The sequence below is a fragment of the Ictidomys tridecemlineatus genome, chromosome 2 (assembly GCF_052094955.1).
Source record: "Ictidomys tridecemlineatus isolate mIctTri1 chromosome 2, mIctTri1.hap1, whole genome shotgun sequence".
Classification (NCBI taxonomy): domain Eukaryota; kingdom Metazoa; phylum Chordata; class Mammalia; order Rodentia; family Sciuridae; genus Ictidomys; species Ictidomys tridecemlineatus.
In genome coordinates this window covers 226,563,180-227,044,572 of record NC_135478.1, presented here as the reverse complement: position 1 = coordinate 227,044,572, position 481,393 = coordinate 226,563,180, and the positions used below count along the sequence as shown (strand labels likewise).

Sequence of the window (481,393 nt, the reverse complement as noted above, 5' to 3'; positions counted from 1 at the left end):
GGATTACAGGTGTTCACCACCGTGCCTGGCTCTTTGTCTCAGAAGTCAATGCCCTGGACAGCTGAGGATCACATCCTAGAGATGAGCCCTCTGGGTTGGCCTAGTATTTCATTCTTATGGTTATACATTAAACACGAAAAAGTAACTGAATTCCTATATAGGTTAAATATTCCATTAATATACGATGTTATAGTAAAAGAAGAAATTTCAAGTGGGATCATAATCCTGTGAATAGACTGGGCATGGTGGTGCATGCCTATAATCCCAGCAACTAGGGAGGCTGAGGCAGGAGGATTGCAAGCTTGGGGCCAACCTGAGCAATTCAGCAAGGTCCTGAGCAATGTAGCCAAGCCCTGTCTCAAGAGAAAAAAAGAAAAAGGGCTGGGGATACGGCTCAGTGGTTAAGCGGCCCTGGGTTCAATCCCCAGTACCAAATAGTAATAATAATGCCGTGGATAGAGAAGGAAAGGTAAAAGTTTACATTTTTAAAGCCTCAACTAACATGCCTCGCACAGCACTGGCCAAGAGCTGCACGCACAGCCTCTTCTCCCACCCACGCTCAGCTGGCGCGGCTCCAGAATCCTCAACCCCGCGCCTGGCAACCCACACTCTGGCCAGCCATCAGCCCCATGCACTAGAGGAAGCTAATTTTCACTCCCTGCTCCACGACCCTGGCTGCCATTAAACTTCTGCTTTCCTAGAGGTGGAAAGACACATCAGTTATTAGAGTCAGAATTCTTTCTTCTTTCCTTCTTTCTTCCATCCATCCTCCCTCCCTCTCCTCTCTCTACTCCCCCTCCCTCCCTCCCTCTCTCTCTCTCTCTCTCTTTCTTTTGGTACTGGGAATTGAACCAGGGCCTTGGTAGGGAGGTGCTGTACCACTGAGCCACATCCCTAATCCTAGAGTGGGGCTTTTTTTGGCTTCCACTGTGAACCTGGAATTTGTGTAACCCTTGTCACTAAAACTGTGTGTGTTTGCGGGGGAAGCAGGGTACATGTCAGGTCACAAAGAATAAGAACACTCCTGAAATTAAAATATTGGTCCTTGGGGTACTTTCTTCCTCATTTTCTGTTTGTTTGTTGTTTTCTTAAATTGAGTTTATGTCACTATTCCAATGGAAATATTCCTTTTTTAAAAATTTATGTATTTATTTCTTACATACATGACAGTAGGGAGATATTCCTTTTAAATGTCCTAAGTCTTTAGATGGTCTTCTGTATGTATTCATCTTTAGAGCTTCAGTTAGAACTCTCAGTGGCTGTTGATATCTTGATTTAATATCCTTTGCAAATTCTTTAACACTGTACAACTGCTGTTTTTTTTCTAAACATTAATGGTAATTTACTGAAAGCAACAAGGGTTTAGAGAAGAAAACAGATCTTGTTGAAATCCCAGCCTTGCCACTCAACGACGCTAGGAAACAGAAATGACATCCACTTGTCTTAAAATAAAGATGGGTTCAGCTGGGTGTGGTGGCCCACGCCTGTAATCCCAGAGACCCTGGAGGCTGGGACAGGTCAGTTTGGGCAATTTAGCAAGAGTGTCTCAAAATTTTAAAAAAGGGGGAGGGGGCTGAAGTTGTAGTTCAGTGGTAGAGTGCTCCTGGGTTCAATCCCCAGTACCAAAAACAAAGATTAGATTCTGCTGCAAGTGATAAAAATGCCGCCAAGCACTGGCTTCAGATACCTACCAGAATACTTTGTTTAGTTCCTAAAAAGAGGAAAGTAGCCGGTAGAGGACTGGAGAAGGCTCCTAAGTAGATCCTAAGACTATTTGCATGCTTCTGTCTAAATAATAATAAAAGAGAAATTTCTTTGGGGAAAAAAAAATAGCTGTCAACTAAAAAGAGAAAGGAAAAGAATCTGCTCACTTGTCCCTTAAGTAAAACCCCAGGCAGGAGTGGCGATGGGCAAAAGGTGCGACTTACACAGTCGAGGGGGAGAGATAAAGAATGTCCACGCGCTTCTGCCCTTTTCAATGCTTTATTCACTCAAATCATTCAATACAATTTCACTTTATAGGTTCTTTTTTTTAAAAAAATATTTTTTAGTGGTAGACGGACACAATACCTTTATTTTTTTGTGGTGCTAAGGATCAAACCCAGTGCCTCACACGTGCAAGGCTTGTGCTCCACTTTATGGTGCTTAATCAAGAAAATGACAATCCTTAATGCTGGCACTGCAATAGACATGATCAATTCACAGCAAACAATTCTAGATTAACTCTAAGCACTGCAAACACACTTAATCCTGACAGGCTCATGACAGACATTCCCTCTGCGTGCCAAGCTTGAGTGCTAGATTTCAAAGTCTCAAGCCTTAGGCTCTAAGTCCAGCAGATGCACACTCACTCAGACTGTAGTGATCAGGTCAGGAACCAAGGCAGGCTTCTCCTGGGGTGGAGCTGACGGCTGGTTGAGGAGAGGGTCATAGGGAGAGGTCGTGGCTCTCACCAGGGTCAAGAGGCTGCTGTAGAGTTGGAGAGCAGTGACCAGCCTTTCAATCCCTATCAGCTGCTACTGGGTTTCTGGGTGATGCCATTTGGCCCTGGGTTAAAGCATCTGGTCTGGTGGTCCCCACCCTGATTTCCAAGCCTTTCCCCCTGATCCAGGCAAGGACAACGAGACAGAGACTTCACTCTGAGCTTGTCAGGGGGGGAGAAGGGCCACGCTGGAGGGCTCCATGGGTGTGCCCGGTGAGACTGCAGGTTTCCAACTCGAGTTTTGAAGTGGAGTTGCTGGGACTCAGGCCTGAGGCCATCCTCTCAGCTGGGCAGCTCTAGGCCGATGGGTGGGCGGGGTGGGCTGGGTGCTCCGTGGTGGTTGGGACTTCTATCAGTCCTCGAGCTCACCATGTTACCAAGTTGGCAGCAGTGGTCCAAGCCTGCTCTCTACCCGCTGATGAGGGCCAGAGACAAAGGGCCTGCCTGCCCTGTGAAGACAGTAACGGAAGCCGTGCCAACCAGCTGCAGGAGGAGCGGAGCTTGTGGTTTCCGCAGCCAGGCAGAGTCCCTGGACTTCGCCCCACGTACAAATACCTGCCACAGGGCTGGGAACTGCCCCAAGGGCTGCCCAGCCTCCCCACGTGCATTTCCATTGCCTCATTTATCATTTCCACAAGTTAAAATTTCTACTAACAGCAAACAAACTATTGTCTTCCTCTTCTGCAGTAAGAACCAGGAAGGTCAAATAACACGTGTGTCCTCCACCATGCACCAGAGATGCGTGAGCTCCTCTTCCATCAGGATGGAAGGAGCAGGGTGCACCCCGCTAGTTCAACACCGAGCACAAAGCGCTCGCCTTCTGACCCACTGCGCCGGCAGCGGCCCCTCCTCTGGACACACCAGATGGACACGTTGTTGTTTCGGGCACCTTAGTGCAGATTTCTGTTTCTTCTGCCTGGAGTCCATGAGCTTCTTGGATTGGGGGGTTTTTAGCTTTCATCAAATTCAGAAAATTTCTGCCAATGATCTCTTCAACAGCCTTGTCTCTCCTCATTCCCCTCACTTCATGGACTCCTGTTGTCCACTGCTGTTCTGACCGCTTTGTTAAAGATTTTTTTCTCTTTGTGTTTCATTCTGGATAGTTTTTATTGATGTATCTTCAGGTTCACTGATCTTTTTAGTTAATTGACTTATGTTGGGGGGAGGGTTTGGTGCTAAGGATCAAACCCAGGGCCTCACACATGCTAAGCAAGTGCTCTACCACTGAGCCAATCTTTTCTTCCCGCGGTCCAATCTGTTTATTCCCTCCAGTGTGTTTTTCAACTTAAACATCATACTTTTTGCCTGTGTTCCATTTCGATATTCTCTTTGTGTGAGTGTGTATGTGTGTGAGTGTGTGGGGGGGGAGGGGGAGGGAGAGAGGGAGGGAGAGGGAGAAGGAAAGAGAGAGGGAGGGAGGGAGGGAGGGGGAGGGAGAGAGGGAGGGAGAGGGAGAAGGAAAGAGAGAGGGAGGGAGGGAGAGGGAGAAGGAAAGAGAGAGAGAGAGAGGAAGGGAGGGAGAGAGAGAGAGAGAGAGAGATTAGGGATTGAACCCAGTGCCTTGCACGTGCTAGGCAGGTGTTGTCCCTGATCTATATCTCCAGCTCTTTTTTTTTCTTCCTTTTGGAACTGGGGATTAAACTCACTTAAACTGGCCACTTTACCACTGAGCCATATCCCCACCCCTTTTTATTTTTTTTATTTTGAGACAGGGTCTTGCTAATTTGCCAAATTGCCAAGGCTGGCCTCAAACTTGCAGTCCTCCTGCCCCAGCCTCCTGAGTAGCTGCATGACAAGCCTGTGCCACTGCACCTAGCCTCCAGCCTTCTTTATGTCTTCCTTGTTCATTTATTCCTTATGTCTCTCCCTGATGTGCTTTCATTTTCCTTCTGAACATAGAATATTATTATGATCACTATATTAATATATTTTATCTACTAAACCTAATATTATTAAGATTGGTAGTTTTTCCTCACTTTTGACCATTTTTTCCCCCTGATCTTTGCACACCTGGTAATTCTTTTTGTTGTTGTTGTTTGAGACACGATGTTGCCCTGGCTGACTCTGATTTCCCAGACTTGAGTGATCCTCCTCCCTCAGTCTCCCTTTTCTGGGTACAAGATGCTCCTCATTTTAGGATTTTTTTGTTTTTTTTGTACCAGGGTTTGAGCTCAGGGCCATTCGACCACTGAGCCCCCCCCCCCCAGCCCTAATCTTTATTTTATTTAGAGACAGGGTCTCACTGAGTTGCTTAGTGCCTCGCCATGGCTGAGGCTGGCTTTGAACTCGCAATCCTCCTGTCTCGGCCTCCCAAGCTCCTGGGATTACAGGTGTGCGCCACCGCGCCTGGCTTCATTTTAGGATTTTGTCTCACTGACTGGTGGAAAGACCAGCTATCCCCAGCCCAGAAAACGACTGCCGCAGGAATGGAGGGAAGCAGCCTGAGATGCAGGGCTGCTCGCTCCCATCTGATAAGCCTCCAAAGGATCGGGCTGTTCCCAAGTCACTCAGCTGTGTCCCAGATCAGAGCTCAAGAATGAGACACAGGAACATCTGGTTCTGAGAAAGTCAAGTTCACAGAGTTTGGCATTTAATAGGGAATCACCGTAGCCAGGCACAGTGGCAGGCATCCGTAGTCCTGGCTGTTCAGGAGGCTGAGATAGGAGGCCACTTGGGGGGTCAGAAAACCAAAGCCAGAGGAAAAAGCCACAGAGCAGTAAAAGCCCGGACTGAATATCACGAGTGACATGCTTCCAGAGCCCACTCAACGCACATGCCCAGCGCTCGCACATGCCCAGCGCTCGCTCCAGGCTTCCCCAGCAGCTCCCTGACCCGCCTGCCCACAAGGGCACCCTCCCTCCAGCACTGCCTCAGCTGTGCCCCCAAGGTCTCTTCTGCTTGCCTGGAGGAGGTGACCAGCAGCAGGCCCCCGCAGCCCCTTCCAAGGGCCCGTGTGGGTGCCCTCTGCAGCTCTTCCGCCTCTGTGGTGGCCTCCTGGTCACACGTCCTCTGCTTGAGCTACTGTTGGCTTCTGTCCTCTGTTGGCCACGCCGGTGTGGGTGTTCCTGGGTCTCGCAAGCTGGCCCTGCGTCACCAGTCCTCAGCCCCGTTGGTCTTGCTGGACTCTTGGCAGGGCAGTTGTATTATCTCAACCGCTGGCTGCTGCCGCCTTCTCTTCTTACTCTTCTGTCTTTCCGTGTATTGGCTGTGGCCTGCATCATAGGCCCCCCGCAGGAGGTGACGCATGCAAAGAACTGTCGTGCGGGCTCCCCGTCCTGGAGGAAGGCATCACCACCGGCTGGGGAAGCACCTTTCTGTTCTTAATGCCCCAGTAACGTCTTGTCATAAATAGGTGTTTGATCGTTTTAATATTTGTTTTGGTCGTCGATGGACACAACACCTTTACTTTATTTATTTGTTTTTATGTGGTGCTCAGGATCAAACCCAGTGCCTCACATGTGCTAGGCAAGTGCTCTGCCACGGAGCTACAGCCCCAGCCCTGGAGGCTTAATTTTATCAAAAGTTTTTTTCTGAAGTTTTTGAAATGATCCTGAGGTTTTTCTTCTTTAGACTACTGCAAATTTATTGATAAATTCATAGATATTCCCTTAGTGGGGGAAGGCAAAGAAGTACTGTAAACTGGGGAGGAGATCCCAGTTAACATGTAAACTAATATTCTGTAACCACTGCAGCAGCACACCCTATACAATCCCAGTGACTGGGAGGCTGAGGCAGGAGGATCGCAAATTCCAGCCTCAACAACTCATCAAGACCTGGTTTCCAATTTTTAAAGAGGGGAGGGAGGCTGGAGGCGTCTCAATATTTATAGCATCACAATAGCCCAATTATGTAATCTGCCCAGATGCCTGTCAATAGACGAATGGATCAAGAAAATGTGGCAAACATACTCAATGGAGTTTTACCCAGCCATAGAGAAGAATGAGATCATGGCATTTTTCCAGTAAATTGATGGGAATGGAAAGCGTCATGCTGAGTGCCATAAGCTAGACTCAGAAAGTCAAGGTCCAGGGTTTTCTCTCATATGTGGAAGGTGGAGCAAAGGAAAGGAGAGAGGGAGGTGGGAAGGGGATCAGGTATGAGAAACATATGGAGAAGGTGAGTGTGGAAGGAGATTGAGAGGAAGGGGGGACGGAAGGGGAGGAAACAGGGAAAGAACTTGACACTTTCAAGTTATGTCCATATGTAAATAGACACGGGGAGGGGGGATTCACCAGAGGCAGGTGTGTGTGTGTGTGTGTGTGTGTGTGTGTGTGTGTGCGCGCGTGTGAGAAATGAATGAGGGGAGTGGGGGAGGGCGAAGAACAGGGGATGAAGCGGAGGGGGTCAGATTCCATGCAGTCAGGATGAACCAGCTACTGAGCATAACTATAATCCTCTAATAAAAAACAAAACCAGCAAAAGAAGCTGACCACAGGACTGGGGCTGTAGCTCAGTGGGTAGAGCGCTTGCCTCGCATGCACAAAGGCCTGGGCTCAACCCTCAGCACCACAAAAAAATAAGAAGAAAAAAAAAAGATGGGGGCACTGGCTGTGTAGCTCAGTGGGTGCAGCACCCCTGGATTCCATCCCCAGAACCAAAAATACAGGCATTATTCTGTAATTCATAGCTATAGAGTCAGAAAGTTCTGGACGAGTCCGAGAGGCTTACTTCATTTTGGATCTGTGCTTGATTTAAGGTCTGATGCTGGGGTTGGGGCTGTGCTCAGTGGCAGAGCACTTGCCCAGGGTGCCTGAGGACCAGATTTCCACCCCAGCTCCACACACACACAAAGGAGCTGATTCTTGACAATTCTTGATTATAAAATATCAGCTGGAAGTAGTTCTTATTTAAAAAAAAAAAGAACTCTACTATAACAGCATAGCATAATAGCTAACACCTTAAAGTTAAGATTATTTGTTCCAGATATTGAACAATAGGGAAGTAATTGGGGTTGTTTGTTTGTTTGTTTTGCTTTATTTTTCCTTGTACTGGGGGGGGCACAAGGGGATGCCTTACCACTGAAGTTTTTCTTTTTTAATTAAAAATCCTTAATTATGGGCTGGGATGTAGCTCAGTGATGGAGTGCTTGCCTAGCATGCATAAGTTCCTGGGTTCAATTCCCAGCATCACAAAACAAACAAACAAAAACTTCCTTACAAAAGCAATGCATGCATCCAAATTAGAATGTTTTCAAGGTATAAAATAAAAACAAAATGTCCCTAACCTCCTTTTTTCTTCCCAAGTCCTATTACAGAGGTGCTAGTTCATAGCATAGCACTTGGGAAATTTTCGACAATAGTACCCATCAATTTTCTGAAAGCTAAATAGATATTATAGCGATGAACATTCATTTGAACAAAGTAAAGGAGGCTCCGAATCACAATCCTTTACAATTGTTCCGGGTATTGTCATCTCCATTGAATTCCTATTTTTTTTTTTTTAATGTCATAGCAGTAGCCAGAGGCAGACGAAAGTTTGAGATTTCTTTCTCTCTTTTTTTTTTTTAATATTTATCTTTTAGTTATAGGTGGACACAATGTCTTTATTTTATATTTATGTGGTGCTCACGCATGCTAGGCGAGCGCTGTACCTCTGAGCCACAATCCCAGCCCCTCTTTCTCTTGAAAAAGTCTTAACTGCTGGGTCGGCCCCCAAGGACACCATGGGAGAACGTCATCTTGGTGTGCTAGAAGTGTTTGTGTTAGGATGACTAGCCATGCCTCTCCCTGCATGGACAGGGTAGCACAAGGAGTGAGCAGTGGCAAAAATTCTGGGAAACTGGGCAGTACTCTGTCTTCCTGTGGGAGTCCTCCCTCATGTTAGTTCTTTGTTTTAGTTGAAGTATCAAGATGTTTCTAAATTTCACCAAATAGATATTTCCCAAATTTCAGATAGACCCAAATTCTTGTGTAATAACAGAGAACACTCTACGAGCAAATGGTAAATACTTGTAGGATTGATGTGACTTTCGGTTCACCCGTGCTGTCATAAACACCGCCATGAGCTAGAAGCCCAGGAGAGTCAGGGGATGTTCTGAATAGTGTCAGCCCATTATAAACACTCAAATATGTGTTAAACAATACAGCAGCGATAAGCAACCAGCCGGGAACCTCCTCCTCAGAGCCCTTCATTAACAATGAAGCGTCAGCAGCTTTAAGCAAGGGGCAGGCTAAAGGTTTGGAACGCATGCTGCAGTTCGCTGTTAGTCTCCATGATCCTGCTCCCTTCCTGTCATGTTCCGAAAGAGGACCCAAAAAGTTACTTGGAAGAAAAGCCAAGAAGAGCGATTTTAAGACTTGAAATGGTATGCAAGATCTACAGATTTATTTTTTTTTTAACTTTTATTATTTTTCATTCTATCTTTGCATCCTCAGTGTTAGCAGAGTTCCTGTGTTTAACATTGGGTCAGGGGCTGGGGATGTGGCTCAAGCGGTAGGGTGCTCGCCTGGCATGCGTGCATCCTGGGCTCGATCTTCAGCACCACATACAAACAAAGATGTTGTGTCCGCCAAAAACATAAAAATAAATATTAAAAAAGAATTCTCTCTTAAAAAAAAACATTTATTCAGATCAAGTAAGTGAAAGAAATAGTCATCTCTTCTTGGAGCTAGACTTCCCTGAGAGAGTCTTCTCCTGATTCAACATATGGATCTCAATAAACCTTGCCTGGGGCAGGGGAGGAGCTGGAGCAAATTATGTGACATGCATGTTTGATTAAGGCATAGTGAACTCCATTATGTGTAATTATAATGCACCAATAAAGAATGTTTTTTTTAAACTTTTTTGATGTGTTTATTTCATATATATTTAGTTTACATGCACATCCACTCCCTTGATTTGTAATGCTCATATGAAATTGTTTTGATATATATTTATTTTGTTGTTTTATAAAAAATTAGGGTCTATTATTATACTCTTATTTTGTAACTTGATATTCTTCTTTTCATGTATCAATACCTTACTGATTTTCCCCACTTTAAAAATGTTCTATATAATTTTGAATGAGGGAATAACCTATTATTTGGTTTTTTTATTGGTTGTTCAAAACATTACAAAGCTCATGACATATCATCTTTTATACATTTGATTCAAGTGAGTTATGAACTCCCATTTTTACCCCAAATACAAATTGCAGAATCACATCAGTTACACATTCACATTTTTCATAATGCCTTATTAGTGACTGTTGTATTCTGCTACCTTTCCTATCCCCTACTATCCCCCCTCCCCTCCCCTCCCATCTTCCCTCTCTACGTCATCTGCTGTTGTTCAGTTCTCTCCCTTGTTTCCCCCACTCCGTTTCCCCTCACAACCTCTTATATGTGATTTTGTATAACATTGAGGGTTTCCTTCCGTTTCCATGCAATTTCCCTTCTCTTTCCCTTTCCCTCCCACCACTCGTCTCTATTTAATGTTAATCTTTTCCTCATGCTCTTCCTCCCTACTCAGTTCTTAGTTGCTCTCCTTAAATCAAAGAAGACATTTGGAACTTGTTATTTTAAGGATTGGCTAGCTTCACTTAGCATAATCTGCTCTAATGCCATCCATTTCCCTGCAAATTCCATGATTTTGTCATTTTTTAGTGCTGTGTAATACTCCATGGTGTATAAATGCCACATTTTTTTAATCCATTCATCTAATTTAAGAATGTTTTTAAACCTTGCCTAGATTCTGACCTACAACCCTGACAGGCATAGTATGATTTCACTTGGCCAAAATGGGCCTCAGGGGAGTAAGTTCCACTTAAGTGAAGAGAGATTCTCCACCAGGCCACCTTAGAAGATTCAGCTTCAGTATGGCATTGAAGGGACAGTCTCCCAAATGAGCCTGGGCAGCAGAATGCAGGACCTCTGATTTCTGTGAAAGCTGGGTTTGCCCCCCATCTCTTCATCACTCAGTATGAAATCAAAGATCTGGAAGTTCTTGACAGTACTTGCTGGTATCAGAGACTCAGGAATCCCCACCACACTCCTCTGGATCTGGAACCAGATCAGAACCTGGGCCAGGGATGCTTTGTGCTTTGCAGCAATCTCCTTAATCATGGGGTCCTCCCTGGTGAAGAGTCCTCTGGCTTGGCCCGAAGTCTATCTGGAGAGCAGGAAGGGCTGTAGGTTGTTGACACTGGTACCCTTGAAGAGCAGTCCCGGATCCACTCCTCCTGGGTGAGACACGGGCAACGCTCCACCTGATTAGTCACCGGCTTTTATTTCAGTCCAGACTTGTTCCAGATCCTCTCGATCTGGAATGGATGAAGCTGAGACACCAAGGACCTTCCCCACCCTCATCTACCAGCTCCGTCCTCCAGGGCCTCACCGGCATCCAGGGAGAAATAACTCCTTCCCAGGCTGAAATCCTTGTGACTCACGAATAAGATGGATGTCCGTACAGTCCAGTTTCAGATCCTCGAGGGTCTTCCAAAGGCTTCCTCACGAAGGCTTCTTTTGCAGAAGGTGCACCCCAGTTGCTAACCAAGAAGAGGTCCTCTGGCTTCCAGCCTCCTCTTGCATGGCTTCTCTCTCCCTGTCCTCCTTTTGACAGAGGTAGCCACTCTGTGCAGTGACGTCCTGCATCAACGGCCACCCTCACGACCTCTTTGGCTTTGCCTAGGTTAGACTTTAAGGAGCCCAGACCCAAATTGGACATCTTGGCTTTGGTGCTGAGATCCACAAAGGTGTCCATCGTTGGTGCATCAGTGAGAACAGGTAGATGTCAACTGTCCTAGCTTTATTCCTAACCAGTGGGTCTTGACCTAGTTAGACAGTGTCTTCAGCTTCAATTTCCTCAGTAGACCACTGAGTGGTCTTGAGACTCAAAAGAGATGATGTTTGAAGATGAAAATGCTTGGTGATATCTGAAGTGCTGTGCAGTTGAGGAGAATATTCCTAGGATTCCTTGTCTTTCTCCCCTCCCCGCAGCATCCCTTTTCACTAGGAACCTGGCAGGCAGATATTTTAGCCTTGATACAGGTAGACAAATGCTAAACAGTAGTGTAAAGCAAGTGGCCTAGTCACAGCTTGGGAAGGAAGGGGGAAGGACAGGGAAAGAGAGAAGAGTGTGCCCTGCCTGCTCAGATGGCTTTACCCCTGAGTAGCCTGCCTCGCAGACCTGAGCATCCATCTCTGCAAACAGTACGGGGGTCTCACTTGTGCACTGCAGCATTTACAGCGGCGTCTAGGCCTCCGTGGTGGGTGTTAATAGATTAAAACGCTTCTCATGAATTTCGCTCAGCTTTTGTTGAGCGCAGTGAGAACTTCAAGTTCAGGCTTCCGAGTGGGTGGTTTTGGAACCTTTGGTCTGGGGACCTTCCGGCCTTAGCCATAAGCTGTGGCGGAGAAGAAGCATTGAAACATCAGGGGAAGCCTGCGGCTCTGCCCCTTCCTAGGCAGGGTGACAGCAAATTACATGAGCCTTTGAGCCTTAGCTTCCTAGTCAAAGGGATGTAATAATCATACCTTCCTCATTAGTTATTGTGAAAAATTTAATAAGGTAAATTAAATAAGTGCCTAAAATAGTGATTGGCAATACAGAGAACTAAATGTTAACTATTAATATTCTTACTAAATTAGTAATATACTAAAGCAATATAGTATTGCTATAGTGTACATATTAGTACAATATTTAAATGCAAAAAATGAAAATAAATATAAGATCAGTGAATATGAAATATAGGCATGTGGATTTATGATATTGGCAAAATTCTTTTCTAAGACACTATACATAGTAGTGAGAAGGAAAAGAAACAAACAATGAGACTGCCTAAATAAGCATATGGCAGATGATATTTGAAAAGTTGAAGACAAATGACAAACTATGGAAAGTATTTGCGATCATATGATGGCTAAAGATCCCAACTATTTGATTTTTTAAAAAAATCCTCCAGGACTGGGGATGTAGCTCAGTGTCAGCGTGCTCACCTGGCATGCTCAAGACCTTGAGTTCCATCTCCAACGTTGCAAACAATAAATATCAATGTAAATGGAGAGGAAATGTTCATACTTGTGTTTAGAAAAGATCCAGACTGGAAGATCTTGGAAGGAGGCAAGAACAAAAAGGGGACTCGCCCAGGTCAAAGAAAGGGACAGTAGGTGGACCTGGGAGAGAGGCAGATAGTATTTCCCCCCGCTGAGCCCTGTGCCTCTACGTCCTGCATGTTCTTCTGCACCGTGGACATGTCTGTTTCTCTGCCCTTGAACCAGGCTGAGCCCTGGAGTTGCTTTAATGCAAAATGACAGGAGGAACCTTGTGCCAGTTACAGGCAGAAACTTCAACCCATCCAGGAACTTGCACGTCCTGCCTTTTGGAATTCTTGCTCTTGGAACTCAGCTGCCGTACTGTGAGAAGCACAAACTCCACGGAGTGAGTACACAGGGACCCTGAGTGACAGCCGCAGTTGAGCTGCTGGCCCACAGTCACCATCAAATGCCACCATGTGAGTGTGCCATCTCAGACACCGGCCCCGCAGGCCTGGGCTGCCGTCTGACGGGGGCTGTGAGCGCTGCTGAGCTAGAACCACCCTGCAGAGCCCAGTCAACCCACAGCCCCGGGAGATGAGACTTGTACTCATTTCCAAGGGCTGGCATTCCAGACCAACACACAGAAGCTTACTGTCTGGCAGTCCTGGGGGCCAAGATGTGGCAGGGCTCGTTCCTTCTGAGGGCTGGAGAAAGCATTGATGTGTCGGGGCCATCTTGTCCGTGTGTCTATTCACATCATCTTTCCTCTAGACATCTGTGTGAGTCAGCTTTTTGTCACTGGGACAAAATCCCCAAGAAAAACAACTTAAAGGAGGAAAAGTTTGGGGGCTCCCAGTTCCAGATGTTCCAGCCAATGTCAGCTGATTGAATGTCTCTGAGCCTGTGAGGAGGCAGTATATCAGGGAAGAAGGGCAGGGTGGAGCACAGCTGGTCACTCGCTGCAGCTGGGAAGCAGAGAGAGAGGAGTCAGGACAAGATATAGTCCCCAAAGACCCATCCCCTTCAACTAGGTCCCATAACCCACGGTTCCCACCCCCTCCCAACTGTCCATCTAACTATGAATTCGTCAATGGATCCATCCATTGTGAGATCAGAGACCCCTCACATGTCGTCCCAACCACAGCAACATCTATCTCTGTGTCCAGATTCCCCTTTTTAATCAGACAGCAGTCTTACAGGGCTAGATCATCCTAGTGACCTGAGTTTAACCTGGTTACCTCTGAAAAATCTTATTTTCAAAGGTCACACTCTAGGACCTAGGAGTAGAACTTCAACATATGAATCGAGGGGATACAATTCAACCCACACCAATAATAACTTGATCTTCTAAGTTGCAAAGTATCTATCATAGGACATGTTGTGAAATCTACGTATGATACATCCATATAATAAAGTAGATCTGTCTGTCAATTTGGACAATGTTTAAAGATATATTATTAAATAGATAGCATAAAATGCAAAACAGTACGGCTAGCACAATCCCTTCTGTATGTAAAACAATTTTTAAGCATCCTAGAAATTCATTTATGATAATATATGCCTTCTGTGTGGGTGTATGCACACGTGTTTCTAGAGGGAATCACAAGGAAACCCATCCGTGTTTATATTTTAGGAGAAGGAATAGTGGGAGAGGCTCTCGCTGACAAATGTCTGCTCCACTTTGTTGTTGTTGGTAGTGGTTTTGCCATATTGCCAGGCTGGCCTCAGACTTCTTGTGATCCTCCCACCCCGCCTCGTGAGTAGCTGGGACTGCAGTTATACTCCACTGCACCCAACTTACTTTGGAACTGAGGGTTGAACCCAGAGCTTTGCATGTGCTAAGCAAGTCCTCTCCAAATCCCCAGCCCTTTTAATTTTGTTTTGAGGCAGAGTCTCACTAAATTGCCAGGCTGGCCTGAACTTGCCATCTTCCTGCCTCGGCCTCCCTAGCAGTGGGGATTACAGGTGCACACCACCACGCCTGGCTGTACTTTGCTCTTGTGCTTCAGCAAATGCTCTGGGTTAGTTCCCCAACGTGATTCGGGACTCTCGCCTTGTCTTCCTCTTGGTACCAGTGGGAAAGCAGAAATACTCATCAACTTAGATTCCCAGCTAGATTGGATTTGTCATCACACCTCCTGGGGGAGAAAACAGTCCCAGTGTAGGGAAGTTGCTGCAAAGTGTCATGAGACCGAAGAAAGAGGCAGACGGATCTGAGACTGCACATTGTGAAATTTATTAGGAGAAGTGCATACAGAAGAATATCTTGGGCAGCAGCAAGACAGGGGGACCTGCCACTTGGGTCAGAGAGGAGTGGGAGTGGGGAGCAACCTCCCCCATGCTGGAATGTACCTGCTTTATCTCGAGCTACTGTCAAAGGCATCAGGCACATTCCTGGATCTGGCGACATCAGCACTAGCACTGAGGTCCTGTCCTGAAGCTCCGTTTTCCACTCTGATGCCTTTGGTATTGGCCAGGGTATGCTGGGAGACTATGCGGGGGAAATAGACCAGGGCTCCTTGGGGCAGTCATGGTGGCTGTAACACACGTTGGCTGTGCTCAGGTCAAGCTGAATCCCTAAACTATGCAAATGTTCCAGCCAAAGACAGTAAGCAAGTCTCCAGGAAAGCCGTTTAGAAGGAGGTCAGTGAGCACACTGAAGAACTTACCCGCCTTCTCCAGCGAGCAGCACTTGAAGGCGGCCTTGGCCTCCTTTGCTCCTGTGTGACTTTTCCACCCTGAGAGATTATAATCACATCCCAGCTCTGGTGAGGACACAGACCGCTGGTCCTCTGTGGCTGCGAGTCTTCCATTCCTACCTCTGATGAGGTGTGTGCAGATGGCCCAGGTGTCCTCAAGCAGAAGATATTAGAGAGAAGGTGCTGTGGGTGCAGTTCCCACAGGGTGCCCGAGGAAGGGGACGGACTCACCACTGAGCATCCTGGAGATGGAGCAAACACTTCTGCAGCTGAATCCGCAGCCTCTCTCCACCACTTTCCAAGAAGATGTGGAGGCTCAGAGCAACCCTACAGCTATAGATAGAGTTGCTTGTCTCTAGAAAATAGGTGAGTATTGCAGGATAGGGTTCTCAGGGGAAAATAAGGAAAGAGGGGCGTTACATGCTTTCTAGCAAGGGGAGGGTGAATTTATCTTTCCAGTCTTGGGTGGGAGGGACATTCCTGGAGTATGTGACAGGAAGAACAACCCAACAACTGTCTCATTGAATCAAGAATGGAGAGAGAGCTGGTAAGTGATGCACGCCTGAAATCCTGGTGGCTTGGGAGGCTGAGGCAGGAGGATCACGAGTTCAAAGCCAGCCTCAGCAACTTAAAAAGGCCCTAATCAACTTAGTGAGACCCTGTCTCTAAATAAATTATAAAAAGGGCTGGGATGTGGCTCAGTGGTAGGAAGCAAGGGATTCTTGCCTGTACCTGTAGCCTCGGCCCTTAGCTCTCTGTGCTCTACCCTTTATCTGTCTTGGAACAAGGACAGCCACCTTAAGGCCCAGTGCTCTGACGATAGAGCAAGAGGGCAAGAAGTTTGGAATGGTCATCTCCTGGGCTACCCACACCAGTCCTATGTTGCTCATCTCCAGAGTCTTTTCTGGGAAAAATAGATGTCACCTGTTGAAATATGCTGCTCTGGTCTTCTGTGGCTTCACCAAACACCTCTAACTCCACAGGATGCTTCCATTTGCCTCTGCATGTCCGCGATCCCCCACTCCCGTGGATGCTCAGAACCCCAAGGGAAGCCTGGTCTGGACTGCATTGCCAGGCCCACTGGCCCCACGGCTTCTGGGCTGAGGCAGTGGGAAGGTGCGCACACTGTCACCCAGCATCGTGTTACCAAACTGCACCAAGACGCATCGGCGAGGACCACGGACCGCGGGATGCCCACACGGCAGTGCCCACTTGGCAAAGTACAGAAAAACCGCGCCTCCATCAGCGGGGAGGAGTTCAGCGCCGGCCCTCGCAGGACACAGGGGTCGGTTCTAGGGTGCTGGTGTGGGGGGGCTGCACGGGGGGGGGGGGGCTTGGATCAACTGCAGAAGGAAATGGGGGCGCGGCAGGCTTGCCCTGGTTCAGGGAAGGCCGCCCTTTCCTTACCGGGTCTGAAACACTTGAGTGTCCTTACCTGGTCCTTGACTTCAGTTTTATTCTTATTTTCGAGGCAGCCGGGGTCAAACTCTGGGCTCAGGAGACCACCTGCCGCAGTCAACGGGGCTGAAAGCACCTGCCCCTGCCCCCGGCTGTCGGGGTCTTCTTGGGGTTTTACTGTATCAGGCTCCCATTGAAGACCCGCCCTACCCCAGCTCCCCAGGAAGCAGAGCCTGAAGTGAAGACGTTAGTAAGGAGCGGAATCCGGGAAGGCGGGTGTGGCTGCAGGGAAGGAGGACACCCAGACAGACGGACAGGTCATCACATCGCCACCAGGAGGGGCCCGAGTGGTCAGCCCCCACACGGGCTGCACATCGGGACAGTCTTTCTGAGTCTGCACTGTTCTCGGCTCTGCCACTGGGGCCGCGTGGCCAGCTCTGCACGGCCTCCGCCTGGGTCGGCCTCCGCCTGGGTCGGCCTCCGCCTGGGTCGGCCTCCGCCTGGGTCGGCCTCCGCCTGGGTCGGCCTCCGCCTGGGTCGGCCTCCGCCTGGGTCTGCGGCCCTCCTCTTCCTCTTCCTATGAGGACCCCTGTCATTCCACGTTAGGGGCCTGTCCTTTCCAGTGTGGCCTCATCTTAATTGACTCGTTACACCTGCAATTACCTTGTTTACAAATAAAGTCCCCTCCTGAGGCTCTAGGAAGGACACGAATTTGGGGGAACATCGTTCAACCCAGCATAATATGTTCCCTTGCCTGTCGCTTCTATATTTTTTACCAATTGATTTCTTTTTTTGGTATGAGGCATGGAACTCAGGGGTTCTTAACCACGAGCCACATCCCCAGCCCTTTCCTCTTTTTTATGTTTTATTTAGAGACAGAATCTTGCTAATGGTTGCTAAGTTGGTGAACCTGGCTTTGAATTTGTCCTCCTCCTGCCTCAGCCTCCAGAGCCACTCAGATTACAGGCCTTGGCCACCATATCTGGCTGCTTTTATACTTTTAAAACCTAATCAATATTAGCTTAAGATTGAAGTTAAAAGAATGTTAATGGGGGCCTGGGGTTGTGGCTTAGTGGTAGCACACTCGTCTAGCACGGGAGAGGCCTGAGTTTGATTCTCAGCGTCACATAAAAATAAGTAAACAGATTCAGCAACCTGTACACTCAGAAAAAGGAGTAATTATACCCCATTTGATTCAAATGGATGACATGTCAAGATCACTGTACTGTCATGTGTAACTAATTAAAACAAATAATAAAAAAAATAAGTAAACAAAATAAAGGTATTGTGTCCGACTACAACTAAAAAGTAAATATTAATAAGAATCTTAATGGAAATACAAATCTCCCAAAAGGAATTCTTGTGGGATGCGAGGCTGGTTTGGTTCCCTTGCTTGTTGCTCCACTGATGATGTGGACTGCCTTAACCTATTTGAGTGGACAGAGAAGCTCCTTCTACCATTCCATGAGTGACCCCCATCATGAAGATCTGTGAATGGTCTGGTCTCTTACTACAACATCTGCCAGATTTTTTTTATTTATTCTTTTCAGATATATACAACAGTGGAGAATATTGTGGTATATCTTACGAACATGGAGTGTAACTTCCCATTCTTGTGGTTGTGCATGAGGTGCAGTACACTAGTCGTGTATTTATGTATGAACATAAGAAAGTTATGTCCAGTTCAATCTACTGTCTTTTCCATTCCCACCCCCTCTTCCTTCCTCCCACTACCCCCGTCCAATCCAGTGAACCTCCACTCCCCCACCCCCTGCCTATTGTGAGTCAGCACCCGCATATCATACAGAACATTCAATCTTTGGTTTGTGGGGACTGGTTTTTTTCACTTAGCATGATATCTTCAGATCCATCCATTTGCTGGAAAACGCCAGAATCTCATTCTTTTTTATGACTGAGTAATATTCCATTGTATATATGTACCACATTTTCTTTATCCATTCATCTATTGAAGGGGACCTAGGTTGCTTCCATGGATTAGATATTGTGCATTGAGCTGCTATAAACATTTAACATTGGCCAAATTTTTTTTCCAACTAGTGTTTCAGAAAAAAAATTAATTTGTTTAATGGAGTTGGCAAAAAAAGTTTGGAAAATATCCTAGAAGCAGTGACTGATCGTCCTCAGCAAGTGAGTGCTGAAGCAGCACATCAGGATCCCCTGGGGACTTATCAGAAATGCAGATTCTCAGCCCCCCCCTTGGTAGAAATCTGTGGGGGACAGGCCCTCTGGATAGTGGTGACGCAGCCTGCATCAACTGTACACTACCCAGCATGGGGACAAGGATTAAGGCAGAGGAGAATTCTTTATCCTACTACATGTTGACTTCTCCCATGCAATATAAAAAGCATCTGCAATGTGGTGTGGGTTTCTGCTGCAACAGGAAGTTCTCAGCATAAATTTTCCTAATTTTTTGGTTTCAGGACCCTTTCTTAAGAATGACAATGAGGTCCTGGGAAGATCTGCTTGTATGGATGATGTCTATGGGTATTGACCACATGAGAAACTGATCTGAAAGAGCAATAGTGGATCATATATTAACTTAAAAGAGTTTTATAAGAAATATGTTTTATAAAGCAAAGCGATATTGAGAAACATGGTATTGTTTTACAGTTTTGTAAATCTCTCTGCCATCTTAATAGAAGACAGTGGATTTTTCTATCTGCATTCGACCTATTACAGCACGACTCTCTGGCTGAATTACGTAGAGAATCTGGACTCACCCAGACATGAGTTTGGGAAAGGCAGGGCCTGTCAGACCTTTCTGACAGGTTCTCAGACTGACCCTGTGGGTCCTCAGTCCACATGCTAAGACTCCAGTGGAGAATGAAAAGCCTTGCTCTGAGAACACTGTATTAATGTGAAATCTCTATTCTCTATTAATTTTCATGACACTACAATTGGGAGTGGGAAATTCTGTACTTGTCTCTTCTTTCCCATCTCTAGTTCAACAAATAATTTTTATCTCTTAAATACTAAAGTGAAACAAAGGATTACAATTATAATTTAAAACATAGTTTTGAGGGCTGACGGTGTAACTCAGTGGTAGAACATAACGCCTTGCAAGCACAGGGCCCTGGGTTCAATCCCCAGCCCAGGAAATAACAACAAACATAATGATAATAGGGCTAGTGCTGTAGCTCAGTGGTGGAGCACCCACCTCACACCTGTGAGGCCCTGGGTTCGATCCTCAGCACCACATAAAAATAAATAAAGATATTGTGTCCAACTACAACTAAAAAAATGATAATGATAATAGCAGCAATATAGGGGCTGCTATTTAGTACAGAAACTATATCTGATCATCCATTTCTGAGTATCAAAACTATGAATAAGGGCTGGGGCTGTAGCTCAGTGGCAGAGCGCTTGCCTTGCACGTGTGAGGCACTGGGTTCGGTCCTCGGCACCACATAAAAGCAAACAAGTAAAATAAAGGTTTGCTCTCTATCTACAACTACAATAAAAAAAACTATCAATACACACACACCCAAATAACAAATCAATACATATTTTTTACTCTGTAAAGTACTGAAACATTATGTAATTCATAATTCAGTTTATCCATTTACTTTTCAAATGTATGAATTGAATCATAGAAGTAATAAAATAGTAGAATGAAAATAATCTTAAAGACCACATTGCAGCCACCGCTGCCGTGCCCTAGGTCTCTTCTCCATTCAGCAGCTGCATGCACTGCTACTGCCAACGCCGCTGCCTCCGATATCACTGCTGCCACCCCAAGAACACCTGGAGGTCTTCTTTCTGGGTGCTGCTGCCCATGCAGCTACAGCCGCCTCGTGCTGCTACCCCAGGCACCACTGCCCCTGAGGTATACCGCGACTGCCCTCCGGAGATGGCCTGGATGACGCTGTCCCCAATCGCTGCTGCCCCAGTTGTAGCCACTGCAGAGACTGTTGCAGTACTGCTGCTGGTGACCTGCCTCCTGCTGCCACCAACCACCACCATTACCACTGCTACACAGCCCAGAGGACTGCTGTGGGGGAGACCCCAGGTTTGGAAAACCAAGATGCTCCAACTACAGAAGCCACTGATAACACAGTAGAAGAAATGTCCAAGAAGGAGTTCAGATTCTACATAGTTAAAGTGATATGTGAAGTAAAGGATATTATAAGGAGTGAAATCAAAGAAAAAATACAGGAAGTGAAAGACCACTTCAATAAAGAGTTAGATTGTGAAAAAAAAAGACCAAGCAGAAATCCTTGAAATGAAGGAATCAATAAGCATCACCAACAGACTAGACAACTTGGAAGACAGAACCTCAGATAATAAAGACAAAATATGTAATCTTGACCTTGCAGGGAAGATGGCAAGAAACCATGGACAGAACATCCAAGAATCATGGGATAAAATGAAAATACCGAATTTAAGAGTTATCGGAATAGATGAAGGACCAGAGAGATACAGACCAAAGGAATAAACAATCTTTTCAATGATATAATAACAGAAAATTTCCCAAACCTAAAAAAATGGAATGGGAAATCAAATACAGGAGGCTTAAAGAACCCCAAATGTACTAAATTACAGCAGACCCACACCAAGACACATTATAATGAGAATGACTAACACAGAGAATAAAGATAAAACCTTAAAGGCTGTGAGAGAAAAACATCAAACCATGTATAGGGAGAAACCAATTCGAGTCTCAATGTATTTCTCAACCCAGACCCTCAAAGCAAGGAGGTCCTGGAATAATATATTTCAAGCTCTGAAAGAAAACAGACACCAACCAAGAATTTTATATCCAACAAAATTGCTTCGGATTTGAAAATAAAATTAAAACCTTCCATAATAAACAAAAATTTTAAAAATTCACAACTAAAAAGCCTACACTACAGAATATTCTCAAAATATTCCATGAGGATGAAGTGAAAACCAGAAATGGGAGTACCCACACTAAAGGAGTATTCAATCAAAGGAGAAACTAAGTCAAATTAAAAATCAGAAATAAGTCCAAAAGACAGGCAATGCAAATCATATCTCAATAATAACCTTGAGGGCTGGGGATGTGGCTCAAGCGGTAGCGCGCTCGTCTGGCATGTGTGCGGCCTGGGTTCGATCCTCAGCACCACATACCAACAAAGATGTTGTGTCCGCCGAGAACTAAAAATAAATATTAAAAAATTCTCTCTCTCTCTCTCTCTCTCTTTAAAAAAAATGAAAAAAAAAATAACCTTGAATGTTAACTGCCTAAACTCATTAATCAAAAGACATAGACTGGCAGATTAGATTAAAAAAGCAAGACCCAGTGCATGCCTGTAATCCCAGCAGCTCAGGAGGCTGAGGCAAGAGGATTGCAAGTTCAAAGCCAGCCTCAGCAAAAGTGAGGAGCTAAGCAACTCAGTGACACTCTGTCTCTAAATACAATACAGAATAGGGCTGGGGATGTGGCTCAGTGGTCAAGTACCCCCGAGTTCAATCTTTGGTACAAAAAAAAAAAAAGCAAGACCCCAAAATATATTGTCTTCAAGAGACTCACCTCATGGACAAAGGCATCCACAGGCTGAAGGTGAAAGGATGGGAAAAAACATATCTCTCATATGGATTGTGTAAACAAGCAGGGGTTTCTATTCTCATCTCAGATAAAGTAGACTTCAAGCCAAAGTTAATCAGTAGAGACAAAGAAGGACGTTTCATATTTCTTAAGGGAAGTATATATCAGCAAGACACAATTATAAACATTTTTGCCCTAAACAATGGAGCGTCTACAAATATCAAACATTCTCAATTTCAAGAATCAAATAGACCACAACACAATAAAAGTGGATGTCTTTAACACACCTCTCTCAGTACTGAACAAATCTTCCAAACAAAAACTTAATAAACTGTAGAACTAAATAATACAATAAATAATTTAGATTTAACTGACATATATAGAATATTTCATCCATCAACAAGCGAATATACTTTCTTCTCAGCAGCACATGGCTCCTTCTCTAAAATAGACCATATCTTATGCCACAAAGCAACTCTTTGTAAACACACACACAAAAAAAGAAACCAGAGATAATACCCTGCATTCTATCAAACCACAATGGAATTAAATTACAAATCAATGATAAAATAAAAAAATAGAAGCTACTCTGACAAATGGAGATTAAATAATATATTATTGAATGGTAAATGGATAGTAGAAGAAATCAAGGATGAAATAAAAAATTCTTAGAGGTTAAATGAGAACACTTATACAACACATCAAAATCTCTGGGGCACTATGAAGGCAGTATTAAGAGGAGAGTTTATTGCACTGAATGCATTCATTAAAAGAATAAAAAAATCAGCAAACAAATGACCTAAAAAAAGAAGCCCTAGAAAAAGGAGAAAAAATCAACATCAAAAGCAATAGAAGACAGGAAATAATTGAAATCAATGAAATTGAAACAAGAAACAATGGAAAAAATTGACAAAACAAAAGTTGGTTCTTTAAAAAATGAATAAAACAGATAAACCCCTGGCCATGCTAATGAGCAGAAAAAGACAAAAAACTCAAATTACTAAAATAGAAGATGAAGAAGGAAGTATCACAACAGACATGTCTGAAATACAGAAGATAACTAGAAACTGTTTTGAAAATTTATACTTGAATAAAATAGAAAATATAGAAGACATCGACAAATTTCTAGAGACCCAAACTGAATGAGGAGGTCAAACATGATTTAAATAGATAAATTGCAAGTAATGAAATAGAAAATGTCATCAAAAGCCTACCAACCATGAAAAGCCCAGACGGCTTCTGAGCCGAGTTCTACAAGAAGAATTGACACCAATACTCCCAAAGTATTCCATGAAATAGAAAAGGAGCGAACCCTTCCAAACTCATTCTATGAGGCTAATATCACCCTGATACCAAAACCAGACAAAAACACATCAAGGAAAGAAAACTTCAGACCAATATCCCTCATGAACATAGATGAAAAAATTCTTAATAAAATTCTGGCAAGTCGCATACAAAAACATATTAAAAAGATAGTGCACCACAGTGGGATTCATCCTAGGGATGCAGGCTCAGTTCAACATACAGAAATCAAAAACATAACTCATGATATTAATAGACTTAAACACAAGAATCATGTGATCATCTCAACAGATGCAGAAAAACCATTTGACAAAAATACAGAATACTTTCATGTTCAAAACACTGGAAAATCTAGGGATAGTAGGAACACGCCTCACTCAACATTGTAAAAGCCATGTATACTAAACCCAAGGCCAGTATCATTCTAAATGGAGAAAAATTGAAAGTATTCCCTCTAAAAAACTGGAACAAGGCAAGAATGTCCTCTTTCACCACTTGTATCCAATTCATCCTTGAAACTCTAGCCAGAGCAGTTAGACAGAAGAAAGAAATTAATGGGATTCAAATAGGTAAAGAAGAACTCAAGCTATCACTATTTGCTGATGACATGATTCTATATCTAGAAGATCCAAAAAATTCCACCAGAAAACTTCTAGAATAAATAAATTCAACAAAGTAGCAGGATATAAAATTAATGCCCATAAATCAAATGCATTCCTATACACCAGCAATGAATCCACTGAAAGAGAAATTAGGAAAACTAGCCCCTTCACAATAATCTCAAAAAACAAACAAACAAACAAACAAACAAAAAAACCCTGGGAATCAATCTAACAAAAGAGGTGAAAGACCTCTACAATGAAAACTACAGAACACTAAAGAAAGAAATTGAAGAAAACCTCAGAAGGTGGAAAGATCTCCCATGCTCCTGAATAGGCAGAATTAATATTGTCCAAATGGCCACACTACCAAAAGCGTTACACAGATTTAACACAGTTCCTATTAAAATCCCAATGACATTCTTCATAGAAATAGAAAAAGCATGGGCTGGGCTGTAGCTCAGTGGCAAAGCACTTGCCTAGCATGCATGAGGCCCTGGGTTAGATCCTTTGCACCACATAAATTTTAACAAATAAAATAAAGGTATTATATTCATCTACAACTACAAAAAAATCTTAAAAATAGAAATAGAAAAAGCGGTCCTGAAATTTATTTGGAAAAATAAGAGACCCAGAGTAGCCAAAGCAATCCTTAGCAAGAAAAGTGAAGCAGGAGCATCACAATACCAGACCTTAAACTATAATAAAGAGCTAAAATAACAAAAATGGCATGGGAATGGCACCAAAATAGGCTTGTAGACCAATGGTACAGAACAGAGGATACAGAGACAAACCCACATAAATATTGCTATCTCACACTAGACAATGGTGCCAAAAACATTCACTGGAGAAAAGATATCCTATTCATCAAATGGTGCTGGTAAAACTGGAAATCCATATGTAGCAAAATGAAATTACTCTCTCACCCTGCACAAAAATCAACTCAAAGTGGATCAAAGACTTAGGCACTGGAACAGAGACCCTGCACCTAAGAGAAGAAAAAGTAGGCCCAAATCTTTACCATATTGGGCTAGGATCTGATTTCCTTAACAAGATCCCTAAAATGCAAGAAGTAAAATCAGGGATCAATAAATGGGATGAATTCAAATTAAAAAGCTTCTTCTCAGCAAAGGAAATAATCAATATATGTGAGGAGAGAGCCTACAGATTGGAAGAAAATGTTAACCTCATGCACCTCCAATAAAACATTAATCTCGCTCTTTGCCGAATCTACTGAGAGAATGAAGACCATTCTCAGCAATCAGACTGTCGACATTCCTAGAAAATGTCGACATTACTCTGAAGGGATGCACAGTTATCACGAACAGCCCAAGAGGAACTCTCCAGAGGGATTTCAATCATATCAAAGCGGAACTCAGCCTCCTTGGAAAGAAAAAGAAGAGGCTATGGGTTGACAAATGGTGGGGAAATAGAAAGGAACTGGCCACTGACTGCACCATCTGTAGTCATACGCAGAACATGATCAAGGGTGTTACGCTGGTGTTGCTTGTTCAGTGTCTCAAGCTCAGAAAGATGAATTAATCCTTGAAGGAAATGATATTGAACTTGTTTCAAATTCAGCTGCTTTAATTCAGCAAGACACAACAGTGAAAAACAAGGATATCAGAAAATTTTTGTATGGTATTTATGTTTCTGAAAAAGAACAGTTCAGTGGGCTGATGAATAAGATCTAAAAAGTGTCCAGTCACAGAAACACATCCTAGAGTCAATTTGATATTTCAATGATACAATAAAAGATCTCTATTAAAAAATTAATCTCTAGGATATATAAAGAATTCAAAAAACTTAACACCCCCCCCAAAAAAAAACCAACAAATAACCCAATCAATAAATGGGCTAAGGAATTGAACAGAACTTCACAGAAGAAATACAATCTATCAACAAATATATGAAAAAGTGTTCAACATCTCCGGCAATTAGAGAAATATAAATCAAAACTACACTAAGATTTCATCTCACTCCAGTCAATCATCAAGAATACAAGCAACAATAAGTGTAGGTGAGGATGTGGGGGGAAAGGACACTCATACATTGCTGGTGGGACTGCAGATTGGTGCAACCACTCTGGAAATGGAGATTCCTCAGAAAACTTGGAATGGAACCACCACATGACTGAGCTATCCCACTCCTTGGTTTATACCCAAAGGACTTAAAATCAGCATATTACAGGGACACAGCCACATCAATGTTTATAGCAGCACAATTCACAACAGCTTAACTGTGGAAGCAACCTAGATGCCCTCCAATAGATGAATAGATAAAGAAACTGTGGTATATATATTCAGTGGAATATTACTCAGCTTTAAAGAAGAATAAAATTATGGCATTTGCCAGTAAATGGATAGAGTTGGAGACTATTATGCTAAGCAAAATTAGCCAATCCTAAAAAAACAAAGGCTGAATGTTTTCTCTAATATTCGGATGCTAATTCACAATAAGGGGGGCAGAGCACTGGAGAAGAATAGCGTCACATTAGATTAGGTAGAGGGAAGTGGAGGGAGTGGAAGGGAGGGGATGTGGGGATAGGAAGGATAGTAGAACAAAACAGACATTATTACTTTATGTATATATGTGACTACATGACCAATATGATTTTACTACACCTACACTCAGAAAAATGAGAAATTATATCCCATCTTTGTATATATCAAAGTGCGTAAATGCATTCTACTGTCATGTATAACTAATTAAAACAAATAAAACCTTTTTGAAAAATAAATAAAGATCAAATTGCACAATTTTGGGGGGTGGTGTTGGTGGGGACCAACCCCAGGCTAGGCTGGCACATGCTAGGCAAGTGCTCCACTAGTGTGCCACACTACCCCAGTCTTCAGGTTGCACAACTTTTTTTTTAATTATTTTTTAGTGGGACACGATATCTTTATTTATTTATTTTTATGTGGTGCTGAGGATCGAACCCAGGGCCTCGCATGTGCTAGGCAAGTGCTCTACCGCTGAGCCACAACCCCAGCCCCTTCTTTAGCAGACAAGGAGTCAAAGAAACTACCTATGCAAGGTTCAAATATTTGACCAAGTAAATCTACAAGTTAATTGAAATTCAGATTAAATTTTTAAACAATTGGTTCAACCAAACTAATTCATTTCATTAAATAATGACTAAGATAGAGCCAATGGGGAAATTTGGGGGGGGAGATGGTACCGGGTATTGAACTCAGGGGCACTTGACCACTAAACCACACCCCCAGTCTTACTTTGTATTTTATTTAGACACAGGGTCTCACTGTGCTGAGGGCCATTACCAAGTAGGAATGAGGCATCGAAATTTCCTTGCCAAGCGTACCCCATGCTGCTTAGAGGACATTCGATGGGACATTGCATGCATGCTTTAATAAAGTGACCTTGCTCAAGGACCAAGGCGGATCCGGGTTTAGAGCTGATCAGCAATTCTTTATTCCCGCTCTCACACCACCTCCACACAGGTCCAGGGGCAAACACGTTCTGCCGTCACCCGCACAATTCACCTACTCCACGAGGCTATCTCCAAATCCCATTTTAATCTCACGAGAACTCAACTGGGAACAAGCAGCGGGAACACCCTAATCCCAGCAATAATCTTCAACCGCCAACTTCCCTAAAACCCATTATCTTAAACTGGCAACGCCTTAAACTCAAGGAGCCGGTTACTTCCTCAAACCTGATCAGCTCTAAACCCGGATCCGCCTTGGTCCTTGAGCAAGGTCACCTTATTAAAGCATGCATGCAATGTCCCATCGAATGTCCTCTAAGCAGCATGGGGTACGCTTGGCAAGGAAATTTCGATGCCTCATTCCTACTTGGTAATGGCCCTCAGCATCACTGAGTTGTTTAGTGCATTGCTTTTGCTGAGGCTGGCTTTGAACTTGCAGTCTTCCTGTCTCAGCCTCCCAAGCAGCTGAGATTATAGGTGTGCACCACCACGCCCAGGTCAGTGGGAAAAATTTTAAGGAATAGTGTTTTCTTATGAGATTAAATTTGAGCTCAGTAGCCAAGCATGGTGGTGCATGCATGCAATGCCCACAACTCAGGAGACTGAGGCCAAAGGATTGCAGGTTCAAGAGCAGTTTCAGTCACTCAGTGAGACCCTGACTGAAACAGAAAGGCTGTTTTGGGAGATGAAGGCATCTTAACTGACCCTTAATGAGCACAGATGTGTGCAGAAGTTGTTCAGGGCAGAAACTGCATGGGTGGAGGCAGAGGGGCAGGAAACACAGGGACAGGTATGAGAAGGAGCAAGCAACTTATTTTATCAATTCACTAAAGAGGGCAGAGGGAGCTGGGTGTGGTGGTGCCCTGATACCAAGAGGCCAAGGCAGGAGGATCCTACGTCCAAAGTAGCCTGGACAATTTAGCAAGACCTGTCTCAAAACAAAACAAAACAAAAAAAAGTCTGGACATATAGTTCAGTGGTAAAGCATCCCTGGTTCAATCCCCAGTATTGCCAAAAAAAGAAAAACAAACAAACAAAAAAAAGGTGTGTGTCTGTGCATCAAGCAAGCTTGACAGTCTTGGGCCTTGTCACAACCAGCAACAACCAAGGCACGCAGCAGCTGAAAGGCTGTGCTGGGATCCCACTCAGGGCCTGTACCTGACGGGCAAGGCTCCGCCACGGGGTACAACCTCAAAGCCCATATTAACAGGGCTGATGTGATTGGAACCTTGATTGGGAAGGTTTGATCTGGCATGCATAGAAGTGGAGCAAACAAACGACCAACAGTGGTTTAGTGATGCTTAAACTAAAGGGACAGCCCTGGGAATAGAGAGGAGACAAACTCCTGAGATATTTTAGGGGCAAAATGTATAGACTGAATTTGCAGCTGCTTGGTTACAAGGGCAGCGTTGGAGATGGCCCCCAGGACTGGGACAGCTCGATCCCAGCCATTGGCCACAGGGTTGTGTCACCTGAAAGCCACCTGCTAGAAGGCGAGGACTATTCCCAGGTGGAGGCTCAGGAGAGCAGACCATTGTAATGTTTGATGCTTAGCATCTGAATTCCATTCCTTCTTTCCTTAATTTCTTCTTTCTCATTTTGAGGATTTGTATTTATACATTGGAAAAGTAAAAAAAAGATGAGTTATTTACTCATGTAATTAAATTCCCAACTTGGACCACTTTGGCCTCTATCCTGGGTTGGCATTCCCAAAACATTGCACCATCCCTGGGAGAAAGTTATATTTGCTGTAGGTGTGGGACTGACTGCAAGATCACCAGGTACATTGGCCAGGAAAGGTAAGTAACCTCGCAGAAGCAGAGCAAAAAGAAATCCAACAAGTTCTTGTGCTTGATGGTGGAGGTCAGAATTCACTTCTACTTGAGAAAACACTGGCCTGTAATTGGTCTGGTCGGTAGTCGTTCTCCAGATTTGCCTGAGATCCACCTGCTGCACTGTGCAATCTCACGGCCCGAGACCTTGAGGTCCTTTCTGGGCAAACCTCTGTTCATGCTCTGGAGGGGCGTTACTGAAGGCAAAGGAGGTCTCCTTACCACCACCTCCTCCTCCTGAGGGGCCACGGAGTGCCATTTTTTGGATAGTTGGAGCAACTGTGCCTTGTGACGAGCCAGTCTTGGCAGAAAAAAGACAAACCAGGAGTTTAACCAAAGGCTGAACCTGGGTGCAGCCATGAAAGGCTCCTAGAAGACAACGGAAGCTGGGCCAGGTCTGTCATCCACAGGTACCAGTCATCCACTATCTGTCATCCACAGATACCTGTCATCCACTGTCATCCACTGTCATCCACAGGTACCCGTCATGCACTGTCATCCACTGTCATCCACTGTCATCCACAGGTACCCGTCATCCACTGTCATCCACTGTCGTCCACAGGTACCCGTCATCCACTGTCATCCACTGTCATCCACAGGTACCCATCATCCACTGTCATCCACTGTCATCCACAGGTACCCGTCGTCCACTGTCATCCACTGTCATCCACAGGTACCCGTCGTCCACTGTCATCCACTGTCATCCACAGGTACCCGTCATCCACTGTCATCCACTGTCATCCACTGTCATCCACAGGTACCCGTCATCCACTGTCATCCACTATCATCCACAGGTACCCGTCGTCCACTGTCACCCACTATCATCCACAGGTACCCATCGTCCACTGTCATCCACTATCATCCACAGGTACCCGTCATCCACTGTCATCCACAGGTACCCGTCATCCACTGTCATCCACTGTCATCCACAGGTACCCGTCATCCACTGTCATCCACAGGTACCCGTCATCCACTGTCATCCACTGTCGTCCACAGGTACCCGTCATCCACTGTCACCCACTATCATCCACAGGTACCCGTTGTCCACTGTCATCCACTGTCATCCACAGGTACCTGTCATCCACTGTCACCCACTATCATCCACAGGTACCTGTCATCCACTGTCATCCACAGGTACCCGTCATCCACTGTCATCCACAGGTACCTGTCATCCACTGTCATCCACAGGTACCTTTCATCCACTGTCACCCACTATCATCCACAGGTACCTGTCATCCACTGTCATCCACTGTCATCCACAGGTACCTGTCATCCACTGTCACCCACTATCATCCACAGGTATCCGTCATCCACTGTCATCCACTGTCATCCACAGGTACCTGTCATCCACTATCATCCACTGTCATCCACAGGTACCCGTCATCCACTGCCATCCACTGTCATCCACTGTCATCCACAGGTACCTGTCATCCACTGTCACCCACTATCATCCACAGGTACCTGTCATCCACTGTCATCCACTGTCATCCACAGGTACCCGTCACCCACTGTCATCCACTGTCATCCACAGGTACCCGTCACCCACTGTCATCCACTGTCATCCACAGGTACCCGTCATCCACTGTCATCCACTGTCATCCACAGGTACCCGTCACCCACTGTCATCCACTGTCATCCACAGGTACCTGTCATCCACTGTCACCCACTATCATCCACAGGTATCCATCATCCACTGTCATTCACAGGTACCCGTCATCCCTGTCATCCACTGTCATTCACAGGTACCCGTCATCCACTGTCATCCACTGTCATCCACAGGTACCTGTCATCCACTGTCATCCACTGTCATCCACTGTCATCCACAGGTACCCATCATCCACTGTCATTCACAGGTACCCGTCATCCCTGTCATCCACTGTCATTCACAGGTACCCGTCATCCACTGTCATCCACTGTCATCCACAGGTACCTGTCATCCACTGTCATCCACTGTCATCCACAGGTACCTGTCATCCATTGTCATCCACAGGTACCCGTCATCCACTGTCATCCACAGGTACCCGTCGTCCACTGTCATCCACTGTCATCCACAGGTACCTGGCATCCACTGTCATCCACAGGTACCTGTCATCCACTGTCATCCACTGTCATCCACTGTCATCCACAGGTACCTGTCATCCACTGTCATCCACTGTCATCCACTGTCATCCACAGGTACATGTCATCCACTGTCATCCACAGGTACCTCATCATCCATGTCATCCACAGGATCCTGGTCATCCACTGTCATCCACAGGTACATGTCACCCACTGTCATCCACAGGTACATGTCACCCTCTGTCATCCACAGGTACCTCATCATCCACGTCATCCACAGGATCCTTGACATCCACTGTCATCCACAGGTACCTGTCAATAAAGGCTGGACTTCGGAAGTGGCTCACAGTGAGAGTTTAATCCATTTAGATTAATTTTGATTTTGAAAATCCTGCACTGGGATTGTAGCTCAATGGCAGACCATTAGCCTAGCACATACCTATGCCCTGGGTTCAATCCCTAATACTAGAAAAAAAAAAGAAATGGAAAATAGTGTTAATCTTGTTTTTACATGCTAACTCCCCACCCCAAGAAATTTTCAGGGCAGGAAAGGCTGAAGTCTTATTTATTTTGGTCTTAGGGGTTGAATCCAAGGCCTGAGGCACGGTGTGCTCTACCACTGATATATACCCCCAGCCTCTGAAGTCTTCTCCCACTACAGAAGAAACCAAAGTACCTAAAGCACAAAGTGACCAGACCAAGGCTGTACAATTTGCTACAGGAAAACCTGAAATGGAGAGCAAGATTCCTGGCTTCAAGCTCTGCCCTGTATTCACACTGTAAACTGAGAAGGTTGTCATGCACACGGCTGTTCACCCTCGTCACCTAACCGTGGAGCCTAAGACCACACTTGGAATGGTCTCTTTTCTATCCAGTCTGAGCCTATTTTGAATGAAATAGAAAATCAACTCAAGATAACATCAACTTATTGAGTCAATAGGGTCGTTAATTTCCAAGCCTGGCTCCACTTAATGCCCTTCAAAGTGATGAGAAAACCAAAAGTCCCCGGGGTCCTTTCACTCACCAGAATGGGCACGGCCGTGGCAAAACGGAGGCCTCACCTGTTTTGCTGTGCACTCTGGATAGCACGGACAGTTCTGGAGGCTGGACTTTGAGATCAAGGTGTCAGCCAATTCATTTTCTGGTAAGGGCTGTCTTCCTAGCTTGCAGCCACTGCCTCTGTCAGTGTCCTCACGTGGCAGACAGAGACAGCCAGGATCAGGAGCAACCGATGACCTCGTTTAATCCTAATCACCTTCCAAAGACCCTGTCTCCAGGTGCCCTGACATCGTGGTTAGAGCTTCCACATTCCAACAGAGGAATATAATTCAGCCTACAGCGTCTTTTAAAGCCTTCTGTGCCTTAGAACTGTCCCCAAATATAATTCCCATGAGGCCTAAATAGAAGTCCCAGAGAAGAGAAGGTCAAAGTTCACTCAATGTCATTTGCTTATGTTGATTGGTTTCCTTTGAGTTTATGCTGATACATTTGCCAAGCAGTTTTTTAGTTTTAGAGCTTGCTTTAATCCAAGTAAGCAATTTAATACTGAAACAAGGAAATGGTTGTTGCTTGCACATACAGGTTTTTTCATACCAAGGTGATATTATTTATTCATTATATCTATCCTCCCCTTTTTCAAGAGGGATTGAGCCTGTTGCAAAATGAAATGGAGAATTCTTTGGCTCAGATTCAAAATTCTCTTACTGAAACAGCCAGTGCAGCTTGGAAAGTTTTGTTGGTGTTATTGCTATACTTGTCCTCATTTTTAAGTCTTCTTTCCCAAGACTCTACTTCATCTTTCAACATAGATAATGCAAGAAATTTCCTAAAACACATAGTTTTTCTTTACATCCAGGCAAATACACATTTACTCTTTAAATGCAATTAGGGGATGGTAGGACAAATTTTCAATTTTCTTTCTTTTTTTTTTTTTTTTTTCGTACTGGGATTGAACCCAGGGGCACTTAACTACTGGGCCACATCCTCAGCCCTTTTTATATTTTATTTAGAGACCGAGTCTTGCTAAGTTGCTTAGGGCCACCCTAAGTTGCTGAGGTTGACTTTTTAAAATTAATTAATTAATTTTAATTAGGTATATATGATAACAGAATGCATTTTGATTCAGTATACACAATTGCAGCACAATTTTTCATTTCTCTGGTTGTACACGATGTAGTGTCACACCCTATGTATAATCATACATGTACCTAGGATAACAATGTCCAACTCATTCCACCATCTTTCCTGCCCCCTCCCCTTTACCCCCTTTGCCCAAAGTTCCTCTATTTCCATACCGCCTCCTATTATGGATCAGCATCCACTTATCAGAGAGAATATTTGGTCTTTGGTTCTGGGGGATTGGCTTACTTTGCTTAGCATGATATTCTCCAACTTCACCTATTTACCTGCAAATGCCATGACTTTATTCTCTTTTAATGCTGAGCAATATTTCACTGTGTATACATACCCCAGTTTCTTTATCCACTCATCTATTGAAGGGCATCTAGGTTGCTTCCACAGTTTAGCTATTGTGAATTGAGATGCTATGAACATCGATGTGGCTGCATTACTGTAGTATGCTGGTTTTAAGTCCTTTGGGTACAGACCAAGGAGTGGAATAACTGGGTCAAATGGTGGTTCCATTTCAAGTTTTCTAAGGAATCTCCATACTGCTTTCCAGAGTGGTTGCACCAATTTTCGGTCCTATCAGCAGTGTATGAGTGTGCCTTTTCCCCCACATCCTTGCCAGCACTTACTTTTGCCTGTATTCTTGATGATTGCCATTCTTACTGGTGTGAGATGAAATCTTAGAGTTGTTTTTATTGCATTTCTCTAATTACTAGAAATGCTAAACATTTTTTCATATATTTATTGATTGATTGTATATCTTTTTTTCTGAGAAGTGTTTGTTCAGCTCCTTAGCCCATTTATTGATTGGGTTGTTGTTGGTGGTGTGTGTGTGTGTGTGTGTGTGTGTGTGTGTGTGAAGTTTTTTGAGTTCTTTATATCTGATGCTCTATCTGATGTGTGTGTGGCAAAAATTTGCTCCCAAAGTGTAGGTTCTGTCTACACCTCATTGGTTGTTTCTTTTGCTGAGAAGAGCTTTTTAGTTTTAATCTACCTCATTTATTATTACTTTTCATTCGTTGTTGATGGGCCTTTATTTATTTATATGTGGTGCTGAGGATCAAACCCAGTGCCTCACACATGCTAGGCAAGCGCTCTACCACTGAGCCACAACCCCAGCCCCCATTAATTCTTGTGCTTTAGGAGTCTTATTAAGAAAGGCCTAATCCAATGTGATGAAGATTTGGGCCTACTTTTTTCTCTATTAGGCATAGGGTCGCTGGTCTATTTCCTAGATTTTTGATCCACCTTGAGTTGAGTTTCGTGCAGGGTGAGAGATAGGGGTTTAGTTTTATTTTGCTACCTATGGATTTCCAGTTCTCCCAGCACCATTTGTTGAAGAGGCTGTCTTTTCTCCAGTGCACGTTCTTGGTTCCTTTCTCTAGTATGAGATAATTGTATTTATTTGGGTTTGTCTCAGTATCTTCTATTCTGTACCATTGGTCTACATATCTATTTTGGTGCCAATACCATGCGTTTTTGTTACTATAGCTTTATAGTACACACACACACACACACACTTTACACCATAGATTAAGCCTGGTATTGTGATGCCTCCTGCTTCACTTTTCTTGTTAAGGATTACTTTGTCTATTCTGGATCTCTTATTTTTTTCCAAATGAATTTCATTATTGCTTGCTTTTTCTATTTCTATAAGGGATGACATTGGGATTTTAATTGGAATCACATTGATTCTGTATAGTACTTTGGGTAGTATGGTCATTTTGTCAATGTTCATTCTGCCTATCCAAGAGCATGAGAGATCTTTCCATCTTCTAAGGTCTTCTTCAATTTCTTTCTTTAGCGTTTTGCAGTTTTCATTGTAGAGGTCTTTCACCTCTTTTGTTTAATCCCAAGTATTTTATGTTTTTCGAGGCTATTGTGAATGGGGTAGTTTTCCTAGTTTCTCCTTCAGAGGATTCATAATTAATATATAGAAATGCATTTGATTTATGGGTATTAATTTTATATCCTGCTACTTTGCTGAATTAATTTATTAATTCTAGAAGTTTTCTGATGGAGTTTTTTGGATCCTGTAAGTATAGGATCATGTCACCAGCAATAGTTTGAGTTCTTTTCCTATTTGTATCCCTTTAAATTCATTCTTTTGCCTAATTGCTCTGGCTAGAGTTTCAAGGACTATGTTGAATAGAAGTGGTAAAAGAGGGCATTCCTGTCCTGTTTTTTTTAAAGAGAGAGAGAGAGAGAATGAGAATTTTTAAGTTTTATTTTATTTTAGTTTAGTTTAGTTTTCAGCAGACACAACATCTTTGTTTGTATGTGGCGCTGAGGATCGAACCCGGGACGCACTCATGCCAGGCGAGCGCACTACCGCTTGAGCCACATCCCCAGGCCTGAGGCTGACTTTGAACTTGAGATTCTTCTGCCTCAGTCTCCAGAGCCACTGGGATTTTAGGTGTGTGCCACTGTATCTGGTAAATTTTCTTTCTAGAAGATCCCCAGATTTATAATTCATAAATCTTAAATTAAAAAATTATGAAATATTCATGTAGAATATTCAACAGATCGCCATTATTTTCCCTTTCTCATTTCTAATAATCTCCTAGGTACCTTGTCATGATACTGTTGGCAAGTTCTATCTAAAAGTAGGTCTTACAGGGGTTTCCCTCAATCCTATAGTTTTGAAGGATTGAGGGAATCCACTCAATGGCTCGCTGGCGTCACCTCTCAACCACTCCCTTCTGGCAGAATGCCCTGCGTCATCCCGACTCGGCTGTGGCCCTCAACACTATAGAATTTAAAGAGAGCCAATTGACCAGCTACTTAAAGCAGTTCTCCTCTAACCAGATCTCCCTCCTGCCTCTCTTTCTGGCACTGCAGCAACCTAAATTCCAGCCTTCTAAGTCAGGGCAAGCACTTGTATTAGTCTGCTCAGGCTGAATCACAAAATCTACAGCCTGGGTCGCTCTCAAGAAGGAGCTACCTTGGGCTGGGGATGTGGCTCAAGCAGTAGCGTGCTCGCCTGCCACGCGTACGGCCCGGGTTTGATTCTCAGCACCACATACAAATATGTTGTGTCTGCCAATAACTTAAAAATAAATATTAAAAAAAAAAAGAAGGAGCTACCTTCTCCAACCAGCCCCTTGCCTTCCCATATGGGAGGAATTCTTGTTGTCCCCCTACAAATTCACATATTCAAATCCTAATCACAGTACCCCAGACCTTGATCGCATTTGAATATGGAGTATTTAGAGAGGTAAATGAAGCCAGGTGTGGTTGCAAACACCTGTTGAAAAACCAGCCTCTACCTCAGAGCAAAGCCTGTCCAAGGAAGGGACATGGCCTTTGTCCTTGGAAAGACCCACAGAGCACTCCTAGGCACATACCCAGCCTGCTAAGTTGTTTATCTAAATAACAGGAGAGATCTGCTGTGCCAGGTGTCCCTGACTCAGTCAGGCTAGCAACCCGCTAGCAGCCACCAATCAGCATGAGACAGGGAAACACCTGGGATGCCAGGTGACCCTTCTAGTAGTTTATGGTGGTTGATAACGTGTTGGGAAACCATGTAGTTCAGCACGAACACCCCTCTTGGCTTAAACCAATCAGTTCAAATGAATCCCCCTCTTGTAGTAACCAATCACCCCTACCCAACTTGTTCCCACCATGAATGTGCTAATCATGTTTTAGAGTTGTTATTTGATTTTCCCATGGTGTGTGATGATTTGCTAAGAGATGCTATGATGTATGTGAGATTCCTGCCTTCTCCAACGAATGTATAAAACTGCTGCAAATCCTGGGCTCAGGGCCTCTCAGTGTCACCAGTTGCTGTGTGTGTGCACAGAGGACCAAGCTACCTCGCACTAAACACTTCTTTGCTGCTTACATCGATCTTGGTCTCTGGTGGTCTTTTGGGGGTCCTGAATTCGAGCATAACACTGTAATACTAGCAGCTAAGGAAGCTGAGGCAGAAAGATTGCAAGTTCAAAGCCAGGCTTAGCAAATTGAAGCCCTAAGCAACTTAGCAGGACCCTGTCTCTAAATAAAATATAAAAAGGGCTGGGAATATGGCTCAGTGGTTAAGTGCTCCTTGTTCAATCCCCGGTACCAAAACCAAACAAACAAACAAAAAAGAAGTAATAAATTAGGTCACTAGGGTGGCTCTATCCAATATGACTGGTGTCGTATTAGCAAGAGATTGGGACATAGACATGCACAGAAGAAAAACCATGTGAAACATACAATGAGAAGGTAGCATCTACAAGCCAAGGAAATGGACTTAGAGGAACCAACCCTGCAATATTGACCTTGGACTTCTGACCTCCAGAATCAAGAGAAAATATATTTCTATTGCTTAAGCTGCCCAGTCTGTGGCACTTCATTACAATGGCCCTAGCTCATCCATCCTGTTCTTAGATGCTTATACACGTCCTTCTTCCAAGGAAGTTGGGGACTGGTGACTTTGAGAACTGCAGTGGGGAAAACGTTATATATCATCCTTCTCTACAAAAAGCTGCTATTACAGATGTAGCATCCATGCGACATGCACTTTGATTAGCTTTTCTAGCACTGGGAGTAGGTTATGCTCAGCCATCTGTCCTCTCATGCCCAGTTCCCATGAGACATTTGGAAAACATTTTTGAAATCTGGAGACAGTAACATCTGTAGCTATAGTATACTTTCTTAGTTTTTTTTCAGGGAGCTAATTCAAATAAGTCCTTTTTTTTTTTTTTTTTTGTGGTGCTGGGGATTAAACCGAGGGCCTTGTACAGGCTAGGCAAGCACTCTACCAACTCAGCTATATCCCCAGCCCTTAATAAGTACATATTTAATTTAATTTTTAATTTCTTTTTTGTGCTGGGATGGAACCCAGAGCTTCATGCATGCTGGACAAGTACCCTGCCACTGAGCTCCACTCCAACCTTTAATATCATCTTTTGACGATAAAATTTTTGGAAATATATATATTTCACCATAAAATATTTGGAAATCTGTAACCATTATGATTTTGTCACATTTCCTTCTAACTTTAAAAGTATATTACAATCTATTAAAATTAAGACAAGATTTTAATTTCTAAATACATTTTTATATATAATTTTCTTCATCTGACATATGGTATTAGGCCTTTTTATTAAAATATTTTACAAACATTCTATTATTTGAAAGTACATATTTTATCTAAGTATTTCCTATTGATGTATCTGAACCCTAACTGAATAGAACTTTGCAGAGTTACTTTACTTCATGTTCTTCACAGTCATCAGAGTGGACAATCCTCCTGGACAGACTGGAGTCTTTCTAGCATGCTGCTCTTCTCACTGCTTGTATTGTCTTCTGATGGCGATCTGGAGGGGAGGGAGGGGACGGCTGTTTGTCTCTCTCCCCTATCTGTCCTTTGTGCCCACATCCCTAGGTTTCATGGGTCATTTTCCTCCCACCACACCTTGTTGCCTCATCTTGGCTAATGAAGAGAGGGCTCCTCTGCCCTAGAAAGGGAATGCTGTACTTCTTGCTGTGGTAAGAAATCTGATGTCAATAGGAGAAAACAGTGAAGACAAGAGAGGCCCAAGAAAGGACATGTAGGTACTTTTTAGGACTTGTAAGGACCAAAGGCTAGTGCCATCCCTAACATACAGCAAACTATAACACTCATCCATGCCTGAGCTTTAGGGTTCAAGGCAGCTGAATTAAAGGAAGATGAGGTAAAAATGGGAAAACAAAAGGCAAGCTGGGATGTAACTCCGTGGTAGAGTGCTTACCTGGCTTGCACGAGGCCCTGGTTCCTGCCAGAGTGAAGAACAACTAAATCACGATTTCATTACATGACAGAGTTCATATAAAGTACTTAACAACAATGTAAAGCATGAAAGGGTAAAGTTTCTAAGCTGCAAAGCCTGAGTTAAAATGTAAAGGACCAGGTATTATAAAGTTTCTGAACTGCACACAGAACCTGAAATTCCTGAGGCAGTTAAGACAATGCCCAGAACTGACCATTTAGTTGTTAAATAACCTGGACCCTGTGCAGTTTGGCACGTAGGCATTCAGGGCCCAAACCAATCAGTTTGAATGTACCCCCCTCCTTAGGACTGACCTATCACCCCCGCCTGACCTGTTCCCGCCAATGAATGGACTAATCATGTTTGAGAGTTGTTGTTCAATTTTCCCGCGCCTGATGATGATTTGCTCTGATGTATGCAAAGTCCCTGCCCTCCCTAAAAAAGTGTACTTAAGCACTTCTCAACCCCTGCTCAGGGCTCTTGGCCACTCTCCCTTCTTGAGTGAGCCTGGAGCCCCAGGGCGCTGGATTGGATCCCCAATAAACCCCCTTTTGCTGTTGCATGAGTCGGTCTCTTGGTGGTCTCTTCCTCCGATATTCGTTCGGACCCTTACATTTGGTGCATTGGCCGGGAATCCTGCAGCACCGAACAGGGAGACCTCAACAGACTCCTCTAGGGGTAAATAAGGCGCCTCTTTCCTTTTTCTTGCAATTGCTCAGAGCTTTTTGTTCAGGTTCACTTTCGGTTTGGTTTAAGGGTTGGCAGAGTGGCTGCCAGCGGAGAGCGTAAGTTCTCCCTGGCATCGGTGGACAGGCATGTCCTGAAGCCACAGGCCACGTCCCCAAGGGACGCCTTGGAGGACTCGGGAAATGGAGGGACAGAGGTGCTCTCATAAGATGGAGGGACGGAGGTGCCCTCATCAGGTGTAGCCACTGGTTCGGAATCAGTGACTCTGCTGCCAACCTGTCAGGTCTTGCCAGCTATTCATTTTCTCAGGTTGAGTTTACTGTCTGTCTTTGTGGTCTAACCCACCAGGTTTTGCCAGTTACTAGGTTCTAATTTTTGTCGTGGACTCGTGTTAAACGTTTACTGTTTGTCTTTGTCTGTGTCACATTTTGTCACTGTCCCCATTTGAGTAACTCCCAGTATGGGACAAAGCCATTCCACGCCTCTGTCACTGACCCTTGATCCCGCTCAAGGGCCCAGAATCTTTCTTTTTCAGTGAAACGCCGGACCTGGCAGGACCTCTGCGAATCTCCTCCTGCATGGGTGGGGTCCATGCAGTCCGCCGGGAGGATTCAACCCGGCAGTGTGGCGGATCTTACCTGCCGCTGTTCCTCCTGGCCCCTCCACCCGTCCGTCCTCTCCGCCCTGTCATCTTCTCCCCTCTCCAGAGGGGGGGCACTCCAGCGGGTGCAAGGGGTGGGTGGGCGGGATGTGGGTAGGGTCGGCAGGGGACCGCCCTCCCTCATTTCCACCGCGGCAGTACGCGGTGACCAGCTCTGGGTCCGGGACGGCTGGGAAGGCTGCTCCTGGACGGTATGAGGCCGGTAGGGGCTCCTAGCGCGCCCGGCCGGGTTTTCCCGGAGTTGGGTTGCTTGGGAATGCAGCCCAAAGCGGGTGGTAAACTCCATCTAAGGTTAAATACTGGCACGAGATCGATAGTCAACAAGTACTGTAAGGAAAGTTAAAAAGAACTTTGATAAACTTTACTCCCCTTTGTTAAGCGAGATTAGGGAAGCAGTGTTTCCTTTTCTTCCTGTAGTTGGCTTGAGTGCACCCACTGCAGAGGGAAATATGTACTGGGGATCTAAGAACTTTGATATCTCGATTTAATTTTTCTCAAAACCCTGTCCTCATTATTAAATTGGCATTAATTGGCTTTGGGGATGGGAACCAAATTTTCAGTCACAAATTTTGACACCTCCCCCCCCAGGAGACTTTAGAGGAGTCCCCACTCTGCCGTCTTGGGGAAGCCCAGCACTCGAAACAACTGCAAGCAGAGGATGAACTTTTTGGGAACTGACTACTGAAAAGTTAGGAGATTTGGAAAATGCCTGGTGCCTGGGGTCAGACCAAACCAGAGAAACTAATCCTGTAAGTAAAAGGTGGGACTGGGGGACTCCCAGCAGCTTCGAAGGTCATTTTGCTTTGGGGAACTCCCTCTTCCTTACCTGCACTTTAATGATTACTCCACCTCTGTCTACTTAAAAAAAGGGGACAATGAATGCAGTAATATGTTGATGTTATAGATTGTTTCTTGGGGATGATCTTGGCTGAATGTGTATCTAAAAGATGATTTTTTTATTGTAACAATCTGGTATCTGAATGGGTTTCTAAAGCATTGCACAATCTTGCAGTTAAAAGTTGGGTTTAAGTAATTGTTTAGTTTGAGATTTCAGATAGCTCATGCTAGAAAACTTAAATACTTAGGATAGAAAATTAAAGAACTCTACTTCCAAGTTGGCAAGTAACTCCCAATCATTTAGTTTTATTTTTCATCAATTTCTGAACTGGGTAGCCTGAAAAGATTTCACTAGGTATACCAGTGCATTAACTTGGGCAAGGATAGTAAATTATGATATGGTATCTGTTCCCCTCAGTGTGTAAGATTCAGGAAAAAAAATGTGATAGATTAAAATGTTGGTCTGACTTATTAAAAAGACATTAAATAGCAACAGTCTTGGAAATTTTTAAAAGCTTAATTTTAGATATACATGATAGTGTGTAGTTCTCTTTCAGGCAATTTAATGTAACTTAATACTACTTTAGGAACTTCAGAACAAAGAAAGTAGCTTAATGATCCTAAAGAAATTTCTTCTGATGGTAGCTTAAGATCCTATTTTCAGTTTTGTGTGAGCATGTTTTTCTAGTGTAAAAAGATATAAAGATGATTTTGAAAATTGCATCTTAAACTTGTATCATAATTTTCAACATTCAAACCTGGAAAATTGTGACTTATGGTTAAAATGCCTTAGGCATGAGGTTTCTGCTCAGAATTCCAGTTTTCCCAGTTCCTTCCAGACCTCAGCTAGGACTTAAGTTGATATGCAAATAGAAGAAGCCTGGGGCTGGGGATGTGGCTCAAGCAGTAGCACGCTCACTTGCCTGGCATGCGTGTGGCCCGGGTTTGATCCTCAGCACCACATACCAACAAAGACGTTGTGTCCGCGGATAACTGAAAAATAAATATTAAAATTCTCTCTCTCTCCTCTCTCTCTCCCTCTCTCACTCTCTCTTAAAAAAAAAGAAGAAGAAGAAGCCTGGGGCTCAGTAAAGGACAGATCTGAGATCCAAGGGAAAAAAAAAAGAGAGAGTAAAAGTGTCTTTTTACCTGAACTCAAAAACTAGACCAAACTAAAAAGTAAATTGTATGGTATTTACTAATTACTGGCCAGTCATCTTTTTTTTAGGACTCTTGCTTTTTCTTAGATTCTGTATTTTTTTTGAGCTCATGATTTTGATCCTACAGACCTAAGTTAATGTTTTCTGATCAGTTCTATTTTTGATCAACTGTGAAGTTTTTAAACATTGCAATGGAGATTTCACCTGAAAAAACAGCTACAAGGCCTTGTGTATGTGTGCACACTTGTGTTATGTGTTGTATGTCAGTATGTCTATACGTGTGTATGTCCATATATCATGCAATTATATGACAATTGGCAGATATATGAGGAGCGCTCATAAAAAAAATTTTTAAAAATGGATCTAAGTATCTTTAATTCACGTGATTCAAATGGTTCAATTTAAATTGGGTAAACAGATAAAAGTAAAAATGTCTTTAAAATTAAGCTCATAAGTTTTTCTAGGTGTTAAAAAAAGACCCTAATAACATGTTGTGATGTCTATGAAATAATCTGCTTAAATTCAAAAATTTACAAGTATTGTTTCAAAGGTGAACAGAAGGAGGTTAACAGATGGAAAAGAGAAACTAGAAGGTTCTAGATATGGATTTAATAGAGGGAAAATGTGTTTCTGGATAAGAGAGTCTATGTAATGAAGAAATTAAGAGGGTTTAAGTAAGTGATAAAAAAAAAGGTTCGTGTAAGTTTTGGAGCAAGTAATCTTAAGGAAATTAAAAATTATACAACTATGGTTAAACAACAACTGTTATTTTTCAATACTTTTCTTGTGCTCTCTTGCTCTGCATAATGAAGTTCCTTCAAACCCAATTGCAGAAAGTTTCTAATCAAACTTTCAACCAGCTTCTGCTTAGGCACTACCAGCCTCTGATGACCAATGGACCCCCAACATCTTCAAGAGAACAGTTCACTCAGTGCTGAAGCTCACTACCAGGCACGATGGAATACAACGGACATCAGACAGCAGGAGACAACGAGTTCAGAGACCCTCTTAATCTACTATCCTGGATTCATGAGTCTTTATGTCCTTTTAAGCCTCCTCATGGCCCTTGGCCTCTTCTCTGTCAGTCCCCCAACATGGAACTTCTGCCAAAAATTGACCTTTGCTTTAATTTTTATCTTTATTCTGTTTTTTTTTCACTCTGATCTTCTTCAGGTGCTGGTGACAACAACATGGCGCCTAAGGACTTCTTCCTACCTTCTTCTTTTCTGCAGTGGCGCAAAAAGTTCCTGCCCCTGGAAACTCTCCCGCCAGCACCAATCTCAAATCTTGCTGACGGAGAACCTTAGCCCCAATGAGAACTAATTCCTGGGCTCTGGAGCTGATATCTGGAAGAACTTACCAATAAACGGGTTGCCTGCCATTTATCTAAGCCCTACCATGTCCCCCTTGGTTCTATATGAGCACACAGCTTTTTGCAAGGTTAATATAAAAACATCAATGTAATTATGGTGCTATTAATGTATTCATATCTTCCAGGTATACAAGTCTGTAAGGTGGAAGCTTCAAAAGAGCATTATATCAAGCTGGTGTTCTAAAGTTGTATGGTAATTTTAGGCTCAAAAAGAAAAACATGTTGGAGATTTATTTATATCGTTTGTGTTCTATAACTGGACTTGTTATCAATAAGATATGTAAAGTTCTATGTTACTTTTTACACTGAGATACAATTTAAATGTATTCTTAAGTTAATGAGAGCCTACTCTGTGTGAAGGTTTTTTTTGTAAAACACAAAAGTACTTTTCTACTTTTCTATAAAAGGTTAGAAGCTTTCAGCTTTTCTTTAATTCATGTTTTAGATGTGATATTATGTAGTGTTAGCTAATATTCATGTAAACTTGAACAACAATTTATGTAGGCTTTGTAAAATGATGTCTAAAAAGCAAAGATCAGTTTCAGAACTACAGTACTTAAGATTTATGAAGAGCCCTGCCTTACCTGAGATAAGGCTCTATGTCCCATCTCATGTGAAAGTGACTATGAAAGAAGTAGGCCAGATTTCAGTACATTTAAAGTTGTTTCCAAAAGTTGGTTTTTGTCACGATTACCAGGATCTCAAACAGGGGATTATAATGTATAACTCTGCCAAAATTCAAGGTAGCTATTACATAAACTAAATATGTTTTTACTCTAGTTAATTTTATTCTGTAGTTTTCTTATAAATGGTCTGAAAATTGCCTGTTAATGTTTTGAGGAGGTACTGATTTAAGAACTCACAACCTGGGTTAATTTAAGATAAGGAGTTATCACCTACAGAAGAGAGAGATAGACATTAAAGCCCAGTGCTCTTAATATAAGGCTGCAAACTTATTTGCTGAATGTTTAAGATTAACTTTTAAAATTAAAGTTAAATTAAAAGGGCCAAGAAAATCAATATTTGGCTCTTGCCCTCTGAGTCAGTCTGAATCAGGGAATAGGGGACTTCTCCAAAGAGCTTTACAACTCTAGGCCACATAACCTCCTGATCAGGGAGATTAATGAGACCAGTGGAGGACAGGAAGCCAATCAGTGCATTTGCTGTGAAGAGGAGGGTCATCAGAAAAGGGAGACATCCCTAATGTTCCTGAGGAAAGCCACATGGTCAAGCAAGGCCTGGACCTATCCTAGCGCAAATGGCACCAGCAGAACTGAGAAGCTGCTGTGAAGTTCCCCGAGGACTCCCAGGGAAACTCAGCTGACTGTTAACAATAGATAGAAACAAAAGTCAGTTTGACTCGCTTCATCTTAAACACTTAGCAAAGACAGTCAAAGCCAAAACACAGCTGTTCCTGGACATTTTAAATGATAATAATAGTTAAATGTCACCTCCAAAAATAGGTAAACTGGAGGCTACAAAAGAGATTCTCAGACAGGAATGCCTGATAACTATCAAAAGGAACTGCCAGAGTAATTTTTAGTTTAAGGCCTTTATTTCTAACCAACACAGTGAGGCTTAATGTTTGCTAATATGGTTATCCAGCCCTAAGTAACAGAATTAAAGATTTCTCCATTAGACACAGAGGTCATACTAGTAAAAGGATTTTGCAAGATCAGATGACATTAAATTATTAGACTATATCTTAAGGGAAAGGACAACTGTAACCCTAAATGTTAATTGTTGTGTTTACATCCCTGACAATTCTGGAAATGTGACAAATATCCTTAAAGATTTACATACTCAGATAGAAGCCATGTACTCAGCAACTTTGTCATGAAAACAACATCTTAGCTCCTGGTTTTTGGTACTTCCTGGTGGAAAACATTGTTAGTCTTTGTCTTTACCATTATGCTCATTGGCATATTCCTGTGCTATGGGATTTATTGCTGCATCAATATGGTTCCAGTACTAATGAATTCTTGTTTCTTTTATAGACCACCCATCACTCAAATGGCCCTCCAGCCTATTATTTCTCAATTGGACTTTTATCATGGACCACTCGATAGACCTGATTTTTAAAAGGGGACTCCAAACTGCTTGCCCCACACCGTCCCTTTTCAGCCCGAAGAAGCCAGAAAGATCTACTTCGCCCCCCCTTCCTTAAAGCAGTAAGGAGTTCCAGAGGGTGGAATGAAGCCAGATTTAAAGTTAGGTAGCCAGTGTAGTTAGGTAAATTGGGGTCTAATACCGAGTGAAATCTAAAATGGAGTCCATGCTGAAAATGATTCCAGGAAACAGAGGACAACTCGTGGTAATCAGACAGCAATATGCTCCACTGACAGAAATGAAAAATGAGACTCTCCAATAATTATGATTCATTACTTTTAAGATTAAAAGTAGTCAGAAAAAGGAGTGGGGAATGAAAGGGTAAAGTTTCTAAGCTGCAAAGCCTGAGTTAAAATGTAAAGGACCAGGTATTATAAAGTTTCTGAACTGCACACAGAACCTGAAATTCCTGAGGCAGTTAAGACAATGCCCAGAACTGACCATTTAGTTGTTAAATAAACTGGACCCTGTGCAGTTTGGCACGTAGGCATTCAAGGCCCAAACCAATCAGTTTGAATGTACCCCCCTCCTTAGGACTGACCTATCACCCCCGCCTGACCTGTTCCCGCCAATGAATGGACTAATCATGTTTGAGAGTTGTGGTTCAATTTTTCCGCGCCTCATGATGATTTGTTCTGATGTATGCAAAGCCCCTGCCCTCCCCAAAAAGTGTACTTAAGCACTGCTCAACCCCTGCTCAGGGCTCTTGGCCACTCTCCCTTCTTGAGTGAACCTGGAGCCCCAGTGCGCTGGATTGGATCCCCAATAAACCCCCTTTTGCTGTTGCATGAGTCGGTCTCTTGGTGGTCTCTTCCTCCGACGTTCGCCAGACCTTTACAAGCGCAAGCCTCAGAAATGTCAAGACATGGTTGTTGTCATCATTATAGTTACTTCTGTAGCCTTTGGGGAATTGTTTTTTGTTTGGTTTGTTTTTTTAACCAGGGATTGAACTCACGGGCACTTAACCACTTAACATCCCCAGCTCTTTTTCACTTTTTATTTTGATACAGGGTCTTGCTAAGTTGCTTAGGGCCTTGCTAAATTGCTGAGGCTGGCTTTGAACTCATGATCCTCCTGCCTCAGCCTCCCAAGGTACTGGGATTACAGGTATGTGCCACTGTGCCCAGCCAGGAATATTTTTTTCTTGTATACAATCTTTCACAATTGATTTCTATTCTTAGGTTCTATTAATCAAGACTTTCAGTGATATTTATTTGAATCAAGGAAAAAAAATTTTTTTTTTTTTTTGGTTACTGGGATTGAACCCAGGGATGCTTTATCACTGAGCTACATCTCCAGCTCTTTTTATTTTGTATTTTGATACAGGCTTAAGGCCTTGTTAAATTGCTGAGACTGACCTCACCTTTGATCTACCTAACTCAGCCTCCTGGTTGCTGGGATCATAGGTGTGTGCTACTGCACTTGACTCAAAGCAAGGATATTATAAGTGGAAAATAAAGCAGAAAAACGTGAGTTCCATTTTTTAAAAATTGAAATTTTAATTTAACACAACCTGACCTTTTTTTATGCCTAGGAAAGAAAATGATGGGATACATCTAGTTATATATATCACCAATAATTTTCCATTTCTCAACTCATATTTACCTAGAACAAAAGCCTAATATCACCTCTTCTTATGTCTACTTTTTCTGTGGCAAAATCTTTCCCAAGTTTGTGTAATCTAGAGTGTACTACAAATACAGATTCCAGGAGATTAAATAAAGGGCTGTGCTGAGCCCAAGGTACAGAGGACAGCAGGTTGTCAGCTATAGCAACATATAACCAGGCAAGAAATAAGCCACATCTGTCTAATTTTCAAGACAAGCATGCTGGCTTTCTGCCACTATGATAAGATATCTGACAATATCAACTCATAAGGAAGAAAGATTTTTTTTTGGCTTAAAGTTTCAGAGGTTTCACTGTGGTCAGTGGCTCCATCATTTTGAGGCCCATGGCAAGGCAGAATATCATGGCAGGGACTATGGTGGAACATAGCTGCCCACCTCAGGGAATCAACAAGCAAAGAGAGACAGGAAGGAGCCTGGGTCTCAGCAGCCCCTTCAAGGACACACACAAATGACCCAACTCATTCCAATATCTCCCAACAGCACCACAGGCTGAAGAAAGAATCTTAGCATGCAGACCTTTGGGGACAATCAAGATCCAAATTATAACAAGAAGCTACAATTCTGGGGGTGTTGTTTTGTTTTATAGTAGTGGGTATTGAACCCAGGGGACCTACGTTTCCAGCCCTTCTTATTTTTCATTTTGAGACACAGTATCAATACACTGCCCAGGCTAGCCTGGAACTTGTGACCCCCCTGCCTTAGCCTCCCAAGTCGCAGGGGTTACCCATGTGTGTCACCATGCCCAACTACAAGACTGTATTTTTTATCTCCAGTCTCCAATTTTTTGGAATCTTAGAAATCAATTTCAAAATTTCTAAATATTGTGAGACAAACAAAACACATCTGCAGACCATTGGCTTGTAACTTCTAACTCAATGTATATTCATTTCCCCTTCACAGAGTATTTTAACCCTTTGGATAGAAGCTGAATTCAACCACCTACTCCACACAGAGCTGCCATGAGGGAGTCTTCACCTGAACAGATAGACCCACCCATCTCCCCCTAAGAAGTTAGGAGGGTTCCTTCTAGTCCAGGAAATGCACTAAGAATTGAGAAATAAAACTTTGCCAAGATATTTTCGTAGGGAATTATAAAAATCCTCCTTACAGAAGGGAATTACACATGAAATGTTTAGGCAAAACAGTAACTCCATTTATAAGGGCAAATAATTCCCCAAATCTATTTCAAAAGAATTTGCTAACAAGGGATACAACAGAAGAAAGAATTAAAACTGAATGTTTCTAATTTTCATATTTGAAGAGAGAAATGTAAGGGTTTTTAATATAAAATTGGAAATTAAAACGATGTGATACATCATATCAAAACATTCTACCCTCCGTTAAAGGATTGAAATATACCCAAATGCAGTAAGATGATTGTTTTAGTATTGCATTTTAAGTTTTATAACTCTTCAGTTTTACTTATTATTGTAATGTATCTGGTGGCTAGATCCCAGCCAATGATACAATATACTATTCTCTCGCTTTGACAATAGTGACTTTGTTATTATTGACATGGTTTATTTGTTGAATAAAAACATTTGTGATTTTATTGTCTCCTTAGTACAATTAGCATTAAAAGAGGGGCTGGGGGATTTGGGGTGTAGCTCAGTTTCAGAATGCTTGTCTAGCACGTGTGAGGCACTGGGTTTAATCCTCAGCATCACGTAAGAAATAAGTAGGTATTGTGTTTCCATCTACAACTAAAACAAAAACAAGTATCACGTCTTAAAAAAAAAAAATAAGTGGCAAGGAGGAGTAAGAAAACAACCTTCAGTGGGAATAGATAAATGACAGGAGAGTTACAGGAGAGTTTGAAATAAACAAAGGACAGGAGAGTTTGAAGTAAACATGTTGTGATGAAGAAAGGTGCCTAAGCTAGAAAATGTGTGAAATAGATAAGGATAAAAGGTAAACATGTTTTGAGGTATTTTAGCACAAAACAAGTGTGATTTTCTAAGATAAGCAAAGATGTAAACAAGATGTGATGTAATAGAGACGATCTGTTAAGATAGGATAAGAAATAGAAATTATGGAATAAACATGTTTTTGGTTTAAAGTATTGTAAACAACTATAGTATTTAAAGGCCAGGAAGGCTGAGCTCTTTGGCCAGTTCAGACTCACTATGTGTGGGTCAACATCGAGCGAACTGAGTCCCACCAGCCTCTGTGTGATGTGATGTGATGGAGTGAATAAACCGGGCATTCGAAAAGGCATCTCGCGTGTGGCGGCTTCTTCTTTCAAGACACGGATCGCTGGCCGGGAGAGGTTACCTGGGGCAGGGGCAGCCGTGACTTCAGGACCACCCGGGAGCGGTCGGAGGACCTCGCCGCCGTCCTTTGCTCGTGTCAATAACCAAATCTTGGAAACAAGAAAATAAATAACATTTTTATATACCCAATGTTGGGTTACAAATTGGTCAAAAGAGAGGACAACTATTCCCTTTGGACTATTGGTTGGCTTTAAGGAATTTGCTGTAATGAAGAGATAATAACCACACCGGAAAAGGCTTCTTTTGTTTTGTTAAATTTTAATTTTTATTAAAAAGGTCAATCTCCCATTCCTACCCTTTACTGATTATACTAAACTACAAAATAATACCGTAGTTCTTCAGTACAATCAGGCTAATTGTTTCATGCTGAATTTAATGTTTTAAACGTTAATACACGAATTTGACATATACACATTCTGTACACAAATAATATGTACTTTTCTTTCTTCCCGACGTGTTGGATAAATGTTTTTAAATAAAGGCTGGATTTAAAACGAAATAAAGTTCTTTTGCTGATTTGGTAATGTTTATAAGTTCGGTAAAAAAATACTTCAAAGCACATCATATAGATATTCACTATTTGTTGGCTAAAGGTATGTGTTTGAGCGAAAATGTTTCTGTTCCATCTCACTCTCCTCCTGTAAGGAGACACTGTAGATAATCACTGTCGAACATTCAAACTGAAGTCCTTCTAGAAAGCTGGCCCTTACATCTACACAGTTGGTGACTGTAATTCAACAGTGCGTCACCCTGCTCTGGGGACATTGACGTTATTTGCACGGCCAAGTAATGAACATTAAACAAAGCGTCGCGCTACTGACCACTCACGCCCAGGCCAGGCCGACGCGCACCGGGACCCGGGCGGAGCAGCTCGGGCACCGCGGGCAGCGCCGCGGGCGCCTGCGTCCACACCCACCGTGGGGCGCCGCGCGGAGGCGGCCTCCCGCGGGGACGTGCGAGACGGGAGGGCGGCCCGGTGAGGCTCGCGGGGACCGCGCCAGGAAAGGCCGCCGAGCTCCGCGCGGCGCCACCGGCACACAGCGCCGGCCCGGACCCGCGCGCGCCGACGCACGGCGCCGAGGAGGAGGCCGGTGAGCGCCAGGGCCCGTCGACCCTCCGCGCGCCGCCCGGGCCGCGGCCCTCCCTGCCCGCGCGGATCCCTCCGCGCCAAGTAGTGCGCGGTCGCGCGCGGGAGAGACGTGCGGGGCCCGAGCGCCGCGCCAGGCCGTCGCCGCGGGCCTCGGCTGCCGGGCAGTCCCCGGGCCAGCGGCCCCCAGCGCGAGCCGGCGCGAACCAGGGCCGCCCGAGCCGCGGGGCCGGCGGGCGGGAGGCAGGTGTCCCGCCCCGCCCCCACCGCCCCCGGCAGGAAGAGGAAGGGGCCGCGGCCAGACCCGCGGGCCACCCGCCGGGCTGCGCAGGGCGGGGGCGCCCTGGCTTGGGGAGGCGCGTGACCTAGTTCGTCCTAAAGTGGATTTGACAGGTTGTCAGTCGGCTCCCCGCCCCCACCGCCTTCCGGGTCCCTCTCCCCCGCGCGCCCGCGTTCCGGCTCGCCCTGGCAGGGGCCTCGCGCCGCCGGGCGCCCCGCCCTCTCTGCTCGCGCTCCCATTGGTCCCCTGCCGTCTGGCACCCCGCCCCGCCCCGAGCCGCCCTTTCGCTGGCCGCGGGCCGCCTATCGCCCGGCTCGCCTCCCCATTGGCCTCGCGCCGCCGCGTGCCCCGCCCTTCCCCCAGAGCACCCTCCCATTGGCCGCGCGCGCCTGGCGCCCCGCCCCCTCCGCTGCTCCCTTCCCCGCTGAGCCCGGCTGGTCGCTCGGCTCTCGGTTCCCGCGGGCTTTCCTGGCGACGGCCTCCCCCCTTCTGGCCTGGGGTCTTGCTCCTCTCCCTCTTCTTTTCTCCACGTCTCTCCTCTCCCTCTTCGTTTCCTTACGCCTCTCCCCCTCCTGCTTTCCGCCTGTTCCGGGAGCCGAGCCCGGTCGCCTGGCTGCGCCGTGCAGCCGAGCGAGGCCCCCAGGTCCCTGTGGAACTGCGCTCCCCTGCCTCCAACTCCCTCCATCATCCGACCTGCTCTTTTCTTCACTGCTCATTTCTTTCTTCCCTGAAATAGGAGGCAGCTAGTCCCTTCTCCATTCTCCTTGTTTTCAGTCTGTACTGTTTCTCCCTTTCGCCACCCCACCCCACTCCTTGGTTTCCCCCTTGTCCCCGCCCTCCCACCTTCTCCCTAAACTCAGCCCGATGGAACAGTGAGAGGGCGAAGATAAAAATGGGAAATGTCAGTATCAACATTGTTATTGTTTTTGGTTGCTGAAACGGAAGATGAACTGGAATGCCCAAATCAACTCAGACCCAGGACCAAGATTGAGTTCTTAAAATTGCAAGTGAGACTGCAACGACAAAATTAATTATGCCAGCAAAATTATCAGCTTTTTCAGGCAGTGGGTGGGGGCGTTTAACTCTTATTTTCATTGTTTGCAATATTGAAAATGGGCTGAGGTTCGGGGCCAATCTGCGCACAAGTCATTTGGAATAAACAGTAGAAACCTTAATTTAAAACGAGGCAGATTGGCTGAGGGTAGAGCTCAGTGGTAGAGTGCTTGGCAAGATCCTGAGATCAATTCCCAATACTGGAAAAAAAAAGTGTGTGTGTGTGTGTGTATGATACAATGAAGAAACAAGTAACTTTCTCAAGATTATTATAGTGGAAGATCTTAAATGTGATCCCAGGTAAGACTCCAGATGGCAGCTCATTAAAACATCCAGAAGGCGGAACAGGCACGTATACCTTTCCATCTACCACAGGCGATTTCACAAACCTCCCAGCTCTGACCTACAAGGCCCAGCCTTCTGGGACCCTTGTTGCCTTTCCAGTTTCACTCATTACATTCCAAGCACACTGAGGACCTTTCTGCCCAAACATTTTTTGCCACAGGGCCTTTGTATTTGTTATTTCTTTGCCCTTCTGGAGCAGCATTTATTCAGACCACCCATGTGACTCAGCTCATGTGTCCACTCAGGGAGGCATTTCTTTCTTTTGCTTCTGTACTGGGTATTGAGCCCAGGGATGCTCTACCACTGAATTACATCCCTGCCCCTTTTTAAACTTTTATTTTGAGGCAGGGTCTCATTATGTTGCTCAGGCTGGCTTCAAACTTGCCATCCCCTACTTCAGCCTCCTGAGTCTCTAGGGTTATAGGTTTGTACCACAGAGTCAGACTCAGGGAGGCATTTCTTTTTCTTTTTCTTTTTTTTTTTTTAAAGAGAGAATTTTTAATATTTTTTAGTTATCGGAAGACACAACATCTTTGTTTGTGTGTGGTGCTGAGGATTGAACCTGGGCAGCACGCATGCCAGGCAAGCACCCTACGGCTTGAGCCACATCCCCAGCCCAGGGAAGCATTTCTGACAACTGTCTAAAGTAAATATCCTCCCTGCCCCCAAACCAGGTACTTTCTGTTATATTACCCTGTTATTTCCTTCAGAGCACTTAGCACGGTCTGAAATCATCTTGTTTATTCACTGTGATGGCCTGTTCCCATTCTCCCTCCCACCATTAAGATGTGAACTCTTGGAGGCAGGGGCCTTCTCTCTCTCTCTCTCTCTCTCTCTCTCTCTCTCTCTGAGCTGTGTCTCCAGGACAAGGCAGGTGCTTAACAGTCCTTGATGAATAATAGCCACATTTGCTATAATCTGATGGACTACCAAATTGTCCTTCCTTTCAGATTCTTTTTTTCTTTTAAGAGAGAGAGAGATAATTTTAATATTTATTTTTTAGTTCTTAGCGGACACAACATCTTTGTATGTGGTGCTGAGGATCGAACCCGGGCTGCACGCATGCCAGGCGAGCGCGCTACCGCTAGAGCCACATCCCCATCCCCTTCCTTTCAGATTCTGTCAAAATTGTATAGTCATATCTATAAGGAAGAGAATTTGAAAAATAGTTATGTTCTTTGTTAATAGACTGTTTCTTTGATTTCCTTACTTTACTTCCTGCTATTCCTCAATTAGGAGGAGAGTGAGAAACAAGGCCTGTTGTCCTAAGGCTGCCCTTTTGCCCACTTCTTCTCCAGCTGTTCACAGAATGGAGTCCCTGGCCTTGCCCTTGCCTTGGCCCCAGGTGGGCAGATATTTGGCAGGCAGCTCCTTCCTCCAGGGCAGTCTCAGGCTCTTTGCTTGGCAAAGGGTTAGAATGGGGGAAGTGAAGGAGTCCTGGTTCACTGTGACCATTTCTGGAACTCAGCTGCTTCCCTGGAGGTGGTAAGTGTCATCCCTGCAGGGCACGAATGAACGAATGCAGAACTGAAGAAAAGGGCTCCTCCCTCCTCCTTCCCCTCCCCCTCCTCCAGCAAACTGCTACAGTTCTATTCAGTAGCTAAGTCTGTCTGATCTTTCTCAGTGTGCTTGGAAATTGTCACATGCTAAAGCCAAGATAACCCCTGGTCAGTTGCTGGAGGGTTGAAATTTAGTCCTACCTATTTCAAACAGTCAGTGGGAGCTTGATGCAGTAACCTCCAGGGGTCCCAGTAACCTCATCTGCCTTTGCTTATCTTATTTGTTCTAGTTTTAGAGATAACAGCTCATAAGTTTTAATTGCTAAAAACTATCATTCCCAAAAAGAATACTTGGCTTCCTCTCAGAGCTACAGAGAAGCAGCCAGCAAGAGTAGAAGCCAGTGCTTCCTAATGGATGTCCAATAGGAAAGAGTGCCCTTCTGTTCCTGCATATTGGGTCATTCTGGCCAGTTCTGGGGAATGGAAAGTGTGGGGCAGGTTAAACCAACCCAAGCACAACCCTGAGGCAGAGGGGTGGGAGTGGGGATGGATCTGAATTCTCAGTGCTGTTAAGACAGAGGAGAGGGAGCAGTAAATGCTGAGGTGGTATTCTGCTGCTTGCCTAGAAGCACTTAGCATAGTGCAGGGCACTTGCAACAGTGAATACATGTGAGGTACAGCTGTGTCCACAAAGGTGATATGGTATGGGAATTAGCTGGCATTGAGTCATTCACTTCAGGTCCCTAATCTGCCACTAACTACTCATCTTGTGATTTCAAATCATGAAATTTAAACAATTTTAGAAGCGGAGGAATTCTTAGAGGTTCCTTCTGTTGTTGAACAGACTTCAAAATTGATCCTTGCAGAAGTTAGAAGTCTGAGTCTGAACTTCTTCCCCTGTGAAGTGAGGCTGACCTGGCCCTGACTACAATCAGGATTATGAGGATCAAATGAGGTAATGTTTATCTGAAGGGCTTGGGAAAGTAGCAAAAAATGCTATTGTTATGCAAAGCATTTTTTTGTATTATCAATGTAGTAGTGATGCCTCATTAAGAGAAGAAAGGGAGACTGCACTCAAAGGATAAGCTTGCTTGGCTCCAAATGAATAGCAGCTCTGAGATGGAGCAAAGTGTGTGTGTGTGTGTGGGTGTGTGTGTGTGTGGGTGTGTGTGTGTGTGTCCCAGGCATGGCACTTGCTCAGTTGAGGTGGAGAAGATGGATGTCTGTAATTGAGGTGTGGTTCTGGTATCTCAGTGATGCCACTGCTTGATACGTCCTGCTTCCTCAAATGTTGAAGTATAACACCAAAGAAGCACACTGAGGCAGGCAAGCGTAGAGAGTAAGAAGCTCCACTAAAGGATAGTAAAACAGACTTCTCCCGGGGGAAGAAGAGGAGTCCAAGGCAGAATCCGTGGGCTGAGGAGGTCCTGTCCCTTTCTCTGTCTGAAGTTTCCCGGGTTCTGCATTCTTCTCCCTTCTCTTGTTCATTCCCCCTCATCCTGGATAGTGACTGGGGGATGTTGGTGGAGTGGCCATGGGGTGGGTGAGCAGGTGGGCTGGAAGGGCAGAGGTGGGTTGCTAGGCTGGAAGGGAGAGGCAGCCCAGGGGGCTTTGGTGAGCAGCTCCCTGTGGCTCAGGAGTTGTTCAATTAGCAACCTTTTTGGGAGGGGGAGTATCAAAGGGCTTTGGAGACATGAACATTCCATTCTCCCAGGAGCTGTTTCCAATTCTCAAACTTGAATCAAACTTTATTTTCTCCATCAGACTCAATTTACCTACCTACACTGACTACCTGTTTTTAAATCTGGCTTCACCAGGAGGGTGTGCCTGGGAAGGCCCTGAGGATAAGAGGCTGCTGTGGTAGGTGACCACACATGGAAGTTGTCCTTGAGTTACTGACTTGGGAGGACATGTCAGGGCCAGGAAGAGGAAGCCTGTTGCAGAGTTTCTTACAATTACCTTTTGCCACCCTCTTAGATCAGGTCCTCTGAAAAAGAGGTGCCAAGAAGATGGTCATGCGGGAGATTTATTAGGGGGAACATAATCCTAAAGAAAGCTGGAAGAGGTGGAGAAGCTGACACTGGCCCCAACACCAGGGATGGTCAGCAGCCTGGGAAGAACAGAGTAGTGCAGAAGGCCTCAGCTGCAGTGCAGTTCTGAGAAGGCTTGTGCCAGGCAGACCACCAGGGCCCAAGCCACCATCAGAGGAATCTGGCAGGAACTGACCTTCTTTATTACCGCTCAGTCCCTAGTTGAGAACAGTCCAGTGGAAGGAATGTGGTGGTGGTGGATGCAGAAGACAAAAGCCAAAACTCTTACCAATGACACTTCCTGCTGCAGAACCAGGATGGGTGTTTTCAGTGTTGCCAAACCATCTCATGAGTTTCAATATGGCTCCACCCATTTATTCATCAAGCTGTCTGCCATTTGTTGGTTGCTGTGGCAAATACACATAGGGCCCTGTCTTTCCCAGCCATCTTCCAATTTTTCATATTTCTATTTTAGTGAATTTTTGTTTCCTGTGTTGGGGATCTAACACAGGGCCTCATACATGCTAGGCAAGTGCTCTACCACTGAGCTACACACCCAGTCCTTAATTTCTCTCTCTTTTATTTTTTAGTTGTTGAGAGACCTTTATTTTATTTATATGTGGTGTTGAGAATTGAATCCAGTGCCTCACACATGCCAGGCAAGTGCTCTACCGCTGAGCCCCAGCCCCAGCCCAATTTCTCATTTTTAAGTGACAGGTATTTCTAAATGTCAAGTTTCCTTGCCTGCTGACCAAGTTGAATTCTGGTATCTGGGTGGGTCTGTCCTTCCTTCTTTTTTTCCTTCCTATGATGATTGAACCTAGTGGTGCTTAACCACTATCCCAGGGGCTGGGGATTTGGCTCAAGCAGTAGCTCGCTTGTCTGGCGGGCGTGCGGCCCGGGTTCCATCCTCAGCACCACATACAAACAACAATGTTGTGTCCGCCAATAACTAAAAAATAAATATTAAAAAAAATTCTCTCCCTCTATCACTCTCTCTTTAAAAAAAAAAAAAATCCACTATCCCATATCCCTAGCCATTTATTTATTTATTTTGAGACAGGGTCACACAAAGTTGCTTGCTTGTTAAGTTGCTGAGGCTGGCTTTGAACTTGTGATTCTCCTTCCTCAGCCTCCTGAGCTGCTGGGATTAAATGTCTGTGCCTCTGCACCCAGCTTCTGGGTATTTCTTAACACTGGGTTAATAATAAATGTTAAAATTGCAATAATATATTTTTTTATAATTTTAATATTTTTTAGTTTTCGGCAGACACAACATCTTTATTTGTATGTGGTGCTGAGGATCTAACCCGAGCTACATGCATGCCATGCGAGTGCGCTACCGCTTGAGCCACATCCCTAGCCCAAAAATTGCAATAATAAACCCAAGTTTACCCTATTTTGTGATCAAAACATAAATAGCTACATTTACTTTCCAACCTTCCATTGTTTCTTTGCAGAATGAGAAGAGATTTTAAACTGTCAGCACTCCTACACACCATTAGATTGGTAAAGTCCCAAATAAGAAAGTTTCTGAGTATTAAAGACAGGATCTCACTGTGTTGCTTAGTGCCTCGCTAAGTTGCTGAGGCTGGCTTTGAACTTGAGATCCTCCTGCCTCAGCCTCCTAAGCCGCTGGGACTACAGCTGTCCGCCACTGACATCAGGAAAAACTTTTTGAAATTAAATAGTTGAAGGACTCAATAAAGTTTAAAAAGAAAGAAAGAAAGGAAAGGAAAGAAAGAAGAGGAATTTAATTAGTTTAATTTATGAAGAGGAAATTCAGATCTTGGGGAGAAAATCAGAAACCTCTTCCCAAAACTGCCAGGAAAATTAAATTTTTTCTAGATGAAGAAGAATAGGGCTGATCAATCATTTCAGAAGCCAGATAGGGAACAAAAGATAAGCAAATTAATTACTCCTGCTAATGTGTGCCTTAGAAATTGATAGAAAGGTAAAGACCATAGGAAAAGAAATGAGGAAAAGGGTGAGAAATGTGCAATTAGGGTTTGAAATAAACCAGTGAAAAGATAAAGAATACACAGAAAATGAATGTGGGATGAGGGAGAAAAAGCAATTATAACAAATAAATGTGTGAGAAATAGAAAATGAAGGAAAATGCAAAAAAAAAAAAAAGATTAATAGGAATAGTTCCTCTGGGGAAATATTTATATTTCTATATTTTAAAACTTTAATCACATGCCCACTCTATTACACAGTGCTGATCATGTCATCAGTATAAAATAAAAATCCACACAAAAATAGAAAAGCTTAGCTTCTGACTATGGTTTTATCATGTCAGACTTGTGGATTGTATCTTCAAAGTGTAATGTTGAACAGCTGAATAAAAACTTAAATTTCAGCCAGGCCTGGTGGCACATGCCTATAATCCCAGCAGCATGGGAGGCTGAAGCAGGAGGATCACAAGTTAGAAGCTAGCCTCAGTAACTTGGTAAAGCTGTAAGCAACCTAGCAAGACCCTGCCTCAAAAAAAAAAAAAAAAAAAAAAGACTTTAAGTAACATCTGGGTATATTTTGAAATGTCTTTTAGGGCTGGGGATGTGGCTCAAGTGGTAGCACGCTCGCCTGGCATGCGTGCAGCCCGGGGTTTAATCCTCAGTACCACATACAAAGATGTTGTGTCCACCGAAAACTAAAAAATATTAAAAAAAATTCTCTCTTTAAAAAAAAAAAAGAAAGGAAGAAATATCTTCTAAATTTTGGAATTAAGGCAAGAATAGATTTTTCTGACATGAAAACCTAATGTAAAAAGGATCCAAAGTAGTTTTGGAAACTTACACATGAAACAGCATTGCAGTCTTGGTTCATGGGTTGTTATACCTTTTTTTTAAAAATTACACTAATATTGGGCTGGGGACATGGCTCAACGGTAGCGTGCTCTCCTGGCATGCGTGGGCTGCTGGGTTCGATCCTCAACACCACATAAAAAAATAAAGATATTGTGTCCCTAAAACTAAAAAATAAATATTAAAAAATTACACTAATAAAATTAAAATAGAAGTTTTTCAATTAAAATGCATGTAGGGGTGAAATATGAATTGTGTAATGTTTGGGTCTTCAACAGGCAAGTCTAAGATTGACTGATAGATCTTGTTCTTTTCTGGAAAGGAAATGTCTTCAGAACTCGGGGTGCCTGCTGAGAGGACAAACTTGGGGAAAGCAGTCACAGTAGGGACCTCTGCACTGCAGGCTTCTGGAGTCAGTGAGCACAGGAGACAGTATACATAAGTGCCAAGATGTTTTTAAAAATTGATGTTAATCTGGATGTGTAATTTATTTATTTATTTATTTGGTACCAGGGATTGAACCTAGGGCGCTTAACCGCTGAGCCACATCCCCAGCCCTACCCCTCCTTTAAAAAAAAAAAAATTATAGTTGTGGATAGGCAGCATGCCTTTATTTATTTTTTATATGCTGCTGAGAAACAAACCCAATACATCACACATGCTAGGCAAGTGCTCTGCCACTGAGCTATAGCCCCAGCCCATCCCCAGCCCTTTTTTTTATATTTTATTTTGAGCAGGATCTAACTAAATTGCTAAGTGCCTCACTAGTCTGCTGAGACTGGCTTCAACTCATGATTCTCCTGCCTCAGCCTCCTGAGTTGCTGGGACAGTGGCATGCACTGCCATATCTGGCAAGTTTTTTGTTTTTTGGTTGTATTTTTGATTGTTGTTTATTCTAGAGAGGCAAATATTTCCTGAACTCTCTGGGATGCACTTTCCTTTCTGATGCATTTGGTCAGTTGGAAGAAACTTCTCTGGGACCTTGATTGATTGATTGACTGATTTCAGTGCTAGAAATTGAATCCAGAGCTTCTCACATGCTAGATAAATACTCTACCACTGAGCTACATCTCTAGCCGAACTGCCATTTTTGACACTGTATAATGTTTAAAATTGCATTTCAAATATGTACTGCATGACAAAAAGAGTACCACTGTTTTGCCACCTGGAATCTCGTCTATTTAGCACTGATGTAGCTGATGTCAAGCTCTGGTGGCACTTTAGGGAAGGCAGATTCTGACTTCTTTGTTCAATATTCACATTCATACAGTTTAATTACTTTTCAAGGCTCACACTACAAATGTGTAGAAATGTGTGCAGCTATTTTTCTATAACTAAATAATCACTCTTTTTTAAAGTTTGTTTGTTTATTTATTTATTTATATTGGTTGTTCACAACATTACAAAGCTCTTGACATATCATATTTCATACATTAGATTGAAGTGGGTTATGAACTCCCAATTTTTACCCCAAATGCAGATTGCAGAATCACGTTGGTTATACATCCACAGTTTTACATAATGCCCTATTAGTAACTGTTGTATTCTGCTACCTTTCCTATCCCCTACTAACTAAATAATCTCAATATTTGGATTTATAGTCCCTGTTCGCCTAATGGCAGAATTCTTAGTCTGCTAAATCCCAGGCAAATGTAATCCTTTCATGGTTTCATAGTTTTTCTTGATCAATCCTAACCTTAGTCAAATTAATTTTTATGGTGCTGGGGACCAAACTACATAAATTATTTTTTAAAACAACATTTTTATCCCTTTATTTATATGTAGGATCGAACCCAGTGCCTCACACATGTGCTCTGCCACTGAGCTACAACCGTAGCCTCAAACTACATCAGTGCTTGATCTCCACCTTCTCTTCTTGTTTACCCATCTTGTTAGCCATGGGCTGACATAGCATTTTGGTGTCCTATGGTCAGTGCCTGTTTTGCCTTTCTTTTGCCTCTGCTTCAGTTTATAATTATTTCTCTTCCCATGACCTTGAAATGCCCTTAATTTTCAGGGGGCTATACCCTCAAGTACCTGGCACATATTTCTTGGGGCCAGGGAAACCTGCTATTCTCTGAGGCTGTAAGGTGCCACAGAACATTCTGCCAGCTACCTTCTTGTCCATCCCACAGATATTCTCCACTGCTCTGCCACCCTGTGGGCAAGGGAGCTCCCCATGGCTGAGAATTGGAAGCAGAGACTCACCTTTGTTCTCAGACCCCCAGCCTTTCCTGGAAACTCTGGTTGTTCCCCATGTCATCCTTAGAACCACTGGAAGTTGAGCAGGGTCCCTTCTCAGATCTCGTACCACCAGCTCCCATTCCCTGCCTGACCTTCCTCCTCCTTCCTAGTTAGGGAAAAGGAGGTTTAGCCTGTATGTTTGTGGTGATGGGGTTGGGGGGGCAGCATTTGATGTTTTGGGGAAAAGAAGTCTCAGCTATTTTTGGAATCTCGGTGTTGAACCTATCACTTACTGATTTGGGCATTTTAATAAGGACCACTTTCCCTTAGGTAGCGGCAGGCTCTTAACTAGGTAACCAAGAATAAGGGGAAATTTTCAATAAATCCCAGTAGGAAAGAGATTATCAACTAATATTTAACAGCATTACCTCCCTCACATTTATCCAAAAAGGCCAAAGCAGAAACGGAGCGGTCTGGGGATGCAAACGTGCCCATAGTGTCAGTCCAGCCCATGCTGGATACAGGCAGGAATGAAACGGAGGCATTCTTATGCTTTGGTGTTTGCCTTTCCTCCTACTCAGATGCCTCGGCTTTGGAGCATTCTGGGTTTGCTTCTCTTGTGCATCTCAGCTTTCTCCATTCCGTAACCTCTGCACCAGAGGGTCCTTAGACTGGCAAGTCTGGAAAGTGCAGCCTCCTCATAAGGGGCTCTCATGAAGGGGCTCATTTAGCTGGGTGCAGACCACATAGAGACAGGACAGCACACTGCAGCAACCCATCCCTGTTGTGTTGTTTTGTTTTGAATCATACTTCTTTCCATGGTTGGGATGGATGCCTTTTCTCATTTTCCCAGACTCCAGTATGCTCATGGCTGAAGTCTGCAATCAGTGTTTTCTACCAACTCAGTGGACCAGCTTCTTGCCGCTCACCAGCCTCCACTACCAACATGGGCTCCCAGCTCCTTCTTTTCTCCAAACTTAGAAGTGTTCATTTTTGCTCCCTGTTTTTTCCAAGTCTCATCCTTTGCTCTCTGCTGGGTAGATCAGTTCATAGCACCCTGGTAAAGCAGTGTTGTGAAGCTGAAAGGGATCTGGGACAACAGCCAGGTCCCCCAGAAGCAGCAAGCTTTGTAGGGAATGTGCTCTAGAAATCACCATTTCTGAAACTCGGCTGCTGCTGCACATCTTGGAAGAGGAATATGTAGCCAAGCTCAAAGCAAAGGTATTTGGAGAATTGAAATCTTGCATGCCAGGAGACCTTGATCCCATAACCTCAGAAGCAGATCTGGATCCAGTCAAATTGAGGTCAAACTCTGATCAACTTCTCCACAGTCAGTAGAAGAAAAAAGCAACTTGATGTCTTGAGTCATATGTTTGGACACTAAAGATGACATTCAAGGGGATACTTAAATTCTAGGCATAGTAAATATATAGTAGATATATATATATATATTGACTTGTTGCTTAAGTCAGTGCTTCTCAAGCTTTTTTTTAGATGCACACCAACCCCAGAGGGTGAAGATGGGGACATCTGAGTGTCTGCATTTTTTTGGTACTAGGATTTGAACCCAGGAGTGCTTAACCACTGAGCAATATCCCCAGCCTTTTTTAGTTTTTATTCTGAGACAGGGTCTTGCTAAATTGCTTAGGGCCTCACTAAGTTGCTAAGGCCAGTCTCGAACTTGCAACTCTACTGCCTCAGCCTCCCAAGTAGCTGGGATTACATGCCTTTATCACCATGCCCAGCAGGTGTCTGTGTTTCTTAACTTGCTCCATGCGGATGCCTATGGTTCACAGGTCATATGTTAAGTAGCAAGACCTTAGAAGATAGGATGCAGATGACCCTCAACTGATGCTAAAAGAAATCTGAAATAAATTGGGGCTCAGTTGCAGAACACTTGCCTAGCAGGCACAAGGCCCTGGGTTTGAGACCCAGCACAGATGGAAGGAAAAGAAGAGAAGGAAAGGACCCATCCAAAAATGTGAACATGTTCAACTTATAACGTGACACTTGGGCTCCTTCCCTAAAGCCCTTTCTGCTAGCTGCCCAAGGAATCACCTTTGTTGTCATGTATCATTCCCTTCCCTTCTGGAATAGTTCATCTTCTTAGAATATAAGAAGGATACACCAACCCTTGGCAGTTCATGAAATTTAAGATCTGACCCGCCAGGGATGGATGGGAGGCAGGACAAATCAGGAGATCTCAGTAGCACAAGCTTTGGGACCTCCTCAGGATGTACCACAACACACCAGAATTCTCTGTGTCTCTACAAGTTTCAAGTTTCGGTCAGGTGTTTTATCTTCAAGCTCTAACATAAATGAATTAAATTTGTGTCATACCTTTTTTACCCCTTGTATGGCATTCCTTGATGTTAATTTTTTTTTGAGGTGGGGGACTGGGGATTGAACCCAGATGCACTTTACCACTGAGCTATATCCTCACCCATTTTTATTTTTTTGAGATTGGGTCTCCCTAAATTGCCCAGGCTGGCCTCCAACTTGCAATCCTCTTGCTTTAGCCTCGCAAGTCTCTGGAATTACAGGTGAGCACCAGTGTGTTTGGCTCTTAATATTAATTTTAACTTGCTTTTATATATGTATAAGTGTGTGTGTGTGTATGTGTGCGTGTGTGTATGTATGAGCACACCTAGGGGAAAAGAAGATGGAAATGAAATGGCATAATGTGACTTCCCCAAAATAGATTATTAAAAAGTCCTTGGTATAACACTCTTAGGACATTTAAAATACTCTACATTATATATGTTGGCCAACATGTGTTTGGGATTTATAACTAAAATGTTCTCTGTGAGCAGGATTGATCTTTATATCTTCACAAAATATGCTTGGCTTTTATTTGATTTTAAAAAATACTAATTGCTATATTTCAAAGGGATGTTTTTAGACAAGAGTTTCTCCCTAATCATAGGGATATGTGTCTGGAAATATCCTCAATAGAAGAATTCAGGATTGGGGCAATGAAATGATGAGTAAGAATCTGGGTTTCGTTCTTTTACTTACTAAATGTTAGTCAACTAATTTTTCTAAAGCTCAATCATGTCTTTGGCATCAGAGAAAGTGTCAAGTTTCTTATAAATTTGTTTTGATGGTTAAATAAAATTCACATAAAATGCTTTTGAACTGCTTTGAAAAGTTAACTGTTTGTGTTATAACTATTCTTATGGAATTTGAGACTTTCTGAGAACAATAGGGGGGAGTTTGAAGGCAAGAAATAAATATGAAAGCACTTAAATTCACTAAAATATAATGATAAAGACAAAAACCAATAAAAATATATCAACAATGTCTTATATTTCTTAAATTAGTAATAATGAGTACAGTTCTGACACCTCCATTTATCATTTTTTTGTACACATATTTTGTACACCTTCAGGATTTTCACTTCTTTAGAGTTTCAACAGAATGTTTTAAATTTTGTTTGGCTTTGTGCCAGCTAATCTGCATGCTAGAAGATGTTTGATTCCTGAGTCTGACTCTCTCCAAGTGTCCAAAGCTTTGTTGTTTGATTTTAAGAGACTGAAGCTTTTCTTCTCCTAGACACTGCCCTTGGGTTCTATTTCTTTCACAGAGAGGGAGATGACTTGGAGGGTTAGAGTAGAAAAGGCTTTGGGTAACAGTATTGACCCCACAGGGCTCCACTGGACCCCTTTACTGCCCAGGAGCATCCAACCCTAGCCCTGGCAGTTGCTGTCCTGCTTGTACACCATGAGCACAGAACTACTGGGCATGTGTGTGCTGTGTTTTTTTTTAATATATTATCTATGCCAGAGTGATTTTTTATTGTTGTTGTTATTTACCTTTATAGTGCTGCTCATTGAACCCAGGGCCTTGCACATGCTAGACAAATGCTCTACCACTGAGCTACACATCAGCCTCCATTCTTTTTAGAAACAACTTAGCTTTCCACCTGCCCATCAATTTTCTGCCTTGCATATGCCACTGCCAATAAAGAAGTCCTGGCTGCACTGCCTTCCCTGGCCATCAGGTCTCTGGGGCCTTTGGAAGATCAATCCTGGGCCCCCCACTCTGTGATGAATACTCACTCCCTGTCCCACACAAACTACTTGACCAAACTGGTGGCCCAAGCTTGCTGGGCTAGTAAGGAGCCAGATGGCAGCTTCAAGCCTGAACTTAAACACATGTTATACATATAATATACAAACACATATTATATCCAAACATATAAGTATACTTTAAATATTATGTATTAGGGGCTGGGATTGTGGCTCAGTGCATGAGGCACAGGTTCAATCCTCAGCACCACATAAAAATAAATAAATAAAAATAAAAGTATTGTGTGTCCATCTACAACTAAAAAAAAATTTAAGATATTATGTATTAAATGTATGTATAGTCTAAAAATGGTATTTCCGGGCTGTGGATGTGGCTCAAGCAATAGCGCGCTCGCCTGGCATGTGTGCGGCCTGGGTTCGATCCTCAGCACCACATATCAACAAAGATGTTGTGTCCGCCGAGAACTAAAAAAAAATAAATATTAAAAAATTCTCTCTCTCTCTCTCTCTCTCTCTCTCTCTCTCTCCCCCCCCTCCCTCCCTCTCCCTCTCCCACTCTCTCTTTAAAAAAAAATAATAAAAAAGAAAATAAAAATGGTATTTCCTCTTTTTTCCAATAACCACAACAGGAATGACTGGCCACTCCTATAAACTGGATATTTTCAGAGTACCAAAGTGGCGTCTAGACAAATTTACATATATTAGAATACCATTCAGAGAATACTCACATCATGGTTGAGAAGGGATTACTGCCTCTTTTTTTTTTTTTTCGCATCCCCAAACTCAAGTACTCAATTTAAAGATCTTATTAGAATTGAATCCTGCTCTTATTATAGAAAGAAACAGAACCTGATGGAGAGAAACAGGAAATGAAAAAGTCAAGACTTGAAAAGGAAATCGGTGGAAAAAACTTATGTTCCTTCATGTTTTTATCTGAAGAAACTGACTCCCAAAGTACGAAACCCAGAGGAAATAAGTAAGGCAAGTATTGATTTTGGGGGGTGATTAAGCCTTCCTTGGCAATCCCCCACTTTATTGAAGATGTTGCTACTTGTACATTTGAAGGATTTTTTTCCTTGGGTGAGACAGGCATTCCTTGGCCTTCTTGGAGTCAGGATTCAAGATCTGCTGATTCAGGGAGCTGCTCTTGGCCACCACAATCTCATCTACAGTCACAAGCTGCAGCACTACTTCAGCCACTGCTTGAAGTCCTTGGGCTTTGGCCATTAGGGTGTCCCACACCCCCTCCTGGGCCACATTTATTATCCCTTCAGTTCCCACTCCAATTAAAAAGTTCCCAGCCTGGTGAATTCCACTCATTTCTGCCATCACCTGTGAAACACCTAAGCCTGCATTCTCTGCCAAGGTTTTAGGAAGAGACCTCAGGGCTTGGGCAAATGCTAGGAATGCTGGACCGTTTGGCCCTTCCAATTTGCTTCCTTTATCTGAGAGCATTCTGGCCAGGGCCATCTCCACAGCGCCAGCTCCTGGAAGCAGTCTGGGATCTTGACACAGCTGGAAATAGGCATCAATGCCATGATAGACAGCCTGTTCTGCACCCCGGAGCCCCTCAGTTGTGGCACCCCTGAGGACCAACGTGAGGGCGGGGGTGCCCACAGATTCGCACTCAAATAGCACAGCCACACCGTTTACCAGCTCCTGTCTGTAAATCCGATGGCATCTCCCTGGCTCCAGGGGAGGAAGCAGATAAGTTAGCAGGGGGGTGCCCAGCACCTCACTCAGATAAGCCACCTCCTTCCGGGACTTGGCTTGAATCACCATGATGCCATAATTGTCGGCCAGGATGAGGGCTTTCTTATCAATGTCCCCCCATACCACTGCCACATTAATACCCCCAGCTGCCAGCTGGGCCACTTGTTTTTCTAGTAATTGATCACTTTCTGTCATAAATTTAGTTAGGTCATTGGGGTTAGAGAGATGGGCAGTTGCTGGTGCATTTGGGTTGGCAGGACCAAAGGGACAAACAAACAGAGCCACTCTGGCACCAGTCAACACTGCGGTCATTTGACCACAGGGTTCTCCAGATATTGCTAACCCTGGGAGGAGGTGCGAATCCTTCAGGGTCCCTCCACGCAGTGTGCACACTCCAACGCGCTCAGGCCTGAAGCTACCATCTGGCTCCCTACTAGCCCAGCAAGCTTGGGCCACCAGTTTGGTCAAGTAGTTTGTGTGGGACAGGGAGTGAGTATTCATCACAGAGTGGAGGGCCCAGGACGGATCTTCCAAAGGCCCCAGAGACCTGATGGCCAGGGAAGGCAGTGCAGCCAGGACTTCTTTATTGGCAGTGGCATAGGCCTCCCGGAGCTGGGTGCGAGGAAGCCCCGCCCTCAGGAGGTGCTCAGCCTGCTCCAGCAGGGCTTCTACCAGGAGAACCACGAATGCTGTGCCGTCCCCACTGTTTTCTGCCTGTGTTTGGGCTGCTTCTCGGACAAACCTGGCTGCTGGGTGCTCCAGCTGCAGGGCCCTGAGGATGGCAGCAGTGTAGCCCGTGCACACAGTTTCCCCATTATCTGTTACTAGGAACTTCTGCCGGCCTTGGGGGCCATAGCAAGGCCGGATGACACTGGCCAGGGTCTGGATTGCAGCTGTGCTGCTCAGCAGGTTTTCTCTTACCCCTCCTGGAGTTCTTTGGCTGTCCTCCAGCCTGGGCCCCAGCCTCTTAGGTAGTTCCAGGGCTGGAAGGACTCTGCTGCCCATGGCCTGGAAGAGGGGATCCCGTGGTCTGTAGAGATGCTCTAGAGACAGCAGTGATCTTTGAAGCTACTCTGGGGCTCAGTGGAAGCAGGAATCAAATGCCCATTACCTGATATGTGAAAAAGTCAACCTGGAGAGGCACTCTGGCTCAAGTCCAAGCATGATCTGCAGAAAGCTCAGTCCTAAAACCACCCCCAAAACTGATTCTGTAAGGGAGCTGGGCTCTTGGGGCTTCTGACGCTCAGTAGCTGAAATGGGATCTTTAATTGATGAAATCACAAAGTGGCAAATGGAACTAGTGGTAGGGAATGAGGTCACAGAAGGACTGTTAGAATTGGGAGGCTCTACTGGCAGGCAACAGCCAGATCTTATTGGCCAGCTGTGGGGTCCACATACAAGGCCAGTGATATCCAGCCTTCCTCCAGACCCCAGAGTTTCTTATAAGCTGGGGCAACAATGAAGAGGAAATGAGACAAAAATACCTACCCATTTCAGATTCCCAGCAGCTCTGGGGGCTCTTTTATTTGTTTTTGAAGGATAACAGAGAGATGGTGTCTGTGTTTTGTTGTTTTACTTTCTTTTGGAGAGCTGTGTAACTCTAGTCGTGTTTTGCTGTCTGCCTGCTTTGCCTTTTTGGCTATCTTATCAGCTTGTGCCTGTTTATCAGGTTCCTTCAGGTGTCTGTGGGTCTGCTGGCCTTTAAGGTTGCCTGTGGGAGGCAGCAACAGTGTATGTACCTGTGCAGCAACTCCCAGTGCCAGTGATGTCTCTGAGCTGGAACAGACAGCTCACAAAGGAGGGGAAGATGCTGACAGCCTACAAGTCATAAAAATAGAAATGGCTCCAGAGGGTCAGGGTGGTGGAAGACCAGCCTGACCCTAGTGGTAGCCCTGAGGCGGAAATGCTAATTGCCCTTCTTACCCTCAGCCCTTGGGATTTAAGTCCCTCTGGGCTGGGGCTGCAGCTCAGTGGTGGAGTGCTTGCTTAGCATGCACCAAGCCCTAGGTTCAATCCCCGATAACACACACACACACACACACACACACACACACACACACACACACCAAAACTAAAAGAGTTCTTGGGTTCCATCCCACCAGTGCAAAAACAAACACCCAAGCAACCACACAAAATAAAGGCAAACAACAAAAACAAAAACTAGACAAAACAATCTGGGCTGGGGTTGTGGCTCAGCAGTAGAGCACTCGCCTAGCACGTGCAGGGCCCTGGGCTCAATCCTCAGCAACACATAAAAATAAATAAAAATAAAAAAACCCCAACAATGTAGGTCCCTTCCTTTCACGTCCTGTCTTTCCTCCTCCTCCCTTTCCTCATACAGAATAATAATGCTTCTTTAATTTAACCAATGTTTCTGTAGTGCCACTATGTTCAGCACAATGAGAAATACAAAGATAGGAACTTAGAAACTATCAGTGAAACAGATTTGAACCTAATGAATCCAGCATTTGATGGGGGTTAAGGAGAGTACCAGGTGGGACTGATGAACACATCTATCCATTGAGTTAGGGGAAATCGCCCATTTTTCATTTGGAGAAAATTCTGTTTACTTTGTTTATTGGCCAACGTTCTAAGAAAAAAATAGGGCTGTGAAACTGACGACACTTTCTAGGGGTAATGAATGATAGGATGGTGGGTATTAGTTTAATATTTCCACAGGGGAAATGACGGCAAGAAAGAAAAGGAAACATGCCATAATGAGAGTTCAATACAGCTAAAGTTAAAAAGGAGATCATGGGGCTGGGGATGTGGCTCAATTGGTAGCGCACTCACCTAGTGTGCGTGCAGCCTGGGTTTGATCCTCAGCACCACATACAAACAAAGATGTTGTGTCCGCCGAGAACTAAATAAAATGTTAAAATTCTCTCCCTCACTCTCTCTTAAAAAAAAAAAAAAAAGGAGATCATTTTGGAGGAGAAAAAAACATTTTTCTTTGAAAATTTGATTGCTTTTGTAAGATCATTAATATAATTAAAAAGTATTTAGAGGGGCTGGGATTGTGGCTCAGTGGTAGAACACTTGCCTTGAATGTGTGAGGCATTGGGTTCGATCCTCAGTACCACATAAAAATGAATAATAAAGGTATTGTGTCCATCTACAGCTATAACATTTTTTAAAAAGTATTTAGAAAGTAAAGGTCACTTGGGATCCCAACCTGGAGATAACTATTTTTATTTTTTGATGAACATTTTTACTTTACATGTATTATAGGCATGCATGCGTAAGAATTTTAAATAAGTAGACTGACACATGTATGCTATTTTGTAATTCTTTTCTTCACAACATTATCCTGGCTCAGAGAATGTTTCTAGAAAAATATTATTTTGTCTGAAGACCATGGACAACTATTTAGATCTCTGCCCCACCCACTTTTGTTTTCAGTACTTGGGAATGAACCTAGGGGTGCTTTCCATTGAGCTCCATCCTCAGTCTTTTTTATTTTGAGACAAGGTTGCCCAGGCTGACCTGGAGCTTGTGGTTTTCTCTCAGCCTCCTGAGTCACTGAAATTTTAGGCATGGCTGCCACATACCTGGTTTGACTTCTTTTGATTTTGGATACTCCACTAAAAACATGTCCAGGTTTCTGAAAGCTTGTGATAGCACCAGGTAACAAAGGTTGGTAATGAGGCAAAGATGACTTGCTGGTTTTATGGAAATGTAAAATGTATCGACCAACACAAAATGTAGCAGAGTATACCTGTATACATTGTCTATAAAGATACAGTTTCTTTCTTTCTTTGTAATAGACACTTCTGTAAAAGATGGTTTAGCTCTCTAACATTTTCATATCCAATCCACTTATTGTACAAAGTTGACTAATTGGGAAACGAAGGCAGATAATTGTCACTGTCTCCACTGGGCTTAGAGGGTGGGTACAGGCAGTTAATTGGGCCCTTTCCTTACCAGCAGTGAGAGCTGTGATTGGAGAAGGCACAAGGTGTAGCCACATCCAGGGGAACACTGAACCGTCTTCATGCAGAAAGCAGAGGTGAAGGATGGAAGTGAAGTCTTAAATGAGAACTGAAGAAAATGGGGGGGGGGGAAGGAGAAACTGGTCAGATGAAAAGAAGAGCATGGGGCAGTACGGTAGTTTGTAGTCCATCAAACATAGTCCTGAAGATTGCAGCTGGTAAGGAGGAAGCAGGTGGGGCGGGGGAGGCAAGCACTTTTTGGAGGGTGGGACTCTCCACCCATTGAACCAGGCCAAGTAATCTATATTCCACCTGAAGGGTTGTGGGTGAGGTCTAGACTGTTTCTCATGCAAGAGTGTTCAACTTTATGTATGATCCTGTCCTGTGTGACCATAGAGCACAGAAGAGAGTGATCCTCTTAGCATTGTCAGTGAACACCGAAGATAGCTGATCTCGTCAATTAGGCCCCAAACTGTGTTTGTTGGACTGATTTTTTTGATGTCTTTCTACACAGATCAAACCAACCACAGAATTACCAAATCTCAATTTTACTTTTTACTTTGTGGATATTGTCATTATTAAATTCACTTTGGAGGGTTTTATTCATCCTTCAGGTATATAGATTAGATGTAAAACAAATATAAACAATTTTTCATGCCAGGAAGAGTCTACATATGGTTAGGCCATTATATACATTTTAAAATATCAATCAATCTATCATCTTTCATAATCTAGGCATTGGGGCACTTCTGGGGATGGAACCCAGGGCCTCCTGCATGTGAGGCAACTGCTCTATCACTTAAGCTACATCCCCAGCCATCTTAATAATATATATTTTTATCTGCTAAGATGTGTAAGCATTATTATAGGCTGCTTGGCAGTTTACTGGGCTGAATGATTTCCCTCCAAAAATTCATGTCCTTGCTGCAACCTCTGAATTGACCTTATTTAGGAATAGAGTTCTTTGTGGATATAATTAATTAAGATGATTAACCCCAAGGGTTGGGATGCACACCAGCCACTAAGAGAAAGGCATGGAAGAGAGTCTTCCTCAGAGCCTGCTGGAAGAAACCAGTTCTATAGATACCTAATTTGGATTTCTGGCACCTGGAACTATAAGAGAATAAATTTCTATTGTCTTCAGCCACCTCAGTTTGTGGCACTTGGGGATGGCAGCCCCTAGGAATTTAATACAGTGACTTGAGTGCCTAAAAAGATGATGAGCATAAGGAAAGGAGTGGGAGAGGAGAGCGGGAGACCTCGTCACTTGAGAATTTCTAGTCTATTACACTTGCCAGCAGAATGTTTTCTGTACCACCCTATTGTGAACAGACACAGACATCAGCTCTGGCTTCCCTAAATTATGGTCTTGGACACAATGGATGTAATTTTTTTAGTGTAATTATTATTATTATCATTTTATTTATTACTGTTAATGTTTAAAATATAAATGACATTATTTAATATAAAAATCAAAAGTTTCTTCAATTGGTAAAAGAAGTCCACATTAATTAGACAATTCATTATTGGTGTTATCTTTTTTATATTTTTTAATCTGTTCCAATTAGTTATACATGACAGCAGAATGCATTTTGATTCATTGTACACAAATGGAGCATAACTTTTAATTTCTCTGGTTGTAAATGATGTGGATATAAGTATTTAATCTATTTGCATGTTTTTCTATGATTATTTTCTCATTGCCTCCTTGTCCTTTTTGTTTATCATATTATACTCCTGCCAGGCTTAAAGTAGAGACCCCCAGAGAGCAAGACTCATAAGAAGCACTGCACAATTCCACTTATGCTTCATACTCTCATACTCAAATAAATTTTGAAGATTATTGTTCTGTTTGTTTTCTTCTCAGTTTCTTTAAGTTTTCCATCTCAATGGTAAAATATATACATTACTGAAGTTTCTTTTTCTATTCTTTTTTTTTTGCGATGCTGGGGATTGAACCCAGGGCTTTGTGAAAGCTATGTAAGCCATTAACACTGAACTATATCCCCAGCAAGGTTCAATTTTAATGCTAAAAATATGAGTGCAAAAATGATAATATCTAGAATTTAAGTTTTTATTTATTTATTTTAGAATTTAAGTTTTCACCTATCCTTCCATGGCTGTGAAATTTTGGTTTCAAAAACCAAGAACTACCACAAGAACAGCAATGAATCTTGATGAACTGAAGACTTTTAAGACTTCACGGGAAACCAACAAGAGATGGAAAACATCAGTAGGAAACTGCGGAAGAGCTGCAGGGATAGTTTCGTATTCACTAAAAGCAAAACAATAAAGACTGCACTCTAAATAAAAATCATTCAATGACAGTTCATAAGCCTTCAGTTAGTAAGACTGGACCTTTCTGTGAAGTTTTATTCAGTGTCTCTTGTTTGCTAGACTCTCAAATAATCTTCCCTCTTGTTCTTACTGCAAATAAAAGTCCCACATAGTCCCCCACAACATTTAAAATATATATGCATACACTTGAAAGAGTCCAATTATTTTACTTGTTTAAAAAGCTTTTTGCTGTTGCATTATAGTTATTTCAACTATTTTAGAAAATTGTTATAAAGTAAAAATCCCTTGTGATGCAGTCCTTCAGAGGTGATTGTTATTAACAGTTTAGTTAATATCTACCATGTTTTTTTAAATGCACATTTAGAATGTACTTATTAGAAAGTAGACATTCTAATTTTTTTTTTAAATTGCATTTGATCCCTCTTCCAGACACTCATATCTTTCTGACTATATAATCTGAGGAACCTCAGCTACATGATTCCTGGATTTTTGCCATGGAGGTCTCAGAGCTGTATAATTTGGATTATTGAGATGGAAAAACCTCTGGAAAACCTTTATTTGTGTTGAATAAGTATTCCTTGAATCCTTTATCAGCACCATGGCTTATATTTTGTTTGCTCTGCCCATGGTAACTTCATGTCAATGAGTTGGCTATCGGCTTTGTGAAAACAGATCCCAGCTCCCTGTATGCTCAGTGGTAAGAGAAATGGAGATGTAAAGCCAGGCTTACTCATACATCAGCCTTTATCTTTCCCGAAGTATCTCTACACACAAGCTCTATTGCTACACATCCATGCACTCTACCCCATTTCTGCTCTGTCTTTATTTCCTTTTAACTCTCCAGCAGTAGTGACTTGCAATTTGCATATACACATCTACACTTAAATTCTCCCAAATGTTGAAAAAGTGTATCAAAGTCAATTATTTTGATGTGTAATTTTGTGCAACTAAAACTCACAGTGGAAATGAGTATTCTAATTTCATTATTGAGGACAGCTGAACATTTGGATCAAGAATCCAATTTTGAAGATGTACTTGTGCAATGTAAGAAATAAATGTAAAAGGGTGAGTTTTTATATTTGTCCTTCATAATAATTAACTTCAAATATACCACATAAGTTTATCAATAATTATATGTTGTATTTCTATACGTAACACTTTAAATTTATAATTTGTATTTACCATATCAGCCGTCTCTCCCAGTCCCAAAGTTCATCTAGCTGTAAATTTAGTAAATTTGAAAAAACCTGCAAGGATTAAACTCTGAAGGATTAAAATGTCTATTTTACTATGTTACTCATTTTGGCCATTAGGGGAAAAAAACCCCAAAACCCTATAGTTTCAATTTCAATAGGCTCTGGAAATCAAAGTGTGTATAATTTTCCCAAGTAGGAAACACAGTTCAAAGTTAATGTACTGGCTATTGGGAGGAAAAGGTGGCAACAACACTGTGGAAAAGAAGCATATACTATTTTACCGTTCACAGTGCTGGGAGGGTGGAAGGAAAGCGCGCGGGGGCCCAGGGTAGGTGCCTACAGGGGGACAGTTTACCCCAGTCCTTCCACAAACGGCTGATTGGTCTTAACAGTCCCCTAGCCCCAACGTGCAGTTTCCACTCCCTGTGGTGACGAGCAGGGACTGGAAAGCAGGAGAGAGCGCGGTGCAGACCTTCTCCGTCAGGACAGTCCCTGCGTGGCTGTGCGCCTCGGGCTCCTGCAGCCGGCTCTGCCTTTCCGGAGGGGGGTCTTAGTCCCTCCGGCACAACACACTGAACACGAAAACCTCACCGTGTGTTTCAGCGTTTTATTTGCCAAGTTGTTGAGCTTCTTTTTGTCTGACAGCTTTATAAGCCCTCTCTGGATTTTTAAAAATGACGCTATAACCTCGCACTCTCAGCGCCACTGCACCGTAACCAACTTGCACCGCGTTTCTTCTGCACAGCCGCCTGCGACCATGGACCCCGGGTGACACCGGGCCTGGGGCGCCGGCGGGGGGGCGGAGGCGTCGCGTGCCGGTGTCCCAGGGCCGACCCCGCTGGGCTCCGGATCCCGGACTCAAGTCCGCAGCTTGGCGCCGCCCGAGCCGGGGCGCAGTGGGGCCGCAGCCGCGCGGGCCGGCGCCGCGTCAGAGCGGGCGGGGCGCGGGGGAGGAGCGTGAGGTCACGGCGGCGCGTCCGCGGGCGGCGGCGCGGCGCATGCGCGGAGCCAGCCCCGTGAGTGGCAGCGGGCGCGGGGGGCGGGAGGGGGCCGGGAGCGGGGGCGGGGGCGCGAGCGGCCGTGTGTGGGCGAGACGGCGGCGAGTTTGAGAGGTCTGTGGTGCGGGTCGCCCCGGGGGAGCCGGGCGCGGGCCTCGCGCGACGGCCACGGTGGGGTGTGTGTGTGTGTGGTGCACGCACACCCGCAAAACTTCCTCCTCCCCTGCCCCGGAGGGCGAGCGAGTGCGAGCGAGCGTGTGCGCGCGGGCGCGAGCGAGCGGGGGGCCGGCGCTCGCGCCGCCCGGAACCCACCACAACAACTGGAGCAGCTGTCAAAACTTCGCCGCGGCGTCTGACGGGCGGACTGCCGCCGGCGGGGGAGGGGCACCGCCGCGACCCCCGCCCGCCCGGCCGCCCGCCCGCCGTCGCCCCCGCCGCGGCCCTTTCTCCGCGCGCCGCGGGGGCTGGGGGAGGGGCGCGGCAAGACCCCGGCGCCCCGCGGCGCCCCGCCCGCCGCCGCCCGCGCCCCACCCCGCCCCGCCCGCCCGCGGCCCCCGCCCCGCACCGCCGCCCGGCCCGCCCCGCCCCGCACAGCGGCCCCGCCCGCCCCGCCCCGCACCGCCGCCCCCGCCGGTCCCCGCGCGCCGCGAGCGCGCTCCCGCGCCGATGTGTGTGAGTGCGTGTCCTGCTCGCTCCCCGCGGCCGCCTCTCCCGGTACCTGCTGCTGCTCCCGGGGCTGCGGGAAATGCGAGAGGCTGAGCCGGGGAGGAGGAACCCGAGCAGCAGCGGCGGCGGCGGCGGCCGCGGCGGCGGGAGGAGCCCCCCAGGAGGAGGACCGGGACCCATGTGTCTTTCCTGGTGACTAGGATGTCGTCGGAGGAGGACCGGAGCGCGGAGCAGCCGCAGCCGCCGCCACCACCCCCCGAGGAGCCCGGAGCCCCGGCCCCGAGCCCCGCAGCCGCAGACAAAAGACCTCGGGGCCGGCCTCGCAAAGATGGCGCTTCCCCTTTCCAGAGAGCCAGAAAGAAGTAAGTTGAGCGCGCGGAGCCAGCGGCCGCGGCGGCGCGGGGCGCGGGCTGTCAGGCGCCCGCCCCCGGCCCGGCCCGCGCCCCCGGCCCGCGGGGGTGGCCCGGCGCTGGCGGACGCGGGGTCCCGCCGCCCGCGCCGCGCACTTTACTTTTAGTTCCGCCTCGCGCGCTGCCGCCCGGGGCTGCGCTGCTCGGGGACGGCTCTGTCGACTCCGTGGCCTGGCCGGGCGTCACAGGCTCTGCGACGCGCACCCAGGTGGCGCCCCGGCGGGCGGCCGCGGCCCGAGCTGTCAAACGCCGAGGCCCGGGGGTCCCGAGCGGCCGGCGAGAGCGGCCGGAGGAGCCGGCAGGGCCTCCTTTGTCAGCTGGCGGCTCTCGCAACTTTTCCTGAGCCAACCTGCCGCTGTTCCTTGGGGTGCGTTAAGAGCCCCGGGCTCCCTCTCCCCCACCCCCGGCGCCCTCCGCCGCCCGAGTGCACGGCCAGGTGCGGGCTACCCGGGCTGCGGAAGCCCGGCCGGTGCCTACACGGGCCCGCGGCGGGGAGCTCCTGGACCCGGAGGACGCCGGGTGGCTGTTGCCCGACTTGCAGCCGCGGCTCCAGCGGGACTGGGAGGCGGTTTCAGTCCTTTTCGAGCGTACCTGAGGACCCTGCACGCCAGCTGCCGAGGTGTCTGGGGTGGTTCTGCAAAATGGCAATTGCGGCAACTTTGCCTGTAAATTAAGAAACCCGTTTGATTGCCGGTGAGTCGCTCAGCTATTGTGGCTCTTCGGGGTGCTGTGGAAGATCCCTGCTTGTCTTTCTCGAAGTTGTAGAATGGCGTGTGCTGCTTACTCATTCCATTGTATGATACTCTCATTGAACTGCTGGTCGTGGAGAGGTGCGCTGGTACCTGTGCACGCCAGCCAGCCCGTTGATGGCTAGACTCTGGTTCAGATGCAGTCGTTTAGGAGTAGTATTGTTATGTTTGGTGATTTGGAGTAAAAATAGTAGTGTTACTGAGCCATAGCAGGGCGGGGGTTGTGGGAACCCCTTAAGTTCCTAACCGAATGTACTTTTTTTTTTTTTTAAACTACAAAATGATTCGGGGCCTTCAGTTGTCTCCATACTTTGTTGCCAGCTCTTACCCAGCTGTAACATGTAACAGATCTTGAGGGAAACAAGCACAGGATGTATCCATCTTTGTATTAGCTTCTTTGTGATACAAAGTTAGAGTTTGTTTATTATACCACTTGTAATACAATGTCGGATATGAAATACTATCGATATGCCTGCATTAACTAAAATTTGAGAAGGAAGGTGGAGTTTTAAGTAAATGTAGACTTCTCGCCCCTTTTCTGTATTCTTTAAAGCAACATGGGACAAACCATATTAGGATTTTACTTCAATTGTTTCCTGTTTTTACTGTGTGAAAAATATTTCTTGGTTTCTTATTGAATCAGGTTTCATATTTGCATTTAAATTTCTCCTTTAGAAAGAAAGGGTAGTCTTGTCTATGCTCTCAACACTCCTAGCCTCCCAAGAAAGCAAGCATGTATGTACACACATGCACATGCTCTTACTATTGAAATGAGTTCAGTTGTATTAGTGCAAGTCCAGGGAGCACCGAAGGAATGTTGATTTAGTGTATTGATCACTTTCTTATTTTAGTTTTTATCTCATATTATAAATGAAGAAAAAGGTGGCTTTTTGAGGAGCTGAAAAATTTCCAGAGAATGAAAATGTAATGTAACAATATAAATTATCAAAACTTTGGGAAATGTCTTGAGTAATTCTGTGTCGGAAGAATCTTTTCCTTTATATTTATTAGCTAGCACACTATTCTTTTTTTAATATTTATTTTTTACTTATAGGTGTACACAATATCTTTATTTTAAACTTATGAGGTGCTGAGCATCGAACCTAGTGCATCAATCATGTTATGCAAGCTCTCTACCAAGCCTCTCCCCCCACCACCCCAGTACAGTATTCTTATAGGGAAAGTAAGTCTAGTGATAACTTTGGTTCCAATCTTTTAGTGAATTCTTTAAAATTAGGTGGCTTTCCAAGGGCATGGAATCTCCAATTGCTTTAGAATTGTGTGAATGAAAAATAGCATGTGAAATAGAAAGCAAAGAGAAGGTTTTTCACTGTGTCTCCACACCATATTAGAATCCATGCTGAAAAGACCCTGTATTTGGTCAGTGGGCACCCTGAAAGCAAAACTGATGTATATAACAAATGTAATTTAGGTTTATAATCATGAAATAATGTGAAATTGCAAACAATTCACTGAAGAAATGAAAGTATTCTTTGTGGAATGTAAAAGACAATGGTTTTAAAATGGGCAATGATAATTAGATGGTCACTAACTTAGTGGAATAAGTTACAGAAATAACATGACATTTTTTAAATAGTGTATTTGTTTTTGGATTAAAAAATAGTAGTGCACTGCCTGTTATGCTTTCCTAGAGGGTGAATTTTTGGCAATTAAATAGAGCATTTTATTGTTTTAGCTAGCTTATTTTTTTGTGTATGTGTTTTATCATATTTAAAAAGCACAGACTAGGGACTAGGGTTGTAGCTCAGTGGTAGAGCACTTGCCTTGCACATGTTAGGCACTGGGTTCCATTCTCAGCACCATATAAAATAAATAAATAAAGGTATTGTGTCTGTCTACAACTGGGGAAAAAAAAGCATAGGCTACATACTTACTGACTTTACATTAACTATTTAAAAAATTATGTTTAGTACCTAAAATTAAAATATTTGAAGTTATTAATTTTAGAGGTACATTTTGAAAAGTGGTACATAAATAGTGATTTCCTCTTGTACAAATGTCAATTTACATTTGTCTTAAAGTTCTCCTCAACTGTAAAGACTATCTAATTATTTGCTTATTTGGAGTAGCTCATAATCTTTTATCAGGTCTTACCACTGGCAAAGTGACTCATGCCAGGGTGAGTACATGTAAAACGTCTAATGATTTTTCTATTAACAGAACTTTTCCTGAAGCTTTGATTTTATTTTCTCCTTCCTTAGACCATAAATTCACATTACTAAGTTGGGAAGCCAAAGAAACATTCTACCATATTTCTTACCAAGTTATCAAAGCTTTTGTGAGGAATAGAGTGGGGATGGTGCTGTATCAGCAGGTAGTAGGGATAGGATTTGTCAGGCACTGTCCTTGGCCCTTTTTGAGTCAACTGTTTATACCCTGAACCACTGTCTTTTCAGAGGACAGTTATTATATTAGAGAGCTACCTTGAGCATAATTACATGGTTCACATCCCCTCCCCCACCCCTCACCTGCAGTAACTGGGAATAGAACCCAGGGCCTCATGCATGCCAGATGGCTACTTCCCAGCCCTGGAATAAACTCTCTGATCAGTGTGTGTGTGTGTGTGTGTGTGTGTGTTTCTCTTTAATTTTTTTTTCTATATTGTTTTGGTCTCCTTTTATCTTAATTTCAACAAGTTGATTAATTCCTTCCTACTTTCTCAAAAATCTCTTTATCATGTTTCTGCTATAGTGGCTATTTTCAGAACAACTTGGCAAGATAAGTTGCAAAAGTTATGGGGATGTGACTCAGTGATAAATGGAGTGACATGAAAATAATTTATTTTTTATGATTACCCTTGCATATAAATGTATGCTGGTGGTTATTGTGAAAATATAGTAGAAATACCAATTTTGAAATTAGAATTGGAAATGTCAGTTCTTTACTTGGAGAATTTGAGGGACTTGGGAACAAGTTACGGACAAATGACACAGCTCTTTTTATACTTCAATATTTTAGAAAAGGCCTATACAAAATATAGAATTATTCTACATTTCTTTTTTTCTGTTTTTTTTTTTTTTTTTTGATACTGAGGATTGAACCTAGGGGTACTTTATCACTGAGCCACATCCCCAGCTCTTTTTCATTTTTTTATATTGAGACAAGGTCTTGCTAAGTTGCTTCGGTCCTCACTGAGTTGCCCAGGCTGGCCTCAAGCTTGTGATCCTCCTGCCTCAACCTCCTGAGTCCCTAGATCACAGGCGTGCATCACCACACCTGGGGCTTCTGTTGTTTTACGACAGCAGGGATTATGTATGGTGCACAATTGTGAAATGGTTTGAAAAGTCTTATGCTTTCTATTACCTTGTTCTTAGATCTTTCACGTTACATAGCATGTAAGTTGTGCAGGCACCATGTGCAGGGACGGACAGTCAATTCTTCCAGATTTACTGTGGCAGAGAGAAGTCCTCAAAGATATAGAGAAGTAGTACTTGAATTAAGCCTTGAGGAATTGCTGAAAGTAGAGTGAAAAGAGAGAGAATATATAGTGGGCATGAAATTATTGAGGAGGGAAGTTACAAAGGTGTTTTCCTGGTGAGTGTAACTAGAAAAGAAGCCTAATATAGGGGATGGTACCATGCCATGATGGTTCTTGAAGATAGACTAAACAGTGTGGGCTTTATACTCTGGTTCAGACCCTGGGTGACTTGCTCCGTGAACCCAATCACAAAAGCGAACACCAGTGAGAGTAGCAGAGGAACCATGCAGCTGAGCCTAGCCCAGCTTGTAAAATCATGAATAAATAAAATGGTTGTTTTAATCTATTTTGTGGTGGTTGTTGATCAGCAGTACGTAATAGACGCAGACGGCTTGGCTTTATGAGTTAGAGCCTCTAAGAACTTAATATGTGGGATACAAACTATAACAAGCGTACTCTTTTTTGAACTTCTTTTATTGAGATAGTTAAATGAGGCTGTCCTCTGCTTTTGGCCCTTATTTCCCTACAATATTTTGAAATAGAGATAGGTTACTGTTGTTGAGTTTAAATGATACTTAAAAATGCAGTTATCTCTGTAGATTGGACTATAATTAAATAATAATAGGAAAATAGCAGAATTAAAATCATCAACATTAAAGAAAGGTATGATTTTACCTTTTTGACTTACTAACAGAGATCTCATATATTTATTTTTCTATATCATGGACTCTGTTGAAAGATCTGGGTTGTATTTCTGAGCCTATTGCCAACAGCAGGGTGTAAGGATTCAGTATGTGTGATAGATAACTTCAGAATAATAGTGACTTGAATTGGGTGTTTAATTCTCTTTCACATCAAATTCTGGAATGTGGGCAGTAGGCTGGTATGGTGCCTCTGCACCACAAAGTCACCAGGGTCTTGTCTCCTATCTTACTACTTGGAGGTTTCTGGAGTATAGCTGTTGCCCTAAGACTGCATAATGGCTTCTAGAGCTCCAGTTATTCTGTCTTGTGTCCCATGAAGCAGATTGGAGGAAGAGGAGACCAAGGGTACACTCTCTCCCTTTGAAAAATACTTCTCAGAAGTGGCATGTTTAGCTTTTGTGTCATTTCATGGCTAGAATCTAGGCACAGTAACCCATGTAGCTGCAGAGGAGGCTGGGAGTGCAGTCCCTTTGCTGAGCATGTTGCTGCCTAATATGCAGAGTCTGGTTACTAACTTTGGGAATGGTGAACGATGAAGCAGCTAGAAGTCTCTCCCATGTTGAGCAGTTTATAACATCTAATAGTGATGTTGAACCACTTGGGGTGGCAAATGATTGAAGGCCAGCCCCAGTTGATGGGTAGTGTTTGCAGTGTTATGTTGAATTCTGAGTCTCTAGTCTATTTTTTTTTTTTTGTAAACTGAGGATTGAACCCAGGGTCTTACACATGCTAGGCACACGGTCTGTACCTCCAACCCTAGTTTAGTGAACTCAGCATGGTAAGGATGTAGTAGAAGTTTTTATTTTGTGGAGAATAGATTAATAGTATGTTCCCACTTAAGTACTACTTTTGTCCCTTTTATGGGGGGGGGGTTACTCAAGATTGAACTCAAGGGCACTTTTCCATTGAGCTACATCCTCAGCTGTTTGAGACAAGGTCTCACTAAGTGTTTAGGGCCTTGCTAAGTTGCTGAGGCTGGTCTTGAAATTGTGATTCTCCAGGGGCTGGGGTTGTGGCTCAGCGGTAGAGCGCTTGCCTAGCACATGGGAGGCCCTGGGTTCCATCTTCAGCACCACATAAAAGTAAGTAAATAAAGATATTGTGTCCAACTAAAAAATAAATATTAAAAAGAAGAAATTGTGATCCTCCTGCCTCAGCCTCCTTTATCACTGGCATATACTATCACGCTCAGCTCCTCTGTGCCTTTTTTATGTACAGTTAAAGTTTTGTAATCTTTTCATTGAAAAATTAATTCTGCTATTCTTTGATTGTTTTTTTTTCCCTTTAAAAACATCATACCTACATTTCTTATTTTAAAAACTTGCTGATAGACCAGAGTTCCTGTTTTGTGCAGAATAGTCTTAACACTGAAGTTGGGGTGATGTAGAGAAATACTAAGTACTGTTTATGTGTATGTCAGAATCTCTAGATTATGCTGTGGTAAGAAAGAAGTGCAGTTTTTAGTGGCTTCGTCCTCAGGGGTTTATTTCCTGCTTACATTGTGTGTTTGTCATGGGCTGGATTGGCAGCTCTGCCTTAGCTCTGGAGGCTGAAGGGGGCTCCACTCTGTCCTTCCACCATTGCCAGTAACATGGTAGATGGTGCTCTGGCTGTTAAAAATAGTACCCAGAAGTGGCACGTCAGTTCTCTTTGTTTCATTGGCTAGAAAAAGTAGTGTTGTAGTACCTGACTTCATGGGGACGAGGAAGTAAAACCCAATCATGAGTCTGGAGAGAGAACTGGAAATACGTGGTGAAGAGCACTAATGAACACTAGAGAGGGTAGCCCACAAATTACTTGGCTTTGGAGTATTTTTTGTTACCTATGATTGAATGTGACTGGTAGACTTTTATATTACAGCATTTTAATTAAGGGGTTGCATTTAATATACAATTAAATATAAAAGACATTTCCAGAGCTAGAAATAATACAGGAAGCATAGGGGTTTGACTCTTGATTCTTTCTTTACTGTGCTTCATGCTTTTGTTCTTCCTGGTTTTGTTCCATTCATGTAGATGGGAGGAGGGAAGGAATCAGATATTAATATTGCTATATAATGTAATGAGTTATAGGTGACTTAAAAATCTTTTTTCTTTTTCTTTAGGATATGTTCCGTAAGCATGTTTTTTTCTCAGTCAGGTTTACTTTTTCTATTCGTTGTCCCAGGAACATGTTAGACAAAAGGAACTTACTGAGCATCTATGGTGTACTATACATTGGAGAGACCAAAATAAAACAAGATCCCTTGCTTCAATTCCTCACAAGTCAGTGCATACTAATAATGCAGAATGACATGTTATGGTAGAAGTTTGCATAAAGTGTTGAAGAAGTTTAGAGAAGGCAAACCTTATTTTAGGGAGTCTTTTTAAAAAAAATAATTATTAGATGTTTATTATAAAATCTTAATACAAATATTGTCAAGGAAGAAAATGAAATTATCAAAAAATTATCCCATGCATATAAGAATATTATTATTATTATTTTAGTTACATCTTTATTATTTTTTTTATTTTTATGTGCTGCTTAGGATTGAATCTAGTGCCTCATGAATGCAAGGCGAATGCTCTCCCTCTGAGCTAGAATCCCAGCCCCAAGAATATTATTTTTTATAGCATATTATTCTTTTTTATACAAAGATATAGTATTTTTATATACATTTTTGGACTGTAAGCATAGGTGAACAGTTTTATATAGATAGCATCATATTGTACATTTCTCTTGAATCTGTAATTTCCTCAATAATATTTCATTTCTGTTAAAGCTATTTCACATAATATATTAAGGATTTTAATTCTTTTTTTTTTTTTTGTGGTGCTGGGGATTGAACCCAGGGCCTTGTGCATGTAAGGCAAGCACTCTACCAACTGAGCTATATCCCCAGCCTGGATTTTAATTCTTTTACATATCAATTGCAGAAATTTTTCCCAATATCTCCTTTAATCAATTTTCAATAAAAAGGAAAAATATTTAGAAAGTAATATACATCTATGATTTTAAATATATATTCATCCATACTTCTTTCTAGTAAATTAGTTCACTTTTGGTATTTAAATATATTTATTTATTTTATAGTAGAATGTATTTTGACATATTGTACACAAATGGAGCACACCTCTTCTTGGTCTTGCCGTGCAGAGTCACTGCGGTGGTGTGATTGTACATGTATACAGGGTATTCTACCGTCCTCCCATCCCCACAGCTTCACTTCTCCTCTTACTCCCATCTACACAAACCAAAGTTCCTTAGTTCTTCAATATCCCTTTCCCCTGCCCCTCTATGGATCAGCATTCGGCTATGAGAGAAAACATTTGGCTTTAGGTTCTTTGGGATTAGCTTATTTCACACGGCGTGATATTCTCTAGTTCTATCCATTTACCTGCAAGTGCCATAATTTCATTCGTCTTTAAGGCAGGGTAGTATTCCTTTGTGTATATGTACCACATTTTCTTTATCCATTCATCTCTTGAAGGGTATCTAGGTTGGTTCCACAGTTTAGCTATTGTGAATTAAGCTTCTATAAACAATGATGTGGCTACATCACTGTAGTATGCTGATTTTAAGTCTTTGGGGTATAAACCAAGGAGTGGGATAGCTGGGTCAAATGATGCATCCATTCCAAGTTTTTTGAGGTATCTCCATGTTGCTTTCCATAGTGGTTGCACCAATTTGCAGTCTTATTTTAGGGAGTCTTGATAAATAAAAACAAACTCTCCCAAGAGAACTACTTTAGGAGCAGGGTAGGTAAGAAAATAGAACTTGGCTGGTATGTTTTAGACACTTCTAGTGCTTACCAGAAGCTAACCATATTTTAGTAATTATCACATGGCAGAATTGTTAGTTTCAGTTTTATAGATAAAGAAGTTGTTTTAGGAAAGTCACATAGTGAGAGATTGAGTCAGGATTTGAGTCCGACTGACTCTGGCCTTGGCCTTTTAAGAAAAAATCTTGCTAGGTATAGTGGTGCACATCTGTAATCCTAGTGACTTGGGAGGCTGAGGCAGGAGGATTGCAGTTGAAGGCTAGCCTCCACAATTTACTGAGAACCTGTATGAAAGTAAAAAGGGCTGCAATATGGTTCAGTGGTTAAATATCCTAGAGGGTTAATCCCTGGTACAAAAAAACAGATAGACAAACAAAAACCAAAAGCCAAAAACCAAAAAACACACTCGTTTTATGTGGCAAAAGAGGAAGGGAAGATATAAATTGGGATTTTTGATTTTTTACTGCAGACAATAGGTAGGGGAGTCATTGAATGTTAAAAGAGAGGAGAAACATCATGCCTGTCTTGGAAAAGCAACCATAAAACTGGAGCTTATGTTCTGTCATATGTGATTTTTAAGCATCAAATGAATGACCTCTGATTTTAATTTCCGTCAGCAATAATTTTCAGTGTAATGAAGAATTTTAATTTTAACATGATTTTTAGTATAAAGCAATCTTGTGCATTTTTCGCTACACCTATTCCTTAAATAGTACTTTCTGATGCTGTGCTAAGTGGAATTTTCTTAATTTCACTTAAAAATTGTTGCTAGTATATAGAAATACAATTGCTTATTGGTTATGTATTCTGTTATCTTGCTAAACTCACTTATTAGTATTAGTAGTTTTTATAGATTCTTCAGGATTTTCTCCAGACAGGATCATGTCATCAACAGATACCTTTAAATTTATCAGATTCTTAGCTTAAAAATTCCAAACCAGGTTTTATCCCAGGACAAACATCTTTCAAGTTCCTCTTTCAGTTATTGTGATTCTTAAGGCCTTTCCTGAATTTCCTGGTCTATGTATTTGTAGTTGGCAATCTAGCAAAGATGAGTCTTTGGTGATAAAAATCACTTAATTTTCTCCCTGAATCAGGTGAATGTTAAGCAGAAAGACATGTCAGCTAATAGAAGTAAAAAAATCTGTGCACAAGTGAATAGTCACACTTCATTTGGAGAAGTTTTAAGTTTTCAAACAGCTGTGTGATATTGGGTAAATGACTTGATTTCTTAGTGCTTCAATTATTCCATCTGCTAAGTAGAATAATAACAGCACCAGTTTCTCAAGGTTGTTGGAATTGACAAGTGACTGTGGACAGTAGGTAGCATGGGGTCCTGTATTTGTATTAAATAGGCACAAGCAGTAAGAGATGAGATCTGCCCAACTGACTTGTCTGTCAGAGTGCAGTGTGGGTTCTATGGAATGTGGTTCTTAATCTCTTTGGAGTTATGGATCCCTTTGGTGTATTCTCTGTTTCAACAGTAGAATATGTACGTGAATCTAGATGTATAAGTTTTGTGTAATTTGAGAGGATTCAGGGACAATCTGATGTGTATCCAGAAGCTTTGACGGGTTCAGGGTTCATAGCCCCTGGAACAAGAGCATTTCTATAAGCAGGAAGTGCTCTGTGATGGAAACTGTCTTGGGTGCAAGATGGGATGAAGTTTCTTTCTCCTCCATGCTGGGTACTTGAAGGGAGTGTTTAGAAAGCAGACAGTATCATTGCTTTTTCTTCTTGTGAAAACTCTTCATAGATGATGATCTGTTGTGGGCCTTGTCATGTTGCAGCAGACTGTGGCTGGTGTGTGTCAGAAGTGTCTGTTTTGGTTGTGCCCGAGCAGGCCCATGGAAGCATAACGAGTGGCAGTGAGGTGCTGCACAGACAGCCTTAGGCTGCCTGGATTCAGTACTTCAAGTGCAATTAATAGGAAAGTCCGAGTGGAAACCCCAGTGTTGCAGCGTGAGAGCCGCACTGTCAGAACTCAGCTGAGGAAGGTGGCTGTGCGTGTCTCCAGCTTGACCACAGGGCTTTCAACATTGAGCCCTAGTGACTAGTTTCTGATATTCTTTGGTTTATGTTTTTGTGAGTTTTTTTTTTTTTAAAGATGATGAAGCATGTGAATGTATCCAAATGTAGACTTTTTTTCTTTTTCCGTCACAGTAATAATTTATGTCATGAATTGTCCTCCCTTTCTTATTCTGACCTCATCTCTCCTCTTATTTTTCCTTTGTCTTTAGAATATAGCTCACTTGTTAGCCTCCCTGGCGACCCTTTACTCCTTCCGTCAACGCTTCTTTCTGTTGAGCCCCTTTATCTTCCTCTCCCTTCTCCCTGGGCTGGTGGAACTATTGCTAGAAGAGCTGGAGCATGGAAGCACTGCAGGGGTCCTGTGGTGACAGGTGTCCTGGATCCTCCTTACTAACTCAGTACTGTCATTGGAGAACAATGCTGGGTAAGAACTTGTCATTTGAGTTTAAGAAAACTAGTTTTGGGTTTAGTTATTGTCAGAGTTACATATCAAATGTTTATTTACAAGATCTCATACTTCTCAGTTGTATTTGTGAATCCTGTTCAAGTTCATGGTAACTTTTACCTACCCACGTTATGTAGGCTACTTCTACCTCTGGTCTTTGGAGTAATTCTGGTAAGTCCCAAATAAGGTTGGGACTTATTTGAACTTTGATTAAAATAGAATTTAAGTTTAGTTTAAAATGAGCATGATTTATAAAACAATATATAATATTGTTTTCTAAAACTTTTGGAATCAAACATTGCTCTTTTTCAGGTTGAGTATGAATTTTTTCTACTATCATCATGTAACCTGTGGATGTTTAATCATGGAAATCTGTTACTTTGGTTACTTTAATTTTACTTAAATGATATGTTGCAAAAAATTTGGAACATGGGTAAAAAAATAAAAATTCACTCTTCCTTGCCATTCTAATGTACAAACTGTTACTCTGATCTGTTTCCAGCTTTTTCATGTGCACGATTTGCTTTTATGGATGTAGTCATGGTAGAAATAAGATTTTGTTGCCTACTTTGCCTTTAACATGTTAAATATATATATATATATATTGGTACTGGGAATTGGAAATGTTTATGTTATTAACCTTCGCAATATTTTTGAAGGGTACCTGAGTAAACTGAGTAGTCCTCCCACCTCTTTCTCCTGTTGCCCTGTCCATCAACCCCCCACCTTCTGCTGCTGTGTACATTACTCTGGCAAACATTTTTATATAGAACCCTTTTTTATATTTGAGTTAATTTTATAGGGCAAATTTCCCTAGACTGGGTCACTAGGTTAAAAGAAAGAAAGATTTTAGGATTGACCATATGTCTTGACCAGAGTATAGGCTCTATTGTCCATTTTTTGGTGTCAAATTCCATCTCTGTCAGTTTCTAGTTGTTGGATTTATGTAAACTATTTAATTTCTCTCTGTGTATGTTTACTTACCTCACCTATAAAATAGAATTGATAACAGACTTCTTATTGTCATTGAGAGAATTAAGGAGAGTATACATGTTAAGAAAGCCTTAGAACATTGTCTATTACTGAATTCTAAGTAGGTTCTACTAAATATAAACTCTTAAACTTTCATTAAAACTTTGAGGCCCTGAGTAGTGATGCATACCCATAGTCCCCAACTACCCCGGAGGCTGAGGCAGGGGGATTGCAAGTTCATGGCCAGCCTGGACAAGTTAGCAAGGACCTGTATAGAAAATTAAAGACTCAGGATGTAGCTCAGTGGTAGAGCTACCCTGACTTCAATCCCCAGGAGCAAAAATGAATAGGGATGGGGATGTGGTAGAGTGCCCCTGGGTTCAATCTCCAGTACTGTAAAAAAATAAAAATTTAAATGTCTCTCCCTCAAAAATGACCATATCAGTTCATAATATCAGTGGCAATATGTGATAGGGCCAGTTTCCTTGAATCTTTTTGTTCATGGTGTATCAAAATCTTTGCTTAAAAATTGGAAAACAGTACTTCAGTCTTAATTATTTACTTGATTTAGTGGTTCTATTGAACATTTAAAAAATTTCCTATTTGAGCTGGCCCTAAGGTAGCACATGCCTATAATCCCAGGGCTTGGGAGACTGAGGCAAGAGGATCAGAAGTTTAAAGCCAGCTTCAGCAACTTAAGTGAGGCCCTAACCAACTTAGCGAGACCTTGTCTCAAAATAAAAAATAAAAGGGGCTGGGTATGTGGCTCAGTGGTTAAGTGCCTCTGGGTTTAAACCCCTCCCCCCCCCAATTACTGTTTGCATTTATTAATTTGTTTTGGTATTGGATAATTTGAATCCAGGGGCAGTTTACTACTGAGCTACATTGCCACATACCCACTTCTTTTTATTTTTCATATAGTTTTTAGTTATAATTTAGTTATACTGTGTCCAATACCTTTATTTATTTATTTATTTATTTATTTTTATGTGGTGCTGAGGATCTAACCCAGTGCCTCACACATGCTAGGTGAGTGCTCTACTGCTGAGCTACAACTCCAGCCCCTTATTTATTTATTTTTTTAAAGAGAGAGTGAGAGAGGGAGAGAGAGAAAGAGAGAGAGAGAGAATTTTAATATTTATTTTTTAGTTATCGGTGGACACAACATCTTTGTATGTGGTGCTGAGAATCGAACCTGGGCCGCACGCATGCCAGGCAAGCACGCTACCGCTTGAGCCACATCCCCAGCCCCAGCCCCTTATTTTTTGAGAGAGGTCTTGCTCAGTTGCTGAGAGTCAATTCATTAAGTTGCCTAGTCTGGCCTCAAACTTGTGATCTTCTTGCCTCAGCCTCCTAAATCACTGTGATTATAGGCATGTGCCACTGTGCCTCGCTAGTACTTGTATCTCTTGTGAATTGCCCAATCATGAGGCTATTTAATTATTGAGGGAATGGTGTTTTTACATATTATTAATTTAAGCTCTTTATATACATAAAGACATTTGTATTTTGCCTCACTTGGTTATTCAGAAAATAATCTTTTGCATAGTAAAGTTCCCTTATTTTTTTTTTAACAAAACATTAGAATTTCCAACTTTTTTGAAAGTCAAAACATTTAAAAAAAAATATATATATATTTTTTAGTTGTAGGTGGACATAATGTCTTTATTTTATGTGGTGCTGAGGATCGAACCCAGGGCCTTGCACATGCTAGGCGAGTGCTCTACCACTGAGCCACAGCCCCAACCCTGAAAGTTAAAACATTTGATGTTCTTTTATTTATTTATTTATTTATTTTTATTTTGTGGTGCTGGGGATTGAACCCAGGGCCTTGTGCAAGCAGTCTACCAACTGAGCTATACCCTCAGCCCTTGATGTTCTTTTTTTGTTCATTTTCATTCTCTTTCTCATTACCTGAGCACAGTACTGGGGGAGAAATAGTTTTAATCATAGCATTGTCCCTTTACTTTGGTGATAAGTTAGGATTAGTAATATCTTCTTTTTCATCAAGAAAATATTGAGAAAGGCTGGGCATGTGGCTCATGCGGGAGAAGTTAAATTATTCATAAATTTAATGAAAAATGGTTTAACGTTTGAGCACAGATGAACATGTTACTTAAGTAAGTAGATCTGCTTATTTACTATCATCCATATCCTATTTTTCTTTAACTCATTGTTTTTTTCTGAATAAATTATATTGGCAGCTGTTAATGAAGCAGCCCTATGCTTTCATAAAGTACTTGACTTCACCTGCCCACTGTATCTACAGGTGACATTTAGAGGTTTGGGGGCTGTCATGTGGGACTGAGGGGACCGGGGAGTGGTGAGTTAATTAAAGCAGCGGTATTTGATTAATTTTACTACTGACAAGCTTCAGATGCACAGGATTATGCCATTGTGCAGCATCTTAATTTGGGTTGTGGTGGAAGGGCATCAAACCAAAAACGAAGGTGTGAAGGAAGTCTGTTGATGATGATAGGAATGATTTTCCCACATACAATATTTTTGTTAAACCCAATTTGAGTGATTCTCACTGTTGGCAAATATTTGTGTTTCATATATACTTTCTAAATGACTTTAACTTAATTAAGACAAAAATCTTGGCATTGGGGCTGGGGCTGTGGCTAAGTGGTAGAGCACTTGTCTTGAAAGAGTAAGGTGGGGCTGGGGATGTGGCTCAAGCCGTAGCGCTCTCGCCTGGCATGCATGCGGCCTGGGTTAGATCCTCAGCACCACATACCAACAAATATGTTGTATCTGCCGAGAACTAAAAAAATAAATATTAAAAATTCATTCTCGGGGCTGGGGATGTGGCTCAAGCGGTAGCTCGCTCGCCTAGCATGCGTGCAGCCTGGGTTCGATCCTCAGCACCACATACCAACAAAGATGTTGTGTCCACTGAGAACTAAAAAATAAATATTAAAATAAAAAATTCATTCTCTCTATATCTCTATCTCTATCTCTATCTCTCTCTCTCTCTCTCTCTCTCTCTCTCTCTCTCTCTCTCTCTCTTCCCCCCCCCCTTCCCTCCCTCCCTCCCTCTCTCCTCTCTCACTCTCTCTTTAAAAAAAAAAAAAAAAGAAAGAGTGAGGTACTGGGTTTGATTCTCAGCACTGTATGTAAATAAAAAAAGGTCCATCAACAACTAAAATAAATAAATTAGAAAAACAATCCTGGGATTGAGGGCTGGGGTTGTAGCTCAGTGGTAGAGTGCTTGCCTCATATGTGAGAGACCCTGGATTTGATCCTTAGCACCACATAAACAAAAATAAATAAAGATAAAGATATTGTGTCAATCTACAACTAAAAAATTAAAAAAAAAATCCTGGGATTGAAACTTGTATATAATTTTTATTTGTATTTAGAAATAATTATGATAAATTATAAATAAAAATGATAAACTTTTGCTTTGTGTCTTCTAAACATTTGTTTAACATAATTTCACAGTTCATTATAGATGGTTCTTCCAGGTAACACTATTTAATTTGGTTATAATAAAACAGTAGACTTCTGTGTTTCTTCTAAAACCTGTGTTTCTAATTGGCCTGTCCTGTGTACAAGCATGAGTGATGCAGTTAGTATTTTTTTTTTTTTTTTTGGTACCAGGGATTGAACCTACGGGCACTTAACCACTGAGCCACATCTCCAGCCCTTTTTGTATTTAGAGACAGGGTCTCCATAGGGCCTTACTGTTACTGCTGCTGGCTTTGAGCTCACCATCCTCCTCTCTCAGCCTCCCAAACTCCTGGGATCACAGGCATACACCACCACACCTAGCTGTAGTCAGTATTTTTTGGTACCAGGGTTTGAACCCAGGGGTGCTTAACTACCTAGCCATATCCCAGCCCTTTTTATATTTTATTTAGAGACAGGGTCTCTGGAGGTGCTTAAGGCCTTGCTGTTACTGAGGTTGGCTTTGAACTCGTGATCCTTCTGCTGCAGCCTCCTGATCTGCTGGGATTACAAGTGTGCGCCACTGTGCCCTGTGTGCAGTCAGTGTTTTTGTAGAAGGCTGCTGTCTTGATTTTGTCTTAGACCTTAACTCCTTTTAGTTTTATGATTTTTGGACTTTAGTGGGATTGCCATTACATTTTAGATTTGGAGAACATTTTATGGAAAGTGATACTGTATAATCAGGGTTCTTGAATTGGTAAGATTTTATAGAATACCAGAACAGAAAAAGTAATTTCTTGACCTGGCCTCTAAGGAAGTAAAGTCCACCCTTGACCTCTGCTTACCCTGTTCTTTCTCTCCTCCTATATGGAAAGTCTAAAACATTTCTTTATTTTAAAATAGGTATTCTTTGGTGACCCAAGACCATTGTTAAATCATCATTTAACTCATTTATTAGTTTATTTGAACAACAGAAGTACGTTGCAGTTACATAATGTTTTTGTTTGTTTAGTCCCAGGAGTGGAAAACATTTGGCCAGCTTTATGAAGGATTAAAAAGTTGGAAAAAGGAGAACTGTTTATTGAACAGGAGGATGATTGTCCATAATTGTAGATGCTGTTTTGAGGTTTGGAGAAGGTGGTTTTAAAAAACCACTTATAGGTCAGCACCATGGTGCATGCCTGTAATCCTAGTGATTCAGGAGGCTGAGGCAGGAGGATTGCAAGTTCAAGGCTAACCCTAGTAACGTAGCAAGGCCCAGAGCTGGTGAGACCCTGTCTCAAAAAAAAAAAAAAAAAGAAGAAGCCCCCCCCCCTTCCTCGGGGTGGTGTGTTTGTGTGTGTGTGTGTGTGTGTGTGTGTGTGTGTGTGTGTGTGTGTGTTGGGAATGTAGCTCGGTGGTTAAAGCACCCTTGGGTTCAATCCCCAGAAGGAAAAAAAAAATCAAAACCCCTCTTAGAAAAGTAAACAACTATAAATGTGAGGAAGAAAAACTGGTCGCAACATCTTAATTAGACATTTAAATGAAAACTTTCCTTTGTTAAATGACTCTGGTTGGCAGACTGAGGCCTAAGTAGGACTTTTTTGGCTTACACTGAAGATCTTTTCAGATGTTTAATATTTATTTTTACTTCCTTACTCCAGAGATCATAGATTGGAAAAGATTTACTGATAGGATTAACCTAAGATTTTTTTTTAAAAAAATGTTGTGATGCAGATTGATGTGTTTCCCCTCTTTGTTGTGTAATCTGTTGCTTCCAGCCAAATTGTTTTAAATAATATAAAGTGATAAAAATGCACTTATTGCTTTTTTTGGAATTAAGCATTGAAGGGGAAAGTTCCTTTAAATGGTTTGCAAAGAGTTAACCTTGAAGGCGTCTCCCAGGCTGTGGCAGGATTCCGGGTCTGGGCTTTTGAGAAATCCATCCCACCTTTTTTAGATGCCTGGAATATGTCGGATCTACTTTTCCTTAGTGGTGTTTCTATCTCCTCCTCCTTGGGTGCCCCCTTTTTCTTGTAGGTTCTGAGCGTCTGTGGTGGTGGTGGTGGAGGAGGAGGAGAAGGTGGTATGTGGCCAGAGGGTAGTGGCCCTGGAACTTGCAGAGTTTTAATGCATCTTTGATTCTTCTTGCTTGGGCACCAGGTTGGCAGGATGTGGTTGGGAGCCGCTGATGCTGCCTGCAATCTCCAGTGAATCTGCAGGGTTGTGTTACTCACCCTAGCGATGGGAGCAGGGTTCATAAAATGGTATAGATATGAGATGTAAGATGATAATAAAAAGAACTTGAACTCCAGATGCCCTAAGGCTGAGAAGTTTTTATAGGATCATATTTTTGCATCTGGTTCTGAAGGATGACTTGTCTTGGAGTGTATTATTAAAAATAAAGTCAAAACTAAAAGAACTGTTGTCTTTAATGTTATTGATCATTAAATTTGGTAGCACTAGTTATGGAGATGTATGTTTTTATCATGGAATCAAATCTAGATTGGAAGGAACAAATAATCATAACAGTTTTGTATTCTGTATTTGGAAGTTGGTTGATAAAAGAGCAGTGGGGGAGGCCGGGGTTGTGGCTCAGTGGTAGAGCGCTTGCTTAGCATACGCCAGGCACTGGATTCTATTCTCAGCACCACATAAAAAAATAAAATAAAGGTACTGTGATCATCTACAACAACAACAATAACAACAACAACAACAAAGAGCAATGAGAATAAAATGTATCTCCCTTCTTTGCTTTTCAGGGTTTTTTAGTTAGTGTCATGGAGTTTTATTAGTTATGCTAGAATAACAGCATTTTGAGTCCAATTCTGTATAAGTTTATGTGTGTATATGAGACATACTTTTGTAGAATATTTAAATGATAATAGTATATTTTTCTTTTTTTGCAGTGCTGGGGATTGAACCCAGAGCCTATGCACACTAGGCAAGTGCTCTACCTCTGGGCTGTATCCCCAGCCCTGGTAATAATAAATCTTAACAGTTTGAAATATTTATTAATTTGAAAACTCAAGCACTTTGAGGTATACCATTACAAAATTGAGGATTTTCAGCACATTTTTCATATGTTTAGTTCTGTGCTAATTTAAAAAAACAACCAAGCAACCCAACAAATAAAATATTTTATTCCTTAATCAACATTTTAACATTCTCTTCTGGTAATCTGATTGTCAGAATTTAATTAGATCAGAAGAAGAAAAAAATTGAAGACCCAAAGTATTACAATCCTATAATATTTTTAGAGAACTTGTTTTAAGCTGAAAGAAAACTGGTATGTTGAGTTAAATATATGTTCTCTTTTTAAGTAAAACTATCTTTGATAGCAGAGGTTCAACTTCATTATGTTCACAGTTAAACTCATATTCACCTCAGGTGACAATAGTTACTTGTTTTTCTCTTACAGAATCTTGCAGTATGTGTTAATTATGATAAACCATTTCTTCTAAAGTTTTATTATAGATTAAAGTAGTGTTGCCTGTTTATAAGTAAGTTTGATTTGTTTTTGGTTTTTAAACCTAGTGTACAAAATATTTTTGGCCATTTTTCTAAAAGTGGTGTTAATTAGTAACTGAATTGGACAAAGTTGTGCACACTGTAACTCCAGCTGCTGGTGAAGCAGAGGGAGGAGGATTGCAAGTTCCAGGCTAGCATGGGTAATTTAGAGGGACCTGTCTCAAAATAAGAAACAAGGTGGTTTGGGGACATAGCTCAGGGGTAGAGCATCCTAGCTTCAATTTCCAGTACTGGGGAGCAAACAAAAACAGAAGTGCATGTTATATGTTCCTTAGGGACTCTTGATTTGAAAATAGGATAGTACAGCAAAATAGATTGGAAAAGGGAATAATCAATAGTATATTTTTTCTGAATAGATATTTGCTGTCTCTAATATAAAATGTCATACATTATAATAAAATCTTAATTGCTATAGTTGTATAGTTGCTTTTTGCACATATTTAACACTTAACCTATACAGAATGTAAAATACTGAAGGACATCATATGGATGCATTCTTCCTAAACCACCCAATGCCTGTTAAAGAATACTAAACCATTTTTTTCTTTATTCATTTTAATGACAGTGCAATTCAGGTGTCAGGTTATTTGTTTCCTATCTTTTGGTTTGAGCAGAATTTTGTACCTCATTTTTTAATGTTTTGTTATTGTTGCATTTCATGGATGATGGAAAAGGTGGGTCTGTGCTGGAACAGAAGCCTGGCGTGTGATGCTTTTGTCTGTATGGCTAGCACAGCACTTGGTGCTCTTTGTGGATTGGATCTGAATGTTCTGTCTGTGAACAGTTGCACTAATTTGTTTAACGGCTGTTGATGGCATGCCATAATTATAAAATGTTGCTGTATGGAAACTTCCTCATGATATAATTGATATTTTGGGAAAGTAAATCATAGTCTGTTCTTAGATGTTTTATTAAAAAAGGAGAGAGCTTCTGGGAGCTGGGAATGTGGCTCACTGTTAAGAGTTCTTGCCTGACATGTGTGAGGTCCTGGGTTTGATCTCTAGAACTGCAGAAAACCAAACCAAACCAAAACAGCAAAACAAGTCAGCTTCTGTTTTTGGAATGGGATGTTACTACCCAGAACAGTAAATGCTGTAGGCTGTGATGTTGCAGCCATCTTTTTAGCTGTCACCTGTCTGCAGAAAAGGAGACACCACCTCCACACCCTCCAACAGCCTAACCAAAAAACCCTTTTTGTCTGATGAAAAGAATGGCTTTACAGGGTGTGGTGGCGCAAGCCTGTGATCCTGGCAGCTCTGCAGCTCTGGAGGCCAGATCGCAAGTTCAAAGCCAGCCTCAGCAAAAAAACGAGGAGTTAAGCAACTCAGTGAGACCTTGTCTCTAAATAAAATATAAAATAGGGCTGTGGATTGGCTTATTGGTCAAATGCCCCTGAGTTCAATCCTTGGTACAAAAAAAAAAAAAAGGCTTTAAGATTTTCCTATTATTATTTTTGATGTCTCACTTGGATCTTCCACCACAGGTTAAAATCAGCCATGTTTCTTCTAGTTTTTTTTTTTTTTTTTTTGAGGGGGGGGTGTTTGTTTTTTGTTTGCTTGTTTTGTGTGTGTGTTGGGTATGGAACCCAGGGATTATATCACTAGCCCTTTTTATTTTTTATTTTGAGACAGAGTCTCACAAAATTGCAGAGGCTGGCCTTGAACTTGCTTTAGCTTCCAGTTGCTGGAACCTGGCTAGAGTTAGTTCTTCTCTACATATTTTTGTCCTGCTATAAACCTAGTACTCTGTAGTTTTACATAAACATTTTTTGTTTTAACTACATTGTTTCATATAATGACACACAGTATCTTTATTAATTTATTTTTTTATGTGGTGCTGAGGATCAAACCAGTGCCTCATGCATGGTGGGCAAGCTAAGGGCTCTGGGGCTGAGCTACAGCCCCAGCCCACATACAGTGATAACTTGATCCTTTTTGTATCTTGTGTTATAAGTAAGCCTTAAGTTCTTTCTCCTCTCAATCTTCAGTCTCCAGTACCCCTGCCCCGCCCCAAAACAAAGAATAGTGAAAAATATGAGAAGAAGGAAAGCAATTAGAGACTCAAACCAAAAACAAAACAAATTCTGGCAGATTAAATTTTTTTTATATTATAAAAAAGTACAAAGAAAGGGGCTGGGGTTGTGGCTCAGTGGTAGAGCACTTGCCTCGCACGTGCAAGGCCCTGGGTTCTATCCTCAGCACCAAATATAAATAAATAAAATAAAGTTATTAAAAAAAGAAATAAAGGCTAATAAATTCTTTAAAAAAAAGTACAAAGAAAAAGATTGAAGTAAATTAAGATGTTGGATTTGGAATGTTTATACCATTAACATTAATAAAACCTAAAGCAATCTAGTAAAAAGGACTGAAATATTTATTTTCATATTTATGATCAACTATTAAAATTAAGAAACCTCATATGAATATGAAAATTTTGGCTGGTTGAAGTACTGTGAATTAGTTATGGTTACATTTTATTTTGACATGGATGATCCAGTCCCGTAACTTGACTTATTTAGTTGTCTACAAATACCTCTTAAATGATTGTAAAGTCTGAGATGATTGAATATCCTGGTACTTTGTAAGAAGAGAAGATTAAACTTAAGTTACATTATGGGGAGAATTTTATTTTATGCCTTGTGTTTTTCAGGGTAAAATCAGTATTCCTTGAGGTTTTAAGTCCATTAAAACTTTTTACAAACCAGTAGTATTCACGATTGAAAGGTGATATAGCCCAGAATGTTTAAAATAAAAATCAGTAACTCTTTCTCACTTCTTAGCACCACTCCCCAAAGGAAACTTACAAATTGTTTGTTTGACATTAATTAAGACTAAATAATATGCTTGTTTTATAATTCATTTTATGCTGGATTTCTGCTCTGATAAATGAGGATTTGGCTTCCTTACCCCCATCAATATATCATTTTTAGTTCCTTTGCAATTTATATATTAGATCTTTCTTTCATGTTTATAGTGATAGCCTATCTTGATTTCCCAAATAGTAACTGTTCTTCTTTCCTTTCTTCTCTATGTCCTTCTGTCTTGTATTTTCTTTCCCTCCCCTCTCCTCCCCACTCCTTCCCTTCCCTTCTTTTCTTTTTTGATACTAGAAATTGAACCCAGAGACTCTTTACCATTGAGCTACATCCGCAACCCTTTTTATTTTTTATTTTGAGAAAGGGTCTCATTAAGTTGCTCAGAGCCTCACTAAATTGCTAAGACTAGCCTTGAACCCAGGATCCTCCCGCCTCAGCCTCCCAAGCTGGTGGGATTACAGGTGTGTGCCAACTTGTCTGGCCCCTTGTGTCATTTCTACTTTGACATTGTCAAGGGTTTGAATATTTATACTCAGAACTCTGTTTATTTATATGTTATGATTTTAGTAATCAAAAGTCAGTGTGTAGCTTTTAAATTATTGATTTTATGATACAGTCCATGGCATAGGCAAGTAGCATATCTCCTTCCTTCCTTCCTTCCTTCCTTCCTTCCTTCCTTCCTTCCTTCCTTCCTTCCTTCCTTCCTTCCTTCCTTCCTTCCTTTCTGGCTTGAGTCTCTAATTGCCTTCCTTCTTATATTTTTCACTATTGTTTTTTTTTGGGGGGGGTACTGGAGATTGAACTCAATGGCACTTGACCACTGAGCCACATCTCCAGCCCTATTTTTTGTATTTTTAAAATTTAGAGACAGGGTCTCACTGAGTTGCTTAGTGCCTCATTTTTTTTTTTTTTTTTTTTTTTTTACTGAGACTGGCTTTGAACTTGTGATCCTCCTGCCTCTGCCTCCCAAGCTTCTAGGATTACAGGTGTGTGCCACTGTGCCTGGCTATTTTTCACTATTCTTTTTTTTTTTTTAATTTTATTAACCTTTCCATGCAGTTATTTTTTACTACTATGATTTTGTACATCTCAAGTGTCCTCCCGCCCTTTACAGCCTTCTTTTATTTTAGTCCCCTTTCTTTAGACTGACGGTCATCTGGACCTGTTGCCTGCCCGTGTGCTGGACTGCTTCTGTAGCATTTGCACATTGCTGCTTCTGTTCCTAGATCTCCTTCCTTCCCTGAGTTACTTCCCTGTTAAAAGGAGTATGTTCTTCATATAAAAATCTGGGAATGATATGTAGTGTGGACATTTGAATTCTTGTTTATTGGAAAAGTCCTCACTGGCTTGTATAGTTGGCTGGTATTATTTGACCTGAGCTCAACTAAGTTGAGCATGATTTTCCCTCAGAGCTTAGAAGCTTCACTCCATATTACAGAGCAATAGTGACAAAAACAGCATGGTACTGGTACCAAAACAGGCGGGTGGACCAATAGTACAGAATAGAGGACACAGAGACTAATCCACAAAGCTACAACTATCTTATATTTGATAAAGGAGCTAAAAGCATGCAATGGAGGAAGGATAGCATCTTCAACAAATGGTGTTGGGAAAACTGGAAATCCATATGCAACAAAATGAAACTGAATCCCCTCTACTCGCCATGCACAAAAGTTAACTCAAAGTGGATCAAGGAGCTAGATATCAAATCAGAGACTCTGCGTCTGATAGAAGAAAAAGTTGGCTCCGATCTACATATTGTGGGGTCGGGCTCCAAATTCCTTAATAGGACACCCATAGCACAAGAGTTAATAACAAGAATCAACAAATGGGACTTACTTAAACTGAAAAGTTTTTTCTCAGCAAGAGAAACAATAAGAGAGGTAAATAGGGAGCCTACATCATGGGAACAAATTTTTACTCCTCACACTTCAGATAGAGCCCTAATATCCAGAGTATACAAAGAACTCAAAAAATTAGACAATAAGATAACAAATTACCCAATCAACAAATGGGCCAAGGACCTGAACAGTCACTTCTCAGAGGAGGAGGACATACAGTCAATCAACAAGTAGATGAAAAAATGCTCACCATCTCTAGCAGTCAGAGAAATGCAAATCAAAACCACCCTAAGATACCGTCTCACTCCAGTAAGATTGGCAGCCATTATGAAGTCAAACAACAACAAGTGCTGGCGAGGATGTGGGGAAAAGGGTACTCTTGTACATTGCTGCAAACTGGTGCAGCCAATTTGGAAAGCAGTATGGAGATTCTTGGGAAAGCTGGGAATGGAACCACCATTTGACCCAGCTATTGCCCTTCTCAGACTATTCCCTGAAGACCTTAAAAGAGCGTACTACAGGGATACTGCCACATTGATGTTCTTAGCAACACAATTCACAATTGCTAGACTGTGGAACCAACCCAGATGCCCTTCAATAGATGAATGGATAAAAAAATGTGGCATTTATATACCATGGAGTATTATGCAGCACTAAAAAATGACAAAATCATGGAATTTGCAGGGAAATGGATGGCACTAGAACAGATTATGCTTAGTGAAGCTAGCCAATCCCTAAAAAACAAATACCAAATGTCTTCTTTGATATAATGAGAGCAACTAAGAACAGAGCAGGGAAGAAGAGCAGGAAGAAAAGATTAACATTGAACAGAGACATGAGGTGGGAGGGAAAGGGAGAGAAAAGGGAAATTGCATGGAAATGGAGGGAGACCCTCATTGTTATACAAAATTACATCTAAGAGGTTGTGAGGGGAATGGGAAAATAAACAAGGAGAGAAATGAATTACAGTAGATGGGGTAGAGAGAGAAGATGGGAGGGGAGGGGAGGGGGGATAGTAGAGGATAGGAAAGGTAGCAGAATACAACAGTTACTAATATGGCATTATGTAAAAATGTGGATGTGTAACCGATGTGATTCTGCAATCTGTATTTGGGGTAAAAATGGAAGTTCATAACCCACTTGAATCTAATGTATGAAATATGATATGTCAAGAGCTTTGTAATGTTTTGAACAACCAATAAAAAAAATAAAGACATTGTGTCTGCCTATAACTAAAAAATAAATATAAATAAATAAATAAATAAAAATGAAGCTTCACTCCATGTCTTTTGAAGTCCATTGTTTTGGATGAGGAAAGGTCTGACATAGTGTGATTCTCATTTCTTTGTGGGTCATAGCTGTTCATTGTTGAAGCTCTTGAAAGGGAGTTTTTCCAAGATGTCTTGATATGGTTTTTTGTATTACAGTATATGGAAGCCTCATTCTCTTCAGTTTTTAGAAATAATTTTTCTTTTCTTCTTCCTCCTCCTCCTCTGAGAGAGAAAGAGAGAGACAGGGTCGGGCTGTGGCTGTTGTTCAGTGGTGGAGCACTTGCCTCGCATGTGGGAAGCCCTGGTTTTAATCCTCACACATAAAATAAATAAATAGGGGCTGGGAATGTGGCTCAGGCGGTAGCATGCTCGTCTGGCATGCGTGCGGCCCGGGTTCGATCCTCAGCACCACATTCCAACAAAAATGTTGTGTCCACCGAGAACTAAGAAATAAATATTCAAAATTCTCTCTCTCTCTCTCTCTCTCTCTCTCTCTCTCTAAAAAATAAATAAATAAATAAATAGAATAAAAGTATTGTGGGAAAAGAGAGAGAGAGAGAGACACACACACACACACACACACACACACACACACACACACACACACACACACACACACCTCCTTCTGTTGCTTTGGCTAGCCCTGAACACTTGCCTCTTACTTCTTGGTACTGTGGATTGAATCCAGGGGTGTTTTACCAATGAGCCAAATCTCCAGCCAAATCTCCAGGGGTGTTTTACCAATGAGCCCCAGCCCCAGCCCTCTGTTCTTACTTTAATTTTGTTTTGTCATCATATTAAAAATTTTCAAGAATGTTCCTTTCCTTCCTACTACCCACTTAAATGTCCTTTTCCATTTTATAGATTTATAATCTAATTGAATCTGAAAACATCAATAAGAGTTTTCTTTAAGCAGTAGTCTTGCTGCTTACCTGAATGCTCTAGTGTAATTTTGTTGTTTATTTTGGTCTCATTGAAATTATAGTCTTTTAGTCAGATATCTACTGATCCTTGGTTATCTCTCAGACTGAGAATTAGTAGAAGGGTTCACAAGAAGCTCTTAGTGGGAATTAATGATTATCCAGCTTTACTTAGGCAGAAGTGATGTGTTCTGACATTTATCAGTCAGTTGTTTTATCCCAAAAGGCCAGCTTCCATTCCAGGTTCACTGGAACCCTCTCTGTGGCCCATATTTCTCCAGAAGAGATTGTTCTATTTTATTATTATTTTTTAAATAATATTTTTTCTTATTTTTTAAAAAGCATAATTTAAATAGTTTATTATTAAAGGAAGATAAATGTTTATTGGATTTGCTATTTGAACAAATCAAATATGGTTCGCTCTGCTTTTAAGCTGTACTACATTAAAAAAACTATGAGTAGCTAGACATTTGTTTTGGGTGGAAGTATAAAAGGAGCTTTAGGTTGTGAATGAGGTGGCTGGGTGTTTAGGAAATCAAGGGCTGGGGTGGGTGTAGCTCAGTTGTAGAGTGCTTTCCTTGGTTTACATCTCACAGGTATTTATAGGTAGCTACTTTGTACCCTTGACTTTCTGTTTGTAGATATACATATGTACTAGTAATAATTTTTACAGTAATTGAATAATATAACTTTTGTCACTTCACACTTATTTTGGGTATCTTTCCCTTTTAGTATTTATATAACTACCTATTTCTTTCAAAATTCATCTAGTGATATGAGTCAAGTGCCTACTTTATACCAAGGGCTGCTTTTTTTTTTTAAAAAAATATTTATTTTTGTAGTTGTAGTTGAATACATTAACTTAATTTTATTTATTTTTATGTGGTGCTGAGGATCAAACCCAGGGCCTTGCACGTGCAAGGTGAGTGCTCTACTGCTGAGCCATAACTCCAGACCCCCAAGACTGATTTATAGGCTTTTATTTATTTAGTTTTTTTGTGCTGCTGGTGATTGAAATCAGATCCTTGCAAATCACTGAGCTACATCCCCAGCCCTCCAAGGACTGTTTTAGATGGTGGAAATTCAGTGGTATGTAAAGGAGACCAGCTCCTGCTCTCATGGAATAACAATTTATAGGTGAGAGAGACAAAATGAATGTATTCCTAGTAGTTAATTTCAAATAGTAAGAAATGCTCTCAAGAAAATAAAATGTGGTAATATATTGATAATGCCTGTTAATTTTCTGAGAGATAGTAATGCATGTGGCTAGAGTTGTCAGGATGATCTGTATGATTCAATGATGTTAAAATAGACTTGAAGTGGCAGTTGTGAGAAATTTTAGGAGGAACACAGTTCATTGTGAACGCTCTAAAGCATAATGAGCATGCTATACCCAAGGGACCTTCCCATCCTCTGAAATAAAAGCCTGGTGTTATTGGACAATGAAGAGAGCTTAGATCATGTTTGGGAGGTACACAGGGGCCTGATCATATAGTGCCCTGCACGCTGTGGTAGGGAGCTGGGATTTTATCAGTGCAGCAAAAGCTCCTGGAGGGTTTTAAACCTAGGGACCAATTAGGTTGTCAAGTCATCTTGGCTGGTATAGAGTAGGATAGTAACAGAGGAGAAAGGTGACCACAGAGTGTTTAGAAAGCTACAGTGGCAATATGTGCTAAAGAATTTGGTGAGAGGAGTGTGAAGGAAAGGAGAATTAAAATTGTCTTCTAGATTTTTAGCTTTGGCAGCTGGATGGACAGTAGTGTCATTTAATTTACCATTATTCTAGTAGAAAAACAGGTTTTAACTTAGATTGGAAGCTCCCTAAGTAATCATTTCCCTATTTATAGTCATTTAGTTGCTTTCAGTTTTACTGCTTGAATAATTGTACATGTGGAAATATTCTAGAAGATAAATTCCTATACATAAAATTCTCTCCCCCAATGTAGCACAGTGGTAGGTTCTTGACAAGGATGCATGAGGCCTTGGGTTTGATCCCCAGCACTAGAGGAAAAAAAAAGTGGGTTTCAGGATTTGAAGGGTACTGATCAGTTACCCTCCTGAAATGAGGTGTTCATTTGGATTCCCATAGCAGGGCATGTCTTTTTCCTGATGTCCTCACCAATAGCATGTACTTATGGGAGAGGAAGGGAATGGTTGCAGTCAGTGAGAGTTTTAGTAGAATTTTTTGTTTACTAAGTAATTTGGTATCCTTTTCCCAGAACAAAAATCAGCAGTTATCTTTTAGTGTCCCCAAAGTCATAGCATGTCTGTGGCTGTAGTTTCTTTCAGTACCAATCACATAGCTGTTAGTTACAGCTTGAGTAATAAAAATGAAGCCCTTCATAATGATTATGGTAATTATAATGAAAATAAAAATGATAGGTTATTCAGTATATATCAGAAACTAAATGCTTCATATGTTCTGTATTAATTCTAGAAACAACAATCTAGAAAGTAAATATAATTGTTATCTTCATTTTTCATGTGAGAAAACCAAGACAAAGACTTGTACTATTTTTTTTTTCCCTTGGTGGTGCTGAGGATTGAATCCAGGGCCTTGCACTTACTTGCTAGGCAAGTGCTCTATCACAGAGCTACACCTCCAGCCAAGCTTCTGCTAATTTTTGGATTGATTTTTCATTTTTATCTATTTCTTTGTCAGAGTATTTCTTTTTTGTAAGTTTGGCCTTGTTGCTTGAATACCTTTGTCTTTCTTTGTGGGTCATGACATAAACACTAAACAAGTGGCAAAAACAGACACAAATGGAATAAAGAACATATTACAGAACATCCTTAGTGGGGCAGGATGATTTTGAGTTTGGCTGGTATGTTTGTAGTATGTGGGGGTCTGGTCATTAGAAGTGCTCAGCTTCAACTCCTACCCTTTCTCTTAGTAGCTGTTTGATTTGGGGCTGATCATTGGTCTTTGTGACAGTTTCCTCAACTTTAAAAGGGGCTGACATTAGCACCCATTCTGTGAGGCTATTCTGAGCAGTGGATAGTGCTTGTGAAGCTGACCACCAGAGGTACCATCTTGTTAGGAACAGTGACTGCTGCTGCCCAAGTGAACCGTCTTGTCTAGCACTTGGAGGGAGCCATGAGGAATATGGAACATAGACTGTCACACTTTTACTGAGTTGTATGTGTTTGTTCATTAAAGAAAAACAGTGCCTCTTGGGTTTCGGGAGTCATGTTAAATGGGATGTTCACATACCATCTTTTAAGGTTTTGTTGAGTGATGTTATTTCATGATTATTTTAATTTGTGTGCATTATAATTGAGTCAAATTGAGTGTATTGACACTGGTTTATTTTCCACTGATTTTATTATTATTATTATTATTATTATTATTATTATTTTTTCCTGCAAATTGCCTACCTTGCCCTTTGTGAGGTATCTCTTGGCTTCCAGTGATGGAATCCTTAATTATAATGGCCCAAACAGTAAGTAATCTTTTACCTCATGTACTCAGAAGACTAGGTATAATTCTGTGGCTCAGGATCTATATGCTTTTCCCTTTTCTGATTTTTTTCATCCTCATCTTATTGTTGATGGTTGCTGGATAAATTGTTCAACTACTCAGCACCTACAGTGCCAGACAGTGTTCTGTGGCATGGAAACGCAGCAGCAAGCAAAACAGACAGTGCTTGGTGGGGGTGAGCTCAAGACAGCTTGACAAGTAGGTGAAACTATGTCAGGAGTTGTTAAGTACTGTAGAGAGAAATAAAGCTGGGAGGGGATGGGAAGGGTGTGTTGGGGAGGGAGAGTACAGAGGCAGGGCTGTGGGGAAGGCATTTGAAGCACAGAGCAGTATGTGCAAAAGTTCTGTGCTTGGTTTGTTCATAGAACTGAAAGGAGAGCCCTTGTAGTGGGAACCTTGGAGGGAGAGTCAGAGAAGTTGAAGGAGTCTGTCATGAAGGGCCTGGCAGACTGTCATGAGGTCTTCCGTTTTACTCTGGGTGAGAGGAGATAGTTGTGAGGCATTTGAGTAGAGGAGTGACCATATTTAAGATTCTGAAAGGCTTATACAGTTACGTTGAGACTAACAATTACATGTAATTAAATACATAAATAAATAAAGATTATGTCCTTCTACAACTAAAAATAAGACTCTGAGAGGCTTATACTGTTATGTTGGCATGTTAGTTCAGGGCATTGTCAGCAGCCAGGTGAGGGGTGTTTTAGAAGAGGGGTCAGAGGAGTAATTCTGCAGGTTTTTAGGTAGAGCTTAGAGATCCTTTGAAGGGTTGGATTGGGGGATGGGTGGGTGGGGCACGTGGAAAAAAAGTGTTTGTAGTTCACACCAGATTTCATTTGGAACAAAGAGCTCTCCTTGAAGCCCTCAGCAGTTTTCCTCAAACACTAGTGATTGGTCATACATTCATGTCCTGGGTGTAAGTGACCCTGGGAAAGGGTCTGTCCTTTCAGCTTCATACAGGAAAGGGGACTCTGTCCACAGGGACAAGTAGTTGAGGGGGAGGAGGGATGTTGGTTAGGTGACTAACAGTGGCTTATGTCCATTTTTCTGTTGGGTTGGTCGTCATCCTTCTAGAAAATAAATAGTTATTATAATGGTTTCAAATATTTCTAATCCATATTTTCCCCCTCTGAGATTAGTTTGTAAATTTTGAAATAAATGAATCAAAGTTTGCGAGTAGGGCCAGGCAAGTGCAAAATCCAGTGCATAGTTTATAGTTTTTACTACTCTCCATGCAAGTGTCATTTTAACCTGAGTAACTAGTCATTCTTTATTTTTAGCTCAATATCATTATTTAATGATATTGAAATTACATTTTCATATTAATTATACTGGATCTTTCATTTCTTAGGTAATATTTTAGATGGTAGTGACTAATTTTTTAAATACATATATTTACTTTTTTATGTGGTGCTGAGGATTGAACCCGGTGCCTCACACATACTAGGTGCCCTCACTGAGCCACAACCCCAGCCCTGACTTGTCACTTTTTATAAACTATCACTGTTTGTCTGATAGGGGCAGTAGTGTTCTGCCTCTGCACCCCTCTAACTCTCTGTTGTTACTGCCTTCCAGCAGTGAAGATGTGTAGTTTCACATGAGGCAAATTCTTCAGGGAGGGTTTCTTTTTTAGTTTCTTCGGGCTTATCTCTTCATTTGTTATTCATCATTGACATTTCTTCTCCCCAGTCTTTTTCCTTGACCAACTAGGTGGATATCTGGGTTATTGTACAGCAAAGGATTTTTGTTTCATTGCATCTGTCATACATCCTTCAGTGGTGGGAGGAAGGCAGTGTGTGTTTTTCTATTTTTAGTTGTAGATGGACATAATATCCTTATTTACGTATTTAATTAATTTTTTTTAACATTTATTTTTTAGGTGTAGATGGACACAAAACAATGCCTTTATTTTTATGTGGTGCTGAGGATCGAACCTGGGTCCTGCCCATGCTAGGCAAGCGCTCTATCGCTGAGCTATAATCCCAGCCCTATTTTATTTTTTATGTGGTGCTGAGGATCAAACCCAGTGCCTCACATGTGCTAGGCAAGCGCTCTGCCACTGACCCAGCCCCAGCCCTGGCAATGTGTTCTTCGGGTTTTGGGTGGGCTTTCTTATCAGACTCCTGCAGAGCATTTGGGCCTCAGCTCCATTGCTGCTCAGCTGTTGGGACTGCTCACTTCTGTGCAGGACTCCATTCCTGCCCTATGGAGGTGTGCCGATTGGCAGTTCTGACGTGAGGCAAGTTCCCTAACCCAGAGCCTTATAAGAGCTGATGCACTCAGGCTGCTAAGCAAGTGCCTTTGAGACATTTAGGGAAGATGATACACAGTTCCCACCTTTGGCCAAGGGCTGGTTCCTTACTTAGCTGGGTGATTGTGGGGAAATAGCTACAAATTACTGTAAAGGTTATTTTTTTCCTCCTCAGACTACACATTTTATTGTTAAAAAATTGTGAGTATAAGACTTCGGGCAATTCCCAGAGTTTTGTGGGTGCTCTGAGTCCTTGGCTTCTCCTTCCTGCTGTAGATAGATAGGGTTGAAGGGCCAGATAGGTGGAGTACAGATAGGTGAGACACATTTATGCTCTGCATGGTAATTCAGTAAGCATAGCCAAAAGGGAAAATTAATTGAAGGCAAGTAAAAATATACATAGTTCTCTATTATCAGAGTGCTGACTTTAATATACTTTTTAGACTAGTAATTTCCAAGTTCCAAGTTCTCTGTGGAAAGTATCCAGTTGAGGTTTGTACCACTAATCCGAGTACCATGAACTGAATAGGGCTATCACATTGTTAAGGCAGTGTTGGGAATCTGGTGTTACAAGGCTCAAAATGAATCCATATTTCCTTATGTTTTTTTTGGGGAAGGATTGAATGTAGATTCAGGAAAAAAATCAGTTTAGTATGCATTCTATACTGTGTATTCTTTTTGATTAAAATTTGCCTAGAGGAATGTTTTTCCAAAAGAGTGGGGTTGTATAATGATGAATAAGGGTAATTTTTAATTGGGGTGTGGGTGTCCTGGGACTTAAACCCAGGAAGATTGTTTTTATTCTTAGTGAAGTTTGTCACAGACCAAAATTAAGGTGCTTAAATATTTCCTTATATTAGTCTTGCATTGTAATTTGCCTTTGTGACTCAGAGTTAGATTTATAGGGTAGCTACCACATCTCACTTTGCAGATTTGGAAAGGCTACATAGTGGAAGCTGGGTGCAGTGGCACATGCCTGTGATCCCAGCTATTCTGGAGGCTGAAGCAGGATTGCAAGTTCAAAGCCAGACTCAGCAATTTAGTGAGGCCCTAAGCAACTTAGTGAAACTCTGTCTCAAAATAAAAAGGGCTGAGGATATGGCTCAGTGGTAAAGTGCCCCTGCGTTAAAATTCCCATACCAACCAACCAATCAACAAACAAAAGAGAAAAGACTACGTACCCAGACAGAAGAAATGGGGTAAGGAGAGGTGTCACAGAAGTGGGACATTGCTGGACTTGTTTGTAAAGTGTTCATTATTAATAAAATGGCAGCCTGCTGTATGCCATAGTTCTCACTTTCATGTCTGTCACTTATTCCAAGCCCTTCGCTGATGAAGAGGGCTAGCACATTCACTTTTGTAAGTGATAAAGCCAGGGTTTTCCAGGTCTCTGACTCAAAGGTCTTTATTTTTTTCCTTTTATGCCCCTCTCTTTTTGAGAAGCCTTAAAATCTAGTTGGGAAATTAGAAAAACATACATATGGCAGTGTGTTAAAGGAAGTTCTAGGTTCCTTGGGAATAGTGACTGTAGTTCTTGAGTTAATGACTGCCTTATGTATCCAGGCAGCGCATTGTACAGCACGTTTCTAATAAATGCTTGGTACTCGAGGGCCCTTAGTATCAAACAGTGTGGCATTTTAAGACAAATAGACTTGGGTTTGAGCCTCCTCTTTTTGACTTCCAAGCACATAAAATTGGTCACTTACTTCATCTCTACATGCTTGAGTTTCCCTATCTGAAAATAGGAGGAATGTTAATACCTGCCCCATCAAATTTTCAAGATCCAGTGGTAATGTGTTAGAAAACACATGATGATACCATGTGACTACTGGTTTGTAGTTGCTGCAGTGACCCTTCTTACTGCGACATGAGGCTTGCTCCTTACACCCTTGTGTGCTTTGTGACTTACTTCTGGCTCTCTAGAGGGCATTTTATTTTATTTGTAGAATGGACATAATATCTTTATTTCATTTATTCATTTTTTTAAATTTTATTTTTTTATTAGCTACACATGATTTATTCATTTTTTATGTGGTGCGGAGGATCGAACCCAATGCTTCACATGTGGTAGGCAAGTGCTCTACCACCCACCGAGCCACAGCTCCACCCCCAGGGGAATGTTTAATGAAGTATTTTTCTCTAGTTTCTTTATGAACAGGTTGAAATTTTAGCATAGTATTTCATTTAAAACGATAAATAATAAGATAATGTTTTTTTGTGTGTGTCTGTGTTCAGAGTCAGGCACAGTGAAACGTAGGATATTATGTCATTTTATAACTTTTATTTTAGATTTTAAAAAACAGATCAGAGGGCTGGAGATGTGGCTCAAGCAGTAGCGCTCTCACCTGGCATGCGTGTGGCCCTGGTTTGATCCTCGGCACCACATACAAACAAAGATGTTGTGTTCGCCGAAAACTAAAAAATAAATATTAAAACACACACTCTCTCTCTCTCTCTCTCTCTCAAAAACAAAACAAAACAAAACAAAACAAAAAAACCAAAAAACCCTAGATCAGCATAAAGATAAATGAAAAGGCCCACAATCCTACTGTTAGAAAATGCCTGCTAGTGTGAAAAAATTCTACACGTATGACCAGGAAATTTAAATACCACACGGGAGAAAGCTTCTTTTGTTTGTTTGCTAGGGCTGTCCTAACAAAATTCTGCAGACTGAGTGGCTTAAATAGCAGAAACTTACTTTCTTTTTATTTTGGAGGCTAGAAGCCCAAGACCGAGGTGCCAGCAGAGTTGGCTTCTTTCCAGTCCTCTCTGCTTGGCTTTAGGTGGCTGCACCCTTGCTGTGTGCTTACAGGCCTTCCCTCTGTGTTGCTGGGTTCTGATCTTCTCTTCTTTTATAAACACCAGACACACTGGATTAGGGTGTGCCCTAACAGTTCCTGCTTAGTTTGGTTTCCTCCATATAGACCGTCTCCAAATAAGTCATATGCTGAAGAGTTGGGTGCTAGGTTTCAACACCGGAATCTTGGGATACAATTCATACCTCACAGCTACATACAGTTTTATTTATGTATTTCCAAAAAAAAAAAAATTCCTGTCAGTATAGCTGTGGGCCGTGAATTTGTATAATTCAGGACGATTAAATGAGTTTATTTGGGCTCATTGTAAACAGTACTCATAGCAGCAAAAAAATTTACTGTGGAATTGTACCAGTTGAGGAAATAAGCCTGTATAGAAGCAGAGATGGAGTGTGTGTGTGGTGTGTTTGTCTATGTGTATGTACCTAAATACTAATATATCAGAGCCTCTGTGTTATGGCTCAGATCTTGAATGTCTCCAGAGGCTTGTGTGTTCCTGATGCAGCAGTGCTCCGAGGTGGGCTTTGGGGATGTGATTGAATCATGAGGGCTCTGATATCTTTGATTAATTTGTTGATGGGTTTATAATTGAATGGACTGGTGGCTGGTGGTCGAAACTGTAGGAAGAAGTAGGTCACGAGGGGCAGGGGCATGCCCTTCAAGGGAATATCTGGTCCCTGGCCATCTCTCTGCTTCCCTGCTGCTACAAATGGAACAGGTTTCCTTTGCCACACTCTTCCTCGATGATGTTGTATTTTAGACAAAGGGAGTAGCACCTATAAAGGCAAAAAATTTTGAAGGGATGATGCATAGTTGAATAAATTGGAGTGTAAAACAGGAGAGGAGGAGGGCAGATGAGGCTGCGGGCTCAGCACAGACTGTGGCAGTAAGGGTCTTGGTGCTGCATGAAGAAGAGCCTTGGACTAAACTCATTGTAATGTGAACGAGGGGGAGTGGTGTCGGAATTGCCTTTTCAAAATACCTAGCTGGCAGTAGGATGAAGGGTGTCAATGGAGGGAGATTGGAAGTGGCTAGGTGTTGGCAGGTGAGAGAGACATGAGTGCCTAAAAGACAGTTGGGGTGGTGAAGAGAGAGACAGCAGTCTCAGGTGAGGTTTCAGAGGTAGTGTTAATAGGAGTTACTCAGGAAGAGGAAGGAATGGGAATGTTTGAAGTTTCTAGGTGGTTGGAACAAACCAGGAGAAGCCACATGATGGCAGATTCTGTTTCAGATAAGTGTGAATTTGCCTGTACTTCGTTCAGTGAAGATGGTCACTGGGCATTTGGTTATGTGGGTGGTGAGTGTGGAAGAGGGTCAGTGTGAAGGTAGATATTGGGGGAAGAGGATCATGTCCAGTGAAAAAACAGATTGAGGACCTTATTCCAGGGACCATCAGTATTTTCAAGAGTGGCCGGAAGGAAGCATTGAAAGAAGCTGAGAAGGAACAGCTCTAGAAGATAGGATGTAAACTTCTGGTGTGAACATATGTAATGTTAGTGGCATTTTGTTTTAGAGATAGCTGCAGAAGAATGCAAAGGTAGTTCATAGTGTCTGATAGATTTGACTGTGTATTGTCAGTGAAACAGCTGGTTTGTTAACCACATTGCAGAGGGTTCAGTGGTGAATTAGAAATAAGAGAAAGCATAAGCACAAAAGATGAATCACTCTTTCTAAATAGGTTTGGCTCCAAGATAAAGTGTATAATGTCCACAGAGGAAGGAAGCAGTGTCAGGAATTTTGGACCTTTAGAGGCAAGTGAAAGTGTGGCTTTGAGGACTGGGGATAGTGGCAGGAATGGTAGTGGTGGGGAGAGGTTAAAGGTAAATAAGGAAAGAGGGTAGTTTGGAGTAAGGGTTGAGGTGGGAGTACAGGTGGAAGGATGGCAAGAAATGCTCCTGGCAAGTGCATCAGCATGGGTAAGGGGACACTACCACTTGTAGTTCTTTGATATAAAAATGATGCCACTATGAATATTTTAGTGAGTTTTAGTTTTTATTCTTCTACCAAGTGATTTTCTTGGACAATCTCTTGAGTGTGAGTTGAAAGATATTTCCAGGGGCAAAATGTATTCTGGTAATAGGGACTCCACATTTGGTCTAATTTTCAGTTATATTAACGTAAGAAAGGCTGAATGAGTGGCTCTGCTACTCAGCATTAACTCTTTTCTGGTAACAGGGAAAGAATCTAGTTTTCTGAATCTTCCTGTTACACAGAAGTATAACAGGAATGATACTTTGTTACAGTATCCCTTTTTTACAGGGATACTGTAACAAAGTGCCACAAACCATATAACTTAAGAAACAAAGTTTACTCTTTTACAGTCTGGAGGTTAGGTGTCCGGAGTGAAATTGTTGGCATGACTGGTTCCATCTGGAAATTCTGAGGAGGATCTGTTCTGTGCCTGTCCCCTTGCTTCTGGTAGTCGTCAGCATTCCTTGGTGAACCTTGGCTTGCAGCTGCATGATCTGCTGCCCCTGTCAGGTGTCCATCTTCCTCATGTGCTTGTCTTCAAATTTCCCTCTTATGGTGGATCTGGGGATTGCCCTATTCCATGATGAGCATATCTTAACTTTATAATTTATAAATTATCAGTGACCCTGTTTCCAACAAAGGTTGCATTTCTTAAATTCTGGATGAACATGAATTTTGGGGGGACATTCTTAAACAGTAGTTTTAGAATGTGAATAAATTTCATGCATTATCTAAAGTTGTATAGAGAGTTTTACCTATGGAATTTTTAAAGCAGACTCATTAGCATTTTTTAATCTATTCAGCTCTTAAGTCTCTGTGATTAAAATTTCTTATTAATTTTAAAAATTGTGATCATTTCAGGTAAAATTGACATTCAAATGAAGTTGAAATCAATTTCAGATGAAGTCCTGTCTATAGTAATAAATCTGAATAATTTTATTTTTGTGCACAAGGATACCATTGTTATCAAGGAGAAATCATTGAAAATATTCTTCTGATCAGATAAGTAATGTCATTGTATGTTTTAAAGTAGATAGTTGTAAAATGATTATTGTTGGATTTTCCTTTGCTCCCCCAAATACCAGGTAAGTTGGTTAAATAATAAACATTTTTTACTATAAATATAGTGGTAAAAAAAAAGCTTAACCTAGTTTAGAGAGCTATCTCTTTTTTAAAGTTTCTGTAGGGTGTGTGTGTGTTTTCAGGGATGTGAAGGGGTAAATTTTAGTCATGTCTTGCTTTTTAAAAAAAATGTACGAATGTTAAGCCTCATTCAGGTTTTTCTGCTATAGTATAGACCAAAGCTGTCTAGAACTTTCTGTTGTGTCGAAGATAATTTGTGTGTGTACATTAATCTACAGCTTGCATTTTGCATTTTGATATATTCTGAACATGTCTCTGTAAAACTCCCTCATGCTTTTAATGGCTGCTCTGTATTGTAGCCTGGATGGTTTTTCTCCATCAGCATTTTTCTTTATTATTAAATTGTTGAGGGCCACAGCCGAGTCGGGATGAGCATGGCATTTTTGCCAGAACGGAGTGGTTGAGAGGTGACGCTAGCAAGATATTGAGATGATAATGGTTATGTTAAGCTGTTTATATTAGAACCCTGCTGTCCGCCTTGGCCTGCTACTTTGGAGTCCTTGCACTGCTTTGGAGTTCTCGTGGGGATTCCCGGAGAGTTCCCATTGGTTGGGGAAGTGCCGGAGGAGGGATTTTCCGATTGGTGGTTCCTGGAGGAGCCGCAATGGCATTCAGGAGAGTTCCCTGGGAAGTGTGTGTGGAGTGTGCTGGTGGAGTTCAGAAATAGTTTGTTCCTGCTTCAGTGGCTTATGATTTGTGCCCAGCCAGACTGTGGCATTAAATAGTATTTATTTATCTGTTTTAGTGTATGATATGTATTAACTCAGTTGTCAAATATGGAAGATCATTAATTTCCAATTAAAATCTAATAAATGAAAGTCGACATTACTCATTTTAAGATGTGAACCTCTTTATTAGACTTACTTAAATAAATCAGTATTAATTTTCTTTCTTAAATTTTGGCTTTGTCTTGCCTCCTGAGTTTATATTTCTTTCTTGAATTAAAAGAAACTTATCAGAGTTTACTTTTATTCCAGTGAAACTTGGTTTTGAGTGATAGCACTAAATTTTAACAATCAGGCAGGTGTCTTATTTGTAACCAACCTTGGGTAAGTCATGTTTTTTAGAGGGAGAGGAGTGGGATGGATGTGGAAAGGAACATGTAAGGGCTGGGGATGTGGCTCAAGCGGTAGCGCGCTCGCCTGGCATGCGTGTGGCCCGGGTTCGATCCTCAGCACCACATACAAAGATGTTGTATAAAAAAATAAGTAAATAAATATTAAAAAAAAAAGGAACATGTAAGATATTTTTTATTTTTTTCAAATAATTACTTATGTGGGCTGGATTAGATTGAACCATATAAAATTACCTCTTTTTTAAGGGTGAAAATGTTCAAATGTTGTTATTTTTTCCCAGCTCATACAGGAAGCCTTAATTCAAGAAACTGGTGGGGAAGCAGTTAGTAAACTGAGTAAACTGATGTCCTGTAGGGAGGTACAGTTGAAGGTTGTACATTAGTGTAGAGTTCCGTTCCAAGAGAAGGATAAGGACTACATTATATTATAGTTAATAATTTTTCCTAAACCATGAATTTTTTCATAGTGTGACTTTGTTTTATGACATTAAAAAAACACATTTATTGATTGATTGATGATTGATTGATTTTTATGTGGTACTGAGGTTTGAACCCAGTGCCTCAACTGTGCTAGGCAAGCGCCCTACCACTGAGCTTCAACCCCAGCCCCTGTTTTATGACATTTTAACATTGAATTTTCAATCCATCATAAAGTTTCTCATACACAAACAAGTGGGTTTAAAAAAAATTTTTAGGGCTGAGGGTATAGCTCAGTGGCAGAATATGTACTAAGCATGCACAACCCCCAGCAGTCCAGTACTCTCCCATCTGTGGATACTAATAAACCCCCTCAGATGTTCAAATCTCCTATATAAAATGACCTAGTATTTGCACTTAACCTATACCCATATGCTTTATTTTATTTTTTGAGAAAGAGTCTCATTATGTTGCCCAGTGTGGTCTCAAACTCCTTGACTCAAGTGATCCTCCTCTCTCAGCCTCCTGAGTAGCTGGGATTACAGGTGTGAACCAGACATCCCCAGCCTCTGTGCCCTTTAAATATCTCTACAATATTTAAAACACATAATGCAATGTAAATGCTATGCAAATAGTCAATATAAGGTATTGCTTTAGGGAATAATGACAAAAAATATATACATGTTCAGTACAGATGCAGGTTTTCAGTTTGTCTGGTTTAATCCATGGTGTGGAACCCATGGATACAGAAGGCTGATTATTTTGAATACTAGCGATTTTGGATTATCTTTACCCTAACTTTGCCCCAATTCTGTTAACACAGGCAATAAAAAAAATGTACTATGTTTCACTACCGTGCAGTTGTGTAAAATTCTAGTTTAAGGAACATTTATCTTTATATACTTGAATTAAAATAACTAACTATGGGCGCTCAACAGATGCTATTTTGATGTAAGTGCTATAATATTATGTTAATGAATCTAGAATAGTGCTTAGGACATGGTAAGTTCCTTAACAAATGCCATTTGATTTTGAATTGCCCTTTTTTCCTGAAGGCATGGAAACATTTGGGAATAAAGAGTAAAAATAGGGGCTGGGGATGTGGTTCAAGCGGTAGCGCGCTCGCCTGGCGTGCGTGCGGCCCGGGTTCGATCCTCAGCAGCACCACATACCAACAAAGATGTTGTGACCGCCGAGAGCTAAGAAAAAATAAATAAATGTTAAAATTCTCTCTCTCTCTCTCTCTCTGTCCCCCTCTCTCTCACTCACTCTTAAAAAAAAAAAAAAAACCATAGGTGGAAAAAAAAAAAAGAGTAAAAATAGTTCCACAAACATGATGAAATTGGAACTCAAAATGAGAACTATTTAAAAATTCTAATACATTGGTTTTTCTAGTAAAATCACAGTTATTTGTTAAGTTAGAACTCAGTTTCACAAAAAAGAGTGTACTTGGTTTTATCTAAATTTTATGTATCAAAATTTATCAAAATTCCATGATTAGGACATACTTACTTTTTCCATTAAATGCATTTATTTGTAGATGTAAAAGTATATATCCACGTATGAATGAAATCTATCAAATCATATATTCATTTTAAAGCTTTACATCTTTTATGGCAACCTAGATATTTCACTTTTAAAAATGAAATTTAGGATTTAATCACTTTAAATGACTTTAAATCATAGCTATGTCTTTATTTTAAAGTATTCTAAAAGCATACACATGCATCATAAATGCCATTCTAGCAGAAGATAGATGTCTCAAGCTCAGTTTTGCTCCCAGAGGTGTTCAGTGGGAACTTTCTTGTATTTCTTTCTAGCTGTTTTTGTCTTGTTGCTAAAAAATGTTTATATGAATAGAAAAAAAATATGTAGACATTGATATGTATTTGTTTTTTTTTTTAAATAAGTAGAATTACAATATTGTAAATACTGTGTTTTAACAGTATGTTATACCTCTTTTAATAGCTTCATCTTAAGGTAGGTGCAGTTCAATAGTGATTGAAATAAAGTAATTTTTTCATTTATTGTATCCTGTTTAAAAATTACTTGTACTATAAAATTATGTTACCTGATTGTCAGTAAGAAGGAATGGCTCAGGTAAAAACAAATAGAAGTTGGATTAAATAATTAAAACCTGTGGGTGCACGGCTCATGCCAGTGATCCCACCTACACAGCTGACTGAGGTGGTTAAGTTGGTGCCCAGCCTTAGCAATTTAGTGAGATCCTGTCTCAAAACAAACAAACAAACAAAAGCAAACCAAACCAAAACAAAAAACCCCCCAGAGGGCTGAGGATGTAGTTCAATAGTAGAGCACTCCTGGGTTCAATTCCTAGTACTGCAAACAGCAAAACCCATCCCAACCCTTTTTTTAAATGGCTATTTGTGAGGGTGAGGAAATGTAGTTTCTAACCTACGTGATCTGAAAAAAATGTCTTATTCTGGGTTTTGATTGTGGTTCAGTGGTAGAGTGCTTGCCTAGCATGTGTGAGGCACTGGTTTCGATTTTCAGTAAACCCCTCACACAAAATAAAGGTACATTGATAACCAAAAAAAAAAAAAAATTATATATTTTTAAAAAAGTTACATCTCTTATCTGTGGTAGAGGCCCACTTACACTTTTGGGGACTAATTATCTTGATCTACTTTAATAGTATTCTGTTGTTCTTGTGGCAGACTAACATGGTGTTTTTAAAATTTGTTTTTAGATGTATTTTACTCATTTATTTATATGTGGTGCTGAGAATCGAACCCAGTGCCTCACACATCTTAGGCATGTGCTCTACCACTGAGCCACAGTCTTAGCCCCCTAACTTAATTTTGTTAAGGACAAAATTCTACATTCAGAGTGTCCACTGTTAAGTTAGAAATCCTGGGTCCATTTGTTGGTTTTACCATCTAGAACGATACTTAGGAGCTTGGGCTGTATAGTAACCCAGTGCTGGTTCAGATCCTGACTCCACTATAGTATCATTATCTATTACCTCTCTGTGCTTCAGTTTCCCATTCTGTGAAGTGGGAATGATTGTTGTGCTGAGTGCATGAACCTGGCTGTGTTAGTTGAAGCTATGCTGGCTGAGGTCTCCTGCTCACCACATTAACAGCTCAGTCAAACTCTGTGCTCAGCAACATGTGACAGAATCAGAGGTTGCCCAAGGCAGATAGGGAGAGAGGAGGTGAGGGATTGCATGGGATTTTGGGGACAAGATTTGTGAGAGATAAAGAGGCTTCTGTTCTTTTCCACATTTCATTGTCTAGTATTCAGTTACATGGAAGGGAAGTTGGGAAAGGTAATCTAATTGTGTGCCCAGAAGGAAAGGAAGAGCCAGCCAATCTGCCACAAGTGTTTGGCACAGAGCCTAGCAGATTCTGAAATCCTTAAGCAAGTCAATTCACCTCTCAGGGTCTGAGTTTCTGTCTTAAAGTTGGGATCATAGGAATTTACATGATGCTGTTGAAGGAGAACTGTATAGTACAACCGTCTTAGGAAAGTTCCCATAAAGACTATGAGTATCTTTTTTTCCCCTCAATGTGAGAAAACTCAGGCACATGAGTCCTAGAGCTAGTGTTTGGACCAGTAGTCTTGGTGTTCCTGCATGGTCAGCACCTTGATGCTGCTGAAGGTTCTGTGTGAGCTCATCTTCAGTTAGCTCTATTTGTGTGCTCATCCAGGATTTTCCCTCTGCTGGTGCCTTTTCTTCAGCAGAGGTCTTTTTTTTTTTTTGTGCTAAATTCTTTCACATTGCTTCCACTTCCTTCTACTCACCTTGGTGTTCAGTAGGTTATGGTTCCTCCTTTTTTCTTTCTACTCCCATTTTAGAAAACTTTTTATTTTTAAAGAAGATTTGCCATATGCAAATAAAGGATCCCTGAGTACAGTAGAGGGTGCCCGCCCTGCCTTGTTCTGTTTGTACTCTTCCCGACTATTGTGTTAGTTTGAAACAAATTTCAGGCATAATATTGTATTCTCATTTAAAATACTTGAGAATGTTAAAGACTTTTAAATAAAACTAATGCCAATATCATATTTAAAAATAATTGATAGTTAAATCCATAATCTAAAATATTAACTGTTCAGATAAATAGTTGTCTAAATTTCTTTAATAATATTTTGTTTGAGTCAGGGTTTGAATAAGGCCTAATATTGTGATTAAGACTCTCTTAATCTATAGGTTACTACCTTCCTTTTAATTCTTGTAACTTGTTAAAAGAAAGGTTCATTTGTCCCATGGAATTTCCCATAGTCTGGATTTTGCCGACTGTATGTCTGAGGTTTAACATCAGGCTTATCCATGGTGTCGTCTTTCTCTGTTGTCCATATTTCCAAATGAGTAATAAGAACCAGAGGCTTGATTTTTTTTTTTTTTTTTTAATGATTGTCTTAACTATATTCTCAGGAGCACATAATACCGGGCTCTTTCTGTTTTTGACACTGACAGCAGTTGAAGACCAGTACCTATATGCATTCGTTCAAAGGAGTCTAAAATGATTGAGGTTCTAACACTGTCATTCCTGCATATTATTCATTAGAATACTTTTTTACAAAGAGAAAAATCAATGTCATCTCTTATTTTATTGTGTAATTGATTTTCTAGTGTGTTTGACTTTCGCAGCTTCTTTACTTTCTAAAAAAATTTTTTTGGTATTAGGGAATTGAACCCTAGAGGGCTTAAACACTGAGCCTGTCACATCCCCAGCCCTTTTTATTTTTTATTTTGAGACATGCTCTTGCTAGATTGCTTAGTGCTTTGCTGAGGCCAGTTGTTTAATTTATTTATTTTTATATGGTGCTGATCGAACCCAGTGTCTTACTTGTGCTAGGCACTAGTGGTACATGGCAGGCGATGTACCACTGTGCTAAATACTACCCCTGCCTCTGAATAGTCTTTTGTTGGACATGGAAATGCTCCCTTGTTCTCCAATCTCAGAGAGTTAAAAACAATGTACAGATGAATATTCTTAGAACTTAACCTTTGTATACTTTATTATTTACTCATGATAAACATTAAAAGCTGAGGTTAAATTCCTGGACCAAAGGTGTACAGATTTTAATGACTTTTAATATTGATAAATCTCTATAGAATAATAGAACCAATTTGTACTTTGACCAATAATATGTGACTATATCTGTTTGCTTATTCTTTGCTGAGTCTGGGAATTGTAATTTTAACAAAATACTTAAAAAAGGATTGAAAATTGGCCTGGAAATGCAGTCATCCTCTGTTTTGTCCCCAAATTCTGCTTACAAATAAATTGATCATAATTTTATCTGAGTATGAAAGTGCTAGCAAAACTGAAATGACAGGTTCATTTCCAAATAAAATAAATAGCCTGTGAGTCACAGATATTGGGGTGGGATGGCCACAGGGCAGGTGGCAGCATTAGAGATGACTCCAGGGTGTTATGGTAAATGTTTGAAAACATGGTAGATTTGAAGGGTAAGATGAGTTCAGAGAGGTAGAAAGGCAGATGTTCTAAGTGAGGACCATGGCATGAGCCAAGGAGGTAGTCTCATGTTTGAAGAACTATGGGCAGGTCAGGTTTCTGAGTTGATCTCACACTGCTATTATGAGTTCAGAACATGTCATTTTTCTGAATAAAATCTGAATAGTTTTTGAAATCTCTGATCTGGAAAGATTGTGTGTTTCAGAAATAAGTCATTTTGAGAGAAAGGATAGTTCTTAGGGGAGGAATGAGAAAAAGAGTTGGAAGGGTAGACTGGTCATTAAAAAAAGACTTGCATTGGAGGAGTTGGGTTCTTAGTTGATGTTCTGTAGGCAACCTTACAGATTTATTTTTGTAAACCTATGGATTTTTGATCATGTGGAAAATGCTTTGTTAAGGTAACTTGAGGGGACAGATAGTCAGAGATAAAGAGACCAGTGAGTGAAATGTTTTGAGTGATGGCACCAGGAACCAAAAGGAGTATGTGGGAGGGGCCATGCAAAGGGAAAGAACTGGAAGAACAGTAATTTCACTGCTCCAAAGACCACAAAAGGAATGCTCACACATTACTTGAAGCTTTTGGCCTAAAAGTTTTAAGAACAATAGATGTCAGGAGGGGAAGGTAGTTTAGATTCTAAAAGTTATTATAACATCTAGCTTAAAGTATTGTTTTTAACCAGAATTCAAGGTTTATGGTATTTTTTAGTCCCAGTTGCCAAATTATTTAAATGATGTTATTCATTTCTTAAGATATTTCGAGACCTTGGTTCTTGAGAAAAAATGGAACCAATATGTATTAACATTTATTGTGGAAGAGAGAATAGGAATGTGATGCGGTAGTCTCTCAGCCTTGATAGTATAGACATTTTGGTTAGCTGACTCCTTTTGAGGTTGGTGTCCTCTGCATTATAGGACCTTTAGTAGCATCTCTGAACTCTGCCACTACATAGTAACACCCTGTATCCCCTGTTGTGACAATCAAGAATGTCTTCAGACATTGCCAAGGTCTCACGGGGACAATCCCTGCCCACTGTTCCAGAGTACAGCATCAGAACCACCAAATAGCAGTTATTGGTATGCCTAGAACAGTGCCTAACATAACACTCAAATATTTGTTGAATAAATGAATAGTCATTGGTCTGTGAATTTAAAACAGAACAAAACTCTGGTGACTGACTGTGTAAGTTGGTTTACAACAAAGCGGGACATCCCATTGAACAACTCTTCTAGATTTCATTTTCTAATCTGGATTATTATACTGATGAGGCTAAATTTTCTTGAGAGAGAGAGAGAGAGAATTTTTTAATTATTTATTTTTTAGTTTTCGGCGACCACAACATCTTTATTTGTACGTGGTGCTAAGGATCGAACCCCATTGCCGCGCGCATGCCAGGCAAGCGCGCTACTGCTTGAGCCACATCTCCAGCCCCAAGGCTAATTTTTCTAAATGTGTAACTGATTCTAATTTTTTGTTGTTTTAAAACTTTTAGAACCTCTTTGCTGAACTGTGTTCATGTTTTTTAGTTTGGGGTTCAAGTCTTTTGCATATCTTGGGTCCATCTTACTTTTCAACACTTTTACTCTCTTCCCATTGTGGTCAGATTTTATCTTCTTCATTGCCACTTGTCCCAGCCATTCTTGTTGCCTCCTTCCTTCCCTCCCTTTTCTCACTTCATCCCTTTTCTCACTTCACCTACCTATTTTCCTTTGTCAAACTTTCCCCTGCTTTTCTACTTTTTTTTTTTTTTTAAGATTGTTCATTGACATAATTGTATTTATGGGATACAAGGTGATGTTTTAGTACATGTACACGTTATGGAATGATTATATTAAGCTAATAAACATCCATCATCTCACATATTTATAGTTTTTATGGTAATGAAAACATTAATAATCTATTATTATTGACTGTGATCACTATGCTGTGCAGTACATCTCAAAAACCTACTCTCTGGTTCAGAAGTCTCCCTACATCTAGCCTCTGATAACCACCATTCTATTCTACTTTTCTAAATTATACTTCTATGAATTCCTCATATAGGAAAGAGCCATGTAGCCGGGTGCTGTAGTGAATGCTTGTAATCCAAGATTCTGGGAGTCTGATGCAGGAGGATCCCAAGTTCAAATTTGGCCTTAGCAATTTAGCAGGTTCTTAAGCAACTTAGTACCTGTCTCAAAATAAAAAATCAAAAGGGCTGGGGATGTGGCTCAGTGGTAAAGTGAGGTTCAATTTTCAGTACCAAATTGAAAAAAAAAAATGATGTATCTCATTCCTGAGATAGCCCACATCCCCCTTGAACCTGCTTTCCTAAGTAAATCTCTATCTGGGGTTGGGGGGAGAGGATCATCCGGTATTTATATTTGTCTTTCTGTGCCTGACTTTTGCCACTGACATAGTGTCTTCCAGGTTCATCATATTGTCATAAAGGGTAGGATGTCTAGCAGTGGGCCCAGTTTCATTCTTTTGCATGTGGACATCCTGTTTTACCAAAAGCCACATTTATTGAAGAAGAGACTGCTGCTTTTTCATTCTGTATTCTTGGCACCTTTGTCAAAGATCAGTTGGTCATAAATGTGTGGATGTATTTCTGGGCTCCCTATGTTATTTCATTGATCTGTATGTCTACTTTTTATTGCTAATTTTATACTCTTGATTACTATAGCTCTGTAGTATATTTTGAAATCAGGTAAATATCTTCTAATTTTGTTCTTGCTAAGATTGCATAACTATTCAGGGTCATATATGTTTTCATATCAGTTTTAGGATTGTTTTTCTAATTCTGTGAAAAATGCCACTGGAATTTTGATAAGGATTGCATTTGGACTGTAGGTCACATTGAGTAGGATGGGAATTTTCACAATGTTAATTCTTCAAATTCATGAACAGAGGACACCTTTCCATTTGTTTGTGTTTTCAGTTTCTTTCATCATATATATAGCTATATATATTTTTTTAATTTTATTTTTTTGGATAGGATCTCACTAAATTTCCAGGTTGACTTCAAACATGCAATACTCTTGCCTCAGTATCCCAAGTTGCTGGAATTGCAAGTGTGCACCACTGTGTTCAGCTAGAATGTTCTATGTATAACCTCCTGTCATCTGCAAAAAGAAAGTTTTAGTTCTTTATTTCCAATTTGGGTGCCTTTTCTTTGCTTTTCTAGGTTTTCTGGCTAGGAATTCCAGTTCTATATTGAATAAAAGTGGTGAGAGTGTTATTTTCTTGTTCCCAATCTTAGAGGAAAAGTTTTGTTTTTCACTGTTGAGTATGGTCTTAGCTGTGGGCCCCAAATAGGTGGCATTTGTGGTACATTATATTTGTTGCTTTGTGCACCTTGAACAGTCCTTGCTTCACTGGTTGAATCCCCTGATGATGTGCTATTGAGTTTTGTTTGTCAGTATTTAGCTGAAGATTTTGCATGTATGTTTATCAGGGATATATAATTTTTAAATTAATTAATTTATTTTTATTTATATATAACAGTGGAATGCATTACAATTCTTATTACATATATAGAGCATAATTTTTTATATCTCTGGTTGCATACATAGTATATTCACACCAATTCATGTCTTTATACATGTACTTTGGATAATAATGATCAGGGATATATTTTTTTAAAAATATTAGTTGTGGCTGGACAGAATACCTTTTATTTATCGCATGTGCTAGGCAAGCACTCTACAGCTGAGCTCCAGCCCCAGCCCCTCATCAGGCATTGTCTGGCTTTTTACCCCCTAAATTTTGAAATCTTGCTGACTTGTTTTCTGCATGATTTATTATATTAGGAATCAGTCATCTTAGGATACATAGAACCTCACCCCCACATGTCAACTATTTCAAAATTAATTGTCTCAGAGGTCCAGGAAGAAAGCCCAAGAAAAGTAAATGAAAAATACTTTGAGGGCTGGGTTGTGACTCAGTGGTAGAGCACATGTGAGGTACCGGGTTTGATCCTCAGCATCACATGGTAATAAATAAAAAAAGGTCTCCACCTACAACTATCAAGAAAATTTTTTAAAAGTGCTTTGAACTAAGTGCCAATAAAAGCTTAAAATATCAGGATCTCTGGGATGAAACAGTACTCAGATTGAAAGAAGCTAGAATAACAAATTATTTTCAAATTTTATAGTAGAAAGGAAAAAATAAGAATAGGAGCAGAAATATATGAAATAGACAAAAAATAATACAGCTAAAATTTGATAGAAATCAGTAAGTCTAATCAAGAAAAAAGCAAGAACATAAAAGTTAATATAAATGGACAGAGAGCTATCAAAATAACCTTACAGATGCTAAAAATATATTAAGGCAATATTACAGTTGTATGTCAACATAAGTGATACATCACATGGTCTGTATTGGAGAAAGATCTCTTTGGTGCTGAGAAGAAAGTCTATTTGGTCATCGATCGATGAAATATTCTATATATGTCTGTTAAGTCTAAATTATCAATTGTATTTTTTACTTCCATAGCTTCTTTGTTTAGTTTTTGTTTGGAGGATCTATCCAGTGGTGACAGAGGCATGTGAAGTCACCCAATATTATTGTGTTGTGGTTTATTTGATTCTTGAAATTGAGAAGGGTTTGTTTGATGTATGTAGATGCTCCATTGTTTGGGGCGTAAATATTTCTGATTGTTAGGTGTTGTTGGTGTATAATTCCCTTAAGCAGTATGAAATGGCCTTTTTTGACCCTTCTGATTAACTTTGGTTTAAAGTTCACTCTATCTGATATGAGGATAGAAACCCTTTCTTATTTCCATAGGCCATGTGAGTGGTATGTTTTTTCCCAGCCTTTTACCTTCAGTCTCTGGGTGTCTTTGCCTATGAGGTGAGTTTCTTGAAGACAGCATATTGCTGGGTTTGTTTCTTAATTCAGTCTGCCAGTCTGTGTCTTTTGATTGATGAGTTTAGGCCATTGACGTTCAAGGTTACTATTGATATACGATTTGTATTCCTGGTCATTTGGGTTTATTTCTACTTTTTAATTTGAATTAGTTTCTCCTTTGATTGATTGTTCCTTTAGTGTGGTTTCTCCCTTTCCTGGTTTTCACTTTTTTCTTTTTCTTTTCATCTTCATGGAATATTTTGTTGAGAATGTTTTGTAGTGCAGGCTTCTAGTAAAAATTCTTTTGATTATCATGGAAGGTTAATTTCATTTTCAAATCTAAAGCTTAATTTTGCCAGATGTAGGATTCTTGGTTGGCATCCTTTTTTTTCAGAGCTTGGTATATGTTGTTCTAGGCCCTCCTAACTTTGAGGGTCCGGGTTGAGAAATCAGCTGAGCTCTGACTTGATTTTCCCCAAACGTAATCTTATATATTTTTTTCTCTCACAGCCTTTAAAATTTTAACCTTATTCTCTATGTTAGACATTTTTGTTATAATGTACTTTGGTGTAAGTTCGTTGTAATTTTGTGTATTTGGGGTCCTGTAAACTTCTTGTATTTGATTTTTCATTTCATTCTTTAGGTTTGGGACATTTTCGGATATTATGTTGTTGAAAAGATTGTGTGTTCCTTTGGTTTGTATCTCCACACCTTCATCTATCCCATTAAATCTTAAATTTAGTTTTGGAAGTTCTGTTCATGGCTTTTTAACATGTTCTTACTGTGGTCGACTCTATTTTCAAGATTATATATTTTGTCTTCATTATTTGAGGTTCTGTTTTCCAAGTGATCTAGTCTGTTGGTGATGCTTTCCATTGAAAATTTAAAAAAGATATTTTCTGGGCTGGGGATGTGGCTCAAGCAGTAGCATACTCTCCTAGCATGAGCGGGGCTCTGGGCGCTGGGTTTGATCCTCAGCACCACATAAAAATAAAATAAAGGTGTTGTGTCTGCCGAGAACTAAAAAAAACATAAATAAATATTGAAAAAAGTTCTCTCTATCCCTCTGAATAAAGTCTATCTTTATTTATTAATTTATTTTGAGAGAAAGAGAGAGAATTTTTTTAATATTTATTTTTTAGTTCTCGGCGGACACATGGCGGACACAACATCTTTGTTGATATGTGGTGCTGAGGATTGAACCCAGGCCACATGCATGCCAGGCGAGCGTGCTGCCGCCTGAGCCACATTGCCAGCCCAAAAGTCTATCTTTAAAAAAAAAATATTTTCTTAGTTGTAGTTGGACCCAATACTGCCACATTACCCATTTATTTTTTTATGGGGTCCTGAGGATGGAACCCAAGTATTTTACCACTGAACTACAGCCTCAGCCCTTTCATGTTGTTTTTATGTCTGCCCATTTAGCAGTAGAGTTTCTATCCTGTGGACTTATAATGTCTGAAGTTTTCCAATACCTCAGTGTTTAGGGAGAGACGAATAATAACAACCACCAATGCAAACAAAATAACACATTAAACCAAATAGTTCCTACTATGATGTCTACAATGTTAACTATCACAAAACCAGAAATAATATAATTAGTTATTGCCTACAATAAGAACAGCAAGTCTGTGAAGAGTTTATAATTTCAAATGGTGGTCAGGGAGAGAACAAAAGCCATATAGGATGTGGTAATTAAGAGGAAAAGGAGAGAAAAAGTAAAAAAGGGAGAGTGAAAGAAAACAATAGAGATTGGCTGTTAATGGAAGAAAAGAAAGATTCAAGGGAAACAGAAGGAAAATATAAAGTAAAAACTTATAAACTTAATACAAAATAAAACTAAAAAGCAAATACAAATATGTGTAAATGTCCATGTACCATTAAGGTCACAATTAAACACAGAAAAAGAATAGAAAAAACCTTGATGGAAAGTTAAAGAATCTTTTGTTGGAGGAGTTCAAAAGATTTCTCATTTTCTCTTCTCAATGGTTCTAGGAGCTGGTGCCCCTCCTCTGGCTTGCTGGAGGGAGAGAGGTGACCCTGTAGGTGGGATTCCTGGAGGCAAGGTTTAGGCTTAGGTGGGCTCCAGGCTCTTTGCTGAATGCCAGTTGGTCTGGAGATTTTAAATCAGTGCACCTCCAGTGCCCAGTACCTGCTGGTCCCTGCTGGAAGACTCTACCCCAGGGATCTTCCCTGGGTTCCACTCATGTGGTGGAGACCAGTTCTTAGTCCTCTGTGTCACCTGCAGACCCCACATTTCCTTTTCTCAGGTTCAGTCTCCAAACCATTTCTCCCACCCCTTACCCTTCTGAGTTCCTGGCCAGATGGTCCAGTTCTCTCCCAGCAGGTCCTGCAGGCAGTTGGATGGGAAGGACAGAGGTCAGCGGAGTGGGTTTCTGCGACCAGTTGTCTCCTATGTAAACCTCTCTCCATGTTTGATTTCCTCCTGGTCACTTAAGCGCACTCTTCATCCTGCACCATGTGGTTATTGGCCTATATTTCAGGCCCAACTGTGGTTTGCCAGGAATTGGCTCCCTCAGCTGCTGGTCCCGGCGCAGTGGCTGCCAAATGTTTCCTTTCTTAGTCCCCCGCAGGCCGCCTGGAGAGATAGTGGCTTCTCTCCCCACACACGGATGTTGTGCAGCACGTCTTCCAGGTTGGCTAGGCAGGGTCCTTGGTCCCTAAACACTCTTGTCTCTGTGTGCTCTGTACCAGACACTGTGCTGTTCCTCTAATTCCCTTATCCCTCCACTCTGACTCTCAGAGGGTGTGCTCCAGCTGGAGCTTCCAGCCTACCTGGGGCAGTGGCTGTGGGACTGGGGATTTCTTTCTTATTATATCCAGCCTCCTGTGTCCCCAGTCTGCTTTGAATGTCCAGTTTTCAATTCCAGTAAAGTCCCCCTGGATTATTTTGTTCACCCACCTTGCTGAGAAGCTGCCTGTCTGCTTGTCACACCATGGGGCAGCCAGGAACTCAATCTCTATTCCCTGACTTTGGTATTAGGATAATTTTGACCTTGTAAAATGACATTGAAAGTTCACCCTCTTCAGTACTTCAGTAATGTTTGCAAAGGATTTGTGTTTAAAAACAGCTGTTGATTCCTAGGCCTTTCCTTGTTGGAAGTTTTTTTGAGCTCTCATTTTCTTTGCTTATTACTTTGTTCAGATTTTCTGTTTCCATGTGGTTCTGTCTTGGCAGGTTGTATTTTTATGGGAATGTATCCATTTTTTGATTCTTTTTTTTTGAGTTTTTTTTTATTTATTTAAAAAAGTCTTGTAAAAATGTTTAGGATATCACAGGAAATGATAAAACAGAAAAATCTTGTGCTTTGTTTACTCCCTAGTCTGCAACAATGCAAACAACAGACGTTACTCTGGAATTAAAATTAATAAATGCTATATTTATTGTATTAGGGCTATCCAAACATTGTTTAACTTGCCATTCATTTTCCTTTAGACAAATTTCTGTTGCCTTCCCTCACTCCCCATCTTCCCTTAAGTTTTAAATTTTTTTTAAAAAAATTTTAATTTGTTATATATGACAACACAATGCATTACAATTCATATTACATACACAGAGCACATTTTTTCCTATCTTTGATTGTATACAAAGTAGAGTCCCATCCTTTGTGTCTTCATACATATACTTAAGGTAATGATGACCATCGCATTCCACCATGTTTTCTACCCTTATGTCCCCTCCCTCCCCCTTTTACCTTTGCCCTATGTAGAGTTCATTTATACCTCCCCTTACCCCTAGCATATTATGAATCAGCATCCTTAGATCCAGAGAAGTCAGTGTGGCATTTGATTTTTTGGGATTGGCTAATTTCACTTAGCATTATATTCTCCAGTTCTATCCATTTACCAGCAAATCTCATTGTTTTATTTTCTTTTAATGCTGAATAATATTTCATTGAGTATATATACCACATTTTCTTTATCCATTCATCTACTCAAGGGCATTAGATTGGTTCCACAGTTTAGCTATTGTGAATTGTGCTGCTATAAATATTGTGGCTGTGTCCCTGTAGTGTTCTGTTTTTAAGTCCTTTGGGTATAGACACGGAGTGGGATAGCTGGGTCAAATGGTGATTGGGTTCCCAGTTTTCCAAGGAATCTTCAAACTGCTTTTTATGTTGGCTGCACCAATTTGCGGTCCCACCAGCAATATATGGGTATGCCTTTTTCCCACATCCTTGACAACACTTATTGTTGTTTGTATTCTTTTTTTTTTAAATTAGATGTTTCTTTAAAAAAATTTTTTTTTTGTGTAGTTGTAGATGGACAACATGCCTTTATTGTATTTGCTTATTTTTATGTGGTGTTGAGGATCGAACCTCACACATGCAAGGCAAGCACTCTGCCACTGAACTAAAGCCCCAGCCCTGTTGTTTGTATTCTTTTTTTTTTAGTTGTAGAGGGACACATCTTTTTTTCTTTTTTTAATATTTATTTTTTAGTTTTTTAGGTGGACACAATGTCTTTATTTTATTTTTATGTGGTGCTGAGAATGAAACCCAGTTCCTCACACATGCTAGGTGAGCGCACTACCACTTGAGCCACATCCCCAGCCCCATGTTTGTGTGCTTAATAGCTGCCATTCTGACTGGAGTGACATGAAATCTTAGAGTAGTTTTGATTTGCATTTCTCTAATTTCTAGAGATGTTGAACATTTTTTTCATATATTTGTTGATTGATTGTATATCTTCTTCTGAGAAGTATCTGTGGTTTCTTGGCCCATTTATTGATTGTGTTATTTGTTTTTTTGGTGTTAAGATTTTTGAGTTCTTTTTATATTCTAGAGATTAGTGCTCTATCTGACCTGTGTGTGGTAAGAATTTGTTCCCTATTAGTAGGTTCTCTCTTCACCTCACTTATTGTTTCTTTTGCTGAGAAGAAACTTTTTAGTTTGAATCCATCCCATTTATTGATTCTTTTTTTTTCTCCATTTATTGATTCTTGATATTGATTCTTGTGCTATAGGAGTCTTATTAAGGAAGTTGGGGCCTAATCTGACATGATGGAGATTTGGGATTACTTTTTTCTTCTAATAGATACACAGTGTCTCTGGTTTAATTCCTAGGTCCTCAATCCACTTTGAGTTGAGTTTTGTGCATGGTGAGAGATAGGGATTTAATTTCAATTTTGTTGCATATAAATTTCCAGTTTTCCCAGCACCATTTGTTGAAGAGGCTGTCTTTTCTCCAGTGTACGTTTTTGGTGCCTTTGTCAAATATGAGATAACTGTAATTATGTGGGTTAGTCTCTGTGTTTTCTATTCTGTACATTGGTCTACAAGTCTATTTTGGTGCCAATACCATGTTGTTTTTTAAATATATTTTTAGTTGTGATAGACCTTTTTTAAAAAAATGTATTTATATGTGGTGCTGAGAATCGAGCCCAGTGCCTCACACATGCCTGAGAAGTATGCTACCACTGAGCCCCTGCCCCAGCCCACCATGCTATTGCTCTGTAGTATAGTTTAAGGTCTGATATAGTGATGCCACTTGCTTCACTCTTCTTGTTAAGGATTGCTTTAGCTATTCTGGGTCTCTTATTTTTCCAGATGAATTTCATAACCACCTTTTCTCTTTCTGTGAGGAATGTCATTGGGGTTTTGATTGGAATTGCATTAAATCTGTATAGTGCTTTTGGTAGTATGGTCATTTTGACAATATTAATTCCGCCTATCCAAGAATAAAGTAGATATTTCCATCTTCTAAGGTCTTCTTTAATTTCTTTCTTTAGCATTCTGTAGTTTTTGCTGTAGAGGTCTTTTACAACTCTTTCTTTAGGTTGATTCCCAAGTATTTATTCTTTTTGATGCTAATATAAATGGGGTAGTTTTCCTTTCAGAGGATTTGTCACTGATATACAGAAATGCCTTTGATTTATATGTGTTGATTTTGTATCCTGCTACATTGCTGAATTCATTCATTAGTTCTAGAAGTTTTCTGGTGGAATTTTTTGATCTTCTAGGTATGGAATCATATTGTGGGCAGATAGTGCTAATTTGAGTTGTTTACCTATTCGTATTCCTGTCTGTCTAATTGCTCTGGCCAGGGTTTCAAGAACTATGTTAAATAGAAATGGTGAAAGAGGACATCCCTGTCTTGTTCCAGTTTTTAGAGGGAATGCTTTTAATTTTTCTCCATTTAGAATGATGTTGGCCTCAGGCTTAGCATAGATAGCTTTTATGATATTGAGATGAAGGGGTGCTGTATTTTGTCAAATGCTTTTTTTTCCTTTCATCTATTGAGATGATCATATGGTTCTTATCTTGAAGTCTATTGATGTGATGAATTACATTTATTGATTTCCATATGTGGAACCAACCTTGCATCCCTGTGATGAACCACACTTGATCTTGGTGTACTGTCTTTTTGATATGTTTTTGTATTTGATTTGCCAGAAATTTATTGAGAATTTTTGCATCTATCTTCATTAGAGATATTGGTCTGAAGTTTTCTTTTTTTGATGTGTCTTTGCCTGGTTTTGGAGTCACGGTGATATTGGCTTCATAGAATGAGGAAGTTCTCTGTCTTTTTCTGTTTCCTTAAATAAATTGAAGAGTATTAGTGTTAGTTCTTCTTTAAAAATCCTGTAGAACTTGGCTGTTGTAGCCATCTGGTCCTGGGCTTTTCTTGGTTGGTAGGCTTCTAATGGAGTCTTCTATTTCATCGCTTGAAATTGATCTGTTTAAATTGTGTATATCATCCTGGTTCAATTTGGGCAAATTATATGACTCTAAAAATTTGTCAATGCCTTCAATATTTTCTATTTTTTAGAGTACAAGTTTTCAAAATAGTTTCTTATTATCTTCTGTATTTCTGCGGTGTCCTTTGTGATTTTTCCTTTTCCATCACTTATGTTAGTAATTTGAGTTTTCGCTCTCTTCATTAGTTTTTCTCTCTCTTCATTAGTAAGAGTCTGTCAATTTTATTTATTTTTTTAAGAACCAACTTTTTATTTTGTCAATTTTTCCAATTGTTTCTTTTGTTTCAATTTCATTGATTTCAGCTCTGATTTTAATTATTTCCTGTTTTCTGCTTTTGGTGTTGATTTGTTCTTCTTTTTCTAGGGCTTTGAGATGTAATGTTAAGTCATTTATTTGTTGACTTTTTCTTCTTTTTTGGAATGAGCTCCATGCAATGAACTTTCCTCTTAGTATTGCCTTCATAGTGTCCCAGAGATTTCAATATGTTATATCTGTGTTCTCATTTACTTCTTAGAATTTTTTAATCTCCTTCTTGATGTCTTCTGCAACCCATTGTTCATTCAGTAGCATATCATTTAGTCTCTAGGAGTTAGAATAGCTTTTATTATTTTATTATTGATTTCTAATTTTATTCCATTATGATCTACTAGAATGCAGAGTAGTATCTCTACTTTTTTGTATTTGCTGTGTGTTGCTTTGTGGCATAATATATGGTCTATTTTAGAGAAGGATCCATGTGCTGGTGAGAAGAAAGTGTATTTGCTTGTTGAAAGATGAAATATTCTATATATGTCAGTTAAGTCTAAGTTATTAATTGTATTATTGGGTTCTATAGTTTCTCTGTTTAGCTTTTGTTTGGAAGATCTATTCAGTGGTGAAAGATTTATATTAAAGTCGCCCCAAATTATTGTGTTGTGGTCTATTTGTCTCTTGAACTTGAGAAGAGTTCGTTTGATTCATGTAGATGCTTCATTGTTTGGGGCATATATATTTATAATTTTTAAGTCTTGTTGGTGTATGGTTCCATTGAGCAGTATGTAGTATCCTTCTTTATCTCTTTGGATTAACTTTAACTTGAAGTCTACTTTATTTGATATGAGGGTGGAAACCCCTGCTTGCTTCTGCAGTCTGTGTGAGTAGTATGATTTTTTCCCAACCTTTCACTTTCAGTCTGTAGATGTCTTTTCTTATGAGATGAGTCTCCTGGAGGCAGCACATTGTTTGGCTTTTTTTTTTTTTTTTAAATTTAATCTGCTACTCTCTTTTGATTGGTGAGTTTAGGCCATTAACATTGAGGGTTATTATTGAGACATGATTTGTATTCCCAGCCATTTTTGTTTATTTTTGGTATTTAACTTGACTTGGTTTCTCCTGATAAGTTTTTCCTTTAGTGTAATACTTTCCTCTACAATTTTCATCATTGTTTTTCATTTCCTCTTCATGGAATGTTTTGCTGAGGATGTTCTGTGGTACAGGATTTCTAGTTTTAAATTCTTTTAACTTTTGTTTATCATGGAAGATTTTTATTTCATCATCAGATCTAAAGCTTAGTTTTGCTGGATATAAGATTCTCGGTTGTCATCCATTTTCTTTCAGAGCTTGGTATATGTTGTTCTAGGATCTCCTGCCTTTGAGGGTCTGGATTTGTATTTCTTCTGAGATACAAATTGATCTCTCCTTACATGTGATCTGAGTCCTCTCTCTTGTGGTTTTTAAGATTCTATCCTTTTTCTGTATACTAGGTATTTTCATTATAATGTGCCTTGGTGTAGATCTATTGTAATTTTGCATATGTGGTGTCCTGTAAGCCTCTTGTATTTGGTTTTCCAATTTTTTCTTCATGCTTGGGAAATTTTCTGATATTATCTCATTAAAGAGATTGTGCATTCCTTTGGTTTGAAACTCTGTGCCTTCCTCTATCCCAGTAACTCTTAGATTTGGTCTTTTGATGCTGTCCCATAATTCTTAGGTGCTCTGTTCATAATTTCTTACTCTCTTCCCTGTGTGGTCAAGTTTATTTTCCAGATTGTATACTTTGTCTTCATTGTCTGATGTTCTTTCTTCCAAGTGATATGGCCTGTTGGTTATGCTTTCTATTGAGTTTTTTTTATTTGGTTTATTGTATCCTTCATTTCAAGGATTTCTGACTTTTTTTTTTTTTTCTTTTTTTAGTCTCTCTTTCTTGAAGTAATCTTTTGCTACCTGTGTTTGCTCTCTTATCTCTGTGTTGGAGTAATCAATTTTTGCCTGTATTTGCTCATTTAGGCCATTCTTTAATTCACATGTAATTTTAATTATGAACCTTCTGAACTCCTTCTCTGACATTTAATCAACTTTGGATTCTGTTACTGTAGTATTCTGGTTGGTTTGGGGCGCTTTCTTACCTTGTTTTTTCCTGTCTATGTGTCTTCCTTTCTTGCACTGTGGATCTGAGATATTACTGTTTCTCCATTATATTCTTTTAGTACCTGTGCAGATTGACTGTAACTCACCTTGATGCTGGGCTTCCAGACCCTGCTGGTGTTCCTGCATGTATGTTTCTGCAGCTAAAGTGTGTGGCAGCAAGAGTGGAGGTAACTGGAGATAATAGTGGAGATGCCCCAAGATGGATGCATCGTGTTTCAGAGATGGGGCTGAAAGGGTGGGCCTTACAATGTCTTTGCTCTGAAATGCAGCTGTTTCTAGGCCCTGTCTGTTGTCAAAAGGTAGAGGCTACTGTGTAGGGGGAAGGCTATGACCATTTCTCCAGTGTCCCAAGATGGAAGTGGGTTAGGCTTGGGCTGGCGGGGGGCAGGGTGGCGGTGGACCTACGCTGGGCCTGGGCTCCAGTAGTGGTCTGCTGGTCTGGGCCAGGCCTGAGTTCCTGTGGTGGTCTCCAGTTTTTGATTCTTTAATTTGTTGTCATATACTTGTTCATAGTAGTCTCTTATATTTCTTTGTATTAGTTTTAATGTCTTTTATTTCTGATTTTCTTTTGAGTCATCTTTGTCTCTCAGTCTAGCTGAAGGTCTGCCTTTTTTTAAATATTTATTTTTCAGTTGCAGTTGGACACAGTACCTTTATTTTATTTATTTACTTTTATGTGGTGATAAAGATCAAACCCAGGACCTTGCACATGCTGCTGAGCCCCAGCCCCAGACCCCACTATTTTTGATCCTGGAAAAATCAACTCTTAGTTTCTTTGAACTTTTTATTGCTTCTCTTTTTATTTCATTTACTTCTGTTTTGATCTTCATTATTTCTTGCTAATTTTGGGTTTAGCTTGTTCTTTTTATTATTCTTTGGGATTCATTTAAGGTATTCTTAATGTAGCATTTATTGCTATAAACTTCCTTGGTAGAACTGCTTTTGCTGCATCCCATAAAATTTTTTATGCTCTGTTTCCATTTTCATTCATCTGGCAATATTTTTTAATTTCTTTTGCCCTGCTGGTTGTTGAGGAGTGTGACTTTCCAATTGTCTTCTATTGGTAATTTCCAGTTTCATAGTGTTGTTAGAAAAGATACTTGATATGATTTCATTCCTCTTGAATTTGTCAAGACTTGTTGAGAGCCACAGTTCCTAAGCCACATGCTTGTTGTTTAATTAAACAGAAGGGGGGAACTTGTGTCCTAGCATATGATCTGTCTTGGAAAATGTTCTGTTCATGCTTGGGAAAAATGTATATTCTCCTGTGGTTGGATAGAATTTTCTGTTCCTCTGTTGGGTCCATTTGGTTTATGTTGTGTTATCTTTTGTCTTATTGATTTGGTTGTCTGAATGATCTAGCCATTGTTAAAATGAAGTCCCCTACCACTAGACTGCTATCTTTACCTTCAGTTTCTACTTTATATGTTTAAATGCCGTGGTGTACAAATGTATTTTACAATTATATTAATAAATTGACCCCTTATCAGTACTTAATGACCATTGTCTCTAGTGACACTTTTTAAAAATATATATTTCTTAAGTTGTAGATCGACATGATGTCTTTTATTTGTATTTTATTTTTATGTGGTGCTGAGGATTGAATACAGTGCCCCACACTTGCTAGACAAGCATTCTACCACCCAGCCACAACCCCAGCCCTCTAGTGACACTTTATTTTTAAATTAAAAAAATTTTTTTTAGTTGTAGATGGACTATCTATTTATCTATCTATCTATCTATCTATTTATTTATTTATAATGTGGCACTGAGGGTCAAACCCAATGCCTCACACATACAAGGCAAGCGCTCTGCCATTGAGCTACAGCCCCAGCTCTCTTGTGACAGTTTTTGACTTAAAGTCTGTTTTAACCTCTGCTCTGTTTAACATTTGAATGGAATATCTTTTCATATGTTTAGTATTAAATGGCACCCTTCTCTTTGAGTTTGACAAACTTTTCAGTGTTCCATGTAAGGTAGATCTAGAGGAGATGAATTCCCACATTTTTTTCTGTATAGTGGTTAGATAGTAAATATTTTAGCCTTTGTATGCTACAAGGTTTATGTTGCAACTATTCTTATCTACTATTGTAGCATGAAAGTAGACGCAGAAAATATGTAAATAAGTATAACATGACCACAAGTCAGGTTTGGGATGGTTTTGGTCTCTGAGCCATGGTTTGCTTACCTGCAATTCAGGCTAACATGGTTGATTACATTTATTGTGTTTGAATATTAAACAAGTGTTGTTTTCCCTTGGTAAACTTCTCGTGTGGTTAATGTTTCTTTTTATAATATTTTATATTCCAGAATTTGATTTGCTATTGTAATCTGACTTTTCTGTTTTTCATTTTCTATGTGGTTCAGAATGCTAATTTTAATAGGGTATTTCTCATATAGAATTTTCATATTAATTTGAACAGGAATAAACTAATACTCTATAGTAAGATATTTTCTAATACATATTTAATGGTTATCCAGGACATTTTGCATTTGAAAAAGCAGTTGTTTTAATTTGCAGACCTTTTGATATTATGTTCCTGTCTTTTGTGTACCATGGATTATGAATTTACAGACTTATGGCAGAAGTAAAGAGATTATCCCCACAGAATAATAGTAATCACAGTAGTTGTGTGCTGTTATAATAGGAAAGGTCGGGTTAATTTGCTAAAACAGATAATCTTCATGTGGCATAAATTAAATATTTTTGACTTATTTTACGGGGAAATTTTAAAACTTGCAGTTAGATTTCACTTTAGCAGTTTATCTATAGACCGAAAATGAGGTCTGAGGATAAGAAAGAGGCTTGTACCATACCTGGAGTCCCTCCCTATGTGGCTTGATAATATCTCCTTGAGGATTTTTGTGTTTATGATGCTTAGAATACTGGTCTGTTTTCATACAATCAGTCTTCTGTACCTGTGAGTTCCATATCCATGAATTCATCTAACTGCAGATCAAAAATATTTGAAAAATATTTTACTGAACACGCATAGATTTTTTCCCCTTTCCATTATTCTTTAAGCAATGCAATATGACATTTATTTGTAAAATTTACATTGCATTATGTGTCATAAGCACTCTAGAAATGTTTTAAAGTATGTAGGAAGATGTGTATAGGTAATATGCAAATACTATGCCAGTTTATGTAAAGAGTTTGAGCATCCTATGGTCAGTTCTCTGTGACTATTGAGGGGCTATTGTTTTGTCTGTCCGATTTTGGTGGCAGTATAATGCTGACAGTTTGGTGTCAGATAGTGTCCTCTTTGGGTGGACAAGTGCGCCCTCTTATATTTTCTAGAGGAAATTCTATAGAATAGGCATGTATCTTTTCTTCAGATGCTGAATAGAGTTAGCCAGTAAAAGCACTTGGGCCTGGAGATTACTATTTCAGAAGGCTTTATACTACACATCATACTTTTTAAAAAAGTTATGGTGCTGTTTGGGTTACCTATTTCATCTTGGTGAATTTTGGTTGTTATCTTAGTGAATTGTTCCATTTCATCTGAAGTTCTGAAACTTACATGTGGAATTCTTTCATTGTCCTTTTCATATCCATGGAATCTGGGTAAAATCCTCTCTTATTCCTATTATTTGTATCTTCAAATCTTCTCTTTATTGGTCAGATTTTTTTTTCTCTCCCCTTTCTGTGTTTGATTTTATTTACTCTAAGCACATTCTGCAATGGAATTATTCAGAATTTCATTTTCATAATTGTGGTATTTCAGAAGGCAGAATGTCCTCAAGATTCATCTGTGTTGCAGTATAGCCTATCTTAGAATTTCCTTCCTTTATAAGGCAGAATAATATTCTGGTGTGTGTGTGTGTGTGTGTGTGTGTGTGTGTGTGTGTGTGTGTGTGTGTGTGTGTAGGTATGTGTGTGTGTGTGTAGGTATGTGTGTGTGTGTGTGTGTGTGTATTACATTGATGATTTGTTTTTCACTTGGGCACTTGGTTGCTTCCATGATTTAGCTATTGTGAACCATAATGATGTGAATTTGGGTGTACCAATATCTCTTTGAGACCCTGCTTTTGAATATTTTGGGCCTACCCAGAAGTAGGATTTCTGGATCTCGTGGAAATTCTATTGTTAAATTTGAGAGGAAATGTTATACTGTTTTCCACAGTGGCCATAACTTTTTACATTTCTGTCAACAGTGCACACTAGTTCCAACTTTTGGATATTCTTACCAACATTTGTTATTGTCTGGTTTTTGAAAAGAGTTATCCAAATAGCTGTGATGATGGTGTCTCCTAGTTTTGATTGGTATTTGCCTAGTGATTAGATATTGAGCATCTTTTTATGTGCTTTTGGCAATTTGTATATCTTCTTTGGAGAAATGCCTGTGCAAGTCCCTTGCTCTTTTTTGAATTGAGTTTTGTTTTTGTTGAGCTCTAGAAGTTCTTTATATATTCTGAATGTTAATTCTTTAGAAAAATTTGATGGTTTAGTTGATTTTTGCTTTTTTATTTTCCTTCAGTTTGTTGATTCATGTTTTTATTTCTTTCTTTCAGCCAGATGTGGATTTATTTTTGCCTTTCTTCTTTTCTAACATAAGCATTGATGCTATATAATATTTTTTCAGTAACTATTTTAGCTATATTTAACAAGTTGTGGTATATTGTATTTTCATTTTTGTTTATGTATTTTTTTATTTCTTTGAGGTTCTGTTGATTTGTGGAGTATTTAGAAATGTGTTGATTTCTGCTTATTTGAAGATTTTGGCTTCAACTCATTATCATCTGAGAATATATTTTTTAATTATTTCTAAACAGGTTTAAAGTTTGGTCTATGGCCAGAGAAAATGGCCTGTACTTGTTAATGTTCTGTGGGTACCTGATAAGAAATGTGCATCCTGGCTGTGGCTGAGTGTTTTGTAAGTTTTGTTAATTTCACTAATTTCGTTGATGATATTGTTCAATTCTTCTACATGCTTTCTGATTTTTCTCTCCAAGAATTCTATTATTGAGAAAGCAATGTTGAAGTTTCTCAGTATAATTGTGGAGTTTTATCCTTTCAGTTGTGTGATGGTTTTGCTTTATGTATTTTAAAGTTCATTTGTTAGATGGATGCACATTTAGAATTATCTGTTGGTGAATTTACTCTTGTACCAATCAGTATGTAATAATCCTCTTAAATCTGTTAACATTTTTTTTAAATCTACGTTATATGGTATTGACATAGCTATTCCAGCTTGATTTTGATTAGTGTTTGCATTGTATCTAATTTTTCTTTATAAAGAGGTCATTTTTTTGAATTGATTTTCATGTAGACAACATACAAATAGATGTTTTAAAAAAAGATTCTGATAATTTTTATATTTTCATTGACGTGTTCAGACCATTTATGTTTAATATATTATTGATATGTTTGTATTTAAGTCCATCTTTTTGTTATTTGCTTTCAGTGAGTTTTAAATTTTTGTTTTTAATTTTCATTTCTAAAATTTTTACTTGGTACATAGTCTGTTTGATAAGTTTTGCTAAGAGTTTGTAATTGCTCATTCACACTTTTATAAAATAGCTATTTTAAAGTGTTTTGTCATTGGTCCTAATTGAATGTATTTTTCATGTGATTTGATGTGTTTGCAATTCTTCGTGTATTGAACATTTAGAATATGATGAAACTTCAGGTTTTATAGACATTTTATGGAAAGCATTGATATTTTTGGCTTAGCTGGCTCGCGGCCTGAGTAGGTACAGGCTACGATTTCCAACCAGCCTTTTGTGGGCTATGGTCAGTTCAGCTTAATTTTCAAAGCCTATGCAGTGCTGTTACTATAAGTAGGGTAAGTGTGTACTAAGAAGTTTGGCACCTGGCCAGAATTCTGTTAGCTCAGTTGTGAAGGTCTTTGTTTAACTAATTATACTAACTAGGATCAGGTTCATCCATGGGCAGGTGGTGGGTGAGCCCAGGATACACGCATATACTCTTTTCTGCATGTTGGTACTCACTCCTGGGCTTTTTGAAACTGCTGCATTTAATTCAGACCAGGGGATAAGGTATGAATAAAAGAGTGTATCCATTGCTATTTTGGTAGTACTTTCAATTGTGATGTCTATTCCAGCTCAGCTTATTGTTTATGTATGTATATGTGTGTGTATAAAATTATAATTTTTTTCCAGGAAACTCAAATAGTCATTTCCAGGTTTTCTTTTTTTTTTTTTAAGTTTTAAAAAATTGACACATAAAAATCATTTCTATGGAGTACCATATGATGTTTCAGGATACATATATATTATGTAACATTTAAATCTGAATAAGCCTGTCTCTTCAAACTTGTATCATTTCTTTGTGTTGATAACATCCATATCCCTTTTTCTAGTTTTTTCTTGAATACACAGATTATTATTAATTTCTGTAGTAACTCTGCTATAAAATAGAACACTAAAATTTATTTCTCCTATGTAACTATAGGTCAGTACCTGTTGAACAGTCTTCCTGGGTTTTATAGTTGCTTTCAGTGGGATATAAGGGTTGATTTCATCTGAACTAGAACTGGTGCTGAGAGCCAGAGTCCGAATGATGCATGGCATTTTGCCAGAAGTAGTGGTTGAGAGGTGACACCAGCAAGCCATTGAGATGATGATGGTTATGTTAAGCTGTGTATTCAATTGTATATTAGACTCCTACTTTGGAGTCCTTGAGCTAGTTGGGGGGGGGGTAGATTCCTGGGGAGTTGGTTGGGGAAGTGCTGGAGGAGGGATTTTCCGGTTGGTGTGTGGTATGTCCCGGGAGAAGGCCACATGGGTGGCGTTTGCAGGAGTTCCGAAATAAAGTTTGTTCCTGCTTGAGTTGCTTGTGATTTGTGCCCAGCCAGACTGCGGCAAACTGGAGCCCCTGTTAATTTTTTTTTTTTTTTTTTAAAGAAAGAGTGTGAGAGAGAGAGAGAGAGAGAATTTTTTAATATTTATTTTTTTTAGTTCTCAGCGGACACAACAACTTTGTTTGTATGTGGTGCTGAGGATCGAACCTGGGCCGTTCGCATGCCAGGCGAGCGCTACTGCTTGAGCCACATCCCCAGCCCTCCTGTTAATTTTTCATTCAGAATTTTATGTGCATCTAAAAGTGAATAGCAGGCTATGATTCTCTTTCATTATTTTTGCATTGTTTTGGTGTGAGAATTATTTATACAAAACATAGGTACCAGTGTTTTATTCCTTTTAATTCCATCTGTATCTTGTGATGGATATTGGTATTACTCAATGTCTGTCTGGTTTTGCTTTCAGTGCAAAGCTGACCTTATGGAATGAGTTGGGAAGTGTTTCTTTCCCCTTTTTTTCCCGAAGGGTAGTTTAGGGCTAGTATTATTTAATGCTCAATAGAATTCATCAGTAAAGTCATCTGGGCTTGGAATTTTCTTTGTGGAAAGGTTTATAACTACCAATTAAATTTTTCTAATAGAATTTCTATTTCCAGTCTTTTATCAGTTTTGGTAAATTGGTGCTATCCAAGGGATTTTGCTGTTTCATTTAAGTTGTTGATTTATTGGTATAAAATTACTTATAATTTTTAGCCCATCTTGTCCCATTGTCCCAGATGTGGAGCACCTACATAAGCTTCAGTTAAGCAACAAATATACCACTTATGGTAACTTTGAAATAATATGTGAATATTTGTTACATTTATGGAATTGAATTTATGGAACTTAATGGGTTAGTGTATATTGCTCCTGTAGTGATGTCCCCTTTCACTTTTGATATTGTTATGATGTATTTTTTCGCTCAATCATTTTTAGCTTGGGATCTATCAATTTTATTATTTTTTTTCAAAGAACCATCTTTTGGTTTAACTGATTTTTTAAAAAATTCCTATTATGTTTTAAAATTGCTTTTAGTTATAAATGGACCCAATACTTGTATTTTATTTATTTTTTTATTATGTGTAACTGAGGATCAAACCCAGTGCTTCATATGTGCTAGGCAAGTACTATACCACCAAGCTACAACTCCAGCCCCCCATTATGTTGCTTTCTGCCTTTATTTCTCCCCTTCTTAGGTATTATGGGTTTGCTTTGCCCATTTGCTGGACCCACCCTGCCCTTTTCTGGATGATACTGGGGATTGAACCCAGCACTCAAATATGCTTGGTAAACACTGCCACTGAGCACATCATCAGTGTTTTTTGCTTCTTATTTGGAGACAGGGTCTTCCTAAGTTGCTGGCCTTGAACTTGCAGTCCTCCTTCCTCAGCCTACTGAGTCACTGGGATTACAGTGCCACCACACCTTGCTCCATTTTTGGATTTCTTAATTGGAAACTTAATTTGAGTTGGGTTCTTCCTTGGTTTCTGATATAATTGTTTAAACTGTATATGTCCCTCTACTCATTTCATCACAAGTTTTGAAATATTGTGTTTCCTGCCTCAGCTTTCCAAGCCATTGGTATTATAGGCGTGTGCCACCATACCTGGCTAAGCATGTTAATTTTATATATATTACAACCCCCCAAATAATTTGTTTTTGCTTTAAATAGTTAACTTTTAAGGAAATGTGAAAATGGGAAAGTCTTTAACATTTACATCCATGTTACCATCACATTATTCTGTTGCATACATTCAGGTTTTTATTGGGTACTACTTTCCTGTTTGAAGAATTTTCTTAGCATATCTTGGCACTTGCAATGAAGGTTTGTTGGTGAAGAATTCATTCAGCATTTGTTTGAAGTTTTTAGTTCATTGTTGTTGAAGGATACTTTTTTGGGGAAGGTTACTTTTATATATTTATTTTTTTAGGTGCTGAAAGTAGACTCCAAGTCCTTAGGCAGGTTAGGCAAGGGCTCCACCACACAGCCCAGCCTCAGCCATTGATAGATGCCTTTTTGAGTGTATGGTACTGGGGATTGAATCCAGGGCCTCCAGCTTGCTAAGCAAGTTCTCCCCTACTGAAGCGCATTTCCAGCTCTTTAAAAAAAAATTTGAGACAAGATTTTGTTGAGTTGCCAAGCTGGCATTGAACTTGCGATCCTCCTGCCTTAACCTCCTGAGAGGCTGGGATCACAGGCTTGATAGATACAGTTTTCTTTTTTTTTTAAATATTTATTTTTTTAGTTGTAGTTGGGCAGAATATCTTTATTTTATGTATTTTTATGTGGTGCTGAGGATTAAACCCAGGGCCTCATATGTGCTCTACCGCTGAGCCACAATCCCAGCCCAATAGATACAGTTTACTATACATTTTCTTGACTTTTCATAGGGATTCCCTTTAATTAATTCCTGCCTTTTAAATTTTTAAAAATTTAAATTTTTTTTATTTGAAATTTTGAGATGGGGTCTCACTCTTGCTGAGGGCCTTGCTAAGTTGCTGAGGTTGGCTTTGATACAGGCATGCACCACTGCACTTTGCTCCTTTACTTTTCTCTTGAGCACTTTTAACTACGTTTTCCATAGTCTGGCTCACGATTTCAGAGGAAAAGCCTGTGGTCTTATTTTTGTCGCTCTGTGGATAATGTCTCTGTAACTTTTAAGATTTTTCTGCTCTTACTCTTTTCCATCAATTTTACTATAAACCACTTTGTCATTATCTATTGAGAGAACGCAATTTGCAAAATTTCTAGTGATTATTTCACTAAATGCTTTATTTTCTCCCTTCCTTACTCCAGCCTCATACCTGTTAGATATGTTTCTGTTTTCCCACAGGGCCTTGTAGCTGTGTTTGTCATTTTTCACTCTTTCTTTAGTTTGGATAGTTTTTTTTTTTTTAAATGTCCTTAAGGCAAGTGATTTTTTTTTTAAATTAGATGTTAATCTTTCAATGTAAAAGCTTAATTTAACATTATTTTTAAAAAGTTTTTTTTTTTTTACTTATACATGACAGTAGATTCTATTTTGATACATTTATACAAACATGGAATATATATTTTTCTAATTAGGATCCCAGTCTTGTGGATGCACATGTTGAGATTCGCTGTGGAGTATTCACTTATGTATGTACACAGGAAAGTTATGTCAGGTTCACTCGACTGTCTTTTCTTTTTCTATTCCATACCCTTCCCTCCATTCCCCTTTGTTCTACTGAACTCTCCCCACCTTGTGTGTTAGCAACCGCATATCAGAGAGAAATTTGACCTCTGTTTTTTAAAATTTTTATTTATTTAGTTATTTTTTTAGAATTGGCTTATTTTACTTAGCTTGATAGTGTCCACATTCATCCATTTACTGGCAAATGTCATAAAGTCATTCTTCTTTATGGCTGAGTAATATTCTATTGTGTATATAAACCACATTTTCTTTGTCTATTCATCTGTTGAAGGGCACCTAGGTTGGTTCGACAGCTTAGCCATTGTGAATTCAGCGGGTATAAACATTGATGTGGCCATGTCACTATAGTATGCTGAGTTTAACTTCTTTGAATATACACTGAGGAGTAATATAACTGAATCAAATGATTATTTCATTTCTAGTTTTTTGAGAAATCTCCATATTGCTTTCTAGAGTGGTTACACCAATTTGCAGTCCCACCAGCAATATATGAGTGTACTCTTTTCCCCACATCCTCGCCAACATTTATTGTTTCTATTCTTGATTATTGCCATTCTGAGTGGAGTGAGTTTAAATCTCAGTGTAGTTTTAATGTGCATTTCTCTAATTGCTAGAGATTGACATTATTTTTTGATTTTACTTTCATGAGCTCCATTTTTTATTTTTAATAGCTTCCATTTCTCTCATGTTCATGTTTTCCTTTATATTCTTGAGCATATGAAATGTGTAATTGCTGCTTTAATATGCATGCTTCCTCTTTTCTGTCATCTCCTATTGATTACCGTTTCTGTTCCCTCATTCTCCTGATTGTGGCTTACATTTTGGCTTCCTTTCCTATGTCTTGTATGTTTTAAGTGGATGCCCCACACTGTGATTTATTTTTGTTGTATTTTTACAACTGATGCATTTTTCTACCTGGCTGTTTAGTTAGTTGTGAACTATTTTGATCTTTTGAGAGCTGTCTGCTCTTTTAGGGATGGTCTAGACTAGCATTTTGTACTGAGTCTCCTTTATCCCTGCTCCTAAGGAGTCTTGCTGTACTCTAATGAATGTAGAGGGACATGACTCTGTGAGATGGGACTTTTCGTATTATAGTTCTTTTGAAATTATTTTCCGCTGTTTTTCTTATTTAGCTTTAGAAGATTTCATACCACACATAATAGAGATTGCTGTTCAGATTAAAAAACACATGGGTGCTCTAATGCATGTTTCTGCCTGTCCTCTTGAGTACTGCGTCCCACAAATTCTGGCCTCCCTAAGCATCTCTGACTGGTGATTTCTGTATTCTCATTTCAATACAGTTTCTCTCTGGGTTCTTCACGTGCTCTAGTTTGTTTGTAAGTTCAGTCCGTGCAGAAGGTGCATGCAAAGGTAGGGTTTCCCTTGTGTGTTTCCTCTTGTTCAAGGATTCAGTTTTATACCTCTCATTGGCCAGTGTCTAATAACAGTCATTTCTCATGTTTTGTCTGGTTTTGTAACTGGAGGGTGATTTTTTGTTTTTTGATACTGAGGGTTGAACCCAGGGAGTTAACCACTGAGCCACATCCCCATCCCTATTTTGTATTTTATTTAGAGACAGGGTTTCACTGAGTTGCTTAATGCCTCACTTTTGCTGAGGCTGGCTTTGAACTGGTGATCCTCCTGCCTCAGCCTCCTGAGCTGCTTGGATTACACCCGGTGTGAAGGGTGATTTTTTTTTTTTTGACCCCTCTTTGAACTCCTATGTTACTTTAAGTAGATGTCTTTTATGTTATTTTAGGAACTCAGTTGTAGAGTGTCAGCTTCTAAGATTACTGTGATACATTGCATTTTGGTAGAAAAATTTCTCAACTAAAGTTGGTGCTATTCTGTTACTTCAGATTTTCTTGTAATAAAGTGAAGCAAAGAAGACTAAAATGAAATGGTTAAGAGATAGAAAGGAAAAATAGGAAGAATCCAAAGGGTTAAAATAAATAATTTTCATGTCATAATTAGACTCTACTTTCATTAAAAACAAAAACTGGAAACATTTGAATCAATATAGAAATAACTATGTATTTTTCTATTTAATCCTGGAAATTGGCAGTTGGTATGGGTTTGACAAGCATGACCATTGTCTTTTGAATCCAGAAGTTAGTGTTTGATCACTCAGAATAGTCACATAATCAGAAGCCAGGGGCAGCAGTCAGGAACACATGAATGAAGTACTAGAGATTTGAAAAGGACATGTTGATAAATTGGTCCACTGGCCAGAAAGAAAAGAATTCTGATAGATTGATGAGTATGAAGACAAAACCGGGAGCTGGCAACACAAGAGAAAAAACAAAAACAAAAATTAAAATAAGAATTCTTCCTGAGGACTAAATAGTGCAGTTCAGACAACTGGTGTGTTGATCAAGGTTATAAACTAGATAATACTAGTCTAAAATAAGCCAGTTGTGTCAAAAAATAGTCATCTGGTGTGATAATGGAGTGATAAGCTCAAAACAGGTCAGGGTGACCGACTGCAGGGCTCTGTGAAGAGCCTGCTCAGCCATACACCTTTCAGTTCTTTAGAAAGGTCACCTGTAATCACCTGTAATTTGGTTGGTGAAGGACCAACCAAAGGTGCAGTTTCCCTCCATGGAGTCCCTGCAGTTGCTTGCTTTCTGTCCCACTTGGATTGTCTCAGGGGTTTCCAGCCTCTCTGTTCCAAGTCTTCATATTGGTCTGTGGGTTCCTCAGCCAAGACATCCTTGCTCCTCTCACACCTTCTTCCACCTGTCAGCTTCCATGCCCATGCCATCTCAGCCCTCTTTCCTTAGAAGAACCTCATAAGTTGTACTGGTGCTATTCCCTCTATGGCAGTGCTTTCCGCCCAAATGTCCTAGTGATTGGAGAGATACCTTCTACCTCACATCTGCCTACATTAGATAAAATTCTTGTTCATACAGAATTTTATCAACCTGGTGCCCAGTCGCCAGCTTTTGGTGCTTTTCTTTCTTTCTTTCTTTCTTTTTTTTAAAGTTGTAGATGGTCACAATACCTTTATTCTGTTTATTTATTTTTATGTTGTGCTGAGGATTGAACCCATTGCCTCTCATATGTGCAAGGCAAGTGCTCTGCCACTGAGCCACAATCCCAGTCCGGTGCTTCATTTTCTTGATGTTGTATGTCCTTTCTTTGTGACCATGTGTCATCACTGGAGGACAATTGTGGGGACAGTGACTTGCCCTATCTACTTCTCCTGCCCTTTGGGCAGTTGACACAGGAGTGGTACAGGAGCTCATGATGCTTGTCATATGAGTTGTCTAGATATTTGTTTAAAAGGCTCAAACTGGTTTTATCTATCAGTTTGTGAGTATGGAATGTTAAATTTCCCTTAATTTTCAGTTATCATCTCTTCATTTTTGTGTGAATATTTGCTTTATATAATAATGTGAAGTTCTTTAAGTTACGTTATCTGGGTGAATTCACCTTTTTATCATTAAATAAAGCCATTGATGTTTACTATGAAAATTCATATTTATATTTATCCTTTCAAGTTATTTTCTATTAACTGTATATTTTTTCCTTCTGCTTGCAATAGGAATTGATTTAAAAATTTCCCTTGTTCTTTTTTCTTTGTTTTATTAAACTTTTTGTTTAAATCTAAACAGAACTACTTAATAATAATTATTTTCTCTTTGTTGCCACAAATAATAAAATCATTCTTAGAATGCATTGGCCCCGATCATGCTTTCCTATCTTCCAAGTTTTGTAGTTTCTTAATTTGATTCTGTTTCCTTTCCCTCCACCTCACAGCAAGTTTGAAATGATACTATTTTTATTGTTTCAAATAATGTGATTTCATGTTTCTTTATGGCTGAATGAAACTCCATTGCACATATATACCACATTTTCCTTACCCACTCATCAACTGATAGATAGCCAGGCTGGTTCCATAGTTTTTCTGTTGTGAGTTGTGCTGCTGTAAACATGGATGTGCATGTATCACTGTAGTAATATGACTTTAACTCTTTAAGATAAATACCAAGGAGTGGCATAGCTAGGTCATATATGGTTGGTTCTTTGCCGAGTATTTTGTGGAATCTCCATACTTATTTTCCATAGTGGTGGTACCAGTGATCCTTTTTCTCCGTATCCTCTCTAGCATTTATTATTGCTTGTATTTTTGAGGGCTGCCATTCAGACTGAAGTGAGATGAAATCTTATATTGTCTTGATTTGCATTTCCCTAGTTGCTAAGGATGTTGAGTAGTCTTTCATATATTTGTTGGCTGCTGCTTTTGAGAATTATCTGTTTGGTTTATTTGTCCATTTATTTATTAGGTGGTTGTTATTTCCACCACCGCCACACTACCAGGAATTGAACCCAGGGGCACTTGACTACTGAGCCACATACCCAGCCATTTTTAAAATATAAATTAATTAATGGTACCAGTGATTGAACTTAGGGGCGCTTAACACTAAATAAATATTTTATTTAGAGACAGGGTCTTGCTAAATTGCGTGTGGTCTTGCTAAATTGCATAGGCTGGCTTTGAACATGAGGTCCTTATGCCTCAGCCTCCTAAGTTGCTGGGATTACAGTTGTGCACCACTGTGCCCAGCTTTTATGTTTTATTTTGAGACTGAGTCTCACTAAGCGCATAGGGCATCACTAAGTTGCTGAGGTTGGTCTCTAACTGGAATATACCTGCTTCAGACTCCTGAATTGCTGGAATTATAGGCATGTGCCACCTGAGCAGCTTGGGTTGGTATTTTGTGTGTGTATGTGTGTGTGTATTCAGTTTTTTAAGTTCCTCATATGCTGTGGATATTGATCTTCTGTCAGAAGAGTATCTAGCAAAGTTACTCTCCCATTCAGTAGATTCTTTGTTTATATTCATATTACCCCCCCCCCCCTGTACTGGGACATTTTACCACTGAGCTATATCCCCAGCTCTTTTTTATGTTTTATTTTGAGACACAATCTTGCTAAGTCACTTAGGGCCTGATTAAGTTGCTGAGGCTGGCTTTAAATTTGCAGTCCTCCTATCTCAGCCTCTGGAGTTGCTGGGATTACTGGTGTGTGCCACTGCATCTGGCTCTCTTCACATTCTTAATTTTTTCCTTTGCTGCATAGAAACTTTTTAATTTGATGCCCTTCCATTTATTAACTCTTGGCATTATTTCCTGAAAAAAATTTAATCTTTAGTTTTGGACAGTAATTTGATTCAGATAATTATTTTTTGCACCCCCCAGCCCCACACCTTTTGGAGATGACTTTTTGGCAACTTGCAATATTTCAACTAAAACTATTTGACTTCCAACACTTTAACTTTTAACATATCTCCTTTATGATTAGATTGGTTACCTTCCTTTTTAAAATAAGATTTAAGTGGATTTCCTACTTAAACATAACTCTTTGATTTAGTTTTTAATATAATTTATCTTTTATTCGTATCATTTTCCATTATTTTCAAATTCTGAGCTCATTTGTATTTTTTCTCTTGTTTAAAATTTTTTTCCAGTTGTAGATGGACACACTTTTATTTATTTGTTTATATGTGGTGCTGAAGATCGAACCCAGTGCCTCACATGTAATAGGCAAGTGCTCTAAACTGAGCTAAAACCCAGCCCACTTTTTTTTCTCTTTAAGTAGTAAAATAATGTAAAAGCTGTGAAATTATCTGAATGTTGTTTTGTCAGTTTTCTAAATTTCTTATTTGAAATATCTTATTCTTTAAATTTCTCTTTTTTCCCTCATTTCTATCCCTTAAAATACTCCAAAATAACTTAAAAATATTAGTTGTTTAAATTTTTTTTTAATATTACATTGGGTTACAGAATCTACCTTACCACTGTTGTTACCTTTATTTTATTTCCCTAAAGTGTTTTTAAGTTAAATTTCATAACACTTAAAAAGGTAATGCAATTACATCATACTCAATTTTTGGAATTTTATTTTCTTTAGTCATTGTGCATCATGGTCTTTTATGTCAGCTTCAAACAAATACAAATGTCTGGGTGTTCCTCATTCACTTGATTAAACGTGTAGCTACAGCCTGATGTATCTACTCTGTCCAGAACCTATTAAGTTGTTGAAGCTACTCCTGTAGACAAAGGGAGTCTCCAGAAGGTTATCTGGAAAGAGGAAAGGCCAGAATAGGGATACCTCGGCCAGTTTTAATAACATAGCACACTTACCTGGGTATGTCCTCACATCCAGCCATAAGGAAGGGCTGAGTTTAGGGGACAAAGTGACCGCAAAGTCTGGTATTTACTGTTTAACATGGTAAAATGCTGGAGAAATGTCCAAATTATTTTATAGATCTTTAAATTGTGGTTTATATGGAGTATAACATATAATCTTTAAAATTCATTATTTTTTACTGTATGTCTTTATTTCTTTCTAGGCCTCGAAGTAGAGGAAAAACTACGGTGGATGATGAAGATAGCATGGACGGGCTGGAGACAACAGAAGCAGAAAATATCGTGGAAACAGGTATCACAGTTTAATAAGAATGTACATGATAGTATGCACGTGTGCACCTGGCATATGTGTGGAAACGTATTGTGTTAGCCGTGGTTGATGCACTGCACTTCAGTTCCATTTGTCCCAGTTAGTTTGCTAGCTAGTCACCATGTGGAAAACCCAGTCTACTCCCTCACACCTTTTCCTTGAGACCTGATTTAGTAGGAATTATTTTATATTTATTGATAACTGTTTTATCAAAGTAAAATTAAAACTGCAAGAAGCAGTAACTCAGGCCATTATTATGCTAGCTCACAGGATATTTCTTGTTTGTGAACCATTAAATATTTGTTTAGAGCTTGTTTTGTTAAAATATATATAGAGAGAAAGTGTTTCACTAGTGAATGGTAGTATGAAATACCAAGTTGAACACATGGTTTCTGGCCTGCAGAACCTTTAGGTGTCCTAAGTTAGCTAACATGTATTGTGCACCTGCAAAATGTGGGTAGAGTAGGTTGCCCAGAGTGGTTTCCAGAATTTACAGGAGATTGGTGGTACGTGCTCAAAGGGACTAGGCTTCATATTGTATGTAGAGGATATCTGTGGTAGGTAGTCCGTCGTTGGCCTTGTTTTCTATAGTTGTTGGATAGAATTTGGATGTAGTATTAGGCTTCATCTCTGAAGCTGAATATCATCCTGATGCTTCTTGAATGTCTTTTGTTTTTATAGAAGAGTTTAAAATTGCATTATATTTTAAAATATAATTTTCTAGAAAATGCCTTGTGGTTGTCAAATGTGTTATTATATAGTTTTTTTTTTTTAAATCTTTCAAATAGTATATGCAGTTTTCATCCCTCTTCTGACTAGGGCCTAGGTAGGTAGAATGACAAAATAAAGCTTGAAAGTTCCGAGTTTTAAATTTACCCTTTTTGCTCATTATCACACTACTGCAAACTTGAATTTATGTAAATAGCATTAGTTCTTTTTTCATATAATTTTTTCTGTAGTTCACTGTTAGTAATGAAGAGTCCTTTCGAAGCTTTAAATAATATTTTCATTATGATTACTGGCAAATTAAAACAGTGCTACCAGGGTGTGTTGCGCTTATCCACATTCTTGCTGGGCTCTCTCACTCACTAGCAGAAGGTTAGCACCTGCCTTTCTGTTTTACTCTTCTGTGCTTCTCTGGTTGTCATTTTTGATAATCTGTTCAATACCCCATCCTTTCAGCTTCCTGATTTCCTCAGAAACCCTGTTCTTCATTCCCCTTCAGCTGCTCATTCTTATGGTCATATATTAGCTTTCTTATTGTACCAGCCACTGAGACAATTGCTATTTCATTTCCAAAATCAGCTCTGCTGTCCTACTCCCTGGCTGCTGCTTTTTCCAGGTCGCTTTTCTCCTAATGCCTCATTGGTCTTACCAGTGGGCTTGTTGCTCTCCTTTCTGGCCGGATTCTGTGACTCATCATTGTGGTCATTCTCTTCTAGCAGCCCAGATTGTGCATTCTAGTAGCTGAACATAGCTGTAGAGAAAGGCATAATCTTGCCAACTGATTTCATTTTAAATTTGTGACCTCAAATCAAATTAGTGATGACTTGTGCCTTCCTTTTATTCTGTATACTTAAAAATTTCCTCTCCCATTTATTGAAAATTATTATTTCACCACCATCTCTTTTCAGATTTCTAATACTTCCTCCCAGTTTTCAATCTTTAGCTGATGATCTTACTTATTTTAGTGGAATTTTTTTTTTTTTTTTTACACTCACCCATCAAATCTGCTTTCCTACTTGAATTTTTTTTGTCCATCTGGTAAAATGCAATGAAAAGTCTCTGTGGTTGTTTGAGGCTAAGTCCTTTACTTGAGTCCTGAATTCTATCTCCTTTCACCTTTTGTGGATTTTGGGTCTGCAGTTTTCTTTGCTTTCCTATGTCAGGGGTTTTTACAACTCAAAAAAATCATTTCTTAGCTGCAGAATGTGTTGCAGAATCATCCCTCTCAAACACATCGATCTCTATGGATCACTCATCCCCTCTTAGCTACTGTACATGAGGTTCTTTACTCATCTTTATAGCAGAAGTCCTTGGCAGATGTCTTTATGAAACCCTTGAAAAAGTTGTCATATGGTGGCTACTGTTTTTTGGGGGTTATTGGGGATTGAACCCAGGGATACTTTACTACCGAGCTGTATCCCCAGCCCTTTTTAGTTTTTGTTTTGAGGCAGGGTTTCACTAAGTTGCCTAGGCTGGCCTTGAACTTGTGACCCTTCTGCCTCAGCCTCCTGAGTTGTTGTAATTACAGGTATGTATCATTGCACCCGGCTGGTTACTACTTTTTTTGGGGGGTGGTTACTACTTTTTTGGGGGGGGCTGGAAGGGAGACCAGGGATTGAACTCAGTGACACTTGACCACTGAGCCACATCCCTAACCCTATTTTGTACTTTATTTAGAGATAGGGTTTTACTGTGAGTTGCTTAGCACCTTGCTTTTGCTGAGGCTGGCTTTGAATTTGTAATCCTCCTGCCCCAGCTTCTTGAGCCACTGGGATTATAGACGTGCACCACCATGCCCAGCTGCTACTTATTTTTGACTATTTTCTCATGAACCTACTCAGATGAGGCTTTCTTCCTTTTTTTCTGCAAAAATGTTCTTGTCAAGTCACCAGTAATCTCATATTGCCCAAACCAGCTTTTAGTCTTCATCCTTAACCATTCATTGTCTTCTCACACAGCTAACCACTCTTGGGAGTGAAACTTATACTTGGCTTACAGGACTGTAGATCTCTCTCTCTCTTTTTTTTTTTTTAAACTCAGTGATTTCTCTTCATTCTGTTCTTCTCATTTTGTGCATCAAGTGGTCTTTCTCAGTTTCATGGCTTTAAATATTACCTATGTGCTGATGACTCTAAAAATCACAGTAGTGACTTTTAAGAAATTATTTTTAACTGATAATAAAAACATAAAAGTTGACATTAGTGGAGACCACTACCAGTTTTTTTTTTCTTGCTTTTAACATGAACTGTTATCTTCAGCTTGTTTGTTAGCACCTCTTCTTAGATGTTTGAAGACGATCTAAACTGAATGTGTGACCTTTATAGAGCTTCTTTTTGGGGGATGTATTGAGGATGGAACTCGGGGGCACTCAACCACTAAGTCACACCCCCATCCCTGTTTTCTATTTTATTTAGAGACAGGGTCTCACTTGAGTTGCTTAGCTGCTTATTGTTAACTCTGAAACCTCTTCCCGTGTTTCTACGTGAGCCATGCTACCATATATGGTTCAGACTGAAACATGGAGTTCTTTTTTTAAATATATATTTTTTAGTTGTAGATGGACACATACCTTTATTTCTTTATTTTTATGTGGTGCTGAGGATCAAACCCAATGCCTCACAAATACTAAGCAAGTGCTTTACTATTAAGCTACAACCCCAGCTCTGGAGTCTGTTTTTAGGAGTGTGGGTATGAAGGACTGAACCCAAGAGCACTTAGCCACATCCTCAGCCCTTTTTAAAAATTTTGAGTCAAGGTCTCGCTAAGTTATGCTGGGGGTGGCTTTGAACTTGGAATCCTCCTACCTCAGCCTCCTGGAACCACAGGAATTACAGGTATGTGCCACCCTGACTGGCTATTTTTATTTTTTTGTGGTGCTGGGGTTTGAACCCAGGGCCTTGTGCATGCGAGGCAAGCACTCTACCAACTGAGCTATATCCTCAGCCCTATTTTTATTTTTTAATTAATTAATTAATTAGTGACAGGGTCTCACCAAGACTTTGGCTGGAGTCTTCCTTGATTTGTCTTCCTGGGACTTTTTTGGTCTTCGCCTTCTTAGTGTTTCTTGAGCTCAGATACTTCCTTCTCCTCCTCTGCCTGTCATTGTACAGCTGGTCACCACCACCCTTGCTCCTCTGGACTGCTGCAGTGGACTCCACATAGTGTCTTCGTTGGCCTTGCTACTTTTCCTCTCACTCCATTCTTGTCTGTTTTCCATAAGAGCCTTTTACTTCATCTGCCTACCATCCAAAGCCTCCAGGAGTAATTAGAACACAATCTAAAGTCTGCACCATGAACTTCAAGCTCTTCTGCCCTGACCTGGGCTACCTTTCCCACACCATCTTCTGTTTCCTTTGCTCCCTGGGCTTTAGCCTTGTGACCTTCTTTTCCTTCCTGGAGTTTGGCATGCTTCTTTCCAAGGCATTTGTGTATTTTGTTTTCTTGGAATACCCCCCACCCCACATCTTATTTCTTATAGTCAGTTTTCTGCTCTGGTGTTGTGTTTCCAGGGAGATCTTTCCTTACCAACTTGTCTAAAAAGCAGCACTAAGCTAGGCATGGTGGTACATACCTGTAATTCCAGTGACTTTGGTGGCTGAAGCAGGAGGATCTCAAGTTTGAAGCCAGTCTTAGCAACTTAGTGAGTCTTTTCTTTTGAAGAATAAAGCACTCAGTGGTAGAGCATCCCTGGGTTCAGTCTCCAGCATCCCCCATTAAAGTGATGAGGACAAAACCCCCAGTACTTGCTACTCTCTGATCTCTTCTGCTATACTTCTGTTTCTGGTATTTAAGAAATACGATATCATGTTCCATGTTTATTTATTCTGTGCCTTGCACAGTGTATGAGTGCTGTGAGGTTAGTACTTCCAGGCACACAGTAGGCCTTCACTTTACTAACTGGAGCAATATCATCTTCTTAGGCTTTTGCATTTTCTAAGCGACTTACTGTTTTGGAACGTTGTCACAAAATTAATTTTTTGACATTTGATTTTTTTCTTAAGAGTAGAATAGTGGGCCCCACAAATGAATTGTTTCCTTATTTTTTCTCCATGTGAGGTCAAGACCTGCTTTCTATAGAGAAAGGAGCAGGAGGGTACTTTTTTTTTTAAATCCTCGTCTTATACTGAAGTTAAGCCAGGGCCTATGTATTAGTGTATTAGCTCTGTGTCTGTCAGTGGAAAGGCCTTCATTTAGTTCTTTTAGTGGACATATAGGTCAAGGAGAATAGGAAAGGAGGGTGGGAAGAACAGCCATTAAACCAACAGCCTACAAGTGAACCCAGGCAAAAAGAAAAGTTCTATAAATGTCTAGTTAATTTAAACATAAATTCAAGTCTGGTGCAAGGTTCTAACCTCTCCATGTGTGTCTCAGGATTCAAAAGCTTATTGAAGGGTTCTTTTACCAATGTAAAATCCATGCCTTGACACACTCACTCAATAATTTGTAATGTAATAATTTCATAATGTAAAAGTATTAATTAAAATGAGCATTTTATCATGGTTGATGGATAGGATTGAGGAACCCACAAGTGGCCATTACTATTGCTCTCATCTTTGTTATAGAAATAACCTTCCTTCTTATAATTTTGGATTGTTGCATCTAGGTTTTTTTCCCTCCCTCCCTCCCTCCCTCCCTCCCTCCCTCCCTCCCTCCCTCCCTCCATTCTTCCCTCCCTCCCTCCCTCCCTCCCTCCCTCCCTCCCTTCCTTCCTTCCTTCCTTCCGTGTATTATAGCTTAGTATTCCTTTTGCTGTTTCCATACATTTTGGGATGTTGTGTTTTCATTTTCTATTTGTTTCAAGAAATTTTAAAATCTTCCTCTTGATTTATTCATTGATCATTCAAGAGTATGTTGTTTAATTTCCATGTATTCATACAATTTTGAAGTTCCTCTTGCTGTTGATTTCAAGTTTTATTACACTGTGGTCAAAGAGGATATATGCTATAACTTTAATAAATTTGTGGTTTTCTGAGATTTGTTTTGAAGCCTCACATATGGTCTGTCCTGGAGGATGTTCAATGTGCTGATGAGAAGAATGTATTTTCTGCAGCTGTTGAATGGCACTTTCTGTACATGTCTGTTGGGTGCATTTGGGTTGTAATATGATTTACCTCTGATGTTTTTTTGTTGATGATTATTTTTGGGAGATCTGGATGATTTATCCATTGATGAAAGTGGAGCATTGAGGGGCTGGAGATGTGGCTCAAGCGGTAGCGCGCTCGCCTGGCATGCATGCAGCCCGGGTTCGATCCTCAGCACCACATACAAACAAAGATGTTATGTCCGCTGAAAAAACTAAAAAATCAATAAAATTCTCTCTTTCTCTCTCTCTCTCTCTCAAAAAAGAAAGTGGAGTATTGAAGTCTCCAACTGTTATTGTTGTAGAGTCTATCTGTCCTTTTAGATTTAACAATGTTTGCTTTACATAATTGGGTACTTCAGCATTAGGTACATTATAAATTATTATTTATTCTTGTTGAATTGATCCCTTTTCATTATCATAGTGACCTTCTTTGTCTTTTTTTTTTTTTAATCAGTTTTTGGATTGGTCTGTTTTATTTGATACAAGTATAGTCACTTCTGCTTACTCTTGGTTTCCATTTGCAAAGTCTGTGTGCATCTGTAAGTTGGGAGGGTGAGTTTCTTGTAGTCAGTACATTATTGGGTATTGCTTTTTTAATCCATTTGGCTAGTCTTCATCTTTTATGAAATTGGGAAAAATCTTTTTTTTTCGTGCTGGGTATTGAACCCAGGCCCTTGTGCATGTGAGGCAAGCACTCTACCAACTGAGCTATATCCACAGCGGGAAAATAATCTTTTGAATTCAAGTTTATTAGTGATATGAAAGCACACTCATCATTCTGTTAATTTTTTTCCTTTGGTGGTTTTGTATGTACTTTCTTCTTTAGTTCCTCCTGCACACCTTTGTGGTTTTACGGATTAACAGGGGAAGCTGCTTCTAGTTCTCTTGTGTAACTGTACTATTGAGTTTTGTACAATTGTGCACTTTTGTAATAGCAGTTATCGTCCATGTCTCATGTAGGACTTCCTTACCTGAGCATTTCTGTGGGGCTGGTCTGGTGGTAATGAATTCCTTCAGTTTTTGCTTGTCATGCAAAGCCTTTATTTTTCTTTCATTTCTGAAACATGGCTTTGGGTTTAGGACTTTTAGCTGGCAATTTTTTTCTTGCAGGACATTGAATGTTTCATTTTATTCTCTCCTGGTCTGTGAGATTTCTGCTGAGACTGTATTTTTTAGAGTGGTTTTAAATTCACAGTACAGTTGTGGGAGATGTGATAGATTTTCCCCATATACCTTCTAACCCCACACAGGCATGATCTTTTCCATTGTCAACATCCTATTCCAGAATGGTGTAACTGTCATCTAAAGTCCATAGTTTAAAAAAAGCCCATCCTTTGTGTTGTACATACTGTGGGTTTGGGCAAACATATATTGACATGTACCATTATGTATCATGAAAGTCGTCTGTGCTTTACCTAGCCATCCTTCCCTCTCCACACCCTCTGGCACCATTCATTCTTCTTGTTTCTACATAATTTTCCTTTTCCAGAATGTTGAATAGTTGTAACCTTTTCAGATCAGCTTTTTTCAGTTAGTGGTAGGAATTTGTTTATTCCATGTATTCATATCTTGATAGGTTGTTTTTTTGAACACTGAATATTGTTCCAGAGTTGGGTTATACCAAGTCTATTTTTCACCCATTCACCTACTGGAGGGCCCCTTGATTATTGGAAGTTGTGAATAAAGCTGCTATTATGACTGTGTCCAGATGTTTGTATGGACATGTTTCCAGCCTATTTGAGTAAATACCAAGCAACATGATTGCTAGATTGTTAAGAGTATGTTGTAAGCACCCCCTCATTCAAACCTGGACCTTCAGCATGATAGGCAAGTGCTCTACCAGAGAGCTAGAACTATATCCTATGCCAGAATAGTTTTGTAAGAAACTTAAATTGGTTGCATTCTTGGCTGTATAATGTAGCATAGAAATATCTTTATTTACTGTTAATCTATATATATCTTTATATTTAAAATGGGTTTCTTGTGGACAGTATGTAGTACGTAGGTGGGTCTTGTTTTTGGATCTACTCAAACAAGTCTCTTTCATTTTTAAATATTTTTTAATTTTAGATAAACACAATACCTTTATTTTATTGATGGATTTTTTTTTTAATGTGGTGCTGGGTATCAAACTCGGTGCCTCACATGTACCAGGCAAGTGTTCTACCACTGAGCTACAACCCTAGCCCAATCTGTCTTTTAATTTGTATATTTAGACTGTTGGCATTCATGGCATTTTTTCTCCCTTCCTTTATTACTGGGGAGTGAACCCAGGGCCTCCTGCATGCTAAGCAAGTGCTCTACTGTTGAGCTCTATGTGGTAGAGGGCCTTATTTGGTTTTAGTTGTAGATGGAAACAATGCCATTATTTTATTTATTTATTATGTCGTGCTGAGGGTGGAACCCAGTGCCTCACATGAACAAGGCAAGTGCTCCACCATTGAGCTACAGCCCCAGCCCATGGTGTCCTGTTTATTTTAAGACAGGATTTTCATAAGTTGCCCAGGTTGTCCTTGAACTTTTGATTCTCCTGCCTTAGCTTTCCAAGTAGCTGGGATTATAATTGTGTGCCACTATGCCTGGATTCAAAGTAATTCTTGATCAAGTAAAATTAATAGCTCCCATATCTATTATTGTTTTACATTTGTCACCTGTTGTTTGTTCCTAAATTTGTCTTCCACTGTTGGCCACCTTTGTGATTTTAATTGAGCACTTTCTGTGATTCTGGTTTCTCTCCTTAGAATATATCAGTTTAACTTTTTTTAGCCTTTGTTTTGGAGTGTGTAATATATAATCACAGCTGATTCAAATCTGCTGCCTATGTACTACATTTACTAACTATATTTACATTAAAAAAAAAAGAATTTGTGTGAGTTAGTTGTAATCAATTGACCAGATTATAAGTAATGGTCGAAAAAACCAAGTTAATATCAATACATTAGAATAAGTCTTGGGAAAGGGATGTGGCTCAGTGGTAGTAGTGTGCTTACCTAGCATGCACAAGGCCTGGGGCTCCATCCCCCACACCACACACACAGAGTACAAGAATGTCTCACAAATGATATTAACACAGTAAAACTGTTTACTTATTTAATTTAAATAATAATTTAATAAGTAAAAGCTAACTTATTTATCAAGACTACCATTTGTTAACTTTATAGGCTTTTCTACTAATGGCATCTAGTTATATGTATTAGTCAACTTTATCACTGTGACAAAATACCTGAGATAATTGACTTAAAAGGAGGAGAGGTTTATTTTACTGCTTAGTTTCAGTTTGCCATTGCTCAGTCCCATTGCCTTTGAGTCTGTGTTGGGAATTGGTTGGTGTGTTTTAGTACAGCCATTGTGACCAAACAAACAAACAACAAAACAAATGAAAACCCCCCCACAAAACCTCATGAGCAATTTTAGAAGAAGAGAAATTTATACGGGCTCAGGGTTTCAGAAGTGCACAGAAGGCGGGCTCCATTGCTCTGTTTTGGAGGTGAAGCAGAGCATCATGGTGGAAGAGTGTGGAGGAAATCAGCTCAGGACATGGCTACCAGGAAGCAGAGAGAGAGGGACACACACACACACACACACACACACACACACACACACACACACACACCCTTGACTCACCAGGGACAAAAATAAAAATCCCAAAGGCATGCCTCCAGTGATTCACCTCCTCCTAGCACACCTTACCTGCCTGCACCACCACCCAGTTAATCCATTCAAGGGAATTAATGCACTGATTAAGTTAAGGTGCTCGCAACCCAATTACTTCATCTCAGCTTTCTTGCGTTGTCCTTGTATGAGCTTTTGGGAGACACTTCATATTTAAACCATAACAGCATGACAAAGGAGTTCCATTCACTTCAGGGTGTATAGAAGCAAAAAAAGAGCAAGAAAGAATAAGGGACCAGCATCCCAATATTCCCTCAGTGGCATGCCCCTGACAATTTACCATCTTTCCACTAAAGGTTTGGTCACCTTCCAGTTGGGCCATGGACTGGACACCAAGCCTTCAACACCTAGGCCTGCGGAGAACATTCAGGAGGCAAACTGTGGCACCATATATCTTGAATTACGTCTTAAGATCTGGATTGTCTTCAGGCCCAGTTTGTGTTTATTTTTGGCTGCTGCTTGTCTAGTGATTATTAGTTCTTACGTGGTAAGAACCCTTAGTGTTTACCTGGGGTAGACAGATATGGTAGGAGTTGCTGCTTTGTCAGCACACTTTGGACGAAGCATGTGGAATTGGAGTGCCCAAGTCATATGTGATTAGTTCAGTTCTGTTTTGGTTCAGCAGTGATTTAATGAATGTTTGTAGCATTATTGTTAATATACAAGCTTGTATAAAACTCTCTATATGCCTTTGTTTACAATAATAGAAATTTCAGTGATATAATTATTTTAAAATGTAGACACCCAAAATTATTACACATTTTAAAAGTGCAGTTGTTAATTGGCACCAGGTTGTGGTAGCATGTGCACAGAGAGGCTTGGTTATGTAGCTTATAAATTTAACTTGTATTTTCCTACCTTGTTTAGATATGAAAGTTTACAATGGACTTTTATCTTTTTGCATCATTTTAAAAATCTTTCCCCTACTAACTGTTAGAGTGTATTTTTTTATACATGGTCATGGTACATGAATAGTGGTGCTGTCCTGTTGAATAGTCCTCACTCTCTGCCTTCTGTATACATGTTGAAGTTACATTTTCTAGTCCTCTTCTGGGGCCATATCATTACTCATTCCCAGTGATCTGTGGTTGAGAGTCAGGTCACTTGTGGACTGGAGCAAAACATTCCCAAGCTGTTTTTATTTCATCAGTGTTTGCGTTAGTGGCTTTTTTTTTTTTTTTTTTAAATGTTTGGTCCTTAGACGAGGAGATGCTGGAGCAGCAATTGATTACTATAACTAATCAACTCCAAATTCTTATTCTCCAAATAAGAATTTGGAGTTGATTAGTTATAGTATGCCATTTGCAGACAAGATTACAACAAAATTTTCAGTTATTTATTGCTTCATGGCAAGTCACCAGAAAATATAATGGCTCAAAACAATAGACATATCCTATGATTTTTGTGAGTCAGGAATTCAGGTGGGTGTTCCTGGGCAACTCAGCTCTCTGCTAACATCAGTTAGTGTCAGTTATTGCTAGTTAGTTGATGCCTGGGCTTGTTTAGAGAATTCAGGACAATTATATTGGTTGATACATATATTTTTAGGCCAAAAAAGAAAGTGTCAGAAGAAGATCAATATTGATACAAATAACCATTATTTTAAGGTGAAGATGTATGGTAAAATATGTTTTTTATTTTTGCTTCATTTATTTATTGCAAAAAAAATCCACTAAAAACACATTAAAAAAAAGTGTAAGTTAACTAAAAGAAATATTGGTAACAACTAAATAAACCATCCAGAGTACAGTTGATATCTAAAATCACAATTTTAATTAATATTAATGTATTTTGGGGTTTTTATAAGTTTTGGAATTTAATTTTAAGCCTTTTATGCTTGCCTTAAAGAAATCACGTTAGCAAACATGGTGATAATATTATTAGAATATATGGAGCTGTGATTAAGGAGAAGAAGTTGCCTATAAAGTGTTAACTCTCAAAACAAGTCTCACATTTTTGTGTCTTTACTTTTAGATGACTATATATTATTCTGTTGAAGCAGTGACCATGTTCATATTAATCAGTGTCAGCATTTTCAGGAATTTAGTAAATAAAGATAGGATGAATAAAAAGTCTGCCCTTTCTAACCAGCGCATGTTGTAGATGTAGAGGAAATACTAGATAAGACACCTCTTGATAGCAGAACTCTCGTAAGACAGACTTCTGACCATTTCTGTTCAAAAGGAGAGTACATGATTGAACAATTTATCAGTTATATTTTCTTCTGCAGTTTCCATGTAAAGGGAGCATGAACAGTTATTTTTTTTTTAACTTTTTTTTAACATTTATTTTTTAGGTGTAGTTGGACACAACACAATGCCTTTATTTTTATGTAGTGCTGAGGATCGAACCCAGGTCCTACTGTGCTGGCGAGTGCTGTACTGCTGAGTCACAATCCCAGCCCCATGAACAGTTTTAAGTGCTGTGGAGGTGAAGGAAGTTGAGAGAGGAAAATAATTTTTCCTTTATTTAGTAGTGTACCAGAGCATACAGGAAGGCATGCATTTTTCTTGGGTAACTAGCAGTTAATGAATGCTAGTGTTGATTAATGTAATTACCAAATATTAGTTTTTAAAAATTTTATAATTATGTGTGTTTACATAAATAGGATCTATATTTGGGATGATTAATTAATTAAACAATTATTGAACATGAATCAGATTTTATGACAATCTCTGGTTTATAAAACAAGCATAGTGTCTTTCCAAAGGTAAATAGAGGTGACTCTTCTCCTCTGTGCCCTCATCCCTCTGGCAGTCCATGTACTTCTCAATAAATAACATTTTTAAGCGAATAAAATAAGATACATTGGATTATGCAGATAGCCCCTTAAATTATAAAATCAGTGAATTTAATAACAACTATAATTTTGGCATACCTATATGGGAAATGGTATTTGGGATATCTATAACATTTGAATTCAATAAGAAAATATCTACGGCTCTACTAATGACTGAGAAATGGGTGTTGCCAGTGATACTACTTGTTGCTTGTAGTCACTCGATAATTTCTTAGAATTCTAAATTTTGCACGTTAGTATAAAAATAGAGATAAGTAAAAGTACAGATGTAATTTCTTCCCGCAAGATCTTAGAATCCCTTAATAAATAAAATATAAAGATTCACTGAAAGCCAGGTACTTTGAAAGAATGTACTGTGTTGGTAGGAAAGACTGTACTTGAACACTGGGTATTTTGACATCTTATAGTCTATTATGCTATTATACTTAGGAGTTTGTTGTAGGATACATAGTCCTTTGAAAGATAAATAAATAAAAGTATTATGTCCATCAAGAATTTTTAAAAAATTAAGTAAAATTATTTATATAATTTTTTTGGGGGGGTGTTACTGATGATTGAACTTGGTCACTTGACCACTGAGCCACAATCCCCAGTCCTATTTTGTATTTTATTACTGAGGCTGGATTTGAAATTGTGATCCTCCTGCCTCAGCCTCCTGAGCCACTGGGATTACAGGTGTGCACCACCTCCCCTGGCAAGAATTACATACCTTTTTTTTTTTTAAAATATTCATTTTTTTAGTTGTAGTTGGACACAATACCTTTATTTATTTATTTTTACGTGGTGCTGAGGATTGTACCCAGGGCCTTGAATGTGCTAGGCGAGCACTCTACCACTGAGCCCCAGCCCCAGCCCAAGAATTACATAACTTTTAAGGAGAGTAATTTTATAATTGCTCCAAATCAGTATTTTTTATTTCTGTGAGCTTGTCTGTGAGGTTCTTGCCACTTTATAATCTTAGTCCTGCTTAAAAAAGATGAAGAGGAAAACTTTATTTTCAGTTTTAATTTCATAGTCTTGATATTCAGCAAGTGATTGATCAGTTAAAATGTTCTTGTAAAATTGTTAGTATTTTTTTTCACATGGATTTATTCGTACTCCTTCTGTACTTTGTTGAGGCTGTGCCAGTATTATGCATGTACAAATCTGATTGTGCATTCTGGCTTTGCCCCTCAGTTTTGTGACTTTCAATTTGCTAACTTTGAGACTTTGATTTCCGTATCTTTCAAATGAGGATAATAGGTCAGATGGTTGCTTTTAGGTGCTGTGAATTGAACCCAGGTCCTTGTGTGTGTGCTTGTCAAGTGATCTTCTACTGAGCTCTATTCCTAGCCTCAAGAGATTTTTTAGTAAAGGAGAGAACCCTGAGGGCTGAGATTGTGGATCAGCGGTAGAGTGTTCGCCTAGTGTGTGCAAGGCCCTGGATTCAATCCTTAGTATTGTGTCCAACTATAAGTAAAAAATAATTAAAAAAAAAAAAGGGGGGGGGGAGAACCCTGAGCCAAGCCTCTCTTTATCTTTGTAGTTTCAGCTGAGCTCCTGATACCTCTTTAAACCCTTTATGAGCTGCACTGCCATCTCTGGCCTTATCTCCATCATACCTGTGTTGTCCTCTATCGTGTCAGATACCATACCATTTTCTGTCTTCCACAGAAACCCATTAAAGACAGGTTTACTGACTGTATTTTTGTACTGACTGCATTTGAATACAATGTAATAGTTACCCAAAATTTTGTTTGGTAAATAATCATTCTAAAGCAATGCTCTCCTAACTTCTAACACAGAGCCAGCAACATATGTTCTCTCCATTCTCAGTATTTCTCAAAATACGATTTAAATAATTTGTGGTAGGATGTCAAATCTGATCTTAGGCTGGGCATGTAGCACAGTGGTAGAGTGCTTAATGTGGGTAAGGCCCTGGGTCAATCCCTCATATCCTTATGCCTTTTGAAAACAATCTCAAAGATGAGGAGGGGAATATTTGCAAAATAACACTCATTCATGAACCTTCACTTACTTAAGGTATCGGACTAAGTATTCTTCCTGCATTGTCTTTTTTGATCGTAAGCCTAGTTTTATTTTAGGTAGTATTATCTGTTTTTTAAAATGAGGAGCAAACTGAAGTTGACATGAGGTTTAAGTAATATAAAAAGATCACATGGCTACTCTGGACTATTAAGATTTTAAACCTTTGATTTTACTACATCAAACAACTTTTGTTTCTCCTGTCATAGAACTAACTAGGATTGAGTAAGAGTCATGGAAGTGGAAAATTAGAATTAAAAGAGGATATGTAATGGAATTATGTAAGGGCAGAAGTAAAATTACTTTGTATCACCAAAGATGCCTGGCACATAGGCGATGTCATTTAATAAAGTGCACAGATCATGTTAAGTTCTCTTAGAAACTTCAACTTCCCTATTTTTGATTCTTTAGTAGCGTAGTTATCCTTGCACGTGCGCCATCTACTGGGGACACAGTCATCCCCTTCACCACCCGCTCAGCCTTGCTTTCTGCCTTAGGAACATTTTGTTGACCAAGTAGCATTGCTTGTATTTAGGTCAGTTTAAAAGTATAAAATGAAAAATTCATTGAGGATTTTATACCAAAGAAAAATATGCTGAAAAAAAATCTAAATGTTAAAAGGTCTCTTTTTCGATTTCCATAAGTTTGAGTTGCAGGCAAGTTGAATAAATAGAAAGGCAAAAAATTTGTAAAGTGATTAAGGAACCCAGCCCGCCCGGACTATTTAAAAAAAAAAAAAATTCTTCTTCTTTTTTTTTTTTTTAGTTGCAGATGGACACAGTATCTCTATTTATTTTTATGTGGTGCAGTGCCTCATGCATGTGAGGCAAGTATTCTACTAATGAGCTATAACCCCAGCCCCAGCCTAGACTATTTTATTGATTGAACAGCTTTGAGTGAGCAATACCCCATTGGTTATTACTGGGTCACATTCATCTGGAACATGTCCGGATGACATCCCTGGTAGGATCTTTATCCGATGTCATTTTCAGCCAGAGCAACTCCATCAGACATTTTCCTGCCAGACTCTGGCAATCTTTTGAAGACTAGGGCTGGGGAAAAGGGAAAGAGTCATAATCTCTAGTTATTCTGCTTTAACTTTGACAGCAGAATCTAATGTATTCTGCCAAATTCAGAGTGATAGTTAAAAAAATAGTTTCTGTTATTACATATAATTCATTTATTTAGGAAGATCTTTTATTGTTTCTGTTTTGGAAGTACTACTCCCAAGGAAGGAGTTACAAGATTCCTTTTTATAACAAAATAATAATTTTTGTAGGTGGATACAGTATTTTTATTTATTTTTATGTGGTGCTGAGGATCGAACCCAGTGCCTCATGCATGTGAGGAAAGCACTCTACCACTGAGCCACAACTCCAGCCCCAGAAGATTCCTTTTTATTCATTAAAGAACAAAAAAGTCAAAACAGAAAAATTCAGACCAAAAATAAAACCAAACTCATCAATCCCAACTGTTTAGTATATCCAAGTTATTATGCTCATTAGCAGAACTGATAGCTAATAAAGAAGGAAAGAGAAGGTTGAACTCTCAAAGCCAGGCTTTGTGGTTCAGAACTGGTCCTGATCACATTTCTTAAACATAAATAATCAAATAAATAATTTCTTTAGAGTCTAAATTGTTTTTTTTCCCCCTCTGAAATGGAGGAAACCTGCTTTCAAAAGGTGTTAACCTGAAAACCTGTTAATCTACCATTAGTATTTGTGTTTAGCCTTCCCATTTCCTTCTGTTATAGAGAAAAGGAAAGGTGGATAGACACAAACACTGTTCTGCTTGTTTTTCCTTGTTTTAAGCTGTAGAACCTCTCTCAAAACACTGGAAGTGCTATGTATTTCCTTTTGGGTGAGGGGATAAACATAATAACTGTAATACAGTTTACCAGGAGAAGAAAATTTTCTATTAGATATTATAAGTGGTAAATAGCAGCATATTAACAAGTAGCAGACAGGACAGTTTGGGTTAGGGTATAAATGGAGCTGTCTTTTAGAGGAAAAAATGTTCATAGGAAATGTAATGACACGAGACCGTTCCACTTGGCTCATTATCTGTGAGCCTCTGAAGCACCATCTTACTCTATATTTCTCCTTTCTTTCTTTAAAAAAAAATTTTTTTTAGTTGTAGATGGATACAATACTGTTATTTTACTTATTTATTTTTTTATGTGGTGCTGATGATCAAACCCAGTGCCTCACACATGCTAGGTGAGCGCTCTATCACTGAGCCACAATGCCAGCCCTCGTTTCTTTCTTACCTTTCTTGTTGATATTAAGAATAGTGCAAACAAGAGTGTGCCCATATGTGTGTTGGACCTCTGTTTTACACATACCATTTTGTAGTCCTTCAAATGTAACAGGCAGAGTGAATCTCTAGCAGAACTGGAATCCTTTCTGTCTTCTTATAGATCCCTAGAGAACAGGCCACACAGAGTGACCTCTGGGTCTTTCCAGATAATTTCCCTAGAGTGACAGGCCTTGTAGGCATAGTCTGTTTTCCAAGTTATTGTGGGTTGCAGTTATGTCAGATATGGACACTGCATGAAAAAGATCTGTTGATTTTCAAACTGCAGTATCAGTAACTCATGACCTGATTATTAAACCACTTAGTATTAGTTTTGGTCATGACACTTCTGATACCACTTTCTGTATTAATTAGGACAGAAATTAAACAGCTATGCCAGAGAATTCAAAATATACCTGTGGCTTATAAAACCCATTTTGCTCTTGTGTAATATTTCTGTAGCAGGAATCCATGCTGTTGAGGCAGCTTTGTTCCATGTGGCTTGTTTCTGGACTAAACTTTCTTTCTTTCTTGTTTTTTTTTTTTTTTTTTTTTTTGCCATCCTCTGGAGCATTGATTTATTTTCAGTACTGCAACTGGGTGGCTGTCATGTCCATTCCAGTCCATAGGAAAGGGTAACATAATTTTGCTCAGAGCAGGTCACTTCCTTTTAGGTGATGGAGAAGAAGTGGCAGTCACTTCTGGTCATACTCTGTGGGTGAGAACTTGCCAAGATTTGTTGCAAAGAGTATTGGCTGAGTCAGATATGTGCTGTCCTAAAATTGAGTACTACTGAGGAAGGAGAATATGGAGTTTGTCCCTTGTCTATTTTCTACAGTTATGTGCTTTATCTTGTTCATCTGTAAAGCCTTGACATATTCTGAATTTGAGTATCTTTTTGTGAAAATAAATTACATGGATTTCCTTTCATCTGGGATGGATTCATTTTGCTCATGGTGTCTTTTTTTATATATAAATTTTGATTTTTAATGTAGTAAAATTAGTGTCCTCCCCCATACAAATATGTGTTTGTAGATTTGATTCTGGGTACTTATATCAATTTTGTTTCTAGGGGTAGACAGGACACCTTGGTTGATGTGCCTTACAAGCAATATGTAATAAACTTTCCAGTTTTAATTTAAAAAGGGAAAATATTATTTTAACACTGAAAACCAAAACCATCTGTTTGATGCCTCATGTAATTATTAATTTTACTTGACAGAATTTATAATTATTTGTAGTTTTTCTAACTGTAAAATTAATATTTATCAAATTTCTTTTCCCAAAATACTTCCCCTAAAATACATTTTGAATTTAGAAGATAGTCCCGAAATAGGGACATCAAATTGAAGTTCTGAAATGAGAGATGAAAGATCAAGTTTGATGTGAAAATTAGCATCCAAGCTGCTATGTATGTCTGCTGTGCAGGTCCCATGTGTTGGGGAATGTCAGAGAGGAGGGGGTGCTACAGATGCAGACCTTAGTCCTTGTGTGAAATGAGGTTTTAGGAATTTGAAGGCTTGTACGTGGCCCCTGGTGGAGTTGGTGAGAACAGCTGCTGAGGAGGAGGTGAAGGGAAGGTGAGGGAGCTCAGGCACTCCACAGGGCATTTCATGAAGTTGGTGCCAACAGGAGCAGCTGAAAGGACTTGATGATTTCCTTGACTGTTTGCAGGCATGTGAGGTTGGTATGGAAAGGTATACACAAATTTGGAGTTAGAAGAGAAGGCTTATAACCAAGAGTGTGGAAGTGCCTTGGGATCATTGGTGGAGATGCAGTGTTTCTTTATTCTGGTAATACACAAGAAAGCCAGAATGGGCATATGATTTTTATTTAAAGAGATGAATGATGTTAGTGGTGAAGGTGTTTGAAAATCCTCTCAGCAGTTAGGTTGCCTCCTGAGAAAGGAAGTACGAGGTATTTGGGGTTAAAGTCCTGAGTAGAATTGAAAAACAATATAATCAAGGTGTGTTCTTTTCAAATATTTAACTGTTAGAATGGCTAATAATTAGAATCCATGATTGTTTTAAATTAATGAGAATCTCACTTCATAAAACATGAAAACTTCAAAATGAGTCACACTGAAATTCTTATGTTCTGAAGATCAACTGCTATAATCCTGAATATAATGATAATATTACTAAGATGAAACTTCTGAGTCTATTTTTACTGTGGGCACAAGGAAAAGTAATACTTTGTTTATAGAAGTCTTTTTATAAGCCAAGGATGAAACCTTTTATGAAATTTATGACTGTTAAAGTGTAAATTTTTTGATTATCCTTTTGCTGAAGAGAACAGATATAAACAATAGCAATAATTTTATATGTGAACTTTTTCTTTATCAGTGAAGTATTGTCATTTGTTGTTTGATTTTTTTCCATTAACACAGATGTGTTGTAGATAAATTCACCAATGATTGATGTAAACATAAAAATGACTCTTTTTACCTCTTGTTTTCTGTGAAGCAGAAGTCAAAGAACAGTCTGCAGAAGAGGATGCTGAAGCAGAAGTGGATAGCAGCAAGCAGCCAGCCTCAGCTCTTCAGCGATCCATGTCTGAGGACTCTGCAAATTCCCTCGTCTCTGTTGGTGTAGAAGCCAAAATCAGGTTAGAGAATCAAAAGAGCTGGATTGTAAAAATTCAGGGAGGAAGGATTTGAGATGTTAATCTTGATGGAGTTTTATTGTTTAGTAGCTTTAAATTTAAGGCCAATACCTCTGTAGTTGGGATGGAGGATGGCTATGGAGTTTGGGGATTATAGATTGGGGAATACATGAGGGTGTTGCTCTGTTCACCCCACGTGAACACAGACAGTTAGCAATATGCTATTCCTGGCCAAAGAGATAGCTGTGAGTATTTAGCATAAGAACTGATTTTTGATACTTAATTGTAAACTTGAGTATGTTCTTTTCCCTTACCCTCTCCCCATTCTTTCAAAAAAGAAATATAGGACCTTACCACTTACTGGTATATAGTTCAGCTTTAAAGTAGGCAACACCTTGCCTGCTTTCTGGTTTTCTTCACGCGCTGGAAAGCACCTCCAGTTTCACAGCTATGAATCTTGTGTATCCTTAAGAGCCCCCCATTTTTATTTCTAATTCCACTCCAGATTTCCTTGTCCGCTGGTCTGCTCATCATCTGCATCTGGAGGTGTGTTAGATACCTCATTTTTAACAGTCCCAAAGTATGCCTGCTCTCTCTACCTCTGCCTCAGATGATCTTCTTCCCTGGGCTTCCCCATTTCAGTAAACAATACCAATGTATGCTCAGTTAACTTAGGACAGTTAATCCTCAATTTCTCTTTTTTCTCATACCTGATAATCCAAACCATTAAATCCTGTGGCTCAGCACAGCTTCTTACTATCTTGTCTGTCATCTTGGTTGAAACCATTGTTGCCCTTGGGAAGCTGTAGCCTTTTAAACCACCTCTCCTTCCCTGCTTCTCTTCTTTCTTTCAATCTTAAAGATTAAATAATCTAATTCTCTTTACCTTTCAACTTTTTTTACCTCCATTTTTTTTCTTAGCAAAGTTGCAAAAATTATTCTAAAATGTAAGTAATTTCTCCCCCTATTATATTATGCTGTTGGATTGAAATTAAATACTTAAACTATATTTAACATTTCATATCCTTGCTATTTTTCCAAGGCATGAGCTGCCCCTGGCTGTCTCTGAGACTTTCTTTGTCACTGTGCTTTTTCACACTATCTTTGCTGCTCCTGAACACACCAATCAGGTTTCTGTATGAGGGTCTTTGAGCTTGCTTTGCTCTCTATCACATGATTTATCTCCCAGAGAGACCTCCTTACCCCCTGCTTATTATACTATTATGTGAATCCAGGTAAAGGGTGTAAAAGTGTTGATTATACTGCAGTTCCTTCTCCCCCAGTAAGGTTTAAATGTCTTAAAAGCCAAACACTTGGGGCTAGGGTTGTGGCTCAGCGATAGAGTGCTTGCCTAGCACGTGTGAGGCTCTGGGTTCAATTCTCAGCTCCACATAAAAATAAATAAATAAAATAAAGGTATTGTGTCCAACTGCAACTAAAAAAAATATTTAAACAAGCAAAAAAACAAACACTTTCAGGTCTTATAGTTCAGTCATTAACCCGTTTGGAGTTGGTTTTTGTATTTGGTGTGAGTAAGGGTCATTCTTCTGTATGTGGATAGCCAGTTTTCCCAGCACCATTTATTGAAGAGGCGATTATTTTGCCATTGTGTGTTCTTGGCATCTTTGACAAAAGATGTGTGGGCTTATTTCTGTAATGTCTTTCCTATTCCATCAGTTTTTGTGTCTTTTTATACCAGTGTCATGCTGCTTTGATATATAATCATTTTGTAATATGTTTTGAAGTCAAGAGAGTGTGATGCTTTAGCTTTGTTCTTTTTACTCCAGCTAATTTTGGCTATTTATGGTCTTTTGTGGTTCCATACAAATTTAAGTATTGTTTTTTCTATTTCTGTGAAAAATGACATTGGATTTTTTTTGGACATTGAAATTTTGATAGGATCTTCATTGAATCTTTGGGTTATTTTGGGTATTAAGGACATTTTCACAGTATTCTTCCAGTCCCTGAACATGAAGTAACTTTCTATTTATTTGTGTTTTTCTTCAGTTTCTTATATCAGTGTTTTATAGTTACCAGGATACAGGTCTCTTATTGCCTTAGCTAAATTTACACTGAAGTATTAAAAAAAAAATTTGTTGCTAGTGTTAAATGAGATTGTTCTCTAACTTTTGGTTAGCTTAGTTTTAATATGTAGAAATACTATTTTTTAATGTTGATTTCATATCCTGAAACTTTAATGAATTCATTTTTTTTCGTCTAGCATTTTTTGGTGGCATCTTCAGGGTTTTCTGTACATGCATAAGATCACATCAGCAAATAGAGACAGATATGTGCGACAGATAACTTAAAAATTTCTTAAAAATTTACATGTTTCCTATTAGAGAAAATTGTATTTTTTTTCTCTTATTTCATCACTCTAGCTAGGACTTCTAGGACTTTCAACTGTGTTGAAAAGAAGTGGTTGAAAAAATAGTGAGAGTAAAAGTAAAATTTTACTGTTTGTTGCATATATACTGATTTCTCTCCTTTACTCTGTATTTTGTTTGCATTTTGCCTGCTTTCTTTCCCCCAGAGATATTTTTGAAGAATTAGCTTTTGATTTTGTTGATCTTCTCTATCACTGATTCTGTTATTTTCCTTTTCGTTTCTTGTCTTCTTTTGATTAATGTTCTATCAGTGTCTTCATTTATTTTTTCCCCCTGACTGTAGTTGAAAACTTTAGCTTACTAATATCTAAACTTGAATCTACTGATAATTTATGTAAATTTTAAGTTTCCCTTTAGTTTCAACTTTATCTCCATCACAAATTTTTACAGTAAGTAACTGAAGGGTTCTTAGCAATATATTTTCTAGTTTACCAATGTTTAGAAAATTTTAAGTCATCTGTTGCACATTTCTAGTTTTATTGCATTATTTTCAGAGAATATTGTCTGTAAAATTTGTCATTTTTGAATATACCATGTCTTTATTTATGGCTAATACGTACTCTATATTCAGATTGTTTTAATATGCTTGAAAAGAGCAAACTCTTCGTTGCAAACAGAATTGAATATAATATTTAAAAAAACTAGATTTTTTTCCTATTCCCTGTTAATGCAAAATGTTATGAAAGTTAATGGGGTAGCTACTGCAGGGGTGATAGTTGGAGACTTTTAATGCCTGAGAAGAAAGATCCGGTTGTAGAAGCAGTATAAAGAGAAAATATGTCTAAGAGGAGACATATGTTTAAATTTTGTTATTTCTAAGGTTATTTATTATGTCTGTATTCTATAGTATGTATTGTTTTTTTGTCCTTCCTTTGGGGCGGGAGTGGTTTGCTGGAGAATAGAACCCTGGACCCTGTACATGTTAGGCAGTCACTCTATCACTTGAGATATATCTGCTGCTCGTCTTTTTAACTTTTTAATCTCTTCTTTTTGAAAGTTAGTAGACTTTAAATTTTAGAACCGTTTTAGATTTACAGAATAATTGAACAGTGTTTCCATCACCACATCTCCAACCCCCACAGTTTAGTTAACATTGTGCATTAGTGTGGTTCATTTGTTATAATTGATAAACTAACATTCGTGCACTATTTATTTGTTATTTATTTTTTTAGATGTTGGTGGACCTTTATTTTATTCATTTATTTATATGTGGTGCTGCTTTTCTTTAGTCAGATTTAAAAATTTTTTTTTTTAGTTTTACATGGACACAATATTTTATTTCATTTATTGATTTTTATGTGATGCAAGGATTGAACCCAGTGCCTTACCTGTATGAGGCAAGCACTCTGCCACTGAGTCACAACCCCAGCCCTGGTCAAATGTTTGTTTTTTACAGATCATTTTCGTAAATATAAATTAGAATTTAAATATATACATATATATTTATTTATAAATATATTTATATTTAAATATATATATTTTAGTTGTCACTGGACTTTAATTTACTTCTATGTGGTGCTGAAAATTAAACCCAGTACCTCACACATGCTAGGCAAAAACTCTACCACTGAGCCACAATCCTAGCCCTAGAATTTTTTGATTTTGGTATGTTCACTAGTTTTAGAAAAATCATGGTGGTTTAGGAGTATAGCACTGGACTCTATCCCTAGCACCACAGGAAAGGGGGGAAAATCATGCTATAGAAAAGTAGAATTTCATAGGTATGATCATTATTAAACTTAATTGTTCTTATGGTATAATCATAGAATAGACTATAGAAAATAAGTTGAAAAAAGTCTAGCTTGCACTGAAGATATAATTTTGAAGCACCAGTATCTGGTTGTATGTTACTTAAGAATTGTTGAGTAAAGCTGCTTTTCTCTTTTCTGTCTCTTTTCATTTTTCATTTTTACCAGTGAACAACTCTGTGCTTTTTGTTATTGTGGGGAAAAAAGTTCCTTAGGACAAGGAGATTTAAAGCAATTCAGAGTAACACCTGGATTTATCTTGCCATGGAAAAACCAGACTTCCAACAGGGACATTGATGACAACAGCAGTGGGACCTATGAGAAAATACAAAATTCAGCTCCACGTCGACAGAGAGGACCGAGAAAGTGAGCAGTTTTGAATTTAAATTGTTGGGACGGAATAAAACTGTTTTTAGTGTGATGTTTTTAAGTTTACAGATGGGGTTGAACCACTATTAAAGATTTCCTCCCGTTTCCCACATTTCTGAAGAAACTTAATGACTCACCATTAACCCAGAAAACAGTCCTTTCCTTGAAATTTCTTTCTTTCTTTCTTTCTTTCTTTTTTTTAAAATCTGTTTTCTTAATTGTATGACAACTAAATCAGTATAATGACGAAAGTTAACTTTTGGAAGGAACTTTTAGAGAACATAACATAGGCTGAAGGGAGTTCATGGAATTTGTAAATGCAAGAAGACAATACATCAGTGTGGTCCTGCTTTTCTTCTCTAAATAAACCTTTTTTGGTAAGCGTTTAACATGATAGCAAAGTCAGATTGTCACTGTTTATGTCTTCTGTGTCATTCATTTTTCATTCTCTCATTTAATTAATTTATCTAATTTATAAGTGTATTTGTGTCAGAGAATATTGAGCTGCCCTATAAATTCTCAGCATAATACAGTTCTCTCCCTTTCTTTCCCCCTTTTTTCTTCTGTAATTATATGTTTAGAGTACTCTTTCTACAGATACAGAAGATATTTAAAAAAAAATAAGTATTTGTATAATTACATAGGTATGTCTGTTCATGGGTACATTGCAATCACCTAAAATTCTTGTCTGATATGCTTTTTAAATATTTTGTGTGGTTGTTTTTAAAGGCTCTCTTAATATATGGACTTGGCTTTGCTGGTTAGGAGAGAAGTTTCTGTAGTTGATTAATAAATATTCTTTTGGAAGGCTAACCAGCTCTATTCCTTGAGGTTGATGATGTAATCACCCAAGTGCTGTCTGGCTTATCTCCAAATTTAAGTACTAAAGCACTGTTGTGCTGTTCTTCCTTGATTGGCTCATTGTTTTTGAACTGCTGCCAAAGCCTTGAATACTTGAAGCAGGAATTGAAACAATAACAGAAACAATCTTTAAAGAATTTAAGGTAGAACAGTTTAAGGAAGCTCTGGAAGTACTGTATTTGGAGACTCCTCATATTTCTAAGGCTGTAATTAAATCATATATAGGTATTTTATCTTTTGTTATTAGTTGAGTGCTTACATATTAATAAAATATATCAAAAGTCCAGCAAACTTACAATGTCTATCCGTAATTAGCACATTCGATGAATTGAACCAGGGTATATCTTATATTCTCATGTTCCGTCTTTAATAATGGCAATTAGACAAAACCCAGTCCTGGGAAATAGAACTGGGCTTCATTTATTTACTTATTTTACAAATGAAGCTAATTTTTATTGAAAAATTTTATGAGCTCAGATAATTTATATTTGCAAAATAGCCTGGCCTTACTGAAAAGCTGTTATATATATTTAGTGCTTATCCAGTTGGTTAATTAATGATGAAAAGCCTGTAATGAAGTCCACTTAGAAAATTCAGCAGTCATATGGGGGTAGACAGCGAATTTATTTTAGTAATGATTTTAAATATTTGCAAAATGTATTACTAATGAAGTATGAACACCTAATTAATTTACAAAAATTGACAGGAAGTTTTTTTAAATGGATTTTTCTTCTTGTTTGCACTAAATATAAGAATATATAATCAAATGTTCTTGCCTTTTTTTTTTCTGCTTTATAACTTGAAATTTTATGGGTATGTATTTCAGCTGACTTCTCTTGATACTCTTTCCTAAGCTGAGCTGCTACCATCTGTAGGATTGACATTGGCATCTGATATGGTATATACATAAACTAGTCTCAAAACCTGATGGTTGAATTTCACCAAGCTTCTAGTTAGGAACTGATTAGTAATAGACTGATGAGTCATTCCATTGGTTTCTACACCATGTTTCCCATCAAATGCTAGTGCAAAAAATGCTAAAATAATAGTATTTATAGATGACCTGTTAGTCTTTATTTCTCCCAACAAAATAACAATGATTAGTAATGAATATATTTACAGGAATGAAGATTATATGTGTAGAAAAGTATTTGTTCTCATTTTACTGTGGGCATTTATAAAAATGAGAATTTAAGTTAGCATAGCATGCTGAACCTCTTTATGCATTTCTAATGCTAAACATAAAGTTACTGGTTATTTTATATGGTTTGATATTTAAATGTACTTATTGAAATATGTTAATACTTTTTTTCTTTCAATGATTCCAGGTATAAAAAAGTTTAGTACCCTGGTCATTGTGCTGATTTTCTCTTAATAGGAATCATGATAAATATCCAGCATACAGAAGTGCAGTGAGTTATGATCTATATTCAATAGTGATTTAATCCAGAATTATCATCAGGTTAAAATACTATGATATTAGGAGAAGATTTTAAGTTTCAGTGGCAGTCATCTGACTTAACATATTTAATGCTGAACATAATAACCATCTTTATTTATTGAATGCTCTTAAATAATAAAGTATTAGGGCTTAAAAGCCTGAAAACTCTTGTATGTTATCATTTATTCAGCATTTGGCATTCATTTTTTATACTGTAGTGTTAGCTGCTATACTGTCTTTCTTATGCCTTTAGTAGCTATTTTGTTTTTGCTCTGAATTCTGGTTTGTGAGGTGCAGTCTTGATTGAGACTACTTGCAACATCACGCCACGGGCCAGCTGTTGAGATTTGTTGAGGCGACCATAAGACGCTACAGCTGACGTGTTCCACCCACTTCCACTTCCACCTCCCTTTTAACGCTGTGTTTTCCCTGGAAAATAACCTTTCTTTACTTGAAATGAACTGCTACCTCTTCTGTGGCAGTTCTCTAACTTAAAGCACATTAAAGTTTTCTCAAGTTATGTTTTGTAAGCATTTAAGTAAGGACAAAGGGAATAGTCATTGTATGTACTAAAAACATTGTTCCTGACTAGAGTCTTTTTTTTTTTTTTAAGAGAATGGAAAAATAAATTTACAACTGTAATTTTAATTCTTATGTATCTGAAAACTCTTAGTTGCTTACATGAAATAATATGGCACCATTTTAATATTATACTCTGAATAATAATTGAATTCTAAAAATTGTTTTATGACAGTTTATATCTAATAAATTAAAATTTATTTGGCAGTACATTGTACTCAAATTGTTATAAAATGAAACAATTTTCTACTTCTTATCACTTTCGAAGCTATTTATCTTATTTCACTTTATTTTCAGAGAGCGATCTTCTCCTCAGAGTACAGTGTCTTGTGTAAGTGTAAGCACCCAGACAGCTTCAGATGATCAGGCCGGTAAATTGTGGGATGAACTCAGTCTGGTTGGCCTTCCAGATGCCATTGATGTCCAAGCCTTATTTGATCCTACAGGTAGGGGCTTCTCTTCAGTAACAGCTGCTTCTTGTTTCTGGAAGCACTGAAATTTTAGGGCATTATCAACTTATTCTCTAGAAGTTATCAGGGTCATATTATAAAAATGTCATTAAACATATCTGATTAGGTAAATTATGATTACCTAATTTATTTAAAGTCTGCAGAGTTAACACTGGACAGGATGCTTTTATAAATATTTATATACTGTTGTGTGTATAGCAGCCCCATGGTTATGTGAAAATTGAGGAAAGAAAATTTTAAAGGAGTGTGTGAAAACTTGGGGGAGTATAGCACTTTCCTGTCGGGATGGAAGACAGTAGATTTTTAGCCACATATATTCTCTTATAATAAACAGTATAATGAGCTCATACTCATGATATGGAGTGTTGGAATTTTAAGTAAATCTCATTCTATGCTTGAACTACAAATCCATTGATAGTGGTTCAATTGCTGTGTGATAGAGAATTTAGAGACTGAGCTGTTACTGATGAGTGGTGGGTGCTCTTGCTTGGGATCAAGTGGAATGTGTTGTTCGAATGTTAATTTTTTATACATCCCCTTTGTCATCAATAAGATATTAAATAATGTTCCTTTTGTTTTTATATTAAGATACCAAATAAAACAGTAATATTCAAATATAATGAATAAAAACTAACTTCATTTCATCTCAGATTACTGGGCTGTACCGCAAGAACTTCTGATTCAGTTGTTCTCAGATGTTGCCTGAGATTGTGCATTTCTAACAAGTCCCCAAGTTGACGTTGGTGCTGCAGCTCGCAGACTGGGGCATGATCTGAGAAGGACTGTTGGATGGGTGGTACACGCTACCATTATGTGCTTATCCAGCAGAGAGGACTTTGACATTTTAGGCCTTTATTTGCATTAATATTTTTGATGTTTATTCTTTTTTCTCCTTTTCACTTTTCACATTTGAGGCACTTGTTGGGCTCATCGTCGTTGTGTGGAGTGGTCCCTGGGAGTGTGCCAGGTGGAAGAACCATTGTTAGTGAATGTGGACAAAGCTGTTGTCTCAGGGAGCACAGAAGTAAGTAAAAGAAGCTAAATTTAAACCATGGTTTTATAAAATTTGCTTTATTCAACATAAAGGTTTATCTGCAAGAATTATTTATTAAATGATTATCATAGTGTTAAAAAAACCCTCAAAATAATAAATTAGTAATTTATATGGAGTAATTTGTATAGGCCACTAGAATATAGTATGTGCAGTTATTCAATAAATTTAATCTTTAATATTTTACACTTAAATCAGAAATTAATGTTTTTGGAAGCACTTTTACATCTATATGGTTACTCTTTAAGATAAAACTGATGAAGCTTCAAAATAAGAATGACAAGATATTTAACATGTCTTTTAGTGTGCAGGTTATCTAATTCCAATATTTTAAACATTGATTAAAAATTTTTGGCACAGTTGGCAGTTCAGTTAATCTTTGTGATGTCCTCCTTACATAATGTGCACAGTCTTCCATTTTTCAGAGCTTTCACTGCTGTCATTTTCATGTGATATTTGGAACAATCACAAAAATAAATGCAACAGTTAACACCCATCTGTAAAAACAGGAAGCTGAAATGTTGTTGCTTTGGCTTTTGACACATGTATTTGGAAGAAGTGAGACAGTGCTAAAGGAACATTAAAACTAGAAATTTTAGACCACCCTATCTGGGCTTTCATAGGTAGAATATAGGCAAAGCTCTCAAATGTATAGGTGAGCCAAAGACCTTGATTCAAGTAATTATTCAGCTTTTATAACAATAGTTTTATTCAGATTATTGAAATGATCTAATTCACATGGGTGGGTAACTGTTACCTTAAGAATAATCAAGTTAGAATGCTCATCTGGAAAATTTGGCATTACCTTTGAATGCATGTTATTAGTTTTGTTGTTGTTGTTTTGTTTTAAAATCTTAGACATTTTTCTGTATTGAAATCAAATGCACTTAAAAATATTTTTTATTATTTATTGATGGAACTTTATTTATTTGCTTATATGTGGTGCTGAGACTCGAACACAGTGTCTCACACATGATAGGCAAGCCCTCTACCACTGAGCCACAACCCCAGCACCATGTTAGTAAGTTTTGAACAGTATAATGCTTAATGGTACATTGCCTAGTCTGAATGTACTTAGCCAGATTGACTTGATGGACTAGTGAGAACCTTCTCTTTTGTGGATTACTTTAAAAGTAGTTTTGGAGGTAGGTTTGTTTTTTCCTGTGTGGCTGTGAAATTATTACAGGGAAGGCCATGAACTAAGGCTAACATGAACTTTATAGTGTTGCACTAAGACCAGAGGAAATTAGTACACATGGTGATATTTATGACAAATACAGAAAAATAGTTGTGTGCATATGCATAAATAGATCTTCTGTAGTTGTTTGTGGAGAGGATAGTTAAAAGGAAGGTTACCTCACCTCTCGTTTCTGGACAGAAGGTACTATTTTTACTTTTTATAAACGTTTACTAAATATTAAAATAGTATTTAGAGCTCAAGGCTTTGCTCTGTCCTTGGGAGAGGACTGCTGGAATCTTTGGGAGACCAGCATTTCTTTTAACTTCACCTAGGCATTAGTATTATATAGACCCAATCAAATCAAATACTGAGAGAATGCTTGCAGCAGGTAGGTGGTTTGTAGATGATAAGGGCACTAGTGGCAGCATTGTCAAACCTTTATCTTACCACTAATTTAGTCAATCAAATTTATAGTAGTATTATGTTTATTGCCATTTCTACTGCTTTTTGTTTATTTTGTTGTTTTCTCCTTTATCAGATAGGCACTGGATGAACCATGTAGCTAAAATTTGCACTTAAGAAAGAAAGATTGTCTGACTGACAGAATTTCAAACATATAACAACACATTTGTTGAAAAGGCTGTGGGGAAACGGATATCCTCATGCTTTGGTGGTTGGAATGCAAATTGTTGCCAGTATTCTGGAGGCAAATTTGGTGATCATCATAAACTGCATATGCATGTAATCTTTGATTCTTCTAGAAATCAATTCTGAACATGCCTCCAGTAACACAGAAATGTGAGCAATTAGCATTGTTTAATTTGCAATGTATTATAAAGAACATAAATGCCCATATAGTTAGGTTACGTAAATGGTTGAATAAACTATGGTACAGCCATATAGTGGAATACTATGTAGATATTACTGAGTAATATCTGTGACTGGGTGTATAGTGGTTTCCATGATATATTATTAAATGAAGAAAAAGTAAAAGAACTTTTGTAGTGTCGTACTCTTTATATAAGAAAAATGAGATCTAAGAATACATGCTTAATAGTGGAAAAGAAGCCCGATAAGGATACACCAGAAACTAAACATACTGGTTACTAATGAGAGGTAAGAGAGAAACAAGTGGAAAGAAGGGAATCAAATAAATTACATGTAGACAGTGAGAATTAGGTTTCTCAATGTTGAAGAAAGAAACTACAAGTAAGAAAAAGGTAAATGCACTTGTGGTATTGAAATTGAATCGGAAGTATAACATGGTTTTTAATATTTATACAGATATCTCTGTATATAAAGTAGGTTGACACCCAATTCGTGTCTTCATACATGTATTTTGGATAATGATGTCTGTCACATTCCACAGGTTTGCTGTGTTTTAAACCCATTTTTTTTAAATTAATACTTTTAAATTAGGGAGTGTGAAATTTTACTATCTTAAATTTCAGTAATTTTGATTGGGATTGAGAACTAGTTGTAAAACTCATGTACTACTTCTATTTAGATCTCCTTTTTGCAGAAGAAATTTTTTAACCTGTGACATTCATTAAAATGAAATACAAAAATTACCTGAAGTTAGAATTTGGGTATTCAATCTAAGGTGAGAGAACAAGATAGAAAGCTCAGAAACAGGGATGCATTCTTCCATAAAATGTTTTGATTGTGCCCATCTTTTCTTAAGAATGCATCCTTATGCATTCTCAGTGAAGTGTGTGATGTTTCTCTCCTTTTGATAACTTTCTGTTGATCTCCCTGTGAAGGCTATAAGCCCTACAAGGGCTTGGGCAACATCTATTCTGGTTTGTTTTTTTGTCTGGTACCTAATGAAGACTTGGAACATGGGAGAGTCTTCTATCTTGAAATAGATAAATCATGTATGAAAGGAATTTTCCACTAAAGGGCAAATTCCATTGCATGAGTTTGAGTGGGGAGGTGTGCCATTCTGGCAGCTAGTGGATAGAGACTAGGGCCACTGCTGAACAATTTGTAACGAACAGCCTCCTACATCGAAGAATTATCTAGCTCAAAAGTCAGTAGCGCCGAAGTTGAGAAATCCTTGTTCAACTGCCGGTGTTACTACTTTTATAAGATTAATATGCTTAATATCGTGTGTGTGTGTGTGTGTGTGTGTGTGTTTATTAATTTTTTTAATTGGGGCTTGGACCCAGGGATGCTTTACTACTGAGTTACATTCTAAATAAATACTTTTTAAATTTTAGGCAGGATGTGTCACTAATATGTCAAAACTGGCCTCGAATTTGGAATCCTCTTGCCTCAACCTCCTGAGGTGCTGGAATTATAGCCATGTGCCTCTGTACCTGGCTCATAACCAGTATTTTCAATGGGAAGAAATTAGAAATTTTGACTTCTTGGTCTGTCTGTGATACTCTTAGCTAATGTCAAGTAGTATCTTCCCCAATCTCATTATCGGTTGATACTAAAGATTCTTCATCTGCAGAGTTAGAAATTATTTTCTTTTTATCCTAAAATGCAGTGGCTATGAAGAAGATACCAGCAAATCTTGCATGAATTATTTCATCACAGTACTGAGTGCAAGGTCTAGTTTTTGCAAGATAATTCAAGATAGTTGTTTGACCTCAGAACACCATTAGATATATATACATGTAAATATACATTTAGGCATATATGTGTATGTATACCTAAAGTTAATGTGTTTGTTTCCTGTTACCATGCCAACTAAACCCTGAATTTTTTAATAAATATTTAGTTTTAGGTGAACACAATATCTTTATCTTTATGTGGTGTTGAGGATTGAACCCAGTGCCTCGCACATGCCAGGCGAGTGTGCTACCGCTTGAGCCACATCCCCAGCCCAAACCCTGAAATTTTTATGTAGGAAACAAAGTCAGGTGGAAACAAAGAAGAAATTGGATATTTCTATTTTAGAAATTGAAAGTTTTATATTCTTATGTAAAACCCTTGTAAAAATTGGTGGTCCTATTCATCTATGGAGACCTTGACCTTAGGACTTTTCTCCAAAAAAAGTCATAATTTATATTTTAATTTTTAGGTTTAAATAAGTTTGGCTTAAAGAACTTGAGTTTGTGATGAGGAGAATGGTATTCTTTGACACTAATGGATCTCTTGGATGTATACTGTGGGGGAGGGGCCGAGATTAATACAAAATGATATATCTATAAAATACCTTTTTAAGATTGCATAGGAAACTGACAGTTTGTTTTTCTTTCTTTTCTTTTTTTTTTTTTTTTTCCTCTGGAATATTTTCTATGTCTGTAGCTCTGTATACAAGGTGACTTTTCATTGCATACCCTTTATTAAATTTTGAATTTTGAACTATGGTAATTTAAAAAGGACTTAGAGACTGCTTTTGCTTAAAAAAAAAAACAAAACTGATTCTACACTTGTGTTTACAGATGTTTACCTGGTATCTCTGCCTGCATTTTGCATCTGTTCCCTTTGTTCCAAGCCAGTCATCTTGGATTTCAGGACCAACAGGTCTGATTGATGACATCTTTAGATGACTCTACCCCCTCAGGCACCAGCAAGTTTTAAATTTCTGCTGATAAGGCCCTGCCTGACCATTCCTGAGATAGTGGTCAACCAGACCACAGTTTGCACACTTCTGGTCCCCCTTGTGTACATAATCTAGGAGTTCATGTCAGTATCCCTACATGCAGAGCTGGAAATGCTGTGCCCCATGTCTTCTCAGTGTGTCCGTACTGATTAAAGCTTCTTTCTTGTTTTTTTACTATTACTTTTTGCCTTTTGGATGTGTGGCCAGACCTACTTTATTGGGGCCACCAGAGATGGACCTTTGTTAACAGTAACATATTTATTCCAAATTTAACTTTCAGCAGTTTCTAATGTGTCCTAAAAATGTTTTTTAAAAATTTATTTATATAGCTTATGCACTAATATGTACATATTTTATTACTTAAAATTATTTGTTTCATGTAGTATAGGAATCTAATTTTGTTTTTTCACATGTGGAGAGCCTACTCTAACTACACCATTTATTGAAATATCTTTTCTTGTGTTCCACTTATTTGAAATATAACTTGCATTAGAGAGCAGATGTTCACTATATGTATAGGTTTTTCTAGGCTCTTTATTTTAGTTCATTTTTATACTCATGTATCCAGCTATCATGGTTACTATAGCTTTATGCAAAGTCTTAATATTGGGTAATGAATGTGTAACTTATACCGTCATCTATAGCAGAAAACTTAGAACATACCTTCCACTGAGAATAATTAGAATTGTTATATAAAATAGTTTTCCAAAGAGATATTTAAAACAACAGAAAGCTAGTACAGTAATAAAGACTTGAAGGAATGAGAGCTCTGAGGGTTGTACATGGGTCAGTTTGACATGAGTATTTCCCCTTGAGGCATTTTTTCAGTTCATGAAAAAACAGCTGAGATGTTGCAAAGCTGAAAAGAGTTTTTGGCAGTCTACAGAGCTGGGATGGCACAAAAGAGTTTTGGTCTATTACGTACTATACATTTCCATTTGGGACCCTTGAAGACTGTACTAGAGATCAGCAAATTATGGCCTATGGGTCAAATATAGTCCTCCAGGTGGTCCACAAGCTAATAATAATTTTTTACATTTTTTCAAATGGTTGGGGGAAAAAAGAGATAATGAATTTCATGATACATGAAAATCATATGAAATTCAAGTGCTACTGTCCAAAAATAAAGTTTTATTTTAAGGAAGCCACAGCTAATTAGCATACTATCTGGGTCTCATGTTGCCACTACATGTATAGAGTTCAGTTGTTGCTGCATAGATCACATATACTTTGAATTGTTGATTGCATACTGCAAATTACAGTGATGAAGTTTTAATTTTCAAATTTTGAATGCCACATATATTGTCCTTGTGTCTTATTTCTTTTATTATCAGAGCATGCCTATCATGTTTAAAGGAGAGAAGTGGACTTCGAGTGGTAGTGGTTTTGAGGCATAGCAGAGTGGATTTTATTGTCATTAGATGGGAAAGCATTGTATTTATTATATTAGAACAGTATAGGTGTGCTAAAAAAAGAATAAATATGTTAATAATACTGTACTGAGTACAGTGTTATCATTTCACAGGAATATAGAGGTCAGAAGGAATAGTAAATTAAAACAAAATATGAGCAGGATTTCTTTCTAAAAGTAAAAAAATGAAACTTAGACTGCAATTAAAATAAGTTTCTAAATGGCTCATTTGTTAGCCAAACAGGGGAAAAAAAAAACATTTTAACAATTGTGAGGTAATGAAATTGTGTTTGAGTATGGCAACTAAAGATATGTATCCACAGAAAATAAGCTTGCTGAACACTCTTTTGCACGAGAGTAGTTACTTTAAAAGTTAAGGTAATTGAGAGCAATGTGAAGGGTCATTTTAAAAACAAAGCAATGGATTTCCAGTAGTGTTGTAGACTTTTGGTGAGTCAATAAATGCTACCAGTTCTGCTCAGTTGTTATTAATTCCAGCAGTCAATAATGAGTTTGAAGCAATTGAAGACTTAGTTTTTATGAAATATCTATGAGAAATAACTACAAGGGAAAACATGAGAAACTGAGAAAATGCTAGTTCATTACAATCTGAACTGGAATCTTTTGAGATGTGTTGTAACAGATATCGGTAAGAATAAGTGTGAAGCAGAAAAAGATGTCAGCTGGACAAATTTATGTATATATGTATTTTTTTATTAGCACTTAATGGTCATACATACTACATCTCACCAAACTCAGATATGCATGGAAATCGATTCCAATTCATTATTCCCGCTTTTCCTTCCTTTTCTTCTCCCGCCTGCCCTCCTCCTTCCTCTACTCTATTAGACATCCTTGTGCTTGTCTGTTAATTTGTATTTCATTGATTCCTTATGTAATCTATCCTTCTCCTCCCACTTTCCTTTATTTTACTCTGGTTTCTCTGTTTTAATTTGTATTTAGTCTTATATGCTTCTGCATATGAGAGAAACATTTGACTTCTGAGTTTCTGAGTTTGGTTTATTTCATTTAGCATCATATTCTCCATTTTAATCCATTTGCCACCAAATGCCATAATTTCATTTTTATTTTATTTTTATTTTTTATTGGTTTTGCTGGGGATTGAACCCAGGGCCTTGTGCATGCTAGGCAAACATTCTACCAGCTTATATCCCCAGCCCAATTTCCTTCTTTTTAATGGGTGAGTAGGACTCCATTTATTTCTATTTATCTGTCTATCTCACAGTTTCTTAATACATCAGTAGGATAAATTTATAAAGCTTGTTAAAATACAAGGTGTTTAAATCAGACGTGGTGGCACATGCCTGTAATCTTGGCAGTTTGGGAGGCTGAGACAGAGGATTGCAATTTTAAAGTCAGCCTCAGCAACTTAGGCCCTAAGCAACTCAGCGAGAACCCTGTAACTAATAAAATATTAAGGAAAAAAAAAAAGGGCTGGGGATGTGGCCTAGTGGTTATGCACCCCACGTTCAATCCCCTGTACCAAAAAAAGAGAAAAGAGTAAATAATAATAAGTGTTTAAAACCTGTGGTTATATGTTGTATAATTTGTTAGCAGATACTTTGCAGAAAATATTTAAATTGGTCATGTATTAATAAATTAATAGTGTTAACAATGAATTTGATTTATTCTTGTGGATTTACTGTTAAATTCTATTAATTTTTTTTTAGATAGGAGTGAATTACTCTTCTACACAATTGGATGACTTAGTGAAGTTTTATTGCAGTTTTAAAAAAAATATCTATTTTTTAGTTGTAATTGGATACAATATCTTTATTTTGTTTATTTTTAAGTGGTGCTGAGGACTGAACCCAGGGCTTTGCATGTGGTAGGCGAGCTGGGCGAGCGATCTTCTGCTGAGCCACAACCCCAGCTCTTTACTGCAGTTTTCTTAGCTGAGGGCCAAGATGAATTTTTTTCTGAATGATAAAATTGCTCTCAAACATTATATCAAATACATGAGTTTGCAAGTTATCCTTCATTGCAGGCTTTGTAGTATTCAGTAAGAATTCAACCTGAAATTTCGAGGATAAAGAAGTGCTTATATACGAAACTTACACTATGGTAATATCATTTATACAATATCTAGTATTATTTGAATCACAAATAATAGTGATCCACTTTAAACAGTTCAGATGCTGTCAGTGTTTAAAATAAAAATCAAGGTCTTCATGCCTAAATAAATTGACTGGAGGAATCTATTTTCAAATGATAGATCCTGTAGCACTTTAAGACCTTAAGGTAAATAGAAAGGAAATTTCTATATTTCAGAATGCATTTAACTTTGTAACTGAGGTGCTTCAACCTATCTTTTAATTGAAAGTGATTATTTTACAATATAGTGGCATGGTAAAAGGTCAAGAAAACAGTGTAATAAATTTTATAAATACTTTTCAAAGATGAATTTGCTTGTTATATACTGTTGATATTATTATTTGATAGCATTTTTGCTTAAAATGGATATGTAAAATTTCATTATAGACAAACATGAATAGATTTACATCTACAGTCAATTTTTATGAAAGGTAAAAATGGCTTTGAACTTCAGTAATGTGAAATGTTATCTTGCCTCCAAATTCCACTATTTTTAATTTTGATATGTAGTAAAATATTTTATGCAGTTATCACAGTTTGAATAATACAATCAAATTTGTGAAAATTTGTTTTCTTTCTTGTTAAGTACATACATTGATAAGAGTGTTGATTTTTTTTTCCCCTCTTGTTTCACAAAGCCTAAAATAGTTAATATCTGGACCTTTTCAGAAAAAGTTTGCTGATCCTTGGTTTCCACCCTTGAAATAAGGGAAAGCTGGTGGGGGAAAATGTTTCCACAAAGTCTTGAAACCCAGCTTCAGATCAGCTCTTGTATACATTGAATTAATATGGTTTTCTAGGGTTAGGGTTAGGGTTGTGCCTCAGTGGTAGAGCACTTGCCTAGCACTTTTGAGACACAGGGTTCTATTCTCAGCACCATGTAAAAATAAATAAAATAAAGGTACTGTGTCCATCTACAATTAAAAAAATAGTTTTTCAAAAAATGATCTTCTAGGGCTGGGGTTGTGGCTCAGCAGTAGAGCACTCACCTAGTAAGTGTGAGGCCCTGGGTTTGATCCTCAGCACCACATAAAAGTAAATAAAATAAAGGTATTGTATCCAACTACAACTAAAAAATAAATATTAAAAACAATTATCTTCTATAGCCTAAGTGCCTATCTGAAGAAAAAAATGAAAGTCTCTGGTGGAAAATAATATCATCCAGTGCCTCAGAATTTCTCTACAACTTTAACAAAAACAAACAGAAAGTTACCATGCATACTAGAAAACAAGATCAAAGTACTGACAATCGAGACAACAAACAATAAGAAAATGTCTTCGGGTTTCTTTTGGCCCTTTATATTTTCACATAAAAGTATATATTTTCAAAAACATAATGTAGAGAATAGGTTTGCAGTGGTATTCTGAAAGCACAGAAAGCACTAACTTTAAAAGAGAATATTGAGAATTCAATTACATTACTAAAATAACTTGTTAAAGATACCATATGCCTCAGGGGTAGAGTGCTTGTCTGGCATGTGTGAGGCCATGGATTTGATTATTAGCAACACAAAAAACATAGAAACAAAAACACCCATAAAAGTGAAAACTTGAGCCATAGAGAGGAAGAATATAATGGCAATAAATTTGGCCAGAAATTTGGATTCTAGAATATGTAAAACAACTTGCAGATCAATAAATAGAGCAAGGACAGCCCAGTATTGAAATGGGCATAAGACCCAAACAGGTGATTTACTAATGAGATAATTCAAATGCCCACTAAACTTGAAAAGTTGCACAGTCCCATTAGTGATTTATGAAACACAGATTTGAAACTGTATTGGGATATTATTAGTAGTTGTCAAATTAGTGTAAATTAAGTCAGTGTATTAATTGAGTATGGTTCATTGGAAACTTTTATGCAACTTGTGTGAAAGATTGATAGTCACATAGATAAGTACAGTCTATTTTCCTATCTAGTGAAGTTGATGATTTTAAAGACCTAGCAATTCCATTCCTGTTTATATACCTTAATAACCCAGTGTTTTCAAAAATTGTGGTCCCAGGATTCCTTTGTATCTTAATACTCTTAATTTGAAACACTATTGTTCAGCTTAATTCAGAAGAGTTAAATTCTATATCTGCTTTTACATTTAGTGTGTTGAAATATGTTCTTTGATTGGAGTATATGAACAAAATCCAACTTCACATACACCAGGAAAAATAAAAAGTATTTTAGTTAGCCTTGTTAGGATTATGAATATTTTTTTTTTTTGATTCTACACCCAAATTAAAAAGTATGAGTTTTTACAAGATTTGATCCATGGTGGAACCTGCATCCCAATCACTAAACTTTTTCTCTCTTCATCATTATAATCCATAATAATGTCTGGAAATTTAAAAAGATCTTTTATCCTCATATGACTTTATAACATGATTAACATTTTATAACATGATTAAGATATGAGGGCTGGGGATGTGGCTCAGTGCTTGCCTGGCATGTGTAAGGTCCTGGGTTCAATCCCCAGCACTGCAAAAAAATTTTAAAAAGCTATCTTTGGAAAATATTGGTTCATTGAGTAATAATCCAGATATTCCAACTTTTCATAACATTTAAGCAAAAATTTGTATTTTTATATAATCTTCAGTTTCATCAGAAAAGTCTTTAAGTATTGAGAAGCAGTCAAGCTTATATTGGCAGATATAGTTTTCAAATTTTGTTATTGGCCCCACATACTCTTAGTTGATTTCCTTGAAGTGAGAGGTTGTTTTAGTCAGTATTGAAGAAAAGCAGATAATCTGGATAAGTATTACCTTTTGTTCTTCCTTGTTTAAATGGTAACTCAAATACAAAAGTGCTTGGAAATCCATTGTGCTTTGGTGTAACAGAATTGCTTTATGCTTTCCCTTTTTTGTCACACAAATAATAATGATACATGTATTCATGGATCAAGACTTAATTTTTACTGCTTTAGCAATGATGATCTTTTTTTTAAAATTTTTTATTTTTTATTATTATTTTTTTTAATATTTATTTTTTTTTTAGTTCTCGGCGGACACAACATCTTTGTTTTTTGTATGTGGTGCTGAGGATCGAACCCGGGCCGCACGCATGCCAGGCGAGCACGCTACCGCTTGAGCCACATCCCCAGCCCTAAAATTTTTTATTTTAAGTTTTATTTTTTCTGGTACTGGGGATTGAACCTGGGGCCTCATGCATGCAAGGCAAGCACTCTACCAACTGAGCTATATCCCCAGCCCCTATTTTTAAAATTTGTTCTTTTGAGTTATACAAAATAGCAGAATGTATTTTGACATATACATACATGGAGTAACTTCCCATTGTTGCAGTTGTATGTGATGTGGAGTTACACTGTTTGTGTTTTCATATATGAACAAAGGAAAGTTATGTTCAATTCATTCTATTGTTCTTTCCCATTTCCATCCCCCTTCCCTTCTCCCTATTCCCCCTGTCCAATTCTGTGAACCTCCATTCCTCCCTCCCCCAGCCTAATGTGAGTCAGCATCCACATATCAGAGAGTATATTTGGCCTTTCCTTTTTGGGATTGGCTTATTTCAATTAGCATGAAAGTCTCCAGTTCCACCAGTTTTCTGGAAAATTCCATAATTTCATTCTTCCTTAAGGCTGAGTAATATTCCATTGTGTATAGGTACCACATTTTCTTTATCCATTCATCTATTGAAGAGATCTAGGTTCGTTCCATAGCTTAGCTATTGTGAATTAAGCTGCTATGAACATTGATGTGGCCACATCACTATAGTGTGCTGATTTTAAGTCCTTTGGGTATATGTCAAAGAGTGGGATAGCTAGCTGGGTCTGATGGTGGTTCCAGCAATGAGATCTTAATGAGACATTAATTTTTTACTGCAGTCGTAGGGCCATTTGGGAATGTAGTAACGTCTAGTATAGCTTGATACCACTTCCTTTAATTTGTAGAATGACAGCAACTGTTTTACCTTTACTGTTTTACAGCTTTGGTAGAACCATGTGCAAATATGAACATGATAAAAGTGGTAAATATCTTATTTTGAAAATAGCTTTGGCCTCACAAACTCTGTTGAGGCTAGTTTTAGTGATCTCCTTTTAGGGATCTGTCAAAATCTTTTAAATGAAATTTTAGGATCCACATTTATTTATTATTAATTTAACTTTTGGTGGTGCTGGGGATTGAACTCATGACCTTGACATGCTAAGCAGGTGCTATGCCACTGGACTCCATCCCCTATGTGGTCAATTGTTTGAGAACAACTCTAGAAAAGTGTTTACAGGTGTGTGTCAGAATTCACACATAAGATTGTATAGGTTGAAGCAGTTAGCTAGCCATTTGGGGAAATTCCTTAATTCTTAGCAGTGTAAATTACAATGTGACTAAAAACTGAAATCGTGAAAGTGTTAGAAGATGCCATTAGGATTAGTTTTCACATTGGTCTTTTAGTGGAGAAGCCACTCTAAATGCTACGTAGAACTCTGGCCTTTCAGCCACACATTTTTGTGATTTGATAGAGATTACTTAGTAGTATTCCTTTGTACAGGTGGATCACAGTTTTTGAACCAATTGCTTATTGAAAGTCATCTTAGTGGTGTCTTAAGTTTTTGCAATTATGAAAAGGAAAACCTATGTACATTTTTATGCAGAATTTTGTCTGGATGTATTTTCTCATATTAACTCATTTTGTAAATAAAGAGCTCTTGATGCTTGATTGTATTGTGAAATGGTGTTTCCCCGCCAATGTGGATTGTCTTTTTCCTTGATAATACCGTCCAAAGCACCACATTTAAAATTTTATACACACACACACACACACACACACACACACACACACACAAACATACATACATACATATATATGTAAAAATCAGTTTCTCTCAAGGTGGTGGTTCTTTTGGTATTTAAATCTATGAAACTATTGTCTCAAGGCTGTGAAGACTTCTCTTTCCTTCTGAGAGTTCAGTAGTTTTAGCTCTTTATATCTGTGATCTTTTTTTTGGGGGGGGGGAGTGGTACTGGGGATTGAACCCTTTACTAGTGAGCTACATCCCTTGTCCTTTTTATTTTGAGATGGGGTCTTGCTAAGTTTCTGAGACTGGCCTCCCATTTTGCAATCCGCCTGCCTCAGCCTCTCAGGTTACTCTTGATATTGTGCCTGTCTGTGTGATGTATTTTGAGTTCATTTTCTTTCATGATGTGATGGTCCAACTTTATTCTTTTGCATGTTGTTATCCAGTTTTCCTAGCAACATTTGTTGGAAAGGCTGTTCTTTGCCCCTTTAGTTTTATTTATACTGTCTCAAAAATTTTTGGCCAAAAATGTAAGAGTATATTTCTGAATTTTTGGTTCTGTTACATCTACAGTATATATGTTCTTGCCACACTGATTGATCACTGTGCTTATGTAGTTAGTCTTTAAAATAGGACATGTTCATTTCTCAATTTGGCTTTCTTTTTTATTTGTTTGTTTATTTATTTATTTTTGGTAGCAGGCATAGAACCCAGGTTGCTTAAACACTGATGCACAAACTCCAACCCTTGTTATTTTTTATTTGAGGCAAGGTTGCTAAGTTGTTGAGACTGGCTTTTGAGTTTGTGATCCTCCTGCCTCAACCTCCCAAGCTGTTGGAATTACAGGTGTAATTCCTTTCTCAAAAATATTTTGGCTGTTTTGAGTCCCTGAATTTTCATCTGAATTTTAAGGTCAGTATCAGTTTTTAGAAAAAAGCTGCATAGAGTTTCAATTAGTATTGCTAGTTGAATCAAATCTGAGTATCAAATTGAGGATTATTGGGTTCTGAACTATGAACATGAGATTTCATTCTGTTTATTTAGGTGTATTTTACTCTCAAAATGTCATATGATTTATGTGTGCAGATTTTATGTACTCCTTCTGTAAAGTTCACTCCTAGAGTATTCCTTACTAGAAAAGCTTAGTACCACAAGTGTTTTGGATTTCAGATTTTGGAATATTTGTATATACATATGAGATATCTTGGGGATTAGACCCAAATGTGAACTCAGGATTTTCTTGTTTCATATTCATCTTATGCCGTTAGTCTGAAGGAAATTTTACATAGCATTTTAGAGTGTTTGCTTTTTGACTATCATGGGTCACATAAAGTCTGAGAGTCTGTTCTACCCCATTCTTCTATGAGGTTGACTATACTTTTCACAAGTGAGCAGGAACCTGTGGTATTTATCAAAGTATTTTCCCCTTTGTTTTCTTTTAGATATAGTTTTCATGTTTTCTTTTATAGTTTCATGTATTAATTTAAGTGTTTGATTCATTTTGAGTTGATCTTTGTATATGGTTACAGGAAAGAATTTAGTTTTATTCTTCTGTGTTTGTGTATTCAGTTTTGCCAGTATCATTTTGTTGATGAGACTGTTGTTCATTCAGCATATGTTCTTAAAGCCTTTTTAAAAACATCAGCCAGGCACTGTGGACACCTCTGTAATCGCAGCTACTCAGGCAGGATGATGGCATGTTTGAGGTCCCCCCGGACAACCTGTCTCAAACAAACACACAAACAAATAAGTGAATAAAAATAGCTGGGCTTGGTGACATATGCCTGTAAAACATCCCAGCAACTCTGGAGACTGAAGCAGGAGAATCACAAGTTAAAAGCCAGTCTCAGCATCTGGCTGAGTCTATGTGAGGCACTGGGTTCAATTCTCAGTAGTTAAGAGCCCCTGGGTTTAATTCCTGGTACCAAATAATCAAAAATAAAAAAAACTACAAAAAGAAAAAGGGCTGGAGATATAGCCCAGTGTAGCACATTTTCATGGCTTGCAGGAAGCCCTGGGTTTAATTCTTGTTCTTCACCTCCAAATCAGCTGGCTTTGCTTATGAGGGTTAATAATGGGGTTCTTTTTTCTGTGCTATTGGTCTGTGTGTCAGTTCTTATGCCAGTACTGTGCTGTTTTGACGAGTATAGCTTTTTGTTTGTTTGTTTTTTAAGTTGTTCATAGACATCTGTTTGTTTGTTTATATGTGGTGCTGAGAATTGAACCCAGTGCCTCACACATGGCAGGCAAGTGCACTACTGCTGAGATCTAGCCCCACCCCTACTCTCCCCCCCCCCACTTTTTTACACTGGGAAGCAAATGCAGAGGTGCTTAAGTACTGTACCACATCCCCAGCCCTTTTTTATAAATTTTATTTAGAGACAGGGTCTTGCTCAGTTGCTTAGGCCCTCCCAAAGTTGCTCGGCCTGGCTTTGAACTCTCAACCCTCCTATCTCAGCCGCCTCTGCCACTGTGCCTGGTTAGTGTAGCTTTTTAATATGTTGTGAAATCAGATATTGGAGTGCCTTCAGCTTTTTTTTTTCTTTTTTCAAGATTATTTTGGGTTTTCTGGGTCTTTTGTGATTCCAAATAAAATTTAGATTTATTTTTTTTCTACTTCTGCAAAGAAAGTTGTTGGTGTTTTGAGGGGGATAGCTGTGGATTAATAGAGCATCTTATACATGATGGTCATTTTGACTATTTTTCTGATCCATGAACATGGAATATCTTTCCTTTAAAAATTTTTTCCTCTCGTTATTTCTTTCATTAATGTTTCCAAATCTTCCATTGTAGAGATCTTTTAATTATTTTGTTAAATTTATTTCTAACTATAGTTTTTTATAACTATTGCAAACATTTGTTTTTCTTGGTTTTTTTTCCCTGTCTGTTATTGGTGTGATAAAGTCGTATTTTTTTGGTATATTGATTTCATATTATGAAAATTTATGAGTTCTGACAGCTTTTTAATGGAGAGTTTATTTTTATCTGTCTGTAAAATTACATCATATGTCATATGGATAATTTGACTTCTTTCCTATTTAGATGCCCTGTATTTCTTTCTCTTACTGAAAATACTTCTGTAATTTATGAAATAAAGAGTGCTGAAAGTGGATATCCTTGTCTTGCTCCACATCTCAGAGAAAATGCTTTGAGCTTTTTCTCTTGTTAAGTATGGCATTAACTGTAGGCTTTTCATATATGCCTTTTAGTATTTTGACATATGTTCATTTCATACCTAATTTTTTGAAAGTTTTTGTCATGAAGGGATTTGGATCTTATGCTTTTTCTGCATCTGTTGAGGTGATCATATGTAGTTTCTTTATTCTCTTGGTTTGGTGTATTATAGTTATTGCTTTGTGAAAGTTAAACCATCCTTGTGTCCCTGGGATGCATTTTACTTGGAATATGAGCCTTTTTATGTACTATTGGGTTTGATTTGCTGACATTTTGTTGAGAAATTTTCTATCTATATTCATCAGAGATATTGGTATGTAGTTTTTTTCCATATCTATTTTATTTATTTATTTTTGTGTGTCTTTGAATGGTTTTGTTATAAATATAATGCTGGTCTCAAAAATAATTTGGCAGAATTTTTTCAATTTCAATTTTGGAAATAGTTAAAGAAGTGGGATTAGTTATTTAAAGGTATTGTGGAATTCAGCTGTAAAGTTATCAAGTTCTGGGCTTTGGTGATCATGTTTGTTGATGGGAGACTTTTAACTACTGGTTCAATCTCATTATTATTCTGTTTAAATTTTATGTTTTAATATTTTACATAATAGAATATGTTTTATTTTTAATATTATTTAGTCTTGGCAGATTATATTTGTTCAGATATATCCATGTTTCTAATTTTTTAATCATAATCATTTATGTAATTTCTTATGATCTTTCGTATTTCTGTGGTAAAAGTTGTGAGATCTCTTTTTTTCACTTCTGATATTACTTGTTTGGGTCTTCTCTATCAATCTTCGTAAAAGCTTGTCTATATAAAAAACAACTCTTTGTTTCATTGTGTGTGTGTTTTGTTTTTCATGCTAGGGATTGAACTCAGGGTGATTTACTACTGAATCACATGCCCAACCCTCTTCTATTTTGAGACAGGGTCTCTTTAAGTTACTGAGTCTGACTTGAACCTTGTGATCCTCCTGCTTCACCTCCTGAGTTGCTGGGATAATAGGCATGTGCCATTGCACCCAGCTGATCTTTTGCATTTTTAAAATTATAATTGTATTTTATTTATACTCTAATCTTGTTCTTCTAACAAATTTTGTTTTTTCATGTCCTTGAGGTGCATTGTTACATTGTTAATTTGAAATATATTTTCTGAAATGTACTTATTGCTATAAACTTTACTATTAGTATAGCTTTTTATGTATCTTATAGATTTTGATATGCTGCATTTTCATTGTCACTTATTTAAAAAATATTTAAGTTTGCTTTTAACTTTTTCAGTCACCCACTGGCCATTTAGGAGCATGTTATTCAATTTCTATGCCTTTGTTTGTTTTCTACTTTTCTAGTTTCTCATTTGGTCAGAGAAAAATATATGATATGAATTATTCATTGAGAATCAATGTTTGGCCTAACGTATGACCTGTCCTGGGGAATGTTCCCTGTGCAGATGAGAATGTACATCTCTTGCTGTTGGGTGGTATTTTCTACAAATAGCTTTTAGGTGTTGTCACTCAATACTGTTCTTTTTCAGGCATTCCGTAGATTTTCTTTAAATTGAGATCTACTTCTGGAGAATTATTTTGTTGTGGATATCACACTGCCTTGATTTTTCATGTTTCTTGTGAGCCCATGTTGATATCTGCATGTCTAGAGCAATAGTCTCCTCTTTCAAGTTTAGAGTAGCTTCTGTAAGAGAAGACCTTTTCATATAGGGTAGGGTATATATAGGGTGTCGGTTGGGTAAGTGCTTTGGCGTTGGTATTAGATGAGCTCAGAAGCATAGTCCTTTGATGTCTTCATCTGTGAGGGCCTCCGTGATCTAGACCCCAGCGGTTCATGAAGGTAGTTGTAAGAGTTTATAGTGGATGTGGGCTCTCAGAGGTGTGTGTTGTCAGGCCCTGGTGAGTCTGTCATCAGTGGCATTGTGGCAGATGTGGTCCTGGTGCTGGGAGGTGTGGAGGAGAATGTACTCAGGCTCTGCAGGGCAAGTACGTGTGATGTCATTGGTTGTGGCACCCACAACTATGATATCAGAGCCATGGGGGATACCTTTCCCAGTCTCTTCGGTTGCATGTGGGAGATACTTGGGCTTTTGGTGCAAGCAGCTATGGTTCTGGAACTGCAAGATGCCAGGGCTTTTGTCACCACCAGTCATGTGGTCCTCAGGTTTTGAAAGGTGGAGGAGACTTTTCTCATGTCCCTACAAGTATGGCTCCAACCAGGGCTTGTGGTGTTGGCAGCCACAACATGTCTGGGGCTGTTCCCAGGTCTGTGGGAAAGCATAGGTGGCACTGCTGTTTGTGGTGCTGGAGCTACAAGATCATAGATCAGGTCTTTTGTAGGCCCCACGGGTGAGTGTGGGTGACATCAGGTCTCCTAGCATTGGCAGCCACTTTCCTGGAGCTGTGGGATCCAGACCTGACTTTCCCCAGGTTCCAAGGGACAACCTTCGGTGATGAGGGAAAACACAGATGGCACTGTGTCTTGTGGCCCTGGTAGCTGCTGATGTGGAGGGGTCTGTTTTCTTCCTTTGAGGTACACATTAGTCCAAGGTATCTGGTGGCCTCAGGGAACTGCCTTGAGATAAAGATGGCCACCAGCAATGGCTACTGTCGCTTGAGTTCTGGGATTTAGTGACTTGCTCTGGTCCCAGTGGGATGTTGTCTGGTAGTTGGGTCTTGTGTATGTGCTGCTGTGATGGGGTTGCTGGCGTTTTCTGCTTTTCCTCCCCAGCCAGGAAGCTGTGGTGGAGCCTCTCAGTGGTTCCTTCCTTTCTCTGCTCCACCTGTGAAATTCCCTAGGTGATTGAAGGTTCGTGTCATTTTCCTGCTCATATTCAGGGTTCTCCCGCAGTCTTCTCTGCTCTGAATGTAGCCTTTCCTTTTTTGCCCTGATTCTTCTCATGATAGGGGCTGATACTGTCTTGGGTCTTATTTCCTTTTTATTCTTTTTCATTCTGTTTTAAATGACATTGTCCTCTTAATCTCATTTTAAGCATTCATTAATGATGTATAGAAATAGCTGGCTTTTCTGTATAGACCTTGTATCCTGATGCTATTAGCATCTTAGTTGATTTCTTCAGATTTCTGTATATGAGATCATATTATCTATAAATGCAGTTTGTTTTCTCTTTTTCAGTCTTTTTCTTTCCTAATTTCTCTGACTAGAACCTTTAGTACAATGTTAATGGAAGTTGATAGAACAGATATTGTCTTTTACCTGAAACCATGTGGGAAAACTTTTCAGTTTTTAACCATTAAATGTAATGTTTGTTATGGAAGTTTTATAGATGCCTTTTCTCAAGGTGAGAATTTTACTTTGCATCCTAGTTTGTTGAGCATTTTTATTACAGCAAGGCATTTTACTTTGTTCAGAGTTTTATTCTGTATTTTAAAAAAAATATTTATTTTTTTTTTTAGGTGGACACAATATATTTTATTTTTATTTGGTGCTGAGGATCACACCCAGTGCCTCACGAGTGCTAGGCAAGCGCTCTAACTGCATTCCTAGGATAAATCCAGGATAAAAAATCTAAATAGATGGAGTGAATTCCTTTTCATGGATCAGAATACTTAGTAATGTTAGGATGACAGTAGTCTCCGAGTTGATGTACAGATTCAGACAATTGCCATACAAATTCTACCTGGCTGTTTTGGTAAAAACTGACAACATTTCTCTTAAAAGAATCAAAATACAAGGGACTTATAATAGAAAAATTCAGGGGACTTTCTGGCTTTGTTTTGTCAGGTGTTTTGAATTTTGGTAATGCATTGCTTGGCAGGGAATTAATGGAATGGGTCATGGCTAAACTGGCACAAACTCTTCCTGTTCTTATGATAGTATGATTTCCTGAACATTTTCTACATGCTCTTAGGATAATTTCATGAGGTTTTGAATGATAAACACATGTACACTTTGGCCACTCCTATATCCGAAAATCTGAAATGTCAAATACTCCGTGTTGGAAACCTTTTCAGTGTCAACAGTGGAAATTTCCTCACCTGACCTCATGTTGTGGATAGCATACAAAACAAAGGTGCAATAAAAATATTGTATAACTTATCTTTAGGACATTCATGTTAGGTGTATATGAAGCAAATGAATTTTGTATTTAGAGTTGTGTCTCATCTCAAATATCTGATTATGCATATGCAAGTATTCCAAAATATGAAATAAATCCTTCATCTTTAAAACATCTTAGGTCCCAGATATTTCAGATAAGAGACAACCAACCTATGTTTTTTTTCTTTAAAGTGTTTTGCTGAAGAGTTTGATAAGCTCCTTGTGTGTCACTGGGAAAGTCCTACTCTTCATAATAGTTTTTTTTATGTGTAATTTTTTGTATAGATGTCTTTAAAGGTTGTGTTAGCTTTTTTCCTTATAAACATGGAACTTAGGGTAATCTGTTGGTATCTACATTTTACCATTTCTTGTGCAATATAGAATCCTTAGTTTGTGTTGATTTGTAGCTTAATCCATTTTTGTGTTAATTTTTTCTATATTTACATTGAGAATAATATAGTATAATTATTTTTGTTTTAATTCTTAAATATAATTTAGAAAATTCAAGAGGGAAAAGCAAAGGCCCCTTTTATCACTTGTATTTCTATCATTCCTTTGTTTCTTCTTCTTTCCTGATCTGCTGAGTCTCGGTCTCTGTCATTTTCCTTTATGACTCACAAGCTTTTCTAGCCACTGTTTTAGTTAATTGGCCTTATGACTGATTTTCTCTCATCAGACATTTTGACTTTCCCTTGTATTTTGATATGAGGGTTTTGCTTTGTTTTGTTTCTTTTAAGATAAATGTCCTTTTCTTCCTAAAGGACATTTTTACTGGGTATAGAATTAAGTGTTGACTGTTTTTTCAGAACTTGAAAACTGTTGTGCTGCTTCATTCTGGCCCATGGTTTTAGGATCTGAAATCTGCTGTGATAGTTGCTTTTCACCTATGGATATGGTTTCTCTTCTCTCAAGGTGTTTTAGTTTAATCTGTAGTTTTTAGAGTGTGTGATGTATTTCAGCATGGATATGTTTGCATGTATCTTCTTGGGGTTAATTTAACTTCTTGAGTCTGTCGTTCAAGTTTTTTTTTTTCTCTCTAAATTTGTGAAATTTTCACTCATTATTTCTTAAAATACTTATTCAGCTTCACCTTCTGTCTTTTCTTTTGATACTACAATAACAAGAGTACCACATCATGTTTGTTATGGTCCCATAATTCCTTTCATCTCTTTCTCCCTTTTTATATCTTTTCACTTTCCTATTTTGTAGTTTCTTGATTTCATTGTTCAACATATTTAGTGAACATTTTGTTTGTAAGTGTATTTTTCAGTTGTAAACTTTACATTTGTTCCTTTTTCATTTTCTTTGCTGAGATGTTACATTTTTCATTTATTTCAAAAGCATGTTCTTAATTACTAGTTGATGATGTTTTATAATGTATGGCTTGAAATCTTTAGCGACTAACTCTGACATTTATGAATTTATCAGTATCACCTGTGTTGATTGTCTTTTCTCATTTTTTCGAGAGTTTTCTTGTTCTTGTATGGCAGATTTTCTTTTTTCAATTGAATCCTTTGTATTTTGAGTATTATATTACAAAAGTCTTCAGGATTTATCTGAAATCATGATGGGTTAAGTGGGTCCTTCCTGTCTTGTTACTCCCAAGAATGAATAGTAATTCTATTTCCAGATAGGGCTCCATTGGCTCATGGTGGAAGGAAACCTAGGGAACACCGGGTAGAAATGACAGTCTAGATTCTCCTCTGTACTTCTGCATCTGCTGCCTTCCTTTTCACTTAACCTTCACTGGTACCAACGTGGAGGGTGGGCACATTTCACATGGGCAGTGGCTTAAGTTCTAATTTTCTGGTAGACTTCCCTTGCTGCCCTCTGCTGCATGGGGAGCAGGGGCACCTCTGTATCATGTATTGATTCCAGGCTGTCCACTGCCATTCTGTCTTACCATCATCCAGTGGGTATGCATGTCCATCTTACCCATCTGTGGTATCACTCTGTCTGGGTGGGAAACAGATTTTAGATTCTCTTAAATGGCAGTGAATTAGGGCTTGGGCTTTTTCTGTGGTGTTTGGCTTATCAAGGTTATCAAGGCTGGATTCACATTCCATATTGCATTGGTTGATTATTGGCTAGCAGGTTTTTGTCTTCCTGCTTCTTTGACTAGAAACAGCAGGCTTTTTGGAGGCTATTATGTATGTGCAAGCCTGTTGGTGTTTGAGTTGTTAGCCTCTGCAACACCTCTTCTTGTATTTGTGAGTTAGAGAGGAAACTAGGGATTGCGTGCTCCTTTTCCTTGAGTACCTGAGTTCTCCATTCTTGCTCCCTTTAGTTGTCTTCTTGTCTTTGTCTTACGTATCACCTCCAGGGTTTTTTAGCTGGTATTTAATGGAAGGAACAGGGAAAATGTCTCTTATTTGGAAGGAGAAGTCTGCATTCATTTTTACTCCCTTGCTCCTGAGTAGAGAGTTGTTGGTGGACACACGTTCATTCTCTCCCCATGTGGGAGCTGTTGCATCATTTCCTATCCTCTCTTGAGGTGGCCGCAATGTTGTTCCCATGTGCATGTTGTTATATGACTACTTTCAGGGTTTTAGCAGTCCGACTGTGATTTGCCTAGTGTGATTTTCTTTGTATTCATTCTGCCTGGGGTTTGGTAAACTTCTTGAAACTGTAAATTGACATTTTTATTAAATTTGCGAAAAATTCCACTGACTAGCCCTCCTACCTACCTACTTTCCTTTTTTCTGTTCAATTATCTTCTCTTCCCTAACTCTAATTTTATGCATGTTGGTGCATTTGATGTTGCCTCATAGATTCCTTAAGTTCTGTTAATTTTCTTTTCAGTATTGTTACTTTTAGTTCCTCAGAATAGATTATGCTGTTGATTTAATTTCAAGGTGAGTAACCATCTCTTCTGCCATATCCCATTTCTTGTAAAGCTATTCACAGAAATTTTAATTTAAATTAATGTACTATTTACTTGTGAAATTCCTCTTAGGTTTTATTTTGTGCCTCTTTGCTGCTCTGCTCCTGGTTGTGACCAGCTCCTTCTGTATGTTGTCCATGTTTCCAGTCGTTGCTTTGAAGTTGTTGCTCATCTTGCCATTTGTTGAGTACTTTTCCCCTAAACAGTGGGTCCTGTTCTCCTCACATGTCTGAAAGTTTTAAATCTTGACTATTGTTGATGAAAAAGTGCTAGATCCTGCTGTTTTGCTGTAGTCAGTGTCAGGCTTTGTTCTGAGAGGGTTATCAAGGCTGGATTCACATTCCGTATGATATCCTAAGTTTGGTTAGCTGGCAACCTGTGAAATCTCCACTGAATTCTGTCATCAGTTCAGTTGTTGCTTCCCTCTGAGCTACTTAGGGCCCCTCTGTGGATGTAAATTTTAGGGCTGTAAGTGATTTGAGAGTTTATTCAGTTTCTGTGGCTCCCTCTTTGTAAGGATTTCCTTACTTTCCATCCTTTCTGGCATGTTGAACCTTATCTGTCATATCAGTAGTACCACTAGTTCCTCAAGTGAACACTTAGGGATTGTCTTCAGCTGCAAATCTGTCTAAATACAAGTCTTAGCCAGTGGTCTTTCCTTCTTTCAAATGTCAAATATCCATCTTCCCACTGCACACTACGCTCTTGATTATTCCCAAGTGACTTCAAGTAGTTAGATTTTTTTTTTAATTGGATAAATTTTATCTTCAGGAAAGATATTCTGGTGTTGGCTCCTCTGTCATTACCTAGTTAGTAAATGTATTTCAATACATTCTTATATTAAAGTATTTAACATTATTATTAAATGTGTTCTGACAAATATACAGTCATGTAACTGTCCTCACAGTGAGAATTTTTTAAAGAGTATTTTCATCATCGTATATATTAGCCGTTATCATTGCTATCGAAATGCCGGAGGCTGGTGAGTTCTAAACAAAAGAGGCTGTCAGTTTGAAGGAGAGCCAGCTTGGCTGCATCATCTCATAGTGAAAGGCACACTGCAATGGACAGACAGGAAGCCAGAGCAAGGGGAAGAGTTAGTTCTGTGATTTCCTGCCAGGGCCCATCTCTTAAAAGTTTTACCACTTCTCAAAACCTCCGTATTGGGTACTAGGTACCAAGCTCTCAACACCTTGGACACACTCAACTCTCAACTCATGCAAACCATAGCACTCCATAAATTCTCTCAAGACCCTGGGATGTCCGTTCCTCACCACTCCAGCTCTTGGAAATCACCATCTGTTGTACTCTGTATAGTTCTGCCTTTTCTAGGCTTGATATATGAATGGAATTTTCCAGTGTATAATTTTTTTTTCTGTCTGGCTTATTTACTTAGCATAATGGTTTTGAGATTTGTCCATTTACCAGTTGACAGCTAAGTTACTTCCAGTTTTTGGCTAGTATTTATAAAACTGTTACGGCCATTTATGCAACATTCTTCATCTAGGTATATCTTTTCAGGCTTCTTGGGTAAATACCTAGGACTGGAATTGCTGATTTTTTGGAAATATATGCTTAACTTTGGAAAATAGTTTCACATTTCTTAAAAAAGAGTGTCTGTATACTTTTCCATCCCCTCAGCAAGATCTGAGACTTCCAATTGCTGTACATTGTTGCCAGCGCTGGATATTGTCAGTGTTTCTAAATTTTAGCCATCTGCTTGGTGTTAGAGATACTTTATTATGGGTTTGATTTTGCAGTCCTTGATGACTAATGAAATTGAGCATCTTATTATGTATTTATTTTTTATTTGTGTATTTTTGGTGAGGTGTCTCTTCAAATATTTTTTTTTCTGTTATATCCTCCCTGGCAATTGAATTTTGTCATTTTATTATTGAATTGTTAGTGTTCTTTATATATTTTTCATAGAAATAATTTATTAAAGATGTATTTTACAAATATTTTTGCCTAATCAAAAAATTTTCTCAGTGGTATTTATGGAAATGGATTTAATGCTGATTAAGTTTGCTTCTTGTGAATTTTTTGGTTCTTTATTTTTCCTGTTTGGGATCATACTTTTCATTCCTTACTAATAAATCTTTATCTCCAGTTACCTTTATGTCAAATTAATATGTATTTGAATATGAGATTTAAGGTCAAAGACCTTTTTATTTTTCACATGGATATTATCTTTTTCCAGCATAATCCTCAAAAATTATATATTCTCTTGATTTATCTTGGCTCCTTTATCAAAAATTATTTGAATATAGAATGGTGAGTCTATTTCTGTATTCTCCATTCTGTTCCATGCATATATTTGTCTGTTCTTATATCAAGATCATACTGACAAAAATATATTTTTTCAAAATCATGACTTCATATTGATGTTTTTCATTTTAATTCAGTAGTCCTTTATCACATTTCTTTATAAAGTTTTATCCTATACTCAGACTATAATGTCTTTTCTTTGAGTTTCAGTTAATTATTGTAACTGAAAAAGTCATTAAAAGAACGAAGGAATAGTATTTTGCATCATCTAAAAGTAATCCAAAACAACTATTAAATATTAAATATTTAGAGCAAGAACAACATTTGCTATTGTTGCTTTTTGTGTTCATGTTGAATCTGGTAATGTGAAAATCACTTGTTACTCCTGTGATTTTTGTGAGCTCTTGGCACATCATGTGGCTGTTGTAATTGTGTGGATTTTACAGCATTGATGTTCTTATTCTATTACCTTGTGATGATGGTCATCCCTATTTCTTATTTGGAACATAGTATTTTGGGGTCTGCTCTGTTACTTTTGATTACGTAGGTGGAAGACATGAACAATTTGTCCACTCAAGTTGTTCTACAAGTGTTTAATTTGACCACAGTCAGCTCTATGTGGCATTGCATGTGCCAATATCTCATGTTATTTTTTACTAGTATACTATTGTAAGAACAGAAGTTCTTGTACTATTGTTGAAATCTTTAAGATGAGCATACTTTCCTTTTAAATTTGAAGTAAAACTACACCAATGTTTTGAACTAAAAAGAATGTAGTTCTATCTCTCTTTATAGGACATGTTTTTAATGTATCCAGTTGACTTATGATATCTGTATTTATTCGTCCTCATATGAAAGCTTTTAAAATTCTGTCCCTGTTTTTGATGTTTCTACCTTTTTAAAAATATGTGCTGTTTTCTTATTAACTTTAAAATCATATTAAACTTATATGAATTTTTTTTTTTTTAAAGTTCTGGGGATTGAACTTGGTGCTCTGCACAATCTAGTCAAGCCCCTTACCTCTGAGCATTATCTTTTTTTTTTTTTTTTTTTTTGAGACAGAGTCTCACTAAATAACTCAGACTGGCTTCAAACTTTTGTTTCTCTTGCTTTATAGCCGTATGAGTAGCTGGTATTACAGTTGTACACCTGTATTTCTTACTTAAATTAATGTGTTAACTTAAAAAACCCCAACTTCCAAACAAAATAAATTCTCACAATAATATTCTTGATTTGGTACTTTAAGTAATAACAACAACAAAATCAGTTCTTATGGTAATTATGTGGGTTTTTTTTTCTTTTTCTTTTTTTTTTTTTTTTGCTAAGGACAGATAACTCGGAATCTATTTATAGTGATTTTATCTGAATGGTTTTCCCAGTTAAAATCATCTGAATACAAGTTACTTGAGAAGAATAAAAAATCCTAACCCATCAGTTTCCCAGTAGGGAAACATCAGATAGAGTTGCTGGTATTAATACAGAATTTCATGTGAGAAAGAAAAAGGCAGATATTTTCTGTTATAAGGTGACTCTTTATCTGAAATTCTTAGTTTTTTGGAAAACTTCTTACTGAAGAATACTACGTAAGCAGCAAATTTCACCAATAAATAAGTGTACTTTTGTAAGAACACCCCAAAGGGTCAATACCTATAAGCTGAACTGGGACCTCGAAACAGCAGGAACACCCTGGAAATTTCATCCTGCGTCCATTGGGTCATTTGTCCTGACTCCAGGGTGGGCACCATCATCACTACAGCACTTTGCTTGGCCTGCCTCTGTCTATGCTTTATGATTAAGTATTTCATAGTTACATAATCATATAGTCATATCTAGTTAATGGAGTTTTCTTTAATATCTATATCTATTCCTGTTTACCTCCTGGCTCTGTGAGCTAGGACAAGAGTTTAACCTCTGTGCTCCATTTATAAAATGAGAAATAATGATAACTACCCAACATGATGGTAGTTAGACTTGAATAAGGTAGTTCTTATAGAGTGCTTGGCCTAGTTGCTTGCAATAATAGTGCTCACTAAATCTGTATGTTAATCACATTTCATTGGCCAACTTTGTGCCTCTCTTTAAATTATGAACTTCTAGAAGGTATCATTGTCTATTTTTAAATTGTACTTATTTTTATAATGTAAAATTTGTTGTTCTGTATCCAGAATATTTGTAATTGAAATAGAAAGTTGTTATTTTTATATTTTGACATTTCAATTTCTCTGAGATGTGTGTGGCTTTACCATATGAACGTTTAAAATTTTTATATAGTCAGTTTTACTCATTTTTATTTAATTATAGTAAAGATTATTGCTGTTTGGGGCTTGTATTCAGGTTTACTTCAATATATTGTTGCAAATAGAAAAATTACTATTTCTTGGACTCAGTAGAGGGCACATTTGTGGGCTTGGAATGCTAATCTCTTCTGTATTATCTTGTGGAAATCTGAGATTCTGCTTCATTTTCAAGCAGAAGTTTAAAATACCCTTTTAACTTCATGGTGTTGAGTAAGACATTGTGTAATATAAGTGTGCTGTTAAAAAGTCTGTAACAGTGATCTGGCAGAGGAGGGCCAAGCATGGGGGGGGGGGTCTTGACATGCTGTTTGTTATCTCTTGTTGCCTAACAGATTACTGAAAACATAAAGGCTTTCAAAGGCATCTATTACCTTAGGTCATAAGTCAGCACAGGCCTAACTGTGTTCTTGGTCTAGCCTTTCAAGGTTCAAATCAAGATTTGGCTGGTTGGGGGCTCTGCCCAAGCCCTCCCCTAGAACCCTTCTGGTATGGAGGGATTTAGCTGTGCAGTTTAGGACCAAGTCCTCCATCCCTTGCTGGGTCACTCACTCTTAGCTCCTTGTGTCTTCAAGGATACCAGCAATGTATTAAATTTTTCACTCATCCTGAATTTCCTTCACTTCCTTTTTGTACTATTAGTTGGAGAATTGTGTGACCGACAAATATCCCTTTCGATTATTTCAGTTAGTTGATTAGTAACCTTAATCACAACTGCAAAATCCCTTTGTCATGTGTTATAATGTTACCTCTGACAAATATCTCACCTGAGTCTCTGGATTAGGGTGGGAAATCTTGGTGGGGGTGGGGTTTGGTGGTGTGCCTACCAAAAATTACAAATTGAGGAGTTTGGATCCAATCCAAAATTGGGATTCTTTAGAAAGACTGCTGTGAAAGCAACCAGGAGGATAGTGAGAAAGGAAAGATATCAGCAAGAGAAAATCCTGTTCTTCGTTTTCTTCGTTTTTATTTACTTATCTATTTATTTATTTTGGTTCCAGGGATTGAACCCAGGGGCACTCAACCACTGAACCACACTCCCAGCCTTTTGTGTGTGTGTTTTATTTAGAGACAGGGTATAGCTAAGTTGCTTAGTCTGGCTTTGAACTTGCAATCTTCCTGCCTCAGCCTCCCAAACCCCTGGGACTACAGGTGTGTGCCACCTCACCTGGGTATTTTAGGTTACTTTTTAAAGCGAATGCTTCAATTGGAAATGTGTGTTTAGTAGTGTAAAAATTGGAATAATTAACTGGGTCAAAACAACAATAACAGTAAATTATCAAAATATTCATTATTGCCCCACGAGGTGGTCCATAGCTCTAATTATAGTCACTGAGGAGGCTGAGTGAGGCAGGGGGATTGTGAGTTTGAGGCCTGCCTGGGTATCTTGGCAAGAACTTGTCTCAAAAAATAAAAATGGGTTGAGAATGTAGCTCAGTGGTAGAATTAAAGCTAATCATAGGGTTATAGCTAATTAATAGAATTTGCCTTTAACACCTATGTCTATTTAATACCTACATCTATTCCTATGAAGCCACTGTGTGTGTGTGTGTGTGTGTGTGTGTGTGTGTGTGTGTGTGTTTTGCTGGGGATTGAACTCAGGGTCTTCTGCTGCATGGGAGGTAAGCATACTACCAATTGAGCTATATCCCCAGCCCTCTATATCTATTCCTGAAGTAAAATTTGGGGAGTTGGGGGGTGCTGGGGTTTGAATTCTGGGCAGAAGAGGCCCCCTCCCCAAATTTTACTTCAGGCCTGCTCGTACAATTAATTATTTGATAATTTGACTTTTATTTTAATTGGTTTATTTCAGTTTTTAATGTAAAATTTTTGCTTTTGATAGACTAAAACACCTGAATCTCAGTAATAAGGTTTCCCTAGACATACTATTAGTGTAGCTTATTTCCTTAGATGGCAGATCTTACACACTGAATGCTGATTTTTTTACTGGCTTTAATTTTTAGCTATAGTTTCATTTTTTTAGTCTTAAAGTTTCACAATTTCCAAGTTATATTATTCCTCTGAATACCATATTTGCCACATCTCAAAAGATTTTGTGATTTCTTAATCATTCAAATACAACACACGCTTTTTATTTTAAAAAGTCTGCTATTATGTAGACAGGAGTTTAAAATTTTTTAATAGATTTGGGAACTTGGGAGTTTATCCTTACATTTTGAATGTTTTATTCTTATTGTAGATTGAAGGATATATTTGCTTTTATTGCATATAGCATAGGAAATACCTACTGTTTGTGTATGTGGACATTTAGATCCTGTATGAATTTTTTGAAAATTTTATGTACATGTGAATAGAATGAAAGGGGTGGGGGCCATATAGATCCTGTATGAATTTTTTGAAAATTTTATGTACATTTGAATAGAATGAAAGTGGTGGGGGAATGCATGTATGCACACACATGAGCAAGTGCATGTGTATCTGTGTGTCTGTGTCTTTCGAGGATCCAACCCAGGGCCTCATGCATACTAGGCAATTTCTGTACTGTGAGCTGCTCTCATTTTGGAATAAAGATTTGTATGTATCTTTATGTGAGCTTAAGTCAAGCTTTCTATTAAATTCTTTGTTTTACATCTACTTAGTAACTTGAGAGAGATGGTAAAGTCTAATTTATGCATGTATTTCTCTTTTCTTCACTTTTTATGTGCCAAAAAATTTATGAGGTTTAGAAACTTTATTGAATTATTCTTCTGAATTGACACTGTAATACTTAGTATTATTTTTGATATGTTTGCTGCTTTTTAGTTTGAGAATTCTATTTTCTTTACACCAAATATTGCTATACCTTCAGTTTTTTATAGTATTTGTCTATCTTTATCCACAGCTGTTCGTATAGTGTGTCATGTTCCTCATGTGTATCTATATACATATACACATAAAAATGTGTATGTGTTTAGGTATAAAGTGTGTGAGTATATTAAGTATGTTTTGAATGTTCATTTCTTTTAATAGGGAATTTAACCTGTGTACATTTATTTTTCATGGAGTTGAATGTTATCTTAACAGCCATCAAAACTTTAGTTTCAAATAATTTTTCTTGTATACCTTTAAAGGTACTCTACTTCTTCTCCTTTTAATTTAATATTGCTAATGCCTAATTTTGTTTTGCTTTGGAAATGATCTATTTGGCTTCCCCAAATTTCTCTTTATCCTTATGTTAAAAATTTGCCCAATTACTGGGTTTTATTGGTAATGGGACTTTGTAATTTGAAGCTGGTCTTTAGGGAATTTTGGGAGGAATTATGATGGAGACTAACTAAGCCTGGAGACTTTGGTTTGGGTTCAGAGGTCAGTGGAATTGATATGAAGACATTTTATATTTTAGGTTTCTCTTCTGTTAAGTGGAGATTATCCTTAATAAATGTTTTTAGTATTAGATATTTCAAAATTTTGCTTCTAGGACAATTTCTATGATTATGCCTCTCCCCTCTTTCTGGCATTTCTATTAAATAGATTTTGACCTTCTGGATTAGTGTTCCATGTCATCATATCTTCTCCTCTCACTTGCCATCTTTGTTCTTTGTTACAAGAATCCCAGTGACTAATAATAAGAAATGATTGGTGAACTTTAAAAACAGTTTTGGAATGTGAAAAGTTTAGTAACTTTATGTTTCTTAGAACACCTAGTCTAAAACCATTGTTCTTGTTGAAATGGAATAATCTTTTATTGTAGTTTCATGATGAAAATTTAATCTCTGAAAATTTTTTTGGTATGTTTTGTATTAAAGATTTGTTTGGAGAAGTCTTCATTTTGGTCTAGAGTTTAGGAAGATCCTCAGACTCATGCTTTTAAAAAAAAAAAAAAAAAAGAACTTTTTTTTTTTTTTTTTTTTTTTAGTTGTCCATGAACACAGTACCTTTATTTTATTTTCATGTAGTGCTGAGGGTCAAACCCAGTGCCTCCCATGTGCGAAGGGAGCACTCTACCACTGAGCTACAACCCCAGCCCCTCAGACTCATTCTTATAATGGGTAATAGGAGTTCTCACTGAGATTTTTAAAAGTATGTTTTTGGATTAATGTAAAGCATAACACTACTTTTTCATATCTCCTCCCTTTTGTTTTCTTTTTTAAAAAAATATTGTTTTAGTTGTAGATGGACACAAATCTTTATTTATTCATTTTTATGTGGTGCTGAGGATTAAACCCAGTGCCTCACGCATTCGAGGCAAGTGCTCTACCACTGAGCTACAACCCCAACCCCCTTTTGTTTTCTTTAATGATTGGACAGAGTTAGAAAAGAATAAAGTACTATCTAGACTTTAAAATATTGTCTTAAATTCATCATTTAGTTGATAACATTACTTAAGGTCTATTTACCTTATACTCATTCTCCCTAAATGTTAGTTTTATAATTGTTATTTATTTCATGAATTATTTGATTTCTGACAAGTGTATAAGTGCCAACATTACAGAAGATCCCAGTGGAAATTCATTCTTTGGTATTTTCTGTAATTTTTACAGATATATTTTTTTGGTACAGGAAGATCCTTCCCAGCCGGTATGTGTAGTGTCTGTACTCTCTGAATGCCAGGTGTCCTCAGCTGGGCCGTTGGAACAGATGGGTTTTAAGGGTTCACTTATATGCTCTTAGTGCTTTATTTCCTCCCCACTATCTCCTGAAATCTTTCTGTGATGATGTAAATGAGTATGTTGGATAAATTCCAGCACTTTTCATAATAGTTTAGCTAATGTCATGTGATATTTTTCTTTGAAGGCCTGACTAAGAGAACATATTAGTGTTTCTAAAATAATGTAGGTGTTGGGCTAAGGATCAATTTACATTATTTTTTCCTTACATATACTTAAGTAAAACTTATTATATCTGATTTGTCAAAGTTATTTTTAGTGAAAAAGACTTATCTACATCGTGCCAATAAGAACCCCTATATTTTTTTACCATTTAGGAGAAATTAGTTTATGTTAATGTGTTATCAGAAAATTTTCTCAGCAGATTGACTGTATTTTCTTCTTTCAGCATTTTCTTGACTTCTCTGGACCTTGATGTTATTATTCTTGTCAACTCTAGGATTTATTAATATTCCAGACATATTTAGGTGCCTTGGAAGGTTGCATCATAAAACAGCCCATTTTGGGGAAAAAAAAAACTGGTTGTTATGCTTTAATCAGAGAAATAAGGCTTTATTTTCTTTTTTAATGTAGTAATGCTAAGTAGAAAATAGAAGTGAAATATGTACTAGTCTGGACATGTGAACATAATATAAAATTAAAATGTGATGAATATAACTAAAACTTGAGTTATTTACAAGTTTTACTGGTCTATTAATTCGAAATCAAAATGTACAGAAGACAAACCAAGAGTCTCTAAGCTTTCTTATGTTGTTTAGTACAGTGGATTGATAATAAAGCAGAAGAGTTTGGTAGTATATGATGGTTTATTTACATGTTTATTTACAAATTTACATGGAAGATTGAAAATATTTAAAAATCTCACATTCCCTGATTAACATTGTAGAATCAGTGCATTAGCATGTGAGAATACTCATCATTATGCTCACAGAATCTACCTATTTTTGTTATGTAAGGTTTCAGTTGTTTGGTGAGTCACGTGTAGGAATAGGATTGCCAGGGTGGTATCTATTCAGTGTGTGTGAGTGTGAACACCTGTTCATCAGGGCCTTTCTGTGTCAAGGAGCATTCCTGGTGCAGTGGATGCAAAGACAGTATAATCTGGTACCTTACTCAAGGATTTTGGACTAGGGTGAAAAAAGATAGAATTACCATGTGGTGGCGTGAATGTGAAACAGCATGGTGCATGGGACATTTAGGTGTCTCCGTAGAAAGAGGTTTTAGAGCCACTCACCAATGTTTCATAAAATAAAAGACAATTGTGAAAAGACTCCCAAGTAGGCTTAGGTGGATGAGGAAGAGTTCATTAATTGTTCAGAGACAAAACTGAATAAGCAAATGCAGCATTGTGGGTAATTTCTCCCCACAATGTACACTCATTGGCCCTCTACTCCCCCTGGTGTTTGTGGAGACTTTTTACGTTGCTTTCCATATCTTGCAAGAAAGTGGAGGCAGACCAGTGTGGGAATGGGGAAAGATATACCCAGATGAATTAATTTCCCATCACACTCCCAGCTGTGGTAAAGAAATCAAAAACTAATTGCTACAGTGAAGTATCTGGATTTTTATGTCCCCACTTTTATCTCCCTTGGGATTCTTGGGGTTGGAACCCAGGGTTGTAAGCATACTAGGCAAGCACTCTAGCATTGAGCTACATCTCCAGCCCTTTATATGTATCTTTAATCATATAGTTGTGCCCCAGTGATTATTTATTCATTGATTAGATTATTTTACTTTGAATTTTATAATAATAATAATAATAATAATGATAGATCTTAAAAATGATATACTCCTATTATCTGTTTTGGTTGGGTTTAAAACTGTTAAAATAACCCTCAACTACATACCTGCCTTTTAAATTATACTATTAGACTATTTGTCTTTTAAATCTTTAGTTGTACATTTTTGACAAAATAGGAAAAATTGAAATGCCAGCTTTCTAATTTGAATGGAAGGATGAGTTGGTGATATGACAAGCACTCGGTTGAGCACCTTAGGTTTTATTATTTTTAACTGGTCCTTTATTCACAGGTACAAATTGTTTTACTAGTATGATACAAATAACTTTTTAAAATACCTTCCTTATACCTACATTTGAATGTTGCTTTTTAAGGTTTTCTAATGAGACTTCTCTCCCTTTTCCCCTCCAGCGATGTGCATTTTGTAAGCACCTTGGAGCCAGTATCAAATGCTGTGAAGAGAAATGTACCCAGATGTACCATTATCCCTGTGCTGCAGGAGCCGGCACCTTTCAGGACTTCAGCCACTTTTTCCTTCTTTGTCCAGAACACATTGACCAAGCTCCTGAAAGATGTAAGTTTATGACAGATGTATTTTTAAACTTCTTTCAGTGTGTTTACTTACAATGACACTGTACATTCCCTCCATGTTATTCTACTTGTACATAATCCTGGTAGTCTGAGGGATCTTTGCAATAGGTCCTTGGGGGAAATTTGTTAACAATTTCATAGAAATTAATTCCAAAAGGCTATTTCCTCAAAAATTTAAAGAGAGCTTTTATATTCTTGCTTTTTAAAAAAAATTAAACCATAGAAAAACATACTGAGTATAGTATTTCGAATATGTGCTGTACAGCAGTTTATTAAAAGGTTAAATGGTAATCAGTGTCTTTACCCACAGAACACTGTGCAGTGGGGGGAGTTCAAAGCCAGATCTCTCTGGCGTTCTCTGAGGATGTCTGGTGTGGGAGCGTCCAGTACTTCATAAATTTGTGGGAGCTGTGTAGCCTTGGGAGTTGTGATAGGAAGCTCGTTGTGCCTGTTTGTGATTCGTCAGTCTTGGGTATCTGTAATCTGCAGTGGTCTTTTTTTTTTTTTAATTTCTTTTTCCAATAATGTTTTAGAATTCAGTGAAAATGTTAAATATTTGACTTTTCTGGTTTTTCACTATATGGATTTCCAATAAGCATGTGGGATCTTTTCCCCTAGAACATTGAATTTCCATACTCATTGTAAAATCTCCATGATGTTTTATTCAGTCTTTTATTATGTCACTTCTTACTTACTTGTTATCTTTTATTCATTCCTTACCAGTGTTTTGATAAAAGCTTTCCCCTCTGTCTTTTCCAGGTTTATGAATCATATATACTATTTCAGGCTTAACATAAAGTAATTTCAAGTACAATTAGACTATATAATCTTTACTTTTTATCTTCATTTTGTACCATAATTTCATCTTCAGTTCCAATTTTGTGTCCACATATATAATCATGTGCTCTTACCAACTATACAGGTGAACGTTATGGATAAGGCATACTAAAATTCCAAATCATATTTAAGCTTATAAATAAAGTACTTATAAATAAAGTTTTAAAAATATTTTGGATTACTTACCATTACATCTGAGAGAGATAGAATATTCATGTACAACAACTGTTATGGGTATTTAAAAGTAGTGAATTATTTCAGTGAGGATATACATCATTATATTTTGGGTGGTATAATACACTTGCCCACAGATAAAAATTGCTTTTCTGTATGTAATAATCTGAATTTTATTCAGTGTTTTGGATTCAGTTATACTATAGACCTTGGTAAACAGTGTGCAAACCTGTATATGAATATGGCTCTAATGTTAGAGATTTCATTAATTGATAGGAGTACTGCTTTCTGCTGACAACAACATTCTATAGTATATGCCCTCAGTTACATGTTAGTGATCATAAATCAGTTTGTAAAATAATGAACTGTTAAGAACTGAGGTGAGCTTATTTGCCATCATTTTTCATGCAGATGGTGAAAGGTTTATGCTGGCAATTTATAGCTATAAGATACATCAAAATTAGTGGTATTATGCCTTGTTCCAAAATAGACTCATGGAGATTAAAATAGATGAACTGTACAATAAAATAAAACTAACATGAAGTAAGCATATTTGGCCATGTGAAATACAAATTTAATAACTATGAAGGTATTGCTAAGCCTGATACCCAAAAGAAATGGTCTATTTATTTATTTAAGTTATACATGGATACTACGTTTTATTTTATTTATTTATTTTAATGTTGTGCTGAGGATCCAATGCAGGGTCTTGCACATGCTAGGTGAGCACTCTACCAGGGAGCTAGGACCCGAGCCAAAGAAATAGATTCGTTTTAGATGTAAAACACAAATTTCTATAAGTTAACACAAAGGAGGAAATAAGAACATTTATCTGATTCTCAGTGTATATGACAAGATTCACTTGATATTGAAAAATTGTCTTAAAGTTTTAACTGTCTGGCAGTATAAACAAATCCTGCAGGGTTGTTTCCTACAACTGCCCTCAAACTGAGCCAGTGGTATAAAACCAGTGCCCAATTGTGAGTAAGTTCTATTCCTTATGGATTTTTAAAAAATATATATATACATATTTTTTAGGTTGTAGATGGACACTATACCTTTAACTAACTAACTAATTAATTAATTAATTTTTATATGGTGCTGAGAATCGAACCCAGTGCCTCACATGTGCTAGGCAAGTGGTCTACCACTGAACCATAACCCAGCCCTCCTTAGGGATCTTAAAGAATGCAGTCTAAATATACAGATTTCTGGCCACATGTCTTAATTTAAGGATATAGTTTAGATAAAATTGCAGATAGAGTGTATTTCTGCCTCTGTAAAATCCTTCATAAATATTGCTAGCTACTTAATTGTAGGTCATGGCATAAGATAGTTAACTTTTATGTTTTTAAAATGGGGATATCTTGATATCAGTGTCATTATGTGTGGTAAATGATAGTAATTAATGGAATCATACAGCATTGTGCCTTGTTTAAATTAATTGCTTTACCAAAAGATAGTTATTTTAACTCTTTAGTTAAGACTTGATGTGAGAAGAATAATTTTTATTGAGTGCACACTTTTCGTGTTGCTGATTAAGTGCAGAAAAATGTACTGTGATAGTTGGCTGAGTTAGGAATAAGATTGACACTTCTGTTTATGAAAATAGAAAAATCTATCAAAAACATTTTCATGCAGATGATGGAACATGTATGAGGTTTCTCCTTAGAAAGATTATCTGTGAGCAAGCCAATGTTTTCCTTTTAGGGAGCTCTCTCCTGCAGAAGTGGCTGGTCATGGCTCCAACATTATCCTTGCAACATCATGATGCAAAGGATATGCTAATTATGTCTAGAAAGTTTATGCTGAATATCCATCTAGGAAATTTAGCCAGATAAACTTTCATAGTAGGCAAGTTGGATGGCAAGGAGCCAGCCATGAAAGACCAAGGAGAGAACATTCCAAGCAGGGAGAAAACTGCTACACAGGCTTTGAGGAATGAGCCTGGTGTGATTCGTGGACAGACACCTAATAGCCATTGTAGTAGCCTGCTAAGTGGTTAGAAGAGATCATGTCAAGGTGAACACAGACTAAAGGGATTTGCATTTAACTGTCTGCAGTGAGAAGGCTTTTCAGAGGTTAAATGTGGGAAATATGGTCTCCCAATCCACTCTCTCCTCCCTAGTGAATTTGCTTCATCACTAGGTTTGACTCCAGCCTTTCTTCCCTCGCTAGTGTTTCTTGAAGTCCTGATACTATTCTGTTTTGCCCATGTTCTGTCAGCCCCTGGACTTTTTTCCTAACTGCCTGCCACCTGCATGAGCCCACCTCTTTGGATGATATCTATGAACCACCTTTTCTATGTAGAGATTTCATTTGTAGGCAAATCACGAAGCACAGTGTCCTTCCAGTGAACAAAACTGGCAGATGATGAGTGTGTTGCGGAGTTGATGGAACAAGAAGGCTGTGCTGGTCTAGCCTGACGGTGATTCTTCCCCATGGCGGCTGAAATCTTGCTCTCTACCAGTGCTTCTATTCTATGTGCCTGTTTGACTTTCTCAAGCACCTTCCAATCTGAGTGGGTTTCAGTCCGTGATAAGCTTCCTTCTCACCTGAGATTAATGTTTTTGTCTTTTTCCTTTTATCTCTTTCACAGTTGTCACTTAGGAAATGACTTTCTGTACAGATTATCCTTCTGTTTCTTTCACTTTTCTCTTGTCAAAAGAACCTTGTGCCCTTATTTTCTTCAACTTCTTCATCTTGTGCCTTTGTGGCACTTTCCTGCCTACTTTGGTGTATGTTCCGATGTTCTTCACCTTCACTGATGAGTAGAGTAGTTCAATTTAGTAGTCAGTATTTATTAATAAGTAGTAAAGATTGTGATCATTGACTTGAGCTTTACTTTTGCCCTCTCTAATGATCTTCTAACCTTTCAATCTGCTTTTGCAACTGCTTATAGAAAAATTTCACTTAGTTGTTTGATGATTGCTTCAATTTTAATGTCTCTGGTTTGCAGATGTATATGCATGTACATGTACACATACTTCTGACATGACATGACAGCTACATAGTTGCATCATCTTATACATAACCTCCAAAAAGTGGTTTTAGTATTTCTGCACATACTGTTCCCTGGCTGGGGAGTAGGTTGGAACCTACCTCATACTTTCACATAGTACTTTTTTCTGTTATTGTTATGTATGTAACAAATGGTAAATATATTTGTATTAGATGCATCACATTGATGTTTTTCTTTGGTTTATTATCAGTAATCTGTAGAAGTCAAATAACACAACAGGATTGTCATTGAGGAATTGCTGGGAATCATTATAGAATAAAAAGTGGGAACACTCTTGTTTCAGACGGGGTTTGTGAGTATAGAATGGTTCTGTGAAATAGAAATATAATTCAAGCAAGCTATTAAGTGAAAAGTATTTGAAATTTTGTAGTATGTTTTATCTAACCAAATATATAAAAATATTAGTATTTCAACATGTAATTAATATAAAAATTTTGAGACACTTGACTTTTTTTTCCTGCTAAGCCTGCATTCAGTATGCATTTTACATTCACTACACATCTCAGTGTGGACTAGTATGTCAGTTGCTCAGGAGCTGCTATGACTAGTTGCTGTAATGGCAAGTTGAAGTGATGGAGTAGCAAACTCTAGGAAGTTTTATGGAAATATTTTAGACAGTGTTCCTGCAAAATTATTAATAAGGCAAACCAAGTATCTGATAATTATTCATGTGCTTTCCACAATTTCTAAAAGTTTAGAGTAGGCAAAAATCAAAGATCAATTTTTAAATGTACATAATTCTATCTTAGTATTAAGAAAAATAATTTATCCTCTTATGTCCTTCTATCATGTGTGAACTTCCCCTTTTAAATCCATGATTTATTTTAAATGTCTGACAATTAAAGAGCTATTTAAAAGTGATTGTAGAAGGAAGACCTTCATTTAAATAAAATGCATTTAATAAGATTTAATTTATGCAGTTGGAGATACAGAACGGAAAAAGAAACATTCCTGTCCTTCAAGTGTTCCCAGCTTTGGGCTGTCTTTAATGGCTAGTACAGCAAAACTTTCTTGTAGGCATATGGGGGAACAACAACCATTTAGGTGTGAACACAGGTATTTACAGCAGAGTTTTGAAGGCCTCTCTGGAATGGGCACAAAGGTGTTTTCTTTTTTTGTTTGTTTATTTGTTTTTTGAATAATTTAGTACTAGGGATTGAACCTAGGAGTGTGTTAACCTCTGAGATATATCCCCAAACCTTTTTTTTAAAATGTATTTTTTAAAATTTTGAGATGGGGTCTCACTAAGTTGCTGAGCCTGACTTTGAACTAGCAATCCTCCTGCCTCAGCCTCTTGAATTGCTGGGATTACAGGCGTGTGCCATTGTAACCTGGCACACAGAGTTCTGAGCAGAGGGAACAGAATGTGTAAAGGGACATAGTGTTGTATCATGCTCACTACAGACTACTCACACCAACAGGAGCGAGCGGGTAGTTCCAAGATCTGGCTGGAAGGCGGGGTGTGGGGGTGCTTTTTTGCTCAGCCTATAAAATTATGATTTTTTTTTAAGGTGTAAAAGGAGGTAATGATGATTTTTAGTGTAAATGACAATTAGATTTTACATTTTTGAAAATGTGGTTTAGATGTATAGATGATTTTTAGAGAGGTCAGAACCTTAAATTGGGATGACTCCATTTTGAAGAAACTGTTATCATTAAGACAAAACATGAACTAAATAATAAGAACAGAAAGTTGGATATGGAAAGTTTAGTAAATAAGCATTGGTGTGTCTCTCAGGTGTGCTGGGTCAGAGGAGTTAATAATCAACAGTGACACTGAAGTTTCTGCTTTTAACCCATTGGTGTAAGTTTAATTTCATTATTTTTAGAACATCTGGCTGTTGAGCTCCAGTAAGACTGAAAATAAAGGTTTGGGTTTAATGACAGAAGTCTGGGGCTGGTAATACAAATTTGGCAGTTGTAGCCTTCTTTTGACATGGGAGAGATTTCATTTGTAGGCAAATCAGGGAGCACAGTGTCCTTCCTTTGTCCTTCCACAAAGGAAAACCATAGGGAGTTGGAAAGGAAGAAACAGGGTGGAGTCTAGGGAACTCTTCAGCATTTAGGGAGGTTATAGAGATGCAGCAGTCAAAAAAGGAAGATGAGGTGAACATACTGAAAGCCTAAGGAGAGATCAGGAAAGGGTTGTCAAGAAAAGGGAGGTGTGAATAGGAGATGGTCAATAATGCAAATGTTGCTAAGTGTAGGAATGGCCTGGTTGAAAAAGTGACCACATAGTCCTTTGTAGCTACATTATAGCAGCTTCAGGGGAATGGTGGATCTGTATGTCAGGGTCCAGCCTACAGACCACATTCCAGGACCTCGAGCTAGGAATGGTATATACATTTTTAAAGGATTTTTTTTGTTTGTTTTTTTAAAAATGTCTGTATTCGAAGACTGCTATGGCTTAAAAGCTTAAATATTTACCAAGTAGTCCTTTGTAGGAAAAGTTCTCTGACTCCTGGAACATGTAAGAGGGTAGATTTACACTCAGTTTGAAGATGCTTAACTAGGAAAGAGAGAAGGTGAAAGTGATTTTTAGAATAGAATTAATAGAGGAACAGATAGGAATGACCAAACTCAACAAAAGGGAAAACAACAGCAAAAAAGACTCTCACACTTTGTGATAGTTGTTAGAAATAGGCATAATCGTATGACCTAAAATGGAGTAATTTTAGAATACATTATTTTCCTTCTCTTATCGTAATATATACATGGGCTTAACTGTGTATTGGGGAGGGCAGTTTTTTCTTGACATTGTTTTTGTTTTAAACAGTAAAAGTATCGTTAGAAAGTGCAGCTTTTAGTCTGCATTTATGGTTATATGATGTCTATAAGTATATGGACTTCAATGCTTTTACAACTGGAAATCAATGTAGATGAGAATAGAATTAATATATGAAAAATTACATTCATGTTTGAATATGTAGCTTCCGTTTTTACTGTTCTCCCACATAAGACATTTTTCAATATTAAAAAAAAACCCTTATTTGACCTGAGTAGTTTGTTTATGCTTAAGAAGCATTTAATCTAATTCATATCAACATTACCTAATTTTGTCTTTTATCTGGTTTTGTAAATTTCAAATATATTTAATCCAAATAAAATCTTTATTCTTACACTACCAGTGTCTCTCAGTTCATTCCCTCTGCCCCTTGGGCAGTTCATTGCAGCAAGTATATATTGACCATTAATTAAATGCCCAGCATTATCATTGGTATTAGAAAAATAAAATCCAGAAATGTTTGTGGCCTCAAGAAGATATAGGCACAAATCATTGCAAAACTAAATGATTGAATTTAATGTGGTTAAATCTAGATTAAATTCACTACCATGCTTTTATTGAGACCTCATTCTGACTAGATGCCAGTCCAGTGTGGATAACTTCAAGTGTCTGAAAGTTTACCATGCAAATTCCCTTTAAGTGATTTTAAATTGTCAAGTCAGAAAAGTATTAAATTCTTATACAACAATTTCATTGTTTTACTGTTAATTATAGCAAAGGAAGATGCAAACTGTGCAGTGTGCGACAGCCCGGGAGACCTCTTAGATCAGTTCTTTTGTACCACTTGTGGTCAGCACTATCATGGAATGTGCCTGGATATAGCGGTTACTCCATTAAAACGGGCAGGTTGGCAATGTCCTGAGTGCAAAGTGTGCCAGAACTGCAAGTAAGTTTTAATTTCAACTCAAAGGTGTGTATTGAGTTTAAGAGAGACCCTATCAGGTGCTAAAGATTTATGTAATATAAAAGTTGTTCATATTGCAGCTATATTCATTCAAACAGACTTTATTGTGTCTTAAATGACTAGATATTTATTAACATTTCTATTAGTTTGAACCCTAAGCAAAACACATTTTAATAATTTAAATTCTCCTGGTTGTCTAAAAATCTAACTTAAATATGCCAACAATTTGTAAAAGACTGATCTTAATAATTTAAGCATTAGAAAAATAAAGTAGCTTTTCTTGAGGGGATCTGGGGAGATGATTTAATAGGAAAATGAAGCTCTAACTAGAGAAATTATTTCCTAGAGTTCAGCCAGGAAAATCAGTGATGTGTTTGAATTTCTTTTCCAGAAAGGTCACTTTCTTCTAAGATTACTGTTTTAATAAAACCTTTATATTTATCTGAAAGACAATTACCTTTAGTAGATTCTATGTACCATAATTCTAAAATGAAGTATTGTGTGGCATTTAAACAAACGTTATGGCAGATAACAAATGTTATCTTCTTCTATTTGTTATATTCCATCTTGGTCATTTTTCTAGTCTCTGAAACCCCCCCACCCCCCATTAGCAAGATAATCAGGGATGTTACCAGCATCACCAACAATCTAAGAATGCAGTTTACAGGCTGAGTATTTTTGGTACCAGAAGGAATTAATACCCAGCATTGCCATGTTCAGTCAGTTTTATTAGTTACTCATTCTGATGATAGTTAGCATCAATATGTTAGAGTTATATGGAATAAATTTGACCACTTACCCTCTTATTTTGGTAAAAATTAGGTAAAATAAAAGTAAAACATTTTTCAGTACCTTGTATCTGTATTCAGTTTCTTTGGGAGGAATGAGAAAACTCGAAGAGAGTGCTTATTCTCTAAGATCCTTCCACCTAGCAGAAGAGTTAAAGTATGCAATATTATAATTAGAGTCTTTTGAACTGAATAGTAACTGGAGGCCAGCTTTTACCCATTTTTCCTGTTTGTTACTTATCCCCAGGTTTGATTTGGAGACCTGCTTTCAACTCTTCTTAAATTCCTCATTTTTGCTTTTCTCCTCTTCTTGAATTAAATTTAGTATCTGAGAGTGATTAACTGCCAAGAATTGAGACAAGAGATTATGTGGTAGGGCTGGGACCCAATTTTTAGGGCAAAAGAATATTTAAAGAAAGCTTTTAGGTTTTCAAGTATAATTCTCAATAATTATGACAAGATTTTTTTTCTTAGTACATAATCATTTAATATTTATTGCTTAATGGACATTTTAAGCTCATATTTTAATTCTCTCAGAATTCTTTCATTATTATTCCCATTTTATATGTGAAACTCAACTGAAGCCTCAGTTTGCACAGCTGGGGAATAGCAGTCTGAATACAAATACAGATATGTCTGATTTGACCTCTGTCATTATATAACAGTGCCTTTGCCATTCACGCTGCCAAGATTTGATTCTTTCCACACAGTATCACCTAGCAGTTACAATTCTTCCCCACAAATGAATGGGCATGAGCTATTTCAACAACAAAGAAGAGAGGTTGTTCATCTTGCCTTCCCCCTCCTCCTCTACAGGAGTCCTAAAATGACTAAAGCAAGTTACTGCAGGTGAACTTCAAGTAAAGATAGCCCTTTAGGGACCCATGGTTGGGGGTTACCTCATCATTATCTATGTAGAGACAAAAACAGATACTGAGGTATTTATGAACTGTGCAGTTTCTAGGACTGATCCTTTTCATGATTACTTATGTTATAAAACATAAGTTTAAAGATAAGGCATCATTAATGCTATCTTATTTTTTAGACAATCGGGAGAAGATAGCAAGATGCTAGTGTGTGATACGTGTGACAAAGGGTATCATACTTTTTGTCTTCAACCAGTTATGAAATCAGTACCAACCAATGGCTGGAAATGCAAAGTAAGTTATTTATTTTTTTAAGAAAATATCCTCTGTATGTTTTATATAGAGAGCAGACAAATCAGATACCTATTCAAATCTATTTAAAAAATACTTTAAACTTCATTGACGTATAACTTATATACAACAAACTGCACATATTTAAAGTATTAGTTTGACACATATATATACCATGAAGCTATCATCATCTTCAATATAATGAACCTTCTCATCATCTTCAAAAGTTCCCTGGTGCCCTTGGGTACCTGCCTTCCTGGCTATCCACACCCTTCTCTGGTTTTCCCAACTGGTGTGCTTTTGCTCACTGTAGATTGGTGTTCACAGTCTACAATTTTGTGCAAATGCTATCATGTAGTATACTCTCATTTTATCTGGCTTTTTTGGCTCAATGTAATTATTTTGAGGCTTTTCCAATTTGTTGCACATATTAGTTGTGATTCCTTTGTATTACTGAGTGGTAGAGATACCAAGTTGTTACTTAAATCTTTATTGGTGAACATTTGGGCTGTTTACAGTTGAGGGCTACTAAAAATATTGTGAACTTATCAATTAATATTAGTATGGTGCTTAATGAAAGAAACTAGTTTTGCATTATTTATCAATCTTCCCAGACACCTGTGAAATAGGTGGTATCTCCATGAAGAAACTGAAAAACCAGATGTATTTTACAGTTTGTTAATTTGTAATCCCAGGTAAAAGATATTGCATTCTGATTGATTAGCTCTTAGGGTCCTTACAATTAATTTGTATGTACAGTGTACCTATGTTAGTGTGTGTGTGTGTGTGTGTGTTTATGTATTAAGAATTTGGAATCATAATGTGCAACTTTTAGGTTCTCTCTCTTCCATGGTAGTTTTAAATAAATGATTAGTGACTCAGATATTTATTTTTTTATTTATTGTCGAAAGTTTCTCTTGGTTTTGAGATGTGGCCAGAATCTTCAGATATTTTCCTACGTTTTTATTGCTGAAAATACCAGACCTTCTATTGTGGTGGGGCACTTTTTAAGATCTGTTTATAGTTACTTTTAAGTTTTCCTTGTTATTCTTTTGGTCAGTAAATTATTTTTTCTTCTTCCATCTGTTTTTTTGTATCTGCATTTGTATGACCCTGAGATAATACCATGCTGGTCACTTTAAGCTTTCCCAGGAATTTCCTGAGTTCTCACTACTGTCTGTAGTCCCTGTGGGTAGACTTACAGTTCTGTCGACTTGGGCATACTTTGTGTAGGACCAGGTAAGCAACAGAAGATTATAGGGTGTTATCTACCCAGAAGCATAAAGTATTTAAATTCTTAAAGTGAAAATAGAAGATAAGAATAGTTCAAGTTTACCTTCAGATCTCTCAGCAAAAATTAGTAAAACTAATTTTTAAAAAAATTCTTGGATGATATTTAGAAACAATATTTAGTGTGGCCTTTCTTTGAATGTTCTCTAGAAAGTTAAATCAATCATAAAAGTAGCCCAGGTGTTTCCTTTAAAATTTATACAGGCCAATGAATAAATTTCAAAATGAAGGTTGATGAGGATTAATGGTTAAGTAAGTTGTCCAAGTTTACTGATTTGTAGATCCTTTCTTAAACTGTAGATATCACATTCTAATATACTATTTTCTCCTTGTGTCACCATACTGTGTATGCTTAATTGTGTAAGAAGGGCTTTCCTCCCTACACTAATTAAGAATATTTTTCATTTCATTAGAATGTAGGTCTAAAGAAACTAAGGACTCCAGATTCATATACTGTCCCACTCCCCTCCCCCGCGTTGACTTCAGTTATTTATAATCTTAATGTTAGAAAGTCAAATAGAATTTACAAAGAAAATACAAAGTAAGAAATATTAATTTTATTTAACAGTTAATTTTGGTTTGAAACTAAATTGCCAAGATTCCCTATGATAGATGTTTCCTCAGTTCCGGTTCATTGCTTAAGCTTTTTTTTTGGCTGTAATGATGATACAGACAATTTTTCTTTTTTCATTTTTGTGGTGCTGAGGATTTGACCAAGGGCCTCACATATGCTAGGCAGATGCTGTGGTACTGAGCCACATCCCCAGCCCAGAAGAGTGCCTGTTGTATTTGTTTTTAAAATAAAAATAGTATTGATGATGTCCTGCCTGTCTTTGCTAGTTCAGGTTAATAAGACCTCAGAAAGCCGTCCTTGAACATTTAATTTAATGAAATGCTGCTAAACTCTGTAAAGCTTTTGTTCCCAGACTCACGGTGGTGGCACAACTGAAATCTGTAATAAATGGGGGTATCAATCCAGTTATTTCTCAAATACAGAAGTTCCTCATTATAATTTACTGGTATGCTGTTTGTAGCTTAACTGTTGTAAGTAGATACTGACAAGGACCATAATCTTCTGCTTTCTCTGAGAGTTATGATTCTGATTACTGGGTGCATGTCCCTGTGCCATTCTGACACGTAGTGCTTTTCCCTTGGTAGTACTATGTAGAAAACTTGCTTATTTCTTCTGTCTTTGACAGCCATTTGGGGTTAACAGAATAATAAATAGAAATGCTAAATACAGGCATTGCAGCTTGCATTGCAGTAATCTTGAAGGTCAGTTAAATTATATTAATTTTTAAATAGTGTTTCTATGAAAAAATGTCGAGATCTCTGAAATCTCCAGAGTCAGTGATGTCCCTGCAGCCTGCCATTCTTGTCCCATTTGCACAGAAGTGTGCCCTGGGTGTATCTCCCCTAGGTCTCCCTTTCCCTTTCTATTTATCGGCCCATGTGTTACCTTCTTGGCATCCTCCAGGGTGCAGTGTTCAAGGAGTTGGGGGTGGAGTGGGATGCTGAGGATGGCACCTGGAATTGCAGGCCTGGGGCTGCTTCTGGGGTTAGGCTTCTCTGGCTGCTGGGGTCCCATGGCTCTGCCACTGGCTTGGAGGGTCCACCCTGCCCCTCCCTTGCAGGACCGGAGAGGGTGTGATGGCCTGCAGGAAGGGAGGTGCTGTGCCCATCTGGGCAGGGTCTCTTGGGCCTTTTTGGAATGCCTTTTAATTGCTTTTCAAACATCCTTTCAGGAAAGGTAGGCTAGAGAGTCCTGGTGAAGAGGTCACTCTAGCTGCAGGTGCAGGGGCAGGGTGGGAGGAGACATTGAGGGAGCCGGCACCTGTGCTTCATGCAGTCCACGGGGGACAGATGATTGGCACCTGGAACTGGAATCTGGGTTTGGGCCTTCTAGGGCAGTCCTCAGAGAGTTCTCTTAGGCAGTAGTCAGAATGCGGGGCGTTTGAGCAGAGAGACCATTTCACCTGGGATTCAAAGAGCCCCTGGGTACCTGTGCTCAGGTGTGGCCACCTGGGAGGTGGAGCCTGCAGACTGAAGAAGGCCTGCTTTCTCGGGTAGTTCCATTTCCTCCCTGGTTGAATGAGAGGTGGTGATGTGTTATCTTGATAATCAGGCTAAGGAAAAAGTTCTATGTTTAATGGGTTGGTACATTTATTATTTTTATCTTAACACAGTGTCTCTATTTGTAATTCGTTTTCTTTCCTAAGGAGGAAGAATATATAAGACTATAAACTTACCTTTGATTATAACTTTGGTTGCACTCATTGCATTTGTAACCTTCTATGTATGTATATATACCTGACTCAATAGCTTTATCTTTCTTTTTTATGGTTGTGCTGTTAATTTCTACTTTAATTACATTTAATCAGAAAATTTAATTTAGCTGATGTGGTTTTGGAAAACAAATGTTTTAATACTTGAAATAATGACTTTTGAAAAGTGAAGCATTTATTATTTCATTGTTAGAAGAAATCCTTTTACTTTGTTTTTTGGCTCGTTGATTGAAAAAACTGATAAAATTAACCACTGTAATTTTTCCTATCAATTTTTTTTTATCTTTCACTATTTAAAAAAGAATCATAACTTATTTTATACCTTTTTTTTTTTTTTTAAATGTAATGCTTAGGATTGAGCCCAGTGGCTCACCCATCCTAGGCAAGCACTCTACCACTAAGCTACAGCCTGGCCCCTGTATCCTTCACTATTTTAATAAAACATTTATTTTGTGGCTGTTACTTAGCAAACAGGCCAGACCAGTGTTAATACACTGTGCTTTTCATTAGTATAAAATCACTCTTTATCTATGTAACACTTGTTTTTCGTTTTTCTTGTGAGTGGGACCAGATATTTTGCTTTTACTTTGCTTTATATCGACCCACAGGCTGTTTTCTATGGGCACATAGGCACCAGTTGAATGTTATCTTTTAACATCTTTTTATTTAGGATCCTTTGCATCTCTTTTAAATGTGTGTTTTGAAAGGTTTAAAAGAGCTTATTATTTAGATTGATGTTTTCAATCTAAAAGATTGGCAATTTTAAGGCAAAATTGTTTTTTTAGGGGCTGGGGATGTGGCTCAAGCAGTAGCGCGCTTGCCTGGCATGTGTGCGGCACAGGTTCAATCCTCAGCACCACATACAAAGACAAAGATGTTGTGTCTGCCGAGAACTAAAAAATAAATATTAAAAAGTTCTCTCTTAAATAAATTTAAAAAATTTAAAAATTGTTTTTTAATTTCTGTTTTCTGTTCAGTTCACTTCTTGTACTGATTTGTGATTCATGGTCATATTTTACGAACGTTAATTTATATTTCAACTTATATAATCATTTTCTTTCACTTTCCACCCCCTCTCCCCCCAAAAAATCTTACTTTAAAAAAAAATCACTTCATTTTAAATCCTTTTTTCATCCTGGAAGTTTTAGGGTCTTGTTTTAATTCTTGAGATTTGCTTCCAGGTGCTGTCTGCACTAGATAATGCTAATTTTGCCTGGAACATGTAGACCACTGTCAGTCTCTGGTCAGATCCATTTAAGGACTGAATAAAGCTTTTTTAGCGGGGGAGTGGGTACGGTGGGGTGGTAGTTTAGTGGTGGTGGTTTTGTTTTCTCTTTTTTATCCTTTTTTGACTGCAACCCATATCATAAAACTTATATTTTTATTGCAAAAAGGTTTCCTCTGTTAACCCAAACTTCACCACCATTTTTTTTTGAGTCTTGGTTATATTCCAAATAATGGCTCATTATTTATGATTATAATTCACCAATAAAAATATGGAAAAAACAAAGAATTATCAATTTTCTGAAATCCTATACAGCTGAAAGAGATTTATTCCCTTCAGACTACTTTATATTCTAGAAACATTTTCCCCCAGAATTTGAGTTTTTTGTTATAGAAGAAAAAAATTACTGTGTGGGGGTCTGCCCCCCAAAACTTTGGGATCTTTGTTTTTGTTCATTCATTTGGTCTATCTCCAGAAGCTATCTGTGGTAGTTCTACAAATAACTAGTTTCACCTGGAACATGTTTGTCAATATGGGTGTTTCGTCAGGCCCATTTAGAAGACGAGGAGTGGTTTTTACTTCAGAAATTTTTTACAGCCTTTTTAATGATTGGTAAAACTGGGTAGTTCTTGTTTCATACTCTTAATTCATTTTTTTTTTGTTATGTTTTTCATTATCTTGAAAAATTTCTGTAGAAACTTGTCAGTCTCTCAGCTTGTCATCTGATTTCCTTTTGGTGTACTCTGTCACAGTTTGCTGTTCTCTCTGGGATGGACAGAATTATATACTGTATTGTTAAGAATACTATTGGATACTTAATTTTTAAATTCTGTTCTATGGAGGCACTCTGTAGAATCATTATGAGTTTTCTCATTACTCAGTATATGATCTTGGGCAAGTTACTTGACTCTCCTAAGTCTGTGTGTGGAATGTTAGGAGTGCTGACCTCTTCCTCTGATATTAAAATTCTTTCATGGTTGTCTGGAGTCTTTAGTGCCTAACATTTGAGGGCAGGCTGCCTTGACTTCATTGTGGTGTGGAAGCTGGAGATGCTGGGGCAAGTAGAGTATGCCCTTAGGGATGCCAATCAAGAAGGGGCTGCTTGCTTCTGGGCCAGAGCAAGAGTGATTCTCTGGGTCCTTGTTGTACATTGTCATTGCCAGGTCAGTTTCTTTTCCCTATTTCTCTCTCAACGATGCCTGTGTTTAGTATATTTTAAAAGTTTTTTTTTTTAATTGAAAGTTGTTTTAAACTCTAAAAGGTGAAAAAATAAAAATCCATATGCTATTTATTTAGATTCATCTATTGATAGCACTTCTTAAAATTACCATTGTGCATGACCTCTATCTTACTGTTTGTCTATCAGTCAATTCCTGTCTACCATTTGAAAATAAGTTACATACATGTATTCCACTGCTCTTTATATATTTCACTATTTCTTAATAATAGGGATATTCTTATATAAATATAGAACTCTCTTGAAATTCATGAATTTTCATCAGTACTGTATTTGCATCTAATGTAATTTTGTTTTTGTTTTGTCACTTGATCTAATGTTCCATGTAGCATCCTCCTTTCCAAGTGAGGGTTCTGGAATGTAGGTTAGGATTAGTTAATTTATTTAGGGAGTACTGGCATTTAGATGATGATAAGATTTCCTAATCAAGAACAATGGGTTTCCTTGTATTTGTTCTGGTCTAGTTTTGTGTCTTTGGTGAGTTTGATAATTTTCTTTCATTATAGATACTTAACGTCTTATGTTCATTTTTAAATATCTATTTTGTTGCAGCTATATGTAGGATTTTCTCATCTCTTTTAACTGGTTACTTGTAAATGCAAATTCTATTAAGTTTTGCATATTAATTTTGTGTCTTGCTATTTTGTTGAATTATTTTATTGAATCTTGATAAATTCTCTAGGATTTCCCAAGTATACTATTTGTCATTTATAAATAGAATTAAAAACATTTCTTTTCCTCGTGTCAGGCCTCTGTTGTCATTTGTTTCAATATTTACATTGGCCCCCAGAATTGTATTAAGTAGTAGCAGAGATGGCAGGCATCCTTACTTTGTTCCTGGCCTTAGTGGGGATTTTTCTTGTGTTCCCCCATTGAATAATTTGTTGCCTTTAGAGCTGAAGTATGCTTTTCCTTCACACCCATTTCCCTGCACTGCATGCTGAGGATCTAACTAGGGCCTAGTATATGCTAGACAAGAGCTCTGCAACTGAGCTGTGTCTTTAGCATCCCACCCCCATTTTTTATTTTCTCAAGAATTTATATTGGGAAGTCGTTTTAATTTTTTCCCAAATAATTTTATTTAGTATCTGTTGAATTAATATTTTTTTCTTTTCAGTCCTACTTTGCTAAACTATATTATATATATTTCTAATAGTTAAAAATCCTTGCATTTCTTTTATATATCCCACATGGACATAGTTTATTGTTTTCTGAATCTGTTTGATATTTTGTTTAGGATTTTTACATCAGTAAGTTTTGTCTATTTAAATTTGTAAGGCTAATAGACCTGTGGGTTTGCTGTGGGTTTTGTTTTACTTGTTATTATTATTATTACCATTATTTTTTGGCACCAGGGATTGAGACCAGGGGACCATTACTACTGAGCCACATCCCCAGCCCTTTTTATATTTTGAGTCAAGGTCTCTCCCAGTTTCTTAGGCTGGCTTTGTCCTCATGATCCTCCTGCCTCAGCTTCTCAAGTCACTGGGATTACAGGCATGTGCCACCGTGCCTGGTGATCTGTTTTTGAGTGAGTGTACTACCAGCTTGAAAAGATAAAGTTCCTTTTTATTGATGTTTTGGATTGAAAAGTTAGGGTGGGTGAAGGTTCCACAATTTATCAGCTTTATGCCCAGAATTTTTAGTACCCTGGCTAGCTCATAGGCCCAGGGAAGGTTTTGGCTTAGCTTTGGCTAGCCTTCTACTTCATAGGAAGTCTTACCTTGGTTAGAATAGGGCTATTCTTTATTCTGAAAATATGAAGAACTGTCATTAAATTTTGATGTGGAGTGATTATTTTCACAATTTTAAGCAACAAGTCACATGGAGTAGCTATTTTGTTAGAGTTTTGTTTTCAGTTTCTAAGCTACCAGGAAGCAAATTGGATAGTTGAATAGCATGGTTTAGTGTCCAGCATTGGATTGGGCAGGCTTATTCCACAGAAGTTATTTACTGAGTATAGAATATGTTTTATTTTCAAAGTTTGTGTTGTTGTATCTCAGTTTCCTTCTTCTACATTTACATTTTCCTGGATGTCCCCATCCCCTATTTAAATTTACTTGTAGGTTTTAGTGCAAGCTTACATCAGATATCATTACCAAACAAATTGCTTTTTTCAGAAGCATAAACCATAAATTAATGTTGTGAAAATTAAAGCTTAATGTCTAATCCACATGTTTTCAAAGATTTACGTTTGAACTGGAATTACAAATGTATAACATACTGTTTTTGTTTTTATTTTTCCTGGTGTTTAGAATTGCAGAATATGTGTAGAGTGTGGCACACGATCTAGTTCTCAGTGGCATCACAATTGCCTGATATGTGACACTTGTTACCAACAGCAGGATAATTTATGTCCTTTTTGTGGAAAGTGCTACAATCCAGAATTGCAGAAAGACATGCTCCATTGTAATATATGCAAGAGGTAAGAAGGAGCAGCTGTTTTGTTTGTTTTGTTCATGCTTTGCCTCCCCTTTCCCTAGATACTAACTTGAGTTTGAATTAGACATTTTAATTTAAATATACTTATCACTGCAGATGGGTTCACTTAGAATGTGACAAGCCAACAGAACATGAACTGGACTCTCAGCTCAAAGAAGAGTATATCTGCATGTATTGTAAACACTTAGAAGCTGAGATGGATCCCTTACAGCCAGGAGATGGAGTAGAGATGGCAGAACTCACTTCAGGTGAACTCAAGAATTCTGTGTTTTCTTCACAATGTTGTACTAGCTGGTCACCAACATGCCACTCCAATCATAATGATTGGATCCTCTGCATCAGATCCTGTGTTGTTGTCTTAACCTTTAGTGTGCTTGTTTTGGCCATCTCTGAATTGGATGACTGAAGAAAAATCTAGATTCTTTCATAGCTTCATGGTTGGATCCCAGGTCTAGTGTGCTTTTCTTCAGTTTTGTTCTTTAAGCCACCATTTCCTGAGCTGTGGGCATGAAGCTTAGTTTTTTTTTTTTTTCCTTCATAATCTAATATGTCTTGCTTTAAAACAAATGTTGGTTTTATAATATCCTTTATAAATGTCAGTTATCTCCTGAGCCCCAAATTTTGTTCAGGTACAGCATATTTTAATGATATCCTGTTATTGTAAGCACAATAAGATGATTTTTAGTAGAAGGTAAAGAAATAGACCTGCTTACTAGATTGTTTTTCATTTTCATCAATATGATTGGCAACCTTTATGAAGGTTCTATTTTATCATCTAGAAGGGGTTAATACAAGTATCTTAATCACTACAATTTTATTTCGAGCATGCTGTCAGCATACAGTGGTGGGCTACCTTTAAAAATAAGAAAATGCCAATTACCTTAAGTGTGTATGTACGTATCTCAATGTGTAGTACGTACATACAGATTTTTCTTTGTTAGTGCTGGGGTTCAAACCCAGTGCCATGTATACTACTGAACTATATCAATCACAAGTCTGTAAAATATACTTTTAATTAATACTTACCAGTTACTTTTAGTACATTATAATTTTGATGCTTTAAAAAATGAAAATATGTATTTGGTCCAAAAACAAATTCAGAAAGAAAAACTAGTGGCATTTCTGGTGATAATTTACTTTTGTAACATGTTATTTGTTAACCTAGTAAGCAAAAAAACAGAAAAACTCATTCAAAACTAAAGAATTAATAATTTTCTGTTAAGATTATAACAATGAAATGGAAATCGAAGGGTCCGAAGATCACCAGATGGTATTTCTGGAGCAAGCAGTTGATAAAGATATCACTGATCAGGAATCCACACCTGGAATTGTTCCAGATGGTAAGCATGTTTGTGATGATGGAATGTATTCTATTTTTTGAAAGAGAAGTATGTGTATGTTGAATATGTGAATGTCTACTAAAATCTGAGCATTCTGCATAAAACTTAGCCAAGATATGGACAGTGAAGAAATTATTTAGAGAAGAACTTTTTGGAAAAAATAATCTCTGACCTAAATTAATAGGAGAAGGGGCATGTATATAGTTGAGCTATAATCTAGATTTAATAATAAGTATATATTCTTTTTATGAATTAGGCGGTTTCCATTAAAAAGCAATTTATTTTTTCTTTAGTTATTATAATTGCTAACTAGATCTATGTCCGATTTTAAGGTATTGCATGCTGAGATAAAGAAAAATTTATTGTTTTAGAATATCTCAGCAGTCTTAACTGCAGGTGTTTCAATGACATTTTATGTTTTTGCAGTATGGATAGTAGCTGTTACTGTAATTGAGGATCTGTGATTAATGAGGGAGATTGTGTTGTTAGAAAATTACTTATTAAATTAAATCTTGGACTTATATGAAATTCTTTGGTATTTTTAAGTAGTATATTAAATTATGTAGGTTGTGTATACATAAAAAGCCTTAGTTTTTTTAAAATTTGTTAAGTATACTTTAACAACACTCATTAAAAATTATACTTCATAAATATGTAAGTGAAGAATAATAGGAAATATTTATTATAAATCTCACACAGCATACCAGATTTCTAATTTTATTTTCCTATGCTAGTTGGTAATAGTATGTTTTGCGCTTATATTGGAAATTGACATTTCACAGTAAGATAACTCTTGTTCCAATTATTGTTGAGAGAGCAATGGTAGGGAAATTTTGGTTCCTTGCTAAAGATTCCATAATATGTTATTTGTACCAGTTCAAGTCCACACTGAAGAGCAGCAGAAAAATAATCCTCCAGAAAGTCTTGATACAGATGATCTTCTCATTTCGGGTAAGCTCTATATTCAAACTACTTCATTTGATCAAATTTCAAGATAATCCCTTTGTTAGCCCTAGTGCAGATTCAAAGAATTGTCCAGTGAATTAACTTTCAAATAAATCATCCCACAGAAGTTTTTTGCAATAACTGTGTACGTATTATTGTAACCACATCTTTTGGTTAAGTGATTCTCTTTTGGAAAAGAGTTGACACTGGGTTGTTTCTCTCTAAACAAAAAGGGTTTTGTTTAGTAGTGTCAACGTTGTTTGATGTTTTCCCTCTGTGCTCAACTGGAGTCTGAATGAAGCAGGAATGAGAAGTGAGATTTTATTTTGGTATAGGAACATAATTTTAGTCAATGATTGGCAAAGTAGTAAATGAGAAAATGGTGTCTTTATTATTGTGATTTAAAAATTATCTCTAAGGGATTTGGAATAAATGCCTTTTATTTTTCAGCAGTCCTACTTTATAGAACCTCTTAGGGCTCATGCTAATTGGGACCTCTACTCTTAAGAAAGACTGTTTTATGTTGGGTGTGTTAGTGCACACCTCTAATCCCAGCAACTAACACCTCTAATCCCAGCAACTAACACCTCTAATCCCAGAGCCTGAGGTTGGAGGATCACAATTTCAAAGTCAGCCTCAGCAAAAGTGAGGCGCTAAGTAACTTAGTGAGAGCCTGTCTCTAAATAAAAATACCAATAGGCCTGGAGATATGGCTCAGTGGTTGGGTGCCCCTGAGTTCAGTCCCCAGCACTAAAACACAAAACAAAACAAAAGAAAAAAAAAATGGGTTAAAGGCTTAGTACACGTACTTTGATTTAAAATCTATCAGTAAGCAACCGTGTGTATTTCTAATATTTAATGTGTTTTATGGACTTGCTAAGATTAGTCTCTGGGTATGATTATGAGGAAGAATAAGAATTGTGTCCAGGGCCGGGGATGGAGCTCAGTTGGTAGAGTGCTTACCTTGCATGCACAAGGCCCAGGGTTCAATCCTCAGCATCACCACCCACCCCACCCCCCCAAAAAAATCCAAACTATGTTTTGGGTAGTTTGACAAGTACAGCTGCTAAGCAAAAAAGGGTCTTCTTGGTTAGTCTTTTCTCTCTGTGCTCATTTCTCATTTGAGTCTGCTACAACAAGTTATCTGCAAAATATCTTTACATTCTAGACCAGTCTTCATCTTTTACCTTGGAAACGCTATACAATATCACTGGTCTTCTTTTTCCTAGCTACCAAATATGTATGATAACTTTACCTATGTAATTTCAATCCTTTTGTTGTAAGTGCTTATATTGTAAAACATCGTTTATGTATGATAGAATTATATTTTTAATTAAATCTCCGGTTGTTCTTACCAGAAATTACCTTAAGCTATGGGGTTCCTATTTTAGCCATGTTTTCACAAGATCTGTGATTGATTCTAATCAACAAGCCCTTGTGTATTTTCACTTTTATTAACTTAATAATTGCTTTTTTGATGAATTCCTCATGATATAATTTGTGATATAACCAAGAATTTCATATCTATTCATAGATATTTATAAATTCATAGACATTTATAAATTTGTATATTAATATAACTTGTTCTTATTTGTAGAGTCATCCCACAATAAAATGAATGCTGAATTGGAAAATGAGATTTCTTATGAAATTGGTGGTGAAAAATTGGAAATGCCATCCAAAGTGATGCATATTCAAGATGAAGATCAAAGTGAAGAAAAAATGGAAGTGACAGAAAACAGTGAAGTTCTCCCACACCAGACCATTGTACAGCAAAAGGAGCTGCCATTGTTAGAGGAATCTAAGATGGTGGAGTCCAAAGAAGAACCAAGGCTTCCAAACTCAGTCATTGAATCTATCACCGGTCCACGAGAAGCTTTAGTGTCCTCAAGCGAGGAAAGTACTTCATTGAATTCTAAGGAACAGTTGGTTATAGAAAGGTTACAAGAAAAAATAGAACAGAAAGAAAATCCTGAATTTACCCCTGGGTTTATGGACTTTGAAATGACTCCTGCAGTGGAGAGTTGTATCAGAGAGGGTTCATGTCAAGGTGACAAATCTGTGAAGTTATCAACTGAGACTGTGGCAGCATTTTCATCATCAGCAGGAACAAGCAAGGCAAGCTTGTCTTCCTCTCCAGCCCTTGCTTCAGACTTGCCTTCTCATGCCATGCTGCATGGGTACCCACCGACCCTCAGTTCCTCCGCTGGAAATATCATGCCAACAACGTACATCTCGGTCACTCCCAAAATTGGCATGGGTAAACCAGCTATTACCAAAAGAAAGTTTTCTCCTGGTAGACCCAGATCCAAACAGGTAGGATGATTTTAATGATGTTGACAGAAAAGATGTTGGAACAATTAGATAAAATAACGGAGTGCATGTATAGCTTTGTTCTGGAGAGTTACTTTTTCTTTCCCCACATAGAACTCAGATTGATGTTGACTCATACGTTTGCACCATTATTTAGAAAGTGATGTTAATGAAAACTGTATTTTATTACTAAAGTGATCACATTTGTAATTTCAGTTTACTTGGGACATGCAAATGTGATTTCTTTGGTTATGGTTTCTCATACAAAGCACTTTACAAACTTTTTTAGTTCTGTGTTCACAGTAATGGTAGAGCTTTAAGTAACAGTGAAGTTTTGAGTATACAGTAACTAACACTTGCATTCTCTCCCAAAATATTTATTTACTGATATTATTTGGTGTATGCATCTTGAACTGCATCAACATTAAGATTGATGACGGAGTTTTTTCATGCCAGGGTGTTGCTCATTTTGATGTTTCTATTGCTAACTCTTTTGTGGAATTTTTTTCTTTCCTTCCTTTCTTCAAGTTACAACTTATTTCATTAGTTCCATGGGAGAAATCTTTGAATTGTATTGTTGCTCTTCAAGAAGTAAAGGGAACTCTTTCTCATTGTTGTTTTAAGTAGTGAGGATACTTTTTAGGGATGAGTTACAGTTCTTTTTAAGTGAGACACTGGCAAAATGTAGACACTGTAGCTAAGAATTATTTATTGATTTACACAGTTGTTACCTTGTCATTTTGAAAATTTTTTGAGAAAGTATCGAACGGATATGTTCAGTCATACTAGTAATTTGAAGACTTAAGTCTGATTTTTTTAAATTGCTTTCAATAATTATAGTTTGACTTTTATGGTGGTAATACATTAATCTTGATAAACTAATTTTTGAGTTACAGAACTAATTTTTAAAAATCTGGCTTTATTTTAATGTGAAAATTAGTCTCTTCTAAATGAATCCAAGCTACATTTTATTCTCTGAAGATAAATTATATCAGGACAAAGTGTCACATGGGATTTAGCTTTCTCTGTATGGTAAAGACATATGCAGTAACTGAACAATTTTATAAATGTACTTTTTTCTAAATATTTTTCTTCATACGAATTTCTGTTCTACTAAGAGTTTTCTTCTCAAACTAATTCTTTTTAAATTTTTATTTTCAAAACGTTTTGACTTTGAAAAAAGTTTAGCAATAGAAATTTGAATTTCAAATTTACTTTTAGTTCAGTTATTTTCATTCTTTAAGGATACTGCAGCATGAACTTTTCTGTTAAATTTTACTAAATTCTTTGCTTAGTGGAGACTTTTTGTAACAGCTGGGAAACCAGATTCAATATATAATAGGACTATTTTTTCTTTTGACTTATGTTCCAAAATAATTGTATCCGTGTGTGCGTATTTTTTTCCCCAGCTTATCCCATCTTTTATAAACCACATCCTAATATTTCTTATTGGTTGTGTTGTATTGTGTTTCAGTTCCCAGATCTGGTAATAGTCTACTTTAGTTGACACTATCTCATCACTACTGCCATCATGTGCTGCTAACCTTATAAGCATTTTGAAGTTATGTTCTCCCTTCTTTTAGCTTTTTAATTTTCCCATCTTGGTTTTCGTTATATTAAAAAAATGTGTTTACTTGGTGCTTCATGACTTGCTAACATTACTGCTGTTACCATGGAGAGTATGAATCGAATAAGATAAAATGGCCTTTCCATTGCTGAGGCACAAGGGCCATAATATTCTAGGCAAATGCTCTACCACTGAGCTACGTCCCCAGCCTGTGGCCATAATATTCTGTACATAATGGGAGTGACATTTGTATATTGGAAATAATGAAGTTATTTTGTTACACAATTTTTTTTTGATATTTCCTCTTTAATTTATTGTTTCACTTACAAACTCTTGACAGTAGGGATTGGCTAAAAATATGAGATGGATTTTCACCACGATGGTTGTGATACAAGCTTTGGTTTCTGACTATTTGATTGTTGGCATCACTGGCATTTCCGTGCTTTGTTGAATGTCATCGGTTCTTTAGTCTTTACTAGTATGGTGAACACCCTCTGGAGATTGGTAAATTTAGTCTATTAAATCCTGTTTCATGATGGTTGGATCTTTATTTATCTTACTGATTTTGTAGTATTATGAACTTTCCTGGAGAAAAAGTTAAGTGCCTAATATTTTGATTAGAAACAAAATCTGAAAGATTTAATCTTTCAGATTTAAAGTTTGATATGATAGTAATTAAATTATTGAATGTTATCTGGGGTATAAATTAGTATAAGGATAAACCAGTGTTCAGTGTAAATATAATGCAAGTCACATGTATGATTTTAAATATTCTGACAACTAATTTTAATGTATTTTAACACCATATTCAAAATATTCAGCACTTAATCAATGTAAAAACGAGTAAGATACTTCATATATTTTTTATGACAACTGTTTGAAATCTGCCTTGTGTTTTATTCATACTTAAAATTCTTCTCCGTTCTGACTCACCACAGAAGTAGTGCTTGGTAGCCGTACATGACTAGTGGCTACTTAGAAAAAGCATTTTGAGAAATATGAAAACATCAGTTACCAAATTCTGGATGAAATTAGAAGAAATACTGGATAAGTTCAAGATAAGCTAAGAATGTTGTTACAATCTCACTGTGTTTAAGGAGTGAGCTGAAATATTCTACTTTTTCCATTGGCTCATAGGAGACATTTCAAGCCAGACCACTTCTGGACCATTTGTTGTACAATAAGTGTCTGTCTGAGTTACTGATACACATTCCAGGCACACAAGCCAGTATAGGGTCTTTTCTGAATCCGAGAGGTCGACACAGGAAAGAGAACCTTTATCTCAAGCATTGGGAATTTGTTATCAAAGGGCAAACCACAGAGGATTTTTTCCTTTACAAGTAGTGTAGTGTTGAAGTTTAGTGTTTTATGTCCTACCTTTTATATGTAAAATTTCCTTTGCTATTTAGTGAGAATCCTGATGCTTATTTTCTTCTGAGATATTTTGGATATATCTCTAATGTGTATTCCTGATTACAGGAATAGTAACAAATTATTCTGATGCTTATTCATAGAATAAGATTCTTTTTGTTTTCTGATCCCTCCCAATCCCCTTTTTATACACAGGATTTTACAAAGATGAGGGAAAATTAGACAGTAGGACAAGGAAATTAAGGGGATCAATAACATGCAAATTTGTCCTAGTGAACCAGTTGTATTTAATTTAAGCGTTTATGAAGACTTTAATATATCATTTTTCAGTATTTTTATAGGTAAATCTTAATTAGGACTTTAAAAAGGTGGTTATTGGTCCTACTACCTGCAGCAAAGGGGGAGGGGGCAGGTTGATATGCGGGAGCTTTTGTTCTTGAACAATTTCATCCCAGTGTGTGAGAACAGTCTCTAGATGCTGTGAGGCTGAAGAAAGAAGAGGACAGACCCAGAACTATGGAGTACAGTTATTAGATTTTTAGAAAAATGTGGTCCTGGGTGGCTGTAGATCAGGTAGATCCCAGCCATTTGAATCAGAGGCAGGAGGCTTACAGAAAGGGCAGAATAGAAATGAGGACTTTTTCATACCTGGAATGTACTCGCATAACATCATAGATAATCAGGCACATTGCTGGGGCTGGAGATGCCAGGGTCTGGTGGCAAAGCTACATGGAACACTCTAATGGTTTGTTTATTCATAGTGTGTTGGAAACTGCAGGGAAAGCAGCCTCATTACTCAGGGCCAGTCATGGTGGTTCCCATTCAAGTTGGCTTTAGGCAAGTAAAGCTGAATCTGTACAGCTTTTACAGCTTCATTTTAATGCTGGGAGCAGTGAGATTTGCCTGTAATCCCCGCAATTTGGGTGGCCAAGGCAGGAGGATTGCAAGTTCAAGGCCTGTCTCAGCAACTTAGTGAGACCCTGTCTCAAGAACCAAGCAACAAACAAAATAGAACTGCTGGGGATGAGGATGTAGCTCAGTGGTAGAGTCCCCCTGGGTTCAGTCTCTAGTATCACCAAAGACCCCCACTCTCAATTAAATCATCATTGTAATGGTCCCACCCTAGACCAGTTCAAACACAGACTCTGAGGTTGTCTTTGACCTTAACCCTGGATGGAAGTGGAATCCTGAATTAGAGAAATGTACTGCTTTTTGTTTTACTGGATTACCCCCTCCAATGCATGAAATATGATACCATAAGAAACTCTTTTAAAAAGTGGTGGAAAATAGGAAGTTTTTTTTTTCTTTTTTGAGCATTATAATTATATATAGCCGTATGGTTCATCCCAACAAAATCCTTTATGCATGAAATTCTTTTTCAGTTCATAAGCGTGCCCCCCCCTTCTCCTTTCTCTGCTCTACAGATCAGGAAGGAAATTTTTAAAAATGATAATATCAAATCATATTGGTTTATATTTCAGCTTCTATTCCATTTGTCTCATTTCACAATTGTATTTATCCGTTCATTTGGAAATTCTGAGACAATAGTAAGCCACATAGCTGCAATCTATATCAGACCTCTCTTGTACTGATTGCTTTTGTGGTGTTCCTGAAAAATCTATCGTAAACATTCTATGAATTTTTAAATGATTTACAGTAAATATTTTAAGAAAATTTTATAAAATGAATCAAAGGTAATATATTTTTATAACTTTTAGTCAAATTCTAAGAATTCTTTATTTTTGAACTTTACTTTCTGCCATTTCTTCTTGGTAATATCTATTATATATGGAAAGCTTAGGAATTTGCATAAGTTCTCATATTATATACTATGAGGTGTTCTCATAAAGAAGGTGAGATTTCTTCAATGTAATAAGTTTCTAAAGGTAATACTTCAGCAGATCATAACTACTTTCCCATTTGTGAACTGTCTTTTTTTTTTCATGAATTTATGTAATCTTCTTATGTACCAGAGTGTTAATAACATACTTGGGTACTGCAATAGCATTTTAGGTGAACTGTTTCAAATTAATGTATCAGTTTCATCATCTATTTCTGTGAGAAAAAAAATAGGACCCCAGAAAGATGAGCTATAGGGGATTATAGTTTTGTTAACAATTGCAAGTAAGCAGCTTATTTAATAGTAGTAGACATTGTTTCTAGTTTGTAAATACACATTCCTTAGCAAAAAAGTATGTAGTAGGTTTTTGCTTTATTTGTGTTTTTGTTTTGAAGAACTGGGAGTTGAATGAACCTAGGGTGCTCTACCACTGAGCTACCTTCCCAACCCTTTTTATTTTTTATTTTGGGACAGGATCTTGCTAAGTTTCCGAGGCTGGCCTGGGACTTGAGATCCTCTTGCCTCAACCTCCTGAGTTGCTGGGACTATAGGCATACACCACTGTGCCCGGCTAGAACTGAAGTTTTTTGAGGTTTATTTTTGTTTTTAAAATTAAAACTAGATTGTAAATCATACTATCTGAGTGAGGAGAGATTCAGTTCTGGGTAAGTTGTTTCATATTCAGATTTTAAATGAAATAAGTGTATTTCAATCTAATTTTCAATTAAAAGATTGAATTTTAAAACATGGCCTTTATAACCGACATTATATATTTCTGAAAAGGAAAATTTCCCTGATAGTTTTAATTGTCCATTCTTGGATACCTAGTTTGTAAATACACATACCTTAGCAAAGAAGTATGTAGTAGGTTTTTGCTTTGTTTTGAGTTTTTGTTTTGAAGAACTAGGAGTTGAATGAACCCAGGGTGCTCTACCACTGAGCTACCTTCCCAACCCTGTTGGATACATTATCCTAGGACCTATTAAGGATTCCTTAGTCAACAGACATACCTTCCCTGGGGAACATGTCAGCTGCTTCATGGCTGAGACTGGTGATTTCTCCATGTATTTTGGTTTAAATATAATGCTATATTTTTAAAAAGTAACTTTTTAGAAATGTTTGTTTACATCAAAATTTCCAAAAATTTTTACTAACAGTTGATACTTGGAAAGAGTAATACATCCAGCTGAAAATTTTCATAGCTCACTTATTAGATTCAAACCCTTATCCTCTCAGTATTGTCTATGTGATGCTTAGCCAGTTACTTTGTGAAACTATGCCTTAATTTCTTCATCTATAGAAGGACAGCATGTGGTTTTCTGTTGGAATTTAATGATGATACATATAAAGCACTTGGCATGATTAAATACTCGTAATTCTTGAATTGCAGAATAATGCAGATAATAATTGTGAGAATGGATACCTAAGAAGGGTATAATTGTATATCATATGCAGCTCTGGAGTGGTAGTCCTTAAATCAAACGGATTGATGAATGACTGTGTTGGAATTCACCAGTGAAAACAACTCCTGTCCTTGACTGTGTAACATACTTGTAACAGTAAATATAATTTGTAGGCTTCCCAAATTCAAAGCCCCATAATGGTTGTGTATGTTTTTAGAGTTTCTAAATAGCCCATCACATGCAGGATGGGTGATACATGCTGTACTAGAGGATGCCACAGGATAACTGAGAAAGCAGAGGGAGCTGAGGAAACCCCTGCAGGTTTGTAGGCTTCTGGAGGTGTGAAGACTGAGCCTTTGCCACCCAGACCTTGTGACCTGGGGGTGTACTCTTTGGCTCTACCTTAAGACAAAACATTTATTCTAAAAAGATTCCATGCTTGCTAAAGTCCAATAAGCACTTGTCCAAACCATTAGGAAGCCATTGATTTAAACATTAAAAAAGTCCAGTCCTTTGGAGTGTAAAACTAAAAGACATTCTTGTGCCCTAAGAGGTATATCTAAAGCCATTGCTGAAACCATTGCTAGTACTGACCACATTTATATTCTGAAATAATTGAAGGCCAAGGCTGATGGCTATTTTCATACTTTTATAGTGTCATATAATTAAGATCAGGTGTGATTTCTCATTCTGTTTAATACTGAACTCAGTATTTGAGACTTTTTTATGTTAAAAAAAATATGTAAGACACAAAAATGAGGTCTAGATGTGAGAATGTATTTACCAAAAAGGCAAATGACAAACTCTTATGGTTGTGGTTTTTTTTTTTTTTTTTTACTGTTATCTCCCTTTCTTCTCTACCTTTTTAGTTGTTTTTACTTTCTCTCAGTTTCGCTGGGTGTTTTATAATCGTGTTGGCTTTGCAGAGAATGTTGGGATGGTGAGGTGATGGTGCAGGCTGGACTTAAAGGTGTGAAGTTGCCCATGAGGCACCAGATCGCCTCTGGCTGCTCCTAAAACTGAAGGTAGTCTTGGACTCTAGTAGTGAAATTGGTTACATTTAACAACCAGCAGTAGAATTTGACTTTTAATAGAGAGTTGGTCATATCTGCCATTATCTTGATTTCTACCCCATAGACTTGTGATTCCTATGTACTTACTTGGTTGGTAAATTTACCTGCGCTATTGGCCACAAGGAGAAAGAAGGTTAATGCTAACTTTGAATAATTGTTGAGGTTAAATACTTATTCTTCAGAACTAATTCAGTCTCTGCCAGATGGTATTTTAAAAAATTTTTAGGATTTGTAGTAAATTGATTCTATTTAGCTCTCTATAATTTATAGTCTCCTGATTGTTACCTTTTAGAGTAATATATTTTGTCTCATCTTCCCAGATGTGGAACACCTATGAAAACTCATATAATATATATCCTATCATTTTATCATAGCAGTTACAATAATATACATAAACTCTATGATTTCTGACCTATTTTAATGTTCCCATGTCAATTGTATTGACATATTTGCAGAATTGAACTTGGGATATAAGGGTTAGTCATATTAACCCTTTGGTAGTTTAAGAGCATATATAGAATACCTTGGGATAGATTGCCTTTTTTTTTTTTTTTTTTAATGTGCTAGGAAATCCAAAAACAAAGGAGATTTGTCCATAGGATGAGGATGAGGGTGTTTTGTATTCCAAGTGAATTGAGGAGCAGTCAGAGGGCTCAAGATACTATTGGTAGGATTAGTGTATTTTATAGTATAGTACATTGTTTACTGATGAACTAATTCATATATACATTCATGCTGAAAAAGACAGTAGATTCTCAGAAGGAAAAAAAAAAAAGCGTTGAATAGCTGCTGAACAGAGAACTTAGCAGAGAACAAAAACAGCATGGCTTCTTCTCCAGATTGGTCAGGGTGAGTGCTGTGGAGCAGAGCCAGGACAGGGTGTTGCTGTGCCACTGCAGAACACATACCGTGCAGATGGGGCCGACCTTTTTGAATGGTTGTGCAAGTTCTGTTTGATCAAAGCTGAGATCTGAGGGATAATTTATAACTAAAGTTTGATAATTATAACTGTATTTCGGTTTTAAGGTTTAAAGAATATTTTAGGTGATTTCTTCTTTGTCAAAATATGTATATATAATCATAATTTTCTTTAGTTACTATAAAATTGCACATAATCTGTCTTCCAATGTCTTATGATAATATACTTATTAAAATTCATAGTGTAATTACCCAAGCTTTTATTATATAAATTCTTCATAGCAGTTGAGTAGTTTCCTAGTTATCACCAAAATGGCATCCAAACATTCTTGATCTATAAAGCCCTTCATCTGGTTTATCCATGTTATATGAAATGTAAATGCTTTTGGAAATGAAATAGTTTTGCCTCAAAGCTAACTTTTTAAATTGTGATGAATAATACATAATCACAAGAAAATTCTTATTCATGAAAAAAATCAATATTATTTTTATCTTAGAGTATGACTTTTTATTATGTATCTTGAGAATGGTCTACAGACATCACACTAAAAGATATACCAAAAGAAATTAGAGATGAGCACTCATATCCTCCTAGAAAAGCCAGTGGAAATATTGAGAAAAGTAAAGTTAATTATCTCTTGCCCCAGCTTTCTGTGCAACTAAATAATGTTATAAGCAGTGAGACACCCCAGTTGTTGATGCCACAGATGTGGTGAGGGAAGTAGCTGATGGCTTATTTGCAGTGCTGAGGAAGGCCTGCTGGACTGGCAGTGCTCAATGCCTGACCTGCAGGAGGAGGAGCAGGAGCAGAAGTCGAAGTAGCCATGGAGAGCTGGAGTAGCAAAGGGTTCTGAGTCTGTTGGGCCATGATTGGGAAGAGCTAGGCATGTTTAAAGGACAGCAAGGAAGCCAGGGTAGCTAGGTTGGTTTACCAGCAGGGAGATGTGTCCATAGGATGAGGATGAGGGTGGTTTGTATTCCAGTGCACTGAGGAGCAGTCAGAGGGCTCAAGATACAATAGTGATGTGCTGGAGGAGACTTATATGTTTCTGGAAACTTCCTCTGGCTGCTGGGGGCAGATGGACCAGGGGCGAAGAACTGGAGGAGACCTCAGTGGGCAGGAAGTATAAAACCTAGTGGGTGGTTGCATGGGGTGGGGTAAGAGGGTGGGAGCCAGCAGGAGGCTGCTGGCAGTGGCAGTGCAGGGCATAGACCTGAGACAAAGCTCAGAGGTTCTGGTCTTGGTGATGACTGGATTGAAGGAGTGGTGGGAAGAGGATGATACTATTTAAAATTTGTGCTTCATCCCTGGGAAGCTCTAGCACTTCAGAGTCAGGTGGAGGAAGAATATGCATATGAGATGGAGAAAGATCAGCAGGGTGGGCAGTACCTGTGAATGTGCTGCTGCCACAAAATGAAGCAGAGCTGTGTGCAGATGTCAGGGCTTGATTAAAATAAGAATAGAAAGGACTTTTGCTGCATAGTGATTACCAGAGTCTCTGAACCAGCACAGTAGGGAACCAGAGACACAGTTGAAGGTTCATTCAAGGTGGTTCTCATGTTGTGGTTGTGTCTCTGGTAAACTGAGTGTGGAAAAAGCTGGGTTAGAGATTGGATGGTCTGGGAAAAAACCCAGAATATGACTGAAGACCAAACAGTAGTTTGTGCTGGAGATAATGTGTTGAATGGGCTTAAAATGGTTGTGGCTATAGTTTATGAATTAAAAATGAAACCAGTTTCTCCCTCCTATTTTTTTTTTCCCTTCAAAACACTGTTATTTCATTAACCATCTTTCTTCCTACGTGGAATAGTCAAAACTCGTGTTTCTTGTTTTAATTCATGTGTCATTTTTATGTAATTAATGGTATTCTTATTTATTTAGTTTGGTAATCTAGAAACCTGGTAAGTACTGTGAACAATGTCTTTAGTTTTGGTTATTAAAGTTAACAGCACATATCATTGAATTACCAAATACAAAATAAGTTCTTAGTTGTTTTTTCTTTTTTCCCCTCTCTGAAAGTTACTTTCTTGGAGAAAATTTAAACATTTTTCTTTATGCTCTTTATCATCTTCATCAGATTAATTCTAGATTATTGATGAATGTTGCTTACTTGGAAGTATAATGCCTTAGTTTTTTTTTTTTTTTAACCTGTTTTTTTTTTTTTTTAAAGACTATTTCCCATGTAGTTTATTAGGTACCTTAGGCATTTTAATTTGCAAATTTAGGACAGTTTGCTTGAATATTTCCTCACTTTTCATAAAATTTTGTCCCTATTTGTAAGATATTCATGCTACTAAATAAAAAATAAAAATTTACAACTAATGACCATTGAAGGAAGTGTTACTAAACACTAAGATTTTGTTATTTGCATTTCAAGGTTACATACTAACATTTCATGGTTTAAAGTGTGTACATTTATTGATCACTCATGTTTCTGATTGCATTTTTTGGCCTACTGGTTTGGTTATAATAGGTTATCACATTCTTTGATGTTAGCAGTTTGACATTTTCAGCACAGTGATACTTGACAGAAGAAAATATCCCCAAATAGTTCTTCTATTAATTCTTCATGTGATTGACTTTTTTGTGTGCTATTATTGTAGTTTATGAGTCACTGTTGGTGTCATATAAACCTCGATTTTTAATGTCTTATTATAGTGATGTTTCAACCAGAATAAAATATTTAATGTAAATTATAGCTGCAAACATATAAGTATGAAGTCACTGTGATAAGTTTATTTTCCCTATCTTGAAGCAATATGTCCTAAATTTCCATACGTTTGCATTTGTTTTTGCTGTTCGAAGATTCCTTAGTTGCTGGCTTTGATCTTTTATGTTGCTAAGTTTTATACATCTATTTTCTCACCTGCCATATCCTAGGGGGCTTGGAGTACCCATAATACAGTGAGCCCACCTTCCTGGTCCCCAGACATTTCAGAAGGTCGGGAAATTTTTAAACCCAGGCAGCTTCCTGGCAGTGCCATTTGGAGCATCAAAGTGGTAAATAAAATTGCATTTACATTCATGTATCATTTCTTTCTGGTTTGTTTTATCCTATTGGATGTTAAGAATCAAACTTGTCTTTTCTAGATTTAGCTTTCAGAGCCACTTTTTAAATCTTAAAATTTCTTAAAGAAGTAATATGCTTTCATTGTAAGATCTAGAATACGAGAGTTAATTGTAGTTCTACAAGTGTAATTTTTAGTGACTCTGTTTATGGTTGACTCCTTTAGTTACTAGGCAGTGTTTCTGTAAGGGGGAAGTCCTTGTCACACAGGTCACTCCATGATCAAGGAATCGTTTCTTCATGACATCATAACATTTCTGTTCCTTAGAAAAGAACAGAGGGAAAAGCTCCATTAATCTATTATGTATTAAGGGAGGAGAAGTACCAGAATTGCATCAGATTTCATTGTGTTAACCTCAGAATCATAGAGCTTTTTTCCATGCCATTGGTGGATGATTCTTCTAGTCCTTGAAGTAAGTTAATGATACATTTTGAAGGGAAAACATCAATTTGAAACAATATCAGTCATCTCAAAACTTGAAATATAATTAGGTATAGAATATAATTTTTTTTCATGTTCTATATTTTATATAATTTTGGAATAAGTCTTTAATATTTAGACTAATGAAGGATTTCAGCAATTATAGATTGTACTTTATTTTCTATCATGATCAGAACTGTTTTTTAACTTACCCAGATATTGGAAAGTATTTAAGTATTTGTTTTGAGCATGTAAAAGATGATTAGTTTGACAGTTTTACAGCAAATGCTGTCAGTTTTTGAATATTTTCTTATTTGCATTATTTGACATTAGGGAAAATAAATTCAGAGATGACTGTTGCCCTGGTTTTAATTAGTACCTTTTAACTTCAATGAAATCTTCTATACTACTTTTACAAAAAATTGTCCAGTCCAACCTCTTCCTGTCCATCCCTTTTCAAAGAAGCTGATGGACCTTTGTCTCAGAGGACCTAGGGGAGACAGAGTAAGAGAAGACAAGGAGACACAATTTGAAACCTGGAAGGCAGTTATATTAATTAAAATCAAAGGGGAAAACAACCTTCCTTGCCTTTGTTCGAGTGTGTGTGAGTGTGTGTGTGTGTGTGTGTGTGTTGTTCTTGCAACATCACCATCAGTTTTGACTGGAAACTATTCTACTAAATGAGAAATGAGTTCAGCACATCTGACAAGTGACATCAGTTGAAGAGGTATTAATTCATTAGGGGAAAACATCAGAAAGAATTTTTCTGATTATTTTAACAATTTTAAGTGTACATAATATATGTATTTGTATAAATGCCATTTTCCCCCCAGGAATGATACATAAGTCAGAGAATAAACAAGGTGGGGGGGACCCCAAACTCTGGTACTTACATTTTTAAAATACTAGGGAATTTAACATGTTTTCCCATAGGAACTTTTTCATGTGTTGAGTAAAATGTCCAATAAATAATTTTCCCCCTTAATACTATGGTAAAATGAAGCTGACATGTTCACTTCATAGGATAGCTATGAATAATCTGGGAAATTGACTTAATTTTGACAGTAAGAATACAGTTTAACACTAGCAATAATGAACTTTCATGCAAAGTAGCAGTGCAGAATACTAGTTAAAAAATAGGTACTGGAGCCAGATTTACTCCTGTGACAAGTAACTTTTGAAGTTTTTAGATCTCATTACATTTATCTCTGAAGTGGGGTTAATAAAACAAGCATCTCCTCTGAGGGCTCATTGAGAGTAAAAAGTGCTCGGATCAGGACATAGTAACTACTCCATAAACACTAGATATTATTATTATATACCTGAGAGACCAGTTGTCCAGAGTCTTTCCTTCTACCTATTTTTCATTGAATATGAATGTTGTACATCAAAAAAACTGGATGAGGTATGGCTCTGCTAGCATGCAGAATGTAGGAACAGGAGATGAAAAAGTAGTGCCAAGGCCTGCTGAGGGAGAACATGCACACACAGAAAAGGCACAACCTTTGATTCCAAGATTATATCAATATTTTATACTTAAGTTTTAAGTTGTGGAATACATAAAGGGTTCATAAGACTTATCTTTTATTATGTGTCATCTAATCAGCATAAAAGAGAGGCAAGTATCTGTGTAACATTGAATTTAATGTTGTATCTCACATTTGGATCTAAACATTTCTTTGGGCTCTTCCAGATTGTTGACTTACCCTCATCTGTTATGTAGGGCCGGGGCTCTGGATTCCCAGGCAAGCGGAGGCCTCGAGGTGCAGGCCTGTCAGGACGAGGTGGCAGAGGCAGGTCCAAATTAAAAGGTGGACTCGGAGCTGTTGTTCTACCTGGGGTGAGACTTATTTTATTTATATTTGCTATGGTCTTTAAATGTCAATTAATGATAATGTCATTTGTAGCAAGTTATTTCTATCCTAAGAGTCACATAAACAGGCTGACTTCTTGAAATTTTACTGTATCTCTACTTTTTTTTCTTCTTGTTTTGAACCTCAGGTTAGCTTTTCTTTTATGTTATTTTTCTCATTCTTGTTGACTCTTTCTATGCCAACCTTCCCCTAAGAACCAATATGGAATATCTTTTCTCTCTTATTTATTTATTTTTTAAATCAAACAACACATTATATTGTGTTGTTTAATAGAGCTCTGAAAAGTTTATTAGGTTGGCAATTTGAGTTTTTGATTGGTGTTGCTCTCATGTTATAATAAGGCTTATAGAAGAAACTGTAATTTTTGCACATCAGTATGGATTCTAAACAGTTTTATGGCTGCCTTTGGCATATTTTAGGATTGATAAATATTTACTCATTGGCACTTCATAAAATTTTCTACAAATGCATATTAAAATGTGTTTGGTAAATATTGGCTAATATTTAATGTAGTAAATTTACTATTTCACTGAAATACTGTTTTAAAAATTCTAAATGTGATTTTTGTTTCAAGAAAGGCAAAATTATTCAATTTTATAGTTGCACAAGAAGAAAGAAAACTTGGATTCTGGTCTTTCTTTAAAAGATGCAAATTAAAAAAACAGGCTTATTGATGTATACTTGATATAAGGCTACAAATATGATATGTAACTTTGCAAGTGTTGCCGTGTATATACCCTGGAAAACCACAATACAATCAAAACAGTGAATGCATTTATTCTCCAAAGTTTCTGTAGGACCCTCTGCCTCACTTATGCTTTATACCAGTCTTTGTCCCCAAACAGTGGTTTATCTAATTTCCCTCATATGAGTAAGTTTTTGTTTTCTAGAATTATAGATAAGTGAAATCATGTAGAACATATTTTTTCTGGTCTGTTTTATTGAGCATAACTATCTTGAGGTTCATCCAGGCCGTTGCATTTGTGAGCAGTTCCTGTTCTTCTTCGAAGGTCTTGTAGAATTCGGCTGAGAATCTATCTGGTCCTGGGCTTTTCTTGATTGGTAGGCTTTTGGTGGCATCTTCTATTTCATTGCTTGAAATCAATCTGTTTAAATTATGTATGTCCTGATTCAGTTTGGGTAGATCATATGTCCCTAGAAATTTGTTGATGTCATCAAGATTTTCTATTTTATTGGAGCACAACTTTTCAAAACAGCTTCTAATTATCTTTGATATTATAGTAGTGTCCATTATGATATTTCCTTTTACATCACGTATTTTTTTTTAGAGAGAGAGAAAATTTTTTTAATATTTTTTTTTAAGTTTTTGGTGGACAACATCTTTATTTCATTTTTACGTGGCACTGAGGATCGAACCCAGCACCTCACACATGCCAGGTGAGCATGCTTCCGCTTGAGTCATATCCCCAGCCCAACATCACATATTTTAGTATTTTGAGTTTTCTCTATATATACTGTAGCTAGGGGTTTATCAACTTAAAAAGTTGACTTCTTTGAAAAAATTGTTTTGTCAGTTTTTTGAATTGTTTCTTTCATTTGATTTCAGCTCTCATTTTAATTATTTCCTGTTAACTACTGCTTTTGATGTTGATTTGTTCCTCTTTTTTCTAGGGCTTAGAGATGTTAATATTAGGTCATTTATTCATTGACTTTTTAATCTTTTAATGAATGAGCTCAATATAATGAACTTTCCTCTCAGTACTGCCTTTATAGCATCCCAGCGATTTTAATATGTTGTATTGGGATTCTCATTTACATCAAAGTATTTTTTATTTCTTTTTTTTCTTTCTTTCTTTTCTTTTTTTTTGTGGTGTGTTGCTGGGCTTGAACCCAGGGCCTTATGCATGTGAGGCCAGCACTCTACCAACTGAGCCCCGTATTTTTAATTTCATCCTTGATTTCTTGTGCTATCCCATTCATCATTCAGTAGTGTATTATTTAGTCTCCAGGTGTTTGAGTATCTTCTAGTTTTTACTTTATAGTTGGGTTTCTAATTTTATTCCATTATGATCTGATAGAATGTAAGTTATTATCTATATTTTTTGTATATGCTAATTATTGCTTTCTTACATAAGATATTGTCTATTTTAGAGAAGGATCTGTGTGCTGCTGAGAAGAAAGTGTGTTTACTCGTTAATGGATGAAGTATTCTGTCTTTTGAGTCTAAATCATTGATTGTTTTATTTAGTTCTATGGTTTCTTTATTTAGTTTTTGTTTGGAGAATCTATCCAGTGGTGAGAGCAGTGTGTTAAAGTCATCCAGTATTATTGTGTTGTGGTCTGTTTGATTCTTGAAATTGAGGTAGATTTGTTTGATGTACATAAGTGCTCCATTGTTTGGCGAATAAATATTTATGATTACTATGTTTGATGTATAATTCCCTTAAGCAGTATGAAATGTTCTTTTTGGTCCCTTCTGATTAACTGTGGCTTTTGGCTTGAAGTCCACTTTATCTGATATGAAGGTTTGGAAATCCCTGCTTTTATTTACGCAGTCCATGTGAGTGACATGTTTTTTTCCCATCCCTTCACCTTCAGTCTGTGGATGTCTTTGCCTATGAGGTGAGTCTCTTGGAGATAGCAATAGTCATTGTCTACAGTATAAAAAAGTAAGTTTGCTAAAAGCGTTCATAATTTCAAATGGTGGACAAAGCACGAACTGAAGTAGTGTAGGATGTGATTCCATTGAGGGAGGAGAGAAGATAGAAGTAAAAATTAATAGAAAAGAGTGAAAGAGAGGAGTTCTAGTCTGGTGGGTGGTGGACTGCCTGGAAGGGTGAGCTGATAGCAAGATGACCGACCTCACACCATCTTCCAACCCTCCAACCTGATGTAGCCAGCCCCATCTGTCCCTGAGTACTTCAGGACCGTGGAACTTGGGAGAGCCTGGCTCTCTCCAGTCTCGCCAACCTGTGCTTCCCCTGGGCAAAATTCTCCAACTTTTCACAGGACCATCTGGCCCAGACTGATCCAAGACAATTCAGTCACTATCTGACAGATCTGGGCTTCAGACATCACAGGCTCTACCTCACTGCAGCCTTAAGATCTCAATGATGTTCCAATTTGCTGAGACCACCATGGGTGTACTCACACAAAGGGGTGACCCTAGGATGAAGCAGTAAGATGGTGGTCACTAGCACTCCCAGCAGGAAGACCTCAGTTGTAGACAAACCCATAGGCACCTCAATGCTGGACTTCTAGGTCCTGGTCAGTGTCTCCAAAGTTGGCTGCATCCCAAGATGGCAGTGGCAGGAAACCTAAAGGCATCTTGGTCCCCCAGGACCTGGCTGGTGTCCCAAGATGGAGGTGGTCACCTGCAACCAAATCTGCATGCACTCTGGCAGTAGATCTCCAGGTAGCAGTTACAGCAAGTGGTGGCACCCTGAGAATAAGCAGGGTGGTGGCAGGGCTGTGGCAGCTGGTTGTTCTTAATTTAGCCATTCTCATAAGGAGGTGACAATGTATTAATCAGGGTTCCCTAGGGAACAAAATCAACAGGAAGTAGGATTATGAAAAATGGATTTATTAGATTGGCTTATAGAACCAGAAGCTGGAGTGTGCACTATGACCATCTGTAGGGTGGAGAACTGGAGGAACCAGTAGCTGCACACTGTAAAAGGTTGAAGCCTCAGAACAAGAGGGTTCAAAGATGCTACCCCAGCCCAAGATCAAAGGCTTCTGGGAACTCCCTGGAGAATTCACTGGCAGAGATCACTTTGAAAGAGTGAAGGAGGGAAGAGTCTGATAGCTTCAGGTGATCGCAGGCACAATTAAGATCCAGTCAAGAAGATTTGAGCTTCTATCTGCTGCTGCTTCCTTGTTCTTCCAACTTTTATTGCATCCAGGCCACCATCCTTTTGGATGGTGCTGCCCACACTTAGGGAGGGGCTGCACTTGATTTTGCTATCATATATGCCAATCATTCTTTGACAATGCCTCTTGATCTTTGACATCTCTTAATCCAATCAAGTTGACAATTCAAATTGACTGTTACTAGTCTATATCTTGTCAATTTGATGTCCAAACCTGACAATTTATATCATACTTAATCTCCAAATAAACACAATAACAAGGTGACAACTCCAACTAACATAACTAATCTTTGTACAATGGAAAATGCTGTACTGTTATTCCCTAGAGTATAAGGAAAACCAAAACAGTTACTTTAAGCCCTAATGTTAAGTCAATCAGTATTCTATTACTTGATGAATAACAGAGTAACAAACATATCATTTTATTGCATGTGTAATTATGTACAAACATATTCTTAATGGCTATAGTTTGTATTTAGGACTACCTTCTTCTGCTACCCACTCTTTATTCCCTCTACCTTCAGCAAGCACCTCGGCACATCTTGGTTCTTTCCCTGGAGGTGTGACCCACACCTTCATTCCTGAATGGTCTGAGACATTTGTTGTCTTGCCTGGATTTGGTTGTTGTAGTTTCCCATTGACCTGGATAGCAGGACAGTTTAATACCAAGCAACACTCTAAGGATCTCCTGCATTCCAGTAGTATGCTTCCTTACCTCCATTGTGAACTAATAGTCCAGTGTCTCCTTGGTAATATGAATCAATCATCCCTGCCAGTACCGTAACTCCCTCCTTAGTCTGTTGACTCAGAGACATGAGGAGCCCAAAGTGACCAGGGGGAAGTCTTCACTTCCATTTTAATGAAATCATTGTTATACCTCCCAGCAGAAGCATTTCTTCTTTTGGAACTAAGACTTCTAGGCCCGCAGAGCATAAGTTTGCAGGGATAGGAAGCAACAACTTTTCTGGTGGGTCACTAGGGGTAATGGTGAGTGGTACCATTCCTGCCTCCACCCCTTGAATTTCAGCAATAGGAGAGACAGTACCATAAAGTGGACACTGATTTAGAGTATGGAAAGCCTTCTGGAGAACATTGCCCCAACCCTGCAAGGTGTTGCCACCTAGCAGGCACTATAACTGTGTCTTCAAAAGTCCATTCCATCGCTATTTCAAACCAGCTGCTTCCGGATGGTGGGGAACAGGGAACATGATAAGACCGGTGAATCCCATGAGCATGTGCCCATTGCCTCACTTCTTTGGCTGTGAAGTGAGTTCCTTGGTCCAAAGGAATGCTGTGTGGAATATCATGACAATGGATAAGGCATTCTGTAAGTCCATGGATGGTGGTTTTGGTTGAAGCATTATGTGTAGGTAAGGCAAGTCCATACCCAGAATAAGTGTCTATTTCAGTCAGGACAAATGCTGCCCCTTCCACTTGCCACCAGGTTGATGGCTGATCTCTCTGGAGAATTGTTACCGCTGTTTACTAGTGACAAGTCCTTGCTTCCCCGAATGCTAAAGTATAACACCAGAGGAGCACGCTGAGGCAAGTGTAGAGTGGAAAGTAGAAGCTTTATTAAAGGACAGCAGAAAGCCTTCTCCCCGAGGAAGAAGGGGACCCAAAGGGGGAATCCGTGGAAGGGGGAGGTCTTCCCTCTTTTATAATAGTCTTCTATTAGTCTTCCCATACTCCTGTCTTTTGTTTCCCTTTATCTTGCAGTGATAGAATGCAGGTGGGAAGGCCCAAAAGGTGGGAGATAGGTGGGCTGGAGGAGTCCTCTGGGCAGGAAGGGCCTGGGGTGGCTTTTGATTAGCACTTCCGTGTTTGCTGGGAGCTGCTTCATTAACAGTTCCTTAGGATGGGTTCTGGGCCTTGGGGACATTAACATTTCAATTTCCTCAATGCTGATCTGCTTTCCTGGACTCTATTCTCAATAATGGTCTCCATTTTATTTATCTTACTCGATATTAGACCCGATTTACCTAGCTACACTAATACCTTTCTGTAAATCTGGCTTCAGAATGATGCCTTATCAGGAACTTAGGGTTCATCTCTGCTGTTGGCAAATTGGGCGTTCAACAGTTGCTGTAGTCAGATCAGCCTTGGTGAGTGGAAGTCCATGCTGCTGAGCCCATGCATAACCGCCATCCTTGTCACCATGACCACTTTGTTCTGAGCTCATTGGGCAATGACAGGGGTGGCTGGGGAAAGAAGTTGTCTTCTGTCCACAGATTGGGACATCCTATCTACCTGATTGTTAAAGTCCTCCTCTGCTGAGGTCACCTTTTGGTGGGCATTTACATGAGACATTCTTTGCCCATTCATAGACTTCTGTCCACGTATCTCTTCCCCAAATATCCTTGTCACCAATTTTCCAATTATTTTCTTTCCAGTTCCCTGACCAGCCAATCAAATCATTGGCTACGGCCCATGAATCTGTGTATAATCACCCATCTGGCCATTTCATGATGCCCAGTTCATGATGGGCAGCTCAGGTCGCATAGTAACTTTGTGGCCCATGGTCAAGCATTTAGTTTCCACTAAGGCCCAGTAGCAGGCCAAGAGCTATTTCTCAAAGGGAGAGTAGTTGTCTGAAGGTGATGGCAGGGCCTTGCTTCGATATCCCAATAGCCTCCTCTGTGACTGATCTGTGGGGGCCTGCCAAAGGTTCCAGACAGCATCCCTATCTACCACTGAAACCTCAAGTACCATTGGGTCTGCTAAGTCATATGTCCCAAGTGGCAGAGCATCCTGCCAAGTAGCCTGGACCTGTTGCAGAGCCTTCACCTGTTCTGGACCCCACTGAAAAGAAGAAACTTTTCTAGTTACTTGCTGGATGGGCCAAAGTAACACACCCAAGTGAGGAATGTGCTGCTTCCAAAATCCAAGTAGGCCCCCCAGGTGTTTTGCTTCTTTCTTATTTGTAGGAGTGGCCAGAGGCAACAACTTATCCTTTACCTTACAAGGGATATCTGAACAGGTCCTATACCACTGGACTTCCAGAAACTTATTGAAGTTGAAGGCCCTTGAATTTTAGTGGGCTTTATTTCTCATCCTCTGATACACAAATACTTCATTAGTAAGTTCAGAGTTGTTGATACCTTTTGCTCGGTCCAATCAACATAATGTCATTAATATAATGGACAAGTGTAATACCGCGTGGAAGAGAAAGGTGATCAAGATCTCTGTGAACTAAGCTGTTACACAATGCTGGAGAGTTGACATACCCCTGAGGAAGGACAGTGAAGGTACATTGCTGGCCTTGCCAGCTGAAAGCAAATTGTTTCTGTTAGTCCTTAGGTACAGGGGTGGACAAATAAAGCAATTACCAGATCAAGTGCTTCATACGAGGTATCAGGAGATATATGAATCTGCTTAAGCAAAGAAACCACATCTGGCACAGCAGCTGCAATTGGAGTCACCACTTGATTAAGCGTATGATAATCAACTGCACAAGCCAAATAGGAGAGTTTAATGGGGGTGTTGTGGGAATCACCACCCCTGCATCCTTCAAGTCCTTGATGATGGCACTAATCTCTTCAATCCCTCCAGGGATGCAGTATTGCTTTTGATTCGCTATTTTCCCAGGTATAGGCACCTCCAGGAGCTTCCATTTATCCTTTCCCCGCATAGTAGCCCTCACTCCACAGGGTAGAGAACCAGTGTGGGAGTTTTGCCAAGTGCTAAGTATATCTATCCTGATTATTCATACATTCTAGGACTGGGAGAATAACCACAGGATGAGTTTGGGGGCCCACTGGACCCACTGTGAGTCCAACTTTGGCCAAAACCCCATTGATCTCCTGAACTCCATAAGCCCCTATTTTACTGGAGAGCCACAATGATATTTTGAGTCTTCTAGAATTATAATGTCTAATAGTCCCCAAAAGGTCTAATCATTGTCTTTTCCACAATGCACAGTTACCTTGTAAAAGGTTATAGTAAAAGGCCTTAGATCCCTTTGGGAAAGGGTGGGCGAAAGATTAACAGTAAAGAGTTTTGTTACTGTACCTGAGTTCTTCCTCAAGGGGACCTGGCTTCTCCTTCCTTCAAGGGATCTATAAATTGACTCAAATCTGGGAAGTGGATTTGGAAGGGCCTTGAGTCTCTGTTGTTATGACCTAGGGCAGACTTTTGTACCCTTGCTCTGGAACTTTTCTGCTTATTTAAGTCAAATAAGAATTTGGTGGATTTCCCGTCTATTTGGCTTCTGAAAAACCATGTATAATTAGCCAGTGTCAAGAGATCTACATGAGTAGAACATTTTGTCCTTTCTTCCCCTTGCTGTTCAGCCACTCTTTGTTGATTGAGTGCTGCCACGTGGCTTCTTCTTCCCCTGGATCCAATTGTTCCCATCTCATTTAAGTCCTCCAATTCATTGACCTCAGCTCCCAAGTAAGGTCTGGTATGCAAAGAAGAGCACTAATGGAGCTCTTCAGCGATGCTGGTGCTCCCCTCACGGATTTGTTTCTTATAGTTTTGGTAAAGGGCACATGTTCTGGACCCTCCCATTATGGGGGAGTAGGTTGTACCTGACAGATCGACTGAAGGATTCCAATTGAGCCTCTGAATTCCTTCATCAACAGTAAACCAAGAGATATCAGGCTTTTCCAGCTCATTTATATTAGATCGTCTTTGGATCCATACTTCAGCCAACCATCCAAACAATCCTTTTTAACACTTCGAGTTCTTATGTTAAATGTAGAATCTCTGCTTAATGCAACATATCAATAAATCCAGCTTAATGTAATTTTATGTTCCTTCCACCATTATCCCACATCCTTAAAATCCATTCTCACAACATGTTCCCCAGATCTCTACTTGTATGAACTTGAAAACTCAAGAAGTTTCTTGGAAGTGTAGTAAACTTGCTCATGGGCCACATTCTGTACCTTACTTCTAGGGGACTGCTTAGACTTGGATCTAATTATAGGCCTGGAGACAGTGGTGAGGTGGGTCCTAAGGAGTATCAACATTTTCATGCTGAGAAACTGAATCATGAAAGGTCTTTATTGTTTCCATAGGCAGAGCAAGATCAGTTCCCTCCACAGGAAGTGGGGAAGCCAGTGCCACTGAGGGTGTGCATAGGGATGCCTCAGTCATGGCTAAGGGTGGGAACTCAACAACTTCTGGCAAAATAAACTCATCAGAATGTTGGGGTTCAATGTCCCCAGTCCCTTCAGACTCCTCCCATATGTCACCGTCCCAATTCACAGGAACTCATATTTCCTAGAGAATCATAATGTCCGTTTTTAAGATGTTTATTTATCCATTATATGGTAATATAACTCTTTAGGTCTTCAGTTCATATTGAAATTTTGGGCAGTATTTTTTTTTTTAACTTCCTGAGTTTTGAGGGTTCTTTATGTATTCTGGATGCAAGTTCTTCATCATATGCATGATTAGTAAATATTTTCTCAGTATTCTGTAATATCTTTTTATTTTATTAACCATGCTTTTCCAAAAATGGATGTTATAATTTTGATGAAGTTTATTTTATTTTATTTTGCTATAGGTCTGTGTTTTAGGGGTCAGAAATATTGTATAATAGAAGACCACAGAAATGTTTTCTTCTTGAAGTATTATAGCTTTGGGTGCATTTTTAAAACTGATCCAATTTGACTTATTTTTTGTATAGAGTATGATTATAGATCAAAGTTCATTCTTTTGCATATTGAATATTCAATTGTTTTAACATAATATCTCTGATTTACCTCTGTATTATTCTTGAAAATCAGTTTACCGTGAATGTGTGACCCTAGTTTGGAATTTTTATTGGAATCTTTATGCTGTATGATTTGATAGATTTTTCTGTCTATGGGCCAGTATTGTACTATCTTGATTACTTCTGAATGACTCTTGTAATCAGAAACTGTTTGTCCTCTGATTTACTATGTTTTCCAAGTTTTTTGTTTTATACTAGGCCTTTTCCATTTCTATACGAATTTTAGAATTAGCTTTCCAGTTCATACAAAGACTTCTAGGATCTTGATTGAATTCCCTTCAAACTATAGATCAGTTTGGGGAAAATTGACATTTTGACCACAAGAATATATGTTTCTCTCCATTTCTTTAGGTCTTTAATTTCTCTTAATCATGATCTATAGTTTTTATACACATCTCTAATGTTTTCTCAGATCTGTCCTTAAGTCATGTAGTTTTCATTTCAGATTTTGGTTCTTGACTGCTAGTATGTAGGAATACTGCACATTTTTGTGTATCGATCTTACATCCTACAACCTTATTTAAATTCTCTATAGTTGCTTTTTTGTGAATTCATTAGAATTTCCACACATAGAACCATGTTTGCTACAGATAAACTGTTATATCTTTCTTTTAGAGGCTTTCTAATTTTCTATTCATTCTATATCATATTTCCTTTAACCTCCAGTACAGTATTGGATAGGAATAATATCATTATCTTTGTCTTGTTTGAGAGAAAGTATTTAGTCTTTCCTCATTAAGTATTCTGTTAGCTCATTTTCCTTTTTTTTTAATATTTATTTTTCAGTTGTAGTTGGACACAGTACCTTTATTTGTTTTTATGTGGTGCTGAGGATCAAACCCAGAGCCTCACTTATGCTAAGCGAATGCTTTACCTCTGAGCCACAACCCCAGCCCCTCATTTTTCCTTTTTAATAGACATCGTAAGTCAGTTTGATGAAACACCTTTCTGTTGGTAATTTGATGAATTAAATTAAATAGGGGGCCTGGGGATGTGGCTCAAGTGGTAGCATGCTCGCCTGGCATGCGTGCGGCCCGGGTTTGATCCTCAGCACCACATACAAACAAAGATGTTGTGTCCGCCGAAAACTAAAAAATAAATATTAAAAAATTCTCTCTCTCTCTCTCTCTCTCTCTCTCAAAAAAAAAATTAAATAGGAATGGGTGTTGCATTGTGTCAAAAGGTTTTTCTGTCCCTCTAGAGATGAGGATATGTTTTTTTAATTTTTTTCCAGTTTTATTGCTGTTTAATTGATAAAGCTTACATATTTAAGGTATAAAACATGTTTTGATATACATTACAAAATGATTATTACAGTTATGTTAATTAGCAGGACACATCACCTCACATAGTTGTTTTTTGTTGGTGATGATGGTGGTAAAAAATGCCTATGATCCCCTCTCTAGGAAATTTCAAGTGTACAGCACTTTAATATAGAAAATTACGTTGATTGGAATATTTATATGCTGAAGCACTCTTTGATTTTGGTATGAGCATAATGATGACTTCATAGAATGCATGAGAGAATATATTATCTCCGGTTTTCTAGAAAAGATACATTATTGGAAATTTATCTTCTTTATATTCATAGAATTTATTATTGAAGTCTTCTTGACCTCCATATTTTTTTTGTTCCATGGTTTTTAAGTAAAAATTGAATTTGTTTGGGTTATCTAGTTTTTGTGTACATTTGTGTCTTTGAAAATATTTGTCCAAAGCTGGGCACAGTGCCTCATGCCTATAATCCCAGCAGCTCTAGGAGGATTGTGAGTTCAAAGCCAGCCTCAGCAAAAGCAAGGTTCTTAGCAACTCAGTGAGAACCCTTTCTCTATATAAAATACAAAATAGGGCTGGGGATGTGGCTCAGTGGTTGAGTGCCCCTGAGTTACCTCCTCAGCACCCACCCCCCTCCACAATTTTTTTTCTTTGTCCATTCTGTTGATAAATTTATAGACATAGAATTGATCATAATATATTTTTCTTGTGCTTTGTTGTTTGTAGAAAGTGATGTTACCTTTCTTGTTCCTCATACTGATAATTTGTATCTTCTTTTTTGCCCTAATCAATCTTGCTAGAGAATTATCAGTTTTATTGATATTCTAGCTAGCTTTTGGTTTCATTGATTTCTACTTTAAGTTGCTGTTTCATGGATTTCTAGTCTTATTATCATTGGTTTGTTTTTTCTCACTCAGTTTAGTTTGCTCAAAGTCTCAACTTTTGTAAGGTTTATATAATGACTTTTTCTTCTCTTAGGCTTGGTTTAGGAAAATTGAAATTCTCTCATTTTCAGACAAATCTGATCATGACCTGTATAGACAACAGTAGCATATGTTTTCTCAAAGATGAGCTTCTTCACCTTTGAAGTAGGTTTTATTTTTCTAGCAGTCTAAAGGTCATCAAGTAAATTATAAAATGAAAACAATAGTTTATCAAGCTAGACAATACTGTATTCTTTCTTGTATGTGCAATTATAATTCAAAGAGATCTTGATGCCAGGCAGAGTGGTACAGGCTTAGGCAGTAGGATGGCAAGTTTGAGGCCAGCCTGGGCAACTTACCCATGAGCCACAACCGTACCCTTCTTTTAAAAATTTAATAACATTTTGATAATTTCTTTGTGCTACTCAGCTTGTAAAGCGTGCTAAGTTTTCTACCTGCCTATTTTATAATGTTGATTATTTGTTACAGTTTGGATTTGCCATACTTTTACTCATTCTTCAGTGGTGAATCCTGAGGTTGCTTACAGTTTTCCCTCATAGCCATAAGAGTGTTTATGACTTTAAATTGCCCTTACTTTTGATTCTGTCATAAAACATTATTCCGCCCATTAAAATTCCTTTTAAGATTATTTATATTTTAAATGTTACAGTAATGTACTCCTTTATTTAATCTTCTTACAGTCATTCCTCAAGAAAATAATTCTATTTATGCTTTGACCTTTAGTGTAACTTGTGTTTCTGCTCTTTCTAGGCTAGATTGTAACCTATTTAAGGGAAGAAGATCATGCTTTATGATTTTAATCTTGGCCTCCTTGTTCTCTATTACAGTATGTAATTCAGAGCTTCTTCATGTTAAGCCCTCTGAAAGTTATTAACAAGCCACTAGGTCCCTGGTCAATTTGATGAAATATAATCAAGTCCACAAACAAGCATTCATGGTTGATAAACCTTAGGCTAATACTGAAATTTTGAAAGTTATTCAAAATAATATTTTAAAACAGTTCTATCTAATAGAAATATAATGGGAGCCTCTCATAATTAAAAACTTCCCATTAGCCAAATTTAAATAGTTATGATGACGAGAATTAATTTTCATGCAAATCATTTAACTGATTTTTACTATATTACCATTTCGACATGTATGTTGAATAATGAGCCCTTTGTACATTTCTTATAATTTGTTACTAAGTCTTGGAAAACTTTCAGATATTTTATGCTTACAGCACATCTTAGTGTGGAATACATGTGTATACACATATAATACAGTGTTATAGTGTATATAGACATAGTTCTTGATTAGAATTTCTGGGTAATTAAGTTATTATAAAATATAGGTTTATGACTTCTTCCTCATCTAAAGGACTTAACAACTCTAAAGAGAATAATAGAGGAATAAAAATGTGACTTGTCTATACTTTTGTGATAATATCTTGGCATTAGTACTATAATTTGGAATTCTTAGCACAGATCTTCACAAAAATTGTTTCTTGGATGTGAATTTTTTAAAGCTTTCCAGTTAAATATAATACCATGAGAAATATAACTTTCATATTTGTTGTATTTTGCTCGTTGTAGGTGTCTACTGCAGATATTTCATCAAATAAGGATGAAGAAGAAAACTCTATGCACAATACAGTTGTGTTGTTTTCTAGTAGTGACAAGTTCACTTTGCATCAGGTTTGAACTTCATCTTTTACTTTTGAACTCTTCCTTGTCCATTTCTACTTTATCCCATACACAAGATAAGCTATTAAAGTGTTTTTAAAATAAAAATAAAATTTGTGTATTCTTTCTTTGTGTGTGTGTAGTCCTGGGGATTGAACCCAGGCCCTTGTGCATGTGAGGCAAGCACTCTACCAACTGAGCTATATCCCCAGCCCAAAATTTGTGTATTCTTAATCACTGCTCTCAAGTAGATACATGTGTTCTTGATTCCAGGATATGTGTGTGGTTTGTGGCAGTTTTGGTCAAGGAGCAGAAGGACGACTACTTGCTTGTTCTCAATGTGGTCAGTGTTATCATCCATACTGTGTCAGTATTAAGGTAAGTGTGCTGATTTGAAATGAGCTAGCAAAAGCATGTTGAGTCTTTAATTGATTTGAATAGTTATGTTTCCCAGTCTTTAAAATTAATCAAGTATTTGTTATATGTATGTGATAATATTTAAATTCATTAAATATTACTTTTAAAGTGTGTTACTTCATGAACTTGACTGCTCTATTAACTTGTGGTTTTAAATTGTGAGACTTACTATGGAACCTTTTATGTAGTAATCATATACTTATTTTAAAAAATACATTTAGATATGGAAGTCTCAGTACCTCAAGTGTTGAACTAAGATTCTGTTTTTGATAACTCAGTGTGAATAAAAGTTATACATTGGAATAAAGTAACAAATGGTCACTAAAATTAAGCAGGGAGGTATAGCTGTAGAACAGGCATCCACTGTGTGCTCCATAGCCACGTCTGCCTGGTGTGAGCAGGAACCTCAGCTGAATCATCCCAAACTTACAAGTGGTCTTTAGTGCTTCTCTGCTGCCCTGCACTCATGACTGCATTACATCATTGTTTGCTCACGTAGTCAGTATTGGGAACAAGTCAGCATGTACTCCCTGGAATTCTTTGCTGATATATACACCAGTGTTTATTTTCTTGGATAATATAGGTTTTTGTGAATTTAGGGGTCAAAATGAAAAAGTGCAGTTGACTGCTAAATTCATTTATGTTACTGGATGTGTAGTATACTGAAATTATTAATATTTTTCTCTGTAGGTAGGGATGAAAATTGAGTTAAAATAAAACAGACTAACTTGTAATGAAACGGAAGAATAGAGTACATTTATTTTCTGTTTAAACTTTATCTCTTTAGTAAGATTTCTCCCAAGAAGAAAGCTCGGCATTTTGAGGCATATTATCTTACTTTGTAATGCCAAAAATGAATTTAATTAATGTCAGTATTCAGGTTTTGTCCTTTAATATACTTAGTAGCAGGGCCTTCTACAGTTTTTTCTCTTTTAAATATGAACATTAGACCAATTTCCACTTCTTTTGGATTTTAAAGAACAACAACTGAAAAAGAAAAACCCTTTGCATTTTGGTTATTTTTTTTTTCTTTGCTTAAAAACTTCTCTTAAAGAATATTCCTACCTCATTAATTAGTCAAGATGCTGTGATGATGAATCTATTCTACATAATGTATTTAGAAACAAAGACTTCGTGGGAAAAATGAAAGTACATCCTGGCTTAGCTATTGAGGAGAAAAGAGAAAGAATTGAATATTGATTATTTAAGTGTTCTAGACAGATTATGTTAGAATATTATAAAAGTTTGAAAATTAAAAAATGGCTGACCAATATTTAGGTATTCTCCTGAAATTTTTCGTGGTTCACTTTTTATGGAAATTAATAATAGTGAAACACTCAAGTTTTTTAAGAAAGTGTTTTTCCAGATATACTCTAGTATAAACATGCACATAGTCACAAATATGTAATTCTGTTAATTGTGGAATGCCTGTACGCTTTGTTTGTACATCTTCCATGGAGATATCAGTGAATATGATTCTCCACCTGTGAATATTTTAAATGTTGAAATAAAAGTAAGAAATGTGAAAAAAAAAAACAAAGTACAAGTACTAGTACATTTATTTCATATAGTCTTTTAAAAAATTACAGAATATTGAACAAAAAAGAAACACAATACACATTATATAAAGCTAGTTTTAAAAATAGAATTATATGTGCCTAGAAGAAAACAGGGTTTCATTTCTTCGTTGCATCTTTTATAGTCTAATTTTCTAAATTGACTTTATAATACTTACACTTCTGATCTAAGGTCATTGAATAAGACCTTTCAAAATAGAAATTCAAGTTCCATGGGCTTGATGCTTACAGATTTTCTTGCTTAAGATTGGTAGCAGTTTTAGAAGAAGTACAGATATAAGACTCATATTTAGAGCTTCTGTGAATTTCTTTTAACCCTTTCAACAATTAATTCTGTTTTTATTGGTGAAGTAAAGCTTATATAAGTTAAGACCTGACAGCCAGTACATTGCAAACACTGGTTACTGGCAGAGGTAGGATTTAAGTCTGTTTTCCTAAGTATGTGTGGCTCCTTTTGTACCCTTGACACCATTCTGAGTAGTACAGAATACTAAAACCTCTGTGATTGTGAAATCTATGAATATCTGGAACTATAGTAGAGATGTGAATTATTTCAGCTTCGTCTTTGTTGTGGAAGGCAGTTATTTGTGTATACACTTATAATCTTTCTTGGGTTGGTCTAGAGGGCCTCCATTGTTAGGTGGATAGTCTCAAAACCTTTTTGGTTTAGAACCCTTAACAGTCTTCAGAGTTACTTGAATAAGTTTGTTTATGAGGATTCTGACTATTGAATACGTGCCATCTTAGGAATTGAAACTGGGAATATTTTATAACATTTTATTACTTGTTTTAAAAATATATTTATAAAACTATAAATATATAAAAACTATAAAAATATAACTTGCATGACATTAATGTTGTTGTGACTCATCATGTAGCCTTGGAAAATACTGCTGTAGAATTGTGCATGCATTAATGTTCAAGTGACAAATTACATCTTAGTGTTGTGAAAACTGTTTTGCCCTCTAGGCAGCCCTTGGTAACTGCCATTCTAGAAGTGGTTTAGTCTTACTTAAAACATGGCCTTTGCTGGGTGTTGCCTGAATCCCACCACTCCTCCCCAGGGCCTTCACACTCTTGACTGATTGGGTATCATGTGTCTCCAGTCCTGTGTTAGCCTCCCAGTGGTTGTTCTTCCACTGCCTGTGGTCCTTGATCTGCCTTGTACACGTGCAGCTCAGTGGTCATTCAGGGCCTTCAGGAGAGTTCTCTGTAGATTTCCGGAGCTCTCATTCTATTGCTTCTTTCATTTTAGTATTATGTCCTGCGAATTCTAACTGCCTCAGACTTTCTGAACTTACCATGTCTTCTGAACTCAGTGAGACTTTTGTACCAGGGCTGTCCCTTCCTGGGTAGTGTTGTGGAAGAAGTTTATAGTCACATTAACATAGGACTGACCTTACATGTTTCCTTCTTCTCAGACACCACAGTCATGTACTCCATGGTGTCTAGTATCTGAAAGCTGTGGTTTCATGCATTTTGGTCATTTACCTGGTTTCTTATTATGGGAGAGAGGACAGGTCCCAGTTCATCATAGCTGAAGCAGATACTCATTGCAGATTCTGAAACATACCTGTCACAACTTCAGACATGGTGCCATAAGTAGAACCCGAAGAGCTTTAAAAAATGAAGATTATACCAGTTCAATAGAACAAAGATGAATCAATGGCAGACATCTGTCATCTAGGGTCAGAGGCAGTTCGGCACAGCCAGGCTCATGTGTCAAGTATGGTGGCGCACACACACACACACACACACACACAAAGTATGGTAGCACAGTCGTACTACTATGTCAGTTGTATTGGGAAGCCAGAAGGTCTTGATCGGCCACAGCAGTTTCGGTGGACATGGCTGGAAACCAGACTGCTACACCAGGAAGAGTGAATAAAGGACCGGGAGTGGCTCAGGTGGAGCACTTCCCTAGATGCAGTGGATCCTGGGTTTCATCCCCACCCCACTTGTCCCCAAAGAGAGAGAACATAAACTGAGTAATTAGAGAATTTGGCTATAAAGGACCATGAAGTAGGCTTCTATGAAATGGAGACCCGTTTCAAAAATTGTACAATTTTAGATCTGCCTCCCACTTTATCTGTTCTAAGCAGGGGTTAGTGTACCATGGCTCGCAGGCTACATCCGGCCCACTGCCCACTTTGGCACATAAACTTCCTTTATAACATAGTGGTGCTCTTTGGTTTACATATAGCTACAGTGGCTTTTGCTCAGCCATGGCAGACTCTGTAGTTGCAAAAGACACATGGCCCAGAAAACCTTGAGTGTTTACTGTCTGCCCATTTACAGAAAACACTGGGTGACTGCTACCCTGCTTTTCCAGTCTCTTTCTTCAATTTGGGTAAATGATAAATTATAACTTGGTAATCTAAGGCTAATTTAAAAAACTAACAGAATAATCAAAGTAATACACATACATGTTTTAAAATAAAAAATCAAGAGCTTTGATGGCTCTGTGGTGCACACCTGTAATCCCACAGATTTGGAAGGCTGAGGCAAGAGGATCACAAGTTCAAGGCCAGCTTTAGCAATTCAGCAAGACCCAGTCTCAAAAAATAAAAAGGAGGATAAAGGTTTATATTTTCTCGCATATGTAGAAGCTAGTGGAAAAAGGAAAAATGGGGAATATTTCTTGAAAATTGAAAGGAGATCAGTAGAGCACAGGAAAGAGACCTAGAGGAGAGAAGAGAGGAGAAAGGGGAAATACTGGGGAATGATGTTGGTCAAATCATATTGTTTTATTGTGTGCATGTACGACTGTGTGACATTAGACCCCATCATTATGTGCAACTGTAATGCACCAATAAAAATATGGAAACAATAAAAAAGGAGACTGGAGAGGTAGCTTAGTGATAAAGTATGCCTGGGTTCAATCCCCAGCACCAAAAAACAAATAAAATCCTCATGCTGAACATCCAGCCCCTGTCTCACTCTCACTCCACACTTGAAGCAACCACTTCTATTCCTTTGGGGACTCTGTTCCTGTAAATAATTCTATAATTCTTAATAATAGCCAGTGCTACCACCTTATCAGTGTTAGAGATTGTTGACTTCCTGATCTGAATAAATGAGTTCTGATTTAACTCAGCCTACATTCCCTGGCTCCCCCCAGCATTCTCTCAATATAGCTGTTACTACGTATATTAATAAAGCTGGTTATGACTCAGTACATGTTTGCTGCAGAACTAAGTAATATGCTGTGACTTTGTTTTTCATGGAATTTTTGATAGCAAGAAGATGAATATTATTAGTGACTATTCTTATTTTGTCATTGTTTTTACCTGCTATAGACGCACCATCACATCAGATTATTTGGTCATTTCCTTTTTTTCCTGGAATAGTGCTCCTTCTTCCAGAACCTATTGCTCCGCTCTTCTCTGTGCCAGAAGCTCCTGGGTGTGGCTGTGTTGTCATCCTTAACCTGGGCTCGTGTTCTGTGGGTTTCTTGCTTTTTAAATCCTGCGTCTTCCTTTTCTTGGTATGTGTCCTCAATTCATTCCATGTATCTCCAAGGAACTTTCTTAAGAGTATGGTGGAACTGAAAGCTTGAGTTCTCCTGTGTCTAAGTGGCATTCTACTTTCTTACCAAGTTGCTTGTTTAGGTAGGTGAAAAATTGTGTGCTGAAACATTTTCCCGTTTCAGAATTTGGGAACTCCTATTCTCCTTTAGTATCTGTGGTGTTGGAAAGCTTGATGCCATCCTGGTAGTTGTTCCTTTGAATTTAACTCTCTTTTTTTCCTTCCTGGGAGCTTTCAGATGTTCTTATTCTACACAATCTGAAATTTTTACATTGTTTTGCTTGCTATTATATTGTGATGCAGGACTTGAGTCTTTTGAGAGCTTTCAGAGTTGGTACCAAATTGATAATAATGCATGATATGGCTTCTTCAAGGAGTTTACCAGGAATCTAGAGATTTTCAAAATTTCTGCTAACTCAGACCCCAGAGATAGGAGAATAAAGATAGGGGTGAAGGTGAACTTCAAAAATCCTAGCTTCATGGCCTAAAACTCCTTGAAGACCATACAGTGTCACTGAGAACTCGTGTTTTACCTTGACTTATTTATTTTTATTTTTCTCTTAGCATTTTTATTGATTTTAATAGACAAGTCCCCATGCCATGTATACAAGCTGAAGAGGCCTGGGATGAATGAAAATAACACAGATGGAGAGTTAGTGACTATAGTTTCAAATCCTGAGTCAATAGTAAAGGGGCAGCTTACATGATTTCTTTAAAATCAAGTCACCATGTCTATTGAAATAGTGAAATTAAATCTACAGCAATAGGTAGTTGTATGGACTTAGAAAGTCATCAGACTGTGTGCTGCTTTCAATTATCCTGCTAGACCGGTGGGCTCCTAGAAGTATTTGAGTGTGCCCTGCCCAGTATTGGGCCCCCAACATTAGCTGGCTGTTTGCCTCTCTTCTGCTTCTAGGTACATAGGCTCCAGTTTACTTATAATAGTGTTGATTATGTAAAATGAGATCTGAGTTAATATAGAAATCATGGTATGGTGGTGTCTTTTTTACAGATCACTAAAGTGGTTCTCAGCAAAGGCTGGAGGTGTCTGGAATGTACTGTGTGTGAGGCCTGTGGGAAGGCGACTGACCCAGGAAGACTCCTGCTGTGTGATGACTGTGACATAAGTTACCATACCTACTGCCTGGACCCACCTTTGCAAACAGTTCCTAAAGGAGGCTGGAAGTGCAAATGGTATTCTAGCATTTGTGTTCCCTTGTCAATCTTTCAGGTGCAGAACTTTCTTGCATCATTTCAGTTTGAAAAATTAGCCATGTGTGTTTATCATTATGTAGCACACATTTGCTATCCTAGATATTATCAGAAAAATTTTCACATGTGTTTTAAATGATTTCCCCTTATTTTGTCCATTTGTAGCTTCCTGAGTGAAGTGACTAAATATGTAAATAAAATGGGAACTTTTGGGGGGATTTGGATTTCAGGTGTGTTTGGTGCAGACACTGTGGAGCTACATCTGCAGGTCTGAGATGTGAATGGCAGAACAATTACACACAGTGTGCCCCCTGTGCCAGCTTGTCTTCCTGCCCAGTCTGCTATCGAAACTACAGAGAAGAAGACCTTATTCTGCAGTGCAGACAATGTGATAGGTACTGTGCTGTTCTTCAGTGTAATCAAAGGAACTGAGAAAATAACTTTTCCTTTGATCACTTATTTAAGGGACAAAACTTTCTGCTTTCCAAATTTTTAATCAGCTAGGAGCTTACAGAAGTGATTTTCTGGTTTAAATTCTTGATTCTGAAGATTTTTAACGGGAGCCTTTTTGAAGGTTTATGAATCCTGTAGAATTAAATACAGAATTATGTGCATTTTCTTATGGAGGGTTTCTGATTCTCTTACTAAGTTCTATAAATGGTCTCACAGTTCTGTTTTTTAAAACTAGTTTTACTTAATGCTCTAGGTAATAAATAGCTAGATATTAGATAAATATTCTTTCTCTTCATAAGTAGTATGTGTGTGTAGCTTCCAAGAATATTTTCTTTGGTATAGTATTATGCCCTGTTTGCAGTTAAGCATTGTACACAAAATATCAGTAACAGTATTATTGCGTTAGAACTCTGCCTACAAACTGTGTCCAAGTCCAGACAATTCCTTGCCTTATTTCCCAATTATGGTTGCACATGACTTTATGTATAGAGTTATAGCTACTTCAAGTCAGATGTATCCTATAGAATACACATGTACCATACCATTGAATTCTTTTAAATCCCTTTGTGCTTACCCTGACTAGCTTCATTGCTGTCTTTAATAATTCAGTATATGAAAGAAAAAACAAAAAAAAAATCAGACTATGATCAGAAAATGTTATCATACCCTTGTTAGATAATGCACACCTGTTTCCTCCCTAGTACACGATCTCTTATCTTTTCTGCATCATGAAATTTCTTATGGGTCAATAGTTATATGGGATAGATAGTAGGAGTATGTAAGGCTTAGGGCTTTTAAATTTGAAAACTATCAATCAACTCCTTGTAGTTTTTAAAAGGAAATGGCTCTTAATGTTCAATTCCTTTTAAATGTATTAATATGGTTTTTTTAGATGGATGCACGCAGTTTGTCAAAACTTAAATACTGAGGAGGAAGTGGAAAATGTAGCAGACATTGGTTTTGATTGTAGCATGTGCAGACCCTATATGCCTGCGTCAAATGGTAAGAGAACAATTTAAAGTAAGAGTCCATGCTGTCCTGCAGCTCACTTACACATTGCTGTCCAAGATGAATTGTGAATCTATTATTTGGACAAGTATTTTATGGAAAATGTTATTTTGTGTATTAGATTAATTCTTATTAATTCTTATTATCCCAACCGAAACTGAAACTGTGCAGAAAGGGAGAAAACGAAGCATACATACACCTACCTGTAGGATACAGCTCTGCCTACGGGGAGCATGCTCTCTTGGCACAGCCAGCAGCATGGAGCAGTCCAGTGTACTGCTCCTTTCTCTGCCCCTTTCCCAGACACATACTGTCTCCTTCACCATTCCTCCTTGCTGCGTTCAGTTCCTGTTATTTTAAAGTGCTGTTAGCACTCTGTAGTATCCAAGCATTTATTTCAGTAAAATGAGTGTAGAAGCTGAATTTTTAATCACACGTCTTTAAATACACTTTTTTTCTGGAAAAAGAAAATTACCTGAATTCTTTTTCATTTCAGTGCCTTCCTCAGACTGCTGCGAATCTTCACTGGTAGCACAAATTGTCACAAAAGTAAAAGAGCTAGGTAAAATTTGAAATGCTTTATTTGTTCTTTAGAAAAAGCTCATACATGCTTTATTTTTATATAATTAACTGGCTTTCCGCATACTTTATCAAACCTACCTTAGTCATACTAGTGTTCATTGTAAATTTCCTGATGTTGTTAATTTCTGTAATTGACATATAAAATGTTCATCTTATCTAGTTTTACTGGGGTAGTATTCCAATAAATTTCACCAAATTGACAATGAAAATAACAATACTTAGAGTAGCTATTAATGCCTTGCTTGCTTTGGCTTTATCAATATATTATGGTGCTTAGTTATCATTGAGCAGAAAAGAAGGCCTAGTTAGCAAACAGACTCCATTTGAGTTAATTCAGTGTTGTATTGTTCTTGTTTTTCCACAGTAGCCTAGAATAGTGATTCATATATTATTATTAAACAGTTATTCTTGTGTTTTATATACTGTGGTGCAAAGACATTTGGGTGGTATAGGAATTATTCTAATGAACAGTGGTTTTGTACATTTAAAAGTGGAACCTGCAGGATTTGTACACATTGACTCCCTTTCCCTGAAAGTGAGTATATCAATGGTTTGGTTTCCCAATGGGCTTCTAGAGTGTTCTTGATGCCTGATGTGCATTGCCTCCTTTCTTTGGTCTTTTCTAAGAAGAGGCTGATGGTCCAGCAGCTGGCATACTGCTTGCAGCCTCAGGGCATTTCTTCTAAGTCCTATGTGACACGTTCACACAGAGATGCCAGATTGAAAACAAACTTAGAGGCAGCCCTTCTGCCTGTCAGCCAGGAAGATTTGGCCAGTTGTTCCCAGTTTTAATTATTTATGCATTTCATAGTTACTTGCTATATGAAACTATTGTTGCATTCCTTTCATGCATATTTTGGAATAATTTATCAGTCAAATCTAAAATTGAAAGCTTAAATTTGTATTCTTGGGATTCTGTGATTTCAGATCCACCTAAGACCTACACCCAGGATGGCGTGTGTTTGACTGAATCAGGGATGACTCAGTTACAGAGCCTCACAGTTACAGTTCCAAGAAGAAAACGGTCAAAACCAAAATTGAAATTGAAGATTATAAATCAGAATAGTGTGGCTGTTCTTCAGACCCCTCCAGACATCCAGTCAGAGCATTCAAGGGATGGTGAAATGGATGATAGTCGAGGTAATACTGAGTTAACTTTTCTTGGAATACATGCAAAGAATTAGTGCATAAAATTACTTGGGAAACACACGTGATTTATAAGGGTAAATCACACTGCCTTTTCTAAATGCCTCTTGCTTTCTTGTATCCATCTAGAACACACTTACTTATAGAAATTTCTAGGAACACTGCATCTGTGCCAGTTGCAGAGTCAGAGAACTTGACCTCAAATCCACTAGGTACCAGCATAAGCTGCTTCAGATCCTGTAAACCTGGATGCTGTGCTTAGGTTAAGGTAGAATTTGATCTGTACATTCTATAAATGGAAAAATTGTTACGAATATTACTTCAGTTATACATTTGTATTCACAGGTACTCGTAAATCATTGATTCATAAAGCATAGATATCTTAAGATTTTCCATAGCTGAATTCTTTTAAGATAACCAAAAATTTTTACTAGTAATATTAAATTCAGTATGAGTCATGTTTTGGCTTATCTCCAGAGAAGGTCACTTTGAGATTTTTTATTTTTAGGGTTGTTTTAGTCAGTTTTTTTTTTTTCCTGCTGTGTCCAAAGACATGTCAAGCACAATTTTAGAGGAGGAAAAGTTTATTTGGGGGCTCATGGTTTCAGCAGTCTCAGTCTATGCACAGTCTGCTCCATTTCTTGGGGCTTGAGGTAAGGCAGAATATCATGGTGGAAGAGTATGGTGGAGGTCCATGGCTCACATGTTGATCAGAAAGCAGAAAGAGAATCACTTGCCAGATACAAAATAGATATCCCCAAAGGCATGTCCCCAATGCCCACCTCCTCTAGCCATACCCTACCTGCCTTCGGTTACCACTCAGTTAATTCCTCTGAGGGCATTAATTCACCGATTGGGTTGATCCAAAGCTCTCATAACCCCAGTCATTTTACCTCAATGTTTTTGCGTGAATTTTTGTGGGAGATACCTCATATCTAAACTATAATAAAGGTAATTGTTTCTTTTCAGCTGATTTAAAAATAGTTTTGTTTCATTATTGAATGTATAGTACAAGCCAGATGTTGAAAGTTATGTCATTGAACAAAGTAGATAAAATTCTCTGCTTATGGAGCTTACGTTTTAGTGTTATGGAAAAGGACTACTGAAATAAAAACCCCTCATTACATTAAATCAGTTATTTGTAATGCATTTGGTAAATATTAAGGGAAAAGTAAGCGGTTAAACAAATTGAAAGTGTAGACAATGGTGTTATGGGGTCAGATGAACTGAAAGTGATACTTAAGCACAGACTCTAAGGGGGTGAGTGTGTAAACCTCTTGATAACCTGAGGGCTGAGCATCCCAGACAATAACAAAGGCCCTGGGAGAAAGTGTGCCGAGCATTTTTGAGGAATGCTGTGAAGACTACCATGTCTGCAGAGTGAACTAAGCGGACAGTCGGATGCAATAAGAGCAGAAGTGTTGGTGAGGACGGTCCCTCTGGAGATCATGCAGGACAGATGGGTGAAGGAGTCTACATTCATCAGAGTGGAATGGGGGTGGGGTAGTCATTGAGTTTCTGAAGTACAAGGTCATGATCTCACTTGAAGAAAATCTATCTGCTGTGATGTGAATAGACAGTTAGGTTTTAGAGATGCAGTAGCTAGATCATACAGGAGGCTGCACTCATTGTCCAGGTGAAGAGCAGTCATCACCTGCAAAGGAATTATCTTTTATTCCTAATTATTTACCATCTGATCCTCACATTTCTGTAGTAGTAGTGTTTTAGGGGGAGGTTTTTATTGCTTATGTGAAAGTGATTTTCAAATACTGTGGAACAGAATATAATTATAAAGTATATCAAAACTTTTGGGTTGTGTAGCAGTAGCAGTAGCAGTAGTAGTAGTAGTAGTCGTCGTCATCCATGTGTCTAGGAGGACACTGAGAAATTTCAGTTTCCAAAGATATTAAAATCTGTCTGAAAAAGGGTTACATCCATAGTCACTTAAGGTTGGGAACTGCTGCATTTTATGTAATATGAAAGGTTTCTTGATAGCACACATTATTTTCCAACTTATGAGACAATAGAACCTTTTAAAAATAAGAGAACAAAAACCCTTAGAAAGTTTTCTATGTGGCTGCCATTGTGTAGAGAAATACTGTGAGAAATGTGTGGTATATTTCATTTTTATATTCTCTTAATGACCCTTGTCAGGGTAACAGAAAATCAATTGAAATATGACCCTTGCCTTTTTTCTGTTCATGTGGTGAGATAGTCATCTTTAATTTTATTTACTGAATCTGTCTTTAGTTTCACTGAATTTGAAAGAACATGATTGTTGTTTAATATGTTGGATGTGGAAGATGTTAATAAAGACAATGTTACAGTTGAAAGGATTGATTAAGCAATATTTTCCCCACTATTCCTTATGCTCATTTGTATCTCAGGATCTCAAAACCTTTGTGAAAGGAGAGGTGTCTTCCTTAGGGATGAGATTAATGATTGTTGTTAACTAAATAAAAATCCTTTTTTAAAATTTAGCATGCCCACACTTTGCTATCCTGAGAAAACATGTATGTATATGTGCACACACATGTTTAAAATGAGTTTTGTGGGGTTTAGGTATACTTAAACTGGAAAAAAACAAATCAAAGAGTATATACTGTTTATTAAATCAAATATTTGTTGCATTTTAGACAGTTGAGCTAACATGTTGACTATTTTTTTCCAATTAATTTTATGTATTTTTAGTACTGGGCATGCTTGAACTCAGGCATTCGTTGCACTTTCTCTTTGTTTATTTAACTTCTTCTTTTTAAAGATTCTACATATAAGTGAGATCAAAGAGTATTTTTCTATGCCTAGCTCATTTCACTTAGCATTATGTCCTCTGGGTTCATCTGTGTTGCAAATGGCATTATTCTTCTTTTTAAAGTCTGAACAGTGATCCAGTATATCTATTCAAATGTACATATGTGTATTTATATATACATATGTATGTGTTGATGTGCATTTTACAATTTATATGTTCATCTGTCTTTGGACACAGAGGTTCTTTCCATATTTTGGCTATTTTGAATAATACTGCCATGAACTGAGGAATGCAGATATTTCTGTGAGGTGCTGATTTCATTTTGGTATGGGGGTTATATATCCAAAGGAGGGGTTGCTGAGTCTTGCAGTAGTTGTATTTTTCTTTATTTTTGAGAAACCTCTTTACTATTGTTTTCCACTACAGTTTCCCACCAGCAGTGTATAAGGGTTCCCTTTTCTCCATATCTTCATATTCAGGTTATTTTTCATCATTTGGTTAAAAGCTCTTCTAACAGATATGAAATGACATGTCACTTTGATTTTAATTTGCATTTTCCTGTTGTTTGATGATATGGAGCACCAGTTATATACTTTTGCCTCATTCTAGTCTTTGGAAAAATCTATTCAGGTCCTTTGCCCATTTTGAAATTTTTTATTAGAGTAAGCTCTAATACATAGTAGTTGGGTTCATCCTGATATACTCATACATGCATAGAAATCAATTTTGATTCATGATTCCCCCCTTCCTTTTCCTATTTTTAATTGTATTTGTTGCTTTGTTTTATTTTTTGCTCTTGGGTTGTATGATTTTTTTCCCCCATATATTAGCCCTTTATCTGATAAGATTTATGGTTTGCACATATTTTCCCCAAACCCATGTACTGCCTTCCATTATGCTAATTATTCCTTTTGCCATGCTGGAACTTTTCGTGTAACAAAGTTCTACTAGTTTATTTTTGCTTTTGATCCCTCTGATTTCAGTGAGTATCCAGAAAGTCATCGCCAAGGAACTTTCCCCATTTACTACTAGGATCTTTATAGTTCCAGGTTGTACATTTAGAACTTTAATAATTTTTAGTTGATTTTTGGGTGTGGTATGTAAATAAGCATCACATTTTATTCTTTGCTTATGAATATGTAGTTGTACCAGGACAGATTTTTTATTGAAGAGATTACCTTTTTCCCCTATTTTGTCTTTTGGTAAGTTTGTTAAAAAGGAATTGATTATATTTTTGGGCTTATTTCTGGGTTTTCTATTTCTGTTCCTGTAGTTTCTCTGGTTTTATGTTAATACTATACCATTTGATTACCAGAACTTTGAAATATAATTCGAAAGTCGGTAGTGTGATGCTTCCACTTGTTTTGTCTCCTGGAATTTTTGTGATTCTATCCAAACTTTAGAATCATTTTTTTCCATTTTTGTGAATACTGCCATTGAAATTTTGATAGACATTACGGGAATCTGAATATTTCCTTGGGTGGTACACAGATTTTAACAGTATTCTTCCATTCCACAAACATGGGATTTCTGTTTATTTATATCTTCTGTTTCTTACACCATTATCTCCTAATTTTTGTGTATAGATCTTCAACTTTTTAAAAAAATTTTTAAGTTATTGATAGACCTTTATTTATCTATTATTTATTTATTTATTTATTTATTTTATATGGTGCTGAGAATCAAACCCAGTGCCTCACACATGTCAGGCAAGTGCGCTACTGCTGAGCCCTATTCCCTGCCCAGATCTTCAATGGAATTTTTTTTTTTTTTTGGTGGTGGGTGGTGCTGAGGTTTTAACCCATGGCTTTGTGCATGTAAGGCAAGCATTCTGTGCCTACTGAGCTATATCTGCAGCCCTGGAATTGTTTTCTTTATTTCTTTTTTGGATAAAGCATTATTGGTATAAAGAGACGAAACTGATTTTCATATGTTGGTTTCATATTCTGTTGTTTAACCAAAATCACTTATTCTAATAATTTTTCTGGGAGTCTTTAGGGTTTTCCTCATATGGGATCATGCCATCTATAAATAGATATAATTTTATTACTTTTCTGACTGTGTGCATTTTGTTTTTCTTGTCACATTTCTTTTTGTAGTCCTTCCTAGTAGTATGTTTTATAGAAGTAGGTGAGAGAGGGCATCCTTGCTGTGTATCAGATATTTGAGAAAAGCTTTCAGTTTTTTTCCCACTGGAGGCTTGTTTTTGAATAGGTAATATCTGTACATGATATTAAAGAATGCCCCCCTCCCAAAATACACAGGTTCCAAAGAGTAAATGATGAAAACTTCCCAACCATCCTGTCTAAAGAGAACCACTGTTTTCTTATAATATTCCAGAGATTTGTTTTCTCTGGAATATTATTTATTCAAGTACAAACCTGTATTTATGGGAGAGTTTCTCATATATGGGCAATATGGTACTTTCCTGCATTGTAGTCTGTGGAGCCGGAAGGCCCAAGTGAAGATGCTGGTTAGGAGAATTATCAACTTCCATGATGGTGGTCATGCCAAACGGTACTGCAAATCCCACTATGTGCTATTTATCTCGCATGTGTGCTTCCTGTGTCACTGGGGGAGAGGGTCTCGCTTGTAAAGTGCTATCTTAATTTCACTGCTCCTGTGCACTCTCTTTGGAGTGAATGCATCCAGTGTTGTTTTGGACCATGAAGCATTAGACATGATTGGTTTTTGGCATTCTCTCCTTACTCTCGTCCTGGGGACTGTCTTTGTTCCTATGCTGCATCACGTGTTTTCTGTGGCTTCGGATATTCCTTTCTATTGTTCCTTGCCCTCATTTTGGTAGAGTATATCTTCCATTGTTTACCAAGAGAGAGTGAATGTAAGGAATGCATATTTGAGGAATTATACACTTCTGAAAATGTATTTATTTTACCTTCTTTCCTGCTTGATCTCTTCTAGGTTGGAAACACATTTTCTTTTCGCATTTGGAAGTCTTTATTCTGTTGTCTTTATATAAGGAGAACTCGATTCTCTGTGACCTGTTTTCTCTGGAAGCTGTTGGAATTTCAGGAAATTCTTGGTCTCAATGTTCTGTGATTTCTCTCTCTCTCTCTCTCTCTCTCTCTCTCTCTCTCTCTCTCCCTCTCCCTCTCCCTCTCCCTCTCCCTCTCCCTCTCCCTCTCTCTCTCTCTCCCTCTCCCTCCCTCCCTCTCTCTCCCCCCCTTCCCCCCCCCCACTTTCCTCTACTTGGGTATTTTTGTGTGCTCTCTCAGGCACTGATGGTGTCTTTCAGTCTGCTGCCTTGTGCTTGTCAGTGTTGGAAACGCTTGATGTGTCATATGATTTCTCCCTGCATCGTCCTCTTCTCTCATTCCCAGAGTTGGTATTTAGACATGAAACCTACTCATCTGGTTTCTCTGTTTTTCATTCTTGCCCCTCTACTGAATCTTTGTTTTGGTTTTGGTTATCATGTATGAATTTCCACAAGCTAGCTTTCTTCCGTTTGCTGTGATTGGTATGGAACTCAGGGTCCCCAGCATATTCTAGGCAAAGTGCTAATAAACAGTATCAAATTGTCCTCAAAAACAAACTTGTTATGTGTAATATTTAGTGAGGAAAAGAAATAAAAGTTCTTTGATAAACTTTTTTTCTTTTAGCACAATGTAAAGCATGTACAGAATTGAAAAAGTTTGATTACCATATTGTGAAAATTGCATTTCTGAAACGTGAATTTTTTTGTATATTACTTGATTTTAGTTACTTTGGCCAGTGAAATATTTATTAACACATGTTATGTACCATGCTAAAGATACAGCTGGTATAGAAAAGTCTTAGTACCTATTTTCATGGAGAATGTTGTCTTTCAGGGCCACAGACTTTAGAAAATCAGTGAAAATGAAGTATGACATCAGTGCATAGCATCATGGGTCTGTGGGACATAGCCTTCTCTAGATATCAGGAATTCTTTAATACAATGATGGTTAGAGTAAATCTTGAAAGAGGAATCAAAGAAAGCAGTGATTGAGAGAAGTGGAAAGAAGCTTGATAAATTTGAGGACTGAACATGGTTTACCATAGTAGGAATATGATGAAACTGGCGAGTTTACAGGAGACTGTTACAATGAACTTCAAAATTTTCACTTTATTTTAAGGGTGTTGGGAAGACATGAAAGGATTTGAAACAGAAAATTGATACATATTTATATAAAGACCATTTATGCTGCAATTTAAAGAATTGATTGGATAGCTGTAAGCATTGGGCCGGGAATAAGAGAGGAGGTTATTGTAGTAAATTATCTGCTAGATTGAACAAAGATGGTGGTAGGGAGAAATAAACTGCTTTTGAGACAGACTGAGAAGTCTTGATTGTGGGAGAAAAGAGATTAGGTATTGTCAAGACTTCTTCCAGGTTCCTTCTTCCTTGGGTTGCTTTTGTCTTTTAATGGTGATGGGTGACACAGGGAAGGGAGGGCTCATCTTAGAATCTGTATGCATGGTTTTCAGTGATCAAGCAGCACCCAACTGTAGCTGTAGTTGGAGCTCTGAGGAGAGCTCTGGGTTAGAGAGAGCCTTGGGGTCTGTGACCTGGAGACATAATTAAAGGCTAGTGAGTGGTTTATAAAGTGCAAATTGGTTAATAATTGTCTTTTGAGCTTGCTCTCTGGGTCTAGTTTTATTTGCCCAGAGCATTGTGCAAACATTTCTACCACCACTTGGGGCCTCTTGGACTCCTTTCTCTACTTTTCCTGTCTTCTGGGGTACTTGACTAGAATGGCTTGGTGGCCTCTTTACTTTGTATTTCCCTTTAGCTAGGGATCATGTGTTTGATAAATTTTTCCAGTTTCATCCATAGATTTACTTCTTTTCCAGAAGGAGAACTTATGGATTGTGATGGAAAATCAGAATCTAGTCCTGAGCGAGAAGCTGTGGATGACGAAGCAAAGGGAGTAGAAGGAACAGATGGTGTCAAAAAGAGAAAAAGGAAGCCATACAGACCAGGTGAAGTTCTAATGTAATCAAAACTGGCCACTTTAAGAGGATACTGAATATCAGGATGAGGCATAGCATCTTAACCACTGTCTAAAACTTGTGTTTATAGATACAGAATTGACTTCTTGAGTGTGCTTTGTAGATGACAAATTCTTTAGGCTGAGTGTCTATGTAACAAATTATTATTATTGCCTTACTCTAAATTTAATTCTTTTAAAAAATGATTTACTGGATTGCTTTTTACTGACAGTTACTGTCTGGACCAGTTATGTGTTTCTGCTGATGAGTACATTTGTCTTACTTTTCAGCATTCACTTTCTAATATTTTTACTTTTTAAAAACTTATGTCAGCATTTATGCAGGAGTGCCAGTAAGCACAGTATGAGTGTGAACAAGAAAGGTTCTTATTCTTCCTAGTATTTATAGTCCCCTTAATATATAACAGACTGAGAACTTTCTTATTTTCTGTCTTTCTTAGGGGCAGAGGGGAAAACCGCCTTGCTTGTCAGATTTTATTTACCTTACTGAAAAAAAATTATGGGAATTCCACAATACAGAAATTGTAGGCCGTATTTTAACATCATTTATTAATGTCTGTTTATCAGTAAATGAGATATTAAATTGAATCAGTATAATCTTTATTCTTCTGATGGCTTATATTTTATTAAAATATAATGGACCACATCCATTATAAGGACTGGGGATCAGTTTCCTTCAGGTCATCGTCATGGTGTGCTCCGTTTTGTTCTAATCATTGGGCCTACAAGTGCTCTTAGTCAAGTCAGACGTTGCAGATTCTCTCTGAAACTTGGATGTTTCATTTTGTTTTCTTTTTGTGGTTCACGGGAAGTTGTCCCTTTAATTGAGGGGCCATGAGGGCACACAGTATATCGCCTGATGACTTTATCATTTCGCCAAAGCTGATAATGTTGACTGGGACAGCACTTCATTCCGACTTAGTTTGCATGCACTTAGGACATGTATATGAGGACATGCTGTACATTATCCATATTTTACCAGTGAGGGAACTGGGGCACTGAAAAATTAAATAAACTGCCCGAATTTAGTTATTGAATAGAATTATGTAGCCTGACTCCAGATTCTGAGCTTTTAACGACAGCATTCTGTGTATCGTGTCTGAAGGTCCTCTTGGTAAGGAAGAGCTAGACATGGTCCCCTGAAGCATTCTTCACTAGTGAGTGTGTCATGTAGTCTCATTATGATTATTATGTTTATCATGATTAGCCTCAGTGTACAGATACTGTGGGGTGTGAGCTCATCACACATGAGCACAATCCATGATTCAGGACCTGCTTGGCCTTGTCTGGAGGAGGACCTGCATACAATACAAGTCTTTCTCTACTCTAGCAGAGTTGGATTCTTGTTTGATTAGTGATAGCAATGGCTTTGACTTTCAGTTTTTACTTATTTCCATCCTTTTCTATTTTATTAAAAATGAGTTTGTTGATTTAGATTAGACCAGACTAAATTTTGGAAAATGCCTTAGTGTTAAACACAGACATTTCATACTACTTACTGTAGAACTATAGGGAGAAGTTGATTATTTATCTGCTTACCCAATTTCTTTTTTGGATAGGCATTGGTGGATTCATGGTACGGCAAAGAAGTCGAACTGGGCAAGGAAAAACCAAAAGATCCGTGATCAGAAAAGATTCCTCAGGCTCTATTTCTGAGCAGTTACCTAGCAGAGATGATGGTATGGTACTGATTTTGTTTGATATAACCCCCTAAGTCTTGGTATTTCTATTAGAACCATTTTAAATAATGCTACCATCATGATCTTATTGCCTTTTACTGATCAAAGGATTTGAGTGCCTGTAGATTTCAGACTTAGTATATAGTAGTCAAATTTGATAAGGAAATGGTTTAAATTCAATAAACTTTATTCCTTTGAGTAGTTTTTTTTTTAACCCTCTTTTTCTTTTGGTGCTGGGGATTAAACCCAGGGCTTTATGCTCGCTATGTATACATATTACCCTGAGCTACCAGACCCTTGTAAATTTTTTTAAAGCACCCCTCCCCATATTAAATATATTTCCTGTATTAAATATAAACTGCAGACACTGAGAATCAGTTGGCTAAACTGATCTGGTAACCTCAGCAGAGGCCTTCCTTTGCCTGCCTTATGTACTTTGCATAAAACTTGAAACTTGTAGGCTAGTTAATAGAAAATGATGGAGGTACCCCAACAACTCTTAACCAACTTGTATTTTATAAACCCATCTTTTCAGTGAACATTCTGTCATCCTTACTTAGCATTTCAGAGATAGCTAAATAATTGCTTAAGCCACAACTTTGTCAGTTAGGAGTACACTGCTGTTTTCTCACTCTGTGAAGTGGTTCTGATGCAGACATCATTATCTGCATGCTATGGTATGTATGACTGCATGTTTTGAAATGTTCAATGTATGATGCAAGAATACTGGAGGAGATTTCAGCATGTCCTCTAGGGCTTGGACCTCAGGTGAATTAATATACTGCCCATTTTCAGGAGGCTCTGTGATGGTTTTCAGTAAATTTCCAATACGACTTTACTTGGCTTTAATAAGCCCTGATTAAGGAAGCCGATGTGTTCATTAAAACTTCTTAGTTTTCCATGTCTTCTGTACTCCAGAAATTTCTTAAGATTCACATTTTTAGTTATATATTTTCAACTGTATCTAATAAAAACTTACAAATTGAGTTTTTTGATTTTTATATGCATTTTTTTCTGAATTGCCTTTTTGATATTTTAGTACTTGAGTTTCTTTTTAAAGCTTCTACTTTATGTGTCTTTTAATCCTTCATGTAATTATCTGTTTTAAAATATAAAATTTCTGAAGCCTTTACATGTCTGATTCTATTCTTTATATCTGTTGTCTCTATTAGTGTCTCATTTCATTGTAGAGATATATATATATATATTTGCTTAATTACTTCCTGTAAACTTTGGGGCATTCTCTGAACTCTTTTAAGAAAATTGAGGGTGTGTTCTTCCAGACATTTGCCTTTGTTACTTGCGGGAACATGGGGTTACATTATTATTACTTCAGGGCCACTTTAAGCTACATGCTTAGTTTGAAGTATTTCTGTTCAATCACGTTTTATAAATTGAGGAGTTTTACACATTGGGGCTATATTGAGTTTGTGAACTATCAGGGAAGAGTTTTATTTTTTGCCTTTGGGCTGAGCACCAAATTCTGTGACACAATGACAAGTAGTTTTCTTTGCTGTTGGTGTTGGGGCGCTGGAGGTGGGTGGTGGTTTGGGTGGGCAGGCTATATTTCTTGTTTGATATGCCCTGTGTCAGCCAACTTTCTATTACTGTGACAAAATACCTGGAAAAATCAATCTAAAGGAGGACGGGATTTATTTTGGTTCAGAGTTTTGGAGATTTCAGCCCATGGTTAGCTGGTCCTGTTGATCTGAGTCCAGGATGAGGAGGCATATTGTGGCAGGGACATGTGGCAAAGGATGCTGCACACCTCCTGGCAGTGGGGAGAGAGAAAATCCAGAGGCTTCACTTCTCAGTGGTTCCACCACCTCCTGAGAACTCCAGGGCTGGTGATCAGGCTTTGTACACATGCATTTGAGAGACATGCAAGATCCAAATAGTTAGGCCCCATTAATGGAGTCTGTCACCATTCCACTTCTCTCAAGGCAACCACAGTTACACTTTTTACCTTGGAGAGCACCCTTAACCTTCATCTTCTAGTCTGCATTTCTGCTCTGAAAATTGGAGTTCTAGGTCACTGGATTTTAGCATTCAGAGTTTTACTTCTTTGCTTGCTTCTGTGGCTCCTTCTTTACCTTAACTTGTAATTGGTATACATGTTAAAAGGTCATTTCTGAAAGAAATGTTTGATATTTTCAGAAGAGTCAGTCTGTAGTCCAGCCACAGAATCGCCCATGTTGGCTTTCAGAAGAGATGCCCCACGTGCCCTGCCCTTAGCTGTGTCTGTCATTTGTGTGCTCATCTCTCTGCCCTGTGTGCTTCACTTGTTTCTCTGATATTTCACAGTCCAGTGTTTTTTCTGTGGCTATTTTCAGAATTTAAGAATGAATGTTCATTGCATGAACATATTCGTTATCTATGAGCATATTTATAGATAGTAATGTTTTCACAATGTAAACCCCATTTACAGTGAATTTCTGAACTTGGAATTGGTGAATTAAAGAATACACATTTTTAAAAAGATTTTTGTTGTCGGTTTCCATTATATTTTACAAAAAAATGTTATACCTACTCAGTTTCCTTTAGGGGAGTATATGAGAAGCTTTCCCCACATATTCATGAGCATTTCATTTTTTTTTTTTAAGTCTGTACCAAAATGTTGTATTAAAAAAACAAAAGTGCTTTGCCAGGAAATGGTGGTAATTAAACAAGAATAGGAAACATAATAGTACTAAATAGACATGAAATGGAATTTTTATGATGCTTAAAACTTACTAATAAACTTGCTTTGAGATCTTTTTGTGTCACAAAAGCTTGTTCATTTACGTGGAACTGTATATGTTGGTCAGCTGTAAAAGTTTCTTTCCTTGGGTTGAATTGTCTGAAATTTAAATGCACATAAGTGTGTTACTCTTATTTCAGGCTGGAGTGAGCAATTACCAGATGCCCTACTTGATGAATCTGTTTCTGTTGCTGAAAGCACTGAAAAAATAAAGAAGAGATACCGAAAAAGGAAAAATAAGCTTGAAGAAACATTCCCTGCCTACTTACAAGTAATATATTGCTTTACATTATATTATACAGCATTAGTTGAGGAAGTGTATTGAGCTTTTAAAAATAGACTTGTGGTTTTTGCTAGTGTTCTACTTTTTTTAATTTAATCATTACAAATGTCTTTCCAGGCCCCATAAGAATTAACATTTGCCCCCCACCCCGATCCCCCGCCCTTTTTTTTTTTTGCACCTTGGTACTTCACATAAATTTTTTTTTTTTTTCATCCCACCTGTTCACTTCTGAGCATTCTGTAAACCAAAATAAGTCACTTTGGAATGGGGAAATCTGTCTTTTAAACCATTCACACACTTGTATAATGTACCAAACCCAAGTCTTAATTGACATTTCCCTTTGCAAATGTACCCTGTGATAATTATGTTTATCCAACAAAAAAAAGTTTTTATCAGCAGACATCACAGCTTTAATAATTGTCTGCTGCTTTTAGAGGCCTAGTAAGCAAAGATTCAAAGCCAAAGAGTTTCAAAATTCATACTAGAAAGATCTCTCTCAACAAGAAGGAATTATATTTGGAAAGTATAGACTGTAATAAAGGAAATCTTTCTAGTTCATCTTGTAAACATTAAGTCACAGAAGAATTCAAGAAGTTGTGCATTATAGCCATCTACTCACCCTAGGGCTGGAATTAAACATCCAGCTCTATCACCAGTTAATTCTAGATTCCTGAGCTTGTCATTCATCCTTCTGGACTTCTATTTCTTCACACATAAAAAGTTAAACTAGAATAGACTGAGTGCCCACCTAAGTTCACTGTGTAAGACTGTCTATCTGATGTGTCCCTCCTGCAGAACAGTGGCCTATGTAGATACTTGTGTGAGTTGTATTCATTTGTTAACCTTGATTTTTTCCACGTAGCCATTATAACTTGGTTTTAAAATATACTTTCTTTCACTTACGATACAACTTGCTCAGTTTTCTTTTTTTAGTAACTAGACTACCAACATCCTAATGGCCATGTTCACATTAAAGAGTTCAGCTATTAAAATCAGAGTCCTGAGTTTAAATATCACTGTGCTACTACTTAATTCAGTTGATTTTGTTTACCACGTTTTTGCCCCAGTTTTCCCATCTGTAAAATCATGGAAATAGCAACCTCATAGAAATGGTCTGAGATCTTATAAGAATATGGATGTTGAGCACCTAACTCTTGCCTTACTTTTACATATCCTTAAGAAATGTTTTAGGTTCCCTCTTTCCCTTTATGTCCCCCCAATGCTTTGCATCTTTTTTTTTTTTTTTTTCAAAAACGGGATTTTTATTGGTCAAGAAATAGACCCATTTTTCATTTGGCTCATCTTTACTTTACCTCTATTCTTTCTTTATGCTCTTCAGCATTTTTCCTGGTGATAAAATATTGCTAGAAAAGAAATGGACCATTTCCATCCAGTGTTCTACCATTGTGGATATTCATATTTTTTTCATATTTTATTCATTTCAAAAGTATGAAAATTTCAAATCAGGTGTACGTATTCATTACTCCACCAGACTTCACCCCCCAAATCCCTTTCAAAAGTTAGCATTGTTAACATTCTGCTGTATGTCCTTTTAGAACTTTTTTATAATTTATTTTTACTTTCTTATAATAGTCTCTGCATACTTTGCTGGATGCATCTTTCAGCTGTTCTCTGTGTAGTAATGTATTCTGGGGCTTTTCTTGATACCACTGTCTCTGCATACTTTTAAAAACTGTTATATAGTATGAGTACCTCTGATTTATTTAGTCATGTGCCTTCTGAAGGACATCAAGGTTGCTTTCCCTTTTGATATTATAAAAATGCTAAAGTGAATCCTTTTAAAAGTTAATGTGTATTTGGCAATAGTGTATCAAATGTTTATAGCTACTGCAAAATCATTCTGTACAAGGGGTCCTTTTTCCAACAGGCTACATAATACAAAATAGACAAAGGGTTGGGTTTAAGCATATGAAAAAGGGTCCTGAGTGCTTCCTTTTGGTCTTCTGTATTGATCTTTGAGAAGTTCTGGGGAGATCTGGAATTACCAGAAACCCAGCTGGAAGCACCAGCCACTAGATCAGGGGAAGTGTGTAGAGATGCAGAAGAGTTCATCTGGAGAAATAGAAAGCCAGAATAGCTGCAAGTGTTGCACACATGGTATGGTTAAAATGACTTCTAAAACCCTCTTTCAGATTTATAGTGTAAGTCTTCTGTGTGGCTATATGAATCAACATGAGGTTACTAAATCTACCTGAATGTGTGCATATTAAAACTGTAGATCAAAGTCTTATGCTATCCTTTGCAAGTAATCTGTAAATATTAATAATATTCATGAAGCTTTAGTGTTTCTTACAGTATGAATTAAGGTGCCTATAGTATTGTAAATCTGTCATCTTTTAAATTTAATTGCACCTTAATCTTCCAGAATTGAATTATTGACTTGTCATTGCTAGAAACACATTTGATATAATTTTGTGTTCATATTTGTATAATTTTATTTGTCTCAGCAAACCTACCAAAAAAAAATCTTAATATAAGGGAATTCTCCATTGAAAGAATTCACAGAATTCTTTGTTCTTTCTGTATTTCTCTATTTTATTTCTGTATTGTTAAAAACAAAGCTTTTCTATTATTTCTATTTCCTTGTCAAAAATGATGACAGAATAATGTTGTCTTTTTAGAATTTTACAACTAATCATTTTCTTATGTGCTTATCTTTGTCTAGGAAGCTTTCTTTGGAAAAGATCTTCTGGATACAAGTAGACAAAACAAGCTGAGTTTAGATAATCTAGCAGAAGATGCAGCTCAGCTTTCCTATAAAACAAACATGAACACAGGTTTCTTGGATCCTTCCTTAGATCCACTACTTAGTTCATCCTCAGCTCCATCAAAACCTGGAACTCAGGGTATGTAGAATAATTAACAAGTGTTTTCTTTATATCCTATGACATTTACTTTCTGTGTGATTACACTTCAGAAATGCTTTTATTTGGCCTCATGCATTTTAAGAATCAATTTTATTAATGTATAATTCACATTTAGGAAATGCAGGTATTTTAAGTGGACAGTTTTATAAGATTGGCAAGTTAATTTACCTCTGTAACTGTCTTTGAAATTCAGAGTTGTGAAGGAAAATGTTTGGTTTACACTTTGCTGAGGACAATGTAAACCGGTATAATTTGGGTATAGTTGGTGAGCTATAAGTACATTCTTCAATTTAAGTAAGGTATATTTGTTTTAATTACATAGTCCAAAGAAATTTGAAACAGAGGCAAACCAGAAAGAATGCTTCAGAGAGAAACTTGCGGATAGACCATGTTAATCCCGGAACATATATAGGGCACAATCATGGGTTTCCCACCTCTGACAGGGTGGAGCACGTATCTCTCTGTTGTGGGAATGAGATTCTCCCATGTCTTGTAGGATATTTAATAGCATCTCTGATCTAATGAGGTCATGACTGTCAAAAATGTCTCCAGATATTGCCTCACATAGGCAAAGCTGCCCCCTGTTTGCGAGCCGTTGTTCTAGGTACAGAAAATATGGCAACTATGAAGAATTGAAGAAAGTGGCAGAACTTGGTATGCTTCAAAAGTAAGATTAATGTCAACAATGCTCTTGGAGTTCATTTGAATATATGTGTTGGGATCATAGTGGGGTTTTTTTCCCCCCACTTAAATATTACCAATTATAAATTAATGTTTTTTTTCCTGACAAGCTTCTTTTGCCATTGATTGACATTTACTTTTCGTTAATTTTATAAATTCATTTTGAAAAACAATTTTAAGTCAACTTTCCACTAGAAAAAAAATGACTTGTTATTAAGTAGTTATAGTTTTGTTAACTTCGCATTGTTGTGTATTAAAATATAGCCAGTCCTCTGCAGCTGTTATTATCATCACAGAGGACCAATTTAAGGGACTTGAGCACCTGATCCCCTGCAAATACTGAGGGATCACCTGTATAGACTTTTGTGTTGTGTTTGACTTAAATTAGAAGTAGTCTTACCTCCTCTCGTGTGCATATTCATGTCTGGTCTTCCTCACCATGGACAACGAGTGGTGAACACACTGGACCAATGTCAATGTCCATGGTCTTTCTTTACCCTTAGCAGATATTAAAAAAAAAAAAAAAAACAATTTTACATTAATTCTGTTATTTCATCTTTATCAATATGTTGTTTAAATAATGTATAATAAACTGAAGGTGGGATTACACACATGTAATCCCAGCAACTTGAGAGATTGAGGCAGGAGAATCCCAAGTTTGAGATCAGTGTCAGCATCTTAGAGAGACCCTGTACAAAAAAGACTATAATGAAATACTTATGGGTCTTCAAATGATTTTTTTTTAAAACATGCCATTTAAGGACTTAAACAGAAGTTGTTGCACTTGAGTTTTATAAGGAAAAAATGAAATTAGATGTAAAATGTTTTTGTTTTCTTTGGTTGCTGTGACCAAAATTAGTAGAGGGAAAGTTTATTTGGGGCTCACTATTTCAGAGAACTCAGTCCATAGATGGCCAGCTCCATTGCTCTGGGTCCAAGGTAAGGTAGCACATCATGGAGGAAGGGTCCAGAGATGGGGTGGGAGGAGCTGCTTAACTCATGGCTAGGTTAAGAAGCAGAGAGAGGAAATCAGGATTGGGCTTCAGGGAAGAACGGCACTTCTAGGACTTACCTTCAGTGACCCTCCTCTTTTAGTCACATCCCACCTGCCTACAGTTACCACCTGGGCTGCTCATTCAAACTAGATTGGACTGATTAGGTTACAGCTCTCACAAAACTGTTGAAGAAATAATGACTGTCTAGGAAGACCAAAACTTAGATGACTAGAATATCACCCATTTCAAAACCTAAATTTAATATTCTTTCGATTTGACCCAGCCTTTGCCTTTATAATGAAAAATTAACAAACTAGAGTTTTCTTTTTTAATGTCATCTTGTCCAATGTAGCCTATTAAATTATTTTTAATGATTTGTTGATAAGATATAAAATATTTTACTGTAGGTAGGTACAACATACTTTTTAAACAGCCTTTTAAAATTTAGTTATATAAATATAGAATTTAATTACTTCAAGACAAAACAGAAAACTACAAATGACCCCTTAAAGGATTGTCCAGAATCTCTTTCTTGCAAATACACTGTTACCTAGATAGATTAATGTAATACTTTTATTTCTTTAAAATTGTTCTGAATATTTGGGTATACAAAACTTATTTCAGCTTGTTGCAATTTGAAAGTCTATGATGTTATTTTTTTTGTTTTGAATTCTGTTTGAGAGGTGTATGTTTGTTTTTGTTTTTTACTATAAAGAGAGAATTTTTTTAATATTTATTTTTTAGTTTTCGGTGGACACAACATCTTCATTTGTATGTGGTTCTAAGGATCGAACCCAGTTCCCCATGCATGCCAGGCGAGCACGCTACCGCTTGAGCCACATCCCCAGCCCCAAGTGGTGCACCAGAACTGTGTGTGTTTCACAGTGGTGTCTGATCTGGAGGATTACTTTTATGCCTCCCCACTTTTTTTTTTTTTTCAAATATTTATTTTTTAGGTGTAGATGGACACAACACAATGCCCTTATTTTTTATGTGGTGCTGAGGATCGAACCCGGGTCTCGCCTGTTCTAGGCGAGTGTTCCACCACTGAGCCACAATCCCAGCCCCTTGCCTCCCCACTTTTTATTGCTAAATAAAAACACACTTGAAATGGATCAAAAATTTCAGATGTTCTTTAACTGAATGACAAATACAATTACTAAAGCTGGCCTAAATCAGAGTTCAAATATTTCCTATTTGATTAAGCCAAAAACACTTAGAATCTTCCTTGACTTTTCATTTTCTTAAATTCCACATCCTATCTGTCCCCAGTTTGTTTGTCTTCAAAATATATCCCAAAGCCAACACTTCTGCCTTCACCTTGTCCGTCGATGCAGCACAGACTTCGTTACCACCCACTGAACCTGCAGCAGGTCTCCACCCTTCTAGTATTGCTGACCCTTGCCCCACCCCTGTGTGCAGGGCAGCCCTCCAACAGCTTCCCCTGCACTATAGATAAAGCCCAGTCTTCACATGATCCACCAAACGGCATGATCTTGCACTAGCTGCTGCTTGTTTCCTCCCACTCTTTGCCTTTATTAACTTGAGCACAGGGGGCCTCCTGGGTCAACAGCCCCTCTCTGGCCAGGGCTGGTACAGCTATTTTCCTTGTGCTTGGCAAGTCTTCTACATCTTTGTGCATAGGACTCCTTCATTTCCTTGGAGTCTGTGTTCATTCCTTTCACTGAACAGCTCTTCCCTGACTGCTGTTTCCACTGCAGCATCCCCACAGCTTATTTTGATCTTTTTTCTCATTACATGGCATCCTTTTCTTATTGTCTAATTCCCCGTGAGAAAGTGAACCCTTTGAGGGCAGGTCCTTTGCCTTAGTCCCTGCCTCTTGTTCCAGTGGTTGGAACAGTGCTAGATACGTAAACCCATAATCTGTTTCTGTTGGTACTGAAGTGGTGCTGGAATCAATGAATGAAGGAGCAGTCTTATTGCTCCTTGGCTTATGCTTTGCAAGAAATTTTAAAATAATGAATTTGCCTTTCATGTTTTATTAACCTTTTATTTTCTAGATGTTATTTTTTTCATAGACAACACTGCATAGTGAATTTTTTTGGCTTTTGTTTCTTATAGCATTCTATCTCACTTTTATCGCCTACAGGTTTCAAATTTCATTTTGACAATACAGATCAGTCACACAAAAAATAGACTAAATTTTTAATATTTTTGTTACTCAAAACTTGATGGCCTTTGGTATGAAAAATCCTTTACTTTAGAAGTAATAATGGTCACTTTTTTATCATTCTAGCACTTGCCTCAGCATCTGCTATACTCCAGGTATTAGTAAATGCATACATTGGATAAATTAGGGCATTTTATTAGAGTTTAATTTCTAGGAAAACATTGAAATTTGAAAAATTGCTTCCTGGATTTAGGTTCTGCTGATGACCCTCTAGCTGATATCTCTGAAGTCTTAAACACAGACGATGACATTCTTGGAATGATCTCAGATGACCTAGCAAAGTCGGTTGATCGTTCAGGTATGTGTCCACCCTGTTTGCCTGATTCCTGTCTTGACATGAGGTGTGTGTGGAGCCAACCAGTCTTCAGCCTATTCCTGGAAACTCAGTGGATTTTGGTGGTTTTGTGTTTGGGCTCTGTCTGGGACCTGGCATTTACTTGGCCTGTCCTGGTTTTCCTGGTTTAAGGGTGCAGCAGGGCAATCTGTTTCCTTTCTGTTGTATCAGGTGCAAGGCATGTTGCCTCACAGCCTTGCTGTGTCGGGCCTCTTCTTGTGTTTGCATTTCCTTCACTTCTTGCTCCTCTGGTAACCATCCATTTTATTTGGTTTGGGTCTTATAGGTCTTGATTTATGCACTTTCCAGGTTGACAGCTCACCTTTTCCATTTGGTAAGAAACTGAGCAATGGATGACCGCTGACTAGAAGTAGTCTTCTCTTTGTAGTGGTTTCAGCTGAAACAGCCTGTAGGTGCATGCATATTTTAGTCGTGCTAATTCATCACTAATCCACACTTGGCTTTTCCTTTTTTGTGTACAGCTAAAGCATAGTATAGCTATACTGTGCTTTGGATGACTTTCTTAGTAAAATTTTTTAAATGAATGGTTCTATTATTATTGATATGTAATTTATAATATTACCGAAATGTTAAAGTTAGTTCTTCATGCAAGTTCAGATGAGAGGAGACTAAATTTTTACTTTTAAAGAGTCTATTAGAAAGCATAAAAAAATACATGAGAGACCACATTATTGTGACTGTTGCTGAAACTACTGACATGTATGAGCTGAGGGATGTTACAGTATTAGTAACATAATTTATTTTCAGAATATGACTACAAAATTTTAAAGATAATTTATGATTAAAACTATAAAGGATAATGTTTACTAAACATTAATAGGGAATTTAGAGCTTTCCTCTAATTGATGGTAAAACTTCTCTCTCCTGTTTCACATATTACATATAGTAATTGGACATTACATTTGATGCCACTATTTTCATATTAAAGCAGTTATTTGTATAATTACTTCTCCTAGATTCCTGGCTTCATATAGGGTTTAGTTTTGCAGAAATTATATCAAGTTAATATCAGATAAGTTATTTTGTTCCTCAGGAGGTGTATTTACTTTGAATAAGACTACTTTGGGACTTGGGGTATTGCTCAGTGATAGAATGCTTGCCTTGCATGCACAAGGCCCAGATTCCAGCCCCAGTATTGGAGAAAAAAAATGTCAGGTGGTATCTAAGTTTACAGACATGTTGTACCTGATTTTTACTAATGGATTATACAAATTGATACAAGAATCTCAATTAATTCAGAACTGTAGACTTCATGTGTCTGCTTTAGTCTTACTATTCTTTAGGAATGCAGAACGGTAGTGCTGTACATTTTGTGTGAATATCCTGAAGTGACCTTTTAATTTGTTTACCTTGCTTTTTTAGATATTGGTCCTATTGCTGATGATCCTTCCTCTTTGCCTCAGCCAAGCATTGGTCAGAGTTCACGACCGTTAAGTGAGGAGCAGCTAGATGGAATCCTCAGTCCTGAGCTAGACAAAATGGTCACAGATGGTAAAATATTTGCCCTACATCTAGGCTTTCTAAAAGACATGAGTAAATATGACTTTCAAAGATTTCTGCATGCTTATGATTTGATTTCTATTTTCATAATTTCTGTATCAATTAAATGATGTTTTCTATCAGTTTAATGAATTAGAAGTTGTTAATATTTCTATTTCTTTTATCCTAGGAGCAATTCTTGGAAAGTTATATAAAATTCCAGGTATTTGTGCTCTGAATTTTCAGTTTATAAGAATGGCATTCCCCATCTACTGATCTTTTAATCTTATTACTATTGTTACTTTGCCTCTTAGAGCTGGGAGGAAAGGATGTTGAGGACTTGTTCACTGCGGTACTTAGCCCCGTGACCACTCAGCCCCCTCCATTACCACAGCCTCCCCCTGCACCACAGCTCTTGCCAGTACACAATCAGGGTATGTTACAGTTTGCACAAGGTTGTTCTGTATCACAGGTACATGTGTATATGTGTGTCCATACATATAAGCAAATTTTGTCCTGTTTTTTAGTGACCATATATACAAATTGATAGAAAACTCACCTCTGTTGTGATGGAAAAAATACTAACTTCTGTCCCATACCTCTCTCCCTCTACAAGTCTGCAGTTGGTTAGGTTTTGGGCTGTGGGAGAGGATGTGTATGGTTCCTGCCCTCTCTCCTTAACCCCTGCCCCAGCTCACTTTCACTCTGGTCATCCCCTACACAGTGGCTGTTCTGTTTGGAGGACCATACCCTACTATCACCTGGCTGCCTTGTAACCAGTGGTCTGGTTTTGCCTGCACTGTCCTTTACTCAGAGTTTAGCCAGTCACATCTCCACCTCAGCTCCATGCTTTTTTAGCTGTAGTGTGCAGCATGATTAGAAATGCCTGTCTGGATCAGTAAGGCTATACCTGTAAGTTGTAGGCACTTTAAAGATCAAGATTAAGGTCCCGTGACTTGCTCATCACTGTAAACTCTCTCACAGAGCATGTGTTCAGTACAACCTTTAGAGTAGATCAATGACCTTACCACAAGCCTGTGGACACTGAAATTTCCTGTGCTGTAGAAATTTGCCTATTTTTTGTTTGTTTGGTTTTTGTCAGTTTTCTTTGACCTATCTGTAACTAACCTGCAATATAACATAGGTTTAAGGCTTCAGTTCCCTCCTCTTCCCAGAGAACTGAAATCTGATAGCCTAGAATGAAAATCTGCAGGAATAGATAGGGAGGAAGAGTGCCGCAGGCATGAGAACCATTTCTTTAGAAAGGACCTTAGAATTCCACAGACAGGTGCAGTTTCGAAGTTTGAGCTTAAGAACATTTCTCTATTGTCAATGTTTCATGTCTATTTATGCTGAAATAATATGATACCTTTATAAACTCTTATTCTTTTTTATATAATTGATAAAACATGCAAATAACTTCTTTACTACCAATTTTATGTAAACATGAAAAATTCTGTAATTGAAAATGGAATTATATTTGAAAATGTTTCTAACTCTACTAGTTTATATCTACTAATATAAATCCTCCTTGATTTTTACTGGATTAAGCATATGGTCACCATTGGGTAAAACCCCCACATGGCTCTTGCTTCCTGTAATTATTCCTATGTGATTTTATAATGGTTAGGAATTCTTCAGTACTTCTCAGCATATAAAAACTATTTTTCTTCATGTTTTCTGTAACTTAAAGTAGGTATTCTAGAGATCACATCAGTTTAAAGACATGTTCCTTAATGAAAGCTGTTAATTATTATGAAAATCACTTCATTTGAAGTACATTCTTATTTTTAGAAAGGTTTTAAGGAGATGTATTTTTTGGGGGGTGGGGGCTAGCTCTAATAGGCAATTCAAGAGGAGTAATAAGGCTGCCTACCCTGACAAATTATAACCCTAATGTAGACTTTTTGGTGTACACCTGGCTTATAGAAGAGTGTCATTCAAGAAGAGCCTCAAGAACCACTAAGATGTCAGTGTTTATGTTTGAAAGAATAGTAGTTCTAATTTATGGGTAAAACATGATCAGGTTTTATAAGTGAGACACTTAAGTATTCAAGAAGGGCAACTTTAACATTTCCCAGAGTGAAGGAAAGGGATAAATGGGCCGTGCTTTATTGGGCACAACTGAAGTATTGATAGCTGTGAAAGCAGGCAGAGGTGGGTTGCCTATTTCCTCCAGGCTTCTGTGAGCCAATGTAATGCCAGTGTAATGAGACTGCTCAGTCACATGTTTTGGCAAACTAGGATTGGTGCCAGTATTGGACAAAAACAGTTGTAGTAATGAGTTTATTGTGGTTGGGAGTAAGTTACAATGTAAGTCTATGTCAAGTTATTGAAATGCTAACAAAAGAAAGGAATAGATACGAGAAAGTAAAGTTAGAATAAATAGAATTATGTTATTGTATGGATGTAAGATGGAAGGAGAAGGGAGGAAATAAAATGAATTAAACTATACACAAGCCAAGCTGGCCTAGAGGATAATCATGCCCCAACCTAGAAACATGAGAAAGGAACATAAGGAGCATGTGTACTGTAGAAGGTAATGTGGTGCACTGGATTTAGTTTTAGACAGCTTTTAGTTTGGTAAATGTTGGACATTCACCTTGTTGTGTCTTACAGGCAGTTGCAGTTAGAGCTGTAGATGAAAGTGCTATAATCCCCCATGTAGTGTTGCTAGCTGAAGTTGTGTGGGAAGGATGAGATTATTTTTTTTCAGGGACTATATTGCCAATTGTTACAGAATATTGACGGAGCTCTTCTTTTTAATTAAATTTAATGAAGTACATGCTGAACTTACCTGATTTGTGTTAGGTATGCAATTCTGTGATCCTTATCTTTCCCCATTTTGAGGAATAGGTGAAAATGGAAAAAAGTAGAGATTGAGACATTGAATGAGAGTATCTTAGAAATGGTGACAGTAGAGACAGGTTATAAAGTGCAGTGGGTGGATGAGTACAGTTCTTAAAAACTGTTGTCTTTGGCAGACTGTGGAAGACTTGGTAGTGCTGGTGGAGTGACTCCAATAGGAGTGTTAAGAAAGCAAGGCAGAGTTCAGTGCATGGATGGTAATCCATGGGGTCAGAAAGTGAAGAGGGAAAATTTCAGGAAGACTGAGAGGTCCCTTTATGTAAAAGTGAAGTGAAGTGAAGTAACTTTTCAAGTCTTACCATGAGTCATGCCTCAACAGTTTTACTTTTATAAACTAATGTTACTGGAGACCTAGGCCAGAGACCTAACAAGATCCTGGTGAATCAGGTTTGTCCACTCTTGCCAAGGTAATCAAATAAAAAAGTAATGATAAAAAGCAAGAAAGGAGCTATAATCAGTGCTGCTGTCCTGGGAAGTAGCCTTGTCTTTGGATGTACTGACAGGAGCTGTCATGATTGTGTACCGAAGGGAAGCTGGATGTATGCATAGTCAAAAACTCCCCGTCACACTGTGGCCTGGCTGATCATTACCTCAGGATTAGTTAGGCAGGGCCTTATCTATGAAAAAGAAAGTTGCTGTTGCCTAGTGGGTAGTTTTAACTCATCACAAGAGATCAATCAGACCTTTTTTTCTTGGGATCCAGGGTAAGAAACTATGGGAGGGAAGTGACTCAGAGCAAAAGAGACAGATACAAATTGGAGGCAGATGTGCCCAACTTTTCTGCTGCTTTTAGTTATCTCTTGGACATTTGCAGGCCCAATGAAGAGTTGGTGTTTTTAATAAAAGCAGCCTCTATGTCCTTGTTACACTAACAAAGTTGGTTAGGTGCAGTAGATTTGAAGAGAAAAATGACCACCTCTTAGTTAAATTAATAATGAAAGAATGATGCTTTGAGTTTTACTTTTTTGTGCCCTTGAAACAAATTGTTTAACTCTCTTCTTCTTTTTTTCTTAAATGAGGTACACATAATAACTATTTTATTGGGCTGTTGTGAGGGTATAAAGACACAATAGATGTAAAGCTTTTAGAATAGCTGCTGTTATTAGGGAAATAATAATGTGGTTGTAATAGGTAGTGCTGATGATTAGCCAGCTGCAGGACAGTGATTAACCTTTGGTTATCCTAATTATCAGAAAGGTATTTGTTATTTTTCACTAAATCCTCAGATTCCTTAATAGAACCAACTTCTTGCCAAAGTTGAAAAGAGAAGTAGCATTCTATTTTGAATAAAAAGCAGAAATCTTTACCTTGATTCCTTCTAGCACACTGTATCACGGAACATTAGTCATTGTGAAAGCCCTCTAGCATCCAGCTCTGGCGTGCAGTGGAATAAGCCCTCTTGTGAAGGTCCTGGAGACCGCCTCCAGCCCTGTCTGTGCTCGGCTTCCATCTCTGCCTATGTGCACTAGAGCTGAGTTCACACTGAGAGTGCATTGGGCTTTGGAACATCACGTACATGTACACATGTGAGCATTAGACTTGAGGTTTTTCTTTTATCTAATATTATATCAACGTGACCAGGCTGGGAGTTCTCTACCACCCCAAAGAATATCATGGTATTTGTGTCACTAGACAGTGAGGTGAGTCTCCTGTAATAGCTCCTCTTACATTCCACCAATTACAGGGGCCATATGTTAGAGTATGTCTCCACAGTTCATCATGTTTAATTGGCATGGCTCTTTTAAAAGTATGTGAAAAGTTTTTTTGTTTATTGTTGTTGTGTTTTGTTTCATTGCTGGAAAACTTCCCCAGTAAGGACAATTATCTTATTTCCAATAGTTTAGACAAGTAGACCATCATAGTAAATATTGGAGATACACATTTAAGGAGGGTTGTGAAGAAACCCAGGGTGGTCTCACACTTTGCCTAATATCTATTTAGAAAAGAAATAATAATATATTTAAAACTCACGAATGAACTGGAAGATTTAAAAATGGTTTTCAGGGCAGAACTGCAAATAATGAAAATTAAGGCAAAACTGCAATTTGTTTCTCTTGTAAAGTTAACATATACTAATAGTTACTGCTTCCCAGTACATAGATCATCTCAACTCACCAAACAGTAACCCCTTTTCATAAATACAATCTAGTTTTGCTTCAAACAAGTAGAGAAGAATTAAGATTCAAACCCAGGACTGTTGTACTTTGAAACTATTTTTAGTACACTATAATTAGGTGAATACAATTGTAGAGACCATATTTCAAAATGTTATAACCAAGTGACCCTTTAAAGAGTATTATACAGTATAATGTTGTGGGGGAAAACTACTTTTAAGTAGAATTAAAATTTTTTATTTAAAAGTATTTCAGCTACTTGTTATTTGTGAATGATATGCAAACCGACTCCCCACCCCCTTCCTTTTTTAAGATGTGTTTTCACGGATGCCACTCATGAATGGCCTTATTGGACCCAGTCCTCATCTCCCACACAGTTCTTTGCCTCCTGGAAGTGGATTGGGAACTTTCTCTGCTATAGCACAATCCCCTTATGCTGATACCAGGTACTTAAAAAGTCTTACATGCTATGGAGAATTAAATGATACTAATTTTAATTGTATCTTAATTGACCTTTTTAAATGCTTGTGTATGATATTGGTGTATGTGGATTTCGCCAGAAATCATCAAGCACATTACTTTTAGCTATTTTGTAATAAATCTTAATTAAAAGTGGTACTGGAGCCTGGAATCAGGAAGTTATTCTTGTTTATGAAGTGAAGGTGTTTATTTTTTTCACCAGGGATAAAAATCCAGCATTTAATCCAATAGCAAGTGATCCTAACAGCTCTTGGACACCATCAGCTCCCCCTGTGGAGGGAGAAAATGACACAATGTCGAATGCCCAGAGGAGTACACTTAAGTGGGAGAAAGAGGAAGCTCTGGGTGAAATGGCAACAGTGGCACCAGTTCTCTACACAAATATTAACTTCCCCAATTTAAAGGAAGAATTCCCTGGTGAGTCACGGACCGTTTCTGCCCATTTATTCACCGATATTTTCAAGTATAAGGGTTTCTTCTACAGATGGGAAGCCCCTGCATCTTCACTGTGGTTCATCAGTCTGACTGTCCACAGTATAACGATTCTCTAGCTATCTAGAAATGCTTTTGCTTTTGCTTAGTTCTGTGCATTACATTCATTTGCATATTTTCAAACCTTTGTTTCAAATACTGAAATTATCAGTTTTCTAGTGCCTTGCAGTGCATGCACAAGTCCATATTGTGCAATTCTAAACCAAAAATGTTCCTGGAACGGGAAGTATCCTATAATTCCTAATATTAAGTTAAACTTAAATCAGTCACTTTTAAGTTGTTGGTATTGAAACTTACTCAGTGTCATCTTCCTTTTGTTTCCCTCCATTCCTTTCTGACCTGTGGGTATCCTGGATCTGTTTGGAAAATCAGAGGAAACAATAGTGCTGTTTTTGAAATTTTGACTAAATGGAGGGTGAAACTTTTAGATTAATGAATTGTCAGTTATCGAGTACTTATAAGCAACACTTTTGTATTATTTTGAGTTTATGTTGCCAGATAAACCAGGATTTAAAATTTATTAAAATTCTGTCTTATGATAATTTCCCAGCCATCTTTCAACACTCAGGCTCTTTTAAGTTACTGGAGTGCATCTGGATGTATTTTTTCTCACATGGACCCCTGGGCATGTTAGTTGATCTCCCTTTAGTACTTTATTCAATGTACAGAAATAAATCAAATATACTTCCCTATCTAATAGTTTAAATCAGTGGTTTAATGCAATATCTCCATTCTTTAGCTACATTTTATAACCACACTTACATTTGTTGCTCATAGATGAGCAACTGTTTCTATTAAAACAGTTTGGTCAGCATAAATTGCTCTTAAAGCAGAGCTATAGATTTGTGCTTCTTTTTAGTGATTTTCTTAAAAAAGTTTACTTTGTGATTGAAAAACCTCTTGAAATACAATGATAAGGCTGTTGGTCTGTCAGTTGACTTTTGGTTTCATTGGCTTTTTGGAAACTTTTTTGGCCGGGGCAGGGGTGGGGCAGTGCTTGCATGGAACCAAGGGCCGTGTGCTTGCTAGGTTCATACTCTGCCAGTGAATTACACAGCTGTATCTAGCCCCTTAATGCGGAGTCAGACTTTTTTGTTTTTATCATTAACGGTTGATCTCACCAATACTTGATTTTATATACCATCAAGGCACTAAATTTTATATAAATTATTTAAAATAATTACTTTTCTATGTTGCTGATGAGGTGGTTATTTATTATGATCATGATCATTTCCTTTAGTTCAAAATGATAGATTTCTGTTTAGTGTAGATTATTTAGAAAACTTTCACTTTGATTCTGATATAGATAGATAGATAGATATAGATATGTAGATATGTAGATATATAGATATAATACACATACACATATGTTTTTATTTCAGGGAATTTATTATACTTGGTTTAAATTTGACTAGTTGGCCCCTTGAATTAAAAAACTTGCCAACTTTATAAGGCAGATTGCTAATAAGGCAACCCTTCTTTCAGAGAATATTTGTTTGACTTACTACGTGTCAGGAACTTGCTATTTTTTTAAGAACTTACTGTAGTAGTACAGTGATCCCTTATTCCAGACACTGGGACCAGAAGTGTTTCAGATTTTGAAATATTTGCATATGCATAATGAAATTTTCTTGGGAATATCTTTGAGATTGGACCTAAGTCTAAACATAAAATTCATTTATTTTCATTTACACCATATACACATAGCCTAAAGGACTTTATACAATATTTAAGTACACCAGTGTTTTGACTATGACTTTTATCACATGAGATCAGGCACAGATCCATTTGTGGTGTCATATTAGTCCACAAATAGTTTTGGATTTTGTACCACTTCAGATTTCTGATTTTCAGATAGGGATGTTCAACCTGTACTAAGTCTGGAAGATGTGGTCTGAATAAGATTAACTGTCAGCAGTTCATCAATTTCTTTTTGTTACAATACATTGTAAGCATGCCTCTGAAAAACGTGTATTCTGTTCTTTTGTTGTAGACTGGACTACTCGAGTGAAGCAAATTGCTAAGTTGTGGAGAAAAGCAAGCTCTCAGGAGAGAGCTCCATATGTGGTATTTAAAAGAACTAAGTGTTGTCTTCTTTCGGGGCGGTGGGGGGGGGGGCGCAATACTGGAATTGAACTTCAGGGCCTCACACAAGCTGGGCAAGTGCTCTGCCACAGAGTTGAATCCCCAGTTCATGAGTTAAGTCTTTAAAACACAGCATTTAATCTTTATTTTTGTTGTCTTTGCTTAATGAAAAGATTTTCCACTGAAGAAAATGCTTGTTAATACTTGCATAATTAATAGGCAACTTTATTTTGTAGTGATGTCCTAATTCATTATCTCTCTCTTAAGACAGAGTGTGACATTTTTATAAAGTCAGGGACAGACCAGGATGAGGAATTTTAGGAGCATGTTTACTTCGTTTCACTTGTTCTCTTTAGCAAAGAGTACTCAGTTTGGAGATGGGATTAGTATGCCTCTGTTTCTTCCACAATAAGTTCTTTTGTTGTTTGTTAGGTTTACTAGGGAATCTTTATGCATCTTGAAAGAAACACATTTAGACATCTTTAAGGAGCTTGTGAAACATGGTCTTAGTCAGGAATTGGAGAATTTTTAAAAGAGCCAAGTAAGATTGTTAGCCCAAATCAAATCTTTGGCTTTCATTGTAAATAAAACTAAATATTATTGTTTGGAAAAATATATACAATTATTTTCCATTCAATCACCAATGAACATATTTTCAGTTATTTGATTATTTTGCATAGAGTATTTAAAGAACTTATACACATATATACACATATGTAGCATACACACATATATCCATGTGTTTATTTAATAATGTTCATACACCTATAAGTGTGTGTATATGTTTTTCTTATTGGATTAGATTAGATTGTTTTACCTTGGATTTAGTAAGGCAATGACAAGGTATTCTTAATGTTTCTCTGTAATTTTATGTAATGGTAAGTTTCAAATATACAGATTTTCTGTCGAGTGGACCAATTTTCCTTTCCTCTAAATTGATGGATATGTTAATTCTTTCATTTTCTAAGGATATTTAAGAGTATTAGAAAGAAAAATACTAGATTACACCTGGGATCTCCTAGGCTTTTTCAGATAAATAGATAGAAACATCTTAAACTGATAACGAGGACATGTGCTATAAATAGAGAAGGTGGGCTAATGTCCAAAACCTTTCTTAGGAGAGGCTGTAAGTTCTATAGGATAATATTCAACTATTTTTGAGTACTTAACCCAACTTTTTCTTGCTTTTGTATGGTAAAGTTCAGCATAGTTTTATTTTTATTCCTGAGTAACCACATTGACATATACTGGAAAATAACATTTTTCTCTTTTTGTCAAAGCAAAAAGCCAGAGATAACAGAGCTGCTTTACGTATTAATAAAGTCCAGATGTCTAATGATTCCATGAAAAGGCAGCAGCAGCAAGATTGCATCGATCCCAGCTCTCGCATCGATTCAGATCTTTTTAAAGATCCATTAAAGCAAAGAGAATCAGAACATGAACAGGAATGGAAATTTAGACAGGTATGAGGTTTGGAGATGATTTTCTTTTTTAAATTGCGTTTTTGTTCTTTGAGAAGTGAGGTATTTACTTCTTAATAGAACATTTTTACCTTTTTTGGTAAAATATATTTAAATTGATTTGAGAAGTTTATTGAAATATTATAAATAATAGACTGCCCTAGGCAAAATTGGGAATCCTCTGATGAATAATCATCTCTTCTCTAGGACTATACAGTCTAATATGGAAGCAATCTGGTAGCTATTGACCTCAAACAAATTAATTTCCTATTGCCTTTTCTACCTGTGATAGTTATTTTCTTCTTAACATGTGATTGCTTTTTCTATCTTGTTTTAATAGCAAATGCGTCAGAAAAGTAAGCAGCAAGCTAAGATTGAAGCCACACAAAAATTAGAACAAGTTAAAAATGAGCAGCAGCAGCAACAGCAGCAGCAACAACAGCAGCAGCAGCAGCAGCAGCAGCAGCAGCAGCAGCAGCTTAGTTCCCAGCACCTTCTGGTGCCATCTGGGTCTGATACTCCAAGCAGTGGGGTCCAAAGTCCCTTGACACCTCAGCCTGGCAATGGAAACATGTCTCCTGCACAGGCATTCCATAAAGACCTGTTCTCAAAACAGCTGCCTGGTATCCCTGCTTCCACACCTTCAGATGATGTGTTTGTCAAGCCGCAAGCTCCACCCCCTCCTCCAGCCCCGTCTCGGGTACCCATTCAGGAGAGTCTTTCTCAGTCTCAGACTTCTCAGCCACCTTCTCCACAAATGTTTTCTCCTGGGTCTTCTAGCTCCCGACCACCATCTCCATTGGATCCTTATGCAAAAATGGTTGGTACCCCTAGACCCCCTCCTGGGGGACATAGCTTTCCCAGAAGAAATTCTGTCACACCGGTGGAAAACTCTGTGCCTTTATCATCCGTACCAAGGCCCATTCAGATGAGTGAGACCACAGCCAGTAGGCCACCCCCAGCCAGAGATCTGTGTTCTTCTTCTACAACAATTAGTGACCCCTATGCAAAACCTCCAGACACCCCTAGGCCTTTAATGACAGATCAGTTTCCCAAACCTTTGGGCCCATCCCGGTCTCCTGTAGTTTCAGAACAAACTGCAAGAGGTCCTCCAGCAGGTGGAACCAGTGATCACTTTACTAAACCCTCCCCTAGGGCGGATACATTTCAAAGACCACGGGTACCTGACCCGTATGCACGACCTTTGCTAACACCAACACCACTTGATAGTGGTCCTGGACCTTTTAAGACTCCACTGCACCCTCCTCCATCCTCTCAGGATCCTTATGGGTCAGTATCCCAGGCATCAAGGCGACTGTCTGTCGACCCTTATGAAAGGCCTGCCTTGACACCAAGACCTGTAGATAATTTTTCTCATAGTCAGTCAAATGATCCATATAGCCAACCTCCCCTAACTCCACATCCAGCAGTGAATGAATCTTTTCCCCATTCTTCAAGGGCTTTTTCTCAGCCTGGAACCATATCAAGGTCAGCATCTCAGGACCTGTATTCCCAGTCCCCAGGAACTCCGCGACCTGTAGATTCTTATTCCCAACCCTCAGGAACTGCTCGGTCCAATGCAGACCCTTATTCTCAACCTCCTGGAACTCCTCGGCCTACCACCATTGACCCATATACTCAGCAGCCACCAACACCCAGGCCATCTGCACAGACAGAAGTGTTTGTTACACCTGCAGCTAATCAAAGGCACTCTGATCCGTATGCTCATCCTCCTGGAACACCAAGACCTGGAATTTCTGTTCCCTACTCTCAGCCACCAGCAACACCAAGACCAAGGACTTCAGAGGGTTTTACTAGGTCCTCAGGTACAAGACCAGCCCTCATATCAAATCAGGATCCTTTCCTGCAAGCAGCACAACACAGAGCACCAGCCTTACCTGGCCCTTTGGTAAGGCCACCTGATACATGTTCCCAAACACCTAGGCCACCTGGACCTGGCCTTGCAGACTCATTCAGCCGTGTTTCCCCATCTGCTGTTCGCGATCCCTATGATCAACCTCCAATGACTCCAAGGCCTCAGTCTGACTCTTTTGGAACTGGTCAAGTTACTCGTGATGTTGCTGACCAGCCGGGGCCTGGGTCAGAGGGAAGCTTCAGCACATCTGTAGACTCTCCCATGAGTTCCCAAGGCCAGCAGTTTTCTGGTGTCTCCCAGGTTGCTGGACCTGCACCAACTTCGGGGGGAACTGACACACAGAACACTGTAAATATGTCTCAAGCAGATGCAGAGAAGCTGAGACAGGTAATCATGGCACACGTTTTCAATGTCTTAAATGTATCTTTTGTGGAAGCCATTCATTTAATCAAATGGTAATTTCTATACAAGTGTTAATTTTATTTAATGTTATTGTTTTGTAATACAAAGAAGAAAAATAAAATTTGTAAAATTAACACCAGTTGAATTACATTTAATCGTATCTAATTTCAGTCTTTATGAATTTGTTAAAGAATCTTTTGATATGAAAGCTGAAAGTTTCATGATAGCTGAATGGCAAATGGAACCAAATGACTAATTTGTTTTTTATAGTGTATCAAGTAATTAAATATGTGTTTTTATCAAACTTTGAAACATTTAGACATTTTAAATATTACCATAGCCCCATAATGAAAACATTATGATGTTAAAAACCACTAGTTACTGGAAATCCCAGTGATTTTTGTTTCTTTGCATTTAGCGGCAGAAACTACGTGAAATCATCCTGCAGCAGCAGCAGCAAAAGAAGATTGCTAGTCGACAGGAGAAGGGGCCTCAGGATGCACCTGGAGTGCCTGCCCCGGTGTCCCTTCCTCACTGGCAACCAGAGAGTATCAACCAGGCTTTCACTCGGCCTCCACCCCCTTATCCTGGGAACATTCGATCACCTGTTATCCCTCCTGTCGGACCTAGATATGCTATTTTCCCCAAAGATCAGCGTGCTCCCTATCCTCCTGATGTTCCTGGTATGGGGATGAGGCCACATGGATTTAGGTAGTGCTTTTAATTTTCTGCCTGATTTAAATTGCTGTTAGAAGTAACTAGATAAACGGAGTTGGTATTAACCAATAAGCTGTTAACACTTTCTACTTCTTGCTCCCCTCTCACATAAATCAATGTTATTTTCCACAAACGAGAGGTCAGGGACTTTCTCCCTTCTTAAAAACTCTAAATGGCTTAAGCACAGTCCCTTCATGACTAAGTATTATCTAGGACTTATAGCCATATTGATGTAGCTCATCATAGTAGTCAGTATCCCCCAAAATGTAGCTGCTACATGCAGGCAGAACCTTTTTTGATGTGACAAGTGAGGAGACTTGTGCACTCAGCACATTTTTATTCTTTTCATTTCATTTAAGGTGCAAAATATTGGTGGAACAGAATTCTAAAGAAAGGATGTTTCTCTTTAGGAACTTTTCATGACAAGGTTGGGTTGTAAAGGTAGCAGAAATGAATCATGACCATGTTTCCTTTTTTAAAGTGGCTACTAGGTCTATCTAGACTAACGCCCTAGTTATAATGAGGAAAGGGTTATTTAAGATGTAATTTTTGGGAGAAATGTGATTTATTTATTTATTTTTAAATGTTTATTTATTTATTTATTTATTTATTATTGTTGGTCGTTCAAAACATTACATAGTTCTTAATATATCATATTTCACAGTTTGATTCAAGTGGGTTATGAACTCCCAATTTTACCCCGTATACAGATTACTGTATCACATCAGTTACCCTTCCATTGATTTACATATTGCCGTTCTAGTGACTGATGTATTCTGCTGTCTGTCCTATTCTCTACTATCCCCCCTCCCCTCCTCTCCCCTCCCCTTTTCTCTCTCTACCCCCTCTACTGTAAATCATTTCTTCCACTTGTATTATCTTGTTTTACCCCTCCTTTCCTCTTATATGTAATTTTGTATAACCCTGAGGATCACCTTCCATTTCCATGCGATTTCCCTTCTCACTCCCTTTCCCTCCCACCTCTCATCCCTGTTTAATGTTAATCTTCTTCTCAAGCTCTTTGTCCCTACCCTGTCCTTGATTACTCCCCTTATATCAAAGGAGTCATTTGGCATTTGTTTTTTAAAGATTGACTAGCTTCACTTAGCATAATCTGCTCTAATGCCATCCATTTCCCTCCAAATTCTATGATTTTGTCATTTTTTAATGCAGAGTAGTACTCCATTGTGTATAAATGCCACATTTTTTTTTTATCCATTCATCTATTGAACGGCATCTAGGTTGGTTCCACAATCTTGCTATCGTGAATTGTGCTGCTATGAACATCGATGTAGCAGTGTCCCTGTAGCATGCTCTTATTAGGTCTTTAGGGAATAGACCAAGAAGGGGAATAGCTGGGTCAAATGGTGGTTCCATTCCCAGCTTTCCAAGAAGAAATGTGATTTAATCTTGTACTATGTCTCTGTGTTGCATGCTTACCCTTACTTCCCCATTTTTGTCTACCTTTTGTCCTTTTTCCTACAGGAAAAAACTACACTCTCCACAAACATTTTCATTCTTATTTCTAAATGGTGGATCTCCATATGCTTGGTGGCTGGCTGTTCCTGGGTTTACATGATCTAATAGAGAGAGGCATTTATTGTAGGGAGTTTAGCAAACCTTACTGTATATGGGTACTTACAAGTACTTTTTAAGTTGGCAGTGACATTTTGCTAAATCATTGCATGTAGCAATGATATTTCAAAACTTTCTTTTTTCAACCTAATTCTGAATTCAAGAAAATACTGAAATATTTGCCCCCCTCCCTTTTTTTTAGATTTGGATTTCCAGGAGGGAGTCATGGTACGGTATCCAGTCAGGACCGATTCCTAGTGCCTCCTTCACAAATAGCAGGAGCTGGAGTTCCTCCGCATCTGAGAAGATCAATGTCTGTAGAAATGCCTGGACCTTTAAATAACTCGCAGATGAATAATCCGGTTGGACTTCCTCAGCATTTTCCACCACAGAACCTGCCAGTTCAGCAGCATAATATACTGGGCCAGGCATTTATTGAATTGAGGCATAGGGCCCCAGATGGAAGACCACGACTGCCCTTCCCTGCTTCTGGCAATGTTATAGAGCCACCTTCTCATCCCAGACATGGAAACTTCATTCCTCGTCCAGACTTCCCAGGCCCAAGACACACAGACTCCATGAGACGACCTCCCCAGGGTCTACCTCATCAGCTCCCTGTGCATCCAGATTTGGAGCCAGTGCCTCCACCTCAGCAGGAACAGGGCCACCCTGCCCATCCATCTTCTGTGGTCATGAGACCTCTGGGTCATTCCTTGGGTGGAGGGTATTCTGAGGCTCCCTTGACAGCAACTGTGACAGCTGAAAGAGCACCTGGTAATGTACAAATGGCCAGTCGGTCTTCTGATGGTTTGGAGGAAAAACTTGATTCTGATGACCCTTCTGTGAAAGAACTGGATGTTAAAGACCTTGAGGGGGTTGAAGTCAAAGATTTGGATGATGAAGATCTTGAAAATTTAAATTTAGATCCAGAGGATGGCAAAGGAGATGAATTGGATACTTTAGATAATTTGGAAACTAATGATCCCAACCTGGATGATCTCTTAAGGTCAGGAGAGTTTGATATCATTGCATACACAGATCCAGAACTTGACCTAGGAGACAAGAAGAGTATGTTTAATGAGGAACTAGACCTTAATGTTCCAATTGATGATAAATTAGATAATCAGTGTGTATCTGAACCAAAAAAAAAGGAGCAAGAAGACAAAGCTGTGGTTCTTTCTGATAACCATTTGCCACAGAAAAAATCCACTGTTACCAATGAGATAAAAACAGAAGTCCTATCTCCAAATTCTAAAGAGGAAACCAAATGTGAAACTGAGCAAAGCGATGAGGCTAAAGATGCTCTGGTTACTCCCAGCCCCCAAGCTTCTGCTCACACAGACCTGAATGATGGGGAAAAGAATCCTTTGCCATCTTCTGATTCAGACCTACTTGAGAAAAGAAGTAATCAAGAAACTGCTGGCTCCAGTGCAAGTGTTATCCAAGGATCTGCGTCACTGCCAGCTCAAGATGTGGTGAACTCTTGTGACATCACTGGATCAACTCCAGTTCTCTCAAGTTTGCTTGCTCATGAAAAATCTGATAATTTGGACATGAGGTCTTTGGGGTCTCCCCCACCAACGCTGCCAGCCTCACCCTCCAGTCGTGTGTCGAGCCTGCCTCCTACTTTAGTGGCACCACCTGGCCCTGTTCTGGATAATGCTGTGAATTCTAATGTGACTGTGGTCTCCAGGGTGAACCATGCTTTTCCTCAGGGGGTACAGGTAAATCCAGGATTTATTCCAGGTCAGTCATCAGTTAACCACAATTTGGGGACAGGAAAACCTGCAAATCAGACTGTGCCTCTCACAAGTCAGTCTGGTCCCAGTGGCATATCAGGACCCCAGCAGCTTATGATTCCTCAAACATTAGCCCAGCAGAATAGAGAGAGGCCCCTCCTCCTTGAAGAGCAGCCCCTGCTTCTACAAGATCTTCTGGATCAGGAGCGGCAAGAACAGCAGCAGCAAAGACAGATGCAAGCCATGATTCGGCAGCGCTCAGAACCATTCTTTCCTAATATTGGTAGGCATTCCCTTGTGTCTTAAAATAGATTCCTGTGGGCATTAGGATGACCTGCAATATGCTTGGAACATTTCATTATTGAAATTATATTCTGAATAGAGCACTGAGAATTTCTCTGTTCCTCCTGAACTTTAAGCAGAAAACAATTACAAGCTTTAGATTCCTTCCAGGTAAATCAAGAGATTGAAAACTTGGAGTTGTGATCCTTGTTCTACCTGTCACCCTATTGCTGCTGTGTATTTTCAATCATGGAATAATGAATTTAAGGAAATTATTATAGAAATAAAGCTTTCTGCTATCCTTTTGCACATAGTAAATTCTTAGTAGTTTTTTTCCCATAGCCCTATTTAACTTATCTCTATTGGTTTACTAATATTAACAACAAAAATAGAGCCATGAAGCCCAAGACGTCAGTGCTCCAGAGTGTAATCAGTCCACAGAAGGCACTTGCCTGAGGGTTGCTTCTCCTAAGTGAAGAACATGTGCTACCCTGTATGTGCTACCAATTTTGTCATGGAGCTCCTTTTCTCCATTTATATTCAAAAAGATATTTCTTGGTAGCCTCCCAATACTTTTGAGCGCTGACCTCAAGGAATTTATACATTTTTCTTCTAAAGAGAGAAGACTGATTTATTTCTTAGTATTTAAATATCTGCGGGTTCTTATTCCTGAAGCTACAGTGGTAAACCATCCTGACCAGCATTGCAGAAGTTTGGATGGGAGGGACTTGTATTGCTGAACATTTTTGCTATGCTCTCGCTTAGACTCAATAGACTTCTTTATTTAGTTACTGCAGGACTGAGTGTTAAAGTGTGCTTCAATTATGGATTACTGAAGTGTAATCAATCAAATTCAGAATAAAGTTGTTAACGATTATGAGATAATTCCCTCATAATTCCCTCATCTAGTATAAAAACCTGTACTGATTATTAAATAATAATAAGGTGGTATGGAGATCTGTAAATTGCACAATGTTTGTTGTACTTACATGTCATTTAATGTACCTTGAGCCAAGTACTATGAAGTAAGTAACTTTTAAAATATATTTTTTTTCTTTAGATTTTGATGCAATTACAGATCCTATAATGAAAGCCAAAATGGTGGCCCTCAAAGGCATAAACAAAGTGATGGCACAGAGCACTCTAGGCATGCCACCAATGGTGATGAGCAGGTAGGTTCAGGTGCGCGTCCCATGGGTGTCTGAACTGCATGTGGTTGGTGCTAGTCCTGGAAAGAACATGCGAGACTCGCTCGCTTTCCAGAAATGAACAGTGGTTGTGATACTGTGGGATACGGTGAGAAAGAGCTGTACATGTATAAAGAATCTCCATTAATTTTAGGTAAGGTAAACACAAAGTGCGGGGTGGGGGGGTTGTTTTGTTTCATTAGCAGTGCTTACTAAAAATTTTTCAGTTAACATAAAAGCGTTGATTAAGGCAATTGTGAATTCAGCTCTAAAAATATCACCAAACTGATTTTGAACCAGAGAGAAAGTCAAGAACTGATGAAGATGCTAGGACTTGAAGATTTCATAAGTTTTCATGCACAGCAGTAAAAAGGGAATTATGCATTAAAGGTGGCTCTAAGTGTTGTTAGCGTAATTGTGAAAGTAGAATAAGTACGACTACAAGGCCATATTTCTTATATTTTGATCATGAACCACTGTTAGAATTACGTGGCTTTTTGTTGTAGTTTTTTGAAAATGCAGGTTCTTTGTTCAACTGCAGACCTACTGAGTGAGAACATCTAGGGATGGTGCTGCATATTTCCATTTCCAGTGAACACTGTGAATTGTTGTTTGAGAACCTTCAGTACAGCAAGCAGAGAGGCTCAGTTTAGCCTAATAATCTTGTTGAAAAAATTTTTGTTAAAGGGGATATAATTATGGAATCGAACATAAAATTGCATAGATTTAAGAAAAAGATGATACTTCAGAGAAATTTGAATCCTTAATATAGTTTTTGGGGCTGGGGATATAGCTTACTTGGTAGAGTGCTTGCCTCACATATACAAGGCCCTAGGTTTAATCCCCAGCACCCCCCCCCAAAAAAAAATATAAATACACACACACACACACACACCTACCCACCTGTGGATACTCTGGACATGATTAACATTCTTGGAATCAAAGTAAAGGTAGTGGTACCTAGTGCCTAGTGACTTTCAATGCTGAGCAGTGTTAATTAGCACTGTTCCTCCATCACAAGGGTTCTTAACCTTTTTGTCTTGAGACTGCTTGGCATTCTAGTGAAACCTTTGGATTTCTTCTCAGAACATTTTAAATGCAAGCCTCAGAGTCGGAAGTCTTCCAGCATCTGATGCTCATTCAGTATCATCTTCCTACCAGTTAAGCATGTGCTTGTGTGCTCAATGTTTAGTTATTGTTCTCCTTTCACAGAAATGGACATGATGGACCCTTTGAGAGTAGTATGGTAGTTGCATAAGGATGCAGATACCTAAGTCTGGATTGAGTATCATTTTAGACAAAGCTGTAGTCACAGAAGGGGTGGTGAGTGATTCACAGCCCTGAGTCAGAAATCAAAAAGGCACATTCTAAACTTCAGTACTACCTAAATGCCACAGTGTTTGGAGTATGTTTTGAAATGTGTTTGTGCTATGTGTGTATCTTGATATGTTAAAGCACTCTCAATAACTCTGGAGGAAATGTTTTCATATAGGCCATATGTTTCTGCGGAAGGCTTATCAGTCTAATTTGAGTAAGGGACATTTCACTGTATTGGTCAGTCACCAATTGTTAAATGGCTTTTTCAGTAGATTCAGAAATATATCTACTGAAAATATATGAACTTTTGAGTAAAATTTTTTGTTTTAGGATATAAATAGATAAGCTGCTAATTAATTTTTAATAAAAATTAGAAAAGGAAAAAATGTCCTTAGTTTATGTAATAAAGCTGAATCTTTGCTTTATTTTTTATGCCTAAAGGCTTGAATTCAATTCATATTAGAGTCACGTAACAGAATCCAGCCTCTGGAATTAGTTTAGCTGGCTTTTTTCCACAGCCTCCCTGAAACTATCCCCAGATGCTGTTAGAGTAACAGTCACCCAGGTTCACAGATGGTGAAGTGGAGAAGGTTCTGCTGGATACACAGAAAATGGAGCTTATGAGGCCTCTTAACAGGGACACATTGCCACAATTCTTTCTTCCCTGGAGAAGAACATTCTTGGGCACCTGAAACAAGTTTTAGTTTGCGAAGCTCACCGTTTGACACATAGTGGGTTTTTTTTTCTTACAGGTTCCCCTTCATGGGCCCACCAGTGGCTGGAGCACAGGGCAGTGAAGGACAGAACCTGGTTCCTCAGGCTGTTGCCCAGGTAACCCTGCTCATGTGTCACTCTGGAGGGCACACTGTCCTGTTTCCCACCAAACCCATCTCACAGTAAGGCCACTCCACACAGGAGGGTAGCCTACAGCCCTGCCTGTTTGTACTGTCAGTGCAGCAGAAATGGAGGGGTTAAACTGCTTTTAGAACAGAAAACAAGTTGAGGTTAAAAACATTGAATGTAATTTCTGGAAAGGACCTACACTTAAGGGTAGAAAGTCACCTGGCAGGAAACCAAATGACTAGGGCATCTGGTTGTACATACATACATGCATACATTTATTGCCCCCGGAAGACGAACTTTGGAATGAATCTATTATGTTTAGAATGTAAAACAGTAGCAACAAAAGAGCAGAATCATTCTGTTTTGACATGGGTGGTTGTGTTTCATATTTTCCTTAGCATGACTTAGTTCTGAGGATATGCTCTGTTTAAAATAAGCTTGAAGTGTGAATATTTATTTTATATTCTTGCTGTTAGGTAGTTTCTGGAGAAGTGGAATTCCTCATTTCATGTGGTATTTCTACAGTGGTGTTTTGTTGTTGTTGTTTTTTGGGGTTTTTTTTTGTTTTTTGTTTTTTTTGTTTTTTGTTTTTTTTGTTTTGGTTTTTTTTTTTTTTTTTTTTTTTGGTTAAATGTATCTACCTGGAAAACAAGAGCTACCTACTGTATGTCCTTTGGGAATTTTTCTTTTTACTCTGCCAGTTGCACTTATTTATGCTGTTGATTATATCTTTTTTCCTTATTAAAAGGAGACACCATTTGATACACTGGAAATAGCATAGATTAAATTTTTAAAAACCAACTCTGAATTTTCTCTGCAACTTGGGGCAAGTTTTTTAATCTCTCTTCTGCTCTATCAAATGTCATGCCAACCTCATTGCAGTGTTACAAAGATTGCACTTTGTGCATTGTGGCTGCTTAGTATCATTTATAATTGTGACTATTTGTACAGTTTTTGTCTATCAGAACTTGTGACAATCATGTAAACAGTTTTTCAAAATCCATTTTATTAATCAGGTGGTTGCCTAGGAATTATTAAAATAACACTCACCTTCAAAGAAACAAGATATTTATTTATAAAATAAGACATTTCTATTAGTGAATTTCTCTTTTACTATTTGTATGTAAGAACATTATTTCTTATAAATAACTGCTATGGACTGGTGTTTAAAAATGTGGAACGTGTGTTTATCAATTCAATGATAGAAGAAATTAAGTAGACTTAATTAAGAAGTGAGGTTTTTCTATGGCTCTCTCACCTAGTACTAGCAGTATTGGATTTATGCTAATATTATATTTCTTATATAATTGTTTATCACAAACATAATTATTTTTATCTGAAATCATGCAAATATAATATTACAGAGACATAAAATAAAATTTCATAATTTAGATCATCACCCCACTAATTTTTCTTAATTTTTATAAAAATCAAAACTAAAGATATTTTAGAAAATTAAAGGGTTTATTTTTTTTCTATTTTTCTTTCATTTTTCTTTCCTTTTTTTTCCTTCTTTTTATAAAGTTTTTTCTTTTCCCTTTATCTGAAGTGTGGAATTAAACATATTTGTAAATTTTACTTATTTTAGGATGGCAGTATAACACATCAGATTTCTAGGCCTAATCCTCCAAATTTTGGTCCAGGCTTTGTCAGTAAGTATAAATCTAATAAGTCACATGTTTTCTGGGGTTGCTTGTTTGACTTGTGTTTGTGCTGTTCTGAGCAGTTGGAGTTAGTTTAGGAGTGCTGCCTTCACCTGAGGTTCTCCTTTTTTAACAGGCATCCCTCCCTGTTAGGGTTGTCTTCTGCAAGGCATGTATTTTCGTTGCTTTTTTTCACCATGCATGAAGAATTAGAAATACGTATTTTAATACAGAAAAGTCATCTTCCCCATTCTCTTCAAAACTGTTGTTGCTGTTTTTGTTTGTAGATTGGGCACTTTACAGTCTGTAGAATTAGAACACCATTTGCTCTCATGACAGTCTACCTAAGTGACAGGGATGCTAACTGGGAAAGACAAAGGGCGTATGCTCAGAGAGAAGCTAGTTTGCAGCATGGTGTGAAGGTCAAGTAAGCAGGATGCCCCTGAGTCCTTTCTAGTTAACCTCAGGGGTCCCAAGGTGGTTCAGGATAGTATTTAAAAGTTCTGCCCAAACTGAACCTTTTGAAATCTTCAGACTGTTTAGCTAACTTTTTTCACCATTATCTTTCATTTTGCTCACCTCTGCTCTCCTGGTTCCAGAAACCAGAAAGGCTTTCCTTGCGGTAGGTCTCATTCTACCAGAAGCAGAACTTCTGAAACCTTGTGAAAAAGCCTGTTCTTGAAAAATGCCCTTCAAATTTTATAGACTAGATTTCAAGTTCATACATGTGCTGGAACTTCTGGGTTTAGGAACAAACCCAAAGTTTGACCTTTTGGAATTCCCCTGCACTAATTATGATTATAATTTGAATAATATTTGCATTAAAAACATCTACTGTAACCAACTGGCTTTTTCTGGCTTTATTGTGCCCATTGGCTTTGGTTGGATTCTTAATGTATGATGATATTGTTATCATTGATGTTATTTTCAGATGTCCTTCTAGGATTGTATTTCTTTCTTTGTCTTGCTGTGAGTCAAAGAGGTATACTCACAATTTTTCACTACATGAGATGACCCCCTACACTTTTTTTGGGGTGGGGTGGGGTTGGCATCAATGGAGTAAAGTGCCCTTAGAAAGTGAGGAGGGGAGTGGAGTGTTGGTGCAAGAGGAAGAGAAGTGACTGTCTGGGGAGATACAGCCGCAATCCTAGGAGTAGAAAAGATTTTACTTGCTTAACTGTTCCCTCCCCTTATTTATAGAGATGTAAGTTACAAAATCAATAAAACAAATTACCAGTGTTTTCAATTTATGGATGTCCTTTATAAAAAGTAGGTTTCACATTGGTCCTTCACATTGGATCCAATATTGTGAATCCCCCCACCACCCTGGTTTTGTGTATTTTTTTCACTAGTAAGGAAGAGGGCAAGCTTTATAAATTAAGGGAAATTCAATGGGAAATGATTACCTGGTCCATTCTCTGGACCTTAATAGGACAGACTTACTTTGTCTCTTCAAAATTGGTAAAGTTGAATTCATAAACATATAACTTATTGTTTGACTTTTGGGTTAGATCATTTGATAGTCTTGTAGGTAGAAAGCATTTCATTTCTACGATTGTGTTTTGTAGTATTTATAAGTATTAACTTAACCAGTGTCCTAAGTATGTATTTTCTGGTTTCCTTCATTAAATGTTTTTCTAAACTCTTCTACTTTATAATTACATAATAATCTAATATTTAGAATCCTGTTTTCAAATTTTCTATTAAATGATTATGATGAAACTGTGTTTCCTTACAAAATAGATTTGTGTAACTCTTGATGATAATCTCAGGCCCTTTAGAAAATAAACACAGATGAATTTTTTATTTTTCCCTCAGATGACTCACAACGTAAACAGTATGAAGAATGGCTTCAGGAGACCCAGCAGCTTCTTCAGATGCAGCAGAAGTATCTTGAAGAACAAATTGGTGCACATAGAAAATCTAAGAAGGCCCTTTCAGCTAAACAGCGCACTGCCAAGAAGGCAGGGCGAGAATTCCCAGAAGAGGATGCAGAGCAGCTCAAGCATGTTACTGAGCAGCAAAGCATGGTTCAGAAGCAGCTGGAGCAGGTAACAGATAGGTTGTTGGATGGAAGCCTTCAGCACCAGAGTGATGTGTGATGTGTGGCTCACTGGGAGCGCAGGGTCCTGGTTGGTATTAAATGTCATGTGTAAGTACATTGCCTGGGCACTGCTTATTAACCACAGCCATAACAACCCCAGTCCTCTCCTGAGAGTGGCCATCCAAGCACATAGGTACTAACTGCCATGGAGAGATCAGTTTTCATAGTTCTGATTTAGAAGAACTATTTTTATATTTTTAGCAACCCTAGGATCTTCAAAGAAATTCTATTATTTACTCTGCACTAAGAAATCACTCTACGCTCCTGTGTCATCTAAGAGTCTTTGGTGTGTGTGTTTGGTGGGGTTGTTGGTGGATATTTAACTCAAGGGTGCTTTACTACTGAGCTATACCTGCAGCCTTTCTTTATTTTTATTTTGAGACAGGTTCATGATAAGTTGCTGAGGCTGGCCTTGAACTTGGGATCCTCCTGCCTTGACTTCTCAGTTTCTGGGATCACAAGCTATGCCCTATTCCTGGCTACAGTGTGTGACTTTTTTGAGAACATGGTTCACAGGGAGATTCTAAATGGAAGTAGAATTAGGGATGAGAAATATGCTTTCTGTAGGCGTTGACCTTTTTTTACTACCTTGGGTTCCTTGGTTTCCAGTGGAATTTCAGATACAACATTTGAATTGTTCTGGTAGTTCTTATGCTTTTTAAATTATTTTTTTCTTAGTGTTTTGGTTTTAAAATACATTGGTATATCTTATGTAAGTGACTCAGTTTTGAAAAATGAATCCTTTTTGCTGTTATCTTGCATTATACACCAGAAATTTCTTAAGATATTAAAGCTGAATAATTATACTGAAAAGAAAAATTCTCTTTAAAACAAAGTATTCACAGTGATTTTAGAGCGCACACCTAGGTATTTACCCAAGCCCCCCCTCCCAAAAGAAAAACACCTTTAGGTTTGCGCAAAAACCTCTACATGAATATTTATATTCATTGAAAACTGGAATGATTGGCTGGTCACATTGGTACCTGTTTAGCTCCCACCACTCAGGTGGCTGAGGTAGGAGCATCTCTTGAGCCTATGAGTTCAAGACCAGTGTGGGCAACATAGAAAGACCCACATCTCAAAAAAATGACCCCCACCCCAAAGATGAAAGGTTAAAGTGTGGTACCCCATACAGTGGAATCCACACAATGTTAACAATTGAGCTTCTGATAGATGCAGTCAACTTGAATCTCAAGAGCATTATGCTGAGGAAATCCCAAAAGGTTTATGTACTGGTTCTAATTGCATTACTTTCTTGAAATTATAGAATTATAAAGATGAATAATAGCTGAACGATGGCCATGAGTGAGGGATGGAAGAGTATACGATATAAATAAGTGGCATAATGGAGTTTTCAGGAGTCATGGATTGCGTCTCCGTCTTGTGATGATGGTGATATTAATTCCATATGTGTTAAAATTCTTAGATTTATACATCAAAAATTAAACTCTGCCTCTAATTTGTCAATCATAATGTTTACATTACAATTTTAAAGAAAGCCAGGTGTGTTAGTGCTAGAAGGGGACAGAGTATACTGACTCAGCAGAGTTGGAATGCTGCTGTGTTAGGAGCACTTGGGAAATACCCTGCATCTCATCACGTTCAGCCCTGTTTTCTACTTCTGGAAATAATACTGGCACATTTTCCTGATGAGAACTGCTGAGTCAGTCCAGTTTCCGGTGATGTGTTTGTTGCAGGTAGCTAACTATTTTTTTTATGGCTTTGGACTCCAGTCTCCCCTGTAAGCCATAGCTACCAAAATAATATACCAGTGGCAGGTGATTATAATATTGCTATAGTTTAAAACTAGAACCATTATAAAATGAGAAGCTTCTTTTCTTTTTACATTTTAAACTTAAATATTTAGTGTGGGTAAATGTTCTTTTAAAAGTAGATAATTTCATAATTAAGTATATTTAGCACTTTTACTGACTTTGCTGTATCTGTATGAGATGTTTTTGTCAAAGGCCTAGTTTTTGCACATATCCCCATAGATCAGATCCTCTAGAGAAGCTAATACTGCACTTAATTTGAAAAGTGAGACACATTGTTACAACATAGTTGCCTATGACCCAGCCTGATCTCAGAAACAAAGGTAACAAAGGTGGTTGATAGTAAAGTTTTTAAAAGTAGTCAGAAATGCCAGAGGAAAGACATGTGTTTATGTGCATAGAAATCATCCTAGGGTAGATGCTGTTTCAGGTGCTGTGTACCGCACTGACATCAGTGCAGTGCAGTGCAGTGCCTCAGTTCTCACTGGTAAACTGGGTAGAAAAGACAAAGACAAGAAATGAGAAGTCACACAGCTACTAGAGAAAAGACCAAACACCCTTACTTATAGAAGACGTTGGTCTGGCTGGGAAACATAAGAAATTGAAAGTTGAAAAACGACTGTTAGGGCCACTTGGGAAGCACCCTGGCATCTCATCCTGTTCAGCCTTGTTCAGTATATCAGTATAATATTTATTGAAAATCAAGTGATTTTGAAAGATACATAATAATATTTTGCATTCCTTCTTTCCCTGCCTTCCTCATGGCAAGGTCAACAGAAAGATGGACTACTATTTGACTGATATTTTGTCCTAGTACTTGGCGCATTGAGACACAAACATTTTTGGAATGATTGAATTGACATTAGTCATTAATTAGAGCCTGATTAGAAACAATTGATAATATTATCTCAGAGCTTGTATAGGTTTCAAAAATTATGATTTTGAGTATGGTATCCATCAAATACAAAGAATGTTATAAATCTAGTTTTTGGATAGGATATTGTTTGGAGGTTTTTTTAAAATTTTGTTTTATGTACAAAGAGCTAGCATGGTCTCTTTCATTGAGTGGCTGCCTTGAGCAGTCCACTCAAGGAAGATCACTTAGTCCAACTTAACGAGGCCTGTGCCCTTCATGTACAGACGGGAACATTGGTGTGCAGGTTGAGGCTGCATTTCTGGTGAGCAAACATGGCAATTGCAAGAACCCTGTCTGAATTTTCATATTATAATAGACGTATTGATGACCTATTTTGCATTCAAGGGTCGAGGTAAAAGGAGAGAGCTAGGGCATGCCTACAGTCTTCCTACATCTCAGGGAGGAGCGTGGCATACATGCTAGTAGTTCATTTTGTTTAAAATGTACTATTTTGAAAAAAAAAATGTACTATTTTGTATATTTAAGAAGCAAAATTTTAATGTTTAAAAAGTTAAAATTCGAGGTGCTGGGGTTGTGGCTCAGTGGTAGAACACTCGCCTAGCACATGAAAGGCACTGAGTTTAATCCTCAGCATCACATAAAAATAAATAAATTAAAAGTATTATGTCCAACTACAACTAAAAAAATGTTTTAAAATTTTAAATTCGAGTTAAATCTCAAGTTATTCTGACCTTATATATTTGTGTAATTTCTAAGGCCTTATAAATTAGCTGCTTCCTGTATAACTGTGTGCATTGTTTTATCTTTTCAATGGGTAGCTTAAATGATATATAACTTACTTAATACTTATTTCAGATTCGTAAACAACAGAAAGAGCATGCTGAGTTGATTGAAGATTATCGGATCAAGCAGCAGCAGCAGCAGCAGTGTGCACTGGGACCCCCCATCCTAATGCCTGGTGTCCAGCCCCAACCAACCCTGGTTCCAGGTGCCACTCCACCCACCATGAGCCAACCTAACTTCCCCATAGTGCCACAGCAGCTGCAGCACCAGCAGCACACAGCCGTCATCCCTGGCCACGCTAGCCCTGCTCGAATGCCCAGTCTACCTGGCTGGCAACCTACCAATGCTCCTGCTCACCTGCCCCTCAATCCTCCTCGGATTCAGCCCCCAATTGCCCAAATACCAATGAAACCTTGCACATCAGCCCCAGGTACAGTGTCCAATGCAAACCCACAGAGTGGGCCACCACCACGAGTCGAATTTGATGATAACAACCCTTTCAGTGAAAGTTTTCAAGAACGGGAGCGGAAGGAACGTTTACGAGAACAGCAGGAAAGACAAAGAATCCAGTTGATGCAAGAAGTAGACAGACAGAGAGCTTTGCAGCAGAGGATGGAAATGGAGCAGCATGGCCTGATGGGCACTGAGCTGGCCTGCAGGACATCTGTGAACCAGGTTCCATTCTATGGTTCTGACCGTCCTTGCGATTTTATGCAGCCTCCACGACCCCTTCAGCAGTCTCCACAACACCAACAGCAGATGGGGCAGGTTTTACAGCAGCAGAATGTACAACACAGATCTGTTAATTCACCCCCCACCCAAAATTTTACTCAAACCAATGAACGAAGACAGGTGGTACCTCCCTCATTTGTTCCTGATTCACCGTCTGTTCCTAGTGGAAGCCCCAGCTTCCATTCTGTTAAGCAGGGGCATGGAAGTCTTTCTGGAACCACCTTGCAGCAGTCCCCATTGAGGCCCCCATTCACCCCTGCTTTACCAGTAACACCTCCAGTAGCAAACAGCGGCCTCCCCTGTGGCCCAGACCCTACCATAACCCATGGACAGAGTTATCCGGGATCAACTCAATCTCTCATTCAGTTGTACTCTGATATAATCCCAGAAGAAAAAGGGAAGAAGCGCAGAACAAGGAAGAAGAAGAAAGACGATGATGCAGAATCCACCAAAGCACCATCAACTCCTCACTCAGATACGACTGCTCCCCCAACACCAGGCATCTCAGAAACTGCTTCCACTCCCTCGGCAAGCACACCTGGTGAGCGTCCTCAGCAGGGAGAGGAGACAGGGCAACCAGGGGGCCCTTCACCTGCCAGTGTGGCAGCAGCCCAGCCATGTGCAGAGTTGGAAAACAGACTTCCCAGTAATGATTTCTCACAAGGAGCTCCAAACCCACAGACTTATGCAAATTCGGAGGTGGATGAGCTCTCCATAGAAACCCCTGCCAAAAGTGAAGAAGTGAAACTGGAAAAAGCTGAATCAGAGCCATGCCCGGGTCAAGAGGACACTAAATTGGAGGAGCAAACTGGTAGCAAGGAAGCAGACACTGCAGCTGGTCCTGTCTCCTTGGTGCAGAGTCCTCCCCATTTGGCTGGAGTCCATGTTACCAAAGGAGAGTCAGGGAATGAACTTCTAAAACACTTGTTGAAAAATAAAAAATCATCTTCCCTTTTAAGTCAGAGATCAGAGAGCAGTTTCTGTTCAGAAGACAACAGTGCAAAGGATAACAAACTGGTAGACACACAGAACCCAGTGGAAGGATTGGTAAGTGTGAATCATGAAAACAACTACTTTTTGTTTTGTTTTAAATTATACCTATCCCGGATTCCAATGGCTTATCGTTTTCAATATGGTTCTGCAACCTTTTAACTCTAAAGACCCACTGTATATTTTGTTGTTTCTATCTCCATGGAATCTGTTTTTTTACTTAACCTATAAACAATAATAAGTAATATTTTGTTTATTTAAAAAAAAAAAAAAGACATGGCTTGCAGTTTCATGCATAACATGTCTTTCTGCTGGTTACCACACTGAGCTCATCTAACTTAAGAAAGGAGATAAATGTGCCTGGATTTTAAACAAGCATGTAATTTCCATTAACCTCTTTAAAATGTGGAAGATGGTTCTTGTAACCCTGTTAATGTCCTCAAATGCTCAGGGATCACCCACTCTGGAAACCATGTTGTCATCACTAATTAATATTGTACAGCTATAATCTTACATGTCAACAGTGTTTCATTGTGGTTTTCTCACTATCAGTATTCTACTTATTTGAAGTTATCAACATTGGATTTGCTTTTGTTTTTCATTTGTAAGAAGAGCTTAATTGCAAATATGACATCAAGCTCTGCAACTGGTTGTTTTCACCCTTGAGAATAATGCCTAAAAAAGAGGGAATAATATTTTTAGAAAACAGTCAAAACCTTTGGCACCACTATACGTCTTCCCTCCCTAGATTTTGGTACTGTGTTAGGAATAAGATCCATAGATTTGAACAGGTCGGGCATAAACTAAGACTCAAACGTGTTGATAGTTCACTTACTTTTAACTTTCCAATTACATTAGCAAACTTTGGGGGCTCAAATGCAAGGTGATTTTGGATGTGGCAACAACCAGTTGCCAAAAACAGATGGAGGAAGTGAAATCAAGAAACAGCGAAGCAAACGGACTCAGAGGACTGGGGAGAAGGCGGCACCTCGCTCAAAGAAAAGGAAAAAGGATGAAGAGGAGAAGCAGACCATGTACTCCAACTCCGACTCCTTCACCCATCTGAAACAGGTGAGTCTTTCAGAGCAGCCACCTTAAAACTTGTAGGAAGTAAGAGCGCAAGTGCTTTTCAGCCTGTGAAATCCAGCTTTCTCTTTATTTTGATGATTTCCAAATTAAAGTAGAGAGCTACAAGAATAAAGGACACCTGGACTAGAAACCCAGTAGATTTCCTCTTTCCAAGCAATATTGTACCTTATCATCTTGGCCCCTGAAATTCACAGCACAGTAGACAGATCAGTTAAGCGATGGTCAGGAGCAGCCTTGGCACCAGGAAAAACTATCCTCACTTCTTGTGACTGCAGCCACAGGACTCTGCTCATCTAAACTCTACTCTTCCGCATCTATGGTGGTTACAGAGCAGGGAGATGGCTCCTGACTGCTGCTGGTGGTGCCTAGCCTCAGCTCAGGCCTGATTTCTTGCCGAGCAAAGGGGAGGAACCTGTATTTCTTGAGACACCTTGGTAACATCCTTTTAGGAAAGATGAGAACAGAGCTTATTTTGGAGCTCATTATTTCTCTCTCCAACATTTTGATACTTCAAAATTTTAAGTCTCATTTTTCTCACGTCTTATTTGCCTAAATTGCTTCGGGTCTTAGGAAGTTGAGGAACACTCAGTTTTGCTTATCGTGTACATTACTCTTAAATGTGTTTTTTAATAGCAGCTCTCTCTGCTCCCTCTAATGGAACCGATCATTGGAGTGAACTTTGCGCACTTTCTTCCTTATGGCAGTGGCCAATTTAATAGTGGGAATCGACTTCTAGGAACTTTTGGCAGTGCCACCCTTGAAGGGGTTTCGGACTACTATTCTCAGTTGATCTACAAGGTATGTTTCTTCACCAGGGTGTTGCCTTGCTTCATCTTTGGATGCCTTATCACAGTTGGTGGAGTGTGTCTTGGTTTTGCACCTAGTTTACATCTAAAAAACAGCCAACAGATAAGAATTTTACCTGGTGAGGTAGTTCTCACACGAATACTTGAAAGTTTCTCCAGGGCTCACTGCCTCCTGTACCTTCCCATAAGAGTCCTCTGAATCCCCTGAAGTTAGAGCTCTTGGAGCTAACTCCTTGGTCTTCTTTGGGGCCAGCTTTGAGTGAACCAGATTCCTTCCCACCCCCAGCCCCCCAAAAAAGATATTTTCTGTAGGTAAGAATACAAATTTTAAAAGTTTCCATGGTAAGGGAAATACAGGTTCCTTATAACCTTTATTATATTATAAAATGAATTCAAATTCCTAGTAAATACTGGGATTTTTAAAAAGTGGTTAAGGTCAGGTTTGGTGGTACACACCTGCAATGCCAGCAACTCAGGAGGCTGAGGCGGGAGAATCACAAATTCAAGGCCAGCCTCAGCAGCTTAGTGAGACCCTAAGCACTTAGTAAGGCCCTGTCTCAAAAATAAAAAGGATTGGGGATATAGCTCAGTGGTAAAGCACCTATGGTTTCAATCCCTAGTATTTAATAAAAGGGAAAAAAAAAAGGTTAGCCTTTTACCTTGAAAAATGAAATTAAAAAGTTCTAAATACATTTTATCTGATAATTCTGACACTAGTTGCTAGGCTATTAAAATACTATAAAACCAAATCAGTTTATCTTTTGGTATTACTTTTCTAACAGTTTCATAATGGCATCTCACACACACCTTCAATTCACATCTGACTTATTTTAAAAGATCATTTTTGCAAAGTGTTTGAGAGTATTTTCCTGAGGTCTTCTCTTCTGACTTTAATATTTGAAAACTTCTCTCATGCTCCCTCTTCTGTCCATGTGGGCTGTTCTTCAGTTACAAACCCTCTCAGTGCAAGATGTTTATCACCATTACTTCATGAACTTAATGAAATCCCATAAATCTTTGCAAGATTTAATTCCACTCTACTTTTGATTTGCATGGCATTGTGGTAGATTCCAACGTTCCTTGAGATGATAAACAATAAGTGGCAAGTTGGTGGAAAATATTAAACTGGGAGAGATGTTTGAAAAACCTGTTAATATATTTGGTCCTTATAGCACTTTGTTACTCCTTTTGCCTTTTTTTTTACGAGATCTTGAACAATCAGATCTTAAGTTGCAATTAAAGTTTAGGATTACAAATTCTTCAGTTTTTCATAGAACTAGGGCATATCTTTATGAGAATTTAATAAAATAAATTTTTAGAACTTATTACAATTTATTAGAGTTTTAAAGCTGTCTTTTACTAATTGTTATAACCATGAAATCTGAAAAGGAGTAGCATACAATAGTCTCAGACCTAATGGAAATTTGCTTCTTCATTGCAAAGCTAAGTACTCAAGCTCCAGGTCCAATAAGCAAATGGATCATAATGTATCCACAAAATCATAAGTGGTAGTTCTGCAAAACCCCTTCTAGCTTTATATGTATATTTTTCTTCCTGGTGTGCATTTGGAAATGAAGATGCAACTTGAGTACATTTTTGTAGCCTTGCTTCTATTTGCTAAAAATTCACAGAACTAGGTATTAGCAAGCTCGTTGCATATTTGCTCAGTAGCATATAATTTAAAATTTTTTGGTCTCCTGCAGCAGAATAATTTAAGTAATCCTCCAACACCCCCTGCCTCTCTTCCTCCTACACCACCTCCTATGGCTTGTCAGAAGATGGCAAATGGTTTTGCAACAACTGAAGAACTTGCTGGAAAAGCTGGAGTGTTGGTGAGCCATGAAGGTATGATTGTGCCTCAATGTTTTATACCTATGATAAGTGAACCTTTACCAGCTGTGTCTGGTACAGTGACAGTAGTACTGTCCAGTGCTGTCTGCTTATCAACTTTCACTAGATGTACTTATGGTTTTATATGTTGGCTTTTGCAGTTACCAAAGCTCTAGGACCAAAGCCGTTTCCACTGCCCTTCCGGCCCCAGGACGACTTGCTGGCCAGAGCTCTTGCTCAAGGCCCAAAGACAGTCGATGTTCCAGCATCTCTCCCAACACCACCTCACAATAATCAGGAAGAATTAAGGTACAAGTGAATTTTTTTCTTAAATTGTTGATATTTCTTTTTCTTATGTACTTAGTATAATGTGTAAAGAAATAGTATATAAAAACATTGGATAGGTAAAATTTGAATAATGTTCTTGAGCTTATTAATTTTATAAGACATTGTTACTACCAGATATATTATGTATTTTTAAAATCTTGCATAATTTAGAGAATTCAACAAATGGTAATTGAACAGACATTAAAGCAATGAAAGACCTTCATGGGAAGGATTTCAAAGATCACCGTCGTCTGCAGGCTGTGAGGGTCATGTGCTGGGTGCACTGATGCTCATGGATGTCTGAAGGAAAGATAAGCACCTGCAGTTACTAGAGTGCTGCTGTGCAGAGAGCTTGTCACCAATTTGTGTTAATTCTTTGACTCCAGGATTGTGATTGGGGAGAATCAGGTTCCCATAGTAGTTAATCAACACCCAACTAGTTAGTTCCAAGGAGTTGAGATATACTTCAAGTTTTTATCTTTTCCTTGGAAAATCTGGCATAATAACTTCTATTTGATGAGACATCCACTGACTCTCAGTCTCTTACTTTACTAATGAGAAAACTGGACCAAAGAAAAGAGCAGCTTGTCGGTTCAGAGTCCAGGTCTTCTTTCTCTTGTACCTCACTGCCGAGAGTAGGCATCATTGCTCTTTTCAGGGGCTGTGAACAGCGGCTTGCTGGGCATGGTGTTTGGTGACCCAGCACAGTGTCTGCTCCAACCCTGGACTTCATAGGATGCTGTGCAGAAGCCTTTCTCAGGTCTCCGTCAGCATGAGCGGGAGGCATGGGAGACAGACAGCAGTCCCAGGAATAGTCTGCAGCTGTTAGTCTGGGACTTCACCATTTCCCTGGTGGATCCAGGTCCTAGACTAGACAGGAGGGACCACTTTCTTCTTTTTTCACCTTACTTTGTCAGTTAAGAAAAAGAAGTATCTGTGAAGCCACAGCACCCAGGTTTTCTCCCCTCTTGCCACGGTAAGCAACAGCAGCCAGATGGCTGTTTTCACAGCCACTGGCTGTTGGCTTGCAGCTGTGATGCTGAATGTGTGCATGGATTCCTCCTTCCTGTTCAAGTAACAGGAGGCTTCCTTAGTCTCAGTGACCTGGAGTTTTGCAGAGGTGTTAGTATTCATCTTCCTCTTTGGCAAGTCTTTAAACTTTGATACTGAAGCTTTGGTCAGAAGGAAACACAGCTGTTTACACTATTTCATAGCTAAACCTGTTTATATTTTTCCCAAGAGAGTCCTTGTTTGACCTTGAGCTGATTGATTTGCTGCTTATGTTATTGCCATTGATCACTCAGAGAGCATCCTTGTTGTGGGATACATGGAGTTGGTTTGAGAAGGCCCTGTGGTGGGTTTGCATGCTATGATGTGTGTGTGCTCCTCTTCCAGGATACAGGATCACTGTGGTGATCGGGACACTCCTGAGAGCTTCGTTCCCTCGTCCTCTCCTGAGAGTGTGGTTGGAGTGGAAGTGAGCAGGTATCCAGATCTGTCATTGGTCAAGGAGGAGCCTCCAGAGCCAGTGCCATCCCCCATCATTCCGATTCTTCCTAGCACAACTGTGAAAAGTAAGACCACTTAGCCTCTTTACCTCTTCATTTCTCGCTGGTTTCCTATTATCATATTTTGACCTTGAAGAGTCATTAACGTGTCTTTCTCTCCCCTACCTCCACTCCTTTCAAGGTTCAGAATCAAGAAGGAATGACATCAAAACTGAGCCAGGCACTTTATTTTTTACATCACCTTTTGGTTCATCCCCAAATGGTCCCAGATCCGGTCTCATATCTGTAGCAATTACCCTGCATCCTACAGCTGCTGAGGTAAAGATGAAATGACTTCTTGATGCCATGGAGTATGTCCCATTATTGAAGATATTGATGGTTGACATAAATTGCAGTCACCGAGAACAAAAGATAAAGTTGAGGATAGGGTGAATGGGCATTTAGTCCTCTAGGCTGCTTCTGAGCACTGGCATTAGCAGGAGATTGATCTTAACCAAAGTCAAGGCAGAAAGGGATGTTGGAGTCCACATGTTCCTATTAAAAGATATGTACATTTAGAGAGGCACCTTTTCAAAACTTAAGGCTGCAGAAAATTAACCATCAATAAAGAATGTTATCAGCAATAAAAGTTTTGCAGAAGTAGTAGAAAAGTCTTTTTTAGGTAGCAGCTGCTATGTCAAATACTAGTGAGTTGCTGAGGATTTTTAAATCTTTATAAACTGAATTCTGCAGAGACATTTTATTGGAGACCAAGCTCATAATGCTATATCACAATATTTTGGTCGTTAACAGAATAGCATTCTTGTGGACTGTTTCACACTTTTGGCCAGAGCTGACTGGTCACCCTGTGATGTGAGCTTGCTCTGAAAACTTTTGAAAAAGGTCAGCTTATCCCTTATGCTCAGGTCTTTATACCTTTCAGGTATTAAGAGAGCTAAATGGCTTAATGTGCTCCCAAGTTGCTCGTATTAGTTGAAATGTCCTCCTGAGGGTCTCTGTTGATGAAGACTTCACTTGTATATTGGTCCATTAAAATGTGTCCCATCACCTCCCCAAGACTCTCAAGTCTAAATAAAAATTGTTGGATTTCCTTGCCCTTTACGCACCAGGCAGACAGCATCCACCCCAAGTGTGTTTCTCTTCAGAGTGGTGGTGCGCTGTGGCCTTCTGGGTGACTAACACAGGCTTTGCGTTTTGTTTTAGAACATTAGCAGTGTTGTGGCTGCGTTTTCCGACCTTCTTCACGTCCGAATTCCTAACAGCTATGAGGTTAGTAATGCTCCAGATGTTCCATCCATGGGTTTGGTCAATAGCCACAGAATAAACCCAGGTTTGGAGTATCGACAGCATTTACTTCTTCGTGGGCCTCCACCAGGATCTGCACACCCTCCCAGATTAGCCAGCTCTTACCGGCTGAAGCAGCCTAATGTACCATTTCCTCCAACAAGCAATGGTGAGCTAGTGAGCTTTTTGTTAATCCCAAATCCATTCTTGACTCAAAATTAAGCTTATTCTTTTTAAAGTCTCAATTTAATTTTCAACAAGTAACAGGCACCGTGCTGGTGTGAGTCCTTGGCTAATTAGCCTTGCTGGGCGGTCTGTTTTCTGTAGTGTGGTGCAGCCACTTGTGCTGTGGTGTGTGGTGTCTTGCTGTCAACCAGGGAGTGTTGAGTGTAGCTGTCTGCAGGCTGTTGGAAGAAGCCTCTGACTTGCTCACCCTTAAGCAGCTTCTGTTCTTCATGTCCCTGAAACCTGTGCCACTGACGGCCTTCTCCAAGTGGTGCTGATAAGGCTGCCAGTCTGACGTGTGTTGCTTGTCTTCTCTTCCTTCTCTCTTCCCCTTGTCTGCATCTACACTGCCCTTGCAGGGCCACCCTCTTCCCAGAGGGACATTCCTGCCCATTACTGAAAAACCACACTCCTGCCTCAGGCCATGCTGGGACCAGCCTACTTTGTCATGTCTCCCTGCTCGCCAGTTTCCTTGGGATCTTTTTTCTGTCGTTACCCTTCTAGAATCTTGTAGCTCCTCAGTTCTCATCTTTAAAGTATTTTTGAGAGCATCCATGCTGCAGTTTGGAATTCTTAGCTGGGAGCTGCTTCTGTCACCCGTGTTTTTCCTGGTTCTTTCTGTCATCTCCCATCCACCTCCCCCATCCCAGAGATGTTCTGAATAGACTCCAAATCCTGAACTTATATTTTAACTTGGTCTTGGGTCTTTGCTTTCTTTCTTTCTGATGTTCCAAGTCATGCTTATTTAAATTTCCTCTGCACATTTCTCTTTATTGTTCATGAAATGTTTTAGTGGCACCTTAACCTCAAACGACAGAAATCTCTCTTCCTCCTCCACTCACTGAGTGCCTTGATTGAATACTAATATATCTTGGTGACTTAGTTTTGTTATTGTTTCATGCTAGCATTGTTTCCCCAGTTGTTTGAGAATAAACGTGTTTCTTTATTTGTACTCCAGTCACATTATTTTTTATCAAAGAATATAAAGTAAGTTGAACCAAGGTCAGTACAGTGTAATCTGATGCCTTATGTCACTGGTCAGTTTTAATTACTAACAAAAGTTGGTTGCCTCTAGGTCTGTCTGGATATAAAGACTCTGGTCATGGTATTGCAGAAAGCACAGCACTCAGACCACAGTGGTGCTGTCACTGCAAAGTGGTTATCCTTGGAAGTGGTGTGCGGAAATCTTTCAAAGACGTGGCCTTCATGAACAAGGTACTGTGCCTTCTATCTCCACCCCCAACCCCCACCCCTGGAGGTGTCAGTGGCACTGACTGCTCTTCCACCTGGGAGGGGCCCCATGTTCCTGGGGTGACATGAGTATGTTGTCCTCAGGGCTTCAAGCCAGGCAGCTCCAGCAAACTGCAAAGTTGTTTGTGATAAGGACCACAGTTCTGGATAGTGAAATAGGGATGATATAGTTTGCACATTTCTAGGAGAATATAATTATATGCTAAAGATTGGGAAATGGTCACCTTATTTTTAAAATCAAGAAACTTTTTAACATAATGTAAAAATCACAGTCAACATGGAGAGCCTCTTTTATATATATATTTTTAGTTGTAGATGGACACAATAACTTTATTTTATTTTTATGTGGTGCTGAGGATCTAAGCCACTACCTCTCACATGTGAGGCGAGCACTCTACCACTGACTGAGTTATGCCCCAGCCCTATGTCCTCTTTTTAGTAAGAGGATTTTATTAAGTTTTGACTTGTTGAGACGCCCCCCCACCACACACACACACATTTCTCTCTACTTTTCAGGATTCTCGAGATAGCACCAAGAGAATGGAGAAGGACATCGTCTTTTGTAGTAATAATTGCTTTATTCTTTATTCATCAACTGCACAAGCAAAAAACTCAGAAAACAAGGTAATGTTAGTGCATTAATCTCTGGTAAACAATATGTAGTGAGTGGTTTTGTGTGTTCCAAGTATATAATAGTGAGTAGAAGAGATGTGTCCCTGCCTTGCAGAGCTCTGAGGGAGGGTCCCGGTGCCGCTCACTGCCTTGATGAGGGAAGGCGGCAGCCTTGCCTTTGCTGCTCTTCCACGTGCAGCGAGGGAGTGGGCAGATGAGTCTACGTTCTCAAAGTTCAGAACTAAGTAGAACACTAATACTGAAATCTTGATCCTTACAAATTATGAATCTCTGCAAAATTACAGATTTTTAAGTCTTAATTAACATTTAAAAATACTTTTATTAATATTACTTCAATAGGAAAATTTGTTCAAAAATAAAACTTAAGTCTATTCATGTACTGTGAGAGAAAGCATTTGGCTCACGCCAAGTTGTTTTACTTGATGTAAGTAGTCTGGGTATGTAGTTGATGCAAGTGATATTGTTAATTATATGTTTTGAAAGAAATTTTATCTCGTAAGCAAGACTACTAGTCATGGCTTTCACAGGAGAACATGTTGAAGAGGCTTCTTGCTAACAGGCAATAGTCCTCACTATAATAAAATCCAAGCCATCTGACAAGTAAATTTGGACTTTAAATTTAAATACCCTAGCCTAGGTGAGGAGGTTGTCACCAGGTAGCTTCTTAGGCTGGTGTGCAGTAGCTGCCCACTTTGGGATCCTGGATGAGGCCTTGCTCTTTTCAGTTACCTTTTAGGATGTGGCATGTGAACAGAAGGACTGTGTGGTTTTGGTGTTCATTACTTTGTGGCAGCCTGGCCCAGCTCTGAGCAGCTGGTCCAAGTGAGGAGCCTAGACACCTGGGCAGGATCTGCTCTTTGGCAGAGAGCCTCTTCCCCATTAATTCCACCTGAGAATAGTGGACAGAAGTGGAGTTAAACTCTTGCCAAATGACATCGCCACATGACACTGTTCTGTTGTACAAATTAAATTAGCTAGAACTTCTGATGGCACTGATTTTTCCAGCTTTTTATAATGGGGAAGGGGAATGTCCAAGAGGGCTTAAGGGGTGAGCATTCTGTAAATGACAACTGTGAAAAAGGCATAGATAGAACCACCCTGGCTGCCCCGCCTTCTCCATTTCTCCAGTAGGACTCTGCCAGCTTCCACTAAGCCCGAAACCTCATGTACCCCATCTTCTCATCAAGTCAGACCCCTGTTAAACCAGCTGCTTGGCTTCTTGCTGAAGTAGAACTACTTTTAGGGCATGTGAGTCACTCTCTTCTTTTTCCTCCATGGCTGCTGCTTACGGCCAGGAATCCACTCCTTCGTTGCCACAGTCACCCACGAGAACGATGCCATCCAGAGTGTTTCACCAGTACAGCAACAACATCTCCACACTGGGTGTGCACTGCCTCCCTCAGCTCCAGGAAGAAACTTCCCCCCCTCCTTCACCGCCCATCACCTTCCCTCCAGCCTTTGAAGCAGCCAAAGTAGAAGCCAAACCCGATGAGCTTAAGGTGACAGTCAAGCTGAAACCTCGGCTCAGGACTGTTCATGGTGGGTTTGAAGACTGTAGGCCACTGAACAAAAAGTGGAGAGGAATGAAATGGAAGAAATGGAGCATTCATATTGTCATCCCCAAGGGGACATTTAAACCACCATGTGAGGATGAGATAGATGAGTTTCTGAAGGAATTAGGCACTTCTCTTAAACCTGACCCTGTGCCCAGAGACTGTCGGAAGTGTTGCTTCTGCCACGGAGAAGGGGATGGGCTGACAGACGGGCCTGCGAGGCTGCTCAACCTTGACTTGGACCTGTGGGTCCACTTGAATTGTGCCCTGTGGTCCACAGAGGTCTATGAGACGCAGGCTGGTGCCTTAATAAATGTGGAGCTAGCTCTGAGGAGAGGCCTACAGATGAAATGTGTCTTCTGTCACAAGACAGGCGCCACCAGTGGATGTCACAGATTTCGATGCACCAACATTTATCACTTCACATGCGCCATTAAAGCACAATGCATGTTTTTTAAGGACAAAACTATGCTTTGCCCCATGCACAAACCAAAGGGAATCCATGAGCAAGAATTAAGTTACTTTGCAGTCTTCAGGAGGGTCTACGTTCAACGTGACGAGGTGCGGCAGATTGCCAGCATCGTGCAGCGGGGGGAGCGGGACCACACCTTTCGTGTTGGGAGCCTCATCTTCCACACGATTGGTCAGCTGCTTCCTCAGCAGATGCAGGCGTTCCACTCGGCTAAGGCTCTCTTCCCCGTGGGCTATGAGGCCAGCCGCTTGTACTGGAGCACGCGCTATGCCAACAGGCGTTGCCGCTACCTCTGCTCCATTGAGGAGAAGGACGGGCGCCCAGAGTTCGTCATCAGGATTGTGGAGCAAGGCCATGAGGACCTCGTCCTGAGTGACACATCACCGAAAGGTCAGGCCTCCCACCTACATGCTCTGCAGAGCCAGGGGCTCGATGTTAGGCTGATGAATGCTTTTCACATCGACATTTTTTGTGGGGTGGGGTGGGGTGGGGTGGGATACCAGGGATTGAACTCAGGCACTCAACCACTGGGCCACATCCCCTGCCCTATTTTGTATCCTCACGTTCAGTTCATGTAACAGCAGATGAGTAGTTTTCATTTACAGATGCGGATCTTGGCCTTCTTGTATTATACCTTGCTATTTGCTATACAGTTTTCTAAGCACTTTTGTAGTCAACATGTATTTGAGCATAAAAGGTTGGTAAAATAAATCTGAGAATAATTTGTAGGTAAAGGTTACCTGCCATTTACCTTGGGGTGTGTGGGGGGGGTCCTCTTCCTTCTTTCTTTTAAGTACTGGGTATTTTTAAAGTCCTGGTGCTCACTGAGCCACATCCCCAGTCCTTTTTATTTTTTATTTTGAGACAGGGTCTCATTAAGTTGCTTAGGCTGACCTTGAACTTGCAATCCTCCTGCCTTGGCCTCCTAAGTTGCTGGGATTGCAGGTGTGTACCGCTGTGTCCCAATGGGGACCTTCTTAGTGTCAGTTTCTAAAAGGCAGCAACCATATATGAAGTGAACTGTGTATGTTTTCTCAACATCACAGAAGCATCAGATATCATACAAGTTCAGAGCTGGGAACTAGACACTTAATTTTGACTCCAGGGTAAGTCTGATAAGTCATTTTTATTGATGCAGAAAGCACTGGACAGCTGCATTTTAAAAATTGACCATTTTATTAAAAATGTATGAAATGCTCTAAAGATATTCCTAAGAAAATTGTCAATTTCACATTTTAATTTAGATTTGAGGAGAAAGGAACATATATCTACAGATATTATGTATTGGATTAATCATTTTGAAACTAGTATGTTGTTTAATCAGTAAGAAAGTGGATTAGCTAGTTGCATGAATCTCAGTTATCTTAAAGTAACCTTTTTACTTTTACTCTTTATCCATAATGTAACGTTATTTTCCCCCCAATTTCATAAAGTCTTTAAATTGCTGTCACTTAGTAAACAGGTCTGTTAGATTGCTGTCTGTGAGGGGCTGGGCTTCATTCTCTGGGTTTGTGCTTCCCTTGCTTTTCTCCCTGCTTAGCTAAGAGTGAGGTCGTCATAGAAATCACCTTCCTGTCTGCATGCAGGTGTCTGGGATAAGATCTTGGAGCCTGTGGCCAGTGTGAGGAAGACGTCTGAGATGCTCCAGCTCTTCCCTGCCTACTTGAAAGGAGAAGACCTGTTTGGCCTGACTGTCTCCGCAGTGGCACGGATAGCAGAATCAGTGAGTACCTAACTCACGGTCCAGAACAGGAACTGCCTTCTAATTCAGTGGAGCCAGTTGACCACACCATGGCAGGATTTGTGCTTTTCAGAGCAGGATTTTGCTTGTGGGTTGACCCCTGTATCTGGAGGAAAACAGGCACTAATGACAAAGGGAAGACCTCAGTGCAGTATTTCCCTCTCCTCAAAGAAGCTCTGGTCAGTCCTCAGGGTCTCTTCCAGCCCAGAGGCTAGCCAGGGTGGAGGACGCCAGCTGTCATGTCTTCGCTGTCTACGTGGATGGGGAAACCCTCTTCCCTGGCCTTCCGAGGTTCTGCACTTGAGAATGTTGGGGTTCCCTTTTCCTGGCTCTGCATATTTGTGGCCACTCTCCTGGCCTCTTCCTGGGGTCAGTCTCCAGAGGGCAGCAGGCTATAGCAGCGCTTGGTAGAAGGCTCCTCTGGCTCTGTTCAAAAGATAACAAGTGAGTTTGGCAGTGACGCTGTCTGAACCATGGGTACATAATACTTCTGGAAAATCACATGTTGATAAGGCATTGTATATTTTGGGGGGTATCAGGGATTAAACACAGAGGTGCTTAACCACTGGACTACATCCCAGCCTTTTTTATTTTGAGACAGGACCTTGCTAAGTTGCTCAGGGCATTGCTAAGTTGCTGAGACTGGCTTTGAACTTAAATCTTTCTACCTCAGCCTCCTGAGCTGCTGGGATTATAGGTGTGCACCACCACACCCAGCTAAGGCATTGTTTTCAAGAATAAAAATTCACTGGTGTGTTACCTTAGTTGCAGGCCTGATTGCCTCCTTTGGAATACTCCTGCCTATGATGTCTGTCTTCTATGACTACAGAGAAAAATGTTTCACAAGAAATATGTTCTAGAAAAGACCCTTAATGAATACACCTTTAGTTAGTTGCCACTACACTCCTAGGACATCGCGGATGATACCATGTCATATAGTCATGTTTTAAAGAAGAAATATATGATCAAGAAAGCAAGTCATGTTAAAAAAAATCTTAGCAGCTCTTAGTTTTAAAATTCAGATGGAAGAACTAAGTTGTTAGTCCTTCATGCCCTGTGTTTTGGTTGTTGGTCTTGGAACCTGCGGCACGCACATGTGTGCTTGGTTGTATGGGGTTCTGTGGGTTTGACCTTTCTCTTCAGAGAGCACTTGTCAGGGTTTGCTGAGTTCTGCTTTGAAACTGAGCCGACAAGCTCATGCTCAAATAGATCTGAGTGCAGGCTGATTATGTTTGATAGGTCAAAAGACCATTTTGTTACCTGGAAAAATGTTTGAGTGGTTTTTGTGGTCCCAGTCACATGGTTATCTTTTTGTGTATTTCGCTTCTTTTCAGCTACCTGGGGTTGAGGCTTGTGAAAACTACACCTTCCGCTATGGCCGGAATCCACTCATGGAACTCCCCCTTGCCGTTAACCCCACAGGTTGTGCCCGTTCTGAACCTAAAATGAGTGCCCATGTCAAGAGGTTTGTGTTAAGGTATTTTGTTTTAACTTCACATAGTACAGCCCAGGGTTTCTAGGCGTATTAGCGGTTTTTGTGCTTTATTTGTCTGCTGCTTACAAACCCTGCTGTCTCTGGCTGTGTATGTGCCTGACTACCTCAGAGGACGCCGTGTGTCTCTGCTAGGCAGCTTTCCGTGTGTTTCTGTTAGTAAGACTTTGAATCAGTCTGGCTTTGGGCATCATTCAGAGGCGTCTTCAGTTTTTCTTTTGTTTCCTGTTGGTACGCCATCATCTGCAGGCCGCACACCCTGAACAGCACCAGCACCTCAAAGTCCTTTCAGAGCACGGTTACTGGGGAGCTGAATGCGCCTTACAGTAAGCAGTTTGTCCACTCCAAGTCATCGCAGTACCGGAGAATGAAGACCGAGTGGAAATCCAATGTGTATCTGGCCCGGTCTCGCATCCAGGTGAGGACTGTGTTCAGAGTCACAGGTGGTGTCTGGCAATAGGAGACATAATAGGATGTGGAAAGCTCTTTGACCTGGCTGTAGGGACGATAGAGTCTGGTTCGCTAGGGCCTCAGGCTTGCTCTGGTAAGCATTCTACCACTGAGCCACAGCTGCATCCCAAGAATCATATTTTGAAGTCCTATTCAGTATTGTCAGTTTATAACACTAGTAATTTCAAACAGAAGCTGACGTTGAGGATGCACATCTTTGCATCTCAGTGCATACCCTTTGGAACTCTTGGGGAAAAAAATATTGCTATATTTTTGCACACACTAGATTTTTTGGAGAGCTCAGTAGGGCTGTTTTTTGTTTTTTTTTTTTGTTTGTTTGTTTTGTTTTTAAATATGTACCAGGGATTGAACCCAGGGGTCTTAACCACCTATACATATACCTTCATTTTGTTTACTTATTTTTATGTGGTGCTAAGACTCGAACCCAGGGCCTCGCACAACTAGGCGAGCACGCCACCACTGAGCCACAACCCAGCCCCACCAGCCCTTTTTAATTTATTTTTATTTTACATGGTCTCACTAAGTTGCTGAGGCTGGCTTTGAATTCGCGATCATCCTGCTCGGCCTCCTGAACCACTGGGATTACAGGCGTAATGACAGCCACCCACATGGCTCAGTTGGGATGTTTTAAGCATCTTACAAAAAATGAAAATGTGGGCTGGAGATGTGGCTCAAGTAGTAGCGTGCTTGCCTGGCATGTGTGCGGCCCGGGTTCGATCCTCAGCACCACATACCAACAAAGATGCTGTGTCCGCCGAGAACTAAAAAATAAATATTAAAAATTCTCTCTCTATCTCTCTCTCTCTCCTCTCTCACTCTCTCTTTAAAAAAAAAAATGAAAATGTTTTTAAAAGGTGCTCCAATTTTGGAAGTCACCTTATTTTTTGTATGCCGTCTTTCTGTGAAGTCACCACACATGTCTAGGTCGTGAGATGTCTTTAGGTAAGGCCATTTAGGCTGAGCAATCAGAATCCTCATTCGGCTCCTCCCTGAAGACCTCAGTGTTGCAGTCAATGTCCAGCATCTCTCCTTTGTGTCCCAGGGGCAGCTGCAGAGCTCCTCTTGCCAGGCTTGGCCTTCCTGACAGTGCTGTGGGCCCTAGTGCTGCTGGGCGGCACCGCTGCTTCCACTGGCATCAGTGCCCGGCCGCCCTCGAGCGGCCTCTGTTCACCACCTCCCCCATCCCGTGTCGGGCCCAGCCCCTTCATGGCCACCCTGTCATGGCTCCAGGGAGTCCATGGGCTTCGTTGAGGTCGTCTAGGGAGCCCTGATCTGTGTGCACGCTCTCTGGTTCTTTTTGGGGGGGCATCTTTTTCTTCCTCACTGCAAGGTTCCGGATCCTCTCTTTCTTCTTGATATTTGGATATTTCACGGACGTGTACCCAGACTGAGGCCTTTCTTGATGGACTACTTTTCTCACTTGATGAGCCCTTCCACTCTGGAGGACTGTGGCCTCAATCTGAGAAACGCTTGCTGCACAGTTTTGCAAGTCCCTCTTCTGCTTTATCTCTGTAGACCAACACCCCACCCCTGAGGTCTCAGATCTCGAAGCATGGCCCCCAGACTTGTGGAGGAACTTGTTGGGACTGACAGTCTAGTGACCCAGAGGAGGGCTGTCTCCTCCCCAGCTGTTTTCCCAGCTCTCTGCCCCAAGACTTGCTCTGCCTTATTCTGCTGCTCTTCCTCGTGTGTCAGCTAAGAGCCCAGGTCCTCCTGACACTTTCATCCCTGTGTGTAGGTCGTGGATGGAGCTTCTTCCTACTGCTGAGCCCCCCAGACTCTACCGGAGTGAGCACCCTGTCCCTGCCCCTTGTAGTGGGGCTTTATTCACGCTCTAGATGTCTCGGGACGGTGGGCCTCGTGCTGGAGGAGGGTTTCAGTGGTGTCTTTGCTGTGTGCTCCACAGGTCGCCATCAGCCTGAAGCAGCGTTCTTGAGCTCTCTGAGCTCTCGTAGTTTCCTCCTCCTTCCATCGGTCTGCCTCTCTTCCTCTCCTCCTCTCCCTCCCAGTCCTCGTGGCACTGACAGCAGGCTCCTGTGATTTCGTGCACCTGCCATGGAAATACATGCACGTGTGTGCACTCAGGTGAACACGGAGTCACTAGCCTCTCCCACTCCCTCTCTCACTGACCCCAGGCCCCAGATGGCACCATGCTGTGGTGAGCTGCCCCCAGCCACTCCCTAGGGAGTGTGCCATCCCATCCTGAACACAGTCTCCCGGGTGTAGCCCCCCGCATGGAGGCTGAGCCCACAGTAAGGTGTGTGTTCGGCTGTGCTTGCTTTTCCTCGCAGCCGATGGTGCTGGGTTCTGAGCAGGCAGCGCTGCGCATTCCTCCCTGTGGGGTAGGAGACTGCTCTTCTTCTTGTCCCATTTTTGGTAGGTGTTACCATTCCTCATGATTTTGCCACTCTTTCAGTGTGGAGTGGCATTGTGACCTTTGTGACCTTAATTGAAGTTCCCACCCATTGACAAATGGGTGCCTTTCTTGTCTCCTGCTTGGATTCACCTTGGGGAACCAGTGTTCACGTCTTCTGACCACTTTTCAGTTTCTAACAACTGTTAGTTCTCCTGTGAAACATTCTTTGTCTATGAGGAAATATGGTCTCTCTTTTTCTTATGAAGGTTTAAACAGTTAAGTTTCTGTGGCTTCTAGCCTTGGTCAAGTCCATATTCTTCATATGCACTCTCAAGTACTTTCCTCTTGTGATGCGAGACAGATTTGCTTACTCCCCTTGGGCGACCAGTTGTGACTCATTCACGTCCAGCTGAGTTTTCACACTCCTGGAATCACTGCACAGGAAGTTGCTGTAGGCAGAGAAGGGTCTGGATGCTGTTTCCCTGTCTTCCTGTCTGTTCTGAACTGCTGGGCTCCCCAGGGTTCTCCGTTGCTGCCTTCTGCTCAGAACTGAAGGCAGAGACCCAAATCAGGTTTAGGAAATGCAGACACTGATGAGATTTTGACATATTTTTCAGTATGTTGTTTTTCTACAATTTGTAGTGATACAAACTTGATTTTATTTATTTGTTTGTTGATTTCTATGCTGGGGATTGAACCCAGAGGTGGTTAACCACTGAGCCCCATCCCCAGCCCTTTTTATATTGTATTTTGAAACAGGGTCTTGCAGAGTTGGTTAGGGCCTTGCTGAGTTGCTGAGGCTTTAAACTTGCAATCCTCCTGCCTCAACCTCTGAGCCACTGGGATCACAGGTGGGGGTCACTACACCCAGCATGATGAAGACTTCACAGCACTGCATGTAGTGTGTAATTTCAGGGCTCTCACAGACATCCTAAGCTGCCCCAGGAGAGTTGGGCTGCTGCGGTTCAGCCTGTTCAAGTTGCAGTACATTCTTGCCCAGAATTTTTTATTAGAGCAAAGATAATGCCTTCCTTAAGAGTTTCGTTTGTGGGCTGGGGATGTGGCTCAAGCGGTAGCGCGCTCGCCTGGCATGCGTGCAGCCCGGGTTCGATCCTCAGCACCACATTCAAACAAAGATGTTGTGTCCGCCGAAAACTAAAATATATATATATATAAAAGAGTTTCGTTTGTTTTCAACTTTCCTGATAATTACAGCAGAGTCATGTTTTTGCTTCTTCTCTTTGCCTTCTAGGAAATTCAGCCAAACCTAAAACCTGTTCATAGTAATAATTCCTCATAGTTATCTGTTTCTGTTTTACTAAATTGATTGTCATGTCAAGTCCTTCTTGAAACAGTAGCAGGAGAACATACCCACCAGAAGCTGTTCCTGCCTTGGTGGGTGGAGCTCACCCAGTGCTCTGTGAGAACAGGGCCTGCTGCGTGGTGTGTACACAGTCTGCAGCGTTCCTTTACAGATGGCCTTGGTCTGCTGTGTGCTGCCATGACAGGACATCATACGGTAGCAGCTCCCAGAACACAGAACTTGACTTGGCTCACCATTTTGGAGTGTGGGAAGGTCAAGATTAAGGGGTCAGATGCACTTGGTGAGGGCCTTCTTGCCATATCTTCCTGGGTAGAAGGCCAAACAGCAAGTGCAGCAGGGAAGTAGACCTAGTCCACCTGTCAGGACCAGTCGCTCCCAGGATGACTAGCCCATTTTCAAAATATCAGCACCAACCTTGCACAGGAGCAGAGAGAGCCCCCCTGGCCCGAGCCCCCGAAGCCCCACCTGTCAACCCTATTGCACAGGCAGCGAGTTTCCCACTGTGGACCTTGGGGCACATTCACAACAATACAGCTGTGCTCTTAAGAATTTAGTATAAAGACACAGGAACCAAGTAGCAGTGGCACAGCCCTAGGTGGCAAGCTTTTCAGAAACTAAGATATTCAGTGAAAAGATGGCTTGGGTCAAGGTGAAAACCTCAAGTGTGGCTTTTGATAGACCCAGGAGAGCACCGTGGTGTCTGTAACCAGAGTGTGATGTGTGCTTTCTCCCAGGGCCTCGGCCTGTATGCTGCCCGGGACATAGAGAAGCACACCATGGTCATCGAGTACATCGGGACTATCATTCGAAATGAAGTGGCCAACAGGAAAGAGAAGCTGTACGAGTCCCAGGTAGGCTCTGGTCCCTGTGATGAATAGACTGAACACAATCCCTCATCTCTGTCCCTGTGCCTTCCACACACCTCACAGGCTGGGCCACATCCGTGTACTGTGTTTGGTCTCGAACCAACACTGTGTCTGCATACCTTTGCATTGTTCTGTGGTCTTGTGCCTTCGGTTTTGTTTGTCGGTGGTGGTATTGTGAAGGTGTAGCTGTAGATTATTGGGCCTGGCTGCGTTGGACCCATGGCTCCATGCTTGCTGTTGGTCCCATGCAGATTCACCTGCCGCAGTTGGCCCAGTGGCCCTAGGGAGTGCGGTCAGGGTGCATTTGATGGAGCAGCTGGGCCTGCTGCTGAGGGTCTGGGTGGGAGAGTTTGGGTTGTGCACTGAGTCGCCTGCTTTCTCTGTAGAACCGCGGTGTGTACATGTTCCGTATGGACAGTGACCACGTGATCGACGCAACACTCACTGGAGGGCCTGCAAGGTGAGGCGAAAAGGACCCAGGGAACAGGATTCTGCAGGAGCTTGGTGCAGAGGGGAGGCGGCCAAAGCAGGGGAAGAGCTCACACTGCGACCAGCACAGGTTACAGACATGGGCTACTGAGTTTTAAGAACCATTTTTATTTAGAAATTTGTCTTGTTAACGGGTTAATAGAAATATAATAATTTAAAAGTTTGCCCTGTGAATGGAAGTTGTAAAGAGTTCCTCCAGTTGTGTTACAATCAAAAGTTTCTGACATGGTGGCTTGCAGATACATCAACCATTCGTGTGCGCCTAATTGTGTGGCCGAAGTGGTGACTTTTGAGAGAGGACACAAAATCATCATCAGCTCCAATCGGCGAATCCAGAAAGGAGAAGAGGTGAGGGCAGGGGTGTGCCGCTGTCTGTGCCTGGTGGGAGCACGCCCTCCTGCCCACAGCACCTGCTCGGATGTTTCCTGATTGGGAGGAAAGTCCTGGGGAGGTGACCTTGCCCCCGCGGGTCACCCACAGCCAGCGCCCCCTCCACCACACAGCAGCCTCCCGCTCCCTGCCCTTCGCTTCCACACAGCGGCACCCTCAGGTGTCTCGGGGTCCTTCCTGTCCTCTGACCCTGTGCCGTCTGGCAGATCCTCTCTGGAGATGGACGTCACTGATCGCTGTGTGCAGAACACAGACTTGGTGCTCTTTGTCCCCGGGCACGCGATGGTGTGGGCGCTGGTGTTGGGAGGGCCGTAGGTGCAGATCTGGGGAGCCATGTGCTCCAGATAGCTCGTCTTCACACTCACAGTCAATATAAGCTTGCAGATTTTTCACATCAACAGATTTTCCAATAATTTTAGGTATTTTGTGGTTTTTGTCTTCAAAATGCTGAACGCTACACTTGACATGAGTCCCCTTGGTCTCATAAGATCACTTGGCCTAGGGTTTCACCTTTTAAGATTGTTGAGTTGACTGCCTCGTTTTGATTTCTCCACTCTGTCACATGTGATCAGCATCTTGCTCTTGGTGCCCTGGGTCGAGAGCTGTGTTTCTTGGGAAGCGAGGAGCCCGAGGGGCTGTGGTGGACCCAGCCTTTCTGAGCACAGTTGGGATCCCACCTGTGTGCCTGGTCATGCTTTTGGAATCCACTTTTCTAATCAAGAATAAGGGAATGACTAGACCCAAGGCCCTTTGACATCTCAGAGTGACCTGAGGGAAGGGGACAGGACATAGAGCACCAGCAGTGTGCTGTGAAGGCTGGGCGGAGCCTGCTGAGCCTGGCCCAGCTGCCCTTCTGTTGAGTCTTGAATAAGTCCTTTAGCCTCTCTAATCCTCTATTATGTTCTGTAAAGTAGTGAAAATAATTTCCTTTTGAAGCTCCTATAAAAATCTAATAGAAGGCAGTAGTGTGTTTACTAAGAGTAGCTGCTCAGTAAACACTTCCTTTCTATGTAGTAAGTCTTGCAAATAACATTCTAGGATGTTGGAGTTGAAAGAGACCCAGGAAGTCACTGGCCCCTTTGATTTGGCTGTGGGATTACCCAGGGGTAGAGGTAGAGGAGACAGCTGGAGGCTGAGGGTGAGGCTTGTCCCGCCATCTCCCACCGCCTCCCACCACCTCGCCAGCTGCTGGGTCTGAGATGGTGGTAATATTTGGCGAGCCCTAAAGGACAGCACCCTTAGTTTCTTCTCTTCAAGGTCCCCACTTGGAGGACTGGGGAGCCTCAGCTGATCAGGTCCTCCTGGAGAGCGTGCCTGTTGGGCGGCTGGTGGGCGGTGCCCGTGAGGGAGGCAGAGCCTCGCTTCCTCGCCTGGGTTTTGGCTGACGCTGTGTCTTTGCTCCGGGCAGCTCTGCTATGACTACAAGTTTGACTTTGAAGACGACCAGCACAAGATCCCGTGTCACTGTGGAGCGGTAAACTGCCGGAAGTGGATGAACTGAATGCATTCCTTGCCATCTCAGCGGGCGGCTTGTCCCTAGGAAGAGGCGACTCAACACACCATTGGAATTTTGCAGACAGAAAGATATTTTTGTTTTCTGTTTTTTATGACTTTTGAAAAATAGCTTCTGGGATTCTGGTTTCCTCGGTCCTTGAGGTTAAGGAGGTGCAGGAGGAAGGGTGAGGGTTGAACAGAGGCACAGATGGTCCAGCACTTTTGCTTGTTTTTCTTTTTCCTTTCTTTTCCTTCTTCTTTGTTTCCCTGTGGGTGGGTTTTGTTTTGTTTTGTTTTGTTTTTTGTTGTGTTTCCTTAATCTCACTAAGGAGAAACTTACTGGGGCAAAGAGCCGATGGCCACCCTGCCCCAGGGCAGGGGCCTCCTATGAATGTAAGACTGCAATCACCAGCCAGGGCGTCCAGAGTGCTGGCCACGCCCCCTGCGGCAGGCCTCTGGTCGAGTGAAGTGGACACCACTGAACAGGAATGTACTGAGATGACTTCCTTAGGGATAGAGCTAAGGGATAATAACTTGCACTAAATACATTTAAATACTTGATTCCATGAGTCAGTTTATTGTAGTTTTTGATTTCTGTAAAATAAGAGAAACTTTTTGTATTTATTATTGAATAAGTGAATGAAGCTATTTTTAAATAAAAGTTAGAAGAAAGCCAAGCTGCTGCTGTTCCCTGCAGACTAACGGACCCTGTCACTTTGTACAAACATGTAAATATTTTGAGAAAAAAAATACAGTATAAAAATAGTTATTGACCAAATGCTACCAGGCTCTGCAGCAGCTCGGTGCTTATAAAACGTCATAGGGATGTCACAATATAATTTTGTCTTATTAAATATGCCATTATAATTACATAACAACCAAAATTTCAACCTGGAGTGTTTGGGCTTTTTTTGAAACTGCGGTCTATTAATACTTGTTTTATACACCTAACTTCTGACTGAACAGAGTGTATGCTATGACTACAACTTTTATAGCGGTTTTGGTAATTTTAACTTTTTTTCACATTATATTGTTGCATCCCTACTTCTTCAGTCAGGTTTTTTGTGCTTACGATTTGTGATAACTGTGAATAACTGCTCACAAATACATCCAAATGGAGGCTGGACTTTTTCTTCAGCAAAAGTAGTTTTGATTAGAAGTTTGTTTCAGATCACAGAGAATCATGTACACATAATAGAATCATGTAGCAGGAACTTAACCTAACTTTAGCTTTCTATTTAACACAAAAATTTGAAAAAGAAAAAAAAGAGAGAGATGATCATGCTCGCATCTGCAGGACTCCGGCAATAGGGTTTTTCGAAGATGTAATTTTAAAATGTGTTTGTATGAACTGTTTACATTTCTTTAATAAAAACACACACTGTTTTGTGTTTGCTTGTAGAACCTTAATCAGCATTTTGACCCAGGTAGCTTCTTGCTGTGTACCTCGGGTTCTGGTACTGACACTTCACAGCGTGGAGGATGACGTCTGTGCACAGTCGCGTGGGCTGAGCTGTGCGCGCCAGTGCTGCGGGCCTCACCTGTCATGTATATGGCATGATGTATTTTTATCTTACAGAATAAATCAATTGTATATATTTTTCTCTTGATAAATAGCTGTATGAAATTTGTTTCTTGAATATTTTTCTTCTATTGTACAAAATTCTGACATCCTACCAGTATTTGTCCTACCGGGTTTTTGTTGTTTTCTGTTATGTATAATAGTATCTGATGTTGGCAAAAATTGAATTTTTTGAAGTATACAGAGTGTTATGGGTTTTGGAATTTGTGGACACAGATTTAGAAGATCACCATTTACAAATAAAATATTTTACATCTATAACAGCAGCCTGTGTTCTCTGCTCATCCCTCTCTGGGCTGACTCTTCTGCTGATGGCTGTTGGAATGCATGGACCTCTGACTTGTCCGTCAGTCTCTAGCCTCGATGTCATCACCTCCCTTCTCCTCCTCCACCAGTGACTTGACCCTCAAGCCCACTGTCGTAGCTGGTGTGCTCCTCGTGCAGCGGAGGCCCATGGTGCTGGTGCCTCCTGTGTTTGCAGTCACGCCTATGATCCCAGCTCGGGAGGCTGAGGCAGGAGGAGGACTGCAAGTTCAAAGCCAGCCTTGGCAACTTAGTGAGGCCCTAACTAATTTAGTGAGACCCTGTCTCAAAACAATATAAAGCGCTGGGGATGTTGCTCAGTGTTGTTTGGTAGCCCCTGGGTTCAATCCCTGATTTAGCATCTGTGCTGCCCAGACTGGCATCATTTTATCGGACTGCTCCTGCCTCAGCCTCCCACGTATCAGCACTGCCGCGCCTGGCTGGAATTTTTTCTCCTAATGGCTTTCCAGGCTTAGCCTGCGTGACAGCCTATTTAATGCATTTGATTTAAAGGGCTGCTAAAAATTGAAAATACCCAAGATCTATTTTTACGTGGTGCTGAGGATTGAACCCAGGGCCTTGCACGTGCCAGGCAAGCACTCTACTGCTGAGCCACAACCCCAGCCCCCTTTTTAAATGTTTTATGGGGGGTTGTTGATGAACCTTATGTTATTCATTTATTTTATGTGTTGTTAGGTCCTGCTTCCTATGCACGGAAGTGGTAAATTCTTGTGTTGCCTTTACTGTGACCTTGGAGTACCTGAAAACAGTGTTTAAACGTTCCCCATGGGAGGCGTCTGCTGGCCGGGGGGTGGTACCAGCAGTTTCAATTTTTTTTTTTTTTTTTTTTTAAACCAGGGCCTTGAGCCTGCGCGCTGCACCCCAGAGCTGCACCCCTAGCCCTGAGCTGATGTCTCTGAGCTCTGGCTTGGTGCAGTCCTCCCCCTCAGCTTTCAGACTTGACCACCAGTGATCGCACAGAGAAGGGGACACCTTGGGCTGTTTGAGTGGATGCCTTTCCCTGTCTTCTCCCTATGGTGGCCAGGAAAGACAAGAAAGATGGTTCTGGTCATCAGCTTCGCTCCCCTAATTACAGTCTCACGGGAAGCGGGGAGGGGAGCAGGAATACAGGAGATTATAACCCCATGGAGAGAAACCCTACAGGGCTAAGGGTCAGATTCGGTGACCAGTGCCACCTGGGTCCAGCCAACCCGGAGTCCCCTGCAGTGAGTCCTGCGCATATGTGTGGGGACTGTAAGAAGACCTTGCCTCCCCCGGGCAGACTTTACTAATTTGGCCACCTCCACTGGTGGCCTGAATTGAGCGGTGTGCGGAACACGTGTCCTAAATGCCTGAAGGCCCAAGCACACAGTAATGTGGCACCTGTGGGAAATGGAGACATTGAGGTTGCAGAGGTCGCCAGAGCCAGACCCGCCTTCCCTGGGGCAGGACCCTTCAGTCCTCCCTCCCCAGTGCTCTTGACTGGTCTTTGGAATTCTCTCTGTCCTTAGAAATTAAAATTAGGGTTCTCATCCTTGAGGACAGCTTTCTGGGACCCCAGGGGTTCTTGTAACCCAGTCTCTATTCCAGCTATGGAAGCAGGACAGGTGTCTCGTGCCTTCCTTGATGGCAACCTCTGCGCGCTGTGCTTCCTCCAGAGGCCAGGTAAGCAGGGAGCGCACAGGACAGGCTGTGGACTGCTCTTGGGATCTGCACCCAGCTCCCTTCCTCCCTCCCACCCACCTGCCACCTGCCCAGGCGTGGCACAAGCTCTTCTACCTTTCAAGTGTCAGCACACCCCGAGCTTCTTTCCTGGGCTCCTCATTCTCTCCCCCGTTTCTGCAACAGGTACACCTGGGAGTCCCGTTGTCTCCACCCTACTTCCCACCTCAGGGTGGAAATCTGGGGCTCACCTTTTGTCTCTGGAGCACTGACGACACTCATCGTGACCAGGAGTCTAAACAGAACTGCCGCCTGCATGTGAGGCCTGGCCTGCTGCCAGGAGGTGGTGGAAACTGCAGAGGTGGGGCCTGGTGGCAGTCTGGGGTCCCTGGGGAAGTGCCCTTGAGGGGACCCAACCTTTCATTTGCCGGCCATGAGGTTAAGTGCTCTGTTCCACCCTGTGCTTCCACCGTGCGCCAACTGTGCACTGACGCCTCACTCTCCCCAAGTGGTGGTCTCCAGTGTCCCCAGCGAGGAGCAGGAGCATATTCTCCCAGGAGGACCGCCCAGACCCTCCTGCTCATCTGTGCAGAAGCAGATTTTCTGTTGTTGTTTAAAAACATTTCCTCTTTGCCGGATTGTTTCCTTAAAGGCACTATTTGTCATTTCTTCCCCCACGTCCTTGCTCTCCTTCCGCGTGCGTGGCGGGGGTGCTCAGGACTGAACTCCACCGCTGAGCCACCTCCCCAGCCCTGTTGGTTTTTGAGATGGGTCTTTCTAATTGGCCAACTTGCCCTTGGACTTGCGCCTCCAGAGGTACTGAGGTCACGGCGTGTGCCACCGCACCTGGCATTTTATATTATACTTCTTTGAGGAACAAAGCATCTATTAGGTATCTCATCCATTTTTAAGTTTAGGGTTTTTGTTGAATTTTAAGCACTGTTTATGAACCAGATACAGGTTTACAGCTGACTTCATTTCCTCATGGTGTCTTGATAAACAGTCCCATTAGTCCCAATCCCATTAATGTTTTATGGCTAGTTCTTCTGGCAAGTCACCTTGCAGCAATGAAGAGACTCCCCTATGTTTTCCTCTGAAGCTAACAATGTTGTGTTTGGCTCTGTGATGTGCCTGGAAATGGTCTGAGCCTAAGATGGGGTGTGAGGCCTCCAGCAAACGTGGCCTGGTTCCTCTCCCCTCGGGGCGGGCCAGCTCCTTGCTGATGGTTGGCTGGCTGGGCACGTGTGGGTCTTCCTGTTCTAATCAGCTCCTTGTCCTTCAGTCAGTAGCATGGTCTTGAGTTGGAACATTCCTACAAATCTTTTTTTAAATATTTATTTTTTTAGTTGTAGGTGGACATAATGTCCTTGTTTTACTTTCCGAGGTGCTGAGGATCGAACCCAGGGCCTCACCCATGCTAGGCAAGCGCGCTACCACTGAGCCCCAGCCCCAGGCCCTCCAAAATTCTCTTCAAATGACTTTGGCCACTCTCTGGTGTATACACTTCCATCTATTTTTAAATCACATACACTACCGTCTCTACAGGAGCTACTGACTCTGACCCAAGGTATGTCACCTGACACCGCCTCCCACCCACGGCCGCAGTAGCTGCGTCCCAATAAATCCCAAGCTGAAAGTGCTTTTGATACGCCTGGCCTGCCGAAGTGCCCTCGCTTAGCCTCGCTTCTGTTAAATGTGCCAAGGCACTTAAATTAGCCCAAGTTCAGCAAAACCATCTAACAGTCTGTTTAACAGTAATGTGCTCAATGTGTCTGGCTGTCCTCCTGCGCCCATTACCGTGGGGTTGAAAAATGAGTCAGGGACCCTCCATGGTGGTATTTCTGGTCTTTTTTTTTTTTTTTTTTTTTGCAGGGGGGGGGTGGCACCAGGAATTGAACCCAGGACTTAGGTATTTCTGAACACTCCCGATTTTCTGTAAATTGGCAATGTCCTGCGGTGAGGACGCTCTAGCCCTTGCTTTCTCCTGTGTCCTGCTGGCCTTCAGCAGGGGCAGAGGACAGAACGGGCAGCCTAGTCTTGCCCCATCACTTACTTTTTGGTATGGGAGATTGAACCCAGGGGAGCTTGACTTCTGAGCCACATCCTCAGCCCCTTTTTTTTTTAAATATTTTTTAAGGCTGTCTTTGAATTCATGATCCTCCTGCCTCACCTCCCGAGCTGCTGGGATTACAGGTGTGTGCCACCGCACCCAGCCCTGGTCACTTTTTACCTGAAACATGGTTGCCTGGAGTTTCCAGAGGCCAGTTATCTGGTTAAGGATCTTCCTTCCATCTGCGCCCCCTCCGTCCATAGGGGTGTTGAGATGAGCACTGGTGTTGCCATCACCTGAACTCACACGTGGTCAGGTCAGTCCCATCCTCAGCTACGCGCCAAGAGTGCGAGCACAGCACTGCCCTGGAACACTGGGCTCAGAGCGGGACTGGGACACACCAAGCAGGTCGGCCTCGGGGCCGTGGAGGTTCTGCATCTTGGCTGCCTTCACCATGGACACTGGTTGACCCTCCTGACGGCCAGTGGACCTGAAGAGACTGTGCTCTGCTCCTGGTGGGGCGGTGTCCAGCAGGGCTGCTCTTCAGTTTGAGGTCACTGTGTGATGCTCCTGGGGGCCAAGTCCTCATCTTGCCTCCTTGCCTTTCAATGTTCACCCTGCATCGAATGTGGCCCTGAGGCGGCCTTGTGGCTTGGCACTGAATTCTGTGTCTCCTCTGGGATGTGAGGGAAATGTCACCTTTTTATCTTGGCACTTACAGGATGATTGAGAAGACCCTTCTGTACCCAGCTGCCTGTTTAAGGACTTCACAGGCAAATGGGTTAAAAGTACCCAAACTCATGGTTCAAGCTAAAAAACCATGAAGCCTCCCCTCGAGTTGGCGCTGCTCCCCAGCTGACAGCTCATCTGAATCCAAAAGTGCTTCGCATCCACGCGAGTCCACAAGACCAGAACAAAAACCAAAATCTGCATTAAATAATCAAAAAGATCCTTTATTTTAAATGTGGATAGTGTCATAAGTCATCAAAATAATTTATAATAGTTGACTGCCTCTTAAATATTATAAATGCCTTCCAAAGTTAAAAATCATTGTGGATTCAACCAACTTCTTCAAATGATTTAAAACATATTAAATGATAACAGAATGAGGCCCTGTAAGACAGGAAATCATAAGTTCCATCACCAAGGGGTGAGAGAAGCACAAACCAGCAGGAACACCCGCCGGGCTCAGCCCTGTGTGCCCTCCATGTGCAACAGATTCCTTGAGAGCGGCTCAGAGGGGCCGCGACGTCAGTGGAGACTCCTGGTTGCCTGCAGATGGCCGCCCTCTCCAGGATCCCCACCAGCCGGACCCCAGGGCTGGGCTGGCAGACTGGGTGGCACCCCTCACCCTTCCAGGTGCCACTGCTGTGAGGAGGAGCCATCACAGATGGCCATGGCTACGGAGCCCTTGGGACCCAGGGTGTCCACCACACTCAGGCACTGTCCGACGGACACCTGGTACAGCCAGTTATTTTTCTGAAAAAGGCAACGGGGATTGTTTGTTTTACTGAACACAGTAAAGACAGGAGAGCCCAACGGAGCCGTGGAACATGCACGAATGACTAAAAGCATCCCCGGGTCGAGTGCTCATTGGCCACCCTTCTCACACACTCACCCCAAAGGTCCACTGCTGGGATCCACCCGACCCGTGGCACTTCATGAGCCGAGGCGGGTCTGAGGAGCGGGTCTCGGACATGTCAAGACAAAGGAGGTTATTTAAAACCAACTCGTGCTCTTCATTGTAAATCCAGATCTAGAGAGGAAATCGGGAACACTGGAAATCAGAGCTGGAAAACGCTTCTCGTGCTCATGGAAGAAAACAGACTTATTCGTGTGCTAGACCCACAAGGAAGCAGAGTGTGAGGGACTGGCTGTGCTCACCAGAGGCCCATGTGGTGAAGGGGCGGTCCTCAGCTTGGTGCTAATAGGCACTGCTGTGAGGTGAGGGCTTATCTCTTAATGACCCTTGTCACCACTGAGGGACAGGAACCTCCAACACTGGGCCAACTAGACCACTCCTTTCTCAGGCGCTGTGTTCCAGCAACGCAGAGCTGACGGTGCCATGCTGGGAGGACCCTGAGTGGTGCTTGAATTTGGTTGACTTGATCACACAATCATAAATCTCAGATTATCTAATTCTCTTAACTCACAGACTATGTAGGGCTTAAGAGGGGCCAAGGATGGCTGGGGCTGTAGCTGAGAGGTAGAGCACTCGCCTGGCATGCGTCAGGCACTGGGCTCAATCCTCAGCACCACATATAAATAAAACTAAGAAGAAAAAAAAAAGAGGGGCCAAGGAGCTGCCAGTGTGCCCTGTGTGGGTGGAACCATGGACACCTCTTGTCAACCGTCTCATCTGCTGGGCAGGGGCTGGAAGGGGAAGGGCACCAGCAGGACCTCCAGAAGGTGAGCACTCCCTCCATTCAGCCTGTTTTACTCATGGCTGCTTCTACCTGTAAAAAGGGACGTGTGAAGCCTCCATCTGAAGGGGAGACTCTGTGGAGAAACAGAACATTCCAGAAAGCTATAATGTTTCACAGCCTCTTTGTCCCCTGACCTCCTGAAATGTGACTGAGGGACCAGACATTCGTTTTATTTAACAGCCACATGTGGCTACAGGATTAGGATAGTAAACTCCTTCTCCACCTAGAATAACCTCAGCATCTCAGCCCACGGGACCTGTCCCCATTCCAACAGTGTCTACAATACTGCCACCTCTCCTACCAGGAATGGTCCAAAAATGCTCGTCACCTTAGGTAAGAGTACATTCACCGTGTACCAGAAGGGCCGAGTGGTCTATTTTTCATTCTTGCATGACACCAAGGCACCACTAGACATGGAAACGGAAATTCCGTAGGCCTTGTCTTTGACCACACACATCAGAGTGCCAAACCGAACAGCCCCATGTGGCCAGGACAGTGCGGAGGAACAGAAGGACGACAGCAGTGGTGTCTGCGGTGCTCTCTAAGGGCCACTCCCAGTGGGAAGTGTGACTGAGATCAGAACCTCAGGCACTGCGGTCCTGGGCCCGAGCCCACCTCCCAGCACTGCCTTTCTGGGAGGCCTCACTCACCTGCGTCGGGTCCCGGTAGTCGCAGGCCTTCAGCACGACCAGGCTGCCCTTCTGGCTGGGGCGGCCCTGGGCCACCAGACATTTATTGGTCTGGAAGTGGTAGAGCTGTAAGAGAGGAGAGCACTGTGACAACTTGGCATACAGGACAGCCGTCGTCAAGGTGCCTGCTCAGGAGGTTGGGGAACTGAGTCCCAGGCATGAGTGTCCAGGGACTGCAAGGCCATTAGCAGTCTCAGCATGGACTGAGGGTAGGGAAGTACACACCATCTCCACCCTGAAGTTCCAAAATGAGACCAAGGAAATAAGCACCAAGGCACAAAAAGACCCCATTAACTGGACCGTCCCTGCTGACTGCGGGTGAGCACCAGAGGCTGCTCCAGGAAGATGTACTTCACGCAGCCTCCGGTGCTGGCAGGGCCTGCGGTCGGGGGGCACTCGTCCTCCCACCTCATGAGCTTCCAACGGGGTTCATCAAATAGAACCCAAAGGGGGACAGTGCTAGGCCTGGCCCTGAAGGACACCGGCCCGGCAGCACACGTCAGCAGTGTCAAAGGGAAAGATGGGAAATGGCAGCATCTACCCATCACTCTCAAAATGCCAGGTTTGGTTTTATTGTTGTTTTGTTTGGCAGGACCGGGGATCAAACCCAGGGCTACTGAGCTATGTCCCCAGCCTTGAGACAGGGCCTTGCTGTGCTGCCCAGGATGGCCCTAGATCGCATCTGATTCCCTCCCAAGGAGCTGGGATTCTATGTGTACGCCACGGTGCTAGCCAGAAAGCCAGTTCTAAGAAACGATTCAGGAGAACAGTTCAATTTTAAGAGAAGACCCCTAAAATTTAAGTACGATTAAAAATGGGGTTAATTTCTTCTGTAATCCCAGCAGCTCAGGAGGCTGAGACAAAGAGGGTTGCAAGTTCAAAGTCAGCCTCATCAACTGAGCAAGACTTGGTCTCAAAATAAAAAGGGCTGGGGATGTAGCTCAGAAATTAAGGGGGAATGTTGATGGAGGACTGCGTGGGACATCGGGTGTTTGAAAAGCCCACTCTGTGCCACCTTCACTCCATCCAAGGCGGTCCCCAGAGCCACTCTGCTCCTGTTTTCTTCAGGCATCCACGGACCCACAGTGCCTTTCCCCACAGCTGTGGGCACTGCAGGGCACAGCACAGGCCTGCCTGGAAGGGAGCCTCCCTCAGGCAGCAGGGAAGGACCTGGCGACAGCTGGGCTCTCTCGAGGAAGCTGGGAAGGGGTCACACCTCTAGTGAAGCACCTGCCAAAGACGGCCGCCTCACCCTGCCACGCTGCAGGACCCGGGGCCGCTTGGGTCCTCTGTTGATGAAAATGGGCTGCTGGGGTCTGGCGTTGGGCCCAGGTATCTGCATCTCTGGGTAGACATGATCCAAGTACCACCTGAAGGACTGACAGCCCAGCCTCTTCCTCAGCTCAACCCGCTCACTGATATTTCCATAGCTTTTGGTCTTCAGATCAGGCCTCAAGGAGAAATACTGCTCCTGAATTAGAAAAAGAAAAAGAATGGAACTTTGTTTGTTAAAATAAGTATCAGACAATTATATTTGAAGTTTGAATTTTTCATTCCAGTGTTTTCTTGATGTTGCCAGATGTTACCAATGGAAATTTTCACATCATTTGAAAAAAAAAAAAAAAAGGACATACCTTAAACTGTAAGATATGCTGTCCCAATTTCAGAAATGGCAAAACGTGTAAATGGTACATCTCTGCATCCATGAAACAGGTTAAGCCTGAGAATAGTTCTCAAGTTCTGTGGTCTTAGGACTCAATATTTTTAAAAGCTACTAAAGACCCTTTGTTTGCATGGGCTATACTATTGATTATTTAAAGCAAATATAAAAATATTTATTCATTAAAATAAACCATTTCAAATCAAACTTTAGTGAGAACAGGGGCATTTGCTTTGTTTTTTGCAAAAATTTTTGAAAAATACAACTTCATGAAAATATTGTTGAAAACAAGGGAAAAATGGGCACCGAGTAGTTGTTAAGATAATTACTACACCAAACTCAGTAACTTTCTGAAGTGTACTTATAGCTGGGTATGGTACATATGCTCCCAGCTACTGGCAGGCTGAGGAAGAAGGATCTCAAGTTCAAGGCCAGCCATGTATGCAACTTAGCAAGACTACAGGCATGTGCCATCCACCCAGCTTATTTTTCATTTTAAAACGGTGCGGTGGCACATGCCTGTAATCTCAGCAATTCAGGAGGTTGGGTTAGGAGGATGGTAAGTTGAAAGCCAGCCTCAGCAACTGGCAAGGACCTAACTCCAAATAATAATAAAATAAAAAGGACTGGAGAAACAGTTCAGTAATAGTTCCTGAGATTTTCATACTTTTGCATTAAAATCTTCTTGCTCTTTTACTCATGAAAGATTTTATACCATGTTGCCTTTAGTCAATTGGAAAATACTGACTGGCCCACTGAGTTATGCAGTTCTTCCAAAATTTAACTGTACAATATTTAAATTCATAAATATCACTGATCTGGTTCATTTTGAGAAAGTGTCTTGTCAAACACCAGAGGTCTGAACCACCACGCGGTCAGGCATCCTGGGAACAGGGGACGACGCGGATCAGGGCATCAGGCTCCCTCCCACAAGCTGCACTGTCCGCACAGGCAAGCACATTTACTAGGATGTGTTGAGATTTTTACCATTTCATGAATGACATTCTTAAATTAAACTGGCTTTTGCTGTGAAATGCCTTATAGGTATACAAGTTTGTGTGTCAGTAACACATGCCTTGAATATAATCTGCACCATGTCCAGCCAGAGGCTCCTCTTTCCTTCTCCTCCTTCCCTCCCAGGTTCCTTCTCTTTAATTGGTGGTCCTTCTGCTTTTTTAAAATTGGTATTTTATAGAATGCTTTATAGAATATCTCAGGAGGCTGAGGCAGGAGGACTGCAAGTTCAGTGCTAGCCTGGCAACTTAGTGAAGCCCTGTCTCTGAATAAAATACATTTTTTAAAAAGCACTAGGGATGTGGCTCAGTAGTTGATCACCCCTAGGTTCAGTCCCCAGTACCAATTTAAAAAAAAAAAAAATTCACTGTGGCATAGTCACATAGGTTCCTAGTGTAATTTTATCAAGTTAATTCTGCATTTCCTCCCTTTTCCCATCCCTCCTCCCTCCCCCACTCCACTCATCTTCCCTTTTTGTGGGATCTGCCCTCTCCCTTTCCTCCTTAATTTGACCTTGCACATGAGAGAAAATGTGGCTTATTTCACTTAGCACAATAGTCTCCAGTTTCATCCACTCATCGGCAAATACCATCATCTCATTCCTCTTTATGGCTGAGTGAAACTCTTTGTGTACATGTGCCAGATTTTTTGATCTACTCATCTGTTGATGGGCACTAAGCTATAGTGAACTGCCCCATGTATCACCATGGTGTGCCGATTGAGTTCTTTAGGAATGGCACCACCACATGTATTTATCCTAGTCTTTTGAGGACTCACCATTCTGCTTTCCAAAGTGGTTGTACTAATGTGCAGTCCCACCAACGATGCAGGAATGTACCTCTTCTCCCACGTCCCTGGATTTTGGTTTTCACTTCTGAGTATGAGTTGGTGCCAACATCTGATTGATTCTCGGGCACCTGCCATTTTACCCCTGTGCTTCTGGCCATCAGTGCCACGCCAACATGGCAAGCATGACAAAGGCTGTACCAATCTGACCAGGCAAACGGCTTTGACCTGGCAGATCACACTGTGGGATCTGTCAGGTAAAGATGGCTCCAAATGAGCACAAAGTTGAATCTCAAGGAGCTCACAGTCTGGCAGAGGAGAGGAGAGGAGCAAGCAATACTGAGGAGCTGCTCAGGGTCCCTGCTTCTGCTCCCAAACACTGCCTCCACCTGCATTCATCTCCTGTTGGAAATCACTCACACTCCCTTATTCACCTTTTATCCCTGTGCCTGAGAGAGTCTGGCACACAGTAGGTGCTCAATAAAAGAGTAAAAATGTACACATTCACAGCAGCATTTTTCATAATTGTCAAAAATAGAAACAACCTCAATGTCTTTCAGCTGAATGAATGGAAAAGTACTATGTGATATATTTACACAACAGAATATTAGTATTTTGTCCCTTATTATTCAATAAAAAGGGACAAAATACTAATACATGGTACAACATGGATGAATCTGAAAACATTAAGGCCCAGTAAAAGGCAGAGAGAAAACACATCACGGACAGCTTCATTTGTGTGAAATGTCCAAGAAAGACGGGTTAACTACAAAGTCATGCCTGGTGACAAAGGGAGTGGCAGATGAGGAGCAGGGTGCTAGCTTCTGAGGAGATAAAAAATGCTACAAAATTGATATGTGAACACATTCAAAAATATCACAAAGAAAATATCAAAAGTTGGGTGAGACAGAAGAAAAATCGGAAAGGAATCCCAGGTGGGCGGAGCCTAACGAGGGAAGCATGAGACCCAAAGCCAACTCTGGCAGTCCAGGGGGATCAGAACTAACTCAGGCAGGCGCGGCACTGCCTCTGACAGCACAGCCACTGTTCAATTCAGAGGAGGTGAGATCCGACGCTGAGTAAGAGAGTGAAGAGAAGACTTGGGGACGAGGCAGTGCTGGGCGAGGAGAGAAGCCCCTGCCCATGCAGTGCCTCTGCCCTGGGCTCCCACTGTGCCCTCAGGCCTCACCTTGTACTCGTCCAGCCAGACGTGAGCCAGCCGCAGAGAGTTGTGTGTCATGGTGTCCTGGCCTTCAGGAGACCCGTAGGGCCGCCTTTTTCGGAAAATGTGTCCTACTCTGGAGCAAGGGATGATGAAGAGCTTACCGCCACACATCCAGATCTGGCCAGAAGCAAAGTGTGCGTTAAACGCTGCTCAGTGCTGCAGAACCACTGTACGAGTGTTCATACAATACATCTTCATTAAATAGGTCTATAACTTTGCAAGCTGCTTCATCTTAATAGAAATATTCAAAGAAAAAAATCAGAGGGACATTTTTTTAAAAAATCACACCTTTCTAAAATGCACTAAAAGTGTACTAAAAATGCTAAAGCAATGTAATATTTTTTTGCTGTATATGAAAGATGCTCACCAGACTTTGCTGCTTTTACCAGGTCAAAGAACTTGATCTCAGAAACTTAGGGACCAGGAATGCTGATTAACTGGTCTTCCAACTTCTTAGGTACTTTATTATAAACATATATGTTTTAAAAGAAATCCTATGGATTAAGAGTCAAAAGACCTTAGTTCTGGTCTAAATTTTGCCCCTGATTATGTGAATTATTTAGTTACTATTTAAAAAAAAAATAAGTTGCAACGAATGATAACCTATATGCCTGCCTTTGCCTTTAATCTTAAAATTTTAAAATTATGGAGGAAAAAACTCTTAAAAAACACGCAGTCAATATATCTGCAAAAATACAAAATGATGCACCCGTCCATACAGTGGTTTATCCTCCAGGGCTCTGCTGACTGCACCAGGAGATGGGAGGCCTCAGTTCTCCCTCCATCCCCCTTCCTGTCCCCACAACAGTCTTATCACAAGGTCCCCCTGGCCATAGACCCAGCCACACCATGCCCTTTCAGAAGAGAATGTGGAATTTCCCCTCAGGTGGGAGGACTCCAGCTAGAGGTGATGGCAGGTCCAGCTACGGACACAGTGAGATGGGAGCCTCGAACCTCCAGAAGGGACGGGACCCCCCCACCACATGTGCCTGGCAGCAACAGTGACATGCAAGCTGATGAAGAGTGGAACTCCAGTCCCTGGGAGGCTCACTCAGGCCACACCCAGCCCTCTGAGGACAAAGGCCTTCCGAGCGCTTCTCCATCTGAGCAGATCCTGTCCATATCACAGGCTCTGGTAAAGCAGCCCTAACTCGGGACTGTGTCCGTGAAGAAAGCCAAGGAGCACTTACAGAAAACAGATGTACAACAACAACAACGTTTCACGCCACAGTTAGTAATTGAACACAAAATCAAAATTACCCGAAATGATATTTCCAAATTTTCTCCTCCCCAGATATCCATGCCACTGTCGTACTGTCCAAGCTCATTGAAGTACTGTCTGTTCATGGCAAACAGTCCCCCCGCCATGGTAGGTGACCTAGGAGGAAAAGAGAATTCCTGTACCAACTCTGTAAGTTACACAGGGACATGCCATTACCTCACCTGCCATTTCTGTTTTTAAAAATTCAGTGCAGCTCTGAAACAAACAGATTAACCATTAACTCGACCTACCATCAGGGAATGAAATGAGCTGGGCCACAAAAGAGGATTTTCTAGATTGCTAGTGACGTGCTCAGTGTTGCACACGAGAGCTCTTTTTGTAAGTGTCAAGAGTCCCTTCTCATTATCCCATGTCTGACAGGATTCTATCTGGAATCAATCATGATTTCCTCCACCACACAGAGCCACTGGGATAAAAATGACTCCAAGGTCCACCACAGACTTCCCAAGTCTTGGTCCCTTGAGCAGGACCAAATGTGTCACCAGTGGCTCTCAACTGGGACAACTTCGTTGCCTCAATGGACAAATAACAATACGAGCATTCTTAGCTGTCATGACTTGGCATGTGGGTGGTGTGGAGGGGCTGCTACTGGCATTCTGCTACCTATCCTAACACACAGCAAATGACCCTGGGGTCCTATGGAGGGCAAGAGGCTGAGAAGCCTGTGCTGGAACGAGGAAGCAGAAGCAGGCAGCCTCTGTAAGGCTCAGGCCCAACTTCCAGCCATCTCATTCCTCAAACTGGATCCAGGGGATCATGGGTTTTAGTGACCCAATGTCTGGCCCTAAGCAAAAACAAAACAACAAATAACCAGGCAATGAGGAAGATAAAAACAACATGAAGGAAAATAAGAGAAACAACCTACCATAGAAACAAACAAGCAGGGTTTTCAAAGATGAAGTTATCAAGTAGAGACTTCAAAGTAACTGCTCAATATGTTCAAGGACAAAAGAATGAAAGTCTGGCAGGGAACTGGATACAATCAAAGAGGAAGTCATAGTTATCCTAATCTAAAAACCAATTCTTGGGCTTGAGATGTGGCTCAAACGGTTGCATGCTCGCCTGGCATGTGTGAAGCACTGGGTTTAATCCTCAGCACCACATAAAAATAAAATAAAGATATTGTGTCCATCTAAAAAATTAAAAAATAAGCATTCAAAAATAAATAAGTAAAATAAAAACCACTTCTGAAAACTGAGACAAATTTAATCGGCCAATGAAAATGAGAGATTATTTCAAAGAAAGCAAAGTAAGACTGACGCTGATTTCTCATCTGAAATAAAGCCAGAAGGTTCTTGCATCCTGAAAAAAAAAACAAAACAGCCAAACTACATCTGTATATTGAGTATGAATATTTTTTAAAGGAACACACCTGTAATCTAGGTAGCTAGGGAGGCTGAGGCAGATGAATAATTAAGTTCAAGGTCAACCTCAGCAACTTAGCAAGACACTGTCTCAAAATTTTAAAAGGTTGGGGAAATATCTCAGGGGTGAAAGTGCCCTGGGTTATAAATCCCCAGTACCTAAAAAATAAAAAACAACAGTGAAACTGGACATTTTCAGAAAAGTAAAAACTGAGAAATAATAAGGAAATAACTGAATACCACTCTTTAGCATGCAGATGCTGAAGGAGCAGGTAACATAAAGGGGGAAATAATGTGCACAACATAAATGCTGATTACACAAAAACATCCTGTGGAGCTTAAAGTACATGCATCTCATCAACAGCATATACCTCAGGAGGGAGGAACTAGAGTATGAACATTCTAAGACCCTGGCAATGTTTGAGGAAAGTGCCAATTTATATTAAACTTTTACAAATCAAAAATATACACTGGCCAGGTGAGGTGGTGCACACCTATAATCCCAGCTATTTGGGAGGCTAAGGCAGGAAGTTTCAAGCCAGCCTCAGCAATTAATAAGACCCTGTCTCAAAAAATAAAAAGGGTAGGAGATGTAGTTCATTGTCAAGTGTCCCTGGGTTCAATCTACGGTCAACCCTCCCCATACACACACACACACAAAATGTCCAGGGTGACCACTAAAAAACAGTAAGAATATGTGCCTTCTAGTAATGGGTGGCAGCTGGAAACAGAACACAAACATCTGAACTCAGTCCAAATAAAGGCAAGTAAGAGACAGAAACAGACAAAGCGAACGGCGCAACTAGGGTCTTGAAAGACAGAGCTTTCACACTGTTCTAAAAACAAAGTGTGAACAAGATCCACTGTATGCCCTTGCATAGGGCCAATCTAGACACAAGACCATGGTGGCACTGACAGAGCAACCAGGCTTGACGACACTGCAGCCTAGGGGACCGAGGACAGGGACCAATGTCCTGAGCAGTCTTCATGCTTCATGTCCATAGAGTCTAAAGTTGCTTAATCCTGAAAAGAGGATGGTACCTATCATCTGGTGTCCAAGAAATAAGAAACAAGGCCAGGAGCAGAGATGGCCCACAACCTGCCTCAGAGAGGAAGAACAGGAAGAAAGGCCAAAGACAGCCTGACCCTCCCCCAAAGATCTCCACTTCCTCATCTAGGAACAAATGCGTGTTTCTGATTAAAAATACTAAAATTTAAGCAATAAAAATATCCCCAAAGTTGGTGAAACAGGTGAAGAGATTTAACTAGCTACTAAGAATGAGAATACATGCAACAAAGTCTAGGGAACTTCTTGGCATTGAAAAAGTTTAGGGGGAAAAAAAAAGACGACTTTACTCAACTGCATGTTGAGTAAAGCTTCTGAAGAGGACCAGGTCCAGAGGAGGGAGGAGAAACAAAGGCGTCCACCCCCTGGGAGCCTCGCTGTGCCCCGGGGGTGAGTGCATAGAACGACCAGCACTTGGAGACCAGAGCTGTGCTCTCCTCAGGGACGCCCCTCCCTCTAGGAGGAGCAGCAGCAGGCCCACCAGAAAGCGCAGCAGAGACAGGACCCACTCTGCTGGGAGATCACATCTGAACTTGGAACCAGGCACAGACCTGTCAATGTCCCCTCAGTGGTTCAGATGCACACTAACCAGGGCTGCAAGACCATCAGGGGCACTCTGGACACCTGACCTGCTGAGAAAGCATCTGCTCCATCTTCAGTAGATCATCTACCAAAGCTGAGGAGAGGCGTGCAAACTCACCTCACTAGACATCACAAATGAGAAGGCTAACAGCTCTGCTTATAAAGCTAAGAACACCACAAACAGAAAACAACCAAGTGTCCCACCAACACACAGTGAGCTGCATAAATGTCATGCTGGACTCCCAGAACAGACCACTACCCAGTAGTGAAAATGAGTCACCTGCAGCCGTGTACCACACGTGGAAAGATTTCAAAACAATGTTGAACAAACAAAGTGAAATTAAATAATGAAGCGAGTGGGCATTTATATAAAGAGCAAGAGCAGGCAAAACTATTCTGTGTAAAGACCCCTCCCTGAAGTGCCACTAATGCCGGAGAGCAAGCACATGTCACAGCAGGGGAGCAACACCTGTGTTGTCAGGCTAGGACCAGGGCAGCCTGGAGGGGCCTCTGGGTCCTGTTCAGAAGTGGCACTTACTTACAGAGTGTCATGACATAACCACTGTCAAGGTGCGTGAACTGCAGCTTGTACTTTTTATCTATAAGTATGTTAATTTTGCAATATATGTTTTTTAAAAAGACAATGACCAAGGACTTTAAAGTTCTATAAAATCTACATAAAAATTTTAAATAAAAATAGGACAGGAAAAATAACATGAGAGCAAATTTATAACACATACTATGGATGACACTGAAATAATTAGTACACTAGGATCAGTATTTGTACCAGTTAAGAATCCATCTTTTGAAAGCCTGATTAAAGAAAAGGCTGGTATACTAATGTTCTTTAGCACAGCATTATTCTTATTATAAGTTGCACATCCCTAATCCAAAAACAGAAATGCTCCAAAATCAAACATTTTGAGCACCAACATGAAGCCACAAGTGGAAAATTCCACACCTGACTTTGTGCGACAGGTTAGGTATACTAAGACCACTCCAGGCTATATGTATAAAGTATATGTATATGAAACATAAATTTCATGTTTACACTTGGGTCCCATCCCCAAGATAACTCATCATGTATATGCAAATATTCCAAAATCCAACAAAAATCCAAAATACTTCTGGTCCCAGCATTTTAGAGAAGGGATACTCAACATGTAGCAAAGAACTGAAGACAAGTTAGTGAATGATGCAATAAATTATGTACTTTGACGACATGATACAGGACACCAAGTATTCCAAGGTGCCTCGTGCAACAGTGACCAAAGGATACTGCCGCATCCATCTGCCTCTCTCATAAAACCTTAAAGCTTTAACTAAAGTTATTTGCAAATCTCTCTTTAAGATTTGGCAGGGCACAAAAAATTGAAAGAAATGTTTAGTGGACAAATGAAGTCAATACTTCCCCCTACAAATGAGCAGGAATTATCTTTAACGTACTTTTCTTTTCCAAGGAAGTACTGAGACTTTTTAAAACATGAAAGCAAAGTCTTACCTTATTGGTGCAGTGGCTCCGTCTGCCCCACCCAGCTCAGTAAGGGGGACCAGGTCCCACTTGAAATGCAGGCCCCAGTTGAACCCTCCGCGCACCACTGGAGACGAGCTGTAGGCAAGCGTGTCGGCGCTGATGATGTCAATCACTGGGCACACCACGGTATGCGGGTCCCCATGGATGACTGCTAGCAAGGGCTGCAGCCACATCACATTCACTTCACAGTGGCTGTCCAGGAACACAAGCACTTCTCCTGAGGGGGCAAAGGGCAGAGTTCAGAAGAACTGCTTCCCACCTTGCTGCGCGGTTGCCACCAGCCAGTACAGGGGACGAACAAGAAGCTGGTACTCTTTATTTTGCCAGCTGGGAACAAGAGAGCACTCTGCCCAGAGCATTCTGCTGTCATCTGCACAACCCGAGAAGCTTCTAGACAATGAGGCATCTACTTGGGAAAAGGACAAAGTCTCACAGGGACAATTAAATTCTTCCAAGGGTCAGACCCAGTGAGTCAAGATGTTTTGGTACACAGTGGCCTGCTGTGTGGGGCTTTTTTCATTACAACTACTTTAATCAAAATAATTCTAAATTTAGTAACATACTCAAATAGATTGCCTGCCTCGGTAAACAGTATAGGGAACACACCGCTTCTCAGCTGGGGACTTGGAAGCACCACTAACTGTTAAGAGTGTGGTGATTCTCTCCCTAATGAGAGCAGCACTGCTCCTGGCCAGATGCCACCAGCTAAGGTGCACCCTCCATGCCTCCCATGGCCCTGCCTTTCCCATATTCCTCTCTTCCATTTCCTACATTTCTAATTTCCCCCACTCTCTCAGCTTTAGTGGCTCTCATCAGCCAACACAATACATCTTCCTTCTAGTTTGCAAAATATTATTCATAAAAATTTTATCTTGCATTTTTAATTCCTCTGATAAATGTGAGCAAGAATGAGGACTTCTGTTCTTGATAATTCCAAATTTCTTTGACATCATCATAGTTACTCTGAGCACTTGGGAAAATAAACTCTCATCAGGGAGCATTATTACTCTAAGTGTGCATCTATGAAACCTCTGATATAGATTTTACATGAGTTACCTAAAAGCACAAAGTGAATCCAATTTCAATGATAAAAGAAATACCTCAGGCAAGAAAGTTTTCAAAGATGACAGTGAATCAGTCACGTAGAACAATGTTTGCTAACAACCTTAACGAGAATTCAAGATGGCACACGGCTCTTGGCTGCTGCTGAGTGCAGAAAGGCAAATGCTCAGTGTGTGCATTAAATGTGAAATGAGACCAATTTAATCAAGGTTTCTTTGAGCAGAAGTGTATTCATAGCTTTTCTTAATTCTGGAAGTGTTACTTCTTCCAATTAACTCCATTTAACTAGAGGAAGTAAAATTACCCCAGATCACAATGAACCTGCTACAATAACTTCCTCCAAACTAGCTTCCATATCTGAAAACTATATATGACCACCAGATCATAATGGGAAAAAAAGAAATCCTGAAATCCCAGTGAAGGTGGTGCACACCTGTAATTCCAGAGACTCAGGAGACTGAGGCAGGAGGATCGTGAGCTCAAAACCAGCCTCACCACTTAGCAAGACCTTAGCAAGACCCTGTCTCTAATAAAATATAAAAAAGGGGCTGGGCATATGCTCAGTGGTTAAGTGCCCCTGGGTTCAATCCCTAGTACCACAAAAACACCTAAATAACTTTTTGTATATACCTTTATTTTATTTCTTTTTATGTGGTGCTGAGTGCCTCACACACACAAGGCAAGTGCTCTACCACTGAGCCACAGCCCCAAGCCCCTAAATAACTTTTCATCTGAAAAAAAATACACAACAGTAAACGTGTGTAACTTCAGGAGTTCAGACAGCAGGGCCCGACAACACCCAGCCACTGCTGTACCTTGCTGCCTTCAGTAACTGCGCAGCCAGAACAGCAGTCCTCAACTAGAAGAAATCCAGGGGACATGAGCAGGATCTCTGTCCGCTAACTGCCACAAGTCACCGTGGGTTGTAGAGGAGGAATGGCAGTGGCTGCAGCTGGAGCAGGTAGGGCAGGTGCCAGCGGCTGGGTGTGCGGAGCAGAGCCTTCGGCGAGCTCACACCACTTCTGAGTCCCTTCTCTATGTCCACAAACTCTCTGCAACATCACATCTCTAATTCTTTAATCAGGACCACAAAGGAACATCAGGAACACAAGACCCACACACTTTTTGGTGACCACAGGAAGCAAAGCAGAACCCTGGCACAGGGGAGCCCAAGCTCAACCCAGCACAGCAAAGACACCGCAAGGGTTCGGGCAGCTGAGCTGGACTCCTGTAGATGCCTTCTCTACAGGAGTCCCCAGTTGACACCTGCCCTTTCTTTTTCGAGTGGACAGCTAGAGATGGTGAATGAGAATTTAAAGAGCTATTAGAAACAATGGAGACATCCCCCTCAACGGAATCAGAATGATTAACAGGGAGGGTTTAACCCCTTTAACAGCCGTGAAGCCCAACCCTAACCTACCAACTGAGATCTGAGATCCCCACTCATGGCTTCAAAGGCACGCACCCCAAGAGCTAGGAGCCTAATGCAAGTGAAACAGCTGGGTTTGTGTGCTCTAAGTTTTGTATTAGTTACATTTTGGTTTGGACATTTTTGCTTACATAGTAAAACCTAGCTGAGGGACAGTAATGAGCAACAAGGGCCAATGTAACACCATCCCAACAAGTATTCTAGAGCTTCCTCTCCGCCCTCTGTGCTCTGGAAAAGCAGAGTCAGAGCTACGAAAAGGCCTTTCCAAGCTGTCAGCCTTGCCTCCAGCCAGCGGCACTCACTCAAGCCGTGGGGAGGCTCTGAGGACCCGCCCTCGGAATCAGCACCGGACACCAGGGAGAAAAACACAGGGGCAGCTGTACCTGTGGCCTGCGCTGCACCAATCATCCGTCCTCGAATCAATCCCTCACGCTTTGTATTTCTTATGACTTTAATTTTTCCAGGGAGGTATTTTTGTACATACTCATCTAATTCTCCTTTTAAATCATCTGAAAATAAAGAGTTCCATAATTATTCAAACTGTATGAGACACACACACAAGCATTTTATAGCTTTTCTAAAGTTGGAGCTGGTATGTGCCAAAATCCACAACAACAAATTTTTGAGCAAAACTACAGAATCTTCTATTTTGAAAGAATACCTAGCTTCTATAGGAAGAAAAGAAAATGAAGGGCAGGAGGAGTCACTCCCTGCAGGCCCTGCTGTCCATGGGAGAGCAGTCTCTGTAAGAGCAAGGTCTGGAGTCCAGCAGCCACAGTGAAAAAAGAACCAGGCTGGGGTCTGCTCTGGGCGACCGAATCCGACTTCTCTTAGAAAGTTAAGAAGCCACTTCTATTTCCCCTACCAATAACATGAAATCGCACATACAAATATGACCTTGGTTATATAATTTAGTGTCTTCCTTCGAAGGGCACTATTGAATTTCAGGGTGTGCACCTTTCATAATAATGTCAAAAATCAGAAAAGATAATAAGCAGTAATACTTTTCACAGATGGTCAGTACACAAATAACTGTAAATTATCACGAAATTTTTTAAAGATAAAAAAGACAAATCAAACTGGCATGGTGTTTAAGTACCAGTCCTGCTACCTGGGAGGCTGAAGCCAAGAGGACTGCTTGACCCAGGAGTTCCAGGTCAGCCTGGGCAGCATAGCAAACCCCAACTCAGAAACAAACAAACCAAACCAAACAAAAACATCAACTATAAATTCCAGCAATTAGTCTTTAGCAAATCCCCTTGGTCCAGACTTAGAATCACTCATTTATTAAAGTAAATTTTTATCTCCTTCCTTCCTGGAACTGGGGATTAAAACCAGAGATGCTTAACCACTGAGCCACATCCCTAGCTCTTTATAATTTTTTTATTTTGAGGCAGGGTCTCACTAAGCTGCTTAGGGCCTAAGTAGCTGAGGTTGGCTTTGAACTTGTGATCTTCTTGCCTCAGCCTCCCGAGTTGCTGGAATTACAGGCAAGTGCCACTAAAGTTTTGATTTCCAATAACCTTTCCAAATTTTCTACTGTGAATTTCCGATATTTTCCAAGGTTTGAGAATGTTGGTCCTTTGGGTATCAGTGTTGGTATATGGAAGTCACATGGTGCCAAGTCCTTGGTGGTTATCAGAGTAGCTGGGCGCTGCATGAGTCGACAGCCTTCTACCTACTGGTGCATAGTGAATTAAAGACAGGTGTGGACAGTGCGCAGGGCACCATAATGTACTGGCAGGCAGAGGTCATCGCAGAGCTCTCAGTGCAATCCACCTGGGTCTGGGACAACTGACCAGTCAAAGCACTATGCCCAGTGAAAAATGACAATCTCACAAGGACTGAATGATTCCTTTTACTAACATGTTCAAAATGACAAAATCAGAGAAGAATGGTTGCCAGGGGGCAGCACGAGCGAGGCCACCTGCTGAGGGAACAGTACAGACCTCCACTGCAGCAGGGGTCACAGGAGTCTGCATGTGGCTAAAATACACACATTTTATCATTCCTGCTTTCCTCATCTTACTAAAATTTTGTACAATGTAACCAGTAAAGAAACTGATGAGGGATAAACAAAACTTAAATCTACAAATATTTCTTTAAAAGTCAGCCAAGGGAAAAATTTCAAGGGCCAAATTCAGGTCACAGTTTATAAACAGATTACAAAAATAAGGCATATCTTCAGAATGATCCTACAGCAATGGACAGGCATCTCGGCTCAGCTGCTACTGCATGTGTAGAAGCTGTACCCAGCGTGTGTTCAGTCACAGCCTCGGTGCCCAGGGCCTGGCACAGTGGCACCTACCGAAGTCGCTGTTGTCGTCCACAAGGATGACCTCATGCAGAAGGTGTGCGGGCGTGCGGTCCACCACGCTGTGCACTGTCCGCAGCAGGGCAGAGAAAGCTTCATTGTAGAAACAGATGACAACACTAGCAACTGGCAGGTCGACTGGGTAAGATTTTTTTTTACATCTGTAAACATAAAGAAGAGAAAACCTGACATTTATTTAAAAACCCCAGGTCATTATTCACTAAACAGGGATAATTCCCTAGATCATTATCCCCTTGTTTGGCCTTTTTCTTACATTATTATAAATTTTCAAAAGCACAAAAGGAAACACTATGCTCTTTCCTTCAAATGTTTTATATTTTGTTAATAATTTCTCCCTGATACCTAGTATCTTCATTACTGTTAAATAGTTGTAAAACTTCAAGGTTTTTTTTGTGTGTGTGTGATAGAGAAATTACATGAGTTATTTCTGCTAAAATCAATGTTTAATGAACACCTGAGCTATGTTCAGCTTCTCCTTAGTGAGCTTTCAAAAGGAAATAGAAACATCAAAGGAAAACATTTGAAACTGGTTATTTTTTGCTCAATATTACCAAAAGGGTTGATGATAAGCCCACAATGTCTCAAGACAACAGAAGAGCTTGCAAGTGAGCACTACTGTAAGAGTGAGGTGGCTGTAAGTGACAACAGATTAGGAAGCCTATAATCCAGAGTGCTGATTTCCTCCACGGCATCCACATGGCAGTCCTGGGGGTCAGCTCGGCTTCTGCTCTTCTCCCGCAGAGCCCAAGGGCTTTGGGTCAGTCCTGGCAACCTTGTAAGACTTGAGCGTCCTGAGCATCTCCACCAGCTGTTCCTTCACGTAGAAAGGCCTCTGACCTCCATGAGGCCTGCCTGACCTGCCCAGGCACCAGGTCCCCACTTCCCTGCTTCCCACCTCAGCCCCTCCCCATATGCTGTTGCGTTGCTCTGCTCACTCCTCTGACTCCCCTGCTGGACCCCGAGCCCTGGGAATCCAGAGATTACGTCTTAATACTTCTGATTTCCAGGGCCTAATAGTACTTAGCAAATAGAAAGCCTCAACAAATGTCTGACAGTGGAATGAAAAAGCCTTTCAAAGAAAAAAATGAAACTGTAAATATTATAAGTGAAAAATTCCTTACCGACTCTAATTTGTTTTTGCGATAACTCCAAAAAAATAAACATTTAAAATGAGCTTAGGTTCAGGTTATTTAATCTGCAGCCCCCTCCTCCTTCCCATGTAAGGAAATTTCAGGACACAGAAAGCTCCAGGACCTTGTCAGTAAACCTCAGACCACAGGGCTTCCAGGAAACAGAAGTGGAAAGCCCAAGCCCACCACCCTTCTGACTCAGACCAGCACTAAAAGGACCATCACCAAACTCCACGAGCAGAAAGGAAGAGGGACGGACGTACGCGGCATCCCTGGTGTCCGGCACATCTCTGCGGTAGCCCAAGCGGTTGCTAATGAGCATATTAAAGGCATGTTTCTGATAGCCCAAGTCTCTCAGCTCCTGATCACGTTCATTGAAAATCATGCCTACAAAAGAGTGAAGTTACCATCAGCGCACATGTTGTGGAGAGGCTTTCAGGTTACTGCCATGATGTCCAAGTTTCCCAAGTCTCAACTGGACCCTATAATTTACCAGATAAGAGTCATGTTTCTCAAGTCTCCAGCTACAAATAAATAAACTGAGATCAAGGTCAAATTATTATTATCAGTCTGGTAAAAAAATTAAGTTTGTCCTAACCATAAGCAACACCTGCTCACAGGTCAAATCTTAAGAGCATATTATATTCAACAGACAAATTGACCTCTGATCAAGAAAAATTTTCTTCTGATAATTTTCCTCACAATAATGAATTATTAAATCCCAATGGACTTTGACAACTGCCAATCTTGGCCAATTTTTATATGAATGCTGCCCCAAAAGACTACTGACACACTGTTAGAAGGCTGCTCCATCAAGGAACTCCTGCACAGACCTCATCAGGACTTCTGTGCTTCTCCCTGCGTCCTCTCATGTTCGTCAGAACTCTCATCTGCTTAGAAAGAAAGTGGCTCCTTTTGTGCCTCTTTCCCATGCAGACCCCTCAGCTCTCCTTGCAGAACAACTCGCTGTGAAACAGCATTTCCCAGGTCTGTTCACGGAAAGCTAATCCCATGGACACCAACATATGTTGAAAAGAATAAAAGATTTCACGATCAAAGGAAATGGAGAAATGCAGGATTCTGAAAGTAAAGGGACAGCTCTGTTCTTTAACATGAACTCCTGTCATTCAGGTGTGGCGGCTGGTCCTGGGGTGTCTCCCAGTGCTCCTGGCCACAGGACACCTGGTGCCTGTGGCAGCGTGAGCTCTGTCCATGCCTCTGGCCAGAGCCTTTCCCAGCACATGACAACACATCACTATTTGCATTTCACCAAGGAAACTCTAACAGAGAAGAGGCTTTGAATTGCTCCATACCCGGCACCCAGGTTGGCACCTGGCAGTCTCAGCCCTTCTCCATTCAAGCATCACCACACAGACCTCCTGCCCAGGACACAGAGAACCTTTTCCTAATAGAGATCTCTTGATGAAAAATTATTTTAAATTAAAAGATTGCTTCTACACACTTTTCTCCCTTCCCTGCTCAAATACAATGACAGCCAAACCTCATTAATTAGCACCTAAGGAGTTATTTCAATCAACTTTATAATTACCTGCAGATTAAATGAGAAAACATTTGTAATTTTAAATTTACTGCTGATATCTTTCTAAAATGTACTTTTCCACTTTTTTTTCCATAATTGTTTACTGATAACTTCATAAATCAGCATACTTTTAGTTACTACTATACTGATTTATACTAATTCCTTCTGAATTGTTTCCTTTGTAGAATTTATACAGGCTTTTTCATTTTTTAATTGCAGTAATTAATTATCCTAAAAAGTACTATTACTGACATTTAGCACAATTAGAGTACTGTTCGCTGTAACAATTATCTAGCTGCATAACATTTTCCCCACTCCACAGGAACCCTGCACCCACCCATGCAGTGCCCAATACCCTGCCCTGCCCGGGCCACCACTAGACTCTGTCTGTCTCTATCCACATGCCTCTTCTGGACATCTCAACACGAATGGACCCCACAGCATGCGCCCTGGGTCTGGCCTTTCACTTGGCATTCTTTCAAGGTTCCCCTGTGTTGAATCATGTGTGATAACTTCGTCCCTGTCTATGTCTGAATTATACTCTAATATATGGGTAGACCACATTTTTTCTTCATCCCTTCATCAGCTGATGGATGCCTGAGCTGTTCCACCTTGTCTAGTATTAAGAACAGTGTTGCTATGAACATCTGTGTACAAGTTTTTACACCCATTTGCAATTCTTTTGCATGTGTGGGTGTGCAGTGCTGGGGATGAAACCCAGGGCCTCACACGTGCTAGGCAAGCTCTCTATCGCTGGGGCTGGTGTTGGCAATTCTTTCAAGTATACACCCGGGGGTAAAACTACTGGGTAGGTGGCAACCCTTCATCCCTTACTGGGGAACCACCAACTCCTCCACAGCGGTGTGCCACCTGACACCCACCAGCAATACGTGAGGTTTCAGCTCCGCTGTGTCCACTAACACTCATTGATCACTTGCATCTTCGTTAGTGCCATCCAGGTGGGTGTGAAATGGTTTTAATTTGTACTTCCATAATAACAAATTCTGTTAAGATCTTTTTGTGTCTGTTAGTCACTGGAATGTCTTTCAAGAGAGATCTAACAAATCTTTTACCCATTTTTTAAATCAAGCTATTTGTCTTTTTATTGTTGAGTTGGAAGAATTCTTTATATATTTAGGACACTGGGCTCTTCTTAGAGATATGATTTGCAAATATTTTCTCCCATTCTGTGCACTATCTTTTTTTTAGTGTCCTCAATGCCCAAGTTTTTATTCTGATGTAGTTCAAATTATCTATTTTTTTCTTTATTACTTGTATTTTTGATGTTATATCTAAGAAATCACTGCCAAGTCCAAGATCATGAAGACTTATCCTTGTAGGTGTTTTAAGGTTTTTCACTCTATATTTAGATCTGTGATCCATTTTGAGTTAATTTTTGCACATGGTATGAAGAAAGGACCCAAAAACATTCTTTGCACATGGATAACCAGTTGTCTCAATTCTGTGTGATTCTTTCCCCATTAAATGGTCTTAGCCCACCTCCTTTTTTTAAAAAAAAGTTTGTTTTTCTCAATTTGTTCATGACAGTGAAGTGTATTTTGACATATTATACATACATGGAGTATAACTTATTCTAATTAGGATCCCATTCTTTCTTTCTTTCTTTACTTCTTTTATTTATTTAGTTGTTCGTGGACATAATATCTTTGTTTATTTATTTATTTTTTTATATAGTACTGAGGATCAAACCCAGTGCCACAAGCATGTGAGGCAAGTGCTCAAACACTGAGCTACAACCCAGTCTGGGATCCCATTCTGATGGCTGTATGTGATGTGGAGTTTCACTATGACCTATTTATATATAAACATAGAAAAGGTATGTCTGATTCATTGTATCTTTCCAATTCCTATCTCCCTTCCCTTCCCTTCATTCCCCTCTGTCTAATCCACTTAACTTCTATATTCCTTGTTCGTGTTAGCATCCACATAATAGACAGAACATTCGGCCTTTGGTTTTTGGGGATTGGCTTATTTCACTTAGCATGAGAGTCTCCAATTCCATCCATTTACCAGCAAATGCCATAATTTCATTCTTATTTATGGCCAAGTATATACACCACATTTTCTTTAACCATTCATCTGCTGAAGGGCACCTTGGTTGATTCTACAGCTTAGCTATTGTGAACTGAGCTGCTATAAACATTGATGTGGCTACGCCACTGTAGTATGCGGATTTTAAGTTCTTTGGGTAGAGATGAAAGAGTGGATAACTGGGTCAAATCTTGGTTCCATTCCTACTTTTCTGAGAAATCTCCATACTGCTTTCCAGAGTGGTTGCACCAATTTGCAGTCCCACCAGCAGTGTATGGGTGTACCCTTTCCCCACATCCTCATCAACATTGTTACTTGTATTCTTGATAATTGCATTCTGGTGGGAGTGAGTGGAATCTCAGTGTAGTTTTAATCTGCATTTCTCTAATTGCTAGAGATAATATTTTTTCATGTATTTGTTGGCCGATCATATTTCTTCTGTGAAGTGCCTGTTCAGTTCCTTTGCCCATTTATTATTATCTGGGGGTTTTCTGGTGTTAAATATTTTGAGTTCTTTATATATCCTGGAGATTAATGCTCTATCTGAGGTGCAGGTCTTAGCCCCGTTTTTTACAAACCAGTTGACTGTGCATTCACTGGGTTTATTTTTGGACTCATGTCTATCCATATGCCAGATAACTGTTTTAATCACTGTAGCTGTAAGTTTTAAAACTTCTGAGTCCTCCAACTTTGTTCTTTGTTTTTTTTTGTTTGTTTGTTTGTTGTTGTTTTTTTTAGTTGTTGATAGACTTTTATTTTATTTATTTATATGTAGTGCTGAAAAATTAAACCCAGTGCCTCACATATGCCAGGCAAGGGCACTACTACTGAGCCACAGTACCAGCCCCAACTTTTTTCTTTTCTACAAGTTTTCTGGCTATTCAGGGACCCTACAATTCCATATTAATTTTAGAAAAAACTTTTCCCAACATTTTAATCGAAATCACTAGAATTTTGACAGAAACTGCACTGAGTTTTATAGGTTGTTTGGTGTAATACTGACATCTTAATAATATTTAGTATTTCATTTAATAAAATAGACTGTCTTTCTACTTACCTAGCATTGTTTTGCAGTTTTTAGCACACAGGACTTAACCTCATTGGATAGATTAATGTCTAAGTATTCTAACCTTCTTGACACCACTATAAATGGAATTGTTCTTATAACATCATTTTTGGACCATTCATTGCTGATATATAGAAATCCAACTGATTTTTACACATCTAGTACTCTCTTTACTACTCTAACAGTATGTTTGTAGATTCTTAAGAATTTTTTGGAAGGAATTTAATTTTCACTTAGGTAATCTGGGTTTGTCACTTTGAATATCTACAATTCTCTCCCTACTTCTTTCAAAGGCAAATACAGTGGGCTGGGACTGTGACTCAGTGGTAGTACACTTGCCTAGTATGTGTGTGAGACATTGGGTTCAATTCTCAGCACCATAAACAAATAAAATAAAGATTCACTAACAACTAAAAAACATTTTTTTTTAATTTTTTTTATTTTTTTATTTATTTTTTTTAATATTTATTTATTTATTTTTAGTTTTCGGCGGACACAACATCTTTGTTGGTATGTGGTGCTGAGGATTGAACCCGGGCTGCACGCATGCCAGGCGATCGCGCTACCGCTTGAGCCACTTCCCCAGCCCAAAACATTTTTTTTTTAAATGGCAAACCAAATGCTACTTTTCTATTAACGTTTCACCAAAATAAACATAAATAAATTAGAGCCAGAAAAATTTTCACTCATGCTTTTAGTGGCTATTTGAAAAAGATCAGGAATGTATGTGACAAAAACTGAACTAGATATTAGTTTCTGTTTACACACAGAATCTTAATCAACTTTAATAGAGAATCATTAAATACTCAAAACTGATTTTATTTCTTAAAATTGTTTTATTCTATAACAATATCAAAGTTAACTTTAAGTTTTAAAGATAATCAAAATGGCTCATTTATCCCTTAAATTAAAATTTGCTAACCAGGACTACAGGAGTTAAAGTATTCAAAGGCATTCCAGTAGATGCCCTTTTCCAGATTAAACAGAATATAATGGTGGGGGGACAGGGAGGGTCCTATTTCGTACTAAGATTTTGTAAATTATATTTAATGTATGGTTCCCATGGTCTTAATTCTCACAAGTGGAATCTTATTAGATATGAGTAACCCCAGCTTTTCTAAAACAACACCTTATGTTCCGTTTAGTTAATCTGCCTTTCAAATAAGTTATACAGTCATCTTTCAAATATTTCTTCCCCTCATTAAAAATCCTAGTAATTAAAACCTTCTCCCACAGTTCTGTTTTCTAACTCTTTTTCTTTATTTATTTCCTTTTGAACCTTATTAATTCCCCCAAGTCCTCATAAAATACTTAAGAGATGGAAAATTTAGAATATATTTCCCCCACTGATCTGGGGGAAAAAAAAAAATCACAAAACCTCAGCTAGTTTTGAAACAAAATAAATCAGTGTGAGAAAAAAATGACACATTTCTAGTCCTCTGAGCAATACAATTTAAAGAATAAACTCCCACTGACTAAATACTTTGACACAGCTGCTGGTACACTTACCCAACTCAGAAGAGAATTTCAGGTGGTCTTTTTCTGGATCTTCAATGTGATTACCCAGCACATCACCAATTCTATTTGCTTTGAGCTGTGGCTCTAACACTCGGCTTGGACCTCGTGTGAAACGGGGGTAGAATTTTTTGGGAAATGGTCCGTGGGGACCAGACCCCTTGATGGGCACATTCTTAAGTGGCTGAGTCACTTCACTGAAGTTAAAGTAAACAAAGAGCAAAACTGTCCAGGTCGCAGATGTAAAAAGGCACCCATAACAGAAATATCGAAGTGTAACACTTCCCATTATAGACCTAGCATAGCTGAAGGGCCATTTTCAGTTCCCTGGAAAAAAGGAGAGATATATTAGATGCTGTAATACACTTTAAATCACCCACCAAATACACACTCGCTATTTCCCAAACCATTGACTAAGACCCATGTACGTACTGTTAGTGGATTCAGCCACAGGGAGATCCCAGACAGCATGGAGTTGTTAAAAAGGGTCCAAGGATTAGAAGGGCAGGCCAAGGTGCTGAGGCCCAGAAAAAAACAGGCCCAGAGCCGATTCACACCTCCTTGCCACAGGCACTGTCCACCTTTGCCCCCAGGGCTGTCAGTCTGGCAATGTTTTCCAGATTTTAACTTTCTATGAGGACAATGCAAGCATCACAGGTGCCACCACAGGACATTTACAGTTTTTTCCAACTGTAAAGGTACAACACTCTTTCTGTATGTTTATGGTGCAGGGGACAACCCCAGAGCTACAAGCATGGCAGGCAAGTGTTCCAGCACCAAGTGATATCCCCAGTCCACAGATCACTTTCTAATGCAAGGATCTTAAAATCTGTTGTTAAATATAGTAAGTTAAAAAAAGATTCTCATCTCTAATTGAACATTACACCTGCCCCCAAACCTACTCTAGATCTAACAGTTATTTCCAAAAAAATTTTTGAGATAATTCTGTTTTCCCTGTCCTTATGATGGGAATTAGAAAGGAAGGGGTGAGTGAGATATAGTTTAGATACTAAAGTAGAGACCAGGAGGTCTACAGGCGATATAAGCATATAAGACCAGGCACCCACATCACATGAGCAGGCCCAAAAGGAGATCCTTGAGGACTGGCAAGTGCTATACCCCACCTCCAGAAGCTCCGCCCCCAAACCAACCCTCCCACCCTGAGGGTGGAGACATCAGCAAACAACAGACAACCCCACCTATAGGATGAGAAGGGAGCTGGAAAGATACTGACCTCCAACAGAAACAATCCTTTAATTTTCCTTTGAGATTTTTTCTTTTCTTTTTCCCCTTCTTTTACCTCTCCCTTTTTCTGCCCTCACATCCCCAACATTTGTGAAACAAAGTACTTTTCTTGCATTAGGCTACTGAGGACTGGGACATCTGAATAGTATATTACAGTGGTGTTGTATATTATTTTATCTCCCGTCTTTACATTTTTAATTTTTCTTACTTTTTTATGTTTGTTTGTTTTACTCTCTCTATTGTCTTCAATACCCATAAATCAAATGCATTTGTGTACATCAGTAATGAATCCTCTGAAAGAGAAACTAGGAAACTACCCCATGTACAACAGCCTTAAAAAAACAAACAAAAAAAACAACACCTGGGAATCAATGAAAGGGGTGAAAGACCTCTACAATGAAAATTACAAAACTCTGAAGAAAGAAGTTAAAGACCTTAGAAGATGGTGGAAAGATCTCCCTTGTTCTTGAATAGGCAGAATTAACATTGTCAAAATGACCATGTTACCAAAAGCACTATACAGATTCAATGCAATTCCAATCAAAAATCCTAAAGCCACTCCTCATAGAAACAGAAAAAGTAATCATGAAATTCATCTAGAAAAATAAGAGACCCAGAATAGCCAAAGCAATCCTGAGCAAGAAGAGTGAAGCAAGTAGCATCACAGTACCAAACCTTAAACTATACTACAGAGCGATAGTAACAAAACCAGCATGGCATTGGCACCAAAATAGACTTGTAGACCAATGGTACAGAATAGAGGACACAGAGACAAACCCACATAAATAGTTATACTAGACAAGGGTGCCAGAAACATATATTGGAGAAAAGATAGCCTCTTCAACAAATGGTGCTGGGCAAATTGGAAATCCATAGGTAGCACGCACAAGACTGAACTCAAAGTGGATCAAGGACCTAGGAATTAGATCAGAGACCCTGCGCCTAATGAAGAAAAAGTAGGCCCAAATCTTCATCATGTCAGGTTAGGCCCCTTCTTCCTCATCAAGACTCCTAAAGCACAAGAAATAAAATAGAGAATCAATAAATGGGATGATTTCAAACTGAAAAGCTTCTTCTCAGCAAAAGAAACAATCAGTGAGGTGAATAGAGAGCCTACAGAATGGGAGCAAATTTTTACCACACACACATCAGATGGAGAGCTAATCTCCAGGATATATAAAGAACTCAAAAAACTTAACATTAAATATAATAATAATAATAACTCAATCAATAAATGGGCTAAGGAACTGAACAGACACTTCTCAGAAGATATAAATCAATCAACAAATGCATAAAAAATGTTCATCATCTCTAGCAATTAAAGAAATGCAAATCAAAACGACTCTAAGATTCCATCTCACTCAGAATGGTAGTTATCAAAAATGCAAGCAACAATAAGTGTTGGCAAGGATATGGGGAAAAGACACACTCACACATTGCTGGTGACACTGCAAATTGGTGCAGCCAATCTGGAAACCAGTAAGAAGATTCCTTTAAAAACTGGGAATGGAACCACCAATTGATCCAGCTTCCCACTCCTTGGTCTATACCCAAAGGACTTAAAAACAGCATACTACAGGGACCCAGCCACATCAATGTTTACAGCAGCACAATTTATAATAGCTAAATTGTGGAACCAACTTAGATGCCCTTCGGGTTGGTTAATGGATAAAGAATGGATAAAGAAACTGTGGCATATATACACAATGGAATATTACTCAGCACTAAAAGAAAATAAAATCACGGCATTTGCCAGCAAATAGATAAGAGTTGGAGAATATCATGCTAAGTGAAGTTAGCCAATCCCAAAAAACCAAAGGCTGAATGTTTTCTCTGATAAGTGGATGCTGATCCATAGTGGGAGTGGGGGAGGAGCATGGGAGGAATGGAGGAACTTTAGATAGGTCAAAGGGAGGGAAAGGCAGAGGAGGCAGGGGATGGGGGTAGGAAAGACAATGGAAGGAGATGGATATCATTACCCTGGATACATGTATGAAGACACAAATGGTGTGACTCTACTTTGTGCACAACCAAAGAAATAAAAAATTGTGCTCCATTTGTGTACTATGAACTGAAATGCATTCTGCTCTCATGTGTAACAAATTAGAACAAATACATTAATTAATTAGTTTAAAAAATAATCCAGTTACAACCAGTCAGCATAGGCCAAAGTAACCTCGAGTTGTCATGGCAATGGGGACTTGAAAGTCTAATGCCACACTGCTGTCAGTCAGAAGTCAAGAGGTGAACCTGGGCTGGACTCTCTGGAAACTTCCCTGGAACCCCAAAAAACTGGAAGGCAGGAGAAGCACACCTCTCCTCTCTCCTGAGAGGACCCACTCTCTCCCTCAAGAGTGTGCCCTTTCCCTTTTCCTATCCCTTCAATAAACTCATGCCTGTTACTCTGGGTGCCATGTCTGAAATCTTCCTGACTCGATCGCCAGATTGGGGGGGGGGAGTTTCCTGGGAGGAGCCAGCACTGTAACAACTATGAGTCAATATAAAAACAAAAGTAATTCAAACACCAACCAAACAAAAATCCCCACTAGTGGTAACACCAGCAAGGAAGCTAAACTATGGTGCACAGGAGCCAAGCCCCAAGGAAAGGACTGCCAGGACAGGTGTACTCTGCTGCTCACTGGACAAAGGACATCTCCCAAAGGACTGTGGCTGGCTTTTGTCATCTGCTTCTTCATTGAATTTCCTTTATATGGCACTATGAATATCCCATAAAAGATGCTAGAAAATATCTACAGAATGAATGTAGCAGAAATTCAACAAATGGTAATTTTTTCTCAAATATTAATCTTTCCTCATTAGATCTAAATTTAACATTTATTATATAATATAAATGGTACCCATCTGCTATTATGACTACAAGTTCCTACATAACCTGACATTTTACCACTTTGACTGTATCTCCCACTTCTTCACTGAGCCCTAGGTACAGGGCTCCTTGTGGGTGAGCAAACACACCAACCATATTCAATTAGGGTCTACACTTTGGCTGTGCCTCTGCCTCAAGCCCTTCACCTAGCAGGTAATTTCACAACTGCTCACATGGCGCCTTCTCAATGAAGTGTGAGAAGGCACCACACCTAAACTACCTTATTTAATTAAAATGCAACCCAAACTCTAGCCATCAGACCTGTCTTCCTCAGTCCACAGATCTCATTCCCTTCTTGCACACAGCAACTCGCTGTTGGGCTTAGCAGTTGCTGTCTAACCTCTTCTGTGCCAGAAAGGCAGGTCCACTAGAGCAAGAGCTTTTGCCTGTCCTATTCCATGCAGTATCCCCTTGAGCTTGTAACAGCTGAATGAAAAACTCCTGAAAATGTTGGTCATCAACATCCTGCAAAATGCGGGGAATTTCTACAAAAACATATTACTCTTCTGCAATACCTTAATGCTATGCATGGAGATCATGACTACCTCAGTCAACAACAGTATGAGAATCAGGTCAGAACAGCCACCACACTGTATATTTGGAAAAGGTATGCGAAACAACTCAAGAAACTGATTGTCCGATTTCAAAAGTAAAGTTTCTGTGACAGAAATGGGAAATGCCTTTCCCATTTTGTTCACTATATGATCATTGGTTTTTTCCTTTTGGTTGCCTATGAGAATCTAAGGGTAAAATGAAGAAGTTTTTTGTTCAAAGACTTCTCCCACAGGAAGTATCCAATCTTGATTCTTCACCCAATAACTCCCTAGCTCCTCAAATCCAAAATAGCACAAATCAAGATTCAGTTTCCAGAATAGTAAAACGTATTAACTCTCAGCAACTCTATTAGACAACTATTATTTTTCCCACACCATGTTATAATTCTTTAGAGAATATTTCTTGTGTAGCATATCATTAGACTAAATTAAAGAACATAAAGTGAGACATTCATAAAATCAAGTCATTTATGTAATTAACCATAACAGTATTCAGAAATAAGTTTTTAGAGAGCAAGTCATTTCAAATACAAAGAAAGTACAAAGCAAAACAATCAGATGCCTGTAACATAATAAAGTCTTACTGCTTAAAGATTTTAAAACAGTCAAACAAAAATCAAAAGCTGAAATTTTAATTCAATATATATAGACTGATAGACGACACATCTGGCACCCACACGCCACTGTCTCTGCTTTGTACTGTTGCCTTTGTCTTCTACAGACAACTACCCCTGGCTTCAGTACCTACAGCTAAATGCTTTTAGAAGGAAGGTCAAAGCACATAGTTAATGCAAAACAACTAGTGAGTGAACTCTTTCAAACATAAACCAAATAGTTAATAGAGTCAAAAATTGAGCAGTTAGAAATCAATGGAATATATTTTCAGAATTAAATGATCAAAAGGCTAACCAGGTGGAATTTAAAGTCAGTTTGGTTTTCTGTAGTCATGGTCTGGTAGCTGCTCAGAAACAGGTGTCTTTGAGGTGTAAGGATTTTCCAGGGAGGTACTAAAAAAAAGAATGGGGCAGAGTACATGCACCAGGATGATCATAATAACAGACCACAAATTTAAGCTAGGCAAGGAGAGGCATGAAGGAGAGGAAGAATTTCTGAGAATGAAAATGTGGATAGGCCAGTGCATGAGAGGTGATGGTGTAGCTGAGTAACAGCTGTTGCCAGACAGTGTGCTGAGGAGTGGTCAGAAAGCCCTGGGCCTGCAGATGGGCACAGCTGATGACAGTAGAACCATGCTCCAGACGTGTGAACTGGAGATGTCTCAACCAACAGTATGCAAAGCCAGGCACCGAGGTATGCACCTATAATCCCAACAACTTGGGGAGCTGAGGCAGTAGGATGTCAAGTTCAAGGCAGGCCTGGGCAGCTTAGCAAGACCCTGTTTCAAAAATAAAAAGCCTGGGGATACAATTCTGTGGTACAGCCCCTGGGTTCAATCCCCAGTATCAAAAACAACAGTATGTTTACAGTGTGAGCATGGCTCTACCTGCTGCAAGCAAACCCTTCAAAAAGACAGGATCATCTGCACTTTATGAAGCCAACTATTTAGCACAGTGCCTAGGTTAATAGGCACTGTTTGCCTCATTTTTAAAAGCATATTTGTTCCAGAAAAAGTTGCAGGACATTATTGTTCGGCATCTATGCAATGTGAAGTCTTAGGAAGGAGTGTCATCCGGGGTACAAGGGCTCCCTGTGAGAAGGGAGAGGTTGGAAGGCAGCTGGCTCAGCAGTCTGAACTGCCTCCTGGCATTTCCATCAAGCAAAACATCCAGCATGCCAGCAAGCTCCAAGTCCCCCGTGGTAGGCCCAGGGCCTCCTAAAGCTGATCCCGAAAACCACTGCAGGAAGAACTTTTAAAGGCCAAGATGCCTATACAATTCTACCCAAACCAATCTGAAAACTTAGAAAAATAACCTTTGTCCCCCACCCACCCCAACACTTAACCCTGACTGCTAGGCAAGCATTCTCTCTACCACTGGGCTATACCCAGCAGCCCTGAAAAATAATTTTCAATGAAAATAGAGCTTACACAAATTGATAATAGTCTCAAAAGAAACGCCCCATCACTGTAGAGGAAATATCAAGTCCCAAAAAGCGTTCCTTAAAAAAAACCAAACAGGGGGCTGGGGATGTGGCTCAAGCAGTAGCGCGCTCCTCTGGCGTGTGTGCGGCCCGGGTTCGATCCTCAGCACCACATACAAACAAAGATGTTGTGTCTGCCAATAACTAAAAAATAAATATTAAAAAAAAGAATTCTCTCTCTCTCTCCCTCTCTCTTTAAAAAAAAAAAAACCAAACAGGGCTGGGGATGTAGCCCCAGCGCACTGGCCTGGCATGCACAGGACGCTGGGTTGGATCCTCAGCAACACATACAAATAAAGTAAAGATGTTGTGTCCACCGAAAACTAAAAAATAAATATTAAAAAATTCTCTCTCTTAAAAAAAAAAAAAAAAACCCAAACACCACCAAAGACAGGAGGGATAAAAAAGCAACAACAAAAACAAGCAGGCAGAACGTCACAGGGGACTCTTCCAATCCTTCCAAGACCTAACATCACTAATAAGATAAATATTTAGGCTAGATAACTTTTTTAAAAAGGAAATCTTCCAAATTTGTTTTAGTGAAATGGGTATAACATTGCTATGAAAATCTGGCAAAGATTAAACCTCTCTCCTAAACATCTCATTTATGAATATGAATCCAAAAATCTTAAGATAAAATGAAATATTAAGTACACACTTAACACTGTCAGATTTTTTTCTGGAGCTAGACACGTTGATTATTAAATTCATCTGGAAAAGGGTGAACATGGAAAGGACACCAGGGAAACCTGGAAGAACCAGGAGTGGGTTGAGCCCTGCTGGATAAGAAATGGCAGAGCTTTGTATCTGAACAGTGAGGCACGACTCACCAGAGACTTAAGAACCAATGGGAAAAGGAGTGAAAACAGACCCAACTACACACATGGATTTAGAGAGCAAGCATAAACACAAATAAATTTAGTGCAGCCTTAGTATGAAGAAAGGCAACACCACAAACCAGAGGACGCGTGTGACTATTTACCAAATGATGTAGAGATGATTGTTTAACTAAATGGAAAATATCACCAAAGAATGGGCAAAATTTTGACTAGGGTGACTAAAAATTTCAAAAACAATACAGGAAAAATAATGTAGGTTATATTAAAACACATAAAGACAACCTTTGGATAGCAAAAGACACTAAAAGCAAAAAGACAAATGATAAAGTATGAAAAATATTGGCAACTAGTATCAAATAGTGTCAAATGCAAAAGCATATGAGCTCAGTACTAGTTTTTCATTGCTGTGTAACACATTACTACAAACTCAGAGGCTTAAAACAACACATATTTATTAGCTCACAATTTCCATGGATCAAGGGAGCAACAGCTTGGCTGGGCCCTCTTCCAAGGTCCCCAAACCTGCTGTCCAGTTGTCAGCTAAGCTATGTCTTACCAGAGGCCTAGTTGAAGAAGAAACTGCTCTGAACTCATTTCCCTGTGGCTTTTTAGTGGCTGTATGCTGACAAGCCACACTCAGGTCCTGGAGATGTCTGCAGTTTCTTGCCACAGTGGCTTTGCAAACATGGTCCCTATGCTCATCAAGCTGACAATAAGGTGCAGCCTAACTACTGTCTCTTATGACAGCCACACAATGTGAAGCAGTCACAACCCCATCAAGGGGCTGATGGTGCATCTCCTCCACTAGTCTATGACTATAAGCAAGTCCTTGGTCCTGGAGGAATGTACTACTCAAACCACAAGCATCAGGTGGCAGGAAATCACAGGGGTCACCCCAGGTCTCTTGGTCACACTCTCAAAAAAAGAAACCCTAAACTGGGTGTGATGGCGCATACCTGTAATCTCAGCTGCTTAGCTTGGGAGGCTGAGGCAGGAAGATCATAATAAGTTCAAGTCTCAACAACTTAGCAAGGTCCTGAGCAACTCAGTGAGCCCTGTCTGTAAATAAAATATAAAAAGGGCTGGGGATGTGGCTCAGTGTTTAAGTGCCCCTGGGTTCATCCCTGATACCAAGGAAAGGGGGGGGGGGGAACACCCTAAACGTGAAGGACCAACAACTACAAAGACTGTTTAAAGAAACAGAAATACAAATGGTTCTTAACCATGTGAAAAACCACTCCACCCTGCTTATATAAGAGAAAGGAAAACTACAGTTACACTGAGATATCATTTCCCAACTTAGAAAACCGTGAGAGATGACCACATGGTGGTGGGCCTGCAGGTACTCATGTAAGGTAGTGTCTGTGCAGGGTAATCCGGCAATATCCAGTGAAATCAGACGCAGTTTCCCTCTGACTCAGCAGTGTGACTCCTAGTAATCCAGCCCTCATGTAAAAGTAGGAGAAATGCACACTGAAGGCTGTTCACTATAGGATCACCTGTAATAGCAAAAGGCTGAAACCAACACCATCATCCATTAGTACCAGGCTGGCTGAACAAACTCAGAAGACCTACAAAGCAGAGCAAGATGCAGCTGTAAATAAGAAATAAATATTGCTGTGTACAGATGAATCTCTGTTACATTACCTGGTGAAAAGATGAGAAAAGCTTATGCAGAATGCTACATATAAACGCATGCACACACACATGCTTATGTTAGAAAGCTGAGAAAGGAAAAAGAAAACATGAAGCATGATACTGAGTTTCTAGCACCTTCCACAAACCACTTGAACAAATAAGTCACATGGGGCTGGGTGTGGCTGGATTAGAAGCCACAGTTGGTGAGGTGAACACAATCCAACCCCTCAGAAGACAACCTACCGTTCCTGCCAGCAGCTGCTATTGCTGGATCAAGGCTAAGATGACACTCAGTTTAACTCCCAGCATCATCAGATCGGGGCAGAGGATAGATGTCAATGCTCAACACAGATGCTCCTCAACTTGCAGGGAGCTGGGTCCCAATTACACCTATTGTCAGCTGGAAACATCAGGCACAAAGTGCACCTAATCGCTGCTGTCGCCCCCGCCCAGTCCACAGCGACTGCACCACTGCTGAGCCAGCCTCACAACCTCAAGACCAACAAGCCACGCAGATCAGGGGATAGACAGAGGATCCAAATTCAAACTGTGAAGCAGCTTCTACCAAAAGTGTACAGCTTCTGAACCACAATAAAATTGAGGAATCCCAAGTCAAACCAGAGTCAGAGACCATCTGCACTGTGCTTTGAGCTGAGAAGAGCCACTCCTGATGATCCCACAACCATCCTGTTGGCAAGGACACATCCCAGCTACTGAATTGTGCGTGGTACCTCATGTAAGTTCACTGGGGCTCCACGAACCTTCCAGGGACAGCCTCACATCTAATCAATGTACTGAATAATACTTTTTTTTCCCCTGAAAATCCATGTAATTCTAAAGAAAAGGCGAGGCCATGGCAGGAGTACTGTATGCCAGCCACTCAGGATATTGCTAACTCACATTTGAAGCTCTCACTATTGCACTAAAAATTGAAAATGTACATATTATCAAAAAAGGAAAATATTTTAAAACCACCTGAAATCTCACCACTATTAATGTTTACTACATAATCTACTATTTTTTAATTTCTCTACACCATTTAAAAAATGTCACTGCTTTTGGCAACCACCAAAAAATAAGTTTATCAGACTCAGATTTTGTAGCATTATGGCTAATTTTTTGTACTTTTATTTTAAACATTTTCTGCAAAGAATATGCAATTATTTAATAAGTGAGATTTTAAAAAATCTTAAGAAAAAACTTCATAACATAAAAATAAGAACTTTAGAGCGAGCTAAGTAGCTTAAGGCTTCCAAGGAAGTACCAAGACCTTTTAATCCCAGAGGCACCAGGATTTCCATACCAAAATGCACAAAGGAAAAAGAATGGGTTTTAAGTACCCTGAAAGGAAAGAATATTTTAATTTCATTAACTTGTCAAATATCTGAACAAGGAACAAATGTTCTAAAAACAAGATTCAAAGAATAATTTGTCCTCTATGAACCACTGTCCAGTCGGAATTCTCACACCCTCGATCAGACAAATTTTTTCACAGGACAACTTTCATTTTCTACCAATACAAAAATCACTTGACAATGACTGATGAGGCTTAAGATGTCTGTCTTTAAATGCTAAATGTTACCTTTCAGTGGTTTCCAGCTACTTTCTTCCTAAGTCGATCTGTATTCCAGACTGTCAACAGCAAACATCTGTCAGCCTTCCCATAGACCCAGGCACATCTAACTCAGCCAAGATCATGTGGACATCAATATTAATTTACAGCAGTGCTGTTCCCATTGACCCCTGTGAAATTGCCAGGTGATGACAACACAAAACACCCATCATTATTCCTTCTTGTTTTTCATCTTCCCTGGACAACCATAGGCGAGCACTGCCACCAGTCGTACCATCCATCGCCCACAGGTGGCTGATGGGCTCAGAGCAAATCCCAAGGGCAGATTCCCTAGGAGGGAGCCCCTGCGGCCCTCTGGTTCAGGAAGTTCTTCCCCATGAGGAAACCAAAAGAACTACCTGCATCTGACATTATATGCCACCAGCAAAAACCCACAAGGCAGTGCTAATGGGAGAAAGAAACGAATTTAAGGAAACCAACACCAAAGAAAAAGAACCTGAGAGGACGGGCATCGTAGCTCAGTGCTAAGAGCCACTGAGGACCTTGGGAGCAGCTGGAGGGGCGACCCTGGCCTTTGCCACATTCTTGAACAAATGCCCACCTCACGGCAGCAGCCCTCGCTCACCACAGCCTGCCGAAGACAATGACGCCACAGCCTCGTGGGGCAAGCAGGAGGTCAGCAGTCGACAGGCACACCTGTTTCACTGGATCCTCTGAATGCATGTGACACTCTATAAGTCAGCCCTCCCACTGTGCCAATGCCTTTATTTCATTCTGCTGTGTTTTAGTTTTCATTTCTGACCCTTTTTGTCCATTCAAGACTGCCAGGACTCATCCAAAAGCTGCTGTCTTGTTGCCAGTCCCAACAGAAACAGTGGACAGCATGCTCGCACAGGGACACAAAAGCCCAGCAGATGAATGTATGAATCACCTGGAAAGGAGTATAAGCATGGTGGGAAGTGGCATGGCATGTGACCCACGCACACAAGTTCAAAGTCCAAACTTGCACTGCGCAGCCCGAGAAGGACTTTGAGACAGCAGCACCACTTCCAGCCCAGAACAATAAAAACTCAGTTACCTCTGCCGCCTTCCTTCCAGTAAGGAGGATTAAACCCATTCCACACGAGGTGAAGATGAAATAAGTGAATGAGAACAAATGGTCACTAGAACCCTTCTAAGGTATCCTGTAGGAGGCTATCACATCGTGTGACCAGTGTTTTCCTCTCCTGATCAGTTGAGGCACTGTCAGTCACTCCCCTTGATCTGGCTGCTTTTAACTAGCCGAAGACGGTATAGCCCCATCTTGACAGTAGTAAAAATGCAACCAAATGTGCCTTCCTGCAGCCCCATGGGTCGAGCTACACTCACCTGTTCCTTTGTGATATTACCCCCTTGCCCTGTTTGGGATAAAATGTTCCAAGGAAACGCCCTTTGAGTGTCCCCTTCTCTTGCTCTGCCCTTGGATGTGGCCTTCCTAGATGTCAGTCAACCTGCTGACAGCAGACATCATGAAACTAGACTCAGCCCCTTGAAACCTGACCCCTTGCCTATTTGAATTGCTTCTCCTCAATAAAAGGGGATTTGCAGGAGCTACTGTCTTTCTGCATACCCTTAAGATCAGAGGACCCGTCAAAGCACCCCCAAAGAAAATGATATTTCTGTCTCTTATGTAGTTATTTCACGCAGCCCAGTTCCCCTGGAGTGACCCTGAATGTTTAAGTTGTGAGGAACTCATCAGTATCCAAACAACTGAGCAACTAAAATGGCTTTCAGCACAGCCAACTGAAGCAAGCACAAGTACAGACACCAGCACAGCCTTCCACACCCACTGCCCAGGGCCAGAAGAATCCTAGCAAGTCAATAGCCCTAACCATGTGACCCAAGTTCTCTTCTGCTGTCATGTCCTCAGTTTCTTGGAGTCTGCAGCACTCACAAAGTGAACTAGGTACATTAGTCAGTATAAAACTAAGACCAAGGAAAAACTCAAAAAGCTAGTCCAGAGTGTAAAACAGAAAGAACAAGGATTATATCCTCTTGCTCTTACAGAAATGGAGCGACCTTCCCTAAGAACAGAAGGAAGCAGAGAAACAGGGATTTGAATCCGGTCGTCTGACATGAGACCTTAATCACTCTGCTGGGCCACCTCCCAGGAAACAGACCAACAATTTCTTATTTGTCATTCTCTAAAATGTATGCCATAAAAAAATGTAAATTTATGTCTCTCACAAAATTAAAGATAACTCTCCCCTCAAGTTAGCTATAATGATCACATGTCCAAGTCTCCAAATTATTATACAAAATTATTCAGAGATCATCACTTGCACTCTACAAAGACTCCTAGTCTGCATCCTTAGACACATAGCCTTTACTCTCAAGTATGCCACTACCTATGAGAGGCTGACTGTCCTCTAGGGAGATAGAAGGACAATACACCCAGGGACACCAGAGAGGGGCTCTGCCTTGGAGGAGCCCATTCTGTCTAAAACTCCTACACTACTGAATATTCCTTTAGATTTGGAAGGCTTGTTCTTTCTTTGTTTTGTTTTGTTTTGTTTTGTTTTTTGCAGTTTTGGAGACTAAACCAAGACCTCACACATTCTTGGGAAGCACTCTCCTACTGAACTACCTCTTATCTTTAAGAGGTCCTTAACTCATGAACTTCATACAGCAGTTATATCCTTTCTTTCCATTCAAAATCTTTGAAACCCCTGCATATAAACTCAAAAATGTGATAAAATACCATGTAATTGTCTGTTAGAAAAACTCTTATTCTCAGTAGAATACTGAAATCCACTGCTAAAATTAGGAAGAAGGAAAGAGAAGGGAGGAGGAAACTTACACTCACTCAAGATAAGGAAAATTAGTCACACTTCACCTACCAACTGGGAGGTGCTGAGAAATGTGTCCTTGAGCAGTACAATCATAATATGAACAACAGAGTATGCCTACTGTACATGTAAGCTACATGGTGTGCACGTGAGTAATGTAGCCGACCACTCCCAGAGCCATGATGAACAGACCGTGGGAGTCAACCAAGCACAGAAGAAAATGACTCAATCAAGAGATGCAGCACAGGCTCAAGTGGTAGCCTGACATGTGTGCGGCCCGGGTTCGATCCTCAGCATCACATACAAACAAAGATGTTGTATCCGCCGATAACTAAAAAATAAATATTAAAAAATTCTCTCTCTCTCTTTTTAAAATAAAAAAAAAAGAGAGAGATGCAGCACACCTGACGTGTGAGGCCGCTGCCTGCCCAAGAATGCAGTTTTATAGTAAACTTGTTTTTCAATAAGAGAACATTCTACAGCAATGAAAGCAAAGCACAGTAAACACATCAGGGAGACAGTCATTTATTACGGAGCATTACACATAATTGCCACGGGGAGCACAGCAGGCGTGTCTGCACTAGTGTCACCAACACAAGCCAGCATTTCATTGTGACATCATGACAGCCACCAGTCACTAGGCAATAGGGGTTTTCAGCTCCAGTATAATCTCAGGGGACCTGCTATTTTACACATGCTCCTTGTTAGTCAAAAGGTGACTATGCAAAGGATAACTGTATTTAGAAGGGGAAAATTAACTCATTTTATCCTTCTTAGTATTTATTATTCTGTGATTGTTACTTTTCAACAGATTTAAAAATTCTCAGCCCTAATCTCTTCAAATATTTGTTCTACCTTTCCGTCTTTCCAAGGATTCCAACCAAAAGTTAGATCTTCTCATTTCATCCTCTTTTTCTCACGCTCTTCAAAGTTTCCCATCCTTTCCCCTCTGACACTTAATTCAGGGAGGTTTCTTCTGATCATTCAGTTCATCAGATTTTCTTCTTCAGCAGCGTCTAATCTGCTATGAATCTGATTCCTAAATTTTGGCTACCACATTTTTAGATATAGTATTTAGTTGTTTAATTTTCAGATTTGCTGCATCCCTGTATGGAATATCCAGTTCCTTGCTGATATGCTTAAATTCAATTTTTATTTATCTAAATATAGTCAACAATGTCAGTTAGTCTGGTGATTCCTTTGTGTGAAAAGCTTGTTCAGTTGTCTGTAAGACAACCTAAAGCCAGGCATGGTGGTGGGTCTTTGATGCTGAAAATAAACTTGTTCTGCATGCAAAAGAGCTACCTGTTGTCTTTAAGCAAATCTATATTAGGAAGAAAACCCTAGGAACAGTGTAGAAAATGGTTTGGGACAGAAGAGGGATGTTTGGAATCAGGGAATCCATTGAGAAAAATTCCAGTAAGAGGCTATTGTGGCTTGATGTCAGGCTGTGTAAGCCTGTGGGAAAGGAAGACCAGAGGTAGAACTGTGTGTGATACTCAGCCTAAAAGGAAACGGGTTACTAAGGGAAAAGGGGAAACAAAACACCCCGCTCTCAAGTATTCACAGGCAGCACACAGAGAGAACAGGGATGGAGGAGTACAGATAGGGATTTTGTTTTAGACATGTTACAGTCAAGAGTCACTGGCAGGGAAACAGAGGTAAGCTTCAAGTTCAAATCCAGGTCTCAGAAGTTGAAAAGAAACATCAAAATTATAGCTTAAATTACATGGAAACAATAGCAGAGGAGGGTTTAAGTAATGAAGATAGCAAAAGGGATACAGGGAGCAATCCCTGAATGTCTGGGGTGCACAGTGAAGGACTGCATACGGGGCAAGAGCCTATGAAGGACAACAGGGAGAACACACAATGAACAACAGGAAGTGCTGCTAAGATTTACAGAGGTCAAGCAGGTAAGTGCTGAGTGGAGCCAACAGATCTAGCAATCCATTCAGAAGAAGGTCTTTTAATGGCAGGCACGGTGGTGCATGCCTGTAATCCCAGTGGCTTGGAGATGAGGCAAGGGGATCAAAGCCAGTCTTAGTAAAAGCAAGACAATAAGCAAGTGTCTCTAAATAAAATGTAAAACAGGGCTGCGGATGTGGCTCAGTAGTGGAGGACCCCGAACTCCCCCCCAAAAAAAGAGAGAGGCGGGGAGAGAGGGGGAGAGGGAGGAGAACCCGCGCCCACGCGAAGGTCTTTAAGAAGGGAGCTTTTAATATGAAACGTTTGTAAGTTACACAAAGTTAAACGGAATTACCACGTGACCCAGTAATTCCACCGCTGAAATATACTCCAAACAGAAAACAGACTCAGACAGACACATGTAAGTCCATGTCCACAGGAGCACGAGTCGCAAGCGCAAAAAGGCGGGTAACCCAGTGTCCGTGGAGGGACAGATAAGCAGATAAACAAATGGTGGCTCACACGTGCGTGAAAAAAAGGACTGAGGTTGGGTGCATGCTGCCACACGGACCTTCACCCGTGGACAGGGCAGACACCACAGGACGAGTGCTTGCGATCCCACTTAGGAGGGGCCTGAGGCGGCAAATGCACCGAGAACGGCGGAAGCGGGAGTCACCGCTGACCGGCACAGCTGGTCAGGAATGATGAAAAGGTTTTCAGGTCGCAGACGGTGACACCAACGTACTCACTGCCGCAGGTCAGCGGAAACCGCGACCTTCCCGCCGCGTCTTAGCACCGCAGCCCCCAGTCCCAGCACACGCTCCGCACCGGCGGCACCGAGACCGAGGGGCGCAGGGCGCGGGCCGGGTCCCGTTCTCCCCGAGGCAGGGGAGGCTGCCACCTTCGGGGCTTCCGAGGGACAGAGCGCAAACCGCAGCCGGGGGCCGCTCAGCCCGGGGCCGCGGAGGGGCGCGGGACCCGAGAGGGGCGGTGCAGGCCGGGTACGGGCCCCCGGCGGCGCCATCCCGCAGCCGGCCGCTGCTTCCGCGGTCCGGCCCTTCACGGCGGAAAGCCAGACACACTTCCTCCCGCGGTAGAAGCGGAGCCGTCGCCGGAGCGGCGCCGCTCCCGGGACCCGCGGGCGGGCTCCGCGCCCCCGTCACCGCAGCGCGCACGTGCGGCGCCGCGGGGTTCCCGGGCCGGCCGCATTCCCGGGCCGAGCACACCGCCGAGGGGACGCGCGGGGCCTGCCCCGCGGGCAGCCGCGCGCACCGGAGTCGCCCCGAGCCCGCCCGAGCCCGCCGGGACGCCGACGGAGGCCGCGCGGGGCCAGGCGCCGCCGTCCGCAGCTACTCACCGCGATGCGCGCAGCCCAGGGCCGCGGCCTTCCGACGCTCGGGCTGCGGCATCTTCCCTCCCGCCACAGCCCAGGGCCACGGGGCCCAGGAGGGCGGCCGAGCGGGACTTGGAGGCTGACGCCGGTTCGTGCGGTCCCCGCGCCGCAGCCTCAACCAAGAGACCGCCGGCGCCACGTCAGGGGCGGCCCCGCCCCGCGCCGCGTCTGACGTCACCGCCCGACCCCTGACGTCACCGCGCGGGGGCCGCGGCCCAAAGCTTCTTATTCTTACCCAGAACAGGTGCCAAACCTAGGACGAGAAATGCTGTGTATTTTCTCTCATACGTGGAAGCTAGTCGGGGAAAAAGAAAAAGCAAGGACATCTCCAAAGTGGAGGGGACCAGAAGGACAGAAGGGGGCCCGCAGGGAGGTGGGAGCGCGGGGAGGTCCGGGGGGCGCGGCGCGGCGACCCGCGTGTTCCGCGAAGCTGGTGGGCACCGACCCGGGAGAAAGGCGCCCGCGGTTGAGGATTCCGAGCGGCCGCAGGGCGCCGTGGCGCGCGCCTGAAATCCCAGGCCTGCGGGCTGGGGCAGGGGGTCCCCGGTTCCCCGCAGCCGGAGCAACCTGGGAGACGGCGGCAAAGGTGGAAAGGGCTGGGGGGTAGCGCCGTGGCCTGCAAGGTCCTGGGTTCCATCCCCAGTACCACCATTAAATAAAGAAGAAAAAGACAAAATGTGTAGTATTATGATGAGACGTATAAATGTAGAGAGCGGCCGTGAAAACGACTCCCACTGCTGGCCGTGGTGCGTGCGAGAGGGCACAACTCTGGTGGAATTCGGCCACAATGGTGTGGATGCTCCTCTTTGGCCCAGTCATGCCAGATTACGTTGGTGAATATCCCCTCCTCTGAAATAAAAAATTCTTGGTCAAGAACTTTTAAATTACTTTTAAAAAACGCATTGCTTTTACAATTAACAGGGGAACTGAGTACAGTGTAGGAAAAGGAGGAAAATCTGCATCCCTTATAAGTTAAAAATTAAAAAGCAGTGTCTGAACTCAAAGCATTGAACTTCTTGAGAGGAATGACACTAACCTCATCCAGCCACCCTTCTGGATTAACACGCAGTGCCAAATACTTACTAGGGTCCTCAGGGTGTCAGGTGCCACCAAGGTCTCCGCGCAGGACTCAGGACTCTTTTCCCCAGTTACTGAGTGTGTAAGCAGGTGACGGCCCTCCCCCAAGTCCTTTTAGGACGTTCGCCTCAAGAACTGCTGCTCAGTGCCTGGTGGAACACCTTTGACTTCCTCCACCCTAGTCCGGGCAGTAGTTCACCGTGGCCGGAGGCAACATCTGTTTCAGGAGAGGGTTTCTCATGCAGAGAGTACGGGATAACAGTCTGCCCCAGTGGTTGCAGTTCACATAAAATACAGTATAATATCACATTAGCCCCACAGGGCTCAATACCCATGATAAGCAACATTAATTGGCCTGAGCACTTGTTAAAAGCAATGAGGTTTAGGCTTCACCCCAAACCTACTTACAATCCTGGTTTACCGGGATCCTCAGGTATTGTATGTGCAAATAGAAGTTTGAAATCATGCCTGCAAGACAGTTGCTTCATGTACTCACAAACCTTGAAACTCTCAGATACTTAAATATTTGCCAGTCTGATAAGTATGAAATGGATTTTTGTTTATAGCTGCTATTTTGAATACTATTCTACCAAATTAATGCACATTGGTTACTTAACCATTATTCTAGTAACTGAAGATTTGGATTAGCTCTGGTTTTTCACCACTATAATGCTCTATGCGTTCTCTTACTGTGGTTAAACACTCTTTGAGGCCAGGATGATTACACAAGTATTTAGCTGTGATTTTTGTTATTTTGTTTTTGTTTTGTCCCTGGATGCCGTTGCCAAATGAAATACAGGATGGCCTAAAATGTCAATTTCAGATAAAGAATACTTTGTCCTATGCAATATTTAGGATATACCTGTCTTGTGGTTAAAGCATTACATATGTGCACAGCTGCTGAATTTGGCAGGTCAGATCCGGTAACAAAAAAGACACTCTCCATATGAGATAGTGTTTATTGTTGTAATAACATGAAAGCAGTAGCCAAGTGAAAGGCACGTGAGAAAGAGAAGAAAATACATCACCAGACTGGGTAAACACCAACACCTGAAGTCTTGTAGCTGGGAGTCCCTGAGCAGCTTGTCAGGGTCCCCATTGGGAAGTCCCGGGCTGAGCATCTTCTCCACGAGTGGAACTCCAGTCTCACTCCTTAATCATCCTTAAACATAAGTAATAATCCTTAAATATGAGTTAGAACAAAGAAAAAAAGTCTAACAACCTGGGTGACCTGGCAGTCTCCTCAAGGACACTTCATCCCCCCCCCCCCCAGGACTGGCCAGATCCCCATAAAGAGGGAGAGTTTGCCCTGAGATAAGCGAAGGTCTGAGTTCCTGTAAACCAGCCACACCTAAGCTCAAACCCTAGAATCCTGCATAGTTCAGATGTTCTATCAAGGACATGCAAAGGTCACAGCAGGCATAGGGACAGAGGAAATCTCTGGAATTTTCCTTAGCCCTTCATTTATAGTGCTAAAATAAAATGCTGAGACTTGGTAGTTTAAAATTAACAGAAATCAATTTTCTCACAGTTCCAGAGGCTGGAAATTCCAAGATTAAGGGCCTAGCAGGCTCAGTGGTCTCCTGAGGGTTGCTCTTGGCTGGCACCTCAGATGTGCTTCCTCCAGAGGGAGGAGCACTGGGACTCTAGCAGGGGTCAGAATGGTAAAGTGGGTGAACACCTTTGTCCAGACTTGTTATAAGGACACTTGATCCTATTCACAGGGGCTCTGCCCTGACCTAATCACTTTCCCAAAGCCCCTACTCTTAATATTATTATGCCACATACATTTTGGAGGAGACACATTCAAACTATAGGTGTGCCTATGCTAAAATAATGTTCTTTATTTGTCTGAAATTCAAATTTAACCAAGTATCTTGCATTTTTGCTGGCTAAATCTGCTAACCTTCACCCTGGGCAAAATATAATCAATTTTCTCATCTATGAAATAGGAATAATAGGGCTTATAAAGTAGTGAAGTTGTATAGTTGAAATAAGATAGTCCATGCAGAGTACTTACTATAGGGTCTGAAACACAGGAGAAGCCTAGGGTTAGCTTTTATTAATTATGACTTCAAACAGGTGTGTTTTAGAGTCAATTCCCAAAGAATTCTTTAATTACTAAACTCCTGAGTTTATTAATTTAAACCTTGTTTGAGCATTTGATCAAACCAAAAACTGTGTTTTGTGAAAATCTTTTACTAGGTCAGCAGATACTTCCTCAATTAGCTCTAGAATACAAGTCAGATTTTTTAAATGTCCATACAGCTGAGCCTCAATAACTTAGTGAGACCCAGACTCAAAGTAAAAAAATAAAAGAACTGGGGATGTAGTTTAGTGGCAGAGCATCCCTGGGTTCAACCCCCAGTACCAAAAAAAAAAAAAAAAACCCATCATACAAGAACAAAATTATCACCTATAAACAAGTATGAATTCCCTTTCAATAACAGCAAATGCTTGGATGTTGATTTGATTTGTTTACTTTTCCAGAGCCAACTGAAAACAATATTCAAGAAGAGATTATCTAAGAGTCATACTGAACTATTTCTAGGACTTATTTGGATTATCTAGTTCCTGAACTAAATTGTATTACAAAACTAAAAAATAACATTAGGTCTATGGCTTTAAAAAGAGAAAGTGTACATTTTTTTTTTCTTTTGGCAAAGCTGATATTTCTACCAAAATTTTTTTCTTTAATTTCAAAACTAAGCCAAGCATAGGAGCACATATCTGTAATCCCAGAGCTTGGGAGGCTAAGGCAGGAGGAATGAGAGTTCAAAGCCAGCCTTAACAATTTAGCAAGGCCCTAAGCAATTCACCAGTCTCTAAATAATTTAATATACAAAACATGGCTGGGGGTGTGGCTAAGTGGCCCTGAGTTCAATCCTTGGTACACACACAAAAAAATTCAAAACTAGGAGGAAAATATCATTACTTTAAGACAATTCTCCACATTTATACAATATAGTTCTCTTTTTCCTTCAGGTACAGAATATTTTGTATTTTATCCTAATTTCAATAGACTCATGGGTTTATTGCAATCAATTTTTAATGATTTTCTAGAAGCAGCTAGGGCATAATCTATGGGTAAAGTATATGATCATAATGAGGCACATTGATGCTGCCAGTTCAGCCCTTTAAAGGCTCAGTCAAGTTCCCTAACCATCTGTCATATACTAGCCCCAGTTTCCCCCATGTGTTTCTAGCAAAGGTTTCTAATATATTTTATTTTGCTAAATAGGTAATAAAGAGATCATAAACTGATTCTTTGCTATTTACATGTACACATTATCTGAAGAACAGAAGTTCCAGGAGGGAGAGATGTTGTCTGCCATGCTCCCTGTGGCATCCTGCACCTAGAAGTCTTCCTGGTCCACAGTAAACCCTTGGCCATTGACCAAGTGGCCATAATACATGAATGAAGCTGTTGCTCTGTAGTGGCTTCTTTAGCTTTCCTCCAGCATATGCTGTGTTCAGGGATACTATCAGAAGTCCACCACTCCTGTTCCCTCCTTCAATGTGTTCCTGCCCTCATTTTCTCTCTTTACTGTCTGTGTGAATCAAATCTCTTTCACCTTCCTAGCACTATCACCATGGTGAATCTCACAGCAATTCCTGTAGCCCCAGAGAACTTTAGGCATTGGGGTGTTCACACAGATTGGAACACCAGCTACTTCCTCCTCCCCAACCCCAGCTGAAGAGTCAAGTCAGGTGGTGCATGGAGTCACCACAAGACACCCAATGTGAGCAGTGTCAGGAGAGAGGTGGGCCAGAGCCACAGGTGGGCACAGACATGATAGAGCAAACTCATGTACAAGAGGAGTGTCTCAAAGGACAGAAACAAGCAGGCAAACCAACTCGGAGAACTGAACTGAGATGCCCAGGCAAGTGGACTGGACATCAGAAGTGCAGGAACCCAACCAAGCTGTCAGCCCCAGAACCTGTGCTGGAGGCAAAGGAAGGAGCTTGGCCCAGCTCAGTCCCAGTTGGTATGGACCAGGCACAACTCTCTATGAATGTCTCTCTGAGGCAACCACATTAGCTCATCTGTTTGGCGTGACAATCAGGTTGGCAAAGGCTCCAAAAGCAGGCAAGGTCCCTGGAGGCCACCAGGACCAAGTGAGTTTACCAAATAATTGACAACACTGCACTTTATCCCAGCAAGGTACGCTGGAGTCCTAACTCTGTGATAGCTTACACCACTAATGCTCAAGGTCCTGCCAACCTGGAAATTCAGCAGCAGATGTACAATGAAGGCTTAGGAATTGTCATTAAAGGGGGGAAACAGTCAGGCATGGTGGCACACACCTATAACCCCAGCAGCCCAGAAGGCTGATTGCAAGTTCAAAGCTAGCCTCAGCAACCTAGTGAGGCCCTAAGCAACTTAGAGACCCCTTGTCTCAAAATAAACCACAAAAGGGGGGAATGTGGTAGGGATATGGCTCAGTGGTTAAGCACGCTGGATTCAATCCTTGGTACAAAAAAAGCGGGGTTGGGGGAGGCGGGGGATATAAATAATAGCTCTTGATGGAGGCAACTCTGGCTGTGAATCTTATTACACCTTTTTCCATGAGCTTCCAGACTTGTCCTCCAATGCCACTATGTGGTAAGGCTAGGGATCTTTTTAATTCTTAGTTAAGGAAAATGATTAGATTATCTTTCACCAGAAGTTCACAGATACCTCCAACTCTGGGAAGATGGTATCCAAATACCACTGGAATGACTTGCACTTCAATTGTTTTCTTAATTTCACACGTTCACTAACGTTTCCATAGGACTTAAATTTCAAAGCAGGTCTCCGGTTTAAAAAATGCGCCTAAATAAACAGAAAGAATAATTTCATTAAAGCCAAACAAACCTTTGGCAATCAGATCATATCAAATGGAGCAGCATATATTTTCAACATCTGAACTAAACAAAGCAAACCAACCAACCTTCCCTCTGTCTAGGGAACAAAGCAGAGATACAGCATGGGACCTTAGATGACTCACCAGCTCAGAGGCTCAGGATATGCCATGGTTCAGGGTTCAGGAAACTGGGCCTACTTCTCAGGAGCCAAAGATCCCCAGCTGCCCACTGCAGTGCCCCCTTTCTCCTTCCAGGACAAAACCTGTCACTTTTGGGTCTCAATGGATACTTCTATCTCTCTTCAGGATGGGGATGGTGGTTATTAAGGGAGAATGGACTCTTGGGGAGCCAGCCTGGGTTCCAATCCTGACTCTGCCATTAATTACCTGTGATCTTGGGTGAGTTTTTTGCACGCCTGAGAGGTTGTTGGGAGGACTTCATACATGCAAAACCCCTGGGAGAGGAGGCTGGCACATAGCAAATGCACGTCTGTATTGGTCTTCATTATCACAACTGGTTACTATCTTGTATTTTAGGGTGAATGCCTAATGGACATCATCAGTCCCATATTGAAGGATGCGTCCTAAGTAGACCCAAGCCTCTTTGGAAGCAGAACTGCTGCATTTTCATTTATGTTATGCTAATGCCTGGAACTAGTGTTGAGAGGGTCCCACTCATCCATGTTGGTGAGCCATGTGTACCATGTTGTATGCTCCTCTGCATTTCTTGACCACACCCAATGATGGTCGAGTCCTGGCCGTCATAGTCTGCAGCCTATTTCCCCAGGGTGAAAATAATCTCAGAATCTTTCATAACTAAGCGAATGCAATTTAACACAATGGAACATCATTTTTTAACCTCTCATATTAAAAAACTACGCAGTCGGGCTGGGGATGTGGCTCAAGTGGTAGCGCGCTAGCCTAGCATGCGTGCGGCCCAGGTTGGATCCTCTGCACCACATACAATCAAAGATGTTGTGTCCGCCAAAAAAAACCTAAAAAATAAATATTAAAAAAATTCTCTCTCTCACTCTCTCTTTAAAAAAAAAAAAAAAAAGTATGCAGTCTAATGTAGACCAGTGTGAGAGACGGGTACTTCCATATACATTTGATGACAACGTAAAAGATAGCACAGACACTGAGGACAGTTTGGGCATATCCATTAACATTTAAAATGCACGAAGTCATGCATTAACACTCCCACACCAGCAGGGCTGGGAAATTCTCAGAGCTGACCAACACTTGGTCCCGTCAGACTTTAAGTTTTTCCAATCCAAGTCCAAGAATATCTTATTGAGGTCTTCATTGATATTTCTCTAATTTCAAAAGAAATTGAGTGTTATTATTTTCATAATTTAAAAACTTGGAATCACAGAAACATAAGGACTCTTACACGTTTCTGTCCACGTGATGGGAATGAGGTTGCCATGGGATTCCTGCCCTTCCTTGTTTGAGCATGGCGCCAAGGTCCTGGCGAGGTGCTCATCCCTTCAGGAAATGCACAAATGGAGGGGCATGGCTTGGATATAGAAACCTTTATTGGCAGAAAAAGAGGTTCTCACACGCTCCCATGACCAGTGGCACTGCAGCACTCAGGGATTCGGTAGTGGGGAAGGAGATCTAAAAACTTCCACCTGGAGATGGGGGAAGGGAGAGGCTGTTTGCTTTGGGGTGAGGGGTGGGGCAATTCTTTGCATGGAAAAATAGATATAGGAGAAAAACAAGAATTTCTTATGTATGTTGGGCTGGGGATGTGGCTCAAGCAGTATCGCGCTCGCCTGGCATGCGTGCGGCCTGGGTTCGATCCTCAGCACCACATACCAACAAAGATGTTGTGTCCGCCGAAAACTAAAAAATAAATATTAAAAAATTCTCTCTCTCTCTCTCTCTCTCTTAAAAAAAAGAATTTCTTATGTATGTTGGTTGATTTACTTCTGAAAAACTCTAGTGTCCCTAGAAATTAAAATTTTTAAAAATGAGGTGCAAATCTAGCAGCATAGAATTAACTGAGAACGGGACTGGAGATGGGTGGAAGAGTGTTGAAGGGGCACCGCTAAGTTATGGAAAACAGAAAAGGAGAACATTCGGATCTGGGAGCAACAGAGGCTTCTTCCCAAGAAGCCCTGCCCTGGGCCTGGTGCGCCCCTCCCTGTGGCAGGTGCTCCTCACCTTGTGCTCATCCATCCAAACGTGCACCACTCGGAGGTAGTTCTCTATCACAGCTCTCTCCAAGTCAGGATCTCTTTTTAAATGGTTCCTAACAACGTGTCCAACTCGAGAGCAGGGAATTATATACAGTTGGCCTCCACACATCCAGATCTAGACAAAAGAAAAACAAAAACCATATTCAGATATTTTTGCTAGGAATAGGCCACTGCTGAAGTTTTTGTTGTTGTTGTTGTTGTTTTACAAACATAAATCATAATATTTATTGTTCCTTATTTCACTTAATTCTTTCGACAGCCTTGTAATGAAGATACTCTAATTATCCCCCTTCTATAGGTGAGGAAACGCACATATGGATTGTTAAGCAGTTTGCACAACGTGGAACCGTTAAGGGGCACAGACAGTATTCAAATTTATGAAGTCTGGCTAAGAGCCAGCACTCTGGATGCCAAGCAGCCCTCCTTTCTCATCCTAAATATTATTAGATGCAAGCAAGAGACAAGAGAAATGCCAGTCCTGACTGAAAAGTTAATAATCCATCCTTTTTTGTATCTACCACCTATGACATTTATTTTTAACGATTCACTACATGAAAGTAAGATCAAGTCATTGAAAATGAATATAAAAAGCACACATAAGAAAACAAAATTCACTTCTCATCCTGACATTCTGAGCTAGACAACAGACTGAGGCCCTGTCTTAAAACTAAAATAGGAAGAAAAGAATGAAAAGGCTGGAGTGTGGCTTAATGGTTAAGCGCTCCTGGGTTTAAACGCTGTCACCAAACCAAACCAAACCAAACAAAAAAACATAACCCAAGACGTGTACTGAAACAAACACACACAACATGAAGATAACTGGCTTTTTTCATTTGATGTTATGCAAAATTATTTGAAAAGTCATGCTATTTGAGCATTTGGGTGGTTCCCAATTTCATTATTAAAAAAAATAGACCACAAAGAATGGGCTTCTGATATAAATTTTGTGCATATCATTTGTACATCTGGCAGAGTATCTGCCATGGCAATTCTGCTGACTGGAATTTAATGGCTCTCACGTGGTCCTCAGGTCACCAGTATCAGCATCACTTGGAAACTTGGTAGAAATGCCAATCACTGGGCCCACAGAGACCTCCTGAGCCAATTCCCAGCATAGAATCGCAGCCATCCCAGCCAACCCAGCACTGGCTGAGCCTCCAGGTGGCCACAGAAGTGGAAGCAACACCAACAGAAACCAGCCATTTGGCTAATACCAGAACCACTCTAGCAGATGAGCTAGGAGGGAAAAAGCAATTGATTGTTGTTTCAAGCCACTGTGCTTTGGGATATTTGTTACGCAGCAAAACCACTGATACACAATACAGCATTTTTCTACTAATGCCAGCTTCATTTGTTTACTTATTTCTCTTTCCATTTAGCTGTTCATTCTAGGAACAGTGGCAGATGGAAATCTCATTCAGTAAACATCGGCGGCTCACTCCCCTCCCTCACCTCTGGACCGGCCATTTCCCTGACACAGTGATGCTGGACTCCTTTGTCTGACAGGCTTCAGCCAGGGAAATGCAGGCCCAGGTAGCTCATGGGGAAGCTTGGTTACTCCATGTGGTTTGGTTCCATCCGTTCAGTAGGACAAGAACATGCCCTGAACCCCTGCTACTCCCAGAACAATGATCAGATCTCACAGACCCAGAAACCAGCGCCCAGTACAGCCAGCAGTTGCTGTTCCTTTAGTTACTGGACTGTGGCAGGGGCCATAGTGCCTGGCCCAGAGGCTGGGATTCAGATGGGAGGTTCAGGTGGCTCAGAGTGGAGGTTCTTTCACCCAGATGAAGAGAGAGTGCACTATGCTGACCACCAGCATGACTTTTCAGGTGCAGAGTGGCTGAATGCCAGCCAAATCTCAAAGGGCACCTGCGATGAGAAGTCTGAAGATTTAGGAAAGAAACCTCAGGACCCCTGCTCACAAGCAGCAGCAGGAGTTCCTGTGAAGGAAACGGAGAGCCACAGAGCAGAGGAGGGGACCTGGATCCTGGCTCTAAAATCCAAAAAGGCTTCTGAAAAAGACTGCTCTCTGGGATCAATGCTGCTGTGACATCCACTGGATGGAAGACCAAAGCAAACCACCAGGGACCAGTGACAGTTCCTGGAATGACGTCACAGGATGTTGTCTAATTAGACTGAAGAGCAAATGAGAGATGAAGATGTTTGTGCAAATGCACAGATGATTCCCAGGACAGACAAGGTCAGAGGCAGCTGCTGGTGTTGAGGTCTACAGCTATTTATTAACTTACATTTTGTTTTTGACAAGAGACCCCCAGAATGCTTAAAAGATACGGAGGGGCCATTGGGAATGGAGTGGTTGAAAGTATTGGGACAGGGATAATTAATACCTTTGAATAGTATATCAGCTGTCGTTTGCTACCTGCAGGGAGTGGAATACTCTTACTTTTCAAATATGCTTGTGTCATTCACAAAAAATGATTTTATTCTGAGACCCAGGATGAGCTTATACATGATTAGGTGCTGAAAGGGGGAAATTTCTTCTACAATATTCTAGGAGAGCAATATAGTAATATGAGGAATAGTTGTCCAAACAGAATAAAAGGTGCCAAAGGTTTGGGTGTTATAAAATCCTGCCAGGACCAGCAGGAAACACAAGGGGAGGCTGGGGGAGGAGCAATGAAAACAACGAACACGAGATTCCGCTAAGCAGAGGCTTGGAGGAAGAGAAACTGCTGTACAGATTCCTAGGTGCACAATCAGGGACCTGAAGATTTAGGAAAGAAATCTGTGCTTGAAAGAAATAAAAAAAAAAAAAAAATGAAATGACCAGCCGAAAGAACGAAAGAAAAGGGGGATGAGATATAATCTTAAACAGAAAAAGAATTGGAAAAAGAATACAACTCCAAGACAGTGGAAAGAGAACCTGCAGATTAAAAGTAGATTAACTTGCTGTAGTATCCATTCAGAATAACAAAACGTACGGGGAGAGAATTTATTTATTTATTTATTTTTTAAATATTTTTTTTAAAGAGAGAGTGAGAGAGGGAGAGAGAGGAAGAGAGAGAGAGAGAGAGAGAGAGAGAGAGAGAGAGAGAGAGAGAGAGAGAGAGAATTTTAATATTTGTTTTTTGGTTATTGGCGGACACAACATCTTTGTTTGTATGTGGTGCTGAGGATCGAGCCCGGGCCTCTTGCATGCCAGGCGAGCGCACTACCACTTGAGCCACATCCCCAGCCCCACGGGGAGAGAATTTAATGTTGAAAGTTTTCAGTTTTTGCAAGGAGCCCCATTCATTGTTGTTTGCAGGTGACGCTGGAGGGGGCCTGGATGCTCAGGGAGGAAAAACCACATCATTTACATGACTAAAAGTCAAATTTTGCTCTCTCTATAAAAAGGTAACTATTTTTTTAAAAAAAGTTCAAATTACCCTTAGTGAAATCTCCACATTTTCTCCTCCCCAAAAATTCATGCCCTTGTCATACTGTCCAATTTCGTAAAAATAATGCCGATTTATAGCAAAAAGCCCTCCGGCCATGGCAGGTGACCTGGGAAGAATAAAAAAAGATAGTAATCATGAGTTTTCCTAAAAATTATATTGAATATTAGTGTAACTTAGTTAGAAACTAGGAAGCAACTGTATCAATACCAACATTATCTTAACATCCAGCTAAGTGTGTGAAATTACTAAGTTTAAACTACAGTCACTTAAAAGTAGTCAATGACATTTACTTAGCTCTCACCAAATTATGTGAACATCATGTTCGTCGTATGTGTTTCATTTGTAGCTGAGCTGTAGGAACTGTCTACACTTTGGGGGCACAACACTAGTGTGTTCTGCATGTATGAACTGTGCAATGTTCAGGTCAGGGCAGTGAGTGTGTCCATTATCACAAGCAGTATCATGACTTTAGGGCGGGACATTTGGAATTCTTTCTTCTAGCTATTCTGGAACATGCTGTACATTATTCTGAACTACAGTTCCCTGCCTTGCCCGACAACAGAACCCCAAACTTACTCCTCCTGACTGCGGCTCTGCCCTGTTGGCTGACCCCCCCTTCTCCTGCCTTCTCCATTCCCTCCCTGGCTTCTGGGGTTCACGGTTGGACTCTTCACTTCCTTGAGATCTGTGTTTTTTAGGTCCCTGTGAGGTCCTATGGCACTTGTCTTTCCGCATCTAGCTCATTTCCCTTGGTACAATATCCTAGGGGTCTATCCACATGGTTGCAAATGAGCATTTCACCTTTTTATGGCTGAATAATATTCCATTGTACCACATTTTCTTTATCCACCCATCTATCAATGGCCATTTAGATTGATTCTTGGCTGTTGGGAGTAGTGCAGATGTCTCTTCAGTGTACCCATATGATTTCCTTTGAGTCTATAGCCAGTAGAGGGGTCTATTTTTGAGGGATCACCATACTGTTTTACATAACCTATAACAAGTTTCTGCACATCCTCAGCAGCACTCTGGAGACAGGGCCTGGTTAAATTGCTGAGGCTGGCTTCAAAGTTGCCATCCTCTTGCCTTAGCCTTCCAAGTCGCTGGGATTACAAAGGTGAGCCAGTACACCTGGCTCCTTTCAGTTTTTTTTTTTTTAGTCTTGGTTTCATCTTTTAAGTCAGAGGTAAGGTTGCTCATCAAGGGTAGGGTGTTCAGGTTGGCAGGTAGGTGGACTAAGGAAAGAAATCAAGATTTTTTTTCTAGCCACTGGGGAAAAATGAGTGAATAAGGCTCTCCAGAGCAGCAGGGTTAGGGTTGGGGCACATCTTTTAAGTTTTTGGCAGAATATGTCAGGTCACACAGAAGAACAAAGGGAACAGAGGATGGGGTTGGTCCTGTGTCGGAGATGGGCAGAGCTTGTGGCAGAAGGAAAGTGGCTCAGCCACCGTGGTGCAGGCAAGAGAAGCAAATGCATAGATCAGAAGATCCAGGACATGTGAGAAGGAAGAAAATGCTGAGGGGATAAAGGAGAAATCAAAAGGCTGGTGTTCTGGATGGTGCCCAAGAAGCAGAGCAGAAAAGCCAGGCCAGGAAGACGCTGGGTGGTCCAAGAGAAGGATACCGTGTCCCGTAGTCAGAGATGGGAGCCCGAGAGATACCAAGGTTGCCATCTTAGCTGACAATGTAACAAAGCTAACTTTTGTACACACCTACGTCTCCTAATAACCCCGTGACGTATTAGTCTCCAGATGTGACAGGGAGGGAATCCGAGGCAGAGAGGCTTGGTGACTTGCTGTAACTGAATTAGAAGAGAGGTGCAGGTAAGGACTCGCTGGCCTACAGAGTTGGAACTTTCATGTGATTTGTGACGAGGGATGAGTCTGGCACCAAGGTATCAGTAAGGAAGCTCTTCAGGACTGACCTCGTAAATGCAGCCAGAAGTCCCAGCATTCAAAACAACCAAGTGAGAATTAATAGCCAATTCAGCTGCTCTTCCATTTTAAAATATATTTTCCACAGTGAACAAGCTAGGAAAACCAGGCTCATCTCAGCCAATGAAATCACAGGTGAAAACACTTGGATAATGTTTGATATGTGCATTTTCCTCTGGGCTAACTTGGCCTTTTGTTCCTGGATCAGCACCCAGGTGGTTCCTGACGTCGAAGCCCGTGTTCTAAAGAGGGGAATCAGGGATCAGAGGCATCCTTACTAACCGTGGTGGTTTTCCAAACCGGGATTCACATTTTCAATTATAGAAACTTAACATCTACCCAAATCTGGCACTCAGGAGGAGTTTAAGAAACAAGCAACAAAGCAAACCTTCATTAAGTCCCAGAAATCTAGGGAATATCGGAAAGTTTCTTTCTCAGATCCCAATATACATATGCCGCTTCCCCTTAACCATAAGAAATCTCACCGGATTGGTTTACTTGGTCCGTCTGGTCCTTCTACCTCATAAGAGAAAACTTTATCCCATTTAAATTGCAGGTTCCAGTCAAAAATGCCCCTTACAAGAGGAGAGGCCTTGTATTCAAAGGTCATCTCGTCGATGACGTCTATCAGAGGGCACACTACCATCTTGGGGTTCTTGGAGACGGCCTGCAGCAGGGGCTCCAGCCAGACTCTGTTGACCTCGCAGTGGCTATCCAAGAACACCAGAACGTCCCCTGGGGAGGCAAGAACAGACTGACGCTAATCCACCAGGGCAAGACTCGGGACAACCAAACCCAAACAGGATGCAGAGAGGACCTGCGGAACATTCCCCGTGTTGGCCCTGGAGGAAACAGGAAGCGCGTACTTTATCATGTCGGAAAAGGCGGGACACCATGAGCTGGGGTGTTCAGAGGAAGCTGGCGAACTGGGCTAGAGGCTGGTTTGGGAAAAACCCTAAAGAAGCAGGTGGAACTGAGCTGGGCTTCAATTTTTAAAAGTCATTTTAGTTTGGCCTTCACTGACCCACTTAATTTAGCAAATGCTTCCTGAGATGATACCTTCTCAGGCACCGGTTTGGTGGTTTCGATGCAAAGGTGCATAAAGCTTTTTACTCTGAGGTCAAGTTTTGTTTTGTCTTAACTTGGAGCCTCACCGTGGCGTTATTTATTGTGGTGCGGGGGATGGAACCCGGAGCCTGATACCTCCTAGGCCAGCACTCTGCTTCTGAGCCACACATCGCAGGCCTGAGTGCAAGTTTTAATGAGGGTCTGTTCTGCTTAGACAACATGGGAGTGGCCGGGCCCAAGCCAGCTCGGTGTCATAAAATACATTCTACACATTCCAGGCAGGAGGGACTTCCAACGTCAGCTACTTATTTCCCCAGGTTTTTCTTCCTATGGACAGCCCTCTTTTCCTTTCCACATTGATTTTTCATCAAATTCTCTTACGATCTTGTTTTGGGTGAAGACCATCTCTATAGAAGCTACTGCTCCCCAGGCATGCTGGCCATAGAAAGTCCTTCCCTCTCCTACCTGGGTTAAGCCCACACCTAGGGGCAATGTCAGCTGCTGTGGCCCAACATTATGCCTTTGGGAAGGAGGTGCTGACTGCTAGCAGTCCTTCCAGTTGTCCTGCAGATAAGGCCCTCCAGAGAAAGCCACAGGGACCAACTTAAACCAGACAGAACCGCCTGGCTTCCCTTCTAGGTGACCTAGAGTGAACTCTGCCCATTATAACCTCAATGCAATGCCAAATCCCCCACCTCAGAGGCAATCCCATCTGCCATGCGCTGTGCCTGTGGCAATCCCTGCTTACACCTGGGGCACCACTCCAGGGTGAGTAAAATTCCCTTGCTTCCTTTGTTTGAGGAAGCACTGCTGTCTGGCTTTGCACTCACCCAAGTGTGAACACATTGCATTTGGTTACTGGCATTTCCTAGTTACCCGTAGCTACTTCCAAACCACAGAGTCTCTGTTCCCATGGGTGGTGGTGTGTGTGTGTGTGGGGGGGGGAACAAAATAATCTTTCCTTTAGGTATATTACAATCCGTCTGATCATAACATTCCCTTTCTTACTTCTTCTTCACTTTACAAAATCCATACAAACCTTCCTCGTTCTCCTTGGTGGAGTAAGCTACCTGCATTTCTGAAATGCAGTGTCCATCCTGTAATCTATGGGCAACTGGCCAGCAAACTGACCCCCACCAAAGGGACAGATAGCAATAAACAGTATGAAGAAAAAGAAACTGGAGTAAGGAGGACAGAGAGGAGTGGGGGTTTGCTCTTTCAGACAGTGTTCCCCTCTGATCTGAGGTTGAGTTTGTGTTTTCGTTACCTGTTGTCAACTACAGTGTGAAAATACTAACTGGAAACTTGCAGAAATAAGCAATTCATAAGTTTTCAAGGGCACACTACTCCCAGGAGGGTGAAGAAATCTCACCTACCCCTTTCTGCCCACCCAGCACCTAACATCCCTTTGTGCAGTGTATTCATGCTGTACATGACATCTGCAAGTTAGGAGGAGTAGCTTTCTTGGGTTTCAGAGGGTAGTTGTGGTGTCACAGAACTTGTGTTCAGGGAACCCTTATTTTATTTAATGATAGCCTCAGAGCACAAAGGTAGCGAAAGACAGATGAACCCTGGAAACACAGTCCTCATGAATATGTAGATTCAGGTCACTGGGGAGTCTTGAACTATCTTGTGGATTAAGGGTGACAACTGTATAAAGTTGGTTTTGATGCTCCAACGGACTACATTGTGTTGGTGGTTTGTATTGAGTTCTGAATAATGAGTATGTATTATCTTTGTAGTTAAGAGAACATCTCCACTGATCAGTCCAACTTAGAAAAAGAGTATAAAAAAAAAGAGAATCAAAATTTACTTTTATTTGGCCTTTCATTCAACAAGAAGGTACTTCCTGCTAGGGAGCAGGGACATCCAATTGCAGTGTGGACTGATAAAATGTCCTTAAAAGGGACCTCTCTTCTTTTCTCGTTTCCTGTTCTACAAACACCCTGTGATCAGGCAGGTTTGGCGGGAAGCTTGAGGAGGAGGCGCCTCTGGGGAGGTGCTCGGATCTCGCCGGGCTCAGCTGCCCAGCAGTGTGGGTGGCTGATGCCCTTGGCCGACCATGGCTACCGAGTGTGTTGTGATGACCTGCTGCGGGTGAGGGGCTCATCTCTGATCACTGGTCCACGTCTGGTTCCCCTACCTGGATCTGGGACCTCTCTCATTGGCCCTGGGCCTGTGCTGCTCAGATCACCCTTCAGGAGAACATGTAGATTGGACACCTCCATGCTGCCCAAGCTTTGGGGTCTACGGCGGTTCAGTCAAGGTCACGTTCCCCTCAGGGCATTCCCAGAGTGACTGAGCACAGTGTGTGTGTGTGTGTGTGTGTGTGTGTGTGTGTGTGTGTGTGTGTGTACGCATGTGTGCGTGTGTAGGAAGGGGACCCAGAGACGGGTCATTCCGGCCATTCAGGATCCTTCAAGGCAACCAGCCCATTAGCCTCTCTGAGAGCCACACTGCAATCCCAAGCTCTTCAGTGCCAACCTCCCTCCATCCCTCTCTTCCTGCACATGTGCCAGGCCAGAAACCTGAACCCTGTACAGGTGTTTTCCCACTGGGTGGCCCACACCGAAAAGACTCAGAATTTGTACCCAGGGGAACTGGGTCGGTAACAGGGCTTGGCATTCAGGATTTTGCAAAAGAATATCTTCCATTTGAAATAACATAACATTTGGAAGCAGAACACTTTCAGAGCCAACAGAGGGTCTAAGGCTTGAACCCGCTGACAGAGGGAGGGAGCTGCAAGGCACACTGTGGCTCGTGTCCTGAGGGACGTCCATACCTGAAGCATGTCCTGCTCCAATCATTCTGGATCGAATCAGCCCCTCTCTCTCCTTGTTTCTAATTAGTTTGATCTTCCCCCGAAAAGTTTCCAGGTAGCCGTCTAGTTTTTCTTTCAAATCATCTAGAAAAATATCCAACACCTGACAATTTATAAACAGCAACTGTAGAAATTAAAGCAACTTATCATCATTATGGATGGGTTCCTAAAAACAGTACTATTCCACAAAAGTTTTGACTTTAAAATTTTGTCTTCTGTAAGGGAGAGAAAGACAAGTGATTCATCATCAAAATCACCAATAAAACACCTCTGCTTTAATCAATCACTATTAAAATTTTAACAGAAAAAGCATAAGTTACGGCACTTTGCTACTCATCGACCAGATTGTACCGTGATCAGCTAGGCTTCTCACCCTGTGGTGACTCTTGGGCAAGTTGCCAACACACTCCAGTCCCCGTTTGCTCATCTGTGAGAAGGGATGCCCACCACGTTCCTCTAGTGAGAGGAAGAGATCGCCCCGCACAGAACCTGGCACCTAGAAGTCACTCAGTGTTAGAGGCTAGCATGGTGACGTGAGCGGCAGCTCCGGAGGGATGGGTGGACACAGGTGTGGTAGAGCACTAGATTCCTCAGCTCGGTGCATGGATGTGGAGCTGGGATCAGTGGGAGCAGGTTCAGTGACAGTGGCGAAGGCAGTGTGTCCCTCCTCTCTCTAAAGATGGCCAGGGCCCTGTCAGAGGCATCTCAGTTCAGCTCTCTGCAAAACTCTCTAGCACCCAGGGCACAGGGGCTCTGGGAGCCCAGACTTGGGGCGGAAAAGCACAAAACTGGCAGCATGATCACTGACCCCAAGTGGCTGGGGCTTGGACATTTCAGAAGACAGTCATGTGGTTGGTGGGACAGGGCGGTAGGAAAGGTGGAGGGTAGCCATTGGCAGCGCCCATGGGAGTCAGACAGGCTTTAGTTCAGCACACTGCCCGACCATCTGTGACGCAGCCATTGTGAAGTCAAGGCAGGGTGTCTCAGTCCTGAGCTCCATCGGGACCCAGGCCCTGGGCCCTGTGTTTGAGGTTCTACTGGGGTCCAAAGCCCAGGTTGAGGAGGAGTAAAGGTGTCTGGTCTGGCAGCACCCCCAGGTCTTGGCCCTCAGCAGTGACCCCTCTAGTTTCTTATGAAGGGGACGGAGTGCACCATAGCAGGTCAGACTCAGTGGGGCGGGTGGACTTCCCGCCTAGCCTGTTTCATGTTGGCAATGTTGCTTCAGCATGCCTGGCTCACCGACGGTTTGTTCTCGGTTGTAAGCAGACACCTCATTTCAGATTCTAAGGGGTTTTAACCAGATTTGGTCCTTAAAAACCAGTACGCATGGAAAACAAGCACTTAGCTGAGCTGGTCCAATTGGAATGCTCCACATGAAGGGCTTGGGCCAGGTCCTTTCCCTGCACTGAAGCCTCAATCGCTCCCCATATTTTGGAGTGACATTTGCTTAGAGGCCATTTCATCCTGAAGTGGTCTCCAAGGACGAGGCTGGTGCTCCCATGCAGGCTCTGCGGAAGCCCATCAGGACAGGGGCCAGGTCCTCCAGATCCACCATAGGCACCCATGGTACCCCGCGCAGTGCCTGCCTAGGCACCCGCCAAGAGCATTGCTGGGTGAATCACTCCAGTGTCCCGAGGGAGGCTACACCTTCACGGCAGGTCAGACAACCCACGTCCATCTTACCATACTCGCTATGGTCGTCCACCAAAATAATCTCCTCCAGGAGGTGCGATGGGGTGAGATATATGACACTGGACACTGTCCGGAACAAGACGTGAAACTCCTCATTATAGAAGCAAATGACGACGCTGGCAGTGGGCAGGTTCGTTGGGTATTGTTTCCCCAGACATCTGCAGGAATAAATAATAGGGAGAAAGTGACTCATCCAAAAGCCCCGAATGCTTTGGGGCCTCCTTCAGACACCCTTCCCCATTTCCAACCACCACCCTTTACTCCTTTATTGACGATTATGACAATAGGACGACAGGAATCTCCAAGTGCAAAAATTAAGATCCAAACCTTTCCTTGACTTCTGACATCGTGCTAAGTTTTGGAGATCATTTCCCCATGATTGCTCTGACACTGTTTTGATGGTCTTAGTTCTACTCTAAATATAAGCACAAATTATACCCTCATTTTAGCTTTCATTGTAAAAATGAATCATTGAACTCATACGCATGTTGAAAGGGTCCCACTAAGTTTATTTAGACTATCTTCAAAGAAAACTCTTTCAACATTGTTGTCTGGTGTAGCAAAAAGTGCAGTAGATTATGGTGTAACTGAATTTCTTCTAACTATTTGACAAAAAGGTTTTATTTTATCTTGTGCAAATGAGGGGAAAACAGAACTCGAGTAAATGTGCGTTATTGACTATTTTTGTTTGGATGGTTATATTACTATTTGGTTATATTTTGAAATCTTTTGGTTGTAAATTACAGAAATCCAGTGGAGCTTAAGTTAGCTAAGGAGGTACGTTGTACAGGACCCAGTCATAGGAAGGCAGCTGGAGCCTCAAAGAACTAACGCTAGAGGCCCGTCTGGACAGGCCTTCCCTCTCCACTCTTGTCTTTACATCTGAGACTAATAATGATAAGGAAAAGCAACATACTCTCCATCAAAGGGAGGTTCAGTAAGTGACAGATGTGCTTGTGCAACGTTCCTTCTGTGACTGTGATTCTCCTCTGCAGTGGGGTGTGTTTCCACCTGTTCAACTCCACAGAGTGAGAGATGTGCTTGGCACCAGCCATAGGCCAGCACCGAGGGTGAATAAGAGACTTTTCTTTAGCAAGATCCAACTTTACAGGACAAGGGGTCACAGGCTCCGCCTGGCTCAGGGGCCAGCCCTGAGCTGATCAACTGGGGCAGCCAGTGGGAGCAAATAGAAAATCGTCGTCCTCCCTGCAACCTTGTGAAGAGGTCCATGCTTCCTGGGGAAAATCGGGAAAGGAGGCCGGGAGGAGCAAAGCTCCAGGAGCCCTGGACAGTGCCTCCAGGACAATCAAGCCCTGAAGGCACCACGGGGGGGAGAGGCCTCATCTGGACCAGGTGGAGATGGGCAAGGTGTGCTTGCTGAAGAGAGGCTGGAGACGCGCTCAGGGGACGGAGACTCCACGAGACGACAGAGGCCAGGAAAGGCCCCGCAGAGAGGAAGAGCCAGCGAGTCCTCCCCACACTCGGCTGAAGCATTGAGGAGACGTGGCTTTGGGGAGCATGCAGAAGAACCCAAAGGCCTAAGCTGCAGTCGGGCTACTGAGTGACGAGAAGAAGAAGTGGGAGGGCGGGAGGGAGAGAGGATGAGGCCGTGAAGCCAGGCTGAATTCATGGGAGGTTCTCACCTAGAATCAGGGTGGTTCAGGGTGAACTGCATCTGCAGTCTCATGTGTCAGTTTAAGCAAAGCTGAGCTCTGTCCCTCCGGTGGGATGATGGTGAAGGAGCCTGAATCCTGTCATATGAGGACAGGTGACAGGCCTCCAGGAGAGCCTGGTGTGTGTGTGTGTGTATGTGCACGCTCACACACTTCTCTAATATTAATCAACAAACTTTGCTTTGATATTTCTTTCCAGAAAACTTTTTTGATCTGAATAAATTAAGGGTAAAGTAATTTGGACAAAGCCTGTGTTTGGTCATCCTGGCGGGCCCATCTGCTATTAGCCTATCACTGAGATCCACACAGTGTACTTAAAGCTGGACCCTATGGTTGAAGTGAGTCCCTGCCCCCAGCCCTGTTGAAGTCCCCATCCCCAGGTCATCAGAAGGTGGCCTGACAGGGAGACAGGGTTATCCCAGAGGTAATTAGTAAGATGCACCCAGTGCAAGGTGGCCATGTCCTTATACAGAGCGGAGATTTGGATACAGTGACTCACATGCGGAGGAGAGACACTGTGAGTAGACAGAGGCCAAAGATGACCATCTGCAAGCTGAGGAGAGAGGCCCTCCATCTGGAATCCATAAAGAACTCCCCAAACCCAAGAATAAGAAAGCAAATGACACAATTTAAAAATGGACAAAGATACTTGAACTTCAACAAAGGAGACACACAGATGGCAAGTGAACAGATGAAAAGATGCTCAACACCATTCCTCAGGAGGCAGACACTGAACTGCCAGTGCTCTGAGGAGAAGGCACAGGATATGCCTGCACTGGGACCAGGTCAAGCACACACCATAAGCTCCAGCCTTTGCATTTCCAAGTACTTACCCAAGAGGGAAAAAGATCATCTCGCTACACCAAACTTGTCTAAGAATGTTCAAACCAGCATTGTTTCTAACAGACGGAAACTGGCAACAATCCAATGGCTTATCAACAGGTAAGTAGAGCAATAAACAAATCGTAGTGCACCCCTATGTGAATACTTCTCCCAGCGAAGAAGAATGACCCCAGGGATGAGCAATTTCCGACGTCTTTCCTCCATAAATGTGAACACAAGCACATACACACACACATACACACACACACACACACACACACACACACACACATATATATATATATATGCACAAAGGTGATTATTACCTAATAATGAAAAGGAAGAAAGATTCTGAATGAACAGTGTCATATTAAATCCCAAGAATCTAAGAAAAGAAGAGAAAATGAAGTTCAGTTAGTAAAAGGAAGGAAATGATAAAGACCAGAGCATGCATACTTCAAATAGAGATTGGGAGAGAATAGAAAAGATGAACAAAACAAAGAGGTGTTTTGTTGTTTTTGTGGTGTTGGGGATGGAATCCAGGGCCCCATGCATGCTAGGCAAGCGCTGTACCACAGAGCCACATCCTCAGCCCAAGAGCTGTTTTTTTTTTTGAAAAAATAAACAAAATTGACAAACTTTTAGGTACAGTAATAAAAAGACAGAGTCGACTCAAATAAGTGGAATCAAAAAACAAAAAGGAGACCTTCAAGTTTACAACACAGTACAAAAAGAATCATGAAACTACCATGAACACTACAGTCAACAAATTAGATAGTCTAAAAGAAATGGGTGAGTTCCAAGACACAGACAAGCTACCAAGATTAAGTCAAGAAGAAAGAAAATCTGAATAGACCAATAACGAGGACATTGAATCAGTAATAAAATTCTGCAGTTGAAGAAAATCCCAGGACCAGATGGCTTAATACTCAAATGTTTTATGTTCTACCAAACATTTGAAGAGCATGACCTTTCTCAAATTCTAAAAAAAAAAAAAAAACAAAAAAGAAAGAAAGAAAAGGATGGAACACTTCCAAACTAAATTTAAAAGGCAAGCATTACCCCGATATCAAAGCCAGACAAAGACACTACAATAAAAGAAAATTATTGGCTAATATTCCAGATGAACACAGTTGCAAAAGTTTGTAAAGATCATCAATAAAATACTAACAAAACAAATTCAATGGCCCACTTGCCACGCTCGAGTGGAATTTATTTCTGGGATACAAAGACGGTCAAACATATGCAAATTCATAAGTGTGAAATACCGTATCTACAGAATGAGGGACAAAGGTGATGTGATCATCTGAGAGGGGCAGAAGCTGCACTGGACAGAATCCTACATCAGCAGGTTAGGTATGTGGAAAGCATGTACATCCATCCTCCCAAGCCCTCAGCACACGTCCTACCCGACAGCAAGAAGTTGAGAGCTTTTTCTCTAAGATCAGGAACAAGATAAGGATGCCCATTCCTGTCACTTTTATTGAACATAATAATAATAACAATACAAGATAAATTAACAAAAGGTATTACAAGCAGAAAGGAAGAAATTACATTGTTTCTGTTTGTAGACAGTATGATCTTATATGTAGAAAATTCTAAATACTCCACCAAAAAATTGTTAGAACTAATAAATTCAGTAAAGTTGTAGGATATAAAACCAACATACAGAAATCAAGTCGCTTCTCTATACACTGACGATGAACCATTCAAAAAAGAAAGTAAGAAAACAGTTCTATTTAGAACACAAACAAAAAAACAACCACCAAGGAGAAAATTTAACCAAGGACATGAAAAATCTATGCATTGAAAATTACAAGACATTTATAAAAGAAATTGAAGACACAAATGAAAAGATACTCCATGTTCATGGCTTAGAAGTATCATCATCTATGCTACTGAAATGACTATAGAGTTAACACAATTTCTTTAAGTATTTCAGAGACATTTTTCACAGAAACAGAAAAAAAAATGTAAATGTTATGTGCAAACACAAAAGATCTCAAACAGCCAAAACAATCTTGAGTTTAAGGAATAAAGTCAAGACATCACATCACCTGATTTCCAAATCTGCTATGAAGCCAAAATAATCAAAATAGCACCACAGGGTCATGAAAACAGACACACAGGCCAATGGACCAGAAGAGAGATACCAAAGTAAATCAATGCATTTATGCTCAATGAACTTTCAAGAAAGATGCCAAGAATGTGTCAGAGGAAGTACAGTCTCTCTAATAATAATTTGTACTGGGAAAACTGATATCCACACATGAATGGAATTAGACCCTTATGTCAAACCATACTCAAAAATAACTCAAAATGATCAAACACTTAAACATAAGACCTAACTACAAAATGACTAGGAGACAACATTGGCATGGGCTTTTCTTTAGCTACGACCCTGCAAGAATAGCAACAAAAACAAAAATAAACAGATGGGGTGGTATCAGACTAAAAAATCTTCTGCACAGCAAAGAAATTAATCAACAGGGTGGAGAGATGACCTACAGGTTAGGAGAAAATATTTTCAAATCACATGTCCGATAAGGAATTAAAATCCAAATCATGCAAGGAGCTCAAACAACTCAATAAGAAAACAAGTGATATAATTAAATAACTGACAAAAAAAATCTGAACATTTTTAAATGAGGGCAAACAAATGTCAATGGGCACATAAAAAATGCTCAACATCTCTAATTGTCAGGGAAAATCAAATTAAAAGTACAATGAGGCCGGGTGTGGTGGCACACACCTGTAATCCCAGGGAGGCTGAGGCAAAAGGATCCAAAATTCAAAACCAGCCTCAGCAAAAGCCAGGTGGCAAGCAAAACTCAGTGAGACCCTGTCTCTAAATAAAATACAAAATAGGGCTGGGGATGTGGCTCAGTGGTCAAGTGCCCCTGAGTTCAGTCCCCGGTATCCACCCCCCACAATAAAAGTACAGTGAGAAATTACCTCATATATGTTAAAAGGGTCGTTATCAGAAAGATGAACATTAACAAGTCTGACAAGATTTGGAGAGAGAGAAACTTGCCCACTCTTGGGAGAGGGCACGGTCACTGTGGAGAACAGCAGGACCTGGCTATCCCACTTGGGGAGATATATCCAAGGAAGTCAGTGTACTGAGAAGACAGCTGCACTCCCAAGTTCACCATCAAGATGTGGAATCAACCAAGTGCCCATCGATGAAGGAATGGCGAAAATGTGGCAGATGCCTGCAGCAGAATCCTATTCAGCTCCAGTGAAGAAGGAAACCTGGTCGAGGACCTTATGTTAAGTGAAAAGAAGCCAGGAACAGAAAGACAAATGCCACATGACCTCACTCCTGTGTGATTGAACTCACAGGGGCAGAGAGTGAGGGGGAGGCTGGGGAGGGGTAAAGGAGGGAGGTGGGAAAATGTTGGTCAAGTTTACAAATTGTCAGGAAGAATAAGTTCAAGAGAGCTGTTGAATAGCGTGGTGACTAAGTTAATGTAACGTGGACCTGAAAACTGCTAAAAGAGTAGAATTGAAGTGTTTGTTTACCCCTTCAAAAAAAAAGTGTATGAGATAGTACCTGTGTCAAATAGCTTGATTTAGCCTTTCCACAATATGTGCGTGTGCATATTTCAAAGCATCATAGATGTATACAATTTTAATTTTCAATGTAAAAAATTTAGATTACATTTTTAAAATAAAAGCAAAACTGAAATCCAAGTTCTATTTAATGGAATAATAATGTGGTTACTACAATAAGGGCTGGAAATTAGCTTGGACTTTGGGTAAGGTAGTCATTCCTAGTGTTAAAGGGTTTCTTCTCCAACAGAGTGGGGTTCTTTGTTAGAACTGAATTTCCTACTAAATAGGTTAACATTTTAAATACCAAATCTGCCAAGTTTACTTCTCTTTTAGACAAATCTCTCTAAACTTTCAGCTTTTTCTTAATAAATAATAAGTGGTGGTAGAAGGGTAGCAAAGACATTTGTACTATTTCAGATGAGTGGCTATCCCACTTTGGGAGATATATCCAAAGAGTAGAAAGTCAGTATATTGAGAAGACAGCTGCACTCCCAAGTTCACGATCAAGATGTGGAATCAATCAAGTTCCCATCTCCCCATAAAGAAATTATGGGGAGAAAATCATAACTCAATGGCATTCAAAAGTATTGACCATCCTTTGTGGATAGTTAAATATTCAGTTGATTTAAAAAATTGTCCTCTAAATTCAGACCAAGTACATTTATCCTTTTCCTTTATGATGACCCAGATAGGCTATGTCATCTGGGCAAAGGCTATATCTCTTGGGTATGTCATATCAGCAGGGCCATTTATAGGTGGTTTCAAACATTTGTGGTGCATACAGGTCACAACAAGACAACGTGGCCCCCCATTCCCCTGCTTCCTGGGACTTGGAGCTTCTCTCTGTGTTACTGGTAGAAGTCTGTATTCCTTAACTCAGGGACTCTTCTTTTGGTTAAAGGAGAATATCAGACCCCTTTGCTGGAAACCATTAGAATCTAAATGATATGAAAGAGGTGTTAATGTATAGATGCTACAATGTGGAGTTTCAGTTTGGAATGATGGAAGAGTTGTTAATGCTACTGAATTGTACATTTAAAAATGGCTAGAAGTTAAATTTTATATGGATGTTACCACCAGTTTTATATTGAGGATGAACACACCTTTGGCCAGAAGCTCTTACTGGTGACTGAATAAAAAGAACCATGAGCATCTTCATGTTCAGAAACCTCTAGAGTGCATGCTGTGCCAATGGGGACCATACTCTATGCACTTCGGACTCTTGAAATAGGATCTTGACACTGTCTAGCTCCCCATCCTAAAAATAAGAATCTGCACTACTAGACTTCTATTATGCTGGAATTAAAATCTGGTTAATTAGTATTTAAAAAAAAATGGAGAAGGAACATACATGGCATTTCTGCTATCCGGCACATCTCTCTGGTAGCCCAAACTTTTGCTGACTATAATATTAAGTCCATATTTTAAAAGTCCGCTAGTAAGTTCTGGGTCTGAAAAGTTAAAATCGTTATCTGCAAGAAAAGATAATTAGAGACACGTAAGTAAAGACTCAAAACTGTCGTGCTGAAGCAGGGTAAAAAAGGAACTCTCTCCTGGACTCCTTTTATAATGAGGCAGAGTCATTTTCTTGGAACCTGATTTCCCAGATGACAAGGCCACAGTGGGGAGCACAGGGATTACACAAATCAAAGTGGATTCTTTAGTCATTTAGTTTTCTGTGGAAGGAAGCTGCTCAGGTTCCAGGTGCTATGACAATTCTCAACTACAGTGTAAAATTACAGTAACGGGGGAGGGGGGAGATTTGGGGAAGGTGGGAGGATGAAACCCCAAATCCCTCGCCCAAAATCCCATTAGAGAGAACGAAGCTTGGTAACAGAGGACAATTCCAACGTGCCAAACGTAACAGTAAATGAAGTTGGGTCAATTTTCCTATCAAAAGATAAAAACTCAGTGGGAATAAAAACCAAAATTCAGTAATAAAAGATAAACAAAATGAACTAAAATGGTTAAAAGCAAAAGCATGAGCAAATAACATAGAGGGTCAAAATCTCATTTAAAAAATCATACAGTTCACTGGAAGGAGCATGGAGAGAGTCATTTTATACTAAGCTCTAAGTTGCATTAGAGATTCAACAGTAATGAGCTTGTATTAATCATATCAAATAGTACTGCAACAGAACACTTCAAAAATGGAAATATCATCATGCATTTTCACAAATAATAGTAGCAGGATATTTTAAGAACACTTGGAATCAGAGAATAAATCTTGAAAAATATAATTGTTTCCTTGGTGGAACTATGTTGTGCTTTGTCTTCAATAGTATCTCCCTACCCCGTGCCCAGAGAGTATTTTCCAAAATCGGAATAAAAAGCTGCATACAAAGGGGGTTCTGGTCAAGAGCATCCCCATTCCTCCCAGATCCTCTTGTACCCAACAGAACAGATAAGCACAGGAGGACTTTGAGAGATGCAGCAGGATTGCCTCGGGGCTTGATGAAGGACACCCAGAGCTCTTTGGAATTCTTTGTTGCTTCCTGTGCCTCTCAGTCCACTGTGGAAGCCTCTATCTGAAACCACCAACAGGCACAGATAAAAACAGCTTCAAATAACCTTTCCCCGGTCAGCAACTAGGGAAAGGGTGGCCTGATTACAGAAAGCCTTCAGGAATATCCTCTTCAACAGAGAACTTTCATTCTACCGCCTGCTCCGCAGAAGCTGACAGTGTGGCTGGCAGAAACCAATGGCCCACTGAGAAGTAGGTGGCGTACTGATTCCCTCCCGGTGACGTCAACAAGCTGATCACCAGAAACTGATATGACTCCATTTTTGGGAAACCAGCTTCTACCCTCAAGGCTTGTCCAGAGGGAGGGGACATGACCCCTGTCCTTAGAAAGACCCACAGAACCTCCTAGGCACGTACCCACCCTGCTGAGTTGTTTGTCTGTAAATAACAGGAGAGATCTGTGGCTCCAGGTGTCCCTGACTCAGTTACTCTAGGTGAGGACCCATAGCAACCCCCTAGCAGCCCCCAATCAGCATGAGACAGGGAAAATATCTGAAATGCCAGGTGACCCTCCCAGTAGTTTCGGTGATTGATAAGATGATTAGGCAACCCTGCAAGTTTAACCAGTCAGTTCAAATGAATCCACCTCTTGAACCAACCAATCACCCTTACCCACCTTGTTCCCGCCAGTGAATGTGCTAATCAATGTTAAGAGTTGTTGTTTGGGGCTGGGGATGTGGCTCAAGTGGTAGCGTGCTCGCCTGGCATGCGTGCGGCCCAGGTTCAATCCTCAGCACCACATACAAACAAAGATGTTATGTCCGCCGAGAACTAAAAAATAAATATTAAAAATTCTCTCTCTCCTCTCACTCTCTCTTTAAAAAAAAAAAAAAAAAAAGAGTTGTTGTTTGATTTTCCCACCATGCGAAATGGTTTGCTGATGCTGAGAGTATCCCCCCAAAAAACCTATGATTCCTCACTGAACTAAGGGTCAGGACTCACTCCCTGGGACCGCTGCGTTGGAAACAGTGGTGAGTCCAGCTCGAGCTTGCAATAAAGACTCTTGTGTGACTGCATCAGATTCGGCTCCTGGAGGTCTACCCACGAATCTAGCATTGCAATCAGGGAGCTGGTCTTCTGCAACCTCACCAAGTGAAACAGGGGCTGAGTGTACTAAGGTAGTGCCAGGGCCATTCTGAGCCTTCAGTCTCAGCTGGCAGCAACAAGAATTATCCGGTGGTACTGTTACTAAAACTTGCCCAGAGACACTACTTGGATCCTGGGCTTGCTGGATTCATCTGTCCATACCATAAGAAATGGGCAAATGGTAGAAAAAGGAATTTTATGCAATTTGATCAAACTAGGAAGAAGCGGCTTGATTCCTGGTCCCGCAGAAGCACGGCTAGTTTATAGACACAAAGGGCTAGTGATATACATACGTAGATTTAGTTAGGCTGTGCTAATCAGAAAATATGTCAGTTTTAATTTCCTTGGTATTTGTCTTCAGCATGAGGAAGATTTCTCAGTGGGAGGCAGTTCAGAAGTTAGAGCAATTTGGAGCTTTTCATTTCAAAGGGGGGCTGTTTCAAATTCCCCATTTACTTGATCTCTCAATCTGGAGGTAATTGGGGCTCCATGTCATCTGACTGGAAGTCCATTACTGAATCGGTGTGCAGATCCCATCAAGGAACTTGAACTTCAGGAATTAGAAACTTATTTCTGAAGGAGGCAAAGTCTGAAACATTTTAACAGCTCCACCTAGGAGATGAGCCTTAGTGTTAATTTGCGTAAAAATGCTCCTTCCCTAGCCTCCGGGCTGGTTCACCAGAAACTGTTATGAGTAGGGGCTCAGCAGCATTCCCCATTCCCCATTCCCCAGCTGAACCTCCATCACACCTGGGAGCTAGGAAGAGAGAGAAACAGATGGTGTGAGTCCAAACAACTGACGCTCCGCTTCTTCCCTGTGCCAGCAAGGCCTGGTGGGGAGCCGCATCTCTCCCACCCGGTGTCAGTGGGGCAGAAGAATAAGGGAAGGCAGGCAGGACAACAGACCCACTGCTACCCCAGTTACTGGTAAGGTGTAGGTGGGCTCTGAGAGAGAGCTGGACTTTACCCCACCCATCTGCAGTGAGACCACCTACAGGCCAAGTAGCCTGGGTGGTGCCCCTGGGCCCAGCAGGAAGTCACACACACACACACACACACACACACACACACACACTCTCATCTGGCCTTGTGCTACACCTCAACAGGGGTACTGCTGCCTGCAAAAGGAGCTCACGATACCTATGAAGTCTCACAATATCAACAATTCTAGGATCCAGTACAAAAATCCACTAGTCATGCCAAGAATAAGGGAGATCTCAAATTGAATGAAAGAAGACAACCCAGAGAGACCAACCCGAGAAGAACCAGGCTGAATTATCAGATGAGATGTTCAAGCAGTCATCGTAACAGTGCTAGAAACAAACAGAAAAAAGAGAGAATCTCAGCAAAGAAACGGAAGTTACAATCAAAAACCAAACGGAAAGGAGAGGACTAAAGGTGATCTAAGTAAACTCTCTGAATGGGCTAGATAGACTGGTGATGACAAAGGACAGGATCCACCAGGACAGATCAGTGGGATTTGCCTGATCTGAACAATAGAGAGAAAATTAACTGGAAAAGAATTGGAGTGAGGGTCAGGGATCTGCCAGATGAAAGGGCAGCTCACTTTGCATCATGGGAGCTACAGAGGAAAGGGGGCAAAATAGGATTGGAAAGTGCTCAAAGGAATAATGACTGAAAAGTCCCCCAATTTGGTGAAATATGGAAATCTACAGATTGAAGAAGCGGAGCAACCCCTCAAAGAGGACAAACCAAGGAAATCCCATCGAGATGCAGCACAATTAAATGGGTGAGAACTGAAGACAAGGAAAACCCTGACAACCAAGGGGAGGTGATGTGATACTTAGAGACATGAATTTGTGCTCGTTTGTTTGCTCTTTGAGACAGGGTCTTGCGATGCTGTCCAGGCTGGTCTTGAACTTGTGGGCTCAGGTGATCCTCCAGCCTTGCCCTCCCAAGTGCTGGGGAGTACAGGTGTGCACCCCGGCCCAGCTGACAAACACCAATTTGAATGGAGGAGAACCACAGGGAACAGACAGAAATGGCAAAACACTTCCAAATGTTCAAAGAAAAGAACTGCTGACCACAGCAAATTCCATATCCACCAAAAATATCCTTCAGTAATTATGGAAGAATACAGACATTCTCAAATGAAGAAAAAGTAAGAATTTGGCAATAGAAACACACCTTTAAGAAATAGCAAAGGTAAAATCGTGCAGAGGCACCTGTTCCTCAATTTAGTGGTGTTCCCCTTGAGGCTGGAGGGTGGGGAAGAAAAGAGGGGGGCAGGTTTTGACTGTATTGTTGAAATTTACTCCTTTGAAGAACAGAAGGCTACCTGAGGTGGATACATCAAACTATAAAAAGAAGTTAAATTTAGGTAGTAAATGCATGCATGCTTATTTTGTTATTTTCTGTGATGAGTATATATGCATATTAAATATTTTATAATTTAAAAATTAAGTTGCCTTTAAAAGGACATTCTCTTACTGTTTCAAATATTAAATTTAAGTTTTTTATTAATTCCTTATAATTAGGCATAATCACACATGCATGGAATATAATTTTCTCCCCTTCATCCCCCGTACTTCCTATTCCCACCCCCTCATTTCCCTTCCTCCACTCTACTGGTCTTCCTCCTATTAATTTTTTTTAATTGGTGTTTTATTGGTATAATAAAGGTGGAATTCATTCTGGAATATTCAAACACGTACATGGCATAATGTGGTCCAATTCAAGGAGTCTGGCTTATTTCACTCAGCACAATGTTCTCTGCTCCCATCACTTTACCATTCTCCTTTATGGCTGAGTTAAACTCCACTGTGTATTTATTCATTTTCTTAATTCACTCATCTGTTGACAGGCACCTGGGTTTTATAACTTGGCTATTGTGAATTGTGCTGATACAAGCACTGATGTACCTGAACATTATTGCATGCTGATTTTAGTTCTTTTGGATAAATAGCAAGGAGTAGGACAGCTGGGTCATATGGAGTTCCATTCCTAGTCTTTTGAGGAATCTCCATACTGTTTTCCAAAGTGATCGTGCTAATTTGTAGTTCCACCAACAACGTATGAGTTACCTTTACTTCCACATTCTCTCCAGCATTTATAGTCTTGTTGGCTGCCATTCCAACTGGAGGGAGATGAAATCTCAATGTAGTTTTGATTTGCATTTCCCTGTTTGCAAGGAATGTTAAATATTTTTTTTATGTATTTGTTGGCCATTTGTATTTCTCCATTTGTATTTCTTCTTTGGAGAAATGTCTGTTCATGTTTTTTTCCCCCCATTTACTGATTGCATTATTTATTGTTTATTTGGGATCTTTTTGTTGGTTTTAAAAAAATTTTCTAATTAGTTATATAGGACAATAGTCTGCATCTGCATTTTGACATATTGTACACAAATGGAGCACAACTTTTCATTCCTCTGTTGTACATGGTGTAGTCATACCAGTAGTTTTTCTTGTTTAATATATGCATTCAATGCTATAAACTTTCCTTTTAGAACTATTTTTGTACTGTGCCAGAGATTTTGATATGTTGTATCTGTTCTCATTTGTTTCTAAGAATTTCTTGATTTCTTTTCTTATTTCTTCTATGATCCATTCCTCATTTAAGAGAGTATTGTTCATGGGGTGCCTGTAATCCCAGTGACCTGACAGGCTGAGGCAGGAGGATTTCAAGTTTGAGGCCAGCCTCAGCAACTTGATGAGGTTCTAAGCAACTTAGCACAACACTGTCTCAAATTTAAAAATAATATAAAAGGACTGGGATGTAGTTCAATTGTAAAGTGCCCCTGGGTTTAATCCCTACTATATCAAAAAAGTATTCTTTGTTCAATCTCCATGTGTTTATATAGCTTCTATAGCTTTTCTTGCTGTTGATTTCTAATTTCATTCCATTATGGTCTAATAAAATGCATGGGATTATATTGAGCTTTTTGTATTTGCTAAGATTTACATTGTGATCTAGAATACGGTCTATTTTGGAAAAGGTCCCATGAGCTGCTGAGAAGAAAGTGAATTCAATTTGATGTGAAATATTCTGTAGATGTCCATTGGACAAAATATTATGTGGATATCCATTTGACTTATAATATTATTTAGATATAATATATAATATTATTTAGATTAGAAGTCTCTTTATTAGATGAACTGTCTCTTGGTGAAAGTGCTGTGTTGAAATCACCCAATATTATTGTATTCAGGTCTATCTGGGATCAATTTTCAGGAGGAGTGTGTTTGTGTGTTTGTGTTTGTGTGTGTGTGTGTGTGTGTGTAATTATGTACACCAACATTTGGGGCATAATCATTTACAGTCATTATATCTTCTCTTTGATTGTTCTCTTTACCAGTATATAGCAGCCCTCTTTGTGTCTTCTGATTATTTTGTTGACATCTGCTTTGTCAGATATGAGAGTAGCTTGCTTTGTCAGATATGAGAGTAGCTACTCCTGCTTGTTTTTGAACTCCATTTTTATAGAATATCCTTTTCCATCCTTATACTTTCAGTTGGTGGATGTCTTTGCATGTAGTTGGATCTTGTTTTTTAATCCATTCTGTGAATCTATGTCTTTTAATTGGGGGGTTGAAGCCATTTACATTCAGTGTTAAGGGTAGATGCTTATTTTTTCCTGTCATTTTTGTGTGTTTGCTTTAAATAAAGCAAATTAAATAATTAGGTCTTAATTTTCACTTAGCTAATTGCTCTTTTAGAAAGCTTCATCAATTTGAGAGTTTTGGGATTTATTTTTGAGTTCTTCTGTGTGTAGCATATCTTCAAGTATTTTTTTAATGCTGGTTTAGTGATCATGAGTATTTTTAGTTTATCCTTATCATCATGGAACAGTTTTATTTCTTCTTCAAATCTGAAAGATAGCTTTGCTGTATTATAGCAATCTTGACTGACCATTGTGGTCTTTTATGGCTTGGAATATCTTATTTTAGTATCCAATTTGAGAAGTCAGAAGTGAGCCTTATTGGCTCACTTAAAGAAGTGTGAGCCAATATTTTTTCTCTTTAGATTTTAATATTCTTCCCTTATTTTCTATGGTTGGCTTTTTAATTATGATATGTCTTAGAGACCTTTTTTTTTTTTAAAAAAATCTTGTCTATTTGAGGTTCTATATACATCCTGTATGTGCATGTCCATCTCATTTCTAAGGTTAGGAAAATTTTCTGCTGTTGTTTCACTGAAAAGCTTCTTAATGCCTTTGGTCATTATATCCATATGTTCCCTTGACTCCATGTTCCTATATATCCCAATGACTCTCAGGTTTGGTCTCCTGATGTTGTCCCAGAGCTCTTGTATATTCTGATTGTGGTCTTTTATTTTTTTCTTTATTGCATACTGAGTAGTCAAGTTTATATACACTGTCTTCAAGGTCTGAAGTTCTATTTGCTACATAATACAATCTTTGTTGATAATTTTAAGTGGATTTTAAACTTCATTCAGTAGTCTTTCATTTCCAGGAATTCTGATTGGTCTCTTTATTGAAATTGTCTTTCAGTTTCTGTATTTGCTCTCTTAACTCATTCCTTAGATCTTGTTTTAGCTCACTGAACATTTTATTAACTGAATTTTTATAGCAATTCTCTGGAATTTCATCCATTTCCCTAGCTATGGGTTACTTTGTTGGGGGATTGTAGCTGGGGGGAAGACTTGTTTGCCTGTTTCCTCATGTTCTCAGAGGTCTTGGACTAGCACACCTATTGAGATGGATTAAGATAAATGTCTGTTGTCTACTATGAAATCTGTAAGACTAGTTGCCATAAAAAGAGAAATGGTGGGGTCAGTATTTAACATCAGCACCAACAACAAACAATTGTGAATCAGATCTAATATTGAACAGTAATTGTCAACTACATCATCCACTGTGTTAATAACCACACCAACGCTGATGGTGGGGAGTAGGAATTATATCAAACAAATTGTTCTAAAAGGTAGCATAATTACATTTCCTTAGGTGAAATGAAGTAGGAAGGCAAGTAAAGAAGGTGAAATGAAGTAGGAAGGCAAGGGTGCAGGAGAGAGGTAGCAGATGACAGCCATAGAGAAGGAGGAGTAATAAATAAATAAAAGTCTAAGAGGAAAAAAGAGAGGGGAAGAAGGAACGAGGAAATTTGACAGTCTACCCACATGTCAGAGTTGTGGTGTATTTTCTCCTTAAAGAAGAAGGAGTGATAAGAGAAACAAAAACAAAGATACAGGGATGGGGATGTAGTTCAGTTGGTAGAGTGCTTGCCTTGCATGCACAAGGACCTGGGTTCAATCCCCAGCACCACCAAAAAAAAAAAAAAACAAAACCCAAGAACCCCATATAAAACCTACCCTTCAAATTCAAAACAGGCTACATAACAAATGGGTGAAGAAAAAGCAATTAAAATGAAAGAAAAATTATATGAATACATCTGTATCCTTGAATCTATTAGCATGACCAGAACCTACACACACAGAATGGAAAAATTTTTTTAAATATATTCTTTTTTTTAAAAAAGGGGGAAAATTTAATAAAAAATGAAGGGATTATGGTGTTTTAAAGTGATGGCAGGGGTGGATGTTTATTTCTTACACTTTTGGGCCATTCTTTGCATTTATTTTGGGGCTGTGTACCCGTTGGACCACGGACCAGGGCTTGTTAAACCCGACTTCTTTGTGTTTCTCACCAAGCTGCCAGCCATTGGGGTCTGAACCAAAGCTGGTGGTAATACCTCCCAGCTTCCTGGCTCACAGCGTAAGATGGGATAGACTGAGGAGGACTGAAAATCGGAGTTTTGTCTGGATAGTCTACCCCAGAGTGGGCCTGATGGGGAGATCTAAATGGGAAGTCCTGTGGCTGGGGCTTGGTTCCGGCTGTCTTAGGAACTTTGTTGGAAGGATTCGAGGTTAAACATACATGCCGTGTTGCTGAGTAGATGCTCATCTCTGCTGGATGTCTGGATCTCAGGAACCTCCCCAACCCATTCTCAGAGCAGGAAATCTCATTCTCTGCAGGTCTTACATATTCCACCACCATGGGTGTGAGTTTCCCAGAGTCAGACCTGGAGTGCAGAAGTGCCTTCTGACCAGTTTCTGGCCTCTTCCAAGCTGTGGGTGACCAGCAACAAAGGGGACTCGGGCCTCTCTCCCCTCAGTTCCCCAGCCTCAGTCACCACAGGCACAATCCTCCCTGCACCTGTTTCAGCCACACGGGTCTGAACTCCACCACAGGTATGGGACCGGGGCTTGTTAAATCTGACTTCTCTGTGTTTCTCACCAAGCTGCCAACCATTGTGGAGACACCTGTTATCAGCTCCTGGTCTCTCACCTCTGCATGCTGCCCTGCGGCCACCTGCAGTTGGTTCCCACCCTGACCTGGCTGGCAGGCTGAGATTCTGATCAGTTTCAATCCTCAACCTGCCCCACCATCTCTGGGTCTAAGGTTCTACTCCACAGGTTCTCCCCAGCCTCTCCTCCTGTGCTCCCTGCAGTGGACTGGCAGGGACAGTGCGACCAACATCAGCCAACTCGGTGTGTCTCTATCATATTGTTTCTTGTTTTGTGTTTAGAGCTCCTGAATTTCTGTGTCTGTGATTACTTTACTGTCCAGTGTTGAATGTCAGTGAATTCCCTCAATCACCACCTCACCGAGGAGCAGTACTGCTACTTGGATCTGAGCAGAGGAACACCTGGGGCATGCCGTCCTCGAACCTGCTGTCTTCCCCCTGGACCCACATGTTAGATGTGTGGTGTATTTTCCCCCTTAAAGGCCTAACAGAAAAAAAATCAAAATACTTACATTTCAGAGAAAGAAGACTGGGGCTTTTAGGCTCCTCTTTGTCGGAAGGATTAGTTACTACCTGGGGTCTTGGTATTTGTCCTGGGTTGTGGAGGATTTGTTGATGCCCATATTTTTCAAGGGACAAGAGTGATTCAGACTCCTGGGTATTATTCTGGTAGCTCTCATGGTGATGGTGGAAATATATGAATAACGGAGGTATCCAGATCCCAAACAACAGGAATGCACAGAACAAACACTGGATTAAGATATTTCTCAGTGTAAACCTAGCATTTTTGAATGTCAGTTCTTCAGTTTCCTAAATCAGAAAATTTAAGAGAAACAGTGTTAGATATTTCAATGATTTCATCTACTTTAGTTAAATCCGCTTTCCAGTGTTTAAAAAAACATAACCGTCTTGATATCAGTCCTTATCATATACATAAAGCATATTGCTTTTCTAATTAGCAAAAAAATCTTAAAATAGATGTTTACAAGGTTATTTAACATTCAGAAATAGCACATATTTAAAGTCCTCAGCCCCTACTCCTGAGTGAAATAATGTGAAAAATGCCTCACTCATCTCCATGCCCAACCCATTTTGCAAAGATAGTGTACATCTGTAAAAAATCTGATATGTCACCAGTCAAAAAGTTAAAAATGTAAAGACATGCAGTGTCACATGCTACAGAGAATATGGATAATGAGAACTATGGTCCGCTCCCAAAGGGACTACAAATTTGCATAACTCTTTTGGCAATATATACATAAGGTAAAGAAGATATATACATAAGGTAAAGAAGCTGTCCATCATGAGACATTTACAAGAATGCTAATTGAAGTAATGTGGATATTGGTTTAAAATGAGATTCAATTTAGCCTTTTCTCAATAGAAGTGGCAAAGTGAGGCTCTTCATTTGCTGATGGAATAAATCAACTGAAACTACATGCACTAATATTGTGAAACCTAAAAATCATAATGTGCAAGCAGAACATGATGTGAATTTGCAAAACACAAGAAGCAGTGCCACTGTTTACAGATGCACCCGTGTGTAAACAATGCATACAAACGACATATACAAATATAGTGTGTTCTACCTATCACGTTCCTGTGCTGGGCAAACATTCCCACCTTCTGACCACCAGATCAGTACCTGGGGTCACAACATACCCCAGCTGGGAAGTGCTGGGCTGCTAAGAGAGGGAGGAGAACTCATATCCAGGGGCTGTAGGTCAGTTATGGCCAACCAGCAGGGGCAGGGCCACCTGTGGGGGCTGAGTCCCTGAGGAGGCTGCATCAAGGTGGGAGAGTCTAAGGTTAGAATAGAGAGTGCTTCGCAGTACAGGAGTGTTCTCCCAGGACACAGGGCTAACACTTGGCAGAGATACTGGACGCACAATAAACATTCTTTGGCTGAATGAACAATACTTTACAAATGAAATATTTGATTATGCAAAGAAAGAATAACAAATGTATAATAGATGGGGAAAATTCTAACCCAGGGAAATGGTGGATTAAAACACAGAGAGCTGGGGGTGGAGCTCAGAGAGAGGGCACTTACTTAGCTGGGGTGAGGCCTGGGGCTCTAGCCTCAGAACCAACAATGAATCAAACAAATCAATAAATCAACCAAAAACCGAAAAAGGAAGGATGCTGTCTTAATTTATATTATTTCCACATTCCTATTAAATGTATAAATTTTGAGAAAATTCTGTGTTAACGTTCTCCAAAACCCAAATGACAAAATACACAAGACGCGTAACCAGATCTTACGGTCAGAGTTAGTGTATTTATAGGCTCAGATTATTACAGAAAAACAAGTCCATGTTCTCAAGGATTCTAATTTTTAAAAAAACTTGGAGGGATTTCTCTTAAGGGGCAAACACTTGTGGAAACAGTCCCTCTCTGGTTTTCTTATTTTACCAAGATCAATCCTCGTGGTCCATTCTCTTAAACAGAGCTCACCCTGGTTCTCTGGAGTGTTCATTTCTCCTCCCAACCCACCCTCCACCACTCCCACGAAATGCAGGAAACCTCTCATCTAAGGGATAGGTCTAAGAGGCCTGTGATTGGTTTTTTTTTTTTTTTATTAACTTCAGAAGAAAATCATGTTCAGTTATTTTCTTCACTAAAATATAATTTACATGATAGAAGGACACAGAATTGATTTTTAAAACCTATTTCAACAATGATTTATATGTTGAAATGTTAAGTTAATAAAATGTTAAGTACACTAAAGAGAATCAGGAACTACCTAAAAGGATCCCGTAAAGAAGAAAAGAAGGCAATTAATTACCATCGACATGTGCGAGTGTGCACACTCATACGCACAGGCACAGATACACACATGGGGGAATCTGGATTTACAGACATTGAGTTTGTTTTGAAATGTGAGATTTTAGAGTTAGGAAAAGATGACCTTGCTTTAAATAATGCCATGACTAATTTTTAAGTAGATAATTAGTATTTTTTAACTCCTGGCCTTCCTGGGACAATGTTAACACTGATCTCCACGTAAGGGCTACACCTCTCTGATACTTTAAAGGTTTTTTCCCCTTACTGAATATTTTAAATAATAACACATTCATTTATAGACATGTTAAGATCTCAAAGGAGTATATAGAGAAGACCGGGCTGTTCTTCAAGAACGAAAGCCGTCGCTACTCCCATTCCTCCCTCTCTAGGGTGACATAACTAGCCTGGATGCATGCTGCCCTTTGGAGATTTGAAGACATCTTCTTCCCGATTCCTCAGCATTAGGATAATGTCAGGGTTCCCTGGAAGGGGGACTCCCCCCACATCTTGGTCCTCCCCTTTCTAGCACACCAGCTCCCTCCACCTACCATTGAGGTCACACTCCCTGCATCCTCTGCTTTGACAGTGTTGGATTTGCCAAGTGGAGTCATAGGCAAAATTAGGTGGGAGCCTGGGGGACTGGACTGAAAGGTGGAACTTTCTGGATGGCAGATTGTATGGTGCTGGATTATCCTAGGTGGTCCCGGCTATACAGTGGTGCTTAAAATGCAGCACTAGGTCACCTCACAAAGCCTGGTGACATCACAGGGCATGGCCACCTCCCAGAGGCCCCTCCCCATGAGCTCCAACTAGCAGGTGGAGTCCAGGAGTTCAAGAGGTCAAAGGAGGCTTCTACAGAGACGGGCAGCCTGGTACCTCCACTGGAGAAACACGGAGAGCCTCGTGAGGGTCAAGGCCAAACCCTTCTCTAGATTAGGCCTACGGTTTAGCTTTTCTGAAATAAACTTAAGAAAGATACAAGCTTTCAGAATACCTCACGAAACTTCAAGACAAGCTAAGGGGTTATCTGACTGCCTTTCAGTTTTTCACTTTCCAATATATTACTCTACATTTAGATTTTAGTACCTGAGTTCAGCCAAATGCTTGGGAAACTTTGTCCCTTATGAGTCTGAGTGGATTTATGCTTCCTGAGGAGGCTGACCCAGTGGTCTGCTTCAGGTTTGCTAGAGGAAGGGGTGGCCGGGGCCCTTCTATTTCTTCCCTGGGGCAGGCAGGATGGGCAGGGACTTCCAGGCCCCCACTCATGAGCCTCCTCCAGTCAGGCTGCAGGGAAAGGTGTGTCTGCTTTCTGTAACAGTAACAGTTAGTGTTACTCTGGGGGCGGGGAATGTCACTCAGGGGTAGAGCACATACCAAGCCCTGGGATGGGTCTCCAGCACTGAGGAAATAAAAAGAAGAAAAAAAAGAAAGAAGGAAAGTGTAAGTTTTTATTCACAATAGTCTCAAACAGGAAACAATTGAAGTGTCATTGATAGTAGAATGGATAAATGGTGGCATATTAATATAACGGAACGCAAACAGCAACGAAGAATCCTGAACTACAGCAACGCGGATGCACCTCAGACAAAAGGTCCAGGGTTAGAAGCAAGACCCAGGCGTGCACGATGCTGTTTATATGACGTCAAGAAAAGGCAAATCCGTCTGGAGTGATATCAGACCTTTGGGGGTGGCACTAGGTACAGAGAGGGGCCAGGGCTGAGCCTCTCAAGTGCCAGAATGTTCTGTGTATGCCTGATCTAGAAGAGGCATCGGGAACTGTTCACTGAAGGTGAACTGTTCACCTGCTTCAGTGGTGCTATCATGTCTGACAAAGTTAAGGAGAAAAAAAAGTCAACACAACTTGGGGCTGGGATTGTGGTTTATTTTGTTCATTTATTTATATGCAGTGCTGAGACTCAAACCCAGTGTGTCACACATGCTAGGCCCATGTTCTACCACTGAGCCACAGCCACAGCCCCAGAAATGCTGCATTTTGTTTAACTATTCATCAACTGGTAAACATTTTATGTCATCTCTACTTTTTGACTATTATGAATGGTGCTGCCCTGAATATTCATGCAGAGGTTTTTATGTGGACATGAGCTTTCAATTCTCCTGAGTACCTACCTGGGAGTGAAACTGTGTATGGTAACTCTGTCCTTAATTTTTTGAATAATTTCCAGACTGTTTTCCAAAGTAGCTGCATCACAAGGTTTTTATTTCCAAGATTTTTCCCAAGAGAGAGGGAAATGATTTATTAACTGCCTTTCCTTGGGCTGCCTGTGGCATGTGGATTGCCTAGCTGGCCTCCACCATGTGTGCAGACCAACAACTGACAGTACGTTTTTAATAGATATATCTTATTGGTTCATTTCTCAACTGGACCATTGCATACTTATGTAAACCCCAATGTGCCTGATGAATTAGATGCAAAAATATTTGATGAAATCTTAACAAATTGTGCTCGACAATATATTAAGAAGATTGTACTCCACGACCAAGTTGGTTATTCCAGAGATGCATGGATGATTTAATATAAACAAATCAATAAATGGGGACTGGGGTTGTGGCTCAGTGGTAGAGCACTTGCCTAGCATGCCTGAGGCACTGGGTTTGATCTCTGGCACCAATAAAAATAAGCAAATAAAATAAAGGTATTGTGTCCATCTACAACTAAAACAAAATATTTTTAAAAAATCAATAAATGTAATTTGTCACATAAATAGAATTAAGGACAAAATCACATGATCATCTCAGTAGATGCAGAGGAAGCCTTCAACAAAATGCAGCACCCATTCATGATAAAAACACTGAAGAAACTAGGGATAGAAGGAACCTACCTGAACATCATAAAGGCTGTACATGAAAAATCTAAAGCCAACCTCACAGTAAATGGGGAAACACTGAAAGCATTTCCTTCAAAATCTGGGACAAGACAAGGAAGTTCGCTCCTATTTAATATAGTGCTAGAAATCTCTAGGAGAGCAATTAAGGAAGAGAAGAAAATAAAAGGGATAAAAAATGGAAAGGAAGAAATCAAATTATCACTGTCTGCAGATAATATGATCCTATACCTAGAAGATCCAAAAAACAAACAAACAAACAAACAAACAAACCTCTACCGAAAGATTTCTAGAGCTAATAAACAAATTTGGCAAAGTAGCAGTTTATAAAATAAACATACAAAAATCAGGAGCTTTCCTATGTACCAATAATAAATCTCCTGAAAAGAAATTGGCAAAACAAGTCTATTCACAATAGACAGATAATAAATAAAACTCAAGGAATAAATCTAACCAAGGAGATGAAAGACCTCCGTAATGAAAACTATAGAACACTGGAGAAATAAATAGAAGAAGACAAAAGAAGGTAGAAAAACCTCCTACGTTCATGGATAGACAGAATATTGTTAAAGTAGCTATACTACCAAAATTAATATTCAGAATCAGTGCAGTTCCCATCAAAATACCAATTACATTCTTCACAGAATTAGTCCTAAAATTCATCTGGAAGAATAAAAGACCCAGAATAGCCAAAATAATTGTAAGCCAAAAGCAATATTGAAGGCATCACAATACCTGACTTCAAATTATGTTCCAGAGAGCTATAGTAACAAAAACTGCATGGTACTAGCATAAAACACATAGACCAATGGTACAGAATAGAAGACATAGAGACAAATCCTCACAACCTCACTTATCTGATTGTTGACAAAGTTGCCAAAAGCATACATTGGAGAAAAAACAACTTTTTAACAAATGGTGCTGGGACAACTGGTTCTCTATAATGTAGAATGAGATGAGCTTTATCTCCCACCCTGCACAAAATCAACTCAAAATGGATCAAAAAACCTAGGAATTAGACCAGAGACTGTACAACTCCTAGAAGAAAACACAGGGTCAACACTCCAGCATACAGGCATGGGCTAGGACTTTCACAGCAGGACCTCTAAAGCTCAGGTAATAATGCTGAGAGATAATAAATGAGATGGTATTAAATTCAAAAGCTCCTGCACAGCAAAGCAAACAGGAACGTGAAGAGAGAACCTACAGAATGGGAGAAAATCTTTGCTAGCTACTCTTCTGTCAGAGGATTGATATCTAGAATATATACAGAGCTCAAAAACCTTTTTGATAAAAGTCGAATAACCCAACTAATAAATGGGCAAATGAACTGAACAGACTCTTCTCCAAAGAAGAAATACAAATGGCCACAAATATATAAAAAATGCTCACTATCATTAGCATTAGGGAAATGCAAATCACAGCTATACTGAGATTTCACCTCACACCTGTCAGAATGGCGGTTATCAAGAATCAAATAGCAGTAAGTGCTGAAGAGGAGAAAGGAACACGTCCGCTATTGGTGGGGTTGTAAATTAGAACAACCACCATGGAAATCAGGATGGAATTCCCCCAAAGGTCAGACCTGGGAACACCATAGAGCCCAGCTCCACCACTCCTGGGTGTCTACCCTGAAGAATTAGGGTCACCTCCCTCCACAGGTAAGTGATAGAGAAACACCCACGTGTACAGCAGGCCAGTTCACAGCAGAACAGCCTGGGTGTCCATCGACGGTGAGGACAAAGAAAATCCTCCTGGGCCACAGAGAAAAACGAAATTACGTCATTGAGGGCCAAGAGGAAGGCAGCAGGATGGGGTACAGCCAAGATGGCCGTGTCATTGAGCTGCTGTGGCCAAGCGAGACACATGAGAAGCGCGTCAGTGCCTGTGGGGATCGTCCACAGAGCAGGGGGACGTGCCACCAGCTCTTCTTTCTCCTGGACGAAGGACTGCCAGCTCCCCCAGGCTTCTGAGCTGGGGACTTGCCAGCACTCAGGGGAGCTCCCAGGGCAGGACACGAGAGGGACAAGAGGATAACACCCCGTGCTGGGCCCAGTCATCTCCTTGGCAGCCAGCAGGAGGCTGGGTGTGGCCGAGAGGGTCGGAAGTGAGGGACCCCAAACAGAAGGCTGCTGGAGTAGTGACATCCAGCCATCCAGCCAACCTCCCCTCGTTCTCTGGCCTCCAGCGCCAGCCTCCTGTTTCTCCTGCCCTGTTCTCAGCTAGTTGCTGGGCATGCGGAAGCTCTCAGATGAGGAGGGCTCCCCTTTATCCCCACCACAACCCCCACGACCATGCTCGCAGAGTTCCCTCTGCTGGACAAGGAGGGCCCTGCTGTAGCCCCTCTCCTGCTTGGCATCCGTCCTCTCCTCTTTCTCAGGGGCTGAGGTCAATTCTCTGTTTGTCTTGAATTCCCGATCACCAGTTTCGCCTCTTCCGGATCTTTTGCACGAGCATCTTTAGGACACCCTTCCTTGACTCGGGGTCCCCTCATTGCTCAGTCCCGGCCGCAGGGGGACTGCTCTTTGCAGTTCGGTGGGCCATGCTGCTCCATCTGGGCAAAGGGCTGTGGCCCAGGGGGGCTCTTTTTCTGTGGGTGACCTGTAAAGTGGAGCACGAGGCAGAGCCACAAGATGCCAGGCCACAGCGCGCTCATTTACTTAACGAGTTGTGTCTGCATAATCTGCACAACATCTGTTATATTGGGCCCCTGAGGCTTGGGGGACAACTTGTTACCCCAGAATAGCCTAAAATGCTCCGTAACTACTCCTGAAACCATTCACATCCTGCCCCATCCCCCCCATTCCACTGGACTATTGCCACCAAAGTCACTGCCGTCCTGTCATCTGTGAGGTGACGGTGGTGGAGGTGAAGTCTTGGAGATCTCTTCAGGAGCGTTGTCGTTCTTACAAACCCACAAGAGGGGAACCGCAGAACAATTCCAAGAGGGCTGGCTGAGGGGTAAAACTGAGCAACCGTCTTGAGGGGAAACCTGGGAGAGTGCCAAATACCAATGTCTCGGCTTGGCACAGAATCACGAGCCACCACACAGCTTTGTGGGTTCAAACAGCAATTCTTTATTCCCGATCAGGGCACTCCCCAGCGACCTACAGAGCTCCTACCAGCCCCCCCCCCCCTTCCTAAAGCTGCCACCACTGGGTCCCAGTAGCGCCCCAGCTGGGGACATTCCCGGTTCCAACTACAATACTCCCCAAGCCTTTTTGAGGGTTGCTGGCTTTGGGCAGCAGGACCTCAGACTCGTCTTCTCACCTGAAGGGACACACAGGCAGATGTCACGTGACGATGGAGACAGACAGGAGGGCTGTGCCTGCCAGACCTGGACACCAAGGACTGCCACACACCCGCAGCTGACAGTGGCCAGGAGGGGTTCTGCCCAGACCTCAGCACAGCCCTGCTGACACCTGCGTCTCAACTTCTGGCCTCAAAACTATGAGAGAACGATTTCCTGGTGTTTTACGCCACCCTTAAGTAGAGATTATGGAGACCACTGCTTGGGACCAGCACCAGCACTGGGCCCCCAAAGTCAGAATGGAGTCTCTCCTGCTAAAGTTCCACACCCTCAAACCAAAACCAAGTCCTCGCCTGGCTTTCCCAGAAAGCAAGAGCGAGGCGCCGGGCGGGGCTCCTGAGAGGCCCATTTCAACGGGCATGGTGGTGGGGTCCCCTGCTTCAGTCTTCACATCCCTAACCAGGCAAAGAGTGACCCAAAGAAACTGGACGCTAGCCACCAGTTATTTTCTTATTGGTCTCTCCCCCTCCCCTGTCTTATAAGTCAAGTGACTTTGAAATGACGCCCGCTGTTTTTCTTTGCTTCCATTTTTCCAGTCCTTCTCTGTCTGTAGAACCCGTCCCCTCGGCTCAGCCCACTGGAACACTTACTCGAATTCCATGGGACAAAGTGTTGCCCAGTTCTAGAACAGCAAAATTAAGACCTCTCAGCTAAATCATCCTGATTTTCTCTGGACACCGTGTTCCACGACACTACCCGATGTGTAATAGGTGCTAATAGGCGTTCGCTCGCTGAACATTAAATTCTCAAATAATTCTTACTCTTGGGAAAAGACCAAAGAAATCGGTAAGCAATGCCAAAATGCCAATGCCTTTGGGGAGAGAATGGAAACAAAAGTCAATAAAGTGACCTTGACTTTAGTCCTGGCTTCCTCTAACCAGCCGAATTTGGTTCATCTATGCAAAAATTCCAACTGGTTCTGTTGGATTCTTTGCTCCAGTGAGAAAAATCTGCAGACCTCTATGTTCCCATGCACACTTCTACCCAGGTTCCTCCCTAGGGCAGCCAGCAACTTTGCCAACCTGTGCCCTTTCTCTTTCTCCCTTTGGGAGAATCCAGTCCCCGTCCTCTCTGGTTACACACCCACTCAAACTCGCAATGCCACCCATCATTTGGAATCTGATCATCTTGGGGTATAAGTAATTCCCCTCCTCCCCCCAGAACCAGGTGGTAAGCTTTTCCCCTGGAGAAGGGTCTCGACTCAGGAAACTGGCAGGACTACGGCTGTCTTTGACCTAGGGCTGGGTGTGGGGCTGGGGAGGAGGAGGATCTGGTGATAGATGTCAGGCAGAGGCCTTCCCTTTGCTACTGTGGAAATCAAAGCAGAACAGTATTGAAAGAGCTTTTCAAAACAGGCTGAGAGGCTGCTGGGAGGACCTACAGGGGATTCTGACTGCTGCCTGGGACGTGAACCTTGGTCACTTCCACCCTTTGACTGGACCAACCAGAGCAACTGGACAGTTACTTTTGTCTGGACAGTCCGGATGCATTTCCAAAGGTTGTGGAACTCTTGCTTTATGGATGTTTCTATTCTGTTTATGTGTTCTTTCCTTTATCTTCCCTGGGCCACGTCGGCTCTGCTCCTTTTCAACATCCATAGCCGAGAGGAGCTCCTGCTTTTGCTGCCCTCCTTTGGGAGCAGATCCAGAGCTCTGCACATGTGTGTCTCTGAATTGCAATTCCTGAGACACCTGCCCCCCGCCCATACAGTGATTTTTACTTTTGTCGTTTCTGAGTTTGGATTGGTCAACAATATCCAAGGAGGATGACCTCACGGTATACCAAGTGTTGATTACTTGTATTCTAAACTAGAGTTTTGTCTATTTGACATAAGGTTATAGCACTCAGGACAATAAAAAAGGAGCTTGTAAGAAATGGGGGCAGGTGCTTTATTTTTTCGAATGCTACCTTCAATTAGGCTGAAGCAACTAATGGCACTGGTACTGAGCTGTCCAAGTCCCATGCTAGGGCTGCTTATGTCTTCAGCAGGGAAGAAGACATTTTTTTTCAAAGCAAACTTTTTGATTCAATTCCCATGAATGAATTGAGTGAAGTGAAGCAGTTGTTCTAGATAATTAGCATTAAATTTGGGGGGAAGGGGTAGATGTTAATCAGTAGCCCCTTGAGTGAATGATCAGTTTTGTCTTCAATTAATGAAAATCCAGAAAAACCTCTGTTCTGGGATGACAGGAGCATCAGCTGAATGAAGATGCTCTAAAGATACAAATCACATAAGCCCTGGGGCCTCGGGGCCTCAGAACATTTACGATTTAATGAGAAACTGTCTGTTTGAAGACTTTTGATGTCGGCAGCTTAGTTCACATGCCAAATCGTAATCTTTTCAAGCAGCTTTTGAGAAATCAAACAAATGAAGGGAAATGATGGAATTGATACATAAGTTCTTGGGAATTGTCCCCAAGATGAAGTGTTTTAAAAGTTAACGTGAGCTCTTGGCCTGTGAGGGCTGGTCTGGGGGGAGGTGGCCAAATATCATTCTAACGACCCCTGAAGCCATCACTGTCTTTGATCGTTGCACTGCTTTTGCCTGATTTGATGAAATCTGATTGAAAGCTGAAATGAATCTCCATCCTCCACTGACATTTTATTAAAATGATCACATTTCCATCACACTTTTAAATCTTCTCTGGCTTTTAGTTAAAATAACTGTGCAAGCCAGAGGAGAACTCTGGGAGTCAGTTTGACCTCTGGAGGTCATTTTGCACACGGGGAGACTGAGGGCAAGTGTAAGGAGCATTCCTCAGCGAAGGAGCATTTCCAAGGATGTTCTTCATTCTCTGAGTTTTCTAACATCTAAGCTTGAAGACTGACTATGTTCCCAGTGAGAAGGGCCCTTCTCAGTCTCACGGGGCCTCGATAACCTCTCAGGCCCAGCCAACCCCTGGAGAGACTAATTCCTTTCTGAGAACAGGGATCACAAGTCTGAAAGCATCTTCAATGACTTCCCTTCACGGTGGTGCTCTGGGGGCCTCTTCCACGAATCGTCCTTGCGTCCTGTCTTTGCTTCTCCCGACCTCGCGCCTGGTGCGGGGCTTGGAACCAGGGCTCTATGCCGGCCAGGCAAGCACTGCTCACTGAGCTGGTCCTCGCCGGAGCGGTCGTCTTTTGCTGGTTCCTTTGCGTGAGCTCTTGACACTATTCCCAGGCAGTTTGGGATGCTGTGGGTGTGTTTGCTCATTCTGTTCTCCACCTGCTAACTGTGTCCATGGGCCCTTGGTTGATCAGAAATCGAATTTTAATGTAAAAAAAAAAAATCGTCATTAAATTTTTCTTCTTTGTCATGTGGTTTGTGCTTTTGAAGTTTTATTTAAGAGGTCCTTCCCCACCCTTGGATCAAAAGAAATTAGCCTACATTTAATTCTATCAACTTAATCTTTTTGCTACTCATATTCTTTATTGAATCCCTTTGAGCAATCCTTTGAATATGATGTTGAATTCTTCTCCCTCCACACACTGAAACAGCTTCCAAATATCTACAAACAATTCATCTCTTCTCCCTCTTCTGGGCTGTCTTTATTGTACAATGACTCCCATGTACAGTAGGTCTCTCTCTGAGCTCCTGTTCCTCTTGTTCCATCATCTGTACTTGGTTTTATGTTATCTTAATTCCTCCTACGGCAAGTGTGGCTTAGCTATTCGTGGGTCTTTCTTTACATGAATACACCACGGTGAATCCCATGGTCATGTGCATTCATAGCATGGGGTCCTAATTAGAAATGACATATATTCCATGCTTGTAAAATTATATCAGAATGGATTCTACTGTGGTGTATAACTAAAAAGAAACAAAAAAACCAGTTTGTGTCTTGGAATCCCTGGTAGGTAAAATTCTGAGGGGAAGGGCAATCAGCAAAGGGCATGCAAAGGGGGGAAATGACAGGTGCCAACCTTGGGAAATGAGACGGGTCACCCGGTGGAGGTGCAGGAGCCCCTCTGGATGAAGTGGAAGGAAGCATGGATCACCCTGCTCCTTTCCCTTTCCCACTTCATCAAACCATCAATCGTATGCTCACGGTGCACACTTATATTTTCACCACATGAGAACACAGGAGATGACCCAGGCCCTTGAATTCACGGAGGAAGCTCCTCTCGCCGGCTGTGCTCTTGGTGTGCTTGTGCAAAGTGGTTTCACTTCCACGTTGGCACTTCTCGCGTCCTCTGACTTCCTGTGGCACTTTTGACTTCTACTTCTTGTTTGTGGCAGCTGCTGTGTTTCGGAAGCCATTTTCCTTTCCAAGTAAAGGGCCACTGAGAGGTGGCCCGTGTAAGTCCAGCCGTACTTTACCCTTCAGTTCCAACAGATGTGTCGTGGGCAATGAGAGGCGGGCTCTGCTGAGGCTCAGAATCGGAGACGCGAGACGCCTTCTTTTACTTAAAAACCGGGAGGGGACATTTCATCAGGAAATGTGCAGAGCTCATGAGCCACAGAACCACATGAATGAACCTCAAAACTGTAACTTCAAAGAAGAAAGGCAGATTACAGAACAGTGCGTACAGCACAGTGATGTCCTCTGGTGAGGGTTAAAGCCATTGAAGGGACAGTTTGTGTCACATTGACATGGGTCCTGTAGAGAAGTATGAAAGTTCCTCTGGGAGTACTAAATGCAGATCTGGAATCGAGATCACGGGGGAGGGGTGTCCTCAGGGAGGGGTCACAGGGACCCTCATCTGTATTTATGGGGAAAGTTTTAAAATTGGCTAAGGCTGGTTTGTGGATGCCCAGGTTTTTTTATTATTTTCTTTGTAGTTGTAGAAGGACAGAATGCCTTTATTTTATTTGTTTGTTTTTATTTATTTTTTTATTGCTAGGCAAGCGCTCTGCCACTGAGCTACAGCCCCAGCCCCCTGGATATTTTTATATTATGCTCTATGCGCATTATATGTTCACAACTGAATTCACAGAAACGGATTCCTGATAACCTGTAAGATTCCTCATCTTATCTATTACAATTTTGCTTTATTTCATTGATGGCCCACAAGAGGGAGACCTAGAATAATTCCCAGGTACAATCAGGACACTGAAGTCCAGGAAGCTCTGAGTGCTGTGGCCGGCAGGTGTGGGTGGCTGCTGGCATGGCTCTGGAGAGGGAGGCCGAGCCCTCTCCCCGCATCCTGGACTCCATCCCAGGTACACTAGCAAACTGAAGAGGGCTTTAAAAATACAATTTAACTGATTGTTTGCAGAGTAAATAATACACAGCTTCAAGAGGAAAGGAAGTCAGGCTTGGTAAACACACCAGGTGTGTCTGGTAGCGCTGTGGGCACTGGGGTCCCCTCCTCCAAGGGAGGGCACAGGAAACCAGGAAGCCAGGAACTCCACCCTCATCCCGGGAACACAGCGAGCTGCTCACACAGCTGCAGCTCACAGTCACTGGAGCCAGAACCAGGTCGAACAGGGCGACGTGGCCACGTGAGATCTGCAGTTTAGATTACCATTAGCAGCGCCCCTCAAAGACTGAAGCTGTCCACGCTGCTTTCCGAGATTTCCCACTGATATTTTTGCAATTTATTTTATTCATTTTCTTATTCTTATTATGAAAAATTGAGCAGGACACATGCATGAGAATCATCTGCTCAGCCGTGGTCCCTGAGGCAGGAGGAAGCTGCCTCACTTTGGGCCATTGCTACTTAGTGGCACCCAAGGTCTGACGGAGCTTTCTCCTCTGGGTGAGTGACAATCATGTCACCACTGGCAAACACTGTGCTTGCTACACTGCTGGCGCGTGAAAAATATTTGCTAAATTAACGCTGAAGCCAAGTGAAAAAGCAGTAAGTGGTGTGTGCACGTGAGGGCGACCTAAAGGGGACTAGAGGGGACATTCTGACCTGTGCTGCAACGTGGCGAACCTTGAGGACATCGTGCCAAGTCACAGAGAGAGGTGTCCGGGGGCCCCTGGTTGTCAGATTCACAGAGGCAGCAAGTGGGCGGGGGGACGGTTGCCAGGGGCCGGGGAGGAAGGACGGGAGTTTTGTCTGACAGGGAGGTTTCAGAGAAGGGAGGCGTGGTGACGGCTGAACAGCACTGCACGTCACCCCCGGAGCTGTGTGTGGAAAGGGGTTAAAACGGCGACTTTTATGTTAAAATATCTTAATCTTACCACAGTCTGAAATAGGGAAAAAAGAGTGGAGACAGTCAGCCCCCGTGTGTCCCCATGGGGACTGCAGAGCACCAAGTCCTGAGGCATCAGGGACAGGCGGAGCCATCATGGCCCTCCCCAGGCCGGAGCCCTGTCTGGCCCAGGATGAGTCACTTTGCCCCTTCCTCCCCCGTCTAGGCCCCCCAAGTGTAATCTGTTACGTGGATGCCAAGAGAAGCCGAGAACCAATACATGTCAGGACGAAGTGTGGGAAACTGCCTGGCAGGCCCAAGTGTCCCAGAAAAGTGGGTCACAGAGAGCGAGGGAAGAGTCAGGAAGGCCTCGGGCTGAGGTGCCCTCCTTCTCACCACCTGTGCCGATCTGCTTTTACAGTAATAAAATGCCTGAGAAAATCAACATGAAAAAGGAAAGGTTTATTTTAGCTCACAGTGTCCAAGGCTCAGGCAGAATCGTGCTGCTGCTTTTGTGCCTGTGGTGAGGCACTTCAAGGGTGGAGGGTATGGCATAGGAAGCTGTCCACCTCATGGCATCCAGAAAGTAAAGAGAGGGAGGAAGGGATCCAGGTCCCACTATGGCCTTCAAGGGCCTGTCCTGAATGACCTAAATCCTGCACGATGCCATGCCTCCTAAGGTTTCCACCCCCACCCCAACAGCACAAGTCCCCATGCCTGGGGCTTGGGGAACATTCCAGATGCTAAGGATAGCAACACCCAAACCAGCAAGGTACAGCATACCTTCCCAGGTGACCAGAATCAGGTACACCTGAGGGGGGATGGGTGGGAAAGAGAGTGAGAAAGAGGGGTGAGAGCAGGGCATGGGGGGGGGAGAGGGAAAGAGGGAGTGAGAGAGAAGCAGCAAGGGAGGGAGGGAGGGAGGGAAGGATGGAGGGAGAGAAGGAGGGAAGGAAGGAAGGAGGGAAGGAAGGAAGGAGGGAGGGAGGGAAAGAGGGAAGGAGGGAAGGAAGGAAGGAGGGAAGGAAGGAGGGAAGGAGGGAAGGAAGGAAGGAGGGAAGGAAGGAAGGAGGGAAGGAAGGAAGGAGGGAGGGAGGGAAGGAGGGAGGGAGGGAAGGAGGGAAGGAAGGAAGGAGGGAAGGAAGGAAGGAGGGAAGAGGGAGGGAGGGAAGGAGGGAAGGAAGGAAGGAGGGAAGGAGGGAAGGAGGGAGGGAGGGAGGGAAGGAAGGAAGGAGGGAAGAAGGGAAGGAGGGAAGGAGGGAAGGAGGGAGGGAGGGAAGGAGGGAAGGAGGGAGGGAGGGAAGGAGGGAAGGAGGAAGGAGGGAAGGAGGGAAGGAAGGAAGGAGGGAAGGAGGGAAGGAGGGTAGAAGGGAAGGAAGGAAGGAGGGAAGGAGGGAAGGAGGGAAGGAGGGAAGGAGGGAAGGAGGGAGGGAGGGAGGGAAGGAAGGAGGGAAGGAAGGAAGGAAGGAAGCAAGGAAGACAGAGAGGGAGGGAAACAGAGAAAAGCCCCGGGCAGAAGGAACCCTATCCCATTCTAATTTTAACCTCAGAGGCAGGTGGATTCTGCAGCCCAAGCCAGGTTCCGGGTTCTAGGTTCTAGAACGCAGACTTCCTCAATGGACATTTTACCACAGGAACGCCTCAGCCTGAAGAATTCTCGGTACCTCATTCTCGATGGGAGCATTTTGTTACAGGATCCTGATGAACACGACCTGGAAGCTGGCTCTCCTCCTCAGGCCGGCTGAGGACATAGAGGGTGGTGTTCTTGAAGGCCTTTGCCCAAGACCAACCCACCAGAACCAGGAGCGAGTCTCAGAAAGACCCAAGCAAGACCCAGGAGTGAGTCCTTCCAAAGACCCTAGACTGTCTGCTGTTTGGGGTGCTCTATGCTCAACTCCCTGTCCCAACCCTGTAATGTGGATCAGTGGACAGGAAGTGCAGAACTCCAGCTAGGACAGGCGTGGGCATGTAGTCCAGGTCCACTGCCTACTCATTACATGGCCTTGGGCAAGCTCATTAACATCATTAAGCCTCAGTTTCCTTCCTTGGCACAAAACTGGGATAGTATTACCTATGCACTAGTGCTTTAAGAATAAAATAAGCCCTAGTAGGCTGTCTCTTTCATCAATTCATTTTTAAGACCTCCTGGTATACCAGCTCAATAATTTGCAAGTTATTATAAGCTAGTATCTTTTCCCCTTTCCCTAAGCAAGAGAGAAAGGAGACAGTTTCATTATCACTGTCATGTATAAAGGGTGATAAGAGCTTTTTGCATTTATTTATTTATTTATCATTAAGATTATTTGGAGAAAAAATTTGTATGTACATGTGTGTATACACATATTCATAAGTAAAATACATGTATAGGTACCTGTATTGATATTTGTACTATTATATTAATCTTGTTTCTGAAAAGACTTATAACAGCTTAAGAAAACAATAACACAATAGTTTAAAACTGTATATTCATTTAAATACTTTGCTAATGGGTATGCTGATGTGATGTTTCTGAAACACATTTTATTGTATCAAGAGACTTAACATGTTTAAGTATTCTGACTCTTCTAGAAATCCACACTAAGTAAATATTAAAATTTAAATGAAGATTATGTTTTAAAAGAGTTTATTATAATCATTACTATAATAACAAAATTTGGAAACTACCCATGTTTCACAGTGAAGAGAAGGTAAATACAAATCTGGAAATGATACCATATTAAGTGAAAACTCAGGATGCATGTTGTGTGTATAACCGAACTCTAAGAATATAAATTTATAGACGTGTAGAAAAAAAAAGCCTGGAAATAAATGCATCAAAATATTATCAGTAACAGTAAAATTATAGGGGACTATTATTTTCTTTAAATTACTTATGTTTTCAAAATTTTCAAGCTTAAACTTATAAAATGTTATACAACATTAAAGCAATACAAAATCGTTCCTTTAAGAGAGAGAAAAAACTGTCAACACCTTCCAAAATGTCAACCCACCAGTCTATTTCAGACTTGAATCTGTTTGATCTTCCTGCAATATTTAACCCTGTTGACCATCTCTACTTCTAGAAATCCTTTTCCTTTGACTTCTGCAGCACAGGGTTCTGAGAGAAAGTGCTGTGATCGATTAGCAATGCCTGGCAGGCAGAGAGGGGCCTGGGGGCATGTGGACTACAGAGTGCTACCTTTGTCCTAGCTCTTTTCCCTGGACCCTGTCTCCATTCCTGGAGCATCGTGTAGAGTTGTGCTCCTTAGTTCAATTCCTCAATTGCAGCATATTTAATCCTCTCACTTTCCATGCCTGACTATTCTGCTCTCTGGCACAGTGAACTTAACAGGTAGAAATTGATCTTACTCTCAAAGATAAAATCATATGATTATCTCAATACATGCTGAGAAAGCATTTGATAAAATATAGCACGCCTTCATGTTCAAAACGCTTGAAAAACTAGGGATAACAAGAACATACCTCAACATTGTAAAGGCTATCTATGCTAAGCCCCAGGCCAACATCATTCTAAATGGAGAAAAATTGAAAGCGTTTCCTCTAAAAACTGGAACAAGCCAGGGATGGCTTCTGTCTCCACTTCTATTTAACATAGTTCTTGAAACTCTAGTCACAGCAATTAGACAGAAGAAAGAAATTAAAGGGATACAAATAGGAAAAGAAGAACTCAAATTATCACTATTTGCAGACCATATGATTCTATGCCTAGAAGATTCAAAACATTCCACCAGAAATCTCCTAGAACTAATAAATGAATTCAGCAAAGTAGCTGGATATAAAGTCAACACCCATAAATCAAAGGCATTTCTGTATATCAGTGACAAATTTGCCGAAAACTAAACTAGAAAAACCACCTCATTTACAATAGACTTAAAAAAAAAAACACATTGGGAATAAATTTAATGAAAGAGGTGAAAGACCTCTACAGTGAAAACTACAACATGCTAAAGAAAGAAATTAAAGAAGACCTTAGACGATGGAAAGATCTCCCTTGTTCCTGAATAGGCAGAATTAACATTGTCAAAATGACCATGTTACCAAAAGCACTATACAGATTCAATGCAATTCCAATCAAAAATCCTAAAGCCACTCCTCATAGAAACAGAAAAAGTAATCATGAAATTCATCTAGAAAAATAAGAGACCCAGAATAGCCAAAGCAATCCTGAGCAAGAAGAGTGAAGCAAGTAGCATCACAGTACCAAACCTTAAACTATACTACAGAGCAACAGTAACAAAACCAGCATGGCATTGGCACCAAAATAGACTTGTAGACCAATGGTACAGAATAGAGGACACAGAGGCAAACCCACATAAATACAGTTATCTCATATTAGACAAAGGTGCAAAAAACATATATTGGGGAAAAGATAGCCTCTTCAACAAATAGTGCTGGGGAAACTGGAAATCCACATGTAACAAAATGAAATTAAACCCTCTCACCATGCACAAAACTGAACTCAAAGTGGATCAAGGACCTAGGAATTAAACCGGAGACCTTGTGCCTAATGGAAGAAAAAGTAAGCCCAAATCTCTATCATATTAGATTAGACGCCTACTTTCTTAATAAAATTTCTTTAGCACAAGAATTAAAACCAACAATCAATAAATGAGATGAATTCAAACTAAAAAGCTTCTTCTCAGTGAAAGAAACAATCAGTGAGGTGAATAGAAAGCCTACAGAATGGGAGCAAATTTTTACCACATACACATCAGATAGAGAGCCAATTTCCAGGATATATAAAGCACTCAAAAACCTTAACACCAAAAAAAAAAAAAATCCAATCAATAAATGGGCCAAGGAACTGAACAGACACTTCTCAGAAGAGGATATACAATCAATCAACAAATATATGAAAAAATGTTCAAATCTCTAGCAATTAGAGAAATGCAAATCAAAACTACTCTAAGATTTCATCTCACTCCAGTCAGAATGGCAGCTATCAAGAATACACACAACAATAAGTGTTGGCAAGGATGTGGGGGAAAGGCACACTCATACACTGCTGGTGGGACTGCAAATTGGTGCAAAGCAATCTGGAAAGCAGTATGGAGAGTCCTTGGAAAACTGGGATGGAATCACAGATCAACCCAGCTATCCCACTCCTTGATTTATACCCAAAGGACTTAAAAACAGCATACTACAGAGACACAGCCACATCAATGTTTATAGCAGCTCAATTCACAACAGCTAAATTGTGGAACCAGCCCAGATGCCCTTCCGTAGATGGATGGATGGGGAAACTTTGGCATACATACACAATGGAACATTACTCAGCATTAAAAGAGAATAAAATCATGGCATTTGCAGGTAAATGGATGGAGTTGGAGGAGATAATGCTAAGTGAAGTTAGCCAATCCCCCAAACCAAAAGCTAAATGTTTTCTTTGATCTGAGGAGGCTGACACATAATGGCGATCGGAGGCAGGAACATGGGAGGAACGGAGGAACTTTAGGTAGGGCAAAGGGGAGGGAGGGGAAGGGAGGGGCAGAGGGGTAGGAATGGCGGTGGAATGAGTCAGACATCATTACCCGAAGTACAGGTATGAAGACACGAAGGGTGTGAAAATATTCTGAGTAGAAGGAAGAGTTAAAAGGAAGAAAAAGAAGATATTTTCTATACAAGTGGTGTTCATTCTCTGAAGGGGAAAGGAAGATATTCATTGAGTGTCGTCCACCAAATGATTCTTGGGAATTCATCTTTATTGGGTGTCTACCAAGTAAGCTAATACGTATTGAGTGAGTACAAAGTATTTCCTGGGATAGAGAAACGAGGTCCATCCGCCAGCCCGACTCTTCCTCCTCCCCGAACATCAGGCTGAGAACTCCCTGCCTACCGTCCTCCCGTGGCGCCCTTTGCTGGTGGGGAGAAGAGTCAGACTTGTCAGCGGGTGTGGGAAACCAAACTCCTTGGCCTCTCTCCCTTCCCGCCACTCCCCACGGTCCCCAACAGCACTTCCCACAACTCAGTGGCCCCTGCCCAGGTCTGGCTCCTCCTCTGAGTCTTCTGGCCTCTGTCCTGCAGTCACTTCCTGTGTCTGTTTCTTGGGTGGCTCTCGAGAAAGGCACCTGTGTCCCCTCCACCTAGGTAACCCACAGAGCTGAGAGCCTGCTCTTACATCCTTTGCTGAATGAATAGATCAGGGTTGGAGAGGACAGTCTGTGTCTCTCCCATGGCACTCCCGCAGCCAGGACACACCTGACACAGGAGTGTCCCACTGCTAGTTCTTTAGGATAAAAAAATGGGCGGGGCCCTGAATCCCAGCATCATTTGCTCCTGTGCATCCTCTTGCCTAACGCCAGCCTGCACCCCAGGCTGTCCCCAGCTGTCCAGGAAGTGTGAGTGGTCCTGATGGGGACAGCAAGGACAGCCTTTGTGCTCAGGCCCCTGGACTCTAGCCTCCTCCATATGATGGACAAAGTGGCACAATATTCTCATTGTCAGCAATCAGCCCCCTGGAGCAGCTCAGGGGCCCAGGGGACATTGTGGCCGTGACACTTCCCCTTCCTACTCTACCCTCTGCCACCCTCCTGCACATGAGCCCTGACCTCACGTGCACTCCTGCTGTAGAATTGCATGACTCTCGTTGTAACAGCACTTTAAAGACACAGAAGCCAAGTGCTTCGATTATGTGAATGTTTGAAATCCTTTCACTTACTCTGCTAGGAAAACAGATTGACAAACCAAGTCTCAAACACTGTAGAGCTTAGTGTGGGGACGGAGCTCATTAGCAGAGATGAAATCCCTAATGTTTGTTTAAATAGCAAAGAAAATAACACAGCCTGAGGTCAGGTGTAATGTTGAATCTGCTTAAGTATTTTGGGCTTTAATATAAAGGTAGAGAATGTCTTTTTGTATCAGTATATTGTACAAAACGTCATCATTGATGTAGTCTTGGTTAGATGTGGTCATCCATCCCATTTAAGCCAGTTCTGCCAGCAAGCAGTCAGAAATGCCAGTTTAATTGGGATGTTTTTACCATCTTAAAAAGTCAGCACCAGGGCAACATTGAAACCTACATTGAAGTGGCATCTAAGCACTGGGCTAAGGGGCAGGAATTAAGTGCTGAGCCTGGTTGTCAGTGACTGCACGGTCTATGTCGGCACAGGTTGTCAGGGAACTCGGTGGACCTGGAAGTGGTGTGTTCAGGCGGCTTTGAAGACGGTGCTCCCTGACTCTGCTGGCTTACTGCTGCTTTCACCTTGTCTCCGGGTCAACATGCCCACGCTGCTGGGGAACCTGCTTGCTCAGTGGCCCCGTCACTGGGCCTTACTTAAAGTCCTGGCCTTCCTTACTTGCTGCCTACTGGTTAGGCCTCGGGGCTGCTGTTGTCCGTTCTTCAGGAGCTTGGGGAAAACTCAAGGCCTGTCCCCCTCCACAGGGCATCAAAGTCTCAATGCATCTCAGAAAGCAATGCCTTCTTCACAAAACTAACTTTTAATGACACAATATCACTTTCAAAGAGGAGTTTTATCTTTATAGTTACCAAGTAATTTAACATGACTGCAGTGATTTACCCTGACCCCACATGTCAGGGGACAGTTCCCGGCTTGTTGTGTAGACTCATCCTCCAGTCTTATCTATGGTCCCAGATGGAGGGCAGCACCCCAGTGTACCCATCACTACCACCTGTCAGGCTGCCTGGCTCCACCTTCTCCCAGACCCAGAGCCCAGCCGATGGAAGGGTTGACCTCACTCATGGAGTAGAAAAGCTCTGTGAGGCCAAGGGGCAGGTTGAGCCCTGCCTGTCCCTCTGCCCAGGTAAGACAGGCTGCCACTCCCTGGCTCCTGCAGGGATGGATGGCTGTTCTGTAAGAGGGTCACCTTCTAGGGCTCAGAACCACCAGAGGCTTCTGGCTAGAGGCCCCCAGCCATGGGAGCCCCGCACTGGCTGGGCAGAAGCAGCAGTGTGGGTGTCAGAGACCAAACAGCATCGTGACAGTGGGTTCAGCCCCGCCCTGCCCGGCTCTTCCCTGACTGCCAACTTAGTGCCCTCCACGGGAGGGTGAGAGTGACTCCTACCTGGTCACAGCCCTGGAGGGACATAGAACAAAGATTCAGTCACCTAGATCTTCCTATCAAGAGAACACGTGCAAGGGACGAGGCTCAGGAGATTAGTCTGAAACACAGGCATGGGGTTTTGGCAAAGTCAAAAGTCCCCTCCACACGGGAAACCATCTCCTGGTGGGCCCCATGCTGGACACCAGGGGCACCACCACACACACTCTTAATGTTCCTAGTGTCTATTGTGGATTAAAATATGTGGGTTAAGTAACAGCCATTCACTCTGTCCCTGAATCTGTGGGTCGACTTGACTCAGGCGGACATTCTTCTGTCCAGCACGCTGTCCCCTGAGGCCATGGCCTCCTGAGGCCTGGCCTGTACTGGAGCATCTGGCCTGGCTCACTGGGGCCTGGGAGCCAGGCTTAGCTGGGATTCTGGGCTGGCCGGGCCCCTCCCTCTTCTTCAGGCTTCTCCATGTAGAGTCTCCACTGGGTTTGTAGCAGGGCAGCCCAGCTCCTTCCAGGGTGACACAGAGCTCCTCCAAGCGTCTGAGTGGAGACTGGATTGGGAGTGACATAGCAGCCTGCCCACTGCTTTGTGCTCGTAACTGAGTCCTAGGCCAGCCCAGATAGAGTGGGAGGGATACTAGGGATGTGGACATGAGAGTGGGAGTGTTCACAGAGGGAAACTGAGGCACAGAGACACGGGGTCACTTGCTTTCCACAGCTGGTACGTAGCATATTGTCAAGATTCAAGATGCAAACTCAGTATCAGCCAGACTTCATGCCCCCTCCTCACCTGCTGCTAGGCTGGCCATCACCCAGGATGCACAGGAGACAGGGCCACAGCTGAGCCACTGGAGAAAGCCAGGGCCACCTGACTGAGCCCCACAAATCATGCTGTGTCAGCTTCTCAGAAGATTTATTTTTGTTTTGCTCATAGAAACAGGAACAAGAAAGAGGCTCCCTGCTTGGGACAGATGGTGAAACGGACCAGATGAAAAAACAGAGCTCTGAAGTCTTATTTGGCTTTGATTCTATCAAGAATTATTGTCTTCAAACCAGGAGGGACAGAACAACAGGAGTCGCAGGAAGCCAGCATTTGTGTGAGGACCCCGAGTGAGCACACCCAGGGCGGCTCAGCTCTGCCTGGACCAGCTGCTCTTAGGCAAACAAACTGCTCGCCCTCTCTGAGATGGTATCCTGAACTGAGAGGAGGTAATAAGGTTCTTCACACCGTGTCCTGAAGGCCACTCTCGATGGTGCTGTGACACGAGGAGACAGGGCCTGGCACGGAGCCAGACTGAAGCAAGATTCATTTTTATGGATGAGATTGTGTGATGGCCCCATACAAATGATATCCTGAGGGTGGAGGAGCCCACAGAGTCCATCCATGAGTGCAGGACAGACTTCAAGGAAAGCTGGGACATGCAAGCCACAGGGAGGCTAATGCAGAGCCACTTAGCCCTGAGTTCCAAACGAGGGCGGAAATCTCCACAACACACGCACCAAGATGCCTGACTTGGGTCCTGAATGGTCCTACAAGAAACACTTGAAAGACATAAGTCTCGATTGTGACCACACAGTGAAAAATGCTGCAATCATTGAAACTCGGCTGTAAAGGCACATCTCATGACCAGGAAGAAGGCTGTCACGCCGGGAAGCCATAAGGCTACATTGTAACTAGCTTATAACAGTACCGAAGCTGACACCCTACAGTGCTACATTGTAACTAGGTCATAACACTGTAGCAATTTGGCGCTGGTATCCTAATGACAAAGTTGCAAGTGCATCTGATGAAACCTCGGGCAGCTTCTCTTCCACTCCCCTTCCTAATGGCTCCTTTGTCCCCACCCCAGGCCCACCCTGCCGCTCCTCAAGTGAGCACGTGCCTCACTCAGGGTCCCCCCCCCAGCCCCCAGCCACTTTCACTCTCCCTAGGTGGCTTTGTCCTGTGGTGTCAGACCTCATCCTGTGCAGAGGACCCCAGTGTGTCCCCCCGCCCGGGCTTCCTGCTCAGTAGGCTGACTGCCTCTTATGCTTCTTCTCCACTTGGCTGACTTTCCATCTCAGAAAACACTAAACCAGAAAAGACCAGAAAGGGGAGACTGAGGAATGGAAAATGTCTTGTCACATGTGCTGGTGGGACGTAGTTGGTGTGAGCAATGGCCGACGTGATGACCACTGTGGACAAGAGTCAGGCAGCTTCTTAATAAACTATGATCCAGAAGTCACCCTGGGCGTTTGTTCCAGTGAGAATAAGACGTGTGTTCATGCAAAACCCCACACTGAATGCTCATAGAGTTTGATTCATTTTAGCAAAATACTAGAAACAACGCAAATGTCTTTTTATGGGCAAAAGGCTGAACTCTGGTATATCCATGTAATTGGACATTAATCAGGAAGAAGGAGGACTGAATTACGGGGACAAACAATGACATGGATGGACGTGAGGCTGGGTGAAAAGGAATCAATCTCAACAAGTTACACCTGATAGTCACACTAGACACAATAGTCATGCTACATGTGATAGTTGTCATGTGTCAATGAACAACAGGGAAGCATTGTGAGAAGTGCGTTGTAGGAGATTTCCTCACACAAATGCTGGGGAGCTTCCTTACGCAAACCTAGATGGTGTGGCCTGTGATACATCTGGGCTCCATGGCGTGGCCTCGGGCTCTCAGCCTATGGACCTGCACAGCCTGACATTGTAGTGGATACTGCAGGTGATGGCGACACAGGGGTAGATATTTGTGCATATAAGAAAAGGCACAGTCAAAACACTAGGCTATTGGAATTTTTCAATTCCATTATATCTTATCGGACCACTGTCACACATGCAGTTGACCAAAATATCATTATGGGATGGGAGTCTCAATATGATCCCATTATACCACATTCTCTAAATGAAAGTATGGACAAGGAGAAGAGATTGGTGGTTTCCAGGGGGTGCCATGGTGATGGATTGTGCAAATATGAAGAGTTAGCTTAAGGGACTTCTTTTCTGATGCTGGGGTAGTTCTGTTTTGATTGGGAGAGTGGACTCATGTGTCTATTCTTGGGTAAAACTTCATAAAAACAGACAGACACACACACACACACACACACACACACACACACACACACACACACACACCTCCCTATCCCCAGTACAGACACAGGTTTGAGGATGGTGAGAACTGAGAAGCCTAGTTTGTCACAGTACAGCAGTACCAGTTCCCCGGTGTTGATGTTGCACTGCGGTGACCTAGGACACGCTGTTGGGGGGATTCTGGTGAACTCTACCAGGACTCTGCACTGTTTGGTACTTATAATGAGTCTATAGTAACTTAAAAATTCAAAGTTAAAAATAAATATCTTTTTAAATGATTATTTTCTACTTGTGAAAGTATTCATGGTCATATTCTTCAGGAGTCATTTGGTTCCAATCTGACTTATGCCAAAAGTGGGGAGGGGTGACGAGGCTCCAGAGCTGGAGTTTCGGTCGGTGGACGTGGCCAGGATGCTTAGGAAGGCTGGAGCTGGGCCTGCCTGCAGGGCCTGGCTCTTTAAAGCCAACTCTTGGTCAGATTTTCTTTTTGAACCTCTGCCAATTGGCCTTTGTTCTTTCTTCATTTGCAGGACATCTATCCTCTAGGGCTGGCCAGGCCCTCTTCAGTCCTGACTGGGGACTCCAGGAGTGGGCCTGTGTAGTCCAGCCCACCTTTGGCCTCCAGCCCAATCAACTGTGGGCCTTGGGCACAAATCTGGGTGCTGGGTTTGCTGTGTGAGAGAGAAAACGAGGAGCCATGAGTTGGCCACACATCCCCCAAAGAAGGTTTTTATAGAAAACTAGCAAATCACAGGAGAGGACCAAAATGACCCCTTGTCCCACAAACCAGATGCTTATTCATCAGGGTCTGGAAGTAACGGAACCTGCAATTTTAGCATTGGAGGGAAGATGGATGACGAGCTGTTTGTCAGGGTGAGGGCAAGTGTTAGGGGGACCTGGAGGGCAGTGCAGGACCTGGAGTTGGTGACATGGAGCTGTCTTGGCTCTCTCAGCCTGAAGAGGTGAAGGGGGCAGCCACCAGAACCGGGAGGAGCTCAGAGCAGGGAGAGGAACCTAGCCAGGGAGGCCACCCACAGGGAGGGCAAGGGGACACTTTCCCAACTCCACCCCCCCTCCTCAGTCCAGTCCTTTGGTGTGTTTTCCACTGGTCCAAACACCCAGAGGTCACGGTGCCCATTGATGTAGCCCAGCGAGGTCAGCACCCCAGAGGCAGAGCACGGGGAGGAGGGCAGGTGATCTGCAGAGTCACAGGAGACATTCGGTGCATCTGGTCACCTCCAGCGGGATTTGAGTTCATGAAAACATCAGGGGTCGGAGTTGGTGTCAGTTCCACAGCAGCCTTCTCCGTGCTGGGTCCTTCTCAGGAGCATCGTTTTACATACCCAAGTGTGGCTCCCATGCAGCCACGGCAGCGGCTTCTCTCTTATTTAGCAGTTGAGCTGTTTCCAGTTCCCCCAACCCCCTTAGGTCTGGAATGGGTCTGCCGTAGGCCACCCGTCCACATGTTCTTCACAGCACTCACCACTTGGCCTTGAACTTGGCCGTCTGCCTCCCTTCCAGACTGTGACAGTTTGAGGTCCTTCCTGTCTGTAGTCCGGGCTCTGAGCACAGTGCCTGGTACAGAGCAGATGTTCCGTAAGTATTTGCAGGACAAGAAAGAAAGAAAAGAGTCTGGACACCCACACGGCACTGAGTCCTCTCATCTCTGAGGAACGGCCAAGGTCACCGATGAATGAGCCAGAACCTGCCATCCCTGTGGGGTCGAGGCAGCAGGCTCAGTGGGAAAGGCTTGACCTCTGGGTGGGCAGGCTTGGGCCTGACTCTCAGTCCTGCCCTTCCCAGGCTTTAAGAGCAAGTTATCTGACATCCCTGCACCTTGACTGGCTCTTTGCACAGTGGAAGGCAGGTGCTCACAGGGTTTGCCCAGCATTTCTAACCCTCCCAGCTCTGATTGCTCCTTCTCTGTTTCCAGCAACCACTATTAACCAGGAACATGGGGCAAGGTCTTAAAGGTAGAAACAAGAGGGAAAAAAAATTCAAGCTACCCTTGTCCATCAGGGAAGGCCTAAGAGTACAGTGGGAAAAAACCTAAGGACAGTTGGTCACCAGGAGGCAAGAGAGCTAGAAAGTGGCCCAAGAGTCCCCTTGCAAGTCACACGCTCCCGTCAGTGTCACCTCTAATTTCTTCAAGAACTTCATTGGTCAACATTTAAAATTCCACCTTTGAAGAAGCCTTGGTTCCCCAATGGAATCTTATCCACTAAAATGCTTTTATGTTTCAAGTTCAGTGATCATAACAAAATAAGTGAAAATGAGCGTCCAACTTAAATGAAGAGTCGGCAGGGTCTCGGAAACTATAAACCTGTGGTACATTTTGCCATTTTGCGATGGCGGTTGGTGGATCGTTAGGATCCTGTTTCTGTTGGCTTTCCTTCTGTCCGGCTCCGTCATCCCTGCTCACACTCCCCTTTCTAATGGGATTTCAGACTCTCCCTTGGCTGGGCTCCTGTCTCCCGCTGTGGGAGGTCCTGGGGGGAGGTCTGCCTGGTTGCCACTCTCTGCTTGGGTGCTGGCTTCTGGCCCTGTGCAGCAGGACCCTGCAGGTGCCCAGAGCCTGGTGACAGAGGTTCCCTCCCCAGCCTCTGGTGGTGAATCTGGCCTTTCTTCCCTTTGCCCTCCTGTTACAGCCTAACCCTGACCCTGCTCCATGTGAGGCCAGTTTCCCCAGAGGTACCTCTGGAGTCCTGCCCGCACCTGCCCAGCACTGCCTTCTCTTGACCCTGAGGACTGTCTTGCTGCTAGATGGTGCTGCCCATGGTCCTTATCCACATGCATGGTGGCACCTTGGTCCGTTTAGTCCCAGTCCTCCTCTGCTGTAACGTCCCAGAGAAAGGGACATGTCTGTGTGCTGCTGTTTGGTCACAGCCCCCAGTGTCCTCCACCCACCCGCATGCCTCGGCCACACCTTTCACTGAGAAGTCTCTGGAGTTGCCCGTCGTGGATCTCACTGTGTCGAAGACCAGAGGCCCGTCTGCCCTCGCCTCTCAGCAGCGTGACATGGCTGTGCATTCTTTTGTCAAAACAATGCTTCTCTGGGCTCGTTAGATAGAGTCCTGGCCGCGTCCCCTCCTGCCCCATCCCTGGGCTGCTCCTCCCTCTGGGCTCTGAACATCAGGAGCCCTGAGTCCCTGCACTTGTCAGCTTTCTTCTTCACCCACGCTCCTTGTCAAATAGTGTCCCCCCAAAGGGCATGTCCACCAGCACCTTGGAAATAGGGTCTTTGTGGATGTGATCACAAAGGGGGGCGATGACTTCGACTAGTCCCAGGCCCTGATCCCATGGTCGTCCTCATAAGGAGATGGCGACTTGGACATGGACAGGGCGGGGGCAGGAGCGCCATCGGCATCAGAGCAGAGCCCAGAGGGCAGTGCTGCCAGGGACTGGCCAGAGCTGGGAGGAGGCAGGGAGGACCCTCTGCAGGAGCCTCAGACACCTCCATCTTGGGCCTCTGGCCTCCAGAAGGTGAGACAGTACATACTTGTGGTTTCAAGGCCCCAGTTGAGGTGTGTTATTACAGCAGCCTGGGAGATCAATACGGTGGCCTCACAGTGTCACCCACCGCCTCTTCTGAAAACCTAGTGTCTGACTCCCACACAGGAGTCCCGTACCGACTGCTTAGTGTCACCATCTGGATGTCAAAAGTTTTGTCAAACTGAACATGGCCCAGAGAGAACTGCTGAATGCCTCAAAACCTGTCCCTGCAGGCCGGGCGGGTCCTTACTAAATGAACCCCAGGTGATTTCCCAGCCAAAACGCATCGCATTCCCTCACACCATAGGTTCACCGACTAAAATGCAATGTCCAGGTCACCTTCACCCCTGGTCTGGACCCTGAAGCCTCTCCTGGGTCACCACCTAGACCACTTCCTGTGTCTGGCTTCTGCTCATTTCCCTGCATACACAGCTGCTGCAGTGACAGAGAAACCTGCAGAACTGGTCTCTCTGATGGACTTGGGCAAAGGGGCACTCTTGATGTCAGATGGCAGGCCCTGCACTGCCACTTGCTGCCCTCCTCCTGTTCTGGCCTTTTCTCTGTCCCCTGCTCTGGCTTAGTTGGCCTGGCCTCCAGGGCCCTCCTCATCACTCTGCTCTCCTGACCAGCACGGCCCCTGCCCCCTGCGCTGTGTCACCACAAGCCTTCATAGCCCTCTCGGGGTCCAAAATGGCCTTTACTTGTTTACTTGCATTAGTGTCTCTCCCTCTCTGGAGAGCTTCCTGAGGACAGAGACTCCTCCCCCGGCAGTCCCACCCTCTGGAACAGGGCCTGGGCTCTGTTAGGTTGAAGCTCTCAGTTATTCATTTCTTTACTAATGGACAAACCTAAGAGCCCATTAAGGACAGATCCTGTGGAGCTGGACGCGTAGCCCTTATACCTAAGGCCCACTCAGGACAGAAGGAGAAAGCAGCTTCCACAGGGCTTTCTCCAGACCTCGACCTGAGACGTTATGTGTCCTCCGAGAGTTGCACCATCAAGATAAACCTCAGTCCAGGCACGGTGGCGCATGCCTCTAATCCCAGCAGCTTGGGAGACTGAGACAGGAGGATCTCAAATTCAAAACCAGCCTCAGCAATGGTGAGGCTGCTAAGCAACTCAGAGAGACGCTGTCTCTAAATAAAATACCAAATAGGGCTGGGGATGTGGCTCAGCGGTCAAGTGCCCCTGAGCTCAATACCTGGTACTGCCCCTCCCCCCAGAAAAAAAGATAAACCTCAGGACCACACACAGTCAAGGGCATGGCCACCGTGGATGGTAGCCCTCTGTCCCCACTGCAGGCCAGCTGCATCTTCTCCACCTGCTCGTGGGGGCGCAAGCCAAGGTGGAAAACCTTTCCCTGGGACTGAGCATCTGTCCCAGGCCAAGCAGAGGCACTGCCTGGAATGTACCCGGTGCCTACTGTCTACATGTTTCTCTGATGGCATCAAGGTCCAGGCACACGTGCACCCAGACACGATGTGGAGACTGGGACGGAATCTCAGGTTTGCTGTTGACTCGCGTGATTTTTATAAAGATCATTTGGTTTCTGGCTGCACAGGGCCAAACCTGCCCTTCTTTGCCACACAGGAGTGCTGTGGCACCTAATGCTTGGGAGATGTCACTGCTCAGGTGGACAGGATGTGCGCTGATTCCCCAGCAGGGTCCTTAAAGACGTCCGTGTCCCTAGACGCACTTTAGAGAAGAGGAAACCCTGACAGCCATGCCGGGACCCTGGCCTGCGTAGTGCCATCCGGGCCACCCTCCTGGTGACACTTCTGCAGCCACCTAGGCTGCTTGGACGAAGTCTGGATGCGTCCCTCTTCTGCCGAAGTCCTGCTTGTTTATTTTCTTCTCTATGACCTTCCCATCATGGTTCCCTTTCCATTTCTCTGCCATTCTTCTTTGCTGCATACCTGGGCTTCTGATGACGTCTCCAACAGTCTCTCTCCCGCCCACAGTAGCCTTCCACGTATTGGGTGTGTTACCACCTGATTAATATTCCTCAAGGCCTGCCTGGTGTGGTCCTCCCCTGCTCTAAAACTCTCTATGGCTCCCCACTGCTTAAGGGATATTATCCACATTCCTTAGGGATGAGCATGATCTAGAAGTCAGGTTGCCTGTCCTGCCTCATTATTTTCTACTCCCCCAACTTGACCCCTCCCTCCCTCCCTCCCTCCCTTCCATCTTTCCTTCCTTCCTTCCTTCCTCAACCTTGCTCTTCCTGTGCCTGCACTTCCCCTCATCTCTTGACCTTCCTCAACTCCACCTGGATGATACTGTCCCACCCTGAACATCAGGATCTAACCGACAAGTGCTTCCCCATCTCCACTCTTAGTGCACCCCTCCCCCACCAGTCCCAATCCCTGCAGCTGCAGATGCCGTCCACCGTTGACCGTGTGCCTTCTCCCCAGTAAGGTTACGATTCTTCACAATGGGGCACGGTCTCTGTGTGCGTTCCCCGTTCTCAGATACACTTTTTTCAGAATTCCAACAACTCCCAAATCAGGATGTCTTAGAGTCGAATGCGAGTCACGGTCTAGCTGTTGGGGTTCCTTCTTGCAAGTCAATGAAACAATGGCGCTAGGTGTGACAAAGGGCGAGGCCTACTAGGATTCCTCCCACAGGTCTTGCCCTGGGAGGTGACTCCTAGGAGGGGCGCATGGTTTGATGAGCCTCTACACCTTCAGATGACCAGCGCACCCGCGGGCTCTGGGAGTGTGCAAGGCCACACCACGGCTGCAGTGTGACCCCTGCAGCTCAAGCCTGGGGTCCTGGAGAGGTGGCAGGGGTGGAGGGGCTGTGGCTGCTCTTCAGCCCCTACATGCCCACGACCGCCCCCGGCCAACACCTGCCAGGGAGGGAGGCCACAGAAGGACCTCCACACGCCATGGGAGAAGGGCACACATCGAAGAAGGTCGGACAACAGGCGAGATGCCACTGAGGACATGGTGGGACTGTCAGGGGACAGGCTCCAGGATCAGCTGGGTTCAAAGCAGTCCAGGAAGGCCAAGGAACATGCCAGCAGGACTCCGTGTGCGGGGATGTACGTGGGCCTGGTGTGCCGAGCCCTCAGGGTGGAGACCGGGCGGAGGCCCGGGGGGCCAGTCTAATAAACAAAGGCCACAAAGTGAGTCCTCCTGTCACACAAGGGACCCTGGCAAGTACAGGTTGAGGAGAAGCTGGTTGGGAAGGACTGTCCCCACGGAGCTTGTGTTGGCTGAAAGGGCCCCTGGCCACTGGCCCCATGGAGGGACGTTGCACTCCTGTCCCGTTGTGTCCCTGGCTACCTGGAGGGTGAAGCTTCCTCCTTAAACGAGTCGCCCGCCCGTGGGAAATGGTAACTGAGCAGCTCTGGATGGCCACAGCTATTATTTTTTTAGATGTTTTGTGCATTTTCTAAAAACCTCAGAACAACTCTGTGGTAAGACTTCGGTATCTCCGTAGGACGGATCAGGAGCGGAGGCTGAGCGAGGCGGTGGGGGAGAGGGGCTTCTGAGGCTCACCACCCACGGGACGCCCAGTGCAGGGAACCTGCATGTCCCGTTCCCACAGAAGTGCTCCGAGGGGGTCATCTTCCTGGCCTAGAGGGCACTGAGGCCCCGTGCCAAAGGCCCGGCTCACACGGTGGTCCCCGGCCTTCCCCTGGTGTTCAGGTTCTCGTGTCCCACTTTCCCGTTACCCACGGGCTAGACACGTTGGCTCTGGGGCCACAGGGAGGAAACCAAAGGCCTGAGACATGCCCTGGGGTGGCTTGGAAATCTGCAGACCTGGAGCTCCCGGGGCTGCTGGCTGCAGGGGACCAGGGGCACACAGGCCAGGGCAACATGAGCTTGGTGGGGCAGTGCAGCCACCCGCTTGGGACCTGGCTGCCCTGGCCAGCTGCTGGGATGTGTGTTTCAAGTCTGGGGAGAAGCCTCTAGGAGTTCCCTGCCTCTGACCATGGCTATACCCACGTCTTCCTGATCTTCAGGTTTCTAGGAAACACACACCCAAAGGGCTTGCTGGCCCTCCCCTCCCACCCCTGGAGCAAACCGCAAAAGGCAGGTTGCCTGCTTAATGGGAGAAAGGAAGGCGCAGGGGCAGGGCCGGGCTGTGTCTTCCTGAAAGTGGAGATGGCTGTTTGAGACTGTGACCTTGACAGGAAACAGGACCTGGCAGATGTCATTCATTCAATGGGGCCGCCAGAGCAGGGCAGTGCCTTGAGCCAACAGGACCAGTGGCCTTAGGAAGAGGGGAGAGGGAGACAGATACACAGGGAGCACACCCACAGGGATGCAGGGTGGGAGCCGGGCTACAGGGCAAGGGACGGCAGAGGACGCTGGCAACGCTGAAGAGCAAGGAAAGACAGACCCCGGGTCTGGGTGGACGTGGGCCTGCCAGCACCTTGATTCTGATGGCCAGCCTTTATGACCACGAGGCCACACCTCTGGAGTTCAGGCCCGAGGTGTGAGGTTCTGTCACAGCAGCCCTGGGACATCAACGCAGACAGGTTCAGCTATACACCAGCCCCTCAAAAGCATGAGTGAAAAAATTAGTGGAGTCACTAGGGATCGATTGTCAGAGGGGAACTCGACTTGGACTTTGAAGAAGAGGTTAAGGGTGAGGATCAGGTAGAGGATCAAGGGGGGTGGGATGGCTTTGGGGCCAGGACAGGGTGTGTTTGAAGGAGTGGGACTGGAGAGGCAGCTGAAGCTTGGGTGCTAGAGATCTTGACTGGCTTAGGGAATGAAATCGACTTTAAGTTGTAAAGTCAGGAATTGTTATAGACAAAGCAGTTACTTGATATAAAAATAAGGCCAGTGAAATTCAGACCAGATTCAAATGCTGCTCTCCCACTCGCTAGCTCTATGACTTAAACTCCTTAACCTCTCTCCGAATCAAGTTTTCTCAGGTCATAAAAAAGAGAGGTGGGGGCAATTCCAGGGAGATGCTACAGGACGGCAGCGGCAGGGTCTTTGCATCTTAGGACATAGCAAGAAGAGACAGGGCAGATGGGAGGAGAGTCAACAGGCACGTTCATGAGATGGACAGGCCAGGGGCCTCGGTGAGCTCCAAGATGCAAGCAGCAGGGACAAAGCCCGAGATGCCCGAACCTGCTCTGCCCTAGTAGGGCAGGACACAGGACCCTGGTGGCACCTGGAGGGGCTTTGCTCACGGCAGAAAGGAGCCTTGGGCTGGGAGGGGCCCACCTTCCAGACTCTGAAACTGGCCCACCCGGGCCCTGGCCCACAGAGGGCCTCAGGCTGGGGAGAGATCAAGATGGAGCCCAGGAAGCAGAAAGTGCAGATCAGGAGATCTGCGGTGGAGAAGCCAGGCAGTGCCGGCCAGCGAGCTGCTTCAGGAACACAGCAGAGCGGTCTCTGCTAAGGTTCTAAAAGGTATTAGAACAAGCCTTCGGACACAGGCAGGATGGCAGAAGAACATTAAGGCCAAATCCCATACAAAGGTCCTGTTTAGAAAAAGAAGAGGAGTGAAGGCCACCCCACCCCCCAACATGGAGGCACGGCGGGAAGACTGAGGCGGCTTGGAAGTGGGGTGGCCCCAGAAGCTCCGGGTCAGACAATGCAAGGAGGCTCAGAGTAGAGCCTTACGCCATCCGTGCATTATCCACATCAGTGGATCAACTGGGTGGAAGCCGGGGCAGGTGGGCTGTGGCTGGAGGAGGTGGGTCCCTGGGGCGTGGCCTGGGAGCCCACATGTCGTCCCTGTGAGTGGAGCAGTCTCTCTCTCTGCTTCCTGGTGCCAAGTCCCAGGATGCGCTTCTCACCACTCTCTTCCTCCTCACCTGGGTCCGGAGCAATCTGGTCATGGCAATGACAAAGCCGACTAAATCAGGGAGCAAACCCACCACGTGCCAAGTTTGCTCGCTGTCTGCAAAGCAAGTCCCGCAGACGCAGCCCCTGGAGATTTTCGTGCTACCCTAGAGTTGGAGATGAGGACGGACTAGCTGGGTCCTCTGCTTAGGGTCTCGTGAGGCTGAAGTTAAGATGTTGGCCGGGTCTGGGATCTCATCTGAGGCCCTGGGTCCTGGTTCTTGGAAGGATTCACTTCCTTGTGATTATAGAACAAAGACTTTCGCTCCTGGGGCCACTCACTATTCCCTGCCATAACCCCCTTCCTGACAGTTTGCTTCCTCGAGGCCGGGAGGAGAGTGTTGCTGCTCCTTTGACCCTCCCTGACTTTTCTCTCTTCCTCTGTCCTCTAGACCCTCAGTTTAAGGAGTCCTCTGATTAGGACAGGCCCACCCAGGTCTTCTTGATTATCTTAAAGCCAGTTGATTACAGACCCTAATCGCATTTGCAAAACCCATCACCTCTGCCATAAAATGGAATCTAATCATCGGAACCATACCCCTTCATATTTACAGGCCCTTCTCTAGAAGGAAGGGGTTATACCTGGAATATGTACTGGCAGTAGGATTAATAGAATGCATTTTTTTTATTAGCTAAAGGCATTAAGAAAATCACCTAAGATGCAAAGTAACAAAATAAGTCAAAATTAGAAAACTGCAGAAATAAAGAAAAACTAGAAATAGCTACCTTAGAAATAAAGGTTAAAATAGAAGAAATGCAAGCACGAATACATGCGGCTGATAATAACAAGCAAAGTGGAAGGGAAAGAAGGGGCTTTACGGATCAAAAAGGTCCAGAAATAGTAAAACAATCCAAGTGTGTGGCCAACGGTGAAGTCAAAGAAGAGCCCCCTATCGTCCCCTGTCCTGGAGGGCCAGATGCTCCGTGTGGGTGAGACGCAGCTGGAACACAGAGGCACTTGGTAAAAGCCCAGCTCTTCCTGAAGCGGGGGCTCGGAGCCGAGCTCGGGGGAGCGGTGCTGTTTCTGTTGCGGGTGAGGAGGGCTTCAGCCTGGGCACGTTTCAAGGAGACAAAGTGCACGTGGGCTTACGGTTCTGGACGCCGGACGGAGGGCTGCGTCTGGTGACGGGCTTCTTGCTGGCGCTGCTGCAGGGTGGTGCAGGCATCCCCGAGACAGAGGGAGCATTTGTGTCTCTCCCTCTTTTTTAAAATCCAGCGGTAGCCAATCACAGGGCTGAGCTGGAGAGGGGAAATAGGGCCAGGATGCTCCCCGTGGGCTGCTCCTTGCATGTAGCGCCTTGGCTGGAAATCGACCCACAGTGGGCCGTGGGGCGACATCTCTGGAGCTCAGGGAATCAGCTTGAAAACTAAACAAAGCCCCAGCCACATCCTCCCTCCCACCTGGCGGCTCCAGCCCCGGAGTTCCTGCCAGGTTGGTCCTGCCAACGTTTTCGCTCTTCACTTTAGAGAGAAAGTGGGGTTTCCTGGTGGCTCGGCCAGCACCCCCACACTTCCGCCCCCCCAGGACACTGTGATGCTCCTCCTCAGCCTTCAGACCCCAGCACTGAGGCCAGGAGGCAGAGCGAAGGCCAGGACAGACCTGTGACTGGGACCAGAAGCCACAGAACCTGGGAGGTGGGAAGAGACTCTGCAGGTTTTGAGTTCGTTTTAATTTTTATCATAATTACACACAAGCATAGCTTGACGGCTTCAATAGGTTAAAAACCCAAACAGTTTAGAGTTAAAATTTGGAACAGAGACTCATGAAAGCCTGCAACTCCCAGGAGCAGTTTTAAAAACATTCTTTAAATGAGTCTTCAGGTGCTGACCTCCACGTCATGCACCTATGATATTGCCTCCGTAGACTTCAATGGATGAAGAGCGGGGCCTCCCGCCAGCCTGTCTCCTGGGTCTCCCCGAGCCAGAGGCTTCCCCTTCCCTCCCTCCTGCTGCCTTTGGAGTCTCAGCGTCGGGCTGTGGCAGTGGATAGTGACGGTGGCCAGCGCCCTGCCACACACTAGAACGCGGTCGTATATGTGAATTTCTGTGACAGCCACACTGTTGTGTTCTGTCATTTATCACTGACTGCCCTGGTGTGAGGTGCCTCTGTCTTCACTGTGGGCTGGGCTCTCTGTCCCCTGTGGTCCCAGGCCACACCCCGCTGTGCAGGTGGGTAACCTGCTCTGCCCGGGACATCCTGCCCCCAGCCCTCAAGGCTTTCTCCTGTATGATCCTTTTGGAGAACTTTGAGAGAAAACATTTGAACTCCCAAGACTCCCGTGGGCGGAGTAACCACTTCTGGTCACTTCAGACGCTGCACCGTCGACGGGAAGCGTCTAGGACACCCACGTGACTGCCTGCCGTCTGTCCACTGGTCTTCAGCCTGACACGCGTGCCGCCTTGTCTTCCAGGGCAGTGCTGACGGCTTGTTGGTGAATCTCGCCCTCCCTTTTCTATTCCCTTTTCTATCTGGCTATAGTTTTATAAGAAAAGCCCAAGTTTTGGGTCACTTTATGGAATGTCCCTGTTCTAAGAGTTTTTTGGGTCAATTTTAATCTGTTTCCCAGGTGGATGATTATATTGTCAAAAGAGAATCTTGACTCTCAATGTGAATAATTCTTGGTCTACCTAGAATTTGGTGAGACTGCCTCTCTTACTTTAATGACTTTGTTGGGGCTCATTTAGTTATTTATGATTTTGGCACTGGAGATAGAACCCAGGGGCACTTAACCACGGGGCCACATCCCCAGACCTTTTGATGTCTCATTTAGAGACAGCCTTACCAAATTGCTTAGGGCCTTGCTCAGGCTGGCTTTGAACTCATGATCCTCCTGCCTCAGCCTCCCAAGCCGCTGGGATTTCAGACATGCGCCTCGGCACCGGCCTTTGTTTCTTTAAAGAGATAACATCTGATTGCTGTTACCATGGAGTTTTTCATTTCAGAGAAGGGCACTGGGATTTGTTGAGATGAAGATCTGAAGCCAGGTTCCAACAAAGGCAGAGATCAGAGATGACGAGATCAGTGACGTGGATCCTCCAAGTTCACGTGGCTGAACACGTAGGAAGTGCAGACAAGAGGGGAGAGAAACTAGAGGACAGAGCAAACTAGAAAGGACCTTCCTGAGCTGGGGGAGACGGCCTTCTAATTGCAAGTGACCACTGAGTGCTGGTGGGAAATGCGGGGTTCCCGGGTCGGCCTCCCTCTGGCCTCCCTCTGGCCTCCCTGCAGGGTCAGTATCCACCTTTGTCTGCCCAGTTCTGGGTGATCTCTTTGCTCCTAATACTGAGGGATTTTTCTTTCCTTCCTTTAGTTGCCTACCAAAACCATTTCATATGATTTATTAATTGTTAATTCATGGTACTCGGGATGGAACCCAGAGGCACTTCACCACATCCCAGTCCTTTTTATGTTGTATTTTGAGACAGGTCTCACTAAGTTGCTGAGGCTGCCTTGAACTTGCAATCCTCCTGCCTTGGCCTCCTGGGTTGCTGGGATTATAGGTGCATGCTACTGTGCTTGGTTTAATGTTTTCTGCTTATTTTAACCCAGAATCTCTGCTAGTGTTTGTAGAGTTGAAGTCTTCAGTGGTCTTGCTCATCATGTCCTTAAATTCAGAGTTCTTTCCTCTTTCATTCAGAAGTTCACCAAAACCTCCCATCTGCTAATGTCCACATACATGGGTTCCGGGACCCTCAGTGATAACAAAGTCCACAAATGCTCAAATCCCTTATTTAAAAACGGTACACTGCCAGGCATGGTGATGCAGGTCTGTAATTCCAGCAACTTGGGAGGCTGAGGCAGGAGGATCATGTGTTCAAAGCCAGCCCTAAGTAACTCAGCAAGACCTGTCTCTAAATAAGTATAAAAAAGAGGGCTAGAGATGTTGCTCGGTGGTTAAGTGCTTCTGGGTTCACTCCCTGGTACAAAAAAAAAAAAAAAAAAGAAAAGAAAAAGAAAAATAAAAAGCCAAGGTATACTCTTAGCATTAATAAACTACACACTCCCTCCCCTACACATAAAAATCATCTCTAGATTACTTATAAAATATAATGCAATGCAAATGCTATGTAAGTTGCTGTTATGCTCATTATTTAGGGAGTAATGACAGGAAAAATGTCTATACATGTTCAGTACAGATGCAAATTTTTTACGGGATTGAACTCAGGGGCACTTGAGCACTATGCCACATCCCCCAGTCCTATTTTATATTGTATTTAGAGAGAGGGTCTCACTGAGTAGCTTAGTACCTTGCTGTTGCTGAGGCTGGCTTTGAACTCGCAATCCTCCTACCTCAGCCTCGCGAGCCACTGGGATCACGGACACGCACCTCTGCACCTAGCCTACAGATGCAATTTTCAAAAGCATTTTCAATCCACCATTGGCTGAATCTAAGGACCAAGGACCCAGGGACACTGGGGCCAGCCTTCTGCAATTCCTGTGTCCTAAGCTGAGAGCTCATGAAGCTTTTCTTGATTTTTCCCAGTAATGGAGGAGTTCATTCCCTGCACTCTGAACGTCCTCTCAGACATGGTGTTCCCTCATTTCTATGGTTATCACAATGCTCGCCTGGCTTCCTCCCTTACCAGAGAGCAAGCTACTTATTGGCAGAGCTCACACTTTGTTTGTTTTCGAATCTTCCAAGCATCTTGCCCAGTATCTTGCAAATACTGGGTTTTTCCTGTGGAAGCAGCAGGGTTGGTGTAGCACAAAGAGCATGGCTGAGCTTCAGCTCACCGCTGCTCTGACGTGCCCGTCTGGATTTGGGCAACTTGTTTTACCTCGGAGTCTGTTTTCTCCTGGACTAAATGGCAACAGCAGCGGCTCCTTGCAGAACTGCTTTAGAAATGAAGCAGGTGGTGGGCAGGAGGCACGGCCCCTCCTGCCTGACGGCTTGATGCCCTCTTCTCCTTTCCCAGTTTTTCTCTGTCTGAAACAGGGGCCAGAACCCTCCCTCAAAGTTGGCCGGTCAGAAGGCTCCAGAGGGACTTTGTGCCTCAACTCAGGCTAAAATCCTTCAAGGCTGAGAGCAGAGTGGAGAGGGCCATTCCCAGCAGAAACCGAGGTCTGCAAAGGAGGTGGTGCCCGGACAGCTTAGGGGCTGTTCGCTCAGATCATCTTCGGGATGTGAAAGGGGAAGAGAACGTTTTTGGTGACAGCTGCCCAGGCTCTGAGAACCTTGGGGGCACCAGGCAGGGGTAGAGGGTGGACAGTGGGGCACCCAGTGAACCTCAGCTGATCCTGTGGGATGCTCTGGAGTTGGGGGGCCCTTCAGAGTTACCCCCAAGTCAAGCCTCCACACCCCCTCCTGTGAAAGAGAAAAGAGTGTTTATCCCACGAGAGGGGCTTGGGCTGCCACTTAACTTGAGATTTGTCCTCTGCCGTATGAACCAGCAGAGAGGGCACCATTTCATCCACCCCTGGAAGGTGACAGTTGGACCCTGGAGCTGGGAGGGGCCACCAACGTACGTCCAATGGAGAGACATGCACTTGGATTTTCCCATCGGCAGCGATCCCAAGCCCTCAAGGCACCCGGCATCCCCTGAATGTTGATCCCAGAGCAACAACACCACTTTGGGGTGTCCCCAGTCAAGTCAAACCTCTCCTGGCTCTTGTCTCACACAGTGGGTGCTGTGGATGCTGGCGGCTCTCCCCCCGCCCCCCCCCCAGGGCCAAGCACCCCTATATCCAGCTGCTGGGAGGTTGCTGCCGATGACTGGCACGTGAGTTGTGAGTCATCCTCTGGAGATCGCCCTCAGCCAAAGACAGCTGCCTCACCCAAGGTCTTGGTCCCTCTCCAAGGTCAGCCACACCCAGAGACTGGACAATGTCGGGGTACAACATCCAGTGCCATTTGAGGTCATTCTGAAGGGCACCCTACGGTCTCCACCATCTCCACCAAGGCCTCCTTACAGCCTCCCTCTCCCTCTACACCCTCCTCCTCGTGACTTGTCCCCCAAGCACTTGCGTAGGGCCCTGCCTGCCAGCTTTGAGTCTATTTCCAGATGGAACCAAATCAGAGAGGCCTCTTCTCCCTCCGGCCCTGCTCCAGCCTCGGAGGGGTCTAAAACCTGGGCTAGTGAGGGGAGGAAGAGGAACAGCAGGGAGACAGAGTGGGTCCTCGCTCCCTCTCACTGTGGGCACAAGTGAAGTCCCGTGCTGGCTGTGCAGACACTGAGGCCACCGTCCTGAGCACCAGCTGCTTCCGTGAGAAGTGACATTTCAACTATGAAGTGAGGCTGTTTCATGGTGAGTAGGGGCTGAGAGATGAGGAGAGGGAGGATGGTGATGGAACAGTGACCAGGAAATCTTTGGGACCAACCAAGTGTCACCCAAGGGGAAGACAAGAACACGCTTGCTGAATGAATTTTAAGTGATAGGAAAGAATGAAAATTCCTGCTGCATCCCACGGAATTTTGCATGTTCAACAAATGGCTGTGTTAGAATCGCATATTTAAATATCAGGAAAACAATCTATGCCATGATTTCTCCATGATTGGGTGCCATCAATTAGAGGCACATCATCAATACTGTAGCAGCTTCATGTGTGAGAAAATCATTACACGAATTGTGTAGACTGATATCAGACATAGGAAAATGTGTATCCTGAAAGCAAGGAAATATCAAATTTTGAATATTCAGGTTGCCCGTGGTCCAGCCCCTGAGAATCCTAGGAGGATGTCAGCTCATTGGTCAAGTCCTGCAAGACATGGTGACACCTGGGGACATGGTGACTTGTAGCTCAGGCCACACCAGGTTCTCTGCTGAGGGAATCCGCCACAGTCTGTCCCTTTGATATGTGGGAACACTGGGTCAGGGATGGTTCTGCAGACTGGGCCTGCTGTGCTGACCTCCATACGCCTTCTTTGAAGGGTGATTTCTAGGCTTCCTGGTCCTGCCTGACTGAAGACAAGAGGGGACGCCGCATTTCTCAGCCAACAACCTGTGATCTGCAGGGAAAATGCAGAACCAAAAGGCTCCTCCCTGCGAAAAAGAAGAACGCAAGTTACCCTGAAAGGGGGGTAGGGGCGTGTGACTTTTCCACAGCCCAGATTCCAGGACCTAGGAGCCGGGATAATGAGAAGCAAAGCCCTCAACCATGAAATCTGCGAGAACAAGTTCCAATCAGAAGCCGTCGGTGGGGCCAAGACGACTCGGAGTTGCCGGGTGTTTAACATGTTGTTGACGTGGTGAGCTCTCACCTCCGTGGGTCAGACCAGGCACAGTGGACCTGAAAGTCTGAGGGCATCCTGCCATCAGTCAAAAGCCAAGGCTTGGATCTGGGGAGGACTCTCTGGAAATTTCCCTGGGATCCCAATAAAACTGGAGGGCAAGCAGGACATGCTGTCCTCCTCTCCCTGAGGACCCCCTCTCTTCCTTCCCCCCCACCCCCGTCCCTGTCCCTTCTAATAAACTCATGCCTCCCACTGAGCCACGTGAAATCCTTCCAGCATGATCACCAGGAACTAGTGACCAGGGACCTCCATGGCCACTTTGGCTCTGCAGATGGCTTTGCTCTGCAGCACCTTAAGGAGTCACTGTGCTGGCATCCCCGAGCCAGAGCTGGCAGGCAGGCATGAACTCTGCAGCCGAAGACCCACAGAGTCACTGCCTGCGCCTGCTCCCAGCCACCGTACCCTCCCACCGGGACAAAGTTCCTCGTTGGTTAGGAGCGAGCTCAAAGCTCAGTGCATAACTGGTGCTTAACAAGGGTCTCCTCTCCCACTCACCCCTCTTCAACAGAGGCAGGGAGCTGACTGGAGAGTGTGGGAGTGCTGTCTGGCTTCTCGATTGAGTGGCTAATGAGAAATGTCCTTGCTCTTGATCTCCAGCTCCTGTCCCAGCACTCCGAGAGCCCTCCAAGAGACTCCAGTGGAGTCTCCTGTTATTCCTGATGAGCCCCTTTATGCTGCGCCTGAGCTTATGCTAATGAGCCGGCTTAGGGTGGGACCCGTCCTCACCTCAGCATGGACCTGTCACCAGAAGCCCAAGTGACTAGAGTGGAAGGTTGGAACTTTCTGTCCCCCACCAATCTCCAGGACAGGGACGGGAGCTGGAGGGCCAGCCCGTTCCTGGACGATGAGCCTGGATGAACTTCCGGGCTACTGAACACAGACGTGCCAGGAGGGTGGGGAATGAATGAGCCAAGGAGCCGGTAGAGGAAACCTCAATTACAGCCTGTCAATCAGAAGCCTCGGTGACAACCTCTACTTGTAACCTGTGAGTGAAGTGGCAGCAGTGTCCTGGGATGAGCCCTTCCCTGCAGGATCTGGCGCCAGAATGAACTGAGTTAGAGGACCCCGGCGGGTGTCCAGCCTGTGTGGGGGAAACACTGGCACACATCAGGTCTCAAAGTGTGCTGTCTGGATTGTGAGGTGGAGAGCAGGAAGAGTTTCTTCTCCCCTCTTACAGATGGTGAGGACGCCCCGTGTGGGAAAGTGAAGCCGCCCTTGGAGATGACCATGACGCAAGGAGGGAGGCAGGAAAGGGCGGCAGAGCCACCCTGCAGGGCGCCCAGTCCCTGCTGAAGAGGGACAGACAGGAAGCCGGACTTGGGGAGGGCGTGGCCAGCAATCAGCACTGGCATCCACTAGGGAAAGGGTGGGCTCTCAGGACTGCTCCCCACCCCCAACATTTTATTTTTCTAAAATGTCAGGTGCAGAGCAAAGTTGGAACGATTGTAAGGTGAACACCCGAGTGAACACTGAGCACCTCTGGATTCTACCTGAGCACTTGACTGTGCTTCCTTTACCCAGATCCACCCGTGGATTCCACCATCAGCCCATCTGTTCTGATGCTTTTCAAAGTAAATTACAGACCCCAGCAAACGCCCCCAAATATGTGAGCGCGCATATTCACTTACTAGGGTCTAGAGCTTGTTGACTTCTTTTGATGTAAAGTTTACACGCAACGGAAGATCCAGGTCTCCAGTGCAGCTTTGCTGAATTTGCTGCTTGCACTCACCTGCATGTAGACCCCTGTTGTCACCCAGAGAAAGTTCCCTCACACTCCTTCCCCTAAATCCCCTCCCCCACGGCTCAGAGGCAATCCCTCTTCTGAGGTTTTTCTCCACCCTAGTTTTGCTGACTTTAGAACTTCATGGAATAACACAGATGCATCCTCTTGTGTCTGGTCTCTGTGGCTCATCATAATTTCTGTGGGCATCGTCTATTCGTTGTAGGAATCAGGAATCTTTAATACTCTTAGTGAGTGATTGCGCAGTGCCTGACTATACCACGGTTGGTTTTTGTATTCCTCCTCTTATTGATGGACATCTGAGCTGGACCCTGTCTTACATGAGTCTTCATCACCAGTCCTGACTCTGAAGAGTGGATTATCAGAAGGGGAGTTCATGGATAGCCTTTCCCATTGCAGTTTGCCCCTCTTAGATGAAACACAGCTCATGTTTTCTGAATCCACGTCGGGCCACTTCCTCCTTCCTTCCTCCGAGCAGTTCAGTCCAAACACCATGGGGAGGGCTCTGAGCACAGTGGCACGACTGCCAAGGGCCAGGGGAGGGCCGTAGTCATCCAGAGTGGGCCTCAGAGGGGACAGCTCAAAGGGGAGGAGGAGTGACACCCATAACAAGAACAGGTCTGGTGCTGGCTCTTGGATTCCAAACGCCATTTCCCCCCCAGAAGAACCAGGATTCTTGGAGACACGATGGTTCGAGGGTGGGCAGGAAAAGCTCAAGCTGAGGTTGGGGGTCCTGTGCACTCCAGAAAAGGAGCAAGTGCTTGAAGGATGATGGGATGGACAGAGACAGAGTCCAGGTGAAGGAGTCCTGGCCAGATGGCGGCAATTTGGGAATTGAAATAGCGATAGTAATGGACCACATCTCATCAGATAAGATAGGACACCCCAAGTTCCTACTGTCTTAAGGGAACACGTCAAAAGCCCAGTACTCCCCAAGAAGTCTCTGTGAAACCCTGGTAGTTACCCGGCTAAGGGCAGGGGAAGCCCGTTACCACTCTCATCACGCCATCAAAGGAACTTCGTTGGAGACGGGCCAAATCCAAAGGTGCACGGCCTGTCAGGGTGCAGCTAAAACCCACAGCATCCTATGGCTCCTGTTGTCCCCTAAACCACTGAGGTTTCCTGGGAGGTGACATCTCAGCATCTGATCCCCTGCTAAAGACACAGCATGGGCAGCTCTTCTCTGTGCTTGACGTTGTTTCAACATAAAGCAACAAACACAAATGAGATCAGTGAGGAGGAAGACCTGTAAGGGCCCTGCCTCGTGGCGTGCTCTGCCATCTTCAATTCTGAAGAATTGTAAAGGGGCCGCCCTTGGCCCAAGCCCACATGGTGCAACCAGGTCTGGTAGGGGCTCGGACCCTGGCCCATCTCTGGCTTTCCCCATCGCCTCTGGGCTTCCCATCATTCAGTCATCGGTGTAACCAGTTCCTATGTGAAATCCTGTCTGGCTGGAGTATGCACAGTGCACCTGACCTATGGCCACCATGGTCACCACAGTTAGGGCTGCTGGCAGGACACACTCCTGCCTTCCCACCTGTAGGACTCAGTGTTCTGCTTTCCCAACACTGATACTATGCCTATGTGCTCCAGTGAGCATTTCTGAGCCCCAACACAGGCACCTCCTCCTCCTGGGATCCCCTGATTCCTCTACACTGCAGGACAGGATGTGGGGCTGCTTGGCGCTGGCCCTTCCTCTCCCAAGCCACAAGCCCAGGGAATGGGTGAACCTGACACCTGCCGTTTTGCAAAGCCCTTGGAATAGGAGTCCTGACAATGGCCAGCCAGCCAGGGAGAGAGCTGGAGGAGCGGTCTTTTTGCTAAAGTTCCCTTGAGGAATACGCAGCATACCTACACGAGTCTTTCCTCAGCACCTGCACTGATACGTCGAAAGCAAAGCCAAGTCCGGTTTCCCCTTTGGGTATCATGGGCTCTTCCACCGTGGCCAGGGCTTTTCCTCAGCTGGAGGAAGAGTGGTCACAATGGTGCTTAGGAGCTGGAGTTTTATGCAGCTCTGCCACCGACTGCAAGTTACTTAAACTCTCTGTGCCGGAGCTTCATCATTTGTCAAACGATGGCACCTGCTGTTCTCCAGCTTAATCTTCCCCTGACTCCCGCCACCAGCCAGACAGAACCTGCATGCGTTGAGCAGAATAGAAGACCCTCCTGACCACCACCCGGCCGCTGCTGTGGGTGGACCATCTACCCTCTGCTCAGCGCTGCTCTCTCCCGCTCGACCTCATCCAGGTCTCACCTGAAATACCTGCAAGGTGGTGTCATTTTCTCTACAGAAAGAATAGACATGAGATGGCTATGGAACTTGCCGGAAGCACCGCTGACCAGCGATGGGGCTAGGTCCACCTGTGTCTGCAGGACCTTGCAGTCCTCCCTCCTGAACCCACCCCATATCTCTAGTTCCCCCCTCCAACCAAATGCTGCGATTTCCAGAACACGCCAAGCTGTTGAGTCCCCCAGTTTCTCTGTCTACACACTGTTCTCCCCGGGGCATTCCAAAAATCCTGAGTGAGTGAATCTGGCCAAAGCAAGGTGGGTGTGGACATGAGGGAGGGAGGGCGGCAGGGGCGGGGGGTGGGGGACACACACTCATGATGGGAACACTATTTTGGAGAGGGCTGTGAACACACCCCGCTCCACTCTCCCCTCCTGAAGGTGGGTCTGTGCTTTTGGCTGGAGCTTCCAGGGTTGAGCTGAGGTTGAGAAGTGCCCGCCGCCCCTCTGCCTCCAGCAGCTCTGCCCCAGCTTTGTGGGGATGGAGCGGTCCTCACGCGGTGCCTGACACCAGGCCTGGAGACAGGAGCACAGCCCTTGGTGACTATCTGGACATCTCTGTTTCTTCTTCAAGTCTTCCGTAAATACCTGCAATGCTGCATCAGACAATCAGGACTTGTACCCTCCCTTGAGTCACACCCACCTTCTTGATCAGGCCAAGAGAAGAGATTTGCCACCAAAGGAAGCTTTGGGTAAGAACTGATTATTTACTGCCGTGCCCAGAAGCCAGGAGCCTGAGCCCTGGCCCCCTGAGCTGGACTGCAAACCCCACAGCACTCACTGGCCTGTCCAGCGCTCGTCCTCCCCCTCCCTGACAGTGGAGCTCTGAAAAAAATGTTCTTAAGGTTTCACGAGGCTTATTGACTCTCTGTCCCAATTCGGGTGTTACTGCTTGGCCTTGGCCTGGCCTCAGACAGCTCCAGCCCCTTACGAAGCTTTGGCGCTGAACTCCTGGCTGCAGAGCTTAGCTTGGGCCTCCCTCCTTCCTTCACCCTCTGTAGCTCTTGGGCTGCGCCGCTGTCATTCATAAACATTTATTAAGCACCGCCTGAAGACGGGGCTCTTACTAGATCCTGCAGCAACAGATGGACAAGACGTGCACACAGCTCTGCCCTTGGGGTGGGCCTCAGTGGAGCAGTCCCGTAGGCAAGTTCTCGTGCGTTAGGCGGCGACAGGGGCCACATCGAGAAATAAGCAAAGGGGTCGTAGGGGAGGTTAGAAGAGGGCATTTATGTTTTTATGCCCTCTTCCTTCCTTTCTTTCCTTTTCTTTCTCAGACAGGCTCTTGCTCTGCTCTTGACGTTGCTCTGGAACCCTGGGCCCAAGGGACCCTCTTGCCTCCTCAGCCTCCCAAATACCTGGGGCTTAGACACATGGCACGACACCTGGCTCTATTTCTATTTTAAAATAGTGGTCTGGGAAGGGCTCACTGAGAAGAGTTCTTTGAGAAAGACAGTTGAAGAAAAGGGGAAAGTAAAACATCCAGGGAGCTAGAAAAAAGAATCCTCCAGGCAGAGACCACCAGTGCAAAGGCCCTGAGGTAGGGGAATCTGGCACGTCAGAGCCACAGGCGTTGGATTGGCCAAAAGAGAGATGAGGGGAGGGAGATGAGGCCAGAGAGGAGTGGCAGAGAAAGCACAAAGGCTGTTGTGGGGACAAGAGCTTTGAGGGGTAAGATCTAGCAATTGGAGAAGGGGCTGCAAGGAGGCATCAGGAGAAACCTGGGAGACAGGAAGGCTTAGGAGAACTCAGCAGGAGTTCGGCTGGACAGGGGCCCAGAGACAGGGCATGGTGGCTGAGGGGGCACGGGGTCATGAGAGGATCTGGAGGGTGGGAAGGGGCGGTGCTGTGCGTGGGTGCTGGGGGAATGACAGAGACAGCTCAGCAGTGGCCGTCCCCGGAGCCGGCGCTGGGAGTCTGCTGTGGTTCCAGGCAGCACAGGGGTTGCTTGGGCCTGGGGTCCATGGTCTAGAGCCCTCCGCTGGCCAGGCTGTCCCTAAAGCTCCAAGCTGGGCATCCACTTTGGGCCAGCAGAGAGGGTGGAGCTCCTGGCTCTGCCATGCATCTGACTGGCTGGCTGCGGTGTCTAGCGTCCTGAGTTCCATGTTTTCATCTGTGACAGCATCTACCCTGAGGAACGTGTGGAGGTCAGAAGGGGATCTCAAGCTGCCAGCACAGCTGCCGTCAGGGGTGGGCGAGGAGCGTTAGCGCCTGTAGTGACCAGCTGGCAATGGGCTGGGTGCTGGCCGAGAGCCCGCCTGCTCTCCTCTGTGCAGTGGGTCGAAGGTTTGGATCTTAGTGTCCCCAAACGTCCTGGCTCAGTGCTACAGGGAGATGGTGCTGCCTCTGGGGGGTGCCTCTGGGAGGTGGGGCCGGGGACCTCTGGCTGTAGGTTGGGTGTCCCTTGAGAGGACGCTCCCAGGCTGCTGCTCGCCCTGGCTCCCTGGCCATGAGCTGGCAGTTTCTCCTGGCTTTGCCCCCGCCCCCCCGCCATTGCTATCGAGCACCCCTCCGTGGCCTCAAAAGAACCGGTCCACCCAGTTGGGCACTGGAACCCCCCCGAACTGCGACCCAGGAGAAACCCTTCCTCTTCTTAGGTCGATCACGGCGTTTTTCACGGTGACGGTGACGGTGGCTGATGGGCGTAGTAGGACCTGCACTGATTTCCTTGCGTCCTCCTGGGAACCGGCACAGACCTGCTGGCCACGTGGGAACGACTCAGGCAGTGCGTGCGTTTTGGTTGAATAATTAACCACCTATGAGTACTTGCCTCCGAATAAGCCGAGAGATCCTTCAAACCAAGAAGAGAACAAAACTAGGAGGAACATGAGCCGGTTTCCCACCGTGTTCTCCCCCTGGGCTGCCCCCGCCTCCTGAGCCTGGCTGCAGTTTTAATGAATCACGTGATTTGCAGAAGGAAAGGGACTGTGAGCGAGTGTACAGAAAAGGCACAGGCACAACAGAGGCAGTAAAATAAGCAGAGGCACAGAGAGCTCCAGGATCAGGAGGCTGGGATGCCCTGCCCAGTACCCTGTGGCCACAGTGACGTCCTAGCGCAAGGCCTCACCCCACCCGCTGGACTGTGTGCGGCTGCGTGAGCTAACCTGCAGCTCCGCCAGACAAAGGTGGGCACAGCCCAAAATGCTCCATGAGGACCATAAACAAATACTGCTGTGGTTCCGGTAAGTGTCCCCATGTCCCCAGCCCTGGTGCCATCAGAAGGCAGTGGGAACTTAAGAGGTAGAGCCTAGGGGAAGGTCACTGAGGGGTGTGCTTTTGAAGGGGATAATGGGACCCCAGTCTCTTCCTCTTTCTTGCTCCCTGGCCATGGGATAGCAGTTTGGCTCTGCCTCACCCTCCCACGGCGATGTGCTGCCTTACCAAAAGCAGCAGAACCAACCAATCGACATCTGGAACCTCCAGAACCTTTTCTCTTCATAAGTCAATTATCTCAGGTATTTTTGTTACAGAAAGGGCACACAGCCATGTTGGTGGCTTACGCATTTGCTATGCTCTACTTCGTTGCTATTTTAGAGTGCACTCTACTCATAGAGAAAGGGTAGCTATGAATAGTCCGCCCTGTTAGGTGGACAGGAGCCCCACACATCTTGTGTCTACTCCATCCCGACTGCACAACCAGCCACAGAGGGTGGCTGACCTGCGCCGTGCAGGTGTGTGTGCGCATGTTCTATGAGGCTTACACAATGAGGAATCCAACCAGAGTGTGGCGCTGTCAGCAGGCCTCGCACCTTAGGCCTCATTGGAAGGCGACACTCCCAGGTTTGCAGCATCTTCCTCTGGATGACACACAACGTCTGTTTGGGGACATGGCAGCTTCCATTTTGTTAAGGACACAGGTCACCCCGGTGGGGGGTTGTCACTGGGAATAGCCCCTGAGAGCTGGGTGGTTCCCTCTGTCCTCAAAGCCCACGGATGGCACAGTGAGCCCCATGGGGGCCCTTCCTACCTAAGCACCCCTACTGACAGGCTGGAAGGACACAGGCCAGTCTCTGAGGCCCCACCAGCCAACGTGGGGATGGGTTTGCCTGAAGCTGGGGACTGTCCTTCCACGAGGATCCCCAGAGACTCCTTTCCTGCCTAGGGAGGTAACAACTGCACAGATAAAGCCAGCCTGACCCTGGCACCAGGCCACGACATGCACCCGGTCCTAAACCCAGAGGGTCACCTGGGCCCTAGACACCTGGGCCGAGCCTCCCCCTCTCCCCACTCCAGCCTGACCCTCCTGCTGCCTTGTGGCCTCCAGTCACCCATCCTAGCGGCACGAGGAAGCAGAGCACATTTCCTGGGGGGACTTGTGTCCTTGACATTGTGCAGGCTCGTCTGACTTGTGGGATGGGACAGTGACATAAAAATTCCAAGGTACTGGGGATTGACATTGGCCAAATTACACTGTCACTTTGTGTGCATGTACGAGCATGTGACAACAAATCCGAATGTTGTGAACAGCTATAAGGAGAAAAAATAAATAAGAAGTTCATGCTTCACATTTACAAACTGCTGTTTCATGTACTTCCTCCTCCAGGCCTTAAATCAAGAACCGCATACAGTGGCATCTTGTGCACACAAGGAGGCCTGTCACGGTGGACAGGGCTGGGGTGGCTGGGAGGTAGGGTGGCCAGGTGATGGCGTCCAGGGCCCGATGGCTTTGGGAAGAGGCATGATCAGTGAGCTCAGCAGAAACTGGCAGCTGATGGCCTTGACCTTGGCCGAGTCCCCCTTGGTCTCTGGACTCGGTGTCTTCCTCATTAACCCAGAGGGATTAGAGTGGAGGGCTGCTGAGATTCCTCCGGATCCTGTAATGGGGACTGTCACTATGCCACTGGTGGCTCCTGCATCTCAGATCAGAACGATCCCCTCCCCCGAGGCCACAAGGGACCACTGGGCACATCCAGGGCACAGCTGGCCTCCAGACAGCCCATCACACAAACTGCTCCCGAGAAAGCCGTCTCCAATTACACGGCACGGCAAGAGACTGTGTAGCTCCCTGGCCTTGACTGGAGATGAGCTCCTCTGCCCAGATTGAAACGGAGCTCGAAGCTCATGGTGACCAGAGGCGGCTGCTGGAATGCTGAGTGCCACCTGTCTTGGAAGCACAGTGGGTGGGCCCTCGTGACCCCTTTCTGTGCGTAACTCTTACGTGGCAAGGTCTGAAATCGATTTCTTTCTTTCCTATTGGGAGCTGTTGAAGGACTCGGGGGCTTTGAGGCCTGGGTGGTTAAACTTGGGGATTTGTCCCACCTTCCTGCAGCCCCTTGTCATTTTCATAACTTTTTCTTTCATCTACGTGACCTGATGGCCAGTTAAATGACAGGGGATGTCCTTGGAGACCAATGTCTTCTGGGATCCGTGGAGGAGAAGCACCAGGTATGACTACCTAGAGTCAGGAGAACCGAGGTCCCTTGAGGACAGCTGGGGTCATGGTCTTGTACCTAGGGGGCCTTGCTGGGGTCTGGGGTCCGAGACTGCTGGGCTCCGAGTCCAGGCAATCAAGTCAGACTTGAAAAGGTTCAACAGGAACAAGCCGCTCAGCAAACCCCGGGGTTTGCTATTTAATGCAGCTATTGCCTCGAATCCTCTCCTGGAGCCTGGTGGGACCTGGAGACAGATCAAGGGAGGCAGTTCAGAGAGGGCCCAGGGCTGGGGCCAGGGAGCGGAGCCTCAGGGTGAGATTGGGTGGGGCCTCCTGGACCTGGCAGCCCTGGTGCAGAGGAGAGAAGAGGGTGTCCAGGCAGGGGCCCCTGGACAAAGGCAGGGAGGGGAGGGGGCAGCCCAGAAAGGCTGGAGGCAGTCCTCAGGTCAGCTGCATCCCAGGGCTGCCAACA

General features: G+C 40.9%; 5 protein-coding genes, 1 non-coding gene and 1 pseudogene across 33 annotated transcripts; 3 read left to right on the top strand and 4 right to left on the bottom strand.

Annotated features, from left to right (window-relative positions):
• Nucleotides 1-25,198: 25,198 nt before the first annotated feature.
• Nucleotides 25,199-25,650, top strand: LOC110598279 (large ribosomal subunit protein uL6 pseudogene; annotated as a pseudogene).
• Nucleotides 25,651-49,456: 23,806 nt separating this feature from the next.
• Nucleotides 49,457-51,945, bottom strand: LOC144368992 (uncharacterized). The gene is made up of 3 exons (XM_078028017.1): nucleotides 51,820-51,945; nucleotides 50,715-51,355; nucleotides 49,457-49,982 (listed from the first exon to the last, which is right to left on the bottom strand). Coding segments are annotated over exons 1-3 (768 nt in total). The 3' UTR covers nucleotides 49,457-49,981.
• Nucleotides 51,946-66,197: 14,252 nt separating this feature from the next.
• Cct8l2 (chaperonin containing TCP1 subunit 8 like 2) lies at nucleotides 66,198-74,801 on the bottom strand. Its single transcript, XM_005326729.4, has one exon. It carries the CDS (start codon nucleotides 67,925-67,927, stop codon nucleotides 66,257-66,259), a length of 1,671 nt encoding a protein of 556 aa, XP_005326786.1. The 5' UTR covers nucleotides 67,928-74,801; the 3' UTR covers nucleotides 66,198-66,256.
• Nucleotides 74,802-75,396: 595 nt separating this feature from the next.
• On the top strand, nucleotides 75,397-346,469 carry Kmt2c (lysine methyltransferase 2C). Of its 22 annotated transcripts, none has more exons than XM_078040864.1 (62): nucleotides 75,397-75,460; nucleotides 76,213-76,374; nucleotides 151,164-151,252; nucleotides 170,337-170,478; nucleotides 174,779-174,976; nucleotides 178,158-178,306; nucleotides 179,245-179,354; nucleotides 213,831-213,993; nucleotides 221,543-221,714; nucleotides 223,566-223,680; nucleotides 231,970-232,139; nucleotides 232,253-232,404; nucleotides 233,380-233,496; nucleotides 234,373-234,447; nucleotides 236,039-236,757; nucleotides 247,808-247,927; nucleotides 250,139-250,255; nucleotides 263,641-263,742; nucleotides 264,004-264,108; nucleotides 270,265-270,446; nucleotides 270,695-270,859; nucleotides 271,810-271,919; nucleotides 272,422-272,487; nucleotides 273,435-273,647; nucleotides 281,239-281,367; nucleotides 282,956-283,075; nucleotides 285,956-286,086; nucleotides 288,785-288,965; nucleotides 293,047-293,151; nucleotides 293,474-293,521; nucleotides 294,571-294,741; nucleotides 294,878-294,910; nucleotides 295,002-295,121; nucleotides 299,983-300,115; nucleotides 300,352-300,566; nucleotides 302,635-302,708; nucleotides 304,007-304,189; nucleotides 304,527-306,449; nucleotides 306,883-307,175; nucleotides 308,959-310,778; nucleotides 311,838-311,949; nucleotides 314,034-314,112; nucleotides 315,713-315,776; nucleotides 317,586-317,818; nucleotides 321,376-323,082; nucleotides 323,884-324,096; nucleotides 324,748-324,912; nucleotides 326,624-326,765; nucleotides 326,912-327,059; nucleotides 328,473-328,651; nucleotides 328,767-328,903; nucleotides 329,789-330,038; nucleotides 331,170-331,309; nucleotides 331,862-331,969; nucleotides 333,274-334,393; nucleotides 335,590-335,726; nucleotides 337,079-337,221; nucleotides 337,486-337,654; nucleotides 342,122-342,238; nucleotides 342,640-342,713; nucleotides 342,982-343,090; nucleotides 344,541-346,469. In XM_078040864.1, the coding sequence occupies exons 2-62, from the start codon at nucleotides 76,214-76,216 to the stop codon at nucleotides 344,631-344,633; spliced, it is 15,030 nt and encodes a 5,009-aa protein (XP_077896990.1). In that variant the 5' UTR covers nucleotides 75,397-75,460; nucleotide 76,213; the 3' UTR covers nucleotides 344,634-346,469. The 22 variants fall into 22 exon arrangements, with proteins under 22 accessions (XP_077896990.1, XP_077896995.1, XP_077896991.1 ...); XM_078040880.1 differs by lacking the exon at nucleotides 75,397-75,460 and adding an exon at nucleotides 87,315-87,529 and having other exon boundaries at nucleotides 76,259-76,374; nucleotides 170,340-170,478; XM_078040879.1 differs by lacking the exon at nucleotides 75,397-75,460 and adding an exon at nucleotides 87,315-87,529 and having other exon boundaries at nucleotides 76,259-76,374.
• Nucleotides 346,470-351,155: 4,686 nt separating this feature from the next.
• Nucleotides 351,156-393,095, bottom strand: Galnt11 (polypeptide N-acetylgalactosaminyltransferase 11). 7 transcript variants are annotated; one of them, XM_078040884.1, is made up of 12 exons: nucleotides 392,904-393,093; nucleotides 375,975-376,307; nucleotides 370,071-370,194; nucleotides 368,651-368,817; nucleotides 366,726-366,851; nucleotides 363,819-364,068; nucleotides 359,284-359,401; nucleotides 357,988-358,140; nucleotides 354,555-354,809; nucleotides 353,300-353,404; nucleotides 351,842-351,979; nucleotides 351,156-351,702 (listed from the first exon to the last, which is right to left on the bottom strand). In XM_078040884.1, exons 2-12 carry the CDS (start codon nucleotides 376,267-376,269, stop codon nucleotides 351,571-351,573), a joined length of 1,863 nt encoding a protein of 620 aa, XP_077897010.1. In that variant the 5' UTR covers nucleotides 376,270-376,307; nucleotides 392,904-393,093; the 3' UTR covers nucleotides 351,156-351,570. The 7 variants fall into 7 exon arrangements, 6 of the variants coding, with proteins under 6 accessions (XP_077897010.1, XP_077897012.1, XP_077897011.1 ...); XM_078040886.1 differs by having other exon boundaries at nucleotides 354,591-354,809; nucleotides 392,904-393,092; XM_078040885.1 differs by lacking the exon at nucleotides 392,904-393,093 and adding an exon at nucleotides 376,413-377,093.
• A 1,862-nt stretch (nucleotides 393,096-394,957) lies between these two features.
• On the bottom strand, nucleotides 394,958-431,675 carry Galntl5 (polypeptide N-acetylgalactosaminyltransferase like 5). The gene is made up of 10 exons (XM_078028006.1): nucleotides 431,667-431,675; nucleotides 429,409-429,688; nucleotides 419,391-419,511; nucleotides 411,978-412,144; nucleotides 410,256-410,378; nucleotides 406,891-407,140; nucleotides 404,460-404,577; nucleotides 401,033-401,182; nucleotides 398,698-398,832; nucleotides 394,958-395,178 (listed from the first exon to the last, which is right to left on the bottom strand). The coding sequence occupies exons 1-10, from the start codon at nucleotides 431,673-431,675 to the stop codon at nucleotides 395,170-395,172; spliced, it is 1,362 nt and encodes a 453-aa protein (XP_077884132.1). The 3' UTR covers nucleotides 394,958-395,169.
• Trnaa-ugc (transfer RNA alanine (anticodon UGC)) lies at nucleotides 427,827-427,899 on the top strand. Its single transcript has one exon. It is a non-coding gene; the product is annotated as a tRNA-Ala (tRNA).
• Nucleotides 431,676-481,393: the final 49,718 nt, after the last annotated feature.

Bases quoted from the DNA above. Each gene is read 5' to 3' on its own strand.
- Galntl5 (XM_078028006.1), bottom strand. The intron at 419,512-429,408 runs GTCTTCTTTCTC...CTTTTCTTGCAG, and splicing joins AGAGGAGCCTAAAAGCCCCA to ATAACGATTTTAACTTTTCA. The intron at 398,833-401,032 runs GTGAGGAGCACC...CTGTTTATTTAG, and splicing joins TTTGGATGGATGAGCACAAG to GCGCATTTTTTAAACCGGAG.
- Kmt2c (XM_078040864.1), top strand. From the start codon at position 76,214: ATGTCGTCGGAGGAGGACCGGAGCGCGGAGCAGCCGCAGCCGCCGCCA. The intron at 179,355-213,830 runs GTAAGTAAAAGA...TTTCCCCTCCAG, and splicing joins TTGTCTCAGGGAGCACAGAA to CGATGTGCATTTTGTAAGCA. The intron at 294,742-294,877 runs GTAAATATGACT...CTTTTATCCTAG, and splicing joins AGGCTTTCTAAAAGACATGA to GAGCAATTCTTGGAAAGTTA.
- LOC144368992 (XM_078028017.1), bottom strand. From the start codon at position 51,945: ATGGAGGGAGTTGGAGGCAGGGGAGCGCAGTTCCACAGGGACCTGGGG. The intron at 51,356-51,819 runs GTAAGGAAACGA...AATCCACTTTAG, and splicing joins AAAGCAGGAGGGGGAGAGGC to GACGAACTAGGTCACGCGCC.
- Galnt11 (XM_078040884.1), bottom strand. From the start codon at position 376,269: ATGGGAAGTGTTACACTTCGATATTTCTGTTATGGGTGCCTTTTTACA. The intron at 368,818-370,070 runs GTACGTCCGTCC...TTATGTTTACAG, and splicing joins CCGGACACCAGGGATGCCGC to ATGTAAAAAAAAATCTTACC. The intron at 351,703-351,841 runs GTGAGTGTGTGA...TGCCTTTTTCAG, and splicing joins CCCAGCAGTGGACCTTTGGG to AAAAATAACTGGCTGTACCA.
- Cct8l2 (XM_005326729.4), bottom strand. From the start codon at position 67,927: ATGGGCAGCAGAGTCCTTCCAGCCCTGGAACTACCTAAGAGGCTGGGG.